At 39.0% G+C, this 511908-nt stretch overlaps 4 protein-coding genes, 3 long non-coding RNA genes and 1 other non-coding gene across 22 annotated transcripts; 5 read left to right on the plus strand and 3 right to left on the minus strand.

Annotated features, from left to right (window-relative positions):
- Positions 1-35: 35 nt before the first annotated feature.
- Positions 36-1302, plus strand: LOC118172801. The gene is made up of 2 exons (XR_004753862.1): positions 36-220; positions 891-1302. It is a non-coding gene; the product is annotated as an uncharacterized LOC118172801 (long non-coding RNA).
- A 109903-nt stretch (positions 1303-111205) lies between these two features.
- Positions 111206-355477, minus strand: FTO (FTO alpha-ketoglutarate dependent dioxygenase). 4 transcript variants are annotated; one of them, XM_035336521.1, is made up of 9 exons: positions 355413-355477; positions 312270-312347; positions 305061-305721; positions 298161-298304; positions 289224-289303; positions 287281-287424; positions 278578-278697; positions 244741-244865; positions 111206-113064 (listed from the first exon to the last, which is right to left on the minus strand). In XM_035336521.1, exons 1-9 carry the CDS (start codon positions 355449-355451, stop codon positions 112923-112925), a joined length of 1533 nt encoding a protein of 510 aa, XP_035192412.1. In that variant the 5' UTR covers positions 355452-355477; the 3' UTR covers positions 111206-112922. The 4 variants fall into 4 exon arrangements, with proteins under 4 accessions (XP_035192412.1, XP_035192414.1, XP_035192415.1 ...); XM_035336523.1 differs by lacking the exon at positions 355413-355477 and adding an exon at positions 324627-324649 and having other exon boundaries at positions 112923-113064; XM_035336524.1 differs by lacking the exon at positions 111206-113064 and adding an exon at positions 121841-121902.
- LOC118173006 lies at positions 212695-212883 on the minus strand. Its single transcript, XR_004753958.1, has one exon. It is a non-coding gene; the product is annotated as a U2 spliceosomal RNA (small nuclear RNA).
- A 145-nt stretch (positions 355478-355622) lies between the features above and the next one.
- RPGRIP1L (RPGRIP1 like) lies at positions 355623-430460 on the plus strand. Of its 10 annotated transcripts, XM_035336511.1 has the most exons (29): positions 355627-355715; positions 358896-358987; positions 359682-359826; positions 363375-363673; positions 365884-365983; positions 367398-367541; positions 370860-370868; positions 373478-373583; positions 377794-377940; positions 379066-379139; positions 382745-382792; positions 383189-383328; positions 387101-387207; positions 387433-387483; positions 388490-388669; positions 389334-389451; positions 390420-390872; positions 391514-391665; positions 393936-394302; positions 396973-397184; positions 398380-398463; positions 399999-400070; positions 401641-401803; positions 402912-403012; positions 412197-412380; positions 418433-418517; positions 424266-424399; positions 427947-428095; positions 429680-430460. In XM_035336511.1, exons 2-28 carry the CDS (start codon positions 358903-358905, stop codon positions 428048-428050), a joined length of 3864 nt encoding a protein of 1287 aa, XP_035192402.1. In that variant the 5' UTR covers positions 355627-355715; positions 358896-358902; the 3' UTR covers positions 428051-428095; positions 429680-430460. The 10 variants fall into 10 exon arrangements, with proteins under 10 accessions (XP_035192406.1, XP_035192407.1, XP_035192408.1 ...); XM_035336512.1 differs by having other exon boundaries at positions 355628-355715; positions 393939-394302; positions 427947-430460; XM_035336514.1 differs by lacking the exon at positions 382745-382792 and having other exon boundaries at positions 355628-355715; positions 427947-430460.
- Positions 430461-471995: 41535 nt separating this feature from the next.
- Positions 471996-484822, plus strand: AKTIP (AKT interacting protein). Of its 2 annotated transcripts, none has more exons than XM_035336956.1 (10): positions 471996-472044; positions 476086-476199; positions 477435-477640; positions 479598-479662; positions 479749-479849; positions 481185-481273; positions 481343-481441; positions 481654-481761; positions 482160-482220; positions 483889-484822. In XM_035336956.1, exons 2-10 carry the CDS (start codon positions 476158-476160, stop codon positions 483997-483999), a joined length of 882 nt encoding a protein of 293 aa, XP_035192847.1. In that variant the 5' UTR covers positions 471996-472044; positions 476086-476157; the 3' UTR covers positions 484000-484822. The 2 variants fall into 2 exon arrangements, with proteins under 2 accessions (XP_035192847.1, XP_035192848.1); XM_035336957.1 differs by having other exon boundaries at positions 483892-484822.
- A 1347-nt stretch (positions 484823-486169) lies between these two features.
- On the plus strand, positions 486170-489983 carry LOC118172809. Its single transcript, XR_004753866.1, has 2 exons — positions 486170-486203; positions 488223-489983. It is a non-coding gene; the product is annotated as an uncharacterized LOC118172809 (long non-coding RNA).
- Positions 489448-511879, minus strand: RBL2 (RB transcriptional corepressor like 2). 2 transcript variants are annotated; one of them, XM_035336953.1, is made up of 22 exons: positions 511671-511878; positions 510928-511058; positions 509499-509699; positions 508025-508089; positions 503349-503477; positions 502620-502780; positions 502450-502514; positions 501573-501759; positions 500504-500670; positions 499767-499876; positions 498637-498740; positions 498149-498286; positions 497448-497612; positions 497083-497194; positions 496200-496472; positions 495464-495738; positions 494743-494919; positions 494523-494594; positions 494021-494138; positions 492757-492959; positions 492154-492318; positions 489448-491389 (listed from the first exon to the last, which is right to left on the minus strand). In XM_035336953.1, exons 1-22 carry the CDS (start codon positions 511737-511739, stop codon positions 491219-491221), a joined length of 3258 nt encoding a protein of 1085 aa, XP_035192844.1. In that variant the 5' UTR covers positions 511740-511878; the 3' UTR covers positions 489448-491218. The 2 variants fall into 2 exon arrangements, with proteins under 2 accessions (XP_035192844.1, XP_035192845.1); XM_035336954.1 differs by lacking the exons at positions 489448-491389; positions 492154-492318 and having other exon boundaries at positions 492847-492959; positions 494017-494138; positions 511671-511879.
- On the plus strand, positions 491629-495508 carry LOC118172808. The gene is made up of 3 exons (XR_004753865.1): positions 491629-491762; positions 494057-495317; positions 495392-495508. It is a non-coding gene; the product is annotated as an uncharacterized LOC118172808 (long non-coding RNA).
- Positions 511880-511908: the final 29 nt, after the last annotated feature.

Genomic DNA, 511908 nt, shown 5'->3' on the forward strand with positions numbered 1-511908 from the left:
CCCCCCCCTTTCGACGGTCGGACCTTTGTCGGGTTCGCGAGTCGCTACGGTGAGAGCTGGAGGCTAGTGGCTGAATGCAGGGCTGGAGGGAGGGGGGGATAAATCGGGGGCTAAAAAGGAACGCTTTTTTTTTTTTTTTTCTTCTCTTTTTAGATCGATCTAGTGCCTTGGAAGTAGAGAAAAAGTTAATAAAGACAGCTTTCCAGCCAGTGCAGAGGCGGTAAGAGATTGCTTCCTCAGTCTCCTAAGGATATACGGAGGGAGTTGTTAATGGTTAGCCCGGGTCTCCGCTTCTTTGGTGCCCTTTCAGGGCGGCTTCTTGTTCTTCCCCCGAGTGCGCGGTGGGTTATTCTGATTTTTCCCTTTTTCCCCCTTTTTTCTTTTTCTTTTCCGCTGTTCCTTCGGGCCTCTGCGGCTCCCCGGCGGGGAGCGGAGCCGCGCTGGGTTCGCGCAGCCCCGGCCGGGCACGGAGGGAGCGCGGCGAGAGGCAGCCGGGGGGCGAAGCTCGGCCCGGGGGGCTCAGTAAGGCAGGGAAACGGCAGGTCCGAGAGCAGAGCAGGGAAATGGCATTTTCGAGAGAAACGCGGGGAAACGGCAAAGCCGAGAGCCGGCAGGAAAACTTCAGGGGCTGAGCCCCGCCGGCCGCAGCTCGGCGCAGCGCTCGCCGAAACCCACCTCGCTTCTCGGGAAGCCCCACGGGGGTTCAGAGCCAGCTCCATTTGCCGTGCCTCCCCTAAAACTTTTCACATTTAGAAATCTGTTTTTTAAAATAGCGTCAACGACAAAACTAGCGCTACTTACCTTTAAAAGCAGCGTGGCAGCCCAGACTCTCTCGCAGTATTAAATATCTTTTTTTTTTTTTTTTTTTCTGTGTCATTTTGTTTTTCCAGGCCCCAGAACCAGCTCGATGCCGCTATGGTTCTATCGGCGTTGTCATCATCATAGTTAATTTTTTTATTGTGGTTGTAATGATTGTAAAAAGAAATCTCTGTATAGTTACGACTTGTAAGCATGTCCGTATATTAAAACTAAAAGGGAAAAAAAAAAAAAAAAACACGCAAAAAAACCAACCCCGCTTCTGTACTATCATCGGGATTAGCTGAGTTTGTGAGGTTTTTTGGAAGTCCGGTGAGAACTAGGTGTTTCCATTTTTTTTCGTTCGTTTGTTTTTGTACATACGTTTAAAAAACAACAACAATAACAACAACAAAAAACAGAAAACCTGTACATACGTGTGAACCAAATTGTACAAGAAAGTATCTATTTTTGGCTAATAAATAAACCGTTGCCACTTTGCCTACACTCTCGCTTGCCGCCTCTGCGGTGCTTTTCCCCGAGGCTGCTGCGGGGCGGGCACCCCACGGGCCGAACCGAGCCGGGCTCAGCCCAGCCGAGCCGAACCGAGCCGGGCCGAGCCGAGCCGGGCCGAGCCGAACCCGGCCGCTCCCCGTGGCTCCAGCCTGGAGCCGCAGCTCCCCCTGGCGGGGGCGGCCGCCAGCGTTTGCCCCTTTCCCCCGAGCCCCCCGGCCGGGGGTTTTGTTGCCCCGTCTGACTCCGCACCTGGGCCCGGGGGGGGGGTGGGTTGGGGTGCGTGCCCCCAGCCCTCCCCTCCATCCGGCCCTGGGAATGGGGTAACGGCGGGGGTGGCGGATAAAGAAATAAATACCTGGCGCTTTTCTCGGCTTGCTGCCGGAGCCGGCGGAGGGGGAGGGAGCCGGGAGCGAGGAAGCAGGAGTTAAAATGAAGTTAAAGTACAAACAGAAGCACATAGCTGACATGCTTCAAGTTTAGACAGTACAAGATATGCAAATGCGCGGGGCTGCGCAGTATTGACATTTTGAGGCCATAGTGATAGGAATGTATTATTTATAGGATCGGGTTGCGCTAGGCCGATAAACTACATTTTCAACCTAGGCGTTTGTAAGCGATGATATTTATCTCTCTATATACGTTCACACTCTGCAGCCGTGTGTCTGTGTGTCTGCTTGCCTTGTGTATGCGTTTCAAGAGCTGGCGGTTCCCGTGCTCCCCGACGGGCCGTGCGGTGCAGTGGGGACCCCCTCACGGGTTTGCAGCCCCTGCTTCCCCCCCGCCCCCCCCCCGGTCCCCTTCCTTCTCACATACGTTCTGCCTGGCCTCGGCCAGCCCTGGAAACGGCGTTTGCCTCCTCGCAGCGCTGTCTTTCTGCCAGGAACTGTTCCCCTTCTTGCACTCCAACAGGCTCCTGAAACGAAGGGAAACTCTGTGGGTGGGTGGTTAGCGAACGGATTGTTTCTCATGTAAATTTTACCCAGTCTCTCTGCACTTTGTAGCCCTGCTTTTTCCTTAGCCAATTCTGGCTGAGGGGAGAAAAAAAAAAAAAAAAGAAAAAAAAAGATTAATGGCATGTAAAATGGGAGGGGTTGGGGGGAGAGAAAGCTAGAGGCGAATTTCCACATCCCCTTCCTCTGGACATCCTGGTGGGTTTTCCATAGAAACTTTCACACAGTGGCCAGACAGACGCTTAAAAGGGGATGGAAGAAAATAATGAGACCGCGATGGGAAAACAATCGCATCCCCAGCTTTCCACCTCCACTAAAGGCTGCTCTGCCTTGGCGGCATAGCCGCTGGGCTCCCCGGCCCTGCTGCCCCTGCTCGCGGGATGCTCGGGCGGCGGCGCTGGGCAAGGCGCCCCGTCGGCTTCTGGAAGTGCAAACTCGTCTCCCCCGAGGGAGAGAGCAGCCTTTGTGCCTGCCCAGCTTCCCTAACGGGGAGAAAATTCCCATTAATTTTGTGAGGAAACGTTTTGTTATGCGTGTTTCAACAAAACATTAAAAATCCTGCTCCTATTTTTTTTTAGAACTCACACGGCTTGACAGCCTCGCTGGAGCTGCAGCCAGGCCTGCCCGCCACAGCTCCGAGAGGCCTCCTGCTCCCTCCCTCCCTCCCTCTCTCTTGGCTGCTCTTTTCCTGTCTAATCAATTATCTCCCTAGCTAGTCCTTCTCAAAGGTGAGAGCTCATTATGCATATTCATAAATCACAGCTCCCAGCCCTGACACTGATTGATGTAATCATCTCCCGCTCGCTCCTTCCTGCGCTGGAGGAAGCGCGGCGAGGAGGAGGCAGGAGGAGCGGGGGGCTTGGAGCTGGCGACCCCCTGTGCCGGGGCTCGCTGCCCGCTCCCGGCCCGGCCCAGGCCACGGAGAAGCCAGGAGAAAGCCTTGTGAACCGAGACCCGGCCGTGCGGTGCCTCCAGCGGAGCTAGCTCTCACGCAGATGAAATTAGAGCAGCAAGGAAAGGATCCCCCCCGCTACACGCGTACGGTTTTCACCACCAGGAATCAGAACGTGCATTAAAATAACCCCCCCAAATCCTTCACGTCAGCTTTTATTTTCCTTGGATAGTTAAAGCTGACAAGACGTGCTCTGGTACAGATCCTGACTGTGAGGGTTTCGATATCGTAACCAGCTTTAATGTTATACCCGCGACTCTTCTCAGTAGCTGCGCTGTAGAAATGCAAAGAAAAAAGTTGCAAACGCTGAAAGTTACTGCTGCGAGGGCGGGAGGGCAAAAGGGCTCCTCCAGCCCAGCCCACCGGCTTTGGAGATAGGAGAGTGTATCTCATCCCTCAGCTGTTGCCCAAAGCGTGCTTGAGCACGGCAGCCCTCGAGATGCTGTGCAGATTGTGTGGTTTACCTGCACAGTTAATAGTTACACTCCTAAAATACCTCTTTTTATCACTTTGATCAGAACTATCAGCGTACTAAAGTAATAATACAAAAATATATGCCCTGGAAGTCATAACGAGATACAAATCAAAGGGAGTCCTAATCAAGTACTTTTGAGAGTGTTATCTTCCTTGTTAACAAATGGTAATAAGAAAATTAAGGCTTATAGCTTGCTTGCATTTTATCTAAGAGAACCAATAAAGATATCAGATGCTCTTTGTTTTATATGTTTGAATGTAAAGCGGAATAATGAAGAACATGTACCTTCTAAGGACGCGTTTGCTTCATGGCTATTAACCCTTTACAGGGCCAGGGAAATTTGGAATTTGCAGGAGGAGGAAGAGGCTGTGCTGCTCCCAGCTTTCTGCAGCCCGTCTTTGCCGCAGTCGAGACAACATCTTTTTTTATTAAATGCTGAAATTGGAACAAAGCAACAATGGCTGCTTGCTAACTATGCATGTCCAACAGGCCTCTTTACTATTCAGCAAATGGAAGATATTAAACAACATTTTGCTTAAAGGTACACCGAGGCCATTTCCATTAGGACATGGTGTCATTCATTTATTCACATGTTAAGTGGATGTCCTTGTGGCTAATGAGTAATAATCAACAGTGACTCCACTTTATTCCTTTGCTCCCAGCAATGTTAAATACTCTGATGGAGTCTCTTTGCTGACACACTAGAGAATATGGTTAAAAAGTGCTAAAGGACATTTTCAGCGTAAAGCAGCCACATACACGCATGCTGGAAATAGCACTTTTATTCAGCCTATTAGGCTTTGTTCCTGGTTAAGGCACAGCACATGGAAAACGCTGATATTTATTTGAAGATAGTTTGTGCCTCAAGAGCCAAGAACTCTCTTGGTCTGAGAGGTGCTTGGCTATTGCTGGGAGACGAGCTCTTGTCCACCTGGTTTAGGAAAATCAAATGCACACTACAGTCCATTCCCTGAGTACTGTATAGGGCTTCACAGAGATGTGTAGTGGAGGAGTGATTTAGGACAAAATCTTTCCCACAAAATATCAGGCTTTTTTTTTATATATATAAAATAAAGTAACTCTCCTACCAGCTAATTAATCCATTTTATTACATCAACCTCGGCAGCTAAGTAGGTTAATAAACTATACTAATATATACTTTTTCCTTTACATGATTGCTTACACTGGAGTCTGCAGCTTGGTTGTCTCCCGTGTCAATGCCTAAAGTTTGAAAGGTATAAATGAATCATTCTTGGTCATGATTAAGCTTAAGTTAGAAATAAAATATGTCAATCAATCTGGTTGGAAATGTTCCTGCTGTCTAAGTTGGTTATGCAAAACACTCTAAGGTGTATAGGCATGCTCAATTAGGTCAAGGGATCTGATGGCACTCCTACCCACAAATGTGTGTCACTTGGATTCCTCATTATTTTTAGCAGTGGTGAAAATGCATGTCAGTAGGCCAGCTAGCCAGGCTAGAATAAAATTACTTACTGGGAGCGCGTGAAAATGGGGTTTAATATATTAATATTATACCTATTTTCAAGCAAAACAGTGGAAAAAAATCTCTCTCTTTCTGCCTAAAAAATACATGACTCCCTATTGCATTCCTCAGCCATCATTACTATAACTCACACTGGACTGTGCAGTACTCAAGACACCTTTGCAGTAAAATTTAAGTGCCTAAAAACATAGATGTAATGTGAAATTAGATACAAGGAGTAAAACATCAGTTTGCTCTGTTACAGTCTAACTGGCTTCCAAGAGAGGTAAAGCGCGAGCTTCACGAGGAGATTAGATCGTCCCTATTCCAAAATTATTTGATGAAAATGGGCACTGGAAATGGCTATCGAACAGCAGCGCTCGTGCCCAAGTTCTCAAATGGAGACTTCTGCGAGCAATTCCCAGAGAACACAATGTCAGAAACTTACGCCTGATAGACAGATTCCCTCTGGTGTACTAAATCAAACCCTACTGCTAATAGAAATGTTTTCATATAATTTCAGGAAAAAAAAAATAAAGGCCAGGATGAGCAAGTTTTAGCACTCACGGCTGCCCTCCTGGCATCCGGCGTAGTCCTTGAGATTACCTGCGTGGCTAAGCGAGTGGGGCTAAATCCTCTGGTCTTACACTGGCTGGCACTCCGAGGCCCACCACGGAGACCCTGGGCACGAGGAAAGGGAAGAGAAACCGGCTAGAAACACCACCATGCTCCGGCCTCTTTCTGCCATGCAAAAAATAAACTAAATGCAGGAAACTGGCAAATTAAAAGAAAAACGTCGCTTCCAAGAGCCAGAGGCAGAACTGGTACTACAGGTAAGGCTGGGGTTCCTTATGCGTGACTCTTAAATGTGGTTTCAAGGATGGCAGTGTCCCTTTAAGAACAGCACCACGCAGCCAATATTTTCTTTACTGCCAATGAAATTAATATATTCACTTTGGGAAGAATTCCCATTCTTTTCTTAGGATATCAAAATGGAGCCATCATCAGTCAGTTAGTTAAATAGGAGAAGCTGGAGAGTAAGTAAATGGAAGAGCTTTCAAATGCAGGGCTAAAAATGCCCAATGAATGTGTAGGGGGCTTCAATAAAAAGATTTTGACTTGTGTTTTCACCCCTTTCCCACTTTACTCATTGTTTACTGACACTGCTATGGACACAGCATTCAGGCGCTGCCCGCCCAAGCCCTGGGATGTAAAAATGTCATCTCTATTGTGCTGCTGGCCCGGCTTTGATGCTGCCGCGGCCCTTTGTGCGCGCCTCTAAATCCCTTTATAAGGCTGTCCTGATTGTCCGTACTGCACATCGCCACAAAAGCTCGTCTTATTGAGAAAATAAAAAAGTCAGAGAGGGGCCAAATGACGGGAGATTGGGCCTTCGCTGTAAAAGGCCTACTATTCACATCCAGCGGGCAGGTTTCTCTCTAAGGAATCACAAAGTTTGGACAGCGGCCGCACCAGCAGACCAGGGCTCCTAGGGAAAAGGCAGCCCCCGTTTTAGGCACCTTCTTCTTCAATTTCATCTAGAATTACTAGGATCGTTTTCGTAAAGATTGAATTCTACCGAGAGCAAGTGTTAAATCCTAGAAGCTGCTGTGGAGCCTGTTTTCCCTTTCCTGAAGGAAAACGACCACGTAGCACTTGTGCACATTTCATTTGGGATGTTCATACAAACGGAGCGCAGGCAAATTCAAGGAATGCTGCAAAAAGCACTCATCGTTAGAGCAAAACAAGGCACAAACACGTCCCACCTGCCCCCCAGGACCACATGGCTTTAGAGGGGAGAACCTGAGCCTGTGGATTTACACTGTTGGTCTGGCAGCCCTCGTGCAGTTGTTCTCCTTCCTAATGCTATTCTGATTTGTCCTGAATGTTAGTGGGCAGAGGGAGACAAAGGCTGGATAAGGTCTTATTCTTTAGGCATGGGCTATCGGCATGGGAGGACGGTGATTTCATGGCTTTTGTTACCGAGGTTAGGGACCGAATTCTCTCACTGAATTAGAATGGTAACAAGTGGGACTGGGGATCTCTGGGGCTTTTGTAGTGCACTCATCTGAGAGATTGCGCTTTTCTCAGCCCTTCAGATTTATTTTGCCAAAGTTACAGGGCAATTATGGAAATGCGCCCTTTGAAGCTCGGCCGATTTCTCTTTATTTTCTCTCCCCCCCACCCCGCCCTGCCAAAGCAAAGCCTCTCTTGCCTCCTTTCTTCAGCCGGGCGGCCGTCGCTGACAGTGGGGATTCGAGCGGCGACTCCGCTATTCTTTTGAACAGCGAGAAAAACTTTTAATAAATATATGCTAAAAAACAGACTTTGAAGCTTTTGGGAGGGAAGTGTAAAATAACAGTGAGGTAACGACCTCCTGGAAGAGGCCGTGTGTACGTGGCGTGCTGGAAGACGGGAGCCTTGCTATGAAAAGAGCCTCAGTGCAGCGGAGCGCGGCCAACAGCCGCAGTGTTTGGCCCAGCCATTGCCCTGCTGCCACAGCACCGTGCTGGGCCGTGCCATGCTGTGCTGTGCCATGCCATGCCATGCTGTGCCATGCCATGCCATGCTGTGCCATGCCATGCCATGCCGTGCCATGTGGCCCTTGGCAGGGCTCAGCTGCAGAGGGGCTGTGCTCCCTGCCCCTCACGCCCTGCCCCCAGAGGCCCAGAGCAAACAGACCTGTACTTTCGCACCCTTGTACATTATTTATCGTCATCGTTCGGAATCTCAGTGCTGTGTGTGAACTAATAAGACATACTTTTCACTTTGCTTGATGGCCTAATGTTAAAGAAACGTGTCTGAAAACAGATGGTCAGACCTAGAGCAAGGCTGGCTATGACCAGGCTGCTTTTTGCCCCGAAATTCAGTTCTGCATCTCTCAGTTGAGTCCATGCTTGGTTTCTTTATTCGTAGCAGACTCCTTTGCTCCTGTAAGATACATAGTTTTTTTTTTTTTTTTTTTTTCCTGGTCCACTCAACAAACCAACAAACTCAATGGGCCACATTCAGACTTGATGTAAGTGGAAGAAGATGCTGTTGGTCTCCCTGAAGCTTATATACACCTAACACAGGGCCCGCACCTGGCCTGAAATGTGGACCTTCTTATCAGCAACAAAACATGGTAGGAATAGCAATGTATGTCTTGAGGTTTGTAACTGTGGTGCAGTATCCTTTTCTGCTCTCTACAGAGCTGATGAGGAATCCTAGGACTGCATCCATGGCAGTGTGGAGTATGAGAATGGTGTTTTCTGGATGTTAGAGCTTACCAATTTTGCAGCAGAAAGCTCTTCCTAATCAAGTATCTACTCGAAAGCACGGAAACACAGCTCAGACCTCTACAGAAGTGTGCTCGCAATAAATGAATACTAATAACCCCTATCGCCTCCTTCTGCTTCTTTGAGCAGAAGAGTTGTTCCAACGGATTTCTCAGGACAGATGCAGGTCAAATGCTGCATCTATGGCATTCGACACTACTATAGAGGTCCCAGCAAACAAATTTGATGGGAATGGGCTCAGTGGAGTTCAGTTAGATACCATAGGAAGAGAACCAACATTTATCCACTTCACCTTCCTCCCCTAATTCCCTTTCACACACCTATGCTTCCTTTCCAACCTCACAAAGACCCTGTGGATGCCCTCCTACTCCTTGCGTGTTTCACCAGTGTATCACCACCTTGATTTCTTTGGAACTCACCCCACTGTTGGGAGCTACAAGGTCAGGGTAAAACCAGCAGCTGCGGTATTTGCCAGATCTGGATCCATCACCTCAAAGTCCTCCAGGAGCTCTGCAATACCTGATTCACTTCAAAGTGCAGCTGGGCATGGTGTGGTGCTCTCGTTTTGTTTGCAGTAAGGAGAGGAGGTCTTGGGGAACACAGATCTAGGTTTAGGCCTCAGTACAAAACCTTCAAACAGATTCTGGGGCTGATATATTGCTCTACTCCAAGAACCTTCCTAACCTAACAATAGGCTAATAATCTCGAGAAGCTGTCCCAGTTGTAAATGTAACGTGGTGGGGAGTTGCCTCCTCTGAAAAACGGTAGTATTCCTACTGACATGCAGACACGCCTTCAGTCTACCACCAAGTACCTCAAAGACAAGTGGAACCCCTGTCTGCAGTAGAGAGCATTTTCAGGTGTCCATGTTTCAGCTTGTAGCTATAAATAATTGCCACGTGCACCTCCCTGACATGATGTGACATGGTGTGTGGGTTCCTCAGAGAGACTGGCTTTCTACTAGTTTAGGTTTATACCCCAGTAATTAAAAAGACTTTGAATCTTACTTGCTAACACTGCCAAGCACAGAGTTTGCCACCTTCCTCAGGTGAAGACCCTTGAGTGGCTTTGCTTCTCCTCTGCAGCAGCTCCAGCCCAGCGGTGGTTTTGGGGTGTGTCTTTTGTCGATCTGGCCTCAAGGCTGCAGAGACATGATCACCATGATGAAGTCTACCTGCAAGCAAAGGTCACAGATTTGGAATACGTTAGATATTTAGATATTCCAGTTGTCTGCTCTTACAAGGAATAATTCTGGCTCATCTGGGCTAAGTTTTAACCTCTGGGCCTTATATTTACTCTGTAGTGCAAGCAAAGCTGCAGGTCAGTGTTGTGACAGTGTCTAGAAGGTTTGGAAATAGAGGGATAGCCATTATGAACTATAATTATAAACACATTTACGGTACAAAAGATGGTATCTCCCTACTACTTGTACAAATGGACTTTAGGTGTAGGTCCCTACCATCTGACTGTCAGTGGGAAGTGTCTATCTCAGAAGGTTCTGACCTGGTTATCTCCTAACCCTGAGCAATTAATCACCAGCATTTAATACCGAGCAGCAGTGCACAGGAGCAGCCCATTCAAAATAATGCCTTCCCTTTTCTACAACTAGCAGACCTACAGCTTCCCTCAACGTGGAACCCCTACTTTCCTTTGGAAGACAAACTGGCACACAACAAGCCTCCCTCTGAGGGCAACCCGCCATTACCACCACTTCCACTCTCTTAAAAAAATTAATAAAAGAACAAAAATCAACCCAAACCCACCCAAAACAGAGCAGCTTGTGCAGGAAAGCCACCAAACACCAAGGGCTCGGTTACCAGCCGTGCTGCACACCCAGGCAGAGTAGAGGAGTGCAGAAAGGGTCCCCCTTCGCCCTCCCCATGGTTATCGTCACTGCCAGCACCTGGGGGTGCGGGAGAGGGCAGCGAGAGAAGGAAGGGACCAGGAGCTGCATGCGGGCAGGGCTGGGGACATTCCCCACTGCTTCAGTTTTAGGCAAGAGGAACGGCTTTGTCTTCAGTGGGCTGTACAAAGTCGGAGTAAGGTAGCGAAGGATCAGGCCCCATCGCCTCTTTGTAGTATTGGAGCTTTGTTTTGAAGTGCAATAAAAATACAGGTGGCAGAGGAGATAATGCACTGTACCGTTCCTCTGGGACACTCGGGGAGATGCTAAAGAATTCCAAAATAGGGAGCGTGGGCTTTTCCTAGCATTCATCACAAACGTTAGTTCAAGAAAACACCCAGAAGTAGTAAATATGCAAATTTGTTATGAAAGGAGAACCTACAAGTACCTGCTACGTTAAAGAATTTCTTTAAGGATATTTGATCCTCGTGCAGCATTTATCAGATTCTGGGTTTATTCTGGGTATTCAGTTTTTAAAAAAAGGGGAGGGGGATCCCTTTTAAATCTCCTTTCTTTCTCCTCTGCTCCAGCACTTGTATTCGAGCTATCTCACTTCTCCTAAGATGCAAGAAGTGTGTTTACAGTGTAATATAGATTTGGGCTGGAGAATACCAATTTCACATAAATTAGATGGCAGAGCACTGTTCCGCTATTTTGTTGTCTAAATTATATGGAAATTGGTCTTATGCAAGGAGTAAGTCCTCACAGAACAGGGCCCTTAGGCTTTTGGTTTAATTATCATAAGCTTCCATTTAATTAAACTTATTAAATGGGTTGGTGTAAGAACAGACTATCATTTTGCAGAAGCTTTCTGGAAGAGAAAAAAATATTTACGCCCTAGCTGCTTGGGGACGAAATCAAACTTCTCTTTAGAGATGTTTCCTTAGGTACAGGGGTGAGGGTCACCCTTGCCATGCTCCCCAGCAGTGTGGCAGCAGGGTGCCTTCAGACTTAGGGTGCCCAGAGATATTTCAGCCTCTTCCTTCCTACAGGGAAAGTAAATTCAGATTTTTCTTGCAGCTGGTATGTCAGTTTACGGGCTAGAAATTATAGGACAACACTGATACAAGGAGAATTAGATGTGAACCAACCGTACATACCTGGAAACTGAAAGAAGGTCCTAAACCATCACAATAAGGATGTTCTCTGACAGTAAAACACGCCCAAAACAACCAAACCCAAATAACCCCAAAACAAAAAGCCACCAACCCCAAACAAGTCCATACTTGCTTTCAGATCAGCTCAGTAAGTGTTGGGCGTTACAAGACACAGAGCCTGTGTTAACAGGAGACAGGGCTCCATGCCACAAGAAGCCTCCTCCAGCCTTTTGTTTGTAGGCAACCCCTTCCACAGCAGTATGGAGCTAACAGGCTTCAGCCCAAACGCACTGGCCACCTTCATACACAGCCCTTGTCCATGCTATGCATCAGCTCGACCAGAAAAGACCTCATCTGAGACTTACATCTTAGAAAAATCCTCCTTCGGATGAATTTGACTCTTGGTGACTTCCTACAGAACCCTGTAGGGGCCAGGCCCACAGCACACTCACTGACTCTGCCAGCTTTACAGAATAAACACCTCTTACTTTATTCTGCAACCAACAACTCTGTCTGGGTTGCAAAACCGTCTTATTGATACTATTAAAGGAAATGCAATGTTGTGGAAGAGCGCTGTGTCTCAGTGCTTGTGGTACTGGGTACTGACTCCTTTAAAAAAGGCCCATGAGAAGAATAATTAGCTGAACACGTGAAATTGAGATGCTTCTTCAGGGACACGCGAGAAGCTGATTAATAAGAGGAATGAGGGCCAGTGTGTGTCAGGGACCTAATAAATATATTTAAGGACAAATAGGTAGAAAAAGAAAGTACACATTACTAATGTTGATAGAAAGCCTTAACTGCCTAATGAATTTCAGAAATTGGTTGAGAATAGTTAATCTGTGTGATAACATGACCCTCAGGGTTAGTTAGATCTGTGAATTCTTATCCCCCGGGGACTTACCAAGTTTCCAGAGATTCACACCAAATTCGTACGAGGAAAAGGCGTTCACAGTTGGGAGATTTCATGCAGGTTTTGCTTCTGAATGCTCATGTTACACAAAACCCAATATTCCGAGATAATAGAGAGAGTGAAACTCAGCACTAGCCCCACTGTTAATTAAAATTTTCACTTTCTAACAAACAATCACACACATTTGGATTGATTATGGGATCACATATAACTCTAGATGAAAGGAAACGTTTTACCATAACAATAGTTGATTCTTAGTTGCTTCTCTATGCTAAATTAAACTCTGTATATATGCTGAAAAGCAAACGCATCATCTGGTATTTTCTTCATTGGAACCGGCATTTCTTACACAGCCTTTACAAAAATTTCATGGGAAACACGCGGAAAAACCCACCTAACTTTTATAGACCAGAGCTATGAAGTGCTTAGTAATTGCAGTCTCATCACTGCTTTAGGAACCCTGCCAGCGGGAAGGCAAACCAAATATTTTAGAGGGCTCCAAAGCAAATGCAGCCGGTGCGACCTGAGCAGCGGGGCGAGTGGCAGCGCTCTTCGCCCCGAGCCGGAGGGCAGCAGTGCTGTTCCTAGCTGCCCCTTCACCAGCAGGGCACCCACAGGGTCCCTGCCTGTCTGTGGTTGTTGGTGATGCTGTGTCCCCTCAGAAGGCAGTTTTTACACCCCCTCAGAGGACTACTAGACTGGAATTTCCAAAAGAATCCGGGGCAGTTAGGCACCCAAATCCCACCCAAATCTCCTTTGAAAACTCTCAGCTGTAGCTGATAGCGACACGTTGCAGCAGCAGGTTTTTTCTTTTGAAGAATGGGATGGATTTTCTTCTTCTTAATAGGGATGTAAAGGTGCAGAAGGGGGCAAAACCAGAAAGACCCTGAGCCTACGGACTGGAAGGAGGTGTGCATCCCTGTTTGCATGTAGGGCCTATGGCTTGTGAGCTGCACTCAGCGCCCAACCTGTGCTTTTGTCCAGACCCTAAGTCAGGGCTTGTGTTCCTGCACAGTAATCTTCAAAGGTATTACAAGAGGTAAGTGAGACCAGAGAGTGAGGATCCTGGAAATAAAAAGCAGATACACATTTTGTGTATGTATCTGACTGCATACCTCCGGCTCGCCCTCAGAAAAAAAGCAAGATTTGTTTGTAACAGTGACATTAATATAAATGGTGTTGAAGGTATGCTTTTCAGCTGATATTGCAAAAGTGAATGCTCACCACATACTTGTGCATAGGAGGTCCTGCTGAAAATACTTATATATAATTTAACAAAAAAGAAGCTTTTGTACTAAGAAATTATGGCTTAAAGCTTTCTTATTTGGGAAAATTCCAGCCTTTGTGCTCATATCCCAGTTATTACAGTAAAGACTTCCAAATGGGAGATATTTTAGAAGAAAACAGTACCAGAGTGATAAGGGTACTGTGCTTATTTTTCTTCAAGCAGTGGTATGCTTTTAGTTTGAGAAGGAATTTTAAAAGGTTCTAGATGAGATGGTACAAATCAAACATATTCTTATAATATTTATATAAAATATGTCAAGAAAAAGGAATAACAGGGGCTATTAAAAACACTGCCTGAGAAACAGAACAATAGCAGGGCCAGAATACATCTTATTGATCATAGCTGTACAGAGCTAAAAACGTATGAACAGGTCTGAAGCGCAGGACAATAAAGACAAAAATCCTTGAAACGATTTTAGAAACAAGCCTTTTAGCAAATATGAACAACATCTCATTGGTTCTCCTTCTAGCTGCCCATTAAATAGGGGTTTTGGGGGAAGATGTACACCTAGAGGACGTGTGTGGGCTGCCATTGCTATAAATACGAGCACCAGCCAAGCCAAGGTGATGTCTCTTGGTATGGAATTAGTGTTTGCTACTACAGCATCTCTTCTTTCAGTGATATTAACATACAAATAACATTAATGGAAAGAAAATTTATTAGCACTGACAGAAAGGCTAGGAAGATTGGTGAGTAAGATCCAAGGGTATGAGGGGAAAGATCAAAAAACATCAGAGTCTATCATGTGTCTGTGCCTGGATACCTACAAGAGAAAGTGAAGCTTCAAAAAGATGAGAAGAAAGCCGATGGGGTGACAGAAGCAGCTCCTCTCCAGGACAGTGACAGAGCAGTAATTATAGACAACGGTGACATGTGATGGAGAGCTCTACCCCACAACTTTAGAGGAGAGGCAAAACATGTATTGGCATACTGTGATATGAGGGATAGGGAATAAAAGGAAAGGTGAAGTGCATCTTCTGCCACAGCAACATCATCATGCTTACCCTATCAGCAACGAGGAGAACCTACAGAAGGAAAAGCAAATGTACGTGTCCCTCCACAAAAGATTTGGGTCACAAATCTGTGATGGATGCTGTTGGCAACAATCCCGAGAAGCAGTACTTAGTATTTATTTCATTTTGGGATATGTATATCTACGGTGCTTCCTGTAGGCTAAGACCACCAGCACAAAAGGCTGCTGCTTGGCCCACGGCCGCTCCCACCACGGCAAGGAAGGAACAACTGCTGATGGCAAAGCCCCGCCAACCCACGGCCCCTTGCCGCAGTTACCAGCTCCTAACGCCCAGGACTCGGTTCTGTGGCTTGTGACCAGGTGTATTTTGGCTCTGTGGAGAGGCTAAGGGATGGCTGGGTGTGAGAACAACGAAGTCAAGAGCCTGTTTCAAACCATATGGCGGCGGTGCCTCCGAGCTGACTCTAGCCACAGGGTCAGTCTGGTTGGAATCAAAGCGCCATCGCGTCCCTGGGTTTTACTGCCTCAGCACAAGCAGAGGTTGTTTTCATTTTGTTCAAAGCGGAAGTCAAACAAAACAAAGAGATTCCACATTTCACTTGTAATAAAACACCAGAAAAGGTACCACTTAAAAAAATGCAGCTTCAGTAAATAACAGCATGTTTCCAGGACTTGCACCCTTTTAGTCCAAGGAACAAGCAATTACTTTATTGGATAAATTCAGTCATAATCTTAATTGCTATCTCCAGTCAAGTCCAACTGACAGCAACCAAGCCACTGCGAAACTATTTGATATTATTTTCTATTAAAACATTTCTCATCCATTTGGCTCTATGACAAATTCATTTACCTGCATTATCTTGTCCAGAATGATCGCTCACACGAACCTCCCAGTCAAAACCACCTGAGCTTTTGTTTATAGCATACTGGCACCCAGGGCCCCACCCAGGGCCTGATTCCTGCTGTAGGATGGCACCTCCTCCTAAAGGATGACTTCGGAAGATGCTGAGCCCTGGGACACAGCCGTGCTGTGCTGTAAGCTCAGGGCTCATGGGCTGCACCACGCAGGTGACCGGCTGGGGCACGGTGGCTCCAATGCTGCTCTTGCACGTGGTGCTGAGTACTGGGGCCACGTGTGAGCACGAGACGTAACCAGAGATCCCCACTGTCAGCTCTGCACTGTAACCCAGAGAGTGCTGTCAGGGTCTGAAAGGAAATAAATGCAGAAATTTGTCCTGTCTGCATGCACACATGCCCACATGTGCGCTCCCTCTCTCAAACTATGAGGACCAATAAAAGATCAAAAGCAAATAAATGAAGCAAATTAACGAAAATGAAGTGGAAGACTGTAATCACACCCAACCATGCCAAAAAAAAAAAAAAAAAAAAAAAGGAAGAAAAAACAGCTCTGAACTAATTAGTATGTAATACACTACTTCAGACAGATGTTCAAATAGGAACAAAAGGAAGTAAGTAGGAAAACCATACAATGCTGGCTTGAGAACTTTCAGGAATATGAAAAAAAATACACAGAGGATAATTTCCCATTTAGCCTGGAGCAGAAATACGGCCGGATTCGGATCCATTGAAGACACTCTTCGCATTGCCCTCAATAAAACCAAGGACGTTTCTGACCGAAGCCCAGGCTCGGGGCTGTGGGACACCAGCTCAGGCAGCTGCTGGCTCGGCTTTCACAGCAGTTTTCATTCTGTCCTCTCTAACTATTACTGCCCACAACTTTTTCACTGTGAAAATCACAAGTGTTTTCTTCGACATGGTTGGATTTTGGAACATGTGAAGTCAGTTGTGATCACAAACAGATGAAGGAGCCTTTGCCAGGACGCGAGCTGTGCGGCGTCGGGAAGGGCCGCCGCAGTAAGCGTGGTGCTGAGCTGCTTCGGCGCACGACCTCTCACCCCCCCAAGCCTCCCAGATTCCCAGCCTGCCCTCATCTACTCACTCAAAAATAATCAAATCTATCGCGGTACGGAGGCAGGCGGCACAGCCACCAATAAGTCACGGCGGTTTCACATCCTTCTTGTTCTCTGGCATTGGAACACTTCAGTGTTATTGCAGCCGTGTAACTGCTTTAGTGTGATGCTTTAAGACGAGCTGTATGGGATGCGGACTGATGCCAGTGACTCTGTGAAATTCTCACTGTGATTCTGCCATTTCAGAATTGCATTCTCAGATATTAGAAATGCGTGTTGTAAGTCATAAAACACACAACAGGTTAATAAAATAAGCATTGTTTTGATTGTCTTGATGGTGCCTGATATTGGTAAGAGCAGGAGGATGACTAATAATGCGGCTTTTGGAGTGGGATCTGTTGTTAAAACATCAAGCACAACACCTTGCCAGAAAAAGCCACATTTTGGAAAATTCATTGCCCTTTCTCAGTCTCAGTAAAAGGGCCACAGGAGCCAGCTGTGGGTTGACTCCCATGCCCTCCTTTGGTCTGGCTCATCCCTTGACCCGCGGCATCGGCAGGTCTCCGCTGCACATTTGGTGTGTCCTATCTCTGCCCACTGCCTGCACAAGCAGCCTCTGGTCTGCTGCCCTCTGCAAGTCAGGTCCCAAGCAGGTGGTCATCCTTCAGCCAGCAGATGCTTAAACAGCTGGAACTTCCCCCTCAAAAAGGCATCCAACTATTATCTTTTTTGTACCTATTTGGTTTTGGATTGTCTCATTTCTGATGTGGTTTCACTGGCTGACTTTATGCAACCATCTGCAGTACCCCATCTAAAGGTCAGCAGCCTTTACGTGTTCATCCTCCTGAAGGTCCGTGTTTGTTACACAGAGCATCCTCAAGGACAAATAAATCTTGAGCTTTTTTTTTTTTTTTTTTTTTTTTTTAATAGACTATCCTTTATTTCCCCTAACTGCCTTGAACCCCCGTGTTTTCCCATGGGGAAAGGCTTTCTCATTAGCACCAAAATCTGCATTACCCACCCAGCTGCTGCTTAGTTTAAGTCCTGCTCAGCTCTCTCCTCCTGCAGCGACACGTTGCCCCAGACATGCTGATGTGCAGCCTGAGTTATTTACTAGTACCGGGGAGGGCACTCCTGGCTCAACAAGCCCTTCGTTTCCTAGAGGGGCCATCAGTGAGCCTTGGGTTACGGCTAGATCACCAGCTTGTCTTCTACCTGAGCTCTTGGCCACCACTGTTCTCCCTGCCCCCTTCTCAGGAGGGATCTAGAAGGTGCCAGGGTACACCAACGCCTTCTGCCCGTTGTTGCCTGTGACCCTGAAGCCACCACTCACCGCACTGCTGGGCAGAACCAGGCAGGGTTTTAGAGCTGGCTGAATGACTGCTTGTCCAAACAATAAAAGCAGTTCTAAACTCATTCTGACAGATTAAACAGAATGCCTTTTGGAAGCAAAAAAAAAAGCAGCTCAAGACTTTCCCATCAAATTATATGAATTTATCTGTAATCCATTCAGGTGCAAGACCAAGTGTGCTGTCCTACCTGCACTGAAGAGTTTCTGAAAAAATCCATGCCCTGGGTGGTGGAGTTCACACGCGGTGAAAAGTCAGGCCATGAAACTGAAACCTCATTCCTCTCTATCAGTTACATCCATTAGCAGGAGAAAGAGAGAACTGCTTCTTGGTAATTTTATGTCCTACTAGAAGTCCAGGCCTTACTTCTCCACTGCTGTGCCTTAGAATTGCTCATTACACCAGCAAACCAACCAGGAGCAGAATTCTGCCATTGTTCTGTCACAAACGAGAGGGAGAGGCACTAGAGATTTGGACCGCTGCAAATTGTTTGGTGTTTTACTTCTCAAGGAAAGAGAAGAAACTAACCCTTGCTGAGCGGTATATGCTGCTGCAGCAGGATTGCCTCTTGTTCCTGACCTACCTTGTTTATAAAGTTATACATTTACTCTTGAAGTCAGTGGAGCTATCAGGGATTTGAACTTCACGTAATTAGGAAAAAGCATCAGGTCATGAAAATGCAGAGCACGTCCCACCGAGCGAGGCAAACGGGACTTGGTGGTCTTGGCTGGAAGCAACAACACAGAACCAGAGAAAGTGTACTCAGCAATAAACTGCAAAAACTGCTGCTGGTTGTGATTCCCATTTGACAGGCATTACAGAGCTACTGTACGTCGTGTAATTAATTTCATCTTTCTTGTTCCCTTTTACTGTCTGCCCAACTCCTTTCCCATCCATACGAATGCTCTTCTCCAAGCTTGTACTACGGCCTTTGTCCTGAGGGAGGCCTCTGCTGCCTCCTGGATTGTTCTTAGCATCTCTCATCCATTAGGCCCAAATATAAACAAGACAACTCATTTAAATTAGAAAACACTTATTATTAGAGCAGCAAATACGGAATAATTAAAGTATCACATACTGAAAGCATTGTGTCTTTCCCCCATTTCACACAGTGTGCCCGGGTGATACTGACATGCTCTTAAAGTGAATATGCTTACAGAGACTCAGCCTCTGGCCTAGCAGCAATAGCACAGAGTGGAAGCTAAAATCTGTTCAACAGAATTGCAGTGGGTAGAGAAAGATGCCCATGAACCTCCATTTACCCTCAAATTGTATTTATTCTTTCTCAATAATATCAATTCTTTTGGGAAAAAAATCTACTTAATTGATTACACCTTATTTGCGTGATGTAACAACAAAGCCTGGAACTGGTTTTTTAATATGCCAACATATTTTTGTAATTGCCCCTAAAAATCGGCAATTTTCTGATGCTGTATTAGATAATAAGATAATACCCCTTACCAGCTGAATATACAGCCAGGGCCAAAAAGCACTGGAACAGTATTTATTTTAATTAAAAACAAGTTCTTTGTAAAAGTTTTAGTCTTCGCAAACAATTTAAACTGAACGTGCACCTCTCCGTTTACCTTTCTTCTGATGTCAAGAAAGTACTTGCAGCAACATCGTCATTAGCCAGCTACGTTTGTGATATTAGGGACATCTGATGGCAATTAGAGGCAGAGCCTCCAAAAATCCTGCACTATACCCAGGCATTGCTATAGCTATTTTAAGCAGATTTATACTTAGGGCATCAAAGAATGTCACAGAGAAGAAAATATGGTAACTGTTGCTTTAAATTATAGCTATCATTACTTCAAAAGGATATTCAATCAGAAACCACGGCAGACTTAAACCATTTATGTCTTCTGACACTGAAAGGAAAGTAGGCAGTTTCAGCCTGTCATCTCTTAATTCTTTTTTTTTTTTTTTTCTTTTTTTTTTAATAAAAGAAAAGTACTGCCTGGTCTGTAAGAAACAAGTTATAAGTCCAGAAGGAATCGGTCAGAACAGCTCTCCTGCTTGGTTTTGACCTTTCCGTGCCTGCCAGCCTCATTAAGTACTGCAGCTTCTTTGCTAGTTATTTTACAAAGCTGTTGGAAAAATGAACCCAAACCGTACAGCGACACCGCGCCGGTCACTGGCAGTAACGCCCGGCAGCGTCTGCCCAGCTGAACGGTTCCTACGCCAAGCAATCACAGGCACAGCTCCTTTGCTCACACCACAGCTCTTCCTACAAAGCACAAAGAAGAAGTGAAACTGCACACAGAGTGAATTCAGAACAAATTCATCAGATAATGATTAAATTAGCCAGGGGATTAGCGACCTCTTCTAGCAACAAGGGCACATGTTCACTAGTTAGACGTTTAAAAGCAAGGATCTTTCATTTCAGCACAACATTTGTTCAGTTTGGCCATAGGACTGTCTGCAAAAAATAGCAGAATTTGCAGAAGTTAAACTTAACGAAAAAAAGAAAAAGCCATTTTCTTTATATGCACCTTCAGCCCTTCCCTTTCTGATGTACTTAGGGTGCTGAGCAAACAGTGGCAGAGAAGTGTCAAATAAAAAAGAAGAAACACATAAAAATAAATGAAAATGAGAGAAAATGAAACGAAGAGAGAGGAGAAAATCGTGTGTTCTTCATGCAAAAAAACCTCCCTTGCGAACTGAGCGCCTCTATCCCCAGGTGCAGGGAAGAAGAAGGAAGCCCAGGTCCAAAGCGAGGAGGGCACCGGGTGCAGGTGAGCCTCAGGTAGCTTCATGGTGCTGGGTTTGGGAGCATGGGGAGCTGCACAGGGCAGATGGAGCCAGCTCCCAGCTATGCTCACCGTGTCCCTGTGTTACGACAGTCTCGGTTACAACACGTTCATTACACAGACACGTTTGTGAGGCAAGAGCAAATGTGCCCGAACCAAGACGCGGGGCTCTGCTGCAGTTTGCAGGCCGTAGGAGCATTTCTGAATACGCAAGACCTGAAACTGAGAACAATGTCCACCTAAGCAAAGCGACAACTCAGTACAATGCACGTGGCCGCTCCCTTTGTCGCTGGCATTTTAGATGTATTTTGAAACGTGCACAGAACATTTTTCAGTTTGCTGTTGTGCAAATTTTGTTAACCTTTCCTTGGTAGGATGTGCTAAGGAAAAAAGAACACCCCTTCACATGTCTGCTCTCCTTTCTAATCACACAGTATCAAGTGACCAGCAGGCAGTTGTGCTGTTCACGGCTTTGTACCGATCATCACGGAGTGAAGTCAAGTTACCCGGCCCACATCGAAACACAGAAGCAGCCTACGGCTGATATCCATTCCCAGCAAGATTCCGGACGGTAGTTTGCTCAGGCACAGAGTCCAGCACAGCATTTCCCCACCCAGATTCACGTGCTTTTGGGTCAGAAATGTCACTCCAGCTATTTGTTTTTGCTGAATGAACAGGAGAGAGCACGAAGACTGGGCAGCAAGAGGGAATATGAATATAATAATAATTGTAGTAATAAACGCTGAGCGCCTAAAGAAAATTAAAGCCATAATGAAGAGACAAAAATATATTTAATGGAGAAGATGTAGCTGAAGAACAAGCATGTAAATGACACTGAAAACAGGAAGAGAAGATCAAAACCCTCCTAGATGCTCCACTCCATGGGGCATCGTGTCTCCCCGAGGGGCCCGCCGTTCTTCCCAGGTGTCACCAACCTCGTCCCCGCCGCAGCCGCTGTCCCCGGAGGCAGAGACGTGGCGGGACCGTGGGCGCAGACGGTCCGTATGGCAAGTCATGTAGGAGGAGAGAGGTTGCTGACACTCAGCCGCGTGCCTGTTCATTCCAGGTAACTACCACTTTAAGCAAATTGTTTCATGGATCGGAATGTAGCAATAACTGATCTAATTAGCGTAGGCTGTAATTTAGGAGGGTTCATTATGTCACAGACATTATGACTCCTGGGTATTACTAAAGGACTCATTTGTAGTACTTGAAATGAATTTCTCTGAACACATATAATGTCACCCATATAACTGGTGTGCAGCTTTAAGACTATCTGACATATTTAAAATCTCTGTCTTGGAGAAGGATTAAGTTTCCAGACAGTAATAAACAAATCAGCAAATAGTACAGATTTACTTCTCGCTACGAGAAAAAAAATGATTTAATGGCTATTTCAGGTTGAAATGGCAAGTAAACTCTGTGACAGAACTACAAAGGAAACTAATAAATCATTCCAGAGGAAATATATCTAGCGATTAACCACACACACGGACCTGACAACGACTTTGCATTTCCACATACAATATCTGTTTACTTCATCTGAGATGGAAAAAGTTTAATGGCTCCTTCGGAGAAGTCAGTTATTTATTATTTCTGCTCTAAAAGCTCCCGTGGGCCTTCCTGCAGAGGAAAGCAAGCTAGCACTTCACGTGAAACTATGAAATACTTAACGAGGCAAACGCATAAAGGTGCAGGAGCAGGTTTCGGTAGTAGAAACTGAGTTATTATTACAGCTGAAATTGGAAATCTGAATACGTAACACACATAACCTCTATTAGCGGCTTTCCTTCAGGGGACTCTCCCGCGATGTTTCCTAGTTCTTTGCTTTTATGACCTAAAAAGTTCAGCCTCACACAGATACAAATCTGCTCGTGCTTTTTAGTTACACAGCATTTGATATAAAAAAAGAGAATTCTCCTGGAGAGCACTTCTGCGTGTGCTTAACGTTAGCCAGTCCTTGGAGCCCCCTGCCTGAGTTTCTTAAATCAATAGTAAAGCCTCTGCTAATTTCATTTGCTCATCACCCAAGCTCAAGGGGAAAATGCTGTCATGACACTGACATCAGTGACTTCTGAAGTGCCCCATCCTGAGCACCCCCACCTCCAGAGCTGATCTACAGCTAACCAAAACTAATCGATATTTACTTTCATACGATTTGCTTTGGTCTTGACTTCTTTGTGGGAGTTAGAACTCACGGATTGTTTGCGTCTCAGCTTCCTTTAAAAACCTGATTTTTACAAAATTAATTTTAAAAGTCCTAGCCTATAAAGTACAATACTAGAATGCAATCTTGGATGCAAATCTAGCACTGCTCAATCAGCAATGGCCATGTCAAGTTGTCCAGCTCTGTGTGACACCAGGAGGAAAATGCTGCCGCAGACGAGCTGCTTCTGCTTCACTGCTATATATTCCAGGGGCTTGGAGCACTCCTGGACTGAAATCATAAACTTGAAACATGATTTTGAAAAAGATCTTTCCCTGAGAAAGCTACACACCCAACTGGGTGACCTATTCCCATTACTTCCTAACACAAATGGGGGTTCAATATCTCTTAAATGGTTTTTAAAAATCTCAGACATAAATTTAATTTCAGAAACAAATTAGATTCCTCTTCCCTTACAAAACCTTCCTTAATGCTGTTACCACGAGTAGCCTTTTTGGCTGCCAAGGTATCAAACGTGTTTCTAAGTGGATACTGAACCAGCTACAAAGACTGACTGTATGTAGTCCTTAATTAAATGCTGACAGATTTTCTTCAGTAGCATTATGCTCAGAAATAATAATAATAAAACACATAATTAAATGATGCTCCTACGCTGGCAACGACCAGCAGTCTTGCATGCAAGGTGTGGTAGCAGAGTAAGCCAAGGATTACTTCTCAGTTTTAGTTTTGATATTAAAGTTCTTAGAGCCGATGAGCAACCTTATTCTGTATGCGTGAAACATAAACCAAGCAATTGCCCTAAGGATGCAGTGGATTTATAAAAGTCCATTAATCTGATTAATAATTGGATTGCTGACAAGTTAAGTGTCTCAGTGCTGTTACAACTAAGTATATTTTAAACATATCTGACTTCCTCCCATTATCTGTCATCTCGCTGTGGAAGGAGGCAAGTAAAAGGTTGTTACCACCAGGCGCATGGAAGCCCCTGTAGCACGGTACCTTAGCGGGCAGAGGAAAGCCCCAGAACGAAGAGCTGGTGAACTGCACCCGGTGTTTGAACACGGTGAGAAACCATGTCAGCAGAAAGTGAGGGCTACGAAGGTTGGTAATTAAAGCTCCTGTTCTAAGTGGATATATTTCCAGTGCTAGTGAACCTCTACAATTTGCACACATATATCTAAAATATTCCTTCTTGCGGGCGCGTTCTACATGATGGCTTGGCAGAAACCAAGAGATCCAGGCTCTGATCTTAGCTTCACTGCCGACCCGCCCTGTGCCCTGGATAAATCATTCCTGTTCTGTTTCTTGTCTTGCTTTTGCCTGTCTTGCCTCCTTAGAGCAGAAGTTCTCTGTATGAGGAGCCAATCTGCACTTACTTTTAGTCCAACTCGTCAAGGCCCTGATCTCTGATGAAGTCTGTAGGTACTCTTGAAAATTATAAGAACAGTGGTGAGGAACAGGCGGTACTGACATTTGCAATCCTTTCCATCCCAGGAAAACACCAGCATGGGCACAGTTATACCTAACATACTTCCTTGTGGGTTTTGGCCATGAGTTAGGGGCTGGTCGTGACTCAGTGGGGTGCAGGTGAGAAAATACACCTCTGTAGTCATTACTGCTCGCCGCTGAAGGTCTACTTTATCTTAAATAATGGGGTTATTTCTTCATATTGAAAGCACCTAAGACCACAAACTTAAGTAAACTGAAGAGCAAAAGGAAATTGTATCACCGACCCAGGCTGAGGGGAGGTGAGCTGTTCTTTGTCGTTGATTCCCTCCCCTAGCACTGGACTGAACACAAAGAACAAACTGCTGCTCACGCTATGGCATTGCATAGCTGCTGGTGAGTCCCAGCATGTGAATCTGAACCCATCCAGCTAAGTACATGCCACATCTCATCCACGCTGGCATTTGAATGATCAGTCTCATACAACACTGGGCGTGCTTCTACCTCCTTCTGAGGCTGTGTTTCATGGAGGACTAACTCTGCTGTGACACTTTGGGCCTCAAACCCAGGAGATTTAAATCTTGACCTGACTTAGGATCCCCGTTAGGCACGCAGGCTCCCAGGAAGGGCGCAGCTCCACAAGGGCTCTCCGTAGCACCTCCTAAGTTCTCCATACTCAGTGTGCTGGCTCCTGTGAGTCCTGCTCCCAGTTCCCTCACAGTGGCTGGCTTGCCTGAATCCCTCCACAGCCTCGTCTCACCAGGAGACACGCTCGGGCACAGACTTCGTGAAGGTGACACATCAGGATATAAGGAAGCCAATCCCACCCTCCAGCGTGGGGCTGGCCAGCCTGTGACACTTGAGCTTCATCATGTTGATAAGCAGCTTAAGTACAGCTCCCACGATTAAACTACATCATGTCTGGCACCAGGACAGTGCTGGTGGAAAACCTGGGTAGCTCACACCTTCAGCCTAGGAAGCTGTAAGTCAGCAGGAACTGCCAAAAAAGGCACTTCAGGACTCCACTGCAATGAGGCTGTGTGCCCAATCCAGCCCCATCAGGCCCTGCAGAACTGAAACCTCCCTGGCAGCTTCCCCCACCTTGCACCTGGAGTGTCTTAGAGGTACGTAGGTGCCCCATGCCTCCGAGCTACAGGAAGAGTTTGGTGTGTAACCTGTAACTTTTTGGTGTGTAAAGTGGGAGGGATAGACCACTTCCTCACCCTCACCTCCATCCTTTTGAGCAGTACACATGCCTCCTTCAACCCAAGAGCTTCCTTTCCTGGAAACTTTAGCTGTGACAGCTGCCCCAAGATAGCTGGGTGGATGAATGTGCACACTGCCTTGCTAGGACAGACTCACAAAAAATCCGTGCCACTTTTGAGTTGATCCACATAAAAAGCAAAGGAACGGTGGTGGCGGTTTTGGTAAACAGGCTTTATTAAAGAAATTACCGTGGGCTGAAAAATACTGAACAAAGAAAGCTAAGACAGTATGAAAAGATGTAGGAAACTAAGTTTTTCTTTCCTCCCTTTAAACTTCCTCCCTGTTTTCAAAGTAAGCTTGACCTAGACTGTGACTCCGAGAAGTTACCTGCTGGGCGCACATCAGAAATCTATCAGTAACTAGAGAACGAGGAATACATCTCAGACCATGGAAAAGAAACCCAAATGAAAGCCTTGCCATTAAGAATATTAATATCAGGACTGTCTGAGTTCAGACACTTACAGACTGGAAGGCTCAGTTGCTACTCGGAGTTTGTGTAAGCAGGAATATCAGCAATTCATCCTGTGAAAACCAGGAGTACTTCAGCCAGCAGAGCGCGGAGAGAGGAGCGTGAGAGAAACAGAGGGCTTTTGGCTCAGATTACAAGTCAAAGGCTAGATTTTTTTTTTTTTTTTTAAGAAAAAAATGCAACACAAAATGAAACAGAAGGGAAAAAACAACAACAACAACAACACGTGACAGTGATGTGTATAATGATCTCTGGCAGCCTCCGATAAGATCACAGCCCTTGGGACTGGTGGAGCCTGGAGCTAGCGGACCCCTGCTTTGAGGAGAAACTAGAAGTGTGCAGGAAGAAAGTTCAGTTCTCATATTAAAAAGGAAGGAGAGGTATGTTGCTAAACACATTCCTTCTGAAGAAACCTTTGAAACTATAAACGTATGAAGACATCCGAGTTACTCCTGCAGCCCTGAGCGAGCGCTGCCCTCTCCCCCCTCCAGTGGGACCAGAAGCAGGTTTGGGTTAGTTCCGTCAGTTTTTCCGGTACGAGTCCCTGTGCAGATAGAATTGTCCTGCTGAAGTCACTTTAGGTGTGTTTGTTTGTTTTTAAAACAAACTTGTGCATAAGCTTGAGAATGATCACATACTGAATGAGGTCTGTCTAAACTCCTGCTGCCACTAGCCTATCCCCAGCTCCCCCTGGGTCTGGGGAGCGAGCCTGCTCTCTCAGGGAGAACATCTGGAAGATAATTGAATAAAAAGGCAGTTCTGTCCTAAGAAAAGATCCAGGAACTCCTCAAAGTCCACAGACAGCTTTGTTCTTTCTGTTGATTTTAGACGGAAGGTGTGAAATATGACAACTAAATGGCAGCACTGCTGAAAAATCGAAGTTATTTATGGTCCTTTCTGTTGGATCAGCTTCTCTGAACAATCCCTTGTTTATCTGCACTAATGTTCAGACTGGTGCAGTGCAAGGCGAGAGCAGGACGGGAAAAGCCTGCTTTTTTGGGATGCAATTTAAGCACATGTCAAACCATGCCCTGGTTGCTGCTGAATCCTGAGCTCTTAGGAAAATCCAGCCCTTCAACTGGGTGCTGAACAAAGACAAGCCACGCTCCTGGTTAGCTTAAAAGCCTGGTACAAAAACATCACCAGTTTGGCGTGTTTGAACAGAGGAAAACACACCACAGTCAAATGCTGAGTGGGTGGAAAGAGCAGGGCGCAGCGGTCCTGTGAATCACTTCCTCCCCTGAGGCCCTGCTGTCGTTCGGGGTACAGGTGTGTGTTTCTAAAAGCACATGTTGTCCATCCCAGTATTTTAACAAGTGCTATGCAAAGCAGTAGCGATTTTAACAGGCACTTGCTGGTCAAGATAAACCCTAAGCTCCCCCCTCTGGGTTATCGCAGTCAGCTAACGTGTTAAAATTGTAGCTGCCTAGTCCAAGACAGGATTTTAACACGAGTTAAAAATAAAGTCCTTTTTGTACGGGCACGGCTTGAGAGAGAAGAGTCCAAATCCCTTCTTCCAGCAAGAAGAATAGAAAGAAGCAGTAGAAAAAGAGGATTAGAGGCAGCATATGCGCTCTGCCCTCCGTTTCCTTCCCGAGCTTTTGGTCTGCTACACTTCAAACCATGCTGCTCCCGTTAATTTCCACATTACCTTTCAAATCAGGCTCACGTTCAGCAGAGAGCTGGAGTCTAGGCCCTGATGGGGCCCGAGCACGGCTTTCTGCTGCCAAGTGCCCGCTGGCACACGAGCAGTGCTGTGCACAGCAAACACTTCTCGATACAGTGGTTTCCATTAGCTGTCATCTTTTAAAAAGCGTTAGAAACAGAGGGTGCTCTCACATCCATCCAGCTTTGACCCTGGGAATGCATCAGAGAAGCTTACTGGCATTTCCGAGGGTGTAAGTTAAGGCACAATTTGCCCCAGACACATGACAGCAAAGTTCCTGCCGATGCAGTGCGACCGCATCCACGCTCGCACTGAGTTTGGAGCTGGATGCCGGGCACCAATCACGCACCGAGTCCATTGAACGCACGCCTCTCTAGAGGCGACACAAGTCTGAGCTGAAACATGGTAGGAAATAAAATGTCATTTAACTGGAGAGAGGAAAGAGCCACGTGAAAGAAAGAATTCAAGGGGCACTCCTTTCTGCTGTCATTTGTCATGTATGACACAGGAATGTTGACATCATCCTCTGATAAATGACACTGGCACCTGCATCAGAGAGATATTCTTCAGCAAAATAGAAGTTTGAAAATCCAGCAGCAGGGCACTACTGGTAGGTTCCAGGAGCTTGCGAGAAAGGAAAGATAGATGATGGTAATTTTCTCCCAAAGAGAAACATAAGACTTCTTAAGAACCATTCTCTTTTGCTTCCCCTTCTGCTCCCTCTGGGCTTTGGGAAATGATTCTGTTTTCTAAATCTAATAGTGGCTTAGACACAAGCTATACGTTATCCAAGAGCTAACCTGTGGCATTCGTGCCACCAGCCAGCGTAAGGCGATCAGTGTCACGCAGAGAGCTCCAGAAGGCGCACCTGGGACAGGCAGCTGCAAAGAGGCCAGTCTTGCTGTCCCTGTGCCAGGCCAGAGGCGTGAACGAAGAGCACAAATCCTTCCAGAACCTCACCTTTGCATCCACAACTTGCAATGAAGAGACTCTGTCTCTAAGGAAGAACAGACACTTGTCTCCATCACTGCAAGGTATTTGGACAGCTGCATGCTTGGTTTGTGGCAGAAGACGGTTCTGCAGTGTCTTCTGCACAGCCACACAAGGCCTGCCACAGCATGGCTCGACTTCAGCAGGCAAGGGTGCCTGAAGGGAATTTTTTACCATGTCTTCTTCAGACAGATACTTTGCAGGCTTCACGTTCTGAAAAGCTGGAGAATAGTGGATTAACGGTATTTGTGAAGGAAAGTCTTGCTACTCTTAAAAAAGAAAAGCAAATAGCTGTTTGTCAGATTTTCCACTTGGTTGGCTCACAGAGTTCATATGCAGTTTGATTTTTTTTAATTGTATAATTTATTTAACCCAGAAGAGAAAAAAAGAAACAAAACTATTTGATTTGGAACAGCAGGTTGAAAAGGCGAGTACGTGAGCTCTGTGACCAAGGTAGCCTGGTTCATCCTCAGGAAACCTGCATTTGCTGCCAACAGCCTCACTTGCTACTGTCTAGTCCCGGTTTGCTTTAACTCGCTAACTACTGTCCGGTCCATTTATCATTTGCCATCCCCGGGGATTACTGTGCAGTGATATGGACTAATAGCCCCGCAATATGCCAAGACGTATCCTTTTCATCCAGCACAGCCAGCACTGTCTTCCAGACCTCTTAGTGCATGAGGGAGACTGGAATCTGGATGAAGAACAGCTGGCTTAAAACAAACCCTGACAAGCCAATACTGGCTGAAAGGAGAAAACACTGCAAGAATGAAGCAGTACACAGGCTCACCTTCATTTGCAGGGCTCTTTGTCTAGGACGGTTAAAATACGATGCTGCTTTTTGGACTTAGTGCATCCATCGTTGGTACTGAGCACTCAAGCAGAAGCAATCACGGCGCACCTGACTCTCCTGCTGGGATAACAACCCCACGCTCGTGTCCAGTATTTTCAGGTTGGATTATTGTAACCTGGGTTACATGACAAATTCACCAGGAACACACTTTCATCTTCTAACTCAGAGGAAAAAAATACCAAACGACCACAACACAGAGGGCATAGAGCATTGATGTGCTCTTCAGGCCGCTTTGGACTGGAGACTCTCCAGTTAAGCTCCAGCCCTGTGACCAGCGAATCCCACCCAGCTGGGCACGCTGCCTTCCCCTTCAGAAAGCCCTGGATTTTCTGCATCACAGTAAAAGGGGAACGATAACCCCAGCTGCTGATCCCTTGACTTGATGGGGTTAGATCAGCACCATCTGGAAAGGCTGCTTGGCAAAAGGGAATTAATTTATCTCATCGTTTAACACGTGAATGGCTGTGGTCATCACAGGAGACAGTGACAATTCTCACACACGAGCATATTCCAAACTGTAAGTGCTCAGAGGAGCAACATTCATCAGCCTGCTCTTTAAAGAAAGCAGCAACTTCAGGGACTGAGGGAGGATCTGAACTCTTACAAAGGAGGGAGAGGCAGGGATTGGTTATTATTGTACGCGTTTTCTTCAACAAAATACAGACATTTATTATCCTTACAGTTTTGATACTCCTAACAGCTTTTCTGTAGCAGCCTATTACTTGATTAGTTTCTACTGTTTAGAGCACAGCAATGATGACATAATTTCAGTGTAATGAAGATGAATTCTGTCTCAAAATGTCAGAAGGCACCACATCACCCATTAAGTGTAATGATTTCAAAATACCCTAAAGAAAATTCTTCTGGGCTGGTTGAGGAAAATGCACACACGCGCGTCTGATTTTGATTAAAATCGGAGTTATTGAAATGCTCCGTTCAGTCCAAAACTAGAATCAACTGTTCAGCCCCATAGATCGAAACGCAGAGAAGGGGAAAAAGAAATTCTCCTAGGACTCTCCATATTCTCTGTGTGCTAGCCAGACAATGACCTAAGAGCAGCAGTGACTTTGGGGCTGTTTGTTTTTCTGCTCTGAGCCCGGCTGAGTGACTCAGAGCTAACCTGGTGTTTCACCCATGTTCTGCTGGCCCAAGCCACGCTGTACTGACAGCTCCGTCCTGAAGGAGGCTGCTCACAGCAGGCCTCCGTAAAGAGGTAACGTGAAGATGGTTGCAAACACGTTTACGGCTACAAACGAGGCAACCACAAATCTCCACATATTATCTATGTAAATGTGAGTACAAAACGGCTGGGCAGGAGTCCCGAAAGTGCCTCCCCGAGAGGTGGTGCCAGGCCAGATCCTCGGCAGCTCGCTAACAGCTTTGCCTGTCAGGCTCCTGGCTCCTGGTCAGGAGGGCAGAATCAGGCCCTCAGCACCGACAGAATCCACGCTGGATCTCGTATGACCTCTCATCTGAGAGTACACTCAGACGCAAATGCGAAATGCAGAAGATCCACAGGACAGGGGGGTGGAAGGAGGGAAGCTGAAGGAAAATATGCTATAAATATGAACTGGGTCATATAAAAAGATTAAGTACAAAAGACAGCTTTCTTGTAATGTCCAGCTGTTTCTCCTAAATATTTCTAGTGAACCTACATATGTAGAGTTTCAAAAACGTACCAAGAGGGAATATTAGTACCTCACTTAGGAAATAAAAAAAGAAAAAAAACAACTCTGTAGGATTGTTAGTATTTTTGAAGCTCTAGCACTGAGATCTGTCAGGACAGGACAGGAGTTATTTCAACAGTACTAAATAGCTCTCCCACTGCTTTGCTGTGGATTGATCCATTTTCACCCTTTCTTGCCTTTCTGCAGTCAAACACAGATGTAAAACAGATTAAGGCTCTGTAGAAATAAAATAAAATAAAAAAAGACACCAAGGACTTTTCTGACTTCCTCTACAATAAAGTGCAGGGAGAGGTGAATAAAGCCACACGAGAGACAGTAACAAAATGACAAAGGTCCTGATGGATAGTTTATCGAGATGACAACTCAGTGAGTTTTTAGACATCTCTGGCACGAAGACTATTTTTGTCTTTCCACAAGTTAAAACGTATGTATGATCAAGACAACTGCCTGCCTATCTGTTGAAGCTTGTTTCTCCCCATTACCTCTCTCTGGCAGAGTCGTACCTGACTGCAAAATATTCCTCCTGCATTTTAATGTACTTCCAAACAACAGTTGACAATGCTTGAAAAGAAACCAAAGCACACTAACAAAGCATTATCAATATATTATTTATACGGGATCCAAAATCTGAGAAACCTTGCTAACAAGATGACTTCCAGCCACAGGTCTCGAGCATGGAAAAGCATCATTATCCATGCCCGGCTGGTGGGGAAATGGCAACTCGCCCACCCTCACAAGGAGAAGGGCTGGGTTCTCCCCTGCCTCCTGTGCAGTTCTTACCAGTGCAAGAGGCTTCCACTCTGACTCAGCAGCATGTTATTCTCCATCTCTTTCAGTGCAGAGCTCCGTGCAAGGTCCAGGACTGAACCCTGGGCTCCCAGATCCATCCCTGACCTCCGGTCCTTTGCCTCCCAGCCCAGAGCACTGTCAACTGGTCCTCACTGCACACAGCATTCGGGCTCCGGAATGCCTCAGATTTAACTTCAGACACAATAAGCATTACAAATTATAGGGCACGGCGGGAATAAAAGATGGGTTGCCCCCTCTGACTATCCATCACTGTTTCCCATGTCTCCGGGCGAAAGCAAAGCAAAGCTTTCTCAACAGCTGAAGGACAAAAATAGGTTGTATGTATTTTTAAATGTTATACTTTCCCACTCTTAGGCTAATAAAAGCAAGAAAACAGAGAAAGCATTGATTTTATACTTTCCCAAGTCACTAGTAAAGAAAGCCCCCGCACAATTTATATTTTCCAATGATAAAACATCGGAGCTGGATGAGGCAGTTACAATACCGTTTTTCAGCTGAGAATCTCAAAGTGCTTAAAAACAAAGCACTTCTGTCATAGCCAAGATTTGCTCTCTCTTTTTTAATCTGTACTAAATTTAGGCACGAAACAATTAAACAGCCTGCTGCACTGTCATGCGGCAAGTGGGAGTCAGACCGCGTATTTGTTTTGAGGTTTAAAAAGTGAAACTTACTGAATGAAAACTGGATGGCTCTGAAACGAAGAGAATCCTCGTACTGAACCTGACCCTGTCATATGATCGTAAGATCCCAGAGATGCCAATTGAAAACGAAAAAAATTTGTGACGATAACGCCAAGAGTCAGAACAATGCTGGATATTTCTGGGAGTTCTGGTTTGTGTCTTCTCGGCCAACTCCCGGCATTTGTCAGGGACAGTTGAACGCTGGAGGCATGGCTGCCATCAGCCTGAGATAAAGGATCTGAGAGTGACGGCTACGGATCCAGCAGAGAGTACACTGAGTTACAGATGCATTTGTCTAGGAGTTTATTATTATTAAATTGTGGAAGAGCCCTGCATACATACCCAGATACACAGATAAACACTCACGCACAGACATTTTAGAACAAGGCTTCCCTGACGGCATTTTGATGTCAGTCTAAGAAAATATGTTGGCAACTCCTCCACACAAAATCTCTTTTCCACAAACAGCATATTCTGCCAGTACAAAATTCATCATCCAGCCATAAAAAGGACACAGGGCCAAGGGGCTTGAGTGACACACCAAAAACCTCAAAACACATGTCTGAGCTGCCACGTGACTTGGATAACACTCCTCACATACGGCAACGAAACCGAAGCTCTGCAAACTGCACCTTCCTCATGTTCCGCAACATCCTGTACGCTGGGTGCTCAGGGAAACGGGAGCGGCTGCTACGAGCGGTCTGGCCACTGCCATGAGACCCTCTCATTAAAAGCGAAAAAAAACAAAACCAAACCAACAACAAACACACAAACAGTTGAGGTGGATGGTGGACGGGGGGGAAAGTAAGCGAAGCTGTTGATTCAACACTGAATGCCTAAATAAAACTTCATCTCACCTGCTGGTCAGTGGGAATAAGGTACTGCTGAAGTCATCTAGCTGGTGATCAGAGCATGTCATCTCTGAAATGGGGGTAGCTCCAAAGACAATGCGTTAATAATACAAGGGAAAAGGGCCACTGTGGGGGAATATCTTAATAAAGTAGGGAAAAAAAAAGACCTTAATGGAACATCAATTTAGTTGGTTCTCCTGGATTCAAATGGAAAGATAAAACTCGTGCCTAAGTCAAATGGATCTGTGAAAGAGAACAGAATTGCCAGCATCTTCTATCCTCAGTTTCTTATAGCTTGTCCCACTTTTCAGCACTGGGACACCAATTCAGAAATTCTTCATGAAATTAATACTAACGAGCACTGAGATGTTGTATCATTTGTCTTGGTAGGTAACTCCTGAGAAGGCAGTGATTGCTGCAGGCTCTGCGGTCCTGCTACAGGTCACTAGCAAACAAATAGCCACAAACCCAAACTAGGAATCTAAAAACTGCATGAGGGAATTCAGCTCTGTTTTCAAAGCTCAGCTTAATTAAATTTTTTTGGTAGTTTTATGACTAATTTAAGACTTTGTCTTATTTTGTGCTGAAAGACAAGCCATCTGTGGTTTGTCTGAACAGGAGCAAATATGGGACCACAGTACGACTTCATGAAAAAAATGCTGGTCAATTTCACACAAGTTCTACAGCATTTACAGGCAGGAAGTATATTTGAGAAAATGCCCTTTTTACCTGATCAAAAAAACCACTATCAATTGAAGAGGGATAGTATTTATCTTTTAAGTAAGAGCATGAGATTCTTGCAGAGCAGTTCTAGCTTACTAATGTGTGACCGTTTCATCTCCCAACACAAAGAAATACATCTGTGCGTGGGATAAGCAGTCTCCTTGCGAACCTGATGCATCTCGCCCACGGCCAGGTTATCTCCACGAACTCGTGTGCAGAAGGCTCACGCAGCCAGAAACAACCCCCAGCTCAGGACTTACCCCTCCTTGTGCTCCCATTGGCCATACCTGGGCTATATATCCGTATGACCAGGAATTTACCTCCTTAGACAGAAATTGTTCATTTCACATTGTAGAATTTCATTCCCTCCAGTTTTTTGCTTAATACACAGCAATGCTTTCTCACTCATAGCCCTCCAGTGCCGCCCATCCCTAGCAGGGCACCAGAGCTGGTGCAGAGGTGCCGGGGCAGCACCTCACCCAGAGGGCACTTGCTCTTTTTGCAGCAGCTATCTGCATCGCTGTGGCTTGGGAGACACTTACAGAGACTCTACAGCTCTTACAGAGAGCTCCAGCAATCCCTGTGGCAATATTTCAGGGGTAAACTCTCCTTTGATATTGTTGGAAAATCCTTGCCAAGCTGACACTATGTATTAAAGGGTTCACAATAACAGAAGGCTGAAATTAAATTGAACAGGATATTAATACCTTGTAGCTGAGGAAATGGTATTTCCTTTTGATTTTGCTCTTTGCTTTGTAAATTAGCCAAAACCTGCTTCCCTGCACAAATGGAACCAGCTCACGGGAGTCCTGCCACCCAGCACCCAGCCATGACAACTGCCCCACGTGCCTCAGTTGCTGGAAATCCTCTGCAGAAACCTGGCAAGTCTAAAATAATCAGCCTTACCTCGTTCCACATCCCCTCCAGATCTTTTATCTCCCCTATAAGTCTCCACAGAAGCAAGTATTTGCTGGCTCATGATTAACTCATCTGAACAGCCCACAGATGTGAAAAGGCTTAAAACATAGGAAAGGTTTTTCATGGTCCTATTTCAGGAAAGCTCTTTCCTCCTGCAGTGCCCTAAGATCTTTTTCCTGTTCTCTTTTACCACTACAGAGAGTACTGGAGTGCATGGACCCAAATACTGCACACAAGGGGTCCCCCAGCATAGGGCTGCTGGACAGGCAGAGCTCCCCACTCAATTTTTCTCCTTCGTTTGAAGGGAGCCATGCTGAAATATATGGATGAGTTCAGTAACAACACTAACTTAGAGGCAAAAATATTTCCATAAGGATTAAAAACATTTCCTGTTGCATGCCATGGTTTGGTGGCTCAAGGACACTGCTCCCACAAGAACCTTCCTGACCCGCTGGGCCTCACTAGGGCTGTGCAGCACGGAGCACCAAGTGCTGGCACTGGTGGCCAATAAGACATTAACGTTAAAGTGCCCGTAGGGTGAAACAGGTGACTGTCTTGAAAAAAGCATCTACTCCCCGGAGCCTGCTCAGCATCCATCTGGGGCTGTGCCTCATGATGGGACCCCATGTGCAGCACACGGGTCTGCTGCCCAGCCTTTGTATCCTGTTCAACCTATGCAGCAGCCTGCAGGAGAGAACAAGGGCTGGGTGTCATCCCTTTGTCCTACAAAGCTGAGAACATAATAATGGAAGGACCACTTCAGGAATAACATGCCAGCATCTCTCTGTTAACAGGACCCTTGCTAAAAATCCATATATTGCCCCACAAGGTGCATGCAGGTACACATATTTAACAGAAAGCCATCTGTACGTATGTTCTTTAGGGACTGTTTTAAAAAACATTAGTTTGCAGTATTTGCACATTATCCAGGCTCGATTTAATTCAGCTTTCTGAGTGCTGGCATGGTGCAAATTAGCTGGTCTGCATGCCAGCAGCCTTCGCTAGTGTGGCAGCAGAGCCAAATTGGGGAAACATTAAGAAGTACGTTTTGCGTCCATAATTGTGTGTTTACAAATGAGGCATTTGAATATTATATAGTTAGTCCTGTGCAACACTGAAATGGGAGTCATAAGAGTAAGAAAAGTTGGCTTCCTGGTATGAAACTCTGGCCAAGAACATCATTTAATCCAGACAAGGAAAGAGATCGATCAATTATGCCAGTAAGTTTGAAACAGCACTATAAAAAGAAAAAGTGACATGGCATAGGTTTGTGGTTCCCAGCTAATGGAGCTAAAATCTAGCATCAGATGGTTTGTATTTTACATTATTGTCAAACAAAAATAAATCATCAAAAACATGGCAGAATCAAGCCTAACTGGCAGGACATACCATAAGGAAAACAGCTAGTGGTTGAAGTGAAAATTAAGAAGTGCTGTTCCTTCTCCCCAAAATGCCAGGGCTAACCAGAAGAAGCAGATCACTCTCCCAGGCTTTGCAATTCTTTCCTTTTTTTTTCCTGCAAGCAAGAGGCTGTTATACCATAGTGAGTTCTGCTCCAGCGAGATTTGCTTGCCGATACTCAGAGATTGGCATACTAAGTCCATTATGGCGCGTATTTACGTAACTATTGTGTTATGGCACAGTTAACGTTTTGCCGGCATTCCTATTGTAAAGCCCAGTTTCAGAGCCGGGAGTCGTGATTAAGGATTATCTCCAGATGACCATCTTTACAGGGGTTGTGGAAAGGGGAAATTATGTATTTCTTTTTAAAACAAATATTTCAGATCTCCAAAAGAAACAATCAGCTGCCAAAGACACAGCAGCCTCATCAATACTGGAAGGGAACAAGTATTCTTCCAGGAAGAACTGATCTCTCAAATGGGAGGACCAACAGGCAGATGTTTAAGTGACTGTCATCCTTTACATTATCACCAACCCCAAACATTCACGAATTGTGATCTGAGCCCCATGATTCAGAAGCTCATCTTAAAAATCATAGGACCTAGAGATTACAAGTTTAGAGATTTATGGGAGGAACATTTTATGTTCCTTCTGTTTTTTGAAGCAATTGGCTTCAACATTATCAAGCTTTTCTTGACCATGGTATGAGAGATGCATTTATTATTAAAGAATCCACCATCCTCTGAGACTAAGATCCTCTGAGATAGGCATGAGAGTACATGAGAGCCACGATAATTCATGATAAAGCCAGGCAAGCAGCCAGTCCCATACCATAAGTAGTCATTTCATCAGTTTCTAGCCTGTATTTTATATATATATGCACATACGTAAAATCCGTAACACATTTCCAGTATTATATTTTTCTTTTCACAAGTGCTCCCGACTGGCTGCTGTGCTCTCTGTACCAGCACGACCTGAGGCCACGTCTCTGTGCGCACTTGGAGTTCTGTGCTGCCCCTTGCCTGCCATGGCTCTTTTGTCGATTAAAACAACCATCAGGCCATAGACTATGGACCAGCATCAGTGGGCTGCATTTGGCTTCACCATGGACTGAGGCAGGGGGCCAGGAATTAAAGCAAACCCTGCAGGCAGCATTTGCCCGGCTGAGCCCTGTGTGAGTGCCCCTGCCTGCCCATGCTCATTGCAGGACAGCTGCTGTGTCAGCACCCGCAGCTGCCTTGCAGCAGCTAAAGCACAGCATTGGCCTGAAGCACCTGTGCTTGTTCCCTTCCCATCTTTGCTATAGTTGGGATGGGCAATTAATTTAGCTTGAAATAGCCACACCAAACACCCAAACAAGTTCTACTTTCGATTGTTAGCCCAGATAAACACACGGCTCCAGCTGACTTGGCACAGCACCAGCTCACGTTCTGAGCACAGGACATTCAGATGCATCACAAGGGCAGACTCCCAAATGCATTAAGGGGTCTGAAAGAGCAGGAAAATGTCTACGTGCATCCAAAAAACAATTACTATTTGCATCTTCAGACACTAATTCTGGCATATAAGAATCAATGCCTCTCAGTGAGACTCAGACTCCTAAGTGCCTTCATTGCTTTGTTGAAAATGAATCTAAAGGCCAGATCTTAAAAGCCATTTGCAGCCTTAACTCTCATCTGGCCCTAAGCCACTGAAGAGCTTTGGGAGTTTTCCCCACTCCTTCTTCTAACCAGGAAGGAGAAAAGGAGGAGGGTTCCATATTCTACAATGAAAAACCAGACTCTGCTCTGCCGGCACAGGACTCCCGAGGAACACTGCAGTTGTCCAGCACCACCAGGCTGCTTCCCGCACCCCAGGTGCCCCCGTGCTGTCACTCAGAAAGAGGAATGAACTAAACATTTTCTCCTAACTTTTCTATGAAAAGTTATTTCTTCAGAATATAAATAAGTAAATTCTATGTCAAAACAGGTTTTGTTTTACAAAGATTTGGCTTACGTCACATACCTCATTTTTGTACCGAAGAACTGTTTATGCATAAGTTACATTGTGGTCTGTAAATAGGTCGTTATAGCAGGAATAAAAACTCGCACAGATCATTAACTGTAATGACAGACCGGGGCAGTGCTGAAATACACACACACACCCCGTGTTTATTGACAAGTTACAGCATTACCAATTTCTACAGTTCTCAACTTGGAAAGTCTGTACCATATGTGGAGCCAAAGGCTAAGGGCAATATTTCACCACCAAGGTAACTTTCTTAACCCGTGAGTTTACCTGGCAGTAGATCATCCTAAAATATATCATGCTGCAAGCTTACATCAATGAGCAGTGCTTTCAATCCCCAAGATAACCGTAAGTTCCATACGTTGCGCTATGCAGGTGCAGGGAAAAACCTTTGTTTTTCTACAAAAACAAAGTGAAGAGCCTCACCTTGCTAAAGTAAACACCTGCCTTGTTTTGACTGAAGAGAAGCGATCCAACCAACTCAGAGCAAACTTGGCCCTTCTCCACACTTATGAAACTTCAGCGAGTGTATCCTTCCAGCATATTATGGAAATATTAGTATTTGCCGCAACGAAAAATACTTTTTTTGGCATCTTTATTTCCCATCCCTATTCTAAGACAAACACTGACAGCTGATGGTATTCAGGAACACTGCCATATGTTCTCTTAGAAACGGGATTCTGAAATATGGCTGTTATCCACCAATTGGCATCTTCGCTAATTAGCATAAGATTGCTCAAATACACTCATTTCTCCCCCAAGGGACGACTCCTCTGAAGAATTCTTATCTGATGCATCAGGATCTTCTCCTAAGTGCTTACGCACTCTCACGGTTTCTGATTTAATGGTTAACACAAGGAACCAGACAACTATTCTAGGGAGCAAAGTCAAACTGCTCAAACTGCCATTGCTATTTCTCCCAGCCAAGCAGTGCTCAGCGCTCACAGGGTTAATATCTGGATGCCTTTTCTAATAAAACCAGCTTCCAGTTTTTCAGTCTTTTGTGCAAGTTTAATAAAATAAATTTTGAATATCAATGGAGTACATTCTATTTTTCTTGGCATGTCTGTGCCTTGCTGTGTCCTTCTCTTGCAGGAGTCATGCCATAGGGAGAGCACTTTTCCACAGTCCATTGAAGTTGTGCCATAAGGGCTGGAGATGATTTGCTAAAATGCTCCAAAGGTATTCAAATTTCTTTAAAGAAGAAATTCAATTTATGTGCATTTATATTGCAGTGTCTGTCAGGAAGAAAGGTTATAATCACCAGCATATTTTAGATTTACATTTTCTTCTATACATGAGGTAATGGTATTAGAGGTAAACTATGAGGTTTAAAGTTGAATTCGATGTATGGTACTATTTTCATTGCTGCTAAAGCATGTTTTTGAAGTTCCTGAGGAAAGCATATGTTAGCATATGTTACTGAAATATCAAGAACAGGATGCTGGGTGGCTTAGAGGATAAACTGTTTGTCTTTCTTCTCCGCATTCTTACATAAAGTACGGCTGGATCGCATGAGCAAAATGAATAGAGGATTCTCAGCCCCTGAATTAGTTCGCACCACGAAGCTGGGGCGCAGTGGTGAAGCACAGCTATCAGTAGGCGCGTTGCTGAATAAGCTCGCTCCAAACGGGCCTTACTCCTACCACTGAGAAAGGGAGAAGAGGGCTTCAGAGGTTCGTGCTATTGCTTATGTAACCCTCAGAAGAACAAATATTCATCAAAAATTAAAAGGAAACCACATGGCTGTGGAAAGCTCTTTGCCTCATTTTACTCAGAAAATTTACTTCATTTAAATTTCCTGTGCCTGTATTTGGATGTTGATATTTTCACCAAGTAGAAAACATTATCACAATTTTTATCAAGTTGGAATCCTTTTAAGCATATGTTAAAGTTATCTGATAATTAAATTGCCACTCTTATCTCACTTAGGACCCCACTAATTATAGCCAAAGTACTTCAGCAGAATATACTGCAGCTGATTTTGGAACTGTAGCTGAGTGCCCTCTTTTAAATAAACACTCACGGCTGGTCGGCAGATTTATTTTATAATTTCACTGCTACCACTACACTCTCTGTCAATAAGGAAGTACCAAAGCTATCACGATGGTTTTTGCACAGCAAGCTAATTGTATTTTAAGCCTACTTCCAAATGAATTCCCTGTAGCTATTCAACTTTGCAAACAGTCATTTAAGCAGCGCTCTTTGGGGAAGCGTGCGTGCACACACACGGACACTATTTGCTTCATAAATTCCAACAGATAAAAATCCTGTTTCATTTCTCACAGAGTGTTTGTTTTTAATACATTATAACTAGATACTGGGCCAGATATGACAACAACAGATGTTTGCTGAGTACCTGACAGGCTCTAGACAAGATTGGGCTTCAGTCCTGCCATCAGATTCACAAGCTCAGACCCCCACACGTGGCTTTTCCCACGAGCAAAGAGTATCAAGAGGCAGAAATGTCTGGGGACAAGAAAGAAATCTCAAGAGAGGGGGGTCTTTGAGTTGTGTAATTGCCTATGGTCTATCTGTGACTCAGCCGAATTCACTGAATACTTCAATCCTTTCCCTTTCCTCCAACTTCCCCTGACTATGAAATCTGATGTGAAACATTTCCAGAAAATGGAATACCCTGGGATGCCCTTCTTTAGATGCCTTTGCGGAAAGATTCATGTGGTACTTAATACCATATCGAGTATGGAAATTTCACTTGGAAGCAAAAAGATGCTTCCAAGGGCCCAACACAGGATATGGGCATCACCTGAGAGGCAGACCCTTGAGTGTCACCTCAAAATGGATAACTGGTTGGTTGGAAGTCCTCCACTGACATGCCTGGACCAGGAACTGAACTCAGATTTCCAGGCTAAAGTCCTGCCCCAAGCCTTCTTTATGACCATATTCCCACCAACTGAAACCAAACAAACCCATAAAACTCATCAATAGGAAAACACAAATAATGGGGGCACAAGCAGTGTGCATCAAGGCTGTTACTGAAGGACTAAGATAGCAGAAAAGCACACTTTGGATACACATTGTGCGTCAGACAAGGAATTACTACCAACCAGACAACCAGAGCACATGCAACCAGCAGAACTACCTCTAAAACACGGGAGGAAACACGGACATGCTTCTCCCATTACTTCACACAGCCTGAGCTTCGGATCTGTGTGCTCAGCTTTGGAGGGCTTGTTCCGAACATTTTGTGTTCTGCCCCATCCTAAATGGAAGGGATAGTTCAGAAGCGTGTTATCATTTATTTAGGATCCAAGGACTTCTCCTCTTGTCCATTCCTACTTTCCAGTTATTTTCCAGAGCAGCTCGAGTCTGTTTTTTTTCTTTTGTTTCTCCTCTGCAGTGAAACCAGCCATCATTAAGAAGACCAATAAACTGCACCTACCATAAAAGACTTTCATAAAAATAAAGGATAAATTTCCAAAAGTGTATGCTTAGAATCAAAGTTAAAAATCAATCACCAAATTGTTACCAGATTGCTATTTACATTTTGATTCATTCATCTGAAGGCCATTTGTTTAACATCAGAAAATTAAAGCCTTGCGCATGATTTACCTGCCCTGGACTTACCCGGGAACTCTTCCAACTTGCACTCTATTTTGGTGCAAACAACAGTGGCAGGAGTATTCACGCACAGTAAGCGGTGCCCTACAGCACTCCTAGGAGCCTGCATTATCCGGGTGACTTGGTGCTCTTCCCACTGCTGTTAACAGTCGCTAGAAGATGTTCCCCGAAGTCTAGCCCTGTTCAAAATGAATCCATTCACTGGACCAAGCTGGGCCTTGTGTACATGTTCCAGTCTCCAGACCACCACACAAAATACCAGCAGTGGTTAAAAAACAAAAACACAAAACAAAAAAACACCACAAAGCTCCCTGTGGCTCAGTTGTTCACAGCAGTGCTCATTTCTACGTACAGTTTTCTAAGAGTGCAATTCCAAAATGGATTTCCAGCCAACTTCAGGAGCTTCCATCACCTCACCTCCGAGCTGACAACTCCCAGCCCAGGCAGCAGCTCAGTTACTAAACTCATCCAAGCGTGGTGCTGACACCAACACTGCATCACTGAAATGCTTTAAATTACAACAAACAAACACACCCAACCCAAAACACAAGCATTTTACTGTCACGGGAAACATACTGGGACCTGAATATGAAACATACCGACACCCTGCATGTCTTGGTGACAGAATCACAGAATGGTTGGAAGGGACCTCTGAAGCTCATCCAGTCCAGCCCCTGCCAAGCAGGATCACTTACAGCACGTTGCACAGGATTGCATCCAGGTGGGTGGTGAATATCTCCAGAGAAGGAGACTCCACAACCTCTCCAGGCCACCTGCTCCGCTGCTCTGCCACCAGACGCGCTGTGTGCGCAGTGTGTCACAGCGCTCTGTGACAACACAGTGCTGAGGTGGCCACTGGTGACCAGGTTTTCTGCTGGGATCCCCGTGAAAGGGGCAGAGCTGGCACACGCAGGCAGTGGCAAGGTGCAGATCTCTGAATACACTGCTGCACGAAGGGGATTGGAGCGGGAAGGAGATGAAGCTTCAAATGGCAACATAAGACAGAAGAGAAATCTTAAGAAAAAGGAAAGATGAGCACAGAAGAAAGAGGAGGACAGCATACACAGTACTAGATAAGTGTCAAGGCAAGAACTCTGCTGACCCCTGCATTAGATTCAGTTTTGAGTAAAATGAGATTATTACAGGTGAACAGAGAGTGAGAACTAAAAGTTGTGCTTGAGCCAGAACCATTGTTTTAGCTATTGCTGAATAATGAATACAAACCCCAGAAATCCCTTACCAGGCTCCTCTACATTCCTTGCAATGAGCATCTTTAACACTGCTAGAAATTAGGGCTGATTTTCAGCTGGTAGGCACAGAGATGCTCCTGAAACACCAGAAAGGAAAGAGCAGAGCGCTGGGCCCCAGTACTACCCTGCCTGGGAATTTTCCAAGGAGATGTTTTTTCCATGAGAAAACACCAGCTGGTGGAAAAAGAAACGTCCTGTGGAAGCGTATCAGTTTTAAAGTAGGAGGAGCTCAAACTTTTGAGATGCAGAGCAAGGAACATAAAATTATGGGCTCTTGCTTGGTGCCATGTGCACCACACAGGTCTCAAGGCTTTCTGTCGGTGAGCTCAGCCTTCAGCTGCTACAGATTCAGCAAAAACACAGCCTAAGGGCAGCCAGGAGCTGGGGGTTTTCCGAAGCCACAGGAAGAGCAAGGAGTGACTGGAAGCCAGGATGTATAGCTGAGCAGTCCCCTTCATTCTGACAATACTGTGCTGATCTTATTTTTGTAAATTTATTTCTACCAGGAAATACCGATATCTCTACATTTAATTCCAGTGAGAAATAAAACCCTTAGCATGTTCTTGTTTCCTCCAGCTGTAGGTTGGAAAGAAAAAGCAACGAAAAAGAAAAGCAACAGGAGATGAGCTGTACTATTGGGAAAGGAGGTTTTCAGAGGCTCAGTGGGCTTGTAAAGGCTGGCTCTGAGTTCCGAGATTTGGAGATGGGGTTTTGGTTCCGTTTTTACAGCTCTTCCTATTTCAGTGTTGTTGAACTTTTTTCCTTTCACAATACTAGTGTGTGCTCAGCAAACCAAGCACCAAGGTGCTGTGAGCTGTCCCAGCTTACCCAGGGCAGCTCCTGTCTGTTCTGCGCTCACTGGCAGGCTCCCGTTTGTACGGGTGCAGCCGGCGTGCCAGGAGCGCTGTGCCCTTCCTGCTCTCCCTTGGGGAGCGCTGGCCACAGCCCCGAGCCCTCACTGGAGAAGAAATGGAGCGGCACCGGGAGCAAGAAGGGTGCTAGGGGAAGAGAGACGTGTGGGAAAAGGAGCAAAAGATCAAAATTTGGGGCATTTGGGGTGGGTGGAGCAGGGTTTGTCACTTGACAGAGCTCATCCTTACTGGAATGTAAGTTATCAACCTATGGTAGCAACACGCTCTCTTTCTTCTGCTAAACACGCAGGCTCCCCAGACGTGCTCCTGCCACCCAACAGTGGGTTCTCCCAGCCCACGATAACCTCCTGCTCTTGCTGAGCTCCCCGGGCACCACGCAGCTCAGGGTTCTTGCAGGACACGGTCTGAACACTCCTTCCAAGTCGAGAGGAAATGGCAGAATAAGTCACGGCAATAAATCTCCACGCTCATCTGCTGTCCCGATCTACAAGGCATACATTCCAGTTACTGACAAGCCTACCTGAAATCAAAGACCTAGGAAAAAATTTTAGGAGCCTTGAAGAATCTTCCAAAGGTAAATCAATTAAAAGAAAGGCCCATTTGAAATTCAAAACAGTCCTGCACGTTTGGATCCACTGAAAGATATTACAGGAGAAATCACAACCAAAGTCAGCTCAGCGAGTAGCACAGACACTTGTCTGCACTGTTTCACTGCATCCCTGCACATGGTACCTCAAAAACCCCGGTAATTTGCAAAAGTAATTTTGTAAAAGCTTCCATACATCTCCTGTTAAGAGCAATTTGGCTAGTATCTGTTGCTAGCTGCGAGCATGCTTTTAGATATTAGATGGATGAGTGCGGACGAGTGGGAGAAAAAAACAGAGAGGATAAATACTTGGCAGTGCTCTAACAACTTGCACTAGAGGATCGCAAAGTGATTTACAAATATCAATTAATTAAGCCTCAAAGAACCCCAGTGAGATAGGTAAGTATCATTACTCGCATTAGTGAAATGAGTAAACTGAGACACCGAGAGAAGCCGTCTGTCACCCAAGGTCATGCAGCGAGCACCTGGCACAGCCGGGGACAGGAACCAAGAGTGCTGACTTACCATGCTCCTTGCCTACCAGACCACTGTATCTTTCCAAACGCTGCTTAGAGCTCCTCTTGCACTTGATACTGGCAAACGCAATGTCCTGCAAACCCACTGAAGTTCCCTTCTGCGTCTGGGTGCACAAGAGGGGCTTGCTGGTGCCAGGCCACATGCTGCTGCTGCGTAAAGCAGGTCTCCTCACCCAGGGCTGCCAGTTTGTACAACCCAGGCTGGTTTCTCTTGTCCAGCCCCAGACCAGTCATGGGGGCAAAGGCTGGAGACAGGATGGAAATAAAACAGCCTTCAGGGCTGGAAGCAGGCAGGTACTGATGGCTTCTGTGTGGCGGCCCTGGGACATGCTGCTCTGCTCGCAGCATGCGGTCACTCAGCCATGAGCAGAAATACCACTCGTGGTGTAACGTGGCTCAGCCGAGGGAGGGAACCGATGTCAGATGCGCAGTCAGCACTTCTCAGGCTAGGCAGACATGTCTAGGACTCACACCGTACCAAGTAAAAGCCACAACACTGGCCTTAGTAATACCATAAGTTTGAAAGATGCACACGCTTCTATTTTAAACCAGCATTTCTTAAAACTAAAAATGAACCAACAAAAACCACTTTTGATGCCTAGGGTTACTACTGAGTACATTACCAGGGATCAGTTCACAAGGATTTAGGGCATTACCTGAAAAAGCAGAACGGTGTCTAGAAATGTGTATTTGTAACTTACGATATCTGCTTGATGCGCTTGCACCAGGATGGGACATCATGTGTAAAATATTTCAGAAAACACACAACTCCAAAATGTTTGGTGCTATCAGCTGAAATAAACAGCTCTGAATAGGCCTGAACATAGGCACATCCACGTATTTACATGTGGATAACCAACACTGACCCCTCACAAGCAAAGAGATGAAGGACAGAAAAGCTGTGCACCACTGCCCCATAATCATCACATCTGGCTGCGTTGGTGGGATGAGTGACAAAGCCTCTGAACTGCCCTCATTCATACAAACATGCCCTGTCTGGTAGCGAAGCTGACTAGCTGGCTGCTGAGACCTGCCAGCTGACTACAGGAAAAGCAGAACAACACAACAGCCACGCAGCTACCTGTGGGATCGTTACATGGGCAGGAAGCAACTCGTTGTCCACTGACCATAGATAAGAGACCACATTGCCCATTTAGCTGTTTAAGATGGAAAACAAAAATCCCTGAAGAAAGGGGAATACTTGCTGTTTGCCTAGCTTGCTTTCCTGTGGAGAGAGCTGCAAGGACTGCCAGAGGAACAGGCGCCTTCTTTCCTGTGGCTCCGTCACTACAGCCAGATTGCCCTGCAAGGAAGAGGGGCTCCCTTCTACAGGGGGAGAACTGGAGAGCGTTCCCTGTGATTTTGCTGCTGAGGAAGGCCCCTCATGCAGCTGCTGTAGCATCACTTGAGGAATGGCTCTGGGAGCAGAACCACAAAGGCTGCAGAAATTACGCTCTCCCAGACCTCCTGCACAGCCATGAGACCCTACAGGGGACAGGACATGCTGCCATCCCATCCTTCATCACCCATGTTGGCCTAACGACTTACTCCTGCCCGTGTGCAGTACTCACAATTACAGGGAGGAAGTGATCAGAACCCATTCTCGGTTTTCAGGTTGTGGGCTAACTACCTCTGTCGCTCAGGCAGTGCTCTGCCTAGGGCCGGGGACCGCACCCCACTCTCTACAGATGTTCACTACAAATGCACAATATTTGTCCTTAGCGTGTAATTTACACAGGTTTTATAATACAGGAGATTTTGCTTTGCTCTTGCCCCAGATCACAGATGCATGACAGGGTGCAGACAGACAAGAGCAGAGCCAACGTTCCCTCTCGGCCCTCCACACACCCTCACCTCGGTTCCTCACTGCCACTGCCAGGCTCCAGCTGCAATCCCAATCTGTTGGCTCACCCAGATGCAGAAAGAGAAACAGAAGAAACAAATTAAATGCAGATGGACTACATAAGATAATTTTTTACATTTATCTGTTTATGTGCAAAGCAGTATTAGTAAAGTTGTTGCTTTTTTAAAGCAGTTGGCTAGTGTATCGAAGTGCATAAAAAAGGATATATGCCGTGTGCTTAGCTATTGCAAACGATTCTGGTTTGCTCCCAAAGAATTTCAATTTCATCTATTTATTCAAGATTTCATATTAAATCATATAATAAAATACCATTCCTACACAGAAAATGGATTTATTGCACACAGATGTGCCAAAAGCAAAACATCTGCACACGAGGAGTCACCCATACCATGTCATTTTGTCTCCTCTATGCAGATAAAGCAGCTAATTGCTTTCTGAAAAATTCAGGTCAGAAACTTAACGCACAAAAGATTTACGGGTTAAACAGAAAAGCAGTAATTACAGAATCCTGTATCACTTCCATTTGTACCCGGTATATTGGGTGTGCGCACATGCCATCAGACCTCAAGTAACGCTTTGTAGATTGATGAAGCCTGACTCAAACAATATGTCACACCAGGAGCCTGACAACTGAAAGCACGCTTAATGTAAACTTGTAAAGTCATAGGAAAGAATGCTGGAGCTTTAGCCACTTAATGATTTGAGCAGTAGGCCCTTTTTACTGCTACTGAAATTAAATACTTCAGTAAACCTCTCGTCATTTACAGATGTCCTGTGTCAAAATCACGCACCACTTTTTTTGTTTCTTTTACAAAATCAGATGGAACAGAGCTGAATCTTTCACTTCTCCCTGCCCAGCTGCAAGCAGCAGACAGACATTACTGAACAGGACTAGCCAATGTTCTTCTCCCCATCCTAATCTGTTTTGCAGTTTTTTGAGTCCAAACATAGGCCAACCACCTTAGCAAACAACCGCTTATTACTTTTGATAGAAAGGTTCCTAACACCTTGTAATGCAAATGCATATTTTCCCGTCTGGCTACTAGACACCGAAGTCGTTGGGGACATGTATACATTTATTAAAATGCATCCAGCTGCTCTTTAGTTTGATGTTAATTCGCAATTTATGCTTCCATAGAGCACTGCGTACAACACTACAATGACACTTCCTTAGCACTTTATCCTCGTACAAAAATGTTGGCTGTAAAACAAAACAAAACTGAAGTTTGGGGAAATGTATTACTGCTTATTTTTAAATAGGCCTATTTCAAGAGCGAGGACATAGGTGGAGAAATTTGATTATCAAATGTAGTTTTAAGTCTTCTTTCCTTCAGAAACTAAGCATCTATGAGAATGGTTTTGTAGGAAGGGATTTTAAAGTTAAAAATCATGCTACATTTTATCCTAAGATGTTGTCTTAAATATTTGATGGCAGGTGCCCAACTCTACAGCTTACATGACACATCTGATCTTCCCAGATAACAATACTGCCATCCTCATTTTTATTTAATACATCCTCTGTCAAAAAAGGAAAAGAAAGAAAAAAAGGAATGGTCCCTGTGTACAATCTGAAGGAACAGGCAAATTGTGACAGTTGGGGAGCTGCTGCCATACCTAAACAAAACACCACCACAAAGCTGCAGCTGTCTGGAGGAAGGATGGATACAAAGGTACTAAAATTTGGTTTATGAACAACGTAGAAAAGAAAATGAATACGAGGTCAATATACCCGAGGTATCTGGCCTATCGCACCAGCCTTGAAACCAGCCTCACTGGACAAATTTCCCTAAGGAATACTCCACAGGGCCATCAAAGGCAGGGGTTAGGAGAGTTGCTTCTTTCCCCCCGTTTTTATGGAAGGTCTCACATTTCAAGTCAGTTCGGGGAGGAGATGTGGGCAGCCTTTCCAATTCAGTCTTGGAACTGTGACTGCAGCAACTTGAATTATCAGCTCTTTAAGTCTACTTTTCCCTCTTGTCCAAAATCCGTGGCCAGACTTAGGTTAAAAAAAAAAATAAAATAAAAGGGAAAGCCTTCTAAAAGAGCCTCACACCAGAAACTGGTAATTTGTCAGCTGTGTTATCAGAGGCAGTTTCCACATGCCTCTCCAGGCCTTTGAAACGTCATGGTACATCTATCTCCCTGTAACAACATTCACAGATGCTCTTTTTCTGGCGCGTGTAAGGTGCCTGGGCTTATGCTCCTAGCACTGCAAGCTCTGCTTGAAATCTTGCCTGACCTCTCCGTAAGAGCACACTTAGAGAAAAATTAATACTTTCTACCCTCCTTATTTTGCAAGCCATTAAATACTTTAAGAATCAAGAATGTATGAGTACATGTGGATTAAAAATGTATGTTAAATGCTCCTACATTAAGAAGCTGGCTAACAAGCAGCATCAATGTGGCGTTGTACATAATTCAATAAAACCAATACCTAAAGAAATCCAGAGTTCTGTTTCGCTGCACGGAATTATGAATGCCTCGATGCTTTCAAATGAGACACTTCGTCAATGGTGCTGCTATCAGTACACGTTTGGCTTGAGAAACGGCTTTCATCACAGCTGAAATGAGCTGAGAATCTGAAAGAGGAATAAAGAAGAACAAAGGTCTTGGATCCAGATTTGTCTGGGGACGTGATGTTCACTTTGGGACAGAGGAACAAGCGCAGCACTGCAGGTGAGCGGACAATGGCTATCAACCAGCTACAGTGGCTTGCTCAGCACTTGATTCATGCTTTAAAGTCACAGACCCAGAGGAATCATGTGAATTAAACATATAAACTGCCAACACAAGGACTAAGGATGGCAAGATGAGGGCAAGCAACCCTTTCCTCTGGTGCCTTGCTGTGTTCCAACTTCTCCGTCTTGAAAACTCAAGCCCTTTCCTCTGCACGCTCTTCCAGTAGGAGGAGAGGATTCCGCTCTGCAGTGCTGCCCGTACATACCCACCACGCGTGCCTTGTAGGGATCTGTGGGTGCATCATAGGCTGTACTCCTGAAAACATTCAAGCAACCTTTTCCTTTCCTTTCACCCATAATTAGTGCTGCTCACTGCACGTTAAGCTGGAATTTAAGCATCTTTGGGTACGCCCATGCAATGTGGTACAAGAGGACTCTTACCCCAGCTGGGACATCTGGGTGTTACCACAAGCTGAGTACACCCCTCAGTTTAGTAGGGTCCGAATGTTCCGTAAGTAGTCACGCAAGGACCACAAAAGGAGTCCCATTTGTGCATCTTCAGGTATGTTCAAAAGTGAAAAACAAATGAATGAAATAGCAGAACAGCAAAAGGAACCTTGACAGTTATCTAGGGAGTGCCATAACAGCTCTGTTGATTCAATTCTTAAGCTTGGAAATGAGAAGGTTGCTCTAAATCACTCAGCAGGTGCTCAAAAAAGAAAAAAAAAAAACACAACAACAAAAACAACCACCACCACCACGTGCAGAGAAAGCTCAACTTGCACCTTCTAGGAAGCGCCACCCTCACCACAGCTGTGTACCTAGGTAAAATTAACTCTGGGGAAGGACCTGATCACTGGGACCACCTGCTGCAGCAGGATTTCTGGGACACTGCAGTTTGGCAGTAGAACCAAGAGAGCTGCAGCCGTACACACTTTCATTACAATTTTGCAAACACAGGCACTGGCATCAGAGGAATAGACGTAATCTTCTTCCAGAACATCCAAGGTCTACTAGAAAACCAGTATTGCCAAGCACGGGCTGTGACCCGTATGACCAAGATGACCACCTGTAGCCCCAAAGTAGTGCCCTTCTGCTATGTCAAGGGCTGGAGGACAGGACACGAGCATGCTTGTATCTGGGCAGCGGGCTTAGGCAAGCCTTGAGAAAGCTCTGGGATAACTCTTTCATCATTCTTCTTGGGAAAACTGCTCAGCTGAAAGGCTCTAAGATTTGGGAATCTAAAAAGCCATATTCTTTAATACATGTTACAAGGAAATGGCAGCAAACTTTTGGCTACAATGACGTTCTAAGAACCCCAGGCACATCTCCGTGCTCTGAAAACTACTTTGCTGCGAACTAGGAAAGATTATACATCTTTCACTTGGTATTATTTCACAGACTGAAAACCACCAGCCCTTCAGTCACAGATGGGGAAGGCGCTTTCCATTCTGTGTACCTGTACACATGCATACATGTGTAAAGAAAAAGAGATTAAATAGATGTGCGGGCGTGTAAGTACATACACAAAGACAGGTAAGTGTCAGCAAGCCCTGCCTGAACTGACACAAACCACCAAAATAAGACATTAACACCGGGCTGAAGACCACAGACCAGCTCCTCCTTTTTTGCCACGTTCCAGGAATCTTTCCCTAGCAAACTGTTACATTTCTTCCTGGTTTTTCTTTTTTTTTTTTTTTTTTCCTCCTCCCCATCCACGTTCTCAAATTTGCTCAAGTCTTGCCAAGGGAAATGTAATGACACTAATTTTATTTAATGTTGTCAATGAGCATTTAAAAAACATTATTCTTTTAAACTCCTCTAGCTCCTATTTCAAACCTTTTTATGGCTATTAAATTTCAATCATTTTAGGAAAATAGATGGAGGTAAAATGGCAAAAACATAGGAAATTGCTAAGTTCAGCAGCACAATTAATGCAGTCATCATTGGCAGCTTGGAAGAAGACAATCAACAATCAATGGCTGGAAGGTGACCTGACATCACAGTTTTCTGCCATAGCAATCGATATTGTTCTCACTGCAGACAGGCTACTCCAGATATGCGATGTTTCATCTCAATGGCTTTTACTCTTGTATAAACGCTTAAAATAAATCACATATGAACACCCAGGGCTACTTTAGATTACATTCATATCATGCACAGGGGAAAAAAAAAAGTGCCTCTTGGTAGAATTTGCCTTTCTGTCCACAACCAGATACTTTAAAAAGGAAAGAAACAAACAAAACACTACCCAAAGTTAATAATTTGTTATTTACACACGGTAAGTTTGCATTATGCTGGTTTCAAATTATCATAAGCCATTTCCAATTTGATAAGATCTAGCTTTAGTGAAAAGGCAAATTATTATAATTTCTTTTGTTCCCAACTGAAGCTTCCCAGCATTCACTTGCTATTTTTCATAACAACAAAAGCACTGCTACACCAAGTACCATTTGTCTAACACATTTTTTTTCCCCAAAAATACTGAGTAATTTTCTTAAAGATGACATCTGATAACTGTAAAAAATCATAAAGGAACTTTATCCACCATCCCCCTTTCTTCTGATATTTAAACAGATTGGGTAATTATTGTGCAGCTCCTTTGGGATAGAAAATACAAAATGTTGACAAACAATTGGTTTGGGATGTTGTTGACTGGTAATATTACTTATGCTTGGACCAATTTAATTGGGAGTGTGTTAGGCAGATCCTTTACAAAGGCTGTTCTTCATTTTTTTCCATTTTCACAGCATTAGTAACATCTTTTTCATCTCTACACCCAGACCAGCTTCTACAGAAGTCTGTGGGAGTCTTTCCACCAGTAGACAAAGACAGAACAGCAAGTTCCTTTTATGAGCACTCCATTAATTTGAGACAGGCTAAAAAAATCCCCTTGCAACTCTGACAAAAAGTTCCAGTAAACTAGTAACTACTTTCATGCCAGGCACAATATTCTCCAGATACATCCCAAATAGAAGCAATGAGATAAAATTCTTCAGATAGAAGGCATTTGTAAGGCACAGTAACAAACAGTTTAATTAAATGAAATCAAATATTTGAATGGCAGTGCATGACCTCACAATTACTGCTTGAAAACATACTTTTAATTATCTGAACAAATGCATCTTAGCAGATCCTTATGGCGTACAGATTGCGAGACAGTTAGGCACCTCTTCAAAGCCCTGAACACGGGGTGACCCTGACCACATAGGGATTTGTCCCCAAGGCTGTGCACTACCGTGTTCGAGGGTCTGCGAGGCGCAGCTCATTGCTTCCCCATGCGCAGATTACGTGGGGAATCGCAGACATGTGGCATGAGTTGTGGAATTATTTTCAGATTTGTTTTGTGGTGACTATGTTTGTAGCAAATACTGAAAATATTATACTAAATACTGAAAGCATGCCCACGGGCCCCAGGGATAGACAAGTACATTTTATAATCAAATTACCGTATGCTTCTGGCCCTTAATTCAACAAGCTACACCCGCACACACTTGGATCCTTACAGAAGTGTGGATGTAAGCACATGCTTAAGGATAAGCATATCACAAGATTTTTTGTATAACCAGAATCTGGGCTACAAGGAGCAAAACAAAAAAAAAAGGTTTAGATGACTGATGTCTTTAGAAGGAGGACAGCAAATCCCATCCAAACTAAAAAACTAAAAATAATAAAAAATACATTGAACTTCCAATACTAACCAAGTGCCTGTTTCAAATTATGTCCCAGTCCTGCACCAATTCTTTCACTCTTAAAAAGTTTTAGCCACAAAAAAAAAAGTGTTCAAACTAAACAGAATGGAAGCATATACTCTACTTGGTAACATTATTTGTCCTACAGCATTCAACGTTACATGTATTTAATGTTACATTCCTTTGGCTCAAGAAAAAACACCATATTTAAATTGCTTTATGTCAGTGAAAGATTATAAAATATCTATTGAAAGCATAGAACATTTTTGCCTCCGATTAGTAGGAGGATTTTTTTTTAATTACAAAGGATGTTCATCAGCAAGCTTTCTTGTTGCCATAGTCTATTAAAGAACCTCAAAGCTGCTGAGCAAGGCACTTTTAACAGCCGATAAGCATATGCAAGAGAAAGGCCTGGTTTTAAATGCACAGATGTAAGTTATCAAAGCAACCATTCATTTCATGTCAGTTTTAATATTCTCCACTCGATACACTTTTGATGACTAACTACTCGAATTGTATTTTTAAAAGTGATAGCCTTTGACTCACGACGCTCAAAGTGAAGAATGGTAACTGGAGGCCATCAAGTTTCAGCCCATCTAAGCCTGTCAGGAGTCTCACCAACTTTGATTAAACCACTTACACGTTTAAAGATGTTTTAATAACGAGCGGGACTGGGCACCAAACCCAGCAAGTAGAGGGAAATTTCCTCATGTTCCATTATACAGAAATCAAGGCATAACATTTTTTAATGAACATCAGAGAACTGTGTCAGCATTGTTCTAGGAGAACTACAGATTTGTTCAGTTTAGATATGTTCTAATTTAAAGATTTCCACAATAGGGAATTAAAAAGACCTGAATTATAATTCCTTTAATGGCAGATTACTCGATAACACTGCCATCTCAAGCAGTTCTATTTTAAAATGCATGGTAGTGCAGACAAATACTTTTTGAAGGAAAAGTGTTTAACATTATCTTTTAACTTTCTCTAATTAGCTGAATACTGTGTTTTTTCACCCTGCAGCTTTTAAAAAGCCGATCTAATTTCACAATGAACACTTAATGCCATTATATTTGGAAATATTTGCATTTGCCAACTCTCGTGTAATCACCATTCATTGCTCTGCACTCACCCCTTGCTTCTTTTTCCTTGGGAATGATTCTCCGCTTTCTGCCTAGATAAGCTCATTTCATTAAAACAACTGTTTTGCTGATTCAAAAAAAGTCAGAAAAGTTTCTCTATGGAAGCACACGGATATGCTCATAGCACTACATCCTAGCTCTTTTTCACAAGGGAGGATGTTTCTCCTCCACACTTACATTCCAGCTCTTCCATCCTCAGAAGCACTTCAACAGCACTGAAATTCACTGAAATTCCACTTCTCAAGACTGAACAATCCCAGCTCCCCCAGCCTCTGGAACTTACTCCAGTATGCCCGTGTCTCTTGTACTGGGAGCCCAGATCGGGACACAGCACTCCACTACCTGGATCCTAGGCTATGAGTACAGATTTCCTTCCAAATCCAGCTCCGCCAGCAGGCAGATGACTAAGACTAAATACTTGTGACCGGTCCCCTAGCAGAGGGTACAGACATTTGCTGGAGCTCAGGCCAGCTGGGCAGGAGCTGCTCACACAGCTGACTTGAGCAGCTTACACCACTCCAGCTGTGCTCCAGTGGCATGAACCAAGCCCAGAGGCAGCCCAGTGATGGGAACGAGCTGGGGCTGCTTCCTCCAGAGAAAGAGACGTATTTGGAAGAGATCTCTCCACAGCTTCACTCATTGGTTTGGAGTAGACAATACTGCTCCACATCTCTGAAAATACAGATGTAGTGACGTGCATGAGAGGGACTGGCCAAGGTAACATACTAATATAACTGATTAATCATGACAGCTATCGAGCATTTCACCAGTTAGGAGGATAAATACGTTACACAGGAAAAGGAGACATTGCCTCAACTCTTCTTGGACTCTGTTGCTGCACAGGGAGAGCAGCTCCCAGCCTGAGAAAGGGGCCTTTCAGCACCAACAAACTGCCCGAGACATGTCAGCATACAGTTTAGACAAACATTTCTTCGAAGCCAGGCAATTGTTTTTTCCTCCATTTTCATTTTCCATTTGCTTGCTCAACCTCTGCAGCCCCTTTGTTGCCTGGTAATAGGTGAGATAGGCAAATACGGGCTCCGGGCACTGGAACGAAAGGGCCTTTCATGTTGTCGGCGCTGCAGAATGAGCAAGTGGTGTAAGCCGTCTTTGCAGTTTACATACTGTAGTGGCCTGCTATAGAAACTATGTAATTTGGTTTGCTTTGTTATTTGATAAACGGCAAGGAAAGCTTTGTAGCATGTTGACTGACCCTACTTGTAAGGTCATAGGGCAGTGCCGGAGCGAGAGGACACAGCCGTGTGCGTGGTCCCAGAATGCCTCCAGATTGCCTGGGAGAAAGAAGGCTTTATTAGAGCTACAAAGACCTCGCGATGAAGAGCAGCCGCTCCTAATCAGGAGAAAATATTGGGGGAGGCTTTGACAAAGAGGTACCAAGTAGTCCTAGTGTGTAACACAGCACATAGCGCAGCATCCAGAGCCACGAATCACGTAAGTAATACTGCCTACTTAGAAACCCACAGTGTAGCACACCACAGATTGCCGCTTTTTTGATTCAATCCCATACACTTTTTCACCCTGGACAGCTTGTTCAAAACAAGTTGTAAAACTGAGTATTTCAAATAAATTTTCTCAAATACAAATGAGTGAAAGATGCGTTCTTCCCTGAACTGTCACTTGTGGCAACACCCGTGTAGAAATGAAGGAACAGTATGGAGAAGATGCAAGTCAGACTGTTTGGATGGGCTTTTACCTCTGGGAGCCACTTGTAACACAACAGCACGGATTTGTGAGCAGGACACTGTGCCCAGCAGTGGCTCTGAACAAGGGGGACTTCTGAATCCCAATTAACTGACACGTGTAGATGCAAAAGGACTTCAGTCAACAACTGCCATCCCTGTTGGTCCTGCCCCGCTCCTCACACAAGTATGACACCACAGACTGGCACATTCCTTTAGCAGGTCTGAATTTTGTGTGTGCATGCATGTAAAAGCTTGTAAAACACAGCATGGAAGAGGCTGCCCCACATCAGCGTGCTGCAGTACACACCAATGTATTTACATATAGCAATATTTTTCCCCATGGAAGTATCTGGCTTACACTCTGGCAGGGCCCTGCATTTCAACTGTGCAGGCACATCTATCTGCCTTACCACGGAGAACCTGTGACACCTGTGAGGACCTGACCCTGAAGACAGCCCATGGACATACCAAGCAAATGGGAGCAGCTACCATAAAAGAAAAATGTGACTTTCCACTGTGAGGTATACGGGACAAAAATTCAGTATATTCAACGCCTTCTGATACACTATTAACGTAACGCCCTGAGATGAGTACACGGTATTGGCCTGAACCATCCAAGCAGTGTAAACCCAAACTTGCTCTATAATGAAGGTGTGGCAAATTTCCAGAGACAGCAAAGGAGCTGGGAGAGCCCCAGCAGCTCCAACCAACTGGGAGATGCTGACCAGCACAGCTCTAGCTCGAGGAGCAGACTTGGCGCTCGAGACGAACCTGTTGCCAAATGACAGATGTGTCACAGGGGAATAAAATCAGTGCATGGGATGCCTGCACATTAAAGATGGAATTTATACCTATCATTTTTGTAGTGGAGACAAGGCAGATGACGCTCAAACTGAGACCCCTCCACTTAATTATTTGGCTTCTTGCTTATTTTACTTTATTCTCTAAGTTAGCTCAATTTTCTAAGTCAGAAAGAAGCACTAAGAGAAAATACCTTGTTAGGTACTTCTTCACTAGGTCAGAGCTGTACTACAGAGATGGTCTTACAAAAAAAAAAAAAATATTTCACATTACTTTAAAAACACAAAACAAGGTTTGAATAAACCAGGGGAAACTCACCTGAAAGCACACTGTTACAAAGGGGGTAACAAAGTTTGACAAGGCAAGGGATGAGACTTAATTAAAGCTAGATGGGGGAAGAAATTAAGTGCTATTTGGGAATATAAAACATAACTCAAAATATGAAATATTCATTATTTGTAGCTGTGAGGGGTTACTTGGGAATATTTTATTTCTCTTCCTCTGTCCCCAGTGCTTTTTCTGGGAAGGGAGAAAAGTGGAATACTTCAAAGGATGTGAGCAGGGAAAGGGAGGATAACTGGCGGGTTAATTCACAAAGTTTCTGGTCTTTCATTCTCTGACTCATCCCATCTCAGCCTTGGATCTTACTCAGGTTGAAAAGCCAAAGCACACACATTTAGAAGTAATGGGACTATTTTCACTCCAAGTGATGGTTAACTCACATCACTAGTGTTTTGGATTTGGGTCAACTCAGGACTCTTCTCTGGCTTTGAAAGCCTCCCTGTTTTGGGCAGCAGGAAGGGAGGCATTACTAGTAGGAGGTGCGGATGTACCCTTCCCCCCCCCTCAGGGGTCAGACTGCTCACATCACAGCTGGAGCTGCAATATGCTTTAAAAAGATGCAGTATATATGCATATAAGCCCTCCTTTAGTTACTACAGAAGTGGGATTCAGCCTATTCCTAGCCTCTTTGACATGTCAAGTTTACTGAATTATTGAGTTTTTCTGCTCCTTTTGAGCATGCTTTCAAAATAGATACTATCTAGTCTTTAAGTATATGGATTCCCTATATTAAACTATACTCCTTGCAGTATCTGGGTTCTGCTGATTGAGACGTCACTATCCTCCCTTTAATCATTACCTTTAAAATCACAAACTTTCTGAACAAAGAATTATTTTTGGATTCCTCTTTTCTCCAATGATAACTTGGTTACATAAAGTGCTGTATGTTTTTCTCCATAATCAAGTAGGCTACAAATTTCTGTGTGCATTTTAAGTGAAATCTTTAACCTGGAGTCCAAAAAAATCATAAATTATCACAAGACACAGAACAACTAAAGATGACCAAGCTAGAATTTTTATTCTCAAAGTGCATTTTAAACGTTAAGTCATCACTGCAACATCTACCTGAGCAGATAGCGCTGCCTTTATGTTGTGAGAATGGGCTAAGCCCACGGACAGACATGGCTATTACTGAGCTCTGCAGTCTCTGACTCCTCCTGACTGCAGTGAGCCCAGAGTTTCATTCCCCCGTGATGCTCTGCAGAGCTGAGCCCAAAGCAAATTCAGAACTGAACAAGTCATTGAGCTGCTGTTTAACTTCCCACAGACACATTTGCTAAGGTGTTTAAAATTTCTATTAAATACTGTAATTATTCCGGCTAACCTGCTCATTCACCTAATCCCTACCCTCCTTTTAAGCTTTCTTCCCCTTGAGAACACCAAACACTCTTATGCGACCATATCTTTAAGTTAAACAAAGAACTACAAATGCCTGTCTTCCAAAGGAAATGCTGTACAGACCTAGAGCAGCAGGGGAGCTACATTAACAAGATTTGGACAAAAGAGAACAGCTTAAAGCAATATAGGTACGACAAAATGAAAAGTATTCTAGAGTCCCCTATCCCTCCTTGAACATCCGCAAGAATTCTGAAGTGCATCTGAAAAAGAATATTCTCTCTATTACACTCAAAACAATCTAATACTTTCAACATTTTGGTATTGGGTTACTGTGTAAGTAAGGACTCCAGACAAAGATTTGAGGAGCAAGGCAGTGGTGTGGGAGCTTCCAAAATTGGTCACAGCTTCAGGAAGTAGAAAAGATAAAACTAAAAACACTAAAGGAGAATGAAGTTGTGAACATACCCTACAACATCTTTGTGATGAAGACTGATGCTACCACACCATAGACAGCAGAATCCCTCTATATCCCCCAGTAATAGTTATTCTATCAGGAAGGCAAAAGCAAAGTCAGGGATGCAGAGCTAGAAACGCATGTCTGCGCCTGGCGAAGCGGTTGGGCCTACCCCCACAGAGCAAACTCACTGGGGCTTTCAGATGAAAAACAGAGCCCAAACCAAATCAACACAGAGCAACTCCAGCCTGAAGGGAACAAAATTACTCCTTATTGCCCCAAGGCTACTTACAGACCACCTCAAAGCAGCAGCTCCTCCACCAGCAGCGCTCCCTGCACAACATGGCTGCCTGTTGTCCCGGCCAGGGAGCTATCCCGATGAGCCTGCCAGGGAGGGTGCAGGCTGCCTGCTCCCTGAAGGACAGCAGAGGGGATCACAGGACTGTGTGGTACAAGGTGGAGTCGCAATCAGGCCCAAAAAACAGTCAAAGAGCTAGAGGGGTCTGGAGGAGTGCTCCGCAGGCGGGCAGGGCAGGGCTGAGCTGAGCCACAGCACCTGGGCTGGGGACGTGGTGAGGGCCCAGCTGAGGCTGCTCAGGGCCTTGAGAAGCCTTAATGGTCCTGACCAGCGCCAGCCCTTTCATCCACCAAAAAACTGTCCTTCTGCAGCCTAGAGGAAAGGAAACAAGCTATGTGCTCCCACTGGGCGTGGTTTGTGCCCATCTGATAGCAAGAACTGGGAAGTTTGAATGCGTAGTGAGCATCTTTGGGTCAGGCAATGCAATCCATAGCCTGTTATTCACACCTGAAAATAACTTGAGAAGATAAGTAAGGAATTAATTCTGGATTAAGATAGGATGTGAATTTAATTTGCTATGGCACTGCAAAGCACCTGAACAAAGCTTAGCCAGATAGAAATGAGCATTTCCAATGCCTGGTCACAGGCTGTGCTGAGGCAGGTGAGGAGGTGCTGAGGGGTGCCTTCCCGTGCTGCTCACCTCCATGATCCCTTTGTTTGCTCCCTCATTTGCTCTGTCAAAGCCATCAAAGGATGAAAATACGAAGTGTTTAAACTAAATCAGATAATCCTGACAAAATACAACTGAGTAGCACGCACAATTGTGCTAGGAGGCACAACAGACAGCAGCATTTAGTAAAGCAAGCACAAAGTGTGGTGTGGGGAGAGCTCCTGAACCTCCAAACCCCGCTCAGCCCAGGCAGGGATGTGTGGCGGGCTGTGCCCTGCTGTGTCCCCCTGAGGGTCACAGCATTGGCTCTTCTCATAAAATAAATGTCCCTGGTCGGTCCTACACACACTGTTAAATCCATTACTAGAGCTGGTCATGTACCTACTCATAGGTAATCCTTTGACATACAAACAGTCTTTACAGGAAAAAAAATATGTAATAAAAGACATAACCTGAATGCTATTTGTGTTATTTTTTATGTAAAACATTGGCCAGTATTGAACAATGCAAACTTTCTGAGAGAACTGACCATAAACTAGTTCTTTTACCAGGTGTCAATACCACAGCTGAATAAAATCTTTACACATTATATTGATCTGTATCTATCACATCGTGATCAAAGCTTCCTGCCTTCTGTTAAGGTATTAATGATTTTCTGAGCAAAATCAAACACAGCTACTTCAACTGTCTGAGCAAGTTGGATGAAGTCTGTTTAATTGCTGACTGATGCATCTCTTCTTGCATACCAATTTCAGCTACGTAAGACAGAGAGCAAGCATTAAGTTATGAAAAAAGGCAATAGCAGAGCCAGCTACAGGTAATTTTGCAAAAAGCATCTCACTCATTCTTGCTTAAGTTTCAGTTTCCAGAACTTCCTCTGCTTTGTATTCAGATAGTCTCATAACAGGAGGTTTTACTCCACAACTGTTTCTTCAATGCCCCAGTAAAAAAGAACATCCCACCTATAGCTGTAAGTGATTGCCTGCCAATCTGTATCTGGCAATATGTTTGACAAAATTTTGGATAAACAGTGGAGTAACAGTGTTTGCAAAGAAAGCTCTGAGATACTCAAAATGAGAGAACCATTCCCACAGCAGCCTTTCTGGTGCTCTAGTTTGATGCTTTGGCTGGCAATGACTCTGGCCCATTAGCTTTAAGTGTCTGTTGGCACACCTAAGAATATTAAAAGCTCCAGTAACATCATTACAAAAGATGCAGCAGAGTTCAATCATCAAGTCCAGTTATATATTTCTATAACTATGACTGAAATTATCTCTGGTCACTAAAGAGTATAAGCATACGTTATACACCTGCTACCTGCATGTCTAGTGCTGATACACTTCTGTCACCTGTGTCAGAGCTTTAAAAATCTCACGGGTGAAATACAAAGATCCACACTATTTTATTTATTTATTTATTTATTTTGCAATATCATATTATTATTAGCTGCTTTTACTTAGTCACCTTTTGCTTAGCTATAAGGGGGGAATGGGAGGAATGGAATCCAAACTTGAAAATGCAGAGGAAAAAGGTTTTGGAATTTATAGACCTAACACGTCTTCACCGAAGAGTCATGGTGCATGCTCATGCCCAGATCTCTCGCTGCTCCAGTCCTTGGCAGGATCTTTCTGATACTGTTCCATCTTTGCCTCTTTAAAATTCCTTACTGTGATGCTTTTTGTGTCTGTGCTTGCAACATGATGAAAAGGAAAAATTAAAGAGAATGAGATTCCTATAGTAACATATTTGTATTGCTATTGTTAAACTTGTGTCAAAAGCTTATAACTTGGCTGTAGAAAAAATTGTACTTGGAGGAAAGCTGGAATGAAAGTGTTTGGCCCTAGAGGGAATTTCATAAAATACCAAATTAAGAAATGTCAATTGGGCTCTTAAATTACGCAAAGGCAAAGTAAATACATCACTGACTTCAAGTGCTCTTTTGTAATCAAATAATTTATGTTTTAAACCTGAATTTTGGCAATGGATTAATTCGTTTTGCAAATCTGTTTTGTATGTATTTTTTGAATTAAAAAAAAATAATAGATTGCCTCATAATGTAGTATAACATGATTGTTTTACTGAGTCATGAATGTTTTGTCCTGTGCCTAAACATATTTTGTTTTGGTATGTTTGCTTTTCTTGTTGTTGGTTTTTAACTTTGTAGAAGACGTTGTAGTTGCTCTCAGAAATTCTTTCTCCCATTTTACAATTGGTATCTTGCAAATTTTTATTGCTGATGTGTTTGCTTAATTTTTGGATGACTGCCACTGTGTGCACAAATTTAGGCCTCACATTTTGAAGCACTGACCCCTTATCCATTACATTTCCCATTGCTTTCAACAACCATTAAGCTAAGATGTAAAGATCCTCTGCACTGTGCAGAACAGGACCATTGTGTCATACAAACACCTCAAGGAGCCGAACATCTAACCTACCACTTGGTTCTCACAAATACTGCTTGTGAGTTTACATGCCAGTAATTTGCACACATGAAGACTTGCCCCAGAAAGAACAAATTCAAGAATGAGTTTCAACTCCAATGGAGAGCTTAGTGCTTAGGACTTCTACAAATCAGAAAAGCTTAGCAGAGATTTTAGGTATCAATGGTCATCAAGCTGGTGGCTTCTGCAAACACAGGGCACATACACAGGGCACATACATATTCTTTTTGAATAGGCACATACCAGCTGCTATCATGTGGCAGATACTCTTAAGTCACTTTTCCCCTTTTCAAGTCCACACCTGAGTCACGACATTTTGTACCTGCATTGCACAACCTAAAAGTACACATGCTGCTCTCTTCTCAGTGTAGATGATTAAGAGTTTGGTCATCGACAAACTGCAGTGTTTCGTTAGGCAACTTTCACTGAAAAGGATGTGCATGGGCTGTGGCATGAATGTTTTAGCCATGTTTCTAAACATACACTGTTTCAATAAACACATTAGGAAAAGTTCAAATGCACATAAAATTACAATGCTACTTTTTGCTGTGCTCTTGTATGATGCTCTTAGTGGTTTCATTGTGCCAAAGTTCCCATCATTGCTGCAAGTCACCGCTTCCATTTGACAGGCTGCAGGGTGGCCCTAGCTGTTCCTGCAGACTGAAGGAAGCAGAGTGCATTTTCCAAGCCAAGTTATATTGCCCTGCTGAAAGCTCGAGTGGCTCTGAACACAGGCATCCTTAATTTCTAACCTTAAGCTATCCTGTGCTGTTGCTGGCACTGTGCATTTTTCCACCTGCCTCTACTTCTGTAGCTGTATCAGGGAGGTACCTGTCATTGTCACAGAGCCAGCCTGGTCCCACCAGTGTGAAGGACTTTACCAGCCACAGAGAACACACTCAAGCACCTCAACAGTGATGCAGACATTTACTCAAATTCTGCTTTTAAGTAGCCTGGTGCAGAGCCACCTGCCTGGTCTCAGGCTGCTAGGGCTAGAGCCCTTTGCCAAGACAGATGTTTTGATACACACAAAAGTAACTAACAGCCCCCAGGATGTCCCATCCCCTAGCACAGAGGGCTTGCAGCAGTCCCGGTGGGACGTGGGAGGAAGGCACTATGTGCCGACCATGCCTACTGCCTTGGGTTAGTTCTCAGAGAGGAGATATCTGGTGGAGAAAACAGTTGCCACGTAATGGGAGACAGATGTAATGCAAGCCAATCTCATATTTTCATCTGTACCGGCAACACTGTAGGGTTACTGAGAAATCCATGCAGCTCTCACTCATGCAGGGGGGCACTGGGTGCAGGATAGGCATCAAACAAAATAATTTCCAAGGGCCTAGGACTCTCAAATCCCCTGTTTTCTTCAGCCCCATTATTGTTCTCATTATGACAAATATGTTACACTGTTAGCATGAATCTAACCTCATAATATTTTTTACCAATTAAGGAACACATCCCTGCCTCAAGTAATGAACACAAGAGTTCTTTCAAAGAGAACTGAACAAGGTATCTTTTTATATACTACAGACCAAATTACTTCCCTCACTGAAGGGTACATAAGTCTGGGAGGAATGGATATGCATTTTTTTATTATTATTATTTTAAAATGATTTGCTGTCCTGCCATATAATTCAGAAGTTCTGAACCTTCATCGTCAGCATGAAACAAGCTGCATCTTTTGTATATGCTGTAGCCAATGTTACTAGCATGCAAGAGGTACACTGTTTGGGGTTTGTACTTCACTTTATGCTATAAAGCTATTCGGTTAGCCTTAACAACAAAAGTATTTACAATCTCCAGGTTTGAATGAATGCATTAATTGTTCTTTGAGTTCAGGAGAGGCTCTGTGCTTGAGGTTGAGAAATATTTCTACTGTAAACATCAGCCCAAGGAGCACAAATTCAGCTTTCATTTTTCTCCATAGTGATCTCTGCATACAACTCATGACACAAAAGCAAGTCGGTATATAATACAGCAGCAAAAAAAAATCTCAATAAAAAGAAATTCCATTTTGTTAATATTTCAGCTGCCTCTACAAACAAAAGATTTGCTGCTATGCCTATGAATGGCCGCTTCAGTTGCAAGGTATAAGGTACGTGTAAGGCTCACAACCTAAGCTTTGCCCTTGCACTGAACTGCCCTGAAGCAGAAGGGTCATGAAATGTCTTCCTGATAAACTTATTTATATAAGACTGAAAACCAGCAAGACCTCAGTTTTAAATCTGTGAACTTTTACATGCATGTGGATATACGTACTATAGAGTGGAACTAACAACAACTAGAGCAACTCTCAGAAGAAAAATAAATAAATAAACTAAAAACATAGTATGCCTTGTCTGCTTCTCCTTTCTTTTTCCCCCTGTAAAAAGGAGTGTGGCTATTCATTAGGCCCTTTATTTCAATTATATATTGCTCTGTGCAATCATATGTATAGGTCAGTCCTAAACATCATACACACCAGCAATATATTCTCTTTCATATAGCTATTGTGTGTATTAGAGGCTCATCAATAGCCAGACAGCAAATAGCATAGCTGTTCTCAAAGTCTGGTTTCCACTCTGATAAGGGCACACACAGTTCCCAGTTACACCCACTCTAACCATCTCAACGCTGTGTGTAATCAAAAGCCACTGAAATTCCAGCCTAAAGCCCCTAGTGTAGCTCTTCACCTGACAGATAGTAAGGCACTCTCTTAAAATAAGTGATCGCTGTCTTAAAATCATATTCATGTTGGAGACTTAACAATTCATTTTTCTACTTTTGTGTTAAATTACTGCATTATGTAGTTGTAACAGTAAAAAAGTCTGACTTCCCTTTATTCAGTGATATGTCTAAGTCACAGTAAGATATTTGCTATTAAAGAGTTTCCCTAGGTACACTGCTCTGTCACAGATCTTAACTCAAAATCATTTATTTAACATCTGTTCCACAATCATTTCTTAAAGATTTACTTCCTTTAAACACAACTGGGACACTTGATCCTCCCTTGTTTCAATCTGCAATATCCTTAAAAATAACAGTAAAAGACGTTGTGAATACAAAACCAAAACTGAAGCCAATAAATTTCAGTGACTCATTTCTCTTGCATTATTCCTGCTTGGCTGGTTTCTAGGAGGAGATGAACTATAGAGACACTCAGAGGCAATTTAGTGGTATTACAGAAAGACCCATTCATTCTGGATTGAAAAGATCCACTCAAAGCTACAGGAAAACTCTTTTTTTTTTTTTTTTTTTTTTTTTTTTGGCGGGGGAGGGGAAACAAAAAAGAAGAATTTCTTAAGTACGAAGTCCAAAATCCCAGCTAGAGCTGCGTTCAGAGTGAAGCGTGCACTCCAGCCAGGCACAGTGTCCCTTGAGAGCAAGTAATAAATAAATACCATCACTCTACATGGTCACTTCGGAATAAGAAATTGTTTTCCTTTCACATAGGAGGTTATCTTAGTAAAATTCACATTTTTTTTTTTCCTCCAGAAAACTAATAATATATTAAAAGTATGAACAGATTTACCAGGTGCTAGAAGATTTTATGTCAGTCCACAAGGGTGTTACCATGGACCTGTCCTCTTTTTTTTTCCATCTGGAAATTTTGCTTGGGCTGAATTTAAGGATTCTGGACATCGTTCCAGGACTTCTGGCAACCCAGCCAGAGCAGTAACCGGTGCCAAGCTGATGGACATCTAGAAATGCCAAAGAAATGTCTCCCAAGCATGCACAGATCAACTGTACAGCACAAGTACCCATCAGCTCTACGGGACACATGCCGTAGGTCTCGTGTACTGTAGATGTGCTGCAAATGCATAGACCATCTGTGCTACACACGAGCATATATTTCAGGCCAGGAAATCCTGGACAGAAATAGGACTACCTGATCTCACTGTTCCTTTCCCCTTCTTCAGCACACATGCTCGGGCTTACAGCTGCCTCCCCATCCATGTCCTGACTGTATCAGGTCTTGCTGGGCTGCAGTGGGCTGCTTCGCTGTTGTCTTCAGCAAAGCCCAGGGCCCGAAACACTTACACTGCTCTGAAGAGTCAAGCCACGTTACAACTTCAGACAACCAGATTAAGCTGATGTTGCAAATCTTGCCATTTTATCAAGGGTCTTGCAATGCTTGTTCTTGTAGTTGACCCTCTGGAGCTGCAGGATTATGTGAGAATTGTAGCTTTTCACTTAAGAATAAAGTTTTTTGGATTAGAACTGTGCAATTGAGAACATGTACATTTTCTGATGATCTGACTCCAAACTATACCTCGTCCCAAGTAGAATAAAGAGCTTGCAAATGTGACCTTTGAGAACTGAAAAGGACCGGTGTCTATAAAAAGAGTCCATATTTTGTTCCTTGTTAATTATTTTGAAGCCACTCATAACTGAAGCCATCAGTAGCTTTGAACATCCTTATCCAGCTGAAAAATTGGGTGATTTCATGTGGATGAAAGTTTGATTGAAAAATTAGATTTAAAATGTGGTTTACATGGGGCTGCACTGTTAATAATAATTGCTGTGCAAAAGGTTTTCCTAGATGGAGACTGCAGCCCTTGTGCTGGATATCTTTGTCACAGCAAGTGCCTGAGGTCCACTCCCAAAGGGCTGCCGGGGCCGTTGAGGCCGCTGTCAGGTCGTCGCTGTGCCAGCCCATCACAGCCCCTCAGCCGGGGGGCGCTTGGATGGAGCCAGCACAGTCAGAGAGCACAGGTCCCCATCATTTGTGACACAGATCAAGGAGAGAGAGGGGGGAAAAAGGGAAATCTGAAATACAAAAATCATAACTGAAAGAAAAATAATGGTATTTTTCTCAGTTCTGTAGCCTCATGCAAACATTTGTAAGAGGTGAAAACTATATCTTTAGTTTGGGTTTTAATAGCAATACTTGTAATTTATTTATTTATTTATTTATTTAAGTGAAATTACTGGAAGTCTGAAAACTTCACAGTTGAAACTTAGGTTAATCTGAAAATTTAGGTAAATACATCTTCTGAATACACACACACAACCTTTAGGGAGAGGTGTTCCTTAAAATGATGGATGATGTATCAGCTTAGAGATACGTTCCTCTTTATTTTTATTTTTTTATTATTTTTTTCCCAATAGAACAAATGAGAAGCAACTCAGTGAAATCAGTGGTGACACACGGGTATGATAACAGTATGAGTGGGTGGAAAACCCATCACGACTGGAGTAAGGAATTAGGACTGGTCCTCCCTCAACCGCAGCACAGTTGCACAGCTCCAGCTAAGTGAAATTGCTTAAGAAGGGAAATGAGACTCCTGGTATAACGAAAAAAGTCTCCTGGGATGCTGTATGTCTCCCTGGAATACTCTTTGAGTGATGACAGTGTGGGTGCTGCAGGAGGGCTCTGCCTACCCAGCAGCTCTTCCTTTGGCAGCACCTACCCTGCCCCACATGCACCCCAGCAAAAAATTCCTTACCCACCTGCATCCAGCCTGACTGTGGAAACGAGCAGACAGTAAAGGTCTCCATTAAATTCCTACTCAAAACACTCCTTGCCATCCTGCTGATGCACAACATGACAGCCCAGCCCGTTCTGGACCTTGGCACCGCCCGTGCACAACAAGGACCAGCTGCCCTTACTGCAGGGGCCTGGGCAGCACCGAGCACACGGGCTGGGGTCCACTGAAGCATTTCAGGCTGTAACTAAGGCTCCTAGATGCTGCAATGCCATAAATAAGGTGTGACAATGTACCTTAATCACTTCTGCCAGAGAGTCAGGACACACATTCCTATACTTCAAGGGAAGAAAGGTGCTCTCCATTTGAGTATGTTCTTTTCAGTATTCCAGACTCACATTTAGAACATTTCTCTAAACAGTAAATATATGACAGTAAAGATTCCCCCACAAATGTAAATATACGTTTTGACTTAATACAGTCATCCCTTTTTGCTGGCAAAGGATTGTTTCAAATATTTACCAGCTCTGGTGGCAAACCCTGGTGCAGAGCAGTGCGAATGGTCCCCAGCTCTGTTTTCTCTGCCTCTCCTTAGCAAATGGATCTCTAACTTCCATCTCCCGTGGAAATTGGTAGCACAAGACCCCCTGCCATGATGCTCACTCCCTTTTTCTTACTCAAATGCATGTGCTGCCAGGAGTATTACACCAAGGAGTAATGCTGGGTCCTCCCACAGCTTCTTGTGGCAGCCTGGGTCCTGTGCAGCTGAGTGCCCGGAGAGGAGCGGGGTCAGAGTCATCTGAATTTCAGAACATGTTTATCCAAATGCTTTGAGGTTGTTGCTCCTATTTCAGACCTGAAAATTGGGCTGGTATGCCCAAATGCTTATCTGTTCTTCCAGAATTATGGTCTAGTATAACTCTAACATCTGTAACGCCTCTAATAAGAGATACTGCATCTCCTTAAATAGCTTGCCTCACTTTTATTCCAAGACTATCATGACTACAACACCACTACTAATACAACCACTTTACAATCATTAATGGATTAATCTTCACAGCACTATTGTAGAGATGGAAGACAAAAGCTCAGAGATAAAACAAGTAGCTATTTAAGATAGAGACACAGCAAAAAAGGAAAAAAAAAAACAACAACACACAAACATACCAAAAATTCCAGTTCCTATATGTCCTTATGTCTGCATTGTAGCACAAGGTTTTTGTTTTATTTTTTAATTTTATTTTTTTCATAGATTTTTATATATATTAAATGAAAATCTTGACTGATATAAATTTTAAATTGCACAGAATACTGAACTTCCACAGAAAATCTTATCACAATCCAAAACAAAACGTTTCAGTCAGCATTTCCCATTTAGCAGTTTTGACTGGTTCTGCTTCTGACTGCATTCAGCTGTCAAAGCTAAATATGATTTTGCCAAAGACTTTGCTGTAAAAAGGAATGGCTTCGTCAATAAAACCAACTTTACAAAAAGTCTAATTACTTATAAACAAGAAATTATTTGTTATTCTACTGACGCAAAGATAGTAAAACCCATATGAGATGTGGATCAGAGAGGAGGCTAGGGCATGGCTGCTGCATTACTCCAGAAAGCCCGGCATCTGGTAGGTGGCAGCTTCTGTGTTTTCATTTGTGAACAACACAGGGTGCACAGATTTTCAGAATAACTCATTTCCACTGGTTAATGGGCTAAACTGGCCAACTTACATATGCCTGAATACCACGGGAAGTATTCCAAACACACTGGTACTTGCAGGAACACAGCAAAGTTAATGCTATCTGTGTTGCTTTTTGTTCCCAGTCAAGCATATGAAAAAATGGAATTTATCTTAAAGCTATTGAGAAAACCTCGTCTGTTGGATCTGCTCTAGATTTCCAATTCCTCCACTTCCCTTTATCGGCTATCATGTACAGATGCTTCATTCTTCAATGAGAAAGCCAGAAAATTAAAATCAATAACTTCATTATGCTTACAGTGTTTTCCTGTTCACCTGAGTTTTCCCGGTCTTAATATCTTACTATAACTTAAAAATCACCACTTAGTTTTACTGAAATATTCAATTTTTATTCCTGTTATATAAGGATTAGGAGTATGGAAATGTATATATTATTTTTATAATGCATATCCTGAAAGGACTAAAGCAAAAATCTCAGGTTCTGTTCACAAAATGTCCAACTGAAGGAAGTATAAACAAGTATTTTTATTCTATCTTCTACCACATGGTAAAAAATATTATTTTTTAAAAATGGAACAATTACCAGGAACCTTTTAAAATCATATTCTCATTTTCTGACAAGAATTCTTCCTGCACAGTTCTTGTTTTGTGCATATACAAAAAATAAATAATTGACATTTTGTACTGTATGAACTTCATGTATTATTAATTTGATGGAAATGAACACATGATGGAGCACCTTCTTTATCTTTGTGATTGTTTTCACAGATATGTCAGTAACACTGATATTGCATTGTATGATGTGTCCTAGGGACTGTAACATTTCAACAAAATATCTCGAGAAATATATGTGCACCCACAATGTCATCTAACAAACTCACCTTTCATTACAGTCATCTACAGTAAATCTAAGCTTGCATTTGCAAGGCAAATCTAAAAAGCTACTGAAGGTAAAAAAAAAAAAAAAAAAAAAGAAAAGTATTAATATAGCAATAGAGCCTTAGAGATTACTTTTCCTATAATTCTAATGAGACAATAAAAATAAAAACCCAGAGATTCAGAGTTGATGGTTACACAGAACTTCCTTCACAGGAATATTTGGGATCTTCATTAAATGATATGCTATGTGCTATTTCTATCTCATCTAAAATTCTGGCATCTCCTGACAATGTATTCTCCCAGTGATATGCACATGTGTAATCACTCATTTACATTAATGGGATTATCGGTGTATCTAGGGGAGAAAACCTTCCCCCCCATCTAAGAGTGGTTGCTCACTATGCACTTGGCATCTGAGATGTATTAAGGTTTTTCCCTAAACAGGAATTAAGTCTCCCCTGTACAGCATGTCATACTTGCCTGAAAGCAAAAATGCTGCCTGCTAAGCAATAGACACCCTAATTAAAGTTGCCCAGCATAATATCAACCCATTAGTATAAACTAAAGACCAAAGAGAATAATGGAGGTGGTATTAGGATACCACAAAACATAACCTAAGGTCAAACAAAGATTAGTTTGCTTTGGGTAATTTCTTTAAATTCATACATTTTAAACCAATTTCCAAAGCCAAATATAGACAGGAAAATGCATGTCAGCTTTCAAGCTCCTGCCAAAGCAAAAATGATAACAAATAAACAGCAATAAAATAATTGTCAATCAGATGCTCTTGCTCGAATATTTTGCAATAATGAGACATAATAAATATTCATCAGCACATAATCCATAAAGGCACATAGGACCATATTTTATGCCTGTGTGTAACATATTGTGCTGGACAGTTACAGCTGATTGTGGAATAGCAGGAGTCTTACAATGCTTTCTTGCACATTACGATTCCTTTATCCCTTACACACAGCCTGGAAAATCTGAACCCTTAGAAATTGTGGGAGAAGGAAGGGTAAAGATTATGCATGTTTCAAATCAGTCCTTTTTGCAAGGCATTCTCTTGAGAGGACAGGCCAAGCTCCTGAAATCAATCGACCTTGCAATTGCAGTGTTCAAACTTTATGTTTAATCGATAATCAAATATTTAAAAGTGAAATTTCTTACAAATATACAGTCGGATTAACTGTTTCGGGTTGAACCTCAGGAAAGGAAAAATGCTAGCAGTAATACTGCTGAACAATTGCCTATTAAAATAAGCCTGCTTTAAAACAGATAAATCATCATCCTGACAATTAGCCAAATAAAACAATACATTATCCATATTTGTTAAAAACACTTGCATGGCACTCTGACAAACAGGAACATATTTCAAATATAGGGAAACCCACCCAGAAGAGCTGGTAAAGGAACCACCTTGCAGAGACCCTGGGTTTGTTTCGTGACACCCTCCACAGCACTTGAATTGTTTCTGTACACATCTATCATACAGTCCTTCAAGGTGTTTATCATTGGATTCAGGAAAATAAGCCACAGGAACCACTAATCTGTGCCGTTTTACTGCAAAGCACAGGTGAGGCCGTGTTCATGGATTTGACCACAGGGTCAAATCCTGCCCGCAGAGGTCACTGCCCCTCCTGGCATCCTGCCCTTGAGCTGTGGTTCTTCAATAGCCACCTCTCTGAGGCTGTTCCCAGCGCTGCTTTCCACCTTTCCACATACCTGACTCAAAGCAGAGGCCTCAGCCTCCCTCTCTGGCCTTGCCCAGGAGGCTGGGGAGCGCTGGAGGACGCACCTCGCTGTCGGTCCTACCACAGCCTGCACCTTTGGCAAGGAGCAGAAAGGTGTTCGTGTCCTAGGCCTAAATTTGTTTGAATTTCTTCTATGACAATCATGCCCAAAGACCCAAGGTGAAGGAACTAATGAGCAATGACATATTCAAACCCAGAAAGCAGAGCTCGGATACAATAATCGCTTTTTAAGAGCACCTGGAACATAGGCATGAAATGCCTGTCTATTAGCCAGCGGTCTGGAAGTCTTCAATAGTTAAAAATCTGTCGCTGCGAGGCTGTTTGTCTAGGAAAGAACAATAGCTGCAAGATACGTTTGAAATATTTTGCATGAGTGCCTGCTTTAGAGCAGGTCTGAGCTGCTGTCATTAGAAGTCAGCAGAGAGAATCCCACGGCTCTCAGTGCTACAAGCTCGCATCCTGCAAGCCTCGTTGTGCAGCTAAAGGTAGGGCTGTGTACGAACAACGACGTACTACAGATCCCAGATACTCGAGCTCTCTTGTGCTGTGCAAGACTCCTGTTATCACACTTGGCAGTAGTACTCAAAGTACGGCTTTCACAGGTTTGAAATGGAGATGACAGAATATCTATAATGGGACCCGTTACGTGAGTGAATTCCTTTGCTCCTCCAGCAGTACGATTAGACGTGCTGTGCCAGAGCGCGCGGGCAAAATGACTTATCTGTACTGCAGACGGAGCAGGTTCTTGGAAAAGATGGGTGGGACCTCATAGGATGAATTATGATCTTCCTAATCTTCCACAATTACAGAGCAAGGTGGGCAGGAGCTGTTAAAATAAGTATATCAGGCAATAAATGTAATGCAAGTTTTTCTGTAAGGAGAAATTAGAAAATTCAGGTAAGACTAAAACCAAAAAGATGGCAAATAAGTATGAAGCTTTCTGGGGCCATCCTCGCTGTCCTTTCTAACCAGGACTCCTCCAGTGGTACGGCAGAGCTGAGAGCCTGCGCTGTTGCCTGGTGCCATGGTGAGCATCCATGGGATGCCTTTCTCTGAGCCCAGCTCTACAAACGGCCAAGGGAATGCTGGCACGGCTGAGCCTCGGCCACCTCCAAGCCCTGCTCAGTCCCGGGGGCTTTCAGCAGGCCGGGTGTTTCAGCGGGGCCAGCCCCATGGCCTGGTGGGCGCGATCATCTCGACGTGTCACCCAGGTAGCCCTGGGCCACAGCCCAGTAATTGCCAGGGCTTCCCAAATGCCAGGATGAAAACCAACTCCCATCAAAATTGAGTGGCTCTGTCAAGTTCAAAAGGTGAAATAAATGAATCTTTACACATTATAAGAACAAAATCAACATTCTTCTGTGGCATAAAGTGCCTGAAAAACTAGCAAGTAAAAGCAGGTGTGATGTGCTCCCTGTCAGCTAACGACACTGATAAGCTTGCCATGCCTGGTTCTGCTTCATTTCAAACAGACTGCTGGAAAAAAGGGGGAAAAGCCAGAGCAGAAATAATTGCTGGAGCTTCGAGTTAGCTGAGAGAGCCTGCAGGCTAAGATCAACGCGACTGATTTCATCCTCTTCCTTTTATTTCTATAACCTTAAACGTTCTGCTATTATAAAAGTCATCATGTCAGCTTTCCCCCAAGCCTTAGCAGCGGCCTATTTTAAAATTGTATCAATTGGTAAAGCTCTTGGCTGGAGTATTTTCATCTTGATTTATGGCTTTTGAGCTTTAAAGATGAAGCAAAACTCCACTGACCTGATCCAAGCATGTTTGCACATTGTCGCCCGCATATGTTTATAATCAGGTCCTCCAGAAACAACGCATGCTTAGGAAAGCTTTAAAATTGCAGAGAAAGACGCAAATTGCAAGTGAACATTGTTTATCCTATATTTGTCTCCAAAGACAAAACAACACACAAAAAAACAAGAGACAGAACACCTATTTTGATTCTAAATGGTCTTTCTCTGCTTAATATCAGGGTTTGAGGACTTCCTGAGGCCATTGATAAGGTAAGGTTTTTGGAATTAAGAAACTCGTAAATCAGTGTAACAAATGTGGACATATAATACCGTGGCCTTGTCCTTGCTTCCAGATCAATGTAACTGATAAAAGAAATCGAGGCTAGTGAGGATGGGGGCAAAGGCACTCTTGTATTTTTCTTTTTTTTTTTTTTTTTTTTTAAAAAAAAAGCAGGGCCTGATCAAAAGCAAAGCCATAACTTCGGCTGTTTCAGCAAAGAAGCAGCCAGGCAGTGCTAACGTGTATCGCTGCCTTTTAAACACTTGCCACGCAGACCCCAGAGAATGCATTATTAAAATGTTCAAGAGGATCATATTAGGGCTTCAGAATAAATACTAACTTGCCACAATAATCTTCACACATTTGTCCGTGGGGAACAGAGGAATAATGACCCTTTGAATCTGTAATACAAAGGAGAGGCTTTTCTTCTCCCCTCTCCTTGCCAGCAGTGAGGTGGCATTGCACACCAAAGAGCCTGCCGCTAGCGGAAAGGTTAAACTGCTGGAGGAGGGAGGTGGGGAAAGGAAACTTCACCTAGAAAGATGGTGACTGAAGCAGGAACGTCGAGGTAAGGCTCACTACCATGGGGGGGAAATGCGCACTGGAGAGCCAGGGCACGCAGGGGGCCGGCTTTCGGGCCTTGGGTGCTCCGGTGTAGCTGGCAGCGCCACTCTCGCCCCCAGGGAGGCTCCCCTCTGCTGCCAGGGCCGCAGCACGGAGTGCGAGCGAGGCCCTCGGTCCGGCCGAGTTCACGTTTTTGGTGTGAGAACGACCTCGAATAATCCCGTCGATAATTTCCAATAAGCTATCCATCAAGCGCACCGCTCCCTGTGATGTGGGCGGAAGAAAAGCTCCATCCAAATCTGAGAAAATTCTCTTTGGATTAAGTGGAATTTAGACGATCCCCTAAAAATGATCTATATCTGCTCGGCAGACAGACAGCAGGTCAGCAAACGCCGGTCTTCCTCTGAGGGTCTGAAGCAATCCTTTTTGCCTGTCTCCTCTCTGCCCTGTTGAGAAATGGCTCGGCAGAGCTCCCCTTACCCAGGGAGACGCTGGAGAGATGGCACAGGAAAAAATCTGATCTCTCCCTTTTCCCAGGACAGAACTGCTCCCAACAGTGCCCTTCGCATCTGTTAGCAAGCGAATTAAGACACGCAAATCGGAGAAAGGCCTGCTGAGTTACCCACGCGCTTCGCAAGCACCCAAAGCCACAATGCAGTGCAAGCAGGAGCCTTTCAAAAACTGCAACTGCGCTAGCGGAGCTGGGGGGAAGAGGGGTTGTGCATGCAGTCAAAGCCATAAACGCGAGCCTTAGTCTGAAAAAAGGTAATTGTGCTGCGAATGCTGACAGATTTGACAGAAAGTGTCTTCATTGAGAAATTGCATTTTGAAGTTCTTCCCGTTCCTTCAGAAATAAATGGACTAAAGCACCAGGGCTGGCTCTGACAGGAAGCGGGGATTCGGGACTTCAAATACAAACATTATGAAAAACAAGCAACATCTGCAAACAGTAAGTACTTATTTATATTTTATGGAGTGTGTGCTTGGGATTTTGACAGGTTTTTAAACAGAGCCTATATTAGGCCCATACAAAGGCGAGAATGTCCCTTTTTAAAAATACATTATGCTGCTGAAAAGAAGTCTAAATCTGCAGCCCGAGCCTCAGGTGAGCTCTGACCCCTCCTAACCTGGTCTAACAAAACACACATGTGGTGTTTGCAATGGAACAGTTTACTGCTACTTTCTCAAGGTCAGGACAAGACAGACACTTGAGGGTTAGTATTCAGCAAGCTTTTCCCTCAGCTGCCAGAGTGGCTTTGAACTTTTCCCTTTTGAACAAATAGGAAACGAAACTGTGAGGAAACAAGTGCTTGGAATCATAGCAAGGAACACATACCAAAAAGAGAGGGGAAAAAAACAAACTATAAACAGACCTTTTTCAAGCAAATAAAAAAAAAATCCAAAAACCAAAACCAGCCTGACATCTAATTTAAGGGTTTAAAATTATTCTGTGTGTAGTTTTGAAATTTTAACACACACTCCTTTTCACATGCTCTCCCTTTATTTTTTATATAACAAATAATAACCGGTTGGCAGGTATGGTGCACTGTGCACTATAAAATATTTAGTAAGGCAATAACGACTCCCTGGGCAGCATAAGAAAACCACGATTATATTCAGAGAGAAAGCCATGAACAAACAGAGGGGAAAAAATACAAAGAAAGATAAAGGAAGGCCTTTCATCAGGTCTTCCTGTCCAATAACACACTCAGGCTTGATCCATATGTTTTGAGAAAAATCAAAGTGTCACGACTACCAAAAATGTCAATAGCTCCAGTAAGGAATATTGTCTAACATTTTCTATTACACTGTTGAAGAATTTGCCTCCCAGCGCAATTTGGAAGAAAAGTCTTTTATTTCTAAAACACTAAAAAAAAAAAAGAACAAGGCACGCTTCTGTGCAATGTGTAATACAATAATGCTGTGGGCTTCCAAACTATCCTGGAAACTGATACTTTGATGAAAGTGAGTCCTTCTCCACACCTCTCATATTTTCTGTCCTTTGCACATAGACAGGGCTGCGAGGCACATCCTGGTCAGTTTGATCTAATAGCGCACTACACCATTCAGCCTGAAATTGGAGAAGGCAAACTTTCATCAGCCTTAATATTTTTATAATCCTGCATAATGATCCCCAGGATTGGCTAACCCTCCTCCCTCCCCCAAAAAAGGAGGGGGGGGGAGGTCCAGGCAGGGGGCATTAATTTTACTTTGCTCAAAGATGTGCATCTGTCCATGTGGTGTTTGCATCTGTGTGCATAGCTTGCTTTTAAAGACATCCCATTTCTTCCTGTCATCTGTAAACAAGCAATTTATTGCTGTCTTGGCAAAATGTAAACAAAACTTAGCACCTTGCCCTGGGGAGAGCTGCAGCTAACATATGGTTTGTCTGTACCTTGGTGCACAATTTCTTTTGTATTTGCCTTTTCCAGCACCCTTCAAGTTCCAGAGGGAAAAAACACATCAGTGCTGCTGTGTCTTTATCCCGGGGAATCTAAACTAGAATTGAGCGTGTTGCAGGCAATCAATATCGCTGTGCAAATTAGCCTTTATGACTGAACCACTGTTTGCTCAGAGGAAGAAAAAAAGGCGCTGGCGTGAGTACAGTGCACTCACCAAGCTGGTGCCCCCAGCGCAGGGCAGCTCCATGCGGCTTCCGTGGCATTTTCTGGAGGAGGGAGGAGTCCCACAAAGTCGCAGAGCTGCTCAGCACCCACAAGGACACAAGTATTTTTCAGGTGTTTGCACTACAGTCTGTTCCTGTCCTCTCAGCTAGAGGAGCTTGCTGAAAGCCAGCTACCGATGAGCGCCACCACGCTGGCCAGGGCTGCAGGGGGGGCACAGGGAGCAGGGGGCTTGTCCCACCTGGAGAAGGGATGAACCGAGGACGGACGACCTGACAGCAACCCCAAGACCTGCAAGAGCACAGCGAGGAGATGGAGCCAGGTTCTATGCTGTGTGGCAGGAGGGTGAGAGGCAATGCACAAAAGGTGGAGCGAGAGGTTTGGATGGGATATGAGGAGGAACCTCCCCCCCAGGCCAGGCAAGCAGGGGCATGAGGTGCCCGGATAGGATGTGCAGTCTCCATCCTTGAAGATTTTCAAGACCCAATGAGAAAAAGCCCTCAACAACCTCTCTGAAGCCCATACTAACCTGGGGGCTGGACTAGAGACCTCCTGAGGCCCCTTCCAACCCAGACTATGCAATGCTGTCCTTAAAGCCAAGCCATGAGCCTGTGCTCAGTTACTCAGAGAAAAACCTGTTAGTTCAATAAGACAGACTTTTGGAGTAAGATGCACGGTAAAGCATTTCAGAGCCTGGCCTTTGGCATACTCTTTGCCATTAATTTCTGTACCCACTCAATATATTTCCAGTACAGTATTTACACAACCTCACATGAACACACCTACTTACACATTGCTGCATGCAGAACATCCAGCAAGGCTGCCCTGTCAATATTTGGTTTTATTGCTCAGTGCAAAGGAGTTTGTTTTCCACCTGTAGGTTAGTAAATGAGAGGGCTAGCACAGTAATGGACATTAGTAGACAATAAACTAAGTCATTGTTTTAACAGGAAGGTGTCCAAAAGTGAAAGTAAATAGAATTGCCTGCCCAAACGAATCATGTGATAGGAGGAAGAAAAGCTCTAAGAATTTATTTGGTAGAGGATAAACAGGAGAAAACAACTAGAACGGAGATACTTGCAATGAACAAGATATTCAACACTTGTAACTCCTTTTTCTTGTTTGCAAATTATCTGCAAACTGACAGTGAGCTTGTGTATCCATTTGCTACTTAGAATTACTCGGCAAATGGGTCATGTCAGCAAGCTGCTGCCAGTGCTTTACCGGCAGGGTTTTTTTTTTTTTTTTTTTTTTTTTTTTTTTTTTACCACCACAATTGCTTTGAGCCTTTTTACGTTCTTTGTGCAATAAGCATTTGTGCCAGGCAATCTCCTCACCTAAGCCACGTGGTGTTTCTCTCTCTCCCTCTGGTATCTGGTTAGCCGATTCCCATGCCAGCAGAGAATGCACAAGATGACCATCTACTTCTGGCACCGGTCGTTTATAATCACGAGTTCTTTCCGCAAATGTTTTTGTGCAAAGAGAAGAGCTCAGAATGTTCCCAGACAGCGAACAAAGATGTAGCATAGACTGCTAAATTAACTTGCATCTTTCACTCACAATAACACTTGCAAATAATTTTTTCAAGTATTCATGCACCGCTAAAAATAGCCCCTCTTAACTTTCTGCAGTAACAGCGGGCTATATTCTAAATAATATATTTAAAAGGATCACAGAAACCATGAAAGCTTCCTTCCTTTATGCACTGGATTTAGGGTGCTTTTAGCTATCATACCACCCAGACATTGCTTATGAGACTAGCATACAGAAGAAAAACAGCCAGAAAGGATAAGATAGGACTGACAGTCAGAGCTGCAAAGTCACCCACCCCCTTCCAAATGCATGCCCAAATGCTGCTCCGTCCCTTCTAGGGGCACCCTAAGGCAGGGTGTTTGTCAGCACCGTTTGCCTTTGCAGCTGCCCACCGTGCTCACTGCTGTTCCAGCAGCCCCATCAGGTTCCCAGCGCCTGCTGGATTAGCTGGACCGCACAGACGGAGCGACACGGGATGTGTTTCAACCATTTGCACTTTGTACGTTGTTTTGGAAAGAAGTCCAGCAAGAGAGACTATGGCTAAGAGCTCAAGCATAATATTGCCAGAGATATGACACTGTCTTACTCCTGCAGAGGAAAAATGGTCCCCAGATGACAAAATTTCCCTCTAGTCAGTGTCAGTAAACAGCAACAGAAATCAAAAGTCACAAGGGTACAATTGTCATTAGTATGTAAATTTTAAAAGCTAAGTCAAAAATATCAATACTTTCCACTTAATTTATTACTATATAAAGATGGATGATAGTAAAGTGAAACATTGATTTTCAATGCCCTTTAAAAAAATGGTGATGAAGAAAATACTCAAGGACAACTACTTCAAAATACACAGACTCAAAATTAATTATTGTATTTTTTTTTTTTTAACAACTGCTTGTTCAGTTCAATCCTATCTGATTGCTTTTTTTTAATGAAGAAAAGGAATAGACCATTTATGTAAAGAGCCATTTCAAAATTGATTAGATGTAAAGACAGGTTAGCATTTTTACAGTATTGACAGAAAACCATTAACCAGGCAGCCTATAGACACGGTCACTGAAAGTTAATCGAAGTGAATAGTAATTTGGTAGGGCTTTGCGTGACAGTCATACAAGCTCACTGCTTCTATTCACAGATTTTGGTTGTAACCGATCTCTGCGACGCATTGAACTGTCTCTTTTGAATGCAGTGTATAATTACTTTTGGATTATAATCACTGAGTTTAAACGTTTTTGATAGTGTGTAACTATTGTCACATGCTTGTTTCTAAAATTAACTACAGCATCTTCAACAGCACGTAGAGACTTGGATTTAATAGCACTGTAAGAAGTCTTGGGTAATAACTTTTCTTTGATTATTTACCTTTCAGATTACTTGAGCCTACATTGTAAGATAAGGCTAGAGCTAGGAAATTCTTTTAAAGGAAACAATACTTGTGGACATTGTAGGTCGATGGTTCTGCAGCATTTCTGTGCCACCTGACAAATAGTACCTGCTTGCAGCAAACACGGTCTTAATAGTGCTAAGTCACCACTAACCAGTTTTTCACATGGTTGTGGACACAAAACAACCGGTACAAGTTAAACACACCAGGCAAACGAGATAGAAGGCCTGATTAAGGGGATATCCAATTTAATAATGTAGGTAGCAAATAAGCACATTTCCCTCCACTTTTATAATTGCACTGCAGATCATAAAACCAGGACAAGAAAAAAAACTGTTTTTACTCATTACTCCCTATAATTAAATCAATGTTACCTTTGTTTCACATTCTTAGTGCGTTATTTAAAGCAAATGCACTGCAGTGACATTTTTATTTTAATTTTATTAAAAAATATAGGCAACTGCTGCAGCTTCCATCTGACTGCAGCCTAGCTTTGTCCCGTGTTGCAGAGAGAAAACACTTGAAGCATTAAGCTTCTTTCCAGATTTGAAATACTTCGTCAGCTAACACCCTTGTTGACGTCTACCTGGGAAGTGTTTGTTCTAGCCAGTTAAGCCTTTGATAACAAGTTTTACTTCCTAGTATCTGTGATGTCATGAACTTAGTAGAGAAAATATACAAACGGTTGAATTTCATCTGCATTTCCCCCATCCTGGCTTGCATGCCCACTTGCAAGGTTTCATCAGTGACACCACTGAGCTGGATAACAACATCCTTGTAAGCCTCATTTGTTCCATTACCTTACTGCAGCATAAGAACAACAAAACCCAGAAGGACAGACCACTTTCAAAGAGTAATTACCAGGGGAACTTCTGCTTTCCACCAGGTCCTTCAGCAGGAGACCCGTGCTGGGTTGTGAAGGGTACTGACCACAGCAAGGCTGTGGGATTTTTTGCTAAGGGTCAAAATTTGGCCCTTGGACAGCACAGTATTTAGTAGAACAATGTCAAGAGGGAATTTATTATAATGTCCACTCAGAAAGAGAAACCAGCAATTAGGGCAATCCTTAACCAGACAATAATTCTTCAGCAGCTCAGGGAGATGTGGCTTCCTCTGTGCGCCAAAGCCAATCATCCCTCCGGGCTACTTGCATTGCACAAATGTTATGAAGAGCGGTTGTTACGGAGCTGCAATGCAGTGTGCAGCACACCCTGGCAGACGGAAGCCTACCAGTGCTCACAGTGGCGAGAAGGGCTCTGTGCTTTTCAGTGCATTTCAGCTGGCAGTGAGTTTTAAAGGGAACAAAATGAGAAGCAGGAGTATGCTCCTTGTCAAACTCCAAAGTGGTTCAACATGAACTTTGAATACATGAACTTTGAAAAGACTGAAAAATATTTCCTTATTTGCCTTGAAAGGAAAACAGGAGAAAAACGCAAAGATGCCAAAAGCTGGAGGCATGCAAAGCTCAGAAACACAAACCAAAGGCTGTCCCAACCTGCAGCTGTTGCACAAAATACCCCCAAAGCCTTCCCCAAGTAAATATCTTCCTTGCCTGCCTCTTTATTAGGAAATACTATGAACCCTGACCCAGCTTAGAAAAAAATTAATATTTTTCCCCTAAATACTTTAAAAAACATATTCAAGGGGCCTGGTGGAGTCAGGAAGTCTGGCAAGAGGTAATTTGACATCTGAATTATTTCAAGGTCAATATGGAAAGCTATTCAAAGGCTTATTTGGAGATATGTCAATCATGAGACTACTAGCACCACAGAGATGATGTTGGAAACCTAGATGGCTTTCAGAAAGCTGTGAGATAGAGCAAGGCAACTACAGTAAATGTCACATCTCAATCTAAGATGTCTATGATTAAGAAAATTATCTTGGTAATATGCCTATTTCCACACCTGTAAAAGCATTTAAAATTTATTTAAAATGATAAGCGTAAACAATGAACATGGTGTAAAAGCTTCCCTCTGCTAATTTGGTTGCACTGATTAAGATTTTCCGTGATGCTTCTAAATTGGGACGTCAGCCCCATGCTTCACGGTGAGGCTCTGCAGCTCAGGTTCACCGTGCTTTGGCTGAACAAGTGGCCTTCCAGCACTCCGCTGTGTTCAGGGGCAGGCACCAGTAAACAGCCTTCCTTTCATTCTAGATAAGCTGTGGATGATTTAATTATTCACTACTGTCCACGCAACAGAGCTTAAAATAAAATGGCCAAGCTTTTGCTCTCCATTCTCTTAAGGTATTTCCCTCCACACACACACAAAAAGCCACAAAACAACAACAAAAACCTAAACACCCATTGTTAAAGTCTGAAAAACCAGCACAGCTGTTATTATGCAAATCTGGAGCCATTTTGCTAAGAAATGCCCAAGAATGTTCTGAAACATAATCAGCAGTAGGAAAAGAAAAATAAATTAATGTTCATTGCTGGTACATTGCTAGTAGTAGCACATGGCTAACAGCAGGAAAAAAGGAGGTGCAATGGATCCTAGCATCGACAGGGTTTTTTTGCATGTAACACAGATTTGCATGTAGCACAGATTACTTTTTAGACATAACTCAGAAGAGTCACTTATTTTTAGGGTGTCTCTCTGGTGTTCGCATGAATCCTGGTGCCGCCACCGCCGCACGTCCCAGGATTTGTCATCCTGCGGCCTGGTGCTGGGCCGGAGCTGTGGCTGACTGTAGCTTCTCAGGGATCGGCTCTGGCATGAGGCAGTTGGAAGCAGTTTGTCGCTGTGGCTCTTTGCCATACATTACAGACAATTAAAACTATTTTTGTGTCGTGCAGAGCCACGTATGACACCATGCTGCGCAAGCAGAGCAGAACCCCTGGCTGAACAAAGCAGGCCGCAGTTTGTGACCGCAGAGTACCCACATACGTACGTTTTCATCTCCAAAAGGCCTCACTCACAGCCTTAAATGCCTAAGCAGATGTAAATATTTAAAAGGACACTTCCCATCTATTGATAAAGCCACATTCACGGCATTCATCACCTCATGTGAAGGAGAGAGCATCAGGCACAATCCGGCTGCAGGCCGTCCGTCCCAAGGAGTATTGCCTGGGTCAGGTCCCCAAGTCAAACTCAGCTCTGGGGCTGCAGCCCTTAACTTCACATGGGAAGTTCCTGCTAGGTCCTTTTTTCTGGACACACACATACACATCTGCTGGGTACTGATTTGTTCCTCAAAAAACAAACAAACGAAGAAAACAACAAAAAAATCCTTGCTTCTGCTTTTGGTATTTTCTTAGTACAAGTGCTCGTCTTATCTTCTTCAGACCTTTCTGGTTTATGGCTCCCAGGCTCAAAATCCATCATACAGAAACTTTAAGCAATACCCGAAATATCACCTTGTCCCAGTACAGAGGTGCATTTCAAGGATAAGTCCATGGTGCAGGAGCAGGGTGCGTTGACACACCTCCCCACCTTTCTCATCCCCTGCAGCTTTCCTAAGGAGCCCACTGAAGTAGAACTGAGTATGGCACTGGTGCCTGCCATCTCCCAGGGACACCCAGCCTGGTATTCAGAAGATCTGCACTGGCAGTTGTAGAAACAGAAGGGCTGCCTCCTCCAGTACCATTTGCCAGAAGGGTAAGAGAACTCGCCCCGTTCACGAGCTACACGTGGTGCAAGAGTGGCCTACCCAGGTGCAAACAGCATGTGCCCTGTCTCCTTCTCCCATCCAAATTTTGGCTGCTTGATCAAAAGCGCAATTACCAGAAAAATGTGAGATCAAAGTGCAGCAATGCTAGCTGAGGGTAAGGCCAGATTCAGAACAGCAGATTTTGTCCCCATCCCTAGTGTGGTGCTGTTTGTCCAGCAATGCACCTTTCCCTTCGCTGGTCTTCCCATTTGGTTATTCCCTGTAAAAAATGAACTCAAGGTTTAATAGCTTTGGAGGGTAATCTCAACCACAAGGAATGTTGGCAAAGGAAAAGAACTTCTTTTCACTGTTGGTACATGCCAAAAAAGAGAAGACTGGGACAGTCAAAACCTGGGAGAAGCCCCTTGTGTAGACAAGATCCTACATAGAAGGAAGTAGAAGAAATCTTTGAAATCTCACCATGGTAAAACCTTGAGCCTCCTTTCTGAAAAAATCACGATCCACATCCCCTCCAGACACCATGAAGAGTCAAACTGCCCAACTCCAAAGACCGAAGCTGGTCATTTTCTGACATAAAGATGCCTCAGACCCTGGTCTGGCAAGCAGTTATGCCAAATCTGTGCACCTTCATGTCACCTGATAGAAGACATTTGAGCCAGCTAAAGATGCAATTATATACCAAGATAATAAATGTTCATTGTCAAATTAGCAAGAGTGCTGTGCACTGGCACCAGCCCTGTGCATGCTGCTTGGGCTCCCATGCACTCTGCTTAGTGCATCCCTTCTGCTGGCGGTTTGCTGCAGACCAGCCATGTGGCACTGTGGGCTTCTGCAGGGCCAGATGTGCTGCAAGTTGTGGCCTCTGTTCTCCAGTGCAGTCAACTTGATGAATCTGCTTTCTCTCCCAGCACTTGGCACCGTTCACATCCCAGCACAGCAAGAAAACACAGCCCGGGTCCCTTCCCTGGAAGCCAGCTTCTCCCAGCACCCATCAGCCGCCGTCGCTCAGCCATGCTGTTATGCTTCACAAAGATTTTATCCACCAGCAAATCTCTTCCTAAAGGCTTGCTAATGCAATGCTGATTGGAGAGATAGCTAATGCCCTGTTGCCAAGTGATTTCTCCTTTAATTGCATTTTAAGTCTCTTTTAATTGGTCCTCTAAAAGTCTCACACTCTGTAAGCAGAATAAAGTTACACTGTGTGTCTTACTAGTTCTCTCACAAAGTATGTTCTGTAGAGGGTTTTGCTATGGCATCCAGGCCTTTCCATTCATTATTTTGAAGGATAAGATTAGCCAGTGATTTGGATATCGCTGTTCAAATGGCAGCAGCTCTGGAACTACAAATCTCTTCCCTCCACCAGAATTCTTTAAAATTCCAAGTATGAAATACAGTGGATGACACCATGCTAATCCTCTGCTAATCCTAACTGCAGGCATGTATTTTCCTGGGTTTTCAGGAATGAACCCCAACATTATGCTTCCTCGCAAGCTGTTTCATCTCTCTGCACACTCCTAAGTTTAAACTTTCCCCACAGTCTCTTTGGTATTCACAAAGCCCACATATATTAAGGCCATACTGCCATTGACTTTGCTTTTAATATTAAACAGGCAGTACATGATACCCTCGATATTGACTCTACCAAGTCCATTAATGACCCTTTTGTGGCTTCACTTTAATTTACGCTTTGAAGGAAAACTGCTGTATTATGAGTCAGGGGTGAGAGAGAATATTGCTTATATTAAAGATCTGTATAAAAAGAATATCATCTCTGACCTACTGAGGCAAAGTTGAACACTCAGAATAATTCCTACTGTAAGACACATGAAAAATATTATCATGGAATGCCCAGGCTTTTGTCTGACAAGGAAGATTTAAGGATTTCAGTGTTTATGTACATAAGAGAAAAAGGTCTTTAATGTTTTTGTTGCAGCCAAGCTGCAACAGAGCCAGAGGTGTCCAGAGTCAGAATACATATATCTACCTCAAATTCCATGTAATTGCTGCAGATTTGAAGTGCCATCCTTTCCTATTTCCCATTCTGATAAACTACTGCAGCACAGAGTGTATTAGAAGCATCAACTCTTGAGAGACATCTCTAGTACCTAAACCTTACAGGTCACATTAAAGATAGAATTTCAAAACTTCCTGAGCCTTGCTGGTTTAAGTGAAACCCTTAATAATTCAGTATAGCTCTGTACGTGTGTATCAAACCCGGTGGTAGAGCTGAGCATGTTGTAACGAGATAGGAGCAGGTCTGTACTGCAGTGAAGGACGACATAGGCTATGCAGCCAAAGCCACATAAAGTGTGAGATTTAAATTGACTAAGTGAAATGTAAGGGTGAGATTTGCTTGAATGCGGTCATCGGAGGCAAATTCCTTCAGATTGCCCCAGGGAAGAAACAATTCAGAGAGGACATTCTGGAATCTGTCAAGGAGACTGCGAGCTCTCCAGCCTGCACTAAAAGGGCAGCTGCTGGGGATGAACAGGGGAAGTCCTGCGTGCCAGGACCCGGCGCTCACAGGCATTGCTATAACCTGCGTGCAGACAGGCAGCTACAGGGGAAGTCTGAAGGCTCCTACTATGAGCCAAAAGGGTGACTGAGACACTAAGCAGCTGCAAGGAAGCAGGTAAAAGACTCACAAGTTATTGATGCATCAAAAAACGCTGAAAGAATGTAAAGGCAGGGGACAGATTCAGACCGTGGTTGGAATCAATAAACTCTTAAGTGCACAAGCACTAAAGACACCCTGCAAAAGGCTGGTGAGCTGCACAGCAACTACATAAGCATTTTTAATATAGGGTTTGTAATGATAAAGGCTTGTTACTTGGGAAATTGCTGCAAACTCTCAGAACATGGCAAAGGGCGAAGGAACAGTTAGAAAATTTTATTTAAAAACCTTCCTCTATTTGCAGTTGGGAAGAAACCAAATACTAACCGAATACTAACAGTCACTGCTCCAGTGAAACTAAGCTGTATTGGCTGATAGCTGTAAGAAGTGCAATTATCTCACTTTTCCTGTGAGTCTGAACAATTTTCTATACTACCTTTGCCAGTCTAACTTCAGTTATTCACTCCGTCTTTGAACTGGAAAAAGACAAGCAACCTCATCCGAAAATGAATCTACTGGAAGGACTAGATTTTTCTAGAAAGATGAAGGGCAGGGAAATACGTGTGTGTGTGTGAGAGTGTGTGTGTGTGTTGCATCTGGTGCACTGTTTCTTTTCATCTGGCCAACACTCAGAAATGCAATTATATTTAGATAAAAAATGTGAAACATGTATCTTAGCATTTTACAGCAGAGTCCATGCAGTAAATTCTGAGGCAGCTATCCTCTCCCACACCCAGCCAACCACCCTCAATCTCAAACCAACTTTTAATTTCCGTTAATTGAGCCCTACCTGTCAGGAAACCAAACCGATGCTTTTTTAAGGTGAGTGAAGTCTGGAGTCTCTCAAACAGCAAGAACCCAGAAGTCTGTTATAGTTATCCTGACCTTTTTCCAGCCAGCAGCTTCCATAGCCAAAATAAAGCATGGCAAGATGCAGCTGGGCGAATGTTCACATAATATACTAATTTTTTTTTTTTTTTTTTTTTTTTTTTTTCACATTTGTGAATGCCTTGTAAAAATCTTCAGCTAAAAAACAGATGTGGAAGAAATGTCCCTGCAGCCTGGAAGGAACAAGGCTACTTGCCGTTAAGGGGGCAGCACAAGTTGTTGAGGTCTCCTCTGTAATTCCCCTACTGACTTGGACTGGTTTAGAGGAGAAACAGACTGGGATCAACCTGACTAGCAGACAACTTGCCTTTCGAAGGCTGAGCTCAGAGGTCAGTGCTTTCTGCAGTGAGCGTGGTGCCAATGGATTGCAGTGCACCAGTGCTTTGCCTTATAAATACTTCAGCAGAGGGTTGCATCCTTCTAACACCTCACAAAATGTTAACTGAATTCCTCCCTATTTATTTGTATTCTGTAGTCATGTCCTAGTGTGAGAACTTCAACACCGAGCAAGACTGAAGCTGCTGAACAGAGCTCGTGCCTGACCCAAACACAGGGCTCTGGGTTTCCCAGGGAAATGCCATCCCTGCCCTCACACCAGCTACTTCTGCTCATCGCTGGTGCACAGGAAGAAGAGCAGTTTGCAGCCATGTGCCTTCCCAACGGCTCTGCCAGCCTGGGTTTTGTGCAGGACTCAGCATCACGTCTCAAGAGAAAGGTAAAGCAGGGTAGCATTACTGCAAGGGGGCCCATGCTACCTGGGGCTGCTACCACAGCCGTCCTTCACTCATCACGTCTCTAAGGGGGTGTTTTAGTACAGACGAGGAGCACACTCCTGAGGTGACTCTCCCAAACACCACCGCTCACCATGCTTTGGTTTACACCACAGAGCAGAAAGCCATTGGGTGCGCTGGGCTCCTCTCCGGTGAAACTGAATGGATGTTCTCCACCCACAGGCGAGCACTTGCTGTATGGCACCAGACCTGAGCTAATTTATGTAAACTTCCCCAAAACACCCACAGCGTGGACTTTGGGCCTTTAGCACACGGTTTGCTTTGCAGAGCTGCTCCGAACAGGCTGCATGACTTGCTGAGAAGGGTATTTGGCGTATTTTGTTGCTAGATGCCACTGTCTGAAAGCAGGGGACTGAGCTCTGCAGCTCTTCTATAAACACAACTGCAGTGGGAATTTTTGCTGAATGAAAAGACTGCAGACTTTAGCCCATTAATTTTACAAATGTCTTGTCTTCAAATGCTACAGTAATTAGCTTAACTCCTTCACACTTTAAGATGCTTTAAAGTGTGCTGCAGGAATGTCTTGGATTTTAGGGCAAAGCTAATTTAAACTTCACTAGCAGTATGTTCTCTTGGGATACTGCAGGCAATATTGATTTTTATCTGCAAACTCTCTCCTTTTAACTGTTGCCAAGGTTTTAGATTTTATCATAATGTATTCACAAATATTTATGGAAACTATAACTCAAAAACGCATTGGTTAGAATTAAACATATTTTATACAAGGTAACATCACTGACAGTTTATATAAATAAGAGTTCTTAGCTGGTTCAGCAGGCTTGTTTGTCACATTTAGGAAAAACACCTTTAAATCCTGCCTATGGTGTCTCATAAAGAAAGCTAAATCTGTGGTTACAGCTTACTTGCCAAGGCACCTTTTAGCATGCAGTAGCAATTGCAGAGGTCACCATGATGCTCAGAGCACGGTATTTGCCTGGCTGGGGGCATAATAAGGGCCATGGGCTGTTCCAGAGGAAAGCCCACGGTTCGTCCACTGTACAGAGCACAACCAGGCAGCACGGAGCAGGGCTGCAATCTCTCAGACTGCTGGAACCCTGTATCTCTGGATGGGGGAATAACATTTTTCCCATGATTGATCTGACTATGGGAATACTTGGGACACTGAAACGATGCAGGTAAAATAATACTCATTGAAAATTTTCAGAGAAAAATAAGGAAATGCAACATGAGAACTCATCAGCTTCTGGATGTTACAGATACGGAACTTGCTCAGTGTAATAAAAGAGTCATGGGAAACGCAGAAGCAGAGGAAACAAAGCAAAAAAGGTACTCAACATTTCCATGGCATATAAACCTAAATTCAATATTTTAAGTGTGAATATTTACTGTTAGCCCTGCAACCCCCAAGATGCCAACAGCATATGCATATCATTGGTGATTTTCTACAGTTCTAATTCAGCATGCTGCTCAAGTTGTTGGGGGAACATTTGTGAGGAGAAAAGGCAACACTGAACAATGGCAAAACTGACCTCGCAATAACCAAGGTTGGAATCCAGTGTGGCTTCAGATAAACACAGACACATGGATTTATATGTTCTTTGCACTAGAGTTTGTGCTTGACCCAAATTAAACTAGTTTAGGGTTTACTCTTGCAAGGACAGTCACAGTGCAGGAAATCTTTAATCTCACGTTGCTTCTATCCTAAGTTTGGCCTAGCTAATTTTAATGGCCAAACCTTCTTGTTAACCCAATAACACCACTTCTATGTCATTAACTGGTTTTCTGTCCACCTTGTCTTTCTTGACAAGGTAAATTAGCCTAGACAGCTTGGATTCAAAATGATGGTATCAGGATCACACAGTGGCTGAAGTTGGAAGGTGCCTTTGGAGACCAATTGGTGCAATTCCCTACTCAGGCTGGACCATCTCAAGCCAGTTGCCCAAGACTGTCCAGATGCACGCACTGAAGCTTGAAAACTAACTCAGCCAGGAAGAACATAGCCTTATCTGAGCCTGTTAGAAAGGGAACGGTTATCAGGCAGGGCAGAGATGTGGAATACATGGGTTATAAAAAGATCACGTCTGTTACACACTTAAAACGAACCTTTACTCATCTATGCCTCGCAGTAGCTACAGCAGGACTACTTTCTTCTGACGTATGCACAAAGCCAATACAGGCCTTCAGTGGTAGACAGCCTAGTAAGGTGTGGGAACAAAACTTCTCATCTATAGCAGCAGGCATCCAAGGATGCTGAAGCAAACTCTGTTTTCCAGCTGCTTTGGGCAAGGTCATTGCTTGGTAGAGATCTTGTGCTACCACAAATACTAGTTTGGGGTGTCTGCCACTTTTAAAGCCCTCATGTACATTTTTAAACCACTTATTCTCTACTTATCTTCTTGACTGGTTTTTTTTAACGTTCTTCTGACTGTAATAGAATAGAATATCTGCATGAGCTAAGTCATCAGCTAGGATTTTTTTTTCTCCATACTCAGTGTATAATGTAACTGCCTTGATTTGCTATGCAGGTCAAATGAAAACAGGGAAGGAAAAAAAACTATCAGTATTTGAAACTCTAACTCCTTTTATATGTTGTTTTCAGTTATATACTTTGTTGCCCGACCCTCTATTTTTTAGGCCTTCTTGGGATTTTTTCTCTATTTCCATTCAGTATGTGATATGACCGCTGTTGGAATTATGCTGCAGCCCACCAGGATTGAGAGCTGAGTACTCCTCATAATGGGAGGTCAAACTAAATGAAAGTCAGAGCCCCACCAGTTCTCACAGCTGAATTCCAACACTGGATATGACATGGCCAAGGGGAAAATATTGGATTTATTTTTATGAGTTAGTCATAACCCTAATGCCCTTAAGAGGTACTGTGAGAAGTCAATCCATTCATAAGGCCAACAAGGTCACTTTTAACTTGTAAAAATAAATCCAATATTTTTCACTATGTCTTATTAGGTTTGTACAATACAGGAACCACAGTGGTTTGTTTTAAAAACGTCACTTCCCACAACTGCTTATATTGCTTTTTAGCATGATTCTCATCTCCCTTGTTCCTCTACTCCTCAGCTCCTGAGGTCGGCATTGTCTCTCCCAACTCTTTGTTAGTGCTTTGAGATGCACCGATGATACATCCTGCTACCGAAAGTCCTCTCAAGTTTTGTGTTCGCCCCTCACAATAACACCACTTCTGGTCATCACTTCTTTTTTTGGCATTTCTCTTCATCATTTCTCGTGTCAGCCTTCACTGACCTATCTCAGTGCCTACTGCTAATTGCACTGCAATCGACAGACATTCTAAATATCATATATAATTTGTTGTTTAGCCTGGTCTGATATATAATCTAATAAATTACCCTAAATCTAATAATCTCTGGAGCTTTTTCTTTTTTATTCCCCTCAAGACCTCAGTAGCTTTCCACTTAAAGAATGGAAGAGCTGGGAAGCGACCTGCCCCAGCTCCTGACATCTGCCTTTTCAGGCCATGGGAAGTCCTGCAGCCCTCAGGACCTTTGGGGGGTTTGGAAAACATTTCACCCCACAGATGGCAAGAGACCATTTTTCTCCTTACAACTGGTGCCTTGATTTATAAACAAAACAAATAGGAAGAAGCAGAGGGTACAGAAAGGCAGCGCCTCCGAGGCAGGCTGGAACAAGTCTGCAACGGTCTTACGAGCAAAAAGGTAGGTTTCAAGTGACTGTTAACACACACGGCAGGGGGAAGATTCGGGATGGCAAGGTTGGTCACACTTTCTTTGTTTGCGGGAGAAGGCAGGGCAGCATTTTGTGCCCACTGGAGTTTGAACAGCTGAGCCTCAGAAAGGTCAGGAGATTACAAGGCTATGGCAGGAAGCATTTCAGCGGCGGCAAAAGGCAGAGCGAGACACTGATCCCTTCAAAACACAGGTAGAAGGATACTGTTTCAGGGATGACACTAATATTTGCTGGTAAGAAACTAAAGGAAAGCAGTGGATTAAAAAACATGGACGGAGCAGAACACTTTGCTCTTGCTGTCATCCAAATGTGTTGGCCATCTGCCTCTGGAGGCTTTAGGGGTATTAACAAAAATCAAATTAGAAAATAAAATCTCTTTCATGAATTAGCTCTCCTCCTATCTGGTTGTAATACGCTAAATTAAAATCACAAAACCAGCACAATATACCAAAACAATTAAAAAGGAAATTTTTCTGTCAATCACATTCTATTGCTTCCTTTTAAAACACATGAAAGGAGATGCTGTGCTATGCCAACAAGTCTCTCCAGAAAGTATTTGCTTTTTCCCTACAGGAGTGTTCAAAAGTTTCTGACTGCAATGAAAGAAACTTGTATTCTCTCTTCCCTTTAAGACTGCACAAAACACAAACCAAGCTGTGAGCAGTTACAGGAATTAAAAAACTCGTCTCTCTTATTGCTTTTCCCGCGGATCCATCTGTATGTCCCCATTCACCTCAATGTGATGATCCCGCATTTTTGCTGGTGAAAATAGAGCAGAACTTGGCTTTGATTGATGCATAAATCAGAGCTCTATACAACTACAAATTTGTTCTCCCTTTATCCAAATTCTGAGCTATTTTCCTTCCAAGTAATGATTTTCACTTACTTTGTACTAACATAAATGATTACAGAAGGTGCAAAGGAAAACATCTTCAGCTGTGTATCTGTCTCAGTGAGAAAAGGCTGTGCACGAGCAAACCAGCTCAAACAGTTGACACACATTTCTCCTAAAAATGGCACGGCCACATCTTTATAATTTCAAAGCTTCAGCTCCCTGTTTGAGTAGCAGCTCCAGATCATATAGTGCAATTTAAAATCTTGGCACTTGGCTTTCAATAATTCCCTGTTAGATTACTGTCTGTGGAAGAGCATATAACACAACTGCTACAAATGCTGGGAGCAAAATCTTCAATAACAACTTACTGCATATGATAACTTTCCCAATTTCCTGCATCTACACCACCTATCTCTTTACTCTGGTCTGTAGCAGCTTGTTTCTTTATTGAACATCTGCCTTGGGATCCCCTGTCATAAAAAGTAATAAACACATCAATCCAAAAGAAAGAGTATTGCACGGCCCAAAACTACTTAACCAATCAAATTGGCAGCTGGTAGCATGAAACTAAAGGGATAAAACTCAGAGGTGCTTTTTATACCCAGTATTTCTAATGATATTACACACCTGCTGCCATTTTGCACACCTAACTGCCAGAGTGCTTCTAATAAGTTAATTATAGTTTCTAGCACCAATTATGGATTGCAACCTTTGCGGAAATACCAAGCAATGGGATTAATTTGTAAATCTGCTATCTCACAGATATTTGACAGCTATTGCTTTGATTCTCCTTCCTACAAAATAGAGATGGATTGTCTTGGGAAAAAGCATTCTTTAACTAAATAATAATAAAAAAGCTCAATAGAAATGCCTTGTAGCTTATTATCTACAGACCCCACAACTTGTAACTGTGACTGTAATTATAGTTGTTCTCGTTTCCCCTGCAGGTTTTGCTAAACAAACAAATGAAAGAGATACCCAAAAGGAAAAACAAAAGCAATTTATGCTCTCCAGTTATCATAATATAAATATCCATAGATTACTTGCATAGAGAGCAGATCAGATCTAATCTTTCACTGGAGTTGCTTGTAAATTAGAAATTACATTTACTTCAGGTGTATGTTGTTTGCCCAGTTCATATCCAGCTGTAAATTAGAGCAGTTTTGCCTTTTGGGAGAAAAACCTCACTTTTGAAATGTGTCTTATTGACTCTGTATAAATTACTAGCAGCTGATCCATGAAGTAGATTTGAAGGCAAAACTGCCTATAGGCAACTTTCTTTATTGATTGTAGATTGATATTCATTTGATTTTAAAGAAAAGCAAACCAAAATAAAGCTGCAATGTAATTGCTAACTCTTTGTATGAGTAACAGAAACATTATCTCTCATAATACTGTGATTTGACAAGCTATTTGTTGCTCATCCTAGGATCAGATTAGTATGTCTGGGCCAACTTTCCTTTCATTGTTCCCCTTCTGAGAGTACAGAACAGTGACCAGGGGAGGGATCCTGTGGCCAGCCAGACTTCCTAACAGCCCCACAGCCATGGAGAGAAACAGCATTGCTTCTGCATTATGCTAGTTCATGTCGGTATCAATGTGTAGGCTGCCACATGTGGCCCTTAGCAAGAAAAAGATCACCATTTTGGAGTAAGAGTTCTGAACAATTTTTTAAATATGTTTTTTGTTGTTGTTGTTGTTTTGTTTGTTTTTTTAAAGCTTTCTCACCATAACAAAAACAAGTAGCTCTCTAAGCCGTACGAGCCATGAATTCTTATTTGCTGTAAAGCTGTCTTGTCATTTAATGCCTCCGAAGGGCTTGATTTCTGCTAGGACCGAGTTATCAAAACAGCCTTTTCCTTTCCAGTACTAATAATGCCTCCTTTCTAGCTTCACAAAACTTGCAGAAACGTACCTGCTCCTTCAGTTATATTTAAATAGCTCCTTGGGTGATCAGAACTAAGAGACATATGTGTCAACATATAGAGCAATTGCAGACATCACAATTCCTTAGGAAACCAGGTTAAATGATTTATTCTTCAGAAATAACCTCTGCTCAAACAGTTAGAAAACTGAGATGCAAAGCTCTGGACCTGATCCATCAGGTCAGCCTTGCTGACTTGGGGCTGAAATGCTCAGTGCACACCCCACTTCTACCCAAAGCGCCACACCGACTGTTAGAGGCATACCTGAGTTAGGAACGAGTGTCCATTGTGCATCATCCTTTGGAACCTGGAAAAACATTAGCTTTTATACAGCCAAAGCACTTCAAATAATAATACCCTTGATTTATAAGTGTAAAACAGAGAGACTTTTCCTAGAGTTACCAGAAAGAAGTTGTTTTGTGAGCAGCAGAACTAATGAAGCCTGATTTCCCATGGGTTGGAATTTTTTGTTACCAAAATCCCTGCCCCTATCCCCTCACCACAAGAGCCCAGCTCTCTCCATGTTGTACAATATTTCCTCTGTGCAGGAGACCGACCCCGCTGTGACTGACTGACCAGATGGCTGCTGCAACAGGACAGTGATGGACAAGTTCTGCCTTCTCCTTGGAGGAGACACTTTTCTTCATTGCAACTTTCCAAACTTCACCAAAATTTCTGAGCTTTCCTCTTCAGCTCTTGAATTTCTCTTTCACATTTGATTAAAGTTGGCCATAAATTCAAAACTCCTTAGAACAACTCAGAGGTGGACAAATGATGAAAATGTGTCCTCAGAGGCTTCTCCCCGTTGAGGAGACAGTTAAAACACCTCACAGCAAGTGACAGAGCTTGCCAAGCCAAGTTTTGTCCACCAGGTACCAAGGCCTGGTTCCTACAGATGGAACGGTCACGCTGAGAAACTCCCACGTTTCCACTGCATTCCTCTATTAATCACAGAAAGTAAATCTCAACTTATTCTACCAAAAGCACTACTTACTGCAAAACACCATAGGAAATTCAAAGTGTGGAGGAGCATTCTCACCTACCTTTCTGCCTTCAAAACTGTCTGCTTGGTTCTTCCAGCCTCTTTTGAGTTCCCTCCTGTCCCTTTTCTAGTGCTCTCCGTTGCCACAGACTCAAGGTTTCCTCCTGAGCCGCTGAGAAAGTAAACGGAGCTTGTGCATATTTGTTTCCATTCCCTGATTGTTCCCTCATTTCCCATGTCATCTTGGACCTACTACAGCTGTGGGTAACCATGTCCTTAGCGGGAAGTGGCATCTTGTACATCAATTAATTGCAAATTTTCCCTGCCCAGGAAGCCATTCCTGGCTATTTTAAACTATTATTTTGAGGTAAACTGAGGACATAAGGAGCCCACTAAAGCACAAAACTGCTATTCCCACTAAAAATACCCCAAATACCCTTTTACTGTAGATAGCATTGAGTTATATCTTTTGTGGACTATCTGTAGAGGGAACTACTAAAGCATGCTCACCAGTGCATTGCATTTGTAGAGTGCTTAATATAGAATCATAGAATATCCTGAGTTGGAAGGGACCCTTAAGGATCATCAAGTCCAACTCTTGACACCGCACAGGTCTACCCAAAAGTTCAGACCATGTGACTAAGTGCACAGTCCAATCTCTTCTTAAATTCAGACAGGCTCGGTGCAGTGACAACTTCCCTGGGGAGCCTGTTCCAGTGTGCAACCACCCTCTCTGTGAAGAACCCCCTCCTGATGTCAAGCCTAAATTTCCCCTGCCTCAGCTTAACCCCGTTCCCGCGGGTCCTGTCACTGGTGTTAATGGAGAAAAGGTCTCCTGCCTCTCGACACCCCCTTACGAGGAAGTTGTAGACTGTGATGAGGTCTGATGAATATGATAATATGATGAACTACTCCTTCCCAGTTGGCGCATCTTGGCTTTCCTGTAATACAAATACTCAAATTACAGTATTTGAGAGGAGAAACTGCTATCACAGCATAAGATCATACACTGACCACTGGAGCACAATTTCTGAGACAGGGCTACTTTTGCTTTCACTGCTGATCAGTCCACTTCTAACCCAGATTTTCAACTTCCACCTTTAAAAAATTCCCTCCCATACCTTAACCCCAATGCTTTTTATACAGCTGCACAACACAGACACCACTTGGAAACGGTAAATATACATTTGGAAAACATGTCAAGTACTTTATATCTAATTACTGGTGAACTTCAGCAGGCAGAAAACTGGTAATTACACACAGCAGCTTCAGTTATTTGGGGCAGTTAACTGGGATCTATGTGGTTGCCTGATTGTTTGAGGGGATTTCTTCTCTCATTACATTCTCTCTAAAATTGCTGGCAAGGCCACTTGCTTGAAGAGAGTGGAAGTGCAGTGTAGGTCTCCATTTCAGAGCACATTATTCAGTGATGGGCAGGCAAAATTACTTCACTGGGTGTTTATCTGCCCTCCTAATGGAGGTAAGGTCTAAAAACCTTTCCCTGTATGTCTCTCCTGTGTTTAAATACATGGCTTCCCTGAGATGCTGAATTTGTCTGCTTTTTATTGTTGGGCGTGCCACCAAGATTTATGTTGCTCTGTGTGACCATAGCAATCATCCATCACTAGTAGTTACAAGAAGATCTTTCTCCTTGTTTTTAAAAGTCCTTTGAATTAGATTTCATTATGAAGTGAATGTACCAGTGACGGTCAAGTGCTAGTGAATGCAGAGAAGGCAAATATCCTTCAAAAACAGGTGAGGGAAAGTCGAGGGACTTAGATGACTAAAGATGGACTTTCCTCAAGCAAATTTAGCTACCTGAACATCAGATAAGCAAGTTACCTTAGCTCTCTAGAGTCAACAGGAAGGGATAGGCTTCTTCAGAGACAGCTCATCCTCTCCTGAAATAAATATCAAAACCAGGTGGAATGACTAATCCCCCGGAGCTGCTTCTTGCTTTGCATCGGTTATGGAAACCATCTTAGAAGATGAACCTAATTCTCAGAAGATCTCAACTTAGATAAGATGTATTGACAGTTTTCCCAGTGGTTCTAAAATGATGACAACCTTGTATATAAAAAGTAAACAGATAAAAAAGCATCCAAGGTGAATTCATGCATGTCTGAACGCAATTGCGGTATTTTAAAAATAAATATCACATTCTTCTACTGAAGTTGGAAATTCCATTAGGAGTGAATATGACAATTTTGTCTCTCAGACATAGTGCAGGCTCTCTCCTTTCCTCATCGGCAGAATTTCCTTTAAAGCATACACCCCTAGGTGAGAAGACAGCTGCTCATTTCTATTTGGAATAAGGAACACAAAAGTGTATTTGAGCCATGCCAAATGCTTCCAATGAGGGCTCCACTTGCATATACACTGCATCTTAACCCCTGATCCCACCCCACTGCCCATTAGCTTGCGTTATATTTATTTTTGTTCAATTGCCATGGTAAAGCTATACGCACATCCAGTACAACCACCTCTAAGTGCTATTCACTGGGCAGGCCTGCAGCAATGACGATTGTGGCTCTGTTTGTAATAGAAGATTTTAACAGGGATCTCTATATTTGCCACCTAGTGTTTGAATTTGCAGGGTTCACTTCAATTCCAGGCAGAAAAGTCTAAATAGTTGCTTCTTACATGGAAGCCAAAACAACGTTCTTACAGAATCACTAATTTCCAAGACTCAAGCTTCCAGGTAAGATACCAAATATTGCTTGCCTTTCAATGGACGGCAGGACACTGATTTGATCACAGTGTTACCATGCCTTATGATACTCTCCTTGTTCTTGGATCCAGAAAATCTGTACTGAAATGCCTCAGTCTGGACTTCACATCACTGACCTAACAGAGCCTCGCGCCCTGCTGGGACAGCGAGTGCAGCTCAAATGCTGCTGCCACGCGTTTGCAGGAGCAGAAGGCATTCAATCACCAATACCTTGGCCACTTCTTCGGCATCAGAAACAAGAGGAGTCTCAAGAGTTTTTTTTTTATTATTATCATTATTTTCTTTTAAGAGAATTGCTTGCCCCCCTCCCAGTTGCTCCAGAATATTCCCATCACTCGCTGTCAGCTGGGCAGGAGCATCGGCATTGCTCAAAGACAGACAGAACGGGATGTGCTTGCATGCAGGGTCTTTGTAGGATCAGATTTTCGCTGGTTTTACTCAGTGTTGGCCATGCTCTGAAGAAGACTGCTCACACCAGCATGCAAACACTGCTCTGGCAGCGTGGAAGAACTCCCATTGACTTTGGCAGTGGCATGCCCACAGGGCGTATGCGGTTTACTTTTGATAGTTAGATCTGTTTTTTTATTGTAAAATCATTATCCTCTATGACCCTCCATGTATTTATTTTTAAACCAAACATTTTAGGTGTGCTAATGTTCCATCAGCTGTTCTTAGTGCCCCGTTCCAGGAAGCCCCACCACACTAAGCACCGGGTATTTCAGCAGGACCTGATGCAGCCCATATGTCAACAGGAGCCCTCTGCGTGCCTCTTGACACCTATCTGATTGGGAAGGAGTTAAAATCCTAATTTTTCTACTGTCTGGCACTTCAAAGATAAACCCTTTTATAGCAGCCGGGTTCAAAGGCTGGGCTTGCAACCAACGCTGCTCAGCAGAGCATTTGGTTTTCTCCTTACATCATATTTTAGTGAATGTTGTGTTTTATAAGATAAAATGATAAATGGCCTGACTTAAATGACCGGAGGGTATCTACTTTCCTGCTAGCCTATTTAAAAGGTTTCTGTGAACGTTTTACACACCTTACTGTGTGACTGTGGCTGTCTAATAGCAAAGGAAACAATAGCCTCTGATGTCCACAAAGGCAGGGCATACCACACAGGTGCCATGTTTTACAACACCACTATATCTTGTCATTCAGAAGTGCTCCCTGAACAAATTGCCTGTCATATTTAAAGATAAAATCTGACAGTGCCAGAGCTGACAAGTAGTCCTCAACCCTGACATACAACACGGAGCTGAATTTTGCTAGATTCGCTGTAGATGGATTTGTCTTTAGAGATTCACAGCAAAGCCAACTGCTGGCAGAGCAGCAAAAATTATTTCAAAACATTGCTACTAAGTGTCAGGCTTTATTAAATGGCTGCTTTAAAAAAAGGGAAAGAAAGGCTCGGTGTGAGCTTTAGAGAAGAAATGGTTTTACATATTTTACTTCTCCCTAAAATAATGACGTTTCTAAATAATAGAAAATACGGCACTGCATTTCAGGAAATGTATTTTCATTACTCCCGAGCACTGTGTTTACACTACAGGAGCCTGTGTTCTTTTATCTTTTGCCCTGTGAGGCTCTGACAGGGATGCACAGTAAATCTGAATTAAGGAGGAATGACGCAGCCCTTTCAGTAATTGCAGACGCTGCTCCAGTGCTGCCGGTGCAAGTTTGGAGGGCTCGCCTTGGGTAAGCAAACACCGTTACCCCGTGCTACTGACCGCAGGCAGTACTGAAGGGAAACGAGGGGTTTTGCTGCATGACTGCTACACACAAGTGGCAGGAGCAGTGGCAGGTTGGCAGAAGCGGGGCAGGTACTCGAGAGGTTTGTTAAAATCCCAGCTTATTACTGGTTTTACATCAGCCAGTAAATGGTTTCGTGGTTTTGAGGGTGTAAAGAGCCACAGTCATCTGCTGGTGCAGCTCTTTGTAACCATTTGATGTCTACATTAGATCACTGTGAGTTTAAATCCTTCCTTGGCAACTTTTGCATGTAAAATGGGAGAGATTTCTCTCTTCCTGCTCTCTAGCCACCAATAATGAGTGATGCGCTTTTTCTCAAAGACAAAAAACAAGGCCATCATCTGCAGTTCAGCGTGCCACATTGCATCAACCCTTTCCACTACGACAGCCCTGATGCCCAAATGTCTTTTCATACCTACTCCCAGCCGAGGCAACAGAAAGGTGCTGGCACCAGCGCTGCCTCCCACAGCCTCCACCTCCTGCAGCCTCTGTCTGAGCACGCAGCGAAGGGGAAAACAGGAGAGGACACGGACATAGCTGAAGTCAGGAGGTATTACAGTGTGTTTTGGGACAGGTCAAGCTGCAGGGCACAGGATGGAAGAGAGAGGCGAGTCTGATCAGCAGCCACAAAAGGCAGCTGTCGCTGCAAGCAGCAGCAAGCCGAAGCTGTTGGAGTTGGAGCTCACCGTTCCCACTGCAACCACCTCTGCAGAGCCCCTCGGCTAAGACTTCTGCCATGGGACATGCTGAGCCCCAGCAAAAGACTACTTGGGGTGCATTCCAGTTGTGCTCCTAACTTTATTTTGGCAGCCCCTTCCAAGCCCCTTTGTTACTGTACAACTTGGCTGCCTCCCTGAACCTTCACCCCACGGGTGGCTCCTGTGTTTTGCACCTGCTGGATGAAACCATCTGTTGCCATCACCAGCTGCACTGAGCACAAGAAGAAAATAGCTCAGGCTTTACCAAGGTGACCCGCACAGGGCCGCCCCTTGCTGTCTTCAACAGCAAAGCCACCTGTGTGAGCTGCATTTGCTCACTCAAAACTTCTCCACAGCATGGTCCTCTCTACCAGTCACTACAGTAGAAAAGCTCCCCGAGTACCCTGTCATCCTCTGCTTCCTATAAAGCTTGACTTTGCCTTAGGAACAGTGTTAGTAAAAGCTGTAATTGTCATTCTCCTGGGCTGCATCAAATCTTATTTAAGGATGGATCTTCTCTCAATTTCTCTTAGAGGCACTTTACCCAAGAGAGAACCAATCCATTATTGGAGGAAGATGTTCTGACCCCATTAGCTGGGCAGACGTGTGTTTGAACTGCAGACCTCTGAGCATCCTCAATCCAAGATGAGCTAGCGCAGGCTACTGCATCGAGAAGGGTGCCTCCTCCAAGACCCCTTTGCATCCCGCTCTGTACCATTTGGGCAGGTGCCAAATGCACACTGCAAGAGGTGGCTGAGAGATCATTATGCCCAAAAGGTGATTAAAATAGTGAGCATAAGGGTATGCAGATAAATAATAAAAAAAGCCTGGGAAGCATTACTTTGGACTCAAACTTTGTTCAGAAATCAGCATTGAAAAGAAATTCTGCATGATCTGTAATTCTCTGTATTTTTCATATTAGCATGTACTAAAAAATCCGTGTGTAATACGGATTTTTTTTTAAGATTGCTCTGTTCCCAGCCTGCTTCATGCGTGTTGGATTGTGGACTTCTGAGAATACTGGGAGCTGCGCAATACAAGAGTTTGTAACCTTTAAGAGTGGGAATGTCATAACTTCGTCTTAGTTAGCAAATTGTGGCCCTGACTCTAATGAAAGTGCTGCTGCCCAACAAGCTTTGCACTGCATTGATTTTTCTTCTATCAGTTGGGAGTTCTGGTAAAAAAACAATAGATCTAATAATATCAGCAAAGCAGAGATAGTAAGAAACAGCGAGCTCTTCAAAATAAATAGGTCAAGCCACAATCAATTTCCAGATTTGAAATTATGTTTTTAAAATGTCTGTTTAATACAAGACCTTGTTCTATGTCTATCAACTCAAAGCTTGTAAGGTTTAAAGTTCCTCAACGGCTGCTTTATCAGGTAGCCCAGAGTTAGGCCCCAGAGGTTAAGCAATAAAAGAGAAACAAAAATAACTTAACAGTCTCTGCAGCTAGTTGAACCCAGCAACAGCTCCTTAAACAGCTTTTACATTCCTAGGGTTTGAAATGCCATAAAGCCACAAGATACATTGAAAAGCTCTGAATTTGCTAAGTAGGATTTCACTTCCTCTTGTTATTAGAGGTCATTAAATTTATTAGATGTTAGTAAAATCCTTGTAAACAGAAAATATGAAGGCTTATAAAACAGTGCTCTGTATTTGAACCCAAATAATTAAGATGCAACTAGGAATAGGATAATAACAGAAGCCTGATTTATGAAGTGCCATTAGTTCTGAAGTGTTAGCGATACTTATGCAACAGATTTCACACATACCTGTTGAAATAAAATGTAATTGTACAGAATAGAATTATTTATGGAGGATATCATATAGATTAGGTCAAAATTTGCATGTATGGTATCTAGTAGGAAAGGGCTCATTTACAAACTCTAAAATCATACTCTTCATTCACTGGAAAAGCAAGTATCCAGAGTGACACAAACTTTCTCTATTTCTTTATTTTCTTTCTTTTTTTTTTTCTGTTTTGAGATGATGGTTCTTTAATTTGGATGATCTTGGAATAAAAAAGCCAACATTGTAAAAAGCTGTTAGTAGAAACTATTTCTAGTGATGACTGTGTAACAGCAAAGACCCTGTGACTGATGGATGATTTGCAGACCTGCAATGTCAACAATATAACTTTATATCTTTTAGCTCAGAAATTAAGTCTTACCACTGAAGGGATGGGAGAATATCTTTTAGCACAGTGTACACATTCTGTATGACTTACGTGCGGCGTTCTAACTGTATGTAGTCTTTGTGATGGAAGGACAACTACAAGTCCCACTCCCCAGAGAGGATTTAGGCTTTTATGACAGATTTGCTACAGAAAGAATAGGATTAGAGTAAAATTCAAAATTCAACAAGCAATGCTTAATCAGGTGGTATTAAAAGGTGCTGTGCAGGGGGGCCTCCTTGGAGTGATACACCCTCCTTCCTTCTGAATTAACAAAAACCGTGATGCATCTCAAGAATTTGGAATTAAACTTTTCTATCTTTTTGGCTCTCAATATGCTTGAGCTATTTTTTGCCTTTAGGGTCTGGCTTGCATGAGGGGCTTTGCAAGCAACTGCTTTCCAAAGGCAGGTTTTCAGTTTTACTTTTTAGAGGACAGCTTCCTCCTATGGTGCAGGAGTTTGGCTGGTGCAGGAAATTCCAATTTGTTTCAGCCCTGTTCCAGCAAAAATATCTGGTCTCCCTAGCCACTAGTGCAAGAGGAGGCATCCTGATTAGTCCCTGCTTCATTTAAGACAAGCTGTTCTCTACCGCAGAGACTGAGAGTGCCTTACTTTTGAGAGAAGAGGGGCAAAGTCTCCTTGTGCTTGTATATCCCCAGAAAAGGCTCCCTGATGGTGTTTTACCCATTTTTATAAAAAGATAAAGACTGGGAAAATCTAAGGAACCTTTGGCTCTGAGGGAACCAGAAAAAAAAAGGATCGGCTTAAGGAAATCTAGATGCCAGGGAAGCTCATCTTAGTCTTGCTAGAATAATATATGTTACAATGAATTGTAAGAAATATTTAAGAATAATACTGTTTTCTCAAGTTGTCCTTTCATCCAGTTGCCCACACACTTACTTTTGGTTAAACTTTTCTGAAGCCAAGGAAAGAATGTTCTAGGCTCAGAAACCAATTTTCTTAGCTCCTGGATGCCTTGCTGACTCTAAGCTGGAGAATTTGTGAAAAATGTTCTCTGTCAACTCTTTTTGGCTAGAAGATTCCATTCCATCCTGGCAGGAATAATGACCTGGCCTCTGTTATTCACTCTTTCATCACCTCCTGGCTGGAATCTAGAAATGCAGAATAACTGGGCAAACGGCCTTTGGAGTTAAGGACACTCCTAATACAGAACACTGCAGTGCATCTAAACGTCATGGGCATGTGCACATCAAATCAGCCTGCTTGACTTTACAATGGCATTCTTCAGCGTACCAAATGAAACTTGCAGGATTGATCCTTGTCTTACTCTGTAACCTGAATCCAGGGTAGCTTTGACTTAGGGCTATCTACAGTCATGAGAGAGAGAACTGATGATAACTCTGTTCCTTTGAGACAGCAGAACCCACCATAAGGTCTAGAAACAACAGCTATCACAAACCTCACCACCTTATTTTTTATGTGCAAGACATTTCTTCAATATCGCTTTATTTAACATAACTGTGTGTGTTTTTCATTGCACCTTCTACTGCAATAAACATAGGAAATGTCATTTATACACTCAAAAAGGTTTATGCAGTGCTGGTAGGCACTGGGTTATTAGTGCTCACATCACGTAAGAATGTGGGCTGGATATGGGAATGTGAGGTTGCATAGCCAGAAGAATACTTCTAAATTCAGTAGTAGAACGATAGATTTGTATTGAGGGAAGCACTAGTACAAGGGGAGTGTGTGTGTGGGGAGTTAGTCATGTCCATTTGTAGTCTGAGTCTTACCAAAGTAAAAGAAATTAATCTGCTTTCCATACTAGAAGACCTGCAATACAATCAGAATTTAATTCCAAGAATTTCAGTGATAATAGTGAGCTCCCCATTACCTCCTATTTATTTCCAATCAACAAACTGTCCGCATAAGCAGATGAGGATAACTATGGCACTTGGCTTGGGCTCGCAGTACAGTTCAGTTAGAGGAGAGATGCCCCACTGAAGGGCAGGGTCAGCGTACCTTTGAGTTTGCTGCTCTGAAGAAGCTTACCTCTCACTAATCAGCATACAGGAAGCTTACAAAAATTAATTTGCTCATGTAGGCACCTGAATGGCATGAAAAGTAGGCTCCTCTTAGTCCTTCTTCCATTTACCGCAACAATGAAGTATTGATGATAAGAGCTAACACCTTCTGGAGGAAAAATGATAGACAAGGACATTCTTTAAGTGATTTATTTTATAAATGTGGGTAAATTAGCAAATATATTACACAAACTTAAATATACATCTCACATTTTTATACAAATAGTCTTTAATAAAAATTACATGTAGCAATAGCAAATAAGCAATGAGCAAAAATGTCCCAATAAATAGGCTGGAAAATAAATGTACTTGAGAAAAAGTGACCTGATACAGTTTTTATGTTTTCTCACTTTAAGGCCATGACAGCCTAACAAGGAACACAACTTCTTAACAGCATTATTATTAATAATGAAACAAATGGGAAAGAAAGGGCATCGGTGGACAGAAGGGAAAGAACAGCAATGAAAGAACCACGGAATGCTTTGATAATGCTTGGGTAATAAATTATTAGGATGTCCATCAAAATAACTAGAAAAATAGTGCTCTCAGTAAAGTACTACCAGACTACGAAATAGGTACCAGACAAAAAGTGCTAACAGGTGCATAACAAGCACTCCAGCATGTTCCAGCAATGCATCTTCACCTTGATAAATAGCACCCAAATACCCACAGGGGATTTTCTTCAGTTTCCTAGTACAGCAGTTACACCACCCTGGGGGGCTGTCCAGTGAACATATTTAAAACAGAGCCAGAAGAATGTGGATTGTACTGTAATATTCTCTGCATATTCTTCATGGAAAAATTTAATAGTTCCAGTAAAATTCACCTTTTCCCATTGAGACCTCAGGGACTTGGAACGTAACTAAAAGATTCACTCTAAAGTTTAATCAAGCATTATTAGGAGGCCTGAAAGATGTCTATTACATGAGATGTATTACCACGCGTTGTACAATTAAATAATACGCTAAATATTGTATAAGAAGGGCAGATTCCAGCTCCACTTTCAGATATATCTTTGGAGAAAAAGAAGTTTTCTGAGAGCATCCTTAACCCGTAACTGGAGCTGATTAACTGGAAGTAATCAGGACACGCCAGCGATGGGGCATTATGTATGCTCTGCTCCAGTGTTAGCACTCAGAACACAGCTGCACATTTGACCTCTACCTCAGTTTCTCTTGTGTAAAGCATCCTGAGATCTTCAAGATCAAAAGCCACTTTACTACAATTAGCCGTTAATTTTTTTGGTGAAACTTTTGAGCAAAGGACCTTGGAAAATGTCTTCCCATTCCATATGTATTACACCTTGATGGATGCAATGAAGTAGGAAAAAAGTGAAAAAACTTCTGAGAACACACAGGTGATTTCACTGTGTTCACTTTTTCCTCTTCCTCTAGACATTCACCTTCTACAGCAAACCAAGCCTCTCGGGATTGCTGATAGCAAAAAGCCCTAGTCATACAGGCTCAGTTGCAAAGTTATGCTGCTACTCAGAGAGAGAAATAAATGTATACTGTATTAAAAACAATCATCATAGCCCTTTAAGTGATTGGATAGTTTAGCTTTGAATGCAATTCAACCTAACAGAGGCTTTAATGGCTTTTGACAGATTGTTCCACTGATCAAGGGACGTGTATGAAAATAACTGCCTACCAAGCCCTGATTTGATTTTAAGAAAAGAAAACTGAAGGTTAATGGTAAACAGAAGTTGATTGTTCACATTTTCACTGAAATAACTCTATCTGACCTGTTCTTAGAACCAGAGAAATAAAGGATAATGGGAATCCTATACACCTGACTTTTTACTTTAGCCTCTAATCAAGGAGACTAATCAGACCAAGATGTGTTGGCATGAAAGCAAGTATTTGACAATATGGAGGGGGAGGAGAGCAACTTTTGTGTCCAAATTCAGCACTGTAAAACCAATAGGGTATTAGAGGATGTAAACTGCAGAATAGCGTGTCCTTTTCTATCATGTGAATTGAGTGCTGGCTCCAAAGCAACGAGCAGATAAAGCATAGTTTTCATGTCATGTGTCAAGGGCTCACTCCCAAACATCAGCATTTTAATGTGATCATTTTATCAGTTATCTGTTGGCTTTCATTTGACATATTCAGCCAATTCTGCAGCCTTACTAAGTACAGTCTTTTTGCAAACGTATAAATTATCTTCTCTTGTTCAATGAATGCCTCAGGCTAAGGTGAATTGGAAAGATGAACACAAATTAAGACACAAGCCCAGCGACATTAAAGGTGATGATTTTGAATTTGGACTGGAAAGCGAGAAGAACAGTGGTGCTATTCAGGATTGCCTCTGCTCTTACATGTGGGGCGAAGTGACAGCCAGAATCGGGCAGGTTGGGGGTCCTTAGAAACACTGAGTGCTGGCCTCTCCTAACAAGGCCTTCAGCACTACCTAACAGCACCCACTCTCTATCCCTAGATTAGCGTAGGGCTGAGTTTTTCAGCCTCCTGTGGTCTTTGCTGGAACAAGGAACCTCTCTGTGGCCAGTGCTCTGTTTGTCTGGCCCTTCCCCACAGCAGCTCACCAGCCCCGTGAGGCAGAGCAGAAGACGAGCTGCAGCAACTTGAACCTCAAGAGGAAACAGATGTTGTATGGAGGTATGCAGTCAATGGACGTGTAGTAGGACAGAGGTGGAGGCTAAGCTTGGGAACAGTGCTTCTGATGCCTGTTCCTAACAGTGGAACAAGCACTCTTCCCAACTCTGTAACCTGGGCACAAGATGACAGTGGTCAGGCCCCAGCAAAAAGCTGGGGACCAGCTGTTGGGGGCACGAGGAGGGTTAAGGACTTACCATTAACTATGGACCAGGTGGTAGCAATCAAGGGAGAGGTCAGGACCTGCACTGTACAAGTTACTGCTCGATGATTCCCACATGAGTTAAGTTAATAAAGTTGTGGTCTTGTGAAGGCACAATCCTTGCATGCATTTTCTCTTCCCCTCCTCTCATCCCACCTTCAATGTCAACCAGTTTCATCTCTGCTACATTAGCCCAAATCCTACTGTGTGACACAGGGCTAAGGGAACTGCACCACAATACCTGAGAAAGGAGCAATGCCTACTGGTAACACACTACAGGACTTTAATTATCTGTTGTGATAGACTTTGGTATTAATTAATGTATTTATTTATTTTTCCCCGTTATGGCACTAGAATCTGAGTCTGGCTCACAGCATTAAAAGGTCTAGAATGACTTTCAAGTATGTCTTGCTAAGTAAAGCTACGTCATTATCAGTGAAACTAAAAACTGCGTCTGGATGACAGTAAGACAACTGATTTGGGTATTTATTATGCTGCATGTTACCCATCCTGGACAGTTTCCAGTTGGTGACTACCCATAACATTCTTATTTACACTTTAGATAATCAGGATCTGCTGTAATGTTCAGAGCATAAGCATGATTTCTTTAAAATCTAGTGTACTGGGATTAATATTTTTTATTTACTTAACCTTTTAACAACAAGAAAGAACCTACAAGATAAAATATTTTCATATGAGAAGATAAGAATAAAGCAGTTTAAAAACATTTATCATTTACATGGCATAACACAGCAGTTTTCTATCAACTACTTAAAAATGGTCTTTACCTTTCATCCCCCGCATTACATAAACAATAGAAGTTTTTCATTTTCTGCCAACATTTTCTTCCTATGAGTGTAAAACCAACTCTCTATCTCATTTTTAAAGAAAGCCCTTGCCTTGAGCATTTCATTTGTATTGGTTCCATGTTTAGTCAGTAGCTTTAGTAAAATTGATGAATATTGTCTAAAGGCAAGTGCAGACAGGCAAACAGATCTGTATCTTCTGTAATCCATTTAGCCTGACACACACGTGCAAGTGAACTATTTTACCTTAATTCTTTCATGACTGATGAAAAGTAAATGTAAGCAAAGCCATGAACTTCACCGTTTTAAAAGAATCACTGAATCTAATGTTAGAAGCTAATTTATGCTCTCACCTCTTCCCTGAAACAAACTGACCTTGGTCCTTCTGCATCTACAGCATCCAGACTTGGCAAACAGTTGCTATACTCAGAACATCCATTAGAGGCTGCATTTTTCAGCTCATCCAAAATGGTAACGAGTTATTTAGTGCTGGAATACAAATGGATCGCTGATGTATCATTGCAAAACAAACTACATTAAAATTATTTGAATAAAATAAAGAAAACTTTTGAAGTATTTGTCTGCTTCTAGTATATATCTCAAACACAGCAATAACTTATATTTGACCTCCCAGTTTTCTTTTACCTTTAACCATGTTCTTCTCTTGGGGTACCCTTTGGAATTACTACATGCTTCAAACAGTTTCATAAACCTTACTCATGTCTTTGCCATCAACTCCTGTGGGCTTTGGAGAGATGAAACCTCCACACACTTTATATTTCAACTGAATTCAGTGAAGTTACACTGATTCAGATGATGTGAGACTTGAATGAAACACAGAGTGTTAATTCTCTTTAACCACTTGATTATTGGTATTTTGCCAGTGAAACTTAGGCCTTACCCATTGCAAAGGTTTTCAGTTGTCTGTCATTGCCACCCTTGGCTTAACTGTGTGCTATCTGACCACACCGAGGCTAGTACTAGTTCAGCTAATTCACTAGCTTAAATGTGCAGCGTAGGCAAGACCCAGAATCATGTATTTTTAAACATTCTATTATTGCTGCAAGCACTCTCCTATCACAAGAAAAAAAACAACAATAACAACAACAACAAAAAAACAGTGTTGTTTCACTACTGCTGGAAATAATTATTTGCCAATCACTTTTTAATAGCTATGCCTCCACTTCAGCTACAAACTACAGCGCTGATGTGCCTCCTCTACCCTTTTATGGCTGTCAGATTCATTTCAATACTGTGATCCCCATGGTTTCTAGCAGAGCTTAATTAAACACACAAAAAACTTATAAAGTAACATAAACAAACAAACAATCCCCTGAAACCCTGTGTTAACAGTGTTACATCATTAGCTTGTTTGAATTCATCTTTCTCATTTCCAAAGCAATATTGGTTTCTGTGAGAACTGCCTTTTTCAAAAGCAGAATTCCCACATCTTCAGCTAGCTTTCCTCTAAGTGATCTCCAAAGTAAGCAGTATTCAGGGTGGCATTAATCCAAATATATGTTATTTGCCCACTGGTAAAGCTAGCTTCAGATAGCGCAGGAAAGAAAAAGCTATGCCCATAACAAAGGATCTCCAAATGTCAACAGATCTGTGGCACATGAGACAACACATAGATGTGTGGATTACAGTTATAATACAATCAAACCTAATTTAAATAATTTATTTTTCAAAGAGTCTTTGCTTTCTATACGGTGGCTAACAGCTTTAGCAGAAGTGCAGGAATACAATGAAAACACTCGGTCCAGACCTTTATACTTCTGCTGGCATAGCTGTGTCAAAGGTGTCAAGAGGCACAACCTCTACTTGATATAATTGTCCTGGCAAAAGCTGGTAGGTGTGGACGCAGTTTTATACCACTAAAACTGAATTTTTGCTGGCACAGCTTCTTTAGCTGCAGGGAGGTCTGGCATATGTTACACTGTCAAAAGCAGAGTTTTCAGCAGTACTCATCCACGCACAGAACGCTTTGCCAACAGAGTATCCTGGTATGCTCTGGGTAAGCCTGGCCCCAGCAGTGATTTTAAACAGGAGATTAACACAGGAGATGTATTGCATTTCTTGGTGGCAATGTCAAGCTCTGAGTCTTACTATATATATATATATATATATATATATATATATATATATATATATTAGTGGTAATACAGACTGAGTGCTGTTTTACTGTAATATAATTTTCTTCTGCTTTTTATGATGAAGGAAAAGGCACACACCAGCTCAAGTAAGAATACTGACTTAACCAAATGAAAAATCTCTCATTCAGGACATTATCCAACACAGAATTGTTATTTTTATGGCATTTTATTACAAACCAGATCACAGCAGCTGCATTTCTCATAGTCTTCTGGATTTGTTCTTATGGCTAGATCATCATAGATGTTGCCATGTCCTCTATCACACAACCTAAATCTATTTTGTCAGGGGACCTGACCCAAAAAGGGAAACCCATGGCTCTTTGGACAAGGCACTGGGAAACCTGGCCTCAGAGTAGGATTCACAAAAGGCAGAAACAAAGTAAAGGTTAGGAAAGGAATTCTGAGTTCCAGGGAACCCAGGAGATACTGCTACATGTTGGAAATCTCCCCCTGTGTGTAGGCCTCAAAGGCCCTTCTGAGAGGTACAAATGACGGATCACGCCATTCTTCCTAAAGGAAGGAAGATGTAGTTATGCATCTGTTAGAGCACAAACCAGGAATAGGAGACAGCAGATTTACGTTCTTAGGCCGAAAAGGTGCAAATCCACATCTTCCAATTTCCTGGAAGCATCTAAAAGACAAACTGTAAGCTGTCCTGCCACAGCAGAGCTGTGCACCCCTCGGACTAACCTGTGAGCACTGTCTTTCAGAGGCCTATGCCCTCTGGGTCCAGGTAGGAAGTCCCTAGTTTGGAAAGTTTTTTAAAACCCAGCCACCAGGACAAACATTGTCAGTTGTTCTTGATAAAGCCATACAGGCAAGTAAAATTGTGTGGGGATGAGACCAGCAGGCAAGCCTAGCTTGCCCAAAACCCAGACTATGAGGATGCACCTTAGGTCTAATAATGGACACGTCAGATCTTCCACACACACAATATAATGCCATTTTGTATATGAAAGGTTTAGTACTTGGGAGTGCTTCACACCCTGAGATGACAGGTGCCATGAGAAGCTGACTTAATAACAGCATCATGCTCATGATCTCCAAAACCCATTTCGGACAAAAATACAAAAAATACCATACAATTGCCATGATGAAAAACAGCAAAAAAGGCTTAGTATCTATGTCAGGATGCTCCTTCACAAATTCCTCAGTTTTACAAAGGCTGTGACAAGGAGCCATTCCATAAAGGACTTTCTCCACCATTTCCTCTACCTCTGCCGACATTACTGGATAAAGATGTCACCATATTGCGTGCAGGCTCGCTCCGAGCTGGCCTCTCGTTAGGATGCCCAGCATGAATTCTGCTTTGTCACAGGTGTGAGCTATGCCTTCTGTTGTTCAAACTGCTGAGCCAGAGGCAGTTCTAGGCACTCATGCAAGCTAAAACGTAGATGTCTGGGGAACTTGTGGAAACACAACTATCCATGGGTTATAGGATCAATGGGGATTTGAATGAAGAGGAAAGAACAGAGGCTCGTGTTCTGGACTTCACATCTTAAAAGCCAACTCTTTCTGTAGTTTTGGTGCCTGGTCAGTTTTGTTGTGAGACAGTAACTAAGGTACTGTGTGGAGAGCAGTAAAATCTGCACTGACACATAAGCCAACACATAACTGAGGAATCATAGAGATGAAAAGATTTATTCTAACTAAAAACTTACTTCAAATGATGAGCATTAATAATTCTAGGCTGGAAGGTCACCTGATATTCTACCTACTGAACAAGATTTTGGAGTTGAGCTATTACTTCCTCAAGATCATATGGCAGAGGCATATTACATTCATCATTTGTCCAAAAGGGGTGGCATTCCGGTTTCTCGTCTTCTGGCAAGCTCTCTGCTGCTTCTGACTGGCACCTGAAATGAAAAGTAAGCAGAACTACTTAAGTAAAGTTACATCAAGAAACCATATCAAGAAATCAAACACTCAGCAAGGATACATTTGTGCATTAACTTACAGAGAGCAATGAAAATAAAAAAACACATCATCTGACCAAATGCGTTGTTCAGTTATAGTGAAGTTGAATTCTGTTGTAGGCTTTGTATTTTCTATAGGGATTTCTCAAAAGCCAATCACAGAGGAAACTCAGTTAGTGTACCTTTATATGGTAAATTATTTTTTCATTATCTCAGCTGTTATTTAAAGTATGTGATTAAACCATTATCAGATTTAAATGTTTGCCGGTTTCCAACATCTTACTAGATTATTGAGAAAGATTAAACTGAATTTACTGCATTAAGGTCAGGGGGGATAGATTAAACAATATTAAAGAAGCCGGACTAGCTTTGTAGATTCTGGAGATTTACAAGTGTATCAACCTGCTTAGCTCTGAAAAAGGCAATATAAAACAAGAAAATTCTATAAAGATAAATGGAAATGGAGGTTAATAACAACTTCCAATGATGAATAGGTGGGCAAATCTTCAATAAAATTAAATTAAGAGGGTAGTGTATGTTAGTCCCCTGAGAAAATGTTTAAATTACAGTGTTTTTTATTAAATGGATTATTCATCAATACTACTGAAGTCTAATTATAATATTCAACTGAACTGCAGCCTGCAGAGGGAAGTTTTTAAGTGGCAACCATCACATCCCTTAAGATTAGGCTCTAATATAATGTGTTGCATCAAAAAAATTGTCACACTCCAATGAGGATTTCTCCCCCCTCTTTTTTTCACATCCCCTCAAACAATTTGCATGTTGATGATTAATTAGTTAACGTTTGGAGTGGGACAAGACAAAGAAAAATGCTACACGTTATAATTTCAGTATATACTGCAGGTCAATGCACTTCTTCAAGGATACAGGAAGCAAATCCCAGAAATAAGCTTCTATCTCTTTTAAGATATTTTCAATAATGGCTATACTTTATGTTTCTATACAATAGAGTTGTTTTGATGATTTAAAAGTTTTTTTTTAAACATATATATGTGGCTTTCATCCCTGTAAAATGAACTCTAAAAGTACTGACACCTGTAACTTCCTTGCCTACACCACTGGCCTTCTGGAAGAGACTGTTTCCAAGTGGAAGATGTCTCTTGGGAATTATTAATGGCAGTGTAATACCCCTGAGAAAACATACTTCAGCTTTACACCCATGTTGGTGTGTGGTTAATTGCTGCAGCAGCATCCTGGGCACTCAATCCATCGTACATTACACTGCAAGGACAGTATTAACACATAACATTCCAATATATCTTCGGCTCTCCACATCAGCCCCTGATAATAGCATCTGTTAACATGCACTAAGTACTATTATGTAGCACATCACTTCATAAATAATAAGATTAGCCGACCTCAGGGCCCTGGGAAGAGTAATGTGTTTAAATGTTCTCATTATTTATTTAAAACAAGAATTAAAGGAACAGAAGCTACTTCTGACAATCCTCTTAGCATAAATATTAAACTGTTTGCATTGATAAGCTGCACTGTACAGAATAACAGAGGATTTGTTTTGCAGGCTGCTTTATAATAGTTGTTAGAGCAAATGCAGTTTAGTGTATGAGTTCTGAGAGGTACTTAACTGATTGTGCCATCATGTTCTGGAGACATTTTCCAAATTATATAAAGGAACAGGAGAAAATTAATATGCAGGGAAAGCTGAAACTAATTACAGCATAGCTCTATAAGGCTTTTAAAATCTTGCTTTATTTTCTGTCTTGGCATAAAATAATACGCTCAATTTGCTGGGTGGTATAAGATACTCCAGTCTAAGCATTTCAATCTAAGAGTGGATAAATTAACCATGTACAGATTATTGCAGATGACAAATCAAGAAGCTCAGCTGGTAAATACTGCAGGCATATTATGTGGTCTGCAAAACTCAATTTATAATAATTAACATTCTCTCTCTCACTCATTTGCTATTAACAAAAGAATTTTCATTGAGAGGAAAAACACCACCTTCGCCATTTAAGGCCTCCTTTTTTTTTTTTTTTTTTTTTTTTTTTTTATCCCCTTTTCCTTTTTACCTTTAATGTCTCTTTTTTCCCCTCACTCTCTTTCACAAACTGCTTGGCCAGCTTTTCCCTCACCTTTGGGATTTGGGCATTTGTCACTGTAAATGTGTCTGAAGTCACTAACGATGCTGTGAGTGGGCAGCCCATGAGCAGCTCTTCCAGCCACTCCTTTCCCTTCTCTGGTTTTCTTGCAGAGCCATCTTCAAAAGGCCACCCCACAGCTACGTGTGTGCCCTAACTCTCAGCGACCATGCACTTGGGACGTGTTAGCCATATATTCCAGGTGAGGGATTGCAGGGATGGAAGTGTCAGGTCCTTGGACTCCCTGTGCAAGTCTGATGACAAATGTATCAGTATGCTGCAAAAGTGCAAAAAAGGGGACCAGTGCCTTAATACTCCAAATTCTGCAATCCCACAGCTCCTCTGTCTTTCTCTAGAGCATTTCTAATGTTTTGCTTTACATCACTAGCACGAACAGCAGTGAATGTGACATTTTTGCATTCTGCGAGTCACCTGCTCTGACCAAAATCGCAGTCCCTGTGCAGGACCCACCGACATTAAAGTCACTGCAGGTTGCTCATGTTCAGAGGCACAGGGCTGGTGTCTAAGCAGTCGGTACTTCAGCTGCCCAGCTGTCACGCAGTCCTCCGGAACTGCACCCACGAGCCTGAACGCACTCACCCAGATATGTGCTGACCCTCTGACTGGGAGTTAGCATGCAAGAACAGTCCTTTCCAGGTGGATGTATTTTACTATTGTTCTTAATAAGTTTCTGCACAATTGTGGGAGAACTTGCTCCTACAGTGCTCTTTAATTTGTAGCAGAGTTAAAGACCTGGAGATTCTGTAAAACGATAGCAAAATTTTCAGCCGAAGCCGAGCAATCAAAGGCACTTGAAAATTGCAGTTATTTAAAATCACTGCTAACTCGGGTTAGCAATGATAACTCAGAACAGCCAGAATTCCTGTCCTTTCCCAAATACAAAGGAATAGATGAGGGTCCATGTGGGAAACACCGCAGTCATCAAAGTATGGTGGCAGTGGGAAAGTAACAAGATTTAAAATATTATTTGTTATTTAAAAACTGTTATTTGAGTTGTTAATGAAGTCAAGCCTTCAAAAGAAAGTAAATTTAATGCTTGTATATTTTATGTACAAAATGTGTTAAGAGTGGAAATGCCACACGCTCTGAGACGTGGAAGAAAAGATGTCAAATAAAGAGGAGTACGGAAAACTGCCATGACATATTTCTGAGCAATTTAGCTCTAACACCTCGATAATACAAGTTTGCCAACATATCAGAAAAGCATGATTTGTATGTCTAGAGGTGTGCAGGATTGGTTTCTTGCTAAACCAATCAAAACCTGTGCCAGTCCCAACGCAAAAAGCCCGTTTTGATGGAACAACGGGCTACTGTTGCTGTGTACATTCTCTCCCACGTAATCTTCACAGGCTTTTGATCCCCTTATTGTTCATGTTTGTCAAATGGACTTTGCTCATTCACGTTTACCAACAGCGGAATATTAACATAAGTCATGGCAGGCATTGGTGTGACAAGGTCTGACTCCTTCCCCTGCAAGGTGGCTACTTTCCCCGAGGCAGGTGTATGCTCACTGGCACAGACAGCTGCCTGGTTATGGTCCCTTGGGCTGCACTGACACTTGGATGATCAGGGTGTCAGCTACATCAGAGGACACTGATCACGATACTAAAATTAACCAAGCTAGCTAAAGTGTGTGTTAATTACGAGTATGCAAGCAGTCAATAAAAGGTTAATGCAAAAGTCAAAGGATAAATTTATTTCACTATTGCATCACTCTACTGACTAAATGACTAACATTATGCTTTGTTTTTAATCAATAGATTTTACAGTAATGCGTGAGCCATTGATCTGAAAAACAGACTTCTTTCTAAGGGCTAAGTTTTGCAACTATTTAGTATCAAGTATCAATATACTTAAAACACTCTTTCCTCAGAGCAGATGCTTTTTCGCACCAATGGCAGGAACAGGAGTGCATACAAGCCAGAAGGAGCCTTTGGGTTCTGCTGATGCCTGCGATTAACACAAATAAGAATTATTATCTAGGATCCTGGATTCCACCGCACTGTTTGTCTGCTCCACAGAAGTGTAGTCAAATCAGATCAATAGGGGTCAATTTGTGGCTCAGACTGCAAAGGCATGTTAGGAGTGAAGACATGATCTGCATCTCCCGTCTTCTCGATGGTACTGATTTAGCTGCAAGGCAGAGCACGGGGAACTTCACAAGGTCCTCCACGTCAAGGAACGCAGGCCTGGCTGCCTTCCCCATCCACGTATGGTCAGAAAGGGAGGAGGAGATACGTGCTGCCTAGGTACAAAAGTACCCATTTTCCCCCTCATGCTTATTCCAGCATTCCTGATGTTATGTTTCATATGGGAGTTACTTCTCCCTCCAATCTTGCTAGAGTAAAGGTGTGATTGAGCTGTTATGCAGAAATTCAGAATATTTTTAAAACAATGGCCCAGGCACAAACAGGTCGTGGATCACCCTACTGAGACAAACGCATTCATTAATCCCACACCAACACTGGCTAAAATGATACGACATCGCTAACATGGATGCTGCTCAGAGTAAGGCATCGTTTCTTTAGACAGCATCTTCCATTTTGAAGATTCACAATGACTTTGCAAATGTGGCTCTGCTCAAACACAGGTTATTGCCATTCCAACACAGAGCTCTTCTGTGTGACCACAAATCCTAATAGTAAGGGGCATGGTACATAGACTTTTGCTTGCAAATTTGGATTTTTACTTCTTCTTCCTTTCCTTACCCGAGAAATTTTTATGCAAATTATGTGTAGTTACTCTAATCTCAATATTAGGATTATCCTATGTCATTGCAAGCTCATATTCTTAGTTGCTAAAGCTCATGCAAGGGAAAACTGCACTCTCAGCTACCTGACTTCTTATGCAAAGAACAGAGAAAATAAGAGGTTAGATACATGAGAACAACTGCCCAAATGTGTTAGCCTTGATTTTTTTTTTTTTTTTAAATAGTGCATCTCATTCACAGGTATGACAAATTCACTGCTGCTGAATGCATCACAATTAAATGCTGTAAGCACTTAAGTCAAAGTTGAAACTTCCAGGCATTTCAAGAAGACCCACACTACAATCCAAATCCTTTCCTAGAAACCACTCACAACAGACATGAGCTAGTAAGGATAATAATAAAAACATGTTATTTTTTAAAAGAAAATGTGCAAAAATTCAACAGGCTGAATATAGTTTCTCAAAGTATAATCTCAAAGTATAATTTAGCAAGGCATATATATATATTTAACACACAACAGTTGAGAAATTACTGGCATTATAATTCAGCTAATAAAATAAGCTATCACAAGATGTGATGTCCTGTAACTTCTAAGTTGCCACAGAGGAAAAACAAAACAAAACAAAACAAAACTGGTTCATCAAACTGCAGTGCTCAAAAAGAATGGAGAAACTGTGAAGTAAAGCCTCAAATTGATGCTGTAAATACATATTCTCCTTCACCTTTGGACATGGATAGGATATTGAGATAAAGTCTCTAAAAAGGATTGAAAAAGTCACCCCTGTTATTGAAGAACCGAACTTTCATTTATCTTCATAAAAAATTAAAAGGTGTAAGGACAAATGTCACTGCTGATAAAATGGAATGGGGGGGGGGGGGGGGGGGATGTGAAAAGCAGCTGCTTTCCAGGTGGATGCCCATTACAGCTTAGCAATTTCAGAAATTACAATACGCCTTAGTCTTTTTTTTCTACTCCAGGCACCTGCCTGGTCACAGAAGCTGGTGACAAGTGCAAATTTCTAACCACTAATTAAGGTTTAAGGCCATCAGGTAGCCTGTTGAGAACATTTTTTTTTACCTAGCTCTATTTGTCAGCACGTCCGTTACATGCTGGTGGTGATGAACGGGGAATTTGGGCAGCTGACCAGTGAGGGGGCTGACTGACCTCTGACACCAGCTGCAGGAGAGGGGCACCCCAAGCCTGCATTGCTCCTACCTGACCCCCCCTGGAACAATACGGGGGTCAAATGCTGGGGTGATGCTATCTGTCATATATGAAGCAACCCCGCTAGAGCTTTGGGGCACCCAGGGTTGGATTCCAGAGCTATGCTGCACCAGGCTGAGAGCAACTGCAGAAATGTTGTGGTTTCACAGATGGATAAGGTAGCTTGCCTGGCCATTCATGAGAACAGACACATGAAACAAACAAACAAACAAACAAACAACAAAGAAGAACCCTGAAAACAAACACAGCTGAAGAAATGGCAGCTCTTCCATCAGGGGCAAAATGCACGCAGCCATTTTGGCACTGGCACCTTTCTTCTGCACGGATCCCGCCCAGATCAGCTGTATGTGCTCTCCACTGCTGTGCTCTCCCAGGAGTACTTTTATGGAGATCTGACCCAAGACATGAGATTTACATTTCAGTTGTTCCATGCCTGTCGTATTGTGGCTCTGCGCAACTAAAACCTTTTAAGGTTTACTGTCTTTTAAGAACAAATAAAATGACATCAATATTTGACTTTGCAAAGCAGATTTCAGAAGTACTGGTCCCAAACAGGCAGTGAAATGAAGTGGCCAGATGGAAAGAGCACTGAGCTTACTCTTTTGAATGTCTAATCCCCAGTGTATACCCAAATAGTCTGTCCCACTCATATTAAGCCACTGCTGATGCTCTTTCATGTGCTGTAACAAGAGTGAGCCCAGCCAGATGTAATGGCTGAGAACAGGAATTGCATTTGTAGAAGGGACAGAATTGACAACATGAGTTAGTTTCCAGATACAGAAAAGAGAATGCCAGATTTAGGAAGGGATGGAGGCAGTATCAGTTAAATTTTAATCCTTGGAAAAACTTAGGATCAGCTGCACAAATACTCAAGTACAAACATGATGGCACGTTACAAGGTCGATCCTGCCTTCTTTCAAAAGCTGATAATGATTTGCATTACTGATGCACTTGGTCCTTAGCACAGAACCAAATTTTACAGTCAAGGGCATACAAGAGCTTTATGCCCCCAAAGTCACTCATTTCACTGCAATGAGGACCCTGCCGAAATATCCTGAGGCATCATTGGTGACCTGGTAGGACAGGCTGAAATCTGTCAGCATTACCCTTGTGTGTACTTCTGCAAAGCGAATCTACAGCAGAATCCATCTTTCAGCCTGCAGAGAGTGTTTTCCTGTTCCACAGAGAGGTGGGAGAGAGAGAAATGAACCTGACACTAAAGAGGCTTAAGTGACAGTGAAGTGAACTTGAAAATGCCACTTGAAAATGCCCGTGTTTCTACTTTTACTCAAATTCTAATTAATCTAAATACGGGAAAAGCACATCCTGGTAGTACCCTTTGAATGTTGAAGTAACAGCAACCAACACACTGGTGGACTCCAACTGCATCTCCACTGTGGGCAAATCAACAGAGAAATCTACCCAAAAGATGAGATTATCAGACACCTTCCTCATCATGTCCACCAACTCTACCCTACCAAAGGGGAATTCCTAGGATATGGCACTGCAGGAACAGCAGAGCCACCCAGTGCAGTGCTGGCTTAGGGTGAGCGATGAAAAGTTGACTTCCCCAGACAGCATTTCCTTTCCTTTGTGGCCTCGGTCCCACAGACCTAGAAATTGTCCATGAGACAATCAGAGTACCTCCTATTCCCACCAGAAAATAGCTGTGGGGGGCAGTCTCCATTCCGTGTTTGTTTGATCTTTTAATTAAGAAATATCACTACTCTCTATAAAGTGTAGGGGGTAGGGAAATTCCCCAGAGAAACTCTGAATAAATAACACAGCATTTGCTGAAAGATGAGGTTTAATCCATTTTAACCTATAGGTCTTCAAATTGTTCTCTTTCAGCCCTGTTTCTCAGATGCTTTTGTTTCCTATTTTTAGAATAATATGTACAGAGGCAACGTACCCTGACTGCATGAGGAGCATGTTTATGCATATTTATGTACGCACACCTTCATACCAATACTTACAAATAATCCCATCAGTCCAAAAGAGACAGCATTTAGGAGGAAATTTTCAGCACCACAGACATGGATTTAGCTATAAACTTTTCATTATCAGCAACGGGATTTGGGTTATTCCCTCTGTGCTGAAAATATTTGGCTTTGACTTCAAACAACATAGAAATATCTCAGCCTCAATATAATTTAGATTCTCTCAAAAGGAACCTAAAATGCTCTAAGCCTTTGCTGAGGTGTCTGATGTTCCCTCCGTTACACTGTATGATCGGCTGTTTTATTCCACTTGCGATCGTCGCTTTCCTATGATTTTTTCAGACAAAGAAACAAAATGTCTGCTGTACTCTGAGTATAAACACAGCTGACTTGTTGTCCCCAAAGTATTGATTTTATGCACTTTTAAAATAACTATTTTCATTCTGTTTGCATAATCAGCTGGGGCATTGTTCCTCTACATTTGCAGAAACACAGATGGAATTGCTGATCAGGAGCCTTTGGAGAGGTTTTACACTATTCTCCAGAATCTAAGCTTCTATTAAAATAAGGTTTCTAACACTTCTGGTTGTGAAGATAGTCTGGACAATGTAAATCGATGCATGGTTATCATGTTGGGTCCACAGCCAGCCAGCCAGACACAATGGCACTAAGGGAGCTGTGAACTTCCCCCACTTACTTTATTGGGTGTTTACTTAGGGCCAGATGCTCCCCTCTGTTGTGCAGAACGGCGTTAAGTGACTGAGAAAGAGAGACGAAAAGGAAATGGAAATAAAAATCAACAAAGAGGAGAAAAGGAAGTCTCAACAGACTGCTTCCCCGGGGATTACAGATGCCCTCCCTTGCCAGTATTAGACTGCTGGAAGATTTGGGGCTGAGCCATGCATATGGCACATTTTTCTAAAGACACCATATTTTCCAAACGAATGCCACACAAAAAGTTAATGATGCTTCCAGCATCGTTTACAGTCTCACTTTATCTTTGCACTCCTTTTACGTGGAGGTCATACAGCCAAGGAGAAATGTAAGCGTAGCATGCTTTCAGAGGACACTGCAGGAGGATGGGCTGCCATTTAATGTCCCCCATCTAAAGAAGGCAGTCTAATTTTTTCATGATCTTCAGGGTTTGAAGACTGCCTTCTGCAAGCAAGATAAAACATTTTCCTTGTTGATAGTGCATTTCTCCACGAGACTAATTTTCATGTTAATAAAAATCAACTACTGTATGACAAATCCCTATTTGTTACAGGTGCAAAGTAAAATCAAAAGCAGCAGGACTGAATGCAAGCAGCAGTAACCATATTACTTGATACGTAAATCAGGCTGGATAGAAATGGGCTGTATCTTTTCAGCATCAAACCCATGTAATCCTTTCAGCTCTAAGTGCTTCCTGTGACACTCTGCAAGCTCCTAACACCACCCATCCTCAAAATCCCATCTCCTCCATTAGGGCCACGGGAAGGGTAACAGAGAAGGGGCACTACCTGGGAGCAAAAGGGAACAGCAGACCTTGGATATTCCTAGTAACTACTGTGGCAAAAGGACTCTGCACATGGTTTGACACCAAACAGTTCATTGCTGATACGAGGTTATTAGGGAGAGTGACACCAAACAGACATCCTCCCCCAGGACCTGTGGTGCCCAGCTGCTCTCAGCCTTACTAACATGCAGCTCTCACTAGCTTTGGTGCGTTTCAGGGAATTTCCATGTTTCATTAACCAAAAGGGAACTGCAATAGACAGATAGCAAGCACCATATGGGAAAGCCTAACCACCAGAAGAGTAACTCCCTATTTCCAGAGAGAAACGAAGAACTACAACTTGTGATAGAAATATGCATGCATACATACATACATCTCTACATCTGCAGACATACACACATGCACACATATACAAGAAGAGCTTACACCACATTTTCATGTCTTCCTCCTACCATGAGACATGGCCTTGAACTCCTTTGTGGCTTACGGAACAAAATGAAAAAAATGCTCACTGTACAACAGAACTCACTGCCTTCCCGTGTAATGCACCATGCTGTAGTCTGCAACCAGGATGTTTACAACAAACATTGGAACCAATATGGTAAGAGCAATGGGATCCTATGCACTAAAGCACAGTTTCCTTCAGGTCAACACGAGGCAGAAGCAGAAGGGAAGAAATGGTAGGGAAATGAGAGAACAGACACAAGAAAGGCAGAGAAACTCAAAAATAGGAATCAACTTCTGGAATTAAAAAAAAAAACACCTCGGGTAACTAATCACATTTGGATCACTGCAGATTTTCTCCACAACTGCTGCTTTATTCCGTGATATAGTATGGATAAATCACTAGAAAATACACCACTAAGAAAACTCCAGTATTGAAAGGGAAATAGGCTTGATAGCCCAGGAAATGCTACAGTACATCCAGACATGAATAAAAATCATACAGTGACAATGAAGAATAAGCGGAGTCTGCTAGAGAAATCTCATCCTAAATTGGCAACTTCCCCTGAAATCAGTGCAAATGATAAGTAACCAGTGATCATACAGGGGAATGACAGTAGCTGCTTATTGTATATTATAATAAGTGAGAGAGACAAGATGCAGAAAAAATAATTCCCATCTCAGTTGAGAGTCTCATTACCACTGAAACTTGCTGATGGCTTCATTCTTAGTGGAATGCCAAAGAGCTTGGGAGCATTTAGGATGCTTCTCCTTAGAGTACATTATGAAGTATGTGACAAGTCTACATATTCTTGGTCTACATCTCAAATCTATTCAAACTAGGCATTATTTCCATGAGTACTTGAAAAAAAAAAAAAAAAAAAGTGCAGGATCTCGTTCTATAACATCCTATCAGTAGATCTCAATTCTCTCAACATTGTGAAGATTTTTTCACCCAAGTGAGCACAACTTAGTATCAAAATGCTAATAGCAGGTAAAACCTAAAATGTCTATTACAACAAATGCATACAGCTCTTCATATTATTTTTCTATGGTGTAAAGAACCTTTCTGATCATAATATCAATGATTTTAAGACACAAACTCAGGCTTTACACCTTTTGGTGGTGCCAGATCACTTGTTTTATATGTTATGATAATATAGTTCTGACTGAGCTTTCTTTCACTGCTGATGTTTTTGATGCTTTGTTCTCTTTCTAGGATGGAAAATAACAAATAATTCTGAGTTCTCTTCTTACTCTTGAATTCTTCTGATGTCTACCTTCAGAACTCTTCTAACATCCAATTTATGTCATTCTATTTCTTTCTTACGCCGTGAGTTCCAAACGAAAGAAGGTAACATAATATCGTAAGATCTACAGACGATTAAAATGGCCTTCGGAGTAAACTTCAGAGTTATTCTTAAAACTACCTTGCCTGAATAGAAACTAAAAAAAATTGCTTTTCAATAGATAATGCAACTACTCTTGAAATTCTCTCTGGATGAAGTTATTGCCATAGGGAACACTCTAATGATAATAAAGTATATGTCATAAGAGCCAGTGTCATAAGAGCAGTTCGGATGTGTTATATTGTGGATATTTGCAAGGCACAATTCAAACTCATCCTTAAATGGTTGTGTTCTTTCTCTTGATTAATCCTTCATTGTAAAATATTTACAAAACCTAAAATTTGTTAATGAGCAAAGCTGACATCTGCTGTGCCAACTGACCTGCAATGCTACTCTTACGTTATTCCGTCATATAATTCCTCTTAAACTATCAAATCAGAACTCCAAAGACCGCTTGCATTAGATGATTAAGGGCCTGATTCAATCTTCTATCAGGACCGAGCAAAATGCATAGTCACATATTTAAATTTCATTTAGCTCAGTGGAACTTGCAAATAAATTTCAAGTTCAGCATAAGTTTAAAAGCTTCCCTGTGCAGGATCCCTAGAGAGGATCACAACATCACTGCTCGATGCGCAGCCTCATATACATACATGATTAACTGCAACATGTCTTAGGACCTTGAGGTGGCCACCCCATCCCTGCCCTGGTCCCTTCTCTCGTCACTGCACTGCACTGCCCTGTTCTCTGTAAATCACTGTGCACTGGGCATGCATCTTCCATGTGTTATTTGAACTAAGGTAGGTCTATGATAATGTACTAGCAGTACTTTCCAGAGATTTCTGCCAAGTCATCTGCATAGTAGCCACACTGTCACGTTTCAATTATGTGGGTAACGGCATAATTTTTTGAGCCTCAGGAAAGAGAAGTCTTCTGTTCGGTGCCATAAGCTGTCCATCCGTCTGTGCTTTGTGCAGATTCATGGGAAATGAAGATACACGTACTGAAGTGTCCATCTCACTACTCTCACAGGAGACCTGCTGTTTTGTCTTCCTTTGTTCTATGCCTGCTAGAGAACAGTTATTTGAACTTCCTGAAAAATGCTCTTGGCCTTCCCCATTCCATTTTGTCTATGAATGTTGTTTTTCAGACTCCATTTTCCCTACTTTATTGCTTGCCATCTGAGCTACATTAGCCCTTCCTTCCAATGAACTGCTGATGAAATCTTCCCTTCTACTTCCCTGAGCATGCAACAGACCTAATATTCCTCCTGCTTAGTTTGTTGTTTCAAATAATATTTTGATTGTACTGATCTAAACTGCAAAGTATACATTCATCTTCTTTGCTGAAATGCTGTTACTCTATCCTGTTTTAATGACAATAGCTACACCATCCCCCTCTTTTTGGTGCAAACAGGAGACATTCTTTCTTCTTGTTTCCTTTCCTAAGTCCTCCTGAGTTGTTGTTAATTTGTAGTTTGTATTTCTCAAATACATGCGGCTCTACAGGGAAATTTCACATGCTCTCCTGTTTATTGTGAGAGCATCTAGGGATGATAAAAAAATTCCTTAGCAAGAGGAAAAGCCCATTTTCTTAGACCTTTGCTTTCAGAGTTTGTCCTTTCCACTTTCACGTTAGCTTTTCTAGCTTTTCACTGCTATTGAGCTTGCAGAACACTGCTGCTTTCTTTTAGTTTCTCCTTGAAAACATCTAAACGCAATCCTTTCATACGCATCCTGCCCAAACAGTGACAGGCCTGGGTTAGCTACTTGCTTTTAGAAGATATCAGTTTGATCTCCATTTTCAAGCCTTAATGACTTTACCAGCCTTGGTTTACTTATCTTGGCTTGTCTGCCTAGCCAGAGTGAAACACCGGTGAAAGCATCCTGTAACCGCAGGCTCTTCTGAAGTCCTTGAGACCTGCCCCAGGCCCTTCTTCCCCAACTCCCACCCCCTCTGACAAGACACAACATTTCACTTACTTCACAACAGTTCATTTACCTTTGTCTCTTCATTTTAATCAAGTACCAGACTTCAAGGTATATTTGCAATCTGAATGGAATGGTAGAATACCTTCAAGAAAGCAACTTTGCTTTATGGAAATTTGGAGGGGGGTGTCAAAAAATCTTGTTTTCCGGTCTACTTTTCATACTTTTCATTCAGAAACAATGAAGTATTTTATTCTAGGAATCAAGTAATCTTGTCACAATGTAAAACCCCCTCTTGGAGGAAGTCTATACTGTGCCAGGATGCTTTTAGCAGAGTTTAGACTATTTTTTTTTTTTTTTTCTCAACTTGCTTCAGAACAGAAATAACAAAGAACATTCACCTTTGCATGCAGCTAGGCCTCTTCGCCATATTAATGTCTGGCACTAGGTCGCGTAATTAACTTGGAACAGACTGAAGAAGCCTGTGTCCCCATGTTGATTTTAAACAGAATCCTGGAAAGTATAAAGCCTGTTATAGATTATTTTTATTTATTATTATATGGATTATTTGAATTATAAAGCCTCATGCTACTATCATGACAGAGGATGTGAGTTACCCAGGTATTTACAGGCCCTGTAGCATATCACTAGGCAGTAGCAAAGCTGGTTCAGGGTTTGTTTGACAGATAATAAGAAGTTTGAAAGCATGCCAACAAGTATGTGCGTCTGGAAAACAAATCTTGTTGGCCAAACCTTTCAAGATGGCAAGCTCATCTACCAGGAGGAACTATGGAGAAATAGTGTGAGTTGATTTACTCCAGCTACTGAATGAGCTTTTTTTTTTTTTTTTTTTTTTTCCAGGCAGCATCGAACATCAACAGAACATAGACTACGTGAAGTAAGTAATGGCTAACAACATGATGATAAACATAAATGGGAGATCATTACTCAGTGGTGACCCTCATAAGGGATTCCTCCAGACTGACACGGTGGCCAGTATTAGTCACGTTCTAATCGGTATTCGGAAAGTAAATGTGAATGATCCGCCACCAGATAATTTCTGCAGATAGCACAGAGACTGATAGCATGGCACAAAATGCGAGGAGAGGATTTAGTGCTGCCAAGTCATTTAGTGATCAAGACCAAATGTTGTTTAGACCTATACACAAATATAGGGAGAAGGATGATGGAAAACTGATGAGACAGTGCTCAAAACCACTGCATGTGAAAACAACATAGATATCCCAGACAACTCCAAATGAATTCCTAGTATAGTACCTACTCCTTCTGCTTTTCACTAGGTAGACTAATATGATAGTAAAAGGGAATAGCTTTGTTTCCTGCTTTTGAGAAGTACGTTGAAGAGAGCAGAGAAAAGAGACTGTGGAGATTGGTGGAAAATTTGTGATTAAAACAATTTGCTTTACATATCAGATTTAAAACTGATAGGCTGAAGGAAAATACATTGTATGAAAGAGCTCTCTACTGTAGCAGAGGAAGCCAGAGTTTGAAATAGAGCCCAGAGAAATTCAGAATAGCCTGTTTTTTTACAACGAAGTCAATCACACACTGGGACAAACTATTACAGAAACAGACTTCATTTCTGACATCTTCAAATCAAGAAAAGATTCCTGCCTGGAAAGCATGCAGTTAGCACAGGGATAAAAAAATAGAATTTAGGAACTTGCTGTAGAAGTCAAAACAGCTGACATAAAAATCTTTAATACAATGGTGTTCAAATTTTTACACATCCATTCTTTAATGAGCTTACTTTTTAACTGAAAGGAGAATTGGCCAAAAGGTACATATGCACATATATTTAACTATAATTACAAATTTCCATGTAATTTCTCAAATGTATTCCAGATAAGAAAACAATTCCACTGCATGCTTCCCTTCATTTACATAGTTTCTCTTAAAGCATCCTGGAATGACCATAACATACAAGGTCAAACTGAATCAAAGGACATCATCTGCTTGTTCAAAACGTCATTATGGAAGGAAAAAGCAGCTGTATTACAAGTCACCTTTCCAGCTCTTGCAAACAAACTATTAATGGAGAAAGTCAGTCCTTTACAGTGCATTACAGGACCAAGGTCACCTGGGAAATGGTAAGGCCTCACTGGATACCCACAAGACCAGAAGAACAACTCGATTAGTCCCAATAACCTCCTGCCCTTGCTAAGGGACTGATGGAAGGGACTGAAGTTTTCAGCAGACTGCTAACTTGCTGTTCACACTTTCTGGACGAACAGATCTGCAAGTTACAGCAACTGAGATTCATCTGCAGCACTGAATTTGAATTTCTGTACAGTTTTCATTACTGTGTTCATTATTGTCCATTGGAATTACCACAAGCATTATAATCATGTCGATAATCACAACTTTAAATACAAAGACTGCCTAAACTCAAACTTAATGTCAAGACTCATATCTGCTAAAGAAGAACGTAACTTTTCCATAGTAACTTGGAATTGTCTTGCACCTCTTGACTGCCATAAATGAGGGGATAGGAACATGTCACCAGTACGTAAGCTACCTTGGAAATAACCTGTAACAATGTGCCAGACACTTTAAAGCTCTCTCTTTAGACCACCAATAGACTAAAACCAAGCTTTCGGTATATGCATCTGTGTGTTTCCCTGTACAGAGTCCTCCTTCGTGTTCCCTAAAGAGCAAGAGGTTCAACCTATTCAAACATAACCAGCTCACTATAAAGAACAAATTATATACATAATATTAAATGTGAAAGAACCCTGTGTGGTTTTCTTCTGTGTCTTTACCATGTTTGAGAAATCAGCCGCATTAAGATCCTGCAGAACCCTTCATGCCTCAGCCAGAGGCTCCATTTATCTTCCACTCTGAGGGAATCTAATAAAATACGGTGATATGGAAAAAGGAAAGAAAAAATCTCCGGATTGTAACCATCTCTTCCACACACAACTATTTGTTTTCAGATCTGCCCTTCCATCAGATTACCTTCTCTCTTAATTTGGCAATAACAGACCACAGACCTTTAAATCTGAATCCAACCCTACAATGGATGCAATAGGTAAAGAAAAAAGCAGGACAGAAAGCTCAAGGAAATATAGATTGCAGGTGTGTAGAAATGTAATGCTGTGATGAAACAAATTTAAAACACTTCCTTCAAAGCTCAGAAAGTGCTCTGTCACTTAATCGCTCTTCATCCGCTCCTTCATTGATGACAACTGGTTTGAGGAAAGAAGCAAGTGTTTTTAATCAGTACTCTTTTTCTGGTCATTGCTAGACAGGAACCTGGCACGAATAACAGAACCCTCTCCATTTTTCTACTAGAATAAGTTATGACAAATGTAACTTTAAGACATTTTTGTCACTAATCTTTAGTAATATCTCACTACCTAGGAGCCTCTAGATCTCTCTGTCCTCTAGAGATTTAATGCTACAAGGTGCTGAACAGTCACTTCTCGGTGACATCGATGGGAGCTGACGGCTCTCAGCAGCTCATCGCATCAGGCAGCAGGGATTGCTCACAAAAAGAATGCCAGCCATACCTGAAAGATGTTGAGCAAGGTCCCAGCAGCTCAGTCACGGGCTGGCATGCACCCAAAACTGGACAAATCGATAACAACAAATTGATGAAGACAAAGTATGCTTTGCATTTTAAAGCTATGCTTGTTTGAAATCATTTATATTGTTTTCACTTTTCCATGATCTATTCTGAGAGAATGAGCACGGTAATACTGAACTATAAAGAACATTTACAACAACCACCTATTCATCTTAAAATTCATATATAACATGTTTCTGATAATTTTTCACATTACAGTATTTTAAATGCATGCATTTCCATTTAATATTTGACATTACACCAGACACTTGCATTACATGAGTCTTATTTCCTCATTAAAAAAATTGACTTGGAAGTGCATTCTACAGCTCATAGATAAATAAAGATGTATGGCACAAGTCTCGTACCACTTCTACACGGTCTTAAGTTGATTTAGCTTCAACCTTTTATATCAGTTTTACACTAGCATAATTGAGTTGACTTCAGTGGTTATTCTTATTTATACCTAAATAAGGAATCAAGCCCACGGTGTTTCTTTTCATGACTCAAATACATTATGCAAGGATCCAATAAAACCACATAGGCTGTATTTTCAATTCTGTGTGGTTTTATGTATATACAGGTGCACAGGACACATACATGCTTTAAACAGTTATGAAAGTGACAAAGAATGGATGCCATTTCTTTTTTTTCTTTTTCTTTTTCTTTTTTTTTTTTTTTTTTCCTTTTTCCTCCCTTGAAAGAACATTTGGACTGCTTAATGCAGGCACACCAGGGTACAGCATGATCCCTACTTGTAAGAAATTTCAATTAGTTATTCTTTGCTTTCAGGTACCGTAGCCACTAAAGCAATTTAACTTTAATTCCATCTGACTTCAATTGTGTTCAAATTATAGTAAAAAGGAAGAAGACAACAAGCTGTAAATATGAAAAGAGACAGAAAATCATTGAGAATCATGCCTTTATGAATATTTGATGAAGAAAGGTTAGATCTACTGCTGGTAAATTACAAGAAATTATGTCCGTCATGTGACTCTGTCAGCAAAGGTTAATACAAATGGGTTTGGATTTAGTTGAGATGACAACGAGGATTAAAAAAGATTTGTCCTGTCCTCACTGCAATTAGTTTTTCTCCTATTATTATTGTAACGGAGTTTATCGTCAGGATTATAGTAACAGAACTACTGCTCAATGAAATCATTTTGTTTTTCATAATACTGCGGCAGTTTTGCAATAAATTTTTCATTTCTGCTAATCTAGCTCTTTATTGTGCGTTTGCTGAAGTAAGAATACAATCGTTAACCCCTTTCTTGCCGCAGTGTGCCTCATTCTGACTGACTACAACAAAGCTGCCAGGCCGCCCCACCGCTGCTCCCCACGATGGCAGCAAGGGAGGAGCTGTTATCTGGTGGGACGTCAGGGGAGCCCCGTGGACAAAACTAGTGATGGTCTTGTCTGCAGTAACAGCTCTTCCATGGCTGTGGTGGTGGAAAATGGGAATATCTTGAAGTTACCGTACGTGAACACGCACTGATAAAAGGATGAGGTCTTGAAAAATCACACCCTTCCTCTCACATTATCACTGCTTCAGAACACAAACTAAAGTAGATTTAAAACTTGAAAATATTTTCTGTAGTAGGAATTTATGTATAAAACTAATATCGGTGTGACTACGCAAAAGAAATCAGAAGCTTATGTGAAGTTAGGTTTTCTTCAAAACGCATTTTAAGTTTTAACTTCTAGGTTCAAACATCACTTCTGCTCTTGTGCTGACAAATGGCTTTATGTGGATAATTTGCTATGCTGGAGTCCATGTTTTCTTTCCCCACTTTTGAGTATAAACGTTCACTCTTAAAAATGTGTTTGAAGAGCAGCGGAATTTTAATCCATGCTTAAATTGATGCTTTTCATTTTCATACCAAGATGTGCAATCACGTAAGATAAAACTCTAGACGCACACGGTATGCTAGCAGGGATACACAGATTTGATGAATTGCTAGAAAGTATTAAGAGCGACTGGCAAATGACTAATTGGAATTGGCATGCACAGCACAATCTGATGGCAAGCAGTCAGACTTTGGTGGTGTCCACTGAGACTTCTGCAGTTACATATCCTTCTTCCACACTTAAAGCCACGTGAAAGAAGGAAATTTAACACATCAGGAAGCTTGCTAGATTATCAGAACATCTAATCAATACCATTGACAATAATTCTGTCTAAAAGCATTGGGGCAACCCTAAGTAATATAAGGAAAGAGACATTCAGGACCTTTGCCAATACATTACCTTTGACCCAGTGTTTCCACTGCATGCCCAAGAGGCAACTTGGTTTCCTTTCCTGAGCTCTTCCACCTAACTGCCTTCCAGCTGCCTACTTTAATAAAATGCACCCTTCACAGTAGCTTTGACCCAGCTTAAAAAAAAAAAAGGTAAAAACCCACCCCCAAAACCCCACTAGTGCCACAGCCTCTGAGGCATGAGTAGCGGTGCTTTGGGTCATGCAGCTGCTACCCTGCTGCAGCCATCTTATCAGTTGCATAGATTGGACTTGTGTAAATCTCAGCACCGTGCTCATCGTTACGGGACTCAGTGGGATACAAATGGCTTCTTCGTGTACCAGGCGTGCTCAGAGAGACTCGAGTTACCTGCGGAGCAACTTCCCCGCTATCTGACACACACCTGGTAGTCCTGAAAGACATCACGACAAATTTCCACTCGCCAGATTTAACGCTCTAAAAAGCACCCAGATTTTATTGCTTGGGTTGAAGTTAACTCTGAAAGACAGAAGACAGGGATGCATATGTCTCGAAATACCTCGGGTAGCATTAGGGAAACGAAGTGCAATGGAAAAAACATTAAACTCATAGTATATGCAACATATCAAGTGTGACTGTTGTTCCCACGTACTTGTAATGGCCATCTATCTTAAAAACCTAAATAAATAAAAAAAAAAACAACCTATTCTGAAAATAACATCCCAAAGCACAAATGCACTACACGGGAGTCACGGATCAGTATACAAACTTTTAAACATGTGGCTGCTATACAATCCATAAAGGAGTACAACAAGGAGAGTCACAGCTATTAGCTAAAACACACACTTATCCCTAGCAGAAGACTCGCATGTCACAGGGCAGGCAGAATGATTTCACCATGTTACCACTGACTTGATTGTGTGTTTAGCCATGAGGCCAGGCAGCCTGTGAGAGTAATTCTTCAGCGTACCATCGCAAAGCAATCCATGGAGCACGGGTTATTTTAAGGACATGACCCATATTCCACAGCCAGTCACTGAATTTTGTAAGCTTTGAACAAATATGTGAATATTGCTTTATGATTGCCCAAACTGTCAGTTTTTCAAAGACAACCAAATCAGTCCCCGGAGACACAGTCCTTTAAGTTAAAGAATATGCTTCTCACAGTGGTAGCAAAGGAAAAAAGAAAATCTGAGGCCTTCAGCTTTAAAGACAATATAATGAGATCAGAGATTCTGCTTGCAACAAAATTAACTTATGGCTAATTAATGAGAGTAAAGTAACCTTAAGTAGTAGGCATAGTGCCACGAACAGGACAGTATAACCAAGAGGTAGGAAATACCAGGCAGCTTGCAAGGGGCTAAAACACAGCAGCCTGAAAGAGAAATTTGAGCTTGATATTGCTTGCAGATTTGATCCCAAATTTTTGGAATGACCACATAAATTATATCTGCTATAGAGTCTCTGAAAAAAACCCTCAGGTCACCTTATGCACCCTGTAATAATGTAGATAATGGATTTAATTAACTGTTGGTGGAAAAAAAAGTTACTACTTAAGGCTCGTAATAAAATTTTTGCTTGTTTTTATAGGAATTACCAGAAATTAAAAAATCTGCTAGGCCCTATGAGCCCCAAAGGTCCTCAGCTGCCATCATAATTTGCCCCACTGTATGTCAGCTATACCTCTTGCCTATTGCTGTAATTCATACTAAGTATCTTAGGGCTCATTCAGTTATTATTGCTCCCTCTTAGCTGGCGTAGTATCAAGCTCCCAAAAATGAGCTTCCAAAAGACACTTAGCCGGTCTCTCTGAACTTTTGTCTACCTCTGAATATGCTCGGTTTCATCTCCATACACTTCCTTCTTTACCAACCTCCCGCAGTTCCCTATTACAGTTGTAGTGCATCAATCACCCTCTGTTCCACCCGAAATATGTGTGCCTTAATATTTTATTCTTCAGGATTGCTCAATTTCCTTTACCATAACTGCTGGGGCCTCAAACAGATGTAAAACATCAGTATTTTGGTTTTGCTTTTAATTAGGTTTTTATATCTTCAGCTTGTTTTATCTTGCTAAGTGAAACTAAAAATACTCAAAAGAGAGAAGTGAGAGGCAGACGCACACTGTTGCTTGGATTGTGCCTTATTTTCTGCTCCGTAAGGTGTTACTAGTGATTACTTCTTCTGAGTGTATAGATCAGATTGCATGATTATCATTACAAATTGTTTGTAAACTTCTCTGAGTGCATATGTTGCCTTATATGATTAAACTAGTTGTATTTTTACAGATCTAGATGACTCTTCCTTGCCATTTTTGCTTACCTGTCTCTCCTTACAATATTAACACCAGAAGCTGGTGGAAGTTGCCTGTGTGTCCTTTTACCAAGTCCCACATGACAGGAAATAAAATACTTTATAGTGGTTTTTGTTTGTTTGTTTGTTTGTTTTAATATAATATAATAGGCTTGCTGATACTTTCTTCTCATTGTAGGAGTCTATTTTGAATCTGTTTTATTCAGCACTTTACTCTCACCAAGGAAAAAGGACTGGAAACATGACATACTTTGAGCTTATGCTGATACGACACCTTTGCTAAATTGACGGGATGCCCGGAGAAGCCTCACACTGAAACGTCACTGCCTTGCAGGAGACCACATGGCCAGGAAGCAGGTCACTGTCTTGGCAAATCTACTCTTTTACAGCAGAGAAGAGACTCGAAGGTATGAAACGCTAAGTGACGCTGTGCACTCAAGAGTTACTGGCTTCATAATGATGAGTGAACAAATTTGCTATTTGGGAATGAAAGGAAAACATCACAGCACCAACTTCATCAAAACACATGTTCTGCTGAGGAATGAGCAAATGAAGTACGGTATAAATTTAATGAAGTTAAGCCGACACATGATAGTCTTCCAAAGTAGCATGCTCAAAGTAACCCGTATGATGGTAGTGCTAATACAGAAAAAAAAACAAAACAACAGGAGCAAGCCAGTTGAAGTGGTTACATAATTTTTCATCAAATATATTGTGTGCTTGTTTGGAATTCTACATATTTATATCATGAATATTTAAAAGGTATTATGTATCTGCAGAAGGGGCTAATATCGATCAGATTAACCATACTCTTATGTCAAGACACAACAGTAATATTGATTACAGCAAAAATCTAGCAGATTAACTGCAGGTCAGATTGCTACCATCTATGAAGATGGCAACATGTAGATTTTCCACCACACACAGCTGAACAGACAAGCTGCCTACACCATTTATACCCATACATCAAGATACTTGGCCATGCTGCCTTTTAAAAGCTCTTATTTCTTCTCCCTTTCAAAAATACTGAAAACAAAACTACAGAAAGATTTTTTGATGGAAAGGTCAAGATTAAAATAAAACCAAGACATTTTGCTTCGGCATATGTAAGTAGCTTATCAACTCTGCACCTCAGTAAGTCTGTTAATCCCACAAAATATTTATTACTTCTGTTTTGACTCATCAAAATCGATAACCATGCACTCATTGTGTGACACACCTCTTCACAGAACTACAGATTCTCTTACAGAGGTCCATGGAGCCTGCATAAGCAGGCCGGGAATGTTTAGCAATCTGTGGAATGAAGTTCATGTGCATTATTGGAATGAACGCATACGGAGAATACAAAGATATAAAGCATGATTTGTGACTTCTGCAGGAGGAGGCTAGGAGCTCTGGTTGCTCCCTGAGATCAAGAAATTTATTCATCACAATAGAAACTGCTAAGGATCAGTCTAAGTTATTAGAAACAGATTTTCCTGAAATAAAATGAAATCATTTCAATACAATCAGGTGAGAACAGCAACTTCAGCTGTGTGAAGGAACAGACAAGGTGTTATTCTACAGATCAGCTGGCTTTATCAGTGGCTGTCAGAAGAACTCAAGAGCTGGAGATCATCAGGGGGTTATATTCGTCTCTCAGAACTGGTCATGTGTGGCTTTGTATTTGATAATTCAAGAAGAAACCAGGCAACCATACATTTCATGCACTTCCTCTAAGCCTCCTAATGCTGGACGCACGAACTGGATACAGCATGCAGTACCATGGCATGCTGACAATGTGCTTTTTCTCATCAATCTTCCATTAGCTTCAGTGCTTAATTTCCTGTGTAAATGTATACTGTGCACTTCTGTAAGGGCACAGACTACAAGCCACATCTTATGAAAATCAGTGAAGTTAGCGTGAATAAAGTAATCAGGATAAGCAATGTTATGCCAGATCTTTTCCATGCAACTAATGTTTATTTTAGGAAACAACAAGCAAACAAAAAACCATAACAACAAACAACTGTAATGCTTCATATTAAACAGGCTTGCTCAAAACTGAACCTAACAGGGCTCCCACTCCAGGTGTGTGGAACACGAGATCTAGACGGACACAAACGATGCACTGGCAGCCTCTTCATAGCGGTTACGGAAGTGTGCTTGTGCTGCAGCTTACACAGATCTGTGTAGAATCGCTATCATTTTAATCTTTCAAATATGAAAACGTTAAAGTGCTACTTAAAACTTGGCAAGAATATGGCTACACATCACTTCTATGCTTCTGCAAGACTAAGGATTGAATTGTACATACCTCCACAGAACCCAATTAACACTCCAAACACGTGCATGTGACCAAATGCAACATTTGTCTTGGTTCCGTCGGCACTTACAAACAAGCACTGTAGGAAAGCACTTCATCCCTAGATGATATGTTTGGCCAGAAAATGGAGCCAGGCTCTTCAGAGACTTGTAAAGAACGACGACAAGAGAGAACAGAAATTGAAACGAGAGATTCTGACAAGATACAAGAAGAAACTTTCTTCCCATGAGGACAGCCAAACGGCAGAGCAGGTTGCCCAGAGAACTTGTGCAGTCTCCATCCTTGGAGGTTTTTCACCTCCATCTGGTTAAAAACCTACACAATCTGATCTGACCTCACCGATGACAATGCTTTAAGCAGGAAGTTGGCACAGACAACTCCTGAAGTCCCTTCCAACCTTGCTTTTCCTATAAACCTGTGAACTGAAGTTTTTGAGCTCGTATCGTTAAAGATACTCTTCCATGATAATAGACGACTGAAACTTTATGTTGCTGCTAAAATTGTTGGCTTAATTCCATCTTCCCAAAGCATGATGGGCAAGAAACAAAGAAAAACCAAACCTTTATTGACATAAACCAAGACAGGGTGGCTTAAGGTTTCCCAAGTATTAACATTATAATTAGGAAACAAGAGTTTTTGTTCCAGCTCTGGGTTTCTCACAACATCCTGCCTTAACAGGATCTCTTGGAATTTGTGACTACTTTAAGCACAAATTGTTCTTCCAAAGAGATGTTGACTTTTGTGGTCTATTAAGCAAGCAATACAAAATCATAGAGTGACGCAAGTGCTTCGGGCTAAGCTGTACATAAATCAGCTTCTTCTCCTCAGGGATTTTGCAAAGTATAGACAAGATTAAAAGTAAACTTCAATGTTCTGGCAATAAGTGGTCAGGAAACAAAGGCAATTCATACATGTTTGCTCATTGTTGCATCTTCAGGTGAAAATCTATCTGCCTGTATCTGCCTCTATAGAGAGATGCAGTAATTGCAAGGGGAAAAACACAGATAGTCCTATCTTCTGGTCAGAGTGAAAATCAACACGCATTCCATGCCTTCGGATCCTTCTTCCAGAGTAACCATCTCCCATTTATGGCAGACTGCTAGGGTAGCCCTCAAAGAGTCAGAAAAATGTATGCTACTGTCTGTAGGAAAAAAGGACAGAACAAACATGTGTGCACCAGCAATCACAGTCATGACTGTTTTAGCTCGCTACAGCCTCCAAGAAATCCTAATGGGTACATATCTGGGCTCAGACGGAAGGCGAACAAAACAAATTAAAAAGAAATCTCTACAAGAAAATGCTTCACAGAGAATTCCTACAGAGGCTTTTGTTTATTTACTTCTCCAGATTGTGCTATTGTGTACTTTATTTTTTTTTGTCCTCACTGGTGTGGAATGAACTACCAAATCCTTTGCTTGAAGACCAAATTAACCAACAATATAAGCAAATGCAAACAAATAGCAAAAGCCTACTCCTATCAGTGAAAATTCTGACAATCTTATTTGCAGAAGAGTTTTCTAAGTATTTGACTAACATGCTAGATACAAGGGTAGTTATAGTTTGCATTGGAAGTCAAGGAATAGGTTGATACGAAGTATGTATTTTAGGACAGTTCTGCTCCACAGCATTCCACATGAAAGTTAACCTGGAAATTGCTAGCACTGGTGGCAGCCCAGGGCTTGGCATGGGAATGCTTCCCAAGTACTTACTCAGGTTCTTGCATTTACTGATGGTGGTCCCCATCTATTGAGCAAGCTATCTCATACATGTTTCCACTAGTAATACTAAAAAAGAAAGTCTCACATAGCTTTGGTTTATTTTTTCCAAACATACTTCATGAGACAACTTTCAGCTTGCAATGCCTCATAATAACATAAACAGTCTTACTCTGCTGTTTTTATTCAGACAAGATGCCCATTTGCTTTGATAAAATGTTCAGTAATACGTAAGAAGCATGTTCAGAACTGCAAATTTGTAGATAAAATTATCTACATATGACAGCAAGATTAACACTGTATGTTCCCCCCAAATTTCATCTTTTTAATCTAGACTTCATGATTATTTTTTTTTCTGGTTCAAATTTCAAAGTACTGCAGGCATTTGTGCCAGTTTCAGCAATTACATGTGTTATTTTCTTCTAAAACAACTTATTTGTATCTGCTGTTACATAACAATACAGGAGTTCAGGTGTCTATTACATGAATAATGTAAGTTGACTGCCAATAAAGTCCAAGATGCCATGCCTTGTGAAATCCTTTTCTATATCCCAGTCAGCAAAGCTGTAAACCGGCAAAGGCATTAACGCACAGAAATTTCAGCTTTAAAAATAAGTCCTTTCCACTGGGAGCTCATGCTCAGGTTGACGATCTGGGAAATTTTATTTGTTCATTTTATTTTTTCAATTGATCTCTGCCTAAATCTCAATAATCAGAACAGTCACTGAGCTTCTGACAACTGCAATAAAATATGAGCAGTGTGTGTTCAAGTTAACTCTTGTAGGATTCAAAAAGGGAAGAAAGAGACTTTCTTTTTCAAGTCTTTGACAATTAAAAGTTTTTTTACAGAACAAAAATAACTCTGCTTGTAATGTAACTTCCATGTTCCAGCTTCTATTCCTCCCAGCTCAAAGCACTTTATAACATTGGTCCAAATAGTTCATGCTTTATGCTTGGAAGCACTTTCATTAACTATTTATGTAGGTACAGAAAGCAAGATTTGGTCCATGATAAATAATATATCTTCACTAGATTTAGATGGGATCTTTTCAATGAAACATGTTTTCCCTAGAAAATCCTAATTTCTCGAAGTCATGAAAGTTGGTGGAAAAGGTCAGTTTCATCTTATTAAACAATTCAAAGATATTATGGAAGGATGTTTCCAAATTAAAAAGTAAGTAAATCTCATTTTTAAAACATCTCATATTCATATAAAAATCTCATATTCAGAACAAGTAACTTTCATTTGGAAATTTCAGCTGAATATAATAGAAAAGACCCCTCAAAACTCAAGTATGTTTTGGGAACACAAAATACTTTCACTAGTCTGTGCTCAAGTGTCTTGGAATTGAAGGCTGCACAAAATTTTCAAGAATTTGCCTTTTTGTCCATATAGAAAATATTCAAAATGTTGATATTTTTCCTGAGACTCATGTCTGCCCTTTATATCATTGCTCTATATCTGCATCTTACTGTAGAGATTTTACTGTAGAGATATATACGAGTTATTTCAGATTACAAAGGAATGGATCTTAGAACATTGAGAAAGCTGAACAGTCTGTTTTCCAGTAACACGTTGAAACCATTTTGTTCTTTACTTCTGTAAATAAAAACTAATAAAGTCCAAATCATAATCCAAAGATGTTCCCGTAAGCATCCCTGAGCCAGCCAGGGTACACTTAACAGAGTAGCATATAGTATAAGTGTTTGATCCTGCAAAACTGAGACCTCAACAAGAAGGCCATCAGTACCCAACTGCAGTTAATTTAAAGCCATCTAGGGTACGATTATGTAAAGCAAATTTACTGCATTGAAATTTACATATATTGAGTCAAATCAGCCCGTCTGCAGATGAAGAAAGATGGGCGTCATGGAGCTTTTCTCTCATCATTTCGGTTACTGGTAAGGAATTGGACAAGACCCATTCTGGCTCAGTACTTGCTCTGTTCTCTAATCACGCTAAGTGCTTAGAACCCAGAAAGGGAACAGACCAAAGCTAAGCAAAAAATGCAAGCCAGACATGGAATAGAAAGAATATCATGCAGATGCCAAGCCTGCTAATTGAGAAAGCCCTATCAAAGTAAGGAGCTGCACCCCCGCCTTGGTCCGGTGCTGACAGCCCTAGCACTCCACTCACTTAGCCGTTCAGTCTTCCACGGACCTGCCAGCAAGTATTCCTCTTCTGCTCCGCTTCCCCACCAAACACACAATTCAGTTCCAGGTCTGTTCTATCCCTCCAGGATATCACCAGAGAGACTGCCACATCTCCCGTAGCAGCAGCACCAGAGCATGAAGCCAGCAGGGTTAGATGTGCAGAAATTCACCGTTTTGGACCAGAAGAGAGAAAAAGGACTTCCCTGCAACAAGGCAGTCCTTTCTACCCTGTCCTGTACAATTCCAGAATTTGGCTAGCAACTTCTCAAATATTATACATATTACATATTTATATCATAAATATTACAATTACACATCTTAACAGGAGAGATTATTTACACATAAATGGATCCTAAAAATAAAAACAAAACAAACAAACAAAAAAACACACGTGTGAATGCTCTCAGAGATGGCTTAAAGAACCAGAACTTAAAGAACTTTTTTCTTTGTGATTAATTTTAGCATTTCTGCAGTTACAAATAACCTGAGGCGTTGAAAATTACCATACTAAGGTATCTTAAAGGCTGAGTCAGGACTTACTGCTGCCATCAAAGACCCTGAAAAGCAATCAGAGCACAGTCATTTGTCCTTTGGATGTTGTTTTGGTACTAGCTCATTTAACAGGGTGCAGGGAACCCAACAAAATCAGTCTCTCTGCCAAGGTAAAGCTGAGGGTTTGGCTTAAATTAACAACGCATGCCAGCAGATATATAAACTTAACTAAACACGAAAGTTTCAATTGAACTAGAATTTTAAAACAGCCCAAGTGGAGTTTTCATTTTATATAAAAAAGGGAGGAAAAAAGTAGCTATTTTGTCACGGGGGGAGTTGCTGAGACCTCCCTTCACAATGGCAACAAAGAACCCGCTGGCATTCACCAAGAGACCACCCACAGTACATACAGTACACTGGAAATGTCAAGAAAGAGCTGCATGTGAAAATAAAGAGTATGTGCCCTATTTCCTATGAAACACTTCAATATGGCATGCATAATGTTTTAAAATTTTCCACTGACATATTGGCAGCTACTCCGGACCAATCTGGATTGTCACTCAAATGTCAAGACAGAAGGAGAAAATGCAGGGCTAGGATTTTTCCTTCGCTTTAAACTTACCCATAATTTTACTGTCAGTCACCACAACCTTCTTGCTACTAATGGTAGCCCCATGTAAAACTGAGAGGCGGCGCGAGCATTTCTAAGACCACTACTCTGCCTACTCAGATTCCCACTTCCAAGACAGAAACTCATTTCTGGAATTGTAAAATAAGGCGCCGCATGCCACGGTGCCACCACACCGGTGTAAGGAAGGGACCTGGCTCTATGAAAAGACAGCAAAGAGCTGATAAACAAGAGCACAGGCGGCTGCACAAATGTAGCCAGAGTCCAATTCTTCAGCGGTCAGCATGGTATTGACTGAATTATTTTCCTGAGAAAAGTCTTCAGAGAGGTAGTGGTGTGATGCTTTTATCAGATATACCCATACATTAATACTAGGTCATGCAGCAAACTCCCCAAGGTGAGGCTGCAAGGTACAAATATGACATCATATTACAGAAAAGTCCTGCTTTGCATTATGTTTCAGGAAAGAAAAAAATAATCCAAATGCGTGGAAAGGAAATACGCAGGTCATCTGTGTTAATTTACTGCCTTGACTCGACACCTCTAGATTTTAACACACAAATGCAAAGCACAACTTTCTAACATTCCCTGGTAAGCAAGCAGCTGCTTTATGAATAACTGGAAGAAAACCTTTATGCTTGGTCACACCACCAGCAGGAGACAACTGGCTTTTCTCATGTAATACAGGGAATTGCAGCCAGTGCTTCATTAAAACACAAGACACTTTGGCAGACATGGATGCTGAACATTGCTTACTGTTCACATCTGCGGATAAATGACAGCAGGCTGAAACTGTTGCCTTCCACTAAAGAGCAAGTACATGATCCAGTGCAGTTAATCAATAAGATAATGGAATGAATCAATAGCAAAGATTTTTAGGAGGTCTTAATTAAACAAACACTTGCAGATACAAATGATGTCTTCAATCTATTGATGGTACCAGGGTGAGGGGTTAAACACGAACAAAACCATCAACTTTATTTTACCAGCACGTATTTCTCTAAAGTACCATATAGCTCCTTGGCCTCTGCATGGGCCCATCACCACATCCCTATTCATTTTTACCATCATGTTACACAGATATATTAGCCAATAATAAAACTAATAATAATAATAATAATATATTACCGAGTAATTCATGATGTAATGACGAAGTAGACAAAAGTTCCTATCATCCACTGTTATTTCTTCTCTGCGAAAGGTGCAACTACCTAGACAGAAGTGCTAATAAATTCAGTTTCCAGCTGCAAGGTGTACAATTAGAATAATTAAAGAACACCCAAATTGATGGACCTATTAATGCAGGAGCTCTCCAGCAGGCCTTCTGCACAAACATGGGAAGTCAATATTTTTGATTCCCCCAATGGTTCTGTGCGAGGCACTGTTTTAAAGAGACATCAATCTATGATGTCAGCATTTATCTAATGAAGCTTCAAAAATCAATGTCAAGATGGCCTGCTACATGCATGCACCCAATTTGTCTGTTCTCCAAGGGACGCTAGATAAAACAAAAACATTATAAGAGCAGTGAAAACTGACTGTGACCACTCCACCTGACCTTGACGATGTTAATGGCAGGAGAGAAACTTCACCTGGCTGTAGGCACAAACGACAGGGTTCCAAAGACAACAGGCATTACTGTACCTCTTATATAACGTGTACGTATAAAGCAATAGGTATTACAAAGAGAAAACAAAGTGGCTTAATTTAAGGCCCTCTGAAAGTGCCTTTGTCAGCTGTACAGCACAATGACAAAATAAACAGGTGGTTGTTTTCAAAAAATGATTATAATCAGGATTCTTAAGGATAACAAGATTACCTTAGCTATTAATATAATTCTCTTTCCCAGTGCCAGCAGTGTCTTCCTTGGCAGGATTCTCATCTGCACCCAGCAGCCAGCACGCTCAGACCCCTTCCCGGCTATTAGCGAGGACAGTCGCTGAGCCTTGACGAATCTACGTTCTTTTAGTGATTTTCTTGTTAGTGTTTAAGACTCACCTTACCCTTGCCATTCTGGCCACGAGGTTCCCCCAGACTGGTGTTTTGACACCGCATCAGACAGAGAGCGGAGGGCTAAGTTAGCTGTGCTCTCTCTCTCTCGTTTGAATAATGAACTGGTCTCTGGTTGCTCTGAGGTAGGGCTGCCTGGGTTTGTAACTGGAGGTGACAGGTACTCGCTAGCAGATGGGCTGTCTTGTAATCTTTTTCTTTATTCACAGCAACTCTGTCTCTTCCTTCTGTTCAGCCTATTTACTCTTGTTGGTAGCATGTAAACAGTTAGGTATGCCTCAGACAGTTCAAAGATGTGTTATGTGGGTGAATTAGTTGCTGCAGGATGCCTGTCTGCCTCCCTTCCGACGCGTGTCTCACATGTTCCCTTTGCCTGCTCTCTTCCCGATTAGCTTGTGAGGCTGGGTCCCAGTCCTGTGCTGCCCCTCACCCAGAGGAAACGTCCCCTGAATTCAGGAAGGGGCCTCACAGGGTGGGAAGTGGAGAATCAGCGTGAGGATGGCACGGTCCTCCATCAGAAAATTCTGTTTCCCACGTAGCTAGTAGACTTGTACAGTGTTTAGCCTCTCTTATCAAAATACAACGTAGCATAAAGCAGGTAATTTAGCTCCTCGTAAGCTTTGTCTCAGTGCATGAATTAGAGAGAAATCTACATATTTTTTCCTTATAAAAATTACACAGAATAATTTCCTTAAATCTGTGGATTCTATAGGACAGCACTGACAACCAGGACAGCTTCTGAAGAATAATGCTGTCTCACAACAAGCACACTTATATTTTGTACAGGCTCCCTTCTTCCTTCGCCTGTCTGTTGCAGAAGTACTGCTGATTGGTCTTTACCCCTCAGCTAGCACTGGAGGACCAAGCCTTCTGTCTGAGCAGTCACATGAGGACTGAATTTGATTGCTGATATCTTGGCAAGCATTGCTGGGGTTTGTATTTTAATATTGACAATGTTCAGTTTGGCTCCTTTTGGGAAAACTAATTCCCCGTGGAACAAAGTTGCTCCCCAGCATAAACATATACTCTTGCATGTTTATGAAATATTCTTTTAATATATTTATTTACTTACTTTCCTTAATGCAAAGTGGAATTTTCAAAATTGCCCACGTGCTTTTGGAGCAAAGTCCCATTAACCTCCGTAGGGATTCTATATTTAGTTGTATTTTATTTAGCATCCTTTTTTATGCAAAATGCAAGTCAGCTTTCAAAAATAAGCATGTGCATTAATTTTAAGAACTACAGTTCATCCAGGAGATGCTTTCCACAGATATCTAATTCTATAACTATTATGGTAACAGAGCATTTGCTGCACAAAATGCACAAGCAGTCCAATAGGTAATAATTCAGCAGCTCACATTTTAGTGGCACAAGTGAAGAATTTTTCCTGTACTTTACACCATTTTACTCGTATTTTTTCCTAAGGTTATGTCAGGTTTCAGTAGATGCTCGCATGTGTTATACATGTTCTATTGGTTAATTTTACTAGGTGATATAATAGCTTCTGCTTCATGGTTGGGTATTTCCTTGTGCAAATATTTTAATGTCACAATCTAAGTTTTCATTCTTGGGGGGATACAACGGAAGGGATGTGCTTCCATGGCACCCCAGCCAGTTAACGTATTCGCAAATCTGTGAAAATACTGAAAGGGACTCGAGCGTAAACAAAGTGAAATCAGTCATTCTTTACAGAAACGGCAGCAGAAGGTATTTTGCACTATTCACCCATTTCTAGCAATTGTTTGAGATCTGCCCCAAAGGCCCCATTTCACAAACAGCAAGGCATGCAGGCATCAAAATACCAGGTTCTTAAATGTTTCTGTGAACCTAAACCCATGCAACTATACATCTTATTTAAAAATAGGTCACCGTTGCCAGTATAACACCCCTAGTATTGTGCTAGAATATAAATGAACAGCTCAGAATGCCTGCAAAAATCACCAACTAATCTTTAGGAAGCGTTAAGATACTCCTTCATGATCTCCGAAGAGCTGACTGGTCTCAGTCGTACTTGAGAGATCTTTGTAAAGCAAATCTAGACTTAAAATATTAAGCTGTTGCAATTTTAATAGGTGTGATTCATATTCTTGTTGAAACAGTTGAATTGAAACTAGCCAGACTCACCACGTGTGCTATGGTCTTTGGAAGACCGTTATAAAAGCAATCTAAAATCAATACCAAGAAACAATTACAGCATCTGAATACCATTTGGGTGAAATAAGCTGATGGTGGTGATGCAACCAGCAGATGTATGTCAATACTTGCAACAAAGTACTCTACAGCGCCTGCACAAAGAGGGGTTGAGTAAATATCAATAAAGCAGCTCCCATTACAAACAGCAAAAATGATAAAATCAATATTATAAAATAAAGTTAGCACATGGATGAACTCTGGGGTCTAGATAGCACTGTGTTCAGAGAACTCTGAAGTTTCTGGTCCCTGGCTATCAGCGAGAGAACAGACATTGGCTGGGTTTGTCCAGTGCTCTGATTAAAAGAAACCAATGTATACAATGAATGGCAAGCAAATGTACAACAGCAATTCATACAAAAAAGGAAGTATTTATGTCCTACAGCAATAGAAAGCACAAATCTACTGCACCTGCTAGTCCCAAGCACTGTCACGAATCCATCGAATAGCACACAACATGCTGGGTGCTGCCAGCACTGTCTGGTTAATGGGGAGACTCCGAAGGACTTCCCATTTGTCCGTGAAAAAGGATAAATTAAGAAAAAAATAATCCATTCTTGCCAAAAAATCATATGAAAACATCAAATCTCAGCAATTCTTTAAAAAAAGCAGCAACTAAATGGGTAAAACTGTGAGTGACAGCCCATCTGCAAGATGCTGTCTGCGGCCCTGACCTGCATTTGAAAATAGGCTGTTTAGCCTTTTGAGCACCTAAAGTTGGTTCTGTTGTTTGCATTTCATAGAAAATACTTTTGAAAGTAAACAAGAACCTTTAGTGAATTATTTAGCATACAAATAAACCAGCAAAGAAGGCTAAGTAGGCCAGTATGAACTAACTGGATTGAAATATTCATCTGTAAATAACTTTTCAATCTGCTGCTTTCACGTACAAATACTACATGGAACATTAGACACAACTAGCTTCTAGGGATATTTAGGCTCACTGGAGAGCAATTTTTATGTCTACTGGCATCTGCGGGTAGTGATATGGACTGACTGTTAATATAACCAACATAAAATTTATGTGAACACTCACTGCAATAGCAACACACTGTCAGACAGCTGGTGGTTGATGCGTAGCACATGCGGATTTTATATGCACTGTGTAAACTAACCTTTGCAATAAAGATTTAGCAGGTTTATTAGTTTAGGAAATCGCTATAATTAAGGATAATTCATAATGGCCGCTTATCCACTCTATAGCAATAGCTGCCTTAATTTAGACTCTGTTTCTTCGAGCCATAAATAAGTGAGCTGCTATCTTCTGCACAGATGTGGCATTCAACCTGTTCAAGTTGGTTGAGTTTCGCTTGTGTTTTCATCAAAAGAATTAGTAGATAAGCCTATAAAATGCACTTTGCTTGAAATAAATTAGCAAGAAACAGTTTGGAAGTTAGGAAACTCTACGGAGCAGCTCCTTTTTGGGAGGAGGGAGTAGAAGACGGAAATTTTCCACACGAAAGGAATGCAATCTATGGCCACAGACCTGCCCTGAGACAGAATACTGGATTTGCATAGTTAATTATAGGCCAACGATAATGCCTGTAACCTATGTGTATTATTTACAGTCTGCTTGGTTTGTACCTGAGGGTTTGACCTCTGCAAGCCCCAGCAGCGACACTGTGCCTTTGCTCCTTTTGTCCACAGCCCAGAGCTGGGCTGCAGAAGCTGTCTGGTGTCTTGTTACTGCAGGTCCTGTTACTAATTCCTGTGAAACAATTCCTTGCGTCTGCACCGCACACTCAGTGGAAAGCTCTCTTCCCAACTTCTCAGCCACTGGTTGGAAACACTGTGGGTGTCTCTAACCAAACACCCACAAAGCCAGGTTTCCTTCCCTTCCCTTGGACAGAATCACATAGTCCTGGTTTAGTCGTTACACAGACATTCAATAGCATCTCCTAGGAACAGAGGGATTTTGCCCCACACAGGGCAAACAGAAAGAATACCAAGGACATAACAGATGCAAGCAAGCCCTTAACCAGGGCAGACCAGTCCTTGCTGGGGCTTCGCTGCAAGGAGCACAGTAGACCACAGCAGACATTCCTGCCATTTTATTTATTTATTTATTTATTTTTTCTGGTACCATGAACGAGGGGACCCGTCACAGCCTTTCTACAGTGAGCACTCCAGCCTCTGTGACTGGAGCAGGAAGAGTCCATTTCTTTCCAGGAACTGATTTAATAAAAGATCACTCTGTTCCAGACTTAGCCAGAGTTTTCTGCTGGGTGGCCTTCTCTACTGAGAGGAACTATAAAGGCTGTGGAAGACAGTAGTAAAAAAGAAAGGAAAACAAAGAGCAAGGAATTTGTAAAGTGAGTTGGAGAATGCTGTAGAGCTTGAGATGTGCAGGAGCACGCAGATGAGCAAGAACACTGAAGGTAAGAGGCACTGGAAGCTGCACCTGGGTTCCACTATGTAGGATTAATGAGGTAAAACTCATTGGGCTGATGGGAGAATGTCTTGGTAACACGTCTGAATGCAAGTAACTCTGCCTATGTTAGTACACCAGCCATTGATCAGGACCTGGTTAAAGCTGAGTGCTACGCACATGCTGCCTCCCCTCGTCCAGGATTCCCCAGTTCTCCATCCCCTGATCTCCATTACCCACTGCTGCCCAATGCTTCTCCAGGAATTTCCACTTCTCCATCTCACGAGGAGGGTCGGGTCTCACCACCCCACACACTGTACCTACGCCTACGTGATTCCAGCAGAGCAGTGGCCCCAGCTGGTGTTAACAGTCTAGGAAATAAATCAGTATATGGTGCATGAGTCTGAAGACTTAAAGGAAATGGAAAAATTTAACTATTAGGGAAGATATTTGTGGGACTAAATATCAAACAATATAATATCACAACTAATTGTCCTGTCTTATCTTCCCTACACATCTGCTCATGGTCACTGCTGGAAAGGGATACTCTGCTAAATGGGTCCTTAGACATCCTCTGCATGATGTGCATGTTTGTGCACACAGATTTAGGGAATAAATGTCCAATTACTGTAAATTGCAATCCAAAAATATTTCAGCTTGCTAGCATACAATACAGAAATGCTTGGCTTACTGACGTGTCATACCCAGAGAGAGCACAATGACCAGTGCTGGCTCTCTGAGAACTTTCTTAGTAGAAACTTTCCACAGATAACTGCTTATCGCAAAGTCCTACAAGAAATGAAATATCAAATCAATACAAAAAATTTGCCACGACATTTGCCACTTGAGATCCCACTAGTACTTTCAGTACTCACATGATTAGGGACCTACCTAAGAGATTATGGTTTGAAGTGTCTATCATAAAATGTTTGATAAGATGGTTGCTGCAGCAGCTTGAACTATCAAATGATCACAAGTTTGGAAGTAAACCTAAGTCTGGTTTTCCTGATTCCCAATGATGATTCTTTGGAAGAACTCTGGAGCAGTATCCCCAGCAAAAAAAAATTAAATACCCAGCTTCATGTCAGATGACTAAGTGTAACAGCTGAAGTTATTATTTCCTTATGTATAAAGCATAAAGACAGATATCTAGTGCTACAGAAAACCGTCTAGCCTTGTAAGTCTCCTGCCACAAAATTACTAACACATTGCATTTTTGGAGGGGGAATCTGCATTTTTTTTCCATGTAGATTTTGTAGTAACCTCAAAAGCGACATAAAATGACACAAATTCACATAGTGGCATGGCAAGTCAGTGCAACACAGTAAGTATTCACTTATTGGGATCGAGTCAATTAAAATGTAAGTTAATTTCCTGAACTGTCCTCAGTTTTCCCATTTAATTTTGTAGGCATTAAATAGTGCTGGATCTCAGATTGCAGAAGCAAATTTGGTCAGACTACGACTTCAGCTTTTCATTGTCAAACACTCAGGCTGAAAATGTAAGACTTGATGACAAATGTATTTACTAGCAAAACCTAGTGCTGTGTTGACTAAGATCAGATGAGGAAGGAAATGCCTAAAGTCTTCAAAAATGTTCTGTTACGCCATTGTCCTCTAAGATGACATACCGTTAGAAACAGAAGTCATTATTACCAATATATTGCCGACATACCGTGCACATGTTTTATATAGGCATTTATTACACAGCAAGCTGGCCAAAACAACATAGCTTCATTTTTGTTTTCAATGGAAAGATACGGACACATAAACGGAAAACATTCAGAACACCTAGACAAAATGAACAGTATCTAAATAAATGTGAGCATTAGAAACACAAATATCCCATTATCAGTTTTCTAAAGTATATTATAAAATTCTTCTAACATCTTTCTGCAGCCAATATATAAAATAAATAAATGATCACATCCATTTTTTTTTCATGAGTGTATGAAGAGAGAATAAATCTATAGAGTATCTTTTCTAAGCCCCTTTGCAAATCCACGAAGCAGTAAAGAACAACTATTGCTGTAGAACCATTTAAAGCACAAGAACTGCAGTCATGATGTGCCTTCTGACTGAAAGGCATGATGAGCAGAGAAGGATAAAGGGAAACAAACAAGCTCTTTTTTTTTCATATTCCTAAGAGGTGACAAGAAATAACTGCATTTTCCCTCCCCAACTCAAAGCCAAGATTAGAATGGAAATGGGAGAGAGGAGCTCTAGAGCTAGAAGTTTTGCTGTCAATGCAAGACACCTTTTGGCAGTATCCTCTTGCTCTCTGGGTTCTGACTAATATGTTCTGAATGAGATAAAAGCTCCTCCATTAGCATTCAGTTCAACCAACAAGAGCAATTGAGTATAGAAGGGAATTGCTTTGCCAATGGCATATTGCACAGAGCTGAATGAAAACACAAATTTCTATGCCAGAGGAAATCTTGAAATTTCCATTGCTTTTTTATATATTGCATTTTTTTAATCAAATAATGCCCAAATAATTCCAAATTGCAATGCTCACTCAGAAGCAGGCAGAAACCCTTGGTTTTCAGTCTGAAATACTGAATTGAATTCCTTATGGTGACATACAGCTCAGTGGGAATCGTGGCAGGTCTGTGGTCAACATTCCTCGCAGGAGACTACATCTCCTGTAATTCATTCACAGTCATTTAACTCCTACAGGCCATTCCATGGCTTTATCGTACAAAGTCCAAAACGCATCAGAGGTAATAGTGCTGTTGCCAAAAAGCTGAACAAGCAGAAGAAAAGAGGAGACAATTTCAAATCACACAGAATGGTTTCGAATAATCAGAAACCTGAACCATCATAGTTCAGATCAAACTCATACAAAATTAAACAGATTTTGCTTTATTAAAACTGAGATATTTTCCGTGGAATTTTTTAGCTTTTAAGATGGCATCTTCTGGTGAAAAAAAAAAGTGTCCTATATTGTGATTAGCTCAAATAGTTGCAACTGCAAAAATATGATAAAATGGGAAAAGGTTAGACACTGCTTTGCTAATTCTTATAATTCAAGTTAATTAATGTAAGTTTCAGAGTATTTGCCGCATCTTTCTCAAATCAGAAATTCTTGGACTTGGAATAACACATAACACTTAACCTCTGCTTAAAAAAGGCTTTAATGTTCAAGATTGTAAAGGAAATCCAAACCCTACCTGCACCAAAATAAAAGCTGAAAAAACATAAAAAACGGTCCTTTAGAATCTAAAATGGTTTATGTTAGTAACGATTGGGGGCTCATCTCCTTAACGTTTGTGCAATAGGCTGGTATTTATAAACTTAGGTTATACATACGTGATCAGTTTTTGGAGACAATTTGTATTGGCCAAATACACCATGTCCCACCTCACATACACCATCCAGAAAATCTGTGCCCAAGACTATGCCGAAGAGGCAAAGAATGAAAAGGAAAACCAGCAGAGTACGGAATTAATACTTAAAGCAAGTCGGGCTTGCATTTGATGTACACCAGTGCTCGGCAAGGAAATGGGGTTGGCACTTGGGGCTGTCAGAGCTGTGGTGCTCCGAGCTGGGTACAGGTCCCCGAGCAGAGGGAACTGGCACCAGTTCCGTGCACTGCAGAAGTTATTCAGATACTGGCAGTGTGCAAGGGATCTCTGGGCTCAACCAATGAATGTCCATTTTGGAAGTAAAAAATATTAAAGATTGTAAAAAATAACCCTGAGCACATGGGCTGGGGATCAAAATGACTTCAGAGACTGTCTCAAATGGATCACTTAGAAGTGAAAGCCAGTGGCTAGGCTGAAGGGGAAAGGGAGAAAGTAGAGTTTATAAACTAAACAAAACTAAACTAAAACACAACTTCTGTCTTTGTTTATAACTCATTTCTTCCCTGAGAAATAAACTTTAATTTATCCAACAGGAATAATGAAAACAAGGTCATGAAAAGTGACTGAATTCAGAAGTGGCCTTGAAGGTTAAATTACATCGCTTTCTCTTAAAGAAACAAACAACAAATAGCACGGGACGTATCATTTGTTTTCTAAAGAATATTTTTAAAACTTCAAGTCAATATTTTTTTCCAAAGAGAAATTCATTTGCAGCAGGAATTAAGACACTCTCCAGCATATTAAAGGAGAGGGGTTGGGTGCTGATTTTTAAGACCCATGGCTGACATCAGCAACTGAAGTACAACATTCTTAAAAAGCAGAATGTATTTGTTAACAGTCACAAGTTTCATTTGATTTGCAGATGGGGACCTCTATTGGTATAAAACAATTACTAAAAAAAAAAAAAAAATGACACCTAGAAACAGCCTCATTGGCTCCCACTAAAATCACATTGGCCAAATTCTCATTTGCATCGTGTGTCAATGTTAACCTATACTGATTTAAATTAAAACTGCAGGAATCAGCCCAACCAAATGTAATTAATATCAGAATCTTGCCCAATTGTGAAAGACATCAAGTATTCAAAAAAAGCCTCCAAAGCAGACTCCTACAAGCACACTTTGAAGTTAACCTCCCCGTCCGTACGCCTGGGGGCTCGTCTGTGTGTGCGTCTTACGGGTATTTGTATTGCAGCCCTCGTGTAACCATGCAGGATGCTGGCTCTGGACTGACATATCTCTGTGTTGGGCAGGATTTTCAATCCTTCATGACTATCTATTTGTCACTGCAGGTGAGTGGTGGCACTCCGGCTGATCCCCAGCCACTTTCACAGTTACTTATCTGTCTTTATGGATTCTTCCTGTGTGTCAAGTTGGTGCATAACAGCATTACTGTCAGGGTGACAAAATTGTCCCCAGAGTGTCACAAATGATTCCCTATCCTTATGGCTGCAAGCAGGTAGTAACACATCGACACTGCCTTTCCAAGCTCATCTTTCTCCAGCCCTGCCACCCGCCCATCACCCTGAACACCCGCGCATTCCAGCAGGGGTGCGTAATGCTCGCTGCTAACTGCTGCCCCGCTACTTCTGCTCCTCAAACAGTGCCACGAAAAATCAGCAAAGTGTGTTTGCAGGGGGAAATCTTTCTGTCCAGAACATCTGTTCCTCTGCCTTATTTTTAAGTGCTATTTTCTGGGGAAGAAAACACTGCAGAATTCCTGATTTCTAAATACAGAAACCATGACTACAAATTCAAAGTAGTGAGACAGCCGTGCATCCTGATTTTGTAGGATTCTCTATACAACCAGAGCTGATAGGTTTTTTGCTATGTTTCTATCATACAAAGCCTGTTTTTATCTTCCTATTGTATGTTGCACTTTTTACCTAATTGCATTCTGCATGCACTAACACCTTTGTTATATAACAGTTCCTCGGGTCCAGTGCTGGCTGTAAACCTGTGATGAATTAAAAATCTTATCAGCCAAGCACTGGTTTAAATATTCTTTTTCCCATAATACAAGATCATTTCAAAGAGGGAAAAAAAAAAAAAGCATCAAGTTAAAAGAATTTCTGCAATATTTGGAGAAGGCTGAGATTCTTGATGAATGTATTAAAAAAGCATGTTTCGGCCACGAGGCGTGCTCAGTACCCTGAATGCTACTTGGTGCTCCCTCAGTACAATCTAGGATTTTGCTGGCTCTCACCTGGACCATGTTTCATGTAAATAATTTTGCTTTGTTTAAGTCCACCTCACTCCAGTTGTTCCAAGAGCTTCCAGGGAGCTGTTCCCGGGCACGGCAGCTGCTCCTGCGCTCCCTCACCCTGCTGGAACAGCTCGCTGCTGCGTGCCTCAGTTTCCCGACCTGTAAGCTAAGGGCTATCACTCCTTTATGGCATAAAGATGCTGAATGAAAGTGCTGGGAGCCGGTAGTAAAGCTACGCCATTAAATATACACCGAGATAAAAATAAAAGGCCTTTTGTGTGTAGGACAAGCCTTTAGCGAGTGACGAGGGTGTGCGTGTGAAAGGCAGGGCGAAGCTCTGCAAGACCGAGGGCGGCTGCTCCCCGGCGTGGCCGCAAGCACAAGTGCTCCTCCAGACGTGGCACTGCAAGCCCAGGCGTCCCCCCCAGCCCTGCTCCTGCTCCGAGCTCCCGGGGCGGCTCGGTGGCGCTTCTGATGCTGGGGAAACAAACCTAAAAGCAATTTAGCACTACCTGCCCACGGAGTCAAAAGGCAAAATATCTAAAGCTTCTCCTGGAATCTCTGACCTCAGAGGCTGACATGGTTTGATGGGAAATTTAATGTAATAGTCTGAGAAAGCCAAAAGGCCTATTGTCAGCAATGAAGTCTGAAAGTTAGCAGAATTAATATAACTGTACAATGGAAGTGCCCTCGAGGGACAAGGCTGCAGAACCAGGGCAGAGGGAAAAATGACTTTTGAAGTCATTTCACTATGACATTCTGTCATCACTGCTAAACGGAAATAAAAAATCATCCGAATCACCACGCGCTTCTGTGTGTGTCCTCTCCTTATCTAATATAAAGCAATAACACCGCAGCTCCACGCCCCACCTCGGCGGGCAGGGGCTCTGCGGGGACGCGGGGAGCTCCATTTTGAATTGCTAAATGCAATAAGAATAAATGCAAGTGGGAGTCTGCTCAGCAGAGAGTGATGTCTGGTCTGTAGCCCATCAAAGCCCAATAAATCTCAATGCTTCAACAAGAGATGAAAATGGTTATCTCATCATTTCAGTGCCAGGGTGAAATTTTCTCTGAGCCGGAGTATTTTTATAGATGATTTATGGCTGGGAAGGGTGGTTGTTTAACAAAATGGCAGATAATGATAAATAGAAAGTAAATAGAAACAGCAGCAAGGGAGTGGTTCTTAGTTGCAGCAGTAGAATAAACAATATACTTACATAAAGTATATGTCACATGTAAGTGCCATTATTCTAAATCCTATGAGTTATATGTTACTTGGAACATCGCATAACAGAGCTGGTAATGCAATTTACAGGATAGGCAATTTAGCATGTACGCGGGGCAAATAAGTATCAAAATTCTTTTTGTTTCACCTGTGTTAATCCCACTTCACTGAAATTACTCTGGATTTATAACTCTTTAATAAACAAGAAGTGACTCTGCGTTCACTGCACTTAATATATTATTAAACTGGGAAAGATCCAGGAGATGGACTAATTTTGCTGTCCTTGAAATTTTTTTTTTTAACACAATACTGTTAAAATTCACTGCGGGTACTAAGATATGAATACTTTTATAGAACGGGGAAGTCTGATACATACACTATCTGGACCTGTTTTTCATTAAGCTAATCTGAAAATATTTCTTTTTTTATGAGCTTAGTTTGGATGACATGATAAAACAAATATTCAGAGAGTTAATGATGGGAAGAAAAAATCAGAAAAAGCAGAGCCAGCTGCCTTTTGGAGTTTTTTGAATTAGAGATACTGTAAACAATGTCAAATTGGAGATAGAGATTTGAGGTCAGGGTGCTCAGTTTGGGTTTCTTTTTCCTATTATGCATTTTTCCTGTGGCTGTACACAAAGGAAAAAAAAATCTAATTACAGCTTTAAATGCCCAAAATGCCATGTCCACCAAAAGCCCGCTGCTCATTAGTACTAGTAATTAACTTTACAACTGTCAACACAAACAGCGCCCAGGCTGACAGATAGATAGTAGCTCTGAGGGTGCTAATAAATCCGGAAATAACAACTTGACACGCAGATGCACAAAAGGATGCAGGTGATAAAGAAATGTTGACATCAAATCTAATTATCTTTGAAACGGCCAACTACTGCACAATCCACAGTAATGCACTGTTATTGCTAGTGATGAGCCCCACTGGAACGGCTCTTAACCACAGCATACAACCCGGCTTTTACAGCCCCTTGTCATATCTAGTGAGGACAATATCAAAAAGGAAATTATGAGTGTCATGACCCCTCCAAGTCAAAAACCTAGTGATGAATATAGGCTCAGCAAGGCATAGCAGATTACCCCCTTACGAGTTTTAAAGCCAGGATGATATATGACATTTTTATCAGGCACTTTCTCAGGAATGTCACCAAGAGGGAAAATAAAGGCCCTGAAAAGAGACGACTAGGTGAATTATGCAACTGTAATTGCCGATCATAACCTGATATGAGCTGAAATTGCTCTGTTTTCATATTGAGATAGCATAAAATTGTCGGGAAATGCAATGGCTCCTTAATGTGGCCTAGATGAGTCTAATATTCTGATCATTTTTCACTCAGCTGCTAGGTAAATAGTGCTTCTTTAACACAACCACCGTGGCCCAGGGCAATCTGGGGGCCCAATTTTACACTTGAATTGAGAAAATATGTGTAAACTACAATTTTTCATATTTTCTGCATACATAAGAAGATGAAACATCTTTATCATGTGTATTGTCTGGCTGAGCTTATACAAAATATTAGTTTATCTCTCCTACTTTGGTTTATTCCATAAGCAAAACACATAGATCTAAAGGACAGGCAATATTCTATATACAAAATAGGTCCATCTTTTATGCAGCTTCATATGAGGAATTCTACCATTTTGTTTCTGAAAAGCTGGCAATTAGCAAGTGAAGATTTTGCAAAATAAAATATTCTAAAATGCTCACATTTCTCTGCAAATCAGAGTGAAAACAGCAGCAAACAAAAGGTCACGGGAATATTTATCTGTACAACCTGAGATATTAGTTTAAACAATAACCTCTAAAAGAAAAGCAAGGTGAAGAGCAGTTCTTTATTCCCATGCTATGAGAGAAAATTATTTTATAAGAAATCTGCTGTATTAAATGGTTCAGATTTGCTTAAAAAACATCAACAAAAAAAAAAACAAAAACCCACCTACACTTGAGTTAAAAAAAAACAAAACAACACACACAAAAAACCCTGAGACAAAAAGCATGCTGCTACCCATTCTCAGATAATAATCAGCAATAATACCTGGGGCAGAAAGGTCATAAACCATACTTCCAAGACAGGAATAATTCATTGTACTACTATGTGTTTAAGAATTAGTTTGATAGAGTCACTATCTAGACTGTGAGATATTGTCTATCAATCTGACCTTCTAAAAATGAACCGGCAGACTCCCACTTGGATCAAAACCTCTTTGCTTTTATGATGTGCATTGTCTTTCTTTTGGGTGATTTTTAGGACCAGGCTTATGAGGAGTGCAGCATCATTTACAAAATCTATCAGTGTAGAAGAGAAGCAGAACAAACTGTTATATAATTTAATATAAATTCTTTCTAAATTTATTAACATAATTCCCCACCCAAAAGAAATCATACTGGAATGCAAACTCTTTTTGCTCTTCTGCTAAGATTCAGTTCAGAAATAAACAAGTACAAAGGAGGTCAAAAGGTTTAAATTTCTTTGTTTGCATTAATGTTATCAGTTTTTAATTCCTGTATATCCCCCTTATCTAGGTGCTCCAACGCTAATTGCAGAACAGCACTGCCTGGCAGTAATAACCAGTGCTGTGAAAACCCAGCATGTTGCTGGTTACTGGAGATAAGAGCCCCTTAACTAAGTTGGATATATCTGCATCAACAACTTCCTTCCTACTCCCTTTTACATTTTATGCTTTCTAGAGGCTGAGATTTTGTACTAAATAACGTGGCAAAGTGTGATACCTTGTTCTACAGAGAGGCTTCAAGCACACAGCATTTCCAAAGGCTTCAGGGTGCGGGATATAAGGTTCTGAAAATAACACTTTGATACTTCAGCAGTCCCACGAGCCTTTGTGAAATATTTCTCTGGATAAAATAAAACAGGGTTGAAATATAGTTCCTAGCAATTAATACTGTGTGATCCTAAACACAGAGTTGTTCAGATCTCAAAAGAATTTAGAATTGTAGACACATCTATAATTATTACATTACCACTAACCCTATTATGAGCAGTCTTTATATAATTAACATACCATCAGGGAATTTAAGAGGTACTTGGCATTAATTTTCAATCCCTATTCTCCATGAATTTGGTACTCAATCGTCGTGATAAATAGAAGACACATGGCTGTGATTATGCATTTTTTGTAACGATTATGCGCCACAGTAGAAAATACCTCGTAATATAATGCAGGCTCGCAGTTAGTGAGAATACATATTTACCACTGTACTTGCATTCTACTCCTGTAATTCAAAAAGTCAAATGAGCACTTTGCATTTTTTTTTTTTCTTTTTTCCCCAGCATCTGTTTACAGAAGATTTTTCCCACAGTCACTGGCACTTAGCAGGAAAATAAGTTACAACCTTGATCGCTCCCTTACAAAGTCACCGCGCCACAACTGGATGTATTTCATCCTCCTGTCTCTGTATCCCCCTTCCGGAGAGCGCGCGCAGAGGCTGCAGCTGCTGTTGCTAAGCGACTGCTGCACCGCAGAGCATCCCATCCCATCCCATCCCATCCCATCCCATCCCACCCCATCCCCAATTACACATTTCTCCCAGCATCTGCAGCCTCACAGATCTGGGAGCTGCTCTAATAATAGGAAGTCGTACCGTAGCAGAAATGTTATCCACAGACTGGAAAGTTAGCAGGGGGATCATGAGAATTAAAAAAAAAAAAAGGCTACTGTAACAATGACACAGTGATTATAATCATTGCTAGTATTATTTTCAGTGGTTTTAAACAGAACTTCACCTATCCATTAGGTTGCAGTTGTTAATTCTTTTGATTTTAATAGGTCTTCATGTGCAAGAGAACACCACAGTATCCATGCTGCTGAAAGCTACCTCGAGATCTATTAGTAATCAAATTTCAGCCCAGATTTTATGGTTAGTCTAACCGAGTTAATTTCTCTAATGTTAGCAATTCAGTGAAGAGGTCTCTTGTGGCAGCCCAAACCTGGGATCCAGAGCAGCTGTCAGAAGAGACTCTGAGGAATTCCTTATTAGCCAGAATGCAACCAGGCAGAAAACTCATTACACAGTGCTAAATATACTTAATCACATCTATTAGAGAAAAATGAACTTGATAATTACAACAAATAACTAAAGAGCAAAAAGTGTTCATAGAGAAACCCACACCAGGATGGGTAAGAAGAGGGGCTGCACGCTGACGGGGCGGGAGAGAGCCACGCTCCCCGTAAAGCACTCTGCTTCTACTGGAGAAGGATCACACCCAGCACACAAATGATTTAGGTTCCCCCTGAAAGTGAAACATTTACATTTAACAGCTGACATTAAATTTGATGTAATAAGTAAATTAATTACTGAGATTTAAAAAATTAATTTGGAAAGCTCTTCAGAGAGTTGAGACAACTGGATCATCTCAACACGCCTTTTTGGGAACAGCAGTCTGCTGCAGCGGTTCGATACATCAAATAAAGGTAATTTCACAATAGCTGCATTGGTACTACAAAACACAACACCTGGGCTCAGAGTCCTTCCCAGTTGGGCAGCCGCTACTTGCCTTCAGATAAGACTGGGTCGCACGTGCCTCATGGTCCAGAACTTGGTCCATCGAGCTATCTGTATTTTAAAGCACGGTTGTTGAAACAAAGGGTATCGGACACTGATCTCTGCAAGCAATTACAGGCTAAAACCAAACCCAAGCATCACATACATTTTGTGCAGCAACATGCCATGTACAGGCACTCCAACCAGACCCGAATACCATCTGCCAAACCTCCCTTGCTCTGCCCTCCCAGAGATACCCGAAGTCTGCCGGGTTGGTATTTGCACATTGCCTCGTCAGCACACAAAGTGTCAGTGTGCTAATTTTGCAGCCGCTCATATCCTGATATGCAGGCGCCTGGGGGACACGATGGAGCAGTGAATCAGGCTCCTTACCTTTCAAACAGGCTTAGTGCCCAGACTTCTGTCCCTTTGCACCAAATTCCGCTCACATCTTATGAGAAGCAGTTCGTCTTCAAGCAGATCTGTGAACTTGGTTTTGAGACTCTTTGAACCCAAACTATGTTAAATTTCTACAAAACGACATAGATTTTTAATATTAAACCATCTAAATACAGAAATTGGACATATTGAAATCATCAAACAAAACTTTAGAAGGGATACTTTGAGGTTTTCATAAAATATTGACTTGGTTGGAAGAGGGCAGCTAAGTAACGCGTGAAGCAAGCCATCTGGTTTTTCTTTTGTATTCAGCCATAAACCATTTTCACCTTATTTTCTATGAAATACCATTAAGATATGGGATAGCATCTAGCAAAAATACAGATGGATTCCTCGCATTTATATGCAAATAAAGGCAGCACACGATGGCCACAGAAAGTCCTCGCCTACAGTCTGACAAAAAAATCCAAATGTCAATGCTTCGGCGAGCCGAGTTAGGGACCTAGGTAGATCCCGTGTGAGAGGTCTAAGCTGCCTCTTCCTCTCTTCACCTCATTCCTTTCCTTCAGCTGTCATGAAGAGAGGCAAGAAACTGCAGAATTCCATTTCCTAGGACCATAACTTAGCGTAGTGGAAATTAGGAAACAGGATTTGATTCATTGTGTGGCCTAACAACAGTGAAAGATACAACCTTTGCGTGAGGAGAAATTAAGAACAGATGGACAGGACTTTGAACTGATGGACGAATACTTCTTTTACTATTTCCTTGCACTTGCTTTCCTTTGTTTTAGCTGATTCATACCTTCTCTGGGTCATTTCTGCTACCTCTGTATCATGTCAGAAACAGTATTTTAAAACTATTAACAAAATATTAAAAAGATAGCAGACACCAAGCTCCGGCAGTAGCCGCTTCTCAGAAGTTAGGCATCACAGAGATACCATTTTCAAAGATGTTCCTTCCAGTGAGTTATGGTTGTGAACTGATGTTATTTAAAAGACAAAATGTAAAAGATATTCTAAAGTCTCAAACTTGAACAATTTTTCCAGTGAAAACAGATCATCCCATACATGCATGCACACAGTACCTTGCTTGGCTGGTTTGTGGCACAACAGAGCGTGTTTTGGGGGGTGGGGGTAATTCTGAGCACTTTTTTTGCTCTTTTATAGCCCATTGTTTACAGAGTAGCTAATGCCCTTGCAGAAAGAAGCTATTGAGCCTTGCAAAAATTATTGGCTTTATGAAGTTCATTACTTATCCTATAAATCTACACAGCGAACCTCACTGCGGAGTACATGATATCGCATTCCTCTTGTGTGAAAAAAGGTATCACGGAGCACATATAATTGCCTACTCAGTTCTGTATGCCTCTTAAATCATTTGTTTTTATTTGTAGGAATTGAAATTCTAATTTTAGTCTGTCAGAACTCAGCACATATATCAGGCCATGCTGAAATAAGAATTAATACAGGCACTTGTGAATTAAATTATGGGCGCAGAATTGTAAATGCATTTTTAAGTCATTTTTACAGTGTTCTATTGTATTCCAATAAATTTAACTCCCACTTAGACCAGATCTTCTTCACATAAATGTCCGGTAAGGTTGAGATGTGGAAAAGCAGCTTTTATTTTCCAGGGTCCTCTCCCTTTGCTCTTTCTGTAAGCTTTCAAACCTGGGCCCAGTGCTGACTGGATTGCCGAATCAGGCGGACCTTTCACCTGAACTTTCACAGTAGTTTTTATATTCTTATGACTAAGACACTCTTTATTCTTGAAAGTTAAGTTGGCAACACAAATGTGACATTAACTGATATGAACATAAAGAGAGCTATGCTAGCAATGATAAGACAGAGAAATGAAACAAGCAAGTTTTAAAGGGCATTAAAGGCCATGATCTTTCCTTGTATGTTCAGAAAATGGCTACTGTTGGATCAGAATTTTGTTCAAAGAGTCGAAGTTGTTACTGAATGCTCCTCTTAGAATATCAGCCTTGACTTCCACGTTCAAGGGTCTGGACAAGAAAGGTAGGTTCTGTAATATTTCTGAGATATATTGCATCAACTCCGAGTGCAGACACAACATACATGCTTAACTGTGCAGTGCTAGCAGTGACAAAAAGGAGGTGTAACTTTGCTACCCAATGACCGTGTCTGGGAAGGCTAAACACGCTAAGAAGGTCATCGGAACGTTAGAATTATAGCACTAGTATTTTGGGGATAAAAGGCCCACTGCACTCCTTTCTGTCCTGATGTTCAATAAACAATAACCCCTCTCCCCTTCAAACACAAAAGTTCTATATTTTAATATAAAAGTTCATTAGACTCTACTGAGAATTAAATTAATAGAAATGGAAAGGCTTCTCTAGTAAATGAACTGCAGGTATTTCCATTTTAATCTAGATAATTCTTGCATGGATATAAATCCCTATTCTTCTCTATCGTGGGCAGTGAGGATTATAAATTTTTTAGCAAAAGGTGTGTCCTTTTCCAAAAAAGTGGAGTATTCTAAACAGGAAAAATGCTTGTAGAGATGTTTGCAGAGCAAGCTTATGTTTGAGAATGAAGAATGGTTTGGAGGTCATCACGGGGTAACGCACAGTGGCAAACAAGAACAGAGGAATCGATTCCTCCTGCAGCCTTTGCTGACGGCCCATAGATGCTTCTCATAAGAAAGAAATACTCCATTTGATAACAGCAAAAAAAGAAAAACTGCTAAAAAAATAAATAAAAAAGAGCTTTGGTGTTAAGTATGCAAAACCTCATAGCTCTAGATGCTGCAGTCTGTGCTGTCCTTAACTGGAGCCTCCTCAGATAAAGTACATTGGCCGTGATGCTTTTCTTACTTTTCTCCTATTTTCCAGCACAGCACTGCATCAATCACCCTCGAAAAATATGGAAGAGTTAGGAACAACCCTGACAAGCAGAGCAAGCAGAAAGAGCGCAGTGTGCTAGCAGCTGCAGTACTACAGGACTGGCAGGGGGACGAAACACATGGTTGGCACTTAGCAAACAGTGGAGACAACCGCTCCATACCTGCATTTGGCTATGTGTCCGTGGGGTTCCACCATAAGGAGTGACAAGAAGAACTGTATCTGTAACTTTCTCTAACGTTCATAACTCAAAAACTCCGACCTTGATCACTTTAGCAGATGGTTTTGCTCTGCTGTAGTTGCAATTACGCAGAGTGTGCCAAAGTGAAGAGCAAATTACCCATGCTATCTATCCCAGTTAAAAAAATCTGCAGTCTTCCAGTATCTAGTGGGAAAACTTCCAAGATTCTCCAACCCCAGCCCATGCTGGATTGCCATTATATTTTATGTCAGTCAGTACTTCAGAGAGTCTGAGACCCTTGGCATATGTTCTTAGTTAACAAAATGGAAAATTAAACTTTGTAGCAACCCCCTGCCACTCCCAAAATAAAAGAAAAATTCTATCTACATCAATGAGCAGGAAGTCTGATCTTCCTGTGCCAGCCAAAAAGCCTGCAATAGAAGGACATGTGGCTGAAGAAAGGAATTTAAAATAAACAAACCAGCCCAATTTCACACTTCTGCATTTCAGGTAGGGAGGGATATTCATTAGGAATACAAATTTTAAAATAACCTCTAATAGTGACAAGCTTAAGTTTATGACTTCAACAGTGTTTTTTATGCTTTTAAAGAGTGAATTCACTGTTTGAAAATGTTATTTCTCATGGAGAAATGCTCCCGAGTTTCTTCAACACATTCAAATACTACCAACATAAAGTCAGGATATATACAAACAGAAAAATTAATGTTGCAATGAAACGGAAAGAGGCACCTACAAGTTGTGGCATTTTCACTAATTAATGACCTGTAGTGACACTATGTCCATAGAGTCTGAAGGAGAACAAGACAACTGCTAAATATGACATCTAGTCTTTATTTCCCAGAATATATTTGGGTCTGGGCTACACCGAAAAGGAAACCTGAGCAGAGCCTGCACGCGGGTTCTTCAGCACTGCTGAACTGGAAATACCCAAGCACAGTAGTTTTTTCACATTGAATGCTCAAAACCTGCTGTGACAAGACTTACAAAAATGATGGTATTTGAGAGTAGCTCTGAATAGGAAGAAGATATGTAGATAAACTACCTTACTGGCAAACTCATGTAAAGTTTTTACAGTCCAGATGGTAAGGGGTAAATGAAAAGGGGTCATTTATGTCAGAGTTTGTACAATAGGAACAAGAACGCTGATACGGTTTCTTTTTTTCTTTTTTTCTTTTTCTTTTTCTTTTTTTTTTTTTTTTTTAATATATAGCTGGGTAAAGAGATCAGAGAACACTGGAACGTTAGCCAAAACAAGTTATCCAGCTGCACTGTGTTTCATCACATATCAATTTTTACTGAAAGAAAACCATACAAATTTAATCAGTTCTTCATATGGTAATATTTAACATTTTTTTTTCTAAGTTGTTTGATATTATTGTTTTAAAAAGTTCCTTTTCCCCTCCCTTGAACATGATGTGTGATAGTGGTGAACACAGGAAAAATATCTATCCCTGGCAAGACTGAAAGTCTCATTTACGGTAGACTCAGTAATAAATGCACTGGCGTCTGTGTCAATTGACTGTCTCAATGAAGAACAGGTCACTATGGGGAACAGCACAAGCAGCGTCTACATTTGAACTCCCACATCCTCATCCCATGGATGTTTGTAGCATCGGTAGAAATTAAATTACCCCAATAAACCTTTCTGCCTCCTCCCCTCCTGAAGAAACAAGTTTTTTCTTCCCCCCTGACATCTTAAACCACATGGGTTTTCCCTCTTTTTTGTAAGGCTATCGTATGGCATTTGTATGGCACTTTTAATTATTTGAAAATATATAATAGAGTGGAGACATGGATCCCACTTATATAAATGCCTATTAAAAGGCCATGTATTCTCTCAGTAACCATAAAACATAAAACACCTCTTAAAAGAATATAATTCCTTTGTTTCTAAGCCAAACACATATAATAAGACAGCTTGCTCCTTTTAAGTAAATAAAAATGATTTGTATTAAATAAAATGAAATATTGTATGCACTATATAATTTAACAATAAGACACATCAAAGTATGCGTTACTGTGAGCTAACCCATGCCTCAGAGGTGTTGCTAGCCAAATACTTTAAATGATCCAAGAAACATGTTGTTACAGAAAAGCAAAAACCACAGCGCGTCATAAAATACTGGTCAGATGAGATGTAAAACCCAGTTCCTAACCATTTGTGGTCATTAAAATCCCCTGGCGCTTACTGTACCATTAGGATGTTGATTTTGCCCAACTGGAATGTTTTCAATACACAAGTTGCATGCCACCTATCTTTTATTCCTCCCGCGTTTTCTTTACAGAGAACTTCTTCGCCGCCCGCCCCGCGCTGCCAAGCAGCCTCCTGCAATCCCGCGATGCTCGACCATAGCGGGGGCTGCAGTTCAAATGCTTGCAAGAAGTGTCTTGTGGGGAAACACGCTCACATGGATCTCGGCATGCTCTCTCGGTTACAGCCCATTAAAATGAGTGAAACTAATGGGATTTCTTGGATGTACTTGATAGTGAAATGTGATCCATAGTTTGTAACACAGTTTGAAATCCCTCAACTATAATGCAAGTATAAATAACATGATTATGTTGTATATAACCCTAAATAAAATAATTCCAAAAATGTAATCATTGAGAGTACACTAAACCCCTTGATAGAACACAAAGTATGTTAAAAAACACTGAAAAAACCATCAGCACAGAAAAGCTTATACATTGTTTATACCAGCTTTATATGGATTTAAACAACCGCATTGTATCCACATTCCTCATTTATGAACTGCTCTGGAGTCTTCACTGTTCTATTTTAAAACTGTTTCAATGGAAACCCTGTACACTTAACGCAAGTGCCTACAAAGCTGTTGAGTCAGTACTTTTTGCTAAAAAAGAGGCGGTTTCCCTCCCAGAGTGCTAACAAGTATAGCGTGGTTCAAGTTCTGGTTGTGCCAAGCGCTGAGTAGCAGGAGAGGAACAATCCCATCTCCAGCAAGAGCAGGAAGATGCTTTAAAGTAATATATCATGCAGCAAGGAAACACACTGTAAAGCTGTTGTTTGCGAGGAGTGAATGGTGGCACAAGCTGGGAAGTTAGGGACTTAGAGAGCAGTTTACAAAAACTATTTCATAAAAGGCAGTCTTTCCAACAGGACACAACCACTAACCTCCCCCTGCATCTGAAACCATCAGCACCACATAATCGAAGGCAGGTATTCGAGTCATATCTGTGTTGGTGTTTTCATGCCTAAACACCGTGCAAAGCTGCTATTCCTGAGACCGACTGCCGGGACGCCTGCCCTGCAGTTGGCACTGTGTGCATGGCAGCTCAGGGAGAGAGGCTACCTTGTGCCTAGCAGCTGGCTAGGGGATGGGAAATGCTCTGCTTGTCAAATCACTGCACATCCCAGTGCAGAAGGCCCCTCTAACATCATATGTTATGATGTTTGAAAAACTCCTTTTTAAGTTAAAAACAAAACAAAACAAAAATCTAACTGATAAATAATGAAGCACAGGAGAGTTTTTCCAAATAACTCAATGTAAGCCCAAAACATTTCGCTTTATTGATCTAAATACACTTGCTGGGCTGGTAGGAAAGCCACTGCCACTAGCACAACATCTGTTTTAATCTCCTTTTATAGAAACAGTGTAAATATATTACCGTATTATTTAAACTGTTTGTATAAAAATACCCATGTTAAACAGTAATATCGAAGTGATTTTTTCATACCATAACATCAGTGAAAAATCAGCGTGCTAATACATTTTCTTCTTATCTTTAATTAATAGTATATGAACTTTTGCTGCTGTCCTGCAAATCAACCTGCACCTGCAGTTTCCTGTGGCTATAGACTCCACCACCAAAAGCTGTCTGGTGGTACAGTCATATTTAATAAACACCTTTTATTAACCTGTCTTCCATCCACAGCGTTACTACAGTCAGTAAACGTTACAACAACATTCTTATGTTGCCCCCAAATTGTTATTAATTTGCATTTGATCAACTCCATGTGGCTCATGAGCCTAATGGCACTGCTAACTGTTTCTAGCACGGAGCTGAAGCTCTCCTGAAGCAGATTCACACCCCTTCAAAATGAAAAGGGTCTGCCCCCCAAGCAAGCGGCAGCCAAACCCTCCTTCTTGCGGCTGCTCTTGGAGCGCTGGTGAACTATTCCCACTGATTGGCATCGCTCAATTTTTAATAAAGGATTTGCTGAAGTGACAGATACTTGTGAAAATAAACTGCTGACAGGTTTGCTAAGTTATGTGAGTAATTAAGTATGTAAAGCTACAGATGTTGAACAATAGTGCCTTCCACCAAGACGTATGCCGTAATATCAAAAAATAACCTGGCATCTGGTTTCTTTATTTAAGTACCTTTTGTGGGGTTTGGATCTTAATTTTTTACAGTTGACAGCAATGTTATTTGAGCCACTCGGTGGCATCTGGTTGCTGGGGGGTGGAAAAAAAAGCAAAAAAAAAAAAAAAAAAAGAAAAAGTGCTCTGTGCACTTTAATTAATTGTGGAGAGATTACATGGTCTTCCAACCGTGTAGTTTGTCATCAGAGCACATTACAGATTTATATTAGATGTTTCTCCACAGTGTCAAGAATAATTAAAAAGGGATAGGAAATGATGCCAGCTAGCAATGCTTTACATCAGTGGTGAAAGTTTTATATTTATTACAGCCAAACAATTTTAAAAGAAGATGTCAATTTTATACTTATACTGTGCAAGGAATAAATATCAGGTGGGTAAAGCAGCCAATGCATTTCGGCTGCTTGAATAATGAGAGGTTCATGCTTAATCTCTCAGACCTACCAGAACTGGTGCGACATGTCAGAGTTATTAATGAAGCAGCCTCCCCTTTTCTCATAAAAACATCCTCTCAATACAATACCATACGTTTTTCTTTTCTTCCTTATAGGATCTCTGCCCAACTCTCCCTTCTGATTCATGGAAGAACAGGCATGCCCATGGTACACCAATATTTTTGCTCAATTAGTTTGCCGTACCTTTAGTCTTGGGCTGTGCTAGGCCAGTGTTTGCACGTACCCGAGCTCCAAATACTGATGGTGAAGGGCCGTCTTTCTCTCCTGTCCTGCACAGCTTCTTTCTACAAGTGGATGAAAAGCACATGGAGCCAGAAGCAGCTTCCAAATACCCAAAGACCACAGGCCTAATTTTTGTCTCATTCACAAACTGAATCTCCCAACCCTCTTCAATACATTTCAGGCATTATCTTAAGTTAGTTTCTGTTTTTTTCAAACATTCCGTAGGAAGAAAACTGCTTCCAGACAAGGTGCTTCCTTTTGCAACGGAACAGCTTTCAGCCTCTGGGCTTTACTGAGATTTTCTTTCAGGTGTCAACATCAAAAGTGAATTACTAAAAGCAGGTGTAAATTGTGCCCTCTTCCTATTCTGTGCTGTTTTCAGAATGACAATGAGAAAATTTCAGACAAAGGACTACACGTAACGATGGTCACATCACTTGGCCCTCACTGCCGCTTTTGCTGAGCACAAACCAGAACTGAGCACTCATGAATAAAATGGCTAGCTCTCGTACCCAGTTCATGCCTTTTAGCGAGTTATATTTTATAAAAACAAAACAAAACAAAAAAAAAGCAAGAATTTTCATTGTACAGGTACAGTACCATCCACATGTCCAGAGGTGATGAATCCAAGCCCTGGCCTGTCGGGAGCCACAACACCTCTCCATGAAAGGTTGGCAGCAAGCTCCAGCTGACAGCAACCTGGCCTGGGATTCAGGCGGCAGTGCTTCATCCTGGCATCGCCAGGAGCTCGGGATGCCTCAAGTAAAAGCCTCTATGACTTTTGAGCCATCTGCAACTACAGAAGAGACCATTCCTTTCACTTAATTTCAGGCACTTCGGCATCACCACACACGTTACCCCAGTTAGAGATAGAGCTTTGTATGTTATTATAATGTGCAAAGACTTCAAAAAACTAAAAAACAGTCCTTCAGTTTTCCAAAGTTCTGGTCCCGGTACGTGTAACCACGCAGTACACATTACTGGGTTAAGGTATCACAGAACCTGCTGCTTACTGACGCTGCTCTGGCATGCTTCATCATTATTTCCTAGCAAGCAGTGGACGCCACACCACCTGCTCCTCTTTGGTTTTGTTTTCTGCTGAGGGATTACTTCATTTCCCATTGAAAACACAGCAGTGAAGATTCCACAATGCTTTATATCTACAACATGTCTATTTGGAAATGGTAGCCGGTGCAAAATTTGTTTGCTAAACGATGTTTCTCTAAAATTGCAAAGCTTCACAATGAAAAATGGTACTTCTATGGTCTTGTAAGCACATTTAACAATTCAGTTTGTCCTGTCCATTTCTAAAACAGAGAGGAAATCACCTAAATGCCCTTTCTCTTTTCTTCATCTGCCCAGATTAGAAACTGCTGCAACTGGACACAGAAGAAAAGCCTATGAGAAGCAAGGTATGTGAGCAAGTTCTCCATTTAGAACCAGATCACTGGCCTTTTTTCCTTTGCCGGCACTCCTTTCTCCCCAGCAGCTGAGGAAACATTCTGGGCAAAGCCAGGTAATGGCCATGGGGAACTCTCAAGAGACTTGCTCTGATTATATTTAAGTTAATAAGGTATTTGATTTGACTGTAAGAGAGAAAAAGGGAAGAAACTCCTAGTCTTCTTTCAAATAGGATCAGATTTATTTTAAGATTATTTGGAGCACCAAGAGCAAGAGATATTAAATAAAATATGAACACAAAAAAGGAGGAGGAAATTGTTCACAGCTATATATTGCATTATATACTGCGTTTTACTTAGCTGATATCTTGCAAGTGCCAGTCAAAACAAAAAAAGTTCCAGCTTCTCCCAGACTTGTATGTGTGAGTACATGCGCCACTGACAACTCAAAGCCTTTTCAGTCTTTGGAGAACTAATGAACATATTCCAAAATTTAAGAAGTGCTGAAGAGGCAAAAAAGGCATATTCCCCTGTGCCCAAACTCAAATGTCTTTTTATTTTGAAATTAAAAGTTACTTGACTAAACTCAGCTCAGTTTCTTGATCATTTGATGAAAACCCAATGCGAAGAAGAAAAAGATCTGTTGTTCCCAACGACCGACAAAGCTCTTAGCTCTGAACCAATGTAGTGCTAATATCAATGCACCAAACATGACGCCAAGTAACTCCTCCTGGAGAATTAACTCAGGACCTCTCCTAAACTACAACTTCTAGCTCAACAGAAGCCGTACATCTACTATTATGCCACATTAGTCCAACCAACAGTGTCAGAAATGACTGGAGTGTCAAATATCATGAATGTGTCTGGGAAAATAATCTCCCCATCATGTTACTTTGTCCTCTGAACTACATTTCCCCCTCTCTCTACAGTTCAGTGACAGGTAGACAGCAAGAGCCCTCCGTAGCAATACGGCTGGTACAGTAGTTACTGCAGACTTTGATGATCTGCTTTGATCATGCATCATATTATTTAGAGAACTTTTTACTCTTTCTGTTCTGTAGGTAGTTATCTCCTTTAAAAGTCCCCCTCTCTGATTACTATCAATACTGGAGAATTCATAGCTTGCAATGTAGCCTTCAGATCTGACACGCCCAGAGATGACAATGTTAAAATTTAATGCTTTAGTTGCATCAATATACAAGTGCTTTATGGCAAAATCAATCCACTGATTAACAATATTTTATTATCGACTCGAAATTATGCCCATGCAGAACACTAGCAAGTTATTAATATTTGTTCTGATTTATCATACCCTAATCAATGCTCAGCTGCTACCTATTTTTACCAATAGAATATTTATTAGCAAGTGTTGAAAAAATATACAGCATTATCTAAGTTTTGGACACTTTCCAAAGCATATTCATTTCTCATGAGACCCATCCAGGCTCACTGAAAACATACACACAAAAGCCATTCGTTTGCATGAGAACAGTGAAATGGATAAGCCTGAATTACAGATATTTCTCAAATTATTTACCATAGCAATGGCTGCCTTATCCCGCACCCTCCCACTCACCCTTTTGTGAGGAGTAGGGTGTAGGAAAAATAATCACTACTTTTCCTACTCTGGCTCTTTACATTTTATATGATAAGATTATCTATTAGATATTCCATTTCCACCCCACCCTGCTAACACATCCAGGGAGCTGCAAAGGCAACTGAAAGACATTAAACCATAAAGACCAACCAAGATCTAAACCAACAGTTTTTTTGGAGAAAATTTTGAGAAAAAGATATGCTTGGAAGCTGAAAAAACATTCCCAAGCCAAACACTTTTATATAAAAAGATCTGATTAGAATGCCCTAAGGGTTTTCCAGACTTTAAAGACCCCAGACACTTTGGGACTCAGGCTACAAAGTGAAGGTGAGCGTAAGCAAGACCATTAATGGTTAAGACACAAACATCTCTGCTTCTTGCTACATTTGTATTTCACTTAAAAAAAGATGAATTCATTTACAAAAATATTTACCATGTATTCAGACTAAAACAGGTCTAAATTTCGTCGATATTGTTGTTGTCACTTCAGTCAAATTAAACAAATGGATCAAAGGATTTTAATTATAAAAAATAAACTTCTTCATGCAGCTGCCAGAAGAGTGATGTTTCTTAACCAAAGACTTTACATCAGAAATTAAAAAGCTTTTTCACTAAGCTGTTTGCCAGAAGCTAAAAATGTGCAAGGCTTGGCTACTGTTGCTGTGCACCACATTTCTAAAAGCCAAAATAAATCCACTGGAATTTGAGAAAAGAATCACAGTGGCTCGTCAGTGGCCCTCCGACACTTTGTTGGCATTTTATCTTATTCTGGATAATCCTTTGCCAGCACTCTCCAACAGAACTTTTCATGCCATGACACTCACTGTGGAGGATTTGAGAGCTATGAGGAAATGACTGCGCTTTCAGAAAGAAATGGGCTGGATTGATTTGGGTTACACAGTCATGCAGCTGATCTGAGCGCAGAGCTGGCGGAGTTGGCTCACGGAACGCAGATGGAATGCAGCAGGCACATCGCGTCTTGGTCACGTTCCAGAACATCGTGGAATTTTGGAAAGAGTTAATCTACAAGGTGCACAGCTAGTTGTAAAATGTGGCTGAGCACAAACACAGATATAGTAGCAGAGATCTCTCCTTACAGATCAGGAACCTTCTATTACAAGATAGGTTAAAACACTGAAAAGGGCAGATATTAAGCTAAGGCAGACGGAGTCAAAAGCCTAGCAACTGAGAAGTAGAAGGAGCATTAAACTGGGATAACCCATTACAATAAAGAAGGTTTCATTTAAAATCTAACCATAAGGAACTCAGACGAAAAACCTTCTACCTCAGTAGGATCACAATTTCATCATTTGCTTGTATGCCTTACCCCAGCAACACAACATTTAGGACCAATCTATCCCATACTTTTCCTACAGAATTGGAACAATGCTGAAGTCATTGCATTTTCAGACTGGTAAGTTTCCAATATCAGAAGTGATAATTTTTTACTTCAGGAGGCAACTGATAGAGGGACTGAAAAGTTATCAGCTATTCTGGTAGCATTAGTCAGGTATCTTCCAACAAACGGTTATGGTAAATTATTAAAGTGTTATGTGTGAGAAAGATAATATACTGTGCGTATCAGAGTTTTCCATCAAAATCCTATGATCTTGATTAAGGATAGGCATATTTTCTTTCCTAGAAAAGAGTTAACAAGTTTAGATTACCACTGAGTGATAATGCTAAGGATTATTTTTTGATCTACCATGAGATATTCAAGTGTTGATTATGATAGTCATATATTCAGAAAGAATAAATATTCAAAATATCCATATACAAAACTAACAAAACATTCACTGGTGTTGGTACTATGCCCAGTTCAGCACAGCCTGTGAGTCTAAGCTAGCTGCTACGGTGGCATACAATGCTGGTGAGAAAGAGAACGGGTTGGTCTGACAGCGCCGAACTGAAGCACAGCCTGTAGTGCCCGAGTATAACAGTGCTGGTGGCTTCACACCACCGCTGAGCACTTTTCCATACTGGCTAAGTGCAGCACTGCCATTTGGTTCACAGCCCCTGTCCTGATGGCAGGAGCACACCGGTGCCTGCAGCATCTCGCCACCTCCCCGCGCCAACAGCAGCTCCGTAACCTGGGCCCTGGGGTGGTTGTGCTGACCTCGATCCAGGAGCGCGGACAACGGCAACAAAAGCTTGCAGGGGACAGATCTTTTAAAACAACCACTTTCGGTTTCCGAGCAATTTACAAGGGAAATGGCACAAGTCGCAGCTGACTGTCAGTTTTCCCTGACTGCACTAACAACATCAGGCATCTCTGCTTTCAGCTGGAAACCAGCAGCTGTGAAGTCGTACAGGTGAATTTTACATTTCTACACCCTGTTACAGTTGTTTTCACATGCATTTGGGGATATAGCCTTGGGCATCTGTCTTTTTGAAAATTAGATCAATCCAAAAATAGCAACAGAAGGAGAAAAAATATGTAATGTATATTTTATATGTATTTATATAAAGCTAAGACCTGCTAGGAACCTGAGCACACAGAAGTGAATTAAGAAAATTGCTTACATTAACATGGAAGAGAAAAACTATTTCCACTTTCTTTCCCTCTGAAAGTCTTGGAAGTATTTCTTATGCATATCACTGGGAACTACATTCCTACAGAGAAACTTAGTGTGGTTTAATGTATGTTAAGTTTTTCATTTGCTTTATTCAAAGCTCCTATCACTTCATTATCAAAGTCACCACCATAATCTCTATTTGCAGCCAATGCAAGCAAGATTGAGTCCTAATGTTAACATCTTATTTTTCCCCCAAATAACAGCACCCATCCTACTCCTAGTCAAACTAACTACTTCACTAAAATCTTACTAATTTACAATGGAAAATATTCTTAGGTTTGGATATCCGCACCTGGAGTTAAACTGAAATGGCTTTAAAAGTCCAGGGAACGCTTTACGATCTTACATAGTCAGAATAGAAGCAATTCTGTAAAATTACAGATATTTTTGGAAAAAAAAAAAAAAGTGCTTTTTTAATCTGTCAAAGACAGCATTTCCTGATTTATTTATTTTTGGTCTACCTCCTATTGAAATCAATTAAAAGACTTTAGTGGCAGCTGAACTGGATGCTTACTGTCTTCTGTATCTACATTTTTAAAAATAATTTTCTTTCTTCAAAAGGCTGCTGTGTGGTCTTCTATACCGCAGGTGCCAGTGCTCTGGTAGTATGCTAGATGATTCAACATATGTAAGGAGTTTTCTAAAGTGCTTTAGGATCCTTTGGGATAAAAGGTGCTACATAAATCTAAGATGTATACTTTTATGTAATAAAATGCTGTCTCCCTTCCATTATGTGCATGTAGATTTTTGCAGACTGCACAAGAAGTTGTGTTTTGTTGTTGTCACTTACCACTTTGTATCCCTGTGTAGCAAAGAAATTTTAGTTAAAAGGAAAAACCAACAAAAAACTTGCATACCACACATTTAGATTTCAAGCTGAAAGTGGAAACTCTGACAGACCTTTTGCTGTAACACCCCTGTTGAACTCCCAGTAAATCCTGAGCTAGACATTTATGAAAAATACATAGATAAAAAGGTAAACGTTTACTATGCACTATAATGTTTAAAGAGGTTTTATACTGGATTCTAGAGTATGACATGAAATGCATAAGCACTTCAGAAATAAACAGCTTTACATTTTATTCCTTGATTTCAAATAGTCTCAGCATTTTAGCATTTGATGTGCCTTTGCACTCGCAGCCTTGGCAGTGCCCCTTCTAACCTTTCAGCACTCAAAAGTGGGGCTGAGATAACTAAAATCTGGGAAAGGTAGTAAAACATGGAGCACATAATAAATTAAAGACTTGGAAAATTGTGGTAATAAGCCCTTTGGGGTAAAGACTCTTTTAAAGCAGTAGCACTATTTAATGCTACTGGAACAATTCTTGTTTTATTTAAGACTTGTGTTATGGAACTTGAACTACTGGCTAGAGGTATGAAATGCTTCTCAGAAGACAACGTTATTCTGTCTCAAGGAGTTTCTGGCTGGTTTCATGATGCCTCTAGACCTTTGCCAAAATCAAAATACAACAGTTGGGTGAAATGTTTAGTCCTGTGTACGAAGAAGGACAGGTCATTCCTTGCATCAAATGCTTCCATCCTCCAAGTGTGAAGTTTGGGAAAAACTAGGTAAAGCAGATGGCTACAATGAAGAGGCATAACTTTGGAGGAGAGCCTTAAGGAATCCTTTTTTCCGGAAAGGCGTATGGGAGTGGGATCCACTGTTACTCTCTGCATCTCACCTATGCTCCTCTAGAATATAAAGTAAGCTCTAGAGAGAAGGCTGCCCTCCGAGAAAGGCAGAACAACCAGCATCTGGATTTGGATGATGGAACTAGCATGGTAATGAGAAAGAGGAAGAAGTGCTAGGGATGCCTCGCGCTATGAAGAGTACTTGCATGAAGCCCTTAAAGAATCTCAGTGAGACATGACACAGGCAGGCCGGCTTTTCTAGGAAATCTGGACACGTAGAGATGGTGGACACGTGCATGTGCAAACTCTGGGGAATTCTGGTCTGAGCTATGGAAGTTGAAAAAAGGAGGCACGGGAAATTCCTTATGTCTTTGACAGCTATATGAAGGTAGACGAGATGTGCCCAGCTGGGGAAAACACTCAACCACTGTGCTCCGGCACTGAGGCCTTCAAGGCAGGCACATAGCGACAGAGCTCCAGTTGCTGCCTACAAAACCACAATGAGAAAAATGGATAAGCGATCAGCAATTCCACAGCACAGCGAGATCAGGAATTAGTAATCGTTAAATAACTGTTAAAACCAGTCCCAAGTGACCGTCTAGTCTATCCTCTTGCAATAGGGCAGGGCTGATGTAATTATCAGCATTCATATTCTCAAAACAACCAATGTGAAAACATGCTAAAAGTGTCATTTGACAAATGATAGCAAACATAGATCAAAATGAAGCAAGCAAATTGGCAGGAAAAATGAGTGACTGAATTGCCTGAGGGATCGCACAGGTGTTAATATATATGACCATGTGAACTGAAACGCGTACAAGTACTCACATGGAGCATCTTTTTTACCAAGAACATTTTTTTAATCTCCTCACTGTTATAAAACTGTCAACTCAAAAACATTTATTAGCAATCTAAAGGAAAACAAAATGACTCATTCCTATTTATTAGTTTGATATGTTAACTAGCAAAAGGGAAAAAATCCAGATGAATTAAGTATGTGGAGGCTGCCTACTCTTAATATCTCTAGTAAAACTTTGATCTATGTTAATCTCATGTTATTGCACTGAGCATGCAGGACCATCATTCATCTCACATCAAGCAAGGCACTCTTGCATGTCATGCTAGATTTTATCAAGAAGAAAATTAAGTCAAAGGTGGCTGTCAAGGCAGCAGGGTCTTGAGTGAGTGGAGAACTTCAGAATGGAATTTTTAACTTGCAGAATTTGATGGAGGAAGCAAGGAAATTTAATCAACCACTTCACATACACAGTACTTCATTGATCATCAAAAAACTTTCATTTTCTAAATTTGTATAGAAAAATCTTGCCCACTTTACTAGGTAGAGTTAACTTGTGAAGTAATCAACAGCAGTTCGGTGCACAAATGAAGCAACAGAGTAGTTTGATATTGGAAAGGATGCCCTTTCATTATTCCTTTTAAATGTTACGGAGAGATGGGATTTGAGCACAGCAGTAAATGCAGGGCATGAGACTGTTGACAGGATATTAGAAGGAATCCTGTGGTGGCAAAGTCAATGTAATTCTCATCACTCTGTAGAAACAGGACTATGGTATTTTATGAGCAGTGAGTACAAATAATATTCACTTTGGCTTTTGGCAAAGTAGTGACTGGCAAAAATACTAACACTATTTTTTTTTTTTTTTAATTTGCCAGGCTATGTTAAAAAAGCCCCAAAAGGTAAAATTAGAAGTATATTTTTCTTTTCACTTGAGGATCACATGCTGTGTTTTTGCTGTTGCTGTTTTTTAAACTAGTTAGTGTTGACAGGATGACACACAGCTCCCCCCACCAGCAGCAGATACTGAAGGTGTTTCACGTGTGATGAAGTTAACCCGGGAAGTGCCCCACTGATCAGCACTGAGAGGAGACGGTGTCCTCACAGTCTGCAACAGACCCAGTACAGAGCAGATGAGCATTGGACTCTCAGCTCACCAGCTGATGCACTCAAGTGCTACCAGCATTCTCATTCCACTGCAGTTTTTAAGAAAAGTATTTGTGCCAGGACTTCAGGATGCATCTGTGTAGATACACCAGAGGTTGGTGACCTTTCGGGCTCATAGATAGCTGCAGAAAAGCAACTAAAGAATGGCCACAAAGATCTGGCATTATGATTGTTTGTTGACCCTCAGGTGAGTACAGATACTTACATCACACTCTTCTGAGCTCATTACTAAATCATAGGGTCGATTTCCTTCCCACCTTATTGCTCCCCAAACTCTCGGCAGTGCAAGCTGCCATTACACTGTAGTGCTTAACTCCTTCCTGGCAGAACAGCAGGGGAATCTGGGCAGCCACTTCTGCCAGACAAGTGTTCCACCTGCACTTTCCTATTTTCTGGGAAAAACTGTATGTAGGCAGAAGAGTTTATATCCTGCTGGTAGGGGGTGGTTTTTCCCTCCATGTTAAGGGCTTCAGCAGAGTTTAAATGGTGCATGATTCTCCTGGTAGCCTCCTGCACAAGGGCAAGCATCACCTACAACCCCACAGCCTGCACAGATGACATTCCACAGTGGACCTCTCATCACATGAACATGCAAATGCTGTCTGACCCCCAGATCACAGATACCATAAAATTACCACAACTGAGGGCATATACGTTGAGTTGATCATGAAATTTGGGCTCCACACATATACTGTATTCACAGTACTGACACATACCCTAAAAAACAAATCAAATGGGAATAAGGTTCTACATGTAGCCATTGGTGCTTGAAGGTTTCTCCCCCCCACATGGAAACAGGGCTCCACCTATGTTAAAAAACAGATACATCAATTCTCTCCTTCATTTTCCCACACTAATGCATTATTGACTACAATGTACCAAACTTGCACTTGCAGTCTAACCCACTATTACAGCACCTTGTATCCGTACTTTAAACATTGCTTAACAAGAAAAATATGTCAATATACAATGAAAGCTTTCATTTATGCTTTCAAATTGAGCAAACTGCTGCAAGCTATGTTGTAAATTACCCCCAAGAATGTTTAACTGGGCAAAATAGAGAACAAATTTTAGTGACATCAGACGTGACTGGATTCATAATTAGTAACACTTAACAATATATTAACTTTATCTCCTTTCCATTCCAGTGACCCTTTCAGTTCTGAGCAACGTTTGCATGTGCTGCCATAAATCATATCTCAGATTTGTCAACAAGCTCTGAGAATGGTTGTTATTTGTGAAAATTAAGTGAATTCTGGTTCAGATTTTTTTTTATTATCCATTACAGGATAGGTGGGAACTGCCTTATCCCAGCTTCACTCCAGCCTCTCCTGAAGCTGAAAAGCAACTGCAATGAGTATCCATGCAGCCGTCCACTGCTGCAATAACTGATGCTACTGGCTGGTGGGGCCATGCCAAACTGATCAAAACCAGGTACTAATGCCAAGTTAGCACTCTGCCTAAAGCTACTGTCAAGTAATGATAGATTAGACAAATCTGATTGCTCTATCAAAACATTCATCTCAAATCTTGATTAGTAAACCTATTGAATTATGATTAATTCACAAGAGTGCTGCTGACAGATAAGGTACTTTATCTGACAATGTGTAGTAGTTGCTTTGCCTGAAGCAAAAAAGCTCTGAGTTGCTGGTAAAATAAACAGTATCAACTACAACACACTGAGAAGGATAATGAGGCTACATGCACCTTTTAATTTAATAAAGGCTGATCTATGAGAACCTAGCTTCAGTCACACACACACACACACACACACAAAAGCAGAATGCTAAATAGAGGATGAGGGCCTGGAAATCATAGAAGTAGCTGGAGAGAAGGTAAAATTGCCAGAGCACAGAGCTGCAAGCTTCATAGGCTGGCCTGTGCCATCCTTGGGGTATAAGTCAGCAAATCCAAGTAGCCCTGATGTTGAGGAAAAGTCTGATTCTAAAATTATGTTACATGGTCTCTGCTTATTGCATCACATGGGCCTTACTGCATCATGTAGGAACAACACACTGCAGAACATAACTTGCATGAGATGTAATCTCATCTGCTTTGCTCTTCCAGTGAATGAAACAAGTGGTCAAAAACTGAAAACTGTCTTGAATACATTACTCTAGGAGAAGAGACACGCTTCAGTGTGATTAAAATACTAAACAAATATATTGCTTTGTTTTTAATTTGTCATCAAATTCAGTAATAGACATCTATCATATTTCTGTAACTTTTAAAAACTATCTACAAGAATTGCATTTTACAACTAACAAAAATGGAGTTTTGTGACATTATCAGACTTCTAATGCCACCTCTGCACACTCACTGTGACTTTGTCCCAGACTCAGCAACTTCCTTTACAGGGCTAAATGACAGCTCACTGGTTTCAATTCAACTTTGCTATACCTGAACATGCATGTGGGTAGATCACTGGGAAGCTCCCCTTCACTTGAATTTGCAGCAGAGCCAGAGAAAAATAGGCATTGTAATATTCAGCTCTGACTTAATGAAGAATCCACCTTTTCCAAGTCACTTGTTAGCTTATCCTGACCTAACAATTTTTAAAAAACCCTAATGCACTGTAATTATGTTTCTCTCCAGCCTATATTAACCTTTCCGTGACTCTTTTTTTTTCTTTCTTCTCTCTCACACATATTTATTTATTTTACCTAGCCTCTGTTAATCAATGTGAACTGCAGATGGGGTCAAGGAAAGCTACTTCCTCCTTTGATAGCCTCCAATGCTTTCACTCCTGGGGATAAAAATGCTTTAAATGGAGTTATATTCTAGGAAAATCAATATATGATTACTGCAAAGATTTGTATCGATTGCCCTGTTGCATTGCAAAAAGGCTAAAGAAAAATTGCACGGCACATTCCCTTCATTTTCTACTTCATAGAACTTGCTGCAAATATTTTGAGCAAGTAAGAAGAGCTGGAACTTTATTTAATAACCTAAACTTTTCTTTGTTTAATCCTGCCACTTGTATGCTTGCTTTGAAAAAATACCCCCCGACATCTCTTTTATAATGCCTGAAATCAGAGAGCTACTTGAGAGCCTGAAAAACAAACACGCTGCAGTAAATATCTAGCTCTCAACAACTTCAGTTTTACGTATTTCACCATATACATATAAAAAATCATTTCCTGTTCTCAGTACTTGTCCAGAATAGCTGTTTGTCCTTCCTAGCACAGACACCACACCAAATACTCTGACTGGATTCTGTCTTCAGACTTCAGCAGGAGGGGAACTGGCCTTCCTGGCCCAGATTCAATTGTGTGGATGTGACCTGAGCTACACTTGTTCACTCCCCAAGCAACTGCAAATACAACTTCAGCTATTACTTCACCAAAACCAAACAACTTTTTCAACAGAAGCAGGTTTTCCCACTCCTCTCCCCTCAAAAATTAGGTTCAGTTTGGAAGTTAAACCAGAACGGCGGTCTTCTGGCACAAGGTTTGGCTGGGAGATGGTGGGGCATGCCCCTCACACTCATGATCCCATCCTGCAGAAGAAATGCTAGGCTGACCGCAGAAGCTGACATGCAATCAGCTCTGTAACATGAAAGCAGAGAAAGACAACAATATTAATCAATAAATTCTTTACAGGAACTTTTTTTTTGATGAACACGTCCTAATTTTGCAAGAATGGCCTAAATGCTTTCAGCAAATAATCTTCAGACAATGGTTTCTGTATTAACTTCTTGCTTCAGGTGTTACCTTTTTTTTTAATGTTGTCACATAGCACGTTATCCAAATATGAGACCAATTATTTACAATTTGGTTTAATAATTTAAAAGTGTTTAAAGTGTTTAATAAAATAACACATCATGGTACTTCTAAGTCACTTTGGATTAGTTACTGCATTTTTCTGTTCACCGCTTTCCTGAAGGATATCATTTACCTCTTTTGTAAATTACTCAGATATCTACTTCCAAAAAGTGCTACGGAACGCCTCACTTAATGATGTTTATTATTGGTGAACAGAAAATAAAAATACGAAGCTGTATTTTTAAAGGGCACTAAATTTGTGCCAAGATGTACAGGTATTTCCCTGAATGCATACAACTTGTTGGAATACTGCCAAGTCATAATACAAAGGTAGAATTTACAACTATCCCAGCTTGTTAGTTTCATTTCCAAACATTTGTAAATCACTTCAGCCAGTTTCAGTACCCTAACTTTGAAGGAGTTGCTAGTCCAGTCCCTCCTGACTACAAAGCACGTCACCCAGATCTGATTATTTTCATTCAGATCTTGTCTCACAGTCATTTAGCTCTTTTTTTTTTTTTTTTTTTACTGTGGCTCTGTTAAAAATAAGGAAAAATGTAAAGAATGAAGTGATTTTTCAAAACATGTTGATGAATGTAAAATTCCTCAGATTCTTACTCCCTTCTCCAGTTTCATTCAGCAGAGGCTTTATAGTTTGAAGAACGCTTCTTTTGTACAAAGACCTTTGTAAAGCCTTTCTTTCTCCAGTCCTCTTGACTACAAGTTGATCATCCTGTACATACGTTTTATGACCTTTGTCCTTTTCCTATAAGTCTTCAGTTTCACCTTTTGTTGTATCCCTTCCCCTTTTTGTTTCTTGCCTTATCCCTAACATGCTCCAGCTTTGCAGGAGCCAGCACACTGCCTACTTCTGTTGCTTACATTTTTCTCTTTCAGGAACGCTATCAATTGTTTCAATTTCAATTTCATTAAAAGGTACTTCACAGCATACTGCATTACAGTATCTGTCTGAATTCTTTAGGCTTTTTTCATATTGCTGATTTTCATTCTCAATAAATTCCTGACATTAGGTTTCCTTTGCTAATTCTTTGCAACATGTTCTCTGCAGTAGGTTCTAAACATACTACTAATTAATGTTAATGCCTTCATTACTGTCATTAAGTGACATTATTTATGGAAAGAAAGGGTAACACTATGCCACTATTGGTTCATGAGACTAATATTTAGAAATTTGTCTTGCGTAGTTGTACATACGGAGAAAAAAATAAAATTCTGTTTGAGGAGAAAAGTTACTAACAGCTCAGGAGCTTGGATGCCTGGCCATTTATGTTCTGGTGAGAGATGATAGAGACTGGGAATAAGGCTTGTTGCCAGATTACAATTCAAGTTAATTGCCAGGTGAATGGAGGGTCCCAAGTAGTCTATTTGTGTAATTGCACTTTTGACATTGCTCAGATTGTGCCTGGAGCAACAGATAGGCACACCTTTGTATGGAATGTGTATACATGCAGAGTAATGTGTATATGGCACTTGAAGTCCTGTGGGAACCTGTCTCCCTTAATTAGATTCTTAAGTGGAAAGTGTCAGTTGCTGAGCTTTTTAAAAATTTGAATCTTTGTATTTTCCCATCCTTCCCCCACGACGCGGTCTGAGGCCGCACACGAGCGTGGCACTGCTGCAGGAGGAAGCCCGAGCCAGCCTCTGTTCACAGCTCCCTGCTGCTCCAGGGCAGGAGCTGCACCGGCCAATCCACCACCATCGACGCAGTGCTGCAAGCCTTGGACGCCTGAGGAACCAGCTACGGACCTCTTGTGTGCACGCATGGAAGACTTCTCCTGTGCTCATCCCCACGTCACCCGACCCAGCGCTGAAGGGCAGAGGGCGCGCGCCGCCAGGAGCAGCGATGCTGCGCACCCCCTGCTCTGCAGCAGCGAGTAAATTACAGCCCAGTCCCACGTTTCAGGATTCGTTGTGGTTTGAGGGTTTGGGGTCAGCGTTCTGTTAGCAGAGTAAAGCACAGAACATGTACTAATAGTCACAGAGCTAAGGAAAGACACCAGGAAAGAACAACTCCTGTTATGACACACAGAATAAATATATACAGGAAGCACCACACGCCCTTCTCTGTCAAGTGAATTTCACCAGTCAGTGCATTCACAGACACAGAGAGGCTTGCTCCTGATAAAAACAAATAACCCATAAGGTAATTTTATATTTTAATAATTCTGCATCTATCTATGGAAAAGTAAACAAAATAAATGTAGTTTGAATTGAATACAGTGCATCCAGAAAGACTGGCTGTCAACTACCCCTTACATTTATAGAGAGCTTTTGCTAAAACAAATGGAAAAATATACATAGCATTTCTAAATTAAGTTTCTCAAATTACCTTTCCTGGCAATTTATGGTATAGTATGCTGTTTTCCATGATAAAATTCAGTACCAGCAAAGATATTTCTTTTAATCCTCTATATCCCAGTCTTCAAATTGCAGACCAGTGCTTGCTACCAAATATTGCTCGTTTACCTGTACTCAATTACACTAACAATAACCATAAAAAAAATAAAATATTTTCTACTATATCTTTATCGAAGCCTAGCCCAAAGCCTTGGCTGAAGCACACGAGGAAGTTGTAGGAGAGCTATGGAGTTTTGTACAACTCCCTCAGCAGGGACAAGTAAAGACCCATGCCATGTACCAAGTAAGTTTGTGGGTTCTGAAATGCAACACTCTTACCTACCCAATGAAAATAATGTTATGAAGAGGAACCATAGCCACAGTCCAACTTACCAGCTACTCCCAAATTCCTGGAAGACTTGATCATCACCTACTGCTAAATGTTTTTGTTCCTCTGAATTCAGCAGAGCTATACTAGTTCACAGCAGGTGAGATCTGCCTGGGATTTATTTACCTATCAGCTACTAACTCTGCTCTCATACGGATGAAATGTTTATGAAGAAGCACGGCAGTACTAAGATGAGGAACGGCGCTCCTTTCTGTGCTGGATGAATCATCTGAATGAGTTACAGACATGTACGGTGATACAGCAAGTAAAGCATCCTCCTCCTCAAAAAACAACAAAAACCAATCACCACCATCTTTTTCCCATTCTAAAAAGGGTAGCAAATATTTAATTAGTCAAATCTCAGTGTACTTTAAGTTGGAGATTTTCATACTTGGACAAATAACTACCCTAAATTGCAGCACTTTCCCCCGGCCTTTTTGAACTGCAGTGACAGTCATCTACAAATACACGGTCAACCAGCAGAACAGAAAGTGTTTAGATCACAAGTCGGCAGTTCTGGGAATTCCCTGTCATTTGATGAACGCCAACGACTGACCGCAATGCTGAGAAAATGGTAACACCCGTTAAAGTAAATGTGAGGTGATGGCGGCAGCCCACGTAACAAGAAGTCAGCGACATGCAGCATCTCCTCCAGACACTGGGGCACCGCGTGATGGTCACTGAAGGCAAGATGATCATCTCCATTAGAAGGGATGTCAGGCTTTCACCAAATAAAGCATCGTTGTAATTAAATCAGATTAAAGATAACACTCAAAATCGAGAGTAATTACAATCAGGTAACCCTGTGAATCACCCTGGGCACCAGTAAACAATTCCAGAACAAAGCCCTCGATTAAAAAAATTCCAATAATATATATGTATATATATATATGTATATATATAAACACACACACTCATTTTAGTACTGCCTCATAAAAGGATTAAGTTAAAATTTAATATAGACTCACATACACGGAATCACTAGATCCCCTTTACTCTGTACATACATAATTGCTATTTCTGTGTAATCTATGAGTAAAAATCTGGTTTTGTTACATCCAGAAACACAATTTCTTCAATGTACAGAACTGTATAGTTTATTAAATAAACACAAACTGGGATTTAATGGCATACATTTGTTTTCATTACAAGTAGTAATGCAATATTTCTCTAAGGCTTACTACATTAGCATTTCTTTCCATGTTCCAAATGCCTTTGAACTTTCTGAAAAGCTACATCTGTTAGCTCCCTTGTATACAGCCGAAACTTACCAAGCGAATTAACTTTTAATATAAATTGCTTTGTTCACTATTAAGATTGATGTTGGACACACTGTACTGTAAGTTGCAAACTGCAATTACAATTCGCTGCAATTATCTCTGGTTGTTAATAGCACAAGATAGCATGTCACTTTCTACCAAGTGTATAATTTATCTTTTTTTTTTTTTTTTTCTCCTCCATGAACTCTTGTGGTATTCCAAATGTATAATCTTGTTGTATTTATTTCCCAGTGGTCCAACAAAATGCACAGCAAGTGCTGACTAGAACAAACTAAAAGGCAGTGCTATTGACAAGCCGTCACTTGAGCAGTAATGAACACTCTGCCTCTACTTTCACCTCACCAAACTAACAGCTTTAATTTATGATAAAGCAAACGAGAGACAACCTCCAGTTTTATTATACCCTCAGTGCTGTTTCAAATAAAGTAATTAGAAGGTCAAGAGGCAGGTCTAGAAAGCCAAATACAAATGCAAGCCCTCTGCACTGACATTTTTAAAAAATCTTGACTGTTCAAAGAGCATTTTATCCATCCCTCTTCTGCAGAGCAGCGCAAGGCAGTTTTTACCACCGTAACCAATCTGAAACAGTGTGGTTCAATTCTTTGCTCGGTAATTCAGCCCATATGTGAAGGGCGATACCTAGCAATGTCCCTTCCCCATGCCGTTCATTTCAAAGGAAGGTACAGGTAAGTTTTAAAAACATATTTCTCTAACAAACTTTGACACAAAATGAAATGGCTTCTTTTTTTTTGTCTTTTTAGAAGCACAAGACACTTCATAAAAATACACAAGAGAAATATTTGAAGAAAAATAATTATGAAAAAAATCTCCTTATGAAAATGAGTTTAGAACCTCTAAAAGCTCATCTACAACTTGAAGAATAAACCCTTCCTAGAACTGCTGAAGAACGAGTTTTTCTTGACAGTTGGACCAACTGGAATAAAAGCACAAAACTCTATTTGGTCTTTGCAGTATTGTTATATAAATATTTACAACCAGAGATATATAATTATGCTAATGCAGCATGTCTCCATTTTCATTATATGATATCATCTTGAATTTAAATTTCTTTCATTCAAAAGTATCTCATAACACCTTAGAAGCCAGTCAAAATCATTCCTCAGCTAGAAACAAATGAAACCTATACAATTAGGCATTCTTATTAGGCAACCATATGTCTTAAATTACATCAAAGCATACTCCAATGTATTACTACAGTTCTGTTATATGTTGATTGGAAAATTACTTCCCATTAAGAAACTGTTTTTGTTGAGCCTTTGATGAGTTGTCTTAGACGAGCTTCACTACTTGAGATAAATCACTGAACTCCAGCCAGGTCTGAATAAAAGGCAGCAGCTGCTTGCCACAGATCAACAGTTTAGGAAAGATAAATCTGAGTCCAAATGAAATAGGTGGGGAACTGAAAAAGAACATGGCTCTCTGCATGGCCGTTTGGACAAAGGCCCTGCTCTTCACCAGTGTGCTTGTAGAATACGTGCTAGGAATTGTCACAGCACCTTGCAGACAGAACTTTGCCTCTTCCAAAATATTGTTGTTCCTCCAGCATCCTAGGATTCATGTGAACCACACCAGGACCAGAAAGAGTGCCACCTGCTGACTTGTGCCACACACCAACTCAGAGCCAGCTTTTTCTGTCTGGCAAGCCTGTCGAGCTATCGACTAAATCCCAAACTACATCTCAGTTACCTGCATTATTTCTATGTAGCAGAGACGTTAGATGAGTTTTCTATTCATACCAAAAAATCACAGCCAATTGGAAATCATGGCAAAGGGCTCACAAGTGCATGTGTAAGAAAACACTGAGATTGCCCAACTGTTTGCACATCAAGGGATTCTTCAGCCTTCAGTACTCACTATGTTTTGGTAAGCATGTCTTATATAATGGCCTTTTAATTAAGATTCTGTTGTATCGCTTTTCTCAAAGTAATTTTTGCACTATCATGGCACATTCACGTAGCAAGTGCAATTATACATAATGACATAAGTGGTGTAAATGTATAATTATATAATTGGAACATGCAGTTACGTTGTAAATGCCCTCGTGGAACTGCAAAAAGCCCAGCAGATACTGTACACACGCGTAAGAATTAACATAGCTCAGCTGCCACCACTTGAGTTTGTACAGACTACACAAAAGGAATTGCCTCGGAGGTTTTCTTAGATGAGCTGTTCAAACTACAGACCTTTACAAAAACTATTACAAGTAGCTTCCACCTTCCCTCTTCCAGAGTTGCTAATAGTGATTTAAAACTCTGTAGTGCTGCCAAGGACAGAGAAGTCTGAACTACTGCAACGACAGCAGAGGTGGAGTTACACGGACACACTGGTGAATACAATTTCTTTCTATCGCCTCTTCTTAATTACTGCTCCTTCATGACTCATACACTTATGTTATTTGCTCTAAATTCAATTACTTCGTCCAACCAACCAAATGCATATAAGCTGCTTTCTCACACTGTAATTCCATACGTACAAACAGGTAACTTCACACATACGTCCATGGTACTAGTGAGAAACACTTGGAACTGTGAAGTTTTGCCCTGGCTCACCTGAAAAGCCTCCAGTTATTTTAATTTGGATTAAAACTGGTTTCAATGAAACCTTCACAACCTCACTGTTTTTCCCTAATGGCCTTCAGGGTTTATTTTCTCAAGTTGGTGTTTACTGTATGAGATTAAATTTCTTTTTTTTTTTTTTTATTTAAGCTGTGCACTCCCACCTAACATCCATCAGATGCACAGTGAATCTCCTTTTCTCCTAGTTTGCAGGTCAACAGGACTGCAAAGATCACTTTGTTTGTCATCTTTTCCCACAAGAAACTCCAGCTCTCCAGCTTCCACTTTCAAAGTACCCTCAGGGTCAGTGAATTCTTTACTAAGACGCAGCTGAAATTGATGGCTGCCCCTTTGCTGTCCCCTCACCCCCCCCCCCCCCCATCCCCTCCATCTTATGTTTATTACTTCCCTTACTCAAATGGGTCATACACTCACTAAGTGCTGAATACAAGAGGTCTTGCGTGGAAGTTTTAAAAAAATACACATAAATGTATCATAAAGCTGAGAATGCGGAACAGAAACATCACGTGCCTCTACTGCCCAGTGCATGTTAAATGACAGAGTTGAGGTCTACGCGTAGCAGGCAAAAACCAGTGAAATAGTGCACTCTGATAGGCAGCAGCAGGTAAGAATTTATGCGTGTGTACACGAACCTGAACCTTTGAATCAATATATTGGGCACTCTCCTTTGCAGCTTTAACTGCTGAAATGCCACCCAAATCATAAGATTCAGACCTGATAATATTCAGTGGCAAGCAGTTCTTTAAGCAAACGTTAGATGGGTTCTCAAATATATGACCAGTGGGCAAATGGAGCTTATGAGGATCATTATGAGATTTTACTTATTTAATCATCTGTTCCTTGATTCGGATATTGCCATTGCGAAGCGCAATGGCAGCTATCTTCAAGCTGCTATTTAAAGATGTTAGCATTAAAGGAAGTACTGAGGATATAAGGAAATCTGGGAATCAGTGAAAGATGTTGGTATGCAAGAGTGAAGATATACCAGCTGGTCCTACTGCTTCAGCTGGTTTCCAGAGGGCCAGGAAGAAATTAGTCTCAGACTTCAGTTGAAAGAACACCTGGACATTAACCTGGGGCACCAATTCCCTTATGAACAAGGTAATCTTTGTTTCCTCACCCATACATCTAGAAATTAAATAATGGCTATTAAAAAAAAAAAAAAAAAAAAAAAAAAAAAAACTTGCTCCCCAGTGTCCTTAAATCACTTAAGTTCAGTAAAGAAAAAAGAAGTATTTATGAAAAGGCTAAGGGAAAACACAACAACAGGCAGGGAAAAAAACGGAGTAACATCTCTGGCCTTCTTGACAGAATACGTGGACAAACCTAGAGATTCTGAGGTCTGCATCTAATTTATTTCCAGTAAAGTAGAGACAATAATAAGTAGTTGATGCTTTCCTCAAAGATTTGGCTCGTTGGATCAAAACGGAACAGCAGGTCATGGAGTTCGGTACAGGGGTAGACAGAATTTCTACACTGACAATGATGCTGGTCTTAAAATAAAATAAAACCTGAGCCATATTTTGGTTAGTGGCCTGCATTTGCTCTTATTTGGAGATCTTGCCTAAACATGCTGAATGAGGACATAGTTCGTGTTTGCATCTTTAGATCATCCAAAAATGAGTATTGCACAATTTCCATAGACATTCACAAAATCTCACATATGGCTAAGTAGAAACTATTAGTGGTGTGTGAATCATATTATAGTTGGCAGCAGAGGTATTTAGATTGCCAATTACCTCCCAGCTCCAAATGCAGGACTGAACCTCTGTTTCTCTGCTACAGTACATGCTGCCCTTCAGAAATCTGCAAAAGGAAATGCTCAAGAATTACATGAAATTGTGACTTCTTCCCCTACCATATTTTTTTTTTTAAAAACTTAATACATTTTTCAGAAGAGAGATATTATTCTTACAAGATATTTGATTGCTTTGCAAACCGAAATGAAGAAATGTTATTATTTTTTTTAATTATAGAAATTTTATATTTGTCCTTTTGTTTCTCTTATCCTGTGCTGAGGGAAAATAAAATAGACAAATCTCTACTTCCTCACCAATAAAGAAAAATCTATTTGCCACTCATACTGGAAACAAATCTGATACAACTGATTGCTTTTAATGATTAAATTCAATATTCCTATTGTTTTTTATTAAACCATTGGTACATTTTAGAAAACAACAACAACAACAACAAATTCCACTACAAAGTTGGCATGAATCTGCTCACCACTTCATTTTTTCTCTTGCATTCTGGGGAGGGGGCATTTTCTTGGTGTTTTCACCCTTCCCTAGGCACCCAGAAGCACCTTGCCATAGCATTTGATGATGGACATTCTGTCTGCTCAGTTCATACCAACAAATTATTGTTGTAAAAATTACATCTCTGCTGACAGAGATGCTGCTCCTAGAGAAGTGGGAAACCTGGATAACACAGGTGCAGAATCACAGAATGGTAGGGGTTGGAAGGGACCTCAAGAGATCATCGGGTCCAATCCCCTGCCAAAGCAGGTTCCTTAGAGGAAAGACCAAGGGAGAAGCAGACAGAAATCCCCTGCAAGCTGAAGAACCTGGAAAAGCCCATGCTGACGCAAGAACTGCTTGCTAGGAACCAGCTAAATGCCTCTTATTTATTACATGGATAACAATGCTTCTCCTGGGCTACAGTGCTTCCTGACTGCAATGCAGGTTCCTACAGTTGGCATTTCAATGGCATTTCTCCACCAGGAGATCCAAACTCCAGAACTAGCTTTACACTATCACTTATATTTTCAAATGATTCATGTTTTTCTACTGCTGATTTCTGCAGTAAGATGTCTAGAATGTTTTACCTTCCTACAGCAAGACAGTTTTCTCCTGCTCAGTGACAGTACTAATACTACTCTTTGGTTATCACAGTTCCGATGCATAAGAAGCATATATTGTATATGCAGGGATCACTAAAAGTTTCATAGCCATATTAGGATAAGAGATTTCATTGTTACCCTATATAAATACTTGCCAATAATGGAAGCATGTATTTGCCAAGTTCCCTAAGGTAGCCACCATCTTACCATGCCCTTTTATTCAAGCTCCTGGCTTGAGCTGCTTTCATTTTATGTTTTGGATTAGTTCTAACCACCTTCCTTCAGATGCCATGGAACAGACCAGAAATACTCTTCTCTCTCTCAGCAGATTTCTTACTCTAGGAAAGCAGTACAAATGCTACTCCAGCCAGATAATGGAGTTTTCCATTTTTGGGTCAACCTTCATTTGGATGTTATAAACACACTGAAGATGTATATTTTATCCCTCAATATGTTCATAGTTGGTACATGAAAGACACTTCCTAGAAATTCTTTGCTACAGCTTCTGATTCATGATGTATTTTATGGAAGTCATATTTCAAGTTGTCCATCCTTTGATTTCCCACAGAAACTAATAAATAATCAACAAAAATATGATTAAAGACATTGCTTCAACTCTCAGCCAAAATGAACACTAGCTAGTTGAAAATCTTTCTGATCCAAATCTGTTTATCTTAGAAACAGAATTCTAACTTAGGTTTTAAAAGCCTGATGAAGGGTTCCGCTAAGATTTGACAAGGTATTTTCATATGCAAAATCTCTTGAAATGAGAAGGAGAAGGATATCAAACTTGAAATTACAGAAGGATGAAATAGAGCTTTAACTAGGAAATGAAATTACTTATCTAAAATTGCAATTCTCCACAAAAAAAAGACCCTCTTAAATAATATTCAACCACTATTTCATCTATTCTTGTGAGCACTGCTTTAAGACTGTTTGGGTAACTATAAAAGCATGGCCAACAATACATAATGGATTAAAAATATTCTAATTCATGTCTCCCTTTCAGAATCAAGAGGTGAGGGAAAACTAAAATTAAAACTTCAAACGGAGAATTTCCTGTAATTCAATTCTCTGCTAGTCTATTTATCTAAACCTCTGTCCCAAGCTTCCAAATAGTATTCAACAAATTGGGAAGTGGGCTTACATTATGTTTATTTAGAGAATATACATAGGACTTCTTCCTTGTCTAAACTTTCTTTTACAAGCATAGGAAAAATACAAAAGACCTGGTTAAAGAATATCATTTGTCAAAACATAAATGACCTCTAGCCTTTGTAAAGAAGTATTTATTTTCATGCAGGCAAACCTGAGATACTTTTCTTGGTCAGTTATTGCTGTCTGTAAACGCCCGAGATCTGACATGGGAACCTTGCATTTTGTTACCGCAGACCAGCAGACCAATTTTAGCTCAGAAGAACATCACCTAAGTAAACACAAGAGGAAGCATCGAAGGAAGGGACCCTTTGTACAAAGTTGAAATGCATGAATTACAACTTCAGTTGTTTTCTTACAAAATTATTGCTTGTAATTGACTGGCAACTACTTATAAAAGTTGAATTACAACTCATTACGATAACTACAATCATTATATATATATATACGAACACACATACCTTAGTCAACTCTACTATACTTATTTATTTGGGCAATTAGTACACTTTAGTACTTTGTAATCAATTACTAATCATTTAAGTATTTATTAAAAAAGACAAGTATGATTTATGCCTACATTTAGAGAAGAACTGAAAATACACAAGATAGTAATTTTTTGAATAGCTGGCTTTTAATTTAAGATATAGTGCATTGGAAATATCAGAAAAAGTTATATATAGTTTCATGTCCAGCAATTTTTTAAAACCTGTAGCTCAAGTCCTCTTCTATATCAATTTATTTAAAGGTTAGAAGAGGAAAATAAGCTTTCCTGCATTTTCAACCCTCAATTGGTTTCTCAGCTTTGAATGAATTAGTCATTGAACTGAACCGTAATGGAGAAAAACTCTGCATGCTGCTACTGCTGCCAAAAGCCAGCTTAGCAGTTTAGCAGACTCGCTCCAGGTGTTTAACTCTTTCAGTCACTTGTCTTTCTTTAAAAATTCAGCTGTAAACAAGTGTGCTGCTTGGTTACTGGTATACTTCAAATGGCTTTCTTATATTTCAAGAAGCCTGTATGTTAACACTGACTCATGTTTATTTTGACATATTTATTTTAAAACACGATGATTCAAACATAATCCCAAGTTTTTATTCATTTCCTTAAACACTTAGTTTAAACCGACTCAAACTTCCTATTTAAACTTGCTTTTAGATTTCTGACAACATGAACCTTGATTTCACCATTCATATTCTCCTCTAACAGCTTTTCCACTGGGTCTAAGGAAAACAGGAAAAACTACGATTTCTTGTTTCTCCTCTGGTTTGGGGCTCAGAACGACTGTTCTGCTCAGCACTTCCAGCAGGCAGACCTCACAGTGAATTTTCTGGCTGAGACAAAGAAGTCTCCTTAACTTCAGAATTTCAGGGAAGATCAGAAGCAAACTTTACTTCTTCAAAGCATCTGCAGTAATTATACAAACATGAGCCCAAGCACAGCAACACAGTACCTCCTTCCTCAAAGCCATGGAGGTGCAGCATGGATACAAGAAGTCATTAAGCCCATAAAACCCATACACGGCTGGGTTTTACACATTACTTAACACTCCAGTCAGATGACTTTCTCTGTTCATGGCAACTGTGAGTGTTAGCAGCTTAGAAATCTTTCTGATAAAAAGCAGATGCCTAGAAAAAGTTTGATTTGGAAGAGATGTCTCCCTACTACATGACCTAACCCAGGGACTTGGTCTGTTTTAACTGTAGCTGACAAAGATTGACTCGCTGGCGATGGGAGCACACCAGGAAAGCGTAGAGATGTTGAGAAAGTCCCCTGTGATACAACCACTTATGTAAGACTTCAGATGGTAACAGCTGAGTGATAAAGTTTGCACATAATCTGTAGGAACTTGTCACCTTTCAACCCATTCCTCTGATAGAAAATCAAAATACTTGACTTGAAGCAACTATACTTTCTTCTCACAAAAGACAGTTTTCAAAACCAGTGCAGGCACAGTATCCAACAAAACCACAAAGATTAAATTAAGCCCTGTGCAGCAAAACTCTGAAAACAGCAGTTCAATGTGCCACACCATTAATATATTCTAAAATACAAATAGCAGTTGGGCTTTTTTTTTTTTTTTTTTTTTTGACAAAAAGGACAATAAGCATTTCCATTTACTGCAAAACTGAAATGCTCTTTTTGGCCCTCTTCTGTGCTAACCTGGTACCTTTTCTCCTCATGCTCTACAGATGATACACAAAACAGTTTTATGGACTTGCAACGGTAATATGAGGATTAAGGTAGGCAGAGCAAATACACCTGTAGAGCACACAGTTAACGCCTTTGGAATGTTTTCATTTGTTTTATAACTTACAGGAGGAAATGAGCACTGAAACACCATCACAACGTTATCTGCTTTAGCAAAACAACCATTCCATTTTACTGAAAGATGACCTGACGTTTGAACGGAGAACACAAGGCAGTTGAACATCTTCTGCAGAAAGGAGATTCATAACAGAACACCTTAACCCAGCCCTGAAGCACTAATGTACTTCACTAAAAAAATCTACTGATGATTGTTGTTCCCAGCACTCTCTAAACGTAATACGCTAGTGTAGTGCAAACATCTCATTTAGCTTATGAACAAATGTAATTTTGAATATACTTTACACATGGAGGCTGCAGACTTCTGTTCTCCCACCTGTCCAAGCCAACTAATGCTTTCTCACATTTCATGCAGAGACTCATCCAGCCTTACTGAGGAATTCCTGAAAGGAGTACAACATTTCAGCCAGAGCTCCCAAATCAAAGTACGAAACACAGGAAAACTCAGTCTTCAATACATCCAACAACTAGTCCATAACCTAAATTAAATTAAAAAGGAAGTGATTAAAAATCACAGAAAGCCCAAATGTCTGTACATGCGATCTCAGTGACCGCTGTGATTTGCTTTGTCCCCAAACCGTGAACTAATTTTTACAGACGTCCTTCTCTATGGAAGCCTTCCTGCATATTTCATATCACTTATGGTATTTAAGAGTGAGATACTGACTACATTAGGTGTCTCAGTACAATGAGCACCAACCTGACGTACAGAGGCACATCCTAGCACCAGGCACCAAAGAAACTTCTAGGAATGAGGAAGCAAAAGGATTTCTTACTAGAGAATAAAAACACTTGAAAGAAGTTGATTTAAAATTATTTCTGTGCTACTTATATTCAACAACAAGTGGATAGGAAAACATTTTCAGTTGAAAGTACAGGTCACTTATGAATCACTTTAACAACGCTTTACCCCAAATACTCTATACTTGCAGATATTTAAAACAGCAGGCATCCCACCACATGCAGCAGTTGTATAGAGTTAAGAGTTGCATTACAGCTGGGTGAAGGGAAAGCTGATGCAGATGTGCAAATTAGCACAGTGAGGGTTAATTGAACAACTATTGTACACAGGAAGCTGAAGGCATGTGTTACTGTGCAGGAGGGATGGGTTTTAATGGTGAGCTCTATCAATCAAAATCAGACTAAGCTTTGCTTACTTATTCTCTGTTTAGAAGGAATATAAAAATGTCTATTCAGTACAGAGATGCCTCCTAATATCTTGCAACAGCACAATTGCAAGTATAACTAAAACCAGTGTGTATACAAACACAGTTATTGATTCCAAACAGTAACATTATTTCTTCCTATGATCCTCCATTTTATTTTGTTCCATTAAAACAAACAAAGAAACAAACAAACAAAAAACAAAAACCACCTGGGATAATTCCAGTTCTAAACCAGAGCTGTACCATTCTCCATTTCTCCATAGTTAATCTGTGTCTAATTTTCCATATGATTATTAGATCACTTCCTCTGCAATGTGATACATATGCTCTCTATGGTCCCAGTCACCATTTGTTGCTCCGCATCTGAAACAAGCAAAATCTCTTTGAAGTTCCCTGGATGAAATCCTGGGTCTGCTGAAGGTAATAGCAAAGTTCTCACAGACATCAGTGTGGCCCTGCATTTCTTCATATTAAGGAACTTAAATCATGCAAAATATGAATAAAAATGGGAAGCTCCAGTGAAGACCAAAATACAGAGCTACAGTCTGACTCATATTCCCTGTCTTGAAGATAAAAGGCTGAGGAGCAGCTAGGGAGAGTGAAGAAACTACACGGGGAAGTAGAGAACACAAAGTCTCAAGTGAATGGGTTTGTGCATCTTAAATCTCTGTGCTATTCACTCTCAAGTCAACGCTACTAATAAGAACCCAAAGCATGCATTTTGTTTAATATAACCCCCAGTATTTTCACTGCATGCCGTCTTTGAAGTCTGAAGTGTTTAAAATTCTAAAAGCTAAAAAGGGCCAATTATGGCATTTATAAAAACTATTCAATTACTGTATTAGTAAGGAGGAAAAAAACAGAAAAGTTTTTCTGTGATGACCAGTAATCATACGCTGCCTTCAACCACAGCCACTCCCTTCTCTGAAACATGAACTATTTGTTTCTGAGAATGTTTTTTAGCCTGTATGAAGAGAGTTAACAGTTTGACTTGTTTTGCAAGCTGCTTAATGTGAAAAAAAGTGATAATTAAATTAACATGCAGATCTCCAAACCCTGTTGACAGTGTCAGTAACAGGAACATCGCATTAAAGTATACTTTCACAGCATAAACCACGAACAAACCCTTGGAAATGGGCCATGGGAATACTAGCAGTAAAAGCAGACAAAATATTGTTAATACAAGATAAATTGCCATAGCAAAATGGCAATTATCACTCACTTCAATGATTAGTTTCAGAGCCATGTAGAGATGGTACAAATAACACACAACGTCCACAAACCAATAACATAGTAAATGCGCGCTCCTGTAGCATGATGCCAAAATGAGTATTTTTAGAATTTATTTTACTGTATTCTTTTGGTAGTGATTGTTCTGTGTATATCATCTAGATTAATGCCATTATATTTAGATTTGCTAGAGACAGAACTGAGCCAGCTCTTCATTGCCTTCAGCCAGCCAACACTGTGCAGCACTATTCGACAATCCTTGTTCTTTCCTACGGAACTCCGGAGAGCAGAACAATATTTCTGCAAGTTTGCAGGACACCATTCAGTCATTCTGCCTTTCATTTGTCTTCCAGAGGTGGATTTTGGGTACGAGGATTTGCACAGGTGGATCGCTGGGTCTTTCACAAAGTCTTTTTTTCCTCAGGCTATTTACCCTTCAGCCCCTCAGCTTTTCCATGGTGCATTTCAGAGCTGTACTGGTCAGTTCAGAGCACAAATCCTATCACTTGCAAAGAGCATCTGTGCACTAGATTCCTACACACACCTTCAAAACTTTTTGATTTTGTCTTTAACTTCATTACCTTTTGGAAGTAGGCTAAGCTAAGGAAATCCACGCCCTAGCTGCGTCTTCTCCAGGCTCCGAATCACTGGATAATCCACAAGACATATCCTGAAAGACAGACCCTGTCATTCTTCTGGTTTTAAACGAAGGCTGAATTCTGACACCCACAGAACAACACAAGTTTCTATTAGGAGTTATTCCAGATCTTATCTTGAAGACTGACCAGGATTTCAGCTCACTCCGGGGCCGAGGCAGCCAGCCCCCAGCATGGAGTCCCTGGGGACGGATGTCCATGCAGGTGGAACTCAAGGCGACGCTCCCTGCTGGCGCTGTACTGAGAGCCAGCGTATTCCACAAATAGAGTGCTGCCCTGGCCAGGAGAGGATCTGCTTACAGCACAGGGTGTTACTAGCACACAGGCCATCAGCTATTTGTCACTACCAAATGATACTCAGGGCCAAGCCTTCAGAAATGTTTAAGACCACCCCTTGGTTTTGGGCCAGAAGGTTTAACCCCCAAATTCATCGCTACCACAAAATCCGTGGTGCCAACTAGATGGCTGGCAAAACGACATTTGCAAATGACGTGCATGCAAATCACATAAATGGTTTCATTCACAACCACATCTGACTGTAAGTGCAGAAACCCACTGATTTGTGTTTTATACTTCAATCAACATCACAGTGGAAGCAGTATTTCCTGTAGAAGAAATTTCATTTGAAACTTGCTCTTTTTGGTGGCAGCTAAAACAAAAAGCAAGGTGAGGCCAGTGACAATGCTCATACTGCTCTTCTGAAGCAAAGAGCCTCTTCCACGCTACCCCCTCAGCAAATAGATACACATATAGTAAATGTCTATAATATTGTATACATATGTACTTATACTGTATACAGCTATATATGTATTTATAACTTAAATATATAGTTTCAGACAAACTATATAACTATATATAGTTTCAGACAAGCTCAACTAACGGGAATTTGATTGCTTTTCCAAATGCTGACATTGGACATGAATTTTAGCTCAGTTTTATCAGTTAGGATTTAAGCTTTCTAACTTGCCTCGCCTGGAGGACTGTAAGCTCTGGCAGTCTCCAGGCACGTATTCTGTCTGCCTTTACTGCATATGCTAAATGCCAGCAGTCACCTTGCATGCAATTTTGTTATGGCCAAGCTACACATTTCTCTGCTGGGGAAAACATTTTTGAAAACCACAATCAACCACCTTTATTCAAGCCTTTTCTCACACTTATTAGCACATACTAATCAATTTCGTATTTGAGATATAACTATGGTAGTACAAAGTTGAGAAAACTTTCTTCTAAATTTGCCAAGCCCAGATTGCGGTGCCTCCAGACTTTCAAGTCCCAGGCAGACGCATATTGAGATGTAAATGGCACGTGCATAACACCCCTCAGCTGACTGACATGTCAGCAGAAAACCAAAAGGTGGTTTCAGCGCTGTTGGAAAACCAGAGCCTTGGAGGCTCCGGGACATTACTGACAGTGCTTACAGCCTCAGGGAGATGAGACAAGATCCCAGTCATTTCAGCCTTTCCTTTTACTCCGTGGTCCATCTCTCCTCATTCGTACTGAGGCCAAATTTACACTTTGTGTTTGCAACCAGAATATTAAATACTATTAAGATCCAAATAGAAGAGAGTTTTCCCTGAAGTCTTTCTAAGTGTTTCAACAATAAGAACCAGCTATAACCCCTCCAAGTCTAACAGTGCAGATTCCATTCCCAGACATATTAAACACATATCTTCAAGACTTCAAATTGTTAGAAGCTTAATCTAATAATTGCAAATAAACTATTATTATACTATTAGAGAAACATCTGTCAACTGTGTTTAGAGTTTTTAAAAAACCTAGGAGTGAATGAGATGCTATGCTTTGTGTTCAGACAATGCCCAGTAGATTATGTTTGTGTCCTACAAATCCTACCATTATAAAGTACAAAGCGCAGCATTTACATTTTATCACTCTTATAAAACATTCAACAAGATTTTCTTTCAAAAATAACACTTTTGGGGTATTTTGCCATTGGAGTAATGGCAAAAAAGAAAAAAGAAAAAAAAAAAAAAAGACACCTTAGCTGACATCATACCACTACCTAAATAAAACAGATACCAAGGCTCATGTTAACATGATAAACATTTGAAACACAGAATTTGATTATTTCAGGGGGTCTTAAAAGGTTTTCTGAAAAGTGAGACATAAAATAAAAGAAATAAAAATGTAAAATAACCCACTCTTCTGCTATAAATCATTGAACTCCTTTTCCCAAATCCATTAATAAAACCGGTGATTGTATTTCATGTTACAGTTATCTACAAAAGACCATTCTTAATTGCTCTTAAGGCATCATGTTTTATTTTAGCCAGGTTCACATTTTATTATAGAAGACTAATGGGGCATAGACTCCCAGTAGAACTTATTTTAAACCTTGGACCAGTCAACTATAAAAAGGGTATAAAAATAGTTATAGAGGCAAAATAAAAATTAAAAACTATAGCTAAGCTTTCAGATTTACAGGTGTAATAAAATGTGTCATAAACTTTTGCTTTCATTCCAAAGCTTTGTCGTAAGAACATGCAGAATCTTTCTCCTTTTGAAAAGTGTATGCTCGAATGTTAAATTTCCCTCTGTTTTCATTGTTAGTTTATAGTCTTGCTTCGGTACATATAATTTCTTAAAATTTATTGCTATTTCATTGAATATCCTTGCTGATCAGAAAGCCAGAGTGACAAGACAGAACCATTACAGGATAATAATAATAATAAGTTAATGGCATTTCCAGTTAATGAGGTAACAGCAAGAGGCCTTCAGGCTTTCTGCTTCAAAGTTTATTTAACCAAACTACTTTTGTCATTATCTTACTAACCAGAACCCTCAGGTTGTCATTGTCCTAATAATAACTGTAAGACGTAATAGATTCATTTATCAAATTAGTGAAGGCATCAAATAATAAGTGAGAGCTAAGAACTTATAAAACCTCAGCATATTAGACAGATGACCTCCTCCACAGGTCCACAAAATGCTAAGTTAGTGCTGATTGAAGACAAGAGGCATTGCTAGGCTGTTTGCAGCAAGACCTTTGAGAGAGAAAAGACTGAAAAATCCTTATCCTTTGAACAGTAAGAACAACCCTGGGCTTGTGGGGGCTGTCTTTCTTTATATTTCGTATTTTTTAATCTACTCTTGCAGTTTCTGAGTTCTGTAATTCATTCCAAAGGTGGTTTGGTTTAGTGGTAAGGCCATCTATTCAAGAAATAACACCACTGCCTACCATGGCAGCAACAAATAAGGGGCAAAGGAAGAGTCACCAGAAGAAGTTTCCCTACAAGACCAGCTCTACTTGAGTTTTTGGATCCACCTGGTTGCAGAGGCACAGGGACTCCACTGAAAGTCCTGCTGCCAAGGTGCAGGGTCACCCACTTGTTTTTGCTCAAATCTAACAAAGCGTGGCTTTAGCCAATGGAAGCACAATCTCTTGTTCACAGAGCGGTCTAGTTCCATACTACTCCATTTATGTACTATTTCAGCAGGTTGCATTCTGCTAACGACGACATTTTGTCAGGCTAAAGGAGCTATGCCCACCTGCATCACGTGAACTGACCGCAGTTTCAACTGTTCTGGTCCATTTCTGGTTGTACCAGGATTAACAATAGCAAATTATTCACATGGAAGTATTCTTATTTCTTAGGTGAAGGATAACTCCTACACAGACGATACGGCTTCATTATGCACTTACGCAAAGTGACGTGCACAGAGATATATATGCAACACCTATCTACTACTGCAAGGTATCAGCAGCTAACAGGTTTGTTTCTGTTTCTCCGTCATACTCTCCTGCCACAAACACCTGAATGAAGAATCTTGAACTGACTCAGGTTTGTTCCCAGCAGGCATAATTGTAAAGATAAAAAGAATAAGATTTTTTCCCCCTGCATACTCACTGTTTTGGTGTTAATGAGAGGGCTAAGGAAGGAATGGCATGTTTAGCCCGGCACCACAGTCTGATCTCGCAGAAAAAGAAAATAGGAGCAGTCAGGCAAAGTAACTATGTTCCTATTTCTGGGCCTAAATTTCCATGCCAGGTTGTCTTTTAATGTCTGGTTCTCAAAGTTTTCCTACTCTCAATCCTTCTTGCTAAAAAATTTGTTTTGTTTTCTCATCCTGCAGCTTCTGGCAGCAAGTGGTATGTAAATGCTCAGTAGCCCATCTGAACCCTGTTTCAGAACAAAACAACTTCAGTTTCTAAGTGTCTGAATTACTTTAACTAAATCTGAGGATTTACCTATTGAAGCTTGAGCTGCTCCCTTTCAACTCTGAATGAAGGAAGAATTATGAGACTGGAGTTATTCAATGAGAGCTATCTGTCCTGGCACTTAATCAAAGGGATTAGGATTTGGAAAGAAAAGCCTACAGGTGATCCTCCAGGAAGCATACCAAGCAGTTATCAAAAACATACAAGTTCAAAGCAGCTCAATTTTCATATGTTAAAAGTATTTGGATGAAGCCTCAGGCTTGTTTCTAGGTAAAGAATTGTGTTAAAGCTGTTTGTACTTGCATACTTAGTAGACAAGGGAATGAAATAGCATGTGGTGAAGCAGTACTAGGTCCATCTAACCCTGATGTAACACAATAAATCAATCTTGTTCTGTTAGTGAAACATGATCTGATACTGAGTCCAGGTTTCAATGTGCTTTCTGCACTCTGGCAGTCATAACAGACACTCTTCAGCAAAGAGAGCTGCCATAACACAAATGGAAAGATGTTATATGCTACCTCAAATGCTTTAGTAATTATTAATCAAGGCAGCCACTTTCTCCCCCTCCACACGCACCGTATTTTGAATTTAAAGTATATTCAGCAGCTTTAGTTTGTACCAGAATTTTTGCAGTATTAAAACCAGTAATAAACCGAGATCTGTCCTAGCCGTCCAGAGCCGTCAATAATCAAAGATAATGGTGAATTCAGGTACAAAGAGTTTATTTACCACAAGCCTTCCATCAGCCTGACATGAAAGGGCAGATAAGGGACAATGAACAGCACGTGCCATTGCCTTGCCGGGAAAGGAAGAGACACTTGAGGAGCAGGGCCAGACCAGCTGTGGATCCAAGACAAACTCCTTAAGCACTATAAGCCTCACCAACACATCTCTGAGCTGGCTTTTTTTGCCTACTTGTTATATTTTGCCTGTAATAAATGGAGATAGGGCTGTCTAGAAGGAGACAAATCTAAAGAATCCACTGTACGCAGTATGTTCCTACCTAAAGTCACCATAAATCTTGCCGCCAGTTGCCATGGAAGGGAACACTGAATCACTCTGCTAAGTCTACCCTCACAGCCTGTGAGCAGTACACCAGGTGCAGAAAGGTGGGGAGGTATCCTTGGCACCAGCTCCTAGAAATTGAGACACTTCGAGTACAGAGTGCACGGCTTTGGGCCACACAACAATTGCTAAAACTTGAGAGTTAACTATGTATATATACATATATACATACATATACATATATATATGTCTATACATGTCTCTATATATCATATTAACTCAAGGGCAAGTACTCCACAGCCCAATCCACAGCAAAAGAGAATGGCACTTATCTCCCAAAAGGAGGAAAAAAATAAATGAATATTTCCACAGAGAAAGGAGAAGAAAAATATAAATGTTCCAAGCCTCAGCTTTCAACCTTCACTGAATAATACTTACAGAAAAAAACTCGATGTTTCTTCTTTCCCTGTTAATATTATCATCCTACATACATATCACACATATAACCAATCACTTCATTAATTCTGGGGAGGTGGCGGTGGGAAAATAAATATATCTGCACCCATCAGTTTCTTTGGCAAAGTAATGAAGAAAATTGAAAGTACATTATGCAGCAAAGTTATTGGGACCAGCTCATTTAAGACAAAAGCAAAAGATAAATTCTGTGAAATGACAACCCTGGAATAAAAGCACAGTACTTGTGAAAAAGGACTTTAAGATGATAAAACTATATGCTTACATAAATATTAGTAATTTGTCAATACTTGCAAACATATTTAATATTTTTTATTAAAGTTCAAGACTGGGATTATGGATTTTAATGATTATGTCCCAGTCTTAGTTAATTAAAAAAAAAATGAAAGAAACTAAAAAGAATTACGGATTTTGGCCAAATTGTTTTGAGTGGATCATTAAGGCTCCTTCAGAACAACGAAGTTACACAGTGCTGAAATACGAGCTTTATAACAAATGTGACCTGTATCAGAGCTAACAGGTGTGACTGAGAAGCAATACTGTAATACTGATTCTCTGTGGATTCCTATCATCTTTACGTTAAAAATGACTGGCTTGAATATTACTCTGAGACAATCCTGAAGTCCTTATTTGAACCCAATTCACCCTTGAAAGTAGCAAGATTTAGCCCTAAAGTATCTAATAATGAGGAACTGGAATAGATTTAAATTTATACTGTAACTCTGGAGCTGTACAATGTCTCTGTATAGTCCCATCTGCCTGTAGAATCAGGCCCTTGAATGTCCACAGGAAAGAAACAAGAACAAACATGTAAGTTCCTTCACAATTACTTTTGAAAAAGGTAAACTGATTGAACTAAAACATGTATTGAAATAATCTCATTAACACAGGTTTCAAGGCATTACTTTCCATCAAAAACATGTGTTGTGCTGCAGAATAAACATATTAATGCTCAGTATTTGTAGCTTACTGATCAACAAATTGACTATTATGAAAAAAAAAACCTAAAGTCTTAAGACACTAGTCATCTTTAGGGAGTTGCCAGGTACCCTAGCTTCTTTATATATTTCCCTTGTGACTCGTCTCAACAAGTATGACCAGTATCAACAGGCACTGCTCGCAATCCTGATATTGTGCTAGGCCCAGAATCACAGAATCATCTAGGTTGAAAGAGACCTCCAAGATCACCAGCTCCGACCTCTGACCTAACGCTAACAAGTCCTCCACTAAACTGTACCCCTAAGCTCTACATCTAAATGTCTTTTAAAGACCTCCAGGGATGGTGACTCAACCACTTCCCTGGGCAGCCTATTCCAGTGACTAACAACCCGTTCAGTAAAGAAGTTCTTCCTAATATCCAACCTAAACCTCCCCTGGCGCAACTTTAGCCCATTCCCCCTCGTCCTGTCACCAGGCACGTGGGAGAATAGACCAACCCCCACCTCTCTACAGCCTCCTTTCAGGTACCTGTAGAGTGCAATAAGGTCACCCCTGAGCTTCCTCTTCTCCAGGCTAAACAGTCCCAGCTCCCTCAGCCGCTCCTCCTAAGACTTGTTCTCCAGACCCCTCACCAGCCTTGTTGCCCTTCTCTGGACCTGCTCGAGCACCTCCATGTCCTTCTTGTAGCGAGGGGCTCAAAACTGAACGCAGTACTCGAGGTGCGGCCTCACCAGAGCCGAGTACAGGGGGACAATCACTTCCCTGGACCTGCTGGCCACGCTGTTTCTTATGCAAGCCAGGATGCTGCTGGCCTTCTTGGCCGTCTGAGCACATTGCTGGCTCATATTCAGCCGACTGTCAACCAATATTCCCAGGTCCTTCTCTGCCAGGCAGCTTTCTAACCACACATCTCCCAGCCTGTAGCTCTGCTTGGGGTTGTTGTGCCCCAGGTGCAGGACCCGGCACTTGGCCTTGTTGAACTTCATACCGTTGGCCTCAGCCCATGGGTCCAGCCTATCCAGATCCTCCTGCCAAGCTGTTCTACCCTCGAGCAGATTGACACACGGACCTAACTTGGTGTCATCTCCAACTGGATTTGACTCCATTCACCACAACTCTCTGGGCCCGGCCATCCAGCCAGTTTCTAACCCAACGAAGCATACACCAGTTCAAGCCAAGAGCAGCCAGTTTCTCGAAGAGAATGCTGTGGGGAATGGTGTCAAAAGCCTTACTGAAATCAAGGTAGACCACATCCACAGCCTTTCCCTCATGCACCAAGCGCGTCACTTTGTCATAGAAGGAGATCAGGTTCGTCAAGCAGGACTTGCCTTTCATTAACCCATGCTGACTGGGCCTGATTGCACCACATAAGCAAAGAGCAGGAATCAGCCATGAAGAGCCTACAGTCAGAAAAGGAAAGAACAAATAAGGCAGGAGAAATTCTGTTACAATTACAGCAGTACACAGACATCAAGCACCTATACGAAGACACAGGGAGCTGGAATTGAATCCATGCCTTTTATCTCTCTTTCCAGAGCATAAAAACCTACCAAGCTCAATGATAGCTGAGGGCACTCAGCACCTTGTAAGATCAGTACAGCAGGAAGTTCATGTTCATAATAAAGCCATTGAAAGCCAAATATCACTTTCATTCATAACAGTGTGAACCCACAAAGATGCTTTATTTTTGTGGAGACCTTTAGAGTGGGATTTGGCTCCAAAAAGACTGAGTTACATAAATGGATGAGTTTGGTAAAGAATTTTAACTAACTTCAACAGAGTGCCGTTGGATTTACACCAGTATAATAGTGTACGTGTCCTTGTACGACTAAAATAAAAGGCTGTATCAGTTAGCTTCCCATGCTGTCTCCCGTAAAAATAGAAAGGGCTGTTACCATCACAACATAAACACTGGAATACATCTTGTGTACACTATTAAATAAAAAGATGTATTGCATGATTGCTACAATTTTATTCTTATGTCTTTTTGCCAGAAAGAAAATATGGCTTTAATATAAGTTTACATCTGCGTGGTATTACATGCATGTAAAACAGATGTAACCTAATTACATTTTCATTTAAATTGCTAAATAGCTACTTAAGTAAAAAGCTAAAATAACATACAAACAACAGTTACTATAATAACAAGTGTACTTAGAATTAAATGAAAGGGATCAAAGCTACAGCATACAAAATTTGAGCTGGTCTTTGAAAAAGATACAGTGACATAACAGCGCTGTATTGATTTACTCAGTAATGTAATGTCTCTGCAAACTCAGCCAGAAGACACATCTCAGTTTAGCAGAGACATATGGGGGAAAACCCAGAGTTTATACAAAGACTTTGGGTCTCAAGATTAGACATACCCTACCAGAGATTATGTAGCCAAATCCCAAATTGGAAATTAGAATACCCATGCAATACAATCAACTTGATTATAGTTCTAGGCAGACCTGTCTGAACTGGCTGGACTCAGAACTCATGTCATAACAGTGCAATCAGAGTCTGCCTTTTTATTTTTAGTAGAGACTGCAGTCTTAAGAAGAGATACTGTATTTATTTCTATCTCTCCCTATGCCAACATGTTCACTACAGTTACGTTTGGGGGACTAATCAAAATATAGTGAGTACAGTGGAAAGACTAGAAATCAACTCTCTTGGGTCTCCAAGAACTTAAGATATACTTAATTTTCATTCAAACATTTTTAACAGAAAGGGCTAAAATATCAAAGCCTGGACACAAACACAAAACTATGAATTGCATTGATAAAGCATATTTAAGTGTATGCAGATAGTCAGGAAAAAGATGTACAAATGCAGGATTCTGTATTCCCAGTATCATCCTCAGTAACCTAAGACACCAGTTACAATGTTATGAATTTATTTCCGTTACATGCACATAGTATGCACATAACCTCTATTAGTGTACAGCTTTAAGGAAGCAATCGTACATTTTTATCTGCCAAGAATCCTAGCTTTTAATTACCTTACCTGTTCACTCGGTGTTTGATAGAGTTCACCTTCTGCGTACTTGTCTTTCCAAGCCAATTGTACAGGCTTTTATAGGTGGGCAGAAGGCACTGAAATTTACATCTACTAACATGAAGCAGCTAATATGTTAGGTTTTGTGTGTGCATTTACATTTTGCTAAACTATTGTTTGTATCCAATTACATTTCTATTCACTTGTTAGGTTGCATGTGACTGATGAAGGTTCAACAAGCTGATCAGCAGAACTTTGTACAAGAATGCAAAAGCATGTCGATATTTTATATTAAATAAACAGTTGAGGATAATATTGAGTATTTTTTGAGAATAATGCTGATATAAACATTGTATAGACTGATGCCTTCAGTACCTGTAGGCTGCTGATTACCATTTGACTTGAATTAAATATTGTCCTCTTTAGAAATGCACTGAGGAAAGAATGATGTGCACTTGTTGCTTTGCTAAAAAATGAAAAGACAATGACATTTACACATTTCACTATGAAGTGAACACAAACAGGACCTAGGTAGCAGCTTTTCAGAACCAAGAAAATAATTGAAATGTGAATCATTTTCACACCTTCTGAGGTCTTAATTTTCTTTATTAGTCTCTTAGGTAATTTCTTACAAAACATATGAATTTATTATTCTGCTTTCCCCTAATCTGGCTGATACTAACAAGTCCCCTTACAAGGTTTAAGAGGGAAATTCACCCATCAGTTTTTGCATCTTACACAGTTTGCTTTGTGTGTGTGTGTGTATATACATACATATATAGATAGATATAACATCTACGAAGTTATTATTTGCTTAAAAGTAATATAAATTCCACAGCATCTAGGGATTACTTTTTCCGAAATTGTTTTGTTGACACCACAAACAGCATCAGCCTAACTACATTCCAGTTTAACTCAAGGAGGCCACTCCGTGACAAACTGTTTCTCATCTTCTCATTGTGTGTCTTAGAATTTAAATCCTGGATTAGAGCAAATTCTAAGGAATAGCACAGCTCAAAGCATGTTTAATCTATCAGCAGTTCTGAAGGCAGAACAAGCTGAGTGAAGAGTACAAGCTATTTAACCTTCCCATTTATACAAACCCATATGTAATTTACGGCAGAAACCTGGAAGTTGGTAAAGTGATCGGAGACACATCTGAAACAAGTCCAGCTCCCAACCAGGTCACCAGAAGTTCAGATTACTCAACATTTAACAGAAGGTACTCAGTATACATCAAGCTTGAGTACTGGACTCGGGTGAAACTCTCAATTAGGGTCCTGAAAAATCTGTATCCCTTCTTTTGTGTCTCGTTAATGACCTGCATTCCTCTTGCTTTTTTACATCTAGACATCACTACCAGGAAATAACGATATATAGAAAATTAAAGCATAGTATACACTTTGATTCTGTATAAAAACGATCTAAACAAAAGCTGAAACCAGAACATATTCTGCTCTTAAGGCACAAAACAATATGGGGGAATATGCAAAGTCAAGAAGTAGATCCAAGTTCTCTTTGTTGCCATTGCAAACAAGAAGGGAATAGGATTACCTGCAAGTGCTATCATTCTCATTAGTCTATCTTAAAAAAGCCCTACACATACAATCACCAATATTAGGTGCATAAAGGTTTGAAACAAGGGTTTGTTATCCTCTGGGACTCTTTATGCTACCTAGAACAAGCAGGGATCTGAGCTGATGATAGCAGGCTTCTGAGATTGCACAAATTCCTGGCTTCTGATACATCACGTTGCACACCTCTTTCTTTTGTGCACTAAGGCTAAAAACATAAAGATTGAAGTATACTCTTTAGTATTTTGGTATTAGACATGGATCAACTAGAAAAAAAAAAAAAAAAGACACATTTATCTTGCTGAAGCACTACTGTTTCGTTGCTCATTTAAAAGAAATTATCTTCATTAAAAGAAACATGAATTAACTTGCCGGGCAGATGTTATTCTGGTGTCTCTTCTGTGAGGTCCGGATAGAATAAATCATCTCTCTGAAAACTTCAATTTTCTCTTAAGACTGAAAGCCTTATAGTACTATTTATAGAAACCTTATGATCTTTTGAAATAAAAAAGTACTTTTTTTTTTTTTTTTCATTGGAAAAAAGCAACAGTAGCTATTTTATCATGAAAGGTTCAGTGTATGCAGTAATATGCATTAGAACACTGACACTTCTAAAGGAAGAACCAGCCTCTGACCCTATTTTGATGTGCCAACATAACTTTAGTGCTTGCATTTTAAAATATTTATTTCCTTCATAGATATTTTATGTGAAGATCTCAGTCCCTATGCAGTAAATATTCTTATTTTCACATTAGCAGAAGCCACGACTAACATGACGCTCTAATACGAAAGGCCTTCCTTCTTGGAAATCAGACTGTCTTCTGTCTTAAGCTCAGAATCAAAGGCATAAAATCATGTGTGCATTTGGTGATGGACAGACACAGAATCTTAAACATGCAAATGCTTCACTGAAATGCTGAATAAGAACTTTTTTTAAATGGGGTAAATATAATTTGTTTTGAATCCTTATAGTTTTTAAACTCTGAAATAATTTACATCACTTTCCAGCGTAGTTCTATTTCCTATATATATTAAAACAAACCTCTGTAGTTTTGTTTGCCTGTTTTTTTTTTGTTTGTTTGTTTTTAGTACAGACGACTACTAACAGAAAGTCAAGAAATTGACCCAGTGAAGACCTCCCCCCATCCCCATTATCAAGTCATCCCATTTTCAGATGAGAGTCTCCCCCTCAAACCACTAAGTACAATTCTGAATGCTGCCAGCCCTGAAGCCAACAGTTCTGCCCAAAGTCTGCTAACCACCAGCTGGTAACTGGCATCACAGTGGAGCTGCCATTTTTTATAATACTTTGTACACAATTAAAATCAATACTATCTGACAAGATGAATCTTTACCAAGAAAAACATTGTCTTCTGGCAAAAACTGCTTTTCATAACACAAGTCAAGTTACCCCCAAGAAACGCACACACTTTTGTTCCTTAATGGTCAATATATTCCAGTAGCGCATCCTTTTGATCATACTTCGCGTCAGCTACCTACTACCCTTGCCCTTCACACCTTTTCTTTTCCTTTTTTTCTTCTCTTTTCTCTCACTCAGTTTTCAATCCTTATTGGCAAAGCTCCCTCAAACCACTGACATTTATTATCAAAATAAATAAATAAATAAATTTAGATCTCAGCTTCTTCAACCACCACTTCAACTTTTATTTTTCCTACATCCACTGAATGCCAGTTTAAAACTACTGGCTTAAGTTCCAGAAGACATGATGAACATACAGGAACATACAAACTGTTTACTCTAGCAATTTATTTGGGCGTGAACATACGCAATTATGAGCTGATCAGATTGTTTCTAAGAAAATTAAGAAATTTGTCTCCTTTCTCTGTGAAATTTAATACTGTAAGACGTATTCTTGCTCTTGTTCATAACAGTCAGTGATGTTCCTCACTTCTGTCTCTCTTGTCCTTGCCACATACTGTATTTTACCTTAACATCATACAAGTCAGTGTTAAGTTACTAGTTTAAGTAACTTCCTACTGAACTTTTAGAAACTTATCCTACACATTCATGTTATATCTATATAAAATGGCTACACCCAAGATAACACACTTCCAGAGAAATACCCAACTCAGATAAAGGAATACATAAGAGCACAATCGTTATGAATTTTCCTCTAGAGGATGTGATAAAATATCAAACTTAACTTTACCTGTTTTCATTTGGGCTTCTAGAACATGCGGGGATGGAAAAGCGTTCCCAGGAATTGTTTCTTTGCTTGACTTGCTTGTTCCATCAAACAGGCAGTTACTTTTTTTCCCCACATGCACATAACAGAGAAGATTATCAATTCCCAGATTTGCAAAACAAATTTAGAACTCATTCACACACTTTTAGATTTCACTTTATTCTTTCTACATAAATCTGTTGAAACAAACCTCTGCCTAAAAGGCTTAAAGAAATGTTATTAAATACCACGTGGAAAAAGGTCTAGCAATTTCAAAGACATAATATGGAGAGAGTAGCAGGGATAAAATGAAAAGAATTAAAAAAACAGAGATCCTTCTGGGACCCTTAAAGTTTTATGAGAATAGCCTTAGTGAAAGATCTTTGAATGTGTAAATGTAAATTAATTGAAGAAATTGAATCTTTACCTGCATAAATTTGTAACATTTAACAATTAAAATCTAGTTAAACATTAATGATCCAAAATTTAAAACGTGCCCCCTATTAACAGGGATAGAACCTTCTTCAGTAATCAATATTATTGAATGGAAAATGTTCAGGTAGCAAAACCTAGTGCATTAGTAGCTATTGGGGAACAGGAGTTTTTGATAAAGTTTTCTACAATCACAGATGACTCTCCATTCTGTTAGGCATCTTGTGCAAAGGAAAGTCTGCAAAGGATGATTTAAAGAAGACAGACTATGAATTCTGTATGCACTCTGGAAGATCATTCATCATGAGGGATTATTACCATACACAGACTAACAACGTGGTATCAATAGATGGCCAAGGAGCTCTTAAGAAGCTAAAGAATGATATTTGAAGCGAACCACTTATCACTACCTAATATATGTCTCTTGTACACGTGTCAGTGGCAAACTCACCACAGCCAAAATTGCTAGTCAGCAATCTGAAAATGAACCTCCAAAGCAATTATAAGGTGTGTTACACTGCATTCTGTAGTTGTATCCTGTATTTGAATTCATATTTTCATACAACTGTTAGCAGTATCTTCTAAAATACACAGACATCTTTCTATTGAATAATATTTTTCTGTTTATATATATATATACAGACGCGTATATGGACTCTACATATTTTTTTTTTTTTTTTTTTTTATTCCCCAGTGGCTTTTAAACTTGACATATGGTCTCTTTTTACTTTCCATGTGCAATTGGTTTATTTACCTCCTACACTTTCATACCTCAGGAGGGATGTGACCTCAACATTTTTAGTTCCAGGTTAATCCACACAAAATTAAGACTTGATCTTGAAGTACTCTTCATTCTGACACCTCTCAGAATCAAGTCACTTATTAATAGATCCTTTTTCAAGCCTCGACTCCCATCCTTAGCAGTAGAGGAAGAAGATGGGTACAGAAGAGAACAAATTCAGGCAAAGAGAAATGCAAGTCTGTTACTGATGGGTTTTCCATCCTGGGAGCAAGCATGTAAACTGCAAAACCACTGTAGAATATCCAAAATCAATCTCAAACCTGGGGGTCTAGCAAGGCTTCTGAACATTAACGTAGACATTACTGAACTGAAGGAAAGGTGGTTAAGATGGATATACAAACAACCCCAAATAACTCAGCATGAAGATGCTTGCCTTTTCTATCATAATTTCCATCAGGGGATCATCAAGACTTTGAGATGACCTGAAAAGCTGACGGGGTACCACTGAGCCAGCATTATCTCAGGATTTATAGCTTTGCTGTACCACCAGAGGGCACACACACATACAACTGAAAACACCTAACTGGAATGAATGAAATCTAAGTACTTTGTCTCTCCTTAGCCTAGAGAAGGAATAATGCAAACAATCAACTCTGAAATAAAAACATGCTGGGAGTAGTATTTGGGTCTTTAAGTCATAGCAATCATGCAGAGAAATTTTAAGTCACTTCTACTAAATGGCATATACCAGGCTAGCCTTAGCCTTCATGTATGGTGCCCCGAATGACTGAAGATTTAGCCTAACAAAAAAACAAAACCACACCTTATCCAAAAGCCTTCAAAAATCCCATGGAACTTCCTTTCACAGATCCTGTGTTCTGTCCAACATTCAGCTTGAGTTAGGCTGCCCAGCAGCAACTTCCTCCATAATTTCACTAAGTCAGTTTTCTCCTTTCTGCCTTATCTACACGAGGAAGGTGTGGGCTGGCACGTGTGATGCGATGCATTCTTTGTCGGGCGGCACAGGGATGTGGGATCAATCACCACAGTCACTTTCCTTTTGAATAGTGTATCTATATACAGCATACATCTGACTCTTACTGTGCCATTAAGGACCATGTAAAATATTTTGTCTTCATATAATCATTTTAATGAAGTCATTAATTTAAAATTTACTAACTGACCACATAAGGCAACCACAGAATCCATTTAATGTGAAATCCTCTCATTGACGATGTATCAGATGTGAAACTTCTAAGACCTGATACTACACCTGATCTTAGCCAAAAGGCCAAGAAGCAATTAGACAAATTAAGCAGCTATGAGCATTAGTACACTTCCATACCTTACAAATCATTAACAGTTTTAATATTTCATCCCCCAAGAAAAGCACAGAAATGTACCGAAAGGCAATCTTCAGTTGCTAATACTTAATAATAGCTGCTAGCTGCCTTGGTGACAGAAATGTGTTCACAGGAGAGAAGTTTTCCAGTCATTATGGAACTATTGATTTCTGATAGTCTGGCACTAATGAAATTACAGTCACTGTATGCAAAGAAGCTTTCTAAATATTAACACAAAGGTCCATGTACCTCTTCAGTGGCCTATATATAAGGAGAAGTCTTGCTGGCACAGCTCCAAAAATTAACTTCTCCATAAGTTTTCTATGGTAGTCCAGACAAAACACAACCTCAGTTTAGAAAAGATACTTGGGGTTCCTTTGCATACGCACTGATCCCGTGACACCAGAACTCTGTCCAGCAGGGAGACCATGAGTATCTTCCTTCTCTTCCCATGGCAGCTAAACAAATGCTGATCTGACTCCAGTTCTACCTCCTACATTTACTGGTGCACACAACGGAATGAAGATAAAATTTTATGTCTGGAGATGCTAGACATCTACCTAATTGGAAAATAATCATTACAAAAAAATGCTTATGACAATTCCTACATTTCACTTCACAAAAAATACACAGATTGTTATAACCAAAGTGGAAACAAAAAAACATTCAACTGAGGAAGAAAAACAAACTGGTTTATATGAACACAGTGATGTTTTTCTAAAGGTTGGGTGCCAAAGCATGAAGAACTACACAGTTTTGGTTTCCATCCTCAAGGCAGATATAGTGGAATTAAGAAAGGCAAAAAGAAGAGCGAACAGCATGATCAAATGTAAGGAAAGGACTTCTGAAGAATGATTAAATACAGTAAGACTGCTTAGCATAAAAAGTTATCACAGTAAGGAGACACAATGGAACTTGATAAAATCATGACTGAATGAAAAAACTTACTAAGGGAATTACTTTTCACTATTTCCTAATATAAGAAACAAATGAGCCAAAGGATATAGATTTTTTTTTATTATTTTAATACAGACTCTTTTGTAAGTATTAAAAGCCAACAGAAGTCAAAAATGATTGTGTAATTTCACTGAGAAAAATACCTGTGCAGAACCATTAAATGTAAAAATATAATCTTTGCAGCACAAATTAGCCCCCAGTCACTGAAGCTGGATCAATACCCAGAGAGAGAATCACTGTATGCTTCTCTTATGCTCATTTTCTTCTTTTGGTACCTGCTGTTGTCCAGCCCTACCCAACACTGAGCTGGGAAGATCTTTGGTCTGAGCTGGCATAGTGCTGCTTGCCATGGGGAAGGAGCATGGCACAAGGGAGTTTTATAGCTACACTTCAACACCCTTTTTTCCCCCCTTCATTGTTCTTACTGACAGACACGTTCTTCTTCACATTATTGTATTAAAACAGCGAACAGAGACAGTATTGAAACCACAAGCATGGATGCTACTTACAAATTATTCTTGACTTGCACGAACGTGGTGTTCGGAGTACAGGTACTTTGTATTCACGACGCACATGCACTGATAGTCGCTGAACAGAGGACCACTGGGAGCAACTCTGGGCACTAATGAGCTGCAGCCAAGGTGTAAAGATGCAGAATTGTTCCTAGGCAAATGTGTACTGTGGAAGGAAGTTTGTACAAGGAAATAGGCTGCTTTCCTGAAGGGGGAAGGAAGGCAGAGTCCCTAAGTTGCAATTTTTATGAAGGAAATAATCCCAAAACAGGTGTCTGGCTCAACAAAATCTCTCCTTCTTGACCTGCTGCCTTCCCTCCTCTCTACCACAAGAAAGACTTATTTATCATAATTTATCTGTTACTCTACAGAATGTTTTCAGCCTCGCTGAAACCTTCCTTAAATTACACATGCACATGCTTAAGTTATAAAACTATTCAATATACTTGCCAATAGTTACTAAAACTTTGATATGGAATAAAAAAAAGTATCAGGCAAGAAAACATGAGTTTAAAGAATCTAAAAAAGCTCAAAGGCTTGTAACTGTTCATAAGAATTAATTCTTATTCAGAAAAAAAAAAAATGCTGTCCTTTTAATTATCAACATTTATCTCTGGGACAAGACCATCAGGTATATAATATAGAAGATTCTTTTAATATAGAGGACAGATGGCAACTTCACTCCTGGGACTTACTTAGACTGCCCCAGAAAAAAGAAAAAAAGAAAAGAAGAAAAAAAAAAACACACACACCAAAAAAAAAAAAAAATCCTATAATTTTAAAAGGCTTTGAGAATTCCCCAAGGATGCAAGTCTGGATACAAGAAAGCTGGACTGCCTTGTTTGCAAAGCAAATGATAAAGCATTCAGGAATGTACAGGAACTGTTCAGGACTGCAACGTACAAAATTAACTTAAAGAATATGCTTCCTTGCAATCTACAGTGGCAGCATGGTACGCAACAGACTTTTGTTTTGGGAACTAAATTATGTCAGAAGAATTTTTGATGATGTCACATGTAAATGCAGTATGGTAGATAAGAACGTTTAGGAAAGATGTAATTGGCTTGTTTTGCAAAATAAAAATATTTCAGTGAAGTAATAGAAACCAAGGTAACCCTCTAAAAATAATTCTACAAAGCACTTCAACTTGTCTTAAATCACACACGCATCTCTATATGCACATGGCATTTCATAGGCATGTTTCGTACTTCACTTACAGGGTGTTAATATCATAAGCTGCGAATCAACACTTTTTTCTAGAGTGTTAATACTATTAACGTCCCGCTGGGTAAACAGCCAGCACCAAGCCGGCGTTCTCAACTGCCTCTGACAACAGTGAGCCTTCCTACCCTTGGTCTGCAGCACAGAGAAACCATTTGCTTTTTTAAATATTAATTTTCTCATGGAAAGACCAAAAGTGTAAATAAAAGAAGAATTTAATAGTGGTCTAATAAAACTCAAAGAGATATTTCATGCAATAGCATTAATTGAATATTCTGCAATTGCAGAGTAACGTGATTATTACTGCGGGTTAACACGTCTGTAAAGAAAAAAAAAAGGCTGGAATCTTGTCGACTAAACTGTTCTCATCTCCATTGCTGATGCTTTGGGCCACAAATGAAAATTTCCATCTCAGTTTTCTTTACATTGGCTTAAATAGCACAAAACAATAAAATGTGTATTTTTTTTCTTAAGCCTTTAAACGTAAAGAATGAAATAACGCAAATATTTTTCCTCCTTCAATTTAGACCAAAGTTTCCAAACCTCAGTATTTTATATTACGCGATGCACCCTTTAAATAATTAAACCATTCGGCTCCAGCCCTAAGTTAAAAAACATATAGAGCAAGCACAGCCATCTATACAGGATTTGCCCCTCTCTGAATTAATCCAATTATTCAAATGTCAGTTATAACTGTCAGAGAGCAGTTCCTTGGGCTGGACCAAACTGTTAAAAATTAAAACTGTTTTACCTCGTTTAGTCTCTCTGCCTTTTTAATGTAAAATCCATGGTCTTGACAAAAAGTTGTGGGATTTGACACCCAGTGCAACAGAACCCTATTTCTGTCATACATGCATAATTCACTTTGGAAATTTGCACTTGCTTTAAAATATTACTAAAATATACATGTAACATATGCTAATTCAGCCGCACTGGCTTGTAAGCTTCAGCCACTAGGTTATATGTAAACTTTGCCAAGTGCATACACTGTACATAAAGGGATTATAAATGAAAGAAAAGATCACTGTCCCTAGCTCTCAGTTTCCAGCCTTGGCCAAACTGACAGCCCCAAATCCCAGCAACATCTAACATGCCCTTCCTGTGGAGAAGACAGCCTGTTCTCAGAGTCTTAATTACATCCCAGCTGACTGCCCAGCGTTGCCAAAATCAGGCAACAAACGATGCACCTTCACTTGCAATATGGTCTGCTAAACAGACTCCCAGTCACACAGAAAGAAACTTTCACAACAAGGAGAAATAAAGGGACAAGCTAGAGAGGGAGGGAGAGGGCAAGCAGCAATCAAGACAAGGAAAAAACCTCTTCCCAGGCTCCTTGGGGACCGGCGAGCAGCAGCATGTAACAAACAAGGCTATCCCTTGCTCAAAACAACCTCACAGCCCAAGGTGCCTCACGCCAAGGACTGCTGTTCTCCAAGATGGGCCACTGGAACTAAGACTCGATAGATTAATGATTGTTAAGGAAGGCTAACCAACCCCACACTGCTCAGGCCATTATAATTACAGAAGAACAGCATGCCACATTCTGCAATCGCAAATGGTATCATATGTTTTCCTGGCTGCCTTGCAGGAGGAGCTTTATTTACACAGATGAAATGCGAGAAGTGCAGATTTAAAGCAACAGCATTATTTTAAAATGAGAATTAGCAGAACTGCACGCCTTTATGATACCCCCAGACCCGTCAGAGAAGAGCTGCTCCAGCCTGCAGGCTGACCACCACCGAAGTGCCTGCGAGGGCAAAAACTCCCCCATCCCAGCCGAGGCTGCTACGCTGGCAGCAGTTACAGCAGCCCCTTAATGAATTCAACTTTACCCACGTGCTGATTAAGCGCAGAATTTTCCTAGGACTGCAGGGCTTCTTTAGAGTCTGTGAAATGAAACGTCACTCTCACTAGAAGTGCTAAGGAAATGTAGAGGTTATTTGCTACTGATTCAAAGAACGGTAATATCAGCATTATGCCAACTGGCTCCCACAAGATGCACTGCGTACTTTCACAAAAGTTTATGATATGCAAACATATTGCTACCTCCTAGAAATAGTAGGTATGCACTGACATTCAGGAAGTTTTAGCTAACATCATTTCCAGAACTGCTCACAACAGTTAAAATTTTTTTGGGGTGCTCTAAGTCACCAAGGTATCTTATTTCTCAATAAAGTTAGGTAGTTCTACCTACCAGTCACATGTAATTTTTAGATTTGTATCCTTCTTAAATACACGTTTGATATAAAAATGACACTTGTATTAAAACAGGAATCCCCCCCACCAGTTTACTACTCCTTCAGTCTTACTCTTTCCCTTCCACGTTTAACTTTTACATGATGGACCGTCTACAAAAGCCAAAGAATTTTTGCAACCGGCTTCACTGGGAACAAAACTACGCCTGCAAAAACTGGCTGCGTACCACTTGAACAGCAAGGACATGCCACAAACAATAAATCTTAATGCTTCATGACTGAGAGCAAAAGTATCTCCTGAAAATAGCTCCGGATTAGTTAACCTTACTGACAAAAGTTTACAGGACAGAACTCAAATACAATAATTTGCACACAGCTTTCTTCTGCATTTTTTCCCCTTTCCAGCACTTTATACCAAAGAAGAATGATAGAAATCACTATAGTCAGAGTTAATCACATCTAAGCGCAAGATAACATTTATTAACTTTTAATATAATATTCAGGAGAATTCTTAAGAACAGAAGACAATTTTTACCAATACCTCAAAGACAGAAAAATTCAGATGAATTTAGTAAACTGAACTTGATTGAAGGTAACAATCCTCCTGTTTTAGCACAAAACCAAGTCTCATTTTTAATCTTCAGCTGTGAAGCCTATAAGCTGGGATGCAACCTGCCTGCTGAGACACGGGTTAGCACCTGGTGCTTTGCAGAAGCACCAAGTCACAGACCGGTTGTCAGGACTCATGTGCAAGAAGTGGAAACATTTATTAATTCTTGCATATACTTGTTGCTAAGTGTTGGCAATTTCTATATAGGCAATTACCCACATTGGCAATATGGAAACATACTTTTTTTTTCCCTCTTCCTCTGTCTCTGTCTGTCACCACTGATGTCCAAGATTTTGGCTATGCAAGTGCTAATTTGTAGATTATTTAATTTCTGTGAATAGCCCTACAATGTCTGCTTAAAACAGCACATTCTACCCAAGGCAGACTTCACATGAACTACACAAAAGAAACTGAGAGTGCTTCTTCAAATAAGCAGTACACATTTCTGAATAGTCTCCATCAAACCTAGTGGCTTATTCTTTTGCAGCTCCACTTGCCATTTTCATCCATCTGGAAGACCTCTGCTGAAGTGAGGACAACGACAACGCAAAAGTTGTGCTGGGGATGTAAATTCATAGACATCAGAAGATGTGAGGAATTAATAGACTATTTTGACAAGGTGAAAGATTCTGAGACCTTCACGGAGATGCAGGTCTCCTTCTGAATGCTGTGTAGACAGGCACCTATCTTTTTGCTGAGTCACTCTGAAGTTCAGTATTAATCTCTCTTGTAAAAATACAGCAGCCAGGAAAGCCACATCCAAGCTCATTCTGGGATGAATGGAAAGATCATGAGCAATCCTATTTCACGAAATCCAATCCCCTATCACCAAAATCCTCTTTTAAGAAAACTGACATGATTTTTATTGGCTGTTGTTAGCTGTAAAGGACAAACTCTAAAAACAGGACAGATAACACCTAACCATCAGCAGAAGTTCCCTAAAACTCTGTTTATATGCTGTAGGAATAATATTTGTGAACAATGAACACTTTCCGAAGGTAACGTTAGCTGCACAGATACACGACCAGTCTACAGAAAAGATGTGAATCAGGTACTTCATGGTTATCCACTACTTCCAGGATTAAAGATTAACTGCTTTACTGTTTCACCCAGCAGATACAAGAAGACATTTAGGTAGACTTAGGAAGGTGTAAAACCACGGTTAAGAAGTATAACCAGCATTTATATTACACAAAGCTGTATCTCTTCTGGACAGCTCAAAGACTACTGGCATCTGATACATCACACCATCGCATTTTCGAAGTATATTCTTACGTAGAAAGAAGGCAGATTCCTGAGAAGTGTTTCACCTGTGATGAAAGGGTCAAGTGCCTGTCAGCCACAGAAGAACTGAACATACCAGAAAAGAGAGATACTCATCAGTTAGAAATAGCAAAGTGATGTACAAGCACTGCCATTTCAGTAACAATTCAAGTGGTCAATGTTTGGGCACTTGTGCAGAGTAATTACAGGTTGCCTACTGCTCCTGCCACTTATAGGAACGCTGGCTTCAAAGTTGCAAACATTCAGCATCTCTAGAAACAGCTTTGTAACACGCACAGTAAGACTCAAACACCCCTCGCCCCCAGCTCACACTCCAAAATGAAGTCAGAGACCTAGGAGGTCTAGCAGTCTGAGTGACAGTGCACCTAAAGCATCAATACACACAAGTGATGTCTGCAGAAGACTCGAGTTTTAGTCAAGACAAACAAGAAAGATTCAACTAAATTTGTCCCTGAAAACTACCTGCATAACTTCCTTACATAACTAACTTCACATAACTGTAACAGTGACAAGCTCTAGGGGGATTGTTATTTGCTTTTAGCATAAGAAGTTAAAGTACCTCTAGGGTGGAAGAGGGAATTTAGGTACTCTAAGAAACCATCTTCCTTTCCTACTGTGCAAGAAAAATGATGCTGAAAGACAGCTCCTAAGAGCAATGACCCTTTTCTGTTTAGGACCCTAAACAGAAAAGTCAGAAATATTCAAAACTTATCCCTCCCTGATCTGGAAAGTGGAACCAAAACCTAGCGATGAATATGGTGAGGAACTTTTCCAGCCCACTATGAATCAAAAGCATTATAAATCATCACCTGCTAAGGATAAACTTCTGAATGAATCTATAAGTATCCAGAGTTCCTAACCAACAGATTTTTCTGAAGAGAAAGATTTTATTCATCTTGCTGCTCACTTTTAGACATTGAACACTAACATGGGACAGAAACTTCACAGCACTGGAAGTACAAGCCTAACACATGCCACAGAAGGTGGTGCAGAAACTCGTGTTACCGTCACATTAAGTGTACAGAGCTCCTTGTACTCAGAACAACAGCTCTATGTGTAACCTTACCATGATGCGAGGTAAGCACCCTTACAGATCTGTCTGCCAAGTTGTGCAGAAACAAGAGAGGAAAGTGAAATGACTGCTGTTTATATGTACTTCAGCAGACAGAAAGTATAGGACATGTTTTTCTTGTTTAGCTGAGAAAATGACAGTACGGACTGAAGACAGAAAAACTGCTGAAGCCAAGCATTCAAATAGAAATTAGGACTTTTCTAATATAACAGTTACATTAGAGAATAGATGAGTTCTTTAGAATTAATTTCCCATTGTCCTCAAACCAATGGACTCCATTCTAAGAGCTGCATTTAAAGCCAGAGACAAATCACTGGGCTCCATATGGGGACAGCAGTGAAATGTAATGCCATGTTACATACAGGAGGTCAAACTAGATGATCTAATGGTCCCTTCTGGCCTTAAACTCTATGAATCTATGAATCAGAGAACAAGAACATAGCAAAATACAGGAGATAGAAAAAAATATTTTTTGTTTGTTTAAAATGTTTTTAATGTTTGTTCCTTCAAACAGAGCTGAACTCCACTCCACAGTTTTGGCTAATTTCATCAATTGCATACAATTCTTACAATGCGTTATTTTAAAATACATTACATCTTCATTCAAAAATTTGTTTAAATTAACAATGAGCAAAATCACAAAGGCATTTTTTTTTCTTCCCAACTAAAAGGGCTTAGATTTAAAAATGCCATTCTTCTCCGATGAGGGAAATGCATCATCCTACTGCAGTATTCTATTAGCACAGTCCTCAAATCCTGCCCTGAACATCCACTGAAACGTGCTTTTGAAGAACGCACAAGATGAATGTCATATTCACTCAGCATCCATAAATCAACTCGTATAATTTAATACCTGTTGAAATCTTCCTCCAATTTATTATATGAAATAATAACATGAGAAGTAATTACAATAAAGAAAAAGTTCAGGTGCAACAGCATTAGTTCAACATCTAGGATCAAGTGTCAGTGGAGATTAACAAATTTCATTCATTTTATCTCCAGCACTGGAGACACGCTGCTCCTAGCTTTAATAGTCAGGAATGTCTGTTAGTTAAATGACTTTGTAAAGGCAGTCAAGTGAGGGCAGACAGCGACAGTTTAATTAGGGAGCTTGCTATAACTCTATCTGGGAGCTGTAGGCACTGGACTAGAACAAGTGTAAAGCGGCACTCAGTGCTGACTAGCAACCCCTCTGTCTACCCTCCCACCATCAACAAAAAAAAAAAAACACGCCAAAAAGGAACCAACCAAAAATGCAACCAACAAAACCCCTTCACACAAAAACCCTTAAGAAGATACTTTTCACGGCAGGTTCCCTCATTTATTCTGGCGTCAGGTTGGCTGCAGGTGAACAGGAGCAACGTAACCGCGGCAGCAGAAGAAAGGTGAGGTTAAGAGAGCAATCATTTATCTTGTATTGATTTCTGGACACTATGTCCTAGATACATTCCAAGATAGAATGACAGCTTTCTGGTTTGTGTCAGTAAGGGAAGAAAATGACTAGCACCAGTACCCATTGTTTTCCTATCATATTTCCTTTTAGAAACATGCCACGCTTAGATTTTTATTCAGACAAGGAAATCCAAACAAGTTTATCACAGAAAAGGAGGGTTAGGGGATGGTTAATCAGCCATTTGTCTTTGCTGCCGGGTAGCTGGGAGTCAAAGGGTCAAACCCAAGCACAATTGGACCATTTGGTTTTATCTCAGGTAACCCTACATCTCTGGTAATTGAACCCATTTCACTCGGTCAGAGTTCCTGTCACTCATATTCAATGTCTGTCATTACTGAGAAATGCTTCATGACATATTACACTGACAGAACCACCACTGCAAGACTAGAAGGAATCCCCAGGCACCAAAAGTAGAAGACAATGGAAGCTTCTTTCAGACCAGTGATGTTTAACATTTTATGTGCTGACATTGTGACTGTAACCACAATATAACGAAAGTCTAGCAAATGGAAGATCAAAAAAAAATCCAGTTTATCTGCTTCAGGGACTAGCAGGCAACATCAGAAATAAAACAAACTGGCAGCTCCAAGGTTACCTGCACGTAACATTGAAACCCTTGCAAAAAATTATATAGAGTATCATATGTATAAACACATACACTTAGTGATGGACCTGAATATGATACTGATTTTATTTCTATTACACTTGCCTTTACTATAGCAATCCAAATCCTTTGCTTTTTCCTCCAGTTCCTTTACTTATGAGCTGAAAACGAAAGTGTAATTTGCATGTCCTATGCTGACAGCAAGGGAAAACACCCCAGCTTTTTAAAACTTCTGAAACGATCCTGCAGGTCAACATTTTATGTGCAAGGATGCCAAAGTTATCAGCACCATAGTCGACTTCATCAGGTACACTCAAAGCTGGCTTCCTTGGACCACACAAATTTTTGCCAGAATCTCAATCCAGAGGCTGAAAATTCTACAGATGTATTAACAGCACCTTAACTTTGTTAGCACGTTCATCAGAAGAAACAGTGGGTGGAAACCTGGGGGACTTGGACCAGAAGATGGTGGAAAAAGCAACAGAAGGCATTGAAGATTTCCCTGTGATTGTGATGTGTTTAGCTCCGTATTACCTCCTTTTCTAAATAATGGGGAAGCAACCTATCTAACACATCATTTAATTAAAACTCTTCAGGTAATTGATGTGAAAATTAATTTAATTTCCCTACATTTGAAATTTCATTTTTAAGTGCCAGCTTTAAACTAAAGGAGCTCCCAGCACCCTTTTCTACGTATCCAATCCAAGCACTATGATAAAACCAAAAGCTACTATTTGAAGCAGCTTCTTGTACTGCTTTAGCGATGTCCAGACCAACCAGAGAAGTGAAATATTTCCATCCTGAGTGCCCTGAGTGATAAATAAGCAGGATTAAGTTGTGCTCCCAAAATTGATGGAGGTCCAGAATTTTAGCTGAGATTAATGATATTAAACACCAGAGCTTCAAAGCTAAGACAAATATCAAAGGAACGCCAATGGTGTGGACAGTTTACTTCCATCCAATGGTCATAATGAATTCCACACAGAATAATGGAAAAATATCCTTAAACTAGACATCTCACATTTTATGACATCAGTTTAGATTGATTTATGGAATTAAACCATTTTTTTTTCCACAGCTCTTATACAATTCATTTTAAATAAGGAGTTGCGAGAGCTGTTGGATAAATAAGGAACTTTATCTTCAGCATTATTTACTCTCAGCAAAAGAAACCTGAGCGAGGAATACAAAGTAATTTTCGACTACGAAATTGCCCTGTGATGATTGGGGAATACACTGCCTTAAGTCTATATAAGTTCTAATATCAACTAAAATAAATTATTTCTAAAGCAACCCTTATTTCTACTCTGTGAATAATCTGAATCTCATTGTGAAGTACATTCACACACAAAAGCTTAACTAGATTTAGAAACTAAGATTTGCAGCCATAAAAGCAGTTAAGATGTCCAATAGGAAATATATGACAAAGAATAGCACAATAATTCAGCCATTAATAAATCTGGCACAGTGACCGTTATCTTGTCGGGAAGAGATAATACACCTCCAATCCTTCCATGCTGGATTTTTATACTATATTTATATGCTAAATGCTTCTTAGAACCATATGCTTCAATTCAAAGCACCAGAACCCTACTCATATGTACCTGCCCTATTCAACCAGCTGCTTTTGCCCATTTCCCTATGCTGAATACTTCAAGCAGTGAGTAAAACTCTGGATTTGGGGTGCTGTGGCCAAAGAATCCAAATGAATGATATTCAGGTCTATAGCCTAGCAGGGAAAAAGGTGTTGCAACAATTTTTCTAATGCTGCAATACCATATCACCAAATGTTCCTGTCAAGGCATGGTTTAATTACCTTGGCACCCATGCCACTTATAATCACCTGTCATTAGCTACGATGCTTGCATCTGTTTACACGTCTGTCAGAAATGCCAGCCCAGATGAAGCCTAAGAATAAGACAACTTTTACTAGTGCTTGACCCCAGATGTGGAAAGGTCATCTTAAGGTTATCTAGTCCCAGTGTGAAACATGTACGATAACTAAAAGGTGCTTGATTAATTCTTTAGTTTATAATCAATTTCATTAATTCTATATAGAATTAGAATGCTCTAAGCCAACAAGAAAATATCTATATTCTTTCAAAACTCTTTTTTTCTGTTTTGAGATAATTTTGTGAAAGTTCCCTATTTTAGCTACCTGGGATACAGTTATTTGTTATAGTCCATTAAACTGCTTATTGATTAGTTGTTTTTCTCAGAGGTAACCTTAAACTGGGAACAAAGAACTAAATTCTACCTCAGAATATCTGTACGGGCGATGCTATCTTTAAATGTGGGAGTGCAGCGAGCATGCCAATGAACATTTTAAAAAGCTAAGTCTTTAGGGACGGGACATCATGAAAACCTCAGGTTTTTCTGGACTACAAATCCAAATGTTATCTTCATCCTGACTCTAGAAATGCGCATTCTATGCTGTCTGCTTTAATAACTGGTATTATTGGTCTTCTCCAAAAATTATGTGTTTTTAAGCTATTTCAAGGCATACCTGGTCTGTGATTTCCTCCACACACAGTATCTTTCTGTTGAGGCAGACTCCCATTCAGTTTGCCATTTCTACGGGTGACAAAGGACTTCTGTGGATTTGTAAAGTACTGGAAGTCAGGAGTACTCTGGTCTTCGAACTCCAGTCAGCTATTGGGAGTTCAAATTCATAGCAAACATTATGAAGCAGAAGAGAAAACTAGATACTCACTTACTGCACAAAGAAATACATACTACAGTCTGACAGGCAAAAAAATGAAACGTGTATTTTTGTGACATGCATTTAAACTAGATGTTACTGATTGCTATGTCATCTGTTTTGCTTCAGAACTAATCACACACCCAGAGTCCCATCCTCATGTACACACACAGGTGAGGGGCACATTCTATACCCACAGTTCATCATGGCATTCTTCTGTTCATAGCATGCTTCTATTTTAAAGGCATTGACCAACAGATAACAACGATCTTCAAAGCTCCAGCCCTCAGCCATAAAGAACTCCGTACTCAGTTTTTGCCATACTGCTTTCTCAACATGCATTATGCAAACATGAGGGTTCTCCCTCTTTCCTTGTTACATATATTGCCTAGGAATTTCATCCTGGAATTTCAAAGTGCTATATAACAGAACAAATTGTCTGAGCTATAGTAAGAATACCTGTTTGGAAGTATGGATCAATTAAACTCTGAACCTCAGGTTATCCAATGTAAAAGGGCAGGACTAGGTAAGACAAATTCTGAATGATGTTCTGTCAAACCTGCTAGTAGGACTCATTAGGTATCAATTCAGTAAGCACACAAGGAAATCATGTGTGTGCATGCGTGTGCACATTGAGGAGGCTAGTCTGAAAATAAAATACCAAAATGAGGGAAAGAGCTTATTTCAATAATTTTTATAATTCTAGGAATAGGACTCCTATAATAAAATGTATTTTCAATGTTTTTGTACTAAGCAACAGGAATACTCCCTATTAGCTATTCCTGCTATCTGGCAAATCTCTCTACAACAAGTACACAAATAAATCACTAAAGTAATTTTAAGGTTTTGTCCTGCAAAAATTACTGCTGCAGCACTTACTCTTTAAAACCATAGGAAGTTAGTCGTGCATTTAGAAGTGCATACAGGATCAAAGCTCCTAACACAGGGCAGCACCACCAGGGCAATGCCCTGCACAGAGCAGATAAGCACCTGCCCTTTCCTTTACCCAAGCACGTGTATGGCATCGCTGCATTCTAGCTCCCGCGGACTGGACTGGAGAAAGCGTATTGTAGTGCACTGCTTCTAGAGAGTTAAAGGACCTTCCACCAAGCTCTTCAGCTGGCAAATTAAGAGTTTACTGCATAAGTATTTTCACATCTTTATAACGTTGCTGGAAGTAAAAGCTTGCAGATGTTACAGAAGCATGTAGCTGCAGTGAATATTACAATTTAAATGCACTTTTTATCCTTGTAAGGATGCATGAAACAAAGCCAAGAACTCTTTGGCTTTACATTCTAATGGAATCCAAACTGGTCTGAATGACTATAAATGCTTACTGTTTGTCTTGGCTCCCACCTATATCAGATTCAGACTGAAGAATCTTAGTGAAGAAATTATAAGGGATAAAATGGATATTTCTAAATTACAAGACTGCAATTCCAGTGGCTCAGTATATCAGTTTTCTGTTTCATCTAAGCCTGCTGTAAAGAAATTGTGGGATCTGACAACAAAGGATCAAAAACATTTACTTTCATGAGCCAAAAGCTTCTTGCCTTGATTATACTGTAGATAAATTAAAAAAAAAAAAGAAAAAAAAAGATCAAGATCAGTTACATTTTGTTAATGAGTCAAAGGGGTGTAGGTTACCAACAGCACGGTTACCAGCAGAATTTTAAAGTGCACTCAATTTAAAACGAATACAATTGCAGTTAAGTTAATCTAATGCTGAATTTTAATGCTAGAAGCCATGTGTGTGTTACTCAAGTGACTTGCAGGTTTGTAACATTAAAAATTAAGGGGAAGCAAGCATCGCCATTGTATCTTCTGTTTGATGGAGAAGCACACCACTAAGGACTGCCAACGTATTGCCACTTAAAAACAGCACCCTTTGTCTGCTCGCCTTTTTTACCTGGTATTAATGACAGCTATGTGGCCTGGCTACGAAGACACGCCAGCCACCAGCACCTCTCCCCAACATGACCAGCTTCTGTTTCAATTCATGAGCCAATCAGTGCAGGGGGATTAGCAGGTAGAAAGACACAACCGATCATGCACGGGATGCACGTCTGAACAAAAACTTTCCTCAAGGTTTGTACTAAAGCTATTGTGATAAGAAACACCACAATCCTAACCTGAGTTGTAACATAACCCACACAGTAAAATTGCCAGTGATACAGAAGCTGCCTACAGCCGATGCACAGCTTGCCAGCCCGCAGGCATAATGCAGCTTGGGCATTTGACAACCAGAGGTCGGTTCTCAGCATCCTGCAGAGCAGGCCAGGCCATGCTGAGGGTGCACACGGGGTGGCAATGCACGCAGGTCGAGGCACCCGCCCGTCAGCACAGCTCTGACAGTGAGCCTGGTTCAGGAGACAAAGCGGCATTTCCCGAGTCACTGAAAAGAAATGTTGACTGACCATTTGGCAATACGCAAGCTGAGAAGCTGGGGATGATGCATATGGAACAAAACAGACAAGAATCATTTTCTTGCCTAAAGGGGACTAGAAATTCTACAGGGTAGGGACCCTTCCCTGTTCTTCTAATGTTCCCACACTTGGCACACGATCAACAGCTAAAACCAGAATGTTGTTCATTTATCCTAGATTATCACTCCTCTACCTTCCCATAATACATGATGCACACGACTAGAAGAGAGATGCATTAATACAATGTAGTCCTTAAAATCCAAAAATTGATGAAGACTAAGGATGCAAGGGTGGCAGGGCAGGGAAAGCAGAGAATGGACAATTTCAGGAAAAAATATATTTCCCTTTAGGCCTTTGTTGAAAGCTTGGAAATCTATGGGGAAACATATGAAGAAAAAAATGAAATATTTTTTCTTGGACTGAATGATAAATAATTTTCTGAGTAACATTTCAAATATTATTACTACTGTGATAGTCAATCAAAATATTATCTACAGAGATTTCAAATTATACAGTATTTGGCAATTACACTTATTTTAAAAATGTAATAAATAAGGAGTCTACTTTCTGAATAATGTATCCTATTATTACATAATGTGACGTAATAATGATGTAACATTTTTATTTTCCAATTATGATAGATTTTTTTCAAGGTTAGGCATTTTAACATTCCAAATCAACATAGATAAACAACTAAATTCAGGTGCATTTCAGCTCCATATTGAAAACAAAAGGTATTCAAAAATTTAAACATGATGACAATCGCCAGAGCAGCTGAGAGGCCACTCATCCCAGCATTTCTCAATACCATTAGCATACACAATTTTTCCAAAACAAAAGAGGTTTCTATACTGAAAACACAGCACTGTAACACACAGCACGCCTAGCTTACAAAATTATTAATGTAAATCGTTAATTGCTGTTTTTTCCCCATCGTATTTCTGCAGCTGACAACCCGAAACCTGCAAAACTGCCAGTCATGTTGCAGAAGCCACGAGCTCTGAAACCCAGTTTGTCATCATTCCATCAATACGCAGCATTCAAGCAATGAGCCCCAAGAGTTGCAGCGTTCCCAGACATTTTTGCAGTAAAAACAGACGATGAGAGGACTCATGAAAGAGTAGTTAGCATATCTGCAGTAAACGTATTACCACCATATAGCGTAGGACAAAGCTTGCCGTTTGCACCATTAGGTTTGCTACGACAAACGAGACGTTGTACGTGATGTATAGCACAGGAAAGAAACCACAGCTGTTTGTTTTTGTAGTACATAGGTGCTCTGCACCTGAGTCTGCAAATATTTATTAAGCCTTCAACGGCGAGGTTGCAATGTGCAGACCAGCTACTGCTGAAAACCATTATCTATGGATAATTAACTATGTCAGGACACTGAGGTCCTAACATGAGGTCCTCATAATTCCCCACTAAGGGAAAGACAATACAACATTACTGTAATATATTAGTAGCATTTAACAACAGGATCGTACTATTTTTGTTTTAATAATGAAGGCTGAATACCGTAGCATAGCAGGGTTTAAATTATTAGTTTCTGATGGTACAGTTTAAGCAGTGCTCACATGCCCAGTTTTTATTATTACTGAGCAATGTGATACACTGACAAGCAATGACAACATGTAATTAGAAAAGGTTGTGTTTGTAAACAAATAAAAGAGCATTTGTGTCCATGTTTTGTTATTATTAATGCATTTTTTTCTTATCACTCCCCTGCAGAAGCCTAAACTTATTGGGAAGAAATAAGAAATTCACAAAACATTCTTATTTTTACTTGACCAAAATAATTCAAATGAACTCTGGAAGCCCTTGCATTTTTTTTTTCAAGCATTTTTAGAAACAGCTAGTAAAAAAAATTCATCACGCAATAAAAAGGCTTTTTGACACATGAAGACAAAAGCTTCAGGCCGTTTATTAAGACTACTTCCTACTGTGTTGGGCTTTGTTTTATCTCATAATTAAAATCACACCTGAGCTGGGCCATCTGCGAGAGTGTATTAAGTTTCTTACAAAACATGAAAATCCTTTCATTTTTTTTCATACAAACGCCAATAAATCTTGTAGGGTTGTGTGTGCGTGTGTGACAAAAATAATATGCTTAAATAAAGGTCAGGCTTTGAGCAAAAAAGTGAGCAGGCAAAATTCTTTTTCCATATTCATAACCAATTGTACCCCCATAATAATTACTACATCTTAAAAATTGTACACTCAAACAAAAAAGAAACCTTTTTTTCTTTTGATATTTGATAGTACGTTGCCTTCTTACAGTTTCTTCTGTAAGATAAAAATAAAAATTAGTAAAAGTAGAAGGAAGAAGGATTTTTGGATTTGTATTTTCCGTATCTGTTAGCAATTAGAGTGCGCAGAAAAGGTCCGCCTGCACTCTTCAAGATCAGCAACTCTGTTTGCGTGCTAACGTGTACGCTTATAAGTTTTAATTAGAAAAAATAATCTGCATTTCATAAAGATCAATACTGACTAGAAGTCAGGCATATACCTAAAGCACTTTGCTTTGAACATATTCATATTTAAACACAAGTAATTCTATTTACTTTGTTGCAATCCATATTCCTTCAAAGAAAACTACATACATTCTTGAAATTATTTTAATATTTGTGTGGAGCCAGGAGGCAAATACACAAAGATTATGTTTCTTGATCTTGTGATTTTAATTATGCAATTAAAATTGCATAGTATTGTGGTAGCCTGAACAATCCTACTCAAACTTCTAAACTTCTCACCCAAGGCAAATTATAAAATGGCCCCCTGACACATGAACAGCACCTAGATCAGAGGGCCTAAGACGGGTGAAGGACACTGATCTTTTTCGTCTCAGCAAGAAAAAGGCAATGTATGGGATTATCGTGAAATAAAAGAAGTCATTTATCTCACTTCAAAATGTACTATAATGAAGTACAACAGGAGAGATAATCAGTATCTTGATTTTGATCAAGGAAGTTGTTTTCATAGGCAAACTGAATGAGCAAGTGGATCAACTTCATGCAGAGCTCCATTGATTTCACAGGATTCAACACGCACAGAGGTCTTCCTACGTTACTGGAACTTTCAATTTTCAAGCAGAAAAGCCTTTATTATTATTATCATTATTATTATTATTTTCTATGATGACCCTATTTAAAATTTTGATTTCTTTATAAATTCTGAAGCACCAAGCTTCAGAACCGATCTCTGCTAGCTATCACTGACTCAAATCCTATTGATGTTTATATAGTTGAGCTACAAAATGAATTTCATTCTTATAAATTCATTTGGCTGATAGCACACTTAAATATATTTTGAGTTTGAGTTTTAAAATTACTCTTTTTTGCATTAAAAATGACTAAATTAATTGTGTGTGTCATAAATAATACATTTGCAGCCATAAAAAAATTTCCAACTGTGTTTTGGAGTCTAATGACTATCAAATACCGATGCTTTTCTGAAAGTCCATTTTCTTCTTGGCTCAAAGGTACGTAAGGCTATACTGAGTCATGTTAAGCAAGAAAACCATTTTTTATATGTTTGTCATAACAACTTAGTGGTCTGGATCCAACTCTTATCCTCTCTCCGACTGTAATCTATCTTCCTAAAAAACAAGTAAGCTCACAGTACTACGTAGTTCAGTTGCTTTCCAAATGAAGTTTTCTTTCCTACAGACGTTGCCCAAGAGCCAAGGAACAAAGGCACTGTTCTGAGAAATGTTTTCTTATTCAATTGCACAAAAATTAAACCTTGTATTTAAAAGAGAATTAGTTTGGTAATGACGATTACATGTGCCAAATTACAATTCAGATAGACTATTTATTAGAACCTATGTCCTGATTCTCTTCAGTTACGTTGACTCAAATCAAGAGCAACTTTCTTGAATTTAGTGATGTTGTAAAATCAACCCAAGAAGAGATTATGATGATAACAAGGATATTTTCACATAATACTGTCTGACATAAACATACTCTACAATTTCAAATATTCAGCAGTCTTATTATCCCTTCAGAAACCAGTATGGGTCATCACATTCTTGGACAACTTCCCTTTTCCCAACCTCCTCTACCAAGGAAGATTTAGCAAAAATTTAGTGAATACTGTATTACAGCAACTATAGCAAGAGCAGACATTGCAGATACCTCCCAGCTGTGATGCAGAATGCTCCACAATGGAGGCGGTGCTTTGGCATACTGATGGATAACCTTGGTAATCTGCCATCCTATAACGCCGGAGATAATGACGTAGATGACCAGGTGAAGCAACACTATATTTAATGGAATATGCTAGCAACACAGGTAGCCTTTCTGCCCCCTTACCTCTTCAATAGGAGGGAGACAAGGAGAGAATGAACCCTAGAGGGAACTTGGCTTCTAAAGAGCAATGCCTCTGGGCCTGCTCTTGAGGCGATCTGGTTTTTACACCTCACTTTGCCCAAGGCTGTGCCTAATGCACAGCTGTCCTCTGAATACACTAAACAAATAGAAATGCAGTATTCTGGTCAGTTGAAATTCCGGAGTTACTTCTCTGAGGACACTGAAACAGTTGCCACAGGAAGAAGAATGGGCCTCTAGAAGACTTTATAAGGCATGTTTACTTTAAATTCCATGGGAAAAGCAACAATGAACATGTATTAGAAGTATACTAATATGAACTCTCTATTCAGCCTTTTCCCCTACTTTGCAAACATATACAAGGCCCAACTTACAGAGTCAGCTTTATTCTCAAAAAAACATTAATCGCTGCAGAATGAACAATAATTAAAATGAAATAATTAAAACTGAATGAAGACTGTCAAAATAAATGAACAATATATATTTAGATGCATTATCCTTGCTGGTTTTCATTATTGCGTTGGCTCATTTTCTCCTCAATTGAATTCACAACATTTACCCATTCACAGCGGTCTGTACATTCACATCTGCACAGTGGTTGCCTATGGAAATGTGTTCAGTGTCAGCTTTCAGTGTTCCTTCTCATATGCCCTCCCAGCTGTAAATGAGGTTAGGAAACAGCACTGTAAACACAGAAGTCCTTTTGAAAGGTAAAATAGTGGAAGGAAAAAAAAACTCGCAGGAAATTTGATTTGTACTGAGGTTTCATTCTTTAAAAAAACACCCAAAGCTTGACAGCATTTGAAACTATTGAAATACAAACTATTAAAGGAAGAGACAGCAGAATAAGGCATTATATTTTATGGTAGTCTTGTATTACTGATATAAGGAGAAAAGTAAGGCATTACAGTAACAATACAAGTTCACTATAAAAATGTAAGTAGCACTGAACACTCCTTGTTCTGAGTACTGGGTTGCATTTTGTTGTTATATATATGTATATACATATATATAAGGAAATATATATATAACCATATACATATATATAAGGAAAATTGTCAGTGTTTGCAATTCCTTCAACAAAAACCAGGACACACACACAGATGTCATAAATAATTCCAAAATAAAGCCATGCTAATTTATGTAATGTGAACCTCTAACACAAATTACTTTGCAGCGAAATTGCGCCTCCTCATATTGTGCATGTGAAATAAAAGTGAACAGATGTGCTCTTCCAAACCAGCTATTGCTACAAGTACACCAACAGTCATTCTGCAAACCAGAGAGCTACTTCATGTGTGTCTACGGTGCTAATCACATTTCTGCACTACCGCAGCCCGGCAGATCGGCGAGTTATTTATAGAGTTATCTATCTTGCACTTTGCAGATGATGCCTAACATTATGACAACAGTGGAAAGGTCTCCGTACCTGCCTACCTAAAGCAAGTTTCTGTAAAGTAATGAATAGAGACAGCTTGGGGACCATCCACCTGCACCGCCTGCCTTTTACTGCCTGCAAAGTGAAGCCACAAGGGATTGGCAGAAGGTACTTGTCTGACAGGGCCAGGACAGCCTTTCTCCTCGGTGACAGCCCGGGCCTAGCCTCTTAAACCTGACCCACCATAATTCCTTCACAATGCGGCAGCGAGGCAGCTGACAGTAGCAGCTGCACCTCCTAAGCGAGATGGATGGAATTTTCATAACTAGTTCCCCAAGTTACATTTTACCTTCAAGATAATTTATGAGCTGCTGTGGAGCCTTGAAGAGACAATATGCTTGCCATAAAATTAACTGTAACAGTCTTGTAGGTTGTAATTAACACTGGGAGGGTAGCACCAACTGGATGAAACACATGGCATAATTGATGGTGAAACTGGAAATTAAGGAACCTAACAATATCATTACCGCGCACATCACTTTTGTGAAACCCAGGCTTTCCAGGGGTTAATTACAATCCCCTCCTAACGTACACATTCTGACGGGGAGCGGATGAGTGTCACAGCCAGAAGGAGGCAGGTTTGCTGGCAAGGCCACCTTGCACCTGGACTGATGTATATATTGTTTTTTGCCTGGAAGAGATATACATGTCAAAGCAGCAGCACCGGCACCTGAACATCTGGCAGCAGGCACACCGTAGCTTAGAGATAGATGATTGCTCAAGCCTCATAGAATATTTCATTTTCTCTGTAGCCAGCATACTTAATAGCAAAGAAGAAAAAATCCTCTGTGAGAATTCACTTAATGGCACACATTATTAATTTAAATTACTTGAGCAGGGAAAAACATTTTAACTTTATATTGCCATAACTTAGCAGCAAATTAAGATTTTTTTTCAACAGCGTATTATCATCTTGGTTTATTACATTAGTCTTTGGAAACATGCAGAGCAATCCTTTTAGCAACTTGCCTGTCAAGGGGATACTGTACTGGAGGAGCAATACTAGGGAGCTAGTTAATCGGAAATAATATTATGAGCCGCTGCCATCGTCGCGAAGAAGATGCCATTCATCTAGCTGTATCTAAAACTCCGCTGTCTGACAAAGCCTTATGGAATCATTAGTGTACTGTATTTATCTGATTCTCTCTCAAATTATTTTAATGAAACTTTTTTTTTTTTTTTTTTTTTTTTTGTCCCTGGACAAGATATGTGAAAATATACAGATAAATGGTGCAACAGTGTCACCTACAGGCAAGCAGAACAGCTAAAAGCCTTGTCCAGCATTACACCCTCACACCTCAAATCCCCTCCCTCCCCTCCTCCTGCCTGTCCCCAAACACAGATCTGGATTCCGGGTTTATGCACATCTCCAAAAATGAACAGAAAGAGATGAATCTCAATACTTTCAGGGTGGTCTAATATAAAATACAAAATAATTAGACCATAAATGTGGTAAAGTATGCCTTGCAATAAACATGCTGTACTCCAGTCAGTCATCTGGAGTGGACACATCGATTACTTCTCATCTCTTGAGCACTTTTTCAAATCCACCTTTACTAGGTTGTCAAAAGTAATTCTGATAAAATTCTTTCCCAGTCAAAAAGACCAAATGTTGACCTTACTAAACAGCGCCTCCACACCCCCATAGCGCCTCCACCATTACTAGATAAGGGCACTTGCTAAAATTGAGTTTAAATATAATTCAGGGCTCGAAAACAAGAAAAAATCTTAATTTATTCAGCCTAGATAAAGCTTCATAATATTACTGGGAAAGCAAACTGAGCAGATTGTGCAAAATAATGATTATTCACAACTACTTTATAGGAAAACATTTTATATTTTACAGAATTTGACTAAAACCATTTTATTTGCTCAACAAATTAATGCACTGGCAGGAAGATTTGCAGAAACAGCAAATCTGAAAATCTAATATTTGAAAATTCCAGTCAAAAATTGTAAATTTGTAATTACAAAAATTCACTCTAGATACCCAAACAATCACGTTCTGATCTAAACAAGGATCATACCCATTGCAGTGATAATATCTGGCTGATCAAAATAACTCGTACTATGAGTTTGTGTAGGCTGAATTCAGATTGATATTATTTCCGTAACCATCACAAGTCACTTGGTAAGCCAAGGAATTTTGTCTGAATTTATTTGACTGAGAGTTTTGAAGAGAAAATAAAAAAAGAGAAAATGTTGACTTGCAAAAAAGCAACTGGCAAAAAAGTTTAAATCATGGCCTAATAAGCTCATATTAAAATACCTCCCCCCCCTCAGCATAATTTGGAGCTGAAGCTAACTCCAACACATCCACAGGCCTATCTGATGGGACCATTCAAGCTTGCCTTTGTAAAAAGAGTGGAACAAGCTCTTCTTAGCAGATCTGAGAATACCCAGAACTATTTCCTTTTCCTTTCTATTACTGCCTTCACTTCAACACTTAATAGACTTTTTCAGTTTTCCCCACAAATCCTGCATTCTTAGAGTCTGCTTCTCAGTTAAATCTTGATACAACTCATGTCCTCTTTTTGTTTTAATTATTTATCTCAATTTCGAAATATGTATTTTATGTCCACAGATGTTACTTTAACACACTTCTTACCCACAAGTCCTACCTGCTCTATCACCAACCCAAGGCAATCTCTCCTACATGCCAATATGGAAATACAATTAAGTACTGTGGATTATAAACTGGGGTGTTGCATACCTCTACAAGTATCCCTCATAGTAGTAGTTGGCTTAACTACGCAGATTTTTCAGTAATCCATAGCAGCATTTTTTTTTTTTGCTACTATTAAATATGCTTCCCATTTGGGGCTGCTGTCATTTAAAAAACATAAGACAGAATATGAAAAAAATGCATGCTATATAATAGGTCCCTAAGGTCTCTGATTTTACAGAACATCTTAAGAAATGCCAGCTTCCTTTGTTAGCTATTTTAAACATCATCGTAGTTTGTCACTTAGTAATTTCACAGTAATTATACATTTAGAATTGAAAATTCAAACAAAAAAAACTAGCACAAATGTTTAAAATGCCAGAAAAAATCTCATTAGTAGTCAAAATAAGTAACAGATCTAATTCTATTCGTCAGTTCATCTTCATTTCTCTGATTAGTTACACCTCCACCCCAGCCTTCAGCCTCCCAGTGGACTGCACTTTGTCCAATCACGTTGACGTTGCCCAGGAGTTTACCACAGCACTTTCTCACCACGTACCTGTGTATAGGCATCTATGTTACCATAACTACTATTGTAAAAAAAATAAAATTAATAGAGAGCAGCATAGAGCAATGGAACAGACTGCCATCCTCTTTTCACCTTCAGTCAGCCTCGATACTCACTGGCTTATCGCTGCCTCCCAACCACCACCCAGACCGCTTAGAGCACTGACAGCATCTTGCGCAGTTTCTACATCCATTTAATTTTTGGCTGCTCTGAGAATGCCAGCAAGGGTACCAATTAGTATCAGCTGTAACAGTTGCTTTATGTGATACACACACCTGCCTACCAGGATTCGAGAACCAATGCATTTTGCATAGGCCATCAAACACGGATATCCAACGGGAATATCTTTGGCACTATCTACCTGAAGCACATTCGAACTGCTGACCTGAAAACAAAAGGCTCTGTATTTCATTACCAATCCCTGGAGCCATCAAATTCTATATATGTGGAAAAACTTCAACAACACAAGGTTGACATCATTTAAGACTTAAGTCATGAACTTACATAAGCATCTGCTCACTCATGTCTCATGCAATGACATAAGCACACCACCTGGCTAGGTGAAGCCTTTGTTATCCCCTGTTATTTCTGCACTGGTAACATATACCAATTATTGAACACAGTTCTTCCAAATCCAGTTAGCTTTATCCATCATAAAACCAAATTATACTGCGGTAATAATGGCATGAATAACCTTAACAACAAAGTCCTGTTTGGACAAGGCATCTAATGCTTTACAGGTATGATAATTCCATCTTTAGACACATTTAATTGTAATTTTTTTTTCAAACTTTTAATTTATACAAAATTTGCAAATTAGCTTTTTGGGTATATTACATACCATGACAGCAACACACTTTGCCGAAGGCAAAGCTAAGTATGGATTAATATTGCAGAAGCAAAAACCTCAGCGGATAAAGCAAAATATATCTATGAGAATTCTGCATTCTCTTGACCATCACACTTTATCCCTGGTTTGTAACACCAGGTCTTTAGCTAGCGTGGGCAGCTATGGAGTACTGTACAATGCTCAGAATTCTCCCTGCTTTTCTCCTTTTCCCCTGCCCCTGGCAGACACCATTCTCTCTTGCAGGAATGATGACAGCTGATGCTAATGCTACTTTGTGGTTCAACTGTCTGATGATGTGGGTAACACTTTGTCTCCACAGATTATAAATTTGTCACCTCTGTCACCTCTGTGATCTATTCACTCTCCAGTATCCTGCAGTCTGGAAACACAGTAATTTCCATCTCCAGCACTGAGATCTCCCAGTGGTAGTGAGCAAATCATTGTCAAGCCCCTAGAAAAACAACACTACCTTTCTTGTACTGCAATTATGAAAGCTTAAATAAGGAAATGTCACCCCTGCTGACTTGATAAACCTGTCCAGGCAAAATAAATTCAAACCTTCAAAGAAACTTAGCCAACTATTAAAAAAAAATAAAAATCAAATGCACTCTGGTAGAGTGAAAAAAATATTTATCACATAGTTTCAAAAACTTTAATTGCACTATAAAGACTAAATTGTGTCATTTGTCAGATTTGGAAGTGTCATTTTTGAAAAATCCTTCTGATATATCAGGAAGAAAAGCATTAAATCAAAAAAGGGATATGAGGAAAAATCTACCCTGTAGTTATTCAGGTATGGGATGATGCATCTCTTTGGGGTTTTCAGAAATAGAGAATTCAAACTAAACTAAAATGGTAACATAATCATCAGAATAAACAATCCTCCACAAAGCGGCATAACGGAAGACGCACACAAAAGCCACGCAGAGATGAAGTTCCGTGACTTTCCTTCTAGACTGCTGCACACCATTTGTTTAAAGTCCTTATACCAAAGAATGTCTTTTATACCATATTTTCTGTGTCTGTAGTGACATCACAAGGTAAGAAGAACTATTTTCATTAATATCCAAGCTTGTAAATGATTTTTTTTCAAGGTAAAGTGTCAAGACTGCTTTAAAGAAAATAAGTGGTTGTTAAAAAGCAAGATTTAATCAAGCAGTACTTCTGTTGTGCAAAGTACTCGCACCTATTGATGCCCGACTGGCTGCTTCAAAGACTCCCCAGAACAAGAAACACAGGTGAAAGACAGGCAGAGAACAGGAAGGGTCACATGAAGCAAAAGAAGTCTAGCAATAAGGAAGCGGAGAGAAGTCAAAGGTCAATCAGGCAGCTGATGCCTAAGCATAACTACAGCAGGAGACCTGACAACTTCATTGAAGTTTCAGCGTTTTCTACATTCATTTAAAAGCTGCAAGGTTGGTTTTCAGTCTGCCTCAGAGCATCTTCCCCGTTAACATGCTGTATTCGGTATCATCATCTAACTCACAACATGCATTTACTTTCTAGAATTTTTTTTTTAGGTTACAAAATGGGTACTGAATAGTTTAATTTTCTTCTTTTAAAGAACACAAACACACAAGAAAATCAAACAAATCCAAATCTTATCTTCTGTTTGTTTGTTGTTCCCCCCCCACCCCCCCCGTGATTTCCTAAATGATGAATCTAAATTTGTTCTTGTTTGTTGCTAATTGTTATGCTTGTTGCTAACTTACTGAATATCCATTCCAGCTGACACATTTATTGCCTAGAGAGGACGACTGTTACAAAAATCCCATTGGAGATCACACAGTGGTGTACACTGAGATCGCGACTAATTTCAGAAACATAGACGCTGGATTTGCACAAAGGAAAAAAAAAAACACCTGTCATTCTAACATTACACAAAACAACTGCAACAGTTGCAAATAACACAAAGATTTTCTCCACTTTCTGTCAGACTTTACTTGATACTTCAGTCATTTAACTGTTAAAGCTTTAACTTTAACTTTTAACTTTAAAAAATTTGAGTATTTGTCGACCAGTCTTTGAATTGGCCTTACCACGTTTCTTTTAAAATCTGGCAGTTACTGACTTCTTGAGTCTGACAGAAGGAAAACTACTCCAATTTACCCAGAGCCCATGTTAACTTCTTAACCAGTTGACTTTTCTCTCATTATAGAAGAAAAGGTTTCTTTACGTCAACATTTTTTGCTTCTGGAGCTAAGAGCAAAATCTACCTCATTTACCTTCTTAGGCATGACTTAAAATTCCAATGTAGACAGAGGTAATATGCAAGAATAAAAACAACTTTTCTTCAAAACAGAAAACAACAAAATATATCAAAAACTTTAAGGAATTCTACTTAAGTTTGACGTGAAGCCAGAAGCTCATACTATTTGCCATGAGTAAGAGGTTCTGTTTTGAATTGTTATGTAAAGATGGAAGAATATAACTCTAAAAATACACAGTGATCTGATCTACAAAATGCTATGAGTTGTAGCAATGACCTCATAAAATAGATTTTTCTCACTGTATTATTTCAATGAGCCAAGGATTTAAGCTATTGATTCTTACAAGATATAATCAATTAACGTTTTTCTGCTGTTTATCTCATGAACCAGAAGAATTTTGTTTGCTTTGGTTTAAATTACTTATTGAATGTTTATTCTGTTTTCACTATGTCAATTTGTCATTATATGATGGTTTAGAGAGAACTATTACAATTTTGGAATCCAACTAGCACAACTATGAGAATACAACTATCATAAATAATTTTATTTTTCCTATCAACCTTTTCACCTCATTAGCTTTTTATCCAAAACTTCACACTTCTCCGTAGCTGATTGAATTTCCCTTAAGAGAAATGGTGCAAATTCCAGTGAGTGAAATAGAATAGTGGACACTAGGCTGCCTCATACCAGAACCATTTCAGACTAATATTTTTTTTTTGCATGAAAAAGACTGATTTTAATAATTACTTCACTAACCATCTTTTTCTATGAGTTAATATTTTCAATGTAGTTAAACATTATCCTTTAAATTAATCTATTGTTGATTGCTTGATGACAGATGAGCTTGGTAGTAATGTATTTAAACAAAAAATAGAACAAAAACTACTAGCAATTAAGCGGAATATGACATCCATGCCTTAAAGGCAATATTATTATAACTTGGTACAAGTTTTATTAAGAGGAGGAATGAGAGAATTTTTATTGAGCTGTGCTGCCCAGTTCTGTTGGACATTCACCAATGCGCAAAAGTACAACGTTCTCTCTTGAAATTCAAGTACTTTTTTTTTTTTTTTTTTCCAAACTGTTTCTTTATGATATTAACAACTTTCCTGTTTCCAGTTAAAAAGATCAAAAAATGTCAATAGCATCATTAGCGGGCTAAAAATATTAAGACCTTTTTTGAAAATGAATCAGGTGCAGATATTGAACTGTACTTTTTCATCCTTTGTCTCACTTTTCAAATGATAATTTCTTCCACAGTCACCGTTAAATCTTGATCTATTCCAGCTCTCTGTATGGGTCATTGATTCTAGATGTACCATGGTTATTTTTAAATGTTTCCCTTTTGCAGAGAAAAAGAGGGCTGTCTAGAGCCAGATGGGTAACTTCACACTTCATTTATCAAACCCAATGCATTAGACTCCACCCTCTCTTTCCCACTATTGCTGTTAAACTTCCATATAATTTGGTAACAATTTTCATTATCATAGAGTGACCCCAAAAAGTCTACACACGTTTGCATGGTTAACCCAAAATTCACAGCTGTTCCCTTTAGCCTCTGTTTGTTACAGTAGAGTCCGAGGTTCCCCTCACTACATAAGCCGAAGGGTGACCTTTTCTAAGCAGAGGTTAAGAAAGGGTCAGTTCAAAGGGCTAGAGCAGCTCTTTAACAGCTATAACAACCTGTCCATCAGGCACTATCAAGCAGTATAAACAAATCTGAGGCTTTCAGAAACTCTGGACCATTTCTGTTAACACTTAGAGGACATTCACTGAGTCCTACCTGAAGTATTTTGGATCACTGCCACTCAACAGGGAACAACTTGAATCCTTGGAAGACCTGCACAGTAACTATGAGACCAACGACATCTTCGAGTCGATAGGATACGAGATGGCGGGCTGGAACACCTACGTGCTACCACGCAGTCTGGACCACGGTGCTGAACTAACAGCTTAGAGTGCTTTCCACTGGCTAATATGCCGAAGCACTGGTACAACTTCAAGGCAAAGGATGCGATGAGATGCATTATCCAAGTAGACTTGTACACACTCCAAAACGTGACAGATACCTTCTTTTTTTTTCCTTTGAGAAAGGCAAATTTGTAAAGCTTCAATCCGTTTATACTAACAATTCCCAGATTTATTTTATTTTTTTTACTTAAGGTGTCAAAGACAAATAAAACGTGTGAAAGAACAGAATGCCTACATAATTCTACAAAGACCAAGTGCAGAGTAAAGTTTTCGCCAGCTGCCCTCCCTTCGTTGACCTAAATTTCTTGGACTTGTACTATTCATAATGTGCTCTCTAATGCACAATGTAAGGTAATTAGAGTCATCTGTATTTAACTTCCAGAGGAAAAAAATTCTATTATCTAATCTAGCTGATCCCCTGATAGCCTGTTGAAAGTAAAATACTGTAACCTATTGCCTGCCCTTTGACAAGTGCTAATTATTTCCTGTCCAAGCACATTTTTCTCATGTAATTCCAAAGTACACAATAGACTGATCTCTAAAACATGGGCAGCCCTGCTAGTACCACGGCGGACATTTTATAACTTTCACCACTGTATGCTTGATGGCTACCACAGTCAGTGCTTCATTCCAGACATGGAGCTGAAGCTTTGATGAAGTGAAGTGAGGTGTATGGTAACAGTCTGTTTATGCAGATCATATGGATGAGTCTCAGATAGGTCACTGGGATGGGAAACATCAAATGGAAAGAAAAAGGATTAAGGATATTTAATACTCAAAGGACACTTTCTTTCAGAACTTTCAAGGCACAATGCTCTTGAAATTTTCTTTCAGGTGTTTAGTTTTAAGGAGGCCTGCACTTTGTCTGCTTCTAAGCCTTTCCCTACCCCCACCCAAGAGCTCTGGCATTTGTGTGTCAGACAAGGCTATGTCTACAACTGCAACATCGGCTCCAGCCTCTGATTAAATCATGAACTGTAAAAGCGGAGGCCAGAAACACTGTAACCACATTATTTTTAAATGACTCTTGATTGCTGTGATTCCTGTTGACTTAGTATATTAGGAAATTATTGTTAAGCTAAACAAACACTAAAAAGATATTCCTCTCATTACAATTATTTAGCCTTGTTCTGTCTCTAGAAAGCTTTCTGTTCTGGTTCACAACGAGGATGCATGTGTCCCAAGGAAAAGCTTTAAGTGATTTCCTCTGTTTCCAACGTAGTCAAACTATTTGCAGTATTTATGAAGTATGCTGATGGAAAACAAAAAAACACAACCAAAACCAACCTAAACCCAAAACACACAAACAATATAATTCCCTTAATTTTTTTTAAAAGGAAGAAACAAAATATACATTACAATCTGAACAATATTATAGACCCACCTTACTGAGCTCTTTTCTACTCTGAGTTCTTAACTCATAGTATACAAATAAACATCACATATGCATAAGAAAGCAAATTTATAAAAACACCGTTTCTAAGTTGTAATAGGTGCTATTATGTAGCAATGCTTAATTTCTATCTAAAGCTTCTAAACTGTTCCAAGTGCAATCAATACAATTACTGGGAGCAGCAAACCCAGACAAGTGTCAGATCTGATATCTACAACTGACTTTCTAGTCAATCTAAGAAACCTCAGGACATTTCATAAGTTATATATTAAAAACAAAACAAAACAAAACAAACAAACAAAAAAATCAGGAGAACTCTCTTAATTGGAACATAGAGCGCGGGTCAAAAATCATGCCAGTTAAGTGTTAATTTTGATAAACCAAGTCTCATAAAGAAAAGTTTGGCTAAAAGCTGTATTTCATTGTAAGCGCAGGACATCTCCTGGTCTTAAAAGGAGCTGTACATTTGGAAGAAAAAAATCAGAGACTAATAGGTATTATATGTAATTATTTATCATATATAAGAATATATATATATTAAATAAATATAGATCTACAGCTTTTAGAAATGTGAAAAAAGTTGACATGGACTCCACAGGTAAAGAGAATGCAGATGCTGAAAAACAGTTGCATATGGCTTTTTTTTTTTTTTTTGAATTCTCATATTTCTGAAAGAACTAGAAGTATGATTCAACTGTTTCCAAAATACAGTCATCTGACTACAATCCAGTAATATACATTTTTCAAATACGAACACGAACAACTTCTTAAAATTGTTAGTAACATCACCTGCTCGTAATAGAGCAATATGTTCAATTTAAGAACCCACGTATAATAAAACAGTCAACATGATGTGAACTCTAGAAATATGTACATGTATATGTACATGGATATGTATATGTACACGTATGCCAGTGTCACCCAACACAATCTGGTTAACACAAGTAGGGAACCACAAGAAGTGTGAGCATTGTGAAGAAAGCAGGCAAAATGGACATCTTTTAGTATGGCAAGCCTGCTGGGCATATTGCTCATATTGTTCATAGTATAAAGAAAACCTCAGGGCATTTAAGGCAACAGCAATCCTCAAATATCTATGCTGTCTGTCAAGGTATTCTCAATACATTGCACTACATAAGCACAGTAAAGGAGCATTCTACCCCACAAATTATATCTGAAATGAGAAACATTAAGTATTCTTCCATTCAGAGAAAAATACCAGGTAAGCTGTAAAACTTGTGAATTTTTTTAAACATCTACTTTTTTTTTTTTTGACTCCCTAGAAGTGGTTTAATAAAAGTGTATTTGATAGACTTATTTCTAATTTCAATATCTCACTATCTTTCTCAAATTTCTCACCTTTCTGTCCACTCTTTACGTAACCTTTGTCTCTCAGTAAGAACTAGCAAGAAGCAGCTGATGGTTTCATTCCTTTGTTCTTCAGTTTGTTCCTTTTTTCTAACTTCATGGAGGACCAGGCTTGTCTTAAAGGGAAAAAAACACATAAAAATTATAATCTAGAAATAGGAAACAATGTGTAAAATTAATAAAAAGCCCATAAGCAAATAAGGACAGTAAATCAATACCTTTTTTTTATTACACTTCCACTGCTGACAAATCAATACAGTAAATGATGGTTAGAAATGGCCACCATATATTCAGTATTTAATCAATGTACATGGCACATAAGGTAAACCTTAAAATCTCATTGCCTTAAGTAACACAACAAGACATTGTGCATTCTAACATTTTATTTAAAGATATAATTCTTTTCTCTTTTAAACATTTTCTTACATCACATTATATCAGAAGTGTTTCCCTTCCTGGAGGATTTGTTTGGGGGACTCCTCCCCAAACCTGTTATCCTACTGAAGACAATTCCTGTTTGTATTTTATCTTCTGAAAGTTTCTAATTATGAAATTTCTAATCATGTCGCCATGCTCTATTTGTCATCAAATATTTCAGGCAAACAAGTAGCAAAACTCTACCTTTTTTCCTTTATGGAATACACTACAAATTGCTGGAAAAAAATACATACAGCAGATTTCGCTGTGGAGCAGGCTAACACTCAGCCCCTGCAGAGCTCAAGTTGTTGGCCTTTCCAAATGTTGCATTAACAGTTAAACCAACAAAACTGTAGATCTGTCCTTCAGCCACCCAGCCAGTCAACTACAAGTCCATCACTCCTCCTTTGTCTTCTACTACTACAAACTCATTCAGTTTCCTCCTCTTCCTTCCCCTATGCTTCCCATGGCTGCAAACTTGGGACAAAACCAGAGGGTGCTGATGCTCACTCAACTGACATGTATGCTGCTGTGCTGACTGCACAGGCAGCAGTCCAACCACACCACAGATCTTGAGTCCATGCTGAAGTCTTCTCCTTCAGTGAGAATAATTTATTTTTCTTTCTCTCCTTAAACAGCCTCTGATTTTCACTTAATTATCTTTGATATTCTAACCTTCATTCACATATTCCACAACCAGACCTAAGTATCTAAATGCTTTTGGGAAAGATGCGACTAAATGGACAGAATCCTTACATAAACCTAGTTTATTCCACTGAAAAGGAGGCTAAAAATATGTTTCTAACTTGAGCGGCTATGGAAGTGAGTTTCAAAACCCCACTCAGATATCACCAATAACTATAACTGCTTCCCCCAGCACGGGCTCTTTTATAGGAACACGATGGCATGGCATACAGCCTCCTTCTCAGCATCACAGTACACTTCAGTCTGCCCTGCCCAAGTGGACACGCACAGATTCCTCTGGGGTTTTTGTGAGATAAATGGTCGTTATCTTCAGGCTGTGAAAACAGGAAAATCTGTTCTTGGTCTGGCATTTTTTTTTTCCATGAGATAGAAAAATATGCAGATTATACACTTGTTAAGCTATGCAAAGTAGCAGTGGCCTTGCTACCATGATGATGGTTCCAAAAGACAAGCGTGACAGGATTCATACAGAAAATGCTTTTATTACACCAACATCAGGTAACAAAGACCACAAAGCATGCATTTTCCACTCCACCTCCCAGCTCCACCAGTTGCCCTACCAAAAGGCCTTACCCCATCATATCAAACTTACATATCAGAAAGAACAGTTTCTCAAAAAAAAAAATGAAAAAACAACAAAACATAAACAAAAAAGCCACCAAATGGCCAAAACTGCTGTCTATAGAGATCACATTCTTGACCCTGCTCTGACATTACAAAGCAAACAAAAAGCCAGGGAATAATTTCAGATAAGGATTCTCCGACATGGGTTTCCCTTGCATTGACCTACAACATCTTTTCCACAAGCTCTACTATCCACCAACTTCAACAGGCCTGACCTTAGGCTCACTTCCAGGAACTGCAGCGTTAAAGCAGGATTTGATAGAGGACTTCAACACGTGAGAACACACTCACATGAGATGAAGAGATGCACATCCCGCAAGAGATGAAAATGAACAGTCCTTGCCATTCAGAATAAATATGGCTCTTAAGGCTCTAACTTTTGTATTTCAAGATTTTTGACACAGCACTACAGGTAAAACTATCTCCATATAATAGCACGATCAGACTGGCCACACCACCAGGTCGCAGCATACCAGGATTTCCCTTTCAGAATTCTTGGATACCCTTATTATTTACAATGGGACAGGGAAATCCACAGGAGATGGTGAAGCTGGTGATGGTGTGGAAGTCTATTTCCCTCCAGGACTGCAGAAAAGCCACAAAGTTCAATGATGCAATGCCAGACAAATCTGCTAGTATAGTTATTTGCAGGCAAAAAGCATCAAGATGCCCTAAATAAGTGGTTCCCAAAGTGTAGACCATAGAGAACTGATAGCTACTAAGGACTTTTGAGTTAAAATTTGATCAAAAGAGGATGTCATTGGAGTTTTATCAGTCAGCAATGCTGGGTGACCACTTCTCCAAACATTGTCACGTAATGGTTGTGTATGAATGCTGATGGCCCAGCCAAATCGCAACTTTGGTACTGCATTCCACTAACTTAAGTCCCCTTCTTCTCTATCATAATTCTGGAAATTGAACATAATTTAATTGTTACTGAGATAACAACTATATTGCCCCAGACTTCTGTTAACACCTTTCATTTTTCTGGTGATGCAGACAGTTCAAGTCAAGCGCAGTTTGACACTGCCATCATAAAGGCTTCTTTACTGAGCCCTGCGAGTACTGTTGCAGCTACCTTGAGGGTGAAATAGTACATTAAGCAACATACAACAACAATACATAGCAATTTAACTGATTTACTTGTTTCCTAAGAGTGCTAAGGGCAGCAAGGTTACCTGGAATACGAGTGCAGGGTTTGCTATGTAGCTTTTATAGAGGCATTTCTTAATAACTCGCTATTCTTATTGTCTCAATAAAAATCCTAAATTGTAATAAATAAAGCAGCATTCTGGGTAAAATTATATTACAAAACACCCTCCTTTGAAAGATTGGGTTTTGCAAGTAACTTGTTTTGGGATTTATTTTTAACAAGGGGATTCAATATATACCTTGACTGATAAAGGTCAAGGGTTCAAGAAACTCGGTCAAAGATGTTATCAGCTGGGAAAGCCATTTCCTCACATCAACACTGATAAAAATCCATCAGAAACCCGGCCGATACCACCCCTACTCTAAAGGGCAGGAATGACCTTCTTTTGAACATCACTATAGTTGCACATCCCATCAAAGAAAATCTGACCCCGTGTCTCAATCCTTTTAATGTTCTTTAATGACAGATAATTGTCTACAGAGGCCCCCTGTGCCCAACGCTGAGTGAAGCCTTCACTTTTCTGAACTGGACTCAACACTGACTCAGTGTTGTTCAGCACACTTGGGGCCAGAGGACAGTCGAATAAACAAACAATGCAGCCAGCCCTACAGCCTGTCTTATCTCATCCTTGGGCTCGCAGAGATTCTTGAGGGTGGTAATGTTTACAAATTGTTGAAACTTTCTTTCTTTTGCTTCCTGAGCTGGCAAAAACATATCCTGGACAACCCAAGCAACAAGATTACATAAATTGCTTATCACCTGGGGGAAGCTAAGTCTTGTCTCATTGGCCAGCATGTCTCTTTAATAAATAGCAATGTTAACATCTTCAAATCTTCCCCGTTTTTCCTTATAAATCTATTTAAATATTTAGGGCATTTCCTTTGTAATTCCCAAATGGCACAGTCTTAAAAATAAGGAAAACACAACAACACACAACCCACCTCTCAAAAGAAACAAAGTTAGGTAAGCATATATAAAGCAGCTGCCAATCTGGTCTTCCATGCGAGGCTGTTTAGCAAATGATATTCTTTCCCTTCCTCCTGGTTCAATGGCAGAACCAAATATCTATTGCTGTACTGACATATTTACTACGCAAGAAATGTATTTTAAAAGACCAATATCATATTCATCTCATTGCCACTGATGAAATGTATCAGTGACATATGACTGAATAGAAACTGTTAGAATGATGTATTACTATTAGTACTATTACTATATCCAGGATACACACTTAAAATTATGTTTTTTATTAGTCTTAAAGCTATTGTAATATTGTAACAGGATAACTGGTATACTTTTTTTTTTTTTCCTTGCATACACAGCAGAAGAAATTATGTTCCAACATAAATAAGGGACTATTCTGCTTAACACAAACAAACAAAGCATCCTCAATAACACACTCAAAAAAAAACACGCCGACACCTTTTTAGTCTTAAAGTTTGATTACCCTTCCTTCAATACAGACCTCTCAGGATTAGAAACATGTATAGCTGGAGACACAAAGCCTAATACTCTGTCAAACAAACTAGCCTTCAGTCTGAGCTGAAGTGGCACTTGGGACAGTTCATCCTTTGGTCCCACGTTATTAGGTCAAGAAATGATATTTTTCATTCTGAGTAAAAGATTGAATTTACTCATCACCAGTTTAAATAGGATAAGCTTCTGAATCTTTACTAATCACTTCCACTTTAATGTAGCAGTCGTCTCTCAACAGTCAATACCTAGCAGAGGAAGGAAAAACAGCAAGTGTAAAATCTGTAAACAGGGCTACAATTTAAGCTTTCTACATCTTGTTATCTTTGTGACTATTTTGCTGTTAGTGCAAAACAGTACCCTGATGAAAGTCTACAAAACCAGAACACTGTGCCTTTTAGAGAAAAAAAGAACCTGTAATCTATTAAGCCATATTAATTTAACATGTCATAACTTCCATGTGATAAAAAAGCTAGTAATTGCTTACAAACCACTGCTCATTTCTTCTTTGCTTTTAAATTTTTTTAACTTAAAATATGAGTAAATGCAGCCATTTTCATTGAGATGTGGAAGTAGCCAGTATGGTTTAAGTTATCACCCAGCAATTTGGGCACATTAAACCCAATTCTCTGCCTTTTGTTTATTAATCCGCTATGCCAGATATCACAGTTTCACTCAGCAACCCTCATGTTTTGGATGATATTGAAAAATGGCTCATGTTTGTCAAAGAAAGTTTAAAAAAATGGTAAAGAGGAAAAAAGTGTTGTTTATAGAAGCCAGCTGCTCTGGCTTCGGCGCCAGCAGCTCTTCATCCTGCTATTTTACGCTTGCAACCCCCACTGCCCCCACTGGCACAGGTACAACTAAATGTTGACTTCAATGCTTCAGAGAGCACTCAACTGATTCTGTACATGATTAATTGCCAAAGACATGGCTGACCATATGGAACAGAGAAAGCATCAAGTAATTCATACTTCTGTATATGATCATTTGGCCCCTGTTGTTTTAATGTACAGGAAAGAGCTAGTATAGCACAGACCTGGTGTCTTGCCCTTGACAGCCCATTAAGAAATCTCAAAGCACCTAGTTGAAGTTATGCTGTTGGCTTTTCAATAGCAGCCTAATAAAACAGAAGCAAAGCTTTCCAACTAGTCTTAAATCTTTCACATACAGTACATTAACCACTGCTGCTAAAACAACTGGTTTCTTATGATAGGAAATGGGATTTGATTTCTAGCCTCTGCATACTTACTGAAAGCCTTTTTCTGACCTTTGGAGGGTTTACAAAATCATTGTTCGTTTTCCTGCCATTTTCCCAGTTTCTTGCCATGGTGATCCTAATAGATTTGTTTAAGGTTCACTACATTCTACTCTTACTAGCTGTTATATGCAAACTGTACAACGAAGGTAGGCTCAAGGGAGCTGAAAGGAAAGAAATTATTATTAACTGTTTTCTTCCTGAGAGTCAGAGAAGTCACTGCAACATCTAAAACAATTTACTTTTAAAGAGCCTATAAAACAAAACAAAAAAAAAATCCTGCAAGAAAGCAATACACCAGCGTGTGCTTTCTTTTATCAGACTGGAGACAAAACATCAACTTTCATTTGAGAAGGAAGGCCAATTTATTTTAAAACTGTGGTATTCTCTGGTATGTCTGACAGAGCTCAATGAAAAGAAAAAGATGCAGACTTGGAATATATGTCACTATCATTAACTACTTTATATTAGTTTTATCTACCGTTAACATCTTTTCAGTCATATTCAGTCAAGACAAACGTTTAATAATGTTTCCCTGTCAGGATTCTTAAGATGACAGTGCTAAAAAGTTAATCCCCATCCTCACAGATCTTTTGGCAGTTTTGACATATGTTGGCAAGGATGTATTTGCTGGCACCTTCCAGTTGGAAAAATATTTACATAGAGTTTTCTTGTCTGTGGATTTTCTAGTTGTCTAAATTACCTTCATGCTCTGAAAGGCCTTATGTGGGAAATCCTAATAATTGGACATTCATTAGCAGTAATTGTCTAGGCTGATGAATTCAGCTAACAATACTAATACTCCAGCAGAATACATGAATAATCCAAAAGCCAATATAACACTTTGCAATTGTTTTTACTTTTACATGAAACACTGGCATATAATAAGATGAGAAATTCATACAAAGGTAAGATACTAAAGAGAGATAAAACATGAGCCAAAATTGATAGACTACTTCCAACATTAAAATGAGTCAAATAGTATGTCTGCATTTAAATAAAATATAAAGAAATGCAGAATGTTATGAAACATTTGTTTTTTGTAGGATGAAGGGAACAAAGTCTCAAGTTTTCACAAAGATCATGGACTCTCCTCTACCATTACATTCAGTAGCGCACAATCAGCTAAAGCACTTAAGCACATCTAAACTAAGCAAGTGCATAACCCAATTATAGAGTAGAATGCTTAAAGTTAGACATATGCTTAAGCTCTAAATACAACAAGCCTACATGCATTAAAATGTAGGCAGCTCTGTCTCTCTTTGAGGTATTCTCTGCTGACAACAAAGGATGAATACCTGACTTGATAGATGAGTAGTTCGACCTAGAAAAACCTACAGAGAGTAGATCACAAACATTTCTATAAAAACTTTAGGTCTCGCCTATATTAAAAAGTTGTACCATTTAACTACCGCTGCAGAGCTAAAGCAATACATTTTCTAGCTGTATGAATTTAAAGGTCATAAAGTAAAATAGGCAGAGCTTATTCCTACATGAGAAAGGAAATTACCTTTATGCCTATATAATTCTATCTATACTGGTGTCTTGAACCATATATTTAGGAAAACAGAATTGAGACAAGACTATGACCAAGTAGTTTTACATTATTCTGGCATGCCAAAACTGAATGAATTTCCAGCAGAGGGAAAAAAAAAAAAAAAAAAAAAACACTAATTTTTTTGCTGGATAATTTAATGTGGTTACAATGAAAAATCCGAAAAAAGTATAACGACCAACACTTTCAAAATCTTTTTGCTGCACTAACCAGATCAGCAGTGCTCTAAAGGTGAAGTATAACCCATCGCATCAAGAAAGAGCAACTGACCCACTCACAATGTTTGGAATAAGAGTGGCTTAGCACCTTCAGATGTATGGGTGAGTGAAAGGTTACCCTTTAGCCACATTCTCCCAGAGCATGGCCCCTCCACCTCTGAATCATCAATAGCACAAAGACAGAAGCAGGCCTACCATGCACAGTGGATTATATGAAGTGTAAAACATTGTGAGGGAAAAAGCTTTTGAAAGAAGTCAGGAAAAAGAAATCACGCTTGCAAGAAGATACAGCTGACAGGCTAGTCCCCAACAAGTGAATATGTTTGAAAACATTGTGAATTCAAGAAAAGAACGTGCCTTTTGTTTCCAAACCTACAGTGTGTCTTTACCCCAACTGTTGCCTGCATGGCTGAACATATGTTTTCTGAACAAGAATTGAAGCAGAAAGTGCTCTTTGTTATAATTCACTCCTTTGTATACACCTCCCTTTTTCCCATTTTGGTCACATGCAAACAGTAGTTATGCCGAACACTTAAGATCTGAAGGACTGCTCAGCAGTGTATGCTTCAGTGATTATTTACTATCGCTGAAATCAGCTAAAATGCAATACAAGACTCACTTCACTAATGTGCGCTCTGGACAGCTTACCTTTGGCAATCACACGGAGTACAACCTGCATTACTTTGCTCAGCAAGCAGACACAACCTTCACCATCAATTGCACACAGGTCTAAACAAGCACACAAGAATTGTACAGTAAATGGCTGAATTGGTTGAAATGAATACTATTTTGAATTAAATATGTATATAATTTTACTGATTCCAGTCAAATAATTCTTTATGTAAGCAAGGCTTTGCCTTGACTCATCTAATTTATACTGAAGCCTTTGTATGGTAAGCTATGTAGAAGCTTCCCTTAAAATATTTACAGACTTGTACCAAAGTCTCCAAACTAGAGCCTTTGCAGCACTCGAAACACAAACTGGAATCGCTAAGCTTAATACTATTGGTCACATGAGAAAATACTTTAAAATGTCCCCAAACTATGAGGAAAGATGGGAACACAGTGAGATGAGATTCTGAATTCATGACTGCATTTCTGTTTGTGACTATATTTCAGTGTTTACACTACACGTGTAGTCTGCCATACTATTGATTTCCTTGAAGAGCGTATCTTAGTAGCTTTTTAGTATGGAAAAGCCTTGAATACCAACATTTTTCTCTGATCACTGAAGCCACCACCTGTTGCCATCAAGCCACCACCACCTTAGCCACTACACTTTATAGCATGATGCCTTGTAAAAAATTGTTCAGATATTTGGGACATACTCTCGGTGTCATTAGTTTTACTGAAATAATTTAAAACATGAAGATTCAAGTTACAGAATGGGTTAAACACTGCAGAATGAAGAAGCTGCTAGCTACAATCAAATGAAATAGCAAGCCACTTATGTCCAGAAGTGCCTGTGGGCATGCTTTGTCTAAGACATACCATAGCAGAATAGCAATTTAGTACATATGCAAGATAACCACATACAGCTGAATCATATCTTCCAGTGACATATGGGTTTCAATGCCTTTATCATCCTCACAGTACTAAAGGCACTGGGTCTATGAATATCCCTGTGATAATGGGACTCTCACCAAGTTGTTTCAGAAATGAAGTTTTGTCACATTTGGCTCAAGTAACAGTTTCATTACCCCCAGTAGCACCATGACACACCTTTATGTAGATTTAAAATTCATATTCATGTAAGGGCAGTAGTACATACTAGCGGTCATGGCAAAAGGGAGAGAAAAACAATTTAGAACAAGCCCCTGGGAAGACCACAGATGAAAACAAACAAAACCTGATATCTTATGCTTATTCATTTAATGCATGGGGAATACGACATTGTCACGCACCAAGTAGGATGACACCACTCATTGCTAGACATTGATCATGACAATAGCTTTTGGTAGTCTGCTACTATGCAAGTCGTGATTTTTGTTCCTCAACTGAAAAGTAGGTAATCTGATTTTAGTCCCCCATCCTCCTCTCAGTCCATTGTTTTACATAAAAGAATGTGCTAGGCATTTAATATATAGCTAGGCAGTTAATATATAGACCTACAAATGGTGATGGCCCAGTGCTGAGGATGTGACAAAAAAAAAAGAACCAAAAAAGAAACCAACAAAGGAACACATACAGATTGAAAAGTTTAACGAGTTAATTTTCATCAGTCACCTAAAATATGTATAGTAACAACCTCAGATATAATACTTATAATAAATACAGATTCCTTCTGGGAGGGCAGGCAATTACTTACTTCTCTTGCACTCAGAGCACGTGTGGGAAAAAAAGTCTTACACGCTTCATCCTGAGTTCAGCAAGTCTCTCATGATTTTCTCACAGGCAAGCTCAGGAACTATGGGCTGGATGCACAGCCAGTGAGGTGGATTGAGAACCATCTGAATAACAGGTTTCAGATGGATGTGGCACAGGGTCCAGTTGGAGACCTGTAGCTAGCTGTGTCCCTCAAAGGTCAATACTGGGTCCAGTGTTGTTTAACTTATGACTTGGATGAAGGAATAGAAATGCTTCCTCAGCAAATTTGCTGATGATATAAAATGGGAGGAGTGGCAGATGCCCAGGAGAGCTATGCTGCCATTCAGTAGGATCTCGACAGACTGGAGAGCTGGGCAGAGAGAAACCTCTTGAAATTCAGCAAAGGCAAGTGCAGGGCCCTGCACCTGGGGAGCAATAACCCCAAGCACCAGTACAGGTGGGGGGCTGACCTCCTGAAAAGCAGCTCTGTGAACAAGGACCTGCAGGTCCTGATGGACAACCATGAGCAAGCCCTTGTGGCCAAGAAGGCCAATGATGTCCTGAGGTGGATTAGGAAGTGTTGCCAGCAGGCTGAGGGAGGTGATATTCTCCCTCTACTCAGCCCCACTGAGGCCTTACCTGGAGTACTGTGTCCAGTTCTGGGCTCCTGAGTACAAGAGGGACATGAAGCTCCTAGAGCAAGTCCAGTGAAGGGCTACAGAAATGATTAAGGAACTGGACTGTCTCTCATAGGAGAGGAGGCTGAGGCCAGGCCTGTTCGGCCTGGAGAAGAGAAGGCTCGGGGGGATCTGATCAACATGCGTACATTTCTGAAGGGAGGGTGTCCAGAGAGTGGGGCTAGACTCTTCTCAGCAGAGCCTGGTGACAGGCTGAGAGGCAACAGGCACAAACTGCCGCACAGGATGTTGTCTGAACACGAGGAAAATCTTTACAGTGAGGGTGACAGAGCACTGGAACAGGTTGCCCAGAGAGGCTGTGGGGTTTCTTTCCCTGGAGACACTCAAAATCTATCTGGACACAAACCTGGGCACTGTGCTCTAGGAGGCCCCACTTGAGCAGGGACTTTGGACTTGATGATCTCCAGAAGCTTGCTTACAACCTCAACCATTCTGTGATTCAAAGTAAACTCCGCCTGATTCTGTATGTGTACCTTGGTATACTCTTCTCACAGACACACAGACGGCACACGTGCCGTTCCATTTTGTCAGGCTCGACCGCAGTGGCCGACGCTGACAAGCTGGAGCACTCGCGTGTGGTGCTCGCAGGCCTCTGCTCCTCCTGAGGACAGGCCGCTTGCCACAGCTCTCATCCACCGCCACCAGGCCAGGAGATTAGGAACTTTCTGACTACTTTGTGTTCCTCCGAGTGTGATACATCTGTAAAACCTGCATTTTAGAAACTGGTTAATGCAAACTATAGCCAATTATTGATTATGCTATTTTGATAAATTTATGTTTCAGTAAAAAAAAAAAGAGTGCTATGCGTTGCACTTCATGGACTTTATATGGGTATTTTGCCCACGTTTCCCTTTCATCAGAACGATCTAATGTCACGGTTATATGGATGTGACAAGTACCAACAAGCTAATAGTCCACTCTATCAAAATACTGCTTGTTTTCCATTAATATTCCCTGGTCTCCCTCTCATATGGGTCTGTTTTCATTTCATTGTGATTTTGGGGAAGAATTTTTGCTCTCTCTCTCTCTTTGGAAGGGAGCAATAAAGCTCTCAGTAATTAATTTATCTCCTCAGGAGAAAGAAAATAAAAAGTTCATTTTTTTCATCCTTATAAAGGAAGATTATCAACTAATTAACCCAACAATTAAAAGTACACACATAGAATAAGTAGCTCAGGGGAAAAATAAATCAGTTCAGAAAAATTTCGGATTTCCTTTGCCACCTACTAGTGCATTAAAAAAAACACAATAGAAAAACTTTTTCAGGAAATATTTTCAGTTATAGTCTACTCAGGTTCTAAATGTTGTGATTTTGTCATATTCATTTTCCATGAACATTCGACTATTTATAGATGAATATTAGAGAAATATTTTAAGGCTTGAACGGCCAACTATTTGATAACTTCAATAGCAAAAATTATTATTCAGTTAATTTTCATTAGTGACATATCATTTAATCAGGAAAAATAAACTTTACCCTAAGATTCATATGCCTAACAAAGAAAACAAACAGTGCAATCAACAGATCTCTGCGAACATATGCCTATCAATTACATTCTGAATAAAAAGTAATTTGCTGAAGACTTTGGTAATTCAGCAAATACGACATTTGCATGATATGCTCACAAAATATGACAGTACAATTTGGAAAAAAAGAAGGCACAGTTACTCTGCTACGCTCTGCAACAACACGTTCAGTACAGTGCACTGTTGCATTTGCAGTTCTGGTGTTACCATTCACTCATGTTTGCTTCTATTGGTGCATGAAATAAAAGAGGGGTTCTCAAGTTCAGCTGCAAAGTCCAGCTTAAGAGAGAGGTCAAAGGTGGCTGACTAATCACCTCTGCACCCTTTGGGAAGGATCACTTAATCCACCAGTAGAAGTTACAGCAATGTCAAGGATGTAATAACATATATGGGCCAAGAATCTTTAACAAACACGTAGTGAGGACATGGCACAATGGAGATGCTCTCCATTAAACTAAAGAAGAAAGCTTTCTGATCTGCGTTGCTATAGAAATGGAAGTTAACAGTATGTGGAAGAAAGTTAGACCTGTGTTCTTCACATACCACAACTTCTACCTTAAAGATGCATCAGGACTAGTTATACCACAGCTATAAGTCTCCATTTAAAATTATCGTCTATCACATTGTCTATCACTTCACATTCTGCTTTAGCACAACAGCACAGGGCAAATCACATTTCACAGTATTTCGAGTCCACAAATAAGAGATACAGACTACGTAAAAAATAATTCAACCTATTCATATGGTACAGAGAAGTATTTCTCTTTTTAGAAGCAAAAAGATTTAATTGGATCAAAAATGGGGTTTTCTCCAATATTTAGACTTTAGATTTTAGTACCATCACCCTCCACCCCTTTTACATTTCTATTTAAGTTGTTATCATGCAATTTTGATATATATATATATATCTATATCTAATCAAATTTCACAGCTTATATGTTTTAAAATACAGCAACCAAATTCTGTGAACTTAATCTCATGCTGAAGAGTTTTCATCTCGGAAAAACACCTATTTTTGTCTCAACAGCAAGATGGTAAGCAAAAAATAATTTTCTGTCTGGGTAACACAATTTGAGAGCCCACAAAGTACTATTCTAAGTAAGCTACAAATTGCAGCATTCAGAACAGCGCTGTTTGATAAGGATTTGTCATTGCTTCATCTTCTAGAGAGAATAGTTCCCCCTTGCCTTGTTCATTCAGTGCTTACATATTCAGTACATAGAAACCATTGCATACAACCTTCAAATTCCTCACACTGGGAGGATCACACTCACACATATATACTCGTCATGTGCTAGTATAAATCTACGCATCTTAAAAGTAGATATGAATCAAATTAAATTCATGGTCCAAAATTATAAACGAATAAAAAGGAAACGACGTAGAACTGAGATGTCAAAAAAAAAAAAAAAAAAAAAAAAAAAGGCATGGCTGCAAATTTTTTGGCCTACTAAACCAACTGCATATGCCAGCCACAGATTATAATTAGACTTTGTTTTGAAATGTCCTAACATCTTGGGATTCATGGCAAATTTTAGATAATCAAAGCTATAATAATCCAGAAGATTTCAACTGTATCTTTCCTCCATACCTGTGACTACAGATAGAAAAGCACCAAACAGACTGAAATCTCCCAAAAACATTTTGGATATACTTCATTCATTTTTCAACTGATTAAAAACACTGAGCATACTAACTTATTTTGATATTTTTTACATAGTCAATCTTAAAACCTCTACAGCAACACATAAATAGAAACTGGTAAATTGTCGTGTAAAGGAAAAACAGTGTAAGCTTTGTTTACTACTTCTAGGATACTAGAAAAGAGGAAAACCTTTGTTTTGTTATTTGAGGTGAATTCATTGGTTCAGTTAAAAAAAAAAAAAAAAAAAGAAGAAGAAAAAGTATCACAGGTCAAAAGAACAAAATGACACACAAAATCCATTGCCAAACTGGCTGTCGGTTGGATGCACAAGAGTAATGCTAAACAACTGCGGTATGGAGACAAAATATGCTTTCTTTAAGACACTTTTACAATAAGTTATTTAAGCCTTGTGAACAGCCTTGCCTTGCATCCACCCCTCACACATTAATGAAAACAAAGGGGGCCCATTTACATTGTAACCCTGCAGTGGGGTTAAGCATGCGACCTTAAAGTATGGTGCGCTTGTGCTCAGTGGAAAGGTTCTTGACAATATAAACAAGAATTACTGCTGTTAGAGAAAGGGAAGACAATTAAAAACAATCTAGGATGCATGTTGTACAGCTGTTCAAGTTTCAGCTACATCTGACCTCTAAAGATGCTACGTATTTTACTTGAGAAACTTAAGCCATTCTGGTTTTATTGAAATAATCCTTCAGTAAAACCTAAATTTGTATGAAAAACATGAGGTTTTGTACGAGCAACACAATGAGAGTTGTGTATTGCTAGCAAAACACGCCATCATTGCAGTTAAAAAGATGTTGTGGTCTGCACATCTCTTTCCAATACTTATGTTTGCTAACAGCTAAGCAAAATGGAAATCTTTATGAAGAAATCTAAAAAAAAAAAAAAAACTGTTAAGAAAAAAAATAAACTGTTCTTGAAACAAAAGAGATTTCAATAGGTCAAATCCTAGAATCAAATCTGTTTGACAGACCTTTGTGCCCAGGCAAAACCTGCGTGATTTCAGCAAAAAAACTGCAGGCACAGTGTCCCGATATAGATCAGATTGCAGGACCAAGAAACCACAACATTTTTTTAAACTTGATTTTGGATACCATTGATTCCAAATGCAATAAAGAAAGACTGCAATTATGGTTAGTATTTTCATTATACATGCCTACAAATTTTCTAATAAGTAAGAAAATACTTAAATGTTAAACAGAAAATGAAGCAACAAGCTGTTTTCCACCAGTCACTACAACCAATTGTCCTAATATTGTCCTTAAAAAATAGGGTTAGAGAAGAAAAACTTCTGAGAAAATAAAGATCTTGGCTAAGTTTCTCAAAACCACAATTTTCCTGCCTGTTTGATCTTTGCATAGTCAGCATAAGCCACTGAAACTCCTCCACAAATGAAAGGCATTCATGGGAAGCCATCAGAAAGCATTGCTCTTCCTCTGGGACCCAGGACAATAAAAGAAAAGTTTGTGTCTGCCACGTGGGCCTACGATTCAGTTTAAATGAACAAACCATTGCAATATCCTTTGGCTTTGTGAAAGCGATACTTCCTACTTCTCTGGAAGAAAGGAAGTCATATATAAACAGAACAAAGGGAAGAGGCAACAAGTAGAGCCTCTCATAATAAATATTATGTTGAAAGTTTTGTTCATCAAACCAAGATTAAAAACATATTTTAATCTCCCAAGCTTTATGCCTTTGATGTATGTCGAAGAGGAAAGCTTATATATTTTGTAAGATTTACTACATTTCTAGTGGGAATAGTTTCATATTTCAGTTTTTTCCCTGTATCTGAAATTGAGAATGTATTGGGTTGATTCTATCCCCTAATGCTTTGTATGTCATATTGAGCACTTCTTTAGAAAACAGAAGTTAGGATGTCCTTTGGACATTTTTCCCCACAAATAGGCTAGTGCTCTACTAAGCAAAGCATTGCAAAAACATTACACTGGTGCAACGGTGATCCTTGCAACTAAGAAACGCCTCTTGAAGTGCCAGCTTTCCTCGATCACTGCAAATGTCAGGTATTTGCACTAAACTCTACAATAGAGAACCAATGAATTGCACTTCTTTGTGATGCTAAGAGAAGGCTATATGGCTTCATGTGTGAGCTTACGTGTGATATCACTACTATATGCCCACTACATAGCCTGATATAACATATGAAGTGTTAATTTTCAAAATTACAACACACAAAGAATAAACCTTATGCTTCAAGAGCTCCCTTTATAACATCTGCTAAATTCTGTGCAATTTCCTTGCCCTCACCCTTTTCAGTGAAGCTTCTTGTTCTCTCTTGATATAGCAACTCTTGCAATGACAAAGGGACCTTCCCTTATAATCATGTTATCTTACTCGACTCCATCAAAGAGCTGCTTATTTGCACCACCTTAGATAAGTGCAAAACTAAATACAGAAATGGGCCCCTCAGCTGAGAGTTTTGATGTTACGTAATGGTTACAGAGACCAGCTATGTGTGCTCTCTCCAGTTTTGCATGTCGTACAACATTCTGTTTTGGTCACAACAACAAACCATTAACTTTAGGGGATGTCATTGGAAGAGGAAATTTGAGTATACTTCGGCAAACACTCAACTCTTAGAAGACCAAAAGAGAGAGATGCTAGAATTACGTTTTAAACAACTATTAACACTAAGACGATTGTATTGAATATTGGTAGACTTAAGCTTACGAAATTTTAAGGAAGACTTTTTTTATTATTATTTTATTTTCAGAGAAATATTAAATTAACACAAAATTGTTGCAAGTTAAGGAAACTCCAGCAAGTAGATTGGTGTGTAATTTAGAAGTGGGAAGGAAAAAACAGCTGAGAAGGTGACAAAAATCTTTTCACAGCTGAAGTGGTCCCTACAGAGCTGATAAAGGCTTCCTTCCTATGCATCCTATGCATCCTTCCAAAGATGCACAGAGCACGTAGCTATGCTTCCAGAAGCTTGATCCTTTCAATATATTGTATTAAAGTACCCTCCCTCAATCTATCCATCCGATTCCAAAGTCATAAATGACAGTCATGGAAAGAGGTCCAGAGAAAGACAAAGTAAGGAAAAAAAGAGAAGGCCAAGAAGAGATTTTAGGGATAGCAATAACACCATCATAGCAGGTTGCCTTTTCTAAGGAAAATACAGAGAAAAGTGATGCTGTACAAGAACACACGGCTATAGCATGTGAAAATGAATATAGGTTTAAACCTCGGAATGGTTACAAAAAATGATTCTAGAACAACAATAAAAATTATAATCAGAAGTGCCAAAGCTGGAATGACACCAAAGAAACTTCAAGGAGCCTGACCAGGAAGACAGGTGTCTTGTCAATAAATACCGTAACAGAGGAAGGTTCATGCACAACTTCTTAAGTTATTTGCCCAAAGCAAACAGCAAGCAAATGAAAGTGTGAGAAATAATAGGATTCTTGTCTCCTACTCCCCATTTCCCTTAATGTTGCCATATGGTATCCATATCTGTGAGGATAAGCGGTACTTTGTACCCTGGTGTTTCAGTTTTCATGACACTTTACAAGTCTCATTGCTCATTTCACCACTTTCCACTAGCTACTCCTTAATGACACCCAGCCATTGCTTCCTTTGCTTGCCCATAAAAACAACATACTCAGGAAATAATGAATGTATATTTGTCTCTTTCAAGTAACTGCAGCTCAGATTTAACCATTTACTTTGCAATAAACTTTTTTTTTTTTCTTTTAAAGAGAGCTTTTTTCCACACACACAAAAAAGTCTCCATAACCTAACAGTAAGAATAAAATGTCTTTTTAAAATATATAAATAACAACCCATAGACTCATTTCTGAGCTACAACCTACATGAATTCCCCTATGTTGGCAAAAAAAAAAAAAACACAAACACAGTAAATGCGACAACGGAGTACTCCATAGCTCATTGCGAGTCTTTGGCTCAAACAGAAACAGCCAGTGACTGGTATAGTTCACAAAAAGACGATTAGATTACTTCTAACAGCAAATTGCTAGAGAAAATACTCTGTTAGATGGAGTTACTTAAGAAGTTGCCGTGGAAACATGAGAGTTGGGCCGGAGAGGAGCAGGTAAGCTCACTGACAACAGTATGCTCAAGTGCTCCAAGCCTGAACGGAATGAACCACCCGAAGAGGCAGAGGAACCTGGGCTCCTCTCAGATGTGCAGACAGTGGGCTTGAACCACTTGTCAGGAGTGAGCACACTTGGCGAAGATGCAGGTAGACACTGAGGAGAAGCTAGAAGGGAAAATGAATCCTCCCGGGAGTACAGAAGCCAGCAAAGTACCTCAGGATAGGAAAAAAGAAATAATGCAATAAAAGTGTCTCAAAGATCTACCTTCCGGCAGGGGAGCCTCTCTGCTTATTCTCTGTCAGTGCAGAACTCCTATATAGTCTGAATGTGAAAATTCAGCATTTTCTGCATTAACACAACCTCGGAAGCAGGTATCAAGATTTGTGTTTAAAAACAGAATCTCTGTATAAGACTCAACATTTTGAGGTGTTTTAAAATAAGATAAGGTAAAGCTTAATATTGACGCAGCCTCAGGAAACAGAACCCTGTTCATAATAAGTTACAAGAAACAAGATTTCTGGGGGAAACAGAAATCCTCCTCCTTCCAGATCTTCATAGAATTATGAAGCCTCTTCCATTCTCAGGTCATTGCAATGGCTCTGGAAACCATCCTAAAGGGCACTTTTTCTCTGTATTTAAAGTTTGCACTGTGTTCTACAATATGGCCTAGGAATCATATTCAAGTTTTTCACCATTAAATGATAAACTTTCACATGAATAACATATAAAGAAACCCAAGCTGGACTTACATTTTGGAGAATACAATAAAATTAATATAGCAAAAGGAAAAGATTCACCACTGTTCATAACAATTCATTTGCCCAGGGATTTTTTTTCACCCATCCTTTCCTTTACTTGACCAGACAGAAAATAGATTTTGCTGGCTATGTTTAATTTCCACAGCTGTCATTGTGATCTAAAACATTTATATTGGAGCAATCACACATATCCTCAGGAAACCAGGAACTGGAGGACCAGTTCAAACACCATACCTACCTGCTATCTTCTGACACAAGTGGTGTCTTCTATTCAGAAGTTGTACTGTGCAAATACACAGCAAAATGTTTTTTGATTAAAATATATTTGAAAAAATGCAAGTAATTCTTGAAACAGCAAACGTTGACATGGCTCATAGGCATATTGACTTATTGCAAGTATAAGACAAAGGAGCTAGATGGTAAAATTAACACAGGATAGAGATACTTGGTATTGCTGCTGTACATGTTTACGCTTATTTCAAATAGGATGCTTTGACTGGGTAGTAACTAATGTAATTGTATGAATTTTGCTTATGGAAAGAGTCAGAAGAAGAGCATCACAGATTCACAGTAACAGATTCATAGCCCTAGTGATGAGAGTCCTGTTATTTGCTGAAGTACACTATGCCGGCTTTTGAAACAGTTGTTTTGAAAAGAGATTACAGCACTTCTGCAAATAATTATGGTTCAACCCATATAATGAAATAGTTGTTTGTGACATGCAAGAAGGAGTCAAGTAGATTTCAGCAGACTTTGAAACAGGACCATCAAAATTACAATATAATACGTATTTACACATAATATAATCATCAATATAAAGCTGCTAAATACATTTCTATAGTTGTACCAGCCAAGTCAGAAAACAACTTGTTCCATCCTTCCTGATAGTTACCAAGCTGGATCTTATTATTCACATTTAAAGTGCTGAAATTTATATACGTTTAAGTTGCACCTTCAGCTGTATGTTCCCTGCCTTTTCTTGCTACCTGCTAATTCCTTCTCTCCGCTTTTGGAGCAATAAAAAATGGATTTACACCAAACTAGTAACAAGTTTTACAAAAACATTTTCTGGCTTTAATCAGACAGCTCATCACTTAAAATTTCACACAGACGCTGTTGTAAATGTTCTATCCATAGACTCTCAGGCTGAACTTTATGCTATAGTAAGGTCACAACAGAACAACTTTTTTCAAGAAAGGTGATTCATAAGTGTGTCAGCAGACAAAACCATTTTTGACATATAAAGAGAAAAAACTACATTCACACAGCACTATTTGTGCTGCTTGTTATTTTAGTTTACATGTCATTTTTCTAGAGTGAGACTATCAAATGCTACAGTCAACAAGGTAAAGTTTAATAGACAAAAATTCAGATATTCCTATTAATACCTTCTTATTCAGACAAAATACCAACCATGGTATTTTGTTCAAGATTCCCATGAATACAGACTAAAATTAGACCTGCAATTTGAGAATCCTTTGATCCAGGAAAGCAAGTATTCTCCTTCCTGTTCTATCACTTACTGTAGCTCTTCTAACTTCAAGGAGCAGAGAGAAGGAAGAATAACTTTGAAAGATGAGACACTTTCACATTAACTTCATTATGCTGACTACAAATAAAGTTTAAAAAGTGTACTGACAGGTTCTAATTTATTAGTCTTCTTTTTCGTGTTATCTCTTGCACTTCCATGATTCTTTACAGTTCCATGATTTTTATTCTAATTTCTCTGTATTTTTTCCCTTCTTTCACCTTGTTACACTATCTTTCGTCACACAATTTTTTTCCTTCCTTGTTCCTCTCTCTTTCCTGCTTCTTATTTCCTCTTTTTCCCTCTTGCTCAGCTCACAAAACCACTTCAGACTTGACTTCTGCCTCCCATTGAAACCTCCTTCAAGTCCTTACGCTTTCCAAATATTTTGTAGTACCAGACTACTCTCTCTGCAGAAGTAGAAAAAAACATTTCTAAGCTGAAATGAAACTACTGAAATGCAAGTGAAACACTAAAGGAACAAATGGAAAAAGAAAGGAAAGGAAAGGAAAGGAAAGGAAAGGAAAGGAAAGGAAAGGAAAGGGAAAGGAAAGGAAAGGGAAAAGAAAGGAAAGGAAAGGAAAGGGAAAAGAAAAGAAAAAGAAAAGAAAAGAAAAACGAAACGAAAAAAAGGAATGAGGCCAGTGTGGTGCTTTATATTTGTGCAAGAGAAATAAAGCTAACCACAGGCCAGAAATTGAATGGCAGACAGCACTTAAATAATCTTAAACAGAAAAGTCATGTAGGAAGCCACGGTGCTATATGCAAAGTTCCCCCTGGAGCATGTACAGGAAAAAAGTCCCCCTAAAATTTCAGCATGTCTGCTTTTTATCCCACAACATAGGACTAATTGTCCTCAGTGTCTGAGCTGGATTCTTTGCATTCTGGAGCAGAACAAATACTACATTTTCACCTATCTGTCACAGCAAACATGAAACATTTTGACAAAAGCAAAACAGCACTAATCTTAGCACCTCACAAAGCTCTGAGCAAAACACCAGAGAGAAAAGCAGAGAGAAAGCTAACACCGACAGTAAAACACGATCATCAAATGAATGGCTGGACAGGAGCATCTTGCCTCTGTGCTTCCACGTGCTTAATAGCCATCCTTTTTGTTGTAGAGCAATACTGAACACTCACAATTTTGGTACATAGATTAGACAGACTGTTATAATCTGTTTCACCTTTCTGACAGACTGAATGACTTCATCCAGCAGGTCAGGCATTAGGGGCATAGCTGGCAACTGAGTTAAAACAGAGCTTTTAGACACGAGTGAACCTAGGTTCCAGCTCTGCAAAATATACGTTGTTAACACTTGATCAGCCTAGTCTGATGCTGAGTTTCCTTAAAACACCAAGTCAGGATCAGTTATGCCTCTATTGGAAAACGCAGAGGCAGCCTATCAGACCTCCTTACCATTTCCAAGATTAGCATCACTTGAGCTGCGAACATACTAAAGTCTGCAGCTTGAAATACAGACCCCACCAGGTGATCCGCTCTCCTTTCATTCTTGGCTTCCTAACATCATCGTTCCCCTCCTTGCTCTTGGACTGCCTGCTTTGTTTATATACTATATTCAAGTCCTAATTGTTTCAGAGTTAGCAGTTATCAACACAACGTTCCTGTAACTGACTTCTAGCAGCTCCAGGCACTACCAGAAAGGTTTTAGAGTAGAAAAATTCCAATGAAGGAACTTTTGAAGGTCTTCCTAAATCCTCATACTCTCCCAGAGTGGCATTAGATGTAACTCCCACAGCACGAAGAAACCTCCAGGTGGAACATCTACCTCAGCATCTGCAGTAGATGCTTTGAAGAGTTCAAGGCAAGCTTTGAAGAGTTCAAGGCCCCTAAATTAGCTTTTCAATTCTGAAAACTCAGTAACTGGGAGATCAGCTGACAGTTGGACAAAAACGTATACAGTATCTCCAAACCACCTGAAACATCAGCCATATATTTATACATAATGAGTGTGTCCATACGTATAAGCACGTGTATATCCACACATATATATACATGCGTATACACACAGACTTGTGTGTATATCAGCGTGTGTGTGTGTATTAAATAAAGCCTTTCATGTAATAAATCAGCTCTCCAAAATGGAGAAGAATGAGACTCTTGGAGGACCTATTCATTGCAAAGAGAATTTACATTCTAATGACTTCAGCTTGAACAGACTTGGGCCCCAAAGGAAGAAGGATGCTCCACTGTTCCCCACCACCTTAAATTATCTCAAAGTAGCTTTCAGATAAAAATAGAAAACACAAGACCTTTAGGAGAAAAAATATCAAAGGCAAAAACCCTGCAAAAAGCCCAAATAAAAGAACATACCTTTGACCTCTGGTAATTCAAATAGAGTGTTAATCACCAAAGGATTAACACCCTCTGCATTATAAATAACATAAGCAGTCATCAGGAAATTATAACACCCCATATAATCAAGGAACACTGAAGTCTACCAGAGAATTATGCACAAGCAGTGGGAGGTACTAAGATGAGAAACTAACATGTTGTATCAGTTCAGTAAGGTTCTGCACCTTCAAGAATTGTGGAGAACAGCACAGTTCTTAAACAAATAAACCTCCTTCCTTCTGTGTGTGTGCATCTCCATGGGTTTATGGATTCTCCAGTCTTTTCAAAGTCCCTCAATACTTGGAATTGTTCAGGCTCCCTGTTCAGCTCCATAAACCCTTCCCCTATTACAAGACTTCCCCTACCCCATTTCTCCCAAACCACACCACTGTTTTGCCTGAGAGCCATTGCCTCCCTTTTTTTAAATTTTTGTGCCATCTCTAAAGCTTTTCCTGACAAGCCCGTTTTCTATTCCCATTGTACCCAGAAGGCATTCCACCTATGCCTCCAGCTTCAAGTCTTCCAAATACTACAGCCCCTCAATACTGCTGTCCCAGGAGCCCTTGCTTGTCCTGCCTTTTGTGAGCCATTATTCCTGTCAATAGGACCGCCACCACCTCTCCTAACCCCCTGGCAGGTGGCTTCTCAAGCATTTCCCCAGGAGTAAAATCAGACCTTTTATTTAACATGGAGTACCTCATGAAGAACAGCAGGAACAACTCAGCTCAAATCACTAACTCGTAATCCTGTTTTCTGCCGAGACCCAAAGACCACAGGAGAGAAGATCCATATCCTTACAATCACACCACACCAGTCACCTCCTTCCAAGGAACGGTGAAGAAGGCAGGGTCACAGCATCTGGTGACACATCTGCAAGCAGGCAAAGTGAGTTGGGACGAACATGGACAGCTCTTTTCATGTATACGGATGTTCATTGGATAGGGGGGGTAAACTTTTTCAGTATGAGAAGCCTTTCCAGACTAAACTGCATTACAATTTCTCCTTTAAATCTTCAGTAGAAAAGACACGCTCCTTGGATTCACTTCTTGACATTACAGAACAACCAGTAAGTTTCACCTTTTTCAAACCCACTATAAAACCCCAGCAGATTTCTCCAGCCTTGCATCATTTCACAACTACGAAACAGTTTTCAACTGAAATATAACTTAAGGGCTGCTCCTTAAGAAAAAGCACAGCTTAATTAAGTTAACTAAGCTGATTAAGCCATGCTCTTTCACCCATTACAGGAAGTATTTAGCCCTGGAGCCATCCTCAAAGGCACCTCACAGAGCGTATGACATGTTTTCTAGAGATACTGTATGTATTTAGTCACTGTGGAAGGGGGAAAAAAAAAAAAAGCAAACACTCCATATGTCAGCATGCCAACAAAGGAATAGGAGAAGTATCAGCAGATAAAGCAGCTGTTTACATCCCGTTCTTGTCTGGAAGGTAGGTATTGCATTACAAGGGAATGAACGAAGTAAGAGAACATTACCCAACACCTCAGATCTGGCTGTTGTAAAATACTGGCAGCGGGAACACTCTCCCAAGTCCTCAGTCTCCTATATTAGTATTGAGATTTTTGTATGTTTACAAAGAACTCTGACAAATGGATTTAAAATAGAATAGATTATAGCAGCCTTGTTTTTAAACAATTAAGAGAAATCTTTCTCCTTTATTGTATCTAAATGAGTTTGTATCTTGAAAAGAATTCTTTAAAATTTTCAACCCTTTCAAAATGTCTAAAAGCAATTTCTAAAATAAAGACATAGCTAACTAGCATTATGCTTATCTTGGCTGTTGCTGGTATAAGGGTGCTGCTCTGTGTCTCAGAAAGATTTCTGGCAGGGTGAGAAAACCTGGTCCGTTTCAGAGACTTTCCTGGGACCTGTCTGAAGTGTCGACAAGCAACGAAGCTGAATATTAATACACTCTCCATCATCAAAAGCTGTTGCATACCCAAAGGATGAGAAATATTTTAATCAGCTTTCAGCTTGTCTAGTACAAGTCAGTTTATTCTTTCGGGATTATATATCTATGTGCTCAATTTTTGTCTTTGCATGCTCTCTCTCTCTCTATTACTTTTGAAACTAGCAGTAAAGAGCCTAAATCTGCTGTTTGGTTGGAAAAAGCCAGCTAATGCTGTGATTCAATTACAGCATTTTACATTCAACAAGAAAATCTAGAAGATGAAAAGCAAAGCAAAAGCAAAGAAAAGAATTCCGAAGTCAGTCCTGTATAGTGTTTTGTTTTGTTTTGTTTTAACAGTAGTGTTTTTTTCAATATTTTTATCAATCTTGCGAGTTTTCAAGACTGATGCGTCTGTTGTCTTGGCCATCATACCCGCTCCAAGCTTCCTAAGTTCTGGCACTGTAAACTCACAATTCCTCAGTGAAATGACCACTACTGGAACTGACCATGACCACATGCATGTTTTATGAACATGCATATCAACTATGCCTTCCATGAAAGCTAAGAAGATCGGTAATGAAATAATGGTCCAAAAAACCTCGAATTTAAACCTTCATTGCATAATGTCTGAAAGACAAGGTCAGTCAGCCTTAAGGTTGCACCATCAAAGATACCACCTACCTGAGAAGGCTTTTTATTTTTTTATTCCTTCCAAAAGCATCACAACATTTCAGACTAACAGAGCCAGGACCTGTATTGGCCTTCACGCTGAGCATCGACATAAACGCAACACAGAATTTTATGTCACTTCATCCCTTCTTCCCTGGGAATAGATGTATTATCTATTGTACATGTAGTACCGCAGTACTCTCATCTTTCCCAAAACAGAAGAGAAAATAGAAATATAAAGCTTAGCTGCTGAAAGATTTTCAACTTCTGGTGCATATTAAGGAATTATGGGAAGTACGACCTCTGTATACTTTGGCACTTGACAGCATCACCATAAATTGGTTTGTACAGGCTAATCTTAATTTCTGTCCAAATCCTCCACCAGAAATATAACCAACCATTAGTTTTGAGAAGAGCAGTGAATTCTGAGGTTGCAAATAATTTCAGCACAGGAACTCATATTTCATGAAATGGAAGCAGGAAATTGGACAGAATATGAGAACAAGTAGTCGAGGAGGACAACGAGTAAGTTTACTCTGCCATAGGTCTGAATTACAGGAAAACACCTTCCAGTTCCACACCGAGTCCCACCACATCCTTGTCAAACAGCTGGTCTTCTAGCTAGCTAACAAATCCTTTGAGGCTTTAATCCATTAGCATGGAGCAAAAAGCTTGGAGACTGAGCTAAAACATAATTAGTAGAGTACAAACACATACATATATACATATACATAAAATAAGCAGTTTATTACACATCAATCCCTAGGCAGCTGGACAATACGAACTGATGCACTATTTCCAGACATGATTAGTGCACTTTCCAAAATACAGCATGGTAAACATTAAGACAGGTTCATCTTAAGCAGAGCTGTAAGAATTATATAGTTCAGATTCGCTAGCAGACCAAGGAGATCTTCCAGAACTTGATGGTGACTAGGGACATTTGACAGAAGCCAGTAATTATTTTCCAGCTGCTGAATAGTAAACATTATAATATGCATACAGCTTCAGGATTATTGAGCAGAACAATGTGCTGTCCCTGGAGGTATTCAAGACCAGGTTGGACAAGGCCCTGAGCAACCTAGTGAAGTGGGTGGCATCCCTGCCCATGGCAGGGGGTTGGAACCAGATGGTTTCTAAGGTCCCTCCCAAACCGTTCTATGATTCTATCTGCAGTAAGAAATGAAAAGTGCAAAGAGGATTTACCCCAAAACTGCTGAGAGCTAGAACTGTAGGCAATTGGGGTAAGCCAGAACAAAGTAAGCTCCAGCTATCATACTTCTGTGGTCAGAACTTGTCCATCTGAAAACAAAACCAAAATACCTTAGATGTGACCCTAGTTAGACAACTTCCAGTCATGGCAGGGGGAAGGCAGAAATTTGTTGGGTTCCTCCAACTGCAAAACATTCTCTCCCTGGGACACAGCAGCTCTTTCAGTTATAATGAAAAAATCACAACCTCCTTTTATTGAGGAGGAACTTAAGATTGGAAAATCCTTGCCACCTAAAACCAAAGTAAGACCTTAATGTTTTGATCTTCACACTGATTTTGAAAAAGATATTTTAGTTACTTGCACAAGTTAAACAGGTCAGTGAAAGAATTAGCACCTATTCCAAGAGACCATAATGCTTCCATGGCCTGTATCGAAGCCAAGTTTATTTCTTTATATATAAAATAAGAGCTGTAATTTTGATCAAAAAAGATGTAACTTACAAACTACGTTGCAAAACCACTTTTTACGCATGATCTCATTAGGAATTAGAGGCACTGATGATCAGATAAGAAAGAAAAGGTATCAGCACAGCAATGGCAACTTCTTGGAAAATACTACCTCCTTTGCACACGAAAGCCATTTGAAAAGTAAAACAGCTGTATTCCATTTTATAAAATGGACACAGTCACTAAATATGACAGCAATAAAACCATGTTCTGAAATGCTCACTGTACTCAAAAACTCAAAGTAACATAGATGGTGACATTTTAGTCATACTGCCATTTGCTTTCACTTTCATTAGAAATAATTTTCCCTAGTTTATAAGGATCGCATTAAAAATTATTCCTGCCAAACCAATGTAATTTGTCGTTTCAACACCAACCCAAACCTTTTTTTCTACCTACGTGGTATGTTCAAAAACACACAGAACTTACAGACACAAACGTACAAATCTGCATCGGATCACTTCTGTGATGGCCTCAGTGAGAACTAGAAATCATTTTAAATATAGTTGATAATTAATTTTGTATGACTTACAGATACACAGACATTTCAAAAATACAGAATATTCTGAATTTCCAAAAAATATTCTCCATGTGCAAACATTGTCTTTTATTGAGTTTTTGTCCTAGGAAATGACTTTCAAAAACCATAAAAGGCTTTGCAATGAATAGCTGAACAAGTAAAACAATAGCAGAATACAATACTACTGCTAATTCATTTCCACAGCACATAATAAGCCTTATAAATAAATAAGCAAACTGTTGACAATAAGATCCTTTGTTATTCCAGTATATGTTCATCCAAGGTTGTGAGGAAAAATGGTGAAAACAGCACAGTTTTTTTATATAATCTACTTGCCCCATCATACTGACTTCACTTTTGCTTAAATCATCACAGTTCCCACTACCAATAACAGGGCAGCATCACGTTCTAAAAAACTCCTTCCAGCACTGACACGTATTCACAGGGATGCAGCAGGATCTATGATCTGAGCTTTTCTCTCTGCAACACACGCCGGGTGACTTGCTGCACTTCCAAGTGTCCTCTTACGCTCTGAACTCTTTCTCTGCTGTTCATGCTGCTGAGAACTGGAAGCTGTTGCCCCTGGTGCTAACCCCTATAAACCACTTTGATCTAAATGAAAATTTAGATGATCCAGAAGTTACATGAAGGAGTTAGATCATCACCGATTAGAAACCACACACCTGTGCATGTGTTTATGTGCACAAGCACGTACAGACACGTGTGTTCTTTGGACCAGCTCTGGCGAGCTATCCAGTCGGAGACCACTCCTACGTGATGCAGAACCCTGCTTGTCACTGGGCTCAGCTCAGACAGATCCTTTTATACAGCTCAAACACGAAACTGGGACATAACCTACATGCATGGCTTTGATTTCTGCTGATTGTATTGCATGCACTTATGTTTTTAAATGCTAGCACAGAGCTCATCATATCTACACGTATTTGCATGCACAACATGATGCACAATCATATAGATCTGATTGTACACAAACATCGGGAAGATAGAAAGAAGCTTTATACAAGACAATAGAATTTAGTCATTCAGAACAGGCTCACCAAAGAACAGCGGTGTGCACGAGAACACAAACTCCCAACCCAGGTGTGAACACACCTAGACGGGGACACAGCGGGGCGGCGTGCCCACCCCCGGCACCAACCCACCGGCGCAGCACCCGCCAGCAGCCTCACAGCCGTGCCAGCCACCCACGGCCCTCCTGTTTGTGCTGTCAGAAACCCATCCTGCCTTCCCGTAGCACAAAAATCAAGGTAGCCTGCCTTAAACTTTCCCGGGCTTATGCCACTTGCTGTTACAACCTGAAATGTTTTCCGAGTCATTTTCACAGGACGCCGTGTGAGCTGGAAGGCTGCCCTCTTAGCAATTCCAGTTCATAATAGAAATGTTATAGTGCTTCATATCAACTCAGCTTAGATCTCAAGCAGCTCACAGAAGGGTTAAAAATAGAAAGTGCTATCCACTGGTTTGCTCTGATGTTCCTGTAGATATTGTCACTGGATGTATCCTCAGTAGAATTCTATTCAACACCTCTGTCTTTAAGTACAAAGCTGTAGGCTGTAGCAGCTTTAGGAAACATAAGTATCCTTTTTTCTGCTGCACAGTATCTGTGTGTGAAATTCTCTAAAGGGGTTTAAGTATTTACCCTGAACACTATCAGACAGTTTCTAAAATTTTCCTTATCCTGTTGCAAAAACACTTCAAAGAGAATCATAAACACAGCCCTTTGTGCTTTCAGCACACACTTTGTTTTGGAAGCTTAAGTCTGAATTCCCTCAGAATTGTAAATATATTTTTTTTTTCTGAAAGATGTGCAATACAACTTTAAAAAAAAAAAAAAGATTGTGAGTGATTGTACTGTATGCAATGCTGTATCCTTTCTCCCATTTCTGATGGCTAAAAATATTGGGGTCAATGGAATCAGTGTCAAAAAATATTTTTAAAAAAGAAAAAACTCCTCAGGATCAGCATTTTCCTCTTGTTGTTGAGATAAAAGATACATTTCCAGGAATATCTGACTCCTGGTGTACATAAAATATAACCTGCCAAAAACACATTTATTTAAAGGGTCTGGCCTAAACAGATAAGAAGAGCCCCAAAAGACAAGAGATATGGCTAAAATTTAGGTCTTTGAGCTGCCGTGTTGTGCCGACATTTCACAGCTCATTAGGCAAATACGATCACCCATCACTGCATGGCCCTCCAAGAACTGAGTGTGACACTGCAATATCCGAAAGCACGGGGAGAAAGCTAAAAAAAGAAATTAAAATTATACCTCAGAATGTCTTGAATTTTGGCTGCCAAGATGACACCAATACAAATATAAGTTGCTCTGCATTTTCTGAAAATGCTACCAACCACCCAGCCTGTTTGTGAACCCCAAACCTTTTCATGCCCTCCACCCGCACAGAATTAGTGAGCTGTTTGAAGTGCCAAAGTCTACAAAAAGCTAGCAAGATTCCTTTTAAAAGCATATTTTGTCTTACAGCTAATGGCGGTTATTCTAGAACCAAAAGACCCTGATTTAAACACGTATTTAAACGCTTGTTTTAATTTGGAAAAAAAAAAAAAAAAAAAAAAAAAAGGAAAAAGAAAAAGAAAAAAGGAAAGAAAGAAAAAAAGAAAAAAGAAATATATTATGGCCCTGGGCTGAGATTTCGTAGCTCAAGTTTCAGCCCAGACTCAATTCTAACTGTCAGGCTCTAAGCCCCTGACAATAGTGGCTTACAGCAGAAACTATGGCATACTTCATACTCAGCAATAGAACCAAATAATGAAATAGACCTCAAAAAGGAAAGAAAAATAATTTTACGTGGAAATATCTTTACTCTCTGATTTCAATTCAGTTGTATAAACTGACTAAAATGTACCATTGAGAATAACCATAAAAATAATATGGTGAGTTAATGTTTTTTTTTTTTTTAACTTACAAATCAAGATGAAACAGTTGTGCAGAGACATCAGTTTGCTCGAATGACACCTTGCTCACTGTAACTACACAGAGAGTACACACTAATGTTTATAGATTGCATTTGGAAATTAAAAGGTATGCTGCATATCAGTATCATTAGCTATAATTTAGGATTCCAAAAAGTGAAACAAATGGTTTAACAATCACTTTTGTGTTTCACTTATACCATTAAAAATCAGGTTTTTAAGATCTATGTTTCGTTCCTTTAACTAAATCCTTTAGAGTAGACAAACGGTTATGCTGCTAAATACACTAAATCACTCATTTTTCTCTACGTTTTAGAACTAGAATTTTCATCATCTTGCCAAATTCCTGCATAAATAGGTAGGATTAAATGGAGCCTAGCCTACCTAACATAATTATATATGTTGTGATTTTATACTGCAATGAAACTGATACATTTTAATAATCCCAGTCTTGGCTCTTACCCACCAAAGTCAATAAAGGTTATTAAGGCCAACTGCCATATAAATACATTGCTACATTGCTAAATGGACTGTCAAAGCAGGAAATACAATTCATACCATATAGCACTACCAGGATCATCTTTTTTTTTTTTTTTTTTTTTTTTTTTTAAAAAAAAAAGAAAACTGGGAACACTGGGTATGTTAAAAAAAAAAAAAGTCTTTAAAGATTTGGTATTTCAGTACAATCATATATGTTTACTTTTCATTCTAGAGACTTACATTTTACTTTTTCAAATGTGAATCGACCTAAAACAAAATAAACAAAAAAAGGCTGTAGGACTTTAGCAGTTCTTACTGATTTGGCACAGCGTTAAAACATTTTCATAGCTAAAATAAATGTCAGATTGCAAGGTTTGCATGATATCAGACCCTGAGAGACAAATTGTCTCTCCACTGAATCTCAGAACAGCTTCAGCAAGACTTCCTCATATCACATGAGATTTCAGCTTTTCAGACTTCTCTTTACCCAGAAAGCAAAGCTTGTACAGTCTTTTTTTCAAATGGTAACTCTCCCTTTGAATTCAGCAAGCATTTATCCTGATGTTGCACATGATAACGTGTTAATCTTGGATGACTTTTAAAAAAAAACTCAAGGATTTGAATAGCCTTCGTATTTCCAAGGGAGGGGGGGGAAAAGACAAGAAGATTGGTTAAACTGCTTTAGATTTGGTGCTTCATAAATTCATGAGGTAATATTGTGGGAAACGTGATGTTTTATCAGAATGTCATTCAAATGAAAGGTTTAACATTTACATCACAGGAGCAAGCTCTAAGTAAAACTATCCACGGGGAAAGAAATGCCAGGACTAAACATTATTATAAAATTATGTGCTCGCCACAAAGTACAAAAATATTAAATAGAGCCCAAAGGTTTGAAGACCCTGGGTTTAACTTCCTGAGGTATCATACTTTGCTGCAATATTGGAACAAGTACAATTAACAGAATCGGAAATTCTGGAAAAGGTGGGTTTTTTTTCTTCTTCTTCTTCAAAACTCTATTGCCAAACAAAGGAAAAAAAAAAAGGCACACACTAAACCCCAGACTGACGTGTACCATTCGAAACACACGCATAAAATTTAAGTCAAGAGTTGTTCAGCTCACACACAAGTGTAGGAAAAAATACATTATTTTCCTTTACAAAATAGCTCCTTTTAAGCAATAATACTCTACTGAGACAAGATCAACAACCGCTAAGGCATTTATAATTTAACCATTTTTCCACATTGCATAGGTGAAATTTTTATTTTATTATTTTTACTTTTTAAAGAATCATGCAGTTAAAGTTATAAATCTGGAGAAAAAACACTGACTGCAGACTACTGGGTACCTTCAGAATACCTTTTTGATTTAACTTAATGCTGTGGAAGCTAAGCATGCACCAAAACACTGCACTTTTTATGTTAAATTGCTGTTGAATTTGTTAACCCACAATTGATTTCCTGTGTTATGGAATCTTAGAGATTACAGCTAACTTGAAGCAACAGGGATAATTCTTGATGTTAATGCTACATTTCTATGTATTTTTATTAAGTCAGTGCTCGCTGCTGCATTAAAACTGCAGCTCAACATTGCCCCCTACTGTCCGTTTGTGACACACTAAGGACAAAATGCAGGTTAAAACCAGAAAATCGCACCCCACCTCCAAGTCCAAAACACAGTAAGCATCTCATTTACCTAAGAGACTCAACAATACAGACATTCCCAATTAACATTCTCTTCTGTCTCCTTCAATAGCTGAAATTAATTGTGATTAATGCATTATAAGTCATAAAACATTAAAGCAATTTTTAAAATTTAAATTAGAAGCAGCTTCTGTCTTGGCCCAACCATCAGTTTGCTGATAAATATCATCGTGAGGCCTGTTGAAAGGAGATACACTGACGCCACCATGTTTCTAATTAGAGACACATGGCAATGTCACACCAATTGCAGAAAACCTAACCCTTGAGAATTCCTGAGTTTGCTGTTTTTCCATGTTCTCAACACACAATGGGTATAAAATAACAATCAAACATTCTTGTCTCTACTTCATCTAAGCCTCCGTTACAAGAGGGTAAGTTGTCATTTGAAAGAAAAACAAATCATTTTTAAATGATAAAGGTCATTCAAGATTAGTTGAGTTTGAGCACATGAGAACACAAAAATGAGGCAAAAACAAAAACAAACAAATCATAAATCTTTTTCCCTTCTTTTGGAGGAAAGTCTAATGTTCACTGATTCATTCCAGCAACTGATGTCACATATAAAATTTCCACTTTCCACACTCATTTTCCAGGCCTGAATCCAGCTGTTGCCAGAAAAGCTTCCAAATTCTTGTGAACAGGTTAGAGAGCAACAAGATTTCCCTCAAAACTCAGTAACAGAATCTTGTGTGATCATACCTCTAGGAATTCAAAAACACCTCTAATACAAATTATATTCAGTGTCCTCAGCCACATTACAAACTTGTCCAAGACATCTATGGACAAGTGGAAGCTTACACTATGAGCAGCAATGGCACAGAAGCAGCTTCTGATGGAGATGGAAGGATACCAGCACAACACATTTCTAATGTAGTTCCTCCTGCATGCAGACCTAGAAGCATGCATGCTGGCAAGTGTGTCATACACTTAGCAAAGTCCCCAAGCCGAGTCTCTACTTATACAGCAAGAGCAAGTGGGCTAACAGTGGTCACTGAGTCACTTATCAAGAAAGGCAGGGATGTACTTTCAAATATACAGCAATTACCACAACTATAAGGATTCAAGAAACTAATCACCTCTAGCTAGTTGTAGCAATCGTGTAATTGTGCACATACACTACCAACAGACAGCTGTACCTTCAGTTCATCGGGTTTTACTTTCACCGTCACCCAGACACATTCACTACTGTTGTGATGGCAAAGGGTGCACTGTCTATCTTGGTGTTTCATGACAAGGTGGCATTGCACAGTTTCAGGTACCAAGTGGTGTGATGCAATAACTGCCTGTCACCTTCTGATGCTGTCAAACTTTAAAAACAAGTGAAGTCAGGAAACAACTGAAATCTCCTCTTGGTTTTTGGTTCTCATTTTGCTCATATTTCTTTTATTTCTCTCTCCCAGTAGCAGAGAGGTGGCAGTGGAAGGATTACACTGATTCTACTTTTCAGATGTTCTGAATAAAGCAAAAATTCTGTTGCTATAGCACAATTGAAAACCTAACTGTTAGTGCTCTCAGAATTAAGCTCTAAAAGCTTCAGAATATAAAACCAGTACTTACCATAGTCTCCATTTTTCTCCAATATTCTTCCAATTTAGCCATTGGCTTAAGCCACCAATCAGTGAACTTCAAATACCGCTTGCCTTGAAACCAAAACTGCCTGAGCCACTCAAATTCAACCTGCAGGAGAAAAACACATGGTTGCATTGACTCTTTTTTTGTTGTTGTTGTTTTTTGTTGTTGTTGTTTTTTGTTGTTTTTAATCTGGAGAAGGAAACTGGAGTATTTATTTTTAAATGTACCTTTATACCCAGTTGTTATTTTTATTTAGTCATACGAAGGGTAGAAGAAACTTGCAGTAAATAAACTGTGCTAGAACACAGCCTAGCCGATTGCTATGGAACAGGAGCATAGTTTTATAATGAAATAGTTTTTCATAGTTTACCAAATAATCTGGTTACCAAACAAACTACCAAAAACTTTAGGATTAACTGCATCTTAGTGCTCAGCTGTGGCCAGGCTCATGCTCCCTCTACTGGACCTGCACTTACAGCAAAAACTTGCCAATGATACGTGCGTGGGGTTCTGCAGGGAAAGTAAGGCTAAAAAGCAGGTTTGGGCTTTTCAGGGCATCGGTAGTAACATGTCCCAGTTGTTTTTCTAGGACTAAGCTTGTGTGGCAACTGTGCTTAACAAAGAAAACATCACCCCAATTAAGCAATAAAAATTTAATCAGGAACAAGGTTATACTTTTATTTAGAATACGAAGCAGAAAATACTGTAATACTTTGTTAGTTTTGGGATTTATTTTTTTTTTAAATCATATATGGGTGGCCCTTCAGGTTTAAACATGATAAATATTAGCTTTTAATATATGATAAATATATATAACTCATCAAATATTCATTAAGCAAAATAATTTCATTTATCCTAATTCCTGCTGAGCCTTTTTCTTTAATGGCAATCCATGGTTCTGGTCTTTAGAATTATGTATTTATTTTTGTTGCGGTAGTTATGTTTCATACCAAGTTCAAAGCTACTTTAATCATTACTTGCTACCTCAAAGATTTTGTTTATCCCTACTTGACACTGATGTTGCAAACAAAGAGAACCTGCCAAGGTGAAAGAATAAAGAAAACTGCCCAAAGCTGTCACCTAACTCTTTCTTTCCTGTAAGGCTATGGAAATCTGAAAGCGTTTCAGCTAACATTAAATGTTTGGTCAATACACATTAACGACTGCAATAAAAGATACTTAAATGTGAAATGTATAAAAAGGACATTAGATCAACTCTTAGTAAAATACATAAGCATGATTAATTGGCAGACATAAATCTTTAAGATATTTTCAAAAAATTACTATAAGCATAGTGGCTTTTTAGCACACAAGTTCAATGACATACATCCTTCCTAAAGAAAAAAAAAGTTTGAGTTTGCTTCTTCTACTGTATAAACAAGGTATGAAGTGTCAAGCTATGCTTCCCTAAAAATCGTTATACACTATCTGGGGATGGCTGAGCACATCAACAGTTCAGCTAGAGCTTGGAGTATTCACTGCTTTTTTCTTCTTTCTATTTTCTGGTCTCTTCCAATGAAAGGATGATAACAAATAATATCTTACAAATATGTTTCAGGAAATAGATCACATGAGGTCATTAACTAATTAAAAATTATTTTAAAAAATGAAAATGAAAGTTACAATATCATTCATCATGATAACAATCTATTTCAGTCAATCTGATTTTTAACTAATCATATTGATTTGTTACATTAACCTATGTAATTTCAGTCTAAGTCTGGCATCCTGGTCAAATTTTAAACATATTTTGATCCCTTTCAGCATACACAAGAGATAAGGGTTAGCAGTAGGATAGTTAATTTTCTGCACGATTGTAACTGATCTCATCAGAGGTCAGGGTACCACATGGCAACGTGTGGCTGTTCAATGATAGGGACAACAATGTAGGTAAAAAACTAGGCAGGGCTCTCAAACTCAGGTCCACATTCATCTGACAATGCCTAAGTTTAGCTCTAAACTGAGTTAATAGAAGAAGGGAAAAAATAGCATTTCACCCACAAACTCAGCCATCAAGCGCCCTGACAAGGGACTGCTCTGAACTGGTATCTCTGACCAGGTAAGGGTTGATTCTGAAAACATGGGTGTAGTGGGTTTATGTGACAAGGTTTTGGTAGCAGGGGGCCATAGGGGTGGCTTCTGTGAGAAGGATCTAGAAGCTGCCCCATGTTTGGTAAGGGCCCCACTGCTGACCAGAACTGAGCCAATAAGTGATGTTGTTTGCGCCTCTGTGAGAGCATATTTAAGACAGGGAAAAAAAACGCTGCGCCACACAGCAGCTGGGAGAGTGAGAGGAGTGAGGAACAGCCTTGCAGGCGCCAAGGTCAGTGAAGAAGGAGGGGGAGAGGTGCTCCAGGCGCCGGAGCAGAAGTCCCCTGCGGCCTGTGGTGAGGACCATGGTGAAGCAGGATGTCCCCCTGCAGCCCATGGAGTACCACGGTGGAGCAGGGTTCCACGCTGCAGCCCGTGGAGGAGACCACGGTGGAGCAGGTGGCCCTGCACCGACGGAGACTGCGGCCTGTGGAAGACCCCTGCCGGAGCAGATTCCGGGCCGGACCTGCAGCCCGTGGAGAGGAGACCACGCAGGAGCAGGTGACCTGGCAGGAGCTGCTGCCCGTGGGGGACCCAGGTTGGAGCAGTTTGCTCCCGAGGGATGGACCCCGTGGTACGGACCCATATCTGGAGCAGTTCTTGAAGAGCTGCTGCCTGTGGGAAGCCCACGCTGGATCAGTTCAGCAAGGACTGCATCCCGTGGGTGGGACCCCACAGCACAGGGGACGAGAGTGACCAAGAAGGAGCGGCAGAGAAGAATTTCTATAGACTGACCATAGCCCCCATTCCCCTGTTCCCCTGCGCCGCTCGGGGGGAGGAGGTGGAAGAGGGGGGATGGGGGGGGAAGGTGTTTTTGGTTTCTTTCCTTTGTTTCTCACTTCTCTAGCTCGTTCGTAATAGGCAATAAATCTTACTATCTCCCTATGCTGAGTCTGTTTTGCCCATCACAATAATTACTGCGCAATCTCCTCGTCCTTATCTCAACCCTTGAGCCCCTTTCATCGTATTTTCTCCCTGTTCCTCTTTGAGGAGGGGGAGTGAGAGAGCGGTTGTGGTGGAGCTCGGTCACCCACCCGAGCGAAACCATCACAATGGGTGACAATTTCTCTGTCACTATCGTTGCTTTAGACACTAGTAAGCACAAATACTTCTGCTAAAAATCTCCAGAGATTCCAATTATGCTGTTTGTTTGATATTCTAAAATGAACACTAACACTAAATTAACATTAATTTTAAAATTATTTCATTGAACTCTAGTCACTAATCTTCTCCTGCAGGAAGAAGGCATTCCCTATTGGCTTGCCTTCTTCCACCTCTTTATATGAATTAGAGCTATACTAGGAAAAAAAAAAACGTAACAGTATGTGTGGAAGAGACAAAAGCTCAATTCTAGCCTTACTGGAACTCAAGATGCACGACATTCATCTTCCATGACAGAAGTCTCAGGTCAACTGTTCTTGACACAGATTTTGTCAAAGAGTTTTAGTTTGGAGACTCCCATATACTAGAGCTAATCTGAGTTCAGATCAGCAAGATCTGACTTGCTGATCATGATACATGATCATGATAAATGACTGAACAGGATAAACCCTAAACATATTAACATGTAAATAAAATATCCACGCTGCATGTTTTAGGAAAACTTCTGTCTACTAATTCATTTTTCACTTGTGACTTACATCTGTGCAAGAAAGTTCAGAATAGGGCCCTATATGTCTAACCTCAACAGATTTTCAAGTTGTTCTTTAGCAATGATTAAAAGCCAATTTTAGGTTATAGTCAATACCGGGTAGTAAAAGGCCAACAGCAGCATTTGACATTTTGTGATGCAGTGCTCCTCGGTCAATTATTTAAAAGTATTGGTTATTAAATGCCACAGATGTAGGTGATCTATATTTTTGCTCTTCTGTACTAGCCAGCCACCAACCGTGCTGTCAGCTCACTGTGATGTGCTAAAACATGTCGGCTTTCCTTGGGCAGCAGACACCACCACCCTTCCTCAGCCCTGACCTCAGCGTCTACCACCACATACCGTCAACATCTACTACCTTCTACGTAGCTAGCCTAGGCTTTTCTACATCCCTGTAGATGCAGAAATGCTAAACCATGATAAATTTAACTGCTACTACCATAAAAATAGATTTGCTGTAGGCAAGAGTGACTGTACTTCACGAGCAACAGAGCAACTGATTCAGTCTCAAATTTTAATTGTGGTCATCAGGATTTGTTGATTAGGGCTGAGCCAAAACCCCAGTAAGAACAAAATCCTACTTTTTCAAACCTAACTACTTTGAAGCCTGCTACATTTTAAAAACAAACCACAGATACTAAAGAAGTTCCTCTGAAGCTTTACTTCACAGAGAACTTGTGACTATCCATTTGGTGGTGGCGAATAAAGAGGCCTTGAAGCTTCCTCACGTAGGGGAACTCCTGTCAGATTTTGCACTCCTCTGAGCAAGGTAAACAACTGTTCTTGGACACCCAAAGAACAGGCCATCTTCTCTGCAGATTTATGTTTATGCATGTGAGCATTTACATCATTTAGACAGCAGTGTTCTATTATTTTTAAAAAGTGTTTGTTTGCCAGTGGGTTTTCCCAGGTCTGTGCAGGCCTACTTGAGGCCTAGCCAGTAGCTGTGTAAATTTTGGAAAGCGAAGTGTGATTCAGCAGGGGCAGAGGTTTGCATTCATTGAACTGTACAATGTCATTTATTTCAGGACAAATGATCCTGGCCAAACAGCAATCTGATTGCATAAAGGGATAATTTCATTTAATCTAACACCATGTGTGCATTGTTGTTAGGATGCTGTACTTCACAGCTGTCCAGGTCATTACTTCTGTTCACCCTGCCACACTGCTCCTAGGATACCCTGCCACTGAAATAGTGTTCAGACTTCAAGCCTGAAGCTTGTAACTACAGGGTATGTACTGGAGTGAAATGACTCGCACATCTAACAAACAGCATGTACCTCATAATTAAGGTACATGCTGAATTATGTACCTGAATTCAGATATTCCTCCGAAGGCTGTTTTAATGAGGGATGCCATAACAACAAGGTTAAGTCGAAGTGATGCTGAAAACCTCATTAAAATCTTGCTTCTTCCACTGGAAGGCCTCTGTCACAACATCCAAGAGATGTCTCCAACAAATGAACTCTGGGAAGGCTAGCAATCAGAAAAGAGAGCCCCCAGATGCTCACCAAATTCCTTTATGGGTTTCTCTGCCCATGACAAAAGTGGAGAAAGTCTCCTCCGATTCTCCAGATCTTCAGTTCTAAACCACTTAATCAACACAGCAAGTCAATTTTCCTGCCCAGGAATACAAAAGTGAAAGCACAGAATCATACCTCATTCTTTCAGACTCGCTCTTAGGCTTTTTCCCTCGAGCAGACACAGATAATTCATCCAGATCTCATTTGGCAGAGCAGTTAATTTCAGCACAGACTGTGAATCTGTACTCAAGTACTTAATTTTAGCCTAGTTGTGGATCAGCTGATGGCACTGTGATGGTTCTGCTCCAGTTAATGATCTCTGATGACTACTTTGGAAGTGTCAGCAAAAGGGGAAGAAACCCCATAGCATTTCAGGAAGATGAAGCAGCTACTGAGGATGCATCTAGTTACCTGAGTTAAAACATGCAAAGAGCTTCAATTATGACTTTTGGAAGTGGAATGCAACCATACCACCTCCTCTACAGATAGAAATACTCATTTTCAAGCCCATAATCTCTGGTCCGGAGGTATAGGGATCTGGGGGTCGTGGTAGACAGCAAGTTGAATATGAGCCAGCAGTGTGCCCTGGCAGCCAGGAGGGCCAATCGTATCCTGGGGTGCATCAAGAACGGCATCGCTAGTAGGTCAAGGGAGGTGATTGTCCCGCTCTACTCTGCGCTGGTGCGGCCTCACCTCGAGTACTGTGTGCAGTTCTGGGCACCACAGTATAAAAAGGACATGAAACTGTTGGAGAGTGTCCAGAGGAGGGCTACGAAGATGGTGAAAGGCCTGGAGGGGAAGACGTATGAGGAACGGCTGAGGTCACTGGGCCTGTTCAGCCTGGAGAAGAGGAGGCTGAGGGGAGACCTCATCGCAGTCTACAACTTCCTCGTAAGGGGTTGTCAAGAGGCAGGAGACCTTTTCTCCATTAACACCAGTGACAGGACCCGCGGGAACGGGGTTAAGCTGAGGCAGGGGAAATTTAGGCTGGACGTCAGGAGGGGGTTCTTCACAGAGAGGGTGGTTGCACACTGGAACAGGCTCCCCAGGGAAGTGGTCACTGCACCGAGCCTGTCTGAATTTAAGAAGAGATTGGACTGTGCACTTAGTCACATGGTCTGAACTTTTGGGTAGACCTGTGCGGTGTCAAGAGTTGGACTTGATGATCCTTAAGGGTCCCTTCCAACTCAGGATATTCTATGATTCTATGATTCTATGATTCTATGATATACCAAAACAGAATTACACAGGCAAAATTGGGTGACAGTTCTTCATTAATTCTATAGTTTGCTTTACTTAGTGCAGTTTCATTTTTCTTATTTAAAATAATAACAAAGGAGGGGAAAAAAAAAAAAAGAGATGAAATCCTGACCACAGTTATTGAATGGAAGACTCATTTTCATCAGTAGTCGAACAGTTTAATTATTTAAAGAAAGAAAACATGTTCTTGTTCTTCGTATGCTTGAGAAAATTTGAAACCTAGAACCCGTATTATGTGCCTGAAAATACGAAGATTTATCATACAGTGAGTAAAAGAAAGCAGGAAGCTTTCACAGGCAAAACAACAACAAGAAAAAAACCTGCGTCAGCCTCACAGATCTGTGTGTTTTTACTTCAATGACGTTTGAAAAAAAAATGTTTATTTACTACAGTGGTAAACAAATGGTAACTTTGTCTACTTGTGCAGTAAAAAAGGAAATTTAAATAGGTCTTGAACATACAGAATTTATCCTTTAAGTGAGGAAGTGACCTTGTGAAGAAAAAAAGAGGTGACTGGGTATTCTCTTTTCAAATGAAATATAGATTCAATGTGTCTACTAAGACTAAGTGCACAACATGTACAAGTTAAACAATGATTTCTGTTACAGTATATCCCATATGTGTAACAGGAAACATCCCTGTATGTCACATAGCAAAATTATTCAGGTGACTGCAAACACCAGGGGCTAGTCTCTCACCTGATGTAAATGGCACAGGTCTTTGATGTTGAAGGACCCGTGCAAATTTACACCAGCTGTGCATGTGGCCCTAGCTGTGCAAACCACATATGTGTATAGTTTTATGGACTGAGCCTGATTAATGTTTTGTAAAGCCCTGCATGCATCAGACTTCTTTAAATTGCTCTAGGAGCTGTTTTGCTGGAAGTCAAGAGGGCAAAGCTTTTGCCATCACTATACTCATTTTACCAACTTTAAGCACAATACAAATAAAAATGTGTTCTATGAAGTTTTATAGCAACACACAATATTATATTCCTCAGCAGATAGCAACTTAAAACACTTAGAAAAATTCTAATTTGAGTGTAAATTACTTTGGTACTACAAATGTTCCAATATAATGCTGATTGTACTTCTGTATGTAGCAATACAGATTAGTTCCTACGAAATGTGAGTATACAAATGCTGTGACTAATATTTAAGCAAAACGTGGTTCAGAAATTTGTATTAGCTGCTTACTACAGTTGTTTTTAAAGAGAGATGGTCATCATCACTTTTGTTAGGAACAGCTGAAAGCTTTTTTTTCAGGTAGAAAGGCAACTTTCCAGAGCAGCTAAACAATGTCACATTATACTCCTAATACACAGCCTTGACTTGCATTTTCTTTAACTCTTAAAAAAAAAAAAAAAAAAAAAAAAAAAAGCAATTAACTAACCATTTTTGGAAATGTCACCACTGTAAGACCACCCAGTCCACTGTATCATTTCCTTGACTATCCACTAACAGTAAAAGCAAAGTTACATACTTCATGATACTGCCTATTGTTATACCACAAAAAAATTACCATTTCCACAATAGTCCAAAACAGACATTTTTAAATCTGTGTTTCCTAAAACTCCAGATCTCTACTTCAAACCACAAAGCACTGTGCCAGCTTCAGTGAAATTCTATGTAAGTCCATTGTTGCAACTGCATATTTTATAGCGCGGAACAATCTGCTGAATGAAGTATGTTCTTCATGATTATTTGCGCTACATTTTCTTCAGAATATGCTTTTAAGAACATCTTCGCAATTGTCTCACACCTGGCATTCTGGAAAAAGACTGGCAAATATCTTAACACCTGACAAACAACTGAAAAATTTTGTGTATGCTTTCCTTCCATTTTCCCCCCTCTTGTTTCAGGAGGACTAGAGTAGTTTGGTTCATCCACCACCCTGTGATTTGGCAGATTTGGCCCAATGAAACCGATGTTACTGAAACTACTCTGCCTCTCCCAGCAGAGCGATCTTGGGAAAGAAAAAATGAAAACTTAATGGGAATGCAATGACCAGATTGGAGTTTATCCCAAGCACTGTAAACAAGTAAACAGGGAATAAAAAACACTTAACATATACAGTGCAATGCCTTGTGAGCTGCTGAACACACACGACCAGACTGCACCTGTCAGAATCCAGCTGCAGTACTTTCAGTGCAGATGATCTCACCTCATTATGTATTTCTTCCATTTGCTTTACAACTGCAGTTTCCAGTGATTTCAAAGAGAAAGCTTTTGAATTAGAATCAGTTTGTAAATTCTGGAGCGCCAGTTCACATTGTCCAAATATGTATTCCAATGTTCCTCTTGAACACTATGAAGATATAATAAAAATGAATACTTAGTCACATCAAAGCATACATATTTCTCAAATATACTACTTGCTTCTGAAATAATGGAAGGAGCAGAAAGGATGTATTTCTGTAACTTTATGATCTTTTACACAAAATCTTAATGTCTTCTGTTTATGTAGCTGTTTGTGTAGATTATGTAAAAGTCTAATCCATCAAACATAACAACTAAACCATAATTTGAAAGGAGAAAGAACAGGATTACTTTTGTGATAAATGATTTACTTTACAATTACTGCCATACTTTCCATTGCTTTCTGGCAGTTTTTGAAGATATTTAATAATCAGTTGTATATGCATAATTGTATAGGTGTAGGCTCCCAGTAACAGTCAAATGGAATCCCATATCCACTCAAGAGTGCTGTTTGCTTAGAAGGTGCACGTAATACGAACAAAACAGATCTGCGCTTCTGTTGCTTTTGTTTTGTTTTCACTGAGTTTCTTTCAAAAATTAAAGGGAAATACTTAAAAGAAACTTTTTTTTTAAAAAAAAAAGGAAGATAACTACATCTTCTAATTATTTTCAATTATCTGTACCTTCAGTTAGATTCCCGGGGATCATCATCAATAAGGACCTCACCTGTCTCATATTCTTTTTAAACAAGTATTTCCATACTATACAGGTTGAGGTCACAACAGTTTACCAAAACAAAGCATAATCACTTAATAGAGAAGTTTTTCACAGTGAATATAAATGTGTATTTTCCTGCAAGAGTAACACAGAGACAGGAGCAGTAGGTCAGAGGACTCAAAGTAAAAGAGAGGTAAAACACAGAACGATTGGTTTTTAAAATGTACAGTGTGATATTGCTTTATGCCAAAGTCCAGTTCAAGTGAGCAGAGTATAGTTTTGTTTGGCAAATAATGTTTTTTGTTTGTTTGTTTGTTCTGTTTTGTTTTTTACTACAACTGCAATGTATGTCTGTGTCCATGTTTGGTGCTATCACATCACTTCCATTATTGCACCAACTAGGAGGACAGGGAAAAAAAAGTACACATTTACACGTATTTCTCTTGCTTCAGTAGTGGTACTTTTTGCCTTGCTGAAAAAAGAAAGTCATAATTTTTTTAAAATATCCTCTTATGCTACAGTCTATTTTTATGTTCCTATATGCTTTCCCATTCAAATACTACATAAAACTAATGATAAAGCCATGGACAAGAATAAAGAATAGAAGTCTAGTAAATAAAAGCATCTTAACACTTGAGTTTGTCAGGCTGAAGTCTGATTATCCCAGAATGACTCAGTGAAGGAGCTCTGTATCAGTTTTCTAGTTCTTCCACCCCTGGATGCACAGAAGGATCCCATTTAAAGCATACTCATGACTCATCTTAGTTTTTCTGACCTCCTAAAGGCTATTTTAACCAGTGGGCACTGCTGACATGTGCTTTGAGTATTTTTCTCTCATCATTAATATTGCCTTTTCATCTAGGACTGGGAGATGAACATATCAAACAAAAAAACAAACAAAAACAACCAACAACTAACTAATTTCAGTTAAAAATGCAGCTGTCTCTACACTTTAGCAATCCATGAGATGTGGTAGAGCACATTCCTAAATCATATCTTACACGTGTGACTGTGAGTTCAGGTAAATTACTGATGTAGAAGCAACCATAAATCAGTCCAATAATAAGCAAATAGCCTGAAACATGAGCATAACTGCAAAGACAGTTCTGGTAAGACAACATGATGCTACATTTACAGAATCAGAATATTAGCTTTAGAAATGACTAAAGAGTTACCCACATTTATACTTACATCTGCCACTCTGTGAGTGGAGCTGAATCGAGGTGAAAAGCCAGCCAGAACGCAGTGCTGATGTGTCGTATTGAGATCATCTAGAGAAAAATTAGGAAACCGTAAGTAAGGCAAAAAAAGTTATACATTCCTCTGGAAACGTTCAGATTACATCTAGTAGCAACATTCCGTGTCACACTGAATACTGTTCATAAAGTGCTTTAAATTCAAATGATTTTAGTGTTAAAATTATGCTGTCCTCTCAAACTCAATGAGACATTCAGGAAAGTATGTCAAGATGTGCTGTAAGGTAACTCCTGGGTTGTTCTTGGATAAGTTGGCAGAGACTAAGTAAAACCATATAGAAAACAAGATGACCTAAAGAGTTAGTAAGCAAAACCAAACACAGACATTATCAGAAAAGAACTAGAACAGAAAGCTGCAGGATCCTAGTTAACTTGGAGTCTATACCCTCAACAGTATTTACTCTTTCAGGGAGTTCAGCTTTGGCCATTTTAATACAGCATGATGAGAAGTTAACAAGCTTCATCCTTCCATCATATAAATACAATTTCTCTTTAAAACATCAATATTTGCATACCTGAAACCTGACCCCTGAATTCCTGCTCATTTTTGAAAAGGCTCTTCTGACCATAATGACAGTCCACCAGACTGAAAAGAACAGTGTGTAAGGCTTAATGATATTCTCTTTATTACTGAAAACCGATATGCTCTGAAACTTTTTCTTTACCTTCTAACAAGCCTGAAAATTCAAAATGATAAAAGCCTAAAGAATTCAGAAGAATGACTCAATTCACCCCGGTTGTAAGAACAACGTCTTCTTTCTATGAATGTTATAAGCAGTTATGAACAAAGTGCACACCCAAGGCAGCAGATACCATCACCTTGGAAAAAAAAACACAACACATGAGAAGTTTATAAGAAGAATAGGCACACAAGCATTACAAACAACGACTGAATTCCCACTAAGAACATTTAGATGGGAGGCTTATTTTCTTTTCACATGACGTTTGCAGATATGTGAAGTTGAAAAGCTTGAAAAAGGCTCCAAAACAAGCAAAAACCCACCAAAAGCCAAATAGGAAAGAACAATTTCTTACGTAGGCATTTAAGACCGAAATTACATAGAGCCAAATTTTGCAAGGGCCACAGAACAGTATTATCTCCGGACAGGGAAACATTTAAATATCGCAATCACTTTCAAGAACAACTATGACATAAAATTAACTTAAACGCTTCTACCACTTCATTCAGTGCCCATTCATTTTGGTATGCTTTATGTATCAAATAGCATCAAAAATGTTACATTTTGATTTGCACCTTCATTCAAACCCTTGGCAAATCTTTCATTGTAGAGCCCCCCTCCCCGAAATTGCTTCCAGTTGTCCCTAATCGATTATGACTTTTAAAAACAAGCCTGCCATTTTAATTTAAAAGTTTATAATTCATCTAAGACTAATTGCACAAAAATAGTTGGTTTCATAGCCTGTGTGTCTCAAAGGATATTTGAAAAAATAGATGTCCTAGATCTTAACCGATTACTGTAAAGATTTGCCTTTTTTTGTAATATATTAACTGAATTCAAAAAACACTTCTGTTATACTGGCCATTACCTGTTCAGCAGCAAAAGCTTTTATTCAGATTTGAGAGCCAAACCAAAACTGTTTCCTTGGACACCCATGTCAGAAGCACCACCACTCCCTCTCAGTTTTAAGTAAAAGACAGCACACAGAGATAACGTGGGTTTTACATGACTAGGTGCTGATTGGTGAGGTTCAGAAAAAAACTAAATGCAGCCTCTCCAGCTACATGAATTTAGGAATATATGCATCAGTCCTGCTCTGAAAAACTTCACGCAGGCTAGTTATTTGTCATAGAGTTCTCCTGAATTTGTGGTCCTGAATAAGAGCCAGCATGGCATTGTTCTGCCTTAAAACACTGGGCTCTTTCCTGCTACAAATTCAGGTGGATTGTGAAATGGAGATCTCATTTCAACACCTATTAGAAAAACAGAACTTATATGAACTGTATGTAGCACACAAGAAGTGACTTTTTAATTTGAAATCACAATCAACACCAACATTACAATGTATTTGGTAGAGTTTCAAGAACTATCAACACAATCCCTTCTCCTTCAACCATTTTTAGGACTATTACAACGATATTTTTATATCTGGACTACAGTTTTCTGCTTAAATGACTGCTTTCCTGCCAAAACTTCCCCACATCTATGGAAAATGCTGTCATTAGCACAAACAGTTGTTCTGAAGTGTATCACAGGCTTTTCATATGTTTACAAATTTTAAAACATCATGAAATAGCCAACTTTAAAATAGCAATTGTAGAAAACAATCATTCTAACATGCTCAAGTGCTGTGATAACCAAAGAGAATTTTCCGAATCAAAGCAGAGGCAGTGAAAGCCACAGCTGTTACCTGCACAGGATGCCATGGTGCCACTAGTCACTAGGCTAACGCGGATGAGTACTTGCACTTCAGCCAGTTTAACGTCTATTTCACTTTCCCCAACCTACTGATAATGTTCTAAAAGGCTTGTTCGCATTCAAAGGAACAGAACTTGGTAGCAAAGTTGGTGTTCAAGTGCCAGAAAAAATAACTTCGGTTTTCGGTCTGAATTGGAGTATTTAAGAAACAAAGAGATGACTTCCAGCATACGTGCATAAGGCAAAACTTGTATCTCTCTTAAATGGATTTTATTCTTTTATTTCTAGTGCTTTCTGCCTGCCACTTCCCAATGAATCATCTGCCACTCTAGGGCCAGATCCCATTATAGGACTACTAGCTGAGCCAAGTCTGGGCAAGATTTATTAAAAGAAAGTAATCACACATATGATTGTGCACAGGTGGCCAAAACTACCTTGAAAACCGAAGTTATCAACTTGAAGTCTGGTTAAATAATTTGGAGGTCATAAGCAGAAGGATTTTGCCTTTACAGATGAAGTACTAAGAAGTCGTAAGACTGTTCAGCAGATTATCTGATTACTTGCAAATACACACAATTCCTTTTCACAAAATCACCAGCGACAGAAATTTCAGGTAACACACCTTGTGTAAAACAAAGAAAACTGAATTTTTATTTATTACAAATCCTTACTCTTCACACCTGCAGAAAAAAAATATTATCTAAGGTACTTGGGGTTTGAATATACTTATCCATGCAAGACTTCTGTAAAGTTGGTAACTGGCACAGAAAATACTAAAGGTCAGGTGAGGATAAAGGACTTGCTAAAGTTTGCATGGAAATTCCATGTGAGAAGCAGGCTGAAGGCTCCTGAAAGTACCAGTGATGTTTTAACACCTGTCCATCCTTCTTTCATCAGATGCAGACTATTTTTCTTTGAGGGGGTCCCCCTATCAGACAAGATGCCCGGTGATTTTCTGTTTAGAAACAGCAGACACGTTTTGGAATTTGGGTGCTGCAGGTCCCATTTTAGATTGTGGGGGCAAGCTCACGCCATAGATCTTTGTCCTTCCCCTGTACTGCCTTCTGCCCTCCTGTTCTTTTCACAAAGACATCCCTCTCTATGCCAGAACCTCAGCACGGTCTCCTCCACTGCTTGAAGCTACTGCCAGTCCTCCTGACCATGCTCTTCTCAGCCCCTGCCCCATCCACATCTCATGGTACACTTTCTGCTTGGCAAAAGTTTCCTTCAGACAGGATTTTAAAGGTTTTCTAAGCTTTTTTTTTAGGCTTTCTAGGTTTCCAGTTTGTAAGACTGTGTTTTCACTATGATTTTTCAGGTTAAGAATTTGCTATTAATCTCATGTTGCATACAGGGACGTGCTACAACAGTACACTATCACACAGCATGATGATCCAACCAAACACCACAACACTTCCATTTTTCTTCTGCTGCCTTGTGATAGATGTGATGGGTTCCTTTTCCAACTAAGAACTGTAGTTCAATAATCTCTAGAAAATATGAACATAGAGCCCTCTGCTTGTAAAACCTCTGTCAAAAGAGCAGATTACTGGATATATGTATTACATACAGACATACATTTGTATGTATCTATGGACATATAACAGATGCATGCATACTCAACTAATTCTCCTGAACTGGAAGAGCATCACTGTGGTGATGAGCCAACGCGTTCCAAGAAACAATGACTATATACCATGTCACCGTATTAAGATACGACAAATGCAAGGTAGAAAGAAAGGAAATTAATCCTTATCTAATCCTTACTGAAACAAGCATGGACTAAAGGCTACAACTGTGGTTACTTCCAAGTGAAGCACTTCCCAGGAAGACAAACCACAATTTCCAAAATTGCTCTCAGGATTAGCAACATGGGCTTATGCTGTCTTTTCTATCTTCTTAAAAGTGTTCTTCCTGAACCTTTTATTTAGACAGTTATCTTGCATCTCGTGAAGCAGGTAAAATGTACAGTGGGGCTTAAAGCACTGGCAAAAGCCTTAATATTCTACGTACCTAATACCTACAAGCAAAATGGACTTGTGCTGTTTATTTTAATGACCATAAACAGACTTTAAGCCATATTACAGTCCGATTTCCAAAAGCGCTGCAATATTTTTCTTTTATTTCCAATTCTATTCAATTCTATCTTTGTCTACGTACAACATCACTGAAGGTTGACTGAGGGCTTGCACATCTATGCTAAAATACATAAGAATAAGCAGTAACTGCGAGGAGGGGAAGGTTACACGTGTGCCACTTTATCAAACTTATCTGACCATTTTACAAGGAACACTAATTAATTAAACGGTTTTAATACATGCAGGACTGCACATGCTTCACAAATCATGTGGTACTCTTCAACATAATGTGATGGTTATAGAGATTGACAGGAGGTGATAGAAACCAGCTCTTCTTCCACCCATCTCCAAGTGATGCTTCAACAACAGAAAACCTAGTCAAACTAACTTTAGTGTGAGAATGGCGGCAGAAAGCACAAGGAAGGTTATGTCTCCTTCCCCAAGGAATTACAGGTCAATGGAGTGTGTCTTGTACAGCTTTCATATCAGAAAGCTAGAGAGATGATCTGGCCCTGATTAAGAAATATTTTTAGTTTTTAAACAAGAAAAGTGTGCACAAACAAAACACCACGTGAATTAAGAGACCCAACTAAATAAAGCTGTCTGAAATTTGCCAAACTTTGTGATCAAAGTTTGGTAACAACAAGTAACTTTCTGGGGTTCGAAGTCTTATTAATCAAGGAATATAGCATTTGGATTAAATGTGGAGTCAAGAAAAACATGGGGTTAAAAAACTGCAACACATTCAAGATGCTAGAGAGCAAAAAGGGTTCAAAAGTTAGTTTGTGGAAATAGAAGCAGATTAAATATCTAGAAATAGTTTAACGAGCCACTATATACATGTGGAAGTGTTTCCATTAAATACTTATCTTTAACCACAAGCCAACCACTGCAATGTGTGCACCCAACTTCTGGATGGTTATGAAAATAATTTTTTGATGCTTCTTGAACTATAATTTGCTGGGGGGTGGAGAAGGGTATAAGATTCCAAGTTCATCTTCATGCTGTTTTAAAACCCTAACCTTCAAGCAAGAGCTTGATCTATGGGAAACAGCTGCAGAAAAGTAAATCATCTTCCTTTGAAAAAGTCCAGAGTGTATTTTTGTTAAGTATGTTTTGAAGTCATGGTAGGAAAATTAGTGAAAATTGTAAATCTGCTTGCAAATCTGGTCATGTCTAACTCAAAGATTAGGGGAAAGATTCCAATTTAATAGGAAGACCATGACAACCCTAGTTAAGCATGCTCTAGGGCAGAGCAGATGGGGCCCTTTGCTCACCTCCACGCGCTTTGGATTTATTGCACGCACCCAACACGTTTCATATTAGACACCCCTTGACTGTGTACTTGAGACAGCAGGGTTCAGTATGCACTTCCTCTGCAGACCAATATATTATTCTAAATTGGGCTAAAGTGTTTCCGTTTCATGAGTGATATAAAGTTCAGATTTGAGGGTTTTAGGCAGCAGATCTACAGTCTTCCAACAAATCTTTTTTCTTCATGTTAGGAAAAGCAAGCCTCAAAAAAGTCCATCTTACTGAATAATTACATATTTTGTTTCATTTAGTTGAAACAAAATCCGTTAGTGCTCTTGTAATAACTCATCTTGAAATGGATGATTTGATCACATCTTGTTTAGTACAAACATGCAAACAAATTATGGCTTATTTTGTCTGAAGAGGTGTGCTGAGAATGAAGGTCTAAATCTTAAAAGATTGCATTTTACTAAAATTCCACTTACACACACAAAAAAAATTACAGAGTCAATGAAGAAAGGAACATGAGCAGTACTAAATATCTAACAGAAACACTAAAAACAAATTTAAATTCCCTTTTTCATAGTTTGATATACTGAGGATTCACACACTTGTCAAAGAAATAAGTTACCATATTTTCATACATTTGATTTGTACGATATGTATTATTTACAGGAATTATTAGGAGTGGACTTGAATTACTAACAGCATATGGAATTTGCCACTTCAGTATTTCACAATATTTATATAAAGCAGTAAGCACTATACCATTTCTGAAACTGGAAAATTTGAAAATTGCAGTGTTTGCACGTTAGTTGCTCCAGCTGGATGAGTCACAAGATAGTCAGAGAAAGAATCCTACCAACCATCCCATCTACATCAACAGCTACTACCAGCTAATACTCAGTGGTGCAATACTCCTGTTCTAATGTTGTATTTTCTAGATACTTGGCATACTGTGTCCCCTGTTTTTAATGTAATGCTAGCAAAATGATTAGGCTTACTGAAATGAGATTCTGGATTAGATGAATGTTTAAAGGGACAAGCTAAATTAATCTAGAATTATGTTCCCTGTTATCAAGTTACATCTTATAAAAAGTTTTTATATTTTATTTGTTAGAGGGCATCCTCAAAATGTCTCCCATTAAGGTCAGTTTACAAAACCTGAACAGTCAAAAATAACTTACAACTGTACATGTCCATATGTCCATCTATATAGTCTTCCATGTCCAGTAACAGAAAATGATAAAGACAGTTCCAATGTAGACTGTTGCTCATTTTAGAATAAATTAAAATGCCAATTAAAAACACTTTTTTTTTTTTTTAATAATTGAGAAAAAATATAGGCTATGGAAATTCAAGAGAGATTATCAAACACCTGGTCTACAGAGCTCAAACTATAGCTCTCCATGAAGTATTAATAAGAAAGTGATTTGCACATCATCTTCAAAAGAATGTTTAATATATCCTTGTTTCCATCTAAACATGATCTTGATGTTTTCTGTTAAATAAACTTACTTTCTGACCCTCCCTTCATATTTCATTCCCAATGCTTTAGTTACAGTATATAAATTTCACTGGAGAATAAGAAATGTCCCTATGATTTGGTAACTACTATAATTTACAGTATTTTGCAATAAAAATAGTGGTCAGTCCCCTTGTTTTATTACTTGCCTTCTGAATCTGCTACCCAGCAAAGCTGATTATGCACAAACTTTCCAGCCAGTAAGGATGAGATGAAAGCCTTACTTGATCCTTCAACCAGTATTACACAAAAATGGATTAATAATTGCCTTTCTAGGAATGTTTAGCTGCCACCTCAGCTTCACTTCTATCTAAGAAATGTCTGTCTCCTCTCCAGGCTGCTACCCTATGTTATCCCACATACAAAAAAGGGAGGTCCATGTACACAACCATGCCGTAAGATCTCATATCTAACACACTGTGTTCATGTCTGAGCATGCGTAAGAGCACAGGCAGCCTACCTACACACACTTTTTTAATTGCCCACAAACATATTGCATATATTAACTAAAACGCATTCATATTTACTGGGAGGCCAGAAGGTAAGCGAGAAAGACTGTTCAGCCCAATACATTGGCAGTGGAACAGGTCAACCTAAGGAAGTCTCGTAGTGTCTACCTCCTAAGGCACAAACAGGGAACACTGAAAGTATTCTCACCCTTCAAAGGTGTCTGTTTAGTGATTTGGCTTGACAGGCAAACACAACAACGTCAGAAAGGTTGTTTTTATTTTTTGGTTGTGTCATTTATAATTAAATTTGCTAAAACACAAATAGCTAAGAAAAACACAAACCAAAAGAAAAAAATAGTTTTTGTCAACAAGCCTTAAGCACAGTCCTTGCCTCGACTTCTTGGATTGAAAACCTGTGTGTGTGTGAGCTCAGCTTCAAGTAAATGAGCTCTGTTTAATAGTTTTTGTTTGTTTGTTTTTTAAATCCACCGCACATGAGACAGACTCACTCTGGGAGTATGACAGCTTTGTTCATTACAATCTTAGTATAATCCCACTACTGGGAAATGGTATGTTTGAATATACACATTGAAATTTGTAGTGGAATGAGAAAAGTGTCATGTCTTCTGGTCTAAAAATGGTGACCAATAAAACATCCACAGATTAGTGTGATGGCTACCTCAAGAATCATGGAGCCAAACAATTTAAAGACTGCTATAGTCATAGTTTACATCATATGTAGCCAATCCATAATCCAATTCAAAAACAGGAAGTTTTTTCCAACATAGTTCCAATTTGTTCAATACAGATACAGATGTTCACAGTAACTTAGTAAAACCACATTGATAAAGGAATCGTCATCTACAAATAAAAGGATTGGAGAGAGCTCCATTTCTCATATGCTCTGAGAAAACTACTTATGTTCTGCAGTCTGGCCTGTACAGTTGGAATTGCTGGTTCAAGTGATTTTTTTCCTGTCTGAAGCAAAAGAAACATTGTAAGAAAAAAAAAAATCCCCAAATTAAAATGGAATTGGGCAGGGTAGGAAGAATTTACTATATTTTCAAGCCAGATCTTCTGTCTTGCTAAAACAGGAGAGTCCTAACTGAAAGTGTAAAAGTTTACATTCAGGTATCAGTTTTTGTGTTTTCAATAGAACATTCAATTTCCTAGCCCCTTGGCAATTACCAAGCATCAAGTAGAAGTCTCCTTGGCGAAGTGGTATTGCTAATCCAGGTGTCTCTATGTCCCATGCTACCTTCAAGCCTACGTGCCAAACAGCTGGGTCTCTTCCCTGCAGTTTCTGATCATAAGTTTCTTCAACAGGTGAACCTTTAAAGATAAAGGGGAAAACACCATGAAGAAATAGGACAAATACCATAAAATACATTATCTGGTCTAACAATACAAACTTATGTCCCACATTGGTACAATCTTAACTTTTCTCAAATATCCACCTTGTATAATCAACAACTCCAAAGTCAGAAGTACACCATAGGTATAAAAATGCCATATGAGATCAAGAATTTATTGCAATTACTAAGATGAAAACTCATGTTAACTACAAAGTAAAGGCAAATCAAACTTTATAACAGACTCAAGTTTTTCTGACATTCTCAAGTACCCATAATGAGAGCTGTAGTTTGTGCCCACATCTACAACCCTACGAGAAGTGCAAGCAAGGAAAAAAAAAATTAAAAGCCAGAACACTGATGTAAAAATAGATAACTTCTAAAAATAATTTCAAGTCAAACTGCAAAAGCATCTTAAACAATTGAATTTGTTAACAGTTAGAATTTCACCGAATCAAACTGAGGCAAAGTAAGGTGAAAAATGTGCACAAAACTCTATCTAGACAACCAGGTACAGGAGAGAATCTGGGAATCATATCTATCATTCTTTTCTCAAAATTATTAGTCAGACATGATAGATAACATGTGGGAGAGCCAATGAAGCTTCAATGCATTTGTCACAACACTTTCCTTATCATTAAGCAACACGAATGTGTAGAGCTTGGGGAAAAAGTAATCCACTGCATAAAAATAGTATTTAGAGCTTAATCCCTCTGAACTATTTTCATAAGCTTACTTCACCGCAGTAAAAATTGAAAGATACAGTCAGCATTCATAACAAGGTATTTGGGAGCTATGGCATAACAGTTTCATGGCTCACGTAACAGAGCATTTTGACAGAGAAAGGATGAAGTTTTAATAAGCAATTGGCACAGAACAGCAGTCAACTGTTAGAAATCATCAACAAAGTAGCATGCATAATAATTGCGTGTATGTTAGTAATAGTCTGTGTCCCAAAGTAGCATGCATAATAATTGCATATACGTTAGGAATAGTCTGTCCCCATGTTGCTGTCCATTCCAAACGTGCTTTTGTGTAATAATTTTGGTATTTGTTTAATCTAGAACAAAATACTAAAATAAAGATGTGTATTCTTCCTATAATAATACACGCACATAAAATTGACCTTGAACTCAATTCCAAAATACTCAAGTCATTCATCTCATGTGGTCACTGCAACGTTTGCTGGGGACAGCCTTTAGTAATGAATAAAGTGTCTTAACTTCCTATGTCAATTAAGTATCACCTACAATGAGGAAGCAGAGAGCCAATCTGCTCTATTTTAAAAAGCTAATCTACAGCCCTTAGTTAAAGGTCCTGCTGTACATTCCTCACCCGTATCCCTCCTGCTGCTGCTGCTCTCATCCCGCTGAAGCCCTGGCTCAGGAGCAGCTCTAGGCCTTTCTGTCAAGGAGCACACAAATGAGAAAACAAGAGCGAGCAAACACTCCAAAAAATCAATACTAAAGTCTTCGAGGGGCTTTCATATTTTCTGCCCCGCTCAGATAAATCGTAACTTAATTTAAGAAAAAATGCTTTCTGAAAACTGCAAATAGGATGGCTTTCAAGGCATTTTTAATGCAATACATCATGGATATTATAAAAAGAGGTAACCTTTCTGGGTTAACTCTGTCTGTTATGCTGCTTTCCCATTCACTTTGGCAGCAGCACTGTTCACAATATGGCACCAATAAAATATAGAACTACAATCAGAGACAGCAATTTCAATCAAAGTTTCCTGGGGTCTCCTCATAAATCCAGCACCTTTGGAATGTGCTCGTTAAAATGACTTATTTTTTGCAGTTTGATAAATTTTTTATTGCTCAAGTACAGAGTTCAAATGTAGCTCAGACTCCTTTTCTCTATATTCTCAATTATGGCACCTTATAATTATCAGCAGCAATTGAAACTGATTGCTCCTACCATGTTATTTTGGTAACAAATGGAAGCAAGCTGACACTAGCTTTTACATACAAGCTCTTCCAGAAGCAAGAGGGAGGAAAAACACTTTAGCATTTGTGGTATATCTCTGGGTGGCACTGACAAAATTTACCTAACAAGAAGTTATTCTAAAATTCTGTATGTCACACCAAGTGTGACTGAATGTTGCATATGTTAAGATAATAACAGCTCACATTTAATGAAAACATTTCAATGCATCTAAACCTTAGGCACTTGAGAGTAAATCATGTGGACTTTATACACAGCACCTTAAGAACATGTATTTATCTTGGAGTAGACTATATAGAAATGGTCCAATATAGCAGCACTTAATGGGAATACAATAAAACTATCTGCAAATTTGAACGCTGTTCAGTAAAGTTATAGAATTTGGCCTGCAAGAAACCTTTGTGCCTGCACCCCAAGTGGAATAGTACAACTAGGAAACAAGCTTGCCACAATGTAATAGCTCAAACTTGTAATTAAGGACAGAGCCAGGAAGAAGGACATAGCTGTAGAGAATTGGCCACAATGCCATGCCTTAACTAGACAGCGCAAATTCCAGAGATGTTGCAGCTCTAAGACTTGATCTTAGCAGGTTCAGGTCACCGTTAGGTACAGAACAACGTGAAACTTTTTTTTCCAGGATCTAGTTTGGCTATTGTTGCACAACAAAGAAAGTAGAAGTAGCCTCAAAAGGCTTCTTCGCTATTTAGCACAAAAATCTAGAGGTTTTTGGCACTCTGAAACCTAAGTGCTCCCTATTCAACTGAAACTGTACTGCCAAGCTATATCCTAAATGTAATTTTAAATCAGACATCATTTCTTACAGGATGGAATCAATGCCAATGTATTTCTGCAAATAAGGACTGTAAACATCCAGTTCTATTATTAACTTCAGCACTTCACAGATTGATTTAAATTTTTCCAGAATGTAAAAGTATTTGGGGACATTTTCTAAGTTTAATGAAATATATACACTGGAATTTTTACAGTCTCCCATGACAATTTCTACATGTTAAATACAAGGTAAGTGAAAAAAGCAGACCATCCTTTGCTTTTCAGTAGCTGGCAGGAAAGAAGGAGTTTCTATCCAGAGTAATTTCATCTGCCTTATAACTGAAAAGCCACAGCACAAGAGATCAGACTACTAACATTTTAACTCTCACTTGCAATTAACGTTCACAAAAACAAAAAAGGGAATATTTGCTGACATTGCTCTTACCTATTTCCATCTAGGATACTATGTCCAAATATATCAAGACTAAAATCACTAAAACAAGAACAAAGAATATTCTGTCATCCTTGTTGAAGGAGAGGTGATTTGATGAAAATCAGTGATAGTCAAAAACTTCAAGAAATCAACAGCTAATACGAATAATGATATATTCTTAGTAAATGGGGAGGGAGGTCAAATCTACTATTATATGAGTAATTCCATCATTAAAAATGGAATTCTCTCAAAAAATAAATTCAAACTGGCCAAAATCTACAAGTTACAGACCACATCTTTCTCCTCGCATATTCATTTTAGGTAATATATATTATTAAAGTAAATTAATTGCAAATAATGCTGGTGACAGCATAATTGAACACATTCTATATTGTATTCGGATATGCCTTATGCACCACGACTACCACTCAGGCACTTTCACACAGTATACACACAAATTGGGAACATTTAATTTCCATGAGAGCCTATTTTTAACAATTGATAATCTTCTTTTAACCTAGTGCTGTTATGTATTTTACTCTAAATAAAAATCATTACTTGTCAGATGAGCACTGAGCAAAAATGTCTATCCCATCTTGCTGTTCTAAATGCCTTTCATTTGAAGTTGCTATGAAACAGTTTGACACTTGAAACAAGAAAATAAACAGTGATAGTAATTAGAATATCAGCTTGTTCCAGTATCTTTTTGTTGGCTCTCAAATTTCTTCTCTGGCGTATTAAAAAGTTTCTAATTCTATTAATACTGATCAAAGTTTCAAACGTTAAACTTTCACTACAGCATCAAACAGTGAACAAATGAACAAGCAAATGAAGTTGTTTCAATTACAGTCGTGACTGCTTTAATATCATCTAATAAGTACGTAACAAATGACACAAAACTGCAAATTGAAGTAAAAAAAAGAAAAAAAGCATATAAACTGAGATGTGCATCTCTAAACCAAAGAGCTATCTCGGTTGCAGGACGAATGCTTGACTCCCAGGGCTCCTGCTGTTCCAGAAGCGAAGAGCTGGGGATTCTGCCTCCACGGCAGGAGGTGTGAGCACTGGCCATGAAGCTTTGCAAGCCCCAGCTTCCCCAGACAAGGAGATGCCACAGACCCTCAGGGTCTTGAGTGACCCCAGAGAACCAGGGGAAGAGCAGGCTGACAACACATGCACAACCTAGCTAAGAATAGAATCAAACCAGCTGTAACAAAACCACCATGCCTGATGTAGGAGTTCCTACAGAATCAGTATTTTATCCCAGAAAATTAAAAATCCATCTAATCAACATTTTCTGAGGAAGAACTGCTCCATCAAAAATTTTCCAACCATCTCTACTCTTTTTATTATATGCTCTGTAATGACTCTGTCATAGTGTATATACTTCAAGAGAGAATTCAATGCTAACTCAATACTGAGTTAGTAGACAAAATACCAATAAAAGATACTGGCATAAAAAGCAAGCTTATTTATGGAAAATGGCAACAAGAGTCAAGATACACTTCTCCAAAGGTTTAACAACAATCTTCAAACAGATGTGGCACTAACTCCCTCCAAAGTTCATAGAACCAATTTGAGCCGTGCTCAAAAGCTACCAAGTGAAGCTCAACTTCCTTCAGATTTAGATCTGACTTCATAAATTATTTTCCTCCCAAAAAGGTGTCTTTTACGCCATCTCCAGCTATACTGAGCTGTTAACATTGCCAGCTCCTGCCAAAGATTTTTTTAAATGATTTTATTTATTCATATAACATAATAAAAAATGATCAAAACTTTTAGAATCACTGCAAAATTAGTCACAATAATTAGGGTAATTTTGTGTTTTGCTTTTTTTTTTTTTTTTTTTTAAGTGACAAAGAACTGTTAGAAAGTTGTTGGAAAGCTCTTTTTTAAGTTTTCCCATCATTTAAAAATTATTCAGGTTAAAAACCTTTTATTTATTTTTTTTTATTTTGGAAAACATCTTGTACTTCATGGCAAAAGCACACTTGTTACACATAGATGCCTACATAATTTTTGGTGTAAATACATCAAAGACATTTCCACCCTTGTCATTCAAGTCTCGCATAAAATTTGCAGTGGTTTTAAAACAGTGTAATTACTTGTCTCACCAGCTGAACTCCAAGAAGCAAACTCAAGTGACACAGTAATGACTAGACATAGCAACTTCTTTGTTAATTTATAGCTCTCTCAACTATTTTTTTCTCCTCCACAAGCAAGTTTTATGTTGAAGTAAAAAGTTTAAGCATGCGACCATAAATCTTCACAAATACTATTATTATTGTCATGTGTATGGTTCTCTAATTTAAATGTTTCTAGATATTTCTGTATCTACAGTACTTCTGAAAAATATACTTACTGGAAATAAGATAGCAACTTCTTTGCTTGAGAAAAAAAAAAAAAAAAAACTTACAAAAGAATGTGACACTTCTACTGGTTAGGGAATCCTTTTTCATTCAGTTTGCTAAGCAAGCTGATGTTTTATGTCCAGGAAAATGTACACATTGTGATTTCCACTGAATGTTAAGTAAAAAAGTGACCCTTCATTTCAAAGCTGACAATAGAAAGCACATTAAAGCACAAGCTATTATTTTTACATAATGGTCTTCAGCCAAAGTCTACCCAAAGCCAGTGTGAATTTTTCCCATGTTTTGAAGAAAAGAAAGGATTTTTTTTGAAGTACTAGAAGTCACTTGTAAGCTATGATACATAAGGGATCATTTGCAAATTCATATCAGGTGTCTAAATTCTAATCTTATGTTTGCAGAACTGGAAGCTATTAAAAAACATCCAAGGCTCTGTTCAGAATTGCTAGGAAAAAAATATATCCTCATTTCTGTTTTTAAATAAAGATTAAAATAGGAAAGGTACTTTAAAAAATATTTAATGACTCTTCGAGTACATTTTTCCCCATAATACTGCATTTAAATTGTTTTTTAAGTAAGAGCCTGCAAACCCTGTCAGACATGTCTTTTTAATGGAAAATTTGCACTCTTCTAAACTACTAAGTGTTGGCAGGTCCTTCACGAGACATGAATTGGCACTACAGCATGTAGATACAAAACGTATATACTTTCCAAGTAAATATAGTAGTAGTTTTACACAAGAATAACCCAAAATGATCCTGCCAAGGAAAGGACAGTAGTAAAATCATTATAAAGCAGAAACACATCTGCATATGATTAATAACACAAAGTGATCTCAACTGTAATAAACCATTTTTAAAGGACAGAAGACATGTTCCTGTTTTAGCCTAAAATAGATATTTGACAGATTTTGATTTGTTGGCTCTTAATCAGGAAGTCAATTACAGCAGTTTTTAAATCTACTTAGAGAACTACTGCTAGAACCAGCTGCAGTAAACACAGCTATATTTTGCAAAGGTGTTAGGGGAAATGAAGATAGGTCTTAAAAATAGGAATCTTAAGTACCACAATGTATACAGATGCAAGTGACCAATCTACTCTAGCACGCAGGTGTGGTTTTGTATGTACACACAAGGAAGCATAAGAGAGCTTCAGGGATTGAAGATATTTATTTCACTAGTCAAGTCATACTAAACTACCTCCCGTTACTCACCTTCACAGCTGTAACTGTACACAGCAACTGTTGACCTTTCAACCAGATTCTCGTCATGGTGCCAACTCACTGCCATGTTCCCCATTCCAAAATAAGGCTCTTGTTTCAAGTACAGCATTTGTAGAGGATCCATATAATTTAATAAAGTCACGTTATAAGATGTTCTGTTATTTAGACTTGTGAAGTCATCCTCTGGTACACAACAACTGCTTTGATCTTGTGAGACAGACCCTTTCTCCCTAAGAGAAGTAGCAAACTTTTGCTCCCTATCTATTACAGAAGTATCTTCAGTTTCTTTGGACTCAAGCAAATTTTGTCCTTGTAATGCCTTGACTGCTTCAATATGCAAGTAGTCATTAAGTTTGATTAATGCTTTACAAGCATCATGTATTTGAGGACTGCAATATTTTATTTCATAACCCTCGGTAGGCCAAGGAACTGTAAATAATCTTGTGTTCAAGTACTTGTAAGTGCATCCTGGGTTTCCAATTAATATACGAGACACTGGGGTAAAAAAATCTTTTCCTTTGATCCTTACAAGATCTTGAAAGAAACAATCGTGTTTTCGCAAGGTCAAAAAGCTCTCTTGTACCATCTGATGAAGCTCTTCAGGTACTGTATCAGATTTTCTGAAAACAAGCTTGGAATACTTGGTCTTCCACTGAAAGAGAAAACAAGGAAAAACAAAAATTATTTTTCCACATGAGCAAAAGTATTTCATATATTCAAGAACAGGCAGGGATAAGTTCACAGACTACCAAGCATGAGTCTGAAACACAGTAAAGAAATAGATGCCATTATTTGTTATTTGATATTCATACTCCTACATGTTGCACAGCGGCCTATAACCAGAGTATCACCAGGGCAAATATTTAATGTCATAACACAACATTGAGAAAGTGTCATCTAAAAGCAACTCTACTCTGTTAAAACTGCAAAATGTATCAAAGGACATCTACAGCTTTGTGATCAACTTTATAAGGCAGTATAGATAGCTTTGTGTCTTTTCATAGCAATATGACACTTCTATAACCTTTCTGCTGACATCATTTTGGAATGATGTCAGAGATCATGAAAGCCACAAAAAATTCTTTGCTTGTAGTTGAATTTGTTCGTACTTGGAGGGAAGTTACAGCACAACACCGACACCCTGGTCTGCTCCCATACTTTCATTATTCAGGTTCAGTGGTTAGAAAATACTTGGTCAGTCTCACTCCTACTCTAAACCCACTTTGCTGGTACCAATTAGATAAATTGCTGATGTACCATCTTGGATAAAAGCATATGAAACGGACATATAATCAGATAAAACCATATGAATTACTTTCTCCTCAATAAATATTTTAATAGCCCCTTGCTAGATGGCAACACGTCACAGCATTCTGCCATCTCTTAAATCACTGCAATGCTGAAGAGTCTCAATTCAAATGGTTGGGTTACACTGCTCTTAATTCCATTATGGTACTGGAACCTTCTTAAGTCTGGCATTTTCCATCTCTCTGCTCTTAAGCCTTACATTGCTATTGTTTACTGCTGGATCACAGCAACTGAACAGCAGCCAACATGAATCAAGTCCAAAGCAGTAAAGTACACATGTATTCAGTAGCGTAAACAAGCAGATGTAAAAAATCTGAGAGCAGTACTATGTACAATCACAGGGGCTAAAATCGTACAAACCAAATACCTATAATAGTTATGAACTACTCTATCTCGCAAATCAAGAAGGAAGACCTGTGACAAGGTATTTTACAGGGAAGATAAAAGCACCTTTAAAACAAAGAGGGGAAAAAATGAGGCCAAGAGAATTAAACATAAACCAAAAGCTAGGAACAGCAGAAAATCGACCAAGGAAGTGAAAGGTAGAAGTAATCTGTGACCAGCAGACAAGAAAGTAATTTAGGAAGAAATTCTTGGAATACTACAGATCCATTACTATTGCAGTGGGTAAGTTATAATGTTTAATCAACAGCCCTAAACAGTTTGGATTAAAAAGTTTTAAAAGGCCTGGTCAGAGTAGTTCATTAACAGTTAACTCCGATTTCCCTTAATTCACGAACCTCAGAAAGTTTCAAAACAGTAAAAAGATTAAGACTGCATTAAATTTTTAAAGGGTAACCAAGATCCTGGAAGTATTTATAGATCTGTTGATTTAGTAGAGATTATTTGTCAACTAATGGGAGAACAAACAAGACTGATTTAAAAAATAAAACTGATGTAATTAATAAAAAGTAAATAAAATAGAATAGTATGTCAAAAAAGCCACCATTCTGCTGCACTGCATCCCATTATCTTCAAAATATTCCTCAACATTCTGGTCCTTCCTGTTTTCACATTCCTCAACATATGCCAGTTAGCTTCCTTTTTTTAATTATACATGTTTCCAAACTTATTTTACCCCCATCTCCCCACCTGTAACATCCTCTTCCCTCCCACCCTCCTCTGACCACCCTATCTCTGCTATCAGCTGGAGTTCAGAATTCAGCAGGTTGTGTACGCAGCGACTCCCAGCCAAGCACGGCACTGCTCATCAGCAGCATCTTGCTTTGAATGCGAAATACTGCTGCCCACTCCAAGAAGTCTTGGATAATTTTATTAACATGGCTTTCTAAGGAAGCGAGTAGTACATAATCATAACTTTTATTGGCTGCCTGTAAATCATCTTGAACAACTGCTGAGACCATTTGTCAAACCAGAGGAAGACTAGAGAGTAAGTTCTTAAATAGACTACATTCCTACTTATTTCATTAACCTTAACAGATGAAAGAAACACACAGAGTAATACCCTTAGTAAGGGAAAGGCTGTAAAGTGTCAATTATCAGGTGTCAATGAGTATGTTGGAAGCTCAGAAGCACTCACAACACATTTCCTTTTGTCAGAAAGTCAGTCACTGCCCTGAGGAAAGGAAGATACTGCTGGTGTTGTGGGAAAAGAAATAAGTTGAGGTGAAACCTGAAAGCACTGGGCAACAGGGCAAGAGCACACAGATGCACAACATTGATCCCAAAATTTTGCTAATGTGGTTGCAGCCTTCCAATACTTAAAGGGAGCTTATATGAAAGATGGAGAGTAACTTCTTTACTCTGGCATTCTGTGATGAGCTCATGTTCAAAATGCTTTTAAACAACACTAAACCCGTGACCACAAAAGCATCGCATTAGCTTACATCTGCAGGGTCCTGCTGCCACAACTCAAAACCACTTTATCTAGTACTCCCACTTCCACGTTAGACTTTCACCTGCCTTTCAGGAAAATAATTTTAAAAGGTGCCTTTAAAAAATACAAATCAAGCAGTCAGTATGCACATTTTCTTCTGCATGAAAATAGACTTTTGCATCACAATGCATTGTTAACCAACAACACTTGAGGTTTTATAGGATTGTGGTTCTACTAAGAAGGTGACTATAAAAGGAAGCCTATTTTAGCAATAGCGATCAAACATAATAAATCTTAGTTTGTCTATAAACGTTGCCACCACTGCTTGTGAATTTTTAAAGTGAAGCTCCCTTTCTTTACACATTTTTATGGGTTCCAAAAAGCAGCTTCCTAAAGAAGGTAAAAAAATTAATTTGATATAAAAGTATCTACAGATAATAATTTCTGACAACAGTATTTACGTGCTTAACTTTAAACACCAAAGCTTGAAAATCATTCCAGATATCTACTTTGAAGGTCCCTCTACAATCCAGAGCACAAAATACTGGATCCCAGCTTTCATTAAAAGAACTGAACATAAACGGGAGAAAGAATTGCCAAAAGCCTGAAACAATTCCTTCAGAGGTCACGAACTGTCTCATTTGTTTCAGTCAGTGCTTTGTTTTTGCAGCCTTTGAACAACACAGTGAAAAATATCCGCACAGAATAACCACTGAAAGTAGTAAGGGCAAGTCTGAAGTGTTTACAGCTACAAGCTGCAGTCAGATGTGGGGGTATAGGTTGACAGAGACCATACATACCTCACAATCCCACTGAACCACATTATATGCTGTGATGTATAAAATCATTACTGCACGAGTTGTTTCATTATGCAAATGTGTATTAAAAGAGCAGTTCTATACAAGTATCCCAGTAGTTCTTTAAATAATTCTGTATATAGGATGTGCTCAGGTCAGATCAGCATATGTAATGTGATAGCTGGTTGTTATGGCATATTTAAGAAGTCATTATTACTACACATTTTTACATTATTAAATACACTGAGTTTCTGACATGAATCGGATGCGAAATTCCAAACAATTATTACAAACAGAAGGAGGAAAATAACACTATGATGTAAAGCAACTAAATGCCTGAAAACACGTACTAGAAAGGAAGCACACAGATTTGATAAAGGTAACAACATTGTATTTCCCTCCTGAACTGCAGAGGTAATGCCTTCCACATTTTCCTGCCAGCCAGTCAGGTAGAGGCAAGTTACCTTTAGGTTCTGTTTTAAGATTACACGCTTAAGAACTACTTTATCATTAAGTTTTACACGTTGTACTGAAGATTCTACCTTAACTAAACACCACGCTGCTATCTCAGAAGTCAGGGAGTGGAAACACATTTCCGACACATTACACGAAAACACTTTGGACTTCTTTAACTCTCCAACCAGTCATTGTGCCACGTCCAACATAAGGAAAGCATTAAGAGATCAGAGCACGGGGTGAGCACTGGGTTCACACTGGACACCTCGTTGTTTTTGGGGGATGGGGAAGGGGGAAGAATCGTGTACTGTATGTTGTAACTCTGACAGCAAGTATTAAAGGTCAACTCACTGTTCGCTGAACAAAGTGGTTATGTGACAGGGCAAAAAAGGCACATTTGATGCTGAATTCCCCATATGAATGTTACACACACTATTTCAAGTAGAGCCATGCATCTACTTACAACAGTGGTACTCAATGCAGAGAATCAACCTACTGGGTAACTCAAGTGATGATAGAGCTGGAAACCAGCAATAAGGACCCTTGATAAGCAAGCTGACACATCTTGAAATGACAGTTTCTACTTCACATATTTGCAAACGGCCTTTTTTTAAGCTGGCTTTCTTGCTCATACTCAGCTTTAAACATGACATTGTTTCAGCTGGTGGTTTAGGAACATTACTAAAATCCTTCATCAGGCAGGACACCCACTGAAAGAGGATGTCAGTGAAGTTTTGCTTGTGACAGAATTTAGTTTCATCCAGATTGTACATTTCCATGCTTGTTAGTACACAATAGTTTTGAATTTCATCCTACCTGACTGTTCCAACACACTCAAAGCATACTGCTTTATAAAGGACAGACTCTTAAAGAAGTTCTCTCCTGGAAGGACAGACTATAAAATTAAACTTCATCCTATCACTGTATGTATATCACTTCTTTCTCACTCAGTGTGTAGTACATTTAAGCATCACAGAACTTGTAATATCTATAGCTGTGATTAAAGTAATATTTCACAATCACCATAAGAATGTTGTGATGTTTATCACTTAAAAGTACCTAGCATACACACAAACACTACACAGAAAGCGTAAGTCTACATAATGCAAACACAATGAATCTAAACTCTATTAAGGCTTGAACATGTCCAATTTCTCTGCTTATCTTCTTCCAATTGTGTTCTGTATTTATATATTCCTGATACCAAGCAAATGAAATGACACTTCAGCAGCCTCAGCTCTGTCTTCTCTTTTCCTGTCAGCTCCACAAGACCACAGATGTAAAATGTGGAATAAAGTAAAAGATGCTGGGAGCAGCACCTCTTGACAGAAGCAGATAAAAAATAAACAGAAGGGAATATACTACAGGACTATGAAGGAGAGAACAATGATCTGCTTGAGTGCTTAAAGCAGAAAGAGAACATCGTTTTAAGATTGAAAAGCATGACTTTTCTTTAAAAAGAACAAAAAAGTATAATTCCATTAAGCTCTTGTACACTTTTGCTTGCCCTCTCTCACAGAAGTGTTTTTCTGGTTAACAGCAAGTCATGTGTTCTCATTATTCTGACAGCTGGTAAGGATCCCAATCAAGAGCTTACTGCCACTTTGGTCAGCACGGCAGGAATACAGAGAACCATGCCTTCACTAACCACCTCACAAATGAAATAAAGTGGAAAGGTAAGGGAAGTATACAGATTGCTCAATATCACAGGTGTAATCCTGTGACAAGACCGCAGTCTGATTTTATGCTTCTTAGTTGCAATCCAGTGCCCAACCAAAAAAAAATCACATCTTCCTTTTCCTGTAGTGTGAGATACACGAAACATTTCTTGGCCTTGGCATCCTGCAAAGGAGAAATGCATCCTTGCAAGGGAAAAGTCAGACCCATTTTTATGCTACCATACGCATCTTTGGGCCATATGTCAATACAAGACAGGTGACACGTCTGTCATGTAAACACATTTGCTGTATCTGTTCAAACTAACAGTTTCTTTCTTAGGCTTTTTATCTTTCTGTGCTCCCATTTGATCTGATTGAACTTGCAGTCCCTGCCATATGGTTTCTAGCTGACCTGAAAAGATCCATCACAGATACAGAATATTCATTGACTCATTCCATGGTACTTGTCAGTGCACTCATTTGGCTTACTTCTCATGGGGCTACCAGGCTCATTTTCACTTGTTTTTGGTTTCATCTGAGGCATGTATTCCAGTTCCACAGTTCATTTTCTCTGCAAAACCCAACGGTTACTTATTGTATAAAAGTAGAACTATGTAAAAAGACCCAACAATTTCTATATAAATATTTTTCTTATTTTACCATTGTCTAACCATAAATACATTCTCTTTACAAGTCACAAAAACATTAGAAGAATGGTGATGTGTACTTCATTTTAACAAAGCATAAGAAACAGTGATCCACTGTTGCATGAGTTACAACATTTCAGGAAAATAGAAAATAAGACATTTCTTCCTGTAATGCAGATTTTCATTTCAGTGTCTTTCAATACATATTGCTATAGCTTCCAGCGTGGAAGCAAGCTAAAGACTGAGTTTGAAAGCTGGTCAGGCCAGTATCCTAAAAATAAATTAGGTTCCCAAAGTTTTCATTCCTGAATATCCTGATGCTAGAGGTCTTATTTCACACCGTCTGAAAGTACCTTTACCAGCCATAAGCAAGAACTGTAAGAGTTGATACTTTTTTCATATCCGTGTTCATAGTGTCTCCTATCAGAAAGCTGTATTTGTTGTTCTGTGCAAACAATTTAGTTTAAAATAAGTACAGTTAAAAAATAATACGTTACCAACTGCTGGAAGTCAGCATCGGCTGGTGTCATATATGGCAGTCTACTCTCTCCAAGTTCTTCAAGAAGCTTTTTCTTCTGTTTTTGGGAATAACATTAAAACATGGAGTTAGACTAAAAAGCAAGATAAAAAACACAGTTAAGTATCAAAATAGTTGTAATAAAAAGACAAACATGTAGTTACTGCTCTTACTACCTTCAATTCTGGAAATTTAAATAAATAAAAATAGATGTGAGATTAGTGAAGCTTTTCCACTTAACAGGAATTCAGGTTAAGTAGTTTCAGAGCACATCAGTATTTTTCCTCTTACATTCTTTAGGTAATCAGTCCTTACAACACAGATGAAAAACCATCTTCAGCACTATTCCTACTTTGACTCTTGATTCTCCTTTCTTTTTTTCCCCTTTTTTTTTTCTGTTTAAGTTTGTGGGTCCGATAGGTACAAAGCTCATATTCCACTGAACGGCTTAATAGCATACTTCACTAAAAATAATTAGCCTAATGTTGGCCACATTCTAAAGTGATTCCTGAAATGGGTGTATGAATGGGAAAAAAAAAAAAAAAAAAAGACAAGCAAAACACCTACTGCAAACTATTGCCTCTACAACCTGACATATTCTAAATGCCTTATTCAAGAACTGCTGTCCCAGCAGATTAACCACAACTCTGGTTTGATGCTGGAGGGGAGCTAAGAACCAGCTGACTGAAGAGGTTCTCTCTGCCCCTTTTTCTTCTTAACTCCGTTTTCACCTCTATTTTGGAAGGAGTGTCTCCACCAATATTTAGTTAATGCTATTGCAAATAAATTGCTGAGAAAAAGCCTGGTTTTCCAAAAACTGTTCTTCCATGTTTTACTAATAAAATTAGAATTTTTGCATACATTATAGAGTTAAGCATGCAGCTAAGGACTTTGAAAGTGCAAGAGAAGCTTGAAATGAGCCATCAGATTTTTGGAGCGGAGCAATCCCAATCTATGACAAGGTCATCCACATTTATCAATCTACAGTCAGACACTACATTGACATGATACAAGTAGACATCAACAGAAGTGTTAACTTGTTACAATGGAAGTACTGGCCTAGAAAATTTACATGATTTTCCCCTTATTTCTTCCTCATTTTTTAGCCTTCAAATACGGCTAAAAACCTTTAAAACTAAACTTCACGTTTCATTCATTACCAAAAACTTGCTAATAAAAATACAATCCAAGATCATAAACCTATGTTTGCCATAGTGCTTGAATATTTCAGACAACAAAAGGATTCCAATTCTCATTTTTATTGAAATATTTTCAACCACAGAAACATCACCAGAAGAAAAAAATGATGTTGCAGCTCGCTCAAAACTTATGTTTTAAGACAACGACCAGATGGAAATGGAATACAGTTTTTAAAAGAACAATAAAGTGGTGACGCAAAGGAAAAAAATGCGATAGGTTAAAAAAGGGGTATAACAAACACTTTTCTAGAACTAGATTATGCAGGAACAGCAACTTATTTCATCACCTGGATCTCACTGCAAATCGTTTTTTCTACCAAGAGCAGCATTCATTGTTAAACAGCAACATTTTGTACTTTTCTCATAAATTTCCCTCATCATAATCAATCTTTTTGGGTTACACCTGTTTAATACGTCCTATATACAGGTGTAAAATAGTTTTTTCCAAATAATGAGAATTCTATCTTTAAAAAAGGGAGAAAGTAATATTATTACATGCAATAACTCCTGGCTTATAGCAAACCTATGAAGCACATTAATATGCATTCTATCCTGTGGCAGAAATTTCACAATTCCTTCAAATTTAAGCATCAAGGCAAATGACAGACTTAAATCCAGCAAGAAGTGTAGAAATTTTAAGGTTAAGAACTACCAGTCCCATCAAACTAAAATTAGAGCAGGTAGTTCTCATATACTCATCTCTATATTCACAATCTGCCATTCACTAACTCTTCCAACACTGAGAATAGCAGCACTGAAATTTGAAAACTAGAAATGTAATTTCTCTAGGCCTCTAGTCTCCACTGGGGACACATGACATATTGACACAAAGTCATCAGTGAAACCAAACATAATGCAAATTTAGATTAAGCTGGGAGAAAATGATGTGCTAATACACTGCATATTCCAAAAAAGATTGCTACAATTTTATTGCATGAAATCACCAAACACATTAGACCACCTTTGTTATATGCAAAGTAAAACAAACTGCAGATGGAAATCCTACATTTCAACATGGACTCAATTGGGAGGAAAAAAAGAGGTGGGAAGAAGAGAGATTCTGACAATTTCTTTGTCAAGTACCAGGCTCTTGGCAAAACGCACACCACATTAAAATGCACCCTTGTGTATAGGTAGTAGTAGCTCCCATCTGATTGTCAGATCTGGCTAAGTGCTGCTCCTCAGCTTGATGCACAGACTAATACACGCAGCTGGGTGGTATAACGCGCTGCTCATCTCTTATGCAAGAAGCTGTCACACAGATGTCAAAAATATCAAGCTATTCTCAAATACCTCCAAAAAAAACCCTGAAGATCTAGCTATACTGGCTGCCTGATGCCAAGTCTAAGCACTGTTACATCAGCATTGCTTATAGGCACTTCTAACAGGTAAACCCCTAAGTACAAAAATGCCTTCACTTGCAGGTACCTAGTATCTTTAAAATATTTTTCTCAATTGTATTCTTACATTTGAAAAATTATTAACAGCCTAACAGTTTATTCAGATATCAATATTGTTTCTCATGCTTTAAATGCCAGTATGATTTTTTACGCATGGCTTAGCAATGCCAACATGTGAAAAGACAATTTGGTGTGCGCCATCCCTGTAATACCCTCACGCACCGTTCACTGTTCAAGAAACCTCTCAAGAGTCACACTTGGGCTTTCAGAGAACAGAGCAAGTACCAGAAGCACTAATACCTAATTTTAGAGTATGCAATTACCTTCTTGCAGATATTAACAATATGTGCCCATTTATTACTAGAAGTGGACATACTAATGAGATGGTTGGTTGTAAAATTCAGCAAGTGGAAGAGTAATAGGTAGAATCTCTCAAGCCCAATCTGCACATTTTTTTCCTGCACAAGTAACTTCATGGTAATAGAAATAATGCGCTGCATGTTACAGACCAGGAAAACTAATAGAAACACAGCTAATATATATCAAAGTCAGGCCAAAATGCAGTACTGTTACACACACGGCTCATTATTTTCAAATTAAGTGATATTAAGGAAAAGATAGACTTAATGGTATTTTCTGGTGAAGGAACATGACAATGTAAAAATTTTCGCAGCTGACATATTTCCCTGCAGGGTGTCAATACCGTTCTCAAAAGGTTTCATTTCTCTCTTAATTGTAAGGCAAAGAGTTCAATATCTAGGCTACAAAGGCTTGTGCTTCAAACTTAGAACTCCCACTTAGTTTCATCACCAAGCAAGTCAGAAGACAGTCACTTTCCAATTTATAGATCATTGTTTTGGCTGGAACAACACAATGAGAAAGAACTGTGTTGGAAGTGTATTGCAGTATTACCTGAATTAGTACAGAAAACAAACTTAAGGTCATAGCATCTCAACAATTCCTAATGCATAACAAAACTGAAAGCATTAAGCAAACTTTGTTTTTCCAGTACTTTGCATAAAATGCACTCAAGAAGTTATTAAGTTGTGTTTATACACACAGGCAGACATAAGTCAAGGCAAGTAGGATGCGCCTCCAAGATAACGCCCCGGGGCTGTCTGCTGTCCTGCATTTCTCAGAAATTCAGGGGAAAACATCAGCTTCTCTACACCAAGTAATCTACCCGGGCCTGGAGAAGCATCCCATGCAGATGTAAGACATCAGTCATAAGTCTAAGACACAGACAGACACAATGTCTATGAAATATTTCAGAGATGTTAGCTTTTAGTTATACAACAAGCACTCACTCTTATGAACAGTTAAAATAGATAATTTATTCAAACTACCAGATCCCCTAAAACATGCCTATCACTCATTGTTCTAGAAAGACTCATCTTATTACTTCCCCAAAATAAGATTTTACAGAAAAGAGAGGATTCCAAAACTGACATGTGCACTCCCAACCTATGAGGGGATGCAAACAACCCTGCATTCAGGCTTAGGGTATTTACTTTCCCCTTACAATCAGCATCGTGCAGAATAAAGCAAGAGAGGAACCACACTATGGAAAAGATGCATGAAAGAAGATAATTCAGAGTATCTCACTGTTGCATTTATCTTCCTCTTTTCTTTTTATTCTTACAATTACTCATTTTAACCCATTTAGACATTCCTTATTTGCAATGCTTACGTACACACATCACGCTGGGAAACATCCTCTGTATTCTGACAGTCTGCTGCCAATTTTACACTGCTGAGAAAACTGATGCAGGATGACAATTAGTAAAGTCCAGACACTTAAGTCTTGTCTTCAGTGCAATCCAATGTTTTTGCAGAAATTCCTAGGGCACCTGTTTTTCTTTTTTTTTTTTTTTTTTTTTTTTTTTTTAATTTAAAGGCCTCTAATTAAAGCATAAGAAAATATCATCTCCATCTTCATGCTGTTTTCCCCAACAGCCTTTTGTTTTCCAAAAGGTTATCAGGGATTGCAAGGCAGGTCTTACTGAAAACACAGTCTCATGACAGAGGACTCTGAACCACAAGCTCAGATGCAGACTTCCAGATTTCCATAAATCCCTCCTTGTTCCTCACAAGAGGACACATGGTAGGGTCTGCCTGGTTTAGCAGTTGTTGTTGCTGTTTTTACATTAGCTATGTGGATTTACCTCAAGCCGTTCTTGAAGAAAAGCATTAGTGCTCTGAAGTGAGAGCTCAAGGGCTTCATAAAGGAAGAAGATTAAATACTTTATATGCTCAGAATTGTGATAATACTAAGGTCCCATCTAGGAAAAAAAGCCACTGCTTTACAGGAACTTGCACAACCTTATCCCCTAACATACTTTCACATCTTTAAATTAAAAAAAAAAAAGATCAAATTCAGGATAGTTATTCAAGACAGGAATGTGATTTTTGAAGTTGACATTTCTTTAAACTATGAGGCTTTCCAAGTGTTAGCTATTAAAACTTCATAGCAACCAAGATCATTCAAGTGGCTCACTAAAACCAGTTATGTCAGAAACGAACCTAGAGTAATAAAAAATACATTTTAAATGCACTATTACAGCTTTTATTTCTCCATTATCACATATATTAGATTTCGGAATTTTTTTTCTTCAAATTATTTCTGCAAATGCCACTCATTAAAAGATCTTAAGGGACTGGCCAATTTTATAGCACCATTTATTCACATGAAAAAGTTATATTTCCAGATTACCCTTCATTATACTCAAAATTTACCAACTGCCTTGTCCATGCTACATTCTTCCTATAATCCTGCCCATCACAGCCACTGGCAGGCAATATGACCATGTTACACCACACTTTGCATCCTACCGCTCTTCCGCCCTACCCCATGGTGCTATATGCCAGAAACATTTCCATATTTATGACAAGAACTCACTAATATTTCATTATTTATGACTAAAGATACCAGCCCATACCAACCCTACACCTCAGAGCGCTGTTATTTAGCGCAGCTGCCTCGCACCTCACTCCCGCCTGTTACCGAAGCAGTAGGCCGCCGTTTGAGTGAGCTGGTCAGGAGAAAAGCCACGTAACGGTCTGTAATGCACACAGAGACCAATTTCTAAGTGAGCAGCTGTTTAAAAGACTGCTCTATATCTTCCCTGTGAAGGTACTGTTTGCCTTTGCATACTAATTTCAACCTCTCCTGCCTGTCCTCTCTTATAAATCTGCAGGCCCCAGTTTTGGTACACACACACAGACCGGTCGTGCATATGCACAACTGAACCAAAAGGTAATTTATGCACTGAAGCAGCTTGGCAAGGCGTGAGAAGTGTCTTTGCTAACTGTATCCCCTCTCTCCCCACCTTGATATGTTAAGTGCCACTTAATTGTTGTTTTAACCTACAGCAACATTGTTGTTTAGGCCCATGGCTGTTAATGGAACAGAACTGGCAATTTTCTTACCCAGTTGAGCGTAGATTAGTCACACATTGTTTATCATAAGTAATTATAATAGAAATTTGAAATGATACATCATTCAAACACAGCCTCTTTTTGCTGACTAGATGTCCCCAAGCCTCCTCAGTATAACTATCAAGCTTACACCGATATTGCAAGCATCCGGCCACCATCAGCCAGTCCTTGTTGCTGCTACCAGTTGTGCATCCTCTTCCAGCCGGTACCATTTGGTAAACGGATCAACTGTATTAGGTCAGGAGCATAGAATCATAGAATCATAGAATATTCTGAGTTGGAAGGGACCCATAAGGATCATCAAGTCCAACTCCTTGCACTCCTGAAGACATGTATTTTTTCAGTCCAGGAAACATTCATCTTACACTTCCAGAATATGTATGAAGGGCAGAGATGACCAAGCTCTTCCCGTCCACTCCATTCCATCACCCCTTTCTTGCCTCTAGCCTTCCATCAATATACAAATGCCAACCCTGTGCCTTTCCAACTAGCTCAGTGGTTCCTCAGGAAAGGCCCCTGCAGATGTGGAGCCAACCCCATGCCTCAAGCCTGGATTTCAGTGGTGCCTTGTGCACCACTGTGGCACTAGCAGGAGGTCACTTTGGCACTCTGCTTTTGCTGCTGGAGGGGGAACGGAAGATCATGGTTTGAAGGAGGTAGCAAAGGAAGAAGGCAACCAGATGAATATTGTGTTTTGGCAGATCCTTTCCAACCCTGCCTCTAAAGGAAGGAGGAAAAAAGGCTACTCTTTCTGTAAAGAGAACAACTGGGGGAAGGGTGTTTGGGGATGGTTAAGAAATCATAGATTCATAGAATCATAGAATATTCCGAGTTGGACGGGACCTATAAGGATCGTCAAGTCCAACTCCTTGCACCACACAGGTCTACCCAAAAGTTTAGACCATGTGACTCAGTGCACAGTCCAAACGTTTCTTAAATTCATACAGGCTTGGTGCAGTGACTACTGCACTGGGGAGCCTGTTCCAGTGTGCAACCACCCTCTCTCAGTGAAAAATCTCCTCCTGATATCTAGTCTGAACTTCCCCTGACTCAGCTTCACCCTGTTCCTGTGGGTCCTGTCACTGGTGTTTATGGAGAATAGGTCACCCGCCTATCCACTCCCCCTCGCGAGGAAGTAGACCGCAATGAGGTCCCCCCTCAGCCCCCTCCTCTCCAGGCCGAACAGGCCAAGTGACCCCAGCCGCTCCCCACACGTGCAAGAACATTCAAACTCTGGGTGAAAGCAATGATCCGGTTTCAATCAGATATCCAATTCTTTTTTCTTCATATACATGCAAGGAACAAGAGCATACATGCATCTAAGAAAATGTTTAAAAGAGTAGACCCTTCTACATCAGTTCAGTATGTTCCTTGTGAATCACAAGGAACAAATGAGGATCCTGGGACATTTTTGCATGCCACTCTTTACATGGTTTTGTTGAAAAATTGTTATAGATACCGAGAAATTAAGTTTCATAACAAAGCAGCTCTTAATCAACTCACCCCTAGTAAATCAGAGGGCAGAGACCTTCCTGGTGACTGTCATCAGGAACTGGTTCTGCACGACATAGCAAAAGTACCTCTATCCACCCAGTCCCAAGAAACCAAATACAAAGGAGGTTGACCAGGTGTGAAACAAGGAACAATTCTTCAACATAGAAGAGATTCAATAAACTTTAAAATCAGAAAAAAAGTAAAAAACAAATAAGCTGGGCTAACATTGAAATTGGAATTCATTCGGCACTGCTGTCTGCAGACTTGTGTTTTAGGGATGCTCAGAACCACTAAGACTCGCCACTGTGGTTTGGGAAGCATTACACATCTGGGATGCAAAACTGCATGAGCTTGCTTGGGACATACCATGGAGTAGGCACAAGCTCTTGAAGGAACAAGAAATAACCTGAGTAACACCTAGAGAACAAACCTAGGACTTCCAGAATTAAATTAAAGGGCTGAGAACTTGAAATGCAGATTCTGAATCTTTGCAACATGTTTACAGCTTCTGTGGATGTAGACAGACACTTTTCAAACACGTACGCGAGCAGGTCACAGTAGCAGTTTCCCCACATAAACTGCCATTTTACTGAATCTTGACCTAACTACATGGACACTTTGAGACAGAATAAAAAGAAGGGAAACTTCTTAAAAGCAGAAATAGTTGAAGTTCTAAACTTACACAGTACTAGTAGATGTGTGCATGAAGACATGCACCATAAGAAGTAGACATCTGGCTTTGTGTCATGAAAGAACGACTGTATGGAAGTCACTACAAGGAACGCAATCAGCTATGACTTTCACAGACCCTAACAAAGGTTTGGGTTGGCAGGGACTTTAAAGATCATCCAGTCCAACCCCTAACTTTGACAACTTCTCTTTGAAGATGGCCTTCACCAATCAGTTCATGAAAAAACTGACCACAGTAAAAGGCAATAGCCATATTCCTGAGGGAAATTTAGGCCTGTTGGTCAAGATAAAACCTTTTGAATTTGCAACTTCTACCGTGGGTAGAGCTATTTTAGCCTCTTATCCTACTGCATACTTCCCATTCAAATTACTGAAGCTGATTCTTAAGACTCCTTGTATGATCTAGGCAAATACTACTGCTTACACATGAACTACCACATCCACCTGCAAGGTGAAGGATGCAATGAACTTTTGTGCAGCTTTCCATTATTCCCAGGAAACCTTGGGCTTCTCAGCAACCCTGGTATATAAATACATCTATATTTTACATGTTAAAATATCACCCAGAAGAAGCAGATGTCAAAAGTAGAGTGAAAATAAAATGGATGCTCGAAAAAATATAGGTATTTTCTTAAGTACTTAAGCTTATCGTCAAGTTTGGTTTCCCAAGTCCCCTTGATAACAATTCTGAAGATAGTGTAAATGTAGAAAGAGCAGGTGCTAAGTGCAAATGCTTGTGCCATGCAATCAGCTACAAGGAAGATCAATAAGCAGCTAGAGCATTAAATTTCACAAACTGTAACTGTCATGTCCATTACACACTACTTGAACATCTTTGTAGGCCTTTTTATTTTTTATGCTTAAAAGTTATTTTCACAGATTCTATTAGCAGAATAAGCACTATAAAAATATAAAAGCACTTACAAATGTACTAAAATTTAAAGACCTTTATAACCATCTTAGACATCATATTTGATTATTTAAGAAGATTCTTCACCCCATAACGAAAAGTCACGAAGACCGTTGAATGCCTTAAATATAAAAAGAAATGTGTTCCAGGAACACTCTTCTTGTGTGTCAGTTACATTTCAGCAAATATAGAGCCAATACCTTTTATGGGAGAAACTTGAGTTTATTCTTGAGATTGTATGCCACAATTAAGAAAATTACTGCAGAAGACAGAAGGCGGTACACAACATCCCCTGGAATTCAGCTGTACAAGCAGCACCCTGCTGCCTCTTCTCTTCAATTTTTGTGACTTGTCCTTGGAAAAGACATGACAAAGACATTTTCCTGCAAGCATTTCTCACACTTGAGGAGCCTGTGAGTAGACGCTTTGTGCAAGTCCCCCTCCAGTCCTCAAAACACTTTAACGGCAACCATCCCCATGATTTGCGATCATGGCTACAACAAATCTGGTGTCACACACATTGCCAACATATTTCTGAAACAGCACAGCCAAAAAATGAGATTATTTTTGAAGCTACACAGGAGTACAGTGTGAATACAGCTGCATCATTTCTACAGCCACTTCAAGGACAATAACCACAAATTATATTAGGGAGATAAATTTACCTTAAGTATCAATATTTGTACAAGAGTATTCAGTTGCAAAAGAGCAACTTGCATCATTTCATACAGTCATAAAAGTAACCTGTGTGACAACACCAACCACTAATATAATAGAACTGATGATTTTGTGCATAAACTGCACCACTGGTCAAATGATGACAGTAACACTTGCTTAGAAAACCTGCAAACTGCAGTTGTTTCCTTGGTTTTATAAGACAACTATTAATGAAACCCTGTTGAGTTGGGCATCCAAGTTGAAGAAGAACATCTCTACAGGAGATTTACTGAAAGAAGAGGGTTTCTTCTTGTAACAAAAATGAGTTAAAGAAAACTTGTACTGTACAACTCAGATGTAGCGAATAAAATTTTAAACTTAGTTAATTTTGTTTGGTTTGAAGGCTTTGTTTTGTTCACAGCCTCCACAATAAGCCACACAGGGAACAGAAAGCTAACACTTAGCATTAAGTTGGCAGACAACATTAGCAAAATTCAGGGTCTGAAAGAACATTAGGCAAGTTCAGACCAGAGTCACGGAGCACAATTTAAAAAGAAAGGATAATTAACCATTGGAGCAGATCATCACTCCACGAGATGAATTTGCCTTCATGGGAATTCTTTTTATATCAGGTTTCGATGCTTGTCTAAATGATACGTTTTAGTTCAATGGTTCCCAAACTGTTCAGACCAGACTGTAATGAATCACCCATTTTTCCCCAGCTTCTGCACATACAGCCTAACCAAATAAACAGCAGGCAGCAGAGACACTGACTGAAAGTTTGATCCATCTGATTCCTCAGTTTGGTTTTGATTCATCATTTTGCCAGTTACCTGTGGTCAGTGAATCAGGAGACACTGGTCTGCTTCTGTAAGAATGCATTTCATTGAAGTCCTGAAGCTGGGGTTAAAAACTCTCTTCTCCATCACAGCTCATGCAAACTTGGAGAAGAGCCGTCGGGATCTGTATTTCACAGTGCTTGGTACGTTTACAGTAGAATTATAAGGTTCATCTACTACAGTTAAAGGCAAGATTCTGCAGTTTTCTTTCACTCACATTTTATTCTTAAACTATCTGGATAATTTAAAGAATAAGCTTAGGGTGCACTAGCAGGTAAATAAATAGACAAGAGGGCACTGATCTACTATGAAAGTACAACTGCTGAGCCATCTGCTTTGTGCCAAACCAAGGTACATTTCATAATGCAAATCAACATGTTACTTAATACATGTGTCAAGCAGAGTTGAGAACTGTCCCCACCTCCCCCTGCCAAATACTACTGTTTAAAAAAACCAATCCTAACTCTTGCAAAGACTAATACAATTTCTAGTCCTCATTTTTATTGTTTGCATATACAGACAGCATTTCATATTATTTTTTCCATTGCTTGCCGTGATCAGGTCCAACTGTGCTATTCAACTCAAGTGGTCACGTACAAAACCGATTCCTTAAGCCTTCAGCCTACAGCTGTTCAGGGAGACTTGACTTGCCCTCCTCCAAGTACGCTGGTATTCCTAGCTGGCCTACAAGTCAAGACAGCCCTGCTGCTATCACTGCCCATACTTAACAAGTGAGACAGTGCACAGTAGTGACAAGTTTTTAAAAATCATTTCTTCCCTTTCTCCATGTTGCGTTCTCAAATACGTATATCTGACAGTGAGAAAGACAGGCTAGAAGAGAAAGGACCAGTCCACATTTCCTCTCAGCTCTCCTCTGTCCTGTTTGTTCCCTTCTGATGAAAACCAAAAAAGCCAAACTCAGTTTATACTACTGCATATGCCAACTGCCAAACTTAACAAACAATTCCTACAAAGACTACTAATGCATTCAAGAATGGTTTCATTTTATTCTTCAAACAAGTATAGAAAAAAGGCATAATACTGATCTGTACCAGATACTAAAGCAGTTATCAGGATGATAGGAAAATAAACATCTTCCATTAACTCAGTTATAACATTCATGGATACAATTCTAAAATGACCCAATAAATGAAATGCACCAAAAAGGGGATTTTTAAGAAGTACATAATTGTATATAAGAACATCAAAAAGCTCACAGGGAAAGTAGGTGAACTGAAGGAACAGGGATGGCGAAGAGAGAAAAACACTTTATAACAAATACACAAAAAGTCCAGTATGACAGTAAAACTCCACGGAGAGCTTTGTTCCAAACTCTTACAAAATTATTTTTAAAGGCATGCATGCAAGTCTCTGTCCAAGTGAAAAGATCATGGACACCTTAACATTCTCAACTCTGTTGCTTCTTTAGAGCATATTTACAAGACAAGAAGAAATTTCATTTCCCTCAGAATGTCTAACAAGGACTTAAGTCAATTATTTTATAATTTGGTACAGTGGTTTTGTAGGTTGGGGGTATTCTCAACCTGCAATTCAAAAATCTAGGCCACCTTTTTGACACATACTTTTAACACAAATGCATGCTATCTGAGTGACAGCAGCACAGACGCATTAATAACAGAGGCTGAGGGCAAGGAACTGACATGAAGAGAAGGCTGCCAGAGCCACTGCTGTTCTTATTTGCTGGCTTACCATGCTGTATTCCTTCCCCTTCTACACCAGAAGTCCTTCAGCAGTAATTAAAACCAAGAGGTAAAAAAAAAAAAAAAAAAAAAAAGAACAACACAGGAAAAATATCATACGTATTTATTGGAAGGGGGATTTAAAAATTCAGTCATATCAGACACCAGCAACAGACGATAGTTGATATTTAACACTACATATGCCAGGAAACCCATCTAAACTAGAAATGAGAAAGGCTTTTTTTTTTTTTTTTTTTATAAATACATTCTGGAAACTTGAAGCCCTATGTGAAATGGTTTGATGGTCTCAGTGCAGAGCTGTGCTTCCATATGACAAATGCCCCAAATCACTGTAATTTGAGTTAGCTCATTATACAGGGATTTCATTAGATTTTTGCTTAGAAGTTGAACTAAAACCATATACCTTTACCTAGTAATTTTGGGAATCTTTAACTTTATTTGTCCTTGCTACCACATTTGCAAAGAAATATGAGAGGGATCCCTACCGCGGCAGTTATTCAAGGACCTTTTCTTTTCCTTTGCACCATAATAATTTCCAACATATTGACTCATTTCCAGCTACTGAAGTGTGAAAAAGATATTTAACTTGGGCTTGCTACCCCTATTTTCATAAAGGCAGGATGTTTGAGTGTCATCAACAATACAGAGATCACCTTTAATTTGCGTAAGAGATTTGTTCCTCTAAAACAAGACACAGGACTCTGTACAAAACTTGGAAAAGCATTACAACAGGCTTCTAAAGCATGCCATTATTCAAAGACAGCATACTCTAATTCCTACAGCCACTCATTAAATTTCTTTTGTTCTGGAAGTTGACAAGTTAACTATTCTGTGCTTACAAATTTTCATTAGCCTATTAAAGAAGACTGAACTTTGTTTGCATTACACACCACAGGAATTAAAAAGTAGTTAATATATACCTATTCCAAAGTACTGTGCAGAAAACAGTGGTGTCGTACAGGGCTTAGGCTATGACCCATTTAACTTCATTCCCAGAATGCACGATCCATCACGTACAAAAACACTGAGGAATATGTGAGGTGTTAGTAAGTACCCCTGTTAGTGAGAAATTCTGCTAATTATTACACCAAATAAGCATAGTCAACAGGCCAGAGCTGTGAGAGGGCATGTTTCAGGGCATTAAATGGCTGCCTCGGATGGAGATGAATATATTACACTCTGCCCTTTAACAATAAAACAATTTCCCTGACACTTAGAAACCCAGGCAGTTCCAGCAGCAGAGATGAAGAGCTCAAGACTGTACTTGGCGTACGACGATGTTTCAGTGCCACCTAGTGACGTCCACTTTAACATTATTGTCTCCTAAGATTTATAGATCACAAAGAGTTCAAGAGCTTGAGCACCGGTGCCTACAGGACCAGCGAGCAGCCGCGCTCCTTGCAAAGAAGAGACAAAGGAGGGTCATGGTGCAACAACCTCCTCCACCTTATTTGCTATTAAAATACTCGCTTAAAAGGCTGATAAAGGCTTATATGCACTTTGATTACAAGCTGCTCTTACAGTCAAAAAGAAATGCCTTGCAGAAACGGACAACACAGTTTGTATCAAAGCCTGTACTATGCACAAGGTTTTGATAGCTTGGACATTTTATCAAATTGACTTTATTCCATCAACTTAATCTTTTTCAAAGAGATTGTTTTTCCCTGTTTGAATGAACTTATTTGGAGTTTTTTTCACAGCTTAAGAAAGCATTTAAGAGACTGCAAACTTTGCACATTCATTCCTTGTTTGCATTTTGACACTGCGTATGCTTCTGCCACTGCATTTATTTCACATCTCCAATATCCTGTTGCGCTTCTGCTGAGTAGCACAACAGCTGAATTTAGGCTGATGCAAACTAACTAAACTTGGCAGGGCAACCTGGCCTCTGAAGAGCCAGGAAGAGGCTGAAGTATTTTATGCAGACTATAAATTAATGCACATTGAATACCAGCACACTGGTCTACCAGCGACAAAAGCTTCAAATCCACAAACTTAGATCAAGAAGAGATTGCAAAAGAGATGCTTAAATAATCCAGAACCATCCCTGACTAAAACTCATTCCTGCACTGTGGGCAGCTTTTATTTCACATGATTTTAGAGAAAAAACAAGTGAAAGCTTGGATTAACAAAGTTTATTGAGGCTACCTGAAATGGCAATTCTTACTTTCCAATTATTCAAAACTTAAGTGCATCAACGCCCATACAGCCATACTAGTGAACATTGCAAATCTCACATTATGAAATACGTTTTTAAAAAACAGTTGAAACTTTTTGCTTTCTTCAGTACCACATTCCATAGAATACAATATGAAGAGACCACAAAGGGAGAAAATCATGGTATCGGACACAGGTCCTGTTCTGTGCACCACCTGCATGACTTCCTGGATAACGCGGGACCAACTTTTATAAGGAAAATAAATCACACAATTTACAACCCAAAACTAAACTATTTGTGCACAACATTACCTGGCATTCATTGTTTCCTTTTTCCAGTAAAATAATCCTTTGGTGTAAATGCCGATGCCCATCCGTTTTGGTACACCCCGCTTACTTCCCTAGGAAGCTGCACAACTCTGTGCCAGCGCCCCCACTAGTGAGCAACCACAAATTTCCTCCAACATCGTTACCCTCTGTAAACACCATTTTCCCTACAGGTATCTCTCCCCAGTTTACTCTCCTCCTTAAAAAAAGTTTTGTGGTAAATGTATAAACCTTTTTCTTCCCAACAGGATCAATGATAACTCGTTGACTCACTGCTAGTTTTCCTCACCTATGCTGTCATGGGTAAGCATCAAATAGCACAGCCTCAGCTACCACATTTACTCCTCTCATCTAACAATCTTGTACCTCCTTAGTATGTTGACAACACACAGGAGTACACTAAGAGGCAGTTCTGATTGAAATATATCCTCTATCACAACATTTTAAAAGAAAGATGCTTACATATGGCTTTAAATATTCTCAAATTTCTGTAGCAGCAGGGAGAAGCGTGCATGTGCTCAGGTCCTGACTATTACAGGGTCAGGACCCTGAAAATTATATTATTCTGCTAAAGACAAAGAATCATCTTTATTTATGTATGTGCATCAAAAATTACAGAAAAGGTGTGCAATGCAACATGATTTTCGAGTTAAAATTCCTACCTTGATGATCAAATTAAGACAACATACCCCTTATAAATACCCCTTATATCTATACCCCTTAAACCTTTTCCCCATGTTAGACAAATAGCTGTGATGTAAAGAGCCTAGGCACTGCAGGACTGACAGACCTTCAGAAAGCCACCTGGAGAAGCTCCACTCAGTGGACTGCACACTAAGTTCAGAAGCCTCTAGTGCAAATACACTTCAGATGTTCGATCCCTGCCTTAGAACTAAACTGCTACCACAAGAATCAATATTGCCCCTACTTAAAAGAGCAAATAAAATAATAAAATATATGTCTAATCTTGTTCCTTCCATTTAAGAGAATTCTGCTCATGGCTTCTCAAATCATGTCTCCAGGAATAGGGTTCTTACCATAAATGTATTTTCCTTTACACCTCTAGAAAGAATTCACTGACCAATGCTCAACTTGTCATATGCCTTGGACGTTTCACGTTCATCATCCTCCATATTCCGAGGGATGCTTATTTCTTACAAACACAGATGACTTCAGTATGGCTAGCCACGTACTAAGGAATGAACTGCATTTCTCCAATGAAACCAGTAAGCTGGGGAACAGTTCTGGGAAAAAAGTAAAACAGCTCCTAGTATACATTTCCAAGGAATTCTGTTTACCCAAAGACATTAAAAAAAAAACAAACAAAAAAAAAAAAACACACGTTATCACTTAAAACTATGTTTATCTGCTACCACAAATAAATTACTATATTAAAAATTGGCTTGATGTTGCTCCCTTTCACTTCATTTTCAATTTTAATTTGCTTTCATTACAACAGAACAGATCATTAGCTGTAAACAGGTTCATCATAATAATACAAGCATCACAGAGTATTTTTAAAAAAATCAATTTCCTGTCACCTTTGTTTTATTTTTTCCCCTATAACCAATAGCTATTTGGAATGCATTAAAAAGCATAAGAACCTCCAACACAAGTCATCTGCTCGTTTCAGTATGAAAATTAAGTTGTTATCCAATGTTTCTGATATAGTAATTTTTTTCAAAATCATGGGAAAAAAAATCAAGCATGACTTACTGTGGAACACACAGTGCAAGCAATACCAAGTGTCGTACAGCTGTAGTTCGCAGGTTCCCAAAAAGGGCACGTAAACAAGTACGACGCACTTCAAGGACTCTGGACATCAATAAAATGGATTTACTCCCAACAAACTGCTCAGCAGTGTAGAGGGAAGGAGGGAGCGGGATATTGCTTCTTGTTCTCATGATTTCTTTTGAGCATAGCCACAGTACAGCTTTCTGTTGGACACCAACAGCAGATTCACAAGACAGATCCTATGTTAAGAACACCAGTGTAAAACTAAGGTAAGTGCAAGAAAAGCAGAGGGATTCTGAGCTTTAGTAAAATACAGGTCTAAAAGTATGTTTGTTTGGTGTATAATACTATTCCTCTGCAGTTATGAATTCTTATTCTTCAGCTGTGTAATCATCTTTATATTATAGCAGGTATGGCACAATATCCAAAATAATAATTATACTGATAAAGTCTTGATAATTGTCCTAAACAACAAGAATTACTCACAGGCTTCTAAAGTGTCATATAAAATAACTAGACTGAAACAATTGTGAGTCCCAAATAATTACTTCAGTAATATGCATCTGTTCATGACCACTGGTATTTTCTCTACGACAGTTGTCATACAGAAAGGCTACTTACATTGCACTGGGTTTTATTCACCTTACTGCAGAGACCATCTCTTTTCTGCTGCCAAGATGCTTTTGCTGTATGTAAATATTTAATGCTATTGCCATCAGTCACTCAGTGCTCATATTGTCTGATCAAGCATCTATTACTGTCTGCTAGATACGCTTGAGGATAGCATTTTTTCATGTCTATGCTCAGTCACATGCAGGCCCTACTTCGCAAGGGTTCTTCGAAGTTCAATAATTCATTAAACACTGCACAAAGCTCTGTATCATTTGCAAAAAATGCCTGATTGTAGAGAGTGCAAAAATAGCAAAGCATCCCTAATAAAAAGGTGATTTTTAAAGCAATAACATTGGATAATGTTCACAAGTATTTTACTCATTCACGTGTACACACTGAATTCAGGGAACAGGCTGTAAAGCTTTATGCAATAACAAAGACTGGACTTGTACTGAGGGTACTGGAGCCAATCTAGATTACAGAACCACATTTTGTATCACCAGAACTCCCCAGCAAGAAATACAACTTGACAGAAGTTAGAGTATACCGGATACATTTTAATTAAACAAAATTAAAGACCAGGTCAGTTTTACCCGTTTGCAGTTGCATGCATCACAACATTTTTCTGTTTAACTAAGTTCATAGTACTGTACGTAACAGATCTAAAAACGCTAACATACATAACTTTTCTACCAACATTATCTCTCGATACACCTTCCAATAAAACACCTTAGAATTCAGACTTTCAGAACACTTAAGTCCTGATAAGGAATTAAGGCAAATGGCCAGATTTCCCAAGAAGCTTACCTAGGATTAACAGACCTCTTGAAATCAGTCTCTTAATTTGTATGTAATGGTGCAATCTGGATGCAAAATATAGAAACCCAACAATTATATCATAATCCAGTTTTTCATGCATGTAAAAAGCATCAAGTGAGGGCAGTGCAGGTGTTCAAGGTACCTGAGGTTGACTGATTTGCTTTTAAGACTTAAGCAGGAACAACTAAGCAAGGAGAGGTTAAAAAACCTTTAAGAAGGTATTTTGAACATGTTGCTGTCATGATCTTTCAAGGAGAATGTTCTGCAATAAAAGAAAAACAATTAGCTGCATGAGACATAGGGCAGCGTTTAAAGGGTCCAAACCAATTTTGTTTCAAATCTTTATTTTGTTTAGACAAAAGGGAAGCTTTTTTTTTCAAAATTAAGAAACAGTAAGCATCACAAACAGACCGTCATAGAGTGCAAGACAGCACAATTATTCCTTCTTTCCCAGTGGACTACCACCCTTTATGAACATATGACAAGATCCAGCTATTCATCAGAGAGGCTAGAAGGAAATGAAAATGTTGAATTCAAAAGATCTGCCTTTCAGTTAACATCCTTAATGTAAATTAGGGTTAAATGCGAATAAAATTAATATTTAATCACTTGAAAAACTTCCATTCCTTTCTTCTCTTTAAACTCTACAACTTAATTATAAAATAATGTAAAACAAGTGTAAATTTAAGAGTCATTTTGAAGACTTGCATTAATAGTTCAGGACCTAGCGACACTGAAGAAAAGAAGGGGACTCCCAACATTGTGTTGCTTTAAGGTAACCGTGTGATTCTGTTGCGTGCACGCAGCCAGCAGGAGCGCGAAGGCACGGGGAGCGCTGCACAGGGACGCAGGGCAGCAGCGGCGCGGTGGGAGGCTGGCAGAGGAAGGCTGACCCTGCCTGCAGGCAGCCGAGCACCGCTGCAGAAAGGGGGGCTGGTGCCCCCGTTCCAAGTCCTAGAAGAAGGGCTCAGCATATTGCTTCACGCTGTCCTGGGAAGGAAAAGGCTGGTGTCCTACAGGGGCACAACCCAGTATTGAATGACACAACATGATGCACGGTGCATGGTGCAAAATCAGGAGAAAAAGCATCAGCACAGCAACTCTCCAAAGTCTTGCAGTGCTTGTGTAGTCTAAACTGCTGCCCTCTCCAACTTCTCTAACGAAATCCCATGCCAGATGAATCCTGGAGCCCTCGCGGCTGGGCACACAGCAGTTACTATTACATTGTCTGCATTTACCGTCTGTCACCGTGCTGTGATGCAGCAAAGAATTACTTTCTGTTCTAACATAGAACTTTTCAAATTGTAAAAAGCAACATACAAAAGCTGAGATTTTCATGATTTAGTCTCTGTGAAAGGTAATTTGGCTGTGAATACCTGAAGGGGCACATGCTGCCATTCCTCTCTATGCATACTTTGAACTAAACCAAGTTAGGAGTTGTCTCCTCACACAATAAGGAAATTCAAAATCACTGAAATATTTCCCATTCCTTTCCAGAACATAACTGAAGCAGTTTGTCACTTGCAAGAAGACACACACACGTGACAGACAAGAGCGAGCTTCCACGGGATGCTGCAGTCACACAGGGTTTGTAATGCTGAAAACCTAAATCCAAGAACTTCTTCCAAATCAGCTTTTGTTGAAATCTTTCACTTCTTCTCTTACCCCCCAAAGCTTCCCCCTGCACCTGCTATACTTGTTTCGACTAGAATTCTCTCAGTTATAACCAACTTCAAAAAATTTGGCTTCTATGAGGATGCATGCTCTGTCAAAAATGCCTGTAAGTAACAAGGAGCCCTAGTATTAACCTAATTCACCAAATAAATCCAGCAGCATTCTCTATAACTGAAGAGTAACACTCCCAGGTTGTTTTACTGAAGCGAACACACTGCTAACAAACAGCTCTGCTCAATCCCCAGGTGTACTCAAACACAACACAGCTTCTCCTTCCAAAGGGAGAACTCCGAACAGAGTACCAGGGTCAGCCCTCCCCAGCAGGGACGAGCCCGGACGCACTGCGCAGCACATCTCTCCCGGAGTCAAGCACGGGCTGTCATTGCATTTCTGCCAGTCATAAACCAAAGATACTATATATTATATATTTTATAAATATGATTGTATTTGGTTTGAGTTTTTTTTTTTTTTTTTTAATCAAACTGCATCAAAGTGAGAAAGAAAACCGACTGTCTGCAAAATGTTTTTTCCAGTACAAAGAAGCCAATGGTCCACTGAGCCTAAAAAGGTTTATTAGGCCCAACTCCCACCTGCATTGTGATGACCAAGTCCCTTTCCTAGTTGCTTAACCTCTGCTAATTGAACTTCACTCACCTAGCGTAAACAAAGAGGTCTTAGATACTGTCAAATAACAGGTTTGCTTGCCCCCTTCTGCAATCCGTGTTTACATGGACTTGGTTGACTGTACTCTAGCACACAACATTTCTAAACCTGAATCCCAATCAGGGCTACCCTCATTAAAAATATGACCTTTCACCTGCTATGAAGCACTGCTAACATAAATTACATTTTGTTGTAGCCCAAAGGTGATAGAGATGAGAGTAGGATAAACAAGGAGTAATACAGAAGCCAGTTGGGTCAGCCTTTCATTACAGCCCTTTCAGAAGCTATTAATCTCGCTTGTAGTCAGTGGGCTGAAAATAATTACTTCTTCTAACCTATGTTGTACTCAAATGCAGCAATAAGGACAGGTCATGCAAGACACAAATAATTCTTGGTCCTCATAAAACCACTTCAGATGGTTTTCAGCTACCACCATGGCACATTACTTCACATCCCACTGCCAGGAGAAATCGCAGCAGTATCCCCTGCACGTTACGTTGCGTCACCTGTTCCAGCTGCATTTGGCCATAACATGCCATGAGGAGTACATAAAAAGTAATTGTGGCAAATGCAAAGGAACTACAAAATAGTTTTTTTAGTTTTTAAAACGTGAATAGAGAATGCTTTTCATCAAGTCCATCCTCATTTATCTTTCAAATCAGGGTTTGCATTTAAAAGTACTTAAGAGGACTTCACTTATGTTTGATCTATCTAGCAGGTCTTGGTTGCTTCCTGAAATACAGAATTAGCACGGACCTTTAATACATTACAAGATTCTCCTGTTGACAACAAACATGAGAATCCTGGGAATCACGCACTTCTGCAGGGCAGCCCCGGAAAGAAATTAAACTTGGTAACTCAGTGGCAGTTGAAAGTTCTGGCTGGAGAATAGATAGTTACTTCGAAACGACAAGTTTGGGAGAGCTTGCTGCCAGCTGTCAGGCTCCTAACAAGTTTGCACTGAACTGCATATGCAAAAGGCCGTATCTGCCCAAATAAAATGCTTGCTTAAATGTTTACCCTATTGTGTATAAGCCACAGGCAGGTGGCTCTAGAATAAAATGACGTTAAATACTGCCTGAGAGCTCTGCCCCCTAACAGCAACCTAGTGCTTATTCTTCTGAACTAAATAACTAAGTGATAAAAAGGAAGGGAAAAAAGTAGAAATTCTGGGTTGTGTGACATGAACAAAAATCCTATTCCAGACTTGAGCACATCAGCATTTTACATGCATCTGGGAAAGACCGTTTGCCTAGTACCTAGAACAGAGACTCGTGTTTCACTGCACGCCACAAACAGCTACTGTAGGATGAGAACTGTGGGATGCTAACCGAAACTTCAGCAGTTACTGCTTTTAATCTAATCATCAACTAACAAGCAAAGTACACATTTCAAGTTATAACCAATACTTACCACGACCCATTCCTGAATTTCTGCTGGCATCTCTGAAAAAACAACCACACATTTATCTTACTGGTAAGGTAACGAATGACTGAGGAAAGGAAAAATGGAAGCAAAAACACTGTATTTTTGTAGTGATAACCAAGACTTCCTAACTTTTTGTCATTGCTACTATTATTAAGTTCTTTAACTACAACCTATTGTATATTGGTTTAGACCTGGAGTCAGAAAAACCGATAATTCAGTTCCAATTCCCTGTTTGAACGTGATCATATTCCCTGTTTGAATGTGATCAAGTCAATTAGTTTTCCTGAGGCTCATCTCTCCAGTCCTCTATCTTCCCCCAAAATTCTTTCAAAAATTAAAAAAAAACTGATAGGAAGCTCTCACATGAATAAGCAAATACCCCCTCTGTCCCTAAACTAGCACATAAGCAAGCACAGCCTGCTGTATAATAGGGACCTTTGCAGATGTAAGAAGGAGCACGAACATCTGGTTCAATTTAGAGCCAACCTAAGGGAGTACAATGCCTGTTCCTTCAGCACAGCTAAATCACCTCACATCAGATCTACTTTTAATGATCAGAAAATCAAGATGATGAAAGCAAAGAAAATCAGTTCAGTGCCTTGCTACACAGCTCTTGAACAGCTGAGCAATCCGCCCAAGGACAAAAGTAGACATGCCAAAAAAGGGCAGGTAACTGCAAAGCAAATACTAGCAAATGTTTAAGAAAGCAGAAGTAATGCTGAATGAGGTTGATGTTCACTACGGGCATTTTAGAAATCTTGCCTCAGTTAGGTAGTGCAAGAGGTCCATGCAAAGGTCCAAGGCTTTGGAAATCTCTCCCTTCCCCCTCCCAAAAAATGCAGGAATTCCTGTATTTCAAAGAACCTGGTGCAAACCCATTTACAAGCCAGTCCTTATGAAATACAATGACAGATTTTAGTAGTAGGCAACAATGATTTTGTCTACCTGCATCTTTCTTTTAGTACTTCATGGCCAATTACGGTAAAAGTTGCTCAACAGGATGCATACATAAGAAAATCCCTGTCACAGAGCAGATGCAAATTTAATTACTTTAAGTTAAACCTTCCATCTTGTCTAGAGGTCCTTCAAAAATGCAACTGTAAACAAGCACTACATTGCAATCAGGTGTCAAGGGCTTATTTGATCTCTTGCAAAATATGTCACAAATCACTGGCAGAAAGTGGGTCGAGAGAGAGAACAAAGGAAGAAACTGTCAATGGACTAGGTAGCTCATGTGAGCGTGCCTATTAGTGCACTGGATCTTCCTGCTCCTGTCTAATGCTGTCCATATAAAACCTTCTTCATTTGACAGTGTTCTGTTATCCTGCATTTGATGTAATTTTTCTGTAGTAAGCAAAAAAGAATCTGCGAAAAGAACTGATAGAGTAACTGAAAACCACTGAAGGTTCCAAAATTGTTCTGCTGAAGTATCGGTTGTGTGCTATCGCTGTTGGCTTTTGTTTTTAGCTTTTTTAAAATAACATTACATAACTTCTAAAAGGCTCTTGATACGTTTGGGAAAATAGTCACATGGAAGTCAGAAGGAAATTAACTCTACTTTGCACAGAATTACAGGCGGTCCCAAACAAGGAAGAGGTACCATTATCTTAACAAAGAGAGCAACAATATTATGCATATGCTTTGCTTCCAGCCAGTTGCACGTGGTGCACACATTTTACCTTTCATTGAAACATCAGGTACTTTGGGGGGCTAGAAGCAAAATACCAGGTAGCTCTCTGCAGTCTGCTGATCAGCCCCAAATTCTGGTGCATAATTGCTCATTATGAATTCCTGCACTACCTCAGAACGTACAAAGTATTGGTACTTCAAAGAAATTGGTGAATACACAACTGTAAAGACATATACAACTTGCCACAAGAGGTATGAGTACATTTTGCTGCCCACGCTCAGTTAAACGAGTAACTGCACTGTTATGAAGTATCATTAAAAATGCACTGAAAATTAAGACTGAATATGCCAAGCATCTCAGCTCTTTTGCGACCTATGCAATTAAGCAATAGGAGAACTGTGCTATTTGAGCACCAAAGATTGCCTGGTCTGCATGGCGCAGCTTGTCTCAAGAACTGCGTGCTGGTGGGGTGGTAGCAGGGGGGTGTGGGGAGCAAACTAACCCAAAATACATTGGATCCAACCATCACGGCCACGTAGCAGCACAATGCAATAGCTGTGGGTCTGCCTTCTGTACGATCACCTAGAATCCTTGGGCAAAGTCAGACTAGATCTTGGGTACCTAAGCCCTTCTTCATCCTAGTATAACTCCTACAGCCCTACAAACTGGTCTAACACCTATTACCTCTATCAAACTTGTCTTAATCTAGCAAAGAACTTATCACAACTGCTTTTCTTAAATATACTTAAACACCAACGTCAAAAGCTTGATCTTCACTTTCTGACTCAAACAGTGCAACTTATACATATTGCTCTTTGGAAATTTTCTGTTTAAACACCCATGCATTATGGGGAAAAAATGGAAAACTTAAATGTGCTTATAAATTGTGGTTCCACTATGTAGTGAGTTAATACTCCAATGCACTTCCACAAAACCAAGGCGCATCCTTACTATCTGTAAGGCAATGACATTATCAAAAACTGTGTCTTAGAGACAATAGAGAAGCCCTACCTAAAACAGCCTAAGGAGCTTCTCCTTCATACAATCAGAAGTATCAGACACTAGAAAAGGAAGCATTTTCTTATTTGGCTTACAAAACCAAGCTTTCCGATGCTAATCTAAGCTAAAAAACAAACCAAAGAACAGAACAAGGGTGGCTAGGAAGCTGACTGCCTAGAGTCATTTCTACTCATCCAAAATTTGATTAATGCCTACCTTCTGGTGCTAGAGTCACATGAATCAAAAATAGCTTATGTTTCAATGACACAATTAGTTTTTCTTCTTAGAAAAAGAAAAGTTGAATTGGACTGGAGATGATAAATCAGACTGTATAAAATAGGAATCCCAAAGCTGCTTGTTTACCACCTCCCTCTACTAACACTGGCAGCAAGATAAACCTAAGCAGAAGACAGAATTGTACTTAAAAAGAAATATTCAGTTGCTGCTTTATAGGGAAAGACCAGCCTCTTTAACCCTGAAGTACATAATCCTAATACCATGAACTACCAGGGGATTAAAAAGAAATAATCAAAAACAGTTGACTGTGAAAAAAAGAAAACTGCTGTTCAGGCTCCTCCAGTTTGTATACTTGTAAAGAGAAAAATGAGACAAGAAATTTTCAAAACTGCTATATGAAGAAGGGAAGATACATTGGGCAAGGCCTTACTTTGCTTCCTCTCCAAGCTGCTAACTCCCCTATTTAAGCAGGGCTCTATGTCGTATTCACCAAGCTGGTAAATTGAGTTTAACCATGTTTAATATGTACCACACATACTACTGGGCAAAGAAACCAAATTGCCAAAGCTCTCCCACCTAGTTCACTTGATTAGCAGAATACACCTTTAATAAGCAAAACCAGCAGATGCTCTCCATTCTTCACTTTGAAAAGGAAAAATTCCTCTTATCTTAAAAAGAGAATTTTGAGTGTACATCATTTTATTCACATATTAGGTAAGAGCAGTTGCAACCACTTAGAACGGACCATCTGCATTTTTACAACCCATCAGATTAACAGTGCATTTACCAACAGAAATGCTCTGCACCCGTTTATCTCATTCCAACAAAATTTAAACAGTGCAACGCATTATTCATCTATCCATATTATAAACCGTTGTGTACATTAAGTGGTAATATTATTAACACTGATGTTTCTGTAGGCTATTCATAAAATAAATGGTGGACAAAGTAATTCCATCTATTACACATGGAATTCAATAACAATAATAATGAGAAAATTGCAATAGACATTGTGAGTAATAATCAGAACTAGAACGACAACTGTAACAATATATCCATTGTGGAAATGTTCTGATTATAGAAACAGACTAATCTGCAATTTTTCATCACTGATAAACTCTGGAAACCAGCCAGAATTCCCATTATATTTTATCCCTGTCAGTTTGTGCCTAAAACAGCTGTAAAACACTACTTGATTTATTAATTTAATGAGAAATAGATAAATGTTGTTTGCTGTGATAGAGGAATACATGCAGCATGACATCGTACCGCTATACCTGCCTCGACACTCCAGTTAGCAAAGTGTACTATACCTTCCCACGTCTGTAGCTACAAATGCGACACAGGCAGTTTTGCCAGCATCATGTCACACAGCTCTCCTGCCTTGTCAGTCCACGTTCTCCAAGGCTTTTTGTTAACATTTACAGGCACCATGTGATCCTGCTTTAGAGGCTGCAGCAGCGACTGCTTGTGTCAGAACAGAGATCGAGGTAATTTCCTGGTTTGAAAGCTTCAGTGGTCTTAGCTCTAATTTGTATTACCCCCAATACCTTGACATTTTTACTACCGCAAGTATAGCAATGTCTAGAAGTTACCTGTAGAAGCACAGGAAAGCGTATGGCCTGCTACAAACACAACTGAGTAACGCTAAGATTAGCCACGAAGAGTCCTGCACATTTTGAAGAGGGATCACAACAGAAGCCCTAGGACTCAGCATACAAGGCACACGTCGATGGTATGAGTTTCTGCAGTCAGAACGCTACGCGAGATTTTCTGTAGTCTGTGCCACTTCAACAGGAAAAGACGATGCATGTCAGCACCAGGGACTGTTGCATAAAGGCACACTAGGACAATGCCATCCATCTTGCATTTTCTGCCTCCTGGTAGAGCTGCACAAGCTTACCAGCCAGAGACTAAAGCGGGCGAGGTGTGGTCCAGCTTCACGGTGCAGGCCAGATGCTGCACTTGGCAGAGAGCCCAAGGAGAAAGCCCTACGGGGAGTTCGGGAGAGGCAAACATACTTGACAGCGAGACAAGAGCTCTCACCCAGACATCATCCACGGGGATCCTTCATTCCCCTTAGCTTATTTTGTCACCGCATATGCACAGTGTGACTGAATGTATTATGCATGGGAAATAATCACGCTGCTGGCACTGTCAAGGAGTCACTGAGCTTTTATTCTGCATGCAAAGGGCTGCAATTTTGCACATGCAGATAGGGTTTGGAATTTTCAAGGATTTCCAGAAGTCAATCAGAAAGGAGAGAAAATTAGGCCTAGGGTCACAGGGAAGATTCCACATGCCAAAGATTTTCAAAAAAAAAAAAAAAAAACAATACCAAGGTTCTGAACATGATCTCTCGTGACCCAGCAACCCAGACTTGCAGCCAGGTGCCTCTTGAAAGGACTCAACAACCAAGTCCCAGCAGGTGCTTACACACCAGCAGGCCACATGTTCTCTCAAGCTTCTTGTTGGATTTTTTTAAAATTATAGCTATGCTAACATCCCATGCTTAAAGAATCCTTCCATTCCCCCCCAAAAAAGTGTTAATTACTGCTGTTCATTACCTTTCAAAACCAAGAGCTAACATATGCCCAAGCGAACAAAGAGTTGTCTTTAAAAATTTTTGATTTAAAAATTATGTAAAAAAAGCATTGATTTGATGATAGTTTCCTATCCAGGGAAGTTTTACTCCTATAACAATTTTTTTTGAACACTAGTCAGCAAGGACCAAGTTAGGCCATTGATGGGGCCAGATTTTACATTAATCATGTACTTTTCAGTTTTTCAAAGTTAAACAAAGGTTACTTCACACATTTTTGTTATTTTAACAAAGTACTAAAGTACTGATTTATTCTCTTGGATGTTCAGATTTCAATTGCTAAGTAACAAAAGAAAGTGCCTGATGCAGGCATACGGCCCGTAAGGCTCCTCATAAAGCAATGGTAGCAGATACTCACTCATCTAAAAGGATGCTGTAAATAAGTCATATGGGCCTGTTTCATTCTTTCAGAAAAAAAAAAAAAAAATCCGAGCTTTCAAACCAAAGAAAGTTATCACACGACAAACTCACATGAGAAGGATCTTTGGTATTTCATCACCATCTTGTAAAGCACGGACAGCTGCTGAAACACACTCCATTTTCAACATCATTAAAACGCATAACAGAAGTCTTTCCTTCATTCTTAAATCTAGTTCCTGATTAGCATGAAGACCACCTTCATTTGATTTACAGAATGCCACAGATCTATTACTTATAGCTTAAAGGACATTGAATGCTTTGACGTGTTCCAGGTCTACAGTTTAAATCAACTAAATCATTATACATCTCATCACTCAGTTACATTGAGTGCCTGTTCTGTTACTGCTAAATGAATTGTTACGAAACTATAAACGTTATGGAATGCTGCAGAGTCCTTGGTCTTTGACCGGAGACCACTTATTTCCACAAAACAACAACTGAAGTGCTTGTATTACCTCCGTGCATGATTAAATCCTGCATGTTGCACAGTAACAGGTGCATCAGAACTTCAAGATACGACTCAAAAGATGTCAGCTTTTTTTGTGTGTGTACAAAAAGGCCACAGACAAGCAGAAAGCAGGGTTAAACGCTGAACTTGAACCTTGAGTGTCTGAAGTCGTCAGAAGGAATCTCTTGATACGTATCATGTCCTGCGATACCAACAGCTTACACAATAAGAAATCTCCGCATTTCTTCATAGCCTTGTTTAGTGGCATGAAACAGTTCCTTCTTTCTACCCCTGAGTATATTTTATCAGTAGCTAGAAATGTCAAATACTTCTATGGTAAACAGAAATATCCTGGCCTTTTTTTTATTTTTCTACACGCCAGTACTAAAGAAGGTGACAATATAATCTGCCTCGGGCAACTCTATCACCAACCACAGTAGACAGGTCATTTTCCTTTTATCAAAGAGGAGAGTAGGTCATCGCATTTTAGTGCATGTTGACACCACTGCTAGTAAAAAGAGATAAGAATTCAGTGCCCTTAAGGTGCCTTAACCTCTATTTTACCTAATACAGATATTTCACAGCTATTGCATTAAAAGGCAGAAGAGAGACAGATTTGTACTCTGGAAGAATGCCCTACAAAGGTCTCAACCTCTGTGACAAGCTGGTATCTGTACTGCAGAGGAGGCAGGTGACAACTTAAGGTACTTACCTCTCTTTTATTTCACATAACTGGATTAATTTTTTTCCTGTAACACCACAGAGCATCATGTGTGTCTAACCTCTCAAGCACATGTCCGTAGTTTCTGAACGTTTTTGGAAGTCGGAATTAAAAGCATATGCACGTCTCCTGCCCTCCTGAAAACAACTTTCAGAAGTTTCTCTGCTTGCTTAAACCATTTTGCTTTCAGTCGGGATACCTTAACTCTGAACACAAAATAATGACACTTACCTACAGTTGTCTTTATTCGCTGTCCTTGTACTTTCAAACATTTGATTCAAACATCTTAAACTTTAAAGATGCTTTTATGTGAATGCTTCTTATATTGTTTAAAACAGCAGGGGAAAAACGCCACTTTCTAACTGCTAAATATGCAACCATCTGAACATGGCAAGTTACTTTTTATTGCATTTTCTGTTAACAAGCTGGTTTTGAAATAATGAGGAGATAAAAGGATCTTCTTACCAAGAACATCAGCACAAGCTGCTTAGTCCTTACCAAGGACTGGACAACATTCACAAGAGGACTTTTCTTTTTGGAAAACTATAAAGATGAAATGCACTTGCAATAAACTGCATGTTGGATGGTCAGTTTCTTCTGCACAGAAGTGTAAAATGTTACTTCAAAAAGAGCAAAAGAAATTCTGGTTAGAAGAAGAACAGATGTTCTGTACTTTAAGAGAAATGAGAGATTTGTGCTTAAAGATTCTGTGCGTGATTTCTTCTTTCCCCCAGGAACACAGCTACAAGCAGTATAGTGAACTCCCACTAGAAATTGAAGCTTGATTTTTATAGGGGAAGAACAAAACTTCTTCCTGAAATGGAAAATAACATTCCTTTATTCTGGAAATTAGTCCAGTCAATTCTTCTATTTGTTTCAGTAACATCTTTTAAGCTACACAGGCCAAGAAAGCAGTTCTATGTGTAGAGACCAGATCAACAAACACAATGGTTCATCATTTAAGCACTATTTATGTGCATATTTATACTTAAACGTCTGCATATTTGCCTAGATACCCCTACAAAATTCAGTTCTCCTTCACCAGAAGGTATTCCACCACCTACAAAGAGGGAAATACCAACCAAAACTTAGTAACCAAAAAAAAGTGACCAAAAATAAAATAGTTGTTTAGGGGAACGTGATTTTAATGTCTACTAGCCAACCATTTTGCTCACCAAAGAATTTTGTATGTTTTTTATATGCATATATACATGTGTATATGCACACAAACATATATCTGAACACATGCATTCTATAACTGCATTTCAGGCAAGGCACATATTAATGCATCAGCAAAGACTCAAATCACAGAGAAAGGTTTCTAATAAACAACAGTGTTTAAGAATAAGAGCAAGACAACCAAAAACTGAAAAATCTTCATGACACCATCCAATTTGTTAGATCAGTGCATCCAAACACAGGTCTCTTGCAAATGGAATTGTAAGCAGAAAAATAAAAAATCTGGCTGTGAAATTACATACAGGGCAAAAATAGCTTGAAAAGAACAGTTAGTGTCACTAATCAACTTAATCACTTCTGGGGATTTTATTGTTTATAACTAATTAGCATGAGAACGTTTCAAAATATTTAAAAAGTGTATTTCATAGCCAATTAGCAATATAATGCTAATTTTATCCTTTGGACAGAAGTTGTCTGTTATGAACAACCTCTAGTGAATCTCATTTTTGAATGTTGATATTTATACTCTGATGTACTGTTGATACACTATTTCAAAACTGAATGAACTGGGATGTTCTGAGAAGAAAAGACAGATGCATTTAACATTTAAGACATAAACTGCAGTTACAGATGGTTTTGTCCAAGTGACTAGCAAGTATTATGTTAAAGCAGGATACAACTCTTCCAAACATGAAGCAATTCTTTGTATCTTACTGTACAGTAGCTTCCATAAATGATTCACTTGCACACCAAGCTTGTGTTCCTAATTAACCTATTGGTACAATTCCCATTCATTTGATTAAGGGTGAGGTTCAGGCCCAAATGTCTCTAGTGTTCCTTATGAGAAAATAGAAATACATCTGTCCAGGAAATATGTTTAATGTCAAGCATTTATCTCCTAGTGATTTTCAGACTTACACATTCAGTTCTTTATACTGAATTTTGATGCTCTTTTATGCACCGTACCCTGTACTTGAGAGAAAAATGACTATTTCACATGGCCTTGGGTTTCTTACTTTATTATGATAAATCCTATCTTCCCTCGGAGTCTTTAAGCGTGGGGGGGAAAGGGGGAGGAAGGTACCTGAAATAAACAATATTTCCGTCATTTTAAGTTCTCACAACTGCTTTACAAATCACACAGCCTGACCCCCTTCTCTAATATTACAGCAAGATCCAAAATAGCTCTCCTCTTTGACAGCTAACCTCAGGCACCACTGGTCTAGCATCTTGCTGCTTACGCTGCCGGCTCAAAAGCTGAGAGGATACACAAGACAAGCAGAGAGTTTAACTGGCAGAGCTGTTCAAATCTAAATTGTGCTATCTGAAACTTAGACCACAGGAGACAACAGTTGACTTTTTACCCTGGCAGCCGATTCAACCTCTTGGCCCCGTGCAAGTCACATGAATACATTTAGCGCACACAAAAACTATCTCCCTATATTATGATCAAAGACGCCTTCAGTACACATTTTTTATGCACATTTGATCACTCTGTTGACAGTCGTGGAAGTTAAGTAATATGGACTGCTGCACATGGGTTTCAAACCTTGATGGAGCCCAATGGCAGGCTACTTTTGACAGTCGAATAATGACAAGCGCGTTGCAGGCCGATGCCCGTCATTCAGGAGCATCCCGGCCTGCTCCAGCCGTTGCGCAGCGACTAAGTGGACGGTCAAAGGTTAAGTTCGAAGAAGACAGCAATGAAGGGCAACTGTCATGCACCACTGAGTACTGCGAGGCAGCAAGGAGTGGTTGTCTTCTGAAGAACATGCAAAGCGTTCTCATTCTGTCCAGGCAGACACATATTTGAAGGTCCTAAATGAGACCACTGCCAATTCATGAAGAGCCAAACTGACAGCATGCCATTCAAGCTGTCCGTCACAATTTGGACTTTTTTTATTTCAAATCACAAATGCATGCAAAGTATAACGTTAAGCAGAACTCCCAGCAGTTGTTTTAAGCGAGCCAGACTTGGCAGGATAGAAGGGGTGAGGGGAAAGGCATCTAAACTCTCCCTTCCTGCTTTCAATATTTAAGGATTTCACAGGGATTTCTTCAGTTTTCATGCAACAGCATGCATTTATTTCCAAAATTACATCTCTTGTACCCCCTTTATTAAATACCTGGGTTTCTTCCAGTAGTAAAAGGCAGAGCCTAACATTTTATAATTAGGGTTAGCACAATCACCTGGTATTGCAATTTTGCACGTGTACATTAATATTGCAGCATGGGAATATATTAAAGCATGCAAATAAACACTTTGCATGAGTCTCTAAATATCCTAGACGTTTCTGTTATGAATGATTCAATAACAGTATTTCCTATTTGTTTAAAAGCACTGTTTTGTGGGGAGTTATGGCTTGAACAGTGTGATCAACAATGAAATAGCAGTATTTTGCATAAAACATATACATCTTACTTTTAACCTATTGCCAGTAAAGATGTATATTTCTTACTTAACATTTAAATTATGTGATCATATTCACACTTGCCTCTATTAACATATAAAAGACTCCAGGAAAAATAGAAATACTTTCGTTTTATTATTAGATAAACAGCGATGCCTCTCATCTTTCACACGAAACCATGCCTGACACTAAATCTTCCCGGGCTGACAAAGGATCATGTGGGTAAGCTCTTCATGCCCTTTGCATGAACAGGCCATCTCTCCTGCACTTACAGGGCCAAACCCTGCCCCTGAACAGAACAGATCACCACGCAAGCTGCTCGTTCCTCTTTGCTGGGTCACTGGCATCGTCCCGTTTGTGACACAACTGCTTTGTATTGATTTCTGTCCAACACGTTAAGGACCTTACTCGCAAACTGCGCTTCACAAACTAAAGAGAAAGTGAATCGTCATTATTTATTCACTTGGATCGTGAAGCCACGTGGCTGTCACACCGCCCTCCAGCTCTTCCAGGCAGGGACTAGACTCCCATGTTGTACTGCACAAGCCATACTGTCAACACTGGAAATTGTAGTTAATGACAAACCTACTGTTTTATTCACAATGAATGGCTTTCAGGAAGCCATAAGCATAAAATCATTTCAGACAAAAGGACAACTAAAAATGAGGTGAGAGGATACACTAAGAACAAAAGGTAAGCACATTGCCTATCCCAACTATTTCAGTAAGGACATTTCTGAAGCGGTTCAGGAAGGCTGAGCCATAGCTGCAGAGCTATGCATAGCTGCATAGCTATCAGAACAGTTTAGGGTCAAACTCAACTAAGAGCCCTGTTAATTACAGGGACCAAGCACCAAAATTTGTCACTGCCAGGTGATTCTGCGGAGTTTTCCAGAGTGCCAGGTCCTGGAGTCAGGAGCTTTTAGGAAAGCTTCAACTCTCATTTGCAACAACAGAGGAGAACAGCTCATGGAAAGTGACTTGAAAAATATGAACTCTAAGAACACAAAGAAACCCAGAAGGCAAGTATATAGAATAGCAAAGCACTGGAAATTGCGGTACTGGCCAGGGAAAGACAAAAGAAAACAAAAGAAAAAGACCAAAGTGGGACTTAGATCTGCTACATTTCTGGTTGCAGGAGACGATTACTGACTGGTACATTACTGCTACCTCTGGAGCGTGCAGGACGTTACACAGATCTGAAACACAATACAAAATGGCTCTGTCCCCAGATCTACAGAAATTCCCCATGACAAATTCAAGAAAAATATGTTAAAGAGGAAGGTATAAGAAGTGTGGTTTTCTACTAATGCAAGAGAAGTTAAAAGCATTTTGAAGTCTTAAAATACAATGCTAGGAAATCAAAGCATCAGTAGAGCTCATAGACTGCCTTTACCTCAGTTTCCTCCGCATGCAAAGGCTCTCCATAAATGCTTTCCCACTGATTCAAGACTGATACTATCTATGTGACTGTATCACAGGACTATTTTTCAAACACCAGTGGTGTAAATCCAGGAAACAAAAAACAGTACACACCAAAAGGCTGCCAGGCTTGACAAGATGGAAGCTTAATAGCTTCTGTTGTAAGGAATGGGAGAAGTCTGTGCTAACTTGACATTTGTCCAGGTCCTTTTCCTCCTGGAAAGTTTAATTACCATCATCTTTACAACGCTCAAAAAGAAACATAAGCTCCATCACCAGTGTGGTACGCTTTTCTCATGCCAGAGGCAAAAACCAGAGCAGTGAACATCCATGGAAGGTAACTGCCTGCTGAATTAGTCATCACAGGAAAAGAAGTCTCCTCCCTCCTAGCAAAGGTGCAAGGAACCACAGAGTTGACTTACCCATCTTACTCTAAATAGTTGACAAGGGAGTAGCTGGAAAGCATGAAAGGGACCTGCCTTACCTCCCATGAGGTCAGCTCTATTATAGTGTCTATTTTCACATGTGAGAACTAAAATTAGTTGAGTAAAAACTACCATTTGGTTTCTACCTGGAGAGAAGACAGAAGAGGATTTTTTTTTTTTTTGCTGTTTTTTTTTTTTAATTTCATAGTAAGTGAAATACATCAAAAACTTTTTCCTACATTTAAGAAAAACTCCAGGCTTTCAGTTTCAGACTGATCATAGCTTTGGTACTATTTGAAGTGGCTTTATATTGCCTACCATAAAACATGCCAGTTACGTACTCTAAGAAAACGCAACCAAAGTGCTCTACCCTAAATCCATCTCGTTGGCAAGATCTTTCCATAATTTTTCTGCCTAAATGTAATGAGTGCTATGTTTGACAAATGCTCATTTAAAATATATATATATATATTATATATATATTATTATATATATTTATATATCTAAGTAAACTCCAACTCCTTTTAAATCCAGAAAGATGGTCATTTCGCTGTTTATGATGAAGGCCCCAAATAAGCTTCTCCTACAGAGCCTTTGGATTAAAATGTTTTGTTCTGTTTTTATTCTGCAGTTAGGTACACACACACACCTCAGAGACCTGTTCAATATTCTGTCATCCGCAGCTGTTCCCCATCCCATGATTTAGATATCAGTCAAGTATCTCCTTTGAGCACCAGCACATCCTTAGCTGCTGCAACAACATCATTCACATCAGAAGTAAACATACACAAGTTGAGATTCTTCCAGGTTTAAAAGCTATTCTTTAATTTGCATATGTCCCTTCGTACACAGTTTTCAGTCAGTTCTTCCCAAATACAGATGAATGTTTCAAGGGGCCTACCACTTTGACACAGATCTGTAAAAACTTCTTGCACAACTTCAGCATCAATTGATTGGGCTTGCAGCCCTTTAAGTGCTTGTGAACATCCAATTTCCATTCACAGAAAAACATATTAATGTGCATTTGAACACAAATTTTACCTGTTAAACAGTTAGAAGTATACACAAGGTGTGTCACTCCTCAGAGTAATATAAGGATTGGCTTTCAGTCCCAGAGCTGCTTAAGCTTACTCCTTCCTCTTCACTTTTTGGTGATGAAAACCTTACCTGCTCTTTACCTCCACCTTTCCACCCCAAAGCACATACACACACTGTGCTATTCCCTAGCAAAACTTTTTTGCACCCAAAACACAGTACACATCAGAAGTGAGTGGCTTAGCTTGAAGTAATCTTTTCCCATTGTAGACTCATGTCTCTCCAGGGAATTACAGGCAGAAGTTTCAGTAATTTTAGTATCCATAAGGAAACAGGCAAATCAGACCCTGAGCTTAATATTAGGAGTTGTTTGATTTCAACACATTTTAAAGCCTTGGAACAGAAGCAGCAGCATATTTTAACCAGATACCTTTTCAAGTATTCACTGCATGAAGTACCAGTTGCCTGGGGGTTATGAAATAATACTAAAAACTTTATAATCATTCATTGATTTAGTTTTGAGCATAGTATATCATTTGAATCCAATGGGAACATAAAGAGCTATTTGTGAGGTCAACCACAGTACAGACAGAGGCTGACATGATATCGATGGCAAGGAGGAAAGAAATTGCCAAATACAGCAGATCAATACCTCGTTTCACTGTTACAGCCTTCTGCAGACATAAAATATATATCTTAACAGCTACGAAAATAATAATAATGAAAGTGGGAGATAAATGCTTCCCTCAAGGTAAACTATTTGATTAGCTGAGGGCAAAGGTGACAATAGCAGTTACACTAAAGTAACTTTACAGTCTTAAATAAAAGTGGTGGGATGAGCAGCAGATAAAAGGGCAAAATGAAACAGAGCAAGTTCTAGGAGATACAGATGTTACTCTTTTTGAAAGAATGTAGTATAAGCATACAAAGGCAAAAAAGTTTATACTAAATAAGGAAGAACAGTTTCTTCCCATAGGAAACCTCCAGTAACTTCAGAAAAGTTTTGAAATTACAGCTCTATCATTTTATATCTGGAAAACAAAGGTAGGTTCAATCTGTACCATCCCTGAAATAGTAGGACATATTCATGGCCATGTTTTGCACTTCACTCTTGAATCCAACCAAATGCAGTAACATACTACAGTGCTTTTCAGTCTTAACTAAAAAGGGGATCACCTGATATTTTGGATGCTCTTAGTCATTAAAGGTTAATTGAATCATCTGAAAAATGGATGAGGTATTAAACACTGGAGAGCCCAATTCTGCCTCAGGTGAAGGCTGTGCAAATTTGACCACCAATTCCCCTAGGAACCGAAGCAAGCTTTACCATTTACAGTTGGTCTTTCTTGCTTTCACTGACCTTGTCAGATGAAACTGAATCCTACATGCTATATAAGAGGGAAGTGTAATTATTAATTTCTTTTTTCCAAATCTCTAAGTAGAAGTGACAGTAGGCCCAGTACTGCATCCCCAGCAGGGATGTTCCACTACAGCTTCATTGCAAAGATGCTGGTTTCCTCCTGGAACTGCTACGCCTGTAAGCCAGCTTCAGAATCAGAAGACAACAGGGTCTGATGACTCACACCTGAGACTATTTAGCTTCCTGAAATTAAGTCACATGCTAACAACTCGCAAAATATTATTTCTCTAAATTAAATGAAAATTCCTCTTCAGAAAAGTGTTCATACAAAACTGAAAACTCAATCCACGTAAAGTTTTGTTCTCTACAGAACACAGAAAAGATTTCCACAGTGCACTTTCCCTGGTGAATTTGCCCCGGGGGGGGGGGGGGGCCGCGTTTTAAGAGTTTAATTTTCCTGAATACAAAGTTAGACAAGTTATACATTTTTTTAAACAAGCATTATGTTTATTATACACTGTATCTCTAGAAAAAGAGCTGCCCTTCCAATCTTTTGCAACTCTATTTTACAAACCGAGTGATAACACTTATTGAAGTACTTACATGTACAACAACACTTTTGGAAAGCTTCAAAGATGATCGTTCTCTTTGTCTCAGTGTTGCTGTTCAAGAACATACCAGCATTACATGTTCAACCACAGTCTAGTTGCGAACTACAACAGAAAACTTTTAAGTTCATCTTATATTTGGCAGCGTAGCTTTCGGTTGGGTAAGTGAACGCCTCCAAACCACTATCATCACACAAGCAGCTTTGCCATACGCATCTCTCGTCTGTGCTCTTCAAAATTAGAGAAGCGGCTGTTCAGTAAGTAAACAAATTAAGCAAACAGCATCTGCTCAGTTCCTATTTTTTATGAGAAAGGGTTGGTAGACAAGGCAGAAAAGAAATCAAAACCATCACAATTATCAAAAACAAGCTTTGAAAACATCCGCCCTTCCCTTGTAATTACCCATAAATATATTCAATGAATACAAGAAACAGAGGAGGAGTTTGCTTTTCCCAGATTTTTTATTTATTTCCATTGCCATGAGTGATATTTCCATCTGGAAGCTAAGGAGAGGCTCTGAAAAGCTCAAGGACGCCACCGTTTTCCATTTAATACAACCAACTCCACAACTGTTTCCAGGCAAGTAGCAGGAAATTTCATCCACTAACCGAAGACAGAAGTGGATTTGCTTCTCCCTACATCCAGAAAATACAATTAATATTCAGAATGGATAGTCTATCTTTTTACTATAGGATACCAAAAATTCCCCTGCATGGGATTTTAAGCATTTACTACAGACATATCTGGTATATTTTTCATTTGCTGGCAGGCAATCAGAGCTCACCAGTGTCTATAAAGTTGCCAAATAAATATTTAAATCTCACGTGGAGGAGTCCTACCCAGAAAAATACTTATCTCTTTTCAAAAGTGTGAGAACAGCCTAAGTGAGAGAAGTTGAATCAAATTAAGACAAAAATAGAAAGGAGAGGGGTAATTAGACAAAATATATATATATATATATATATATATATATATATATATATATATGTTGGTTTTGCCAGAGCAAATATCAACTTGATACAACAACCAATTCGTACAATGCATGGACTCAGCTTCCTTAAGCAAATCAACCAGATCTGCATCTTGTCCCGCTTCTAGAACCACCACAAACTCCTCCCACAAGCTGACAAGCTACCAGTGGCTGGGATGTGTTAGGAGCTATTTTAAATGAAAATAAGTCTAATGCATGGTCAGGGTTAATGGAGCTACTTCCTACAGCCACGTCCTACGAGGTACTGTTGTAGCAGCTATTACGCTTGTGCCATACAGGCAAGCCAAAATCCCAGGTTTCATTTGGCCGTACAGGTAACAGACATATGCTTAGAGACTTACTTAACATACAAGTCTACAAACAAATATAGGAAAAAAAATACAAAAAAAAAAAAAGCCAGCCCCAGAGTGTGTATTCTAATATGGCAAACCGAAGAACAGTTGCTGTGCCACCGTGTCATAAATGACGAGGAGCCAGGTCAACTGAAGACCCTCAGTCCCTTGACCATAGGACTACTCTGACATGTCTCCCATCTGCAGGAGCCTTGCAGCCCTAAGCAATGAAACACCAAATCGTGTTTTCTGTAGCCACACTCCTCGCATCCTTGGCTCCAAGATGTTAGAAGATTCTAACACATGAAACATAGATCTGTTCTTATTTACTGCAAAAAACAAGAGACTGAACGTAAAACAAGGTGTTTAATAAATCTAGGGGGTCTGAAGCACCAATATAATTCAGCGCACCAAGATGGACACGCGCTTCTTAATTAAGTGGGTGATGTTCTGGTTAAAACAAAAAGACAACCCTGGGCCATAGCTAAGATTAAGCACCCACTCTTCCAAAGGAAGCTCCTACTGTTATCAACATAAAGGCCTTAAATCACAAAAAAATAAACCATCTAATAGTCTGTATTCAATAGTAAGTAGAAAGTCGGGACACAGACTGATTTGGATTAACACATTTTCAGTTATAACAAGTAATTTTACAGAGGATTAGTATCTTGATGGTCTGATCAATACCAGGCACTGCTGCTATTACAGATGAAGAGAAAATTACCCCTCCAGTAATAAAGTGTGTATGTCTTGGTTCTCCTTCATTTGCTGAGTCCATTACTGTAATGGTCCCAGCATTAGCAGCTGAGGCAATTTAAGCAGCAGCAGCAATGCGATGAGTTTAAAAGCGGGGAGCACTGGCCACTCAGTCTTTCTTGTATTTTGTACTGCATATGCAAGGCTTCTACCTGACCACTTCCAACACACAAATCGTGTGTTATGTTACTATCAACACTATTTCTTAATTATTGTCTCATTAATAACAAGACGGGCCAATAATGTGATTACCACAAAAATTGCTGCTGGCATAGTGGCTGCTGATTCTGCTAAAAGCTGCCCGCCATCTACCTACGCAGAAATATGACATGACAACAAGCTTATTTAGCTGCAGCTAAGCTGTTTCATTAACTTTAATTTGCCTAAATACAACTTCTGAAAGAATCTATTTAAGCTGTCAATTAGAAAAATTAATGGTTTTATATCTTAAGAGGCAGAACAATAACAGGAAACAAGAAATTAATGTAATATTTGAACAAACTCTGATACGACCAAGTTGATATACTTCGTTGTGTGGCCCGAGTAACATTTCACCATTAATCCTAAAATCTCGTAAATGCTCTGAGATTACTTGCCTATTTTCCCCCCTCAGCATTAATATGCTGAAGCAAACTATTTTATAGTTTTATAGTTTATCAAACATACAGTATTTTCCAGCCAGCAAAAATCAGGATGATGCAGGAAACATGACTTTTCATCGAAATCCCAGCCAAACCACTATGTTCCCTTTTACTCCTCGTAAATAAAACACACACAAAGCTTGGAGTTATTTAAAGCTTTATATTGCCTTGCCACTTTGTCTAACGTCTCACAAATGTGAAATTGCACATGAATATCTTTGTAAAAGCCCTTGTGAATATTCAGATATGTGCATATTGATGCATTTATTATTTGTATAGCAATAAGTTTATTGGATCGGGGTCCCAGCTGCACTGGGAGCTGTACAAATTTAACAGTAATGTCTGTGGAATAAATTCTCCGTAGCTGGTTCTGGCTTCGCAGTAATGTGAATTAGCATAAACAGCTACAAAAGGTAATTGTGAACTGGGCTTAGCAGTCTATTCCAGAGCCCCGTCAATGTAATCTTTTTCAAGTAAAAGAAAATAATACTCCAGACTAGCTGAGCATCCCGTCTTTCACATGGCAACGTCAAAGGGTCTTAATAGGCAAATAGTGGCAAGAGGAAGAATATAAATGCACTTGCTGCAACTAGGCATCTGTCACACCGAGACTGACTGCAAACATTTTTGATAAATTAAGTCTTGAGAACAGGCGTGTGTTACAGATGAACTAATCAAGACACCAGCCTAAAAGCAAAGCAGCTTTTCCTTCCAGTTTAAGAGGAAAAAAATATTCCAAGTAGACTACCAGTTAATAGGCTTGTGTTTGCTTTTAATTTATGTGGTAACCAGCAAAAGTAAAAGTTTACTGCAAACTGACCGTAGCTTGGACCAACAGTCCAAAGAAGAAAAATAATTATGACTTAACTAATTAGAACAGAATTTTAGGGAAACAAAAACAAAACACACTCATGGGGTGGACAGTTCAGCTAAAAATTCTGCTGTTAATGAGTAACACCTGGTCCCACAGCTCTGTTTTTATGCACAGAAGTAGTATTTGCTATGAGGAAGACTAGAGAAGTAGACAGCATGCAACATCTTTAAAGATGTCTTTAGAAATTTAAGATTAATTATGTTCTGCAATCCACTTAAGTGTCAGAGGGATAGTCCACAGGAGACTAGCATCCCTATCATGGTGTTTAAGACATTTGTGTAATTAACTTCTGGCTATGATTCCCCAGCTTGTTTCAGATCTGCTTTGCGGTAATGAATTTGTGTCCTCCCGCTACAGGAAGGAGCCCTCTTAGGCTAAGAACGCCAGATATTAGCACAAACAGTTTCATTTCTGCTGGACACTCAATCTTACTCAATCCAATTGAGTGATTTGCAACGTGGAAATTGCTGTCTAACAGCATGGCGCACTGAGGAAATTCTACCACACATCCTTGGAACAAAAATGTTATTCTTCTACAACAACATAAATCAAAACTTGCTATACACATGAACGTTTGAGAGAAAACAGCTTACCGTACACAAGAAACATACTGCATAATTACAAAGCTAAAGCCCATCACGAAGCTTTGGATCAACAACATTCTACTGTACACAAGTATGGCAAAACACAAACTTTTATTCAGGATTTCATTCTCCAGAACAGAGATGCTGCCAGGAGATGCATAATCCAAACCAGCCTCTCTATCCAACCACTTCCCTCTCATTAGTAGGCCTCATAAATCCTACTCTCCCGAAGAGGTCGGGTTAACCTCACTAGTATTTGGTTTGCTATGAAATATTTTGATCCAGACCTAAATGGATCACTTGGCACAGCTACCACAATAAGGACGCACTTCCTTCACCATCTGCTTTTCTTAGGTGCGCCACATCAGCGAGCAAGGCTTAAACTCGGGGACCGGCGGGTGAACTAGCTTAGTGCCAGCATCCCAAGGATTACACCTGCAATTAAGTTGCATAAAATAATGTCAGTTTGTATTAGTGTAGCATAAGGATGATCTCCTGAAAATAAAGGGTACGCTTGTTTTTGTGAAACCCCTTGTCTTCCTATCGCTGCCTTCTCCTTTCGTATTCCTCATTCTCAGACACTCCACAGGCTCCTTCTGTTGCACTTTCAGTATACACCAAGCTTATGTCAAGTAGTACCCAACCCTTAAGTACTCACACCTTCAAACTCTTGAAGGATCTCCTTAACTTTCATCCTTTTTGAGCGTGCACCTACAACATCTAAGTAGGTCTACTCCTTCGCTTGCTCCCCCGCGGCCCCCTTACACAGCGGTGCTCTGATACCTGCTCACACGCCTCGGCCGCCACAACCTCTGACAGGGCACTTTCAATTCCATCCTCTTACTTCCTACAGCCTTCAAAACATATAACCCCTTTTACCCACAGCAGTTATTTTCTCCTAATGCTAACGATTCCCAGGTACATTTAAGATACGTTGTGGTACAAAAGCTGAATTCAGACCTCGTATGGACGGCGTACAGACTTTTTTTTTTTAAAAAAAAAAAAAAAAAAAGTGCCTTTTATATGCAGCCGAATTGCATCGGATTGGATGGGACAGCTTACACCCACGTGGGTTTTCAGATGTGTAGAAAGCACAGAACATAGTGAAAGTGCAGAGCTGCTGTCCTTCAGCAACGGGGAAGAGCAGAAAGAGGGAAGGGAACACGGTCAGGTTGTCCTTAAAGCGCTGCGCGTGGGTACAGAGAACAGGCCTTATGCTTCTTTTCCCCCATTAAAGCACGTAGATGCAAACTGTTAGGTCAAACCCCTTACCCAGCCCTGTAGCAAAACGTTTTATGTTAGAAGGTAGGTAACAGCAGCACCAACAGCGTGTACGGCACGTGAGTGAGCTGTTATGTGGGAAGGCTTTTCCCGGAGCTCCCCCTCTGCTCGGCAGCCCCAGCAGGCGACCCCGGTGCTCCCCCACCGAGCACCTCGGGGCCGTGCTACCGGTTTGTAACCAGAGCCGGCGGAGCCCGCAGGAGCAGCGCCCACACGAGGATGGGTGAAAGCGCCCGGGGCCCTCAGGCGCAGCCGCACCACGGCCCCCCTGAAGCTGGCGGAGCCCCTCCGGTCCCACAGCCCCGTCCCCCGCCCCACCACCGCAGCCCCAAGGCCCTGACTGGGGGCGGCTGCGGGGGCCGTGCCCGCCTCCCCCCCTCACGGCGGGGGCGGCACGGGAAGGTACCTTCAGCTCCTTCTCCCGCTCCCCCGCTCTCCGCTTCATGGCGCCGCCCGGCCGCCTCCCGCCCGCCGCCCTGCCGCAGGGCGGACTACAGCTCCCAGCGCGCTCGGCGGCAGGGCGCCGGGAAGCCCCCCCCACGTTGTAGTCCCGGCCGAACGCCGAGGCGCGGCTCTGCGCACCCGAGCGAACTACAGCTCCCGGCTGGTAACGGGGGGCGCGGCGGCGGCCGGAAGGGCCGGGGTTCGCTTAGCAACGGCCGCAGTTGCTAACGGCACGCGGCGAGGACGCGGAGGGCGGGCGGGAGCTGTAAGTGCGGGGCGCGGAGCGGGAGGGGACGCTGAGGAGACGCGGGCGTTTCGTTCCCTGCTCGGAAAGGCGGGGCGCCTCCTGTGTCTGCCTGCCTGCCTTTCTGTCCTTAAACAGCCCCCCAGCCCTCCTCAGGGGTGTGTGGGGAAAAATCAAACCGAGGAAAGCGGCGGGCTCGGGGAGGGGGCGTCCCGCCGCGCAGCCTGTGCTCCCTGAGGGGAGCGCTGCCGAGGCACCCTTATTTCGATGTTCTGTCAGACTCACAGGTCTGAGAGATTTTTCCTCTCAGATCTGATGTGCTGAGCTCACAATGCCTTCGTTCTCGCTGCGTTTCCCTTCCACCTCAAAAGCTCTCTGTGCTGCAGGTGATCCCTGAAGTCGTGTCTGTGTGTTCCTGACGAGTCCTGTAGGAGGTTATTTTAGGTGACAAGCCCGACAGAGCGCAAACGTTTATCTCGAAGGAGTCAACAGAGGAGGAACGTAGGCTGGAAATTCTTTGTGATAGGCGAAGATCGGTGGGTGGGCTTTTTTTTTTTTTTTTTTTTTTTCCTCCTAGAGAGGTGGAGTGTGATTTTGTGAGAAAAGCATCATCGTGGCCACGGCCAAGCCTCATGAACTTCTAAATTCATGTTGAGAGAATTAATTAAAGGTCTTTGTGGTTTCACTAGAAAGCCCCCCACTTTGCACCGCTAGCTGAGAACTTGTGGAAATTGAAGTAATCTCGCCTCAGGTTTGTGGGAATGATATTGGGAGAGCTCTGGGGAGTTCTGTAAGGATCTGGGCCTAAAGCATCCATCTGCTTTACTACTTTCAGTATCCATGCTCATTACTGTCTGCCCGTGCCTAACGCTGCAGACTTGCACGCAGTTTTTTACAGTGGTTTGTCAGATACAAGTGGCCTTGTAACTCATGCAGTGTATAAGAAAGTTACTGTTTCTGTAATTTCTACTACTACACCTAAAGCTTTTACTTAGGCCCAACTTTAAATTCAAGTAGGTTAAATCCAGAGATATGGAGGAAGTTCTTCTATTTGTGTGTGAAGTTATTTGGCGCTGTGTTGGTATTGGGAACAAGAAGTGCTGAAGTGACCACGGGGTAACCTGTCTTGCAAATAAACTGTTTTAAGTTGTTGATGTTCAGCATGGCACATGGATCTGTCCAGTTACGGATAATTTTTTTAATCTTTCTTGCTTTATTATGCTTTATTTTAGGAAACGCCAAGCTTTTAAGTACCGTCACTTTTGTAGCCACGTTGCTGTAGGGTTTTGTCAGGTTTAATCACTTAAGAAGTGCTTTCCCAAGAAGTAATTTGGAACTCTGTGGAGAAATCTCACATGCTTTTGAAAATAAAGCTGGAGCCATTGGCTGCAAGGAAAATAATTTTAAGTGTTCGTGATCGAGGCTGAGTTAATATTAAAGAACTGTAACACATGTAACACATGATTTGCTGTTCGAAGTATCCTCAGAGAAGAAACATAAAGGACGGCTGATAGCAATTATTAGGTACATAGGTTCTGATGTTACTAATGAAACAAATGTCAAGGTCAAATTTTATATCTGGAATTACGTTTTGTCTCCCTAAAACCAGGATGCAGGTTCTACTACGTCTATCTAAATCGACTCTTTTTCACTAAGACAGTTATAATATTTTTCCTTGCCCTAGGACAGACAGAAAAGAAAGATAAATGCTTAAATTCTGTCACTTTGTAATGACAAAGAAACAAGCAATTTTTAATTTTACTTTCAAAAATTTTACTTCTGTAATTTTTCTGGATTTTAGATTTATATATTTTTTAATGAATACAAAAATCAGAAGATTGTAAGGCTGACTTGATCAGAAGTTATAATGACCGTGATATAAGAAGTTGAGTGTTCATGAAGAAGATAATACTATGACTTCCCTTCAGGCTGAAATGAGCAATCTAGGAGCTTCCTGATAAGCACTGCTTACACCAAATGATTTCTTTGCAGTCGTACTACTTGAAGAGAGCTGTCTTTATGAATTTCATCAGCACAATTTGTGCTTTAAAGTTTTGTTGATAACTGCACTTTGCTAATCCTTTTCTTTGTTTTTGGACAAAGTCATAAGGAAACTTGTTGGCGATAGAAGACTATTGGCAGAAGAAGGACATTTCTTTAGCAGTTTTGGTTGTGATAGAATTAACAGATTCTTCCTGGAATGTCTGTGGATTATACTGTGTCACTTTTGTGATGCAGGTATCTGGTAGCATCACTGCCGTACACGGTAATTTCCCCAAATCCAGACATTTTTGGATTTATTACAGATTTTACCTCAGCTAAAGAAAGAGTGTAACAGTAGGTGAAAAGAAAAAAAAAAAAAAAAAAAAAAAAAAAAAACACAAGACTGTCCAAAGGACTTGTTTAATGCTATTCCAGCCCTAATTGACTTTATGGCCAACATACAATTTTCCGCACTGGTAAAGGAGAAACAATAGTTGTTAACAAGTATCTTCATAGATTACACTGAAACTAACGTGCTGCTTTCTCACATTAATACTTTCCTAATCTCTCTTTGTCGTATAGCTAAGCTTTCTATTGCCTTAAGAAAGAAATGCGTTCAGATTTATGAGAATTGCTCATAGGAGTGTCTCTGTCTTAGAAAGTAATTTCTCATATGACCATGATTGAAAGAAGACTAAGAGAATAGTAGGCAATGCTGGAATGACTTTGTAACCCCCAGCACCTCTGTTTCCAAGAGCACCATTCAAAGTGTGGAAGGTGGCATTACAATCTACCAGTTGATGCCTTAAGCCTTGACCTGTCTTAAAACAAGCAAACAATCAAAGAAAAAAAAAAGACTCACAGCTTCCTCTCCCACATGTGCTTAGAAATACGGGCTTAGCTCAAAGATTGCTGAAAACAATGGAACTAGGAAGTTAAAAAAAGCTAATTCTACAAACGTTAAATAAAATAGGAGTTACTACAATAGAAAGGAAGCCATATTTTGTGCACAGATTCAATCTGACATCATGTTAAACTTGAAAGTTTAAATTGTCCCCAGAGCCAAGCAATTGAGAAAGGAGCATTTACAGTAATGTATGAGTCTATCATTTCAGTGAATCTGTCATTACTTTTATACGATGTAATTGTAGTTCATTCTAGTCTCACAGTTTAAGTTACAGATGGAGAGGAATTTTATATGAATTTTGTTATCCACAGATAAGCCATGTTCGTTCCAGCTGATGAAACGGTGGGGGACCTGCCTGTGAGAGACGTGGGTCTAACTCTAGTTAGAATTGGAGGATTACAAGGTTTGTACCAGCTGCTATTTATTACAGTTACAGACTTTGATCAGTGGCTTCTTTAGGTTCTTTCTAAAAATGTTTCTGACATTCACACTCACAAAATTAAGTTCATATAACATTGCAAATCTGGATTAAATTCTGAAAGGTAAAAGATACTATGACCCATTATGAGTTCACATTACTTGTTATGAGAGGGGCAATGCTGCAAGATGCTAAAAACTGCAAATCTCATTCAGCTATACCCTTCATCCTTCCAGGAAAAAAAAAAAAAAAGTTGCCATTAAATTGGAATTACTGGGCTCGGTCTTGTATCTGACTGAATTTACAGAATTCTGAGTTGATCTTTTCAGGCTTCAAGAGAGTATGTTTACTGTGAAACATATTGGAAAGTATCTCTGTGGTGAGGGTCATCTTATTTTTTTAGTTTGTTAAACAGTACTTTGTTCTTTGCTAAACTATTTTCGTTGTTGACTAGGTAATCAGTTTGCTGTATCATTTGATTTACTTTTTTTTTTAAGCTATAAAAGGTAGGAAGAAGGAAGTGATTAATATTCCAATAAATCTGAAAAAATTAGCAAACACATACAAGTGTAAAACATCAAATTACTTGAGAACTTTCAATATGCAATATTTCAAAATGAGAGACCTGGATTACATGGTGTTGGATACATTGAAGGTAACTTATTCTTGGTTTGCGTAGAATCATCAGCTTCACAGAATGTTAAAGCTCGACAAGCTATATCACGAATCAGTCGAAAGGAGCTGGAAGACAAATTTTTACGCTTACGTGATGAGAACATCTTACTTAAGCAGCATGCAAACGAGCAAGAGGAGAAAATTAAAAGGTATGGGTTTTAATGGTTTTATTTTGTTTTTATTTTTGCTTAAAGCAACACTTTTGCTTCTTAAAACTTTAATTATCAACAAATAAAAAAGAATGCTGATTTCTCTCAGATCACTTTTTAAAGTAGTCTCTCAAAGCTTTGGTATATCCTACATTCCCTTCTGCCCAACTGAAGCTTCTCGTATTATATTCTACGATGCATCATTGTTCTGTGAAGCTAGTTTCTACTAAGAAATGGAGAATTCTGTTGGTACAAATAAAACACCTGGAAACAACTTCACTGTACCAACTTAACAGGTCATACAGTCATGCTTGAGGTTTGAAGAGGGTTTAGGCAAAAGAGAAGAGTTCATGCAGTGATTGGAGCAGTTTACATTTTAAACAATTATTGAATAAAAGACAAGGTGGACATAAAACAATGGTAAAGGATGATAAAATTTTGGAGGATAAGAGGTTACTTTCAGAATAAAAATTAAATAGGTCTCAAGGATATCAAGGTACATTTGGAAACCAAAAAAAGTAGATGTTGCTATGTATTGTTTGCATTATTTCAACAGTGTTAATCTGTGTTACGATAGACAGCAATGGTATTAGGCCTAAAGTTTTGGCTATGTTGATTATATCATTTTCAATTAAACATGAAATTAAAGAAATCTGGAAATCAGTTTCACTATTTTCTTAATACAGTTAGTTTCATTCCATTAGGAATGTGAGCATTAAACATGAATACCAAAACATCTCTTTCACTTTTAACCGATTTTAGTATTTTTTTGTTGTTGTTACAACTGTTAAGTTTTGTTTGTTTGTTTGATTGATTGTTTTTGTCTATGTCTTTGCATAGATTTTGTACAAGTAACTTAGAAGTATCAACATCTCTCTTTATTTACCTTTTTCTTAGCAAAGTTGCTTAACCTTGATCATGAACAAAATGTTCACAGAGAAGTTGCTATGTGGACTGCTACCACCGTGTCGTTAGAGATGAAGAGAAACATTCTGGGTTGTTTTGGGGAGAGATGAGAACTGAGATGCACTCTCAAATGAGATGTACACCATTCAGTTCCAAATGGAGAAATTAATTATGTAGGAAAATATAGAACAAAAGACTTTATTTCTTAATTTTTATTTCTGTTTAGTACTCGTGAACAAGGGAGAACTGTATGTTATGATCAGAAAGCTATCCATATATCACAGTTAGCTACCAATTACACGCCAATCATAGTATAGGATTTTTTATGCTGACTGAATCATAATATCAATACATTTGCCAAAATTATAAGATAACATAATAGTTTATTTTCTTTTTCAGTTATAGCAAAAATTATTTAGTGCAATTCATTTTTGTTTTGATTTCTGATTGTCTCTGTGGCGTGTGGGATATTTTGATGATGGGCAGTGTTTGGAGCCTCATCTGGAGAGGTACATCTCTGTTTGCCACTTTTAAGCTGGTAGCTTGGGTTTGTAACTACGCTGAGTACAAAAATGATAGGTATTCTGGGAGCTGAAGAAGAGGCTATGGAAGCCTAATTATTCATCAGAACTTTCATTCTAGAATCAAAATGGCCTATACAGAAATATTCTACTCTTTTTTTTTTTTTAATCCTCTGTCCTCCCAGACATTGACTAACATACAGCCTTTATCATCTTGTTAACTTCAAAATACGTTTATAAACATGGTCAGCTCTCCTTGCTGCAGGGTAATAGATACCTCTACTGAAGAAGCCCCAGGTAGCATCAGGTGCACAGTACCGGTGTACCCAAGCATATACAAGCAACTTTAGGGTTGTTAACTCCAATTCAGTGCTGTGCTGGCAATCCCAGTCTGGGTTCAGCAGAACTCTTTGTGGTATTACCGTATTCCAGGAGGGCTAATTAATCCAGAAGTACTCTGATTCTGTGTTCACATTGTGCTGTATCTACACTGATTAAACCTTACTGAATCTAAACTAACCAATTCCCAAAAGGGTATCTGAAGATACTGCATCAGGAGATAGGATTATTTCATACCTTTCTAAAGTTAAAAAGGTTCTTCGCTGTTGATTCAGTAGTCAGTGAGTCATGATCAAAATGACCAGCATAACTTCCATCTTTTCTGTCAGGCTACTATTAAATACCAGATGGTGGAACAAATGAATTGTTGCTCATTCCAAATGGCATTTCTGGTGTTTGTTAAATGACATACCAAATGCACTTGTTATCCACTTATGTAAAATTACACAGAACATCCAAATTGGAATATAAAAATTAATATTTTAAGTCACAGAAAATACAAAATTCCCAATAGAGTGTTTGTTTAGATTGCCAGAGAAAAAATCTTAACTCCTTAAGCTGCATTTCTTTCCCAGCATCCCTCATGCCAAAAACCCATGTAAGTAGAAGTTTGGAATGAATTTGCAGTAGAAATACATTTGAAAAAAAAAAAAAAAAAAAAACACAACCAAACAAGAAAACTGCTTACAGGCAAGTAATGTTCTGTGACATCCTAAAGTTATTACAGATTTTTTTGTTTCACTTTTGTTCTTTTAAGTAGAAGCTTCTGTCCACAAGTATACAAAAATAAAAAAAGCCCCTTTAAACAAATGAAGTGTGTCCTTATTTTCAATTTTCTTTCTGGGCCTGCAAAAATAGATTCCCTGTAAACTAGATACAGGTCGAAGATGTGCGACCAATTTTGTAAAGTCTTGAACTTGTCTTTCTCATCAAAGCCACCTTTTCTTTCTTTATATGCCAAGTTTTTTCCATTCACTGCTGGGTATGTTTTCTGTTCTTGTATATTACATCACCTCCATGTGCCCTCTCTGCCTTTTGTTCTAGCTTAGCAATGTTTATCAAAACTAAAGGAAATCAAAGGTACAATTCTTGAGATGCCAAAAGCAAAATTTTTATCCTTTTAAAGACAGATGAAAACCATACCCTCTGTATCTAATTTTATACTTCATCTAACTGTTCCTTCTCTGAAACACATTGGTAATACTTACCAAGTATAAAATTGAGTACAGTAATATGAACTATTAAGTCTTTTTCCTGAGTACCTTTTTAAATATCTTCACCTCTACAATTTAACAGTTTTAGAACTGAAATGTATATTTAAATCCTAAAATGCTGTAACTGATATATCATTGGAATGTTGTATATTATTAGCATTCTTTCAATAACTGGATGTTTTGTGGAATTGTAGCTTTTATAGTTTGGCCCACCACATCCAAAATCTGTAACTTTACTTAACAGCCTGCAGAAGTTCCTATATAAGGTCATGCGTTAAAAAATACATTTAAGGAGCATATGGAGTAAATATGTGCCCTCCCTTTACTAACCTTAAATGATAAGCCTTAGGAAACTGTTATTTGTCAGTGCTATAAAGCAGATTGCTGCACAGTGGTTTCAATTATCTTCAAAGAGTTCTTCACAGGCAGTAATAGTTATATCAAAACCTGAAATTTATTATTCAGGTTCTATGCTGAAGTCTTCACAGTGATTATGTTCCTTTCAACAGAATGCTTTTTATGCTGACTTTTCACATTCTTTTTCATCTTTTTTTATTATTTTCCCCAGAATGACCACCAAGTTAATACGGCTTACTAATGATAAAAAAAAGTCTGAGCAGGTTGGTGGCGGCCCCAGGCGGCTGGGTCAGGCTGTGAAGATGGAAGTAATGATTGAGCGCTTGCAAGAGAGAGTTCGTGAGCTTGAGAAACAAAACGAGAGTCTCCGTAGCAAGCTCATTTCAGCCAAACAGCAACTCCATATCCAAAGCCACAGGCCTAATTCATATAACCATGTTCAACCTCGTATTAACACAGGACTCAAAAAAGTGAATGATGCTGCTGGCATGCTGGAGCACCCAAAAAAAGGTATATTCATGTGTATTAATGATATTATTTTATACATGTAACACCAATTATTACTACATGGGCTTTTCTGAACATCAGTGGGCAATAGTATCTATAGGCATCATTGCTCCCCCTTTTTCTTGTATTTATAGTAGTTCTGATAGCGTTCTTGTGCTTTAAGTCCTTATTTTGAGAATCCACAACAGTAGGGCTAAAACAAATACAAATTTGAAAATACAGTAGTTATCAAACAAGTTTGCAAATAGTTAACTTTGTGGGACTTTCCCAGAATGATTTCTCTGAATCTTGAAGACTTATAGAGTATTATATGGAAAGGTTTAGCATTATCATGTTGTAACAAAGTTTTACATCTGTAGTTTGTTTGCACGTGATTTTCCTTTTTAATTCCAACGTTTGTTCTAGTCTGTTGATACATGTGTGCACAACACTTTTTGAAGTAGAATTTTGAAAAATCTATTATGTGTGGATTTCCAAAAACAAATAGCACAATGCAGCCATCATTAATGACGCCTTTTAGTGTCAAGACTTACTGCTTAACGCAGCATTGTTCTCAATCCTTTATTTCTGATAACTATGTTTGGAAATTGCACTTTAAAATCTTTCTATTTTCATAAGAACATTTGTAGAAGTAGTTGGACTTGGGTTTAAAACAAAAAAAAAAGGCAGCTATGTTTGCCTGGATTCAAAACATTCAGTCAACAGAACTGTATCCTTAACTTCTACAAGCAATGGATTAGGCTGATGGCCAGTTATGTTGCGTTTTTCTCCAACTACCCTTCCTAATGGCCTTTATTTGGGTTATTTTGATTATTCGGGTAGCCAAAACCAGAAACAATAAAAATGTTTTTAGACAGGTAATGAAAAGCAATGAGCTCTACCACTTCGATCCTCAAATTTAAATATAATTGGAAGTTTTGACATTCTAAATATACCTGTATGTTTACACTTCATATGACAAATTAAGCATTTTTATTCCCCAAAATGTTCTTTTTCTCCTTAAACAATACAAAGATAAAGTATAAATATAATAAATTTATTCAGTCCCAGTGCTAGCAGGGAAAGACAGGCAACTTGCTTTGAGGATTGCAGAACAAATGTTGATGTGGCATGCTGTAAGGATTTGTCTTAGCATAAGAACAGATCCAGATCAAAGATGTCCTGTGCAAAACCAGGATTCAGGCCATACTGATTCAGCTGGTGGTTCTCAAACTAGGGAGAGCATGAAGGGAGGAAAAAAGAAGAGAAGATATCCACAGAACAATGAGTTGAGATAATAACTTTCAGAAACTTTACAGAAATTCTAGTGTGCCTGTCTTAGTTCTAGGACCTTGCCCAGTCTAGAAGGGATTCTGATGTGCTGGAGCACTGACACCTAATTTGAATATGCTGTTTCTTGAACATCCTTTTATAAGGTGAAGACTATTATTAAAAATCTAGTAACCAATGAATATTGGACACAGAACTTGGGCATGGTAGTATTGTCTTCCAGAAGCTCAGAGAATGTTTTCTATAGTATTCATAACCTACTGCTGGTGCTATACCTTGAACCAAAGTGACTCAATTATGGGGTCCGAAGGATGGCAGCTTTAATGTTGTATTTGAAATTTAATGCCTACTTTGTTCCCCCTTCAACACTTCATTAATTTCTTCATGCTGAAGAACAAGGAGGAGGAAAAAGAGATTTGGGTAAACCATTGATTTTGCTGCTGAACTAAGTTCATGCTTAAGTAATTTTGCACTGTTTTTCACAAGGAGCTTAGTATGTTTTTAAAGAACGTAAGGAACTTATTTGTGTTGTTGTTAAAAATGGTTCTGTAGTTGCTCGTCTAGGTAAATGATGTTCTTATTGTGATTTGTAAAGCAAGTGCAGTCAGAAAAAAAGTGATTACAAGTCTGTGTTCCTTTTTTATATTGTAATTGTTCTTTGAAGATAACCATCTCACTTCTGTCTTTCAAAAGAAAATCTAAGAAAATTATTTCAAGACCTGTTTTAACGCCTCACTTTAACAGTGTTTACTGTATCACCTGTAGTTCAAATTTTACAGTAGCTATGGTTGTAGATACATTAAATTCACAGAGATCAGAGTAAAATGCTTTTTATGTCATCTATATAGCCGCTTCTGGTGTTTGTATTATATAGGGATTTTTTTCTGTAAAATGCTTTTTCATTCATCATCACAAAAACTTATTTCTCTTTTCTTTCTTTTCAGGAATGAGATTTCAGGATTTAGAAGTGAGATCACCTCACCGTTTTCTGCAAAGAAATGGTCACAGTCTGCTTGAGGATGCAAGGGCTGAAATACGAAATCTGTATGAAATTTATGTTTCTTAATTTCTGTTAATATAACTGTTAGAACTTGTGGTTCTCGTGAAGAAAAAATATATTTCTTCAGACATTTAAGACTTTTTAAAAAGCAAATTAAATCGTTGGATCTAACTTAACTACTAAAGAAGATTCTTGATTGTCATTCTCCCTCACTGTCCTGACATTCTAATCCCTAAAGCCCACGGAAGCAAAATTTAATTGATAGAATGGAATTTACTAGTGTGCTGGTATTAGCATTGTCTCTGAATTTAACCCTTGTTGAACAGCTAAATTTTACTTTTTAAGTAATTTATACTCATATATTGCTAATGAAAAAATCTTTAGTAACCTGAGATAGGCACAGAAGTGGCTTTCTCCTATACCTATCACTTTTGAAGACTAGGAAAACAAGAGCTATCAATTAAGACTTGCAGGAATCTTGGTGTTCACAATAATTATTCTCTTACTGTAGTAAGACTCATCCAAATATTGTGTTATAATGAAGAAAACATTGAAACAGTATAGTTTCGGAGATTTCAGTTCACACATGGAAAAAATAACCACAGTTACTTTAACATTAGAGTGGAGCACCCAAGTACAAGAGCACGTACATGGCCCAAAACCCTACAAGATGCTTTTACATCTATGATAGGTACATGTGAGGTAATGAAGAACTGTAGCTTATGCTTAAAAAGGTTCAGAGTAGAAAAAAATATACATTAGTTGTATTTTCTTATTACAAAAAATGCTATTAGACAAGATAGCTGAGATTAACTCATCAAGAAAATCAAAATTGCAAAGTTGTGGCCTGCGTAAAAATATTCAGTCCCTGTTGGCTCTAGTTTTTTGTCCTTTTTTTTTTAAATTGCATTTAGTGGATGAATTCACTGTCACATCATCTGAATTGTTTTGTGTCACCTAACTCAGAATAAAAGCTTGTTTTCACATTGTGGATCCATTGTGGATCTCACATGCTTTTGATAGCTAGTAATGACGCTTTCATTTCCAGAAAACACTTGGTACCTTTGGATTAGGAGGAGCATGCGTTTAATGTAGAGTATGATAGACTATCAGTGATGTTTTAAACTAGGTTCTGCTAAATAGATGAAAACATTATTTAGTCCCACATATACTGTTATTTATTTTATATTTAAGAGCACTAAGTCATTGTTTGTGTTGTGTTTACAAATGTTTGAATTATTTACCTATTTATAGGACTATTCACACCTTTTCATATGATTGCCTCTGTTTTCATAGTAAGCTGAACCCTTAAAGCTCTGTTGTGAGGCATGTCTTTAAGAAATACAACTTTTTGCCATACGCTTAACTCAAGAGATTTTTGCTCTCTCAAGTATTTATTTATTTTTCCTTTTATAAATGCTTGTCTGGTTTTGGAACATAAGATACTTGTATTTACAGGGAAACTGTGGTTGGTTCCCAAAAGGAACACATTGAGGAGCTAGAATATGCCAGAGAGATGCTTGGGAGTCAGCTAAGAAAGAAAGAGAAGGAGATGGAAGAATCCATCCTACAACTGAAGGAGCAAGAAACAGCAAGACAAAGGTATTATGAAAAATGAAAATCTCCATGGTTGGAGCATTAGAAGAACTATATCAGAATGTTTATAGATAGCTGTGATGTTTACTCCTCTAAGAATACAAGAACACATGCTGTATTTTTTCTTTGACGAAAGTGATAAAATATTTTAGCAAATGACCGTGGCTAATTCTAAGGAAGGAGAATATTATGATAATGCATTATGATGTTTGTTTTTTTTTTTGTTTGGTTGTTTTGTTGTTGTTTTTTAAAGCAAATAGATGAATCATTTCATAATTAACCATTTTAGATAAATAATTTTCAGCTGATTCAGCTACAGTTGAAGTTAAACTCATGAAATTCATCTACCAGTTCTTCAATGCAAGTCTTAGAAAATTTTAAATATAGTGCCATAGTGGATAACTTAATACTCCTTGATAATTTGGAGTCTGTAACAGTAGAAAAATAATAGCCCTATAAAGATAGATTAGCACATTTTTGAAGGAATATAGTATAGCTCTGCAGTGAAACAAACCCATGTGATCATTCTTGTGAAATGTTTCACAGAAGAGTATCCATTAGTTTAATCTCTTGTTCTTTCTTCTTTCACTTTCACAAAAATTTATGCAGAATTATGTAACGTGAAGTGTATTTCCCCTCTTTGCTGTTTCAATTTTGACTTTTTGTGTTAGGATCTAATAGGGCCCAGTCCTGTGTTCCTTCTTCATTAGATGTCAATGAAAATTTTACTTGGGTGGGAAATACGTGGTTAGTTCTAGCTTTCTAGGGATGGACTTAGTATGTGTGAGCATTCTTTTGTGCATCCATGGTGCTACGTAAATAATACATCTTAATGTTGCCATTAAATTATTCATAAAGTTGTAAGTCTCTACTATTCAGACTTCCCTTTATAACATATAGTTTAAATAGGTTAAAGAAGTTATCATAAATAATTTCTCAGTCCGTGTCGACAATTTATTTGGAAAATATGTATTTTTAAAATTTCATTGTTTGGAAATAATCTGATAAAATTTTGGAAGAACTAATGTGTTTCATCTTCTGTACATAAACACTGTACAGTAGCCAGAAACAATGTAAGTTCTAAATTGGAAGTCACTATCATATCGCTGGGAATTTTTTAGGTCTTTTAAAGTAAAGGTACACTTCAAAATTCAGCTAAAAAAAATCTTCATCTACAGTTAGTTAGTGTAAAGTAATGCAGATCCTTTTTTTTTTTATCATATTACGTGCGTGCAATCCATGCTACTTGACCTAAATAACTATCTGTGATTACATTTGAAATCCTGGAAGTACTTCCTCTGTAGTCTACTTCTTGACTGAAACCTGATAACACATACGTTAATTATTTAAGAGTTTCTGTATCTGGCTGAAGAGTCTAGGAAATAAGTTGAAAAATGTCCACTAGTGAATATCCAGAATAATCTGCGTTCCACAAATGCACTGCTAGAATATTTTATGGAAGACTGTTAACCCTGTGTTTTTTGTTATATTTTTTATGTTGAATGAACGACAGCTGTAACTTGGATGCTTTTCTCTTTAAGCTCAACTGCAATCATAAGTACACGTATGCTTATGATTACCTTAAGTAGATTTTTGAGCAACCTGGTCTTGTGGAAGGTGTCACTGCCGATGGCAAGGGGGTTGGAATTAGATGAGTTTTTAGGTCCCTTCCAACCCAAACTGTTCTATGATTCTATTTTCACTATCAATCTTTCTTGAAAATTTTATGTTAAGTCTGCATTAGTTGGTTGACGAGACAAATGCATTTATATACTCCTGGTAGTTCCTATTGCTAATACTCTTTGCATCAGCGTAGAAGATACTATCAATATTGGAATACTGCTATGTGAACATTGGAAATGTGGGTAACTGATAAGGTCATCGTATTTTGCCTTTGTAGCCTATGACTTTGAATTTTTGTACAGTTGGCAGTTTTTCCTTGTGTTTTCCTTTATATGTATGTTACTGCCCAAAGACAGTTAATCTGTTGCACTTATTTAGGACCTGTGAGTTGCCAAAAGGACATACTACGTGAAGATTGGTGGAAGCTTATTTGTCACTTTCAAACTTTAGGAAAACACACTTTATTCCGCTGCATTATTATCGAATTGTTGTGATTTAAACAACTGAAGGAGTTTCCAAGTAGTGAAGCAGTCACGGTTAATAATCATTGATCCATCAGTGGTGAGGGAAGGAGGTACTAGTTATTCTTAGTCCTATAAGCACAAAAAATCCAGTAATACTTTAAAGCTATCTTTGCTCATCCAACTTTGACTACCATTTCTATATTATTACAGAAGAATTACATAAGAGTTTAGCTGTTTTGTAGGGTACAACTCGAGTTGATTATTGTTACACATCTGCAGTCAGTCTTTATCTCAGTATTTCATTAGAGATTGTTTGGGGATTGTTTCAGGAACATACAATTCTGACTTGAGGGGGAAACTTAGCTTGTAGATTTTAGACTAAACATTTTCTTAAGTACAAAATTCAACTGCATTTAGCTTGAGTGTTTTTAATTTAAAGATGGCCAAAACCATAATAATCTCATGGTTTGATGTCTATGATACACAGCATGCAAGTTAAAACATTAAGTCTAAATAATCACATTCTGCAAGCAGCTAGCTTTAAATAACTCATTCCTCATGGTACTTTCAAAAAATCATTTTTAAAACCACCCCAGATATGCACTTGTGAAACAGGTATTTGGTATTTGCATATGTTTCTGTTTTTTAGATTTTTGCTTTTTTTTTTTTTTTTTTTTTTAAGTGAAAAAGCTTTGTTGTGAATCAGTTTTTCACTCCTTTTTTTTTTTCTGCAGCATGACTTTGGAGTTAGACCTGCTACATTTCTGTATTTCTGGACAGGAGTATCATACCTGACATACTCATGACTTCTGTGTTTGCAGCCTCAAACAAAAAAGTGGATTGTGTTAGCCTCAATGCATTTATATTGTGATGAGAGACTGCAACATGTGTGTGACTTTTCTAAATCATGTCTAATATTAAAAAAAAAAAAAAAAAAAAAAAAAAAAAAAAAAAAAACACCAACAAAAACAACCTGAATTTGTATTTTGTTATCCAATTTCTCATGCTTAACCTGTTTTCCCGAAGATCATGTTTTTATCATTTGTAGTTAGCTCTTTAGCCAGGCAAACAAATGTAGACTTCTATATAATTATTTAAATAATCTGAACATAATATATTCTAGAGGTATCAATGCCCTGTTAATGTTTTACTTATTGCAAATATACTATCAGTTACAATGTAAAGGTGTTACTAAAAGGTCGGTTTTTTTCTTCCTTTATGTTTGACTTCCTTTTAGGGATAAAAGGTAAGGGAAAGAACATAATGTAAATCAACATAATTCTATTACTTCCTAAGCATTGTAAAATAAGATTACTGTATATTGATGATGTGTTCTTTATTTCTGTGCTTGAGAGTCATAAATTGGCCTGTGGTGTAGTTATGATTGAAAACTATGAGCCTATAAACTTTTTGCTTGTTTTGCCAGATAGAAGCTAAGTGATCCTGAAAAGTATAGTGGTGATACTTCTGTAATTGTTTGTTTTTCTTGTTTTGAATGTGAACAGGAGAAAGTTTGAGAGCCACTGATCCCAATTGATAGAACAGTCAGGACTCTCTAAGAGCAGTCTTAGTTTTGTATCCTTGTCCTCCTCATATGGAAGTAAAGACAAGATGCAAGAGATGTGGTTTAATTAGGCCTCAATTTTATTAGTTTAGCCATCTGGGAATTACTGGCATAAATTTGTACAGTGCAGGTCAAGATCCTTTCCTTAATTGTTTCCTTCTGCTGAATGTTGCTATCAGTCCCCCATTTCCACACAGCTGGTCCCCAGCCCATTATTGGGACCCCACTCTATTCTTTTAATCCGAAGGATAGAGGCCTGGAAAAGAGATCATCTCTTTACTATACTTCAGACATTAACCCCAAACAAAATTCCTAGCTTTTTAAGAGTCACTTTCTCTTAACTTTACTTTCAGGCTTTTAATCCAGCTTTAAGTTGAGGTCTAGAGTAGAGGGATAGGGTTTTTATGGTCCTTGTTTCTGCACTTGTGACAGAAGGCCTGCTGGAGCTAAATCAGTATGCACATTGATTCAAGGTGTTGCCTCAAAAGGGGCACTAGTTCTTTTTCTTTTTCGAACTTCTGCTGCAGGTCTACCTCCATGTCTTCAGGTTCTGCAGCAGAACTTTAGGCTTTTTGGGCAGTGGAGAAAATACTGAATGAGCTGTCTTAGTACAACTTTATTCTTGTAGAGAATTTTGTTTTGTTTTTGAGCAAAATATTACCTGTATAAGAGAAAGGTAGTGCCACCTTTTAAATCAAAACTGTATATATCCCCTATTTTTAGTCTACTTTAGAAAACGTGGAAAGATGTTTGGGGAGCAAATATGTCAGCTACCTGGGAAGGAGAAAGTTGTGTAGATAATCAATTTCTCTTCCGTTCTGCTATTTTGTGACTTTATTTATAGAAAACTGAAGTAATCTTCCTCAATTAACTTTGCCTTTTCCACAAAATCTGAAGTGATTTTGTACTTAAGCAACATGCTCCTTGTCATGTACTTTCGTGGGATAAATACTAATATAATTGCAAGAATTGAACTGATCACAATGAAAGGAGTTGGACCTGATGATCCTTGTGGATCCCTTCCAATTTAGGTTATTCTGTGATTCTAAAAAGCAATTTTCTACTTCTGAATTTGAATAATTTACTTGATCTATCAGTACCCAAAGCCTGTTTAAATCAAGTAGTGTTTCATTCACTGTTGAAAAAATAGTTAATGTTGATTGTCAGGAGCCATGGGGTTTACATCTGTACATCATAAATTTCACTATCATCTGCTCCTTTTTCTACTTAAAAAGGAAAAAAAAAAAAGCCCCCTGCTTAAAATGAAGGGGGAAAAAAAGTCAAAGAAAAAGCCTTTGAAGGCATTGGAGCCTTTTGTTTGATGTGTGGAACAAGATTAATAAAAACGTGCCACTACATTAGCTTTTAAATAGCTAGCATGAGACAGTGCTGCTGTCTATACTCACCACAACTTTAATTTATGTAGATAACATGTTTTAGACACATGATTGTCTTAGCATTGTGTTAGGGCTGTTTCTTGGGGACCATCGCAGGTTTGTGTGTTTATCTTCTGTGTAAGGACAATTAACTGGGCAATGCCAAAACACAATAGGCTTTGATATTTTAAAGAATAAGAGGAAAGTATTTCACATTCTCAGCTGGTTTACAGATGTGTAAGCTTTGTAGTCCATTTGTTTGGTCCAGCATGGCATTGTGACAATTCCTCCAACATGCCTAAAACAGATAAATATTGGAAGAGAAATTACCTTTAAAATGCTAAAGCTTTATTCTGACTATATTAATATAAAGCAGAAATTGTTTCTCTTCCTGTACTTGAAGAAACTGCAAAGGTAACAGAATCTACTTTGACTTACTGAAGGAAAACACCAGAAGCAAATACTTATTTAAATTTCAAATCATTTTAAACATCCTTCCTATTAAAGAGTGTATTCTCAAATTAATCTTAGAATTGTACTGAAATAGAAAATCTACATGAATATTAAGTGATTTTCATGCAGTTAACACGCAGCTTGTTTGAATACCAACACTTCAGGTGCTACCAGTGTAAATTACTAAGTCATAGCAATATTTGATAGGTTTAAACTGTAAGAGAAAGCTCCATAAAATGGTAATGTACTGGCACCAGATTCTTTGGAGGGTGGGAAAGAAGTGATTGGAAAATAAATTATCTCTGTAAGTATTGGATTGTTTTCCTGTATATATGTAATGCGCAGTATGATATGGTACAACAAACATGTCTATTGATTCAACTTTCCAAGACAAAAATAATAAGAGAACTCATTCTGTATCTTTAAGCTCATGGTGCATTTCTCTTTAATACAATTTTGAAGGCTAAACATCCGGGACAATGTGGAAATGATCAAGGTCCGTAAACAGCTGGTTGAGAAAAGCAATGCACTTTCAGCAATGGAAGGAAAACTTCTCCAGCTTCAAGAGGTAATTAGGATTTGGTCAGTAACATTCCGTTACTCTCATCAAACATGCATGTGTAAATGGAAAATAAATATGCATGATTCTTGATTCAAAGTCAGTGCTGAATTCAAGAAAATGAAACGCACAATCCATTACACCCAAAGTACTTCAGATGTGTACGGTTTTTTATTCTTAAAATTTCTTTCAGAATTTTCTAGCAGATCTTGAAGATAGTTATCTGCAAAAGTATCCCAGGCAGATTTGTATTAGATTATGTCCTCAGTTGTTTGGCTGGCTAAAGAGATGCCTGATCATTTATAAAGAGGGCCTTGATTTAATTATAAATTCATTATTTGATTTAAACATATCCCTGATTCCCTAAGGAATGAGTACCATAACCCATTTGGAGATTTGGCTGTTCAGCGTTCTGAGCTTAGGACTCGTATTCATAAATTCATGGAAACTATTTTAGAGGGTTACTTTAAGTGAGAGGTGTTCTTTATCACCACATTTATTTAAAAATAAATTAATTAATTAATTTAAAATAAATAAATAAATAAAAAGGTCACCAGAAGATGCAACTGCATGGCAGATTATGTATAGGTTTCTTTGATACAGCGCTTTTCTGCTTTGTCCCATACATACTGGGAGAATGATGTATGCTTGCAGATAAAGGCTGTACAATAACAACCAGAGAGTTCTTGTGAGTAAAAATCCTGCATGCAACTGAGCTGAATAAAGTATCTCACTCAGCCTTATGAAGTGGAAGCACAAGATGTGCTTTGTTAAGTAAATTTTGAATGGAAACTGCTTAGTTACTGGTATATAATACAGAATTAAATAAATAAATAACATTAAATAACTGTGTGGTTGTATCTCCCTAGCAGCATTTCATAATAGTTATGAAAACCCAAGAAAGAAATCTTTCATGCCTAGTGCAATTCCAGGATCTTGAGGCAGGAATATCACACTTAAAATAATTGTCTTTATTTATTTTAAAATAATTCAAGTATGGATCCTAACCTTGGTCCCACTCCTGCCCAGGAAGAACTCAAGAAGACTATTTGTGTGCCTTCCTTACTCCTTCTGGATTGGAGGCTGCCTACAGTCCACATTTCTCTCAATTGTACCTTAGTCTCCTATTTTAAACCTAGCTCTCCATACCTTCTGTGCTCTATGGCTATGTTCTATGGTTAAAAGTTCTATGGCTTCTTTGTTCATTTTTTTTTTTTTCTGCAAAAAACTCTTATTACCAGTTCTTCCTGTCCGTGATAAAGACTTCTGTCACCTGATTTTTGCTCCCTTCCTCTTTTCCTGTCTTTCTGGTTCTACCTCTGTGCTTCTTTCCCCCCAGTCTAACATCTTTGCCAAAGCAGTTCTTCTGTTAGTCGTTCCAATCTATTTTTACACTGAATGAACTATGTAGAATGTAAACTCCAAGGGAGGCAGGTTTCACATAGCTTTTTGTGTTCTTAAATAGAAAATGATATGTAAACTGTTCCATTCTAAATCACTTGCGACTTCTTGATAATATACAGCAAATAGCAAGTTCTTGTGCCTCTCTTGGCAGCAGCTGAATAGAAACAGATGCCTGAGATTCAAAGTGGTATTTGAAGACATTGTTTCTAATATTCACAGGGAAAGCTGCATTTTTGGAAAGAATGAGAGTGTTCTGTCTCATCATATTTTTACAAGATAATGGATACAACGGTTTTCCCATTCCCAGTGTTTGAGTGTTTGAAATGTGCATCTACTAAACACAAATGTAAAATCTAAAATTTCTACTTTAGATGTCACTTAAATGCTGTTGACAGAGCAATGTTTTTTTTTTTGTTTTTTTTTTTTTTTTTAATGTAATGATTTTCATGACTTTTGAGTTCATTATCGTTTACTTTGGCTTATACCAGTTGAAACATTTGTAATGCCTCTGTTTGCCATTGAACTTGAGTCAGACCAAAAGTTGTGAAACTGTGGAATGATAAGAGTCTATAATCCTCTTCCACTAAATGATACTTAAAATGATCATACAGGAGCAAACATTTACAGGCTTGTTTTGTTGTTCAAGAATTTTAATGTAGCCAGTTGAATGAAGGAATTTTGGAATCTGCATAGAAGAACAAAGGACCCTGAAACTATTTGGATTAAATATTTGATTCCATTGTCATATTTATATAATTACAGGCTGAACATTCCAGGATTTCATGATCTGTAATACGAGATACACTAATCTATGCCACTAAAATTGTAAATACTGTAAAGAGTTAGTTCTCATGGATAACCAGTACAAATATTTCACAAATGTAATAGCATTTGTGTTCATTTGTGCAGTATTTCTCGAAGGTATATTTTCATTTTCGGTAAAGGAGCTATTTCATGTTGAGGTGTGTTTCCCGAAGAAACACAGTTTTAGACTAGAAACCTTAAACTACAGTCATCAACCCATTTGTTGCCATGACCTGAGTCTTGGGATATTTTAAGGGAGAATGGATAGAAAACAATTTTGGCATGATGGAAAAAAGCATTGAAAGAACTATCAGGTATAGGATACCTTAGGAATGAATGTGCTGGCATGAAGAAAAGGGGAGTTATGGTTCCCCTAAAGTTCATGAAGAAAGTTGTTGGAAAACCACGAGGAGAGTTGCAGAGATGCTGAAGGACTGGAATGAAGTTGAAGCAAGGAGATTTTACAGGAGGACATTTTTTTAGGACTGTTAATGAGAAGTTTCAATAATATAAATACCTTGAGGACTGACTGGGAGGGATTGAGGATCAGTTAGAAGGTGAAATCAAGACCTTGATTCTTGAATTTGTTTTCAACTGTTTGGGAAATCAAGGAAAGAGATAAGGGTGAAATGGTCTGTGAAAGGCAGCTTTGTCAAGGCCTGGGATTATTTTTCTTCATGTAGTGGGTTGAAATGATACAAGTTATTAAAATGGAAAAGAACTCGTAAAAAGCTGAAGTTCAGAAATGGGGAAGAAAAGGTGAGTTCATTTGGACAGTTGGAAGGGTTAGAGACTGCAAGGCTTGTGATTTCAAGGAGGAAAAGAAAAAATTTGGACAGAAATGAAAACAGTGTAAGACTGACTTTTAAGGTGCCGTTTTTTGAAGTTACTGAAATACAGTTCACAGCAAGAGGAGTGCTGAAGAAAGGATGATAAAAATTAATGAGTAATATACATGACTATCTCTCTGAAATAAGACTGGTAATATTATTCTTGATAAGATTTTTCTAATGGAGGAATGAGATCTGAAGGGCTGAAGATCAAGTTGGTGACTGGGTTTTCTGTGGTTTTGTGTGTGTGTGTTTTTTTTTTTTTTTCTACGGTGTTTATACTTCATATGAACCTGAACAATTTGCACAGGATTCACATGAAGTTTCTCCATTTAATTACCTCCTAGGAATGTTATAAGGAAATCATGAAGCTAATGTTTTTTTTCTGTCTATAATCATTAAATGTTATCTATACTCATACATCTATTGGACTTATAAATTGCCATATAATCATTTTATTAAACAGGAGATTGGCTTTTAGGCTGTTTTTTTCAAGTCATACTTTGAATGTGTTTTACATTGGATTTCTTAATGAGGCATTATTAATGCATTGCGAAATGCAGACAGTATAATATTAACTAATATTCTGGAAATAGGGGTTCTATCACCATCCTCCATTTAATATTAAAATTGGTTAAATGTGCCTTAATATAATCCATTGAAGTAAATTAAAATGTAAAAGAAATCATAATTCCCTTATTAAATTAGTGCTAGCAGGAAAATACAGCCTAGTGTGTTAGGATTATGAAACAATTATATATCTACAGTTAAGGGTTAACAGAGCTGTGGCAAGTTCTGTGATTAACATAACTGTGGTCAACATTCATTTCTGCTTGCTACTGCAGTGTTTTTGGTCAGCATGTCTAACCACTGTAACCACAGCAAAATCTTTTAATTGCTTAACAGATGTATTTCTTGGTCCTTTTCATTATGACTGAACTGAGGGTTTAACGTTCATGAGAGCAACAAGAATGCCACCTTCTCCTGGCCATGTGTAATGAATTTTTTTTTTCAGTTGCTTAGTCAAGAGTGTCTCCTGTTGACCACATTGGGAATATCTATTAACTGCTGCCAGGAAAGATCACTGATAGCATACGCAATGTTGTAACATTCTAGTAAGAGCGATCTTCTCCCCTGCCCACGCCACTCCCCCGTCCCAATTTTTCTTTTTCTTTTCACAGAACCAAAGGAACCTGAAGGCTAACCATGATGCTTTAATAGCAAAAGGTGATGAGCTGAAGCTACAGCTTAAAGAAGAGCGGTTGAAGTGCCTGCATCTTCAAAAAGAATTGCAAGCAGTGACTATTTCCAAGCAAAGGACAGAAGAGGTGAGATTGTGTCCAAGAGAGCTAGAATCTGCTTTAGGTACTACATATAGATAAGGGAAAATGTTATCTAAATTAAGGATGGGGTGGGTATCTTTTCATTGCTGAGATGTGAATAGACCTTTCAAACATTTTTAGAGGACTCGCTTGGAGATGCACACTGTTATCCCATTAAAGAGAAAATCCTGTGGTTGCTGCTTGCACTTCACAGAATCATGCACGAACCATACCTGGCCCCCACACTACATAATCATTCCACCCCTGTTTGGATAATGCTTGAGGGAGAGCATAGGATTTCACTTGGATTCTGATACGAAACAATTAGGGTGTTAAGCAGAAACAATCTTAATACTTGATTTATTGATCATATTTTGCTATTTCTGTAGTATTATTTCAACCTGATTTAGTCATGGTAAAGCATAGTATTACATCTTACATGGCAGTTCGAATCAGTCATTTCTGTTTCTTTTTCTAGTGGATTCCAGAGGCAAGTATCATCACCAACAGTCCCCCAGATACAGGGCCAAAAACCAAGTGTTTTATTCCTGATTCTATTCTGTATATAAGGAGAGTGTGTACAAACTTACTTGTTTTTCTTATATTTTGTAGCAACTTTAGTTTTACCACTAGGTTTACCTGTTTTGAATGCATTTTATATGAATCAAGCTAATAGATATTACACCCTAACCTTTGCACTATTGTAATGCATAGCGGGTATATCTTTTATCTTTAAAAACATATCTTTCTTTATTGTATATTTTGAAAACACTGACTTGTTGCCTCTGTGTGGTCAATAAAAACAATGTTTACATATTGCAGCCATTAATGAGCAAAAGTGAATTAAACATTTTTATTGCTATAGAATTTTTTCACATAAGACAATATAATCATATACTCTTTTTCCTCAGTTCACATACATTAGTCTCAACTTCATATATACTACATGAAAAAGCCTGTCTATGATGAAAAAGTGTTATTTTGCAACTTCTAAGAGACTGTTGCGTAAAAAGAACAGATAAGAGTCTTCTTGAGAATTCCTAATTAACTAATCATATTTATAAATTCATTATAATTTTCTATTTGCTATTTTTTTACTTTTTTTTTTTCTTGAAATTTTCTTCATTTTAGTTACAAGAAAGAATAAATGATCTAGAAAAAGAGAATGAACTCTTGAGGGAAAACTATGATAAGCTGTATAACAGGTAAATATTTAAATGTAAATCTTTAAATGTTTTCTTTAAATGTAAAATGAGATTCTGTGTCCTGTTTAGATCTTCATAGGCTGAGTGCGTATGCATGTGCATATGCATGTTGAGTGTATACACATTCAAATATATTCATACTATAATTCCTAATATCGGTAAGTGTATATGGAAACTTTTAAGGCGTTTTGCCTCTGTTTTATCTCTTCAGTTGAAATGGAGCAGCTTCCGTTGTTGCTCTAATACTCTTGAGATAGTCCATCACTTTGAAAAAAAATCTAATTAAAATATAAGTAGAAGTAACTTTATTTTGAAAATGAAGCCGAGAGGTTCCCATGTGAATTTCTAATAGTGTTCTAATAGTGTCATGTTGAAAGAAGGATAAATCTAGGTATAGACAAACTTCTTCAGGATTAATTTATTTTATTTTATTTAGGGAAGAGGGGTTGTTTGGTCTGTTTGTGTAAGCTCTTCCAGCACTGGTGGATCTAAAGTCTGATATTTGACAGCTTTTACAATGTTTATTTTAGAGAGGTAGTTTGTTTGTTTTAGTAATGGTTACCATCTTGCTTGTGCTGGCTCTGCTCAGAGTTTTTGCACAGGCTAATGTAAGCTTTTTCAAAGATTCCTACATAATAAATTGTATTGGTGTAACTGCTGCTTATAGTGAAAATGGAAGTGCATTGCCAGATGAGATTCAGAAATTCCCTGGTACAAAAAAGAAATAATTAACATGCTTGTGCTAATCAACTATCAAGGAAATAATGACCTTGAAATGAACTTTTTATATTTTCTAAAGCCATGTGGCCTCTTATGCTGAAGAGGGTTAGAAATTTCCTAGAAATTTAACTATGAAAGTAGGCAAAAAGGCTTGAATTCTTTTTTTTCATGTCAAAATTTCTCCTTTTAATCTTTGTTTGGTTTGTCAGTGTGATGTCTCTCAAAAAAAAAAACAACAACCAGTAAACACAATATGAGCGATATCAAATGTTGTTTATGGGGTTCTTATATTTATGATACTTTTTGTACTTTCTATTGCGAAATTAAGCATTATATTAGCAAAAAAATATGAGTACAAGTAGCTTAAATTATTTTTAAAATATGAGCTGCAACAATTGTATAATCACAGTATTTAGGTGTATGGGGGAGGTTGGTCAGTTGTAGCATGCTTAAGTTTCTTACAGATTCCTCCAAACCCTGATGTTGTAATAATTTCTATGATTTTTCTTGTATATCGTTACACAAAGAAATAATTCATACTTAATATATCAATTATAATCCTGTCTTGAATTTTTCTGTTCTTTTTAAATTATAGTGAGATAATTTATAGAGATGTTTAAGTAATTTAAATATGATTCTCTCATAACCCAGTGATCCTCAATATGGCTTTTTTCCCTAAAATTTTCTTATCATATACTCTATTTAAACTTTGATTTATGCTTTATCATTTCATGGTAGCATATAGATAACAAGAAGTTAGAAAGAGAAACAGATCATTTCATTATATCTACTATTTAATGGCCAGCTTTTTCTGTTGCCCATTTGAACAACGTGAGCTTACTGCAGACTACCTGTTGCTAGCAGTGGGTAGGCCAGTGTCTGCAGGTGACAGATTAATAATAACTTTTTTTTTTTTCCTGAGGAAAGGAAAAGGCATAAACTTCTTCCTTGAGAATGCCATTCTATTGGAAATTCCCTTCAAAGTTGATGGGAATTTTGCCAAAGCCAAGGCTGAGAATTGGATCTGAAAAGTTTACAAAGAACAAGTATGAATTTGTCAGTTGACTCTTATTATGTAGTCAGTATCCAAGAAAACAATTCGTTTGGATAAAAGATTTGGAGGAATTGTTTTCATATGACCTTGTAATGCAAATCTAGCAATGCTTAAACTCCCTCCAAAGGAAATGGTGCCAGATGTGGTTGACCATTTATAGTTACCCAGATGTCTCTGACTCCAGTGAAATACAGTAAATGTGAAAGAAATTCCACATGAATTCAAGTAAAAGTAATCTTAAAATTTGACGGAGGAAGGAGTGGACTTGATTAAATCTGTTAAAAGCATTTTCAATATATAGGTTTGGATAAAACCTGTTGCCTAAATTGTTCTTCATTTAAGTATCTAAATTCTAAATTACTATCATAACAGCTGTTAATGATTTTTCTTCCATTATAGTTTTTTTTTTTTTTTTTTTTTTTTTTTAACTGAAATAATGTGTAGCTACATCTGTATGTGAAATAATTGTGCCTAAAGATAATGAATGCACATATAACTAGACATCGTGGTCATTACAATTAGAAAACTTTTTCAGAAGTGTGGATACTAAGTGTATTTTATATCTTGTCGTGCAAAGATTTATTCTTTCCTTATCGGAGCCAATCCAACTTTGAAGAATGTTAAGTCTACGCAACTGTAGAGCACGCTGTCTCTTCTGTAGCAATGCAATATTGTCGATGGGATCGTGGGTTCAATGCATTACATTTGCTTCATTATCTTCAAAATTATGGCACAGCAGAGAAGTATATGTTACTGTAGGAACTAGAAGCATTGGTTAAGTTCATGCATGCTGTAAAAGATCCATTATCACCCTGTAAGCTGGTATGTGGTTACAGAACTGTATAAATAGATCAGATCAGATACAGGATGAGAAAATGAAAATTCAGAGAGATGGGACTGTTTTTATGAAGATTGCTAATCAAGAATATAAACTGTTACCAAATACGTCAGAGTCAAGAATTCATGCTAGAATATTTTTTCTTCAATCTTCAGGTCATTTTTCAAATATATTAGGTATAAATTCACTTTTACATACTTACAACCACTTTATATAATCATAGCCATCAAAACAGGAAGTTCTCTTCAGTCAGCATGTACAGTGTGCCATCTATTAGGGCCATCCCTTCTACCCTATTTCTTCCCTTCTTTCCTATGTGGCTTTTTTTTTTGTGTGTGTGTGTGTGTTTGGCTTTTGTTATATGGACCTCTGGGATAGATACATGGATAGATAGGTATGTATCTGAAGATGTACAAAAATAGAAGTTACTTTTTAAATCAGTGAGCTTCACCAAAGTAATCAGTGAGCTTCACCAGTTGAGGGACTGACTCATTAACTGTTCATTAACAATACACTACCATTCTGATTTTTCAGGAGACACGGAAGTGAATAAACTGGTTTGTGACCGGTTAAGATGAAGGATATATTTCCAGTCATTAAGAATGCAATTAGTGAATAATAATAATATGAAGACCATAGTACTCACTGTATAAATTATAGGAAAACACATTGCATTGCTTTGTCTTTTTACCTAGTGGGAATTGTACTGTAAATTATTTAATGTTCTTACTTTTATTTCAAACTGAGTTGCACATTTTGTTGTGGTTTCAGCAGTTTTGCATCCGTGCCATCCATACTGCACTCAGATTGGTAGTTTACAAGTAAATAATGTGTTACAGGAAAATAGTTACTATAATTTCTTTACCCAAATCCATTTTTTATTTCTTAAAGTGGGAGAAAGATTTCTTATGTGCTTTTTAATCAGTATCAGAATTGTTGTTTTACAGTATGAGAAAACTGTTGTCACTTTGTGGTCAATGTTTCTTTGAAAAGGCAGCTGACTTTAGGCTCTGCATATTTCACAGATTTAAAAGAAATCAGGTGGGTGATCCCAGTTCTCTGCATTAAGAGGTTTTGTATGCGGAAAGAATGGTTTTGTCAGTTGTCAGTTGCTGAGGTTTGGAGTTGTGGATTACTCTGGGATATGCATCTGAATTCCTTTTCTAGTCCCACAAATGTTGCATGCTGCCAACTTTTCTGACTTTGGAGCTCTAAATTAAGGCCAGTTCCTTTGCTCATCCCACAAACTCTTTCATGTTTTTTAACCGCAGCCTGAGAAAGGCGCCTTGGTTTCAACAGCAGCAGACCAGCATATGTTTACTTAATTCCTAAGACATGATGACAGTGGTCTCTGTGCCACTAAAAGCTTTCTTCTTTATTATTTTCTGTTGAAGTTGATCTCTAAAAGTTTTTCACATGCCACATGTTTTATTGCAGTATCTTCAGTGTGACCCACGAACAGCAATGGAAATTAAAGGAAGAGCAGCTGAAACTGCAAATTGCTAATCTAGAAAGTGCTATCAAATCTGGTTTAGCAGACAGAAATGAAATCCTTGACAAGATCAAAGTAGAAAGAGGTACAATTCTGAAATAATTATCATTTTCTTAGGATGTGAGTTTCTCCAATGTTGGAGTTTGGGTATATTCCGGAGAAAAGTGTGGTTCATTTGGTGGTAGTGTTTTCAAAGCTGTCCTTTAAGAGTACAATGAATAATGCGCTTAAGTAATAACTAGTTATTAGGTAAAAAAACTGACCCACTACAGGTTATGTGCTGAATGAAGATCCTGTAGCTCCAGTTGCATTAATTCTTCAATTGTTGGGTGAATATTTACCCTTTATTATGTATTCTTCCTTTTCTCTAAATTACAAGTTCTCACAGAAAAGAAGACCATTTGACAGTCCCTTTCAAATTGTATGCTATTACTCTAATTTCACTTATTGCAGAAAGGTACATGTAACCTGTATAGGCACCTGAAGATGATTAATTGCATTTCAACTTTCTGAATTCAGATTTTTTTTTTTGTATTTTCAATGTACACATTTTTATTTACAGCTCTAAACATATACAATAATACAGTTTTGTTCTAATCTTCCCAACAGATAATTTCATATGTGTTTTTCCCATGGTGTAGAACAACTTCTCAGTTAAACTTCAGCACCTTGCCATCTTTTTTATCTCAATACTGTGATATCCTGTGCCACCAAAAAAAAATTACATGAAGAGCACAGGCAGGATGTCAACTAAATATTTTTGTTGTTGTTTCTTCAAATGTGTATTTTTAAAAGGTAGCATACTTCTGTGAAAAATCTAATAGAATGAAGTGGATCGACTTGTAAATAATTATTATGATTATGATTCAAGTTCAGCAATGTGTTTAAGATTAAGATTCTGAGTAGTTCTACTGACTTCAAATATTTAAATATCTTACTGGATTACAGCAACAATTTGCAAAAAAGTAGCCCTAAATTGTCTTAATGGACTAATAAAAAATGACGTGAAATAAGAGTAAAAAATGTATTGCACTCTCTAGGTAGTGTTTGTCCATAAAACCTATAAACAAACAATCAAAAAAACTCCATACCTTTCAGCATAAATACAGTTCCAGTTTTATTCCATGGGGTAACCAAGAAGGCAATCCTAGGCAAGCAGGGGATTGAGAGTTTGGCCTGTTTTGGTTGAAAGAGCTGTTGAAATTGCCTCATTTGGTTCGTAGAAACTTCATAAGGAAGTTTCTCTTCCCAGTTTCCCAAAGGACATTCTATCCGTGATCAACTCGGCAGAATGCAGCTCTTCATCAGTCTTGTTGTTAGAGAGCATTCCCTGCTGGCTTCCTGATCTCACCCACAGAATCTGTTTATGTCCTTATGACTTCATACTTCAGGTGGATTAATCAGAATAGATAGCCCTATTGTTACACTCAAAATCTTGTTTATTAATGCACCTGGCACATACAGCTACAATCCAGTATTTTATTGTTAGTGTAATAGAAATCTTGATGGTTAGTCTGCTCTGGTTATCACAAAAGCAGAAGAATAATAATGCAGTTAGAGTACTGCTGTACAGAAAAAAAGTCTCAATAATAATATAATTGGATTGTAACACGTGTGCCCACTTCCTACATTTTTATTCCCTCTCCAAGTTACACTTATTTTTGTATTGCTCCTCTGGATCTAACAGTGAGTAGATTTGAATTACTGGAGAGGATAACACCTTAAGTCATCAGCCTATGGAGTCCTCCTTTCAGAGGAATATGATGTTGATGTTGCTAGGATTGACTTTGGGTCACTTTTAAGTGTTTGCTGGGATACTTTTACACCTCACTTTTTCCTTATTGTTATATAGCTTCACGTTACCTCTGAATTTGTGATATATGGTGCTCTTTATACACATCACACACTATTACTTTGTTGTGTATAACCTAAAATCAGTGTTATCCAGCTTCAAATCTACATTTTTTAGCTGAGCATGATTCAACAGTTTGAAAGCCATCTGCTGCATGAAATAAATACATATTTTTTTCTGGGTGTTTTCTAAAAGTTCTGATATAGCAAGTTTCCTTTCTACAGCAATTACAGTTTTGAAGTTGATTTCTTAAGCAGCAAATGTGAATAGATATTAAAAATATCTACAAAAGCTTCACTGGGGTTGATCTGAGAAATAGAGCGGACTGAGCTTTCTGCTTGTGTTGGAAAATTCATGAGATGAGATAGGAGTACCTGAAGAGGGGTATCGTGTCTCCTCATTCCTGGTAAAAGTGCCATCTCAGATCTCAGTTTATATTTCAGGGATAAAAAGCAACATCAGCATGAGGGACCCTTTTTCCACACACCTCACTCCCCCCATATGGGGAAGAAAAAGATGTAGGTCTCCTGGGTATGTTATTTGGAATGGAAGAGTCGACAAGACTGAATAGCTGATAAGTGTTTCACAATCTTTTATCAGTCTTCCTGCTCTCCCTTGCAACTCTCACCTCTCTGCCCCTCCCTCCCCAGGACCACCAAGAAAAAATCACAAGGCTTACTTTGTTTTCTTATTTGCTTTTAAATTTTTAGCCGTTAAAGTTTCTTACTATATGTTCTTCAGTTCAGCTGTAAATGCATTATGTTTTCCTCATGACTGCAGAGAATTAAAACCTCACTGGGTAGTATGTGTTTGAATTGAAAGTGACTCTTGTGGAGTCTCGACAGATATATGAGTAAGGCTACTGTGTGTAGGAGCAATGGCATTACAGATGATTCGTTTCCAGTGAAGATGTCATTTATATATAAACTCTGCAAAATTAAAACTAACCTGATGTCAGTTTTAGAAACATGCCCAAACCCTTGAGACTAAAATCTCAGCCACCTGTGTTTTACTGAGTTCAATCCTCAAAACCGAAAAACTGTTCTGTACAAAGTAGCGAAGTTGTGCATTATGCCCTGAGGGTCAACAGAAAAGATTCCAGCATTAAAATGATACTGTGGACTATTCTGTTGAAAGCAGTAGAATATATTCTCAACTTTGTATGTAATGTTCTACCCATCAAATCCCACTAGAGCAGATGGGAATTAGAAAACCTAATACTTGCAATTCAGGTTGACAGTTAACATTTGTATCATTCTGACCTAGAATATGAATTCACAGTATTTAAGTGCATTGCATAAGAATACAGCTTTTGGGACTTTGAAAAAAGCACAGGAAAATTAAGAAAAATGTTGTCAAGAGAATGAGGAGTTTGGTGGGGGAAGAGAGTGATAGGAGAGAGTATGTTTGTTCCAAAGAAAGTTCAGTGCTTTTGAGATGAACTTGCTTTTAAAAATTTTCCGTGTGGAAGAAAGTAAGTTTTAACTACATTTTTTTGGTCTAATTCTTGTTTGTTTTTTTTTTGTTTGTTTGTTTGTTTTCTCTCATGAGACAAATTTCTCCTTGAAGCTCTTGAGATGTCATTGTGGAAGCAGCTAGGCATTAGTGAGAAGTCTCTTCAGCCTTCACCTGAGAAGTTTAATGGTGTTTAGTCGTTCCGGCTGACAAAAGTTTTGTGTCTTCTCTATTCTCTCCCCACACCTGCCCCAAAAGCAGAAACCCAGAGAAGCCATACTTGGAGTGTAGATTTTTGATGCTGTAGGTTCAGTTTTAATGAAAGAATGCTTTGTTTTTTTTTCATCTATACACATCTATCAGATCAAAGACTAGGTTCCTATCCCCCTCCTCCTGTTGGTTAATACTAAAGATTTCCCTGTAAAAAATAACTGAGATTCTATATTTTTCTGTGAAGTTTTTACACATAAGATAATATGAAAAGGTGAGCTTATAATTTTTATGATTATGTTGAACTAAGCAGAATATTTTGTTATTTCTCTATGCTAAGACCAAAAGGAAAAGCTGATGCAAGAGAACAAAGACCTGCAGACATGCTATCTGGAAAATAAACAACAACTAGATGAACTGAAAAATCACATGAAATGCTTGACCAAGGTGAAATCTCTTTTTGTTTAGAAAATGACCACGAATCCTATGTTTTATGCATAGTGCAAGTACTTCTTTAAAGTAAAAGAATACAGAAATATAACAGCATAGTTTTATTCATGATATCAAGCACAATGTCACATCTAGTGAGAATACATCTTGTTACTCTGAATGTATTTCTTCAATATTCATTCACATCTGATATCACCTTTTCATTGAGTATTTCTGTTTCAGGAAAGTGATGTTGATGTGACAGAACTCAATGAAGCTCTCTTGCTTATAAAGGTAACTTAGACTTTATATATATACATATATTAACTCTTGGTTTGCTATTATTTTCTACACAGTACTTTGGATTTTCAAGAGCTGGATTATTTTGCAGTAGTTCATGCTTCAAGCATGTGTATTTGTCATTTTTCAGCTACAGTGAAGCAGAAGGAAAGATAAAAAAAAAAATCCCAGGATGAAATCTAGAGTTATGTAGATAATTCATTATAACATCAAAAGTGACTTAAACCTGATTCATAGCATCATTTTAAAAAAGAAAAAAAAAAAAAAAAAGCTTGCTCTTTTGTTAGAGCAACCTCTTAGTTAACTACTTAGCAACCTCTCTGCATCTGCTAAAACAGAAATAGAAAATTTCCAGTAAAAGTTTTTTTCTTTTTTTCTCTTGCATGTAAGTTGTAGTTTAATTCTTTACATAAAAATTGAAAATGAAGTCAGGGGAGGAAGAAATGTGTGCTTTAAGCTTCCACTATTCTGATGACTTGCATTTAATTTTTCATAAATTTGTGTTTACTGTAATTTCCAGTGTTTACTATCAGAAGAGTCTTTATGCTACTTAAATGCAAGTATTAATTCTATAATGATAATTTAAAAAGTAAAGAAAAAAATTGAAATTAAAGCCCATGTATTAGTAACAGAAGTAATGTAGACTTGGGAATAATTCAGGTTTGGGGCATTCAGTAAAGCAGGGTTATTAATTATATAAAAGGCAAATATATTAAGGATTTCATATTTTTAATGGGTTGAGAAGAGTGATTGCTTCTGAATATCTCAATACATTTGAATTGGTTCCTAATGACCATGAGATTACATTAATAAATACAGTCCGGACAGTTACGGGTCTGTGTCATTCCTATTTGTTGTTATCATGTGCTCAAAGTTTGAAAGTTGTGCTTATTCTTGTTCTTGTCTCAAAATTGTATTCTAATGTTGTATTTAATCAAGCACAGAAACATACAGATATTTTGCAAAAGTTTGTTCAAGTAACTTTTCAAATTTGCTCCAGGTTCGAAAGCAGCAGAAGAATTGGGACCTTATGTTTTTGGAAAAAGTAGATGATGATACCAATAAAGATTTGGAACGCTCGATGAGGGAGCTGCAATTAACACATGCAGAAACAGTGCAAGAACTTGAAAAGACAAGGAATATGTTAATTGTACAGCATAAAATTAACAAAGATTACCAGGTACTAAACTCTCCACATGGTGGAAAATATCTTGACAATAACATTTTAACATTTGTAGTACTGGAACTTATTTTCCTTCAGGAAAATGTGAAGTCGTAATTAAGGCTTGCAAATTAATCAACCAAGGCAGTCAGTTTTATAAGTAACCTATCATAGGACTTGTTAATGTTGAAATGATCCGAATGACTGTAACTTCAGTCTTTTAACTCACCCTGATTAGAAACCTCAAACACATGCCTTCTTGGGATTATTTCTGAGCTCTTATCACATCTTCACAGGCAAAATAGTAAGTGTAGTTATCAAATAAGCTTCCTCTTTCACAACACTCTGCTTTCACTCTCTCCTGTTGGCTTATTGCAGATCATATTTTGGCTTTTCTTTCTATCAATCTGATTGTAAAATAATGCAATAATTGGGAAAACAACAACAAAAAACATCAAAACATTGTCCTGAAGGAATAGCTAGTGAGTTTTATTTAATAAGCATTTTTAATTTTGTTGAAATTAATTGATCTCTGTGTTTCTGAATTAAAAATTGCAAATTTTGCATACTCTAAATGCTGTTTCTTGAATTTAACTACATTTTCTCTTTGTAGCCAAAAGCATGTGCAATATCAATGCAGACAGGCCTCAATGGTCCTTTTTACGTGCATTTTTTTTTTCAGACTGAAGTTGAAGTTGTGACACACAAGATGGAAAGTATACAGAAAGACTACGAGTTAAAACTGGAAAAGTATGTTCATCTTCTTGATATTAGGGCTGCACGCATCAGAAAACTAAAAGGTATTTTTGAAATCTATTTTCTTCATTTTTTTGTAGTTTATCTACTTCAAATTGTTATTGTAATTTTGTTCTTCAGAAGAAATATCTTTCCATTCTTAAGACTAGTAGAAAGGTCAGATCTTTAATGACACATTATCTACGTGGTGTTTCTTTGACTTAAATGTTAGTTACTAATTGAAAAAAATTCAACAGAGCAGTTTGTGCTCCAACCCTTGCTGAATAAAACTAGCCAAACTTTGATATTTTTTAAAAAATAAATCATATATTTATGGTCAACTTTTTATTTTGCTGTCCAATAATTACAGTTATTTTATATGTTGCTAAAAATCCCAAAGTCGTGGCATAATGTATATGCAGAGTATTTAGACTAATGAATTTAAAATACTATTTTAATGGCTTCAGTGTGTAACATGGTGCATAGAAATCCTGAAATGGGATAATTTAAAAAGCCTAATGTCATAACAAGATTCATGTTTTGTTTTCAAGTTGCATCCCATGTACTAAAGGACTGCATGATGATTTATGTCTTAATTCTGTAAGCACATACTCTTCTTTCTTTCCCTGGCAAGCAATGTAATTTTATTTAGTTTAACCCTACAAAAATATGCATCTTAAGTGCCTGCTACATTTTAGCATAGTAATACTTGTTTTGATCATTACATAAGGCTTCTCCATTTTTTTCTTTTTAATTGTTATTAAATTTAGGGACCTTTGTCTATTTTTAGATATACTGAAGTAGCTCCATTGTGGACATATTCTCAACGTCAGAGTGCTAAACAAGCCATAGATGTATGATTTTAAGCATGTAATTTCTTTTTTGGTAACACCTTTAAGAAAGTAACCTTGTTCCTGTAATAGTATTATGCTTTTTCCTCTCTTTTCAGGCATAAATTATTTGTGTGTTTTTTGGTTTTTGTTTTTTGTTTAAACAAAGTCATACTGTAGCTCTTTCATTTTATTTATTGCAGCCCAACTAAGAGATGTTGTTTATGGTACTAAGCAGCACAGATCCAGACCAAAAATACTGTCAGGTGATTCAGTGGATGAATTGGATGAAACTTCACATTTAGAAAGACGAGAGAATATTTTTGAAATTCATATCAGCAGAGTGATCTTCTCTTCTGCAGCTGTGCATGCTTCTGGTGACCATGAGCCTGCAAGTTTTTGTACTTATGGATTCTATGACTTTGAACTTCAAACAACCCCAGTAGTTCATGGACAAAACCCATTATACAACTTCACTTCTCAGTATCTTGTACAGGTTGATGACTTCTTCTTGCACTACATAGAGAGAAACAGTATCACACTTGAGGTTCATCATGCCTACGGCACAGATTATAAAACAGTTGCTACATGCCAACTGAAGCTCCATGAAATCCTGGAAAAGAACGGGAAGATCTACCGCACAGCAGTTTTAGTTGGTAATCAACATACCACCATCACCAAACAGAATAGTCATTAAGTGACAAATAATGTGTATTTGGCCAACAATTAATTCACATATTGCTATTTCAAAAGAAGAAAAAATTGTTTGTACAACATGGTATTTCCTGTTGGATGTGCAGTATGTTCTGGTGATTCTACCAACAGTTGTGGGAAAGCTTGTACAGGTGCAATTTTACCCACAAAGAGGCTGCTAGCTGTCTGCTTGTGTCAGTGTGTCCAAAATTAATTTCAACAAACCATTCTAAAGAGCTATTTTGCCAGTAATTTAAACTGCTTGCCACTTGGTGGAACATTTCCAACTATTGACACATAAAACCGTCCTAAGCTTTATTTTCCTCAGAGATTAAAATAACAAAGTTGGCTTGGACAGTAAGTACTGCAGGTAACGGAATGAAAAAATTGTCATGCTTCATTTTTAGATCATTCATGTAGAGCCAGAAGAGTTGTGTTGTTCATGGCTCTAAAATAAACTGCAGATCTTGTGTCACAAACACTGCTGTGATGCATAGTCACTAAATAAATGATACTTAATTTGTGGCATGTCCTAGCATTTGTGTTTGACTTAAGTACTTTAATGTTGAAGATAAATGTAATCCCATATGTATTTATTCCTTAGGAATCAAAGGAAACATCCAACATTATGGTACTGTAGAATACTGGATCAGATTACGAGTTCCTATGGATCAAGCTATTCGTCTTTACAAAGAGAGGTCTAAGGCTCTGGGGTATATAACATCCAGTTTTAGGGAACATGAACAATCATCCCAGGTATGTTTAGTTTTGTACTTTGTAGTTTTGGATGAAATGTTTAAAATTATTTTTTCAGTTGGAATAGTTTATTTCAACTCTTGATGCGCACAAGGTTAAGGAATTTAAACGTTCCTGAACTATAAAATATCTTTAGCAATTGAATGACATGTTTTTCATATAAAGAGATACACAACCAGTTGAATTACAGTTTTGCTGAACTGGCAAAGTCTTAAACTTCAGTTATTTATTTTTACTGACTTGGTCACTAGAACATTTGAAATGATGATGTAATTAAATTGTATTGTATTTTCTTAGCCTATAAGCGTCAAATTTTGTTTAACATGTTGTTCTAGTAGAACATTCAGGAATGTTAGACCAGCCAGGCCTTGGATCACTATTACAGGTGAAGCAGTTGTCTAGGAAAGACTAAAGGTTCTTAATGTTTTAGTATTATGACATTACTTCACTTTTTCCTTTTTATTTTTTTAACTAAACAATGAAGACAATTCTGACAATATAAAACAGTTTATAGTCATGTTTAGATAAGGGTCATAGGCAGGAAAAAGAAAGGACTTTCAGATATCTTTAGTAATTGGTTTAGGAAATAAAAACTACTATCAACTATGTTGAACTGTATAAATTAAAATGCTCCTGACCTAATGGGCAATTTTTGTTATTTATAGCTGTTAAAACCACTTCAAGTTTAGAGTAACTTCATTGTTTAAATTATACCATAATGTAAACTTATACCAGAATCCCAACTGATTCCAAAATGTGATTTGAGAAGTATGTTTGGTGTACAAATTCTGTTAAGAGTCAGTGTAGGTATTTTCAGAGTAACATTGAGTTTGATAGCACTGTAACATTTGCTTTAAATCTGATTTTAAAAGAATCAAAGGTATTTTTAACTAACTCATAAAATCCGGCCGTTGTTAAATGCCAAAATCTGGTATTTAGTTTTCTCTATTTTATGTTATTTGTTATGTTATTTCTAGCTGCATTACTAGTCCAAACATAGATGAAAGGTAAGGCATGTGGAACAGAGTGTTTTGTTGTAATTATTGTACAATTGCAAATTCAAACATGGCAACTGAAATACACTGATTATAAAGGAGAAAATAGGAGAACCGTCAGAAATGAATAACTGTTTCTAAAGAGCTGTTTGAAACACTGCAGTTATTAAAGATGTTTCATGGCAGAAACAAAAGTCATGTAGCTGTAGCACAGATGGTTACATTATGTTAGGGATTCTATGAGTCTGCAGCTGCACAAGTAGCTTCAGTTGTATGTTCCAAAATTTAGGCTTTCACTAGTTAAACATATATATAAAATTTTCTGTCCTGTGTAGTGGCAGAAGTCATGGAAACATGAACTATACACCAACTGCTATCAAGACTTTTTTATTTTTACCAGTTCTGTGTGTAGCTAGAAATAATAGTCTTAAGGTTGCATATTCAGGACAATATGAAATTGTCAGGGTGTCTGTCTCTACCAATTTCAGTGTGGATTATTTAATCAAAATATGCAACATTTTATCACACAAAATTAAATTGATAGGTGTTTCTCCCTATACCAGAAGACAGAACTCTGCCTTCCAAAAGCAAGATAATTATGTACAACGCATGAAATAGCTGTGACACATTACAGCAAAAGGAAGTAGCCCTTTGAGACAGATAAAGATGGGGATTACTCCTTTAACATAGTCATATTATTTGTTTTCTTGTTATTCCTTAATTTTTATTAAAATTAATTTCCTAGTTTACCAACTTTCTTATTCCATTTCAAGCATTTATTATTGCTTTTCACATACTGATTTCTATTTTTTGTGAATTTTTTACGTAGATAAAGATTTAGAAGGGAAAATAAAACTAAGACAATTCTGCAGTGGAATTTTAATTATTGAAAAGTGTAAATAAAAGGGACTGCAGTTATAAAAAATATATCTTGACACAGAATAGCTGTCAAGGTCAGAATCTGGAACTTTAAAGCTGCACTGGTTATGAATCACTCTTAAAACTTAACTGCTTTGTGGATAATCACATGACAAGTAGATCTTAGTTTTAGAAGAATAAGGCAAAGAGTCACAGACCTGAAAGGTTTAACCTTTTATTTCCTTATACCAAAAGAGACGTAGTTGTATTTATAGAACAAGTAAGATTTTGTCATAGAAAGTTAAACAGTAGTCGGAGTGTCATCCAAATAAGTTATTTGTTCTATTTATAAATTTCTTAGAGTGCACCACTATAAGAATTCTAATGTTTTTAATTCCACTTCTTTTTCATTTAAAGCAGCAGATACTCAGAACTGCCCAAGTCAGCACTTCAACAGATGGCAATTTAAATGAACTCCACATTACAATAAAATGTTGTAACAGTCTACAATCCCGAAAAAAACATCTTCAGCCAAATCCATATGTTGTCTACAAGTTTTTTGATTTTGCAGACCATGATACTCCCATCATTCCTAACAGCAACAACCCACAAATAGATGACCATATGTGTTTCAAAGTGCCAATGAATGCAGATTTAGACCGATACCTAAAATCAGAATCCTTAACATTTTATGTATTTGATGATGGTGAAACAGAAGAAAGTGGTTATTTAGGGAAAGCCAGTGTGCCTCTTATTTCTTTAGCACATGACAGATCTATTTCAGGTAAGAATTTGACCTCTTTAAACACAACAAAATCCTCACTTCCTGTTTCATATCTCTTTTAAACCTCTTTAAGAACCAAACCAAGTAAAAACCCTTATCATTCATCTGCTCCGCTTGTTTGACAGAATTTTGAAGTCCAATGAAATATTGGAAAGAAATTTTGCATCTCAGTGTTACGACTAAAGAAAAATCTGTGACAGAACTTGGAAATGGATGAATGATTTTTTTAATATAACCATTAAACTGCAAACATTAGAGAATGGAAAGAGCAAAGGAGAGAAGAAGCTTCAAATATCTCTTTTTTCTTACTAACAGAATGTTCCAGGATTATTGCAGTTTCTAACAAAAATACTAAATTGGTGGGTGTTGTGGTTATCCATAAACTGCAACAAATCCTGTATCTTACAAGAAGGGTAGCAATAGTAGAGTTTTCTTGAAAAAATCAAAAGTAAAAGAGGAAATTAAAGTCAGAGAAGCCAGCTGTCTGAACTTTCATTTATGATGATCCTTACGGGGATGAAAAGTCTTAAAATTCTGGTTTGTTCTACTTACTGGCCCTGGTATAGAATAGTTAGGTTTTGATAAATAATTATAACTGGAATGATGTTTCACTCTAGCACTGACTAAATACTAATAAATAATTAATATTTTCTTTTTGTTGTTGTTGTTTGTATTTTAGTAATCTGTTTGCACCTTGTCTCTTTTACTACTGATTTTTGCCTTAAGAAGCCTACCAAATTTAGCAGTTATATTCCTCACACTACTGTATGAGTATGAGTATATTGATTATTAAATAGAAAGTCCCTCTTAGTCTTAGCATCAGGTGGGAAGGGGTGGTTGAAACTTGATTTTCAATATTTGCTCCTTTCATAACTGACAACATACTTGTGTAACAAAAACAGCAGGTGCTTTGCAATAAGTCTTGGGGCAAAAAAAAATAAAAAATAAAAAATAAAATAAAATAAAATAAAAAAAAAAAAACGGAAAAAAAACCTTGGAGTGCTTCTCCCTGGTTCAAAAAGTAACCTGGAACTATTTGATATTTCCTTGTACTATCTCTTTCTTAAGTTCTGGTGATTTAAAAATTAGTTTCTTGGTATATGTATGCATTCTCCCTCCTCCTTTTTTTCTGTTGTTGCTGTTACTTCATTTATAACATGGTTTCTTTCTCTGCGTGTTTTATTTTTTTTCTCATTAGTTTACTTTTGTAGCTTTAGCTAATATGCACTTAAAAATAGATTATAAAATTGACATGAAAAGTCAGCCTGTCTTACGGAAAAAATAATAATAAAATAAAAATAAAAATGTAAATTTGGACTCTTAAAGTCATTATTGACTAGAACTCGATATGACCTAGTCTGACCGCCTGACCCAGTTAGACCAAGTTGCTTAGAATCTTGGCCCATTAAATTTTTGAATATCTCAGAGGACAGAAATCTATTATTTGTCTGGCCAACCTGTTCCAGTGTTTGACCACCCTTATAATAAAAAACTCGTTCTTTTTCATGTTCCATCTTGTGCCTGTTGACTCTCATCCTCCTGGCACTGCTGGCCCCATCTTCTCTGTACCCTCCCATTAGGTGGCTGCAGACAGCAATAAGATCCCCTTAGAGCTACCAGTTCTGAAGGTCAAACAAATCCATTTTCATTCTCATCTTCTATGTCATGTGCTCCCTGACGCTCTTGGTAGCCCTCCACTGGAATTGCTCCAGCATGTCACTGTCTTGTGCTGGAAAGGCCAAAATGACACGGTATACCAGATGCCATCTCCTAGATACTAAACAGAGCAAGCAACTTCCCTGGGTCTGCTGGCTGCTGTCTTGCTGTTGAAGGCTGGGGTACAGTCAACCTTCTTTGTTGCAAAGATGCAGCTTTGCTGACTCATAATTTTCAAACAGGACCAGGTGTTCTGCAAGGAAGGCTGCTTGTAGCCTCTACTGCTGACTGACATTATTCAAGTATGCAGGACTTCGCATTTGCTGTTGCTGAACTTCATGAGTTTCCTGCCAGCCCATTTTTCCAGTCTGTGTGAAAGCAGCTCTGCCTTCATTGCATCAGTTGCTCCCCATGACTTGATACCATTTACAAATTTGCTATGGTGTTCATAGCAAAAAAGCTGCTTAATTAATATTTCACTTTCTACTATAAGACATTTATGAAAGTGTTGAAAATTTCACAGTATGATTATTGTAAAATATATTTTCCCCACAAAAGTTGATAATAAGGGAAAATTTGCAAGTAAATTTAAGGTTTCTTCTTTGATAAAAATGTATCAATTTAATGTTTGTTTTTTTAAAAATCCTTTTATTTTCCTTAACAAAAAATAAAAATTTTAAAAAAGGGGGGGGGGGATATCTTTAAATTAGATATGAAACATGTTAGTAAAAATTAGTTAAGTCGTATCAGATTATCTGAGAAACCTACAAAACTCCTTGAAAGACAGTAATCGAGTCCCTTCTAAATCATGTATTTCTGAATGTTCTCAGTGTTGTATTGGGTATATTTGAATCTACAAAGCACAGTATTTTGACCTTATTTCAATAATGAAACGGCTTCTAAAATTAAGACCATTAAGCTATTTTATTCTTGAATTACATTCAGCATTGCATTGCATTTTATTATATATGTATAGAATAAGGTAATTAGATGGGATTTGCCTTTTGCTTTCAGGTATTTTTGAACTAACAGATTGTGAAAGACAGGTTACTGGTGCTATCAGAGTTGAGCTAAAATGGAAATTTGCTTACCTACCACCAAGTGCCTCAGTGATGGCTGCAGACTTAAGGAATTACATTCAAAATGAGAAATTGATGGCAAGTAAATCACTAGCAGAGGAAGAAATGCAGAATCCAGTCCCATCTCCACTTACTTCATCAGCGACAGTAAGTAATCTAACCAATTTACAGAAGCTAAAAGATAGAAAAAAACCTATTACAGCAGGTCATTTAGTTCTTCCCTGATGACCAGGATTTGTTCTTACTGTCAAACAATGCATACTACAGATAATTCATATAACCACCATCTTGGACTTCCTTTGGCAAGTGAAATCTACCTTGTGTCAAAATTTTTTTAAAGTCATAATGTAATGGTGGACAACTGGGTAGTAAAAGAGAGAGCGGGGAGAAGAAATAACAAACATTGAATATCATCCTTATCAACTGTCTTTTCAATGGAGCTGTCATATGTAAAATGTAGCCACGTTAGTTGAACTCCAGGACTAAGGTTAAAGTTAGTGACTGTTATGAAGTTAGCTTTCTGCTATTTCTGTGATCTCTAAGAAACTCAGCCAGAATTCAGTCAGCTGGAATAGCTTTGGGCCTAAAGAATTACCAAGCAACCAGATCCAAGCCATATGTACAGACACTTAGGTGTATCTGCAACGCTCTCATTATTCTGGCATCTGCAGCATGGTGCGAAGATATCCAATAGCTTCTTAAAAATCACACATAAATAAAAAGTGGCACAAGGATTATTATTTTTTATATAAAAATCAGTAAAGTGGATCATCAAGAGAGTAAAGATTGAAGAGTAATAAGTCCCTTTTTATTGGTTGTTTTTTGTCTTTTGTATTACAATATCACAACTGGAATACTTGCGGATCACTTTATTAGTTTTGCAACTATTACCAATCTCTTTTGTGTTCGTGTGTTTAAATTTTTTTTGGGGGGTGGGAGGTTAGAGGAAGGTGTCAAAGATATGGCAAGCCTATAGAAAAAGACATCAAGCACACAGTAAACAGTAACAATTTTTTCTGCCAGATGCATGATGCTGTTGAGTTTAGTCCTACAATGATTTCTCACCTGGAACACACTTTGCATTCCATGGATGTTCTGTAGAGGGTTACGCCCGTTTGTGGCTTAATTCTGAAAGGCATCTCCATTGTGTGTATATGTGCGTGTGGAGGGGGGGTATTCAAACAAGAACTAGATCATCTTGCCCATTTAGAATTGAAGTTAGTACAATTACCTTTGTCTAAAAGAAAAAAAAAAGGGGGGGGGGGATTTCTCATAATTTACTGTAAATAATATAGTTAACATATGCCAATAAGTGGACTTCAACTGTATTTTTGTATTATAGGTAGAAATACCCAAACCAAAGCACCGTGCAGCTCAAACAGAGAAGAAAGTATCTTTTCTGGATGCTAGTTCAATACAGATGGCAGTAAGTTTTAATTGTTTAATTAGTTTTCTTGCATGCTGAAGCAAGAAAGACTACTTATGTCACAGTATGGACAACTTGTAGAACTAATAATTGTGAACACTCAGTTATTTAAGCAACAGAAGACTGGCATGTCCAAGGCAGTGAATGATCGCATAGCAGTGCATATAGGTGTTGGAAACAATGCAGGGGTATCTATGATTCCCTCAGAATTGCTTGCTATCCTCCACAACTTATAAGGTTCCCCTTTCATGGACTTAGGGCAGATTCAAACAGAAGCAATTAACTGTCTCTGCACTGTTTCTTAGCTCTCTAGGTTATCAAAATGTCTTTAATTAACCACTCACACTGAAGCACAATTGGTTGACTGAAACCAGTTTGAAGAGTGCCAATGGTGTACGCAAGTTGACACCATTTATAGCCACCCCTTTTCAACAAGGTTTGTTAGCTGTGATCACAAATACTGTGAGGCCGAGTACACTTATAAACTTGGGATAAGCTATCGTTTGTGTTCTAGACTCTAGGAGGCTTTTCAGGGAATTAACTCAAACACATTTGCTAGATGGTATACATTTTCTTTTTGGTCTTATATAAACTGTCTTCTGAGGATAGATTGTAAGTAAGCTCAGGTGAGTTCTTTAGTAGCTAATTATAAATTAATTATTTTAATTAATTATAAAGTTTATTATTAATATTATGTCGCAATTAGCTAATGCAGTCTTAAAAATACAAGCTTTTTTCTCTATTTATAAATACCTGATTGAATTTATTATTTAAAATGTAATACCAATTTCAATTCACAGCTCCTTCTGCTATTGCTGTGATTACAACTTTGTTTTGAGCTGTACTATACAGATAAGAAATAGGAAAAAAGGCAAATATCAGAGAAATCAAATCTTTTTAAAGCTAACTGACCCATTAGTCATATGGTTAAACACACATAACTTCAGCTGTCCAGATAGCAACCTCTAGAAATCTGTCAGTTTTTCACAAAGTATGATTTTCCAAGGGAGAAATTTAGCTATTTGATCTTTATCAGGAGTCACTACCAGCTTTAAAAATCCAAATCTCACTGTCTGGTTATAGACAAGTAATGATAGTACTAACTAATGAATATTTGGGGTTTCTCTGAAGTCTAAATCTTGCGGTGACATTGCAAGAGTGTGCCCATGTAAGAGAATTAGAAGCTTAACAGATTAAAAATGAACATGAATGGTCTGCTTCATTTTATAAATAGCAATGAATCTGTTTCTCAGATATTCATGTGACACGTGCCAAAGCAAATAGAAAAGGAAGCTTACTAAAAAATTGGATGAATGGTTTGACTCACATTAGGACTCAAACTGTTTGTATGAATTGTCCAGTGTCATGGGGGAAACCCATAGCAGTAGGTAGATGCAGTAATGCTAATCCAGAAAAGCAAAGGAGGGTGTAATTTCCTGTCCAAACGCTTCTCCACCAGTAAATTCATACCTATGTTTGTGTTTTAAATATGTAGTATGTAATAATGACTTCCTCTTATTTCACCCATAACTTAGGGCTCTGTTGTTGAAAATGACATGGAACATACACGCAAGATAAAGGCTTCAACAGGTCCCAGCGCTTTAGAGGTATGAGATTATTCAGTTTTTGCAGTTTATATAATGTATTGCATTCGAAATATGTTATCTCTTCAGAGCCATACATTAAAAACCAAACTATCGTTAAGTAACATCTCCTAAACTTCCTTGAAATATGAGGGGGAAAAGTGATTCTTTGTGATGACATTCTTTTTTTTTTTTCCTTCCGCTCTGGGGGGGGGGGGTCATTAGAAAAGAAGGAATATCTCTACTTTTTTGTCTCTATGTTTGGGTTTGGATTATATGTTTGTCTTCACTCTAAAACTTATCGTTATAAAGTGGGGTGGGAAAGAAGAAGAAATGCAGTATCTTTGGAATCTTGCTAAATACGTAGCATTTGTAGGAGTAGAGAAGTATTAAATACTGTAGTACCCCAGTTGGCTTTGAAAGTAAGTTCCTGTGGCAGATTGGCAAGCTCTTGGTTCTGGTGGTGTTAGTGTTTATTCACTTGCTGTTAAATTCCTTCCACTTTTCAACTTAAAAGCTCATTCAGGGGTTTGAATGAAAAGCAGAAATCTTCCTCTACCACATCAGGTGGTATTGGTCAAGTAGAATAATCAAAAAGTAATCAAAAATTGTATCCACCAAAACGCAACTTATTCACTGAAGGTATTCTTTTTAAGGAATGCCCAAACATTGTCTAAAATAGTGTTTTAGTTACAATAGATCATGCGTGCCAAGGAGACAAAAGAGACACAAAGTCGGTTTCACTTATAGAAGGTTTAGGTGTTTTGTGAATATCACTTTGCTTTGTGTGGCTCCAAGTGGCCGGAAGTAGTTAAGTTAAAATTATTAAACTGTTTTGTGTCCAAATATAAAACAGGTTTGGAAAATCTGGGTGTTCTGTGGACAGCTGAAAGTTACCTCACGTATTCTGAGGTGTGGTAGATGAGGCATGACTGTAGCTGTGAAAACCGCAGTCCTGGAAGACAATCATTAAATAATAAATGGAATCTTTCACTGAAATTTGCTATATCTCTAATGTTATGTCAATGATAAGGTATTATTATTTGTAATTGTGCTTAAAGTGAAAGAAGGGAATAAGATTACTTCAGAGACAGTTTCGTACTAAAGTTACTTTACCTTAGATAACATAGTTGTCATATTTTATAGCAAAACTGTTTCTTTCCTTTTTTTATCTTTTACTTTATTTTTCAAAAAAGAAAATATTGTATGAAATAAGTTATAAAATTGCCAAGTAAGGAAGTTTTTTTTCCTATTTTTTTTTTCAAACTGAGTCTTTTAGAACTGAAACAGCTGAAATATAAATGAATCTCCGGAAATCTAATGGTATAAGTTAACAGTCACCAAATTATTATAATAACTATGTTTTCACAACTGTACATTTGTTAGAGAACTGTCTGTCTTCCGTATCAGTTATCTGTTACTGCAGTTGAAGACTCCTAATTGCTTCTTATATTTCATGAACAATACAGTTGTTTAAAAGGCATATATTTAATGAATGTGAACCATAACTCTTCAAGTTTGGAACCTTTGTAACTTTCAAGGAATGTTCTAAAAACTGAGTTTATCTGTTTTTATATTGCATGTGTTATATAAGGTTAAACAAGAAAGGCTACCAGATGGTAAGGTGAAGGAGATTGCTGAAGAAATTCAACAAGAAAAAGAAGACCTCTCACATCTGTCAGAAGGGCAGTTGGCTGACCAAAGCTCAGTTACCTCTGGAGATGAGACAGAAGTACCTGAAGAATTGGAATCAGAAGGTAGAATTCATTTTTTATGAATAAGTAGCTGTATTTCCTTAATAAATCTATCTCTTCATTTTTTAAGCATTTCTTACTAGCAGTGGGAGCTGCCTCATTATGAGAAGCTGCATGACAGAAATGATATTCTGGTGTACTTCATAGCTGAAGCTGGCTGGTGGGTATGGTGGTGTTATTTTCATCCCAAATGGAAACTGTATAGTAATTGAATGCAAAAATCTGGTATCTGACCTAGATTCATAAAAAATTAAAGGAAACCTGGCTTCTATTTTAAATGTCTTTATATTCTCCCATGGAACTATACTGTTCTAAAGATTATTTTAATGAATATGCTCCTTTGTCTGCAGATAACAGCCAGTGCTGATACTGGAAATCCTTTCAGACAGTGAAAGGGTAGTATGTCTTACCATATTTGTGACATAAAGTTGTTAAGAGGTAGATGTATTTCAAGATTATAAAAGCTGGCTCACCCTGTTCCAACTCTAAGCTTAAACTGTTTGTTAGCAAAATAAACCAAGTCTTTGGTACCATATTTAAAATAGAAACAGAAAGAGGATATTAAAATTTCACAGTCTTCTTCACAGCTTCTGTGTAAAAATTCATTAGTAAAATTGGAAAAACATGAAGTTGAATCCCTGTTGTGTTTTTAAGTAATTTGCTCCAGAAAAGAGAGACAAAAAGGCTCTTCAAAATAATCCATCTGCATTACAGAACTACTTTATTTAAGAAAAAAAAGAGTACTTCTTTAGATGTGCATGGTGTTAATAATAGGAAATGCAAAAGTTCAGGCCATATCCTACCTATGAACTGCTGTTCATACTTCAGTTCATGACAAGACTTGTATCATTGCACTTACCAACTTTCGTCTTGGAAATATTAGTATTTTTTAGCAAATCAGAAAAACAAATGTATTTAGACCACGTTAAAGATCATTGATTTGCCAGTCTTATCTTCTGAAGGAAGAGATTTACTTGACGCTGTTCTGCTGTATTTATTAGAAATAACTAATATATTGCTATCAGGTGTCTCAGCAAATCTCAGATGGACTACAAATACAGGGTTGTTTTTTAACTGCATTGATACTTTTTTTTTTTTTTTTTTTTTTTAGCAGACCAAGATGATAAACACACAAATGATGCCATTGAATCAATAATAACTGACAGCGATGACTGTATTATTGCAAGTCCGTTATCCAAGAATATTAAACAGGTCAGTTGGAGTATTTCATGGCAATTATTTGTTAAGTCTAAAAAACAAACAAAACTTTTAAAGCCTAATTCCTCTAAGAGTAGCTTTCCTATTTCTAAGGTCAGATTCTAAGGCATTTCCAATGAATGTGTGTTTTCCTGTTTGCGGTTGAAATAGACACTTTTTCATAGGAAAAGTTAACCTTAGCCATATTGTCCATGTGGTTTATTGTTTTGTTTTTAACTGCAAAACTGACTACCTGATGATGATTCTCCTAGTTTTATGCAAAAGTATCATTTGTATCTAGTATTATAGTTTAGGAAATTTTTAGAATGTACCAAGGACTTTAGGATCCATATTGTTTAACTTTGGGTTAGCCCTGAAGTGTTCAGGTAGTTGGACTTGGTCTTTGAAGGTTCCTTCCAACTAAACTGCTCTATTCTATGACATTACATGATTTAGTCTGTATGCTTCAGCAGATTTTGGACCTTTAACTGTGACTTTATTTGTTGTCATCTTTTCCACTGTTGTCACCTGATATTTTGTTGCCAGCAAACCCTTCTTTTGCATGGCTGGGAGTCCCATGTGCTGTACTTTCCTGTGTTGAACCAACCAAAAACCAACTGTAGAAAATCAGGAGATACTAATGATGACCATTATCTTGTTATGTTGCGTTTGTTATGACCGCATAAAGGACTTAAAAGTAGAGATTTCTAATGTTTTTAAATCTGAAAGCAAATTTTAGTTCTGGACAATAGGCAAAGATAACTGTTATAATGTGAATATCTAAAGATCTTTGTCTTATCGTTCAGTGCTGCCTGTCGTCTTCATCACCACATTTATGGAAAATGTGCTTTTCTACTTCCTTTGGTGCTTCCTCAGGAAATAGAGAATAATTTAATTTGTCAAGGCCTGTAGTAAATCTACTTTGTTGAATTGATGGAATGTTATTAAAATTGCATAAGCTTGGCTTGAATATATTTCAATGCAATCAAATGGATTTCTTTGACTTCACAATAATTTTAGAGCTAAAGATCTGTTTTCAGAAAAAATTGTATGTACAGTATCCAGTCACTTCAGTGTACATTCTTTTTAATGGTCATGGACATTCTTTTTTTTGGCATGGACAGTAATAGTATTCTTTTGACTAGTCCTTAGAACCTACAATTAATGAGCATAAAGTTGTATTTACAAAGAATTTCAACAAAATACAAATGTGGAAAATTTACTTGAAGAAGTATTTCAAGAGCATAGTTCTCTACAAACACAAGAATGTTGTATACTTTTATAATGTTCACTGAACAGTCTTGACAAATAGAAATCTATTGTTTAATTGTAGTACTTCTAATAGTTAATACTTCTCTACTACTGGTCTGTCTTAGCCTTCTTTTAAAGAAGTAAGGGTATGCCGTTATATCAGCCTGAACTTTTTTTAATGTTCTGAGATATGACAACCTAGAGGTAGTTTGATTTTTGTATTCTGTGTTCAGGTGAAGGCTGTGTGAAATCTTACAAACTATCAATGTCAAGTAATGCTTCCTATGAGAAATATTTCTCCTTTTTTGTAAGTTGTAGAAGAGATTTAGAAATGCTTCAATTTTTATAAGCTGAAGAGATACGCAGAAGGTGTTTTTGAAAATGAAATTGCATGCTATATATGTAAAATAATTATTTTTTATTTTTTTTCCTCTCTACCTGTGAGAACTAAAATGACTACTACTCATCACTGTTAAGTCAAACTATAACAGGGTAGATCTATACATCTCTAGTACTCTTGTATTTTATGAAAATCATTTAAAAATATTTCAGAGAGGATTTTGAGTGTAGATTCATTTCAGATTCATTCATTTCTATCTTCTCAGATTTGTTCTTCAAGTAACAGTGCATGTTCAAGAAGGGTAGATAAGACAACAAAAACCTATAAGCTATTAAAGCAACACAATTGATACAAATTTCATGTTAAAGTTATGCATTGGTATATTTGAAATCTTTGCAGAATACAGCATGTGAAAATTGAGATCGAATTCATATTTTTTAAAAGACTAAAAATCAGTGCCTTTTATCGTAAGAGATAAATATCCTGCTGGTAATCAAACACTGCAAATAAGACTTGTGATTTTTAGTGATCGTTATGCTAATTATCCTATGTATCTGAGTTGTATGCCAAACTGTTTAAGCCATTTAAGATCATACTGTTTCTTTTTTGCGTGTTGCAAATTAGACAGTCCATGGTTATTTCTTAGATACGTTGATCATAAAGGAAATCTAACAGATTTTCCAGTACTTAGCTATACCACTTGCTTCTTTCTCTTTTCTTCTTGTCTATGATGTATAATTAATCATAGATTACTTCATTTTGTTTCATTTCATTTACAACATTTATGAGCTTCACTTTGTCGGTATGAAATGCTTGTCCCCTTCTTTCCTTTCCAAAGTGGCGTAATTAGTGTTAGCATCTTTTTTAACAGGCTACATAAAGTTTAGTGGCTGGATTAAATCAAGTCATTAACATAATGTTCTATACAATTTGCCCCTATCTCTTTTCGTTTCCAGTACATCAAAGTGCCACCGAGTGCCAGTGTAATTGGGCCTTGCTAGCTTGTCAGGTTCAGTCAGGCTGATGGCTGCTGCTTTTACTAAAAAGCTTCCAGGCATGATAATTAATAGAGAAAAGAAGTCTGAGAAATGTAAAAGTTTGGACAGTTCTCTATGAATATTTCATACATTTGAATAATCAGAAGTTAACATTATCAATTTGATGTATAATACATTGATTAAAAGCCTTGTTTCAGATCCTCAAAATAGACATCAAAACTGGGAATTTGCATTTTCTGTGGCATGGTCTTTATATTTAAAAAAAAAAAAAAAAAAAGGCTTTTCTCTCTCATCCCTCCTCCCCTTCACCCCCATGTCTACACTTTATCTGTATAGGAGATGATAAAGCATTCGGTTATCACAATAAAATTTACTGCTGTCAGCTTCCAAGTTTTCTTAAAACGTGCCCATAAAGCAATTACTGGCAAAAACAATGTATTCTGTGGTAGTCCCATTCCTTGCTTTAAGAGTGTTTGTGTCTCTTTTCCATTGCTGATGCTGTGAGTGCATTATCTTGCACTAATAGCAGTTTATTGAAAACTGTCGTTATTGGGTCCTGCAAGGTTACATCTCTGGGTCTAATTAATGTTGACGTTAAAGTCTCTTAAACACTAGTAAAAAGCAACACTAGTTCCTTGTGGCTCAGCTGGACAAAGAAATGTTTGTGAAAACTTGGGTAGATTCAAATATAAAGTTTATGTATAGGGAAACCATAAATACTTTTCCTTTTAAAATGTCATTTTTGTACAGTTAGTTAAATAGTATACATCCTCCTATGAAATACCTGCATTTGGAAAAAAAAAAAAAAAAAAAAAAGTGATTTGGACATTGTGTTACAGTTTTAAACTTTGGTTTCTTCAATTCCTCTTTTAAATTTATTTTCTGCATGACTTTAATACCTTTGATGGACCCTCAGGAAAATTCCTGAGTACATGGTGCTTGTTTTGAACTGGCCTTTTCTGCGAATACCCAATCTGAATTTATAGATCTAAAAATTTAGGTTTTTAATATTACCCTGTGTTGTTGAGTTGGTATGATTCTACTTTGTCATAAATACTAATTCTTTAGTATTCTCTTGGTCTTGTCTAGATCTAACCTTAGATGCTTTGTGCTTTCATTTTCAAGAAATTAGGGAAGTAAGAATATTGCACCAGCATATTTAATGAAAAAAGAAATAGAATTTATGAAATAGAGCTGTTAGTAAGTAAATGGCACTTTCCTCTGATAACAGCTTTATAGTCTCTATTTTCAAAGAGTACTGATAGGTCTAATATGAAAAAAATCAGCTTGTGCTGTTCTCCACCTTAAAATGATTGTTGGCTACAGCACGGTCACTATTAGACAAGAACTTAGGTAAAAGAAAGAAAGTCTGAAGGATCTGGGAAAAGCCTAAGTTGTTTTTTTACCTACTGATAAAGCTTGATGTGGACCCTGTTTGATTGGGTATTACACTGAAATAATGAGTTTATAACTTCTAGTTCTTGACAAATAAACTTTGAGGTAATAATTAGAAGCATGTTTACAAGCCATTGGTCTTGATGGGAGAGCTGAGAGAAGAGAGAGAAATAATACCAAAACAACAACAACAACAAAAAACACAGCTTTTAAAATGATTCAAAACCACAGAGTCTTAAGTCTTTTAAGATTCTACCTTAAGTAAAGGTAACACATTACTTTTTCCATAACAATTAAAGCTAATCAGTCAGAATGCTAAATTAAGTAGAAAGACTTAAGGCTGAGTATATAAGCCCATAGGAAAATCATCAACAGGAACCATTTTTAACCTAGCTGGTAATGTTTACTGTGGTTATGAATATGAATGCTCCTCAGTTCTCACTTGAGAGACTATATTTATCGGAGCTCATTGACATGGAAGTAAGTTACGGTCATTTCACAAGTAGAAATAAGTTGTTGTTTTTTCTAATTGGAGGTCTAAAAAGCATAGCATGGGATTTGAAACTAGACTTGAGTTTTGATTAGCTGCAACATATCACCAAGCAGAAGTTGTTGCATGCTATGGGTAATATAAAAGAGAATCAAATTCCATTCATTTATACACATCTATAGGGTCCCCATACGATACGCTAATGGGAGGTTGGAGAACAGTATCAAATATTATGTAGTAAGCCTCTAAATAAAAAGAACAACTGTATTAAAAATGTGCACTTTGATATATTCTGTCACTATAGTTACCCTCTTAGCAAATGAAAATGCTATACTGATAGCTTCTTCCCATACTAAGGCATTTTTTTCCTAAATGGATTAACTTTCAAATAGATTTTTTTTTTAATTTAATTTATTTTTGAAATCAAGTTTATGATCTGCATATAGAAAAATACATGCATATAAAAGCAGGAATCCCGTCATGTTTGGGTTTGTGTATTTTTACATAATACTGCTTTTTTTTATTAATTCATCCTATTTCTGTAGCTTAAATGTTGATGAGTATTAATGTAGCTGAAACGTACAAAGTAACAGCTCTTTAAATTGAGAATTCTTCTGTCTTTTCTGCTTGTTTACCTAAGGCTCATGCTTGCTTGCAAAATTAAAGATATTTTTAAGTTTACAAAGCATTTAAATTAGGTAATTGTATGACTAATTAGTATTGATATGAAGCTAACTGGCTTTGAGATTTGATCCGGTTGATATTTGTTGTTCATTTTATCAGTTAAGGAAGTTTATATCTTAGCGGTCAAATAGGTCCATATATATATATATATATATATATTTTTTTTTTTTGAATTTATTACTTCCCAGAAACAGTTTATCTTTACAAACTCTTAGTTGAGGCAGTGCTGCAGGCAAATTGCAGTAAGAAACGTTAAGAAAAATAAATGGTACTTGGGAATAACATTGAACAGTTTTATGTTTATTCTTCAGAAAGGATTGGGGTAGCAAGCCATGTGAAGGCAAGAAAGTCAATTACTATATTGGTCAATTGATCAAAAGTTAGTATTATAAGCAATGTGCAAAAAGTTCAGGTGTATGGTTGTGGTTGTAGAGCTTCAGATCCCTCAGTACCATAGTATTTTCTGAAATACTTAGTGTTTTGTACTGAATTAGAAATGGTCTTTTCTGGAAAAAAAAGATACAGTGAATTGGTGGGCATGTTACAGATTTGCATGGAAGAGGCAATATTCAGTCTTAGAATTGTCTCAAGCTGTAACAAGTAATTCATGCCTTTGAAGATACTAAAGACAAATTCATGCTGTGAAAATGATCGCTTTGGACTCTATGCACTAGAAAAAAAGGCAGAAGAGACATGCTAATGCAAAAATTATCACAAGTAGTTTTCTTCTTTAGTGTATTCCTACCTCTACAAAGAGCTGATGGGATTGCACTGAACCTTGTTACTGTGCTAACCTTGTAGTGTTGCATTCTCCTCCTAGCACACAGCAAAGGCCAGTGATCCTGGGGGAAAGCTGCGTGCCTTTCACTTCTTCCCAGTCAGGCTGACTCTAAAAGAGCTATTGAACAACGAGAGACCTCTTTGCCCCATTTTTTTTGGGAGAGTCTAAAGTGCATGCACTTAGGTTAAGTCCCGTCTGTTTGAAGAATGGACATAGTTACATCCCTCTTTCTTTCCTCACGTTTACACTCTTACAGGGAAAACACATAAGTAGAGGATGTTCATCCTGATATGAAAAGTTACTGCATTCTGAAGACTAGCGCGAACCTTTGTTTAAATATCCTGACCAAAAAGAAAACTGAAATATGGAATATACGTCTTCTTGAATATGGTAGTTGACTTTCTATGGAAATAGACTAAGCTTTATTAATCTCAGACATCAGAAAGATGAGAAAAGTTATGTTGGGACTTCAAATTCTGATGTAATGTCCAGTGCATTAGTATTTGACTTAATCCCAGAGTTTGTTGAATGAGTTCAGTGATTCTTGCAAATCTTTAGTTAATGTTAGTTACACATAGTCAATACTGAATTGCACAGGAAGAGAGAATATTTCCACAGACTAAGAATATTTCCCATGTTTTCTTTTTTGTTTTCCTGACTTGAAATAAAAGCCCTGGACCAGTTTCTCAGAGCCACTCTTTGATAGCATTTGGTATTCTCTATTTTTATATGTACCTCCAGCCTCTCTGCTAGAGGAAAAATCATACTAAATTGTTGTTTTAAATATTAAGTTTAAAGAGTAATTGTATTCACCTCAACATAGAATTATTTGCACAAAGTAATTGATCTAGACAAACTATCCATTTTCACTTGCACAGTACCTAATATATAAGAACAAGTTGGAGTAGGAAGGGGGGGAGGGAAGACCTTAGGAAAAGAAAATAAAATACTTTACTATGCATCACAGAAGTGTAATTGGTTGTTGTTAAATATTAATTCCTATCATATATTGGATGCTGCATATTTTCACCGTGGCTACATAATATGACCATTTTTATATTAGTAGTGAAATACAGCTTTGCTGCTCTTAAGCAGTTCTGTATTTTTATTTGCAAATATTTTTAATGAGCTTATGTTCTCTTTTATTTATGCTGTATTTTTGTTTAAGATTAATAAAACCAGACCTTAAAATATTTTTGACTGTTTAGATCTAATTTTTTTTTTTTTTTTTTTTTTGCAATTTTGTAATAGCATGACTCAGTTATTTGTTTTCTTCTAAGTTAACAAAGTGCCATCAGTGCCTGATTTATTCTCCCCTACTTGAAAAACTGTAATATTCTTTGCCTACAGTGTGCAATTACAAGGGTTAAATATGTCAAACAAGTTTTAAGTTATGTAAAAGAAATACTTTATAATACAGGATATTGAATTTGCACTTGATTCATAAACTACTTGTCTGTGTACAAACTAGTTTGACATAACTACTAAATACTTTGGGGCGAACAAAACCATTCAGCATATCACTTTAAATACAGATGCTCATACATCTGTTCAGTGCATGGAAAAAGGAGTTGTTTCTGAAGTAAAATTAGACAATGGAGCCAATTTCATTTTTTATGCATGTGAATGTAGAGTGCTTGAGGTTATTAGTTGAAACTGAGTAACCTTTCCAGGCTTTCATCTCTTTCTTTTCAAATTTGAATATGAAAAGCATATTCAAGTCAAAGACCATCACTTTAATGACATTTGGCAGTCATTTGATTTATTAGATTTTAGAAAAAAAAAAAATTCCTTTAAATATTTCATCATTCTATGCTAATCCTAGTAATATTGCCAGCTGAAGCCGTGTACCTGTATTAGTGGAGACAGAATGGTGTGGAATTTTCTCTGTCATCCTAGTAAAATTTCCATGAATCTACTGAATAATAAAACAACCTTATTGAAATATTCAGATTTGGGTTTTTAGTTAAAGTGTCTTAGGATACATAATAAAAGGAAATGTCTTTTGAAAGGAGGGGGTAAAATTACTTCATCAAATATTGAAAGGGCTTGACAGCAATGGAAATTGTTCTATATGATGGATTTTTTTACAGTAGGATACACCTGCTTTTCAGTTTGATTAATTATATAATTTGCTTGGAAAAAACATAAGCTATTTCCATAATAAATTAGAATATTGATTTGCAGTTCTAACTGAACCTAGAAAGCTGATCTTTGGAATATAATCTCACTTCAAATAATTTGTATTTACCATAAAAATTTGTCAGAATGTTTCCAAGTAGGGGAAATATTTTTAATAAAGTTATGAATTTGAAAAGAACTCATTTTTTTGACATTTCTGAACTGCAGGGAGCTATGTTTATTTGAAGAGTCTCATCTTTGAATGCTCAGCTATGTACTTCAATTTTGAATAGTACTTCAATTTTTAGTGGCTTTTCTTTCTTTTACAGAGTTACTTAGGGAAATATTTGTGACTCCTTCTGTCAAGTGTGACATTTCCATTTAAATACAATAAAATTTATTAAAATTTATTAAAATTTCTTTGTACACAGATAATACAGATGTTGCTGGATGGTATGAAACAACTTCGTATGAGCAATAGAAAAATGTCATTATAGTTAAAAAATATATAATAAAAGGTTCTGATGAAGACCAATTGGAATATTACTTTCATTATCACATTGTTAATTTTACCTTTTCAAGGTGTGTTTGATGTTACTAGAAAAGCTGAGTATATGAAACCGAGTCCCATGTATGTACAGTGTTACTTTACATGCTTAAGTACTTTGTAACTTGATGGATTTTTATTGAACTAATTGCAGGATAGCCTGCAGTAGGCACCACATCCAATAATTTTATTTCATTGGGAAAACATTGATACCTGGTATTGCTGAGACTATTTCAAACAACTACAGGATCAAGATACAAAAGACTTTGTTGTGTAGCTAAAAATAACAGCAACTGAAATCTGTGGTTCAGATATCATTTATACATGCACATACCCTTAACTTAATCTTTTCCAGTAGAGTATGACTATTGTGAAAGTATTTCAACACCGAATATAAATCAGTATCTGTTGCAATGATGCTCTTGACTATAAACCCTGGGGCTTTAGAATCTCATTGTGTCTATGTCAAAATCAATCAACAGTGTTAACCATACAAAATACCCAGTGATTTACATACATGTATATTTGTTTTAGTTAACACTTCAAGAAATGAAAAATATTTTTATTGTGTTTGTGGTTTGTTTTTAAATAGGCAACTGACAAAATCCGGGTTGAAATTATATCACTTGGCCTTACTGAGTCACGAATTACAGCAGATGAAACAATACAACAGCTGTTTGTAGAGTGCAGATTATACAATTTAGTTGTAGAGGAGACCCCAGTGTCACTTCCAAAACCTGCAAGTGGTCAGAGGGTTCACTATAACTATAGCAATGGTAAGTCTAATGTCTTTCATGTTTACTCTGTTAAATTTTGTCTTTGGAAAAGCCCGTCAATATCTCCTCTATATTATAGTTGGATTTGTCTGTGTACTAATTGTATTTGTTTTGTTCCTGGGTATTTTAGGAAACATTACAACTGTTTTTTAGATATGCTAGGGGTGCAATTAGCAAGTATAAAATCAATTGTTGAAGTAGGCTGCTGTATGAAATGATAACATTACAATGTATGTGAACATCCTGTTAGCCTGTAGTTTTTTAAGTTAGATGTATATAAAATTAAAATTAGGTATTCTTTCTAAAAGAACATAAGGAAATTATGTTTCTGTTGGTATGTGATGATGCAGCAGAAGAAAAGCATTCCACATAACCATGTACAACTAAAACTGTTCAAAAGAGAAAAAATATGTAATTGGACTAGAACATCACTACAGAATACTCAGTGTTCCTTTAATAAGAACTTTTTGAAATAGGAATTATTTAGCAATGTTTAATACGAATACATTGGTTTTTCATAGAATCATAGAATGGCTCGGGTTGGAAGAGATCATCTTTAGAACATCTAAAAGATCATCTAGTTCCGACTCCCCTTCTATGGGCAGGGATGCCACCCACTAGATCATGTTGCCCAGCGCCCCATCCAGCCTGGCCATGAACACCTCCAGGTGTTCACCACCCTCTGAGTGAAGCATTTCCTCCTAACGTCTAATCTAAATCTCCCCTCTTTCATTTTAAAACCATTTCCCCTTGTCTATCATTATCTGCATGCGTAAAAAGTTGTTCTCCATCTTCTTTATAAGGTGAGGTCTTCCTGGAGCCTTCTCTTCTTAAGGCTCAACATCCCCAGCTCTCCTGGCCTTTCTTCACAGAAGAGGTGTTCCAGCCCTCTATGATCTTTGTGGCCCTCCTCTGGACCTGCTCTAACAGGTCCATGTCTTTCTTGTACTGAAGGCCACAGAAAGCAGAGCCTCACAGGGGCAGAGCAGAGGAGGACAACCACCTCCTTCAACCTGCTGGCCTTGCCTCTGTTGATGCAGCCCAGGATGCAGTTAGTCTTCTGGGCTGCAGGCGCACTCTGATGATTCGTGTCAAGTCACATCAAGCATTTTCTTGACCATAGGGTGACTGCAAATTTGAGAGAGAATATAAAGGCTGGTGTACAATATTTTGTTAATTTTGGTAACTTTGTGAAAGACAGTTGTATGGCTTTATTTAGAAAACACTGCAGACTGAATTTCATTCACTGAGGCCTGCTTGCATTTAAAAATATGAGATTTCTTACATCATATGAGACATTAGATAAGACATCAGGTAAATAACTTTTTATTTCAACAATGCTTATCTTGCTAGTTTCTGTAAACACTTTTCTAAATATGCTAGATAGGAAGACATTTTTGAAATCAAATTTGTAAAACCTTATTGAAATAACACCGTAAACCAATAAAAGAAAGCTGTCTAACAATTTCAATTTCTCATCATCCTTGAGTTCTCATTGCTTTGCATATAAGAAGCATTCAGGAGGTATGAAAATAAATTCTTGCACAATCTTTTGATTCCTGTGTATTTTGGGTATGATCAATAATACTTAATAGATTTTTTAAGTACTAACTCCACAAAGTAGAACAAGCAAAACATAGCCAATTTAGGACAGATACATTGAAAGTGGGAAAGTAGAGACAGAGATGAGTACAAGATGAAATTTCAGTCTATTCAGACAATGATTAAACTTAAATGTATTTCAAGCTGGGATATTGGAAGGCACTATTTTGCTTAGAGTCAGATTCATAAGGCTAATTCATGAGCCTAATTCATAAGGCCTTCTCAACTGGTAATGCTGTATCATACTATTTCTGCTAGTTAAAACTTGGCTTGATAATTAATTTTTCTGTTTGCTGCTCAGGTATTGTAGAAACGTTTAAACTTCAAAATTGCCTAACAAACAAGTATCAGAATGTGGTTATTATCGGCTCCAGGCTTGTATTCTGCAGTGTTATACTAACATGATTATTATTTGCAGAGTTTTGCTTAGATAATGGGCTATATAATTTTTACTTAAGGTTAGTTTTTCATATAGAGGAAGAAAAAAACATGTCTGCTGTTTGATACTGTCAGTTGGAAAGCTAGGAAGGTAATAGTAATGAAATCTGCATGTGTGTTTACTATGGCTTTACTGCATCTCTTATTTGTCTAATACGGTGTTATTATGTCTAGCTGGATTTGAGCATGTTGAATATTTGAGGTTAATTGAATACTTTCTTTAATAAAAATGAGATTTGCATGGGGAGAAAGAAATTTACTTTGCGGTTTGAAGGAAACTGATAGTCCTCTAGATTTTGTATAGAAAAAAATAACATGGTAAATCCATAAGTAACCTAAGAAATCATTAATTATATATAAAATACTTTTTAATATTTATTCCTTGAGCAGCTAGGGTGTTTTAAACATCTTAGCTGATACAGAAGGCCCTATTAGATTTTTTGTTTAACAAACAGATGTATTGTTTCTATACCTTGTACATAACTTTCACTTCCATTGCTTCATACGCAATGTACCAGATTAATGGAATCTTGCTGAAAAACAAGAGAGTAGATCTACATTTATCTGGAGAGAAGACCCTATGAATTTCCCTTTTCACAAGTGGTTAGAGCATGTAATTTGACATTAATTACTTATTTTGACTATGACTTTTTGACTAGGAATGATTAGATCATTTTTCTTTCTTCCAAGGCCTATAAACAGAAACTTGAATGGGAGAGATAGATATATGTTCTAGGATTATACCACATAAGTCTTGATTTCCCTTAATGTGAGGTTTTGTAACTACTGGCGGTCATACCGACCGAGGAGAGGAGCTGTTATCAGAATACCCAAGAATGCTCCCAAACACCTTAATCCCATGAACTGAAAGAAAAGGGGAACTTCCCAAATTGTGCTTACACCATGATTCTGTCCTGTAATTTATTTTAAAATAAAAAAAATGAAAGATTCACATCTTTGATAGGATTTAATTTGTGTATGATATTAGGAAGTGTTAGAGATCATTATAAGCAATGCATTAATATTTTAATTTTTTAATGTACTTTAAAATTGTGTGCTGGAAAATATTTTCAGTCATGTCACAATAGATAACTTTTAATGTAGTAGCAGTTTCACTGTCTGAAATACATCAGGAAACATAAGTTGCTTCAGGAAAACAAAGCTCAGTTACACTCGTATATAAATGCATCTGTTGATATTGGACTCAATTTCAGTAAAAGGAATAATTTTCTTGTAAAAGCCACAATTACTGTAATTACCAAGGTAAGGACAGTTCATAAATGTTAAGAAAAAGCATTCAAGTTGTATTAAATATGCAGATTTTACTGTGAAAGTGAGATGGCAGGAAAGCTACTAGAAGGTAACAGACGATCTGAGATGTGGCATTTTTACCGTATGCAATGATTCTAGAGAACAGACAGCAGCAGCAGCAGAATTTACAAAATCTCCCAAAGATTTTTATGAGTTACTTAATCAGACAGCTTTCACAGTGAACAGCTATTTATTTGGACAGCCCAAAGAACAAGTATGTTTTCCAAAGGGGTTGGTGAAGGTGGGGAGGAAGATGATGGGTTTTATTTTCATTGAAAATAAACTTCTGAAGTTCCACACTCTAAAAAGTGGATGGTTTCTTCTGAATAATTCAAATGAAAGGCCTGGTATCAGAAATATAGTTGCACTTCTTGGTGTTTATTTTTGTTCTCCATTAAGGCTCAACACAGTATGAGACATTGTTTTTCCATCATTGCGATGAGCCTCTGCTTCAAAACAGACTCATTTAGCTCTGTTAGAAAGTGAATTATGAAAAAGCATGTTGTAACACAGCCAGCTACGTTAAATGTTTAGAATTGCAGTGGTTTTTAACGAGGTTCAGGGGCATTTTAATCTTTCAGGTTTTAATGCTTCTTTAGGACAAATTTTAAAATTATAATTTTAGATGCAAACTGTCACAAGTTAATTTTGGGTGATTTTTGCAATTAATTGGATAGAAATATGAGATGTTCCACGCCTTGGAGCAATGTTATAATTCAGTGTTATAAGCAGAAGTAAGGGGTGATATGAAAGTATGTTATTCATCATTATCTAAAAATATAAGTTTCTTTTCACTGCAGTTAATCATTTTTCCCGATTTGAATGGAGTTCTTGTGCTGGATGTTTTACTTGCTAGTCTGAATTTTTCCGCTGACTGAAGTGAATTCAAATTCTTTAGGTTTGTAAATAGACTTCCATTTAAAATTGTTTTAGATACACAATTAGTAAACTTAGGAAGTTCCAGTTGGAATGCTTATGGGGAAGGGAAGAATCTGTTGATGTGACAGCTCCTTTGAAGTTATTTGGTTGTCCATCTGCCTCCCTGCTGCCTCCCTGTCACTTCCTGTGGTGGCCCCAGGAGGACTTGGCCATGAGAGGAGCACATGTGGAAAGTCATCCACATACCCAAAAGCAGAGCAGATGGCAGTAATAGCTTTTTTTAACCTGTCCAAGAAAGTAACAGTGTTGTGGGTGGAAATTAAGGATTCCAAGATGGAACACCAGTGCTTTGCTTTCTGCTAGTAGGGAAAAAGGTGTTAGATTGCAGGTTCCTTCCATTGAGTGATTCAGATCCTGGCTGTTGTCTGAAAGTACCAATTTCTAGTAGTAGTTCTGCTGGCCGGGTAAGAGTTGAGAAGCTTTAGAGCAAATTGGAAGAATAGTGGCTCTGCATGATGTGCTTCCTAGGACTTTGATAGGTATATGACCACCAATAAATCCCGTGGCAAGGAGTTAATTTTGGCCTTCTTATCTCTATATTGTATGCCTATATTCCGATACTCCCTGATCCTTGGTGGTAATCATTTCTGTTTATACGAATAAGTTTACTTTAGATAATAGAGGAGGGTATGAAATTCATAACAGATTCTGTCAGCACGTAGGAAAAGAAACCTTAACATGATGTGCAAAGTGAAAGAAAGGTGGAGTTTGTCTTTTTTTTTTTCTTTTTCTTTTTTTTCCCTGCAGTGACAGAGTAAGTAGAGGAGAGTGAGCCACGTTGGGAGTAAAGATGCTAGAATTTGAAGAGAAACAAATTTCTAGCTCCTCCTCCTGCTCTCTAAAACAAATGCAAAATGTTCCTAGGAGCTATACTTATTTCCCAGAGAGCTATATTTCCGTTCTAGTATTTTTTTTTTTCAGCTATGTTTCTAACTTTTTTTTTTTTTTTTAATCAAAAAAATTTAAAAAAAAAAAAAGTAATTCTTTTAACATTGTTTTGCACATCCAGAATTTTTTATAATCCTTCACAGTAGTTTAAGTTCTTCTAATACTTGGAGGCTGATACCATGTGTGATAAAGAAGCAACTTTCTTAATACAGGATTCCCAAAAAACTTACTAACAAATTTCCTAAAACCCTGTTTCTTAGTATTTTATTGTTGGACCAAATCTAGACTATTTTTCACTCTAGGTTATATTAATGGTACAAAAATTAAATGCTGGTCCACGTGTTTTTATTTTAAATTAAAACAATAAAAGGCTTTTAGAGCATTTGCACACACTCCCTGGGCTGTGGATTTTCTTCCGTCCATCGGTCTGGTTGTTTCTCTTATTGAAATTTTGTGGCAGGAAAGGAGGATTAAATTACTGAGGCTGTCAAAAAGGACAAGCATTCTGCCATACATTATCATTATCACTAGCCTCCTCAGTGGAAGAAAATGCGCTAAATCCCTTCAAATACAAAGCAGTAAAGACCACTGGCTTTTAAAATCATGACTGCTATTGCCATTAACAGGAAATGACAGCTATGTGGCATGCTTAGATGCTGCTTGTATCTTTTCTGACAGTGTGCACATAAAACTGCCGGTGACATGCCATTAGATCACATGACCTTTCAAATTTGATTCTAGCATTGTTGCTTTTCCTTGGGAAAGACAAGGGAATGAAATGTTTATTTTTCTTTGTTCTTTTCTTCACGCTTTTTCTCCTGGAAGATGAAAAACAGGCGGTAACTAATTATATTAATTCCAATTTGCTTTGCAGTGATACATGTGGATAAGGCAAATAATCGTGCAAGAAGAGAGTATCTCAAGTCTATACTTCAAAAACCAGATATAAACGCTGACAGGTACATATTAGTGCTGAAAAACTCCATAAAAGGTCTTTGTAAAGAATGCTTTATGTTTTGCCATGTGGCTTGCCTTGTTCTTTGACTGTATTGAGGAAATAACCAAGAGAAGTTAATACATAACTAACGAACTAGAGAGAATTTTGTTTCAGCTGGGAATTATACCTATGTTTTGATCTGGTGATTGATAATCGTATCTTCCCTGAATAGGTTTGTGTGACATGGAATATTGAAATCTCTCTTGTTGTTTTAGTGCTGTGTTTTGTTTTTTGTTAAGTCGTGTTTCACCAAAGAGAGATTCTGTCATCAGCATTCTATCCATATTGAACTTGTAAAGCGCATATATCAGAGTAATACGTCTTTTGCTTTCCGAATTTGAAGAACTAAAATTATAAAAACTTCAGAAAGTATTCCTTAGCCCTGGAATTTCCAAAAGCCTTATATATAAATTGAACCTGTATAACAATTGATTTAGTAGTCAGCTATTGTATGTATACTTACGATAGAGTATAGATTAGTCTAGTCTGAGCTCATAATAATAACCTTGTTTATGCAAATTTTTGGATTGAGATAGCATGCACATTCCTTTGAGCAAATGAATAACAAATACTGATTCTGTTTGCTCTTGAAGGTCAATCTTAATAAAAATGGAACAATTATTAATTTAAAGGGTGATTTTATTTGCAGAAGAGGAGAATACATTCTAACTGTGTTTGGAGTATAGGTGTTACTTGTTTTTGTTTTAAAATACTTGTTTATTCACAAGACACAGATTCATTCTGCAGTAGAAAGGAGAGTGGTCCGTCTTCATTCTACTTCTCTTCTAAAGTTGAGTTCTATGCTTTGGCCTGCTAACAGATTTTACTAAGATGTAGCAGGGAAGACCGTGAAATGATCTTTATGGGAATGGGAAGTATTCTGAGGTTTGGAGATAAATATATTTTAAAAAATCTTCATTCTATAAGCAAGCAAAAGATTTGCTTTACCATGCAGAATGGGAAAATGGATAACATGCTATATTAAGAATTTAATGATACCGAGGATAAAATACTCTCCCCCCCCCCGGGGTTAATTTAGTGAAGAAAACTAGCTAGTCTGTAGGTTGCAATTTCACCAATAAATACTTAGGTATCTATGCTAAATATTCACCAGATCTAATGTAGATATGTTCTATTGAAAAGTTCAAATTTAGTATGAAATAACTAACAGCAGCAAGCTTTCTCCGGAGCAGAAGCATTCATCTTTTATTTTCACCGTCATGTGATGTTGTTACAAGGTAGGTTGTCTTCTGTGGTGAAGTTTCAATGCGGTGTTGACTGAACAGCAAGGCAGGAAGTTCATCAGTAGTCCAGTTCCCTGCCTTAGCCTAGCACGAGGACCACCAAGAAACAAAACTTACGGAAGGATTCTTTTACACCAAACGTTTTCATCTCTTTGAGTTTTTAAACCTGGCCTAGTTCTATCTTCAGCACATGTTTTCTATCACAGGCCTTACAAACTAATATCAGAGCTTTTTCAGCTGAAACAGGAACTGAACTCAACTAATGCTTTAAAGATCAGGAGACCAAATTATCAAGGATATAAATATCATTGAAAATTGCCTGCACATGGTTTAGCCTGACACTCTATTGGGTTTGTACAGTGCCAGGTTATAGGAGCAGAGTTAGTGTATTATTAGGTGTATGCTTTAAGTTTTCAGGTGAACTTTTTTTTTTTTGTCACGAATGTTGTTAGAAATGATACTCATAATGATGGATTCCATATTAGAACATACACAGATAGCTTGTGTGCTATGTTTTTTTATTCCAAAAGGAGAGTCATGTTAAAGAATATCCTTTGAAACCAATAAATATTCTCAGGTGTTAAGAGAGAGATTTGAATAGAATAAATAAAACTACTCCTAAGACAGAGCTCCAGATGATAACCTAGTCCTATAGTTGAACTGGGGACCAGCTTGACCATTAAAATAATGAATTTCACAGCTTTATATTCTTTGAATTTATACTTACAAATAAATAAATGTATATTGATATGGCATTTATATGGGAAAGTATGTTTATTTATTGGGAGTGTGGTTTACTGTTCATTAAAAGATAAGATTTCCTAAAAAGAAGTGTTCTTTTTCTTTCAGTTGGACATCATATGGAATAATTATGGTTTTTGTTTGTTTGTTTGTTTTTTGTTTGTTTGTTTTTTTAATGTTGATTTGGTTCTATATTGGAAATGCAAGGATATTCAGTATATAACACTTTATGTGCTTTCAGTAATATAAATAATCAAGAAAATATGGTGCTAAATAGCATGATATAAAGTCTAAAATACATGAGCATGAGGTAGTAATAGACTTGGAGGACTGTTGAAATCCTTTTTAGGTTGGTAACGGTTACATAGCACAAAGATGCCTCTTCTCTTTTGACAAGCGTCTTTGTTTTTATCTGCATTTTCAGACAGGCAATGTCTTTATCATTACTATGGAAATTTTGTCAGCACACTTGCTGTTCCTTATAGCTCTGCTGCGTGACAAGGGTAGCCTTTATGTTTTGTTTCTGGTTTTGTACTATAGGGATTCAGTTTATATTCCTTTTTTATGTTAGAAAGCTATACTTAATAGTATTTGTAAAACCTTGTGAAAATGAACAGAATGGTACAAAATTAGTATTTTTTTGTTATTTTATCACCTTAACCTAGTGTACTTCCATGTTCAAGTCTTTTTTATCAGGTAGTAAAAGGAGGCGTTTGTGCCAATCCATTTAAGATAACTGGAACCCAATTGCATTTATGCTTTGTCCAGTTTATGTTCATCTGTTACCTTTCAGCATTTAAGTGTGGAAATTTGGGTCATTTAGAGAAACTTACCTGGTTCCTCATACCAGATGATACTTGCAGTACTTGCAGTCCTGGTGGTATAGTATATACTCATCTGACAAGTGTCAAAAGAGACGTGTGTGAAGAATGGAAGAATCCATTCTTCTAACAGTCACCCTGCTGTGATAACAAGAGTAAACAGGTTTGTGCGAGAGGTTTCCAAACTGAGCCTGACAGGTAGGAAATGATTTCTGCACCAAGAAACTGAAGGTATGAAGTCATTGTTCACCAAAGTAGCTAAAGCTATGCATCCATATCATAGGAGTATAGAATACACGTACAGTGTTAGCTTCACATTACTATACTATATTAATATACAAGGTTTTCTCCTTGCTGCTTAAAAATGGCTGATCTGTGGAGTAAAGAATTGGAACCAAAATCTGCCAACATCACAACTTCTCCCAGGCACTCTAAATTCCCTGCTGGTGATAACACCTTTAAGTGCTATCATAGCAATGTTTGTTTCAGATTTTTCTGCTGCATTGTAAAACATATTTTTAAGCTTGAAGCCATGATTATTTTTCACTTGGTACACTTAAAAGATGAAAATTAATCCAGCACTATTTCCCCTATCTATCATTGCCTAACTGTTTTCTCCAATTAATTTGATACAACATTGACACTGAATTATAACAGAACAGATCTGTTCCCAGTTCCCAACAGTTTTATCAGGTTTTGTTACAATTTTTAACTTGTTTTTATTTCATTTAATAGAATTATTGAAGTGTTCAAGATAACTTCCTTTTTGATTGAGTTTTGGCACTTTTGGTCATCCTTAGCTCTGTGCCAAAAATCTTAAGTTAGATCCATTATACTCAGTCAAGCCACCTGCTGTGGAAATAGCTGTGATATTTTTCCTTTTTTATTTTTATTTTATTTTATTTTTTGTCTCTAGAACTTTTTTTTTAAACAACACTTACTTTCACCAGATGTCAGCTTTTAGCCATAAACAAATACTTAACAATCAAAATAATAAATATTTCTTAGTAAAAGCCAGAACAAAACCAAAATGCTATAAAAGCAGATTGCAGTCATTGTTACTATGCTTAAAGGCTTTTAGGAAGATTTGATTATAATTTGTCTAAGATAGTCTTTCCCATAGACTTGGATTTTGTGCAGTTTGATTGTTGCTCCTTTGGAATTGTGCTTATTGGAACATTTTTAGTTTGTAAAGCTCTCAAGCATTCACTGTTTTAGCGATACTGCCAAGACATACCAAAAAAGTAGTTAAATCAGAATTCCTGTCATTTTGTCAGTTTCAGTGCTTTTGGCCCCAGCACAAGCCACTAATTCAAGTCAGCTCCTGCACAACACTGTAATTATATGTTTAAAAGTAAAACTATACTTGGGTACAATGAGTGTAATTTAAGTTTGCAGAAGAAATGCAAATATTTTATATAGTTGTTGGGCTGAGATGTTTGGAATCGACAAACAGGCTTGCAATTAAACAGGATGATAAATAAATGAAGGCCTTTGTGTCCAGGCTGTATCATGGCTAGTTTTGTTTGATTGTTGTCTAAAGTGTAAAACAGGAATGGAACAATGAAGGTAAAATAGGAGGAGTATCGGTTGGAGAGAATGACTGCAGGACAAATGGCAGTGTAAAGTACAACTTGAAACTGGGAATGCATAATACAGCATTAGAAAGGTACTATTTTGAGAGAACTGCCTTTAGGTTCCTGTTCGGTTTTGTTGAATGTGTTCTGGAGTTGAACAGTATTCTTGACAAGTGTCTGAATGATGTGTGAAAACTCTCAGTAATTTTCAGCTAAATACTTTGCACATGGTGTTTGGAAATACTGCATTAAATATGGTTAGTATTTCTCATATCAGGAAAATGTTAGATATGGTTTGTCTTAAATGCTTATGTCTTTCACACCACTCATTATAAAGACAAGAAAATGTATGGCTTAGGATTTACTAAGGCTGGGTCAGCATAATCAAGTACTGTGGATCAGTGGGAGAGAGAGAATCTCTAGAGCAAAAGCAGTTGTTGCTAATGGTCTGATATTCACAGTACATAGATCTTAGGACGATTTTCAGAATTCAAAATCCTCCTAGTTGATCCCATTGACTGACTGTCTATCTGCAGTGCAGCGCATGAGGGGTACTCCTGGAGCACATATTCAGTCTAATTTAGTCCAGTCCAAAAATAATCCAACATGTTCCAAGCTTGCTTTGCAAACAGAATCACCATAACCAGGGACAAATGAAAAGTTTTACTTCATAAGTACACTCTGTATCCAAGCCCAAACAATCATACAGGTTCATTTTATGACTAAATGAAAGTAATTGAACTTTTCTTACAAATTTTGCTGTCAAAGGTTTTAACCAACAAAATGTAATGTTTAATCTAAAATGAATATTTTTGCCATTTAATTGTTAACATCAAATGACTTGCATGGCAAGGTCAGCAATCTAAAACAAACAAACAAGCAAAAAAACCTGAAAAGCTATCACTATTTTAAAATTATTATAAATGAATTTTCCTAAAAGCACATAGGTACAATCTTGATTTATTGAACAGGGGAAGATGTAAAGAAATTAAATGACTTGAACAGTTCATTCAATAGCTGAGCTAAACGAACCTAGGACTTTGAAATGTGAAAAAAAATCTTTCATCCTTAGACAACTCTCTGTCCTATCTGTTCTTCTAGTATTGATAAATAATGCTAAAGAAGGAGGGAAGATTTTGAAAAAAAGGTTCTCAAAGTATTGTTTTCATGGAAAATGTTGCTCATCAGTAATAGAGATCTGGTTTATGCTTGACTGGTTAAAACATAGGTACAATCTTGTACCAGGTTTTTTGTTTTGTTTTGTTTTGCCTTTTTAATGCATTTTTATGCTCTTTCTGAACATAAACATATCTTCTCTTATGTTTAGTCTACTATTTACAGTGGTTACCGATCCCCCAGAAGATGAACAGGATCTTGAATGTGAAGATATTGGGTTTGCTTATGTCAGTTTGAAAGAGATATTCCAGAAGGAAAGGGACATCATTGAGCAAGATATCGATGGTAAGTTTTAGAGGCTAATTTGTTGTAACCTTCCATAACCACCAATTATTTGTTCAATTTCTGCTTGCCTCTGCAAGCTTTGCTGTGTAAGTAGTTGTTTGACTTTGAACAAGAAGTTCTTTAATGGCCTCCGTGGCCTCTAATGGCCTCCACATTTGTCTGAAAAAGTCTTCAAAAACTGTGTAATTTTGTTGTTCCTTAAAAAATGCTTTGAAGAAAAAACAGCACTCCCAGCTCACAATAATCAGTTCATAAAACCTAAGAACTTTTAGGACATGTCTACTTGTTACGATTCTCTATTTTGTACAACATACTTTATCCAATAAGACTGTAAACATGTATTATTTGTTATTAAAATTTCTGTCAATAATTCTGTATTGCTAATGTCTTTATCTTGTTTAAAGTAATTTTATGAACCCCAGAATACCTCAAGATTGCATCCTCCGTATCAAACATATCTGAGGCAAAATGAAATACCGGTGGCTTTTGTTAGGTCTGTCAGTTTAGTAAGCATTATTCTCTAACAAACTGAACTTTCACTGTGATTTATTAAAGCATGGTGAGGTGAGTAGGAGGTGTGGAATCTTCCATTTCCTCTGTTTTGTGATAACATCTTATAAAGCAGATAAGAAGACTAGAGAAGGTTATTTGGTCTTTTAATAGACAGCTAACAAAACTATCCTCCTGGCTTAGCCTTTCCTCACCCCCAGTGTAGCAGGGACAGGGTTATCAAGTGAGCATTTTCATCCTTACCTATTCCACGAAAATTCTAAGAATCAAATTTCTGTACCCTGGAAATAGACAGATTTGATGCAGTTCTTACTGTGGCTGAACCACTTCATCTTTTCTCCACCAATAATTTTTCTCCAAGTAGTTACACAAAAGCACATCTCTTCCAAAAAGGTATTTCACAGCCATCTAAAATTGTTTTTGTTCTAGATTTTATGGCCCATTTGTCATAATTCCGATTTGATAAGATTGATTAGTGATATAAATTAATTTTGTACCCTTGAATGTCACCTTTCACACAACTCTTAGAACTCTTAATTGTCATCTGAGGTGAATATGAAGACAGAAAGTACAATTGTTTAGTATTAGTTGTTCTAGGTAATCATTATTATGTAACACCAGCTGCTTTGGGATTGTGAGGATCATTTCTTCCCCTAAACAAAAGATATTCAAACTTTTTTTTTTTTACTTTATCTATGAAAGTGATAATAGTAGTAGATAGAAATACATTCACTCTTATTCCTACCCACACTTATTCCCATCACTGCAATAGATTTGTTTCTCAGTAAGAAGCTACTAAAGCTTACAAATTATATAGAGGATTAAAAAAAAAAAAAAGAAAGAAAAAAAAAAGGCAAACAAAAACTGTTAGCTTCTTTTTCCCTACACTAGAAATCTCCTTCTTGGAATAAACTAAACTTAGTGTTTGATAATTTAAAAGCAGACACTCATGTAACTTGACAGTTACTATCAATATCAATAAATGGTAGGTTAGGATATTCTGTTTCCCAAAATCCATATGAGAAAGATAATGTATAATGTTGCCAAAGAGGTACTGAACACAAGGCATAATTGGCAGGCGACTTGTATACATTGGCATTTGTTTTTCACTGTACAGTTTAGATTTTTTTTTATTGCATCCATAACCATATTTTGTTAGAGTTAGAGCATTCAGAGAATTAAAATGAATTTTACATTAAAATACATCACATAATGGCAAAAGTAGACTATATGAATCCATTTACTTGAATGAGATCATTGTAAAAAGACCTGTTCTTAAGATCTGGATGCTTTTATACCCAGATCTCAATTCTGTGTAATGGCACAATAAAAGGCATTCTTAAATAATACTATACACATTTTCAGAAGTGGATATTGCTTTGAGGGCAAAAGAATATACCTAGACAGAGGGGACTTAGTCTGCTGCCATTCTAATCATTCTTAAACGTTAGGTACGCTAAACTTCTTTCATTCTTTTTGAAGACTGCAAACACAGATCTTGTTCATATCTTGTTCTTTTTATTGTTAATTGGGTGGAAGTGGCCTATATGAAACTTGAAGCAGTTAGGAGGCTAACAAAGCAAGAAGCTGGATGAAAAGGAGCTTATACAAAGGCATAAGACATACACATGTCTCAGAGATAACAGGACAGTATTAAAACTGAGAAAACTGAATTAATATTATTTTCTGGTATCATCAGCTGTAGTTACTTGCCCTACTGTTCTTATAAGATAAATATATATATATATATATATGCACTCTGAAGTTTGCTTTTTAAGTTGACAGTTCACTGAATGATTTGTCCATTGATATACCAAATGGTTTGGATCTGTAGGAATAGCATCTCATCTGTCCTCTAATAGCTCTGTCAACAAAGTAAACGATGTTTTTTCTTTCCCCAAACTTATTCTGAGCTGTCCCAGCAGCTTAGCCATTGAAGCATGCATTATCATTGCAAGTTCCCAGAGTACTTATCCCAGTCCATTTCATAAATACATAACCTTGCCATTTCTTTGCTGTATAATTTGCTTCGAGGAGACGTGCTGTCAAGATTATTTGTTTTTATTCAAATTCCTCCTAGAGTCAGGTTAGGCAGCCTCATTACTTTTTATGCAGGACTGGGAAGAAACCTCATTCTTGACTGTTAGCAGCATGTTTTTAATCAAAGCAGCAGAGAACATGGCCCTCAGGGCTTGCATAGATACTGTAGAAGAGAGCAATTTTAAATCATGTTAGCTAATTTCTGTAAAATAAAATTTTTAAATACTACTTTAAAACACGCATGCACAAAGACAAAGGTAGTTAAATAGCTTAGGCTAGGGGAAATACCATCTTTGTCTACGCTTCACTATTTTACAGAACGTAGAAGCCTGGAATTAAAATAATGTTGCATTTTACCAAATGGAAAAAACAATTTACTATTTATTTTTATTATATGGTTTAGTGGGGACTGTTAGTGTTAGGTCAGAGGTTGGACTTGATGATCTTGAGGTGTCTTCCAACCTAGAAAATTCTGTGATTCTGTGATTCTGTGATTTAAATACTGATAACTGTCTAGGCTGATTTGGCCTGGTCATATATACACTGTACAAAATGTATTCATTAGTATATTTTTTACTGAGTATTTATAAGCATACATGCATGTCTTTAATAGTTTAGATTCTGAAGTCTGAACATCTGTTTATGTATTATGAAAAATATGAACATGTATTATGAAAATTATGAACAATTTGTATAGGCAGTTTTCATACGGATAGTTCTCTTTACTTCAAAATACTTTTACTCGTGTACTTTCTAGTTCTTAGAGTGCTGAGTTTCCAGTAGGCTGAGCACCATACACTACATTTAATATGAAAGCTGTCTGAGATCTTTCTCAAAATCATACAGGGCTGAGTGCCAGAACTGCAAGCTATTTTTTTTTTCCTTTTTTAAGCATATGCTAGGTGCCTTTTAATCTGTCCAAATCCTGAACAAAATTACCAGAACAAAACCAAAGCCTTTAATGAAACTAACTAATGCTGTTTTCTGATGTTTCTAGTTTTTGATGCAGAAGATGATAGTGCATTAATTGGAAAGCTCAAAGTAACAGTGGAAGCCCTCCATGCACTGCGTTCAGTCTATGAGGAATGCAAACATGACTAGGAGGCATGAAAGAGAAGTTTGCCTACAGAAGTTCCTTCTCCCAGTGTAAATACATGCTTGATAGTGCTTCAAAGATGAGATCTTTGTAATTCATATGGTATATTTAATGTATAATTTATAATAAAAGGACTCTTGATTTGTAGTTGTAAAGTTTTGTATACTTTTCGGTCTGTTTGTTTTTATATTTCCCCCCTAAGGCTAAGTATCTCTCCACAATGGACAACGTCTTGTAAATAATTAATACCTACATGATTGAATGATGTGCTTTATTTGCATTTTCAACATTTTTTTCTACATAAAACAGTAATAAAAATGCAAGTCAATTTTTAAATTTTTAATAAAAAAAACATAAGCCTCAGAAAACTGATTAAAAATACTTTTATGTTATCCCTAATCACCCCACTAAATGGAATGCCTGTGATTAGCCTCATTAAGAATTTTATACTGTGAAGATTTTATTAAAAGCAATATATGAAAATTACTTGGATTAATGTGTTAATCTGCCTCTTTAAAATGCTAATATCCATTTTATGCACATTAAATCTCAGTATGTGTTTTCTTTGATGCATGCAGTTCCTATCAATTAAATATAAAAAATGAGGCTAGTTGCAGGACTTATTAAATTACTGCAACCTTTTTTTAAATAACTTTTGCCCTTCTACTAACATTATAATCAGCTGTTTATGATTATCGTGATTTGAAGTAGGGGGGAGGGCAGGCACAATCATTTTTCTATACAGTAAAAGATTTACTTTCAGCCAACATCTGTCAAAGCACAAAAAGAAGCCATAAAGTATCAGATTTTGCTTCACATAGTTTGAGCTGTGGGGACAGGCAACTGTGTTTTCATTTGTTTTCTGTCACTTTTAGAACTTATATCAAACATACAGTGAATTGTTGTATCTGAATAACCAGTGTCTAGCTTGGAAAGTTAATTTTCTAGCTTTTAACCAATCTCAATGAAGGATTTAATTGATATTTTTAATGGAGCTGTGAATCAGTGCTGCAAAAGGATTGTCTCTTGAGAACGAGGATATAATACATTTCATTTTTTAATTTACTTTTTTTATTTGTCATTTTCTTCAAAGGGTTTTATAGGCTGTGGGTTTCCACTGTTTGCAAACAGGCTATGTTTCTTTATAAGCATATGTAAAGTATTCAGAGAGATAAGTAATTTATTAAAATCTACCTAATTTGCCGTGATATATTAAATCTCTGCTTCAGTGATCACAGACCATTTCATTTAGAGAATTAGGCATTCCCTCTTTGTGTGATTAAAGCTCTGGAAAATGAGTTCTTTGCTCCTATTTGTGAACATTCAAAGCCTGCTAATGGCAAGAAGATGGAATAGATTATGAGACAATTCATTACAGTTCAACAGGAGAAAAAAAAAAAAAGAAAAAAAAAAGTAGCTATAATGCAGAAATGCAAGTATGAATATCTGCATATAGTTTGAACCATCTGTGCTTTAATGGCTTCAGTAATGGCTCTTCGTCTTCAGTAGGCTTTGAAATGACATCCATACAATATTAATTTGTTGATATACATTATGAGGCCATTGGAATGAATATATTCTGACCACAGAAATCTTGAAATTCCACCATGAACTGATTGTTGACTCCATTTTAGGACCTACTATCTTCAGGATTAGCGCTTCTCATCCAGCTTTCGCCAATCCTCGCAGTATTTCATGGCTCTGGAACTTGGAGGAGACCACAGACAGCTGCATTCCTAAACCCCTCCATTCTTCAGTTAATGGCCAGATGTTTGTTGTCATTTGGGCTGGCTCTTAGTTCATCGTTTTGGCCACTATTTCTAGCTTTTTTTGGCTCTGCGCATCTATATTGTCAATAAGACTGTTATTATACATTACAATAATTTGAAACAGCTAGATTCAACACTGAGATTAACCGAGTGGCTTTTCAGAAATTTAGTTGCGGTATTCTGCCAGGAGGTTCTTATTATTCTTCTAATACTTTGCAAACCAAACTAAATATCCTGCGCATAAACAAAGAAGCAAATTGTCTTGATTTTTTTGTGTGTGACTGTTTACTGACTTGCAGGAGAACTATGTAACTGGTGCTTGTTTTCTTCTGAAATAAGCCATGTGGTAAAATTAGAAAATCAGTGATGTTCATCTCACTTAAACGTTTACAGTAACACCCTTAGCACTTAATCTTCACCATCTGAAGCTGAAAACTTAGAAACCAAGCATTCGTATATTCATTAAACACAGACCTCTTTGGTAAGTTACTGCAAAATATTCCAGTTGACATTTGGTTACATTGTGTTAACTGTTCTCAGTGACTCCAACACTGCCATGCATAATTTGCCTCAGGTTCCTGAGCACGTTTCTTTGTAAGTCTCACTATTATCCAGGTTTTGATTTTTAAAAAAATATTTTAAAAATTGAAAACTTGATTTCTGTTCATGTTTATTGCTAAGCCAGATATAATATTCAGTGAGCATTTTTCCAACAGATGGATTGTATTATCTTATACAACATAAACATGCAAACGTACTAGTAAGTTTTGTTCTTGTGTTAAGCAGTCTGCATTTCCAACATGATCTTGTACCTTAAGACCAAAGTCTATGTCCTACAGGGAAAGTAGGAAATGTAATCTGGTGCTGCTTTGTCCAGATTTTAGCTATAAGTAGCTTAGAGAAAAATCTATGTTCTATTTAGCCTAAGGGGAAAAAAAAAAACTTTTTTTTTTCTCTTTTTTTTTTTGTACTGTATGTTAATAAACACATTCCTTTTTGCATTTTTAAAGATAGACCTTATTAATGCCTAATACTGTCATGATGCTATTTATTTATTTATTTATTTATTTGTGGTAGTAGGATTTTTTTTTCTAAAGTATAAAGTGGTGGTGTAAAGGTGCAACGACGTTTCTTCATACAGTGAGGTGGGCCGGGTCTGATGACGTATATTTCCCATCTGTTTTGTCATTTTGTGTTTTTTCTCATTATTTGTTATAGCTTGCTTATAGCTCTGCTGAGATATATTCTTTTGTGATATTCTCTACTGTGCTATTCTTCATATGTCCTAGGTATGTCTATTGAGATGTAAGCCTAAATTGAGCTCAACCCCCCTCCTTTTCATGTTGCTTTTAACCTGTTACAACCCGTAATCTAGCAGTGGACATTGTAAGAGCAAGTACATCATGAAAGAAGGTAACATTTGTGTGAACTCAATCAGTTATGCTGTACAGTAAGTCTCAGTTTATCACCTTATGTGCTTATAAGAGTAGATAGAAGACAACAAAAAGCCGGGATAATAAATTGCCTGTGATAAAACTTCTACAACTGGTGATCAATATTCATGTTGATAATATTGTTTAAAAATGTTTCTTATTGTTTCAAGGCATAGTAATAAGTTAGCATAACGCAAGAGGTCAGCTAAATATCAGCTGTTAAATTTAATTTTCTCATTTTGTATCAGAACTGAAAAATAATTCAAATTCAGACTTATAATTGTGCAACAATCTTGATATTGCACGTTTCAGTGCTAGAGAAATACATTGCATATACAAAGGTTTCCATGCAGGTGATGGTAGCGATTTATCCATTTTGGGAGATATATTTCAAAAGATAATAGATCTTCTTTATAAGAAATACCTAATGTTACTGTTTATAATACAGACCTTAGTAACTGGGCTAGGTAGGTACAAATCCTGCAACTAATACTAAGGTGAATGCGTGATGTTGTCTCTATGAAATTAACTACAGAATCTAAATTCAAGTTGATGCTTCCGTATGTGATAAAAACTTGCTTTTAGTGTAGTATGCTACAGCTGCACTGCTCTGTGCTTTGTTAGTTTCTTTTTGGTATTTTTGACAAAATTTTAGTTCTATTTGCATCTTTGAACATGGGATGACGTAAGCTTTGGTGAATATGATTTAATCAGAATAATTACTCAAGGGAAGTATTTGGTATATATTTTATCTCTTATTATAGTATAATCTTAGCACTCAAAAGACTTGATCATGAAAGTCACATATAACGTGGAGACCTGGATCCTATTTCTTAGGCACCAAATTCCTAGATCTTGCATCTTTAAATGTTTAGAGGGCTTTAGAGATATTTAAAAGTTTCTTATTTCTAAGGTCATTGTTGAACCAGTCTTCTGACAGGCACTCAGTACTTCATGGGATCAAGGTCTAACTTAGTCCTAGCAAATTTTAATTAAAAAAAAAAAAAAAAAAAAGTTGATTGTAAAGTATCAGATACCTACTGAGGATAAGCGACTACAAATGGTCAAACAGAAATGTTTATAGACTTTTGACAGTAGTAGTTCTACCACAATACTGCAGTAGGATAGGGTTATTTAGCTTAGAAGGGACCCTGGGAGGAACTGCTGCTCAAAGCAAGATCTGCTGTAAGGTTAGGCCACGTTGCTCAGGGCTGTATTTAACCTCGTCTTGTAAATCTCTAAGAACGTAAACTGCGGAAATTGTCTGGGCAGCCTGCTCCAATACCTGACTGTTCTCATGGTAGCAAAAGGAGATATACTTCTAAACATAATTTCAATCCAAAGAAGTTTCATAGAATATTTACAGTCAGTTTTATCTTCATTTGCTGTTTAAGCCAAGTATAGATCTAAGCACGTGAAAACAGCCTTTGCATGTAATATACCTTTTAATCACCTAATTTTATGTTAATTCTATGGACAGCATAACCGTGACCTTGTTTGTACAGTTAGTACTTGATTTGTTTCAGCCATTTAGCATTTTTCAGAGAAAAATAAATAACTATAGGCATTTAGTGTTGATTTCCCTGCCTACTGTCTTGCAGTATGTCATCAAGCTTCCATTCAGTTTTGTGAAGCAATTGAGAAAAATATAAATAATAATAATAACAAATTGATTTGTTCAGATAATTTTCTTTAGATTTCCAGTTGTAACATGTTTTCTACTTTACTGTGGTTTATTCCTACTTTTGCTATATTAGATTTAGATTATTTTATATGGTGATCGGCAGTTAGTTGTGGGAGACAGAGGGGTTTGGCCAACCTCTTTTCAGTGGTTCGTGGGGACAGGACAAGGGGCAATGGCCACAGGATGGAGCACAGGAACTTCCGCACCAACATGCAAATGAATTTCTTCTTGGTGAGGGTGACGGAGCACTGGAACTGGCTGCCCAGGGAGGTTGTGGAGTCTCCTCTGGAGATATTCAAGGCCTGTCTGGATGCCTACCTGGACAGCCTGCTCTGAGGAACCTGCTTTGGCAGGGGGGTTGGACCCGATGATCTTTCAAGGTCCCTTCCAACCAGCAGCAACAGTGCAAGACAAGTATTGCACATGATCTACCAATGATTTCTTTAACATTTTTGTGGATTTGGAAAATACTCTATTTTCTGTTAAGACAAACCAGCATTCTTGTTGAATGCAAAATGATTTCTGCATGCATTAAAGCTGCAAAAACTATTGCAAAAATGTCCTTCTATTAACAAACTCCAAAACAAACAAGCAAATAATCACCCAAAGCCACAATAAAGGGAAGTTTCTTTTCTAGTTCTGAACAGCTGTCATGCAAGCAGTGAGTATTCTGACTGCCTACATGTAAGTATAAGTTTCTACAATAGCTGATGGCCTTTGACTTCAATGATAATGAATAACTGGAAATATGTTACCAAATGTAGGATAATTTTGCCAGAGAGATGAAAGGAAACACCACTCAGCATCCTGCTCCAACACATAGAATGTGAGTAGTAAATAAACCACAACAAACTTCAGAAGAGAACATGTAGAAAATCCTTCTATGTTTTGAAAACATTTTTTAACCCTTTTTCCTGTGTTACATGCTGTTGTTGTAGTATGCCAAACTAGACCTATTTGGAAACTTTCCAGTAAGTCAGTAATGTCACTGGTATAATTTACATCTAGATGAAATGTACTAAAAGAGAACTATTTATAAAGCAGTATCAGTCGTGTATATCAGTATACAGTAATTATAATCTGAGCGAGCAAGATTATATATATATATTTGTAGCCCATCTGTATTTAAGTCAAACAAGTTAGAAAAACCAAATAGTAATTTATTTTAGAATGCAATTTATAGTTACCTTTATAAAGTCTTTAGTAACAGAGCTTTTCATATAACTTTGAGAGAGAAATGAGGAAATGACTACATTTGCAATATAGCAAGGGACCTGCAACATAGCCTCTGTACAGCTATCGATGGATCCTACAACACATGATTTGAAAGCAGTGATTAATTGTAGCTTTGTAAAGCAGCTCCTCAGTATCTCTTTTTGATTTGGCCTGTTCAGGGAGAGTGCAGAAGTTGACTGTTATGAAGTGTGTGGGGTGTGAGATGTGCTGTTTCTCCATTTTCATCGTTCTCTGGGGAGCAATCTTCCTACAGCAGGTAGTTGGAAGAAAACCTTCTACTAAAGGTGAGTTTTGTTCTTAAAATCAATTTATAGAAAGGTGTTGGGAAAAACTGACTCCTGGTGTAAATCAAAATATTTTCTGGTTTTGTTGTTGTTTTCCTACCAGGCCTATAACCTTAGCTCTTGTGCTTGGTTGATTGTAAATTTTGATGAACTCTTGGCAATTTGCATGGAGGCAGAAAAAGATACACACAGAAAGACATAGAGCAAAGAGATTAAGCTTGTAGAGACTGTAGAATTAATCTATGCTTAAGAGGCAACAGATTTTGATATTTCCCTATCATAACTGTGGATATTGTTTGTTAGAATTTATTTTGGTGTACTCTTGATATCTTCTTTGTAACCAGAGAGCACTGTGTCAAAAATCACAGAATCACAGAAAGGTTGAGGTTGGAAGGGACTTGTGGAGGTTATTTTGTTCAACCCAAAAGTTCCCTTTGCCCTCAACAGAAACCAGCCTTGAAAAGGCACCAAATAAAAGCATTTGGGCTGTTTTTGAAATAGAGGCTTCTATTCAAATGAGGGATTAAATGAATTAGCCACTTCCTGGAAGTTTCCCTTCTACTTTTATGCTTGAAGTGTGATAAAATAAGGCTTTCCAGTAGAGAGAAGAAACATAACTATTTGTTGAATGTTTTGTTGTATTTAAGATAGTTGTAGGCAGCAGTGCCCATCATCTGGGAGAAAACAGAAAGGTCTAGCCATCTTTCAGGCTGGAACTTTTATCCTTGTTGAAGAAAAGCCTCGGAAAAGAAAAGAAAAGAAAAGAAAAGAAAAGAAAAGAAAAGAAAAGAAAAGCCTGAGCAGAGGCAAGCTGGGTGCTGCCAGCGTGGCTGCTGTGCTGTTCCACTGCTGGCCACCGCCGTGGCTTGCTCTCACCAGCCCAGGTCAGAAGACACCAGCAAGTAGCCTGGCTGCTACTCTGGCAGATGTTGAAGAAGAAAGTGGAGACCTGTAAGACCTAAAAGTTTTGTATACTTAGAGTAAGTTAAGTGCCTGGTAGCTTTTAAATACCTGAGGAAAATGTATTCCTTAATGGGTTTGCTGTATTGCAGTGATGAAATGGTGAGATAAGGTTGGTCTGAGGTAGAGAAAGTCACTCTGCAGATGTGCTGGGAGACGAGGAAGGAGACAAAAAATATCATGAGGAAATGAAAAAGCAAATGGAGAGAGAAGTAAGCATCATAAAGAAATCTCCTGTAAGAGGTGAGCTTTCATACTGAGCTTTTCCTCCTTGTGTGAGTCCAGTTGTGTCTTTGTTCATTCACGTGTTTTAACACTGAGCCTGTTTCCTTGAAGCTTGTGTATTAGAAAAAAAAGAAAAAAGGAAAAAAAAGTTTCCAAAACCCTCCGCTGTTGTCTTGCTTTTGGGGCACACTTAAGAGGAATGAGACAGGACACAGCTGAACTCCGCAGTCTGGCTGTCCCACCAGGATGATGTTTCTTTAGCTTGACATCTCATGTCCATTTGAAGTGAAACCATGAAAAAGGGAATAGAAATCAACTGTTTGGTTTCACCTGGCATTCAGTCCTTTGAGACACAGTAAAACAGCAAGATATTTCTCAGCCTTGGATTAAAAAAAAAAAAAAAAAAAAAAAAAAGCCCCAAACTAAATTGTAAGCATAAATTATAGGATCATGAGGTAGTAATTGCTTTTGGTAAAATGTCTACTTGGCTTTTTTTTTTTCTTTTCTTTAACTGTGTTTTTAATGATTAGTTTTGTTAGTTTTGTTTCTGAAGGAATGCTTGATGCCAGTTACACACATGCTTTTTGAATATTAACATGAAAATGTAAGTTCATTTCAGGAAATGCTGGAGGGTGGATGTTTTTCACATCTTGTAATCCTTGTTTATGCTATGCTCTGTCTATTAAGAAAAATACAGCTTAAGTGCACTAACAGAAGTTTTCTATTTTAAGGTGGTGTTATGTTTAGAGAAATAATTGCTAGCTATGTCACTGAAAAAAGCAGATCCATAGCATGCTTGGGCTGGGGTTAAAGCCAGAAGAGACATTCATCATCACTTGGTCTGACCAATGAGCAAGGACTGTTGCATTTAGTTACCTCCCGGAGTCATTGAAGGATCTCAGGACACTTCAGAAGAAAGCTTTACGATCAGTTTCTCACTTAGTTATTGTAGCTTGTCATCCAGTGTACTTTACTTTCATGTTTGAAGTTTAAATGGAGCGTGAAGTTCTGTGTGATTTGATTCCCAGTGTTTGACATCCTTTACTTGAAATCATGATTTTGCCCAAATTTGCTAAATCTCACCCTAAGCCTGACTGCTTTCATTCTTATAGCAAAACTAGCCCCAGGTTTTGTGGGTTTATTAAAAGTGTTTGCACTGTGCCGCTCAGTTGGGTTTAGCGTGAAAATACTTTCAGGCTAGCCCTACTTCTTCACTTTCACCAGTCTGTGCATTTTTAAAGTGAAATTGGAATTTTAAAGGGAAATCAGTTTTTTGCATATTAAGTTCCATAACTGATATTCTGTTCTAATCCAGTAAAAATCACAGCAATACAAAATAATTGAGCACAGTTGGAAAAAATGCTGCGTTGACTGCTTATATCCTCTGATGCCATGCCTGCGTATTTAGCATTTGCTGTCTGGCAAAATTCATAGCAAAATTTTAATTTTTTGAGTGACACAAAACATTACACATGATGTAGAACATCAGTTTCTTCTTAAACGTAGATTTATTGTTAAACTTTTTTTGTGTGTGTGTGTGTTAACATCATTAATGAATATTTTGCTGTTTATATTAGCTTTTATATTACTTCCAGCTCTGTTTTTAGGGTACTAAGTTATTGTTTTATAAATAGCTTATTCAGGGAAGAATTGTTTATCAGATTGCAGGCATGGAAAAATATGCTTTATTTCTCACAAATCCTATGAAAGCAAGCTAGCGGAATATATTGTCCTTCTCCTTTATTTCTCAACATCTTTAAGAATGTAGTTTCTTACTTCATCTTGCACCATTTTCTTAGTATATAAACCAGATATTTCCTCAGTGCAGTGCCTGGAGAACAAAACAGGAGTTTAAAAATGAAACCTTACATTTTGTAAAATTGGTAAAGACCACACAACAAACTTAGGTAAGTATAGAAAGTACCCCCTTCATGTCATTATATAGCAGAATGCATAAAGTATGACTTGTGGGTGAAAGTTGCCCCCTACTGTCCGATGGGACATTTACATATGGAATAGGAGTTCACAATAAAATTTGAGATTATCTTGTTTACTGTTCATTTAAAGAACATATTTTAATTCTGAATTTTACAATTTTGTGTGGAAGTATGATACATGCAAGAGGAAATGTTATGGGAAAAAAAAAAAAAAAAAAAAAAAAAAAGCTCCAAGAGATTTGAGTAACTCAGAGATCCTCTATGTGCCAGTGTGTACCTCCTTGCAGCATCTGGACTGGTGGAAATCGTGACCTGTACTGCAATGCTTTCTCCATTCCAAGACCAGTAAAAGTCAACAGGCAGAACTGAACTGATTAAATGCCAAGAATAAGTGATCTGTTTAGTTCTCTTAAGGGTTGTACCTGAGTGTGAAGCAGGTTTGGCATTTTATTATATATCTATATATATATATAATTTAAAAATAATATTATATATTATATTATACATATATATAATTGGAGACATTAGAGTTGAAATGACCTTATTCGTTTTTCTACTTGTTTATTACAATATAAATTTAATAGGATTCCATACAGTGTGACTCTTTTATTCCCCTATCACATAAATTCTGATGCTGTTAGATAAAAAGGGAAAAGAGTTGAAGTTTGTATATAAATTTTGGAGCAGTCTCTATCCATGCTGGGTGTTATGAACCTTTAAAGAGATTTGGTTTTAAATATTCAGATGTAGTTTCTAGTTAATTGCTTTAGACTGCCCTTTCTGACCTCTTATTTTGATTATATGAGAACCACAGTGTATCCTTCTACAATATATTAGATTATATATTAGACAAATTAATTTTTTTTGTTCAAAGCCTTCTGGACATTAAGAAACAAATATATGCATTTTATGTTTTTAAAACACTTTTTCAGAATACTGTAAACTGCCTTTTTGTTTATCCCTTAAATAGTAATAGATAGCTCAGCTTAATTATTATCCGTGGATGCTTACTGAGAACTCTTCAGCACTGCGAGTTAACAGTTCAGAACTGTTACATGCATAAATACATGAAGAAAAATTAATCACAAGTGCCAAACCTCTGGGAATTTTACAAAGCATTGTCCTAGTCACAATGTGAGTGTGTGTTCTTATTTATACTGCACAAATTGTACTTGAAAACAGCTTCAGCAGTAACAAAACACTTGCCAATGTTTGTTTTCAAATTATGTCTGTTGGAACAAATTGCATGTAAGGATCTTAAATTATTCAGTAATAAACGCCAAACATAACATTCTAGCATATGACAACTGATATCACGTTGTTGCTATTAAGATTTATCACATTGTTTTTATTAAGATTTAAATACCATTTTTGTTAGATATTTTTGTGAAGTAACACTATTCTAAAATCCAATCTTTGATTTGCAGTTCCCATAAGGAATCCTTAAAGCATTTTATGAACTGTGCAGCACATAATATGATTTTGGAAAGAAAAAAAGCAGGAAAATATACTCTCAGTTGGTGAGAGTTGAGGACATGCCAGTGGCAAAGTACAACACAACTGTACAAGGACTGAAATTGCAGGGATGACGGTGTATTCCTAGAGGTAATACGTATTCTTTTTCTTTCAGTTTTAGTACCTGTTGCTCCTCTCTATATTTCTTTACTTCTGTAGAAGACCTGTTTCTGATTTGGAGGATTCTTTGGTACTGTTAAGGAGGTGGCAGCTCTTCCTTCAGTGTTGCTATAAGGGCTAAGCTTTGCACATCTGCAGGGGACAACAGGACAAGTTTAAGGAAGAGAAATACGTAAATACTTAGAAGCCACTTGTGGCTCAGAAATGCCATGAACTGGAAATAGGTAGAGGGTAAGAAAATGTTAGGAGAATGAGCCATGTATTCTTGCCCTATTATTCTTTAGGTGCTCTTAGACATTGCAGCAATCAGGATAATCAGTTAGATGGACCTTCGGCCTGGCTTCTCAATATAAATTGTGTCTCATTTATCTTGAAACATTAAATTAAGCCATATATTTAAGCTTCTTCATTGTTAGCCTTTCTACATTGACGCTCAAAGGAACTCTTCAACAATATGGCACATTCAGTATAATCCTGTTTGGGACAGCAGTATAGCAGATGCTTTTAAACTGGATAAATAAATAAATAAATAAATAGAATGGGGAATAGCATTATGAAAGCTGAAGCACAATACAGATTGTGTATTCTAATTACTCAGGTTCTTTTTTCTCAAATTCCTTGCATGCCGGAGGCTGTGAACTCTACAGTTTTAAGTTTGGGGTCACAGGGGAACTTGACTATTCTGTAACCTAGTGATCAAATTATCACTCTGTGGTTTGCTGACGTGCCACTATCTCTGTTGTTCCAGCCACTGTTATAATTTCAAGAATGTAGGGTTTAGTGCATATGCTTTGAAGTTATTAGTATATGAAAATACATACTTGAACAAGCAACCACTGTGTTGCGCAAGTATGAACTTCCTCTCGTCTGAACTGTGATGTGGTCCCAAAATGTTCAGTTTAACAAGGTTTCACTGTAACCCAAACATCCATTGTAAATTTGTCTGTATTAAATTAAAAACAAAAAGAACAACATGACAAAGATATTTGTAAGCATTCACAAACAGGGTCAGACCAAGCGACAGATCTGATTCACTATTTTGGAAAAGATGTAGGATGATCAACCCCAAAAGCAGGTATCAGGCAATATTTCAGAGGAGAGAAAGAGGGAAAAAATGAGTGGAGAATAAAAAATAAAAAGAAGTATTTTTAAAAAAAAATAAATTAAAGAAAGGTTGACAGGATCTTCAAAGAGGAGATTTTACCAAAGTTCCAGGGTTTTGATTTTTGACATTTACAACTGTAGTTCAGGTTTCTTCATCTGTATGAATGTTAAATCACTCCTTAATTTCACTTTTATATTGCCAACTTCACATCAGATATTATAGAATTCACTGCTGTTCTTGCAGCATGAGCATCATTACCTGCATGTTTTGTCTTGTCTAGATCTACCATATTCCCACCAATCAAGGTGACCAGAATTGAAACCTTACCATTACGTTCTGTATATGGTTGTGTAAATTTGAGTCATTGTATAAATTTAGGTGCATGTATAATATGTAGTATGACTGTAAATTTGACATAGAACTTGACTTTTTTTTAAATTTGTTTTCCTATATTTTTCCACCCTACAGGTTGTCATTACACCCTGTAGGTTATCGTAACATATTTCTTAGCTGATAGAGCACTGCAGCTGGCTGGATTCTATTGATTGTGCTCTGGATCTGCATAAAAGCAACACCAAAGAGAGATTCCACTGGGCAATCTAAAGTATCCCAGGGCAAAGACTGTTTTTTGTTTTGCTTTCAAATGCAGAGCAAGCCAAAAATCAATCTGTCAAATTAATAGTAAGGTGCTGGTTAGAGAAACAAATTCCTGGTTGTGTCAATACATCTACTGTAGTTTCCCATTAAATGCTGTTGCAATTTCTTTCTTTCTTCACAAGATGCCACATATTTGACTGAAAAGTAGTTGCAATAATGTGAAGTTTTCTGGAAAGTCATGAATACCTTATGTGAGTGGAAATGCGTTCAGTTGCCTGTTGCTCCACAGCCATTAATCTGATGAATAAAGCGTTCGCACATGGGTTCACTCAGAGAGTTAACATCTGATTTTACATGGAAATATTTGAAAGAAAAAGTACAGCATTGCCTGAAGCCTGTTTAGAAAGATTTTACAGATTTATTTAATGCAGTTTCTTGCCTTGGTTCCTGTTGTCTACTTAGAAAAGAATGCTGTTTTGAAATGTAAAATGAAATAAGGGGAAACAAACAACTCAAACGGTTTCTACCAGAGGGGCGGGGAAATCCCTTGCCTCAGACACATACAAAACCTGTCCTTTTTTTCATTGCTCACCTGTTGTTCTACTATTTCATTATCATCTACATTAAATCAGATTATTTTCCTCCTCTACACTGGTGCTTTGAAGATAAAATACAGGGACAGGAATTACCTTCATTTATCAAAGTGAAATAGCATCATCTTTTGTACTGGGATAATATTTATGTCAATAATTCATTAAAAAATAAATTAGTGATTACTGTTTTTCTCTGTGGATTCACATCCACATGTTTGATGCAGGAGCTACCAGTAAGCTGAATATCTTAAGTTACGGGGTGATACTGAATATCACCTTGAACAGGGATTTAGAATGGTTTTAGGTTCCTGGTGATCTCAGGAAGTCTTCAGACATAAACTGTGTCCCTGTTTGCTGCTTCTCTTACTGCTTCTGAATGTGTTGGCTATGGGGTGCTGTTACCCAGAGTTGGAGAGAAGGTGAAACAGGTGGGACATGTGTATTAATTAGCTGAATACGTTGGATGCTCAGTAAGATTGTAAGTACACAGCTTCTGACAGTTATCCCCATTTTCTTATTACGATATACGGGATGTGGATGATTAGAGTAATGCTTAGGTGGAATTATGCTTGCTTCTTCCTATAGTGTTTATTAAGGACGTTGAAGAGATGTAAGACTTGATGCAAACTCTCGTGCAATCAGAAGTTGCATTGTTATTACAACAAATATTACATGTTGGGTTTATATTGTGTCCTTGGCTTTAAAAAACAAGACCACTTGTAACACTTTTAAACACTTGTGTTCATCAGATTGCTCTTTAAGATGCTATATTTTAGAATCTTTTCTGACTTGAATCGGTAAATTGTCTTAAGCGTGTTTTGATAGAAAGGGCTGCATTAAAACAGCTGTTCTGTGTCTTGTGTCTTTGGTCTGAGGTCTGACCCTCGCTTATTTCTGAGTGAATCCAATTCCTTAATAGTTGTACATACAAAGTGTTTTTTGTTTGTTTTCTTGGTGTTTAGTGAAATTTGCTGACTTTTACAGATTTTTCTAACTACAAGTGGGTGTGGACTGTACTCAAATGGCAGTTGAGTGTCCTTAGATGATAAACATGTAATGTTCATATTCTTTTATAAATCGTAAACATGTGCATATGGGGGGTTGCCCATAGAGACCAGCTGTCCCATGTCTGCAGAGAAAGCCAGGACTCTTTAGATGGCTCATGACTGAATAAAGAGAGCCAAAAGGCAAGAAAATTAGAAAGTTTTATTTGCTTTTAGCTGCTGCCATAGACAGCGAACACTGACTAGGCACAAAAGCCTCAGCTGCTTCAGAAACCACTTGGAATGCTTGGCTGTGACTTGTCTTCTAAGCAGCTTCCCTAAGAAGGCTTCCTTCTCTTGCCAAATCTTTGGGTATTCAAACAAAGCTGGTTTCAGAACAGGCTTTGTCTTCATTTAGCTTGATTGTTAATTTTGGAAGATTATAAAAAGGTATAGATACAGGCTGTGCAAGAAAGAGGGTTTGTTGGCCTGCTGAAGAGTGAAAAATAAAGCCACACTGAGTAAGAGTGGAGAGTAAAATAAAGCTGAAACAAAATGGTGTGGGGAGGAGATCTTTAACTCTGAGATGCAGTCACATGCTCTAGTGCAATCTTCCATATGATGATGTTTCCAGAAGCCAGTTTTTCGAAATGGACCACCATTGCGTTGAGGTGAGATTACTCTTACTCTGTTTCTTTACCTGGTGTCTGAGAAATGTGCAATGGGAAGGTATGCTCACGGTGTGGTTTTCAAGTGGGATGTTGACATCTACCTTGTGATAACTTTCATCTGTACTTCTTTGATTTATAGAAGAAAGCATTGTGTTCACAGATTGCATCCTGTTCTATTACAAAATCAATTTGAGTTAAACTTAACTTTCCAGAAGAAGTTGAATGTTCTCAAATGGCTAAAAATAATTTATTAAAGAGCGTTTTGAGTAAGTAAATTCTTTAATGTCTTAATGTATAAGCTCTAGAACAATAGAGGCATATATGCCCTGGAGTTAACACGTGGATGTGTGTGGCAGATGCAAGGCCTGCATATGGATGTTCAAATCCACATCAAGGCTTGTAGCAGCTCAGCATGCTACAGCGATTGAGAGTGGCTGTTTGCAGAGCTCTGGCCACCATTAGCAATATATATATATATATTTAAATAAATTAAAAAAGAATAAAAATAAAAAAGCTGGCTTTGCATTCCATAGTGGTGTTGTAAGTCAGCCTCTGCAAACCTTCCTTCATGTGGGTGCACATCATTCTTCAAGCACATCCTTGCTTTAGAATAACAGTGACTCACATGGATAATGTGTTAATCTGACAGCTAATCTTGCTAAAAGATGGATTAACTACTCTGTACACATGACAGAATATCTAGCAAGAGGCATGATTTTGCTTTTCAAATACTCTATTTTCTACCAGTGGAGTCCTTTTACTCAAGAGGACCATCTGCTCATCAAAAATGGGCTATCCTTACTACTGCTTCTTGAAGAAAGACGATTCCTTATGGCCATATAACCCCAGAAAACTTCTCGAGTTTTTTCTTTCTCCCCAATAATTCTTCTTGACATTTTCATATCATCAAAGTTAACTGTCTTGCCCGTGAAGCTATTGAGGATGCAAAAACATCTGTGAACCATGCCTTGTAGTTAAACACTTCCCAAGTCAGCATTAGCAGTCACTGTTTTGTTTCTGGATTTTTTGTTCCCCGCCTCCCCAGGGGAAAAAAACTGCATGAATCCTTAAGCAGAAGATGGGTTTCTGATTAAGTGAAATGACACCTTCTAATTATTAGCTTTGTCTGTAACAAAATGTGAAAGCAATTAAATGTTATTTTTAGAAGAGACTAACTTCTGCAATGTATTGTCACTATAAGCTCTGAAGTAATTTGACAAGAGCTTCACAAAACACATTGTAAAATAGGAATGAGGTGAAGGTCGTTCCACCTGCTGTGAAGGTACTAAAACTAGCCTCGTTGGCCTAACTGAAATTCACCAAAAAAGTAGCTTAGGACAGAAAGTTGTAAACAATACTGAGGCACAGTGAATACCTTTTATTCTTAGAAGCAGTGGTATAGGTAAATTGTCACCCAATAATGGAATTTAGAATATTTAATTGATAACCAAAAAGTCATTTTCAAGAGTAAGATTATGAATACCATCCTCTGCAGTTATTGAAAAGAAGCAAAAGATCCCAGCATGTTATCATATCGGTTATAAAACTCAAAAGCATAAAAAAAATCAAAACAAATAAAATAAAATAAAATACATGGAGTATTGGAGATAGATATTGCAATATTTTTTGTTTATTTATTGCAATACCTGTTTCAGTTGCAGCAATTTCTGAAGCAAGAAGAAATCCCAAACTGAATTTTCCTATTAAATTTTCCCAGTAAATGCTGCAGTGTATTGTTAAATATTTTGCCATACAGAGGCTTTCTTGCACAAGGCTGCATACATCCATGTGTTGGGAAATTTGCTTATATATTCACTGCCAAACAGGGTTGTACTACTTCAATAGTGATCAGATATTAGTTTGACCATGCATGGAAATGTGCAGTAAATCAGTGATGAATTTTTCCATATGTCTTGCATAAAATCCAAAAATGGTTATCTAATGTAAGCCAGAACTGCAGAAAACAAATTCTAATGTCATATATTAAAGAAAGGCCTTAGCACAGATAATAAATAAATAAAGTGAAATGTTGGCCTTAATAAAATAAATTGCTGTAACTGTTTTAGTTAAGTAGATTCTTTTATTTGACTAATGAATTTCTTGAAACAGGAGATGCTCTTGTTACACCTAATTATATACCATCTTTGCTCCAGGGTATAGAAGCTGCAGATACATGATTCAGTCTGTGGGCTGCCAGGCACCCGAAGGTATGCTACCCAGTAAAACTGGATTTCTTAACTTTTCACATGTGACCCAAGTCATGAAGCAGAAGCTGAAATAAATGCTTTCAAACACCTGAGCTGTAAGGAGAGATCTCTGAACTTGATTGTGTTACTTCAAATAGATCTGTCACCATTGTAAATGATACCAAAATTCCCAATCACCTAAGTTGACCCTTGTTTTGATTTATCTAGCTGTTTTTAAAGACATACACCAGTTAGACTATGTGGCAAATATTTAGGATATATACTTGAAAGCATTCTGTAGAGGAAACTGGCAACTCTCTTCCTGTGGCTAGTTTCAGTACAGAACTGACTTCTTGTTTCCTCACTGCTCGCCCCTTTATTTATCTTTATACAGAGAGAGAGAGAAATGGATCTCTTGACCTTACGCAGTATCTAGATCTATTAGGTTGTATTGTGTATGTGATTATGGATTCTAATAATAAATAGCTCACATGCATTTATTGAGCATCTTTTGGGCAGGACAGCCTCTAAAAGCAATTTAATCTTACTTTTAATTATTTGGGCAGAATATGATAATTAGTATTTAAATAGAGCACAGAGACATCTACGATTTTTGTACAATATAACTTGGAGCACATTTCAGCATCTGGATAAGCTAAATTTAATATCATTCATCTGCAGACTGCTTTCCCTTGCATTAAAAAAATGTGCAAAAATTACCAGATATCTCTGTCTTATGACTGAAAAAGAAATTAAAGTGCCTGACAAGGGTTATTATCAGTCATTTAGGGAAATTTTCTGAGTGATAAGAAGATAACCATTTCTTTAAAAACAAATAATTTCCTTATAGACGATCTCGCATTTCACAAATGACTGCAAAATAATTTATTTGAAAATGAGAGAAATTAACAAAATAAGGCTGCAACTCAGTACAGTATGTTCTTAAACTAAATAGTTCAAGACCAACTGAAGGAAGCAATCTACAATAAATCAGATTCATCATATTTTTCTTCTGTAAATCCATTACCATGCAATAAGTCTGGATATTCCCAAGTGCTTTTGTTGTTGGCATAACATGTTAAACAGATCAGAAAATCATCTTCTTGGCAACTACTGACATTAAATATAAAATGTATATGAAATGTATAGGGTGTATAATTGACCTGTCTAATCAGGACTTTGAATTCTAGTTTATGTTTGACTTCTGAGTCTATAATGGATGTAAATATGTTGAACTTGGAAGTACTGGCTACTTCACAGGGTGATATCTGCTCCATCATTAAGTACTGTTACATGAACTGACAACAGTTCAACTTTATTGTACAATCAAAAATTCACTTTCATGAGCATGAAAAAAAGAATACTATTTGGGGATACTTAGAGCTTTTAAAACCAGGGGTTTCGCAGATGTTTACCAGAAGCTGACCTCAGTCTAAAAATAAATTCATGTACCTTTCTGTTTCACATTAGATTTAGGGATATAAAGTATTTGGGATCAATTGATAGTTTTTAAATCACCTGCAGTTTGTATGTATTTGAATGTGGCTCAAGAAATCGTCTTGTGACTATGGAAGGCAACACAGGGGCTTGTAGTTTCCTCGAACTGCAGACCTGCAAAGGGAGTGAAGTGACCCAATCCCCTCCCACTGTGCAGTACAGAGTCCTTATTTGTGCTTTTTGCATGTAAGCTGTGTTGCTCCTTCCTTTTTATCTCTGGCTCTTTTGAGAGTGACTTTTGGCCATGTGAACTTTTTGCTGCGCAGTGTTTAGACCCAGGCAGATTTGCCAGATGTGATCCAAAGTTAGGGTTTTCCTTAACATTGTAAAATAATTTAAAAGTGTCTGGTAGCTAGAGCGCTCCATGTTCAGACTGTGATTCTGAATCCATTACTATCAGTCTGCATATATTTTGATTCCTTCAGTGATCACTGAGAAGTGAAACTTCAGTGATATGTGTTGCTTCTTAAAGCATGCAGCAGAAAAAAAAAATGTCTTGAACTGTGAAAGAATATAGTGTTTCAATATTTCCACTTAGCTTTGCGGAGGTTCTTGCTTATGTTGCTACAAGGAATCGATACTTTTTGTTTGTTTGTTTGACTGATTGTTTTTGTAAACAAATAAGGTATAGGAAGGAAAAGATTAATTATACTCATGAACCCAATGTTGTTAGCCACAGTGACAACTGCGGACATATTTTGCTCAGTCCTATAAATAGCTCCTCTTTTATCTCACATCTTTCAGTCAGATGGTGCTACGATCCCTCCTTCCTCACTAAGACTCCTACAGTCTCTATTTCAGCAGTATGTTTTATATGTACTACAATAAAATGTGCTGTTGCCTTACCTTTTAGTACAGTAGCATAAAATTATGAAAGGAATAATGGGTGTAGAGGATGAGTAAGAGTAGACAGGTTTGGATTTAATTTTCTAAATGAATTCAGCTGGACTGACAGCCCTAGAGGTGCCCTTAAGCAGAGAAATTGCTAGAGAAGGTTAGATTAGGTGATAATTGCTGGACAGAAGCGAAGTTGAACAACTGTTTTTCTTTATTTCCGGACTTGTGAGAAGAAATGAATCAGCTCAGCAGATTGAGAAACCAGTAAAACAGCGGGCTTCTCACATTTTTTGTACTGAAAATTGAAATCTCAATAATGTAAAAATGCTGAAAAGCCTTGAAGTATGTTCTACAAAATTCCAAACTTGTGTTGCCAAAAGGGTATTTACTTATGTTATGGCTCCATCTACAGTCATGAGGAAGAAAATCTTACCGTTGATGGCAGCTATCTGCTTCTGGGGCTTCACTGATGCACCATGCCTAACATCATAAACACTCTCCTTTAATTTGGGGCAGTATACTTCAGACTGATTTGCAGCCAAAGTTAGTGTCTGATCTCTAATTATTTCCAGAAAATAAGGTTGTATTTACCATTTCTCTATATGTCAGTATTATGGTATGGTTGGCTTTGAAGCCATTTTATTTTATTAATAAAAGGCCAACAGGCACAGGAATTTCTTACCGTATCACCTCACACACCCATCAAGTTCCATTTTCAAAAAAATTAGTTTTTTTTTCCCCCCTCACTATTTCTTGCTTGAAAGGCTCTTTAAGAACATTGTTCCTCAGATGATGACCACCATTCTAATACTTTATACTTAAATGTCTTAATAGGCTTCTTATATCCTCTTGATTTTATGGTGCTATTGACCTTGATTTTAAACAAATTGGATATGATCTGCACACTCAATTTAAGATGAAGTTTAGAAACTGTTACAGTACTTGTGTAACTAAATGACTGACGTAGTGCTATTTCCTTTGGCATTTTTTGCCATCCAAAATATGAATTGGAATTTGACTTAGGCTTTCCGTTTCTTGGAATAGTCAACCAGAAGAGAAAACAGCCACTCATGAGGGAAATGAAAGCTGAGCAATATGTAAGTGCAACTATTTTTATTCTTTCTATGACTGCCTGTATGCTACTCTATCAAATAATTAATCGTATGTAGGTTAACAACAAAAAAAATCCTTATATTACAGAACAAGGAAAAGTAGGCAATAATACAAAAAGGAGACAAAAAAAGTGAAATATGAAAAATGGCAATAAAAAGTAGCAACAAACGTGGGCAGACAGAAAGCATTGGCATGGTTTTCTGAAATTCTTGCACTTAAGCAAATAGACAATTGCAGTTGAGAGGAAGCTTGGAGGTGCATAGATGATTCCCACAGTTCTTGTATATGAACAATTCATTGGTACTAATGAGAGTTTAGTTACTGATTGCAAAATGATGGCTAAGAAGTGCATAGGATACTGGCTGTTTGTTTAAGCATGAGCAAGAATGTTAAAAGCTGATGAGAATCTAAGGGGTTTGTCGGTGTGGGATAACTGTCTAGTAACTAAGGCTGAACACTGGACTTTCTCACTGGAAAAGGAAGACTCAGTAATTAAAATAATGAATAAACAAATAGTTATTTTTTTCTTCAATAGTTTGTAAATGTGTAATAAATGGCACTCAAAAAAATCCCAATTCTCCAGTTGCTGCTATAGGAAAATGTCAAGAAAAGGGAGTTGGAGGTGAGCACAAAAAATAAATCTCTGAACTAATTTCATTGCATTGCTCCCCACTTAAATTATCAAATTATAAAAAACTGTGCAGTTAAAAGTTAGGAATAGTGCTCCAAATCAACAAGACTGATCTAACAGAAAATGGAAAATATGGGAAAATGTTGCTAATGTACTTACCAGTTACCAGTAGGGTGAAGGGAAATTTCTTTACAATTTGTAGAGCAGATAAATCCGAGAGGCATAAAAAGTCCTCAGCCTGGCATACAGCTCAACTAAAGAAAAAGATTGTAGTGCTAGACAGTTGGTGAACTTATTTTCAGGAAATGCCTGAAAATAATTTTGAAGATATTGAGTTTCTCTTGTTTGTTTGTTCTTATGTACATCACGAATATATGTAAGAACATATTATATATATATATGTAAGAACATATGAATACATATATATATTATACATATATATAAGAACATGTGAATATATATAATATATATAAGAACATATGAATATGTATGAGAACATAAAACATATATAACCCTTAACACTGTAGCAGGTTTCTGCTGTTCTTACAAAGTAGATTGTAAAAAAAATATTGGCAAACTGAAGAAAATGGGGAAGACAAGGAAGAGACTGGTTAAAGGGAGGATAAGGTCTGTGGTCGTTTAAAGTGATGACTTTCTGTCTTGTGTTTGTGTGTTACCGTGTTTTACAGGCTTACAGAATGTTATTGCACTCTCTTTCAGACTAGCTAAATTGTATTTTGATGTATGCACAATCTGGGTGAGGAGGAACCAATACATTTATAAACACAGTAACTTTATAGCATGATTTTAAAATTTATCCAAAGAAATGTGAATAGTTTTTTAAACAAGTAAATTATTTTGAGTATACAATCAGTGAGGAGAAACTTTCACAATGAAAAGAAAGCTGAGGCTGTCCAAAAACTTGCCAACTCTTTGGATGCTCACATATGTTCAGAGTTTTTAGGCCTCCTATTACAAAAGGTTCATTTGTAGGTTGGCCAAAACAGCAAAACCACTACATAAGTTGGGTAAGGAAAGGAAACCATTTCAGTGATCAGCAGTGTGTGATTTAGCATTTTGAGAGTCAAAGAGGCTCTTGTGATTGCTCCTGTTTTAGTCTCCCTGTGTTTCAAAAACCCTTTCATATTGTGCACAGCTGCTAACACTTACAGTTTGGGGATAGTGTTGACACAGGAACACAAAGGGTTTGAGATATTGCTAGCTTATTACCAGGGTGGGAGGTCAGGGGGAGGGCATGGGGGGGTAGGAGTTTTTCAAAGACAAATCATTGCAAAAGTAACTCATGGCTATGGTTAGAGACTATTTTCGTAGTTGGAAATTTATGATCAGGACAGACCATGCATCTCGTTCAGTGATTCTATAGATTTAGGTATCCTGAGGGAAACTTGCCAGGCAGTTACAGATCTACCACAGTGTGCCACAGACACAAACGTAATCAGGGTAAAGCTACTGTTGCATTCGTATGGCATTTTGATTGCTAGTTGCAAGTATTTCCATAAACAGGACAGTAGGGAATTGGTTGCTCAAAGGAATGAGTGAACTTGGAAAAATGGCCTTTCTTTTCTGTTCTGGTCTTGTGACTTGCTGAGAGTAGAATCTTGAAATCTGTGCAAGCAGTCGATGAAGTGGTTATGTGAGAAAGTTGTGGGGTTTGGGATCTATCACAATAAAAGCTTCTTGAAGTATTCTACACGAGATGAAAAATAATTCATGATGGCTAGGGGGGCTTTAGGCAAAGATGGGACATTGGTGTGCAAAGATAAATTTGGTTGATATGTCAGGTCACACGGTACATGGAAAATGAACAGAATCTGGCCCCTCTAGGTGGGGGCTCGTTTTATTTATACTGGCCAGTATAAATGACCTGTGACATCAGATGGTACATAATTTTTTGAGAAAATGGAGATAACATCATGGTTTTTAAGCTGGTGGAAATAAATCTGCAAAAACTTAAACAGTCTAGCAGGTAGACACCTAGGATACCTAGGTGTACTTTTCACAATGTCTCCATCTGTGATTTTACAATCTTAGGAGAAAGAAAAGCAGAACTCTCGAGGCATCCAACAAAATACAAATACATACGTAGAAGTAAATATACATACAAGAAGTAAATAATAGAATACGTTGGTTCCCAAGACTTTATTCAGCATTGTTCATAGTGAGTATATGATGTGATAACAAGTATTTCAGTAAAATTACCTCAGCAGAATGATTATATGATATGACAGCTAATGAAGACTTTGAAGCAAGAAGCAAAGAAACAATTTCCATCTCCTTGTTCAAGTATTTCTTTGCAATCCTTATAAATAGCCAGGATGAAAGGAAACAAACACCTGATTTCAACATGTGTTGGTTTGTTTTTGTTTTTGTTTTCCCAATGGAAACAAACTGAAGGTTAGTAAGCTTTTTGCTGTTGTGGTGGGTGTTTGTTTGTTAGTTTTCAAAATTCAGGTCAAAAATGGGGTAACGATATATCCAATAGTAACAACTTGGTCTTGCCTTCATGGAGAAAGAATTCAGAATCTTCTCCAAAATGTAAGCTTTTTGGAAAAGTCAGAAGGGGTGGGGGAGAAGGCCAAACTTCAGAAGATAAGTTTTGTACAAAATGAACACGTTAATATGTTTCTACTGGCAAACAGTGGGTTGCCTGTAACCTCCAGGCTGTTTTTACACTGTGCCAGTCACTGCACAGAGCTGTACCTTCATCTGATCGCGATGATACAGGTGAGATTTTCACAATTCCCTTCTCCAGCATTATTTCTGTAAAAATTCTACATACCCTATCCTGTTGTTATACCCTAATCTGCTTGTGATAACTGATTTTAAGGCTAAATGATGCCACCAAATTAGTTAATGATTACTGAAAATTGAGAGGTTGGAGTTGAAAAAGTAGGGAAGCAACTATTTCTTGAGATATCTTGCTGATTCTAACTGCCTTTTAACCAGTGTGATTCAAATAACTTACTTTTCACCAGCAGTGTAAAAAGCATCTGTCTGAAGAGGATACTTAAGGTCTTGACATGTAACATAGCGGGTTGGACTTTCTCTCCACTCTGTAAAGCATCCAGTGAACTGCTGCTGTACAAATGGAATTATAAAAGTCCCATGAGCAAGGTCAGTCATTGACTTCGTCTCTTCTTTGGTGACCTAAAAAGTGCTAACGTGTCAACTTCAATTAGAGTTAATTGCAGCTTTCTAGAAGTTTACTAGATACATTGTTTTTGTCCTTAGGGCTTTTGTCCTCTGCAAGGAAATAAAACACTGAGAAACTGATTGAGATGAGGGAAGCATATGTAGCTTTCAAACATTATAAGAGGAAGGGAAAAAAAGTAATGATGGACAGAATTCAATCAGTAATCAGTTGCAGTTTATCTTTTCTGGATAAATTTACATACAGAAAGCAAAGAGAACAAAACATGGGTTTGTTATGACTGAAATCATGAGACATTTGTATCTGTGGCAGGCAGAGTTTCGATGTAAAATGTGAAAATTTTCGATCTTGCTTATCAGCAAACAGACAAAAAATCTGCTTTTAGCAATACATATTGTGTCTGTTTTGTGGTTGATTCATGGTTGACTTGAATATGCTAGCCAGCATAACTTGCCCAAACATAGCTGTATGTGGTAGAGTAGAGGGAAGCTAATATTTGAACTGTGTAAGCATCAAAGATGATTTTTATTTATGCAACTGTGAAGTGATGAGACTAGCAGAAAGTAGATCACGCTTAGGAAAGACAATAAACTTCATAATGGTTAGATATGCAAAGTTCTAGATTAATTTCACAAGTGAGGTTAGGGAATCCCCATTGCTGAAGATTTTTTAAAGCTATTCCAAATGTGATGCATGTTCCCAGCAATAATCTGGAACAGGCACGAAGGCTGCACTATGAATTACAAAGCCTCCTACCCCATCTCAGTCCTTACTATTTCACAATATGGTTATAATATATCTCTATATGTAATAATCAGTGATATTACTGTGGAAGTAATTAATTACGTATTTAAAGACATTTAAACTATGCCACACCTTAGATCTGTCAATCAGTTTCTTCTGCAGCTCCAATTATTGCTCTCCTTGGGTCGTTAATATGGGAAGGTACCAGGGAGCACCTGGGAACTTCTCATTCACACTTTAGCTTACTTCAGGATATTTTGTGCACGTGTCCTAGTTGCACTGGAGTTACTTTTTCCCCAGAAGAGGTCCAGAAGAACCACTCTCTCAGATTATCTCAGAGATTAGAGAGACTGCAGTGCCCTGCTGGGGTTTGACTGGGATGTGGTACATAGCTCCTGTTCTGTAAATTCACACCCAAGTTTACTGAGGACTGATTGTCTTCTGCAGTGGATCTATTTTTTCTTGTTGAAATCCACCTAAGTAGATGATTAATTAGGTTAAATAATTGTTCTTTACAGTTGTTATTTTTCTAACTTGAAATAATTTGTTTTAAAAAAAAACTACAAATATTTTTCTTAGTAGTAAAATCTTACAATTCTACTTTTGGTATAAGGTTTTCTAATTTTGGCATAAGTTTTTAAAAGTTACTTTGAGTGCTATCTAGCACTTACTGCTGCTAAGTAGAGTGAATGCTTTATAATTACTTGGCATTTTCTATACTTTTAAAGTTGCATGCTTAAGAAGGTCTGATATTATCCGTCCTAAAATGTTGCATCTTCATTTTGAGAACGACAGTCCCTTTAATAAGATCCCATGATAAACCCAATGAAGTTGTACAGAAGTTGTACTAAGCTGCCATTTCACTCTTGAGAAAGCTCAGCTATAAAATACAATGCAACTTGCCTGAAGCCACGCAGCGAGTCTTTAAGAAAGCCAGAGCGGGTTTGGATTTATTCTTTCTATCTTTTGTGTTAAATGTAAGATATTTCTTCTTCCAAATAAGGTAAGACATTTAGGGAGAAATTATAATGGTTACATACCCCAGGAAATAAACAGATTATGCAGTAGTGTACATTAGCATATATGTTTGCGCTTGCAAGTTAAGATCAGTCATGAAAAATTTCATCTTAAATGAAAATTTTAATAAGTATGTGCATTTGAACAACTATACAGCTTTATTATTTGAACTGTGGCTTTCTCTAAAAATGCATAAATATGCATCTACTTGAAAGATTTCTAATATTGCTAGATTAAAATTCTTATTATCAATAAAGAAAATCTCCGGAATAACAAATGATTTTTCCATATGCAAAAATCTTTAGAACTGTGTGGTCTAGAAATGAGACATTTCCAAATAAAATTGTGCTATGCAGAAGAAATTGAGGGAAAAGTCCTTAAGGTGACTTTTAAATGAAAATGAAATGTCTTTTAGTAAGTTTCAGAGGTACAATATTAGAGACTGGTAGAATTGTATCTCATTAATTTCAAACATAGATTTTATGTGAGGCTATTTGATTATAATTTGATTATCTGACCCTGTAATTAAAGTTTATTGCCAATTTCAAAGCTTATGTGTAAAATGAACTGGTTTTCTTCAAAGCAATATACAATCCATTGGACTCATTGACTTCTAGTTTTGCATTTAAATCGAAAAGTCTGTTATAACATGACAAACAGGTTCAGTTTTTGATCATTAATCCTGCTAAGCAATATTCATAAATTCAATTTTGAATCAGTTGGAATACTTTTCTTTTATTAGTTTCTGTGTTATTAAATGAGATTGTTTCTGACTAATATATTTCTGGACTCAAACTGTAGCTCCAAGCTGTTATTCAAATCAAATAACATGCCCCTTACTTGTGCCTAGCACTAATAAATGCCAACTTGTGATACATTTGTGGGAGACTGTCACGAATATTAAAGGAGGCAATAATGCCTCTAATGTCTCATAAGTAAGCTTATTTTTCTAAAGGGCTGAAATCAGTCATCCTACTGAGGGGGGCAAAGGGGGAAGAACCTTTAAGACTTAAAGCCTAAAGCATTATTTTACTCAGCTAAACATTATTATTGAGGAGGTAAATGACCAGGAAATTACCACTGGAGAAAATGAAAAATATAACATGTAACTTCTGGTGCCACCCTGAGCAACAGAAATGCATCCACTGGCTAAGCATATGCTGGTTTTAGTAGAATTGCATGTTCATTGGTTTAGAAGCATGTTTTTCTTCCTCTGAGTGTTTGAATTAAAGAAAGAAAGAAAAAAAAAATCCGCTTTTACTGTTATTGCCAACCTCCTGCTTCAGTCCTTTTGAGATATTCTGGGTAACAGGTCAGGTATTTGGTGTAGAACACAAGTCTAATACACTGACATGAAATTATCTGGTCCATAAATAGGATTAACTTGTCTGGGAAGTCATCCCTCAGTCTGGGTAACTTGGAGGGCATGCGTGGGATACACGGGGGCATGGCAGGACTGAGAGGCATAGCATGGCCCCTACCTGTGTGCCACTTTGGAGACAAGGTCAATGCTGACATTTATACTCAGATGTTTTACCTATGTTGCTTTCTCCTCTCTCATAATATTGAATATTCCCTCCCTGCTATTTTTTTTTCCTGCAGTAGAATATTGATAACGAATGTCTGCTCTGTGACTCTATGTACTTTTTTAATGCCATCTTGAGCCACATCTTCATCCTCTCGTTTCTCTAGGTTTTCTCCAAGTGTTTATAAACTTAATTTGTTCAATAAATAAGTGGCTGTGGTTTATATGTTGTGCTGTATGGGTTCTTAGCTTTCCTACACTCTCAGAAGTTCTGTGCAATAACCTTGTGTTTTCTAAAACAACAACAAAACCTCTTATCTTGTTATAGTTTGTTAGTGTCAGTATCACTGAAAGTACCAAAATAACTGATAGGTTCTAGTAATGTATTTGGGCTTAGTTCACTTTTATTTGTTTTTAATGATGATTCTTACATCAAAGATGTATTTAAGTGGAAAGTATTAAAGGGTTGATACAAAACTTGATTGTTTTGTGATTGCCTTTAGTTTTTACAAACTGTTCTGTTTTGTACAGGGTTTCTTCTAGTTTGATTAAGTTTACAAATTGTCTGTGACCTCTGCATGAGCTGTTTCAGAAAGCTACTCTTTCTTCTGGACTCAATAACTGTGCAGCCTGCCAGGAATGCCCCTACTGTTCACGTGTCAGCCGTCCCGCCTTGCCTAGGGCAGGCATCTTGTAGGAGTTCAAACACGAACAGGTGGGACTAGATGAATGGTGAATGGGACTCCTCTCAGGAGGAGTCACTCTGTCCTCTGAGCCAGCAGGGGACCACAGACCTGGTGCTTTGCTTACAGGTTTTCACTTTTCATGTAAAACAGAAACTAATCACAGCTTCTCATCATCAGAGGTGTTACTGGAGAAGAGGTGGAGCTACAGCTCACAGAGTAGATGAACAATACTTGCCTAAAGTGTCCTGTAATTGAACAGTCTTTTTTTTTTTTTTTTAATTCTAAAATATTACCCGATTTAACAAATGCTATCATCCTCCCCAAAGAGGGATTCATATCAGTTCCTTCTCCATATGTTATTTATTTATTTATTTATTTATTTATTTATTTCTGAATTGCAGGGTAACTGTTCACATTGAAAGGTTCTATATGAATTTAAGTGTTAAATTATTATCTGACAGTTGTCGTTATATACACTGTATGCTTTGTCATCTTGCCGTGATCATTGAAAGAATTAAGATTGTCATATGTCCAGCAGGTTGCAATTGATAGCATGTGACCCCAACTTTGGGGACAGTATGATGCAAAAATGAACTGAAGTATATTTCCATTTCCATCTTTTTGCAACCAATTTTACTGTTTTCTTAAGGTAGGTCCTTAAATATTACTGGTTCTTAAGCATAGCAGTTTAATTTTTCAGAAAAAAACAGAGCATATGAAGATGCTTTTCTCTGACATTTAATAAAAAATAAATTAGGCTTGGTGTGATTGGTTAGACATTCCTTAGGTTGCAGTTCTGGTTTGAAGTATTATTTTAGACAAATTTCATGACGCTGGCTATCCTAACATCTGGTTATCTCCCTCAAAGCATCCCTGAAAATAATTAAATAGTAATATTTCAGAAAATAAATGTAAAATGTATTTCTTATTTATATTTTACTTCTGGAAATATTTATTTTCCAATAACGGACTATTAATATTTTTTGTTAACCATAAATGTTGTGTTAAAATAGTAAGAGAGATAAGATTTTGATATATGAAAAATGTTGGGTGAGTGAATTCTACTTGCTGCACACTTGGTTTCAAAACCTCAGGTCCCTCAGATTAGGGTCCAAAATCTGTCTTCTAATACTTTTTTTTTTTTTCCTTCTTTCTTTTCAGGAAGGCTAACCTTACTGTAGCTTACAATCCTCATTCCCCAGTTGCAAGGAATGAAGTTTGTAATTTGCACACTTGGTAAAGAAGGGTTACAAAGTGAGTCAACCTGTTAATCTGCCCAGTAATCAGTCGGCTGATGCCTAGTTTTGCTCAACTTGCACACTTGCATATCCATGCTTTACAGACATGATTTTTTTAAAAATAAAATTGAATTTCTTCCTTACAGAGAACAGATGCATGTTGTGCGCTGCAAAATTTTCGGGTTTCCAATGTAAGTGTAGACAATCATGTATTTATTTATTTTTAAGGTTATAATAATTATACAAAGAAGTAAGACTTCTGTAGCATTCATTCTCCATCTCAGTCCTGTTTCCCTGCTTGTAACAACTTTGGGGAATTGTTTTGTTTCCTAAATTTTTGAAAAAAAATTGTGGGTGTGCATTACTTAGAACTTAGAACTGAGGATGAATGCACCTACCATATCATTGTCACTGGTAAAGGAACCTGAAGATTGAGGAAAGATATGTGAAGTTCTACTCATACACTAAAAGTGGAAAGTAGTGCTTCACCACTCTTAACAAATTCACTTCTTGGAAGAAGAAGAATTTATTTTCAATTCTATTTAAGTGTGATAGAAGTGACAATAACTTTAATACAAAGTGTTTGATCTTTTTATTTCTCCTTTTTGCAATGGTTGGCAAAATCCTGAAACTTTCTAGTAATCGGCCAAATCTCCATCCACACAGTGATGGCAAGAAGCGAACATGTTAGTATGATGTTTACTAAATTGCCATGCTTCGTTAATTTCCTAATAACTTTAAATATTTTTTTCAGGGAACAATTAACAGCATCTCAGTAAAATGAACAGAGATTAACAATATTTTCTCAAACCAACTATCTGTAGTCATAGAAAACATTGCTGTATCAGTTAACTTTTAATATGTGATTAATATTTTTGTTTTTAATGGTTACAGGTTGTAAACTATCTCTTAAAAGAAATTTTGCATTTTAGATCATAATGTACACTGGTTTTAACCTGGCAATAATGGTGTGGTTTATGGTAGAAGGCTCACATGGACTTTAAGAAAACTCATATAATTGTTTTAATTGATTAATACTTAACTTAAATTTCAACATGATCTACTTCATTTTTAAATCTTAAAACTTAAACATGAATTTCATTGTAAAATCTAAAACATCCTCCTAGAAGAAAAATTAATTTTAAAAATAAACTTGTTTGGACTTCTTATTATGTAGATATTTAACTGCTTTATGATTAAAAATACTGAGTAGTAATTTGGTTTTGAAGATGATCAGAATCTGTTCCCTTAGCTTACTCTTATATTTAATGACCAGAGAGTGCATCAACTTGGATATGCTTTAAAGAAGCATTTTAGGCATGCTAAAATTTTCTAGGTTGTACTACTTCTTAAATCTGTCCACCTTGAAAGAAAGGAAATAATGAATAATATTTAAATTATATTTAAAAACAACAACAACAAAAACCCACCATAAACTATTTTAATACATAGTAAATTCTGGTTCTGATGGTTTTATCCTGGTGTCTAGATAGTGGTTTCTATACTTTTGCTACATTTTACTCCAATTAAAATGATGAAAAGCCGTACCTGCATTCTGATTTTCATATAATCCACAACTTGCTAATTCATTTCCAACAGTGGGACTTAGTATGGGAGTAAGCTCAGTACATTAATGTGCTTTACTGAATTTTCTAGTTTTTTTTGGGGGGGTGAAATTAATGTCATCTCATTTTTAAAAGATAAATTATAATATTTGAGTAAATACAATACTTATTGTAACAAATAGATTATACAACATATATTTTAGCAAATTGATTTTGTTTTAACTATTTTACTGTATTTTTTTTATTATTTTTTTTAGTTCATACCCCGTGGACTATTCATCAGAAGGCTCACATCATGGAAAATGTATCTGTGATACCTTTCATGTAAGTCAGTAATAGAGGGATTAAGTGTTTTTTATCAAGCCTCAGTTATTCTGAGCATGTCAGCTCTTGAACGCCTCTGATGAAGTTTACTCACACAGTTAAAATAAGGCACAACGTTTGTAGGAATCAGCACAGATAATACAGAACCTTCCAAAATTGCTCTGTTTGAAAAATGTCCAAACAGATATTCAAATCAGTATTACAACATGAATCAGAAATGCTTTCTACATTGTGCGGCATACCTGATGTGACAAGAATATTTCCTTTCAGATACAGTTCTTTTTCAAAGACTGAAAATCTTCAACTTGATGGTACTTAATGGCAAAAGAGTGTTAACCAAAGTAGGGTATAAAGCTGTTGCTTGTTCACATTCAAATTTAAAATAATAATAATATATATATATTTTTTAATGGGGTGGAGGAAAGAGAACTATTTATCACGTCTTACACAGTCAAACAATTTAAACTTGTAAGCCCACTTTCATTCATGATCTTAATACCATTAGAGCACAGGTGATTTTATTCCTGCTGCTTTTTTTTTCCATAGGTGTGCTGTCAAAGCTTCCCAGCCACCTTGGTTAATCCACTCCATGTGCCAAAAGTAATTATCCTGAGTTCTGTGCTGACTGCAACGACGTGAAACTTTGGAATCCGTGCACATATGATGTCATCAGGGAGCCATTAATGTAAGAGCAGCTTCTATAGAGGCCTGAAGGTCCGTGTCAATTCATCACATGCCCAAATACCTCTGCATGAAAGGTATCGATTTAATCATTCTGACAGCAGGCCTGTCAGAAATGTAATTGTCCACTGTAAGTACAAGTGTGTAAATGGACATCCCAGCAAAAGGCAGCAATCTTTCAAGGTAACATTTTACATTATTCAGATCATTTCTGCTTGTTTTCTTCCTCCTCTTGCCCCCAGCCCAAGCCTGTTATTGATATAAAGGTTGAAGCTCAGGCAGCTTAACTGTTATGTGGAATGACCTTTACTTTTAATATTAATATATTATTGTAAAGTCTATGAGACTCATAAATGCAATTTTAGAATTCATATGAAATGCCATGTGCTGAACCTATTGCAACTTTTCCTCTAGTCCTGTGGCAGGTTGCAAACTATGTGAATTAATATGCATCATATTCTTTCTCCTTTATTTACTTAGAGAGGTTTGCCGAGCAACTTTATCAAGAGTAACATTATCAAGAGCTTTCCTGCAAGCTTCTTTATCATATTCACATCCGTGTCTGCTCGACACTTGTCACTGTCAATCAAATCGCAATAATACGCAGATGATTTGCTCATTTGGTTTAATAAAATCTCTCTGCTTATTTGCACTGCAGTCATTATGCCACATAATTGCTCTGCCGCTGAGGTGAAAGGCAGCCAGTTGCCTGGGGGATAAGAAGAGACTATTGCTATATGAAGGATTTGTTTCTTTGCCTCTGTCTCTCCCTAGTCACTCATATCCCTAAAATTAATATTGTATTTGAATCCAGTCCTGCTATTCTTATGCAGGCTAACGTTGTTATTACTTATTATTTGGATGTGAAGTCATTTATTTTTAGTTTTGATGTCCAAACTGTCAAGCTAAATTTCATTGTGTACTGCCACATACAATTTTTAACTGCCATTTAAACTAGATTCAAAACCCAAATTATGAAGAGAACATGTTCAAAGGAATGGGCTGACAGGAAGTATAGCTACAATTTTTATTTCCCAGGAAATCAAAGTATAGATCTTGTTATTGTTCTGTGGTGGAAATATGTGCAGTTTTCATACTTCATAATCTTTTTTGTATTGGCTGGACACTGTGATTCAGAAGCAGAAAAAAGGTGGCTATTTATGCATATGAGCAGCCCTTAGGGTGCAAAACAAAGGCATCCGCTTCTAGAAATGATATAGCACAGAACTAGCTCAACTTACTGTTGTAAATTCCTGAATGATTTGTACTCCATTTTCCCGTAGATTCTGCTGTGATGGATGGTGGGAGTAAAAATGAGGTATCCGTGTGTGTAACGTAAACCTTAGCTCCTTCACTGCACAGTTAGTATAGCAGTAACTGCCATGTGACGATACTAATGAGCCCACATTTGGGGGGTGATTCCATCTCAGTGGTCTAATCACAAGGAGCCTAAAGTACTTGTAGCTTTGAATGTATTTCAAACACCAAGTACCTGATGGTTTGTTTTAAAGAAAGTGAAAAACCAAGCTAAAACTGCCTCCGAGAGAATACATTCGTGTTCAGCTTCCCTCTTTAATTCAGTCCTGCGTGGAGCTCTGTTGGTATGTCAGAGGAACTGCTGATATTTTAAGACACTTGAACCTGAGGACATCTTTTCTATTTGTATAAATTTGATCTAACAGTTCTCAGATACAAAAAGAGATAGTGATTTGTAGCAATACTAACACGCGAATAGTTTCTTCTGCTGCTCAAGCTCAGGAAGCCCACATTCAAACAGAAGAGCCCATGAATTCGGAGAAGTCCCAAAAAGGACCATTAAGTCATCTCCAGACTTTGTGGTAGGCTGTTCCATTTCATCCAGTCGATGTTAAAGTGAACCCAGTAGCTAAACAAAATAAATCTACTCTGAGATACTCTAATAAATCTACATCTAAGAAGGGATATAAAACCAACTCCTTCTGGTAGTTAGATTAAGTGGTTAATCACTCTCACTATTAAAATATTTACTTAATATCTCCTTGAAATTGGTTCTTGTTACAGCTTTCGGCACTAGACTAAAAAGGTGTTTATCTCCCAGCGTTTTCTCTCTATTTTCTTTTTCATTGTAATTGAGTCTTCTCCAAGTAGTTTTTGACAAAATTGATGAGGAATTTCACTTTTTTTTTTTTTTTTTTTTTTTTTTTTTAATGTGTACATGGCTCTTTGTGTGCCTTTTTTAAATACAAGTAATGACATCAGATACCTGGGCGGTGTTTGGTATAACATTAATATTTACTTTGGGGGGCAGGGAGGCATAGCAATTGTAATGGGCAGCTGATTCTGAGCTTTTTTTAACTTTGTTTTTGGAGATGCAAGATAGGACTGTGTTTCCATTTTTAGTTTGGTATAGCATTTGGTATTTAGCTTGCATTTTGTTTGAATGACCATACCTACAAAGCAGCTGGGATCACCCTTTGACTAGGTATCACAGTCCATGCTGTGGAATGAATCAAAAATTACATTATCCAAGTATGCCATGGCTTGTAACTTTAATTTCCTAGGGAAAACTGTATTAGGTCTGTTATCAACCCTCTCCTGGAGTCTGTTGTTATGGCATAAAGCATTCGAAATCTGACCCTGTGCAAAAGACATCAACTGAACTATGTGTGGCAGGGTAGAAGAGATACCCAGACATGAGCGTAGGTGTCAGAAGCATGCTCCAGCGAGATGCAACAGTGTTATTTGACCAGGCTGTTACTGCTTCAGGAATAATCTCGGATACTCCTATCCTACAATACCTCGAGCGGTGTGTGGTGGTGTGCTCCCCTCACCCCACAGCCTGTCCTTTCACCCAAAACCCTGGTCAAGTGATAATTACCAGTGGCAGTTGTGATAGATGTGTGTGGTCGTGGTGGCTGCAACTGGCTCAGTGTGGTTTCAGGAGAGATGGATAACACACAACAAGCTGTTCAGGGAGTTTAGAAAGCAAGGGGTTACATTCCCAACCTCATGGCTCAATGGGAGGATCTTGAATGACTGAATTTAATCCTCTATCCTGTAAATATTTAACCCTCTGTCTTGTAAATCACTGCATGTACCCTGCCACCAAAACAGAAGTCACTGTCTATTTACAATCAAACTTTGTTAAATCACTGTATCAAGTAACATAGTGCTGCTTCTCTCTTGCAAGTGAAGTACATTGCTCCCCTGCGCTGTGACGGTAGATTTGTTCTAACTCTCATTGTCCTTCCTGAATAACAAAACGTTCATCAAAGGAGATTGGTAAGGGCATGTTAATTTCCTTCAGGTAGTTTTAGATGGAGATAGCGAGTTGGAAAAGGAAATTAATTCTCTCGCTCTCAAATTTGAGACTTCTAAACATCTTTTCACCTCTCTGCATGGCTGCTACAGTTTACATGGCAATTTTTCTGCACAATACTGTTTCTCCTCCTGTCCTCTTTCATAACTTATCTTTGCTTTCAGCTTTTGTTCTAAGCCAAAAAGCTGTTCACTACACAAGGGTGATCAGGCACTGGAACAGGTTGCCCAAAAGGCTGTGGAGACTCCATCCTTGGAGATAATCAAAACCCAGCTGGATGTGGTCCTGAGCAATCTGCTTCAGCTGATCCTTGTCTGTGCAGGGCAGTGGACTAGAGGATTTCAAGAGCTCCCTTCCCACCTGATCCTTTCTGTGATTCTGTAACTCAACGACGTGGGAGTGCTGGATGACCATAGTCTTAATCTGCATTACCAGTGGTAAAGAGTTTTGTTTTGCTTGTTGTTTGTTTGTTGTGCACAAAATATGGATCTATTTAGCTAATTTTAGGCCTGACTGATCCTATGCAATAGGAGCAGATTGAAATATTTTCATCTAGTAAACACTAAGTTTTAAACCAGATTTCCAAAGAGGACGATCACAGGAAATGTCAGAATGCCAACCCCCTAAGATTGCTTGGGGAAAAAAAAATAAATCTTCAGATTAATCACAAGTACCACTAAGAAAGGAAGGATGGAGGGTTTCATTTTCCTATCTTTACGGAGGGTTTTTTCTAATCTCTGCTATTAAGATGATTTCAATTCTAAATATGCTTATTTTGTCATTATGGTTGATTTGGCTCTAGGAGATACAATGAGCGCTTGGAAGAAATATTAACTGTTGTGTACTTAATGGTTTTCTCACATGGAAGTGCAGCTGTTGTGTTAGTATTGTTTTAATGTTGGCTTACTTTCTCTTTTTTTTTTTTTTTTTTTTTTTATACTGTCTAGATATTATTATGTTCCTATATAGTTTCTTGTTTGATAAGAGTGTGTGTCTTGGGGAGCAAAACAAACCTTGTAAAAGTGTTTGTGCATTATATGCTTCTAAAAAAAAAAAATCATTCTGTAGTGTGGGTGAAACTTATGCCAGGTCATGAGCACCAGAAAAGACACAGCTTGATGAACTGAAATTCCTGCATATTTTACAGGCAGAACTATATACAGATATGGCATATACTACATATTAATGTTTTGTGGATATACACAATAGGAAAAGTCATTAATAAGTAGACTAGCATTAAAATCACGTATTACCTAATAATTTCTCACAAAATATTCAGCACAGATTTTAAATCAGATGCCAGTTCAACATCCTTTTTTTTTTTTCTGACTTATAAGGCCCCTTGAAGTTGGGTTAAAGATAAAAACAGGAACAAAAAAAGTTTGTATTTTTAATGCTAATATATGTTTAATACCAGTTTACTGGTACTCATAAAGAAAATCAGTGCCAAACTTTTTACATTTTAGTCTAAAGACTGAGATATAACTGTTTTAAAGCAAAAACCTTGCAAATAGACCTGACTAAAATACTAAGGCAGTGCTGTAGTCAATTTTAATTTCACGTTCCTTTTTAAGAGCATGATTATACAATTTATGATAGGAAGTAGCAACGGCCTTTAAAAGCAGTTGTTGCCTATATTTTTAGTAGAGATATATTAGTTTCAGACAAATCATTTTTATAAGTTGATAGGCTTTTCAAATATATATTATAGAAAATGAAAATAATATCAGTTTATCTCAAAATACAGTGCTCAGATTGGTGTGCAGCTGCCATGATGGCTTAGATAGCGTATTGCTGTTTTGGTTGGTAGACCCTGCTTTTGTAGACACAGACTTGTGCAAACACATACAGACAGATATGCTCATAAATTTATAGCAAATGGAGAATTTCCTTCTAGCCCAAATACCCAGAGCACCTGTCTGTGTTCAGAACTTTGGTGGGCAGGATTTTCAAAGGCCCTGAAAGGGAAAGTTTATTTGTAATTACACAGTTTGAAATTAAATAATGAAAATTAATTCAATGGTGATGGTAGCTCTTTGCTTGGCTATTGAATGCTTGGCTACTTGACATTTTTCAGCAGTATGCTTTGCTATAAATTGGAACTAATATATAAAATAACACAGACACTGCTTCATCAGGGAACATTCTATCAGGGATTTTCATAAGAGAGACAGATCTAATATTATACCCCACTATTAATTAACATTAGATTTACTATCTGGAAGAAGGTGTTTAAAATTCTGCAAAATGAGACAATTATCTTCATATAGTCTCTTTTTCATAATCTTCATTTTCCAAAGGTATTAAGGGACCTTATATTAGCAAAGTGGAAATTATTAAGAATAATTAAGATGAAAGTTTTATTTGATAGAGGAATTCTCATGATGTTTGGACATGCATGCTCAGTTTAAATCTAATCTCAGTTCACACTCTTGCATTTTTTAGAATGAAATTTGTAATAAAGAGAAACCACAAACAGGCAAACTGTTTCAAAATTGCAGAGGCACTACTTGCTCACATAAAAGAGAAGAAAAATTAAATTTCGCAACATTGTGTGCTTCTGTCAAAGACATAGAAGATAGGACTGAATGAATTGAGAATCACAGTACCTTTGGGAAATAGAACTGAATGGGAGGTAGAAACTTCAACTAATCTACAAAAAAAAACGGGTTGCAGATGGCTTAGAAAAAAATAAAAAAATCAGTTAAAAAATAAAGCCCATGAAACAGATGTGGATGGAGATGTTCCATTGAGGATTTCCTGGGCAACTTAAGTTCTTATTCATAAATGAAGCATCTCAACTGAAGGCGTATTGAAGTTAACAGGAAGTTTTTCAATACTTTTAATTGGTCTTTAATGTCCTTAAAACACGAACTTGTGACTAGTTGCAATTAGTTGTGACGAGTCAGAACTGGGCAGGCAGACTGCAGTTTCTGTACCTTGGTCGTGAGGCTGTTAGTCCTTGATTTCCTTTCACGTAAACGTTCAGACCAAGTCCTAGTCTAGCTTTCGAAAGTGCTAAATGCAGTAATTGTCTGTATATACTGTCTGTGGAATTTCTGTTTAGTTCAAGCCATAAATATGAATACAGATAGTTAAAGACAAACAGCAACAAACAAATGAGGAGTGAGAGGGGCGTTTCTGAGTTTTCATTCAGTCCTTTACGTATGCAAGCATAGCGTCTGTGCCCTGAGCTACAAGCTCTCAGCAGGTAGTGCTGGATATAGTTTTTATCTGGAGAGAAGAGAAGCAATCTTTCTTACAAATCTTGTATTTATTGGAATACTGAGGTGACCAGCCTCCCGTAGCAGTCTGCATGACAGGGCTGTTAGTGACCAAGACTAGCTCACAAAAAGGTGGGGTGAGCCCCACCGAAGACAGTGCTGCTAAGTGGCATTTATTTAATTAAGCATGTCTCTATCTGCATGAAGGTTTACTAGGTGACATGTTTGTATCCTGCCTTTTCTTATTCCTCTTGAAGCAAGGAGCCCAATACTGTTTTGTATGATTGAAATGTTTTTTCTAGCTGAAGGGAAAGACTGTGTAAGCTTTTAAATTCTCAGATTTGAGATGTGAGGTTGAATTGGTCTATAGTGATAGATGCTCCTTCTTCATGTAGTGGACATGCAGCATTATCATAGAATATCCGGAGCTGGAAGGGACCCGCAAGGTTCATGGAGTCCAGCTCCTGGCTCCATACAGGACCACCCAAAAATCAAACCCTACATCTGAGTGCATTTTCCGTATGCTTCTTGAACTCCGGAAGGCTTGGCACCATGACCACTGCCCTGGGGAGGCTGTTCCAATTATTTGGCTAAATATTAGAGCTTGCGAATTTTTAATGATGTGCTTTGGACAAAAGAGCCACAAAACATCTCGATTTAGACTTGGATTAGTTGGGCTACACAGACACAATCTTGGTAGCTGTTCATAGCTGTTGCTCATTGAATGTGATAGCTTCCTTTGCATATTCACCTCACAGCCTTTACTCTTCATATTCACTTCTTTGATCAGCTATACACTAAATTCTTTAATATGCAGCTTTTTTAAATAACCAACCACTTACATACCTGCTTAATATGTCACTTTACTAGGAAAGTAATAAGAAGATGAAAGGAGAAAAGTGACTTTTGTGTAAAGATCTGGCTCCAGGTGTGAGTGGAGAAAAAATGGGCCTACTTTATTATGTCTTATCATCTCTGAAATTATGTAGGTATTTTTCAGTCAACAAATTAATTTTCAGCTGGAAAATCACAGTTATGAATTGGTTTTGGCCTGCTTTTCACTCATATCATACTGTTAAAGCAGAAACTGGAGTTCATAATGATATTGTGGAAACTGCTGATCAAAGGTTGTTTACATGGGCTGTGTTCACTGATTTGCCACGGTTGTCTCATACAGATGCACTCTAATGACTATTCTCTGCAAAACTGATTTTTCAAAAAGATTCTTTAATATGGTTACTCTGTAATCCTTAGTTATTCCTGAGAGTGAGTTTATATGCATGTTTACTTGAAAGTATGTTTTACCTGATTATGAATCAAAATATTCCATGAAAGGAAGGTATTTAAAACAAACAAACAAAACCCTTATCGGTAAGGAAATAGTAATTACAGCTGTAAGTCTAATTAACACCTCATTCAAAACCATCAAAAAATGATTGTAAAAATCTAAAATGAGGAATTTCAATTCATCAGTAGACAAATTAAGGTATGAATGTCCATGATGAGACACATTGAAGAAAGCATAGTTTGAAGGCTGTGGTGTGATCCTTAATTAGTCATTGTTAGCTTTTGCTATTCAGGAACAGCCAAACTCTGATGTAGTTGAATATATCAGCAGCCATGCAAATGTAAAAGTGTCGGAATATTATATACATATGTACTTTTTATATGAAGTGAATCCAGCAAGATGAAAGGCTTCCTATAGGGAATAAATATATTTAATATTTCTGATCCTCTGTTAAAGAAGTGAGTTTGTAGTTGAAGTTTTACAGTGTTGCTGACAGAGCAGAGACCCTAAGAACTAAATAACAGATTCTGATGATGCAGTTCGGGCTGTTTCTTCTTATCTCTTCCCCAAGGAAAATAAATATACTGTTGTTCTGGTTTCAGCTGGGATGGAGTTAATTTTCTTCCTAGTGGCTGGTATGGTGCTGTCTTTTGGATTTAGGATGAGAACAATCGTTATTTCCCCTTCCTTTTCTGTCCTATTAGACGGTCTTTATCTCAACCTTGTGAAAATATACGAAAATAAGAAGGATGGTTTTGATGATATATGCCAGCAATAAGGTTAGTGAGGAGGCAAGGGACGATTGGGCACTGTTATCATTAGATGATGTTGTGGGGTTTCTGATGCCTCTGAACACTGGATCCCAGCACTGACCCACCTTAGAGGCAGAAGAGCTGAATCGACCAGAGAAATATCACATGAAGTTTAAGCAAGGAGCGGGTTGTTTTTGATTTCTTGTTTCCAATTTTGTCCCTAAGAGCTTTTACTTCTAATTCATCTTTACTAATTTGATGTTTCCTTTGTTATACTTTGTTACCAGGCTTGTTTTGCACTAAAATAAATCGAAGTGGAACTGAGAGGAATGCTATGTGCTTTGAAATCTGCATGGAGCAGTATGCCAAAGCAGCTCAAGAGACCTCAAGCCCAGGGCATGTTATGAGAATTATGGATCTGGACAGCGTTTTCTGTCAAGATATGAAGTAATGTATGGGAACTACCATTCTGGGTAATAAGTTTTAGGAAGGCATTCACAAATCAAATAACTTTCTGCAAGCTGGTTTAATGGAAGGTGTCCCTGCCCATGGCAAGGGAGTTGAAACTAGGAGATCCTTACGGATCCCTTCCAACCCAAACCATTCTGTGGTTCTACGAGATACCTGTCATTACCTATCAAGAAGGGCAGAGATGTTCAATAGCTCTAGCCTTACCTGCACGTATCGGTTCCAGTTTACCTAGATCTTGTTTGTACTATTGCCCTTCAGAATGATGAGAGAACTGTGGCATGATGTATTCCTCCCCACAGAAAACCACCATTGTGCGTTGTGGAATAAGCTCTCACCCACTGACTTCTTTGTAGATGTTTTTTTAAAATGAAAATACCTGTTTTTAAGTATTCTTGTATATTTACCACCATATTTCAGAAGCCTGATAGTTTCTCCTAACTACTTGACTGTTTTCATCTGTAAGTATATTGTTCTATAAAGTGATGATAGTGTTTCTTGTAGTATCTAAACCACAAGGGAATTAATTGCATTTGAAAAGATGTTCAAGGCTTTGAGTTTTTAACAGTGATTATAATTCTGCTTATTAGCTTTGAAAAAGAGAAAATACGTTCTTTCACCCTTTGTTTTGGAGGGAAAAAAAGGTCATGTTAATACTGATAGTTATCAAGTGAGGTGATGTTTTGTGTAACTATATATGGTATTTTTTTCAGAATTATTTTTGTCAGTGTCCCCATAGAACTGCTGGGGATGTCAGTGGGAGAGAAGCATGCACATTTATCTGCAGCTGGCAGCACAAGCCCTGATCACTTCTTGTCATACAGCATATACAGGGTTTCAGTCAATAAAGTGTTTTCATCCCTCAGCTGTCTGTGGATCACACCATACGCGACTACAACAGCTGCAGAACACCACCTAGTGGTGCTAAGCACTCCCTCCAGGTAATTAAATACATTAAACTTGCTTCGTGTCTCTTCCATTCAGTTTATTTCTAAAAACTGCTGCCACCACAAGGTGAAATTCTGGCCCAGTCAGAACCATCAGGGTCTTTGCACGCTGGACAATTAAACGTAATATTGCATATGCCTTAAACGATGCAGCCATCATGGCCCCCCTTCATCAGCAGAAAAACGGGCACGTGCTTGGCAATTTTAGGTTTGGGGTATGAGGATATATGGTTTTGGGGTATGATTCTATGTATTGTGGAAAATCTTGGCCAACACCTTTTTCCTATGCTAGCCTGAAGACATTGTTTTAAATTAAATTCCTTACTGCATTTAGCCTTCTGGGTGAAACAGATATGCAAGTACGCCTAGAAAAAAAATGGATTTTAATATGAATGTATAATAATTTGGTACTCTGTATTTTACAGCTTCTCTCTTCGGTCTCCTGAAAGATTAAAAATTGAAGCTGATAAATTTCAAATGACAGTCCATCTCTTACATTTGTCATTTTCCAAGACATTCTTGGTGTGCTTACACAATAATGGACCTCTAATACTATTTCAAGCTGATCCAACAAACCTTCAAGATTTTGCACTGCAGACCTAAAAAATGTTTATATGTTTGCTTGAATAGATAATGAGATATGAAAATGGAAAAATAAATGTCTGATTTTTTTTTTCTACCTTTGAATACAAAGAAAAAAGCAACAGGACTTTTATTAAACTTATTTTCAACAGGCACTAACCCCTAGAAAAAGAAACTCTTTTCTAAGGTAAGCAATATAGTCATAGCATTTTTGGGTAGTTACCTGTATCAGTCAAAATACTGATACAGTGTGGAAGTCAGGTAAGATTTTTAAGTAGAATTCATACACATCTGGTGTGACTAAGAAGGGAATCCAGTCCCCCATGTAATTTTTGAGGCTTGTGTATTTTAGCTCAGCTCGCAGGACCAATTCAGTCTTCTTAAGTTTATTTGAAGTATTTGCTGTCACGTGCAGCATTATTTAACACTGTTCGGTGTTCGGGACCTAGCAGTGCGTACGTTATGTATTCATTTAAATTAAGTGGTGTCAAGCTCATCTGAGGACATGCGTTTGGATGCGCTCTGGCTCTCAGAAGCAAAGCAGGGAATAAACTTTATTACACCGCAGTTGTCCGGCCGGCGCTGCTCAGTTCCCTCAGTGGCCCTGGGAGGGCCGGCCCTGCTCCCCGCCCGCCCCCAGCCGCCATTTTGGGGCCCGCACAGCCCGTCAGCCAGGACCGCGCCCGCCAATCGCATCTCTCCCCGCTCCGCCCCGCTGCCCAATGGGAGAGGTTCGCGTTCCTCAGCCCCCGCCCCGCCGCTCTCTTCCTGCGGACTGACAGGTGCGTCACCCCTGTCCCATTGGTTTTCCCGCCCTAGACGGACAGGCGGTCGGACCAATCCCCTTCCCGAGGGCGTACCCCGCAGCACCCTTCATCCCCACCCGCTGCCGGGAGCGAAGCCGCCCTCATTACCTCACGCAACGCCCGGCGGCCCCCATTGGCCGCCTTCACCCGCTTCTCCCCGCCCCGCGGTGACGACACGGCACCGCGGGCCGGCGATTGGCCGAGCGCGGGGCCGGGCCCGGCTGCGCGAGGCCGCGGGGCGGGCTTAAAGGGGGGCGGCGGCGGCGGCGGGGCCTGGGCGGCGGGGAGCGGCGCGGCAGGAGCGCGGTGAGGGCCCGGCGAGGTGCGCGGCTTTTAACCCATTTCCCTCTTTTTTCACCCAGTTTTTGCCGCGGGAGGGGGGGCGGCGAGTAGGGCCGACGCTCCTCGCAGTCTCGTCGGGGGGGGCGGGGGGCTCTGAGGGCCCGGGGGGCGGTAACTGCCTCGCGGTGCGCGTGTGTCCGCGGGGTGAATCTCGCCAGGGGCTGTGGGCCTCCGGGGCCGGGGGCCGGGAGAGCGCCCCGGCGGGCAGGGCGAGCTCCGCGGGGCTGCTGCAACGCCCCGGGGCGTCAGCCTGGCGCGGGGCCTGCGAGGAGCCTGAGGGACCGGGGCGGCCTGGGGACGCGGGACTCGGGGGAGACCTGAGTGCTCCCTGCGGCCGGACAGGAGGGTGTGGGAGCTGGGGTCGGCCTCTTCTCACAGGTAACCAGTGATAGGACCAGAGGGAATGGCCTCAGGTAGCACCGGGGGAGGCTCAGGGTGGAAATGAGGAGACATTTCTGCTCAGAAAGCAGTCAGGCGTTGGGACAGGTTGCCCAGGGAGGTGGTGGTGTCACCGTCTCTGGGGGTGTTCAAGGAGAGGTTGGGCCTGGTGCTTAGGGACAGGGCTTAGTGGTGACAGTGGTGGTAGGGCCAGGTGATCTCAGAGGACTTCTCCAACCCTAACGGCTCTGTGATTCTAATGACCCTGCTGATGCTGGGCAGAGAACGCGACACACGGTCCAACAGGCACAAACAATGGCAGGAGTCCTTAACAACTATCTGGTCCAGCAAAGGAAAACGCGCAAAAGCCAAGCGCTTAAAACTGTGCTTTCTGTTCGCTCGTTGTTCTTGAGCCATTTTATAGCACTGACAAAGTTCCACACAAGCTGTGCTCTGCCTGCCCTCACGTATGGTGACTCTGTATGGTGCTGGGGGACGTTGGCATAGGGTTGTCCTCGTGGTGGCAGGTGGTTTGGGCCAGCCACAGGAGGACTCCCGCAGTGAGAGTTGTCAATAAAAGCCAGAAAGCCGTATCAAGAAGCTGCATTTGAAGTGGTATTTCTTCACCTTATTTATTTTTTTAATTGTTGGTGTACCAGAAGGAAAATACTAGAGAAAAAGATACACATTATAAAAGGCCCAGGTGAGGAGGGCAGCTCAGGAGTGTAGCTGTTGCTCTTGGCTCCTGAAGCAGCAGAAATCAGTAGAAGGTATTGGTGAGCAGCACACTGCTGAGCCTCTCTCTGGGTGAGGCACGGTAAGTGGTGGTGACGTGAGAGGAGCATGGGAGGTGATTCTGGAGGTGTTTACTCCTTCCTCATAAAATGAGGAAAACCAGCGCGTTGGGCTCTGCTGGGAGGCTGGTGCTGTCAGTAGGTGCAGCCCCCCAGAGTGCCTTAGCAGCAGGTACCCTCGTGGAAGGCGCTGTAGGAGTGACGCTGAGTGACTGAACTGTCTAGAACCATCTCTGAATGATGTCGGGATTTCACTCCCGTGGCAGCTGCAGACCTTCTTCACGGTGGGAAGTAGGATCAACAGTCGAACTGAAATGTGCCGATAGTTCATTATTGTAATTTTTATTTGTAATGACTTGTGATCAGTCTAGGGTAGTAAATTTTTAGGTGCAGGACCTAGAGAGCATAAGCAGTTACAGGCCAGGTTTCTTGTGCTGACAGTGTGCTGAGCTCCTGTATAGCATAGCTAGAAAGAGTGAGCATGATTCAAAAGAAACCAACTTTGAAACACCTTGAAAGGCTTTTTCAGTGACTGTGTGGGAGGCTGGCACTCCGAGGCCACCAGTTCTCCATACATAGGATCTTAACAGGCGAGGCGGAGGGCAATTTAACGTGTTAAGGGAAAAGCCGGGTATCGCTTATTACTGGGGCGCAGCTGGATAAAGGATCCCTGTGCAGGATCATCTCTGGAAGTTATTCTGTATCCTAACTAGGACTAAAGTAATGCTTTATTTGGAGATGAAACTGGTTCTTAATAGCTTGTAAATAGGCATCTCTGTAATGCAAAGCGTTTCAGCAAGGCTGGGAGCGTACTGAGCACGTATGGCTGCTTTCTGAAAGGTGGAGTCGGTGACTGAACTCCATCTAGCAGTTATCACGCTTCTAGATCAGTTCCTGTCTTGCTGGTAGTAGGTTGGGCTGTTCTTTATGTACATACCTCGTTCTGTGTCCTGTTCAGCTCCTGTGTCTCAGTTCTGGAATAGTGCAGTTTATGTTAGTCCTCGAAGAAACACTCCCCCCCCCCCCCAAACCAATAAAGTAATAATCACTCCAGGTTCCAGCTAATTGTTTTCAGACCTGCACCTCAGCTCGCAGCAGTTTGCTCTTGTCAAAGCTGAGTGCTCGGGCGCTCTGTGCGTCAGTTCCTCCGCCCTCAGGTCACACTGAAGGTCCCTGAGGAAATGTCTTGTCTTTTGGTAGCCAAGCATCTCACTCTTGTAGTCTGGCTGGGTTTCAGGTAAGAGGAAGGGCCTGTGGCATGTCCCTCCGGCAGGGCTCTGCCTTCCAGACAGGGGATGGGAAGAGGTGAAAACATCTGCTGTTCCACTGCTGTCCCAGAGCGTGCCCCTGCTCTGCCCCTCTGTTTTTGCTGGCTCAGAGCGATGCGTCTGTCTGGCTGCTGAAGAGGAAAAATATCTGGAGGAATTGTGTCCTGGAATGTTTGCCTGACATGGTTTGGGGCTGGGAGACTGAATTAATTTTTATCACTTTCCTGAATGGTGCTTGCATTTTTTTTCAGTGCTGGGCTGCTCTGTATCTAGATGGCTGTAGTTAGATAACTGCAATTTGATACCGGAGTTTCTTTTAAACATTTGCACCGCTAGGATTTTTTTTCTGATAAATAATCTGGCTTAATTCTTTTTTTCTTTTAACAAGATTAGCTCTTATTGTCTTGGGAAGAGTTTGGATCTTAACGTTATCATTTTCTCTATAAACCCTTCAAAGCAATGTGTGAACAGGTGGTGGTGACTTGTTTGCTGTAGAAAACATTGGGTGTTGATCACAATATAACTTGTGCTGTCCTGTCTTTGTCTCTCCCATCCTCTGAATTGTCTTGGTCAGTGTTTCTATGATTCAATATTAAAGAAATCAAGCAAAGTGTACTGTCTCAAAACTTACTGTAGTGAAAAAGGGTGGGGTGGGAGGTGGAATATTGGAAACAGGGAGGACTGGGGTAAAAAAAAAGGGGGGGGGGGGGGAAACAGGCAGTGCCAGATGAGGTGGTGTAAGCGAGAGAGCTCTTGCACAAACAATAGCAGGACTTTTTTTTAAGAGGAAAAAAAAAAAAAGACTTCTGGAGTTTATACCCAAAGGGGAGCTGTGTGAAGGGCTTGAACAGTAGACGAAACACCAACACTGAAACTCCAAATACTGCTGAAGTCCTTGTAATTGAACTGCTGATCTAATGAGCATTAAGCTTAGCGCTCATAATGAGCCCATTAAATAGCTACAGAAAATCTTCTGTGTTCTGTGGCTTTGTTTGTTCCTGGCAGGGCACCAATGCAGATGAAAGCAGAATGACACATACATAATGCAAACTCAATGGGAGGATCATCTCGTGCCCTGGGAATGGCAGGGATTTTTCAAGCTGGAGTGCCTCTGAAACCTGCAGTGTGCAGTGTATGCAAGGGGCAGCCCTTGGCCATGCTGCAAGAGTGAGCTATTGTAGAGCTGTCCGATGCTGGATGTGAACGCTGAAGCGGTAACTTTCAGCATTTGTGTGTGTAGAGGATCTTTATTGACTGTGCTGAGCCAATAGATGGTCTTTGGCAGTTGGCAAGACAAAGAATATAATTCAGAGTCTTTCTCAGAATATTGTTTTAGCAGAAAGAAGGGAGTCATTCAAGTGCAAAAATATTTTATAGACAGCTGTAGTATTGTCCTGAAGCCTATATATAAGAGAGCTCTGGCAATTTTGGCTACTGTTGGTCTTAACTACAAGAAGGTCTCTTTACAGGAATGTAAAGCTGGGTGCAAAATTAGATCTGAATCCTATTTATATATTGAGTCCTGTTTATCTGTAAGGATGCACACTCATTCTGTGTATTTTTAGGGTATAAAGCAGAGAAGCCTGACGAAACTGAAGACATTGAAAAATTGCAGTCCTTTATTTGGAATACACGTTATGAACCCTTTCTGGAGCATGTCTACGAGTTCTGTGCGCAAGGTAGATATAATGAGTGGGTGCTCTAAGGTGTTAAATCCTGAGGGCTGGGATCGCCTTCAATAAAAGGGTCAGCTGGCTGTGACTTGCAGTAATTGGAATGTGCCTGTGAATGGAATCTTCTCCAGAACTCGCTGCAATGACCTGTCTTATCTGAAGCATGTTCAAGTAGGAAAGACAAATGTGTGCAAATAGTTGAAGGACGTGCTTCTTACGACATTTTTTACTGTCTTGAGTAGACCTTAGCCAGGTATTGCATGTGCAGTGAGCACTGACAGAATTGCGTCTAGTGCTATTACTTGCTACATGAGACCGTGTCTAAAAGCACAGCACTTTTAAGGTTATTTACTTCTCAGGTTTTCATTACTATAGAGAAAATTCTATAACTTGGTTGATGGTGCTCAAGGCGTAGGTATTGCTACTGGTCCAAGTCTCAAGAATTTCAAAACACTATCCCCTAAATCGTGCCTGTAATCAGCACAGCCTAGTCACGGGTCTGTAACCTGCATGTTTGTCCAGGCAGCCTCTGGAATGATTTTGAGGTCTGTACCTAATAGTGATCTCTATCAGCGTAGCAGTGACCCACAAAGTACAAAAGTCTGTGCGTATATATATGTGTATATTTGTGAAATGACATAGGCTTTAAAAGGCTGTTAGAGCAAAATTATTTAACCTGGGCTTGATGTCACTGTCAACCAGTGATTCTCCCACGGTGGGAACAGGCTGCATGATCAGTGTCAAGTGAGATGTTTGTTTTCACATGTTTCACTTCCCACCTGTGCTAAGTTTTCTGTAGAAAGTTCTGATTTCTTCTCAGCTTTACTACAGTACTTCTCAGCGACTCTTTGAAGAATGAATGTGAGGGTGCGCGTCAGTGGAAGTGATTTATCTTGATGTGCTGGAAATAGCCCGACTTTAAGCTGGTGGTATATGTTACCTGGTTCTAGTTTCTAAATAAGTACAAACCTCTGTGTCCTAATCTGCAGGTTTCCAATCTAGCCTCAAATGCTTTTGCACTTGTAGGATAGGCTTGATTGAATAGAAGTTTATCTAAAAACAAAACAAAACCCAAGAAGATTGCTCCCAAAAAAAAACCAGAACCTCAAAACCCAAGACGAGTTTCATTGGCCGAACTTGTAATTACTAAGGACGGGTTTAAGCCTGTGTTAAAACATGTTCCTATGTTAAATACTTTGAATTCCAACCTCTAATGCCACGGTTCTCTTTTAATCTAACAGAGACCTGAAGCTGAAGAGAAGACTTCGACTGGAGAGCTGAGAACCAGTCCTCCACGAACCTCTACAAAGAAACAGTTACCTTCTATTCCAAAGAACGCTGTGCCAATAACTAAGCCTGCCTCCCCTGCCGCATCGTCCCAGTCGACAAATGGAACACATGCTTCTTATGGGCCTTTTTATTTGGAGTATTCCCTCCTAGCAGAATTGTGGGTTTTCGCTCTTTTTTTTCTCTTTTAGGTTACTGGGTGTATACTTCAGTGAAAAAAACTTGCAGGGATCTAGTGCTTGTCTCTAGTGGTGTTTCTGTCATAGTTGCTGAAGAATGCAGTAAAGCTCTGTGTTCCACCAAATTCTTTTGGAGCAGGAACCTCAGCCTCTTGAGGTGGCAGAGGAGGAGAAGGGATGAAATTGTAAGGGCTGTGTTTAGATGTGATTTTCTGATTTTTATTTTTTTTTTGTATTTCTCAGTCTTCAAGTAAAAACATTTTGGGTCTACCAAAACTGGTCTACCTCACCACTTATCCTCATAGCATTTTGGTCAGAAATACCTAATATTTTAAATAATCAATAAAACAGAAGCAAGCAGGTGTTTAGTAGGAAGATGGTTATGAAGGTAGGGCACTGTATAATGGACATAGGATGTGGAACACTTGAAAGTGCTTATTAAATGGTTATTAGGAGGGCTGTGTGTCTTCCTGTCTTTAGTGGTACTTGGGAGGAAGAAGTCACTGCAATTTGAAGAGTTTTTGTTGGATCAGTTTGATCAGTTGCATTTGATCCAGTCTAGTGATGTGCAGAGTACTGTGGGAGCACACAAATCTGTATGTCTGCAGAACTTATAAGTTATATGAAGTTACTTAAGCTGTTTTATGCCATAAAGCTGGAGAGACTTTGTCAGTAGTAGACGTATTGGATTCTCAAGTATGCAGTGCCTTTTGGAATGAAATCCCTGGAGTCTTGATGCAATACTGAGCTTCAGATCTTGCATTTAACCATTAAGTTGAAAGTGAGAACTCTCGAAACATAAAACGTGTTGTTCAGGCAACTGATTCTGACTTTTTAATTCAAGAAAAATGTCTTCTGCAGCATGCCAGAATACTTTGTATTCCTCTCATTTAACAAATTCGCGTAAAGTATGAAAATAGTTAGCAGAGAGATGTGTCAATGCTTTTCTTTAGTATTATTGTTTACTAGTGCAAGCAAGCTGAGTTTAATTTAATGGGCCTATATGGCAACTAACTGGAAAATGTATGAAGTGAGTATTTCAGCTTATTATTTATAGTATTCAGTAAAATCTGCATACCTTACAACTATAGCTGAATAAACTTAGAAGGAAGTTCTTGCGTTCATTAATTTGAAAAACAGTAAAAGTAGCACACTTCTCCTCTGCAGTACTGTTGTTTATCAAATGGAGCTTCCTAAAGGATAAAGGAAGAGGGAGAAACTCTTCTTAATTCAAGGGTCATTGATAAATGAAGTAACTGAAGATGATTTGATCATCTTCACAAGAAATGAATTAACAAATAAGTGCAAGTTTAGGAAAATGTGTTGGTCCCTACTGTTAATGAGATGCTGTGGTCACTTGATCTATATTTCTAACATACCCAGCCTGTCTTTTCTGTTCTCTGTTACTTTGGTCACTTGCCAGTATGTTTCCTGGTTGACCTGCAGCCTAGTCTTACCTAAAACTCCAAAATTGTTTCAAATTAAAGTTCAAGCTTTGGTAAACTTTCAAAATTAACTGGAATTGAATGAAAGCCTGTGTTCAAAAAGATTTAATTGCATTCCTTTTTTTACTCTTTACTTTGGAACTGGGAATTGAGTAGAAAAGTGGAAATCACATGGTGCTGACAAGCATTAAATGCATCTTCTGGGGAAATAAGTTGTTTCTATTTCTCTGCTTACAGTTTTCTCAGGAGAAATAATATTTCCTCTTAGTAGCTTCTTTAGTGGAGAGCTAGGAAAAGCAGAGTGAACGTGTATGGTCTTGCTAGTTATCTGCCTCCTCCTTCCCTGAGCAATCTGCCCTTGAGAATTGAGTACAAGTTTGTGGAAGAAGTCTCCTCTTAAACTACTGGCCGTACATTCTGGCTTTACTGCTGTCAGCTTGCTGTAGGTTTAATGTAGTTGTGGAGCTATTCTAAATACTGATTCTAATTGCAGTACCTTGGTTGTTAAGCAGAAATTGCCAGGTGTCTACGTGCAGCCATCTTACAGATCAGCATTAAGTAAGTTTAAACTGAACTTTAAATTTTTTAATACATACTTGTTTTTAAATTCATCCAATTTCTCAATAAAACTTTCTCACTTGCAGTGTGGTTTGGAGTAATATTCATAAGACATGGGCTCTACCAGGATGGTGTATTTAAATTTACTGTCTATATTCCTGATAACTACCCAGATGGAGACTGCCCGGTAAGTGGACACGGTTGTGTGTCTTGGGGTTTCCTGGTGTTCTAAGTAAGGCTTCCTGTTAAAGCTAATAAACCAGTTAGCTTCTCATTTCATTGAACTAGTTTTGTTCTAGTTTTGTTTAGTTGGCTGGGAATGTTTGTGAGCCATCTTGTACATATTTCCTAATGTCTGTGGAAGGAAGTTGTTGCTGTGATTACTGAGACTGCTGTGGAGTGAATTCTATGAGGTTAGATTAATTAGAGTATTCAAGTAATCAACCAGTTCTTTACCACAACACTTCATCTGCTCCTTCTTTGGCAAGGAACTCGAAGTTGAAGCACTTAGCATCCAAATTCTGCGTAGCCTATAATGGAACATAAAATGCAGGTACTTGTGCTGTGCTTGCCACAGCACGGCAGGATTTCTTGCCTATGTCTGTTTTAAAATGCATTGAAACAAAGAACTAAGAACTTAAGTTGAAAGTTGGTAAAATAGAGGGAAAGGGAATAGATAGTCTGGTGTTATTTTTTCTTTTTTCCCTCTAGGGAAAAGAATACAAGTTATTACATTCTTGTTCAAAAAAACAAACAAAAAAATCCCCATCAAAACAAAAACACATGTGGCAATCTGACTCTTTCCAGAGCAGAGCATCCGGCCCTCTTGGTCAGATTTCTTTAACACGAAGATTGGGGGTGGGTGTATGGAACTGCTGTAGCTGAGAAGGAGTTGCTATGTCAGGAAGCTGTCTGCTTGGTGTCAAGATTTGTGTGAAGCTATCACCTCTAGAAGGACATAATTAGTAGGAATGAGTATCTTGAAAAGATTTTAAAGAAACTCATATGCCTCTCATATATCCATAATTCTTTTAGTAGCATGGGGATTTCAAGCCTTCTTTTTGAAACATTTTTATTTCGGAGCAGCACACAAATGCCAGAGGAAACTAACTGTGCAGAGCTGAAGACACCATGGTGTCATCACAGTTTACTTAAAAATTTGTAGGATATAAAAAAAAATATTGCTTGTAGTTCAAGTATTTAAAAAGCTTTCAGTCACAAATAGCTGAGGGTTGTTTTTGGCTTTAATCTGATCTTATCTGATATTACCTGTGTTGGCGCACAGGATTAGTTTCCTGATTTGGTAATGAGCATGAAAGAGGACAAGACCCTGCATGTAGCCTGGGTATGTTGGGTTACACTTTCACAGTTGCTATAAATCACTTCAGGCTGCTTTCCTGTTATCCAGTATCAGTTGATTAGTATTTGGAAGCAATATCTGACTGACCCAAACAAACAAACAACCACCAAAAAACCTTCACCCAATAGTTTTAACGTTAGGATTCTTCTTTTTCTAACTCAGCGCTTGGTTTTTGATCTGCCTGTCTTCCATCCGCTAGTAGATCCCATGTCTGGTGAACTGGATGTGAAAAGAGCATTTGCAAAATGGAGGTTAGTGGTAACATTTTTGATAGGTAGCTTGAAAGAGGCTCTTTCTTCACCGTGTTTTGTTCTTTTTAGGCGAAATCATAATCACATATGGCAAGTACTAATGTATGCTCGCAGAGTCTTCTACAAGATTGACACAAGTAGTCCTCTGAACCCTGAGGCTGCAGTGCTGTAAGTATCTTCTGTGTTTATAGACATAGCCTCTTAGAGATTTTTTGCATAGAAGTGTAGAAACGAGATCTGTACAATCAATTCATGATCTATACCTCTGGAGGTGGTTGCATTAGAAACTGAATTTGAGGTTTTGCCAAGTCTGTCTATGCTTCCAGAGCAAACCTGTGTCTCTTTGCAGTTAAGTGACATAGCTTATTTCTCTGTTGTAGGTATGAAAAAGATATTCAGCTGTTCAAAAGTAAAGTGGTGGACAGCGTCAAACTATGCAGCAGTCACTTATTTGATCAGCCCAAAATAGAGGATCCCTATGCAATCGTGTAAGTAATACGAGCAAATTCATCACGTCCTAACGTTTTGAGAGCAAGTTTTGGTATAATTTTTTATTTGAAGCCTTTCCCTGCAAATAGGCTGAAGTAGGCTGTCCTTTTGTTTTGTATGTTTGTAGGTACTTTGATTATTCCTGTGCTCATTTCCTTCTGTGTAATATTGAGTAAATCTTATATAATGAGACACTGTATTTAATGCTGAAAAGATCCATGACACTGTGAATTAAATCCTTAAGACCTGTATGTTTTAACACTGAAAACTCAGATTTGTAGTTGACTTGAAATTCAGCAAACTAGACCAAGGAAAACTGCTGTGTTTTGCTGTACTGCTGCTTTGTGCTTTAGTTTCCAAAAATGTGAGGTAAGAGAGAACTATACTTTCTCCATAGTTTTTCTCCTTGGAATCCAGCTGTACACGATGAAGCCAGAGAGAAGATGTTGACTCAGAAGGTATGTGCAAAGTCCCGATTCTGACTATACAAAGGGCTTGTTGCTTGAAAAGGCAAGAAAGGTTCCACGTCTCTTTGAGATAAGCATGTACCAGGGAGACCTTACCCCACTCTTTTTCTGTATCTGCAGACATGATGAAACTGGAGTCCTAACAGAGCAGTTATGTCACTGTTCTAACTTCAGTGTGTTAAGCAATTAATTGTTCAGCCAGCTAGAAAGCTTTGTTAGGCTGAGTACAATTGTTGGCAAATTTGGCAGATTTTTTGTTTGGAGATGGAAGGGGAGGGAAGAAGGAGAAAGGAGAGATTTGCTGACTGCCTTTGTTGCTTCTCCTGCATTTGTCAGGGTCAGTAGTGCTGCATAACCTGACAATCCCCACCTTTGTTCTTCTCTGTTGTTCAAAGATGTTTAATTATTTAATCAAAATTTGAAAGCTTTCTTCTCATTGAAAACCTTTCAAGCAGCACAAGCAGAGTACCTTGCTAATGTTTCTAACGCTGCTGTTTTCTAATAAGGCACCGTGAGCTAATCAAAGGCTGCTTACAATTGCTTCTATCACAAGACACTCTGATAGAGCAAGTGTTACGGTTTATGACAGCTTTCACCTGAGCAATACCTTTGATATTTGTAATGTCAAGGGGCAGTACCACTCAAACAATGGCCGTTTATCTATGCTGGAGCTGAAGTAGTGATGATAACTATCTAATGGCTTTTGAGCACACAAACACACACAGGACCAGAGGGTAGAAGAGGTTTTCTTGTCTTCCTTGGAAATAGATCCAAATGGAATAAGCCTTCATTCTGCACAACTTAAGGATTTAAAAATATTCTCTGAAAACATACTGTCCCCATCAATCAATTTATTATTTTTATTTTTCAAATGGCTCTTTGCACTAGACAAGAGCTGGCAAACAGCAGTCCTGAGTCTGCCCTGAGTGGCATGACAAGTCATTCCATTCACAGTGCCTCAGGATTGTGAAATGGTGGCTGGTGGCCTTGTTGGACCGGCAGGGAGGTGCACTCTGAATGCGTTAGTTATTAATTACTGTGCGTATGGCGCTTTAGTTGCTGGAGTAGTTTGCTGATAGCAAGAATAGCCTGATTTCCATGGGTTAGGAGACTTGTTCCAAAACATCAGCGTAGCTGAGAATCTTCTTTTCCTTCCCTGTAAAAGGAAGCTCCCAAGTCCTGCATTCTCTCTCTTCCTTCTGCTCCAGCCCTGGCTCATTTGGTTATTGTCCTTGGAATTCCTGTACCTCAGGAGCCACTCTGGAGCTGTTAGTGTTGAGCTGATGGCTGACATGTTTTGATTTGGATTGACTCTTCTTTCTGTAGAACCAAGAAATGTTGCAAATAGCGGTGCAGCGGTGCTGGGCTATGCTTTCCAATCAAAATGCTCTATTCAAAGAGTATCTGTTAATCTTTACAGTATAATGGGGTAGCAGTGCATGAACTAAGACATTAAAGCTCTCCTGCGCTGTCACGGTAGTACTACAGAAGCCATGCACATCCAGAGAAATTAAAGCAGTAGACTAATTCTGTTCCTCTTTGAGAAGAGGAAACGATGCCTATTTTCTGCTTGTATTTGCCAAACTTAAAATGAGTGGGGGAGGACATAAGAGAGTTTGGGGTACCAAATAATTCTGACTTTAATTTTCTTCTACCTAGAAGAAGCCAGAAGATCAGCACTGCAAAAACATGCATGTTTCTGGCCTCTCGTGGGTCAAGCCTGGCTCAGTTCAGCCTTTCAGCAAAGAAGAGAAGACAATGCCTACCTAGCTCTTTTGGACTGTGGTGCACGCAACACTTTCTGTAGGTGGAGGGAATGTAATGGAGGGAGAAACAGCAAAGCAGCAGTTTCCTTCTTGACTATGGATGAGCAAAAACTGAACAGTAGCAGTGACTCCAGTAAACCTGCTTGATGGATTACTGACTCAGCGTTTTACATATGCATTAGGTTTTAAAGGCTTGCCTGGAGTTTGGAAGCATCTCTGAACACTGCAGTACTTCTACCTGAAGACTGTCTAGGGTGGGTAATTCCTCAGGGCTCTGAAATGCCTGGAGGTTTTGGGTTGGTTTTTAAGCTTTTATTTTTTCCCTCCAGGAATAGCAATTTTTTTCTAAATCTTAAATTGCTGGCAGAAATATTAGCAGGAAATATGATGCCAGAGGTAAGCTGTGTTCATGTAAACTAATATAGCAGAGTTAAACACTATATTTAATGGTTTTAAATACTTCGGTTTCTATTGTAAATATGTTAGGATTTGAAATTGTAAATAGGTGGTTCAATGACTCCATTTAGCACTTTCCAGAGGTAAAGCTGAGGATGATACTCAGTGTATGATGTATTATTGATTTGTAAATGGATGTTGTCACTAAAGCACACATTAGTCTGACAGGGTGAAAGCGGAATGTCAGGCTTAGTAGACTTTTATTCCATAAACACTAAAATCCAAGCTTTTAACGGTGGTCTCTTGAGCTAATAAAATCTTAGATGATTTTAGATTCCCTAGGTGGCTACACTGTAGGGATTACTAGGATAGCTCGACTAATGTGTGTTAATAGTGACACCTTAAGAAAATAAAAAGAAATCGCGATCTTGCTTTTGTCCCTCTGTTCATCTATACTCTAGACACATAGCAAAGACTGGCACTGGAATGGAAGCACCTGGCTGCATAAGTACTTGTAGGCATCCTGTTAGTTCTGAAGAGACTGGTTAAACACGGTTTGGTTCCACATCTAGGAAAACCTTTCGAAAGCCGGTGTGAGCTTAGGACAGTATTTTTGTTTCCACAAGAGTCTTCCTAGCATCATAACCCAGCAAAATGTCTTATTCTTGTCTAACAGGATTTTCCTATAGCTTCAGATCTTGTGATGCCAGCCTCTTACAGCTGGCCTGCTTTTCCTTTGGCTCCTCATACCTGTACTGATGGCATTAGTGCAAGAAACAAGTACTGGTGACTTCTCGTATAAATATGATGCGAGCTTTTGTTTCTCTGTGTTGTTTTTGTCTGACAGAAGCTAAATCCACTTGTCCTATAACAGGCTTTCTAATTTTTGGGAACAAATCCTTAGCTTCTAAGGAAAGGTACGATGAACTCACAAGTAATATGTTACAATATACCAAACGATTAACTTAATGTGCTGGTGAGGGTGGCTTGCGTGGCTTCTATAGTGTTGTATGAATGAAGTAATTATTCTCCTTCAGGTAATGCCAAAGCCTTAATGCATGACAGTGCTTTATACCTTTTCAAGTTTCTGCCTTTGGGATGCAGTGGTTTCCTGGGGCTGCCTGGAGTGATGCCAGTAGTGCTGGAATTCCTGTTCAGATGAAGAGTGCGGGGGGTATGTGGAGAACAGCAGGCCTCTTAAGGCAACAAAGTGTATCCGAAGGTGCATTCTGTGGGGCTGCTCTTCCTGCAGTTTCCATTGTCATAGAGAGGGTCTGAAATTTAGTACCTCCATTGAAAATTTCTGAGATTTCTATGCTCTTCCTGAAATTTTGTACTTCCATTGATACTTGTAAGAGAAATACAATTTAGAGTGAATCTTTGCTGAACAAATTTGAGGTTAAAATAAGAAGAACTCAAAGTCTGAGTTACCAACCAGGTGCTTCTGAAAAAGGTACGTGCAGCTGAACTTGGATGCAGCTCTGTAAGCTGTTGTTACCTCTTTGCATGAGGTGCAGATCTGTGTAAATGGCCGTGTAAATGAGTACAGCCAACTGACACGTATTTATTGGCTTTAAATGTGCTGTGTTCTGCGTTTGGTTCTCTGTTGTTATAAACTATTGAAGTGGTGTTCCAAAAGTACTGGAAATCCTGAGTGCTCCCCATCAGGTGTGAACACAGCACCCTTGGCATCTTCTGGGCCAAGGTGGCCCCGGGGGGCTCCTGGCTTCCCCGGCAGGCACAGCCCTGCTCCTGTCTCCCTGGATCTTCGCTGGAGAGGCTGGAGGCTGCATCCGCCTCTCATGGAAAACGGTGAGTGACCGAGTGCCGCTCTGCTCCTGGGAGAGGGTGGGAGGCAGTAAGGGGAAGTCAGCATCCTGCTCGGCTGCCTGCCTCTCCTGCCAGGGAAGGGCTGGCAGGTGGCACAGGACAGGGCTGTAGCTGGGACTGTAGTGTGGGACTTCAGTTGTTTGTTGCCACCAGTACTTCTGAAATGTTTAGTAGAAAGGCTGCTGAGCTGCTGTGAGTGGTTGTACACATGGACTGGGGTCAAAGAAGGTGACTGTCCAAAGTCCCTTTTGTTCTGAGAGAGACTGCTTTGGTGGTTGGGCACATTTTGCTTTTTTTTATTATTATTATTTTTCTTTGCTTTTTTCATACTAGCAATTTTACAAACCTGAAGGCAGTACACGGGAAAGGCCTTTCTCTGTCTTTCCTGGTATCTCTTATTTAACCCTGTGTTTGGCAATGTATAGTGTTAGAAGTGGGGCTGCAGGAAGGAGCTCGCATCCAGCTTGCACCTTCCCCAGCACTTCTATGCCTGGTGAACGGGCTGCTCTCAGCCCTGCGCATGGCACAGCGCGCAGCAGTCTGACAGCTGCCTGACAACTGTCATCATACTTGGAGAATGTTTTTGTTGTTGCTGCGGTACCTTTCTCTTGGTTCCCGTGCAGCTGATCTGCTGTGTGGGGGGAAAAAAATCCTTGATGAGCTTTTCTGGCTGTTATTTGCATTCTAGGGTAGAAATATCTGATAACGCTAAATAGGCATTTGTTCCTTTCCACACCATGCTCTGTTCATTGTGTGCCATCAGTCGTTACCATATATAACGAATCTGTTTGTCCAGTGAAGCATGGCTGCAGCTTTTCTGCTAGGGAGCCTCTAGGATGGGTACAGCATACTGAAAGGGGACTTGAAGGCAGTGTTGAACTTGCAAAAACTCATGAGAGGAACGTTGGACTTCCTTGTAACTCAGTGCAAAGGAAAAAATATGGCTCTGTCACTGACCGTGTCACTTCTGCGTGGCATCGGTGCCCTGCTAGCCTGTGTATTTCAGACTTTGACGGGCGGAGGAATTGCAAGTGTGTTGGAATTGTCACCGGTCTGTTGGAGCTTGCAGTAGGAGACAGAAATGGAGTAACTGACCGGAAAGCTGAGCTTGTATTGCACGGAAAGTGGTGGTGTGGTTTTGTTTCAAGGAAAATGCGTGGGGAAAGTGTTCTGAGAGCCCGTGCACCAGCCTGCAGTGAAGCTGCTGAAATACTGTGAGCATTAATTGTCTTGCTGCTGTTTGTCTTATGCTTTTCTGGGGAACTGAGATTTAAATACTTCAAATTCAGTATGTGAAAGGTTCAGTGAAACAGAGACTCTGGTGTGAAACAGAAAATGGGCCTGGAATTTTGGCTGAGCACAACGTGCCAGCTAGGCAGGGAGGCAGAACCAGGGTTAAACTGGCAGGTGATGGTTTTTATCTATTTATATTATATTATTCAGAAGGCTCTGTAATAAATCACTGACTTGCAAATTTCCTAAGCCATTTAATTGAAGGACTTGCTTGGAAGTTTAATCCCTTCTAATTTTGGGCTGCTCTTTTATTTCAGCTGCAGCAGGATAGACACAAAGCTTAATTCATAGTGCTGTGTAAAGCAGAAAAGTAATCTTATCCCCAGAACTACTGATGGTGTTGGGTGGAGGCAGAGGTAAATCAATATGGAGCAAATCCATAGCCCAGTGGCAACTGGAGATGTGGCTACGATTGTTTTATTTGTGCAGTTGTTGCTGGGGTTTAGAAAACAATTAAAGATCAGTAAAAGCAATGACAAGAAAGGATGATGAAAGGAAGTACTAAAAATGATGGTGGTTTGAGCATGTTTTATTTTTGAGCTGTTATGGACAGCTGTAGGCTGGGTGGGTAGGCTGTTACTGGGTTTCTCTCAGTAAAACGTTAAGAGCAGTTCGCTGATGTGAAAACAATTGTATTTGTGTAAAATTGCTGAACTTTTTTAGTTTAGAATAAATCCAAATAATCTTTTTTTTTTTTTTTTTTTCCAGGTTGAAAAAGGGGAGAGAATAACTGGATCGTCTAGAATCAGCTCGTGTATTAAAAGGAGCTGTTCCAGGAGCAAGCTAGGCAAGCAAGTACCAAAACCGTACTGCTGATACAAAAGCCTTTTCTCCTCGTTAGCTGTTACAGCTCCTAGTGCTGGTATGTCATCTAATGAAAAATTAACTGAAAAAGTTGTCCTTGCAATGCTTTTCTGAAGTGGCATTTTGAAAAAACACTTCTAAGTATTGTCTTTGCAATTCTGCATTCTGTAAAGAATGTTTCAGAAAGAGAAATGGAAATTTTAGCCTGCTAGCATAACAATTAAGTCTTGGAGCAAATAGTCTGTAATTGATTGATTAAAAAAAAAAAAAAAAGACAACGTTTACGTGCGCACTTTTCTTTAGAACACCTCTGAAGTAGCTTTTTTAGCTTTTCTTTTAAAGTGTACACTACAAGCTGTATACCTAATATTCTTTGCAACCTAAGGGTTTACTGAGGGTTCCTTAAAAATCTGGTTTCATAAAGGGATAAAACCAGCAGATGCTCATGAAGCAGGGCCAGGGCTGCTAGCTCAACGCAGAGAAAAAACAGGACATAGTTGTAAAAATAGTACCTGGCTGCTACTGGTCCAAACAGCTCTTAACTTGATTACAAATCTCCCTAACTGAGCTCAAATATGAGTACAGAGGGTAGTGTTCATGAAAACATTTTTGCTTTCCTTGGACTAAAATGTGTTCTAAGTGCCTGAAAGGAGGCAGCACCAGCTTGCTGTCGTTCTGGGGTCTTCTTCTGGCACGGAGCCCCCGTCCTGCCGCCGCTGCCTCCACCAGGAAGAGGAACATGGCCACCACAAGCCCATGTAGCCCCCACCAGCCTGCGACTGCTTGCAGCAACGCCCAGGTAAGGCAGGGCCGGGCCCTCCCCTCCTGCAGGCACCAAGTGACAACAGAGCAACGTGAGGAAACTCAAAACAGTGACTAAACTGGGGCAAGGGTAAAGCCTTTTCACTTTGTGTGACCAGTAAGCGCAAATTTTTATTGTTATTTTAAACCATTAATTACGGTGTTTGTCCAAAGTTCTTCTTGAAGCACATCACGTGCCTTACAGCTCTCAGCTGTGTCACTGTTTTGATATTTTCTTTATGCACCAACTGGTCAAACTTAGCCTTTGAGAGACGCATGCTATTTTTGTCTTTGCACATAAGAAGCTTTTTTCACATGAGCATTATTGTGAGTTTATAAATTCTTTATTGAAAAATACACTTGCAATATTTTCATACAAAGTAATGTAAATGGTACGAAGTAACAAGAATTGTCTGACAACTTCATAAATATTTTTACAGAAACATCTATACAACTGCTCGACTTCAGCCTTCGTTACACAGGTAAGAATGAAAGATGCTTCTATTTTACCTTAATTGAATTTACAGTGAAATTAAGTCCTAAACCTTCCCATTATTCGAAGGAGCAGGACTGAGTGAAAACATCAAGCTTTTAATTGTTTCATTATAAAAATTTATAGAACAAGTGTGTGCTAAATTTTACGTTGAACAGCAACACTGTCCCCAGTTGTCAGTGAACATGAGTAAATCGCTATAGTATAGCGCGCCAGGTATTAGGAAAGGACTTAAGCATACCAACAAGGTTGGTATTTTAGAATTATTTTAAATGAAAGCAATTAGTCGGTCTAATTGATACATGCAGTGCTTGCTGATCCTGTTAGTAGGGGAGGGATTTCTCCCCCAGGCAGCCTGATTTTTGTCCATAAAAAGAATAAAAAATCACAACCCCTCTGTCCTTTAAAATCAAACAACAACAACAAAAAGCTAAGTATACATTTTTAAGAGGTTGAGGCTACCTTCCTCCTGAATAAGTGAGATGGCCAGTTCCTGACTCTCAAAAAGAGCAATTTGCAGAAACGCTGCTTTTTTCAATGAATTTTATATGCTTGTAAACATCCGTAGCTTCCTGCATTCATTACTGCATGCACATTAAGTTAAAATTAATGCTTAATGCCATTTGCTGAAGAGGGGAGCTATAGGATGTCAATTTGAAAATAAATACAAAAGTCAAATTGCTTCAATAAAGAAAAATAGCCGAAGCCAGCCTTTAAAAAAAATATTCACATTTAGAAAGTGCCATTGCAAATACACAGCAAAACTAATCTGCCTTAAAAATGATGCTTCACAGCCCTATCAAAAGTGCCACCTTTTGAACATGAGTTCACTTTAAAACATTGCACAGCTAAAAACAATGCATAACAAAATTAGCTACTTTTATACAAGGTGCCCAAACGTTAAAGCAAAATAATGTGATGGTTTTCAGGGGCACACAGAACATCCTGAATATAAAACTATCCATTCACATAGGATTTTTTTGTTTGTTTTTTTTTAGCCATGAATTAAGCTATCTTCCTTTTCCAAGGGGAACAACTGGACTTCTCTAGAAAATCACGTAAGTCATTATTTTTGCAGAGGTCATTAATGTTATATATATAAAAAAGACCCCCTTGAATACGAGCATCTTGGCACAGTGCTCCCATATCTGATACATACATAACTTCCTCGTCCAAAGCTGAAAAGGTAAAGCACTGACAAAAACAGTGTAAGTAGACTGGTTAGAGCACATGGATTTAAATACCTGTTGCAAGGTAAGAAAGCTCTATGAGGGATGCATCCTCCAAGCAATAAAAAGCTTTTTAACTGCTTTCTCAAGCCAAAGCCTGAAGACAGCTCCCTTGCCTTATAATTAGCTTTAATGATGGGGCAAGCTTGAGTTGCAGTTTGAAATGCATCCTCAGTGTCCCAGGCATTGTAGGAGACGCCTCCTGCCGCTTCCTGCCACGTCCAAAGGCTCAGCGCAGTCTGGCAGGAGGCAGGCATGAGGTGGAAAGACAAGATGACAGCCTGGTGTTTGCATGGCTCGGTGAACCTCTACGATGCATGAAGCTACCTGGCCCCGTGCAGCAGGAGAGAGGGAATTCCTGTGCTGGATCACTGACCTCAGTGAGACCCCCTGTCATTTGCCACATCCTGTAGTCGTCTTAGCAGAGCAGTGTGATTTTCCTGACAGATCCGCTTAGCTGGTGCTTCGGTACCCTCTTCTAAGAGAATGCCTCTCTTCTTTGTTGGAGTTTCTCCTGTTTTAATCATGCTGTTAATTTCCTTTAGCCTCTGGGGAGAAGCAGGAAAAAAAAGGCAGAATTATCTCTCATTATTGCGGCTACCAAAAAAGTGAAGTGTTGTTAATCCCTTTACTGTGATCTTACATGTGCCTTATATCTGGCAATTATACAAAGTGCTTGCTGTAACAAACCAACCCTTTTTGCTCTCTCTCAAGCAAGCCTTTTGTACAAGCTTTTTCGGTGCTCTGGTGGTGTGCACATAAAGGTGAAAAGGCCTTCATGCTGTAGTTAAGACTTGTTATCTCACACCACAGATGCAGCAGTTCTGATTCTGAATGAAGATGCTTCCCGAGGAAGATTTCTACTCCATTCTTGGTGACCAGAGATCACAGGATTTATTCAGGCTGTTTCATATTCACTTGGTAAGTCTGTTCACATTGAGATGTTTTTGCCCTACTAAGCAGTTAAGAGGGTATGACCATACTTAGCATTCTACTCCTTCAAGTGTCTTCATGCCAAATCACCCATCTTGTTACCTGAAAGCAAATGGCACCATGGCCATGGCTCTCGAGTCTTCCATGTGTACCATCACAAAGGGTAACTTTTCCAAGTACACAAGTAATTTGGACACCTAATTGCTTTATAGCTTCTTAGATACGTGAACTGCCCTTTTGGAGAGCGTTAGGTGACAAAGTACACCTTGAACAATGCAAACAGGAAGATGTGTTGTAGAACGTTCTCTGTTTGCACTACCAAAAAGAAAAGGTAGAATTAAAGATTTGTAAAATCAAACTAAAATACTTTAAGTCTTACCTTAGATGGGCTGCTGCTGAAATAATAGAATATTTTCTCTCGAGGAGAGAGAGTAGGCTCATTTTTGTGTGGTGAGATGTATACTGGGTGATTCTGGGACAGCTGTATTCGGCGAGGGGAGACGATTCTTACAAACGGGTAGGGCGAGAGCGGAGGAGAATCGGTCTGCTCAAGGGAAAAAGAAAAAGTATTCAATACGAGCTGTATAATTTCAGTAAGCTACCTGCAGTAAGGTAGTAAGGCTTTTGTAAGTTGGTCACCTTAAGCATGGTTTAGATTTTTTTTTTCCAAACTTACGTCATACCCTTACCTATTCAGAACGTCGGCAAGTTCGGCCATACTTCTAGGCCATACTGATATTTGACTGACTTTAACCGTATCTGAGGCTGATGGATGACATGGCTTGGTGTTGTGTATTTCATACATGATTAATTAACAGAAGTGCTTAATATTTCAGCACCAGAGTAAGTCCTTGAACTGAAATTGTCACTAAAAAAAAAGCCCTTGAATTTGCTTCCCTTAAAATGAGGTTAGCTGAGAGTATTTTACTGTACGTACAACAAAACAAGATGTATTTACTAATGAAAAGCAGAGTTAACTTACCCCATTTGATGTATACTTTAGGGCAAACTCTTTAATCTGCTCAATATAGATGTTGTTATAGAATTGTATAAGGTCCCCTCGCTCCTCCTCCTCAGTGTCACTGTTGGCACCAGTCAGCCGGGTCGGTGTAGGGGGAGCGCTGTTGGGGTGAGGTACAGGCAGGGTGCTGCTGGATCGCATCACGGGGCTGGAGTCTCTGCTAGCTGAAGAGACAAGAGCAAGCTCTGCTTTATTCAGTCACAACTGCCTTGGGCATTTCAATCATTCCGATCCCAGAGTCAGCTGCACACAAGAGCTGCATTCCATTGTTAAATTGCAGTACGGTGACCCTGAATTTGGTGTCGACAGTGGAGATGGTGATTGTGTTGCCTTAGCATCCTTCTTTACAAAAAAGCAGTATGTTGTACAAGATAAACCTGCTGAGTATATGTACAGACACATGCTTTAAGCTCAGCTAACACCGCGTTTCTTAGGAATTTTGCTATAGTTTTAACAGTAGCTTGCTCTAGTTGCCAGCTGGCAAAATTTCAAATAAGGAATGTCAATCTTTTGTCAGCCACGGGTAGGAATAGATGCCTTGGCAGGACTTCCTGCTGGTTTAATGTGGGAAGTTGCAAACAGTATGTACTTTTTTTTTCCCCTCCCTGCCACCTTTCTGTGACAGAAAACATTAAGATCTACATTTATACTGTCATCTCTTAAGTAGCTGGCGGTAAGAATACACAGCATTAGTTACTTGCTTTCCTGTGCAGAAGGTCATTTGAGGAAAATGTGTTAGTTCAAATGTTGAGGAACGACTCATCTACACTTCAGAGACAACAGATTTGCTAAAATAGATGCTGTGGGCGGCTGGTTTGTTCTTAGCATGAAGCCAGACAGCTACTGCTTCTCAGCTAAAATATTAAAAGAAATTGCTGCAGCTCCATGGTGGTTATAAGTAAATGAGTAGCTGAACAGGGGCCAGCACTGGAGTTCTCTGGTTCACAAAGATGGGGTCCTCGGCATACCAGTGTACCTCAAAAGCATTAGGACACCTTTGCGGTAATCTGAAGCTAAGCTAGGCGGTGACTGATTCAAACGGGCCTGATTCAAATGTAGTACTGAACTCGAGTTAGCAACTCCTTCAGAGTATGTTCTTAGGTGTACCCAACTGTACCAAAGAAGAATCTCTTTGGTGTGGGGCGACGCAAAATGCAACTTGTTCTCCGTGCATACTGTTTTGGAAGGGGGATTAAAAACAAACATGCAATTTGGAAACACTCACTTTTTTCTTTGTTTTTTTCTTTACTCCTGTCTGTAGGTGAGTTCTGCTGGCTGCTGCTATCGCTGCTGCCAGACTGTCGTCGTCGTCTCCTGCCTTTTATCAGGACGCTCCGATACACCTGCAGGGAAAAAGAGGCATAAGACGGGAACTATGAGTAAATGTGCGGTTACATAGTCAGCAAACAATAGTATGCACGATAGAGCTGCTCTTTAGAAAACTTCTCTGTGGTATAAGATTGTTTCCTACAGGGGAAAATACAGCCTCCTAAGATGATGATTATCCACAAGGCACTGGTGCTGTAGCTTGTAAGTGAACATATTTTCAAGTATAAATGTAATTTAGCATAAAAAGCTTTTGGTAGCGCACAATTTTAACTCTGTCTTTAAGGAGAGTGCTCACAGACTGCTTATATTTAATATTAAATCTTATTTTGAAAATCTCTACATTCCTAAAGGCATGTAATTAACCAGAAGCCACATCATTTAATATTAACTGTACTTACATGACTCTTAGCTTGTGGTTGTGTCCGATAGCAGCGCATAATGTTCTGAAATGATCTGTCTTCCTTAGTAACCTAAGGATAGACAAATAGAAAAGATTAAAATTGTGTTGTTTTCTTTCCCTATGATTTGTTTAGGGGTGGTTGGTTTTTGGGTAGGTTGAGGAATTTGTAGTCACAGCATATTAAGCCTTAAAAAAGCAGGTGTTTTTATTCACCTTACCTTAGACATTACATAGATGGCACACATGAGCAGCTGATCCAAGTGTCTGTCCATCATGATTTCAGGGCAGTGCACCAAGGAATACTCAAAACAAGTCCAGATCTTTTTCCGCAGCTCATCAGATATATCGAGTTTGACACAGAGATCCCGTAGACGAACACTAGCTAAATGATACACCTGTTGAAATTGAGACTCTGCTTAGGAGCACATCAATACTGCTTTTCTCACCCAAGATAAAGCACAATTCAGACTTGTACAGCCTGTAGAACTTGTGCAAATGTTAAGTCGAAAGAAGAATAAATTTAACTTTTGTGTTTATTGGTATTGATGCTAAGAAAGCATTTGTTTGAAGCTTAAATTCTGGAATTATTTGGAGCGCAGGAACAGCACCACGTAACTGCTGTATTGAATAAGAACATCTCAAAGGTGAATTTATTTCTTTTAAAGAGCCTTAAAGAAAATGGACACCTTTAAGCGACTGCTGGCCACGTCTGTAATCTACTCCACAACAAGAGCAGTCTTAATCTACGCCCTTGCCAGTGCGAAATGGTCTGCATAAGAAAACTACTCTTAAGGTAAGTATCCAAACAGACTTAAGGGATACGTTAAGTTTTAAACTGAATATTCTCTTACTGTTATTAAAAATAAGTAAATATTTTTAAATCATAGAGAACCTGCCACAATACAAACTAAACAAAGCACAAATCAGACTGAAAAGTACCTTTCTAAAGAAGAGTGAAAGTGAGCCCATCTTCCGGGGCCTGGCAGATGCGGCAGTGGCAAGTTGCTGGCTTTGTCTTTGCTCTCCAGGAGAGATCTGCTGCACAGTTACCTGGCCTGGTAGCTGTAATGTTGCCCCAGCCATCTGAGTGTTCAGGGTACCAGCAAGAGTCTGGGCGCTGAGGGGCTGAATGGAGCCAGAGACAGCTTGAGGCTGGGTACCTACATTTACCTGGACTGGGAAGAAAGTTATTCCCCCATTTTCATTGGCAATACCTGTAATTTAAGAAAGAAAGAGTCTGAAATGAGAGCAAGTTTTGGTGGTATGAATGATATTTTGATTGCTTTAATAATTCAGAAATTCTTTTATTAGTTGCTTATAATATATAGCATATTAAAGATATGAAATTGCTTTGGACTTTTTATCATAAGAAGACAAGAATATAAAGGAATTGAACTAATTTTTAATAATAATGCTACTTTCTTCCCCTGCCAGCTGAGGAAGGAAGGGTTAATAAAATACTTAAGTTTAATAAACAGTTGTTGGCAGTCAGAAGATCTTTGTGCTGTCAGTATTCTGTCTCTACATTCTGCTCACCTATGCATACAATTTTTTCCTAATTATTAATTCTTAAACCTGCTTTTTGCCACTAGGACGCTACTCTCCCTCATGTACTCTCCTGCGTACAAATAGTCTGATGGGAACCAGCCTAATCCTACTGTCACTTTTCCCTTACCTTGTACAGGGATTGTAACAGTTTGCCCATTATTGGCTGTTACGGTGGCAGTTGCTACTGTGACTAGCGTCTGGCCAGGCACAGGAGTTACGGACATCGCTTCAGGATTCATGTTCTGCACAGGCACCGTGTTTACCACGGGCTGCTGGGAAACTCTTACTGGAGTTCCGTTGTCAGAGGTATTATCATTATCAACAAACAGTCTTCTCCTGGTAGGATTGGCTGTAGGAGAACTGTATCTGTCATACAGGGTCGTGGGAGAAGATGAGAGGCCTGAGGATTTAAATAATACATATACATATATTTATATATACACATTTAATTCTTGTATAATCCCTTATTATACAAATACATGAAAGAAATTTAATAAGAACCAAAACTTGCCAGCCAAAGTTCTTCTGGAAACATTTTTAAAAAGTTGTCTACATTTGTCGCTTATAAATCACTGTTACAGATGACTTGATCTCAAATAATGCAGTGCTCAGTATTTTTCTAAACTAACGTGTTTTATTTTTTTTCCCAGAAAAAAAGCAGGCTTCACAGAAGTAAATACATAGCAGAGCTTCTATTCTGGTATAACAATGAAACAAACTGTTTAGGGGCTAGTGATTAGAATAAATGTATTTATATATTTGTCTACACACACATATAGACTGTTCATACACGTAAAACCCTGAAACCACCCTAACAAAACACTATTGTGATTTGAAATAATTAATGTATCTTAAACATCTGACTTTAACTATGTGAGTTGCAATAGAAATACCACTTACAAGTTTTGCAACTAATTACCAGAGTAGCTTCCTTCTGTAACACCATTTAGGTTTGTAAACTAAAGGTGTAGTCTAAGACCAATAACTATGTTATGCTTTAAAAATCTCACCTTTTCCAAGTCCTCCTGTTTCAGCACGAACCTCGTTTATTCGTCTTGGTGTCAGTGGAGAACCTACAACACTGTTCCCAGCAGATCTCTCAAAATACTGAGGTGGCATTACCTAAAATAATTATACTTTTATTAATAAAAGTGTCTCTCTCACAGATTCACTGCATAACAAATTTTTAAAAACCTCTAACCTAACATGTTTGAATGGCAAAGTATATGGAAGAAAATGAAACACTGAAGAGCACTGAAAAACTACTCTAACTTAAAACCAGTGTAGCAATTGTACAGGGTATCATGTCCACTCTCTATTATTCTGTCTGAATAGGAAAACTATGAGAAGTTATGTAATGTAAAGAAATGCTTACCTCTTCGCAACTAGGAACTTTGTTTTCATTATCTCTGATTCTGTCCCACAAAATGGATTCCTGCTTCCATGCCATGCTTTCCAGGATTTGTTCTTCAATATGATTAAGGTGTTTTACTACTTCCCGGCAAAGGCCATCTTCTGCTCTAATAAAAACCTCGATTACCTGTAAAGCAGAGAATTATGAACTCCACATAATACTAAATAAACAGTGAGTGATAAGTGTAATATACTTGTTTTCATGTGTTTCTTCTTACAGAAAGACCTAATTCCTAATTTTCAGGGAAGAGACTAGTAGAAGTATCAGGCTGCATCACTATGGGTCAGTCAGCTGCTGTCCTGCTGGTTTATTAGAAGATAGGTATTGGTATTTTTCTAAACAAACTATAAAACATGTCACACGCTGTTTCAGAATAGCTGCCACAACAGCTCATTAGCTGGTTCAAGATGAAATGATAATTTGTTAGTTACTATTTGGCTACACTGCTCCTGTGTTAAACTGAGAAACCATACTTTGATATTTAAATGCCCACGCTACACCCCAGAATGACAGCCAGATATAAATATCTTTCAACACAAAAAGGGTAAAAACTGAGAATGAAGAGTTAAAGTACAAATTAACATCTAGGTAAGGAGATGACTTAATACAAGGCAAGAGCATGCATGACTTGGTCAGCGTTTTTTAACTGTTAAATACTTTACCTTATAAAAATGATAAACTGGAATGTCAAATATTTCAATGATGAAGGGGAAGTTTCCAGGTGGCTTATAGGTAAAGGTAATGATCTCAAGGCAACACGCCAGCAGAGACCGGTGGAACACATCTTGCTCCAGTATTGCCTGCAAGAGAATTGCAAATTTTAGTGCTTAATTTACAGTGTAGCTATAGAACAGTAAACTGGGTTCTGTTCTGTCTCAGCAGCAAGAGTATCAGGTGTTTAAAAAAGACCTGCGTTTGTAGGTGACAGAACATAATCCAAAATGAGACATCTTTTACTCCTTAAAAAAGTTTATGTATCCTTTGTGTTTGCAAACACAAATGATTTCTTGTACAGTTTTTCCTTACACTTTCAGGCTACTTTTCAGAAATTTACCCTCACTGAAAAAATCACTTTGTCATGCTCTACAACTGATTTCCTTATTACAGATCCGACTTTAAAATGAGGCACAATTTGATTAGTTTTCCTTACAGATAAGTCAGTGTCTCCCAGTCTCCTCCTCTCTTGCTCAATAACCGACTCCAAAACCTTGTAGTACAGTACCTCAGCACGACGAAAATGCTTACTGGCCACATCTGCAGGAATTTTAAATAGAAATATCATAAAACAAATCATGATTTTTGAATTGTATTTCATCCCTATAGCTTAAGATAATTTACTTGGATTTCTGTGTGGCAGGGGCTACAATACTTGCAGGACTAAATCTGATTAACATTAAAAACTTAGCAGTAACTGTGGTATCTCTCCCCTATCCTGCATAGATTTGTGATTGCAGAACAGAACAACTTACTTATGACTGAACCCACAATTTGGTAAAAAAAACACCATGTACAAGAACCAAGTACACCATGTACACCGTGTGCAATACAACATGTATTATATTATAGCAATTATATTATAGCAATATATTATATTATTGCTATAATATAATGCACATACTTCAAGTTCAGAAAATACACTGTTTGGAAATGATCTACATGGATCCAACTTGTACTGTGCAACAGAAAACACTGAAGCAACTGTGTTGACAGGAACAGACACAAAGAGCATCTTCCTAATTTCCAATCCATCTTTGCTCATTTCACAAATCTTGACAGCTTTGCAAATAATACTTTGTGTTTATACTAGCAAGATTTTAATTAATATCTGTACTAACCAAACCTTGTATTTAAGCCAAATTTGCTGTAGGAATTTTGAAAAATACAATGAGTCTGGTTTTTCATTACTATGAAAAATCCATGCTATCAATATTCTTAGACTTGAGATGAAAAGTAGTACCCTCTCACAATGGGGCTTGGAACTCGATGATCTTTAAGGTCCCTTTCAACCCAAGCCGTTCTACCCTTGAGTGTGCTTTTTCCTTTCCTTCTGTAGAACTTGGAATTATCAAATTCCAATGATTTAAGCCACATTTAATTATGAAAGTTTATACAGGGTTGAATGTTGCCATGTCTTAAGAATACCAGGAAAAGACAGAAGTAATAGAAAAAATATTCTTGTGGTAAAGCAGAGCCTCTATAAAAACAAAAAGCTTACTTAAAAGAGATCAGCATTTTTAAGTGCACTTTAATCTCTATTCGTGTAACCGAAATGTTTCCTACCTTTAGAAAAATTACTGAATTCTCCTTCAGACTGCATGCTCTGGCAATAGAGTTCACACATTTCTTTTACTCTGCTTGCAATAGATTGAGAAGGATCTCTGGAACATGCCCTGAAAATACAAATTAAACATTTTCAAAGTCCTGTTCCTACTAAGAAAAAAAAAACAAAACCAAACCAAAATCTACAATTTGGATAATATGATTAAAGCATGAAGCTGTAAATATCTCAGACAGCACTGCAAATACACCCGTATGTGTGTAGCTGTAAAACACCCACAATGTAGTAGTATTATTGTACGTATTGTAGTAAATACATGTTTTCATCGTAAGGGTTCAATACTTAAACAGCATTTTCCACGTGATACAAAAAGTGGATTAAAATACATAGTACCTAAGGTAAAAGTTTATCTGCTTGGGGAAAAAACTATTTTTAATTCCTACAGTATGAAGTGACTTGCTGGGTAGTGAGGTTTGCTAAGTAAGAAGAAAAGTCTTGAAGAAAATCTATTAGCAGTTTGCTGTTCAAGAAGCTCAGAAAGTTGGGTTTAAAATGTTGTGTTTTCTTACAGCTGTCAGTCTCAAGGACAAAGGCACAGAAATAAAGGAAAGAGTGTTTTGAAAGCCTAGTATCCCTCTGGCTCTTACATTACTACAGAATCATGATTTTGCATTTTAAATTACACTATCTCACAATAACATTTGTTATTATAACCCTACTTTTTAAACATCAAACTTACCTGAATATTTGCTCCAGATTTTCGCTGGGGGCATTTTTCAGCCCGGCCAGCATGGTGTGAAGGCGGCTCAAGCTGTATGTCGCTATGGAAACAGGCGTCACATATGGGTTGCTCTCTTTAATGTACTTGCGGCCAGTAAGTGGGGTTGTAATCCTGAGGGATTTGGACTAAAAAGACAGAAAATAAGCAAACAACTGTCCAGTGTTCCAAAATTCAGAGCTTACAACCTAGAAGTGTCTGTCTCTAGAATTCTTTCTTAACTTGTTACAATATGTATCTGGGGAAAAAGACTAGGAATCAAACAACCCAAGCGAGTTATGTCTCAGTCACCAGCAATGCCTTATCTCTGTCACCTGGATGTTGGGATCAAATGCTGGTGTACAATGCACCAGCAGAGATGAAATGACCTCACACTGAAATGCAGATGCTGGAGTGAAGCACGAAAGAGGCCTAAGTAAAAAATGTCAGCAGCCCCCTCCCATCCTTTGAGTACCAAAGGCTGCTGAAGCTTGTAGGAAATCTGTACTGAGCCAGGGCTTCCTGTCAGCAAGTGTGACTCTTAAATAAAAAAAAGTCCTCCTCTGGATGTAGCAGAAACAATTAGCACTCCCACTCTGTTGCAGAAAGTATTTTTTTTTATTTTCGTCCTCAAGAATGTTGAAAGCCATCAACCAACTGTCATGCTGGAAAAAGATCACATTTCTGTGCTCCAGCCTGTGTTACCCTTTTGTGCTCTCTGATCTAACTGTACTAAGAGAGCTCACATCCTTCAGTTGCCTGCCTCATATCCCTTCTCCTGTAAGATATTTTTTCCATCTTCAGGAACATTTTGGTGTTCTATAATCACAGGTAAATGTCTGCTTTCTGCATGGAGAAATACTGTCCAAAAACCCCCACAAAATAAACAATGCATCTAAGCAGTTGCAAAATGTAACTCCATGATGCTGTGTACACTGCCAGAACAGCTTCTCCAATAAAGATGGTAATTTTTTTAGCATCTGCTACAACCAGACACAGACTAACTCAATGCTTTCTCCATAAAAACAGCAAGAGACCATGTCAGACTCACCCTGTCAAAGTGTTGCTGCAGATTATGCTTCACTTGTACTCGTTCGGCTGTTTCCATTCCTGAAGTTGTATTTAAGCACCTTGTGAGAGTTCCAATTTCTTCATCTGCATCCTCCCCAAGAAAGATTCGCTCATCCAGATTTCCTACTGACAAGACGTACTCCTCGTAGGCCTTGTTGATGGCTTTGCTACAACAGAGGAAAAGACAGACGCAAAACCCATTGATTTAGTGCTTCGTTTACCTGTTTAGTGAATGAGCACACTTCTGGCCTGTCAGAAGTCTACCTCGGAGCTTGTTTTAACCATTTTAAACCAACAATATCTAAAACATGGCAGCGGCAAGAACATTATTTTTCCACTGTATCTGCTGGCTTGCCAGTTGCTATGGCCATGGGAGGAACATAATACTGAGAGCTGGTGTTTGGCTGGAAACTCCCCCAACCTTACTCATCACAGCACCATAAACTGCAGTTACCGTTTTCATACCATTTAAAAGAAAACAGTTAAGTCCTAGCATCTCCAGGTTTAAAAAGGAATAAACACCAAACCTGATTTTTCCCTCAGGCTTGAGCCCCACTCAGTGTGCCACCACAGCTTTTTCTTCCTAACATTTACAATTATGTACAAAAAAATCTAGGCAACATAGAAACCAGAATAAAAGCAGACATCAAGTAACGCTATACTAAAGAATCATGCCTCTTATGCCTCAGGCCATACCACCTCAAAGAAAAGTAACTGAAACACAATTCAGTGTAATACATAAACAGTAATAAATCTGCAAATCAACTAGCTAGCATTAATGTTAATACACACATGTGATCGTGTTACAGTTCAAGGGGATACAAATGCAATCCAAACCACAAATAAAGTTGACTCACAAGCTATCGCCGAAGTTTCCAGGATCTAGAAATCCAGTCAGATTTTCATCTTTTCCTTTTAAAAGCTGTAAGAGAGTTAAGAGCAAAGGACGTACATTTCAGTTCTTAAAAAAGTCCTGAAGATAATGACTAAGGAGAATTTTTTCTGCCTCAGAAACATATTAACCAACCTTTTTGTCAAAAAGTTTCCGAATATATGGCTTCCAAAAATGTTCCTTTATGCCTTTTGCTTCTAAAACTAATCCATAATGTAAAGAGCACAGTTCTTCAATGATGCATGGAGGATCAGATGACACTTTATAATCCTTACTGTGAAAGTCGTCAGGTAGACCTACAGTTAAGAACAGTGTATTATTTGATTTTGCAAATTCATACCCTGTCCTCTTACTAAACTAAAATTCTGTGCTGCGTGGTCTCAAGTAGTGTGAAATTAAAATGGTAAACTAATTAGTTCCCTTGAAATAATAACTAATTGTACAGTGCCCACTCAGTGTAAACAATCAAGGTGCCAGCCTTGTTTTTGAGCAGTGGAGCCTTCCAAACAGCTGCCTCCTGGGCGCCCTCTGGTCTGACTGTGTCCAACAAGGACTGTGTCATTACAAACCCTTCCACTGACGTTAACATGTCATTAACAGAAGTGTTTAGATTGGAAACTCCTTCAGTGGCATTTCCATAGTATATTAAGGTCTTGACTTAATATACGATTTGCAAAATCCAATAGTCTGTTATCACATGTGACATTAGTAGGAAAATAACTGTGTGGCCAGCCAGAGAAAATAATTCTGACATATTTCAAATTAGTATTACTCCATTATTCTGTACTATGTATGTTCATACTCATTTCAGCAGCCTAAGGAATTCCTGCAGACTTTGGATAAAGACTTTTTTTTTTAACGTACCTTTAAAATTAGGATTCAGGAGTTCTTTACGGTTAGGACACTGCAGAGCATTTCCATATACTAGATCCAAAGCACATAACAAGAGATGGTAGGAATTGACCAAGTCATCACTGATCATGGGAAAATTACCTTCAAGAAAGACACATGAGATTAGTTAAAATTAACATAGATTATTTATTTATTTATTTTTTACAAAAAAACTACTGAGATTTGTATTGCAATCAATAATGGAATCTTTGAAGCACAGATTTAGGTGACTAAGATTGGAAATATCTGGATAGAAATACAGGGAGTAAAACGGACACACGCTTACTAACATATAGCAAATATGACAGTACATCTTCAGGAACAGCAGCAATCATACAGGAACTCAAATACATCGTGCTGTTTTGAAAACAAACCCTACGGAGATGCTGATAAGCATACTGTAGGCTCCCTCTCACAGTAACCTGATCAATCAGTGCATAAGTAACTTGAAGCAGCATGAACTAATGTAAACTGCCCTAAGGAAAAAACTTTGTTACCCTCACTCTGGGAACACAAGCCCCAGTGCCTGGCAGTGTTACTTCTTCAATCTTACTCCATCTCTCTGAGGCGGAATGTTGTTATGAAGTCGTGTAAGGGGAAGAATGGCTTTTGACTGAGACTGTCCTTTTCCCCAATTTTGCATTGCTATGGGATGTTGCAAAAAACTTTAACTCCTGCTAGGATAGAGTCAAGTGTTCAGATGTCCTGGGAACAGCAAGCCCCCCATTCTTCAAAACAAATCCAGTTCTGTTGGGGGCATGCTCATTACAAACATACATTGAACTTTATTTCTCTTATAAGTCTATCTTTACAAATGTGTATCTTACACTGGTTTACAATGTACTTTTCTTTTATATACCTCTCATATAATTCATCTTTCTGTAGAAAAGAATACTTGTATTCTTTTATCACCTTTCACAGAGGTTATATTCAGATTCCCAACTCTTTACTAAACTCATTTAGGTTTATGATATTCCTTTAGAGAAATGGTCAGAGCTAAAAGCAGTTGTAAAATCAACTATGACGTTAATTCATATCATAAGTCACAGTTCCATGAATTTATATGTACGGCACAATTTTCTATCACTTTTTCAATACTAGTAAGTCTTTTACTCTTTTTTTCAGGTAAGGTCCTAACCAGTTAGCTGAACGCACAATGAAAAACAGGGGCAGCTCCCAGAAGAGATCTACCATATAGTAATAAACTCATGTAGGACACAACAAAATGTATGTACGATTAAAGCATTTTCCTACACATGTTGTTACTCTTCTACCAGTAACGTACCAGTTTGTTCAAATTTATTTCCAGTTTTCTATGTTTGTTAAAAATAATTTGGATGTAGATAATTGGAACTATTTAAAATAATGAAGTCTACGTGAAATCTGTGTTAACTGTACACTTTCATCAGAGTTATTTCCAAATCATTAGTAAGTTCACAACAAAGATACCAAACTCCTAAATATAACAGCAAAATGTTAAACAATATCTTAAAGTAACTTTTATGACAGGATCAATTTCATAAGCATAAAGTCCAGCGTGGCAATAGCTACTGCCAGCAGCCAAAAATAGATCTAATTTTACATTACCAGTATGTTCATACAAGTGATTTGTTAAATCAGGGACACTTCAGATAATAATTTACCACTCCCTTTCACAACTGTCCTGGTTTCAGTTAGGACAGAGTTAATTTTCCTCCTAGTAGCTGGTAGGGTGCTGTGTTTTGGATTGGGATGAGAAGAGTGCTGATAACACGCTGATGTTTTACTTGCTGCAGAGCTGTGCTTACACCAAGCCAAGGACTTTCCAGCTCCTCGCTCTGTCCTGCCAGCGGGCAGGCTGGGGGTGCAGCAAGAGCTGGGAGGGGACAGACCCAGGACAGCTGACCCCAACTGGCCCAAGGGGTATTCCATCCCATCTGGGGTCATGCTGAACAATATATAGGGGTGGCTGGCCGGGGTGGGGGGGGCAGCTGCTGGGGGATAGGTTGGGCATTGGTCAGCAGGTGGTGAGCAATTGCATTGTGCATCGCTTGTTTCGTACACATTATTATTAGTAGTATTATTATCATTATTATTATTTTCCTATCTTAATAAACTGTCTCTATCTCAACCCACAGGCTTCACTTTCCCGTTTATCTCCCCCATCCCAGAGAGGGAGGGCGGAGGTGAGCGAACAGCTGTGTGGTGCTTAGCTGCCAGCCGGGTTAAACCACAACAACCAAGCATGAACTAACTCAGTGCAGCAAAAAGAGATCTTTTTTGAATTGCATTTTGAAGAAGTTATAGAGTTTAAAAATAAGTTCTTAAAAATAGTAGGCGAGAACAGCACTATCGCTAAACAGAGTCAGTATCTTACGTGCAGCGTGTACCAGAGGTTACGAGCAAGACCTGCACTTTGTGCACTGCTGGAACTGAACGCACCGATCTTGAGGCGTGCAGAAATATCACGGTGACAAGCCTCAACTTGCCGCTGATGTGCGGTTGCCATGGTAAGGGTTACTGCCAACCCTCAAAACACAGTGAACAAAACTTAACAGGAATATTTAATTCCTCAAATGGTAAACATTTAGTTTACATTTTTGTACTGCCACACTTTAATAAAGTTACCACTAGTCACTTAGTAATTTTATAGTTCACCAATACCGTAAATTTTTTTTTTCAGCTTAATTGGCTGTGTTATCAGCACAGTATCCCAGTCTACAAAGTTAATTCATGTCTGAAACTGCTCACCAGTTAACTGACGATGCAGCTCCTCAAACATACCAACCAAGAATCCAGCAAGAACAAGACTCGTATTAGTCCATTCTTTGCGCTTTTGCCACTGTACCCACAGAAGTGGGGTTTCCATAGCAAGGAAAAGAAAAACCTGAGATGTTTCAGACTGACCCACTTACTCTCTCAGCTGCCCAAATGTGCTAACGAAGTGAAGTCCTGACTACTGGAAACAGGTACAGTACTGACTCTGCTCTGGTCTCAGGGGAGTGCAGAGACATTTCATACTGCTTGAGAGCACTGCTCTGGAGTGCAGGGGGAAAAAAAAACAACAAACAAACAAAAAAATGTAAAATAATGCTGTTTTTCAAGGATGCAAGTAACATGCTGATTTAGGAGGAATCTCTTTCCCTGAAACATGGAATTTGCACCCTACTGGGAAAGGCAGCTTCTGCATCAGACACAGGTGTTTGGTACAGCACCCGTGCAATACCACAGCCTTCCCGATCTTTGCACAAAGAGACGATGGTGACGGTCCAGTGATATTGCTGGTAACTCTTCCAAAAAGAGCTTGCTGACAACCCTCTGCTCTGTGGTACAGTGTAGCAGGAAAGGCTAATCTGTACTGGACAAAATTAGTGCCAGATAATTCAATACTGTGACAACCTACTCTGTCCTATCCTCAAAAGCAACCAATTATAGAAATCACAGCACACTGCACGAACCTTGTAACTCATTTACTTTTAAATTCAAAGCAAACACCCCCCAGTCCTTCTTTTCTGCCTTTCCTTGTAGAAATGAGACTACTAGTGTTCTAGAAGTTGTCTTGAAAAATATAAAAACTCCAGAAATTATTAATGGATAAGAATCTTCAAAAGTTGCTTCAATGATCAGCCTAAGTTTTGTCTTTATCTGCCTCAAAACAGTGTCTTACTTATACGGAATTCCCAGAGAACTTTCACCCAAGCCATACCTGAAGTCCCAGGTAAACACTGTAACAACCAGATTTGAAGAAAGACTGTAGATTATGTGATGACTGAACAGCTTAAGGCTAAAATTTTGGGGATCTTCACTATCCTTTGTGCAAAAGGATTTACTCCTGTTCCCTCCTGTGGCCCATCAGTCATTATCAAGAAAAAAATGCTGCAATTCTTTGCTATTCATGTTAGCTTTAAGGGTGCTTCTACAAGAGTGATTATACACACGTTACAACAATTACACGTACATCGCAATATACTGTCTCTTCACTGCACTTTCTATGGAATCCTATTAACGAGGATTTCCACTTGTGTACTTCAAAGGAATCCGAGTCTTCAAGGCAACCAGTTACATATACACTGTCACGTCCAAAAAGCAAGGGACAGTCATCCTTGTGAGAAAGACATATGCAGACGTACCTAGTAATGCAGATTACTGTTTGATACAGTTACTGTGTGCACATTGTTTTAAAGGGTGAAGGGGCAGGTTATCAAAAGAATTAGAATGCTATCTGTGATGACAGCATGAAAGTAATCACACCTAGGGTTTTATGATACATTCTTACTACGTTACAGAAAAAAATCCATTAAATATTATCACCGTTGTTGGAAACTTAGGAGGAATTTAAATTATTTTTTGTTCCTAGTGAATATATATCTATATCTCATATTAATTACAGCTGTCTCTGAAAATGAATTCACTATAACTCTCAGCTAATTTTACCTTGGAATTACTGCTTAAATTGCCAAAATATTGGAAACATCACAGCAATATTTCACATAAAAGCTACCGTCAACATACAGCTTACCTCTGAAGAGCAGTAAAACATACAGCTGGGGAAATTAAGACAAGATGATCCCTTCTGCAAAAGGCCTCTAACCGCCCAACGTTTAAGGATCGATATGAGACAGACAAACAAAACCAGGTCTGCAGTATTTACTCCAGTTCAAATCTCTTACCTTTTGCATGAACAAAGAGCACCCAACAAAAGTGGAACACTTCAGTCACTGTGCACGGTTGTCGTCTTTTGGGGAAAAACACAGCAAGAAGACACAAAGTAAGCTCAATGAATTCAGACTGACAGAATGACGCACAACATTCAATCATTCTGAAAGAAAATTAGGCTTTACCACGGAGTAGCCAAAACCTCTCCCCAGAACCAAACAAAACACACAAAAACCTGACTGAGGTAGTGACAAGGCTACACAGTGCTTTACTGCAGACACAACAGAAGCCCCGGTCTCAGTCTGCACGCAGTGATTTGAATGTCACCATGGCAGTCCAACATGAATTGAGAGCTGGAGCTGAAATGCCTTCTTCAGGAGTATTCTGAGCAACATAACCGCGTATACATGTTCTTGGAAAGCATTACACAGCGTGTTGATGTTAACATACTGTTTGTTCACAAGTGTCACCTATGTACTTAGGTACAGCATTTTTGTATGTAACTTTACAGGGTGCACAGAATGCAGGGCAAATTCATTCAGGGTGAGGCCATGTTATCCATTTTTCTAGTTGTCTGGTCAGCCTTAAATCATCTATTTGGTTACGTCAGGTTATATAAGGAATGTCACAACTATTACGTATTTCATGAAAAATCAGAAGTATCATCTTCTGACTTGATTTTCAAAATTAGTTCACACCTTACCTTCCAAGCTAACCAACTAGCAGGGCTCCTCCTCTAATTGTAGTATTATACACACAGTATATTATAATTTCAACATTTAGTGCCATCTTAATGCTTCTCAATGCATTTGTAACTCAATTTTGGTTACAAATACCACTAAGCTATGCTCACAAAAAAATCTCAAGGAAAAAAAAAAGAAGAAAGCAAAGAAATGTTTTTTTTCCTAATATTTACAGTCTATCTAGCACAAGCCGTGATAAAGTGCTAGCGTAAACAGATAAAATCTTGTGAAGATCAAAATAACCAGAACAGAATGCTAGTGCATAGTTTTACAGCTCTTCTATCAACAGTGATAAAGAAGCAAAGCTTCCACTATAAATTAAAACATGCAGAAGATCTGCCTCTATGGAGAAAACTACGGGAATTAACATGTAGTGAAACAGCCTGAGTCGTTCTGTGGGCTAGTGAGGCTGTTGGACCATAAAACGATCAAATTCTTCCAGCCTTCCCCACCTTACAAATACTAGTACTTCTCTTACCTACAGGCTGGTTTTCACTTTTCATCTTTTTCCCTACCCCTAACACAAAAACTTAACAGCTTGGGGACTTCACGCATCCTGTCAGATCTGACAAGTTGGAAAAAAAGATTCCAAAACTTCTGGAAGCGAGGACAAACAAATCGCCTCTAATATCAGAAACAACTACTATGAAAACACAGTTAAAATACGTTTACAACAACCAAGCCATTTCAGGATATTGTTGTGACAGTGATGCTCTAAAGTCAGTCTGGAAATTACAGAAATTACCTCTGTTTTCTTCCTCTCTGTTGACGAGGTTGATCTTCTTGAGGATATCTGAAGATGTCCTGAAAAATGGGCTCATACTTCTTAAAAATTACTGCAGAAACTGTGAAGTTTCTCTCCAGTCTCTCGGTTCGTTCTCTGAACTGTGAGGGGAGATTCGCCATGTCTTCCCATTTTTTCATCTTGTTAAAAAACTCAATCAGGCTGAAAATATGGAACAGGTTAGATCTCAGAGGTTGTTGTATTTTTTTTTTCCAGAAATATACCATACATTTTTATTTATTTACAACAAAAGAGCAATTGCTACTTTCCTAACTACCAGTAAAATGGCCGTATTGCAAACGTGACAGCTGTAGTTCAAAGTGTTCAGAGCCGGTCCTTCACCTACACACACGGACGAGGTTTTGGGTAGCTCGTGGCGCGTTGCGATACCCTCTGCTGATGACCCTGTTAATTACACGTTCGAGGTGCTTTGCTTTTCCTCACAAAGATACCATCAGCTCCAGCTGGCAGCTTACTATAAAACCAGATTGCTGTCATTTTTCTGAATAATTTATCTAGTGAAATAAAATAAAATCTGACCTCTACCGAACACCAAAAAGCTCTATGAAGTAGGAAAAAATACAGCATACCACTTTTACACATGTACATTTCAATTCATAAATTTGGCTTCCATTCATTTCCACTCCTTTTTCAGCGTTACTAGTCTTGCATAGTCCAAATCACAGAAACTATTTGTCCGTACTCAGATCCTTGAATGGCTGATTCGGAAAAAAACGCTTTTGAAGGAACTCTTCTGTATTGTTTAAACAAATGATAGTGCTCCAACAGTAAAGGAGACAGGAAGAGAAGGTGCATAATAAACAGTCATATAAGCATTCTTTTTTTGCCAATCTACTGAACTGCTACAAAACAACCACACTGCTGATAAATAACGTCATTTGTTTCAGGAAGTTCTCCTTCGTTACGCTATAGACAAAAACACCTGAGCAAAGTGTGTCTGAACCTGACATTGCTTTCGCATCATAAAGTGAGAACAGATAAAAAGTGAAAGTCTTGACAAAAAGAAAAAAAAAGCGAAAAGGTATTAATGTTGTCACAAGCAATAAAGGGTTACTCTCGTGGGAAGCTCACACTTCGTTCAATGTTCAAAAAACTGTTCTTCACGGGTGGTTTCTTCCCCTTTTGAGCACAGGAAGTTAACCTCTAATTTTGAAAAGCTGTGTTTTTATGACATACTACTGACCAAAATGGAACTGTCCTACTCGTGTGGCAAAGAGCTCTAGCACACAGATTCCCACTGCATGAACTCTATCTGTAAGAGCAGGAAGCAAGAATGACATCCACCCTTTGTTCCCAGTTTCTAAGTTTTTCAAGCTGACAAGCAGCCTTTGAGATTTTGTGTTTTGAAACTGACCAAAATAAGAATTACCTTTGCTCCGAGCAGCGCAAAATCCTGGTTAAAGACACGAAATTTCCCTCAACTGTCCCTCTGCTCATGGTTGGAATCGCTTTTCTGCAAGCCACGTACAGGGCACAGGCCAGCCAGTGCAGATCGTTTCCCTGTGAGGTACAACACGGCGATGTAAAAGCTGTCCCGAGGAGGAAAACCCTCTGCCACAGTGCTGAGGGGAAGCACAACCCGAACCAACCGTGCCCAACCACCGAGGAAGCCGGTTCCCTGTCTCAGAGCTGACACCGCCGCAGCGTGCCTTGAACGCCTAACGCTGAAGGTGTCAAAGCAGGAGTTAGGCAATTAGCAGTTACGTTAATGAACTTCAGAGCTGACCCACAGCCCAGCAGCACGGTTGGTGCCGCTCCCCGCCTAGCACAACGCTTACTACGTGTGTCAGAACTACCAACAAACTGCAGCGCGCAGCGCCTCCTGCCTGGGGACGCCCCCTCAGCGGACGCAAGCCCCTTCCCCGCGCCGCCCAGCCCGGCGAGCACCTGCACGGGGGCAGCGGGGACCCGCGGGGCATCGGCGCGGCCCCGCCGACACGGGGCAGGGGCTGGGGGCAGGGGGGGCAGGAGGGGCCGGGCCCGTCACGGCCCGCCGGGGGCTGTCAGCGGGCGGCCGCCCCGCGCGCCCGGCCGGGCTCCCGCAGGCCCCTCACCGCCCTGAGGCCCCTCACGGCCCTGAGGCCCCCCGTCCCCTGACGCCCCCCGCCCCACCTCCAGCGTGTAGTTGCGCCTCATGCTCTGGAAGCTGAGCCAGGCCTCGGAGCGGGCTCTCTCGTCCATGTTGAGGCTGCTGCAGAGCTCCTCGTAGCGCTGCCGCGTGTCGCCCTCCTCGGCCGGCGGGGACGGCCCGCGGGGCCCGCAGGGGGGGCAGGGGCAGGGGGCGCCCCCCCCGGCCGCCGCCCGGCCCTCGGGCTCCCCCCCGCCGCCCGCCATGCCGCGCCCCGGCGCT

This window comes from Oxyura jamaicensis, chromosome 11 (genome assembly GCF_011077185.1).
Source record: "Oxyura jamaicensis isolate SHBP4307 breed ruddy duck chromosome 11, BPBGC_Ojam_1.0, whole genome shotgun sequence".
NCBI classification, from domain to species: Eukaryota; Metazoa; Chordata; class Aves; order Anseriformes; family Anatidae; genus Oxyura; species Oxyura jamaicensis.

Excerpts from the sequence above, each read along its gene's own strand:
- FTO (XM_035336521.1), bottom strand. The coding sequence starts at position 355,451 with ATGAAGCGGAGAGCGGGGGAGCGGGAGAAGGAGCTGAAG. Across the intron at positions 305,722-312,269 it reads ATGCTGACTTCCAGCAGTTG|TGGAAGACCAAGTATTCCAA; the intron begins GTAACGTATTAT and ends TTTCTCTTTCAG. Across the intron at positions 287,425-289,223 it reads CCACTCACAGAGTGGCAGAT|TGTTCAAGAGGAACATTGGA; the intron begins GTAAGTATAAAT and ends ATATCTTCATAG.
- RPGRIP1L (XM_035336511.1), top strand. The coding sequence starts at position 358,903 with ATGTTCGTTCCAGCTGATGAAACGGTGGGGGACCTGCCTGTGAGAGAC. Across the intron at positions 391,666-393,935 it reads AACATGAACAATCATCCCAG|CAGCAGATACTCAGAACTGC; the intron begins GTATGTTTAGTT and ends TTTCATTTAAAG. Across the intron at positions 412,381-418,432 it reads TCACTATAACTATAGCAATG|TGATACATGTGGATAAGGCA; the intron begins GTAAGTCTAATG and ends TTTGCTTTGCAG.
- RBL2 (XM_035336953.1), bottom strand. The coding sequence starts at position 511,739 with ATGGACGAGAGAGCCCGCTCCGAGGCCTGGCTCAGCTTCCAGAGCATG. Across the intron at positions 497,613-498,148 it reads CAGTTTATCATTTTTATAAG|GTAATCGAGGTTTTTATTAG; the intron begins GTAAAGTATTTA and ends TCTGCTTTACAG. Across the intron at positions 494,139-494,522 it reads AACCACAAGCTAAGAGTCAT|GTGTATCGGAGCGTCCTGAT; the intron begins GTAAGTACAGTT and ends TTTTCCCTGCAG.
- AKTIP (XM_035336956.1), top strand. The coding sequence starts at position 476,158 with ATGAACCCTTTCTGGAGCATGTCTACGAGTTCTGTGCGCAAG. Across the intron at positions 476,200-477,434 it reads CTACGAGTTCTGTGCGCAAG|AGACCTGAAGCTGAAGAGAA; the intron begins GTAGATATAATG and ends TTAATCTAACAG. Across the intron at positions 477,641-479,597 it reads TATTCCCTCCTAGCAGAATT|TACCTTGGTTGTTAAGCAGA; the intron begins GTGGGTTTTCGC and ends TTCTAATTGCAG.